The following is a 508,324-nucleotide window of genomic DNA, read 5'->3' on the forward strand; positions in this document are numbered from 1 at the left end:
CACCAACTCGCGAGTTTATAGCGACGCGTGCATACCAAACTTATCACATTTACTTATCTTTAAAAAATATCCCGCGATTTCACGTATCGCTACGTATCGGTGTGCCGTCGGAAAGTGTTTCGCACATCCGGAGCTACATATCGCGTCAAAAGACAAGTTTAAGGCTTAGCACGCACTGCGGTTTTTAAAAAGCGGTTCCGCTACCGCAAAAAATGTAACGTACGGCATTTTTTATAAGCGCACGCACGCAAGTTGCTACATTTTGACCGCAACCGCAAGAAAAAAACCGCAGTGCGTGCTAAGCCTTACTCCCGCGGCCCCGTCGGACGTTCGAGGCGAAACCGACCTTATATAGAGTCGTTAGAGCACACTTTCCCGCTGGCTGAGGTCGGGCGGCGCGGCGGCGGTGGGCGAGGCGGCGGTGCGCGTGATGGCGGGCGCGGCGCGCGCCATGCCCATGGTGATGGGCGTGTCGTCGGGGTCGGCGCGCGCCATGGCCATGGTGATGCGCGTGATGGCGGGGTCAGCGCGCGCCATGGCCATGGTGATGGGCGTGTCGTCGGGGTCGGCGCGCGCCATGGCCATGGTGATGGGCGTGTCGTCGGGGTCCTCGTCCGCCTCCTCCAGGTCCTCGTCGATGGGCGTCAGCACGTCACCCGGCTGCTGCACCTCGTCGGGTTTCCTGAGGAACGTGTGCAGAAGTGAATCCGACCTTATATAGAGTCGTTAGAGCACACTTTCCCGCTGGCTGAGGTCGGGCGGCGCGGCGGTGGGCGAGGCGGCGGTGCGCGTGATGGCGGGCGCGGCGCGCGCCATGCCCATGGTGATGGGCGTGTCGTCGGGGTCCTCGTCCGCCTCCTCCAGGTCCTCGTCGATGGGCGTCAGCGCGTCACCCGGCTGCTGCACCTCGTCGGGTTTCCTGAGGAACGTGTGCAGAGTGAGACGTCTCGATTTGCAACCCCAGGACCTCTAATTAGAGATGCCACGAATATTCGGCGACTATTCGGTATTCGGCCTGTTCGGCCACTTTGCCGAATGTTGCCTATTATTCGGCCGAATACCGAATATCTGTTGCACCTACTTAAAAAGAAAAATTGCACAATAAAAATAATTTGGTTATTTTTATTGTGCATGTGCAAGCAACTATGTAGGTACCTATATTTAGATTTTTTTTTATTAAAAATGGGCTTACTCATGGCCACAGACTAGCCGAGGCGAAGACGTGGCCTACGATGGAGCGAGTCTGCCCAGAAGGTGCCTGTTCACCCTTGATTTGAAGGTTGCCGAGTAAGGATGGAAACCGGCCGTGCGTCTAAAAGTCCGATGGTAGAATGGGGACGGTGGAATAAGCTCGTGTAGCTCTTGAGCACACTCCCCGAAGTGCAATCTGTAGAACACCGATAGACTGGCAACTTTCCGCCGATGGGCCAAAGACTGAAGCTTACCCGTTAGCTTCTTGTCACCAATCATCCTCCTGGCTCTGCGCTCCACTGAGTCTAAAGCGGCGAGTTGGTATTTAGCTGAGCCGTCCCACAGGTGGCTGCAATACTCCATACACGATCGGACTTGAGCTTTATAAAGTGTTAGAAGCTGTCCAGGTGTGAAGTATCGCTTCACCTTATTTAAGACGCCCAGCTTTCTGGCCGCAGTCTGTGCTTTAGATTCAATGAAGGTGCCGAAGTTGAGGACTGAACTCAACTCCACGCCGAGGAGTTCCAGGCTGTCAGTAATAGGTACAGATGCACCTCGGAAAGAAGGAGTCAGTTCGAATGGACTCCGTTTTGCGGAAAACAGACACGCCTGCGTTTTGGAGGAATTGAACGCGACCAGATTGTCGTCCCCCCACTGGGAAACGAGACTAAGGGTCAGGTTCATTCGCTCAACCATGGCCTCTCTCTGTGACCGTATCTCGTCCCTGCTGTCCCCTGAACTAGCAAAATATCTCTCAACAACCGTACTGTCGTCTGCATAACCTACAATGCTGGGTTGCAGCATATCGTTAATGTGGAGCAGGAAAAGGGTTGCGGAGAGAACAGACCCCTGAGGAACACCGGCGTCAATGGCTATGAGGTCCGAAGAGCAGCCATCAATGACTACTCTGATCGACCGTTCACTCAAGAAGTCAGATAGCCAGCTACAAAAGTCAGCAGGGATGCCATATGCAGGAAGCTTGCTAAGGAGACTTACGTGCCAAACCCTGTCAAAGGCCTTCGAGATGTCCAGTGAAACAGCAAGCGCTTCACCGTTCCTCTCGATGGCCTCGCCGCAGCAGTGTGTGACATACGCTAAAAGATCCCTAGTAGACCGACCCCGGCGAAAGCCATATTGACGGTCACTGAGCAGATCTTTTTCTTCGAGGTATGTCAGCAACTTGCCATTAAGTACCCTTTCCATGACTTTACAGAGCATGGAGGTAATGGCGATTGGTCGGTAATTGCAAGGATCAGCACGACTACCCTTCTTGGGTACTGGCTGCACGTTTGCAAGCTTCCAGGATTTCGGCACTGTTTTAGTTTGGAGAGAGAGGCGGTACAGGCGTGTCAGTACAGGGGACAACTCAGGCGCACACTGCTTTAGTACACGTGCAGGTATACCGTCTGGTCCATTAGCCTTATTCACGTCAAGATTCTGCAAAGTTCGGCGTACCTCTTTTTGATGTATAGCAATTCCTTGCATAGAGGAACTGCATTGAGGTAGCGTAGGTGGAAGTTTTAAGCCTGCGTCTAGACGTGAATTGCTCGCAAACAGAGAAACAAACAAGTTTGCTTTCTCCGTCGCGGAGTGGGCCAACGTACCATCAGGTTTCTGCAGAGGTGGCAGTGTGGGTCGGCAGAAGTTGGATTCGACCGCTTTCGACAGGGACCAGAGCCGCTTACTACCAGGAGGGTAGGAGGCGAGTTTGGCCCCTATACGACTGACGTGGTCGAATCGAGCCTTTCGAAGCACCCGTTTGCAGGACTTGGCAGCTGAGTTAAAGGCTTTCTTCTTCGCGCGAACCTCCCGTGCTCCAGCTTTAGCCCCGCGGGCCAGTGCCCAAGCCTGGTACGCAGACTGCTTAAGGGCCTCGGCCCGAGCACATTCTGAATCGTACCATGCTTGGGCCCTGTGACCGAGTGATAGGTCGGAGAACGGAATAAAATATTCCATTCCCCGCCGAATCACATCCGCAAGAATGTGGAAAAGTTGTTAAATACGAAGACCATTTTTTGAGCATTTGTTGGTTAAAACACATTTTATTTTTATCATGAGTCTGATTTGTTTGACTCTATTCATTAATTCTGTTAAACAAAAATATATCTTAGCTATAACGTCATCTAACGTTGAGCTTTGTTGGCGATCAGTTTTCATAATAATCGTGACTCAAAATGTTCGCTTGTCATGCCGAATATTCGGACGCCGAATATTCGGTATTCGGCCAAAACCACTATTCGGGGCATCTCTACCTCTAATATCTACTACAATTAAAGGAATTTCGTAAACCGGTAATATCTACTTAAATCCTTCATATCCTGGCGATATTCACACTCCTGCGACCCTCACCGAGGCAGATTATTATTGTATATTGTTACTGCAAATATTTGCAATTTTCAAAATTACCCTGCTGTCTAATTACACTATGCACTTTATATTTTTATGGCCGTTAGCAGGTTAAACCGTTAACCCAGTGTCAAATTGCACTGGTAACCATGGTAACACCAGGTTTAACCGGTTAACTCCGGTTTAGTGAAATGGTGCAAGTGGGCCTAAGAGGTACTTACACAAAATAGATACAGTACAAAAGTCAATCACATGTATGTACTTCACTTTTCATACCTACGCTCGGCGGTCGCTCTAGGGTTGTCAACTATGATTTATGCACAAAAAACTATCGTAGTAACGTGATAGTGGCACTCGTAGTAGCCGGGGCGGGGTGCATTAAAACGAACCATCGAAATACAAGCAGATACTTACTTCTCTGAAACCACTGGTAGCTTAAAAAACGACAATTCATCGTTTTATGTTGAATTCAAACGACCGTCCACTGAACAGTTATAATAACTTTTTTTTGTTTCTCCATTATTGCACAAAAAAGTTCACAGACGCGTGTCTCAAGCGGATGGCACTCGCGCTCGCACTGGTCCCAACCGGTCCGAGATATCGTGTCCGTGAGCAGTGTCTATGTGTGCGTTGCTCGAGCGCACTTTGCATGTAGATTGATTTCTGTACTGTATCTATTTTGTGGTACTTACCTTCTAAACAAAGGAGCAGCGAAGGAGGTGAGCGTGGCGGCTAGGAAGAACGCCGCCGCCATGTAAAACGACGCATCGTAGTTCTTGGTAGCGTCATACACGGCGCCGGCCAGCGGCGAACCCACGATAGCGGCCGCCCCGCGGAACAGAATGAGCAGCCCGAACGCGTTCGTCAGCTTGTCCAGCCCTAGCAGGTCCACCAGGATGATGGACGTCAGGGAGATGTAGCCCGCTGTATAATAGGGATGATGACACATGTTGAATTTTATCACACACGTCCACAGCCCCGCCGATAATGATATTTACCAGGACGTATATAATGGTCGTATTTGTCTACGTAAAGAAAGAGTGCGTCTCTTTCAATTGTCAATTTCAGCTTGTCCAGCCCCAGCAGGTCCACCAGAATGATGGACGTCAGGGAGATGTAGCCCGCTGGATAATAGGGATGATGATCAGTGATCGGAATTGGTAGTGCCATTTCACGGGACTTCGGTGCGTAAGCTTAGTATGGATATACCTTTTCACCCCGGGTTTTCATATTACCTACCTCAATAGGGATGATGACACATGTTGAATATTATAACAAAATCTAGTAAAATAGATAGCAAACGAGCAATTTATCACAATAATGTGGATATTAAAATAAAATATTGAAAAATTACAAAATTACAGGACCTGAAAGTTTCAAAATTTAAGTTTTTTTTTTAACTTCCAAAAACGATGAAAGTAAGGGTACCATTCGATTCCTTACATTTCATCCAAAAAAATATTGTATAGCAACTATATACATAAACGCAATATTTCACCGACAAAAACGCAATTTTCTTGTTTTGTCCATACTACAAAAGATGGGCTACGATAATAGGCCCGCTGGATAATAGGGATGATGACACATGTTGAATTTTATGACAAAAACTAGTAAAATAGATAGCAAACGAGCAATTTATCACAACAATGTGGATATTAAAATAAAATATTGAGAAATTACAAAATTACAGGACCTGAAAGTTTCAAAATTTAAGTTTTTTTTTTAACTTCCAAAAACGTTAAAAGTAAGGGTACCATTCGATTCCTTACATTTCATCCAAAAAAATATTGTATAGCAACTGTATACATAAACGCAATATTTCACCGACAAAAACGCAATTTTCTTGTTTTGTCCATACGGGCGATGCGGTCCAGATGGGCGATGACGTCACGGCCTCTGGCCGTTTTGTATAGGGCGTTTCGCGAGTGAAGTGCGACTGTCGGACTTTGACTACAATTTCTGACTTTTGTGTTACTTTAATGCAATGGGTCCCATATAGACATTTGATCCTAAAAACAAACCCGATCGATTGATACCATAAAAAAATTTTTGTCATGTAGCCTATTAAACATGTCAACGGTCGGTATGTTATGGCGGCATTCATTCGAATCTTTAACACATTAACTGCCAGCGTCTCTAGGGGAGTTCACTGCTCGTAGGCGCTCTCGCTACATACGGTTATGTATCTAGTCGACAAACGAGTACTTTCTTTATATATTTTTTTCATACAATGAATAAGTGTTGCGAAAATTTGAGATGTATCTCTCAAATACCTCTACACAGCTCCACGCATGAATAAAGCCGGAGAAGAAGAATTTTTATATAGTATTATATTATAATACTACTTACAAATAGCGATCCCAAAGAATATGGCCACCGCAACATAAGAACCGTAAGATGCGCAGAATGGCGTCGCGGCAACAGATATCTGAAAATAACAAAACAAATTTGAGGTGTTTGATGATTAAGAGCCAACAGGAGCTAAGATTAAAATATTTTAGGTAAATATACCCGTCTCGCTAACGGAAGCGGCTCCTAAAACTAGTGCGATAAGGACAAGGCGAAAAATCCTGCGTAAAAATATCAAAAATCGAGGTTTCGTACTCGACTGTTTCCTCCTCCAAAACTTAACCAATCGTAACCAAATTTGGAAATCTAAATGATTATGACATTATCTGTGTCGGACCGTTTTGATTTTTTGACTAATTGATGTCAGTTTTGAATAGCACGCCTCTCATTGCGGCATAGTCAATTAGGCCATTTTGGCCATTTTTGAAGGGCTCTAGCGCCTTAAAAAACAAAAATATCAAAAAAAGCAAAACGGTCCGACACAGATATTGACAATATTAATCTGTGTTGAAAAAATCATTGCTCTAGCTTCAAAACCCACGGAGGAAACAGTCGAGTACGTTTGTATGGAGAAATGACCACTCCTGTTGGCTCTTAAACTTTTGTTTATATGGATATTTGTGTTTGTCGTGCCGATGTCAACCTAGTGTCCTTTACATAAACTCGTCTTTACGGTGGCAATGACAAGGCAGCGACCTAGGTCCTAGTCGCAAGATAACCGCCCGATTGTGTGATGCAGATGTGAACCTAATGACATTAACATAAAGTCGTATTTACCGTGGCAATAACAAGGCAGACATTGTTGAGCAATAGTGAATCCATCCAGGGAAAGTCGGCGACCCAGCCGCAAGCGATACGGCCGATTGTGTTCGTGATGCCGATGATGGATAGGAGGAAGGAAGCTTGCGATGATTCTACACCCTGAAATATACAAATAGCAAATACGCAATATTAGTCAAAAGTCTGAAGAAACATATTTATCTGAATTGACAAAAGAGATAAGAAGTTTACATATCTGCATAATAAAATAATGTATGGTATTTGATTTTAATTATGGCTGGCGAGGTTAGAAATTTAAACAATTTTACTGAGTAATGTTAATACAGTTAGACATTGCTTTGTTTATCATAGATATGTTTATCCTTTCATGTAATACGGCATTCTAGTTTGGAGCAAAACAGAGTTAATACAATTACTTAACACAATGTTCAACGTGTTAGGACCGAAGGCGGCCATGTCCAAGTTGTTGGATACACATATGAGTATGAAAGCGATCTTCACATTGGATGTAGATCCGCACGCAGCTCCAGTGTGCGAGTAGGACCTCGCTATATACTTCCATAGCGCTGTCCCAATCAGAAACTGAAGCGGCATGGCGATTCGCATCGGTGATAAACGCAGAAGGCGGGGATGTGTAGTGGGGCATTCCACGAGAATGTCGCTTACGTAACGACATTATTCTAATACTTCTGAAAATGCTGAGTAAGCTATATTGGGTCTGTTACTATTTCACGACTTGGCTAAGAAATTGGCAGTATATTCTAGAACTTTAGGGATTTGATTAAGGTAGCTGCCATACAAGGCGAAAGCGTTACGTAAGCGACATTCTCGTGGAATGCCCCAGTAAGCTCATGTCTATGGACCAGGGGCTGGAACGGGTTGGTATTAAATAAATAAATAATAAATAAGTATTATAGGACATTTTTTTACACAAATTGACTAAGCCCCACAGTAAGCTCAAGAAGGCTTGTGTTGTGGGTACTCAGACAACGGTATATATAATATACAAATACTTAAATACATAGAAAACAACCATGACTCAGGAAGAAATATCTGTGCTCATCACACAAATAAATGCCCTTACTGGGATTCGAACCCAGGACCGCGGCTTCACAGGCAGGGTCACTACCCACTAGGCCAGACCGGTCGTCACAATTACGGTATTACGTACATTAAGCATGGCGGCGTCCACGATGTACACGAAGGGTACGTAGAGGCCGGCCATGCCGAAGATGTTGGACACGCCGATCAGCATGAACGCGGGGTCGCGCAGCAGGCTCATGTCCAGCATGGACCCGAGGGCGGACTTGAACGATTGGGGCAGCGATAAGCACGGGCATAGGTCGTATTCTGAAATATACAATTTAAGATAAATACAATAATACAATTAAAAAAGACACAAACAAAGACACTAAAACTACCTTAAAATAAAAAATAAAAAAAACACACTATTAATAAACTAACCTACTTATCGCCCCCATTCCGACCCCCACCCAGCCCAAAAGTGCCAAAGATACTAGCGGCATTACCGCGCTGGATGGCAAGCGATATCTGTTGGACTAAGTAGGAGCCTGAACGTGGATTTAAGATAAATATTTTTGCACTTTGTTTTTCAAACACATTAGTGTTCGAATAATATCCATCATTAGGTATTATATTTATAGTATGCATTTTATAAATACGTATGTGGTAGTTTGTTTATATTGTATTTATTTATGTAGTTTATAAGTATAGTTTGATTTTTTTCTCTCTCTGCACTAATTATAGGTATCTCTGTTTGGCCCTATGGTTGACTGGGAGAGAATGCCATTCGGCATTAAGTCCACCATTTGTACACTGTTGTATATATTTTGTGCAACAGTTTAAATAAATAAATAAATAAACCTGTCCCTGTTTAGCTTTATGATTGAATGATAGAAAATGTCATTAGGTGTTAAGTAATCTCTGGTATCGTGCGGTCTGCAAACCGAAAGATGTTGAAATTTGACGAAATTTATTTATGAAACAAGAGCGTCGCCAAGGGGAGGGCAGCGGATTAATATTTGTAACTGTATGGCTTTCCCCCTCCCCTTAGCCATCGGCCATATTTTTTTTTTATCTATTACTCAAATAAGTGACAGCATTACAGTAAAAACCAAGGCACTGTGAAACTACAAAACAAGAATACAAGAAAACAAATAACACTACAAATAAAAACCAATGACAAATTAAACATTAGATTTGGGCGACTACATAACAGCGTGACTCCGTTGCGTCGTCTGACTTGGTGTAGGATAATAGTAGTTTGTGTTACAAGGGATCAAAATGATATATTTCCGTCAAGGGCGTACATTGAATCCTGAGCGTAATGAGGGATTCAAGTGTTAACGCCCAAGATGAAATAATTTTGATACCTACCGTGTGACACATACTGCTTTTCACATCAACTATGAGGAAAATAAATAAATCTTAGTGTTGACACAATCTGATGCTTAAACAGGTTATTTAAGCTAAAAAAATAACGTACAAAAAATGTAAAAATAGTGTGCTAGAACAGAAAAGTGTTACTTTGATCCCTCCTAGCAGGGAGGAAAAGTGCCACTTTGATCCCTCCTATAGTTCGTTTTTTTAGCATTAGAAAGAACTTGAAAGAAGGTAAGCGATTTTGACATGTCTTTTAATTGAAAAACACTTTTTAAAAACCAATAACTATTACTTATGAAAGCAGAAGACTATAAAAGATCGTATTAGATTCATAATTGTTACATATTTACCGTTACTTAATTTTAAAATGTGTTTTTCAATTAAAAGACACATCAAGATTGTTTACCTTATTTCTAATGCTAAAAAAACGAACTATAGCAGGGAAGAAAAAGCTTAGTTAAAAAAAAATAGTTTAAATTTACTTTAGTATTAAGTTTTAGTTAAGTACATTGCTATGTACCCTAACAGGGTTCATGTGAACACTAGCTGTAAAATGCTCTTTGTAAGACCTTATGTAACACATGATTATAAATGCAATAAATGAAAAAAAAAAAAAAAAAAGGCAGGTTGAGCACCGAGCCGGAGTAGAAGATGTCCTTGCGGGACATGGGCCGCACCATGCGGGACTCGCGCGGCCCCGCCACAGACAGCTTCGAGTTGTACATGACGCTCTCTGTGTAGGATAAAATGTTTTTTCAACTCACGTTCTTGAGCTTCCGCGTCCCCAGCCTGCCTGCTCTGGGGCAGGCTTAGCACGGAGTTCCTGTAGGCCTGCAGGCTCTTCTGGCTCTGGTACTGCGGCAGGTTGAGCACCGAGCCGGAGTAGAAGATGTCCTTGCGGGACATGGGCCGCACCATGCGGGACGGCTCGCGCGGCCCCGCCACAGACAGCTTCGAGTTGTACATGACGCTCTCTGTGTCGCCCTGGAAGAACGCCATGGTTTATGTTCGTTTTTTTTTCATTCTTTTAGGTAAACAAACAGCCACTACAAGTAATATTTACTATACTAATTACCATATTATCTACCATATGTGTGGCCCACGGCGCTTACCACTAATTAGTATGAATAATGTTCATTCAGAGCCAAACTAACCACAGAATGGTTAGTTATATTTATATATTTGGTAGGTACTGGAAATACATTGTAAGGAAGTCATTCCGATAAGAATTTAGAAGTGTTTAAAAGTTGAATGGGGTCTAATACTTTTGTAGAACTTTTCAACAATTCATAAAATAACAACTCAAAAGTTTGGAAACCCTTCCTACTTAAAAAAAAACTAAGCTGACGCCCGTGTATGTAAGAAATAATACGGTATAAAAGTAATTAGTCTGCACTTACATCGATTCTGTATTGACTATTCATGGAAGTTTTGGATGTGGCTTTAATAGCAGCTAAGGACGGTTTGAATCTGAAACAAAAAAGCAAAATTAGTTATCAACTTACTTCAAATCACTAACACTCACATAAGCAACAACTGTACATAAAACATGCGACTTTCGACCTGCAAAAACATATATAAGCGAGCTCCATAACATAATGTGTTGAAAAAAGTCGATCGGGCATTGCAGGGTACAGGGTTGCCATCCACTACATCCTTGTCCACCACCTATATAAAAATCGTCTACACTTCCTTGAGCTGGCATTCAAAGAACGGAACGGAGCCGTTCTTGGCAACCCCGGTGCCTGCGCTCTGAACGCGAACAATACCTTGAAATACCTCGCCGCAATATGATCAAGCATCAATACATAGTATAAAACAAAGTCGCTTCCCGCTGTCTCTCTGTTCCTATGTATGCTTAGATCATTAAAACTACGCAACGGATTTAGATGCGGTTCTGTTAATAGATACATTAAAAACGGGATATCATTGCCGCGCCTATATTAACACCCGACTTGTGTAATCTCAGATAAGTCAATCGCAAAAGAGAAAATTCTGTACGGCCGTTTACAAAACACAAGAGATTGTTGGTTTACTCCAACTAAGGCGTAATTAGAGTGACAGAGAATGATGCATGCAATTAGCAAACTTCGGTGTTCGCGGCATATTGATATGTTTGTAAAATTCTATCTAGTCTAGTAGTAGTATGCCCTGTGCGCTATGATAGCTCGCCGTGATACTTACACTAGCAGCTAGCACATTCCTTTGAGTCCAAAGAGTGAGATTGAACAGTTATTACCTTATTACGAAAACATATCTTTCGGCTTGCCTTACTAAAAAACCCTAGGCACGCCACTGCCCTTGACAGGTCACCATAACATCCCTTGTCCACCACCTATATTAAGGTTGTCTACACTACCTATCGCCTGACCTATCGCCGGTGCTCTGCTTGCGTTGGCGGTCGAAGAACGGCACGGAGCCGTTCTTGGGCAACCCGGGTGCTTGCGAGCTAAAGGCCGGCGATGAGACGTTGCGGGACATCTGGTTGCCGCCGTTGGTGACGCCATTTTCCCCCTAGAAATATAAGAAAGTGTGTCACAATCTAAAAAACAAAATTTCTTACTCTACGAAATTTTCGACGGCTGTGTTCTTCATTCTTATTATGGAATTAAATAGCGTTTCGGATGTTTTGAACTTTATAAGATTGTGAGTAGCTTAAAATTTGTTTTATCGGGAACAGAATAGATAAAACTGCGTACCCTCTCCTATTTAGATTTAAGCAAAATTATTGTTTTCTCAGTGAGTGATTTATGTAAATCTTTTGAGATATAAATATCTTAAACCATAAACCATAACTTAATATTTAAAACTTTCGCGTTTTGAACACATATTAACTCACATTTATAGACGGGTCTAACGCGAAAGTTATTCAATTAACTCGTTAGACCCGTCTATAAATGTGAGTTAATATGCGTATAACTTATCTGGTTTCATCATTGTCAAAAGTGGTGTAATTTTTTTTGTCTTGTGTTTTCGATCACGGCTATCATAGATACAAACAAAAAAGCCGAACGAGAAAAAACCTATAAATTATTTAGCAGTTCATATATCAGTTTTTGTTACAGTTTTTGTAGCTCCAAGAATTCAAACGAATAATAGGGTTTTTTATCTGCGTGCATAAAATACAAAACTATGTATGAAAATGTATTATTTTGTACACAATATCTGAGGTCATGATGAAGTATGAATTGTGTAGCTTTTAACTAACTAGACTCAGGTCAAATGATTTAAAGAAAGTTATGTGTTATTTATAAAATGACATACCAATGTTAGTTAACAGAAGTTTGTTTTAATTTGTCTTTACAAGACTGTATATGCGTAAGAGAGAAAGAGAACACTAACATAAGCATGACATCCTTTATGAAAAATACCAAACAAAATTGAGCCATGAAATTTAAGAGTCGAGCCAAGCTCTGCGCTGCCTTTGCAGTGCAGTTAGTACTGGAACTGTCACCATAAACGTGAAATCACTATAAAACATATGACGTTTATAATGGCACTACCACACATTGTTACGTCAAAGTCAGTGGAGTTGGCTTATAGGGACTCTAGATAGGTAATGAAAGTTTTGAAGCATGCTGCCAATTTTGTTTGACGAATGCCGTTCACACTATTATAGGTACCTCACGTGCCCTCGGCCTTCGGACACTTCCATGGCGAAAGCCAAATACGACAGATTTGGATACCTAATAAATAACATAATAACTAAAAGGTTTTTATCATCAAAATTATTTCATTTTCTAACTATGGGAAGTTAAGGACAAACGAATTTTTGTAGGTAGTTGTTGTTTTTACCAAGTATTTACAAAAAGGTACACTTTTTTATTGCTCTTGAGTATATTTATCTGTGTTCCTATGATAGGTAATAAAATTGTGTACTTATACCAGCGGTTACAGAAACTTATCGAATCCGCAGCATTTTTTGTACAAAAGTTCTTCAGTGATGACTTGCCAAAGAACTATGGCAATATAAAAATAACTTACACAATACCTCATACCAGTCTTTGAATCATCGCAGAACTTTTCACTATAGGTTCGAATTAAAATAAAAAACTATCAGGATTCTGAAAATCGTAAAATTACCTTCTTCTTGTCTCCATTATCATCCGTAACCCTCGCCTCCGTGATGGTGGGCAGCGTGGGCACAGTGGGCACGCCGGGCATGTTGGGCACCGTGGGCACGCGCGCCAGCGCCTCCAGGTTGAGCGACGAGTGCACGCCGGGGTCCACGTTCAGCGGGGCCTGCAAATATTGCCCTGACTTGTCCGTGGCCTGCTGACATACAACCTCTTAACATATGCACGGTGGTGGAATACGCATGTTAGCTCAGTAGCCATGGCACCTGTTGCCCGATGGGATGGGAACCAATGATAGTAAATGCTAAATAGAACAGATGATCCCTTTCGAACTTAAAAATGGATATCTGCACTATTTATCTTGGTCAACGTGCATGTATGAGGTGTACACATAATGGGAGGACGGTTGAATGGAGCCCAATCCTATATGAAATCCAGTATGGAATATTTACAAGACCGGTCATGCTTATAATATCGGTAATGATTTGAATACATACGTTTATACAACAATATCCCGATGTAATGGTGAAATGGTAAAATAGCTGACAGACAATATTATAGATGACCCATAACAATTATTGTTGACACCAGTATGAAGTGTGTGAACATGTGTGGGTAATACGATAATGAGTCACAAATTCTTATCACAGTTTTAATGTAGAATTACAATTGTTTTTTTAGCAATGTTTCTGATAATCGCCTAATACTCGTACGCTAAACCTAAATACAATATGTATTTCCGATGTATAATAAAATAATTTGTCGAGTTGATAAATTCATAGACGAAAATCCTTATGTATATTTTATTGATATCTTGGGTTTCATAGATATTCGTGGTTTATGTACCTACCTAGTTGAAATAAAGTGGTTTATTATGATGTAGTTATCACAAGGGTTGACCAAGCAATGTTGTTGCCAGAATTCCTGACCATGTGTTTTTTATCCTAAAGCTGTCAATGCAGCAATCTATCATTGAAAAATATGTATACTTGTATATAACAGTAGTCGTTTACCACAACGACCGCGTTTTTTTCCTACGACCCTATGATATACGTATATCCCCTTAGTAACAGTGGTGTTAACATAAATGATCATGACTCCAGTAAATTATGCAAATGTATGTATTAGCTGTGACGGCCTGACGCCACTTGACCCTTACCATGCTGCCCAAAGCGACCGGTTAGTGAGTTGGTGGTCGACATTACCTTCAGCCTCTTCTCCATAGTACCGTCGGGCAGTTGGACCACGAAGTATGAGCCACCGATCGAGCCGCGCTCCATTTGGAGTCGCTTTTCTTCTGCCATGCGTTGTAGGAGGGGCTTCTCTCCAGATGACTGAAATGTGAGAAACGGATTTTAAATTACCGTGAAAAGGTAATTTACATCATGTCAAATATCAGATCAAGGACTGACAATACTAATATCCTTCCTAAAACAGTCGAACACTGCAGCAACAGCCGAATTTGTTGGCCGTTAGTAAGTACTATACATACTAACGTTGACGGTATATCCGAACTCCACCCGGTATTGGAGGTAATAAGAACAACTTGCCTTAAGATAAACACTACCCAATAAACCATACATTACCATACCAAAGTCTGGGCCTGCACGAATGGGTTCCAGGGCTCTCCAAACACACGCTTATTGAGGATTGATCCAGCCATTATTTAGTAGCAGATCAGCGTTCTTGTCACAACTCACCTTAGGATAGACGAGCGGCCTCATAAGCGCTCCAAACACCGCGCAGTTCAGAATGAGTCCAGCCAGCAGCAGATTAGCGTTCTGCCACGAGCCGAACTCGTTGAGCAAGATGGCGGCGAGCGGCGCGAAGCTGAACGTGCCCACGCCAGAGCCGCACACGGCGATGCCGGTGGCAAGGGAACGCCGCGCCTCGAAGTAGTAGCCCACGGCCACTACTGACGGGAGGTAGATCATACCGAAGCCTATGCCTGAAAGAGGAATTAATGGAAAGCTTTGTATAATGCAGACAAATACGAGGAAATATTATTTTTCTGTGTATATTATATAAAGGATTTGTTTAAAAACACTAAGCTCTTTGGAATAGACGGGCGTCTCAGAGAGAAAAAGTTGGTGTGTATTGTAGTGTATAAATTATGTATCCGAGCTTTACCTACATTACTCGCGGGATAAACGCTTAGATAAAAGAGAAAGGATTGAACTAAAGCTTCAAACCTATAACTGCGTTCAGAAGTGAGGTTGGGTTAGACTTTAGCCCTTCTGAACTCTGTTACTAGAAACATAACAGGAACCAGAAATAAAAAAGTGGTTGCCGACAATCATCGCGAGCAATTTGGCTCAACGCCCAATAAGAGGACTTTGGCCAATTTACCAGCATTCAGCATTACTCGAAGAGCAGCTCATTAGCCCGCTTTGATGTGTTAACAAGTAATCAGCCAACGTGATTTAGATACCAAGAGTCTCGAAATGTACTTCAATAATCTCATAATATCATTCAGTTTTGACAAAGATATCATATTAATGACGCCATTCAATATACATCAAAGGGGTAATAGCATCCTGTTTTGACATGACATGAGTGTAATCAAAACAGCCTCAAAGTTTGCAGGTATGGTAAAGCGGTACCTATATAAATAAGCACCGCTAATTACCTCACCCAGTCACTTCTCCATAATAGTTTCGTTATTGGTGTTATTTCAAGTACCTAAGTACTTTATAGGTATGTACAGTCGACTAATTTGACTTTGCCACATTGACAATAACACGAGATTCATGGGTTTTTGTTTCATTCCTCATCATTTAGGACAAGTTATAGCAATATGCAATTGTAATCATGTTAGGTACTACATATATCTAGGTGAGTGACAGTTTGCATGTGGGAATGGTTGAATGTATAGGTGGATATTTGTTACTCTTTCACGCAAAACACAGCACCGTATCGGGATGAAATTTAAAACGGATACCTACTTAATTATGTGTATACCTATACACACCCACTGACCTACCTATACTGACCTTGACCTTAAAAAACAGGAGTGGAAGGTGAATATTATTCTACGTGAAGGGAGACAGACCTGATCTAGCCTAATTAGTTATCATCATAGGTATTAAGATATCGGCGGCCGGCAAAGTAGTTACTGAAAACAAGGTTACATTTTAAGAATATTTCAATATCGCAAATTACCTCACCCAGTCACTACTCCAAATACTTTCTATATGAAGTTATAATTACATTGAATTTACCTTATGTTTGTATAGAAATATGGAATAGTGGAATATGAGCGAGTGAGTCAGGCTGCCGGCCCACAAATCGTTATTGAAACCAGACAAAGGAGCAGATGAACTGTTGCGAACCGGGGTCGACGGTCCGTGCGTCATACTAAACGAACTATATATCACACATATTAATCACTAATTAGTACATACATAATTGTATCATAGGTGTTAATATTTGCTATTGACAAACAATTAAAATAATTTATAGCTTTCGATAAAAAGTACACAAGACGCGCACGAGCTAAAGGCCTTTGTTCTTTGTTTCCTGAGCCGATCGAGTTATGAACTTGAGTGGAAGAAAAAGAAAAGGTTTGTGAGAAGGTTAAAAAACAAATAAATCTGATAAAAGGCAGTCAAACAAATGGTTGCATGTTAGCAGATTTTGTATCAACCGTAGGTATTTCAATAAATTACTACGAAATGTTTACTATATTTTTATCACTCGATTAGGTAGTCTATTTCCGTTGACATTAGTGGTCACGAACTCGTGGCACGGCGTGACTAATTGCATTTTTCGGCTAAATTTAACAGCATTAATGCACAAACACTGCGCCTACAATACAGTAGCCCTTTTTAAGATAAATCCGGAATATCATTAACGTGTCACTACACTTTGAACCCCTTTGTTCTCAATGGAAAAGAAAATACAAAGTTCAGACGAGGGAGATTCAGGGAGGGACTGAAACCATATAAATGATTAATCGTTCAAAATGCAGAGTTTTAAAGTCCTCTGATAAATGTTTTGCAGTTGAATGAATGTTTACATGTCGATAACATGATAACGAAGTGATCTGCAATGCAAACCGTCCAACGCATTTAATACTTGAAAATGTGTCAATAAATGAGTTCCATAGCTACAAAGAGATGAAACAAAAATAATTCAGCGTTTTGTACTATCTTTCGCGGTTTAGATAGATCAGCCAATTACATAGAAACAAAAGTGAAAAAAATGTTAAAGTCTAGCCTAATCTTAACAAAAGTAGTCGTGAATTGTTTTGGGCATAAGTTCCTCCGATAATTCTTGTCAAAATAGTGGACATATTAAAGTGTTTAACCGACAAATGTCAAGCTATATAGGCAAATCTTTGTGTATGACTGACAGACTGAAAGACTGACAAGTTGATAATAAAGCTAACTGCTTGCTAATGTCAAATTAATTTAATACTTGAATATGCGATCAATCATCAATGCGATTTACAAAGCGATAAAACAAAAATAGTCCAATGCTTCGAGCTCATAACCGTGGCGAAACGTTTACGCATGGAACCGACATTGAAATTCGATGATCTCACGTTCGGCTGCCAACTGGGATTCGACGACTGACGCTAAACAGTGCTAATGAATCTAGTTTTCGAGTTTACAAGGGATTCTGTTTGACGTTCGCGCTGCCTTGATGTGGCTCTAACGAATCCGATTCGTGAGAGTTGCAAGAATGTTGTATCAATATTGAATCTCTACAGGAAGATGTTCAGGTTCAGGCTGCGAAGGCATGAATTTGCGACAAAGACGAAATGTTCGTGACACGCATGCTTGAACCACAATGGCGTCTTAATTGCACGACGCGAAGAATTAGGTCAATTTGTCGCACATGGCATGTCATCGGGAACGTTGTGCACGAACTGCAGTACTCGTATAACTAAATTAATACATTTTAACAAGTAGAAACGTCTGCGAACGGTGCTATTAAACTTATAATCAATTTAAAAGTCGAAAAATTACTGCCCTGGGTGAGTTCAAGTCTCATCCAGGGCAGTAGTTTTTCTAAGCTTAAACTATTAACTGTCAAGTTTTTGCATTTTCAGTAACTAAGCGCCAAGATGTCTTATCATTTTAAGGAGAAATTGTAGTCAGTTGCAGAAATAGAAGTTTGTACTTACAGCGTTTTCCCGTGCATGTGCTGCGTTACGTGGTTTGAGCATAATTACACTACAGCAACTAATCATCAGTGTATTTAAGAATGTTCGAGAGATATAGAGGTATTTTTGTCGTTTGATCCATTCAGTCTATCAGCCCTTCATTCAAGTTAAAATATGCATCGCATGTTTGTAAGTGTTGGTGTTGTTGACATACCTACTTGGCAACGTATTAGCTGATCATTTTCCCGTACATACCTAATGTGATTTGAGGATAATACAAGAGTACCATGACCTTGTTTTACTGTACATCAAGAGACAATCATTCACAGTATAGTCAGTATAGGATACCAATTAAAACTTACATGTCCAACGCTCAGCGCTTAAAGTATGAACTATTTTATACCTTTTTTTCACGGAGCTCATCAAAGTCCGTCATTCAAAGTAAAATATGCATCAAAAGTTTGCACGTGTTGCTGGCAATCTTGCCGTATCGTTTCCCGTAGATGTGCGATTTGAGGATAATTATATAAGTAGGTACACGAGTGCACCATGACCCAGTGGCGCCGCGTCGTCTGTGATTGCTGGCTAGGTGCCAACATCCCGGCTGCGCGACCTTGAAATAGGCTTAACGCGGTAAAATTTGCACTAGCATAGCTGCTGGCCTGCCACGCTGCTACAGCAAAAAGTTAGAAATTATGTAGGTGTTACCTAATTTCGCGAGGAAGCCAAAGAACAGACAATAAAGGGCTGAATGACGTAATTTTGTCTCTCTCTCTTCCCGCAACCCGCGTAACCGAAATAGATGAAATTTAAATCGACAAAGGGTACCTATCGAAATAAAAAAGGACATACTCGTAGATTGTTTGATCAACAGATATCTGCGAAAGTTTTTAGGTAAGTCGTCAATAGGAGGTGCTGCGAAAAAAGTCAGGCATAATACAGTGTATGTAAATTGTATTATGACCGACTGTTTAGAATGATTATCAGTTTGTAACCATTATCATGCGTCAGGCTTTAAATTACTCCGGGAAAACCAGCGGCATTAATACTACACGGCAATCTTTGTGCAGTGCCGCATTCACGGGAAGGAACGCCCTCAAGCCACGTTTACCGACGATTTTAAATTTTAAAACGTCTATTCTATTCGCTAACAGAGTGCAGGCGATTCTAATGCTCAGAATAACCAATATAAATGCGCTCTTCTTCAAAGGTAGAACTAGTACCACCAGTCCAGCAGATTTCGGTTACACTGTTTCAATTTGCCAGCTCTCGGTAAGCTGTAGGAGTAGCCGTTCAGGACACAACGCTAACATTCGAACGCCGGGGTCGCTGGCAACTGTTCAATTTCACACACGCTTTTGTTGCCGTTTCAGCGAAAATTCGAGAACAAAGAGGTAGGGAAACTAATTCCATTTCAAATCGCACGTCACCTTCGCCAACGTGAATGATATACGGACAATATAAATCCTGCGATCACTAAACCGTCAGGAAAATATGTTTCTACCTATTTAAAACAATAGGTACCTAGAATAACGAGTGCCTACATGTTAATGTGAAAATGGATGCCATTACCTTTATGTGAATTTATCACGCTAAGGCCGCTATTAAGCAGGAAGATTGTGCATCTAAGGGCCACTTGCACCATTCACTAACCCGGGGTTAACCGGTTAAACCTGGAGTTACCAGTACAATTTGACACTGGGTTAACGGTTTAATGCGTTAACCCCGGGTTAGTGGGATGGTGCAAGTGGGCCTAAGAATCGTTTGTAAACGTGTGTAAGAGTTTAGGAGATTTTTATGTCAATTTGTGACATTTTCAAGTTTGTTGCTAAAGGGTCAAAAGAGCTCGGATCGCAGTGTTAGAGACGAGGAGGAGGTACTGAAAGAAGACCATACCGTCAGAGACACCATGTCGGGGCTTCCTTAGTTACGATTTCCGATTGAACCCTTTATTTCCAGTGAGTCAACTTGCACTTCAAACAAAAAGTTTAGCTCAAATTTTAAGCTCTACTGACACATCTCATTAAAACGTCTAAAAGGATCCAAATCCTTTAATAAATTTTTCATGGCGGTACCTTGGTTCATCGTGACGCACCAAAGGCTAGTCCAGTGGATTACGCTGCGGATGTTAAATTATTTTAAGTACTGAAGCTATAAATAGCTGCAGTTAATTGCTGCTGCGGGTAGCAATTGCAATGAAGTTATACAAATGAACGCCGCCTGTGATGGGAATGGCGACAGTTGGTTGTACAGTCAGCACCAAAAATAGCGTATGAAACAACGCACTAAAAGTATCTGCCACCCTCAAATACTTTTCCAAATAGAGATATAGCTCGACAGTTTCCGTTCAAAGGTATCTGCAACAGTTAGATTGTTCTACATATTTCTTTTTGTTGAGCTATCAGAGAATGGAAGATACTTTTAAGTCTTTTAACGCATAGTCTGATCCGTTACTTTTGATGCTGACTGTGCGAGTACAATATAGACTTATCCTGACTTTGGACTCGTCTCGGAGGGTTCTAGCGTCGTTGAGTGGCAGATGACTGAAAGAAAAGAAACTTGGTTTTGGTATTCTCTTATACCACGATTCAGACGATATGCAATAAAGCCTCAATAATCTCGAAAGGACAACAACTTTGTTTTATTTAGGTAGGTATTCTATTTACAGAGAAGTAATAGCGCCAGTTCCTATTAGATAAGTATTTATTAATAAGTTTGCCATCTACACTGTTCCAATTACTTAGGTTCTAAATACGACTCGTACGAATATGGATATAATAGGAGAGATACTAAGAAATAATACTAATATCTGAATTAAATTTTAAAAGGTTCTTATTTATTTAGGTCCTTTTTGTACAAGCGGATTCGGTCTATAGTCCGTGGGATACGGATAAAAACTTCACAAACATTTGAATTTATTCGCAGGTGCACAGGTTTCCTGCGATGTTTTCCTTAACTAAAAATCATCACGTAAATTAGTTACATATCAAATTATATTTCATACCTATATGCATCCCGAGAAACTCATTGGTATTGGTAACAAGCCGGGGTTTGGATTTCCAGTTTAAAAACTAGATACCTCAGTTACCATCGCCTAATGCGAGGCATAGCATGTGCATTCTCACAAAAATAGGATGCCGAAGACGGGAAGAAGTGGAAGAGGAAAAAGTCGGAAAGCGAAGCCTGTGGGCTCCAAAGCAGTAGCTGAGGACACAACCGAGATGAGGGAGAGAGACCAACGCCTAATTCAAAATCTGCCACTAAATAAACAAAGTGCAATTACATAATTAAGTTGTATAGAGGAGAAGCAGATTACAATTGTAATTAAGTACCTAATACCCTCGTCGTCGACTGGTGGGAATAGCAACAGTTATAGTGCTGTTAATCGATTTGTTGGAATTTCCCTTGGGGTTGATTTTCACCGATAAATAATTTGCTAAGCGGTGCCAGAGTTCCTGTGTAATGAAGCAAATTAATAGCGATTCGGAAGCGCCGGGGAAATAGTTTACCTAATTCAAAAGAAAGATATTTGGAAAATCTGAGATTATATAACCGAACCAAAATTTTTTCAAAGATTTGACAACTTTGATTTTAACAGAAAAATAAAAATAAAAGTATCACTACCGCTATAATATTTATAGTGTAATGTTATTTAATTACATTAATCTTAATTAATATTAAGAATCTTAGCTTACCATTCTTCACACTGATCTGATGATGCAGTTGGAAGGTCATAGGAATTCTGTAAAAAAATATCGCAACCCCATTGCGATTGGACCGGTATTGCGTAAAAGTAGAAAGTGGTTGATGAAAAAGTTTCCACGTTTACGTTTTTAAGGCGCTCTTATAGTTAAGTTTTAGGTTTTCAAGGGGGTGAAGCGGACGAAGGCAGGCGGGCGCCCCGCGCGCAGCGCCGCACCATTCCAGCGCACCGCGTCTACGTCCGTATTCTGATGGCATCGGTATTCTGAGTTGTCAGTTCCGGGATCTTTTCCGGCAATTTATATTGAATAAGATTTATTAAAAAAATCGTATTTTGATGAGTAATTAATGAAATTAAAAATGGTAGGTGTGACGGTAAGTGTAGATAATTTTATATACAATATGAGAGTATGCCGCGGCAAACTGAAAACCTAATAGCCAAATTATTTTGAGACAAAACTAGTACTTACTAATATACCTTAAGCATACCTAATGGATCTTAAAAATGTATAGAATTAGACCAAAAAAAGTCTGCAACGATTTTGATAGCATAGTTGCGCAGTCTTATCGCTCTTAACGCGCAATGTTACACACTATACTCTATCCACGTTAACGAGCTAGTACCAGAAAACTCAGACTGCACGTGATTGGTCAGCGATAAGGGCGATGCATGTGCAACGGGTGAGTTTACATGATAGTCAACTCTGTCTATTGTACGGTGCGGACGTGTCTAATTGCTCTCCTTTGTATTGTTTCCCGTAATCCATAGCCTCCGCTATCAACTGTTCCATGGTATTTTTTCTAAGATTCATTAAGACAATGAAACTCCAAATTGCAAAACAGCCGCCGTTATCAACCTTTGCGTGGTATTTTCTCTACCTGGTCACAAATGCTCACTAATTGTTATGATAACAATAACTTTGAATCATTTATAGTATTTAGTTTTTTTTTTTGCAGGCAAAGGAATTGATCATAAACATGCAGTTGGTTAATAAAATTTAATTTAATAGAGTATAAAATAAATATTATAAGCATAAGAAATGTATAAAAATAAATAATCAAAGCGACGGCATGTAAGCCGTGCCGGACAGCGAGGTGCCATTGTTTACGCCCACTGCCCTTTTTTGTCCCTTTCATCTGCATACAAAAGTGCAAAAGAGAGAACGCTATACTAGTTCGTTAACGTGGATAGAGTATAGGTTGTACGAAATTGCGCGATTGCCGTTGTGTGATTTTAGTTTAATTGCTAAGAAGGGGGTATATTTTTTGTTACAATTCGTATTATAATCTTTTGCCATATAGTATATTTTTTGTTACAATTCGTATTATAATCGTTTTTTTATGTAACCTTATTAAGGTTACATAAAAAAACGATTAATTACAGATAAGATTCACATTTTAAATTTTATGAGCAGTTAATTGCAAAGTGCGCAGTCTTACACCACCCTACCCTAGCTCCAATAAAGATAAAGATAAAGATAAAAGATAGTTTATTCAAGTAGGCATAATTACAATGCGCTTATGAACGTCAAATAAAGCTAGGTAGACCGGCTCCAACCCTACACCTCTGCCCCGAGAAGATTTAAATCCCCCCTCAATTGGAGGAGGGTATCCCAATATGGGACCGGCAACAAACTCGGCGGGACACATCTTAAAAATAATTACATCTTATAATTAACATGCATTACGAGAAAATAAGGAAAAAAGATACAATTTAAATTAATATAGAATTCATGCAATTATACACATAAGGTGTAATAGAAATTTGATTTAGAAAATATACATATGTACATGGAATCATACAAATTCGTAGCTCTTTCAGAAAATAAGTAGATTAAATTTGCTATCTGCACAAAAAAGAATTATGACTGTAATTTTAATTACTATTTTTTATCAATTTTTGATTTGACGAGCAAAAGTCGAGTAAATTCACAGTAAATTGCATTTAAGTTTATAATGGCAAAAAACACACTTCTACTTCGGACTATATCACAAAATCAATCAACATTTGGCATGATGCGTTACATCCCTGTAGTTGCAGGCGTCCATAGGCTAGGGTGAATGCTTGTTTGCCACCAGTATGGTATAAAAAAACAACGGTTTCAAAAAATGGCTATAAAGCATTTTTGGAACAAAGTTCCATATCGCACGGTACGGACTTGGCGGATGGGGGCTAGGCAAAAAAATTGTAGGTAAGCCTTTTAAAATATGTTTACCTACACAATTTTCAATCGCGGCTGAATTCCGAATTGGCTTGATGGGTGTGTGCCTTTGCTGCCCATCTTGTTATAAAATGACAATATGACGGACGAATGTCTGAAATGTCACCGTATATAAGAAAACTTTTGCTTTTCTTCGTTAGCATGTTGAAAAACATTGTGTGTATAAGATATTTGCATATTTATATTGTGATTACCCATTTTATGAGACGTCCGCTAAACTAGCACAGGCCCGACGCTGACAGTGGTCACGGGCGTACTGGCGTGAGGAGTGGGCGCAAGGTATTGCCGCGTAGGGTGTTTTTTAGTAGGCAAAATGTTGAATTCATAAAATTATGAATGAAAAAGTTAACGTATCGATAAATGGTCATGGAAAAATGTAGATTTACTTAAAAGCTATCGAATGAAGTAAGTTTCACATTCATTTTCTTCGTAGTACTTCTAAAATAAGGATATAAAAACAATGTTAAGCATGTTTTCAATTGAAAAGTCTATCGAGAAAATTATAAGCCTTCATGTTTCTGACAAGCAAACAAGTAGTTCAAAGACTGAAGTTATAGATACTAGAAAATAATGCATGAAATCCTTGTAAAAGTCTGTAAATATCGTCTCAAAATAGCGCATTTTACTATACACCGCGCCTTAATCGAGCGTAATTTGCCCGACTTGATCTTTCATGCCAAATACCTATAGCCTGGACTGAAAACAAAATTATTCGATATACCAAAATGTATATATCTAATTCCTAATAGCCGACTCATATTTCATGATGCCGGCAGTGTTGTACGAGTCAAATAGGACATCTACAGGATAGATCTGTTAGAAGTATCTAAGCGAAGGACGTCATGCCGCACTACGCTATGGCATGCCATTAATTATGCCAAGGCCATACGCGGGCATACATTTACATACAAGCTCTCGTTACGAACGGGCGGAACGGGCGAGTTGTGGCACCATAACACAGATTACAATAGTCTATACTAAAATGCGTAATTTCCCTTGCGAGAAATATACCCAATATTACTTTTCATGATACACGAACGCAAATAAACGGGCAGCAAGCAAAGTGCTTTCAACTCTACACAAAAGCCGAAAGTTCAAAGCCCTTTTGGTCACCGCGCAGAGAAAACAATATTAGATTGTGTTAATATAGCTGGTCAACCAAATCTTGTCAGTAAAAAAAGGCGCGAAATTCAAATTTTCTATGGGACGATATCCCTTCGCGCCTACATTTTTCAAATTTGCCGCCTTTTTCTACTGTCAAGATCTGGTTGACCAAGTATATGCACTGTTGCGAATGTGTTTTTTCAAGAGTGATATCTTCTATACCTATTACATATGTATTTCGTATTCTTTGTTCGCAATAAAAATTTACAAAGCACTCCGAGGATGTGCAAACCTTGAAAAAGGATGCTCTAATCCGTTATTTCAATACAAACGAGACCGCACCAAACAAAGGCGTTCCACCAAAATGAATACATCAACACATTTAACTGTAAAGCTTGCCGTTTGATCGTGACGTTATTAAACCGTAACCACAATCACAGACATACTCTTATAGGAGGTATATCAGCAAACGAATCTACTTTTTATGCCAAAGGTCATGCTTAAAACAAAACATTTGTGATCTAATCTCTCAACCTAAGGTTTTGGAATTAGTAAGAAAAGTATTAATGCGCTTCTGAAGCCATGGTAAAATACTAGCCGCTATTTTTTATAAGCGCTTGTTACTTATAAGTGACGTAATACAATTTGCATCGATTCTCCATACAAGTTGTTCGAGAGATCGGTGCAATTTAAACATATTTGGTCCACTACACGGACTAATTTACACATGACCAGACGCCATATTTGTCTATGAAAATATTGACAGATAAATAACATCTCACAGCAGCCCTCCGTTGTCTGAATACAGAATAATACAGATGCGAATTAAATCACTATTATGTAAATCGAAACTAGATTCATTCAATAAACAATGTTTATTAATGATTTACCTACTCTAGTGACGACACTCATCTACGTCACTAAAAAAATTGTTCACTTGATTTTCCAAACAGATCTCGGCACCTGCGAGTTTCATTTCGATAGCCTTCATAATTCTGCCGTAAATAAAATTCCTCTTTTTCCAGCGCGAAATTCATCAGAAGCTTTATATTAAATCGATAAACGTGGAGGAAAATATATCTAGTTGTTTACGAAATCTAAGCGGTAATACGGCAGAGTTGAGTCGGCACCTCGCTTGTATACAAACAGTTGTGAAGGGCGAGAAGTAATATTAGTCATGTGGATGGTCATTATTACCGAGCGCTGGCTAATCACACAATCGGATAGCGATTGCGATCTCGAGATTTGTAAACAAATAGTAGACTTTACACCACTGTAATAAGGTTTACAAAAGGTCAGTTAATTCTTCTTAGAGTTGGACTGGTGCACGGTTGATTGGATTGACGAGTATGACATAAGTTCGACTGGATGCCGGCCAGTTGTTTCCCGAATTGCTAATTGAATGTTTAGGAACTGGGTAATTAAGAGCTCTTAAGTGAGTCACTATGAAAACACCAGCGGAGCCGGAGGTAAATTTACAATATTTTGGTAACAAACCTCATAGATATATTGCTTCAGAAACCGATTATTAATCATAATTTTCACATTGAGGTAAAAGATAGTCTGCAACAATGGTTTTGACTGCCCCAAGCTAACAATAAGGTATTGCAATATTCGGCAGGCAAATATACGAAAACTTTAAATTCATAGTTCATAGCTTCATGTCCGCCGACTATGGCATGGCACGGTCAATTTACTCCCAAACTTTAGAGGCGTAAATATATTAATGAAAATTGATGCGTTTTAGGAACGACAACACCATTAATCGACTTAAACACTGAAAGATCTCTCTTTCAGACCCGGAATGGTATTTTGCAATTTAGTATTTAAATAGTAGTCATACGATACGATTGAAACCTACGGGATAAGTAGTACAACTACACGCCCAATTGTTATTAAACGAGAAATACAATCTCTTCTGTATAATTTGTTAGAGACACAGGTGATGGTGAAAGTTTGGTGTCTGCTGACCGCCTGCTAAGTTATGCTAACTTCACGCCGAACAAGGTTTCGTAGCAGGGAAAACTCACCTCCAAGCAGGCCGTAGGTGATCATCATGACGGTGACGTTCTTGCTAAAGGTGGAGAGCACGAAAGCCGAGGCGGCCACCAGCGAGCCCGCCACGCACACCGCGCGGCACCCGTATTTGTTGCATAACGCTGATACTATGGGACCTGGAAACAAATGAAAAAATTAGGGACTGACGGACTGTGGAATAGCAGCTATCAGGTAGGTGCGATTAAGGAATTTGATTTCAGTACAATCTCCACCTTGTTCAGTGAAAATAATGAGATCTCATCTAACGGGTTTTGGTTTGATTGTCATCAGCATACTAAATTGGCACAGAAATTAAATTCCTTGACTGTACCTAGGCATATTATACATATATATATATATATATATATTTCAAGTTGATCCACTCAAGTCATATATAATTGGTTAAAGCAACCTACCACTTGAAATGAACTCCATTGTCTTTTATTTCTTATTAGCTAAGTATATGTTGAAATAAAGAATCAAAATATATAGGCGTTAGTTTTAGTTTAATACGCGGAGCTAGAACGACGTACATACCTAAATAGAACATTAATCTTCAAGAATAAAGTGGTAGTGGCTAACATAATAAATCCAAAGTGATTTAAGGTCAATTCATAAATACATATATACTTAATATGAACCGGACACGGTTGTTTACAATTTCCACTCCAATATTTTTTTGATACAAAATGAGTCAAGTCTAGTTCCATTTGTTTTTGTTGTTGGATTTCTCGGTATTAGAATAAAGGTTCTACAATACGAAGGCGCGTTATCAATGGTAAATCACGCCATGGCCGTGAAACGACAAACTTTATTATTCAATCAACACAACTAGGCTGCCGAGACGTAAGTACGCGTCATAAGTAATAAAATCTAGATTTTATCAACATGTACCTAAGTAGTTTATTATATGCAAACTATAATATAAGATAATAAGTTAAAGAAGCACAGACGAGACTCTAGTCCGCAGTTTTACCTTGTTCTCGTTTATTGTAAATGCTAATATACATTTGGAATATTCCCTCACTTTACATATTTATGACCTATATTAGTTTAATGATTAAACAAGCAATATTAAGTTATTCGATGTTATAATTAAATAAGGACTTATTGTATTAACACATGTATGAGTTGTATTTTGTATTGCTAGTTGCTTTTGTGCTTATTGCCTTTTAGTTTCACAAGCGTTTATACATGTAAGACTTGTCAAAATGAAAATATTAGACACGTAAATAAAATTGAGATAATTTATTTCCAGTCAGTTAAGTCAACAATGATGGAATATAAATGAAAGCGACACAATTCTCGATTGCCCTAATTAACGCACACGTCATCGAAATGCGAAACGGGTCAATATGGCCGTTTACATACTCCTAATACGGTTGGTGTCAATTTAAATGGTAATATTATGCTATTATGCAATGTGCCATGCGAAGGCTAACTTCATTCTTATAGGGATCTGATATATTTGATAGTTTAGCAAATTTGTCCTCAGTGCAATGTCAAGTTGCCGATACTAAGAAAACTTTATTAGGCGGATTATGATGCTTTGTTTACCGTACAATATCTTATAAGGAGTTGAAATATAATTATATAAATATGCCTCTAGGTGTCAAGTAGGTATATAAGATTGCAAAGTATGCATAATGCATATAAGTATTTACATATTAATCGCGTTATACTACTAAGGGCATTTATGCGGCATTAGGTATTAACTACAATAATGCGACGTCTTAATTTATCGCAAATTTATCTTGAAAAAAATATCGCAAGTTCCAAAGAATGACGGGCTAAAATATAAAATTATAGGGAAGCCTTTCGTTTTCTTAATTAAAAGTAGAGACTGAGTGTGAGTATAGCCAGGCTATTAATTGCCAACCCTGCATCACATTTGCATTTAGTGTATGTAACTGAAATGATTACACGGTGGAGTATAAATACAGTTCTCAGCAACTAAAAAATACTTTCTTAAAGCCCCATACTTACTTAAGCCCCCCCTTACTTACTTAAGGCTATAAAGCCCCATTTAGACAGTTCAATAACTTACATGCAATTTTCGTTACAATAGCGGTATTTAGTCGATCGACTGAATTCATTGTATTCTGTAGTTAGAAATGTATTTATTGAATACTGCATGCAAGTTCTTGAGCCGTCTAAATGGAAGACCCATATAGACGGTTCATACGTGGGGGGCTTAAGCTTAATACGTGTTTCTTAAGAAATATAGATTAATTTACTCAGATGTCAATAAACTGAAAGTTATCTGGCGCAAACATTATTCGATAAGCAAATTCCAATTTGTAGATAGTTTAAAACAACGTTATCTCCCAGAACTCATTGTGTACCAAGAGCGGGCGAGTCTCAATCTTCGGTAAAACAGTATAACGTGGCCTCGAGATGCGAAACAACTATACCACTGCCACCAGTTTGTCACTGACATAAACGTCATCGAGAACGTAATTTACTTTCTATGCATCTCGCTCGTACTCGCATATTAGTGCAAGCGAAATGTATAAAAAGTAAATTACGTTTTCGAAAGCGTTCATGTCAGTTTTGACACTGTCAATGACTCATGGTACGGGCTCTAAACGTATTCAAATTGGCTTTTAAACTGATTAAAAAAGATCAAATATCCCGCCCTCGCCGAGCAATAGGAATGACAGCTTTATTTTTGTATTGGTTCAAAAAGGTGGGAAAGCAAAATCACCCAAATAGACTAATAGTAGGTAAGTAGGCAATACTTAAAGATAAAGCGTAGACATGTGCATGTTCAGGTTACTATGTCAGGCTACAATCAGATAACGATATTGCTGCTGTACTAAACACTTCATCATTTCATAGATAACTCGGCTTATTGAAGTTATTCGGCTTATTATGAAAACGGGAATATGTGATTGCGCAATTGTAATTAAGCCAGACTCAAACAATATGATAATATGTTGCTAAGCAGGTAATTACATACTTAACGAGAGAGTACCTACATTTATCTAAGGCGATTAGATTAAGATTAGAGCTTAATGTAACATTTTCAGAAGTAATAATTAGATAGGAATCTTCTGGCCTTCATGCTTCAGAAATACCTGCCAAAGCGTATATTGCCGTATTTACATCAAGGGTGATTGGTTTTATTGGTGAAGTTTCCAAAGAAAGATACCGGTTTTAATTGTTCTTGAGTGTAAATTATAATTTTAGATAACACGCCCACTTCTGTTTTCGAGTACCTACGTGAGTTTATTTTATACTAATCTTCATTTTTATCAAGTTATTCATCTTGATAGGTATACTTAGTGTTGTAAAAAAGAAAACCACATTAACCACATGTAGGTGATGTAGGTACATCGTACATTGGAGAAAAAAAATATTTTTTATTTATTTGTTTTACTTACTACTAAACATTTTAATGAAGAAGTCGACATTATGATTATGAATGATCGTTATGGTATTCTCATACAAAGCAACAATGTAATGACATTCTAACACATCGGATTTGCTCATCTAAAGCACATTTGCATCAATGCGTGCAGCAGTGGACATGTGAATATTGCACCAAACGTGACCCAATTGACAGGAAATAGCCTATTCCATGAGGGGATTAAAATGCAAGGCTGGTGAAAGCTTCGGGGAAAATTGTGCTCCAAATTCAGCTAGGTAAAGCTTGGTTTAAAGGTAATGAATTTTCGATTTTTCTTGCAATGGAAAACACTTGGAATAAGAGGTCTTAGTGAAACGGAAAATAAATTTCCTTACAGGAATTGTAGATTTCTATTCTTCGGGGAAGAATATTAGATTTTTTCACTTTTACAACCTGTTGTGTTGCCTGATTTAACTAATCTTAAAAATATTTGTAGGTAGTCAGTCTGGTATAACGTCTCACTGTCAACCGAAATAACAGTATCTTTTACTTTTACGATAATATTTTTACTAATTAATTATCTAATAACTAATCTTTCATATTATATGTACATTTAAAGAAAACCATCTCCCATACATTGTAGAAAATTATAATTCTATAATCTTCCTTGTAGTCGACGTCAACAACTTAAAGATTTATTAGTTACCTGATTATTATTATATTTATGAACATTGTCACATGGTTAAGCAAACACAATGAATCATTAAAGTAATTGAAGATTTAAAAATATTTTATTCGAAACAATCTGTCATATAATTGCATTCGTCAAAACTAAACACATTCGTTGAATGTCATACAGCTTAAGACATCTCATTAGACGAAAATAAACTATTATTTCAACGGTGTTAACGGAAACAAAGCGTAAACAATTGCAAATGCCAAAACACTTATCTGGCGCCTTTCTTCGGAGCAAGAGATGGGTACTTTAAATGTAGCCGTAACACCCTAATTGCTTAAGGATAAAAGAAGCTAAGAAAACAATCAATTACCGGCAGCCAAGTACACGCCGGAGAGCAAACTTCCGACCCACGCCACGGTTCCCTTCCCCTCTCCAAAGTACGTGACGAGCTCTGGGAGGAATATTCCAAATGTGTATGCGATGCCGTCGACTATGAGGTTGCACATGAAGGAGGCGAAGACCACGACCCAGCCGTAGCCCCCGTCGGGGGGCGGAGGTAAGGCCCCGTAGTCGTAGGCCTCATCATCGTCTTCGGCCCCCTCTGCCGTCAGTCGCGCCGCCTCCTCGCATGATGTTTCGCTTTCAGTCTGTAACAACCGAACAATAGCGTAAATTTGCAACTCAATCATAGCTAATAGGTTAATTTCCTAAAGCCGGTCACTACGATCAATCCGACAGTTTTTACTATTATGTAACGAGCATTTCTGTTAATTCAAGGAGTACCAAGATTTTCTCAGTTTCAATATTTTCCGTGAAAATCTAAAATTATGAAAGCACACCTAATTTGTCTACTTTATATAGAACGGCTAGTTAACATTTTATGTGTCGTATTCACATCTTAAATATTCAAATATCTTAATTACGGCTTTATTTGACATTGTAAGATTAGTAGATTACAGATTACAAGTGAAATGAGATATAAGTGCTTAAATCTAATTTTAGAAAACACGTCTTCTATATGCAAACGGAGATTAAATGGGAATCAAGGTAACCAAACGGTGATATATCATTACGTAGTTCCGTCACATACATAGCAAACAAACGATTTAGATAATGAACACGACATTAATCCCCTAGAAAAATGCACGAACACCATCAGTCAATTTCTCTTTCGACGCGACCTTGCTTCGGAAATATCCCTAAACACTAAATGATCTCATCGGGTCAATAACAATGAAGTGGGCTTGATTTTAATACACCCATCAAAATCAACGATTCATAAATTAAAGAGCATTGCGTCACGGAAATCGTAATTATTTATACTTGTTTTTATTGTTCCATCGTTATGTTTGGCGAATGTTGTCGTAAAATGTTAATTCAGAACGATATGCCATATTTAGAGTTCTTGCTGTACGAGTCCAAATCTGCAACAGTGAATATAATAAGTAATAACGATCTTTTTTGATGACGACGACCAATTACTTATCATGGCCGATTTGCTTAAATTTGTAACTTTTTAATAGAAAAGTTGATAAAGTTGTTGAAATGATAATATTATCTATAGATAAATAATAACCGGGGTAATAACCCCGGTTTTATCTCTTAAATGAATTAATTAGCGTTTAAAACGTTCAAACAATTTAATAAATCAGTTGTAACTATGTCAGTTAAGTATTATATCCTTTGAATTTTAGTAAAAGCATTTACTAATATAATTTTCGCTTAATAGCATGAGAACCAATTCCTTGTACCTCAACATATTCCTATATGAAAGTACCCATGTCATACTCATTTCATTATTTTTCCTTGCTAGCCTCTTTTCAATTCCTCTCAATTGGCTCTGCGACATAGGGCTGACCTATTTTTTGTACGAAACCTGTGATTATCCAATTTTATATTGGCACCGTGCACGATGGCAGCGCCGCCTAGCGTTCGCAACGTGGTCGGCGCTGTCAAATAGCGAGCGCAACAAAATAAAGATTATTTCTTAATAGTTATTTTCGATACAAGTGCGAAAAAGAGGAAATTCGAAACGAGTGGCGATAAATTAAAACACGACCGAAGGGAGTGTTTTAAATCGACACGAGTTGCGAATTACCTATTCGCACGTGTATCGAACAACGTTTTACAGTACATATGGCACTTTAAAGTTTCGACATACGCACGAAAAGTGCTATTTTACGCACTAGTGCGGAAAAGTAGCCCCATATGTACTGTAAAAATATTTACTATAATGTACATAACAATGTGCGGAATCTATTCGTATTTAATGTTAAATACACCTGGTTTTTGCTTTAGTGAAAACAGTAAGAATTATCTGTGTATTTTATATTATTCGGTCAATTTCCTTCGTTGTTGTTTCAATGAAAAAACGCATGTTTCACTATGTTTTGATGACTCACTTAGTGATCCTCTTCCTGGGGATACGTACGATGCTTGCAATTATAAAAACTTTGACCTTTTTCACAGGTTTTAATCAACACATTTTATGTTAAAAATTTATGTTCTCCCGCTTAATAGGCACAATGTCTGTTGTGACACTTGTGTGACTTGTGACAGATGACAGATAACCCTACATGCCAAAAGTGTGCTTTTGATGGGCTTTCAATAACTAATATTACAATCACTTAATGTTGGTACACTGTATTAGCCATACTATTTTATTATCATACAAGAAAAACTCTTGTGTTGACATAGACTAGATAAAATGTTTAGCCATTACGTTGTTAAGAGCCAACAGGAGTGGTCATTTCTCCATACAAACGTACTCGACTGTTTCCTCCGTGGGTTTTGAAGCTAGAGCAATGATTTTTTCAACACAGATTAATATTGTCAATATCTGTGTCTGACCGTTTTGCTTTTTTTGATATTTTTGTTTTTTAGGCGCTAGAGCCCTTCAAAAATGGCCAAAATGGCCTAATTGACTATGCCGCAATGAGAGGCGTGCTATTCAAAACTGACATCAATTAGTCAAAAAAGCAAAACGGTCCGACACAGATAATGTCATAATCATTTAGATTTCCAAATTTGGTTACGATTGGTTAAATTTTGGAGGAGGAAACAGTCGAGTACGAAACCTCGATTTTTGATATTTTTACGCAGGATTTTTCGCCTTGTCCTTATCGCACTAGTTTTAGGAGCCGCTTCCGTTAGCGAGACGGGTATATTTACCTAAAATATTTAAATCTTAGCTCCTGTTGGCTCTTAAGCCTGGAATAGTACTCATCATCATCATCATCCTCCTAGCGTTTGTCCCGTACTGTAACGGGGTCCGCTTTCCTACTTTTCTCCTTCCACTTCGCTCTATCCTGGACATCGGTTTCTGCCAACCCACAGGCGTTTAAATCTTTGGCGATGACATTACGCCACCGCTGCCTTGGTTTGCCCCTCCTGTTGGAATAGTACTATATGGTATAAAAGGCTAATATCTAGTTCGGCGTTGAAAATATATAAAATATACTATGTATTACTGTTTCCCCCAGTATTATTGCAGTTTACCACACAATAGCTATCGTGACCCATTTTTATCGTAAGTATGATTATAAAGCTAAAATAACTGAGAAGTATGGGAATTGACAGAAACACGGTTACCAATCTTGTCATTATTGGCCACATCAAGCGCTGCGATCGTTTCGGCTTCCCCAACCACCCGCTTTGCACGGAGCGAATAGCAAGCGTTTTCTATAAACTGCGTATTTACGAGTAGACCGCGAGCCACGAACAGGTTTCCATGACCAATCGCCTCCCAGGCGATAACTCCTATAATGGTTAACGGCTACGTATGATGAATCCTCGTGGACGTCAGCTGCCGCTCCGTTGGTGGGTTGAGGAATGGCAGCAACCGAAACACGTAAAAAAAAAAAATATTTTCAGTCATCGCCTCCCGTTTGATACTTTGCCAGATGATAGTTTAGGTGCTATTGTTAATAAAAAAAATCGTCAGCCGGTTGTATCGCGGTGGAAACACCGTCAGCTGGTCACATGAACATGTAAAAAAAAAATTTTTTTTCAGTCATCGCCTCCCGCTTGATACTTTGTCAGATGATAGTTTAGGTGCTATTGTTAATAAAAAACATCGTCAGCCGGTTGTATCGCGGTGGAATCACCGTCAGCTGGTCACATGAACATGTAAAAAAAATTTTTTTTTTCAGTCATCGCCTCCCGCTTGATACTTTGTCAGATGATAGTTTAGGTGCTATTGTTAATAAAAAAAATCGTCAGCCGGTTGTATCGCGGTGGAATCACCGTCAGCTGGTCACATGAACATGTAAAAAAAATTTTTTTTTTCAGTCATCGCCTCCCGCTTGATACTTTGTCAGATGATAGTTTAGGTGCTATTGTTAATAAAAATAATCGTCAGCCGGTTGTATCGCGGTGGAATCACCGTCAGCTGGTCACATGAACATGTAAAAAAAATGTTCATGTGACCAGCTGACGGTGATTCCACCGCGATACAACCGGCTGACGATCTCTTTTATTAACAATATCACCTAATCTATCATCCGACAAAGTATCAAGCGGGAGGCGATGACTGAAAAAATATATTTTTTTACATGTTCATGTGACCAGCTGACGGTGATTCCACCGCGATACAACCGGCTGACGATTCTTTTTATTAATAATAGCACCTAAACTATCATCTGACAAAGTATCAAGCGGGAGGCGATGACTGAAAAAATATTTTTTTTTTACATGTTCATGTGACCAGCTGACGGTGATTCCACCGCGATACAACCGGCTGACGATTTGTTTTATTAACAATAGCACCTAAACTATCATCTGACAAAGTATCAAGCGGGAGGCGATGACTGAAAAAAAAAATTTTTTTTACATGTTCATGTGACCAGCTGACGGTGATTCCACCGCGATACAACCGGCTGACGATTCTTTTTATTAATAATAGCACCTAAACTATCATCTGGCAAAGTATCAAACGGGAGGCGATGACTGAAACCAATTATTTTAAATTTTAGATTGTATTTATTTATTTGTTTTATAAATTCATGTGACCAGCTGACGGTGATTCCACCGCGATACAACCGGCTGACGATTTTTTTTATTAACAATATCACCTAAACTATCATCTGACAAAGTATCAAGCGGGAGGCGATGACTGAAAAAATATTTTTTTTTTACATGTTCATGTGACCAGCTGACGGTGATTCCACCGCGATACAACCGGCTGACGATTTGTTTTATTAACAATAGCACCTAAACTATCATCTGACAAAATATCAAGCGGGAGGCGATGACTGAAAAAAAAATTTTTTTTTACATGTTCATGTGACCAGCTGACGGTGATTCCACCGCGATACAACCGGCTGACGATTTGTTTTATTAACAATAGCACCTAAACTATCATCTGACAAAGTATCAAGCGGGAGGCGATGACTGAAAAAAAATTTTTTTTTTACATGTTCATGTGTACAGCTGACGGTGATTCCACCGCGATACAACCGGCTGACGATTGTTTTTATTAACAATAGCACCTAAACTTTCATCTGACTAAGTATCAAACGGGAGGCGATGACTGAAAAAAAATTTTTTTTTTACGTGTTTCGGTGGCTGCCATTCCTCAACCCACCAACGTAGCGGCAGCTGACGTCCACGAGGGTTCATCATATATGGCCGTTAACCAGTATACGAGTTTTCACCCGGGAGGCGATGACTGACGAAATTTGCGCCTGGCTCGTGGACCAGAGGTACCCAATCCCTCGCGTTTGTTTGCGGAAAATAACACTTACTATATAATCTATATATATACAGTGATCGAGTTATGTTATGACCTATTATGTATTAACCTAATTTACACAGGAATAATCTAACACGCGCATTAAGTACGTGGTAGGTACAGATATAACTATACAACTACATCAGAATAATCAGAAATAATACATCAGCGGAATATGTTTACTTATGAATGGAATTAGCAACAATTAAATTTAATTACGATCCTCACGACATTTAGAAATAAAATAAAAACTCAACTAAGTACTGTAGTACCTATTTACTTAAAAATATACTTAAGATAGTTTAGTATTCAAGTAGGCATATTACAATGCGCTTATGAACGTCAAATAAAGTTACACCGGCTATAGATTTTATTATTCCACTAATTTAGTAGTGGATAAAGAATAATAATTTAGCGATTAAATAAATGAATTTTGTTTAAAAAGAACTGCAGTGGTGTTATAGTTAAATAAATAATAAACATTCATCACCCGCAACTCCCGCAAGGATGTGCCTTTAATGAGATGGACACGCTATGGTATAAATAAATCTACTTAATCAATTTCATGTATTAAACATAAGTAAGAGGTTTTAATCCTCTATTTGTTTACAAAGAAACGCCGGTATCACAGTTAAATTCCCTGTTTCCCTTCCATTTCCAATTTTTCATCATGCTGTATATTCATGTTATTCTAAATATTTAGCACTGTAACAGCAAAAAAGTTGCTAAACCCATTAGTATCTTGTGATATTATGGAGCGCCATACCCATTGCAGAAGCTCATGGCGTGTTCCTGCGACAAAGTGCTAGTGTATTAGCAAAGACATATGTAAATCTTAAGATGAATAAAGGAAGAACCGTGCCTCGGAAATCAAGAAAGTCATTCTCGGATAGACACACACCTTTGGCCTTTGCTCGGCTAGATGGCGTTGACGACACCGTTTCATATTTAACAATTTTAACACATAGGTATCAGTGAAAGACATGTTCTTTACACGAACGGTCGAAATGATATAAAAATAATAAAATCATTTATCCATACTATACATTTTTTTAATAGTTTTATACATTTTCATTTTGAGTTTTAATCGTGTGTCGATAGATGGCAGTAAATTTACTGTAACTACAAAATTGACTATGACAGGACCCCTCTATACTATCTATTCTCTTTGGTATTAGGTACAGCGAGTTCCGAGGCCGCCGTACCTGGACTCACGGTCACTGTCAATGTCGCAGCCTTCACGTATTAGCGTTTTTGTGGTTGGTGTTTAATAACAATGGTTCCGTTTGGCCGTGACATATGTACTGTATTCTAAAAATAATCCAGAACTACGAAATGATAATATAAACCTACTCGTATAACATCAGGTTGCTTATAAACTGCATTATAACAATTATATTACAAAAATATAGGTTACATTACAAAAGCGACTAAAGCAAGTCCTTGTTTTGTGTAGGTTTCAAAACTTTTAAAATTAGCTTAAACTAGTATAAAAGGAGGATACTTGATTCGACACAAGTATGACGTTATTTCTTCCTTTACTGACGTAACTTGTCTCGCTCGCGCCAACAGATACATGTACGAAATAAGAGCAAAATGCACAATAACTAAATGACATCATTCTGATGTCAGTGTACGTTCGAATTGGCCTGACAGTCGCCCATTTCACAGCACATTTCACTTAGCAGGGAATAAAATATTCTCAATCCGGAAACAAAGGAGCGTCGAAACGATTGCCCCACACTTCAATAGAGGCTTTCAATTATGCAAGGATCATATAGAACTCCGGATGTAGTACCAGGCCACTGTTATCGTTGTTAATCGATAACCTACATGTTCTCGTTCCAGAAGTTTCCAGTTGTTCTTTGTCGGGAACAGATAAACGTTTGCATATTAATACAATAGCAGTCGATATTTCCAACTATTTATCGTCTATGCTAAGACAAACGTCAATTAACTTTGTAAATCGACCGTTCAAGATATCTATCGTCTATGCACCGCTTCCTGTTCGATAGCTCGTAATAATTACAATATTTATCTTCCTTAGTGTGCTTAGTATAAATGTGTTAAATGTGTTGAAAATCATATTGGAATATGTAAAAATTAATTCAACTCGTGTTTTCTATCCTGCGTAATGTATGGATGTCAATCCGGAATAAATTCTTCAATAAAATGTAAATAATGCAATAAACGTTAGCTTAGTAACTAATATTTAATGCATTAAAAATCGTTTGAACTGTCTTAGATTTGCAGTTGTCTAAGTAAATCAAACAGTATATACCTGTATATATTGTATTTATATAGAGGGATTTTTACACGTGTATCTATATAAACAGTAGGTACAGTCGACGTCAAAGAGATCTTTACGACTAACGTTACAAAAAATTATTTACACGACTTTATTGTCATAGCATTTAGGTCGTGTAAACATTTTTTTGTTACTTTGGCTGTAAATTTCTCTTTGACGTCGACTGTACATTATAATGATGCTTAGTAGAAATTAAGGCAAAGTACATTATTTATAAATCGAGCCTTTTATAGTAAACTGACGTTAATGTGATGTGTAATGACTATGCACAGTAAAGGTACTCATGGTAAATAAGTAATCATATACCCTTCCCGCATTCTATATAAGGCGGAAATTTTAAAATGCGTAGCAGAAACTGACCTCCAAAGTGTTTGTGGTTTACATAACCGCCGAGACTGCGGCACTGCAAGTACTTTAAGTAAATAACTCTGAATCGTCGGGAATCGCAAGATTCCGCATTGCATGTACATAGTACAGCAATATTGTATTTTTCGCACGTTAGTTATTTATTGACATCATGACATACCTAAGGTCACTTCTGGTTAAGTTATCCTTCTAGTTTCCTCGACATACAGGACACAATGTACTTACAACGAAGCGCGAAAAAATATCTCACAAGACATATTTATTTGCAGAGCTCTAAGAACATGACATACCTACAAGTGTTTTTTTTTTATTTATTCCTAGTCCAAGAATCTAAATTAATTATTCCTAGTCCAAGATATAAACAATAAAGACGCCACGAGTATTTTTTGACTCAGTTAAACAACGTTGCATACAATACTTTTTCTACGACCAAGCACTTACTTTGAAATAAAATTGTAAAAACAAATATTTTTCATTCAAGAAGTAGCAAAGAATGGAGGGTACGGGCGGGAAAAGAATGAATGAAATAAAAAAAACATGTCTATGGTTCACTCATCTGTCAAAGATGACAATTAAAATTAAGTTGACAACAATGTATTTCATACAATATTTTTTAAGTGGTGATTACACGAAGTATCGTAAAAGTGCCAAAAAGATACTGCGTGTATGCACAAATACTTTTTTGAGGAATAGACTAAAGGCTTGTCTAGACAACTATAAGATAGGGGTTTAAAGGTGTGTGCACGACCCTTTAAACGCCAAAAAAAAAGTACGGGAGTAGAAAAACACACTAATCACTTTTGATAATGATTATTGTTATTGGAGAATAGATGCATAGTCAAGCCGTGGTGCCGTGTGTCACGGTGCTAAAGCGACGTACACTCAAATTAATGATGGTGAATACACAGCGTTTCACTAAATCTATTGAAGTTTTTCACTCAATTGATTCGTAAGTTCTTAACCAGGTTAAGAATCATTGTTTATTAGGCGAGTTAACCTAAATTTAAGTTAAATAGAAACAGAAGCACGAAATCGATACGAAAAGTAGGTACTAATGGAAAACAAAGCAACGAAGTCTAATGAACTTTTAACACCAATTCTTGATACGGTATTAGCATTGGAATAACAAATAATGTTCAACATTTATAACATTCCATTAGGTAGTTATCGAACTTTACTAAGGTAAAACTAGGTAGTTAATGCCTGTCAAAAACAGGATAAATCGCCGGTAAAGCACCAAAGGGAATAATCACAATGACCAAATTTCTAGAATAGTATCGGATTCAGCTTCATGCCCTAATTTATTAAGACTATGAATCTGTAAATTACATCATTACATTATAACCTTTTTTTTGAAAAAAAAATCACCATTATAAAAACCTCGTTGTGAAGTTTTTATCGAGAAAATATTGAAACCGATTGCCTGTTTAGTGGTATTACTAGGCAGGAGGCATAGTTGTACTAGTACTATTGACCTTTTGATATAGATGCGTCACGTGTGCGACACGCACGGAAAACGTCAAACCTTTCAGAATAATCCAACTAGAAAAACTAGGTCACATGTGCAGTAGAAGACGTTTCTTTGAATCCAAATGTGTTCGCATTTCAGCTGAGAACACGCTTACTCTAGGGGCTTGTGCAAGCCTGTACCCGTACCACGAGTCATTGACAGTGTCAACACTGACATATACGCTAACGTTTACCTTAATTTTCTTTCTATACATCTCGAATATGTCAATACGAGCGAGATGCTTAGGGTAAGGGTACAGTTGTCTGTGTTTTGGACACTGCATATATGTGCTGAAAACGATCATTACTGAAACATTTTTGTGAGGATTCTACATGTGACGCGTATCGACGACGTCAAAGCCTTTCCCTTTCAGGCTGTTAGTTTAATAAGTCTGGGCAGTTGTGACGTTGCGTTACTTGCGTTGTATTGGCGACATACCTGGCGCGTGTAGACGCGTAGCAACTACGTCAAAACCTTTTTCAGGTTGTGTCTGGGCTGTGAGCAACCGAGCACTGTCCACGGGCTTTAGACTGACGGAGGACATTTTTATTGCAATTTCATGTGACAGTTTGAATGATTCACGGTTAGTTTCACTAGACTTATATCGACCGGGATATGAACAGTGATTACCTTTTGTATTGTTTTCGAGCTCCCGATATTTCGACGCAGTTATATGTATCTTGTTCACGGGTAACTGAAGATAGTGGGTGAGTGTCACGGATCATATCCCGGTTGATATAAGTCTAATTTCATGCGAGTTCTATATGTGACACGTTTCGAGTGTGTCAAAACCTTTCCCTTTCAGACGGTGCAGTATGGATAACGTGCTCCATTGTGGCGCTCCGCACGTGATGTCGATTGCCTCTAATTGATTAGCGCCGCGCTGTCGCAAACTGCGCGAGATATTAGATTTCAGGCCTGAATGGCCGTAGCGACGTTTATATAGGTTTTAGTTTGGCTATGCGGTTATTAATAGTTAAGTGTATATAGTATAGGTACTGAAGTCCATAAAAATTACTCGTGAATATGTTTACGGCTCCTATAAAATTACGACTAGTCAGACACTCTTGAGAGCTTGTGATTGTTAGGTCATTTATTACTGTAAAATTAGCGTTCACTTTTTCCTAACACTTCGAAACGGAACATTTCGTTGTAGATTTGATTAAGGTAATATAGAATTATAGACTTACAATGTCGAATGTTTATTAAATACCACGAAATGAAGCCCTCGAAACAAGAGACATTTCGGAATAAAAAAGTACCAGACAAAAACAAAAGGGCATTATTTGACAGAATGAAGTAGCAGTAATAATAGAAAGAAACCCATTATCGGTAGCAAAGCGAAAGCGAAAATCTGTATATCGAAATAGTATTATAATAGCTGTGACGAATATCAGATGTGATTGGATCGTTAAATAATTTCATGTGTTTCGAAATTCACTTTTTTCTTTTCCCATACTTTTATTTGTCGTTTAAAGTATCGTGCACACATCTTTAAAACTCTACCTTATAGTTGTCAAGACAAGTCTTTAGTCTATTTCCCAAAAAAGCATTTGTGCATACACGCAGTATCTTTATGGCACTTTTTCGATACTTCGTGTAATGACCACTTAAAAAATATTGTATGAAATACAGTGTTGCCAACTTTATTTTAAACGTCATCTCTGACAAATAAGTGAACTATAGACATGATTTTATTCATTTCATTCATTCTTTTAGGTAGATCCCGTTAGGTAGAAGTCCACTACATGACATGAAAAATATTTGTTATATTTACAATTTTATTTCAAACTAAGTGCTTGGTCGTAGAAAAAGTATTGTATGCAACGTTGTTTAACCGAGTCAAAAAATACTCGTGGCGGCTTTATGATCAATTTTCGGCTTCGCCTCAAATTGTTACTCACGCCACTCGCCTTATTTGACCTCTCTTAAACAACGGTTACATAAAATACTATAGTGCGGCTAGTGGATCGCAAGCTAATCAGAAACCTATTAATGTAATAAATTACAAATAATTTGGAAAAGTATTTTAACTAAAATACATAAATGTTATATTACATACATATTACCCATAGTACCCATACATATATGATTTTGGTACACCATATCGAATCCCAGTTATTTATTGCCCTATCTAACTCTAGAGATTTAATAACTGAAACAAACTCTCAGCTTTCTGCAAGGTTACTGAGTGTAAATTATGTCACCGAAGCGATAGGTATAAGTTTAGTTGAAACTAAAATACTTAAAATGTAAATAATACGTATATATTTTAAATTATTAGCTCACCATTCTTTTTAATCACAAATATATTAGAACTAGAACACTGCACAACACAAGCACTCGCTGGAAAGACAATTAGCAGTGATAAAGATATGTACGAACTTATTCGATATACTTATATTGCTTATCGTAATCGAACATCAACACAGATCGCATAATCTTATCAAAGAACCAATTATTCGATTTGCCATTGAAATAAAATGTGCCATTTACTTTTATTACTTGTCTATTAATATTCTTGTAATTAGCGGAATGCAGGTTCACATTGAGCCTTTTCATACACGCCAAAAACTTAAAAACCACGAGCACGTTCGCCAGTTATAAAATAGAAATAATTGAACATAGAACCTCCTCCTTCTGTTGATCTACAAGGGCGTTTTTTTTGTTGTCCCCTACACTTTTTTTTTTCAAATTTGGGATTTTTTATGTTATTTCTACTCAGAATCACGAGCTCTTTCTATCCTAATAGGAGTAAAAAAGTGTCCCAAAATTTCCATACATTTTTCGATCTTTCCATTCCGCGACCGCCATACAAAGTCTATGAAAAATGGTGACGTAATGGAAATAAAAACCTTAGGTCACTTTTTTTCTCCGATTAGGACACAAAGAGCTCGTGATTCTGAGTAGAAATCACATAAAAAATCCTAAATTTGAAAAAAAGGTGTAGGGGACAACAAAAAAAAACGCCCACAATCATTTAACTGAAACAAAGCATATTATCTTCAAATTGTTCTCCTTTGGCTTTATCATAAACTCATTATTAAGAAATTGCAATATTGACAAATAATTTTTGGGCCATTCTGTATACGAACACGTCATACCTTTTGCCACCGGAAAATGGGCACGTAACGTAACTTGAGCAAGTCTGCATCAAAGGATAAAACGTATTAATGTATGTATGTATGCATTTTATAAGCAGGGGGTTATATAACTCTGCAACTGATTATGTAAGTAAATAAAAATATAAGCTTGCGTTTCAGCTTTTCTTCCAGCTTTATACGCATTACGTCAATGTGTCACGTTCAGGGACTGCCATTCCAACCGCTTACTCGTACCGACTGCATAAAGCATAGGCGAACCAAAATATAGGGTCAAAACGATCCGAGCGAATTCGCTGGTCACTACTGTCCAATTAGGTTCTTATTCTTATGGAAGTGACACTGGTTAGCCAAGCTGGGCGGATCAACTTTTTTGTGTTATTATTGAATGGCACCGTTTTTAGGAGAAATGTTGTATCACGTTCTATTAACATGCGTAGTAGATGGCCGATTATGGAAATTGCTTAAAACTACCACAAAAATTGATGTTTGGTAAATTAGGGTTTTGAGAATTGTCCTTTCCCTGGACAACTAACCGTAACCATGGCAACGAGTGACGCTAATAAGTTGATTCATATAGACAGACACGCGCTGCTAATTTCTGCAATTTACTATACATTTATATTGCAGCAGATAACACCTGTGCCCTATCAGCTAAGCCTGGCACTCGTGTAATGCACAGGGATTAATGTATAATAACGAAGTGGAATCGCATAGGTATATAATTAATTATAGTCCTCTTTGATGTATTTAGAAGAATGTAAACAAAAAAACTACCAGACCTGCTAAAGGCTACGAACTGGCTACATTCGGTTAAATTCCTGAAATAACGAATTGAGTTCTCAATTTCAAACAAGATGGGTCGTGCCTTCAATAAGAGTGTAGGTAAATATAGCATACCTACCATTTTTAATCGAGGTTGTGCCGGTTGGGACCGACGTCTAATAAAATGTCTAATACATTTATGTAACCCACTATTTGACGTCACCCACCCAACGAGATGAAGGTAAGAACAAGAAATAATAGTCCTAATCTAGCAGTTGATAAGCCAACTCAAATGAAAAGACACGTAATAAATATAAAAGATAATATTCATCAAAAGTAACAAGGAGATTAAACAAATCAGTTTTGTCATAAAGGATGAACTTTATGTGTTTGTCGATAGAAACAACTTATTCATTCGAGTGAGTCAATGCCAATACCATTAAAGTAACATTATGTATGATCTATTAAACCTTCTCGCCACGTGCCAGTGTCATGTTCAAAACGTGACCTATCTAAACGGATGCATAACATGCATGTTTATAAATATGATAAAAATAAATAAAACTGTAAGCAACAGGTGTGATGAGTTATTTACCTTTTAGCTATATGGGTAAAGCACTTTAAGAGTCTCTGTTTGTTTAGATAATAATGAGTGCAAACACTGATGCCCTGATCCACTGTATACCTATTTCATAAAAGTTTCTTTCAAGTCAGTCACACAGAACGTCCAACGTCCATTGTGAAAGTGCAGTGTAGTTTTTACTAACTTCACTACCAAAAAATATGTAGACAGAAAAAAGAAATATGTAGAAATGTGGAATAATTTAATATTGCTTCCGCAAACTTGCCCGATGCCTTCCGATACGTGGGCAAGTTCATACATCAAAGTTTTGACATTGAATCAGAAAGATCAATAAGTTGTGGTCGGGTTCTATTTGTAGCCGTGCCCAAACTTTTCATGTTCTTTCCACTCAGAATTACGAGCTCTTGCGGTCAAAATCAACACGTTTCACAATCAATATTTTCGAAGAGCTGATTATCTCAATGGCTCTTACCTGCCGCAAACAAAATTACTGGTTTACCCCCGCCCACCCACCAAATTTTAACTTTATCAGATGTTTACTAAAGAACAGCGATAGTGGATCTTTTGATATAATACGGATTTAATTATAACTTGACCAAGACCAGTCAAAGGGTACCTATTCTATGCTTATTTCTGAAACTTGTACGATAAGATGTTAAATTCTCTCAAATTGTGCAAGCCAGTGGAAATTTAGTTATAATAAAATAAATAAATAAATAAATAAATAAATAAATAAATAATAAATAAAGTTTTATTTTCAGGCATCACGTACATTTCAGGTACACGTACATCACAGTTATATGAACGGCTCGATAGGAGTCCAACAGTAAGTGTCTCCAACCCTTAACCTTTTGGACGCCAATGACCGATATATACGCACCGCAGGTCCAACGCCAAAGACGTATAAATCGGTCATAGACCACAGAGCAACACAGACCTAGGTGCATATGCATAAAGTTCAATTTCAGTTTTGACACTTCGATGACGTGGCGTCTGAGAGACAGCTTTTGTGTTTGACATAGCGTCGAAAAGGTTAACCACACTCTTTGTATTTCTAGAAAACAACCATGAAATTTGCTCAATAGCCACACTTGTTCCATACATACAACATACAGAAGTAAAGGAACATTAGGTATTCAAAAAATACTTGATCGCGGAACTGAACACTTGAACAGTCATTCAATGGAACTTCAGAACTTCCATGGCCTTGATTTTAATAACCTTCCCATTTGGTCGATGGCATAGGTAGCACGCAACTATCGATTACAGTTTAATAATTCAAGCCCAACGGCTGCGAAGTCCACCTTTAGTGGTCTTTGTTGAGTGACAATAGGTTACAGTTTTCTGTACCGATTATACCTCGTACACTTCAACATGTTGTCCTCGACGGAGGTTCCGCAGTAGCCTTGTGAAAGTTTAGAGGCATGGCCATTGCCAATGACACTTGTTATTAATGTGATCATGAACATTTTGAGCCATTAGTTTTAATATGGTATCGAACAATTACTGGCACCCTTCATAGTTTGTTTTGTATGACCTACAACGAATTTAGATCCCAATGCGTTTTAGGGTTCCGTAGCCAAATGGCAAAAAACGGAACCCTTATAGATTCGTCATGTCTGTCTGTCTGTCTGTCTGTCCGTCTGTCCGTCTGTCCGTCTGTCTGTCCGTCCGTATGTCACAGCCACTTTTCTCCGAAACTATAAGAACTATACTGTTGAAACTTGGTAAGTAGATGTATTCTGTGAACCGCATTAAGATTTTCACACAAAAATAGAAAAAAAAAAACAATAAATTTTTGGGGTTCCCCATACTTCGAACTGAAATGCAAAAATTTTTTTTTCATCAAACCCATACGTGTGGGGTAGGGATAGGTCTTCAAAAATGATATTGAGGTTTCTAATATCATTTTTTTCAAAACTGAATAGTTTGCGCGAGAGACACTTCCAAAGTGGTAAAATGTGTGTCCCCCCCCCCCCTGTAACTTCTAAAATAAGAGAATGATAAAACTAAAAAAAATATATGATGTACATTACCATGTAAACTTCCACCGAAAATTGGTTTGAACGAGATCTAGTAAGTAGTTTTTTTTTATACGTCTTAAATCGCCTAAATACGGAACCCTTCATGGGCGAGTCCGACTCGCACTTGGCCGCTTTTTATGTTTCGGTATATCAGTTCTTGAATTAAAATCGGTAATATAGTTATACATATAACAGCTTGGACTTGGGAGGCTGCTGGGGATTACTGCTTCTCTAGATTAAACCGCAAAGCCAAACCATGTATGTACTTCAATTTAGAAAAGAGTATCACTAAATGTGTAATAGCTTAAGTATATCAAAAGAGCGGCGAAAATGACTATCAAATAACAATGGCCAACAATTTTATTAATCATGTTTTACGCGCATGCATCTAGTTGACAGCCTAATGGAATGTCCAGGACTATAAATGCTTGCCGAGCGATGGCGAACGTTTGACTGAAGCGCTCCAGTATATATCTACCTACCTACTCTCGATTACGCAGTTGTGAGTCACAATCGCAACTAGCGATGAAAATTACATGAAAGATACATGTATCTTATCTTATCTATAAATAAAGGCCCCTGTATTTTTCAATAAAATACAGTATCTTTGTATGTCTTGCCTTATCACGGGGTCATGGGGTTATTATTTAATCAAGTCATTATTAAATAAACATGTAAAATACACAGTATAAAACAAGTATTATACGTGTATGATTGTATTTGTCAGACAAACGTCAGTTTTGTTTTTTTCGAACGTTACATGTATTTTATAGGAAAGATATAAAGTTTCGAAAGAAACAACATGAATCTTTCGCTATTTTTATCTCTAGTTGTGACAGATCAAAGTTATACCGGTCTCATTTGATAGCTCGGTATGTGTTGGTAATGTAGGGCCAGTTGATTGTGCTGTACGCTTCCCGCTCAATGATAGTGAGTCGCGACGCGTTTAGATCTGCGCGAATCAATTTGATGAACTGCGAGCTCGTGAACAATGGGGTGAGGTCAACTAGACGCGATAATTGAAGCGTTAGGGCTCATTTAGACGGGGTGAGAACTCGTATACGAGTTTGATTACATTGCGCTGCGTCGTTTGATCGGTCGGCCGATGTAACCTCAATGGTCCGCAATGTAACTCAAAAACATATGCGAGTTCGCGCGCCGTCTAAAATCTAAATCAGCCCTTAGTGTGGCCAAGGGGGTTGAAAAATTTATGAGACAGAATATAAGAAGACGTATACCTATAGCAAAAAAATTTGCCGTGTTTGAATAAAAACATGGTTACACTAAACATTTTTGGCGTCCAAACGCGAAATCGACCAGGTAGTGGAGTGCCCCTGCCCGGTCTCTGGCTTTCTGTAACCACTTAAGGAACCAGCCGAACTGGGATTGGTGAATACTAAGAATAACCCAAAACGATGAGTCGTTGGTACTACTTTTGTAGTACCTAGGTAGATATGGCGTTATCCTTAAAATGAGCATGAATTTAGGCTTATGTGTATATTAGGCATTCATGTAGGGGTAGGATTTAATAAACCTAATGTAATGAATGTATGATCAAAGAGCACTTTCTTTAGATCTTACTTTACATGGAACAAAAGAAATTGCAAGTTATTTGGGTAATAGAATCGGGTCACACACTCACCTACTGTATTGAATCGACATTGACATGGTATGTTTATGACCAATTTAAAAATATTGATAGGTAGCAGAGGCTCCAAAGGGTTTCTGAAATACTTTAATTTAGCGACTAGCTGAGAAATTATAGTTTTTCCATATATAATCATGGCATTGAGCATTCAGTTTACGATTTCCGCCTCCCGATGTTATAGCGTAGCAGTTTTATCGTAAAAGGATAATCGATAAGGATCCTCGGTTCCCTATTTTTTAAAAAACCGGCCAAGTGCGAGTCGGACTCGCGCACGAAGGGTTCCGCACCATCAACAAAAAATAGAGCAAAACAAGCAAAAAAACAACGGTCACCAAGTACTGACCCCGCCCGACGTTGCTTAACTTCGGTGAAAAATCACGTTTGTTGTATGGGAGCCCCACTTAAATCTTTATTTTATTCTGTTTTTAGTATTTGTTGTTATAGCAGCAATAGAAATACATCATCTGTGAAAATTTCAACTGTCTAGCTATCACGGTTCGTGAGATACAGCCTGGTGACAGACGGACGGACGGACGGACGGACGGACGGACAGCGGAGTCTTAGTAATAGGGTCCCGTTTTTACCCTTTGGGTACGGAACCCTAAAAATGGCGTAGACACCAGGCAGCAGTGGCGAAGCATCCGTAGGACTTGACTCCCATCGGCTTGCCTGATTGTCAGCGACTTAAGTTATTTTACAGTACATATGGGGCTACTTTTCCGCACTAGTGCGTAAAATAGCACTTTTCGTGCGTATGTCGAAACTTTAAAGTGCCATATGTACTGTAAAACGTTGTTCGATACTCGTGCGAATAGGTAATTCGCAACTCGTGTCGATTTAAAACACTCCCTTCGGTCGTGTTTTAATTTATCGCCACTCATTTCGAATTTCCTATTTTTCGCACTTGTATCGAAAATAACTATTATGATGGCGTAATATGTAGTGAAACAAAACCCAAAGTAGCGGCTACCAAAAAGCAAAAGCGACAGCCGTTTTATTTTTTGCAAAAGCGACTGCAGTTTCATTCAACTCAGAGGGCAAATTCAAGTTACACATTAGTTGTATGCAAAAGTTTTTCGTAGGTATCTTGATTCACATGAGAATAAGTAAAAACAATTAAACTAATGATGTTTTAAGTATGGGTATGACAGTAGAGCATGCTAATGTAATGAGTTCCGGCACTAGCAATTAACAAATTGGGTGTATCCTATCCTATGAGACCATGATAGCCATTCAAGAGCATGATAATTCAACATTCGGGTGATAACCAGAATCAACCGCTGCGGCAGCATCCTACTTGTCATTCAAATTGGAATTGCAATGATAAGATAAAGATAAAAGATAGATTATTCAAGTAGGCCTAATTACAATGCGCTTATGAACGTCAAATAAAGCTAGGTAGACCGGCTCCAACCCTACACCTCTGCCCCGAGAACATTTAAGTCCCCCCTCAATTGGAGGAGGGTATCCCAATATGGGACCAGCAACAAACTCGGCGGGACACAACTTTAAAAAAAAAATTACATCAGGCAGCTAATTACATATGTTTAATTTAGTCATATAATAACATATAGAAGTTATAAAAATGTATATGTAACAAAATCTTCTAAACAAATTTCCTTTTTTATTTCCCCAATTACGTGAAAGGGAATATGCTTGGACTGCCTCCTGTAGACTTACCGAGGAATCATATAACAGCAGACTTGTTATGAAAATATCTTTATTTTGACAAATCAAAATTGCTAATGAGGTGATTGATTGGTTCAAACAAAATCGAAATAGGTACATGAACCCATTAGTCTCCTCACTTTGTAAATGAATAAAAGTAGTTGTTAATGAAAGATTTAAGTTTCTAATTGTTGAGATAAGAACCTAGTGTAGGTAGACCAATGCTGAACCAGATACACAGGACACGCAATCCTCATGCAAATGATTTCTAGTTACTTAATTCTGGTATCTTACTAATTACTCTGCTTATTTTTTCATTTAATTCTATTCTCTCTAAATGTTTTATGGCATTTCCATTATCTATGTGCCATTGTGAATATTGAATATCAGATGTTGGAGTAGTTATTAAAAACTAAATCAATACCAGAAATGTATCCTTCATTACTTTATGCTTGTTGGAAATGGTTTACGAAATTCAGTTGCCGAAGTGACTAAAGCATCACTAAAATAATAAACATTGTAGTCACTACAACTATAATTGGGACAATGTGATAATTTAGTGGGGTAATAATAGCCGTCTTTGTATACATTATATTTAAAACTTGATGATTTTTTTCTGAACTAGACAGACAAGATAAAATTAATAAAGCTGCTCAAGAGAAGCTGGAAGTTATTCTGGTAACCTGGAGTAAGGTGCAATAGAGGATGAGAGATGATAGTAGTAAGATAAGACAGTTATGTAGATACAGACACAAAAACATCAATTATATAGACTTATCACACGGCCGGATCTAGGGTAGAGCGAGTGGAGCGGCCGCTCTAGACGCCGGATGGCAAGGGGGGCGCCAAAATGGCAAATGAGAAAAAAAGTTTTAAAAGACGCAAATGTGGCGAGGGGGGAGGGGTTGAAAATACGCTTGAAAACTTCAACGAAGGGCGCCAAAACCCGATTCGCTCTACCCTGATCAAGGGCTCGGGCCGGCACTGGATTATCACACATTGACCGCATGCTCCATTCCTCCCTGTACTGATTTTATTTTTGGCAGTTCCGTGGGAATCTGCCGAATCCTACACCAGTTGCAAAAAGATTTTTAGTTTTTAAGATTATTATTATTCTATGTTAGTCTGTAAAGTATGGGCCTTATGTATCTATGGACTTAGTTGCATGACAATAAATTATATTTGATTTGATATAAATGTACCAGTTCCTGTCCATACGCAACTAATATAACTGAAGCCCTATCAATTATGCAAATCTGGTATGCTACTTACATCTACCTATACATTGAAATATTATAAATGTATGATAATCACTGTGCTACCATACAGAGCCAAGGATTATGGTGATGGATCTTAGATTCATAATGCAGCGTTTGTTGCTTTCAATGTTGAATACTAACTGCTACATTAATTAATGCATTTGTAGAGTTTTATTAAAAAACAACAGTAATAGCTAGCTTTATTAATATAAAAAAAACAATAGGCATTGTTATTCTCCTATTGTATTAGCATAATTAGTTGGTATTATTGTGTCATTTGGCTCACTTTAGGTACCTACAAATAATTTTACTGTGATAATGTGTAATAAATTTATTTTAGTACCCTTGTCACATCATGGCAAATATACACTGACCAGAAGTCTGCTGAATGTGACCTGTGTTCATATTGTTCATAAATTAAGTTAAAGGCTGTTGACCGGACATTGCAGAGCAGCCCATAGATTATTTAATGAGGAATGATAAAACTAGCAAATTTTAGTACATAAATGTATAGTATTATGTGAGATAGATTTAAAAGCTACCATATACAAATTAAAGGTTACATACAAGGCATATGAATTATGAATTAGTCATAAGATACCAAAAACAATGTAAAGCTACCAAATGAATATCAAACCACATAATTCTGTTTATATGAGATATCTTTGTAATCACATATGAGCATTAGTGTTTTGTTTGTATGAACCATCATCATAACAATGCAAATGTATTCATCAGTATGAGTGTGAGGGCCTGTTCTTATTGTAGGTATCACTCAAATATACTGCTAGCTGTTCTAATCGTGACGGTCTTGTATTGTTATTTGAATTCTACCAAGGCTATAGGGCTATATACATAAGACCAAAACAAACATAGCTAACAAAGAAATAACCTCAAATTATCTATTTTTAGCCACAACAGCAATGAAGGGCTCATGCAAATTTTGTTATTGACAAAATAAGTTTGCTCACCCTTGAGTACGTTCTCAGCCGATTGATTCTTGGATTGGATGGTATATTCTGTAGGGACACCTTAGACATTGTCGAATTATTTCACAGTCTGCTCACGAACGGAACAAAAAATAGAATCTTACACACCACACTGTTGGCACTGAACGCTATTTAACTATATCAAAACTCGACCAAGTTCAAGTGGATTTGAAACGAAACAATTTTAATTTTGACAACCCCGAAGTAATTATCACGACCCCATAATTCACACACTAATGGTAAAATTGGATTTAACAGAAATTATCTATATTTAATATATCTATGTTATTATTATTGCTTTAAAGATAAAAATTGATAACTAAAACACTACAATAACGAGTGGAAATTATGACAGTTGAGCTCTGTCTGTCTGTAGCGTTTTGTTCGCACTGTTCGCAGTAAAAATGACAGCGTATAGAAATCGGCTACTTCATGCGCCGTTCGACACACGACTGTCAGACGCTCGCGCTTATTGCCACGCACGTTCAGTTCCGCGCCAAAATATTGTTTATATTTTATGTTTGTAATGTTTGTTTGAATATATTAATATAGATGGTCAAGCAGATCTTGTCAGTAGAAAAAGGCGGCAAATTTGAAAAATATAGGCGCGAAGGGATATCGGCCCATAGAAAATTTGAATTTCGCGCCTTTTTTACTGACAAGATTTGACCAGCTTTAAGTAATCAAGTTTTTAAACGTGCAGAATATATAGCTGGTCAACCAAATCTTGACAGTAAAAAAAGGCGCGAAATTCAAATTTTCTATGGGACGATATCCCTTCGCGCCTACATTTTTCAAATTTGCCGCCTTTTTAACCGACTTCCAAATCTCAAAGAAGGAGGTTATCAATTCGGTTGTATGTTTTTTTTTATTTTTTTTTTTATTTCTACTGTCAAGATCTGGTTGACCAAGTATAATTATTTTATATAAAGAGTTTAGCTGGTAGGTATCTGAACGTGAGTAAACCAAGCATAACTCCCAAAAAAAAAAATTAATTTCAATATGGTAAACCTAGTAGACCTTGTAATAACTTTGAATATTTAGTATCCCCAACTTGATGACATATATTATGGCACTTTAAAGTCATTAAACTTACGACATACGCGCAGAAAGTGCTATTTCCCGTAGTAGTTCGGGAAAGTAGCGGGAATGTATTGGGCCCAATACTCAGCATTCAGACTCGAGACTCTAGCGTTCTTATTCGGATATTTTATACGTCTTTATTTCCTTCAGAGCACAGTCAGCAGCAGTTTTTAAGCGGGCGAGGTGTTCAAAATTATCTTAACGCGACTTTATTGTAAAGGGTATAAGAGCGCGTCAAGGTGATTGTGAACAACTCGCCCGCTTAGCAACTTCTGCTGCTGACTACCAGGTAATAAATTTCAATTTATTGCGCTCGAAATAATACCCGATTTGACCAGACTGAAATAAAAAGAAAACTGTTTGAAATCTAACATATTGATACCAAGGTTCGGTTGTAGCAACCACAGCCGACGCAACTCGACAGGGAAATTTTAACGTTAGCTATTTCTTTTAGGTGTAGAAATTTTGAGAATTCTGTATTAAGACAACAGCTGCACTATGTTTATCAGTCCATCACTTATTATGGCTGATTTAGATACATCAGCCCTAAGCCCGTCCGTGATCCGGCCCTAAGTCTGTTATAAAATTACAGCGCCAGGATCTAAACGCCTAAAGTTTTCTTACTGTTAATTCACCATTTACGTACAGACACAATCACAAGCGTAGGCGTTCCAAACATTTCATCACAGTCTGCGCCAAATGCGGAAAAAGCAGCTGGCCAAAACGATTTTGGCGCCGCATTTAAAATTAAATTAGAACTCACCAGCGAACTCTCTGTAGGGTTGATACTGATGCGGGGCTGATCGTCCTCATCCTCGACGGCTTCGGCGCCGGCAGTCTGGCCCATCGTGTGAGTTAGGGCCGGCTGCGCGGCCGCCCGCGCGTCGCTCGCGCGTCCACTGCCGCACCGCGGGCTGAATGCACAGCCCTAAAGCCGGAGGGTGTCGATAATGGGGGTTGGACACGATCGTCTCGATATCGGTGAGTTGATTCTTATTAATACGGGCACTTTTCTAGTACTACAATTGCCTAGTCTCGCCACGCCGCCTCAACAACTTTAATAATTGGACGGTAGTTACTCAATGACTAAGTTTTTCATCCCAATGCCAAAAACATATGTGGAGTGCTCAATCGGCGTTCAAATGTCAAACATTTCGTTTAAGTCATGAAACCTCAACTTTGTAGAACTAAAAGTAATTTTATAGGAAGCTGGCGATATTATATTTTTTGAAATTAAAGATCAATAGAAGTTCAATCCCACTCGATTCCTATAATTCCATTCATTTCTTACCTAATTAAAAATTTTGAATATCTGTAGATATAATCGAGACATTCGAGACCAAACTCGATAATTGATTAAAAAACCATGTAGAGCCTATGATGGCTCCTCTACACGATGGGCCAGTGCCGGCCACTCCAAGGGACGCAGCCATACGGCAGAATGAGATAGCAATATCACTTGCTCCCTCTAACGCATAAATGCGGCCGGCGCTGGCCCATCGTGTAGAGGAGCCATGAGATGTTGTGCATGTCTTCCCTTATCGATCGCCTGAAATAGTTACTTATTGCTTTCTGACTAAGGGTCGATCACATCGTTAAAACCCACCTTAAATTGAAAGGTAAAAAACCATTGATACCAATATCGACAACGATGGGCGCCGCCCTACCGCTCCGGGCGGTCGATACAGCGGGCGCACGCTCTCAGCTGGGACCTCTGACAGTTCCAACTCGAAAACAAATCCGATCTGTGCGAGTTTCGTTGAGGGTACCTAAACGATGTAGAAAAATATGAATAGGATGTATTAGCACGCTTATCTGTACGGCTTTTGTAGATTTTATTCACCGTCAATCATTTTAATGTGTTAGGTACTGTTGTCTCCTGGCTGATGACCGTTAACAAAAAAAGTTGGTCTTCCCATGAAAATTTGGTCACTACTTTAAATTAGCAGCTTAATTATTAATCTACATATAATATTAGATACTGTTATTTTTACTATAGGTATATTTACTATGTTGGGCTAGCGATAAAAGGTTTATAAGTACATCCGGACGTCGCAGGTTCAAACCCCGGCTCGAAAGCATTCAAGTAGAGAAAGCAGAGCTACGCGTGCTACGCCGTAGCAACATTTTGCAATGTAACAAAACTCATAGCAAAAGTGCTTTCGTGATGCATTAATAGTACAAAGTACATTACATACCTAGGGAGGTGAATTCGTGAATGCTCCAGACCGCAGGTGTTTGTGGCCCGAACCGAGGTGAGGGCCATAAATACGCGATCTGGGGCTTTACGAATTACCGCCCGTGGTTTGTCTCAAGTTTTACGTCTTGCCTTGGCCAGGAAGTGAGATTTTCTCCTCGCGTAGCGGGGAGAAAATCCCACTTACGGGCCTAGGGTGACGTAATAGTACATTGTGCAACATGGGGCGTAAGTAAAATATTGCAAACGAGAGTAAGTTAAATCGCGACGGCTTGCCCGAGCGATTTATAGACTCGTGTTTGCAATATTATTACGCCCCGAGTTACACACAATGTTTTTCATCACACTTGCGATACAAAAATGAAGTATAAAGACAAAAAACTGTTAATTATGGTACTAGAAACTTCATTACTCCCTAGGGAAAACGCTTTTTCTATTACTCCCGCTAAGCCTGCGTGCAATTCCACATTTACTGAGCGAGTGTGATGAAAAGTATATAAGCGTCATGTCATGAGCCTCAAACATGTTGTTTTTTTTCTGAGGGGTGTAAAGCTGTGGCAAATATAGTTTAGATTTAAAGAAATTTTAAAAATAAATATATAATGGCCACAATCATTGATATAGTATAAAGAACTGGATATCCAATCAGCCGCCAAAAATGGCCCCACAAAAGTGATGTCAAAACAGATCATGCATTACTTTTTCGTTTAGTCTTGTTTGAAACGCTCAAATGTGAAGTTGTCAACAATTACGAAATGTGCCGTTAAAATATGTAAAAATAACAATGATAAAACAAGGAAAAAGGATGGAATGTATTTCTTTCGGTTAGTTCTTTGGATAGCATTACATAATTTATGTAATCTGGTGGTAATTTTATGGTTTTGAATAAATTAATTTGTTAGTACCAAAGAAGGGATGTCAAGGAACAAAAATCTAATGAGTCGATGTGAGGTCAATTTTTTTTATATTTTTATATGGAATTCATAAGAAATAATATTATGTTTAAATTCAAGATTTCCATGAAAACCTAGGCGACGTGCAAAGTGGGCTGCTATTTAATTATAGCAAGAGATAGGGGTGATGCAGTTTTAAACAAGGCAAAATGGCACTTGTGTGTTCGGCCCATTTCCCTGTTTCCGACATATACACCACCAATAAGGGCTTATATCGACTAACTGTAAATGCTAAACCTGTCGGAACACAGTGACAACCACCGGATTTTTTTTATAAAGTATAGGTGGACTTCATAAAAAAAATCCAATCAATATCTAAATGTCCCCGTGCACCCGTGCTATGAGTAAATGTAGATCTTAAATCCACAGTTATTTAATAAGTAGAATTTATTTCAAGGAAATTAGTATTTAAAGACGTATACTTACGAATTAAAAATTTAATTTGTTTGAATTTGAACCACGAATTAATTTTATTTGAGCTCCCGATTAAATTAAATTTGTTTTATTTATTACTTCAATTGGTTTTCCTGTACAGTAATACATATTAAAGTGTACCAAAGTGACTCCATTCGTTCATTATTCTCGTTTGACGTTGTTTGACGTAAATACGTTACGTTTAGTGCCATCGGACTAAATTTTTTAACAGTGTTGGTACTTATGTTTGCAAATTTGACACTTAATGCTTACGACATTAAGCTCTTTTCTGTACGAAACATTTATCTTGACTCAAAATTTACGTAAGCGTTTTTATCATCAATGCAAATGGTGCGAAACGTCATTGGGATCCACATTTCTTGACGTTTTTGTTCTGCTTTGTGTGTCTATTTCTTTTATATTAAGTCAGTGGCCACAATGGACAAAGCAAACTTCCTAGTCCGCATCGTAAAAGTTGATCATCCTATCATATTTTAGAGGTGCGAATTTCCCAATTTAATACTAAGCTTGTGTCACCAATCACCACAGTAGGTATTTACTTATTATTATTTTCGATAAGTTGTTTTTTTCTATTGGATTTAATTAATTATGTAATTCTATTGGTTTTTTCCCCTGAAACATTGTGCATTGTTAGAACTTTGCATACTTGTATGTTAAAGCTGGGCATACGATGTTGCCCTCTCACTTTGATATCCTGAACTTCAGCATCTAAAGCCCTTGTGACGCGGCGAGTAATGTCAACGCCTTTTGCTAGAGGGCGCTATGACCGCTGAGTGTACATTAAGTGGTTATAAAATTCTAGAATTGTAGTCTGTACCTATAAGCTAATTTTGCACCGGCTTTGTACGACAAATTGTAAAGGTGCCATTGTTGTCATATTATCATAGAAATTTGAGAATTGTGGATGTACCATTTTATTACAGCAATAACTGTGTAGAGTTAGCTTCATCCGGCTCTACCAATCTTAAAATACATCTCCCAACGCTAATGTTTACTCTAACATCTAATTGTGTCGGTTAGCAGTGGGACTACTACTATTGTTAATGATTAATTAGTCAATTAGCTAAGTTTACCCATCTATGTTTTAAGGGAGTTCCCTCTGCCAACAAACTGTCCTGCAGTTTGGCAGAAGAAAAAAATATGTATGTTAGGGTTTATTTCATCTGAATAAACGATTTTTTTTCCTACTGGTTAGGGTTCGCAATCCGAATTCAACGAGAGTATCAAATAATCCGGATCTCAACCCAGATCCAACGCATCTTCCAAAATTTGGAGCCGGATTACAAACGCTACTGAAGATGCGTGCATTTTGAAAATTACTTTTTCTTTTTTCAATATGCGATGACAAACAACCGTACGGTCTACCTGAATAAACTTAGGTTTGTGTATTTCAGGCTCTATTTACTTTTAAGTAGATAACAGCTCTATATTATGTACTTTGTTATTGTCATTGTCATATGAGTCATTTTACCTATGTATGACACTTTTCAGACATAGAAATAATAATAAGAAATACTTCTTTCTCATCTACTTTAAGGCCCATAGTCATTATCATTAACAATGCATGATTAATCAACAACATTAACAGTTATTGCCTTTCATGTTCATTTCGACAAGTATCGATCTTCGTAGCTAAGTATATTGAGTTTACTTATCGCCTGAATTGACTGTCATAATCTGTGAGCCTGTGTGAGTAGCGGGTAGTTCTATTTTGTTACCTCCGGCGAGCTTAGGCAGGCAAAAATGATCGCGAGCAAAGATGGTGATACAGCTAAAGTAAAAACTAAAAAGACAAAGTTAAAAACTGAAGATATCGTACATAGCTTCGGACCAGCTCTCTTTTTGGAGCGCATATGCGCAATCTATCGATTCAGAATTTTCGAAGGAACCTTAATGCCTACAAGTAATTTTATGAAAGTTTTCGGATTAGTTGTAGCACTTGCAATTGCTGCTGTTTTCCTGTACTACTTCGATATCCCTGAAAAACTCTCAAGAGCAGAACCGTTAAGGGATACTATGGAAGATTTCCCATCGATCGTCATCCTCATTCAATACGTCACGTCTGCCGTGATGACGTCTTGTTTGCTGAGTCGGGGGAATATTCGGATCATGAACTTGCTCGCAAATATCGACTCGACTCTTTGTCTTAACACAAGTGAAGATTTTTATAGAAAATCAAGAAGCCATTCAGTTATAGCGCTATGTATTATGGTGATCATCCACATCATCTCCAGTGCATCAGATTACTTTTTACGAATGAATGAAGATAGTTACTTTATTATGGTTATACTTAATTATATACTGAATTATGTTCAAGATCTCGAGATATTAGTTTTCTACTTAATGATAAGCATGTTGAACCACAGACTGAAAGTCATAAATAATGACCTAACAAAGATTCTTCATCATAAAGATAACCAAGGCAAGATCTCAGTTTATACGATCAGTCCGAAAAACTCAAAGAACGAAAAACCACTCGAAATCCACGGAAAAATGGCAGTCAATAATCTACGGGATTTGTCCTTGGCTTACGACACCATAGGCGAGGCTTGCCACTTGGTTAACAGCGTTTATAACTATCAAATATTCATGACATTGATATCAGCGTTCGTCTACATTGTGATAGCTCTATGGACTGCGTTGTTTTACTATCGCACCCAAGTGTTCACGGGCAATTTGATTTCTATAATATTGTGGTGCTGCAGCGAGATGTTGACGGTGGCGGCGATGGCTTTTGTATGTGAGATGTTGTTATCGACGCGCAGCAAGACGAAGGTGCTGGTGAACGAGTTGGTTATGGAGTACGCGCTGCCGGCGCGGACACGCGCGCAGGCCAAGGCATTCATGCGGCTTATCGACGCGTGGCCGCTGCGCGTGTATGTCTACGATATGTTCACCGTCGACATTACCCTTATGCTCAAGTTCATAAGCGTATCTACAACTTATTTGATTGTCATCATACAAATCTCTCATTTCGTATAAAATATCTACTTAGGTACGTACTTATTATCTACACCACAATATTAAAATTGCAATAAGTAACTAAATAGTGGTGACATATAGCTAGGTACCTATGCAGGATCATAATGATAGTTGATTATAAAAAAAACACATTGTGTTATTATCGCACGTTGTTTCTTAATCCAGATACTAAAACGTGCTTTTCGACTGCTATTAATTTTGCTAACCTATTTAAGTAGGTACCTTGTTTTTTACTAGAACGATTCGACTGGGTCTGGGTAAATTGAACAGGTTGGTATGCTGGTACATATATTGGGTATTCGAACTGTCATTTTAGTACAAAAAGGGCCATATACATTTTATAGATACATAGTATGCTTACCTCGCCCGCGTCTTTCCTGGAGACATCGCAAAGTTACTACTTTTATTGCATTATCCACAGAAGTGACCTTTTACTAAAATTGGTTTGACCCAAAAACAGAGCTTAGGTTGTACCTAAAGGGTGAAGATGGTTGCACGTTAGCAAATATTGTCTCTTTGTTTTCGGTTTTTGTGATGGGTGTGTTGAATAAATTTTTAGTCTCATTAAAAGATTATTTGTTTTACTATGAACCTTTAACTTTTACCACAAAATATCATATTTAATAAATGGTATTTATGTCGTGTTCGTGTCTACTTAGAAGGAGGAGGTTCTGTATTCGGTTGTGGCTATTATTATTTGTTATTTGAATATGGCACTTATCATCACCTGACAAACATTTTGACGATGTCTGTACATTTCTTCTTAATTGACTTACTCGTAGTAGGGTTTACAGAAGGAAACAAAAGATACCTACCTACTTATTTGTCATTGCTATGGTGATTATATAGAAACAAGAGGCTATAAGACAAAATTATAATAATAAATATACTATATACTTTTTTCTACTCCAGCACTTAAATGTGTCAATTAAATGACTGACAGTGATATCTAAAGCAATGTCATTTGAATGCTTTGTCTATAGGCTCATAAGATGACTGCTAGCAGTCATCTTATGAGTATAATACAACTGCTTTATTTTTTTTAAAGATACAAGTTCCGATCATCTTGATTGAAAGAGGTATGTTTTCATTTACAATAATAACTCTTTTTTTTTTTAATAATAACTCAATTTTTTTAAAATAATAACTCTTTTTTTTTAATAATAACTCTTTTTTTTAATAATAACTCTTTTTTTTTTAAATAATAACTTTTTTTTTTAATAATACCTTTTTTTTTTTTTTTTTTGCTGCTGCAGCTGTCATAGAAAAAGTAATGTATGCAACAGCTCATAATTGGTTCTTAAAATTCTCGGGTCTTTTTTTACAAAACTCGACTACGTCTCGTTTTGTAACTTCGACCCTTGAATTTTAAGAACCCTTATTATATCACTGTTGCATAAACTACTATAGGGATACCTACTTTAGGTCATAAATCAAGTACGTACTATGTATTAAAAAAAAACTATTTTAATTTTAGTTTAGTTGATACTTTAATTAAGTTTATATAAATATCACTATCATATAGTCATTATAATCTACTCTTAAATAATATAAGCGCTCTTAAGTATAAAAACTATTCCTTATCTGTCGCTCCCGCTCTGCACCAAATAGAAAAAATGTGTATTATTGTGTGTTATGTCTAGGGTTGCCAGATGGTCGGGATTCTCCCGATCCCGATGTGTTCCCGATTCCCGACAAAGTGAAAATTGTCCCGAAAATGAAAATGAAAATGAAAATGAAAATTTTATTGATAACATTGATTACATGTCTTTCCTTTTTTTTTTACATACTGCTATTTGTCTATATGAAATTAAATATTAAAATTATCAACATTAAATTATATTATCAATATACACCAAATTATTATTAAACTATGAGAATAATCTATATAATATACAAACGTTACGCTCAAGCCAGATGTTATTTCTTAAATCGCTAGTGGAATGTCAAAAAACTCACTGTAATCATAGAACATCTTCTCAAGAAGCCACAAAGAAGCCGAAAAATAGCTTCACGTTATAAAACGATAATTTGAAATTCCGAATTGTCGTCGAGCGAGCCAGCGACCCGTTTCGAGCCCAACAGTGCGCGCGTCGTGGCGCGCGTGGCGAGATTGGGCAGAGCAGCTGACGTAGTGCCAATAATGTAAAATATCGTTGTTTTTAATACAATTAATTTAATTTGAATAGTTTTTTTCCCGACTTAAGGCCCAAAATCCCGAAAAAATGATATTTTTTCCCGATAATAGCACCTTTCAATCTAGTTATGTCTCGTAGATTCGTTGTCACAGGTCAACTGGCCCCGATAACAAGTCTTTCATCGGCACCACCCTGAACAGTTGGTTGACATTAGTCATGATGGAGCTCACGCCGAAGTCAACGATCGGCTTTCCGAACTCTTCGGCAACTAATCTCCAATTACTGTTCATAAACTCTAACACTAATTTACCTGTAAGGAAAACGTAATTTGAATTAGTACCTATAAATCATATTAGTTTATTTATTTACTATATTAGGTACATAACATAAGGCCAAGCGGTAAGAGCGTGTGACTTGCAATCCGGAGGTCGCGGGTTCCACCCCCGGCTCGTACCAATGATATTTACCAGTCGCTTTTTGGTGAAGGAAAACATCGTGAGGAAACCGGACTAATCCCAACAAGGCCTAGTTTACCCTCTAGGTTGGAAGGTCAGATGGTAGTCGTTTTCGTAAAAACTAAACAACACGCCAATTCCTGGGATTAGATGCCAAGCGGACCTTAGGCTCCCATGAGCCGTGTCAAAATGCCGGGACAACGCGAGCAAGATGATAATATTACATAACATCACATCAGGCTTTTCTGACCTAGTCTAATATCACAAAATAAATAATAGTACTAAGTACAGAAGACTCACTCTCTAACAAAACGCGTCTGTTACGATCAGCACAGATATGGCCGCTAGGTGGCGACAGCGCCACGCGCGGCTTATGGCTTTCCCCAAAATTGGGGCCGAACGGATGTACTTTTAGCTACCTGTAGCAAAGCGACGAAATCGCGGAGTGAGACACGCCTGCTAATATTTAGCTGCCGCGAAGTATATTTATTTATCCGGCTCAAAGGAACACTAATGTGCTATTTGCTAACTCTAACATTTCCTTGATAGTAATTTGGAATACAAAAGAAGATTTCTTGAGATAAACTTGATTTATTTTAACTTGATAACACTGTGCACACTTATAACTTAGTGAACGGGAATAATTAGTGAATAAATAGGTATATAAACTAAATGCTGATGGGGCTAATGTACAACATGAACCATGTGCAATTTACTTGTAAAAGCTGCATTATGAAATTTATGAATTAGAGAACGAATATGTCGGAAGTTATTTATTCTATTGTTTTTCGAAGTACCTAAATTAAAGTCAAGGATAGTTGTGCATTGTACACGTCATCTGTCGTCAATTAGGTGAGTCACAAAACAGAAGAAATCCATTAGGTAGGTACAATAAATAAAATATCGTAAGGAAGTAAACTTACTTATCTCAGGGTTGCCCTTGAAAAGATTCGTCATTTGGTAAGACACTCTACCCTGAAATTTGTGGTTCACCTTCAGGCTCTTAACGTCTAAATATTTTTCAGAATGCTGCATTTTTGATCCTAGTTTTACTAGTGCCCCCAATCTTATATTTCCTGCAAGAAAAAAAATGTTTTGGTTAAAATATTCGACTCGAGTTCTTAGATTTTTAGTGGGACGTACTCGTACCTATGTATTTTCTTCCTGCCTTATATCATAATATAACTATTCACATTTTTATTAACTATGCACAAATACACCATGGTAATCTCTTACAATCAGTATAAAACAATTAATAATGATTAAGTAACAATGATATTTAAACAGTTTGTAATTTTTAAATAGAATAAATTACAAATATGTATTGTATAGGTCTTGAATAAAATTATAAATTACGTCTTTTTATGAATGGCTTAAGAGCCAACAGGAGCTAAGATTTAAATATTTTAGGTAAATATACCCGTCTCGCTAACGGAAGCGGCTCCTAAAACTAGTGCGATAAGGACAAGGCGAAAAATCCTGCGTAAAAATCTCAAAAATCGAGGTTTCGTACTCGACTGTTTCCTCCTCCAAAACTTAACCAATCGTAACCAAATTTGGAAATCTAAATGATTATGACATTATCTGTGTCGGACCGTTTTGCTTTTTTGACTAATTGGTGTCAGTTTTGAATAGCACGCCTCTCATTGCGGCATAGACAATTAGGCCATTTTGGCAATTTTTGAAGGCCTCTAGCGCCTTAAAAAACAAAAATATCAAAAAAAGCAAAACGGTCCGACACAGATATTGACAATATTAATCTTTGTTGAAAAAATCATTGCTCTAGCTTCAAAACCCACGGAGGAAACAGTCGAGTACGTTTGTATGGAAAAATGACCACTCCTGTTGGCTCTTAAGTGTAAGGCCTGAGCGGACGTTCGAGTTGGGCGTGCAGCGGGGCGGGGCGTGCAGCGTGCATGTCAAACAAATGCAAACGTACGAGTATAGGAGCGGCCTTAGTGCACGCTGCTCAAATTACTTGTGAGCCCGACGCCGCGCCACGCTGCACGCGCCGCCGAACCTATTATATAATCTGTGGCCGAACGCTCCGCTTCGAGAGTCCACTCAGGCCTTACATTTATTCTTACAAACAGAAGTGACGTAAATATTCGTTATTGATAAAATAAAACCACTTACTGCATTTAATAAGCGAGTCACCGTGGCCGTCTATGGGGAACATGAGGAGTCTGCCCGTGGACATATACTTCCCCCGTATGGTCAAGTTACAGTGTAACTGAATGTCCAAGCTGTCTTTTATCATTCTGAAAAAAAAATAAGTATTAGGTAAAGGTTAAATTATACAGTAAAAGTAAGATGACAAAATCAATAAAATTATACTCTATCATCATCACTACATAGTATAAAACAAAGTCGCTTCCCTGTCTGTCTGTCTGTCTGTATGCTTAGATCTTTAAAACTACGCAACGGATTTTGGTGCGGTTTTTTTTAATAGATAGTGATTCAAGAGGAAGGTTTATGTATAATTTGTTAACCCATGCGAAGCCGGGGCGGGTCGCTAGTAAAATTATAAAAACAACGTATAAATTGTTTATGATTAAATTTATTCCAACGGTAACTAAGTACTGATTCTACGCACTGTTTTTCATTAGTATAAGAAAATTATCGACAATTAGTTCATAGCAATAAATTCCCACCCAGCAGCGGTATCATGGTCGTATTTTTATCACCTGTGATGCCATGCGTCACTTTCGCACTTACATATTTGTTAGAATGTGACAGGCATGGTGACAAATGATAAAGAGCCGACCATCTTAGCCTAGCAGTTGGAGACGTTACATGATTTTAGTATTTCTGCAGATGAACATACGTTTTTCACGGCATATTCCGTGTATAACTTTATGTCAGTTACACCTGAGGACCTAAATAATTTATTAGTTATTTATTACATAGGTACCTTGCTTTATCAATAATACACTTTCTGAATCCGGTAGCTACGCCTTCATTGAAGCTGATGGTCAAGCCACCCGGCAGAGTCAGGTTCAAATTGTTGACTTGGAAAGGATCCATACTGTCTATTCCCAAATCAGGAGCGCCTCTCAAAAACCCTGGCAAAGTAGCCTGGAGGGACTCTCTCAAACAATCGGTTGAGGTATGTTCGCATATTTTGATAAATTCGGCTAAAAATAAAGGTAAAATTTGTAGCTTGATTCGAATTTCATTTGTTTTTTCTTAGGAAAATAGGATTTTAGTATATATAATATAGGTTTATACTCCTAATTATTAGCAATGCAATTAAAATGCGACAATCCGCGCTCTTTCTTCCGGATAACGACATATTTGTATACTTTAAGTTAATAAATATAAAATTATGTAATCCGCCGCCAAAAAAATCAAAGTTACGCTCTCATTTTAATACGACAAGATAGTTAAATAAGTAGTAGGTACATTGAGTAAATATTAGATAAGTAAGTACTTACGAGATTTTGCATTTACGTATGAGCTAAACGCAAAAATTACACCCATTATCACACTTGGCACCAACTTAATGCTTAAGAACTGCATTTTGAATATTGACTATATAATTTAAACCAATATATTATTCTAATTAAATCCCTGTTGTTCGACTTGCTGCACTACAATAACTAATGCATTTCTTTCCGTTTTGCATTCTTATATCAGTACGAGGACTTGCATAAGTAATTAGCGCTGATCCATGTCATTAAAAATAAGTATAATGACTTTAATCACTCCTAAGAAACTTTGTTGAATTAGATAAATTAATTGACTACTTAAAGCTTGCTAACAATAAAGAAAGTCGATTAGGCATTAATTCATTTATTAATTTAATATAATTTAATTATCTAATCTAGGGGTTAATTAATGCGCTTATCAATATCGAAATCAAGTTCTTCATTATTATTGGTAGTCGGCGCGGCGGTACCGAATACACTCTGTAAAATATCAAGGGGTATCAGAGTAGGACTAGGTCTGTTGACATCGATGTTGGTGAACCGTGTAGGGTTCACAGTAGGTGCTGCTGTGGGTCTCATTGTGGTTGGTCTAGTGACGGGGGTGGCCCGTGTGGTTTGCCCAGAAACTGTAGCTCTGGTGGTTGGATTGGTAATGGGCCTGGCAGTGCTGGTAGGTTGTGGGATCTGGGGGACGGCGCGCGGACACGGCGCCTGGCGGGCTACTCCCACATCTGTTGAAAGTAATTTAGTTGTTAATAAGCCCTTTAACGTTTAATATAATTATTTTATAACATGAGGAAAATTGAAAATTTTTGCTCTATAATGAAATGTAATAATAGTAGTTTATGTGACTGCTACATAACGAAAGGCACTAAAATATTATACAATAGAAACGAACGAAGTGAGTTTCTTAAAAGGACCATAGGAGTGTTTTAATGCCTAATTATGTACCTACACACTATTTTATCTACACACATATTTATTCACTACCGTTACAGGACAGGCGCGTATGCCGATGAACAGGTCTAGCAGCGTCCGGTCTGTCGTGGATGGTTTTATGTGTAACTATGTATACTTACTGATTCCACAGTTCCTAGCACACTGCAAGGCCCCAGGGTTGTTGTAGGTGACGTTGTTGGTGCCGCAGACGGGGTTGTACTCCGATGTGGTCGGACAGGCGCGTATGCAGATGACCAGGTCTAGCAGCGATCGGTCTGTCGTAGTGGGCCGAACGGTAGTCGTACTGGTTGTAACTGGTCGGGTTGGTTGCGGAGCCCTGGAAATTATGAAAATGATTATTTTATTGTATTTATTTATTACAATCAATTTTTAATAAAATATATTACATAATAATAATAATTCCATTAAAACTACGCCGGCAACTTTATGTATGTATATTGTGCAGATTTCAAGGCAATAAATATCATACATAAAGCATAATATACATACATTAAGTTGCCAGCGTAGTTTTAATGGAATTATTATGTATTATGTAATATATTTTATTAAAATTTGGTTCTATACCTACGTAGAAAAAAAAATATCTTAACCTAGATACCACATAGTATACACAATACATATAGGTATGTAGGTGGTACCTAAATGCCACTCATGTGACGTCAGATTCGCGTAATTTTATTATATATTAGTTATATTACTTACTTGAAAGAACAATAACATGTTATGTGTAATTAGCAATGTAAGGTATTTTTACAGGTTAAATGTAAATATTTCCAAGTCAATGATGGATACAGGAAAACCCCCATTGCTAAGAATGTGTGGAAATAAAGTATTTACTCTTTGGTTATATGTGCTACAAAGTGGTTTTTAAGGATTATTTATGAAGTACAAATCCGTCTAGATAAGAAATACTAATGAAGCGAGACGCCAGTTTATTAATTTCAAATGAATATAAAGAATTATATAACTATCAGATTTCGTATATTTATCCATAACTACAGCAAGTAGCTTAATATCAATACAAAAAGTAGAGGCAAAAAAATTTAAAACGATTCGACTATTATTACATAGCACAACAAATGCGAGTAATGATGACATGACGTACCTAGTTGTAGGAACTTGGTTGTTAAAATCTGGAAACACCACGCGGTCAGCGTCGTTCGAAGAATGTTGAGGTGGGTGACCAGAAGATCCGGATCCACTATGATGCCCATAACCCCAATGTTGGCCGGGGTGAGCATGAGTTCCGCCTGGGTGTCCTTGTGACCCTACATATTGGCCGGATTGTCCCGGAGATCCAGATTGACTATTGTGTCCGTGAGGACTCCAGTGTCCCCAGTGGCCTTTATAACCGTAGTTGTTATATTTGTGATCATAATCATGATTATGACCATATCCAAACGCATGACCAACTCGATCATTGTGATATCCTTGATTGTTCAAAGTATGTGCATTTTGATGATCATATCCTTCATTATAATCTTCATAGCTTTCCTCCGGTTTGCCATAATATTTAAATTTGGAACCTGGTACTTCATCGTCAGAGTCTGCTTCCCACGCCCCAATATCGTCATCAAATCCAACCCAACTTCGGCTGAACGACGATCCGCTCAAACAGACCAATACCACTGTAACAGTAAGCCATGATTTATTTAACCTATTTAAAGTGGTAAATTTCCTCAAATCATCCAATAAAACATTGCAGTGAACGAAAGATATCGGTATCAAATTAATGTTTTCACAGATCAAAATATTTATGAGGTTAAGTGTATAATAGCAATATAAATGCGGTAACACATTAAACGTAGTACCTACAACATAAAATATTTCCAATAAACTTTTTCATATCTGGCAATGTTTGGCAATATTGAAAAGGTGCATTTTGTTTCGGAACCGAAACTCGACTAAAAAAATTCTTGACTGCAAAGTCAAGGTTTTTTTATAAAATGATACTGCGTTCGCTATTTATGTCATTGTTACGTGGGCTTTTACAGTTTCAAATATGAACTTGAAGCCTTGGTGCATTCGACACTCACTTCCGAGTGCACGTTTGGTTCGACTTCGACGCTCTAATTAGGGTTTAACTTTAAGGGCCAAAACACACTCTTAAGGATGACTCAGGTTAGACCGGGCCGTGTCCGGGCCAGAGCTTCCGGAGCTTCGTTTTCTATGTAAAGCATCACGTGCTCACCTGTCATTGTCATAGAAAAGTAAGCGCCGGAAGCTCCGGCCCGGACACGGCCCGGTCTAACGTGAGTCATCCCTTAGCGTAAAGTGTTCAGTAGGTATAATTATAATTATAGGTATAATTATTCCAATTAGAATGCAATATTTTATCGGCTAAATGGCTAAATAGCTATCACAAGGCCTACATTTTCCGATGGGTATTTGGTGAACTTAGATTCACAAATTAGGTATCTTAAAAAGATGTCACCAGTTCTCGGGTTATAATTTTTTTTACTTATGGTTGTAAGTTCAATGTGGCGAAGACGCGTCTATAAGGGAAGACCGTCTACAAGCTTTTAAATCTTGCATTTGTATAAGGTACATGCTCAGGCACTTACAGAAGGTCGGTAAAGCAGAAGGAGTGAGGCTCTACCTTTTTGACTGTCTGAGTGACGTACGTATACAAATACAAACACGAGAGCGCTTGCCCTTTGACCGTCTTTTCAGCAACAGCAACAGCAGCAACCTTAGTCGAAAATCAAAATATTTAAATACTTACACTCAGCACTCTACTAAAATGGAATGAGTTACCTAACTTATTCCATTATCTACTCATAGCCGTGCTCACAACGACGAATATATTTACTATTGTCAAGGCTAAACTCAAGAACCAAATTAAACCTATGACGGCTATGACACCTAAGAAAGATGACTAAATCACTATATTTTACCGGCGTCGAGATAAAATACCAATTAAATTTGTAACAATAGGTAGGTCAAGTCTATAAAAACAAATACAACTTACCTAGTAAAGCGATCCATTGAACCATTTTCTGGGTTAATAGTTTGATAACTAAATTAAAATTTGATTGATCCTTTTTAGGGCACTCTGTCTGTTGGTAACGGTCCGCGGTGCAGCGAGATCTCAGACGTATAATAAGCGAATCTTAAGTCCTGTGAGTTTATAACATCCCCACCATATGTGTTGGTCCTCGCTACGAACTACGCTACTAATTCATTCGTAAACCTATATGCTTCATATATTTATCGATCGGTTCTGTGAATTATCGAACATTTACCCTGAACGAAGGTTGGACGGAACCTACAATATGACGATCGTAGGGTTTTGCTGGTTTTATTACTAGTACAACTATAGTAGTATTAGTAGCCCTATGGCATTAAGTCCGCTATTTGTACTTTCTTGTATTGTGCAATAAAGGGTAGGCTCAGGGCCGCACACGTGGTACCAAGACGACGTGGCAGAGGCAGACTGGGTGTCTAAATTCCTCGAACCAGGAGGTCTCCAAAACTAATTTCTTAAATAGACTTCTAATTTCTCTATACTTTTTAAACTTCTTAAACTTCCCGGCTTCGCACTGAAAACTGTTAGGATTTCTGGCGGAGCGCTCCCATCCCGCGAGCAGGAGTCACTTCAGTGGCCTATAAAAGTTTGTCCCCGACTGACTTGAATAAATAAATAAATAAATAAATAAACAGGTGGTCTGGAGTTCAGGGTCGGTAATTATAACATTGTGCGTTAATATAACTTTACTGATATATTGCGACCATATGGCTACTTTTGTGAAAGGTAACAAACTATATCATTAACGATCAGCCAACATAAATCCGCAATTGAATGTGTTTACAAAATTTACTTATAAGTGAATCTAAAAGAGACATATATAGTTAGGTACCTACCCGAGTTTCACTCAAAGGTAGAGACACAAATTGGTTATATGGAAATTAGCCAATTTCCATCCATATCCATTTATATCCATATAACCAGTTTGTGTCTCTACAAATCTGTACTCAATAAATTTTATTTGTTACAATATAAACAACAAAATACAAAAACAAATACATTTCAACACATTGATCGATCTAAAATTCACCTTATAAAATAAATTACAATTAAATAAAAACTAAATTACAACTAACACAAATAGTCCCCCAGATCCGATCCCTGCGGAAGGGTGCCCATAATGCTCTACAAATTGGTTATATGAAAATTAGCCTAATTGAATGATTACACTTTCAATAGTAATGTCATTCTTACTGAAAGTGTTTCGCCACATTCGCGTAGGTTTTACTCTTGTTTCATGTAGTTAACATATAGAGGAGTTGAATTTGTAAAAATATGTATGAGGGGTTTAATGCAATTCAGGTTCTTACTAGACTAATTAGATTAGAATAAGAATAAGAATAAGAAACCATTTATTGCAACACAAAAAGCATACAGGTTACAAAACATAAGGATTGAAAAAATAAGAATAATTGTGCGGCAAAAGGAACGGGCTCAGCATACGCTGCGTCAGTCATTTCATTACAAATTGCCTGCGCAGCGCTGATTTTCAGTCCGTCCCCTTCACTGAACCACATTGACATTTATGCGGGTTAAAAAAAAAAAAATCTAAACAAAAAACCACTACAAAGATCTCTAGTTAAAGTAGGTAATAACGTAGGTAGGTAGGTAGGTAGAACGTAGTATCACGTTTACAGTACAAATTCCTAAACTTTTGCCTTTGCCAAAGTTAAGTAAGTATTAATAAATGTTGTATAAAGTGAATAATAACACCAATAACTTAAGGTCGATAACTTTTCCTCGAATACGGTCGGTTCAAGTTTGCGCTAAAAAGCAAGTTCCTACATGCGTAATTGTAACGAATTTCATAATCAGGAACTGATTACAACCATACATGGTACAACGGTGGGTGATGGTATTACTTATTCTACAGATACAGGTTCACTTGAAGTAATTTATTTATACCAACATCTAATGTAGTTGCGTTCTTTAAATGATTGTCATAAAGTTACGTTATATCTATGTCACTATAAGATAATAGTACAATGCCACATATAGTAGGGCTGAACTAAAATGATTTTCCGGGCTTAGATCCTTTTGAAACCAGAACGGATGGTATCCATCCCGTAGCCAACCGAATTGCACAAAAAGTGCAAAGGTGCAACCTGGATTTAGCTCTACTATAAGGTAGACGTGCATATATTTTTGAGTTGTGAGTCGCGTAATTACGGTTGCTCAGTTTCTGCTGCATTCGGTTTCATTTCTTTCTTTTTGTTTCCCACGGCGACGCAAAATGAGTTAGTTGTCTGCCGACATAGGTAGGTACATTAGAATTTCTGTAGCTCGAATTTCTGTAGCTCGAATTTCTGTAGCTCGAATTTCTGTAGCTCGAATTTCTGCAGCTCGAATTACGCAACTCACGCGCTCACATATGCTCATCTGGCTTCACTTCACCCTAACACAGCATTTGAACTAGCATAATTTGCAAGCTTTATTTGCACCGGAAAATACCTAGTAAAAAAATATTAAATAATTAAAACAATCCAATTAATTCGACTAAAAATAATTACACTTTTGTGTAAATTTATGAGGAAAGTGGACTAACTCTCTGATGGTGGCCACGTCACGATCTGACCCTATTACCGTTAACTGATTTTGATATAAAAGTAATAATCCCTCTTTGAAGTTTTTCGTAATTCAGTAAGTTGTTTTTGTTCCAACTGTTCCAAGCATTAGAACGAGTCACTGATGCATAAAACACTTAAATCATAAGTCTTCGTGGGGAAATAAATCCGGTATACGAATTGTGAGTAATACCGGATTCCGGAACCAACCGTGCATTGTCGCGAAGAAATTACTTCAAGGTTATGAAGGAATAAATAGGTACCTAGTTTCTTAAATCTTGGAAAACAGAGTAGACTGCATTCTAATTACCTACATTAACATCCTGTGTGAATTCGTGTATTACGCTTCGGAATAATAGGTACCTAATTGAAACACGATAATACGAGTAGAGTAGGTAAATTTTAATCCCCGGACGTAGAAGATGCAGCAGACCTAAACCGAACGGATTGTGGGTGTGTGTGATACCTATTGCTCCGTTGTGGCGGGTTAAATACATATACTTTTTCTGCAATTAACAAATGAAGTTAAACTGTATTTGCGAGGCTGTTCGATCACTTTTACATAAGTAATTATGCCTGCATTAAAAAAAATCTTAAACAGTTTCCATGAGTTTAACAGACGTTCAAAGCCGCGCACCGTCAAAACAGCTCTTATCCTGAATCACTTTGCCACATGCATTGCGAATAATATCGGCGACAGAATAAAAACTCGGGAAAAATACATTACTTATGTAACATATTTGGCTCATTTGATTCATTATTTTGTTAAGCTATAGGTAGATCGCCTTACCACGAGTTTGACATTGACATATTCGCTAGCGTGTGCGTAACTTACTATCATTGCATCTCGCTCGTACTTGCATATTAGTGCAAGCGAGATGTATAGAAAGAAATAAGTAGATATGTCAGTGTCAAACTCGTGGTAAGACTACTTGTAACTGGTTTTATTATACATTTATAAAAGTAGAGTCCTTTTGAGTCATGCTCAAATCACGCTCCAATTTTTTTGTAATATGACTTACCTACCTGGGTCTGTTGCCCGTGTTTCTACGAGTAACAAAAGATTAATAAAAGTTGATTAGTTATAGTTAATAGTTTTAGGTATTTACCTACATTTACCAGGAAACGAATTCTTGTTCACCTGCCCACGCTATTTAATTAAAAATAACCCAAAATTGTTGTTCAACCAGTTGTGCATGAATCTTCGTTTTGTTCCAATTTCAGACTCAGGTTTAGCAGGGAAGCCCCGCTTTGCTGACTGCCACCTTTTTAGGGTTCCATAGCCAAATCGGAAAGAATTTAACCTTAATTCTATTAGATATACCTCTTGGTCTATTACCAAAATACAAACAATAACAATAATTTGCAGCCATAATTGTGTGTTTTTAGTCTTAAGATATATTTTATATATTTTATAATAATATGTATGCTAGTTTTATCTATGGGCCCATAGTTGCCTGAAAATAAAGTTTTTCATTTAATTTCAATAAACACAATCAGATAAATATCAATATTAATTGCAAGTGGGCGAACCTACTTGATCAGTTCTATGTAGAGCCTTTAAACAAGGTTGATTCAATATTTTTTTTAACAAGCAGATATGTCTGCGAGCGATACTCCCCATTTTATATTAAAGGAAAAAATAGATTTGCGAGGTCCTGGTAGGCTTCCGTAGCTCAATTGGTTAAGAGCAACGCACGGATTGCGGAGGTTTCGGGTTCAAGTCCTGCTGGAAGCGTAACTTTTTCCTTTAATATAAAATAAGATTGATTCAAATTTTGCAGTGACGTGTGACCCTAAAAAGGAAATCATATATTATATATATGAGATTCGTCATGCCCATATGACTAGCCGATCGTTCATTAGATGTATCAGAGGCATTTAATCAAAATCCAAAAAAGTGATTGGTGGTAATAAAGATTTAAGAAAACCTGCCATTTTTGGGTTGAATAAAACAGCAATTTCGAAAATTTAATAGATTTTACAGCCTATGTACATGAGCTGTAGAGTAACTTTACTATGCATGTCATATACTAAAATATATGTCACGTAAGAAATAGTACATTATTGTCGAGGTTCGGAAGTAGCTACTTGCTGGTTGAGGATTCGTTTTAAACGGACGACCTTGGGAATCCGTTTAATTGAATCCGAAGAGTAGCCTTCCAGCCGAGATATATATAGTGCTTTTCTCAGAAATGGTGCAAGAAATAGAAATATTTTACAGAAGCAACATTCTAATTTTCACAGAAAAAAGTAAAACCATTAAAAAGATTTGCTTTGCCGCCTTTAAAAAAAAATAGAAGTGTATTTTTCTGCTGAAAATACGCCAACCTATTTGAGACACCTAAATAGTCGCGGTACCAACATTATAATAATAAGTAGGTACTGATCATCTGCCTTCATTTGATAAAGCCATTTCAACTTTTAAAAAGTTTGGAACTCGATAAATAATGGAATTTGTATGCAACATTGCAGTCCCGAAATCGAGACTGCAATGTTTTTAACTTTTTAATTTTTTGACTGACCCACGACTGACCATAAACTACGCACTTCGCGACCTATTTTTTAACCCGCAACGTCGACTTTGCCGTCCATTTTTGAGAAAAAGTCATTAAGGCCTCCCCTCCAGTGTTCAGCTGTCCACGGCTGGAATCGAATCAGCGCCTTAAATGCATTCGCGGCAGAAAATCGAAATACCGCAATATTTAAAATCATCAGATTTGTTTCCTAGTCACTTTGCCATTCATGACTGTCCTACGTCAAAATAATCCGATCCAGTATGCTTTAGCATCTTTAGCAAATGTTTGAGGTAACTTAAAGTTCGAATCAGGCCATTTCTTTGTTGATGCTAGACTAAGGAAGAGTAACGCAAGCCTAGTCGGTACCCTGTGTGAGTGTGACCCTGGCTATGAAGCCGATGGTCCTGGGTTCAAATCACAGTAAAGGCAGTTATAATGCTTGATATTAAGCTGTACAGATTTTTTCCCTGAGTCATGAGTGTTTTCTGTGTATTTAAATATTTATATATATTTTATATCAGGCTGGGGAGGACGCTTGTGTGGGACGCCACCTGCGTTGACACGCTCGCACCGTCCCACCTACAGGCGACCTCCGTCAAGGCGGGAGCTGCGGCTACAACCGCTGAACAGAACAAGCGGCGCAAATATGCTGTCCTCGGCGAGGGCTACATATTTGCGCCGTTTGGCGTAGAGACTCTGGGACCGTGGGGGCCTAGCGCAAAAAGCTTTTTTAAGGAAATGTCCCAGCGTCTCATTGACACCTCAGGTGACCGGAGGGCTGGCAGCTACCTCGGACAGAGGATAAGCCTGGCCATCCAAAAAGGTAACGCTGCCAGCCTTCTGGGCACCATATCGCATGATGAAGGTGACCTGGGGAGCATTTTTTACTTATAAGTTTTGTTTAAGATTTGTTTTATTTTAGTTTTAATTTTAACGTTTAGTTTCTTGTACGATTGTATTTTTTTTGTGCAATAAATACCCTATTACTAAGTTTAAAAAAAAAAAAAAATAAAGATATTTGTATAAATATACCTATTTGTAAAATAATTTCTAATAGTAATAAATTATCTAACACTTTTATATCATTATCCGAAATTAGTACCCACAGCACAACACAGCCTTCTTGAGCTTACTGTACGGTTTTAAAGTCAATTTGCATGAAATACACACCCGCAACTGCCAGTTTACTCTTCACACTTATGGATAAGAATATATTGATTATGTTTGATTAGCATCGTGTTGTTTTAGTTTTCTATGATAAAATCGGACCTAAATACTTCTCTTTCGCACAGCACTAAGAAGCTTTTTATAAGGATTATAATTTAAAATTTAAATATACTACATAATATTTCAGTAACAGTAAAAATGCAGTAATTTAGAAAACTATGATTTAATCAATTCAGTCTATAATTCAAAGTAGATACTCGAGTTGCATCTAGCCTGCTGGTGCAGCGGTAGTTGTCGTCGGGCACGGCGATGACCTCAGCAAGGAAACAGCTGAAAAACGAACACATTATGCTTTAAAATGGCAAGAAAATTGAACAGAGGCCACATGAGAGACCGTAGTCCGCTTAAACATCCTTTTGACATTTACATCCGGCAAGTTATGGCTTGACTAATTCGTGAAGGTTATAACCATTTGGCTCATATAACTTACCAACTCAGAGGATAACTACACCATATGAGGATTATTAGCTGCCTTTGACCCTCTATTTATAATACAAAGACTGCAGCAGTATTTTTTGGACATAGGTACTTTTTATGAAACACTTTTTAACAAACACACACTTTTTGAGTGTATGAGGAACTTTATGAAAATAACGGAAGCGAAAGAGGTATGTCAGGATCGTAGCAAGTGGAAATCCGTGGTCTCTGCGTACCCCTCCAGGAAATAGGCATGATTATATTAAGTTACTTTTTGCTACATAATTTAATCTGAAAAATACTCATAATAATCTCACAGACCAGCCTGCGGATACATTCACATGCGTTATTTTACGGCGTTTTCCTTAAGAAGGAGCCATTAAAGCATCGCTTAAACAACAGTCATTATATTTAAGTGTTGTTTTACTAGCATTACATTAAATAAAATACTATAAATAGTTACACGAGGTAACTCGAGTAGGTAAAGAAGGAAGTTTAACAATAAAATTGTAAGTAGAATGAGTGTACAGCCAGCATGTGTCAGCCAAGTAATTCGTAACACACCTTTTGTTAGCATATATTTGGCCACTTCTATGAGATGCTGACTGAGCTGTACGTTTAAAACATATGTAACGGCCGGCTCATCTTCTAATTTAATTGATACATTCTGTATTCTGAACTACTACAATTACGACGATTACTTAAATGCAATAATAATAACTTCTTAGGGTATAACTTGAAAGAAAAATGTTGCCGGTTTAAATCCTAAAATAGGAACTGTCAAAAATGTACCATCGTTCAGAGTGCCATATCTATAGTTTTCACCGGCTTTCCTCATTGTAACCTGGGGGCCGATTGTTGAATTTCGACGCTCGATTTCATGTATTTCGTTAAATAATATCTCCACTGCTAGGCATCTAAATTCTACTAATAGAATTGATATCGAGTGGTCAATACCACTAGATTCCCAATTTCTATGGCTCGTATTTCAAAAATTATCATTTCGCCGTTTTCCACCGAATTTCAAGTGGCGAAACCGAGCGATCGAAATTCAAAAATCGGCCCCCTGTACTCTTAATTTATAAATTATAATAGAAACCACACGGAAGTGGATATTGTGGGTACTCACTGACGCCACACGACTGGGCGCACGCCAGCCGGCCCGGGTTGGCGTATTGCACCATGTTGGTGCCGCACACCGGGTTGTACTCCGCCGTCACGGGGCACGTGCTGATGCACTGGTCCTGGGTTGCGGTGTTGCTATTTCTGAAATTTAAAAATGTGTACTTGATTAACAAATTTGTGATGCAATTTTCAGGCACTAATGTTCAAATATTTTCATTTGCAGCATTTTGTCATTCATACGTCCATTAGGTTCAATAAGCCTAAATAGTAGAATCAATAATTTAGACTTTGACTTCGACAATCTGCTAATGCCATGGCACTTTAACCTAACTCCATGAAAATGGCTGAGTTCGATATGTAACTAGAGATTTGTGAACAGTCGAGTTCGCAAACATCTTTACAAGCCAACGGTCCAAAAATAAATTTACACGCCTTAAATAAGGTCGCGTAAGAGGTATATTTTTGATACGTTGGCTTGTAAAGATGTTTGTGAACTCGACCCTACATTGTAACATTAGGGATCATCAGTTTTTATGTTAATTTTAAGGTTTAGCTTAAAAGTTAGTATGTCTCACGACAGTTTAAATTCGGTCATCAGTTTTGTAGACAATACTTAGCCAGTATCTACAGAAAACGTTACGAGTAGGCTACAATATATGTCTTGTTATTAATCAGTTGTCAGATTAGTATTTTTCATTAGATATTTCAAATTATAACACACACAAATCAGTTATTATCATAAATACATATTTAAGAAAATGAACGTACGCATTATTAGGAGACACAGTCGACTGCTGGTTTTGGCTTTGGTTAGGGAACTGTCCCTGTCCCGGAAACTGCCCTTGTCCCGGAAATTGGCCCTGTCCCGGGAACTGTCCTTGTCCTGGGAACTGACCCTGTCCCGGAAATTGGCCCTGTTAAAGGAATATAGATTTCATTCATACTAGCATACATATAGGTATCGACAGCAGAGTTTACTCGTAGGTAACGAACAAAACAAATGTCACGTCATACTCGTAACAGCGAGATTTAAAAATAAGTATTTTTTCGCAACGATAGTAAGTTCGACAGTCACTACCTTCTCCATATTAGGTATATTCCCAAATTATATCTTGCACTAAATTGTGTTAATTTGACCATAGAAATATATTCTGAGAATGACCCAAATAATCCTGGTTACGATAAATTGAATTATGTACTTCAATTTAGTTCTTGCCATTACCTGTCCAGGAAATTGGTTTTGGTTTTGTCCCGGGAATTGGTTTTGTCCCGGGAATCGGTTCTGTCCCGGGAACTGGTTTTGCCCAGGGAATCGGTTCTGGTTCCACTGTGGTCTGCCCTGCGACTGCCAACCGTAGCGGTCTTCCAAGTCGTTTGTGTCTTCGGACTGGGTGGACTGCCGTTTAGGCCTGATCTGCATCGCCATGGCGCTGGTGATAGCTGTAACATTAGTTAAATAGGATTATTTAATGTAATGGTTGTCTTATGATTGTGTGTCTGTTTACCATTTTACGACTAAAAGTTTGGCATGTATTTAGTTAGGACACAGGCTATTTAACTTTTCGACTTCCACCCCCTAGGGTTGGTAGACGAAAGACCACAAACCCAATCTCACGAGAATGATGCCGTAGGAACGGCTAGTATATTAATAACAAGTTCTGGTCTAGAGTCTAAAGAGTTAACTGAGTTAATACATTAAAGTTGTTACTTGTCACACAGTTGTTTGCTTGCAAAAAGAACCTAGAGATTTCTCAGATAAACGTGTTTTCAATAAACGTTTAGTTCAACCTTTCTTAATAGCAGTGTGCAGTGGAAATTCCGACTAGCAACTCGATGAATCACATTGTCACCTCGGTTTGCCTATATCCACAGTTCACAGATAATCACATAAATTTATCCATTAACTAGTTTTGTATCCGATTTTGAGGGTTCCGTACCCAAAGGTAAAAACGGGACCCTATTGCTAAGACTCCATTATCCGTCTGTCTGTCTCATGAACCGTGATAGCTATAGACAGTTGAAATTGTTACAGATGATGTATAAATTTCTGTTGCCGCTATAACAACAAATACTAAAAACAGAATAAAATAAATATTTAAGTGGGGCTCCCAAGCTCCCATGCATACAACAAACGTGATTTTTTTGCCGTTTTTAGGGTTCCGTAGCCAAATGGCAAAGAACGGAACCCTTATGGATTCGTCATGTCTGTCTGTCTGTCTGTCCGTCCGTAGCACAGAATACCTCGAAAGCAAAACAAAGCAATTCATTAATTTTAGTACCTAAATAGACGTTTTATTTTTGATTGTATCTGGTCGCCATGAAATATTTTTAAAGGTCATTTAAATCGTATGAGCTTCGGTCACGGCGTAGATAGATAATGCTTATTTACTTATCATGTTTATTTTATTTATGTCTGCACAGCGAAGATGACATCGAACCAAATTAACATTCAACATATTTTATTTGTTTTTCCTTATAGCTTTATATTATCATTTATTATCGATGTCATTATAGCTACAAAGTGTTCTTTTATTTGTGGTAAATGTTTTGTGGCTAAGTTATACTGTACCTAATTATGTTCGTTAACAATCTAAGTGAAGCAACGCTAATGTGTTTAAAATTGAACATAAGTACAAAAACTCACAAAGCTCCTAAGAACAGAGGTACCTACCTAACAAAAACTTAAATATTTTAATTACTTTTTAAGATGCATACGCATTAGGTACGTAATCGACACATAAAATTAAAAGAAATGACTTCACACTCTAAGACAACTTACATAAGGTTTTAATTAAGTTTATTTATTATGAGTTATGAGTGTAAACTGTTACCGGGGTGGTTTGCAAAATGCTTGCATATAAACCCATATTTTCTTAGATGTTGTTTAGTATTTATTTTAGTTTAATGTTACATTTATCTTTAACCAAACTTTCAACCCTAATAAAAATAAATAAGACAATACTAGATGTAATTAACTTAACTATCTCTATTGCATCGTCCTCAAACTAGTACTTAGTAGAATTTATAAGAAAATAATTATAAGCTATGTCAATGATATGTAAATAGTACTACGTTAAGAATTTGGGAAACACTGCAATTCCGAAATAGAAACTACTTTTGAAGGTTAATATCGGACGTTCAGTTAACACATAAGTATCTACCTACTTATAAGAATATAATAAATAGTAAGTAAATAAAGAAGTTACTCACCGATTACAAATAAGATGCACAGCGACTTCATGATTGTTATAGTAAATATGACTTGTTTGTATGTTCGTCCGCTCAGCGCGAGTGTCGTCCGCTTCTGGCGGGTCCGGGCTGCGGGTATGACTATAAAAGGAGCCGCGGGCGCAAGTCACTCGACTTAATCCCGTATTCGCTTACCGAGCATCGAGAAGTTGAAGACCTGGCCAAACCAGGATAAGTACACTCTCCGATAACGCACAGTTATTACGACTCTTGAGATCAAGTCACAATGGTTAGTCCAAGAACTCATCAACTTCCCCGCACCCGCGCATCAATGAGAATGCTTGGCCTGCGCCTTCTAATAACTCGTTTTGTAGGGTTGTGCGTCATTTCTCAGATCTACATTTTGGAGGGATTTCACCAATATCAGAATTTGCGTTTTAGGGAAACTGTGGGTGGCAAATTTGATTTTGCAAATGAAGAATGTAGCCAATTGGCGTCCCCATTTTCCTCTTTGGGTTTTAACCCCATACACAATTTTGGTACCTATCTCCTAACCCTTATTGGAAGGCTATGGTTAACATACATCAAATTATGTAAAAACATTTTCTAAAATCATAATACCTATCCAAAAAGGAAAATAGGGGATACGTTTATATGGATGAGCGTTTGTAAGCGGATGTCCACTGTCCTCTTAAAATTTAACTTCACTGGCATTTAAAAGCAATTTTTGAGTTTTTGAATTTTGAACTCCCTTTCAAAACTCTAATTAAATGCTTAGTTATAGGTATATAAGTACGCGGGGACTCACGCGGCTAAAACTGCTATGCACAGCAGTAAAGGGTTAAGTATTTTAGAGTCACTGAGACAATTTCATTAATGTTATTCCTCTCAAACTACCCCTACTTACTCGAAAATGTATGTACAGATCTTTGTTGAGACAACCCTGGACCTTAGAAGTTAGAGTTGCCCGCCAATACACTTGACCTGTGAATACCGGCCGGGTACTTAACGTTTTCCTTAATAAAGGGCTGATACCCACGCATCTTACAACATGAGGCTGATACTCATGCCCTTGGAACTTACGAGTATGTGTATCAGCTACTTAACTGTCTAATCTTGCTAATCAACCTTATAGCTCTGCAAGAGTCATTGGGACCAAGTTTCTACTGCAATCGAAATTTTCCTTAAATTTATTTATGTACGCTTATCGAATTTTGAATGTTAATTAACGCCCAAGTGGGCTCTAAAGATATTCCTGTGTACAACTCTATAGGTATGAAATAGTTGGACAATAGTTGTTATTGTTTATGCATTTTTCTGGTAGTTTTATCGGTATAGCTCTATAGCTATATATAATTTGTTCTTTTATTATCTCTGACTGTATGTAGTTGGATATATGTATATGTACATTTATTTTGACCCTTTAACGGTCCAGATAAAAAAAAACTCAAGCCTCATCGCCTCTTTAATTTCCTTCAAAGGGTTGAGTAGCAAAAATTAAGTTGAATTTTTTTCTAATAAATATACATTTATAACTCTTCTTTATACAGGTTTAAGAAGTACTTAGTTAATCATCAATTCTGCCTATCCATCCCAATAGCCATATTAGCCATTAAGTAGAATACTTACTCATTTACTAATTTGTTTGATTTTGAAAATTTACTAAATTATTTCTTTAAATAATTCGCGCAATAAATTTCTAATTCAAACTGTTTTTACATCAGATTTTACGGCTGTTATGAGTACTGGGGCAGAATGATCACTAAGAAACAACGAAAACATACGTAAGTATCTAAACGTAACAAGATATCGTATTATCGAAAAATATTCATAAACTTACATTATTTCAGAGTAATCTTAATCTATTTTTAACAAGCAGTTTCGTCTGCGAGCGATATTCCAAATTTTATATTAAAAGAAAAAATGAAAAAGTTACGCATCCGGCAGGACTTGAACCCGCATCCTCCGCAATCCGTGCGTTGCTCTTAACCAATTGAGCTACGGAAGCCTACCAGTACATCGCAAAATCTACAATAACATACGATTACTAATGATTACGAATGTTTACTTTGAGTGAATTATAGGACTTATGTACCTAATTAATTTTATATTATTTGGACCATTTGTATCATGGTACTGCGCCTGAAAGATTCTAGTCCCTTTTAGGGTTCCTTAGTCAACTAAGAACCCTTATAGTTTCGCCACGTCCGTCTGTATGTTTGTCCGTCCGCGGCTTTGCTCCAGAATGCATTCGTTGTTAGAGCATTCAAGAATTGACTCCCAGTATAATAATAGGTAATCATAGGGTAACAGGTCGCCAAGCAACTGTTGCACTGATAAGACGAAAATATCCTACTGCTACTTGAGTACTGGACCTTAAAATCTAAATAATATTGATCGTTGACCTCTGCAAGTTGATTTCGTATACTTACCTACGGCTACTTAGAGTACTATATCCTATTGAGAAGTAGTTTGGGTAAACATTGATAAATGGCTCAAAGCAGTACGCACTTGATCCAATATTTGGACAAATAAAAGTAGGAAAATAATATGGTAGACTTGGTAGAGCCTATGCTGCGAACAATAAAAAGGAGTTCACATTTCATCTTGTTCTGTCTCTACAAGTTACAAAAAGACATGTGAGTATTGGGAGTAAAAGTAGGTAAGTATATACAACTAATGTCCGACCGAAACTGGATTTATTTATTGCCGAAACCGATGGAAGAAACGAACCAATTCCCACCAATCAATCGACGCACATCCAAACATCACAGTCACACTCAATGGAAACCGAAGGTTCGGTTTTATACTCTAGTTCCGGAACTGAACATTCGTCAAACATGATTTATATGCTGAAATCTGCCGAAACCGAAACTTCTTAATGTAAAGTAGAGTCCCATGCAAGATACCTACTTAAACCATACTGGCAATGTCAGTCATGTCACATGGTACAAAAACCTGTCGAGGATTCCACCACAGTGCGTGGATTTTTACTTATTTTACAAATACTTTTTTTTATAACAACGGTTTTAAGTCTAACTTTTTTCCGCAGTTCCATTCATAATCTGCCCATTTAACATCATCCCAAATCTCGAAAAGTCCTCGTTTTATCTTCCACAAAAGAATACTCGCTCTCGTTTGAAAGTCGGTGTCGTTATCGCGCCCCGTCCTCCGGCTGGCAGAGGTTATCGCTTCCCCCACCAGCTCCCGCTCGATACCGATGCACCAGTAAAGCGAAAAATACACAACCAATAACACCGACCGACCACAAAACAAAACAAATATATATTAAATAAAGTCGGATCTCGATCGGGATCGCACGCGGAGTCATCGCGGGTGTGGCTTGTGGCGGCAGTTACGTTTTCGGACACAATCAGGTGGAGATGTTAAGCGGGAAGCTTCTGTTTTGCGCGATATTACTTGCTGGTAAGTTATGAAGCCTTATATTATATTACATTTAAAAGTAGAAAGCAAAACTAGCTAGACAGTTAATAATTAAGTATCAGTAGTAAAACTGTTTGGTTAGTTGAGTTGAAACATTGTTTGCGTGTATTACGATTATGTTAAACGTTACTTAAACACAATAGGTAATCTTACCCCTCTTGTTTTAAGTATATGGCAAACATAACAGTTTACAATTCAATTAAAATAGGTGCGTAAGTAAAGTGCGTGTACCATCAAGTTTAAGTATGCACTCGGTGATTTACCGCATTAAGGGCATACCTAATAAAATACATATATGTAAATAATTTAAGCTCCAGTTAATGGAGTTTGCCAATAATAATTGTGTACTCATAATATGGAACGAGCTACAATTCCGTCGTCCGCATAAACGAACCAATTTCCACCAATCAATCGACTCGCCGATCAAACTCAATGGAAAGATCCTAGTGAACATCCTCGGCTCTTTGTTTAGGCATGATATCATCTCGTAAACAAAGATGGCCTGTGCTTTCGCAAATCTAGATAAACGGAGGGTAGGCGCAGGGCAGCTGCGTAGACCGAGTGGCGACTTGATCCCGGGTTATCACGGGACCCGCCCACCGCCGTATTATTAGATGTGAGTAACCGATCTACTGACAGACTTTAAGACGACTAGAGCGATGCAACTTTGTACGACTTGCAGCAATGAGATCAGATCAATTATACATCAAATTCTGTTTATTCATTTGATATTGCCTGAAAGCAATCTGTTTCCGACTTTGCCAATTTTCCAAATGATTTCCTGAAACATTTTCTGAGACCGTAACTTTTCAATTCAAGGCTACCTAATACTACAACTGCATATTTTTCAAAAATATTTCAGACTAAACACTAAATAAGAAGAAAATTTCATCCAATAAATTAGTGGCACCGTACGAACCACCGGTAACATTCGAGGTACTGGTTAGCCTATATATAACTAGTAGGTAATGGTTTTTTTGTTTTACAAGGAAGATATCTGATAGGATGAATAAGTTTAAGAAAATTGGAGGCATATCAGTTCACACACACAACAAATTAACATGCACATTTTTTAAAATCTGAAATTAATTATTTATTCTCGTAAATAATAACATTAAAACATTTAACAAAGAGAAAAACAGCTTAAAATGTCATTATCATATGATCTTCCTCAGCAGTTCCACTTTACCAAATCGAATGATTTCCGAGAGCAAATGCACGATTTATTTACTATAAGAAATACCTAACGACGAAATTACTAACTACTCTTCAGGATTGACTAGAGGGCCAACTGTGTGGTAGAAGTACTCTCAAACAAAGAAGTAGGTATCTATTTTTTCAAATCAGCCCAGACACGATTGACAAATCGAGGAGGATATGTTGTAGTCAGATCGTATAGCCGTATTACATTACGGCTAGCCGTTTTACAAAACAGGGGCGTTTTGAAATGCGGCGGTCCGACGTTTAGCCGGATTGTCATTGCGATACGTTCTTCAATAAGGCGGCCTACGTTTAGCCGCATCGTATCTACTATTTAGATTGTAGAGTGACCAGTTCTTTCGGTCGTCTACGTCAGCGGTTCTCAATCTTTTTTTTTGACGGAACCCTTTTGGAAAGCGAAATACTTGATGGAACCCTACAATAAAAAAATAGTTTTTAGATGTGTATTTTTTATTAATAAGCATAATAATTATGCTTATTTTATTATTCTAAATTCTTGCGGAACCCCTGCAGGAGTGTCGCGGAACCCTAGGGTTCCGCGGAACACACTTTGAGAATGGCTGGTCTACGTAACCGGAGTTTGACAATGTTTGCAATTTAATTTATTTTTACCATGGTCCCACCGCAGTGACATGTGTTTCTTTTTCAAAACATTTCCTTCACAACTTAAATAGACGGAGCCCCGCAAGCGGGGCTCCTATTTCTGGGCGGTTTGCCCTTCGGGCATCTGAAGCAGGGATGTTGCGAACATCCGCATCCGCATCCGCAACCGCGGAACTTCCGCATTATTTTCAACATCCGCATCCGCATCCGCATCCGCATAAAATCGATGCGGAGCTTATGCGGATGCGGATGTCGAACAAGTCGGTACAGGAACGTCTTAGCGACGGCGTAAGTGCTAGGTAATTTCGTAATTACCTATAACGAAATCGTCTAGATCCAGAAAAGTTACTGTTTATTAAATTTAACGCACCTATATTCTTGTTCAACGACTAAACGTTTCGTTTTTTTTTTTAAATAAAAAAACCGGTCAAGTGCGAGTCGTACTCGCCCATGAAGGGTTCCGTATTTAGGCGATTTATGACGTATTAAAAAAAAACTACTTACTAGATCTCGTTCAAACCAATTTTCGGTGGAAGTTTACATGGTAATGTACATTATATATATTTTTTAGTTTTATCATTCTCTTATTTTAGAAGCTACAGGGGGGGGGGACACACACACACATTTTACCACTTTGGAAGTGTCTCTCGCGCAAACTATTCAGTTTAGAAAAAAATGATATTAGAAACCTCAATATCATTTTTGAAGACCTATCCATAGATATCCCACACGTATGGGTTTGATGAAAAAAATTTTTTTGAGTTTCAGTTGGTATGTATGGGGACCCCCAAAATTTATTGATTTTTTTCTATTTTTGTGTGAAAATCTTAATGCGGTTCGCAGAATACATCTACTTACCAAGTTTCAACAGTATAGTTCTTATAGTTTCGGAGAAAAGTGGCTGTGACATACGGACGGACAGACAGACAGACAGACAGACAGACAGACAGACATGACGAATCTATAAGGGTTCCGTTTTTTGCCATTTGGCTACGGAACCCTAATAATACTAAAAATGTATTTTTAGTATTTTTAGGGTTATTACAATATTTGACGTTTTCTAAGTACCTAATCTTGACATCCGCATCCGCATCCGCATCCGCGGATGTGAGCCTTTAAAAATCCGCATCCGCATCCGCATCCGCGGATGTCAAAAAATCGGCATCCGCAACATCCCTGATCTGAAGCTACCTAACGAACCTAACCTACTTACCTACCTACGCTTTTTTCCCCAAAGTGTAATGTTTTCACGGACGTCTCACTAAATCAATAGGTAGGTAGGTTAGGTTCGTTAGGTAGCTTCAGATGCCCGAAGGGCAAACCGCTCGGAAATAGGAGCCCCGCGAAGCGGGGTTCCGTTTAGTTAAGTTGCGAAGGAAATGTTTTTTGAAAAGAAACTGTCCGACGAACTCCAGATTTGATGGACACCCCATCATTTTTCATAGTTTGTCGTTGTTATGTCAGGCAGCGCCACGAGTGTTAAAAATGGCTAATGACTCGCTGTATTACATTACGGCTAGCCGCGTTGAAGAACGTATAGCGCCGAATACATTCCGGCGGATTTTCATTCAGCCGCATTCAATCCGGCTAATCGTCGAACCGCCGCATTTCAAAACGCCCCTGTTTTGTAAAACGGCTAGCCGTAATGTAATACGGCGGATTATACGATCCGACTGCGACATATACATAAAAAAAACAAAGACCCGACGACTTCAGAACCTCCACACGTACAAACACGAATTCCAGACCCTTTTAACCTGCTATTGGGATAAATTTTATATTCATGACTTATTGACACGCTCATATTTTCTACTCTCTGTTAGAGTTAATGAAAGTAAAATTACTGTACCGCCGCGCCGTTAAAGGTTGAAAAGCCATTGAAAAGGATATGTTTTCGTCGAAATGACATGGACATTTCCAAAATTGACCATCATTTAGCACTAAATTTTAGCAAAATAATAAATTAAAATAGTTACCTACCTAGAAGCGTCAAATACCAGTAATGATTAGGTAAATAGATTAAATCGCAATACAGCCTACACGCGGCGTGGGAACGGAGATACCACGATATCCTGGGCTGACTCATCGGAAGTAGCGAGCCCAGATTTATGGAAACCAGGCCGGGTGCCGTCGTCATAGATATGACAATGACGACGCATCAATAACTGCGCAGTTCTTTAAAAGCAACGTACGTATTAAGTGAAACAGATCTGCACTTATCAATAAGTGCCTGAATTATAATTATTATAATTATTATAAACCTTAATTATTATAAACCTTGGTGTGAGCATGAGTACAATAAATAATCATCTTCGCTGGGGTCATTTGATTATTTTAAGAAATTCATTAATAATTTATATATTGTTTACCTTGCCGGGACAAAGAATTTTTTTTCATCATTCCTTTCCGAAACTATATTGTTTCTGTCAAAGAGACAAACTTAATTGATCTCAATGAACTTGTTAGGGTGGGTGTATATGTATAACAACACACTAAGTATTATTAGTATATACTTACAATTACAGGACTTATGTAATTCCATGTCGAAAGAAAGTACCTATTATCTTACTCTTGCTTGAATCTACTTGACATCTCTGATTTTCCGGCTAGCATCATTACCATTTTCACAAATTGCCTACAATTGCGTTCGTAAGTTAGGACGCGTGTACACGGTGCCGCCTCCGCGCCGCCGCCGCGCCGCCGGCAGGCGGCACCGTGTACACGCGTAAATATGAAGTTCTCGGGGATTACTAACCTGCCAAGATACAAACTAATTTTTGACGTAAGGTAAACAAAGACAATGATGAGGTTGTAACGTTTAATGAACCCTTCTTTTCTCGTAGGTTTATTGTGAAAAATTATGAGTAAGTAGGTATGAGCGAAAATTAAGATACCTACTCATATTTGTGCGTCAGTGCACGCTACAAAAACCAAAGCCATTCAACCTTTTACTAGACAACCACAAAAAATTCGGAACCCTGAGATAAAAATATCGGATAGTTTTTTAAACGACAGGTAGTTAATAAACGATCTTACATACCTACCATAAATAGGTATTTACAATAAGAAACCTGCTGCTTAACAACATTACCGCGTGACTATAACAACAAAGAAGGAAGAATAATAAGGAAAAGGATAACGTTTATGGTCCTTTGAAGTGAATGTGTTTGGTGCTTGTTGATTTCGCGCGAAGGACGTTTATTTATCTTACCCAAATTTTTATGTAAGTTGACCTAACAGCAGAGACAGAGTGTGAAAGTGTCACCAGAAACGTCAAACCACAATAAAAGTATGTCGTTTATCCACCTCCAGACTTCCACACTTGTTATTAAGTCTAAGAGACGAACTCTATAATATCTACCTGCATACGTGACATGACATTGTGCAAGTACCACACCGCAGCACTCACATCAGACAGTCTGCAAACAACGCACAGACACAGCATACTACTTCTTAACTCTTTGACCACCAAATACGTCAACGAACGCGCACGGTACGATGTAATAACCACCTTCATACATTTACAATGGCACGTTGTAAGTAATAGGCGTGGAAAAGGGTTGATTGTGTCGACCACAGAACAAGTTAGAATGACGATGCGAGCAGGGTACGTGTCGCCGCCGGTTTTGAGCAAACGCTCGCATGCTACTCGCCCGCGCTGACCGAAAAACGAAGTAAACATGCCTTTTGCGCCACAATAACCTCAGATTAAGAAGCCAGACATCAAATCTGTCTAAAGGAGGCGTATCCATTCACCACCCACACAAGTTTTTACTACCGTTGCGCGAGTGTTAGTAAATTTGGAGAGGAACGAGCGGCGACACCGGTTCCGATACTAACTGCGCGCGATAGCCATTCTAACCTCTTTAATATGTTCTGTGGTGTGTCGACATGCCTGTAAATAAAGACTCATTAGATAATAGCGTCTCTACACTATTTTCTCTTGCACTTACTATGAACTCAATGCAACAAGTTATCAGCATTTACGCATTTAACTTACTGTTTAAATAAACCAAATTATGATTTATTTTCAATGTTGACACAATAGTAGATAAGAGCATGAGATCACAGGAAAAGTTAGAAACACAAACAAAAGAGATTATATTAAGGGTCATGTAAGAGTCGCCATAATCTGGAGCTTCGTCAAAACAATAACGGAATAAAACGAGAAACAATTAAGCTACGTTTATGGCCTCATTAATTAAATGGAGATAGTGTATCACTGACAGGCGGCGCGCAGCTTCCACCCATTTGACTCGGTATTCTTTTTTAATTTTCACGAGTAAAAATCATAGCTACCATAGCTACAAGAAAAGGATGATGTACCTAAAATAAAATAACGCAACCAAGTGAATATAACATTTAACTTAATCTGATATGTATACACGACGTTTTATGTTGTCATCATTTCGACGGTTCCATAAATAATAGAGCAGGATCATAATTTCCAGTTTCAACACATAACCTACCAAACACATAGCCACATAAAAATAAGTTCGCCATAGACCCGATCGATATAATTATAGTTAGGGAGGCGAATAGGGGAATTTTCGGCTATACTCGAGCGTGGCAGTTTAAGATATGAGAGATACCTTAGACCTAATAGAACAACCTTGTAAAGTATTTAGCTCTATATGTAGTGACGCGCGCCTAGGATAGACGATCAGATTAGTAAAAAAAAATGGATAGTCTGAAATACTCGAGCGCGTCAGATTAAGATATTGGGGGTTGATTTTAGTGTTTAAAGACTAAATTTAACTAATCTGACGATAAGTCCTTGACGCCGCCGAGTTATAGGGTCGCGAACTTGTAAAAAAAAAACGTTAATCCGGCATTCTCAAGCGCGATTTTTTTTTATTTTATTTTGAAGAATATAATCTAAAACTTACTAAAAATACAAAATCTGCCGGTTTCCGCATGACCGGAAGTGTGCAGGAGCCATTTCGTCTTCCTAAGAACGCGTTGCGGCATATAAGTCGCGAACGATACATTTTACAAAAAAAAAAGTTTAAATAAACAAAAAAGGTAATTTTATTTTACACAAAAAAGGTCTCTTTACATTTTTGTCCAAATAAAAAGCGCGGCCACGGAATTTTTTGAACCAAAAAACCTTTTTCGGTCAGATTAAGAGAACCCACCAACATTTTTGTCAGATTAAAAAAATATGCTTTCAGGATACCGAGATAAACCTCCCCTATGAAAATCTGACGCGCTCGAGTATTTCAAAAAAACTTTTTTTTTTTGCATTTTCAAAAATTCATCGTAACTTATCGTCACGCCGAAATCGTCAGTTTTTTTAAAAGAAGCTTCCTTGGGGCCTACTTAACACCCCTTCCGAAAATCTGACGCGCTCGAGTAAATTTTTTTTTTTGCATTTTTGACTACTTTATATGCCTACCCCCACCACGCAAACCGGCAGATTAGTATACCGTTGTTATCAGAGGCACTCGGGGCATACGTAGTATGAATATCTGACGCGCTCGAGAATGCCCAAGTAACTGTTTTTTTTAACATTTTTGAAACACCGTACACGCCAAACCCACCGCTAAAATGGTTTTTGCCATACGAGCTTTTCTTTTCGAAATTATTTTATCTTTCGATTTTGATAGGTCTCGACGGCGCCGTTGAATTACGCCATTTAGCTACCTCGCCTCCCTAACTATTAGGTTTTATTTTAATATATAGAATCTTAATTACTGGTATTGATTTTATATTTACGGTTAAAATCAACTTTTCTGATCAACACAACACCGCAAGACTTTGCATATGAAAATGCTTGCTCGGTAATTATATTCATGCATACATTTTAAACCCAGATTTTCTTTGTTGTGTCATGTTGTGTAAATGAACAACATTACATATCTATAAGTGCATCTTATAAAACAAAGTCCCCCGCCGCGTCTGTGTGTATGTATATGTACTGTATATTCGCGATAAACTCAAAAGCTACTTAACGGATTTTCATGCGGTTTTCACCTATCAATAGAGTGATTCTTGAGGAAGGTTTATTTAGGTGTATGATATGTTAGTAATCCGTGCGAAGCTGTGGCGGGTCGCTATAGTTAACGATAAACCTGGGAGACCAAGTCTAGGTATATTCCTTTTGTGTAAGGTAGATCATTTTTTACACAACGAAAATAGAACGAAGCTTAACCTTTTTAATTGATGGGAAAGTTTAAAATCAGAATTTTCAGCTGCACCTGTAAACTGTGGGCTAAGCTAACTCAAAAGCAATATTACTGCTCGGTTCGACTACTACACGTAAATTGACTATTTTCCGAATGGGTCTAGTGATTATTTTATGTGTTGTCAGCGTGGCACGAGGCTCACACCGCCAGCCTCCCGTTCGTGCGGCTGCCGCGGCTGGACGACAGCGACGACAACGAGCTACTCGACGACGTGGCGGACGCGCGGCTGCCGGTGGAGATGCGCGCGCGCGTGCGCGAGGGCGTGCCGCCGCCGCTGTGCGCGGGCCGCTGCGCCTCGCCCCCGCGCGGCCCGGTTTGCGCCTTCGACGCGGCCGGGACGGCGCGCACCTTCGCCACCCTTTGCGAGCTTGAGGCAGTATCGTGCCGTGAGAGCACCTGTAAGTGGCCTAAGAATCATAATCCCTCCATGGTAATTTTAGGGTCCCTGCCTAACCCTCATTGATCTCTAAAACCTCAAAATCCTGGATCCACCACTGTCTCCAAATCATGAAAAAAAAATGGATACCTACGTAACATATCCTGCCGCAGTGGATTACGATTAAATATTTACTAAAAATAATAACAGACTTCAAAGAGGATAAAATAAAATATTATTCATTTTATATGATTTTTTTCCTCTTTTTGAAGTCGGTTTTTCTTTTTTTAAGGTTAATTTGTTTCTTATACGCACTCCTTATATCGACCCTACAAATCCTACAATACCTAAATTGTCTTTGCGCAAGAAGTTATATAAATAATCCACTGTTTACAAAAGAAATATTGAAGTTGGTAATCTATCTATCTTGTATATTAAGGTTATAAACATTGTTTTAACCAGTTAGATTTAAGTTTATATAAACCACATTCGCATACTTATACATAATTCACTAATAGATAACTGAATTGTTTTATTTTTTTTACAGATTATGCTATCACGAGCCTGGGCGAGTGCTGACTGAAGAGACGGCCTTAAAAGTAGTATAAGATTACTTTACCCAAATTTTTCTTGCAAGAATATTAAATAAATACCTTTAGTTACTTATATCCGCTGCCTACAAAGAAATCGTAAAAATGATATTACATTAGATCGTGTAGCGGGCATTAAAAGTTTGTTTTATATTTTTAATGACTAATAAATAAGGGAGAGAATTCGTTTATAAATTGAGTACACGATATCTTTTAATTAATGATAAAATGTATAAAACTTAATGCACATCACATGAAAAATATCAAAGAATGCAATATTTTCTAAGAATTACTTAGTGCGTTGCTAGGTAGTAGAAAAGTTCCTAAATTCCAAATTGTCATTAGAAGATTTTAGAATAATCTTTAAAATGTTTGAAGATATAAATTGGTATATCTTAAGATTTTCTAGTTTCCGTAGTATTAAGCAGTACCTACAACATATGATTATTTATTGTACAAAGTACGAGTTAACCAGTAGGTTAGTTGAGCGACTGAAATGTTCCAGTCCTAGACGAATTGCTGTATTTATAAATGTATCAAGTAAATATTTTAAATATGAATAAAGCATATATTTTATAACAACTTCTTTTACATTACTTTAAAAGATAAACGGGTCGTACACATTTTATTGTATGGTTAAGTTGTTCGTGTCTTTCCTGAAGACACCGCAAAGCTAAGAGAATCTAAATTCTAAAGCTAATTTTTACACTTTACTTTTACAAGCATGATAGGTACATTTTTGAGTAAGTACTCGTTATTTGTCTAACAAGAAATCCATATTTATATATCCGGGTGGTTAACTTTAATTGTATTGTCCACAGAAAATACCTTTTTGCAAAATGTGTTGCACCCAAACGTTCTTACTTAAATGTTATAAACTTATAAAATATCCGTGAAAGATGACCACATAAAATGTATATTGTCGTATAACTACTCCTACCTATCAATAGCAAATAGTGAATTATGACATTCTTAATATTTTATTCAGAAGTGGTTATCTCCCACGAGAAATCACTATCTTTGACATAAACTGTAGAGCAAAAGCTTTCTCCTTACACTCTACTAATATTTTTAGGTACTTTATACTATCCATAGACATAGACATATTTTTCATTTAAAAAAGGTCGTATTTTTAAATTCAAAGTCGTTGTCATTAACCAAATATATTTATCTTTATTACTTTCAAAGCTAGCTTAATACAAAAAAAATGCATAAAAGTATAATAAACCAAGCTTATTTTAGATCGCAGTCTGATTAAAATCTTCAAAAGAGGCATAAATCATTGTGATGCAACAATCATCAGTGCTGACAATATAACTTATAATAGATGAGTGTAAAAGCTGGCGGTATTCGCTCGTTCGTTTAGGACAGACGGATGCCTTGCGAGCCCGGGCATTCACCTTTGCTGATCTTGTGCAGCGCTGGAAGAGAGAGGACCATTAGTAATTGTTGTCTCAATACACAAAGGCATTAATGATATGGATAAGGATGGATATACGCTATTACGCATGTCGATTGGTAACGATCAGACTAGTAAGTATGTAAAAATGTTTAATGTTTTTTTTATTTTATTTATGTATTCACATGTGGTTTGGGCAATTAAGTTAGTGTCCTCTAGAGTAAAAGTGTCCACAATGCTTTCTGCGGTTAATTATTATCGGTTTACAGCCATGAATACATACTTAACGTTCAGGAACATAGGACACATTTTTTCCATTTAATCAAAGGATCCATTTAAAACTTGCATCTACAATACAGGGTGTCCCAAGAAGTAGTGATATACTGAAGCTGGGAGGTAGAGGACCTAGAGGGCTATCTGAATCACCCCCATGTATGTTCCGCGATTTTCCGTATTTTCGGAGTTATGATTTTTTTTAATTTTTCACCTATCGCCGAGTACGATGAGATTTTTATTTATGGTGACGTGAATTATTGCGGTAGATGCTTGATTTTTTTTGTGTGCTAAGCTGATAGATAGGCCAATTCAGTATGGTAACATTTACTATCGTTAGATCTTAGAATGGAATTAAAAAAAAATTTAATGCCAAGAAAGATAAAATTACCCAGTATGTTTTATTTTTCTAAGCGCCCTTGAAGTTGTGAACATACTGGGTAATTTTATCTTTCTTGGCATTAATTTATTTTTTAATTCAATTCAAAGATCTAACGATAGTAAATGTTACCATACTGAATTGGCCTATCTATCAGCGTAGCCCACAAAAAAAATCAAGCATCTACCGCAATAATTCACGTCACCATAAATAAAAATCTCATTGTACTCGGCGATAGGTGAAAAATTAAAAAAAATCATAACTTCGAAAATACGAAAAATCGCGGAACATACATGGGGGTGATTCAGATAGCCCTCTAGGTCCTCTACCTCCCAGCTTCAGTATATCACTACTTCTTGGGACACCCTGTATAGATTCAAAATGTAAGTTCTGCAAAATGCGAAGTTTAAAGCCGCGTCACGCACGGTTCGCCTAATAGCTCAATTCAGTTAACTTCCACGGAAAGTCCATGTTTACAAAAAACAAACGTGAGTCACGATCCGGTTGGCTTGCCGGGCCGGTGTCCGCACAATAGCAAGGTCTGATGCTGACAAAGCTTGCGTCATGTCATGTCACACTCTGCCGCGCGTGTCGAAGTTTCAATCATGGTGGCATGGCTTTCACTGGCGATGGCGTGAAATATTAAGCATTTTCCTTTCGGATTCGGTATAATTTATGCTTCGTAAATTTATATCTTTAACTAAATTGCAATATACTTATACAGAGACCTAGATCAACAAGTCGCAACTCAATTGACATGACGCTGAAGCACGGTGTGCGCAAAATTTCAAATGGGTAAGGCAATGTGAATGTAGGTATTGCGTTGACAAATTCACTAGGTAGGTATGTACCTTCCATAAGGAGAAATTATAGTCTAAAGCACTAACCTACATGGTTTGTAAAGGCTTCACCGACCTTTGATGGTTATTAAAACGTAGACATCCTTATGTAAAATTAGGCTCCTAAGGCAGCTTGGATCACGCGTAATGTACGCACTATTTTGCGTAGGACTCGGGCTTGTCGCCCTGCTTCCCGACCGACACATACTGACTCGAGGGCCACGGTAGTACTTTGTTACGTACAGGAGAACTTACTGCCATTGTGCTCGCAGTTGTAGTTGTTCATGACGCACTCGTTGGCGAAGAACTCGAGATTGTCGCCCCGCTTCCCGGCACAGACTGGCCCAAGGCCCGCTACCTATGCTATAGTAGCTACAGCAAGTACTTACCGTCTTTGTGCTCGTACTTGTTCATGACGCACTCGTTGGTGAAGGTTTCGAGATTATCGCCCCGCTTGCCGAGACAGACTGGCTCATGGGCTACTGTTACAGCAATACTTACTGTCTTTGTGCTCGCAGTTGTTGTTCATGACGCACTCGTTGGTGAAGGTTTCGGGATTATCGCCCCGCTTGCCGAGACAGACTGCCTCGTGGGCTACTGTTACAGCAATACTTACTGTCTTTGTGCTCGCAGTTGTTGTTCATGACGCACTCGTTGGTGAAGGTTTCGGGATTATCGCCCCGCTTGCCGAGACAGACTGGCTCATGGGCTACTGTTACAGCAATACTTACTGTCTTTGTGCTCGCAGTTGTTGTTCATGACGCACTCGTTGGTGAAGGTTTCGGGATTATCGCCCCGCTTGCCGAGACAAACTGGCTCATGGGCTACTGTAGTAGTTACAGCAATACTTACTGTCTTTTTGCTCGCAGTTATAGTTGTTCATGACGCACTCGTTGGTGAAGGTTTCGGGATTATCGCCCCGCTTGCCGAGACAGACTGCCTCGTGGGCTACTGTAGTAGTTACAGCAATACTTACTGTCTTTGTGCTCGCAGTTGTTGTTCATGACGCACTCGGTGAAGGTTTCGGGATTATCGCCCCGCTTGCCGAGACAGACTGGCTCATCGGCTACTGTAGTAGTTACAGCAATACTTACCGTCTTTGTGCTCGCAGTTGTTGTTCATGACGCACTCGGTGAAGGTTTCGGGATTATCGCCCCGCTTGCCGAGACAGACTGGCTCATGGGCTACTACTGTAGTAGTTCCAGCAATACTTACTGTCTTTGTGCTCGCAGTTGTTGTTCATGACGCACTCGTTGGTGAAGGTTTCGGGATTATCGCTCCGCTTGCCGAGACAGACTGGCTCATAGGCTACTGTTACAGCAATACTTACTGTCTTTTTGCTCGCAGTTATAGTTGTTCATGACGCACTCGTTGGCGAAGGACTTGGGCTTGTCGCCCTGCTTGCCCGCGCAGACGGGGTCGAGTGCCACGGAGGTGCAATCGTGAGTACACGCCTTCTTCCGGGCCGCCTCCGCCTTCAGCTGCTTCAGGTCCGGCTTGTCTGGCCGGCACGAAACCACCACCAATAGGACTGCTGGAATTATACATAATGTGACATGAGTATTGTATTGTAAATGCTTAAACAGATTTATTTGAATAGCAAATACTAAATTAAGTTAATTTTGTAACAATGAAATGATGACAGATAACACTTTGAACATGGGTGGATCATGGCATGACTAGTAATTTTCGTTAACTTCCGCGAAATACAATACCAATGTTATGCACGACGAAACTGACACCCAGGCGCGTACATAACATACCTAACCGATTACAATATACAATCGACCAATATTGGAAATTGCACATCACGATTTTTTGACAATGTGAGCATCTTTTTCCTTGCACTAAGTGTATTCCACACGTTCATGTAGGTAAAGTCGACGTAAAAGATATGTTTACAATTTTGCACCTTTACTCATTTGTAATAGGTACTACGAAAATCTAAACATAATTATCTTTGATGTCGACTGTACCGTACTTATGAATAAGAAGTAATTTTTCCTTATAACCAAATTGCGAACTGATACAAAGTGGCCATGATAATGAGGTAATTTTCCAATAAAGGCGACACTGCATCGTAGTTTCTGCCTGTTTATCAGTACCTACTTATGGTCATTTCTCAAAAAGTTGGCACCGCCAGGTTAAAATTTATGTTTTTCAAAAATTATGCATTTTCGCATTTTTTTTTTATTGAGATCGTTAAAAGGCAACTTAAACTATTAGAAAATGTGGAAGGGAAGCAATTCCTTCAATTAGTTTAGAAGATATAGGCGTTTGAAAATTCAGGTGAATGACATCAAGGACAGGTGAAAGATATTTTGTCCCCAGGTTATCGATAGTAGAAGCAGGTTATCGAGAAATAAGTACAAATTCCACTGAAAATATTGACAGGTTATCGAGAGGCTCCAGTAACCTGTGTCCGTTGCCGTTAACCTGGTTTCTTGTCATCATTCACCTGAACTGAGTGTCATTCACCTGTCCATCATATCATTTTCAATGCCTTCTAAAAATAATCGAAAAATGTGTCATTTTCTATAAAAAGGGACCTTATTGTCCACTACGATGATTACAATAGTATGTTAAAATTTTGGATTCTGACCCACCTCACCTTCGATACGATTCCCAATTTAACAATAAGTTTCTGTGAATAAGTAACATTCAAACTTGCTGTCACCCTGGCAGTACCTAGTGGAACTCATGTTTGGTGCAACATAGGCACATGCTGTTTTGGTCATCCAACACGTCTTGATGAGCACTTGGAAGAGCAGTACCCAAGATAGAGCTGATGCTGAACCCTCGCAGTACCTAGTGGAGCTCAGGTTTGGTGCAACATAGACACACGCTGTTTTGGTCATTCGACACGTCTTGATGAGCACTTGGGAGAGCAGTACCCAAGATAGAGCTAATGCTGAACCCTCACAGTACCTACTGGAACTTAGGTTTGATGCAACATAGACACACGCTGTTTTGGTCATTCGACACGTCTTGATGAGGACTTGGGAGGGCAGTACCCAAGATAAAGCTGATGCTGAACCCTCGCAGTACCTAGTGGAACTCAGGTTTGGTGCAACATAGACACACGCTGTTTTGGTCATCCAACACGTCTTGATGAGCACTTGGAAAAGCGGTACTCAAGATAGAGCTGATGCTGAACCCTCGCAGTACCTAGTGGAACTCAGGTTTGGTGCCACATAGACACACGCTGTTTTGGTCATTCGACACGTCTTGATGAGCATTTGGGAGAGCAGTATCCAAGATAGAGCTGATGCTGAACCCTCGCAGTACCTACTGGAACTCAGGTATGATGCAACATAGACACACGCTGTTTTGGTCATTCGACACGTCTTGATGTGCACTTGGGAGAGCAGTACCCAAGATAGAGCTGATGCTGAACCCTCGCAGTACCTAGTGGGACTCAGGTTTGGTGCAACATAGACACACGCTGTTTTGGTCATCCAACACGTCTTGATGAGCACTTGGAAAAGCGGTACCCAAGATAGAGCTAATGCTGAACCCTCGCAGTACCTAGTGGAACTCAGGTTTGGTGCAACATAGACACACGCTGTTTTGGTCATTCGAGACGTCTTGATGAGCACTTGGGAGAGCAGTATCCAAGATAGAGCTGATGCTGAACCCTCGCAGTACCTACTGGAACTCAGGTTTGATGCAACATAGACACACGCTGTTTTGGTCATCCGACACGTCTTGATGAGCACTTGGGAGAGCAGAACCCAAGATAGAGCAGATGCTGAACCCTAGTAGTACAAGTGGAATAGACTTGGTGCATCATAGGCATACGCTGTTTTGGTCATCCAACACGTCCTTGGAGAGCAGTAGGTACCCTAGATAGAGAAATCATATTCTTGGGGATCGTGTAGTTTCTGATTTAATACAAAATTGAAGAAACTTGATCTTAAAATTCTTCCCGCCGTGTACCGATATGTGTATGTGGGTCCGGGTCCCAGCCCCAGTCCCAGTCCAAGTCGAAATCGAAATCGCCAAACGTGTACTATGCGTCGTTGAAGAGTTCTGTTCTGATCATCATCAGCAGTTCCACTTCAAATGCGACAGTTTTTAATGAAAATGCTTGATTTTCTGATGAAAATCCAAAAGTCTCTATACGCATGTCTTTAAGATTTGAGGAGTTCCCTCGATTCCTCATGGATCCCATCATCAGAACTCGAGCTTGACAAAAGTGTGGCTTAAAAACTTAACTTGCTTAACAAACATAATGAAGAGGACAAATCGCCAAACGTGAACTATGCGTCGTTGAAGAGTTACGTTCTGATCTTCATCAGCAGTTCAACTTCATCAAATGTCACTTTTTTGAATGTATATGCTTGATTTGTAAATAAAAACACAAAAATCACTATATGTATGCCTTTCAGATTTGAGGAGTTCCCTCGATTCTTCATGGATCCCATTATCAGAACTGACCTCTCTCTCTCATCTCATCACACAATAAAATAATTGAGCATGTTTTCACCTTTGTACAAAATATTTTAATATGTCTAAAACTAAAAACCCTCATAAGGTACCTTTTCCCATGGGACGTCACAAATCTACTTAATCACTGTTTGAGTATATGTAACGTGGATTTAAAATAGTTATCGTTCACCTGTCATATGGCAAGTGAATGACGCTTCATTCACCTGCTATTGCATCATTCACCTGACTTTTATGGACAGGTTAACGAGACGTAAGACAAAAGTACACAAATTTGAATAATATGCAGCTTTAACAGACAGGATAGTTTTTATTCCTAAATTACCACATAAAAGCGATATAACCGCTATACAATTATATAGTTACGAGTATTAGTTGTGATATCAGTGACATTAACCTGCCGCAAAATCTCATCCACCTGGCAGTTTTAGCCAGGTGAACGATATGCAGGTGATGGGGAAAATGGCAGTTATATCGCAAATACACAAAATGTATTAGCTTGATGAACTCCATACTTAGGCATATAAAACTAAACTATTGATTACGTTACATATCTTAATAGTAATGCGATAGGTCACCCAATTAGCAAGATATCCACGCCAGGATAAAGAGTACTTACCCATTACAAACTCCAATTTCCGATACTTTCTCGTTTGTGTTTTATTTGCGGAGCACAATAACCACGTCTTCGTCCTACCAGGAGATAGCTGATGACTGACGCCTTCGGCTCGTGCGGAGTAAGACGGGACAGGTGCGGTGGGGGTTATACAATCATCGTGAACGTGACGCGACAGGTGAATGTCAAAAATTGCCTTGGACAAACTTTGAAGCCGAATAACTTAAAATATAAGCATAATATTGTTATGCGATAATAATACTTTAAAAGTTAAGGATATATGTTAATAAAATCCGGCAATGACGTTAAATTACGTCAATAATTTATGTGGTTTTCATAGCTCAGAACATCAGTACCTCGCGTTGGGACACGACAGGTTAGCGGATAAACGTAGTTACAATATTTTGTTTGTAATCAATATTTATTAAATCTTTTTCAAAGTATTAGGCCTCTGTGTAAAAAGTCTCTCTAAATATGTGTTAAAATTTTATATATAAAAATTATACATAATGAAAAAAAAGTTCTAACATAAACCTATTGACAGGTGGCGGTGCCAACTTTTTGAGAAACGACCTTATCTCAGTAAAGGCAATGTTTACGACGACTGTGTCTTTGTTTTCCTGCGTAACAGGAAACAATCAAGTAATAAAACCAGCACGAGACTTAGTCGGGAACGCAGCAAGGTTAGTATATAATGAGCTAATGTGGTAATCGCACAGGAAGGCGGTGGCCAACCGCCTGGCTCCAACCTGCGCTGGTGTAGGAGGCCATAATAAGACTGTAAAGGGATGCCCTCATACTGAACAGAGATATCTTTGAAACAATTTTAGTTGAAATGGTAAAAGTTCCCGTTCTTATTGCATATCTTATTATTTTTTAACCTTTTTTACTATGTAGGTACAAGATTTAAGTTCTACCTACATGTACGCATTGTACGTGTGTTTACAAATACATTTATGCAGGAATGCCTGCAAAAGTCGCCGTGTTATAAAATGAAATAATATGTATGTTGTAGCTATGTTCTTGTTCCGTTGAGTGAACACCAATAAGGATAAAATGTGATTTCAAGTGTTGCGATTTTAATGAGCCGACTGGAAGAACTATCAACAATGCCCAAGAATACACATGTAAACTATAAACTACCCACAATTAGTCTGCACTGCATCAACTTCAAATACTAAATGCAGAAATAAAGCTATTTATCAGATTAAAAATGATAATATAATCATGTCAAACAAAAAATAACGTACTGCAAAATATGTGAGCAATCGCAAGTTAACTTTTGTTCCCTACCATTATAAAGAAAATAGGTTTTGCTTTAAACATTCAACGACCCCATTTAACGGTAACATTAACGGAATCGACTGGTTGTTATTATAGCAATATCTATTCAAAGTTTATCTCCCTCAAAACCGGTTGATACTGAAAATGAGCTTACCAAAAATAGCAAAAGTCACTGCCTTCATGACTGCACTGTTTGACCACTGTGACCGAACTGTGGGCCGGCGAGGGGCTCTGCCTTTTATAACATCACGGCGGGGAGAGGTATCAATCTATCTTGCTGTGTATGACCTAAGACGAATCAGCGTATGTCAAAGCTATGCTAATTTGCATGATGATTCCATCCTGCATTACAAGAAAACCATACCTACTATGCTCAGAACCAATAGCTGATGAAAATTCTGATGTTGCATGAACTTTCGAAATATAGACACTCGTTTACATTATAGGATACCTGGTAGAGGTGGTATTAGCATAGTATTTAGTAAATGGATTAATCATTAGAAAATAGAAACATTACTTATGTTTCTTAATTATTGGATAAAATAGATAACTTTGCACATAAATCTAAATGACGGTGACCTTTATGGAATTTTAAAAGGTCCTGCGATTGTATGTATACCTATACATATACATATTTATATTACCTACATCTGTACGGTTACCATCAGTTTGTCACTGACATAAACGCCGTCGAGAACGTAATTTACTTTCTACACATCTCGCTCGCACTCGCATATTCGTGCAAACGGGATGTATAGAAAGTAAATTACGTTCTCGACGGCGTTTATGTCAGTGACAAACTGATGGTAACCGTACAGGACATTAAGGTTACTTACTATTAGTTTGAGCAATCTTAACTGATATAGGTAGGTAAAAAACTTGTGTTTAACCATCAAATATTCATCAGTTATTTTATATATACTTGATATTAAAGGCAGGTACTTAATCATCAGTTATTTTATATGTACTTGATATTGAAGGTAGGTACTTCATAAACATGATAATTGGTAATTGTTTATCACATTTTCCCAGAAATAGGTACTTACCTACCTAGTTAAGTGTTTATATTGTGCTCTTAATGCTAGATCGTACTGCTTATTTTAACTCGGTAGCAGAATTCTTCATTGTTTTATTATTTACTGGCCTCTATAAACTAATCTGATCACTACAAAGTAAGGCGAACCGGAGCTATTGTGCTATGGGGCTGTAAAAGCTAGAGTCTGTGCGGAAAGAGAAGTCGTGAAATATATGGGGTCCAATACATTCTACGACTCTTCTCTTTCCGCACAGATTCTAACTTGTATGTTTTATCTCAAAGTTTAGGTAGATACAAAGGTTCTAATAGGGAGTATTACTGCAATGTTTTGCCGCCAGAGTGCAGCACTAGTGACTTAAGTATACCATAGAGTACTTATAGTCTTATACATACTGTGTACCTTAAACTGTTTTTCGACAAGTTTTCACAGATAATCAAATATGACATTGATACATCAAGGCAGTTTGTTTACAAAGGGCCTACCGGGAAACGCGAAATCGAAACTCGGCTGTCTGCCTCTTTATCGCTCGAATACGCAAGAGTGATAGAGAGGTTAGATAACAAAATTTCGACTCTCGTTTGGGGTAGACCCTTAGATTGTTACTTGTTGTGGGAGTGGCGCCCCCTACGCAGACTGTCGCGTAATATTCCCTATTAATTTTTGCGCTATAGCGCCACCTATTGTCGAGTAGCGATAACATTACACTTTGCGTTTATAGTTCAGTACTGTCATCACTAGATGGCGCTGGTAGCTACCATATATACGACAGGAGACTCATTATTGTATGCTGATTTAATAGGTACTAGCGACGCGTCCCGACTTCGCACGGGTTACAAAAAACCTTAACTAACCTAACCTAAACCTTCCTCAAGAATCACTCGATTGATAGTGAAAATCGCATGAAAATCCGTTGAGTAGTTTTTGAGTTATGGCGAACATACTTACACACAAACAGACAGACGCGGCGGGGGACTTTGTTTTATAAATGATAAGGTGTAGTGATAAAATAGTGCGATTTGCGATATTTAAGAAAGATATTACTCATAGCTTTCTTTTGGGTGCTAGTACAACCAGCGTAAGGCCTGAGCTACACTTGTAAATGTTACTTAAGTAAGTAGGGACAAAGCTATTTGTTAGAATGAGATAACGATATTCATCTCTCATTCTGTAGTAGGTATAGTTGTGTCCCTACTTACGTAAGTAAAACTTACAAGTGTATCTTGGGCCTTACGCTAGTACTAGCACCCAAAAGAAAGCGATGAGTATTGGGACAAAGACAGTATAATATTTAGCCGTGACCATGACCAGTGAAACCTGTGTCGAAACGTCGGTATATAAAGGTAATTGAATAAATTTCGCGTTAGACCCGTCTATAAATGTGAGTTAACAAAGACAGTATGATTCTCTGTCTACCTGTGTTTGAAAATGAGACAGTCCTGGGCCAAACTATGTATTACCTAATTTCTTGCACATTACTGCAGATGCAGGTTCATGGCCACAGGGCGGACACGCCATACATCAAAAATCATTTTTGAGTTTATATGTGTGCACGGCACGTCTGTACACGCGTCATTGTGTATGTGTGGGTAAGTCGCTTTACTGAGAGCACGCCAGAAGTCCGCTAGATTCATGTCGCGGGGCGAGGTAATGCGAGTCGGGGCGGGGCGGTCCGTGGCCGTTCTGTTTTTTTTTTTTTTACTATTACTTATTCTGTGCCATGGCTCTCTTCCCTGGCATTAGAAGTTACTCTTTTTAAAATAATTCCGCGGTCAGGTGGGGTAAGAGAATACAGGCCAATTATAGTTTTATAGTTATATTAGGGGTGAAATCACATCTCTCAGCATCGAGCCGCATTTTATATATGAGAAATCGCTCGTTAGTATGAAGATGCGTACGCATGCGGAAAGCTGAAAGCATGCGTACGCATCTTCATACTAACGAGCGATTCCTCATATATAAAATGCGGCTCGATGCTGACAGATGTGATTTCACCCTAGATCTCATCCCAATATGATACAGATTTAATAATTATTAACACTAGAATTGGCCTGATAGCTTATTTAGCTCGGGTCAAGAGAAAATGTATGAGGAAAGTTCTTCTCTATGGAACTTGCTAACCATGTAGGTATGTAAACAAAAGTCGCTACTGTCACTAGTAAAACTGTTTATTTTCCCTACAAGTGTTTATCTTGCGCCATAGATTATCTTATCCCACTTTAACCGTAATCCAAATTAGTTTTAATATGAATTTGAAAGAACTAAAAGTACAAGGGTAAATTAAAAGTAAAAGAACAACTAATATAAACATCTTTCTTTATTCCAACTTATAACCATACATAATATACACAGTACAAAAAAACTTGCTTTCGCCTAATACAGCAATAAGGACAAAAGAAATTGTCACATCTTGTTTAACTATTATTTGTAACATACTAACCAAATTGAGAAACTCTAATATAGGAGAAACTTATCTACACGCAGTGTTTAATGTACAATGCTTCGAGCGAATACGTTTACTTCAATACAATAACTTAAAAGTATACATTTCTTAATATGTACTCGATGGAATTCGAATTAAAAATTTACACAATACATACATATCACTAGAACTACAAATAAGCCGTAAATAACCTGAAGAGTTTATTTTGTATTTCGATTAAGGAACATAAAAGATATCCACATCTCGACAATATCACCGTATTCAGACTAATTTACATTGCACATTCTCCGATCGCGACAGTCGGACTAAATCACATTTCGAGTACATTTACACACACAACTGGTACACATTCCACGCGACGCTTAACAATGGCATCTTACATACGAAACGCGGGTCACTCGCTCCCAATCTTACGTTTAAATGCGGAACTTAGCTAACGTTACGTTCGAGGTTGAGATCAAATGCGAGAGGCGAGCGGGGCGGCCTACTCGGTCGCCGCCAGCGCCTCCTCCAGGCAACACAGCGAGTCCTTCACCGCGTGGTACACGATGTTCTTGATCTGCAGCTTGTCCTCCTTGTTGGAGTGCTGCCGCGACAGCCGCCGGAACTGCTGCGCCAGCTCGAAGCAGCGCGACACGTTCTCCGGCGAGACGAAGTCCTCCGCCACCTTGACGCAGTCGAGCAGGTTGCGCACCTGGTGCGGCGCGCCCGCCGGCACGAACACCGCGTCGCCCGGGCACTGCAGCACGGCGTAGCCCTCGACGCCGTACTCGCGGTAGAGCCGCTCGCGCAGCGCCGCGTCCAGGTACCAGGTCTGGTCGTGCACGGGGTCGTGCTGCGCGCGCGGCCGCGCGCCGCGCTCGAGCTCGGCGCGCACCAGCAGGTCGCGGATCTTGTCCGCGTCGCGCGCCGCGTAGATGTGCCACAGCGCGGCGGGCGGCTTGAGGCGCGCGCGGCGCCGCGACAGCACGTCCGCGCCCGCGTCCTCGGCGGCGCGCGCCGCCTCGCGCGCCCGCTCCGGCGCGTCGGCCGGCGCGCTCGCGTGCACCATCACGTTCACGGCGTCGCTCACGTCGAGGTGCAGGTTGGTGGTGCCGCCGGCGCCGCCGTACGCGGTGTACATCTTGGGCCCGAGGTCGGGCCGCACGAAGCACTCGGGCAGGCGCGCGGCGAGGTTGAGCTTGCCGGCGCGGGACGTGTACTCGCCGAGCGGCAGGACCCGCATCAGGTCCTCGAAGCGCGTGGGCAGCAGCTCGGCGAAATCCTCGCCGGGCGGCCAGTCCTTCAGCTTGAGCACCATGGGCGCGCCGCGCTCGTCGCGCAGCCTCTTGCTGGCCAGCTCGAACCCGTCCCAGAACTTGCGCGCCGGCTGGTTCGGCACGACGAGCCCGGACGCGCAGTTGACGAGGTCGACCCGCGTGTCGCCGAAGTCGCGCGAGAAGCTCTCGGGACTCCAGAGGTCTTTGTCCAGCAGATTGGACAGGTCCGACACTAGCACGGGCTGACCGCGTTTCCACTGGTCCTGAAACAGAATACGAATAAAATTAGAATGTTGAACAAATTGTGAACGGCATACCGGTCACGGTGCTCGCGATAAGATGAATTATATTAGAAACGCGTCAAAACAAATCGTTCGAGACGCAAATAAGGTTAAGCTTTGGATTCCTCCGAAAACGGTGCCGTCATATAGCGGCCGCAAAAGACGGCCGTCTTTACGGTGGCGACATGTGGAAAGTACCACGGCGTCATAACACACCGTCATCCACCAAGGACAAAGCGGCAAATTTGAAAAATGTAGGCGCGATGGGATAACGTCCCATAGAAAATTTGAATTTCGCGCCTTTTCCTACTGACAAGATTTGCTTGACCATCTATAATTTACTTAGAGGATGAAATATCATCAGAAGAGGAAAATAATCGTAGTACGGAATCATTTATTCAAATCTCGTGTCATTTATTCAAAATGGCGTCACCGCTATCTAATAAAACGTTCACGAAACTATCGACACCGTCATGACGGCCGTCATCTTACGTTACGTTGACAGTCAACGTAACGTAACGCCGTCTAGGAAACCGCGCCATCTTGTTTACATAGACAACGTTCTAGTGACGTCATTCAACGCCATATAGCGGCCGTCATATTACGGCACCGTTTTCGGAGGAATCCAAAGCTTTAGCGTCGTTTTCACTAACCATCCAATTATTTTTAACAGGAGTTCATCTACACTACATAAAATGTGAATATGGATGACGTTAGAATAATACCTGGAAAGGTTTGTAGTTGCCGGGGTGCGCGGGGTCGGTGAGGTGCAGTAGACGGCCGTCGCACAGCCAGGCGTGCGGCACGTCGGGGTACAGCACCTTGGACTCGGTCAGCGTCATGATCCGCACGGGCAGCTCGTCGCGGTCGCGCCCGCTGCGCTCGTACCGCTTGACCGTCGACAGAGCGAAGGGTTTAGTCTCCTCGTCTTCGCCTTTCTTCTCGTCGACGACGCTGGATATAACGTCCGATGTGGACAGGGTGTCCTTCGTCCTCTTCTGTTTTTTCTTGGGGGGTTCGGCCGCGTCGGGCGCGGGTCGTATTAGAAGTTCCCGCAGGGTGGAAAAGCTGCCGCCCTCCTCGCTCGAGTCGCTGGAGCTCGAGTCGGACTTATCCTCGGTCTTGAGCGGGATGTCGGAGAGCCAGCTCACGACGGGGCCCGTTTTGCCGTTCTCGGACTTTATTGGGGAAGTGCCGTTGGTCGGGCCGTTTTCCTCTTTCACGTCCTCCTTTTTCACATTCTGTAATATAGATAAGTAAACATTAAATATTTACTGTCAATTCACTTTTAGCATTGATTCACGTGAGGAAAGAGCTTATATATCCTTTTACATTCATGTCATTTAACGAGAAATAAAGTGGTAAAGCATGAACTAAGTAGTAATCATCATACCACCACATTTTATTTGTAGATTGGAAAATAAACCTTTGGGCAGTAAGATTCAAAATATAGTATTGTACGAACGTTATCCTACGATCTATTGATATTTGGAAAGTCGGTAAGAAACCCCAAATTATAACGTAGCAACGTAATAGCAAGTAATATTACTTTCTCTTAAAAGCAAAAAAATTCAACGCACATCTCCAAACATGAGATTCAATAGTCTTCCGATTAACGATAGTTTAATTTTCGTTTGTCCTTCAGCTTAGAAGACAACACGCAAGTCGGCTGTCTTTGTGTCTATGTATTGCCAAACTGGTAAGCAAATTTTTTTTTTTTTTATAGGACATTACACAAATTGACTAAGCCCCACGGTAAGCTCAAGAAAGCTTGTGTTATGGGTACTCAGACAACGATATATATAATATACAAATACTTAAATACATAGAAAACAACCATGACTCAGGAACAAATATCTGTGCTCATCGCACAAATAAATGCCCTTACTGGGATTCGAACCCAGGACCGCGGCTTCACAGGCAGGGTCACTACCCACTAGGCCAGACCGGTCGTCTTTTGATGAAACGTGATCTCGATAAAGTTTGGTATATCCTCACCTTCTGCATGACCTTGATGAGCAGCTGGCGGGCTTGCGCGCGCAGGTTGGGCGGCGGCGCGACGACGGCGCCGCACTGGCACGGCGGCAGCGCCCAGGCCGCGCGCGCCGCGTGCGCGCGCGCCGCCGCCGCGCCCAGCGCGCCGCCCGCCGCGATCTGCGTCAGCAGCAGCCGCCGCACCGGGTGCGCGCCGCCTGACGTGCACAGTAACCACCTGCAACCGTACATACACGTCGGTCAGCTCCATTCAACAATTCAATCGATAACACTACACAATAGGGTGTGTATATGTGTACACTTGTGTATGGAGAAAAAAAAAGTATTAGTGATCCTTCGGGCACAGTTACAAAAAGTTGCGTAATAACGCTAATAAACAGTGTTTCAAATAATTCTGTAATCAAAATTCATTTTCTGCCTCCGGATCCATTTCAAAGTTTTCATATAAATATCGTTATATTTTGTATGGTCTGCGGAGTATATTTATGTATCGTCTCTTTATTCAAACTTTAGCTAAAAAGTTATACCATTATTAGCTCGAAATAGCATGGTAAAGGTTCAGAGCCATAAATAAATAAAAAAGTACTCAAAAAGAAAAATTTTTTTTTCACAATGTCCATACATTTAACAGAAATTTTAACTAAAAGCCGGAGGCAGTAAAATTAAAGCTAAAAATAAAATAAAAATACATGCTATAATTAATTACCAAATGGCACCTTTTTTTAACTGTGCCCCCTAATAAATTAAAAAAAAGTAAAAATGACCCACCCTACACAATGTTCAACTGTTTTTATGTAGCGGTGTCTTTAATAAGGATTATTTATTTCGGTTCTTAATGTAGAATGTAGATTTTCTAGCATCCTAGCCAGCAGTGCATAAAAACCACTTCAAATAAGTCTTCGTGTTTGTTCACTTTGTTTAGACTGACAAAAAACGTTTTGAATGAGAAAACAAAAAAACATCCTGAACAAATAACTAACTAAAAAGGAGCAGGTAAATTCTATAAACCGCACAAACTATTGTTATTTTTGGGAAGATTTTAATAAAACAGGCCTTTAAAAATGACATAATTTGAAAACTTCAGAAAAATATCAGAATGCACTTATATATGATCCATTACATTTATGAAACATTTACATGCAAAATGAAACTGACAATAAGATAAATTTGTTGAACTTACCCGAATGAATCTCTTTCGACGTTTGAGTTAGCATTCGAAGAGTTATTTGTCTCACTGGTGGTGTTAGCTGTTTCGCCAGACGTCCGGGACTGTCAACAAAAATGTAACGTTAGAATATGTCAGTTATGCGTTCTTTTATATTTTAGTGCATAAAGGTTAGATTAGACTTAGGGTAATAACATCGCATAACATACACACAACTGAGCGTCTACTCTTTGAATTTACGTAGTTTGGAATGGAACTTGAACTCTAAATTTTCTAAAAAACAAATCTATACTTGTAACTGGTAGCTTATCCCAATTGCATTTTCAAATAACTCGGTTCAAAACACGTTTATGAAACATGTTTAGAAATAATTTAATTAATTTACCTTATAGCAGTCGAGGCAGACTACGAAGCCGCACTTGCCGCAAGTCCAGTGGAAGTTGAAGAGCGTCGTCTCGCACACGTCGCATATCTCTCGCACGCCCTGCACCACACGCTTCCACGCTATCGTCTTGTCTGTAACAACACAATACGCTACTTTGTAAACTCAGTACACTAAAAAAGTTCATACTGTAGACTGAAAGACTAGTCCCTATCACCCTATAATAGGGATGATGACACATGTTGAATTTTATAACAAAATCTAGTAAAATAGATAGCAAACGAGCAATTTATCACAATAATGTGGATATTAAAATCAAATATTGAAAAATTACAAAAATACAGGACCTGAAAGTTTCAAAATTTAGGTTTTTTTTTAAACTTCCAAAAACGATAAAAGTAAGGGTACCATACGATTCCTTACATTTCATCCAAAAAAATATTGCATAGCAACTATATACATAAACGCAATATTTCACCGACAAAAACGCAATTTTCTTGTTTTGTCCATACTACAAGATGGGCTCCCAGAGACCTTGACGTCACGTTCCCTTACCATTTTGTTTAGGGCGTTTCACGAGTGAAGTGCGACTGTCGGCCTTTGACTACAATTTCTGACTTTTGTGTTACTTTAATGCAATGGGTCCCATATAGACATTTGATCCTAAAAACAAACCCGATCGATTGATACCATAAATGAAAAGTCATGTAGCCTATTCTTATTTGGGTTGCTTCTTGAGTTTTCTTATCGCAATACATTTTTTCGCAAAGCATTAACGCATTTCGATATTTACATTGAATTTATTAGCTTTACCCGCAGCAAACAATGACACCTAATGGTTTGCTTTGTCACAAAACGTTTAAGGGTGATGCATAAAAACAGGTAAACTTAAATATTACCTTGTTTACATATGTGTTATATGTGTGTGGTTTGCATGTAACAATCAATACACTTCCTTAATCATCCATTAATATTTGACTTGCTTAGTAAAGTAACATTTTTAGTAAATATTTTTCGGTTTTTAATAGTTTAGTAATTACCTACCTGCCTTAAAAACTAGTTACCTACGTGCTTCTATATTTATCGCGACCTACACTTAGTTAGCCATTGTTTATAGTAAGGGCGTTGGCGTAGGACAAAGGGCAATTAAACTTTTTATGAGCAACTTAACTATCTTCAACGCTCTCAACACGACTAATAAAAAACCTGGCTAAGTGCGAGTCGGACTCGCGCTCCAAGAGTTCCGTACATTAAGTCCGAGTTACGCTTGACTGCACATTTCTAATAGGTTTTCCTGTCATCTATAGGTAAATAACTATTTAGTGTATTTATTTCCAAATTTTAGACCCAGTACTTTCGGAGATAAAGGGGGGGAATGGTCGGACAAACAGACAGACGCACGAGTGATCCTATAAGGGTTCCGTTTTTTCCTTTTGAGGTACGGAACCCTTAAACACAGACTCGGGATTAAGTTAAAATTTATTTAACAATAGACAAAGGATAAGCCGTTCGGGGCCCGTTTCAAATCTACGGACTATAAAGTGCTACTCATAGCAGGTAAGTAAGCGGCGCTGTTTAATTTAAACCTTGGTTTTTAAAGCTCCCTCAAAACAAAAGGACTAAAGAATAATGATCGGGAATTACGTTGTTTAAAACGCTGCCGGAAATCCGTTATTGTTTTTGTGGTAATTTTGTGAAGGCGTTATTTTTTAATTTATATTTGTAGTAAAAAAAATTCAGATCCTGATTTGAATGTCTCGTAACAAACTCACTTTACAAAACACACTCCCTTTACTTTTTGTGTAACTATCCCGCCATGCCTACATTTTATTGCACATTGTCTCTCTCAACTCTCAACAGTGCCTAAGAAAATGTATGATAAATTTATAATGTTTATCAATTGAGTAGGTAACGTTAATTCCAGAACGCCGTTATCACGGGCCTATTAACCTTTAGTTCCCTGTAATCTTATCAAGTGAACAGGCAGCCAAATACGGACTCTTAATAAATAAATTAATTGGTTCTTTCCCGTACTTGAAGCGGACCTGCTACTTGACCCATATCTTGCTAACGCTCGACTTGTATAGCGTACTATTTTTAGACAACAATAGAATCCATTAACTAAACAAGGATATAGTAGGGTCATGTGGGTAGGTATGACAGTATCAGAATTAGTTTTATCAACGTTTCTTATTCAAATTGGTGTTTCTAAATTAGAGCGAAAATAACATTGATTCTAACAATTGATTTATAATCTATATCAGGCCTCTCGTTTGGAGACCCCTGATCTATATCAATTAAAATAAGATTAATTATGTGTCATACATAAGCTACTCTTATGTATGAAGCGACAAAATAATTTAGTACAAGTTAGTTGTGTGCCAATGCCAATTATTTACTATCTCGAAATAAGTTTCTAAGTACTGAAAGATAACGGCACAAAGTATTGTGTGTATTTATATAAGTTTGATCTCATGATTATCGTGAAACAATCAAGTTAACAGGAAACACGGAAAGTTTCGGAAACATTTCTTACCGTCATTCTGGTGGTGTAACTCCGCCTCTTTTTCCTGTTGTAGCAGTTCACAGAACTGGTCACCAATTTCCCGCAGGAGGAAGCAACTCATCTCTATGTCTAATTCTGCCGCTCCCGCTGAAGATGATAGCCAAAGTTTCTTGTCGTCCTATGACAAAAAAGAACATGATTAGATACGGTACGCAAGCTAATAAACGTCAAAGTTATTTCATTGTTTTAATTCGATATTTACCTCTTCAGCATCTTTGTACGGATCTGAGAATCCAGCAATGGCTAGTTGCCTGTTCTTGGCATACTTCAGTCTTCGAAAATGGTAAAATCGACAGAATATGTTGGGCATATCCTTGTCGCGCTGCGCGGGAGACCAGCGGCACTCGCGGCACTTGGCGAGGCGCGGCGCCACCTCGCAGCACGAGCCGTTCTGGAGGAAGGTCTCGGGCACGGGCTTGCCTCGCGCGGTGGACGGCGTCCGCCGCGGGGGCTCGTCTTTCCGCCGCCCGCCTCGGCCTCCGCCGCCGCCTCGCGTTCTTCTGCCTCGGGCTCGGCCGCCGCCTCCTCTTTTGCTGGAAGTGCTGCCGCTCCCGCTCCCACTCGCTGCCGAGTCCGAATCTTTATCGTCGCTCTCCTTGTCACTTTCGCTGCCGCTCTCCGAAGCCTTCTTCTTTTTAGGTTCGTCGCCGGCTTTTCGCGGCACCGTGCCTTTTTTTCTCTTCGCTTTCGGCGGTTTTCTCTTCGGTGGTGACGTGGACTCGCGCTCCGAACTCGAGCTGTCGCGCTCGGCCTCCTCGACTCGACCGTTCATCTCTTTAGGTTTCCTAGGTTTAGGGTTCTTCCGCGACCCAGTCTGCCTCTGTATCGACTTAGCGGCGACGGGAACGATGATATTTGAGTTGGAATTGTCCTCTTGTTCAGACACTCTGTTGATGGCCATAGGCAGCGTGATGCAGGTACCGCCTCCCCCGGAGCAGTCGCCCTCGCCGATCGGCGCGGTCTCGTGTCTCTGGAGCCAGGCCTTCTTGCCTAGATGCCGCACCGGCGCGGAGCCGTCCCTGGGGTTGGGTGAAGCGGTTTTGGCGGGCGTGTCGACGTCTGCTACCGGCGTGACCGGCGGCGTCGCCGGTGGAGCGGGCGGCGTCGGCGCCGGCGGGGGGGCCGCCGGCGGGGACGTGGCCTGCGGGGGGACGGGGGTCGCGGGCGCGGGGCTCGCCGAGGGGGTGACTGAGGGTGCTGGCGAGGCGCCGGCGGCCTTTTCGGGCGTTTCGACGCTCCCGTCAGCTGAAGGTACGCGGACGTCGCACGGGGGGCCCGGCGCTTGAGGCGCAGGTTCGGAGCCGTGCGGCGTCCGCCCGGCACTAGCCGCGGCGCTCGCTATTAGGGGCTCCGGCGCCGGCAGCTCTTCTAGCCGCCGCCGTTTCGCTTCAGAATCCGCGGATTCGAAGGGACATCGTCTTCTTGGCGATAACCGGTCGGAATCATCCGTTCGCGAGACGCCGAGATCGAGGGGTTGCGTTTGGCACGGGGACGAGGACGACGCGTCACTGTGCGGGCGCGGCGGCCGGGCGTGCGCGGCCGGCGGCGGCCGCGTCCGCAGCGCCGGCGAGTACGCCGACGGAGGGGGGTAGGGAATAGGTGGAGGATCCGCTTTACTTAATTGGAGCGCCGGTTCCACGGCGACTGCGAAGTGAGCCGGACTAGGCGCGTTGCTGCTCGGTTTCCCGTATATGTGCGGCGGCGCGGGGCTGGACACTTTGGGCTTGGCAGGTGCTTGTTGGTAGTAAGCAGCGGGCGAGCGCTGCGGCGGCGGCTGATAGAGCGGCCGGCGGTTGTTCTTGTCCTGCGCAGGTAACGCCGCGTGCGGGGAGGTCTGTAGCGCGGGATGCGGGTGCGAGGGCGCATGCGGCGACAGGCCCGTCCGATAAGGCCGCGACGGAAGGTAGTGCGGGGACGGCTCGCTCCGAGGCTTGCTCGGGTACGGGTGCTTTTGCTCGAGGTGGATTTGTTTGGCGTCGTGTTTCACTATCACAGAATTTTTTTCCGGCACTAGCGGCGGCGGCGCCGGTAGATGCTGGTCTTTGAGTTTATCGTAGGCGCGGTAGGAGGGATAGTTGTAGGGGGTGAAGTTGGGTTCGCCCTTGGGCAGGGCGGGGTGCGGGGGTTTCTCCGGTTTGGAGGGGAGGGCGAGGCGCGCGTGGGGATGGTAGTCCGTGGGCGCGGGCTGGCGCGGCGCGGGCGGGTGGCCGGGCGGCGAGTAGTAGGCGCGCTCGGGCGGCGGCGCGCGCAGCCGCTCGTGCTCGGCGCCCGCGCCGCGCGCCGGCCCCAGGCTGTTCAGCAGCGACCACGACATGTTCCGCTCCCGCTGTTGACAACAACAAACCTTTACGACACTATGTCAAGTTACGCACTCAGGTTGCGTCATCTCGAATTACGTTCGCATGAAATCGTAGAAAACGAGGTTTGAACATAGATGCCGGTATGACGGCGATAAATAAGTACTTAATGATAATAACCTTTTGATTGGCTAGCCTCAGAGATTCCTCGAAGTGCCTCGACACGAGTTTCGAGGCGGCATTCTCTTGATCTCTCCTTTCCTTTTCTTCTCTCTCTTGCTTTTCTCTTTCCCTTTCTCTCTCGCGTTCTATCCGTTCTCTCTCCTTTTCTTTCTGCTGCTTTTCCAACAGCTCTCGTTCCTGATCCCTTCGTTCTCTGTAACCAAAGAAAGGACATTTAGTCACGACACTTTATACGGTAAAGAAAACTTAAACAACTATAAAACACACCGAGTAAGGTTCTGCGATATTCTATGTACATAAATGGCATGTCAAACACGGCACTAATGTTGCGATGAAGTCATAGTTTACACAATGTGGTTGTTAAACTTGCACGAGGCACTGATTGTTATGAGTAAATATTCTAAAATATTCCTATTCCTTTGATATGTATTCGCTAGGTGCACGACTGGTGCTGCCCTAATTTTGTCGGACTTTCTACGTTAAAACTTATGGAGTAAAATTAGTTCAAGCGGCTGCCGCTAGTACTAATGTCGGACATTCCATAAGATTACCTGTGTTTGTGACTATCAGCGCCACTTCCCCCTCCACCTACTTCGCACCTTGCCAATAATACGAAATGCTAAACAGCATTCCTGACCTTCTAATGACTTCCAACGTTTATTTTCTACCAATTTGAGTTTATTTCAACGAAAATATTCCAAACCGGTTTACCCTCCAAGTGACCTCATAAGTAAAAATACGGAACATGCTTTATTGGTTATTATATAAATGAATGATGTACAGATTGGTGATGATTGTTTCCAATGAGCTTATTGCGATGACAATGACTCGAGCCACTTGGCGCGAGCGTCTGGTCCGCGTAACTAGGTCAAGGTCAAATCGGTTTAAATGACGAAGCTGTTCTTGAGACCACCACTAATACTATCTTATAAACGAGACAGATGACGTTTCAGTTTTCTGCAAGGAAAGAAATAACCGCCTCAGGCTACATAATCTCAATAAAAAAAATTAACAGACTTTTAAAGATAATTTTTTTTTATGAAGAAACAGTAATCGCGTTAGTTGTTTTAATCGTCTTGCTTGTTGAATAAATAATAGCTTTCTTCGTTATCAGCACACATAATTATTATGCATCCGCGTTATCAGTGTCTGTATGTGCCATATTTTTGTTCATATTTGTCTGTTTGTATATCTACTTACTACACAAATTAGATTGCAGTCATTAAATCGTGCGAACCTTGCGCCGTTACCACAACGATTATGACCAGTAATTATTGCATGATATTTACTCTGTGCAAATAGCATTTCCGTTATTCATTTACCAATTAACGCTGTACGCAGCCACAATCACGTAAGCTTATCTAACGATACACTTACTTTTCACTTTTGTTAATGGATATCGTAATGGCAGAATTGTTATTTTTATTAAAAGCACGTAAATACATTCATGCAAACGTCATGTAATTTAAATACTTTCTCATTCTTTGATAAGTATGGTTAATGACTACGTTTTTGCAATAATCCTCGACTCGGCATAGTTGATTTAAACTATCCATGACATTTAGTGACTTTTTGACAATCATCTGTCACAAAACTCAGACCATAGACGATTCGAATCTTTGGACAGCATGTAACCTTTTTGAAACACCTACCGGGCGTCATAAATAGCTTAAAACGTTAATACACGACTTGTTTACTCACTGGTAAGCGACTTTCAAACTCTCCGACCGAGTCTCCGTGTCGTGAGAAATGAGCATGGTAATAAATCCTTTAATAAATCAGATAAACTCGCGTGAATGACGTCAATGGGTCACTTCGCGCGTAGGATATGGAGTGTAGAGGTAGGTATGTAGGTATTCCATAGCGTAGGAGTTTATTTTGAGACTATTGGCGGCTAACTAACCTTGAAAAGGTACTTAAGCTATTCCAAATATTCTAAAACTTCATGACCACAAGAAAATACATACAATATCCGGATTCACCGTAATACAGTGCACTAAAGGTTTATATGTAAAAGCGGCGCGCCCCGTTCACGCCCCGCCCGGAAAACGCAAGGAACTGTTTACACATTGATTAGTATCAATTTCAGTTTTATTGAAAAAAAAAATGTCAAAACAGGCCATAATTCACGGTCCGATGATGGTCCGATGACCGAAACGCGGAACCCCGGACCGTCAAGGTATCCATTGAGGACTACACAGGCCAGCCGGTAACAGGTGTTTCAACATTTGCCGGATGTTATGTATTTATTATCTCAATCCGGTAAACAGATCACGGACTGCAAATTAGACCACGAAATCGGATCATGCAAAAAAAAACATCATTTGGCTTATCATTAGCTCTTTCTTAGTTTTTCAATAATTACCATGCCGGCTGTTATACAGTCCTACAACTATTACTAGCGGCATTGTAGACCGGTTCAGCCAAGCTTATAGCGTCAATTGAAAACACGTTTACAAGACGCTTAAAGCGACGCGTAGACTTATTTTTCCGACAATTGCTAAAAGCCGGCAACTGGGTCAAATTATTGGGTGGGCATTAAGGCCAGTGAATTAGGCCCGTAATAATAAAACACCACAATGAGACGTTTAACTGGTTTGGTAATATGGCTTAGATTTTAGATAGTAGTAGTAGTAGTTGTAGTAAACACTTTATTGCACAAAACAAGTACATAACACAGTAGTGTTGAGTCGCTCACTCGTGAGGCACCTCATTTGTACCACTCATTTTGTTAATTTGTCGAAGTACTTCGTACCGCAAAAATGTCTTACTTCACTCCTAGCTATTCATTTTACTTGATTCTAAAATTATCTTTCTCCTAAAAGTTCTATTCTTAACCTCCAGAATTGCACTCCAATTAAATGTTACTATTTATTTATTTATAAAGGAAGTGATGAATACATAAATATGTATATACATTAAATATTTTTGTCGCCGTTGGAATTAATGGAATAGTCGACGCTGAAAATATATTAGTACCTCACCTCATTTGAAGTAAGACATTGTAACACCTCATTTTAGAAAATGAGGTACTCATACAAACTCATTTTAAATTGATGTCCTACCCATCACTATAACACAGAGATAATCCAGTAAATGTGTACAAAGGCGAACTTATCCCGTTAAGGGATCTCTTCCAGCTAACCTTTAAGTAACTGAGAGATACATTATGAAATGGTAGTCAAACTAAGATAAATTGTACATGACGGCGAGACTCTCGATAAAGGTTCCGTCACACAGGCGCGTTTCCGGGCGGGGCGTGAGCGTTTTATATGTAAAAGCGGCGCGGTTTAAGAGTTCAACAATAATAAAACGTGTATTGTCTAGTTTGGGAAACTTCTCATATAAATGTAATCGTCACATATTAAACGTATGTACATATTTTCATAAAGTACCCAGTATAAACCTACTTTAACTAAACAGGTTAGTTGACATCGTGATTATTATGATCATGTTCAGCCGGATAATTTTTTAATTACGGTTTTATGAGCAAATACTATACGTTTGTTTGGAAAGTTATTTTATTCATATCTAGCAAAAATCTACTCTAAAAATTTTAGAACGCAAAACATTTTTTTTTGGTTTCGACACTTTCGACGTGTAGCAATAAAGCACACATTTATATAGTACGAGGGCTGTTTGATAAGTACCCGTTTATGAAAAAAATAATGAGTTGTTTTTGTTTATATGCATTTATTTTTCTTCATAGTCTCCTTTTAACTCTATACACTTGTTCCACCTATATTCAAGCTTCAATAAACCATCCAAAAAGTATGATTTCGGAAAGTCATTAAAATAGGCCTCTGTGGCGGCAATGACTTCGTCATTTGATCCAAATCGCTTACCACCGAGCCATTTTTTCAGGTTGGGAAACAAAAATAAATCGCATGGGGTCAAATCTGGAGAATACGGGGGGTGAGGCAATAGGGCGTAGCGTAATTGTGTTAATTTAGCCATCACAACTCTAGACGAATGAGCTGGTGCGTTGTCGTGATGAAACAGTACTTTTTTATTTTTTAAATGGGGTCGTTTGTCCTTCAACATAGCGTCAAATTCATCCAATAAATTGGCATAGTACTGCCCTGTTATCGTTTTCCCCTTTTCTAAGAACTCAATATGTATAATACCCTGCGAATCCCAAAAAACGATCGCCATGACCTTTCCAGCCGATGGAACGATTTTTGCTATCTTTCGCGCAGGTTCACCCGGTAAAATCCACTGCTTCGACTGCCCTTTCATTTCCGGGGTGTAGTGGTGACCCACGTTTCGTCCACGGTCACGAAACGACGCAGAAACTCCTTAGGGTTACGTTTGAACACGGCCAAACACTGCTCCGAAGTAGTCAGTAACGGAAGTTTTTGCTCCTCGGTGAGTAAACGCGGCACCCACCTCGCCGATACTGTCTTCATACCCAATTTTTCTTCTAATATGTTTTGTACCCGCTCGATTGGAACATTTACAGCATCAACGATTTCTCGAAGTTCAATTCGGCGGTCGGCTAAAACGATATTTTCAATTTTCTTAACCATATCGTCTGTAGTCACCTCAATTGGGCGGCCTGGGCGATCCTCATCAAAGACGGTTGTTCTCCCCCGCTTAAACTCGTTAAACCAGTATCTGACGGTTGTCATAGAAGGAGCACATTCATGGTAAACCGCTTGCATTCTTACGTTTATTTCATCACATGTTTTTCCTTCCAAAAACAAGAATCTAATTACAGACCGATACTGCTCTTTCTCCATTTTCACAATTTTAAGTTCACGCTTTCACTGAATCGCTGTCAAATGAGAAAAAAACAAAAGAATGCTGTTTTTTTTAAAATTTTCCCACCTCTGAAAAATGGCTTAAAACGATTGTATACATATTTTCGGCCCGTGATATTAATACATTTGGAAAACGGGTACTTATCAAACAGCCCTCGTATCAGTACAGTTGAAAGCTCAATGCATATTATAGGACACGAACAACCGACCCGAGTGTTCATTAGGGCCCATTTAGACGGTGCGAGAACTCGCATGAGAGTTTCATTACATTGCGGGTTTTGATCGGTCGGGTGAATTGGACGTAACCAACAGTCCGCAATGTAACTAAAATAGCATGCGAGGTCGCGCGCCGTCTAAATCAGCCCTTCGGCGATGGTCGTCTTGCGTGTTATTTACGAGTATATACCAGAGAAAGTAAATATTATATGACATTACATAATCACTATAAAAACAATATTGTGGCAGTTTAGCAAACAAACATTACCGACTATTAAAATGACGAGACAAAAACGCTTTGTTACAAAGAAAGAACAGACAGATCCCGGCAGATATCTTAAGGCTTCGTCACACAGGCGCGTTTTCCGGGCGGGGCGTGAGCAGGGCGCGCCGCTTTTAGATATAAAACGCTCACGCCCCGCTCGGAAAACGCGCCAGTGTGACGAAACCTTAAGCCCAAGGTCGATATATGTAAGATTGTCGCATAATATTTATTTACATGCATTTTAATGCAGATTAACGTATATTTCTTACAATGGCACCTTTGGAACTTACTAATGGAATGTTATTATTCTAGATATAGAGTATATAGACTATGAATGGACAATATCAGATTAGTATTACAAGGACATTCAAGGTTATCCTTAAATAAATTTTAATACGAAATCATTCGTCATTCTTCATTAGTAAGATTGTAATGGAAATATGTACTGCTTTATTTCATCTGTTATTCGTGACTTTAACATAACAACATGCAAAATAATGTCCTAATGAAGTAGGGTAGTTAAAAAAGTTAAAAAAAACAAAGACAGGAATAATAACAATAACCTAACCAAAATTAACATTTAAAAAACCCCCCGACTATAAGATTATTAGAGCTGATGATCTTCAAACGGCTGAACAGATTTTCATGAAACATGCTGGCTAAGAACACTCGGGATAAAATTATCTATGACACAAAAAAAACTAAACGAAAATCGATTCATCCGTTTGGGAGCTACGATACCACAGACAGACACGTTAAACTTATAACACCCCTCTCTTTTCGCCGCGTCGGGGGTTAAAAATGAAATACATATTAAAATAACCAATAACAGGTATTGAAATTTGTAGGAAAACTAAAGAAGCGAATGTGGAAATGAAATAACATACAGGTAAAAATAACATGAAAAGAGGAAAATAGTTCCAAATTTAAAATGGCGCTGACAGTTCGATGTCTACACACGACAGTTGTTGAATTTGTTGTGTGTGGCATGTCTCGGTCAAGTGGGATAACTGGGGACAGTAGGGATAAAATTAGACAAAGGAAACATTCACTAATTTTATGAATGTCGCTGACAGCAGTGTACTTTTTACAATCTTTGAATAAGGATTTAGGTACCAGTCTTAGAGTAAAATTTTCAACTAGTTTTATACTAGTAGATCTATAGTAGTAGAACATTTTGTATATTATACTAACATTAGCCTTCAGATAGATACTGTCACTAACACATTGAATTGATCCAAGTTGGTCGCAAATAAATTAATTTATTATTTATACTAATCGTTCATAGAAAAAAAAAGAATTGTCTAAAGTTATCCCTCTGTCCACAGTTAACCCACTTGATGGTACCATAACTGTGGGACAGATTGCAACGTTGCAGGTATATCCGTACAAATTTTATAATGATTGTTTGCTGAACCAATAGCATATTTCAAGTAAACATTATGAAAATAAAATGAATAATGCAAGTTAATTAATAAATACAGAACATTATACTTAAAAATATGTCGGCTTCTTGTTACGGGCATTCAACGAACTTGGAAATGACTCAATCACGTTAATAAATAATAATAAATTAATATAGTATTTTATGCAACCGTTGTTTAAGAGAGGTCAAAAAAAGCGAGTGGCGCGAGTAAATAAAATAAAGACGCCACGAGTATTTTTTGACTCAGTTAAACAACGTTGCATACAATACTTTTTCTACGACCAAGCACTTACGAGTACTTTGAAATAAAATTGTAAATATTATTTAACAAATATTTATCATCCAAGAAGTAGCAAAGAATGGAGGTACGGGCGGGAAAAGAATGAATGAAATAAAAAAACCTGTCTATGGTTCACTCATCTGTCAGAGATGACAATTAAAATTAGGTTGGCAACAATGTATTTCATTCAATATTTTATAAGTGGTGATTACACGATGTATCGTAAAAGTGCCAAAAAGATACTGCGTGTAAGCACAAATACTTTTTTGGGGAATAGACTAAAGACTTGTCATGACAACTATAAGATAGGGGTTTAAAGTAGGGCTCGCGGTCGTGTCCGTGTTTCGTGTAAACGTGTTCGGTACCCGTTTCCGAACTACACGTACACGGTTTTCTGACCCGTTCTACACGTGTAGTCGGGTTCACGTGTAATTAAGATCCGTATATCCGTGTACCCGTGTACACGATGAACGGATCTTAAATACACGCGGGCCTAACCCGTCCTTGGTGTGTAGCGGAGATTTAAAAAATGTATAGAGCTAGCTTTAAATAAAACAAATATTAAGGTTCAGGAGCTCCGATTGGAATCGAATCCGATCAGTTTTATCGGATTTTCAATGTGATTGATGTGTTGTACTCATTATTGACTATGTATTGCCTTTGTCATCATTTAAGATATACAACATAACTTATTCAAGTAATAATTAGGTAGGTACTCAAAAAACATGTCCAGTTGAGTTCTTTATCGTCGTAGAAGGCGTAGAATATTATTCATTGTTTGCTGTCTTTGTCATTAGCAAAATGCTCTTTAGTGCCGCGTGGCAACAAAACAATAGGATAAATCTACCTGTATGATTAGTTGTTGTATTTTTTTGCAGACGTTTTAAGGCTTCGGCACATAGGCGCGTTTTCCGGGCGGGGCGTGAGCGCGGCGTGAGCATTTTGTATGTAAAAGCGGCGCGCCCCGCTCATGCCGCGCCCGGAAGACGCGCCTGTGTGACGAGGCCTTTAAGCTTGTTACAAGGAGATAAGACCAAAAGCACCAATTCATATTGTAAAAACAACACGTTCTATTGAATGAAACACCTGCACTTAGTTTATTGCATACCATATGGTCATTTAAAATACATAATCCCTTTTGGTTATGAACTAACTGTAGACTATGTGCGGAAAAAGAAGAGTCGTGGAATGTATGGAGCCCAATACATTCCACGACTCTTCTCTTTCCGAACAGACTCTACCAAAGCATGCATTATTGAACATTTTATTCACGCCATTCAACATTTAGATAAAACAACACAGTTTATTCATCAACACGACTGTCAAAAAATTGGAGCGGCGGCGAATTGATCGATCATGCTTATCAATGTAATATAGCCGGTTTAGACTCTCGGCTCGCGGCAAGACGAGCCACGAGCCCACCGCTTATGGCTCCTCTACACGATGGGCCAACACCGGCCACTCCAAGGGACGCAGCCATGCGGTAGAATGAGATAGCAATATCACTTGCTCCCTCTAACACATACATGCGTCCCTTGGAGTGGCCGGCGTTGGCCCATCGTGTAGAGGAGCCATTACACTCGCGTCTCGTGGCGCGGCTCGCGGCTCGGCTCGTGGCTCGCGCGAGAATGTAAACCGCTTTTAAGAGGGCTTTTTGGGTTACTGATGTTTCGGCATTTTCTTTTGCAGTGAGGAAATAGATCGTTGCATTTGGAGAATGACGGCCTCTTTTCTTTTCAGTGTTCTATGATCAGATTGCAATTCCTTGTAATCTCTTGTTATATTACATAGACGACTAAGAAGCCTCTTAATTTTGATATTATTACATTTACCCTTTTTTCTATGGGCTTGAGGATTTGTTTCATCGTTAATATGTGGTATGTCTAATGATGCCTTCTTTAGTCTAGTAATTTCTTTAGCTAGTTCAGAGTTTTCTTCCTCTAATTCCTCAATTCTACATGCTAGGTTTCTTTTTTCTTGTTCGGTTTTTTGGATTGTAGATTTTAATGGTGTTAGCACTTCTACATTATCTGTATCCATGTATTCAATGCGGGAATTGAGGTCATTGTTATAAGGGTAACCAAATTTATTTGAGTACTAAGGCTTTCACATAATTAATTTTTTTTCTCTCAGTAGTGTTTTAAGGGATTTAATTTGCTCTTGGAGTTCTAGAACGTCGCTATCATGTTTATGCGTGAAGTTTTGTTTGATTTCTGCAATTTCATTTCTTAGATTTATAATGATCTTGTCTTTATCACTAATCGCTTTAAGGCACTTATGGTGGTCGTGCTGCACCTCCTCATCGCTTTGTGCAGTGTTGGCCTTATTTTCTACAAGCAGCTTTCTTGTTCGCGTTGACTTAGCAACAGTCACTGAATTTTTATATAGGAGAACTCCATCGGCAGCGTCTCCGACCCTGGATGATTGGCTGTCGTCGGAGTCACCGGCTTCCTTAATTGGCGGTGTTAGTGTTTTTATGTTGCTTGCAACTTGAACATTTCCATTTCTTCATCATCATGTTCATCAGTAGAATTTTTTTAAACTCTGTTTCTGTTAGGCCAGCACAGTCGTAGTGCATTTTTTCTTGGCAAACTGTACATTTGATTATCTTTTCTAGGCTAAGATCTAACTGGCATTTATTGCATCTCATTGTTATTTCAATATATTGTAATATTTTTTAAGTAATTATAACACACACTTTTTTATTAGTCTGTATTCTTACAATGTGTAGATCCTTAACTAAATCCTTAACTAGCTCTGTAAACGCGGGCAGAATTTCTGAACGAACACTTAGTGTCAAACGTCAGAATATGACGTACGTCGCAGTTGTCACTTGTCGTTCAGAGTCCAGACCAGCTATCATGGTCGTATTTTTATCATCTGTGATGCTATGCGTCACTTTCGCACTTACATATTTGTTAGAACGTGACAGCCATGGTGACAAATGATAAAGAGCCGGCCATCATAGCCCTACAGCTGATTTATTTTGTTACCGTGCTTTTATTTAATATTTTATTTCAATTATTAGCAGTTAATTTAAAGTTTTCTCTGTGTGCGTGCGCCGCCAATAAATATAGTTATGTCCGTCATTAAAATAAAACACTATTAAGGCTTCGTCACACAGGCGCGTTTTCCGGGCGGGGCGTGAGCGTTTTATATGTAAAAGCGGCGCGCCCCGCTCACGCCGCGCCCGAAAGACGCGCCTGTGCTGTTTATAAAATATCGTACGTACCACGAATCGAGCCATCCATTAATTACATAAAGAAAGAGTAAATAAAAGAACAATGTCGGAATAATCCCGCAGCCATAAAACAGGCAGTATGTGGAAAGGAAACCCGCCCGGGGACATGTGCTGAGCGGAACGCTGCATGTAAAAAGTAGGAACTTTTAATTGAAGCGATTCCATTCAGACAAATATGAGCTGGACATTTAAAATGAACGCATATCCACAAATCCGTTCAGTGTTCACTGGGCATGCAGTCAAAAGGGAATTTAATTAATACATTCCCAGAACTTTAATTCGGAAAATATCTTTCATTTACGTCATTTAGTGTTAATTAGACCAACAAAAAAGAGTTCAGTGCTTATTAGTTTATTACTAATAGATCTTAATGATATAGGTAGACCACTCATGTTAAGGTCAATAAATATACGATTCTTCCACTAATAATCATAGTAAAGGCTTCGTGGCTTCGTCACATAGGCGCGTTTTCCGGGCGGCGCGTGAGCGGGGCATGAGCGTTTTATATGTAAAAGCGGCGCGCCCTGCTCACGCGCCGCCCAGAAAACGCGCCTGTGTGAAGTTTGTGTGATTTCTATAGAGAGTGTTGGACGCATCGGCCTGGACCGTTCTAGCATGAGTCAAGGTGACGTGCGGATCGCAACTGCAGCTGCATTACCATTACAATACGTCACCTTCATCCGTTACAATAGTATTGTATAGGCACGATTATATTGAATCATTCCAATATAGCGTCAGTGTGTCTGGTTTGTTGTTGGATTTACCCGCGCTTGGTACTGTTTCATTATTCATTACGAATGGATTTACATATACATTGGTGTTATTACCTATATACATATTTTGTAGGTACCTTATAGGAATGAGCGGCTTTCCTAGTATTTTACGCGTCATAGGCTGCAATTAACGTTTAGTCAACTAACGTAAGACAGTTTGAATAATTCGAGAATTACAAATGCAAATCCTTTTTATTGCACATTGCACAACCACAAAATAAAGAATTGTATATTTTATTTGCGATACATTATACATGCGTGTTTTTCAAGCTGTGGATTGCCAAACTAATCCTATTCGAAAAACAAATCTTCCAAATAGCGGAAGGAAGGCTGTGCCTATAGACAGCATGCACCTTGTAATATACAGATCTTGATGAGAGACGGCACACCGATTGCATGACGTGTGCGTGCGCGGCTCAAACATTTAAAGGCTTCGTCACACAGGCGCGTTTTCCGGGCGGGACGTGAGCGGGGCGCGCCGCTTTTACATATAAAACGCTCACGCCGCGCCTGGAAAACGCGCCTGTGTGACGAAGCCTTTAAGGTTCCGTCTCACAGGCGTGTTTTCCGGGCGGAGCGTGAGCGTTCTATATGTAAAAGCGGCGCGCCCCGCTCACGCCCCGCCCGGATATCGCGCCTGTGTGACGGAACCTTTAGCACACGCGCACTTGCACGTCTACGCAGCCGGTGTGCTCTGGCCTTAAATGTCGGGCTTTTCAGTTAATTGTGCGAATAATAAAATCGTAAGTTACCTATACAGTTACAGTTAGGTATGCAGATGCACCGAAATACCTAATTTATTCATCAACATTGCAAAAAGGCTTCGTTGAAAATACAAAGTCGAGGTTAAGAGATATTTGACCTTGACTGGGGCTATTTTTGATTGTGTAGGTACCTACACAAAGTAAATTTTATTCTGAATACCTACCTATATTTAGCTTTAAAAACATGTCCGTGGTGTCAAGGTTAAACAAGACATAACAATGGAATTTTTAGTTAATTTTATAAAATTAAGAACACTGCGATTTCATTATCTTAATATTTGAAAAATAAATAACTCAAGGATCGCTACAACAACCTAGAATTTGTAAATTACATAAAATAAATTCCAATGTTATACATTTGACCGATAGGTATGACACTAATACATTGTTATTTGCTATCAAATCAAACAAAGTTTATCTGCTTATTTATAATTAATTACTTAGTTCGATTAGCATGCGCCGATAATGGCCATTCCTGTCTCAGACGATAAAGGTTCCGTCACACAGCCGCGTTTTCCAGGCGGGACGTGAGCGTTTTGTATGTAAAAGCGGCGAGCCCCGCTCACGCCCCGCCCGGAAAACGCGCCTGTCTGACGAAGCCTTAAAGGAAGCAAATATACCTAGGTGAACCGTATCTCGTACATAATACAAAAACTATGCCTATATTACGTTATGTTACATTATAACACAAAAGATTTGCCATCTCACATACAATTCCATAACTACAACCGGCGCCTGGGGTCGTGTGGTGTGGTGGTTACGCACTGTGTCTTACGCAGGATACCATACTCTATTTATGTGAGTATGCCAGGGTGCTATACAATAATAGGTCACATCACATATGCGTAGTATACAACTGTGCAGTGTACTCACGTCTACGCTACGCATATGTGATATGGCTTATTTTGATAGCGACGTACCCATTAAAATAACTTTCAGCTTACAGGAGATTTCATATCCTTATTATTCATTTACTAATTTTAATAAATGCGAAGATCTAAATGTAAACTATTTATCGTTATAGCATAGAGGCTATGTTGATGCTGATATGCTGAAAGTTCTTGACAAAGAATGAAGAAACCTGACTGAGCTTATTTTTAACTCGATTTATCCGCAATTATCGTCTGTCCTAGACCTAGACTATTGCAATCTTTCACAAGGTTACACAGTCGAACAGCATCAGTCGAGATGAACAATGGAGAAAGTGATCCGAGTGACGATATCCGGAAACTGGGCCGCAGAACGGCAACGGTAACATGAAGTAAGCTGTAAGTGGCGTATGCAACACGAGCCGTGGAGGAGCGAGGAAACAAAAGCATTGCGATGTAATCAAGCAAATGTAATATGTTTATGCTGTTTACAGGTCATCCGTACAGTGCCTAATTTCTGTTTGTGGATTACCTATTTATAAGCGACAAATCCGCACCCGCTGTAAGTTATAGCAAAATAGTACAGACATTGATTAAGATGCAGTAAATCTAAGACATGTTCGTGCCGAATTTGACAGGCACCTAAACGAGATGGCGCTGTACAGCTCCATACATTATTCGGTAACTTTGATTTTCTAGCTAACAAATTAGTTTATATACAAAACCAGAATATAATGTACGTATGACCCACTTACAATTTGATGTCCGTTACATGCCTTTTGCTAAAAGAAAACAAGACCGTAAATTATAAGCTGATTTAGTGGCGGCCCACGCAAGAGTAGCTAACATAACAAATGGAAGGTAAAAAACAAAAAAAATATTGTTGTTCTGTTTACTAAATTGGAAGTTACACAAATGCCGTGGAATTATTTTTAAATTGAAGGTCATTCAATGTCACCAACCCGTCCGAGGTAGGTTTAAAATAATTACAACATGAAAGTATTCGTCAGCCTCACCGACGCCAGCCTTGACCTGCCCTAATCCCTACAGACGTTACTTTCAAGAGAATAATGCTAACGTTTCCGTCTGTCAGTTTCTATGAAAATGTCAGACGGAGCAACTTGAGGCTATTTCTTACAACGTATGATTTCATACCTAATATACGTCAAAGCTGGCCTTTTATGAAAATAGCCTACTTATTATTATACGTATTCGCGTAACTTAGATTTAGAACGCATCACAAATTGAGCATACCCAGGTCATAAAACTTTGTTGGTGCTAAGTGTAGGCAAAAAATAGGCTACATCTGTTGAAAATAGTCATACTTATTATTTATTATTAATGACCGACAAAGCACTTAACTCACTAGAATTAAATTTTGCACGGATAGCGTTTTCATAATCTCTTCTTTATTATGTTCAATTGCTCACGGTTTCCGAATTTACTTCGTATGGGCGTTAATGACGTTCAAGCTTAAAATTCATACGTTTGCAATTTCACGGTATGCCGTAAATGGTTAACTTAATAGACAACATCGTAAAGATGAAATTAACTGTTACGAACCGGTTAAATGATGGCTTGCCGCAATTTAACAGGTCTGACTGCAATAGGCACATGATCGTTAATCATCGCCGTGTAACATTCCTATGCAACAGCAGATCATCCAATTACTCGCGTTAGTTTACCGGCTAATTGCCGTGTCTGGTTTAATGCTGGACAAGGACGATGCTATTATTATTTGATTTATTAGGGACATTCCTTTTTGTGTTGATTTATAGTAGATCGTTCGATGGTTGGATCCAGCTAGTGTTAAAGGATCCCAGTGCTAGATTAACCGCTGGATTATTGAAAACTGTTTTGATTAATCTAGTGCACATACAGAGTATAGAGACAGTTTTGGACCCAAGTTCTTATCTTGAGAGAGAATATTTGTGAAAATAGCTCTTGTTCAATTAAATGAGTACTAATGGGCGTCCAAAATGTAACCTGGCCTTTATAAACACGGTCACAACATACACGTAGCTTCGTACTGTCATTACTACGATGCCCTTATGTCACTCTCCAACGAGATGCGTAGATTTTAGATAATAGAATACTTGTATTCTACCAAAAGCGACAGAAAACAAAATCAACTCACCGTAACAGTCTTTCGTGTCTCTCTCTATCGTAGGTGGCCGCTGCGAGGTAGTCCTCCGCGATGGCATGGTGCAGAGGAGGATGCAGCGGCGGCTGGTACCGCTGCTTCCACAGGATCTCGCTCGCGTACATGGACGGCGGCGGGGGCGGCAGATGCAGCAGCGGGGGCGGGGGGTGCCCGCCGTACCCGTGCGCCATAGCGCGCCAATCCCGGTCCTCCACAGAGCTGGCGGAGCCGCCTGAGCGGACCCCGCTCACGCCGGAGTCGGACCTGTCGTCGCCATCACGCGCACTGACTATCACACAGTCGTCCTCCTCGGAGGCCACGGCGCTAGCCACACCATCCGCGGCTCCACTCACTGCACTCACTTCACTCGCGCACACGGCAGCCTCCTGAGCTACGGGCTCGGGTTTCGCGCACTTTTCTTTCTCTTCACTCACGTGAACCACATCACCACTCGCACTTACACTCTCGGTGGCACCTGCAACAAAACAAACATATGATTAGATTATGTCAGACTCATCAATAAACAAAGACAATATGACATGGTGCGAGTTTCTTGTCCAGCCTATTATATCTTTCAGCGAGTAAAATTGTCGTTCATCCAACCGAATGAGGGATACTACATAACAAGACCAATTATTTTCTTATCAGATTTACAAATACAAATGCCCGCATATGCCCTTGGAGTATCGTCAAGTTTGTAGGTCGCATATCGCTCGTGGTTGTCGTGAGTCGCGATGTTGATATCCCGTATCATCTGTTAATGTCATCCGCTGACGCCGGCGACACGTTTGGGCTGCCGCCAGCGTGGCCCATTCACATTACGCCCACCCGAGAGAAATATGTATCGTATCTCGTGCGAACACTCAATAAATCACTCGAAACTATTCATGGGGCGATCGCGATCAAACGCAACATTGATACATTCTTAAAAATATTATTTATTTAAAGCAAGTATGTAACTAAGTAGGTTATGAAATTTAAACAAGAGAAATGTGTAATATATGTATGTTTTTATAACAAGACAGACGTTGGCAAACTTTCAACCAGGCCTTCCCGCAGCAGAAATAATCTTTTTTTTAATGCATTTTGCGCCATGTCTTTTTTCGATAAGTAATAAAACTTTTCCTATCTCTGTATATCACACTATGAATGGAGAATAAAAAAGATCACACACAATTTTCACTTCAAAATACATATATTTGCAGCATTTTCGATTATTTCGTTTTGTCCTCAACTACCAAGACTAAAAGATAACTATGCCAGTAAAAAATAGTGTGTATCTCGACTTCCCAATCATCCCACTTCATTGCTATCTGCATCAATCAATGTTTAACCTCGATTCTAACAACAAGGGCCGGACAGAGCCGTTACCTTGATAGAGTTGCTTATTATCAATTGCATCACACACTTTCACGGCGGTGAAAAGCGTGCACCGGCCTTGGCTGTAACGTGCCGGGAATTAGTTATTGCTCGGCCGGAATCACGTTTCGTTACGCCAAGTTTATTACGGACCGGAACGAGAGAAGATAGGCCAAGTGGGCGGGACATGACACGCCATTAGATTTGAATAGAGTGGTCAATTTTAAAAAGAAGTGACGTTACAAGGCCACCGCTAGCTCGGATCAGAATCCTTCTGCTATGAGAATTCTTAAACAATCGGAGTTTGTTAGTATAATATTTCCTTGGTTGGATGTGTGGACACGTGAGCTGCTGGCGGCGGGCCAGCCGTTGCCGATGGTCAGCGCCGTCAACGGGCGTTTGGCGAACAACCCGGTATGCGAGCTATGCCGTAAAAACGCGAACGACGGGTTGACACGTTCCGGACCGTGTGTTCCAATTGCTAACCTAACTGAGGGCTCAAGATCCGCACCTAATATGAGAGTAATACTATTGGTTCATTGGAGCATTTAGTAAATGCTTAGGAAACGACGTAATACTCGTAATGAGCCAAAAATTATACAACATTTACCTACCAACACCACAGAATAACTAATAGTACTACCGTACAGAAAATTCACTCCTTTACGAAAGGCAGTTTTAGGTATAAAATTATACCTATATCGCCGCCTGCAAGCAAAATTGAAACTTATAACCGCGCACGAACCGTGAATGTTCTTTGCGCGCCGCAGTTTTATGACCATCGGCACGGGGTTATCACTTGACAAGTTTTCGTAGGTACCTATACCTACTGATTTATTATTTTAAGATAAATATGTAGGAATTCGAAACGTTCATTCTGTAAACATATTTTTTTTATTCGGAGATAGTATGTCTGATTCTCACGGAAGTAGGTATGCCACAGCCGTATTCCTTTGAAAATATGTCGGTCAGTTCCTAATAAACAACCAATATTCAATAAATGTAGGATGTTTATTTTAGCTATTACTAAGACATCCGTAAACAGAACAATATGTTTTATACGGATTAGATCGAGATTTAGGTTTCGAAGCCATTATGTCCACCGTCTTTTCAATATTGCGCGAGCGCCACGTGACACGACTATCGTGCGAGCCGAGCGGCAGCCCACTGCCTTACGCCCGTTCGTTGGGTGCGCCGGCCAAATGTACCTAAACTGCGGAGTGACACCCCCCTGCCAACACATTATAGCAAATACTAACCAGAAGGATAAGGTCTTCACGAGATTTTGAAGCGCTTAAGTTAATAGGTACTTAAACACGCACCTGCTTCATGAGAATCATGAGTGTCCTTAATGAAATCAAATTATTTAAAGCACATAGTAATTGAATACACCTAACATAACACCGAATTCGACACAATACAAAAGAGCGCAGGCGCGCCGAACGCGCAACAATGGAATTTTAATGAGGGGCTGTTAACGAGGATCCACATTTACATAATCGCGTAAATAATTATTCATACTAAACACGAACATAAGAAACTGGTCTGTCGCGGTGTTGATCTCGGTATCTTGGCATCGCGAGCGAATGGCGCGATTATGCGATGCGATACGGTTACGACGACTTTTTATGCATCCGCTGCAATTACTCACAACTCACAATGAGAAACCGGTCGCATGAAATCTACCCCACTACTCGATGCGTGTCATCCTGTTATAAACGCTGTTTAATAATAATAAACAGCACTCTATAGGTTAGGTTTTTTATAATGTGTGTATTTTATAAGGTTTTGTATATTATTGTAATGTTTTGTAAGTGTTTTGTTATTATACTTTTATACTCACGTTGTAAAATCCTAACCTAAGACCCAAATGAAATAAAAATAAACATGACATTATATTTAAGTGTTTCCCGCATGCCTAGATTGCCTAGCCACTTAGCAACATATCTGTCAGTACTTAAATGGTTTCAGTCAAGTGCTTACTCACACCTCGACAGTAAATAAAACGATCAGAATGTCAGATAAGCACGCCTACGTAGTAACTACATAACTGCAATAAGTATGTACCATATTACCGCATTGGAAAAATAATAGCCAACGGTAATCTTATCGCTAAATATGTATTCTCATACCCACGATAGCTGACGTAACAGTAAGTAAAAATATATGAAAAACAATAATAAATAACCAGCATTCTTGCTTTCACTAGAACGGGCAATATAAGTAAGTAGAACAATCATCAGAGATAGCTAATAAGGTTGATAACACAGACTTAAGTACATCGTAAAAAGGGTTTACACGAGGTGAAAACAGTATCATTGTAAAATGTTAGTATTGATGAGCCGTAAACAAAAGTGGTGAGACAATGCGACATTGATCAGCGGACACAATGGGGCAACAAATAACTCTACGTGGAAGTGCGGCGGCTGATTGACAAGACAAACGCCAAGGCGGAACCGGTGAGAGCATTTCATTACACGGCAAAAAGTCGCCGACTCCGAGAGCGCCCCGCCGGCCTGCTTGGCATAAATCCTGGCCTCTGTTCCCTCGTCGCTCACCGAGAGGACTAGTGTAATTGTCAGCTTAGTTCCGTAAGAATTATGTGTAATCGGAGACCATGTTACTGGTTCGCCCGAGTTGCCTCGCCTGTGGACCCTGCGGTCGTCGGGAATTGCAAGCCTGCAACGCGCCGACTGAATTATTCATAAAGGGCTGCCATACACATAGCTGTATTACATTCACCGAAACACGCAACAGAATAAGTTAATGGAACGTTATTAAAAAACAAAGACATTAATAACTGCCATTTTATAACCACAAACATGCAGTCAATTACTTAGTGCAATACCGTTTGCAGCGTTTGCAGCCATTAGCTAACTGGGTCTTCCGAGAATAGTTAACCGCGACGTAACCGCCGGCTCGAACAAGAACGCACTCAGTTCCTCCATTACGAAGATGACGGGGTCAGGAGGTCGAAATCATCAAAGCTATTTTGTAGTCGCACAACGATCTACAGACAGAGGAAGTGGGCTCGAGCGCGTGACTAGAAACGATCAATTCAGAATGATTCAGATCATTTGAATATTTCACGAGCTAAACTAATAAAGACGGTATTCAAGTGTCATGCGGTTTGCGTGCGGTGCTCAAGCTACTTTATTTATGAAGACGTTTATACTCTGTGGTTGTAAAAGGACAAAGAGAGCAATCTCATCTAGCTGGAAATGTCGGCTGACACGACACCCAGCCCGTTTGTCTGTTGGAACAGTTTATTCCAGCCACTAGAGCGTGTAGCGTCGACTACTCGCCTGCCGTATAATGAAACACTTCCACCCGGCCAATAACCGTTAAAAGGTCATTTAAGCGACAAAGCTTTCTCTGGCAAAGCAATTAACCGGGTAGTACGTGAGTTTACGTAACGTAGACCTTGTAGATCTTTGCTGATGTTAGAGTAGGTATGCCAAAAAACCGCAGTTTTTATGGCCACTTTCTAACTAATGAATCGAGACGTTCGCTTTTGAAATGTCAACCCAGTTTTTCGCTCGTTAGGCGGAGTAGTGACCGGGCAATTACGTGAACCAGTCGCGACCTTATACGGCGCATCGGCTGTCGTGACTGCAAATGCCACCTTGAAGATATGGTGTAGCTTTGTAGGCACGACGCGGGAAGCGGGCGCGTGCAGTAAGTTGCGCAATGTGCTATTGAAAGCGCAAGAGGCCGGAGGCGGAGGCAATCTCCCTCGGATCTCACGACGCGTCCCGATGGATCGTGACTGGAATCCCGATCCCCCTCGACAAGACGACCCACCCCGCGTTCTCGCCCTCCAATTCAAATCGCACCCACCTCCCTACGTGCATTTGACATCCGAACTGTGTCGAATTACCTAGTCTTCGAAACAAAGTTATTAGTGGTAATATATTAGTAGGTAGGGCCTATACATAATATGAAAAACCCATTATGTACTAAGTTTTGTAACCAATAACGTCTACCTCCAACTGATTAACTAGTATCCGGTTTTCCTGTTGTAACACTGAATGTTAATGTGGTTAATCAATAAACAGCCTGTACTCAAGGCTTGCGTGCCATTGTTAATAATCTAATAAGGAAAATTACAAGGAAATTGGTTTCCTTTTTAACCACATTTTTATTAATATTTGTCCTTTATCAACGTCGCTTTGATGGAGGAAAAATCATTTAAAATACAACAAAGGTTTGAGAGAGAGAGAGAGAGATAGATCTTTATTTGCATACCATTGTATAGATGTTACATACATGGACCCTGGAAAGGGTGTAGCAAAAATTAGGTAGTTCACAAATTTTGTAAAAGGTTAAATCTAATTTGAGAACATACATATTAGGTAGACAGTATATAACGCACCTTAACAATATAAATAACTAGTACCTAACAAAATTAAAGCTACCGCTGATAAAGGACCAGTTATTTCATGAATCGCTAGGTGGCACTTTGTAAAATCATAAATCCGTGACTACGGAAAACGTAATTAGCTAGTTTTGTTTACTTTTGGTTGGGACCTAGAGACCCGAAGAGTAGCTAGACTATCACAAATACCTAAATAGACACGAATTACGAAGATACATATCAGATGTGTCCTAGACTAATAAAGAACATAATCGGAGCAGGAGCACATCGCGGGTCAGAGACCAATAGACACCGATAAATCCGAAGTGATAACGGACCTTGTTGACAAAGAAAACTTCCAAATCGTTTCTACTGATTAGTTGATTACGCACGGTACTAATTATAGGTAGTAAAATTAAAACGTATTTATGTACTCACGTTTGTCAAGTTTTGTGGTAAAACTTCCGTTAAAAGGTTATAGATTAATCTTCAGTCGACCTCTTCGCAAATCAAATATTCACTTCCGATATCGACACTTGTACAAAATTCGAGTCACAAACACTCCAAGCAAATCACACGGAGATCCTGTAATCCTTCTGTGGCGTCCTTGAAAGCGGTCAGTCGTTGCGTCCACCTACACACTCACAGCACTCCAGTCGGCTATGTTGTATTACTATGAATCACGATAATGAACGTGAGCGTCGTGTTAGCTGAGACGTGCGAGAACCTCGGCGTAGCACAAAGAACTGAAACGCGGGCGGGGAAGTGGCGGTTGGAGGGAAGGGGTGCGCGGGGAATAGTGCGCCAGGCCAGTCTCGCGCCGACAGCAACGTAGCAACAAGTGAAGGGCGCCGCGGGTGTGAGGGAAGTGGCGAGAGGAGCCCCCCGCGCGAGGAGCGCACCTGACGGAGGATGCAATGCAGTCAGCGCTGAAGCCGCGATAGCAGGAAGGGCACGCACATGTCGATGTAATCGCCAAGTGCGTTTAACATAATCACTTGCTTGTTCTGTGCCGTGTAGTGATAAACCAGTACCTAAAAAATGCAAACGGAATGCATCGTTAAACACCTGGCTATTGTGGGTTCAGTAAGATTACAGGTATGAGTATTCAACTGGATGACTTTTTCATTGCGTTAAGGTTACGTTACGTTAAACTACCTTAAGTATTAACCTACACGTAGGTCATGACCTCATGATTCACATCACAGCACACGATTTTTTCAGGAATTGCATACACTTTATGAAAATTCGGTCATCTACGATTCTACGTATAATCAAAACGAAAGCGATTATGAATCCTGCTTGGTATAAACATGTAGCTAAGTACCTATGCACTTAAATAATTATTATTATTCAGAATTGCAACTATTAGGTACCTATTTAAATGTAAATCACATTATTATTAATCAGCATTTCCAAATGCTCTAAATCAGCACTTTTAAATATGGAACTTATTTGTTGTTATACTGTTGACTCAACATAACGTTTAAAATTAGCATAAGTAGACATAAATCATCGGCATCTAGACCAGCGGCATGCAAAACTTTTAGGTTATATTGACAGCAAAAAATAACAAGAAAGTAAACAAAATGCGATCGTTGACCAACATACCTACTGGCATTTTACATCGAGCCGACGATTTGGCGAGCTGCCAACAGGCTATTGTGTGCTGTGACAACTATTCGTTCTGCATTTCAGATTATAAATAACACAATATTGATGGTATTTCCGTTATGTATGATCACATAAAGAACATCTTATACGAATACACACTTGAATATTAAATACATAACGTTTATTATAAGATTTATAAGGTTACAGTAATTTACTTGGAGGAAACGCGCAAGTGAAATTTACACTCACTTGTTATTGACGAACATTTAATTACTTACTGTATATACCCACGAGTATTTTTATGTTTATCACTACCAGCAGTTATGGCATGCGGGTGGACATGATACTGACGGCATAGGTACCAGTTAACACCTTTTTTCAGAGCGCAATGAGGTCGCAACTCGTAGCGCGTTTATCAGCGAGCGGGCTCAGCGGCCTTCGTGCTAATAAAATTAGCGACTACACGTAAAATAATTTGCACGTAAGCAATTTGATGAATACCACGTATAGTTTGCATAAACAAGGTGAAAAAACCCAAGCTGTTGCGATTCAGAGTTTTTATAAAAGCAAGATTTGTAGGGTTGATAGATGAACTCTGAATTTATACATGATTTGTAGAAAACCGTTTGCCTGGCCCTGTTTGAACTAGCAGTTTTAACGTTTGGCTATAAAAACAACCAACCCAAATCTAATCTGACTGCTTCTGTAACATGTTCCACGTACTTACATCGCACTAGCATGATTAAACTTCAAACGATACCTATAAGATACGAGTGAATATTAAAACAAAAATACTCTCTTATCATTATCACACAATGCGCCTCGTCAGATTGTTTAGATAAGGGAGATAGAGGGGAATTTAATAGATAAGCAACACAAACATAGCGGTCGATAACCAAGCCTGCCGTGATAACAGCGTTTAGGTAAGTACAACTATTTGTACAGAGCTGCGCAAATATTTGATAGTAAGTACGGGTTTCTACAACCTCTCCTAAGTTAGATCAGTATTTAGTATCAATATACCTAAATGCAAGCGAAATTCGTAAACTTACCTCAAATTGTTGTCAACAACGGCTAAGAGAATTGCCAAAAAGCGGTCAGTGCATAAAATCGTGCGTAATCTAAAAACACACATGGTTGTTATTTTATTCCTCTTAAGAAAAAGTATCCTACTACTACTAATACGTATTCTACGTGAAGGTAGTGTATGTACCTACAATCCTACATGAATAAAGACAATCTTAACTTAGTGCGTTATCAACGAAAAGACAACTAAATAGCGCGATAACTTTGTTTTGCTCTCCAGCTCGATATTAAACGGAGCAGCATCTATCTACACTGTCCACTAGCTATTATTAAACAATTAAATAGTTATTATACAAATACGATCATAAAACACGTTAATTGGAAAGAAAACCTTCCAGCGATTACGATATTTACAATTAACAGTGTGCCTATGCGGTACGTGGAGATAAGGTTACCGTGAGCGTGCGTTATCTGGCGTCAACGACGCATTGTCTCGATGATTACCGACTTAGATTACGGCTCAGTCGGAGATATTTACCCTGCAAAGAACGCTCTCGCGGTTTCCGGGCGTGACTCAGTCGCGTGGGAGAATTTACGGCTCGACGTAACAATCAAATACCTTACTCGATTCAAAACTACGTTCATAAACGCATATGTAGACCGCGAACAATGACTTACTTATCATCGCTATCGATAGCTTACACAGCTGTGAAGCCACCGATAATGCTGCTATTAAATTAATTCGATGCCCTGATGCTGATGCAATAATTGACTATGAATCACACGCACGTTTACAAACGGAAACGCATTCACAGAATAAATTATAACAAGCTTGAAGGTGAAAACGTTCATCGGATTATTACGAATGGATATGTTATTTTAAGACGCAAATCACGATTTCGTCACCGTGACAGGGAGTGTTCGCGATCGAATGTCAAAAACCGCAAGTCGCAATAAATTGTCTCGTGGAGAGTAAACATCGACGTTCGGCCGCATTCATGCATAATTGATGAGGGTTCGAAACGATCGCATGAATTCCTCTCGCGGTCACGACTCGTAGCTCCGCCGAAACGTACTCCTGTGGCAGCCATTTTGTTGAGCTCAAGTTGCCCCCGGCTGCCTGCACCGTGCGCGGCACATCGTGAATATTAATTTGGCCTTATGATACGTAATATACCCGACTACACCGAGCTCAGATAATAACCGTAATTAAAGACGAACAAGCATTTTTTCTTATTTGTTTCCGCTGGACTTGGTCCGCACGTAATGATTTAAACATGATAACTATGGATGTCAAGTATTGTAGTCAGTATCAGCACGCAAGATACAATTAATACAAAATGATCGTTATTAGTTTCTATTGTTGCCGTCCGAGTAAATAGGGCACGAAGCGGTGTAACAATAAATTTAATAGCACAATACACGCGGAGCAGTCTCACGCACGCCTATTGTGCCGTGTAATTGTAATCAAAAGCCTTTTCTCTCGAGCATCTCAACGTCAATAAAGACATTTCACAACAGCGAGAGAACAACCTTTTGTTTTATCTCTTACATTATCCGTCGCTTTGATAGTCCAGCGATCGAAACAAAGGCATGTGATCTAAGGTATCTCGGCGAAAACTTAAATTGGATTCGTGTCATGTGTATTCAATTTGCGGAGCTTCCATTACAGATGTTGCTTCCTCGGCTCGTCGGTGCGTTCATTTCGCTGATACTTTGCGGTAGAGGCCTAGGTAACCTACGGCGAGGCACTCGCTTGACGGATGAAAGTACCGCCCAAGCCCCGACGTGTAATAACGTGAAATGAAATACCGAGCTCGTCTGCTCTTCAACCGCAGCCCGCGCTGCGCTAACACACGCCCGACGTGCACATAACATAACATCAAGTGAATGCGTAACCATGAACTACGTATTACGCCGACAACTCTGTCTGCGCTCTGCAGCGCCGTCTATCTATTATACAGATGGATTCTTGGCGGTTTATGTACACAACCATAAATAAATCGTTTCTGATAATGATAACGGAATTAATTTAATCGCCTTGATCACCGGGAGCAAACGCCTGATGTTTGTAAAACTTCGCGTGAAAGTTGTTGTGTGTTCAACATGTTGAACAGCTGCGAATGATGCAGCCGTGCTTCCTGCCATCGAACGAGCTATTGTTACAGTAATACATGGTTTTTATGCCAATTTAATAATAATGGCATGGCACTTGCGTTCATGCATGCGTCTTTATGTTTGTCGCCAGAACGGTGTGACAGACATACATTAGCGCGTGGGAATTGACAGCTTTTGTATGTACATTGACTGTTTTCTCCCGATTTGAATTAATGAACAATAAACCGCTACTTTATTGTTCTTTTGTTTCCGTTTTATGACGACGCCTTTTATATTTAATAAATCGTAATATAAACTACCAAAAAGCGCTGGTAGCCTAACAGGTTCAAACCTCGGCTCGTACCAATGAGTTTTTCGGAACTTATGTACGAAATATCATTTGATATTTACCAGTCGCTTTTCGGTGAAGGAAAACATCGTGAGGAAACCGGACTAATCCCAATAAGGCCTAGTTTACCCTCTGAGTTGGAACTGTTGGAAGGTCAGATGGCAGTCGCTTTTGTAAAAACTAGTGCCTAAGCCAATTCTTGGGATTAGTTGTCAAGCGAACTCTAGGCTCCCATGAGCCGTGGCAAAATGCCGGGACAACGCGAGGAAGATGATGTAATATAAACTACCAAATATGTCAACATTATGTAGCAATACTTAAAAAAAATGGATGTCTCGTAAGACTTACAAATTAAAATACCTACCCAAGCCCGAACCAAACAATTTCCGTTTAGTCCAGTCATTCCAGTCAAACTTGTATTTCTGGTTTGCTTTTACTAGCAACAATTTGCGAGTTGTCGACTGCAGATTCATGGCAATTGGAAATACCTACACTGAGAGCGCGCGTGTATCTGCTGAGCAGAGTTGTTTCTGAGTTTGGTTATTATGATGTCCTAACGATTTGTTCGGAGCGCTGGGAACGCCGGCTGGCGTGAGACCGAGTCGTGATCGGTCGCCACGACGCCCTCATGCGGCTTAATTTACTAATCAAATAGCACAATGCTTCCATTGTTGCTATATTCTTTTCAGTCCCACAAAGACTTCCTGAAGAACGCGGGTCAAATGAGTTCGCAAGAGAAATCCGCAATCCTTACAACGCTTCAAATAGTACCAAGGCACAATTACATCAAGACTTCCTATCATATGTTCAATCTAACCATCCTTTTATATCCTTTCATCACGACCCAATAATATATCAATATCAAACAAAACGTAATGGCTGGGTGTCGACGAGACATGGCCGTATATCACTGTAGCGGACTGCCCAAATCCTCCACCGTAATATATAGGAGAGGGGGCGCTCGCCCGCCACCCCGGCTTATTCAAAATAGGCATTAAGCCCTCCACCATTAAAGGCTAACTGCTGCAGGTTATCAAGGGTTTTCCTTTGAGAAACTGCAGCCAAGTGAACTATGCGGTGATTTGGATACGAGCCAAACAATGTTTCGACACGTTATCGACTCTCTAGGAAATGGAACAAGTAGCCGCAAGCCGTTTTAAAATACGCTCCAGTTCGCCTAGGTCCGTGCCAGCAATGCACAAAAATAATAAACCTAGATAACTATCCAGATAGTAATTATAATTACACTTGGCAAAGACGGACGGACATATTTTCTATCTTGTTACTTGATTATACGGTTCTTTGTGATTCGTTTTCTTGAGATCAATCGGCGATGTGATGTAACCTCCAGACGACCTGACAACACTGGATTCTAATAAAAGATCAGATAAAACCGACTTATGGAACTTGGAATTGCCGTAGTCATTAGTCAAAGAAGTGCAGATTAGGTACCGTTTCCAACTAACTGAAGTTTTGCATAAAATCAAGGAAGTTTTAAACAAAGAGCGTTTAATTTGCGAATTTTGCGTCGTTGAAAGATTATTGAACTGAGTAGGGCGCCGAGGGGAAAATGTCACAATTTTAGGCGCCGACACGAGGGGAGGTCGGGAGTAATGTCGCCCACTAACCGCTCGCAGCCTGTTTACGTTGTCACCCATGAATCAAGGTGAATTCACGGGCAGAACTTTGATTAGTTATTCTTATTTACGGTATCAAGAGGCCATTTATCGGAAAAGTGAGTCCCATGGGTAACATTTGTTTATAACTTTCAGGTAATTTTACCGGGGGATACACTCGGTCGAGCCCGCTATCAAAATTACGAGTATATGAAGTTTTTAATCGCAACACCTAGTAAATATGTACCTACTCTTATTGGCATAATTTATCATCATCATCATATAAGTATAAATAAAATGAACGTTTATTCGTTGTTTACGTGTTTTTGCAGCCATTATGTTGGAGAGGCTTCCGGTCCCGGGCCGTTGCCATGGCGACGAGCGACGATTATAGCCCACTGAGCCAAACATCCCTCACTTTATTATTCCCACACAGAAAGCACCCCTAGAGCAGCTGATTTCATTCATAGAGAGAATAATTTGTTTTTCTTTGATGATTGAGCATAGCATAAAATGCAGCGTCGCCAAACTTTATGAAATTAAAATATAATCATCTAGTTTAAAAATCTGAAGCATTGTCCACTTAATGGATACGACGTACATATGTACTTCTTAGAATACTGACATTATTATCCTTTGTAAACACGTAAACAAGATTAAATTAAAGCTGACATGTTAGTTGTAAATGATACGAAGTAAAAGCAAAACAAATAGTCTGACTAGGCACTACGTAGTCTGTTTTGATTAAGTTGTCGTGTCTCTTGCTTTATATATGTAATATTGAAATAAATATAAGAGAATCCACGTGTACCAAGTAAGCAAGTAACGCTACTCTATGTGGAGGCACGTCAGTCGTCAACCCTTTTCCCTCTGCCCGAGGGACCACAAAGAACCCTCGACGGCCTTCCACCCTCCTGGCTTTTATTCACGTAGAAAAGAAAACATTGATGTTAGATATAAGGCAGTCATTTCTGAGGGCGAGCCAAATTATTATTCTTATAAAAGAGCGGTTCGTCGGCCCCTTTTGTTTTTGTAACCTGTTCCGCAATTAGACAACGGCTCGGTTACTAAAGACAATCGTAAATATAACTAGCACACTCGTCGCTAATGAAGGAGTTCGTTTATCATTTGATTAATTAAACTATAATAAATAAACGTATAAAATTCGGCGCGACCGAGCGCGAAAACGGATCGGTCTCACGTTTTCGTGTCAACATCGTGTTTGGACGTTCCATTCCACTATCTTTATCTACTCACGACGCGTATCCACCTACTTCCATGTTTGATTTCTATTTTATCAACCCACGCCATCATGATAAAGATTGTCAACGATGATGCCAGTTTCGTGATAAGAAAATAATTGGCATTAGCAAACCGTTAACAATGTTGACTTCAGTTATGAATGTCATGATTATATATTTTTTCCGCATCGCGCATAGCAGCAAATAAAAAAGGGGCATAATATATTATGATCAATACAGCACATGACTCATTAGCCGTTCACATAACGACATAGATCTCTGGCATAACGAGCGTTGAATATTAAATATTAATTCCATTACCCAGAACCGGTTACATCGTAAATTACTCGGTTTAAATTCGATCGCGATGCATGCAATTTAAATGTCCGTCCGGTTAAATTGCAAGGCCAGCGTTATCGAGTGGAAATCGACACGTTTATTCAACGCGATGTGGGCCACCGGTAAGATAGCATTCCTTCGCATTTACGGTAGCGCGATTTACTGCCGCGATAGTTTCGTTTTCACGTTCGAATGGGCCCGTTGTATTTATTTGTCCATTGTGATTGTCTATTTGGTCGTGACCATTTGTGAGAGATCCCTCATGGTATAAGTGGGTTTAGCGAGTAGGTGGTTTGTTTTGGTAGTGGGGAGAGGGGAGAGGTAGCAGTTCGATGGAGTGGAGTTATTATTCGCGTCGAGTAGCAAACAGCGCGTGACTGTGACGGCGCAGCACAACCAAAGTGAAAATATATTAAGAATATATAATCGTACATACAGCCTTTTACCATTTGAAAAAGTACTAGCTACAGTCGTCCATACTAGAATCCACGAGACACTCGGTTGCGCAACGGTGGCTCTAAACACCTTGTTATTCAATAGACACCTCGACGTTCTTTTACTTTCTCAACTGCCATTACTTGTGTCGTGTCACAATCTCGTTCTATTAAGTATTCACGTTTACATTAGCCTTTTAAATACGAATTAATATAGCTATTATCTACGTTCTCACATCAATACAAGGCAAGTTCACTCAATTGTATAATATAACCGGTGTAATTAGTAATTAAAACAACTACCTTATTATTGCACGTTACTCACATCCTTAGCGTAATCGACTTAAACAGGCAGTTTAAATACATTACAATTATATCTTTAAATTAATAAGGAAATTGCCTTGACACAGATTTTCAGACACGATAAAGGTCGATAAATATTATTATGCTCCCGCAGCGTTAATAATTCTTTTCCTCTTCGAAAGTTTAATAGTTCATATTTCAAAGATTTAACAGGCGTCTTAACGAACAATCGGGATCGGGACGCATTCGAAGAAATGATGACTCCCGTAGTTTTTTCTCGGACCTGCCCAGGAATGTCACATGTTGGAGTAAAAAGTCAATAGTGGATTGTCTGGCTTTTTGTGCTAAGGTGCTTTTGTGTTTATCGAGATACAGGGGCGACTAATAATATATGTATTTGCATTCTCGTTGTTTGTTTAAATCTTTTACTTTTTGTTATTTCCTAAAAAAATCGTATGTAAAATACCAGGAGATAAAACTTGTAGACTCCTTGTTTGACCGACAAGAAAATAGTGGCCGTATATAGGTTTTTTATTGTTCTAGTATAAGACATTGATATTATATGTTCGGTATAGTAGTTGCATTGGCTATAGTCTATCATAAATGTGTATTACATTGACAGGTTTACCGGCTCCGACCCGAAGCCCTCTCGGGCTCTCTGCAACACACATTGTCAGCATATGGCAGTTGTTGTAGATCAGTTTGAGTTACGACGTTATATAATATAATAACATAAGGCAGTGAAGCGAGAATAACAAAGCTACAATAATACTTTGTTGCTAAGGAGATCTACACAATGCTTTCCAGACCCTACTTTTATGGCCTCTTATCTCGAGATCAAGAGATATCCGTCTACCCAAGTTAGTTTCTGTTTCAAACTTAGCTGCAGAACTAGCAATACTGGGATCCACTTAAAATAGTCCGATTAACGGTAGAATCTAATTATGTGCTTGAGAATGCTTAGGTAAAGTTTAGTTGTTGATCAGGAAAATTGGATTATTGGGAGTTCCCAACCTTCAACTTTTTTCTTTATTAACGAGTGCGACTCTCAATCAGATACACACATATATAAGTACCCGATTAACGAGTACCTTCACAATTTAAAGTCAAGACTCTAAAAAATGTTATAGGTAGGTATGCACTTATGCAGACAAGTTTTCATTACGTGTAACAAGATTTAAAATTAATGCCTACAGTGAAACAAAAGAGCTAACAGAAAACTATAGCAGTGACTAATGGAGCATTGTGCTGATATGTCATCACTTTCCCGAGCTGACAGCTTACCATGTAGTGATAGCAATACCGTTAGTCAGCTCAGAGCATTGTTCGTGAGCGGCTCAATTATAATTAGTTTTTTACCTACTGAAGTGAAGACCAAGGATTATTTTAATTTACGATGCACTGCAAAAGGTCAAAAAATAACAATGTAGGAAGGTAATAATTAATAATAAAAACCGAACATTTTGTTATTAATTTGTGTGATATTTAAGCAAAAAATAATGGTAAAAAAGGCACCACTAAAGCAAACAATGATGTTTCTGCCTATAAATTACCCACTTAATATCTTTTTGGGATCAATCACGTCAGTGTAATATATTTTGGAACGTTGAAAGAAACATGTATTTTGCATAATTAATGATAAAACATTCCATGTTTACCAAAGTCATAATATTTGATGATTCATATTCAAAGCGATCATAACAGGAGATACTAGATTTAGTAAGCAATGAATTTTATTTATTTGTTAGATTAAATCTAGTACTTAAGTATTTGTAACTTATTTGCGTTGGCGTCGTCATAGTATTGATTGAGGTATAAGTATTATGAGTAATTTGAAATCAATTTTAAGGTTTAATTTACGTATTAAATAACTAACTTTCCAGTATTGAAAAAGTTGAAAATAATTATGAGTCCATTGCTTAATGGACTATATAATCAAATAATCATACAAATTACTCAGAATCGATGAAAGCGTCTTGTTGACGTCAATGCTCGAGTAAAACCGCAGCGAGCAACAAAGTAATAAATTATAATTTCAAGTAGGTATTATGGACATGCTTTACATATTTAACTCCGGTATTCTTGTAAACACGAGGAAAATGAATTCTTACGGAAGCTTGCCAACTTATTGCATGATAAGTATTAATAAAGGTACAGTAGTTAAACCATACAATAAGTATATTATTATACCTACTCGTAAGTAAGACCAACAAAATCGAGGCAAAGCAAGCAGCTCGCCTATTTTGGTAGCGTGAGAAAGTGTGCGTGCTTGCCGACGCGACGGTCAGATCGTTCGGAGCCGATGTCCGATCGATGACTATTACGACTATAGTTTAAGTAATTTATGATAAAAGTTACTCGCTTAACCGGTTACTGCTTCAAACGGCTTCGATTAATCGTAATTTTGAACGAGTCGCCCACGATTCAATGGCTGATATACCGTTCTGTTAATCTGTAACCGAATAAAGCAAGCAGGTATCTACTTGGTATCTTGATTATTTTTGTTCATTCTATTAACGTATACCTACTAGTTTGTTTACGATAGATATATTTCTGGAAAACGTTCATCGTGTTTATATGTAGTTAACTATTGCCAGATATGCACGTCTGGATTTCCCCTTGAGTAAAAAATAATAAGGCGCCGCCGACATCATTAATTTTATTCATTCAATGGTATACCTGACATTAATAACATGTAGACGGTTCACACAGCGTCCCAGCCTCCCAGGTTCCATTAAGAAAAACAAAACATCTCTAATGTTTGAGTAAGTAAATGAATCAAAAGCCAGAAGTCATTGCCTCGGTGTCTGTAGGCGTTCATAACTCATGTGTAATTTAAACGGCGAGTTTCTTGACTCGTCTATAAGCTACATCCGATAGGCACAGCGGTATGTATAGAGTCGAGTACAAAACGCTATTTGTAATGGTATCGATGTTCTGCTATGGCTTTGAATTCACGTCGACAAGCCCACGCCCGCAACCCAAGCGGCTATTATACGTAACTATTGTTGTGCGGCAACGTACCGGATCGTATCTCGGATCACCGAATGCACAGCCAGACGCGTCTAAAGGCCGTTGGCCCGCTTCTCGAGCGTGGGTCGTCTATGCGCTTGCACATTGCCCATACGGTTACGTATACATCGTTTCCGACATTGTTTTGAGTATATTAATTATCCAATTACGCAAGCGCTGCGTCACGTCATGAAAGCCATTTGTATCCGCCCGCTATCGCTCACTTGCCAAAAGCTATTAATTACGGCCGGAGAATAGAATATCTCGTCGGCTAATCCTCCGGAGACGGTTACGGTTACCGACAACGTTGATTAACGTCGCCGGCATTCCATTTACTCTTTCTTTATATTATGGGTACGAATACGTTTCTCGATTACGTAAGCGCGAGTAACCTTCTTTCGTTTTGGGCTAAATAAATAAATTAACGGCGTGATACGGCACAGATGCGCCGTAACGAACCTTGGATGTGGTATCCGGCCAACTTTTCGCTGACCGCGTGTTTTTGATGGTTGAGCAATAAAGGAAAGTGATGGTCGAGGTTGTCGGTAACGATCGGCACGGGGGCCAATTAGCGGACGTTCTCACTCGAGTCCGTCGTCGGGCGCTAATCGCAAACAATGGTAGAGATGAATCGGTCGTGAGACTCGTGTGGCGCGGCGAGCGGCGACACTCGCGTACCCGGCGAAGAATGCCGATGGAAACAACTGTTGGTTTCCTCGAACCCGGAGCGTGACGAGAACCGGTTACACGACACCGAACAGAAACAATGCATTTTGCCTTTCGTTAATTTTAAACGTATTTATGTTTATAAAACCTTGCAAGTCTAAGAACCGCGCCGGTATGCCGGCGGACGAAGACAAACAAAGCCGATGTGTTTACACAAATGTTATTGGAGTACAATACGGATTTCAATAACAGAAATACATTAAATAATCTAGCGCACTCATGCGTGGTGAAACTCAAATACAGAGCTGAACTTTATGATAAATGATAATAGATAAATTTACCTAATAATTCGATTCACGAAACTATGAATGTAAGAACGTAAACGGTAAATGATAGTTTCACGAGTTCATGAGTAAATATAGAACAATACGCCCGACCTACCGAAATTAAAACATGAAGCCCGTCACAGACGGAGCGATAATATATCGTACCTATAAGATATTATAAGATATCTTATAGCAAGGCATCTTAAGATACCTTAAGATGTTATAGCTCGGTATATTACGATATATGTTGGGATATTTCGTCTCTCTCACAATGTAGGTGCTAGATGAGAGCGATATATATCTTGGTATGGTTGTCGTGTTTGGTGCTTAGCTATACTCTAAGATATCTTCCGGTATCTGTCGTTATCGGTATATTATCACTCCGTCTGTGAAGGGCTTAACCTTCGGCAAAATCCGGTGATTTTATGCAAATAAAGGTACCTACCAAACAAAGCAATACTTAAAGCAAATACCTACTCGTTCTACGTATCTTGACGGTTTATGAGTTATGAGCAAACACAGCAAACTTGTTTTTTTGTATATATACCTATTTACATTACAATTTAATAATGTACCTAATTGTAAGAAGAAGAAGTAAACAAACTTTTGCTGGAATGAAGATAAAATTTCAAAGGCAGGGACCTAATGAATAATACCTAGTTTTACATTACTGTATGTTTTAAATATACATTATTATACATACATACATACTTAGCACAAATACTTGCGAAATAAACGTACCTACTTACCGTTACCGACATTAACTTGATATTTCAGTAATAAAACTTGAAGGGCATTTGAAGGTGAACGAGTTAATAAGCTAACAGACAAACATTGGTGACACATTGTACTTCCACTTTTATCAATACAATGATGTATGTTTTATAATGTACGTATTTTCCTTTCCGCATTAACCGCATAGTAATAGAACATAATAATGTTACTGTTAGAGTACCTACATGAAAAATGTGAGTAGGTAAAGTATATACATGTTTGCGTTTAACATTGTAGTGTATGGGCGTTCATAACAAGATTGCCAACTTTTATAAGTAAATAAGTAGGTACCTATTTCAAAAAAGCAGATATGAGTCGTTTACGCAAGTGTTACTTACTTACGCTAAATACATACATACCTATACCTACATTCCCATAAGCTGGGAACGATGGCGACGACGCAGAAAAACAAAGCTAAGTATTTAAATATTTGCCAACTGAACAATGTTAAACGATCAAATTTTGTCGACGATGACGAACATGCGACGCACGGCGTGTGAGGACTTGAATGTTATGCAATAAATCGTTGTTTTTAATTGCCGACTATTACCGGGTCGTATCAACAAGGTTAAATACTGACAATGCATTAATGTACATTACTCGCACAATGCTATGCCGATAAAAACTGCGTCTTGTTCGTAAATAGCGAGTGGGACGCTGGCCTGTGCTGTGTGCACCTTGAGAACTGGTTTGCCGTTTATTATTACCTATGCCCGTAAGGTAAAATATGCTCGGCCCTCGATTTGCTTGTTCGATAGTAGGTCGTTAAGACACACATACGATAAGTATGCACATAATTTAATTGATTAAATGTTCCTTTAACGGCCTCGTATAAATTATAAATACATGTATGTATGTTTATTTCAAATCTGACTCGTTTCTTGTTTCGAATTGTGTATGCTTAATAACGGAATACGTGCCAGTTAGCGACAGGTTCCGTCATGGATATAAATAGGTATCTAAATATAACAATTCCTCAATACGTGTTCGTTAAAACTTGAAATAAAACACCATAAGCAAATAGACAACATAAACGGGTACATTTGTTAATGGCACAATTCCCGTGCGGCGGCGCGTTATAAATTAAACGGACATAAAAGACGGATGAGCGAGAATAAAATGAGATGTCGTATAGTGAAAAGTTTACGAGGGCCCGCGAGCCGCAGTCTACGCACACAGTTGGCGTATGTTCAATTCCTGTTGGAAGTATTTTCGGAGCCACGCACGCTCCCGCTGTGCCGCCATGTTTACTAATACTAGCACTCGATTCAATTCCACATTTTATAAACACAGTGCCAAAAGAGATTGGCCTGACGATTCGTGCTATATATCTAGAATAACAGCAGCTGTTTACTCTTCGTCGTTGCTACCCGAAGCCGCTCAATAAATTTATTTTGTTTCGGTTTACACAACTGTTAATGAAATTGTAAGACCGTTTCTGTTTACTAAGTACGAGTAGGTATGATATACATTAGATATGAGCGCCGCGCCGGCGCGCCGCCGCCGCCGACAAAATTTTCGCGCCGCCGCCGCCGACGCTGCGCTATCGGCGTGGCATCGGCGTGATCTTGGTAGTTACTACTACTTTCGGAATCAGATAATATATTTTTAATCGAGTTTAGATCATTAACGGCGCCACTTCGAATAGTTTATAGGCATTCTAAAGGTATTTAGGCCCATATAATTCAAAAATATCGAAACTTATCTGTCTAGTAACCGCGCTACTAGTCTTGGGGAAACGAAATTATTTAATATCAATTTTAACATCAATATGCTTGTATTGTAATAAACGTACTGATTTCCTTCCATTTTTATTGTGGAACGTTCCACATTACAATTTATAGATTGTATATATGTATACACTAGACTAGACATACGCCTCGCATTGGGAGGCGTCGAAATCAAGTATTCGGTGTTACATGGAGCTCGGCGTTGGGCCTCACTTTTTGACATAAATCGGTTTTGTTGAATCGATATTGGTTAATGACGGAGCTCGATTTTCTTTGGACTATCGACAAGACGTTTCCCTGATACAGTCAATCCGCAATTTTTAACTTAGCACAAAAGATAAGGGCCTCGCTAAGGTCTTCCGGCCAGAGCCTCGCCAAGATTAAGACCGCCTCTGATGCCGCGCGAGCCGCTTATCCACAGTTTATACGACATCAATTTTTTTCGTACCATTATTCAATAAATTATCCTTGAAAATAAAAAATGCATTTATTTCATAACTTTCTTACAGCAAAAACATGTTTTTTCGGTAAAATTTTGGTATGGATTCTTTTTTCATTAATCGAAGGTGTTTCAAGGCCACGCCGCCGATTCGCCGCCGCCCGACCAATTATGACCGGCGCGCCGCCGCCGACTAAGTGCCTATCGGCGCTCATATCTAATATACATACCAGTGGCGATGGCAAGGATTCGATTATTTTAGCGTAATATTAACAAATATATGTAGGCACCTAACTGGTTTGTGGTAAATACATAAACAATGGTTTATTTTCAATAAATTACATTATAATACATATGTGAATAAAACATCGAACCGACTGATAAAATATTGTAATATTTTTTTTCAAATGCGAAGGTTAGTTTGGACACGGACCGTGTTCCTCCTTGTTTAAATTTTAAGTTGTGATGTAACGCCGCAGATTAGCATCTGGCATAAACAAGGATATATGTATTCTAAAAGTTAAGCTAGTATAAATACTATAAATAATTGATGAATCCGTGCGGCCGGATGGACGGCGCGGAAGAAGAAACCGACCGAGACGGCAGCCGGGATCTGCGCGTCGACTGGTTTAGGTTCATCCATACTCGTGGGAGCGAGAACCAAATAAAACGTTCGCTCGCCAGATAACTGAGAGGCATTTACGTGGAATGAAGAAAGGAATAAATTATACAGTATCGAATGAGATGAAAGGGCAAAAACATGATCTTCCGTCTACCTGCGCCGGCCCTTTGAGTCGAACGAGGCCCTCGTTCCGAGCAGGTTCTCGGAATGTCCTTTAGATTGTTAATAAAAATGCCTCGCGGAGGAATCCGGCGAACGACTTCTTGGGATAGCTAATAAAGATCTCTTTGATGAAATTGATTCCAGCGAAATTGCCAATTAAAGATAAATGTCATATTTACGCTACGAACTTTTCCTCAACTGAAGAAGACATCAAGACGAAATAGTGAAAAATTGTTTATTCAATTCAAGATAATAGTACATGAATGATATCTAACTAAGCTATACATAGGTATTGTATAACCTATCGTTCATGAAAAAATTGGTAGTAAAATACCTAAATAAATGGGCAAAGAAAAAAGAAAGTAAAGAAAATGAGGTACTGTAAATGTTAAACGAATAAAAAAGTAAAGGAAACCGGCACCATAATAATACAAGTTTTACTAGTGGCTGCGTGGCTTCGGCAAACACGTTCCACGATGTAGGCACGTCGCGGCCACAAGGAGCAAGAGAACAACCACACGGCCCGACACAACATCACAATGGAGTCTAAAAACAACTCATAAAGTTCCAATTGGTTTGCAAAGCTTTGCACATTGCTCAGCTAAATATAGCCGAGAAACAAAAAGTCTCGTATCTCGTAAATATTTCGACATTTTTGCCGCGAGCGAGTTGTTATTTTGCGTTTATTGAGTCGGCTCTTGATTGTTCTTCTCGTCGGCTTTAGAGCATTGAACTTGGCAATTTTAGCAGCACGCCATTATTATTATCTGTTTATGTAAGTGCGTCCGTATTTGATAGCCTAGTCCAATAATATTGTGAACCGCAGACGAAAAGTCATGCGTACAAAGTAATAATAATGAACAGCTGTTTGATATATTTAACCTTGGAACCTGTCTTGAGCCCCGGCCACACCCTACCTCCCCTAAGACTCCACATGACGGAACACGTGTTCGCTCACGCAGAGCCATATTTATAGCTTCGGTATTTGATTACACATTAAATCACAGCTAATAAACCCACATCAAATTCTCAAATGTACGACACCAATTATGAAAAACCTGTAAGTGGACTGAAAGAATCATAGATAGTGCGATAAACGCCATTAAGAAAGTATCGGTTGGAAATGGACTGTCACCTTAATCAAAATGTTGTCAATTCTCTACTCTACTTGATTCATTACGTCTATTTTGGTCCATTCCATGAGACCGACTTAACCTAAAAGTGCTTATCTACTTATAAAAATGGCTGCAGAAAAGGCTAACGTAACAGGTAACTAACAAGTTGCGCTGTGAATCGTTGTAAAGGGGTCAGTGACTGGAGCGGGGTGAAAGGGTGGCTCGCGAGGGCGGAGGGTGTATAATAATATTAATAATACATTTGAAAAACCGCTCCAAACATCTGCCGCACATGTGATGTGCGTACCCCGCACTGGCATAATGCAAGTCGGCCGAGCAACCGCACCGATACGGCTGAGCTTTTTGTGCAGTAGTTTTTTGTTGTCTTCACGCTTTGTGAGCGAGCTTTCAAACGGACAATGCCTCTTTATTAGAAAGGAAATCAATACAGTTGTGACGTTCACAGAGATTTTAGGCGTACGGGAATGGAGACTGATTTATGATCGTGGCTTAATGGACCTGCTTGTAGAATATAAATCGGATTAGTTACAGCAGAGTCGACTTGCAGTTATAGGTACAGTCGTTGAGAGAAACAGCAACCATCATTCACGGCCACGGACGTCAAACGGACAAAAAGTATGGCTGACTAGACGTGTAATTAAGAAGTTGGCTCAGGGAGTTGGAAGAGGATTGCAAATCGATGCAGTCCGCAGAAGATCACCGCGGCTTGGACGCTCGCCAGACACTTTCGTTGGCTCGAGTACCGTCGGAACACTGAAAAATGGCACTTACACGCTCAGCTTTGAGTTAGTAAACGCTTATGCTAACAACGTTGTGACGTTGCGAATAGAAAATTAATTTTGAAAGACGTTATTACGGTTTCAAACACCTGAGGTATTAATATTACATTAACTATAGTGTGCTCGTTTTAAACCAGTATTAGAAATTCTAGTAGAAATATTTCTAGAAACGAAATGACGTGTACGAATTTATTACTTTCAAAGTGCACTTTACGGGTGGCACTATTAATAGACTACAACGTAAGCCTACTCTCACAATAGAGAGGGACTCTCTCACAGGAGAGTACTTAAGGTGAACTATAAATTAATAGCATAAGTAAGCTTGGAGGCGAGTCCTCCAGCAATATCATATCATCAAAGTAATCGAGATAAAGGTGCAGTAAATAGATGCCGGTAGAGCCGAGCAGAGATCGTGAGTCGTGGCCTTTGACTCGTGAGTCCCCCGGGGCGAGACGAGCTCGTTCCGAATGTTACGAGGCATGACTCTGCTTTAGCATTCCCATACGTTCAATGTTGTCAGTAATGTCAGCATAATACGCGATAGCACTTACGGACAATACGTTTTCTCACGCTTTTTTGCTTCGTGTGGGAATTCGAAAAGATTTTATTGTTACATATTATAAGCGTCGAGTCGACAATAACCTACCTTCTAATAACTGCTTAAACTGATTCTCTTAATCAGTTTAAGGACGATAGTAAAAACAACGCTTAAATTCGGTTTCGGTACGCCTTAACATCAAAATAATGATGAGCAACAAAAAATAAACAGACAAAGCGAAGTACCAATCAACCTAGAAACTATTTCGAAACGTGTTATAATCTTATTACCATCATCGTGATCGCGCAGATAGTTAAATACAAAATAGATGTCGTAATAGACGAGTGGAGACGAGACGAATGGTGAGCGGCGCGGGCGGCGCGGAAAGTCCCGTTAGGAGAAAGTAGCCGCCTACACTCCGGGGCAAAGGATCGTGACGGCGCGAGCTCTGCGCTGATCACCGCCATCTTGGAAGCACTACTCGATTTTATCGACGACTAATATGACCACTTTACAACTGACACGATAATCAGATGCCTCGGTTTTGCATCACGCACGACCAAACTTTCAAGTTCAATAACTTTTTGCAGATGCGATTTGTCAGTGCGCAACAGGGCAAGACGTGACATTGTTTTGTGGGTCGCAAAAACGATCCAATGACAACGCGATTTCGGTTCGCTATAATAATATAGAGGCGTACAACTCTCTCTTTTTTGCTGAAAGGAATTTAGCTAAATCTTGAAAAATCACTCAATCGTGACTTTGCAAAAATGTTACAGCGTAAGAAATCAGTCGTTGAGCACTATTATATCTAGGGTTTTTACAGTCGAGCTAAATAATATTAGATGAACTTTTTTTAACTCTACCAACCCAAACCGAAAAGTTCAGGAAATATTAGCTCTACAACATAAGTAGTCATAAGGCTTAATGCCCGGTTCGCATCAGCTATTCCAGTGATCCAATCAATGGACTTGAATGCTACTGGAATAGATGTGAACGGGGCATTATATACAGTCGGTTGCTAAAATATCTCTGTCACACCACATCGTGAATGAGTTGCTAACGCTATACCCGTTTTTACACGACTGCCCCAAAAAAGGAGTGTATTGTTTTCAGCGTTAATGTTTGTATGTGGCTGGGTATGTAAGTTTCTTTGTTCCACCCTAGCAGCTAATTTTAGATTAGAAATTTTACTTATAATCTCAAAAGTGCCTGGTAATTTTTTTCCTCCAAAATTAAATCTGAGTACCTGTGCAGTGAATTATAGTGTCGGTTACATATATTTAATTGTGCCGCAATATAACATATCATAGGAACCCTAGCATTTCGGAACAAAAAGTGAACAACCATTACTTTTGAGGTTAGAAAAATTCTAATCTTTAAAAAACGGAGTAGTGTTAGTATTTTTGTGTTTTTCTCTGACTGTACCAAGGGGGGGGGGGGTCATTTCCTTCGAAAATGGTTGCTGTTCAATTCAGAAAATCCAGTGGTATATCATTCGACCGATATGAAATAGCGATGTCTTATTAAGATGGACGGAGTCCTTTCATGCAGTCCATCTCGGCAACGATTGCGGAAGTGGTAAATAAAATCATGGCCATAATTAATGTTTCATAACTCCACAGGCCAACTACACTGGGCTTGCCGACTTGCCCAACCGGTCGCGGCAGGTGGTGCATTGCGACCCTGATGAATGCACTTCGTGTGAATCGCTTGTTAGCCGATTTCGTCTAGTTATTTCGTCGACCTAGAAAATATCGAATGATTGATGAACAGTTGAGCGTGATCAATCGTAGTTTGGCCGTTTGGAAATTAATTGGACTGGTGTGTAAATAGTTATTTACGATACAAGTGAGAAAAATATGAAATTCGCAACGATTGGCGTGTTCTGTATTTATTGATATCGAATCATAATGGTTAAAAACATTTAAAGTATGAAGTACTAAGAACATATTAACAGTACCTAGGCCAGGAGACAGCTGGTAGTAATTAGTCTCTTTGCAGAGACTGATAAAGCCAGTACTTATATGAACTTTTCTTAAACAATTAAACCACCACGCTCAACCGCATTTTACAAACATTAATTACGTTGAAATTTCAAGGTGCGTTGGAACCATAAGGCGATGCAATTTCATACAAAAACCCGCGTGTATAATTATCGAATGCGGAGGTGGTCGAGCATAAGCTTCTGGAGTGTCCTTCCATTTGCTTACCAAGGGCAAGTCGATGGCTTATGCGAACCAGTATAAGTGGATTTTCCGATAGCACATAGTCGTTACGGATCTGGAGGTCATGTTAATCTGATCTTCTCGAGAACACGTTCAAGCAATAGGAACACATGGCCTGATAGAAAGTCGCGCAAGATTACACGGTGCGGACGGAACCGGTCGCGAAACCCGGGCATTAGCCACTATAAACACTGGCTCCGATATGTGCAACATGTGCAACAATACGCGATCAATTTTGTACTTTTAAAACTTTCACAATATGTCAATGAACTGGATGTTATTCTGAGGATTCTCAAGAGAAAAAAAAGTAACTAGATCCTTAATCGAATGCCCTTTACACGAGCGAACTAGCAGTTCGGTTCACTAGCATGCCAGTAACTGGCAAATGGCCATTAGATCCGGCAGCGAGGACGATGAACCTCGACATGCGGGCTCATTAATGCACCCGCTGCAGTGCCCAGTGCAGCCATCGGCTGCGCGGGGGCAGGCCAATTATAACGGTCTACATCTACACTACATTACGTGCGCCAGGATCGGACTTTAATAATGATAACTCGTGCCATTGTGGTAATTTGGCTACTTTTGTGAAAAGTGGCGATGTCACAGAGGCCAACAAAAAATGTGCTGTTAAAACGAGTCCTAGAAACACAAAGTGGATGTTATAACATAAACTCTCAAAATTAAAAGTCTACCCGTCTTGCCCTCGTCGCTTTGTTGAACTTCTTCGCATTTTGTGTGCCTCATATACATTTACATAAAAACATTTTATTAAACCTGCATCTTATTAAAATGTCAACTGCTACAGGTAACAATGAAAAAATATTCAGATGAAGCAAATTGTTTTGCACAACAATACACGTCTCTGGACCCCAAGTCGTTGACGCCAAAAATATAATCTCACATACATTAGATCAGAGCATTGACATATAACCGCTTTATCTTAAAATATGAACATTAAAATTACTTTTTGAATCAGCAGCCAACCGGTTTAGTTACATGTTAATAACATGTTATGTAAGAATGTCATGTATGAAACTGATCCAAAATTTATCGGAGAATTAGACATGGTACTTTCACCGGCGACTTTCTTGCTCGCACATGAGCCGAGACACGAAATACTGGTCCGACTTGTTCTTTTGACCTCTTGTCATGACGAGATGGTATTGTTCACGAACGCCTTTGTGTTACCTGTCATTCTGTTTACGCTTTTCTGAGCTCTTAGAAAAAAAAAACGTTGATATAAATACATATGTACATACTTCTGACGAAGTTGCGATATTTTCTTTCGTAACTATTGACAGTTTGAAAGGGATTCTTTGTAACTATACGGAAAGGAACTCGGTAATAACCCTATTTAACTCTCGTTTAATGCCTTCAGCTTATACAGCGTCATTAACAATCTCAATAACATCTAATTACTATAATTTGCGTGGTCTAGTTTGCAAGACTATAATTATGATTATCAGGTAACCATATCTATCGCACGCAAAACATCGACTAGCTAAGCTATACTGTACAGGTTATACTTGAATACACTCACACGTGAGCTTCAAACGCTTGTCTATATGTGTAGGAGTTTCGAACATGGCGTCTAACCGTCAATAATCGGTCCAAGGCACGATCGAGTTAAACACACCAACAAAAAACGCGAGACCGGTTTCTTCTCGGTCGCCATCTAATGGCTTCGGGGCGTTCCGTCTCATGAATATTCATTTAATTACACTTACATTTATATGAGATTCGGGCATGACACACAACCGGAGAATAATCATTAGGTACCAAACGTGTTCCTTTTCTGTTTTATTTATAACGTTGATCAATAAAATGTAAATGGTTTGAATTCTTGTTACAAAAGGAGCTCGAATGCTACCTAATACATACTTATCAATGTTTGTCAAGCTATTAAAGCACCTACGTAACTAAATTTGAATAACAATATACAGAATTGCTATTTTTAAATTCAACGCAAAACAACACATCAGAATATTCTAATAAAGTAAATATGACAAGCAGTAAGGTCTCCGCCAATGAAAGGTTAAAGCTTGTTACAGTGATTTTGAGACGTTAAATTGTAAAGTTGAAAATTTTAACTTTAACGCATTTAAATCCTAGTTTAACCTTGTGATTAAAGTATTAGTTACTCGACTTCTTAATTGAGTAACGTGACCTGAAAAGGTGCGGTAGGGTACGTGGGGTAAAGAAAACAAAACGGGCGGCAAGGGGGGCACTAGCACCTCGTGTGTGGCGCGCCGGTGGCGGCGCCGGGTACTACGGGGAACAGTGTTGTTTCAACCGCCTTCCAAGTAAATACTTCCAAACACCGTTCCAGAAACCAAACATCCAGTCGAAACTCAATATGCGCACAAACACAACTTCAGGCAGATACGAATAAAATAAATAACAATTAGCCCCGCACCGTTGCAGAGCAAGTTTACATTAATGTTTTAGCATAACTCACACAGACGCACGCATACAGAATTATGTAGAACTATCTATCGAAATTGACGTGACCCCGTTACTCGGATGCCGAATTGAATTTTAGATTCGTTGAATGATAATAACAAATGTATTTGTCGTTCGCTCTGACCTCTGGATTTTTTTAACTTACCCGAGTGAAGTATAAGTGGTCCATGCATATGCAGATTAGGGTTGAACAAACAAAGATACGGTTTCATATGTAAAAATATGGATGGCGATCTCGGCTTTCAACACAAACAATTTTTAACGCTAAGCCATACCTAAAGCCCTGCACAAACGAGTCGGTTAAGGAAAACGATTATGACATTAACGATGAGCCAAGCGACCTTATCTCAAAAGTAATTTCCTGGTTCTCCGAGTTCATAACTGTAGAATCGAACATCATTATTAAAATTCCAAATATTTAACGGCTCACATTTATTTTCATTAACTGTAAGACCCAAATTAATGTTATCAGATTCGGCTCTAAATTAAAACTTTCCCGTCAGGACCGTGAATTATTGATTACTTTAATAATTATGCACCCCTCAAGTGTGTTATCAGCTTTATACAAGTCCATGAAGTCCATTACAAAACACTAGGCAAAACATTACAGTGACGACAACGTTGCGCTGGTTATTTGGTTTTAAAATCATCCTTGGAACGTAAGTAGGTACCAGCATGTCCTTTAAACACCATCTGCACATCCAGTTTGTTTGTCTTTAGTGCCTTTAATTTTTAGGACGAAGAATATAATTTACGTAATGTTACAACCTTGTATTGAAGTAGGTACTTCTTAATGGGTGAATGTAAATGTAAAAAATACCTTTCTTATTAATTTCGACGGTCTCACGTTCAGGCGAGGAACCTGTAACAAAAAATAAAAAGCTTTTAGCGCAGGCGTCGGTAAAACTTGAAAAACCTGTAGTGAAACTCTGTCGAAAAAGGAAGCCTCATCAATTTAAAGGTTATATATAATTAACTGAATATTTTAGTTGCCAATAATAGGCTTCGACCGGTGGAACCAGTCACGACGACGACGCAAAGGTGCAAGACAAACAGGCTCTACTCTACTTAGGCTGACATGATTTATAAAATTATGTTGTTACTTAGCCACGACCACGAGTTGCCACGATAAATGGTGGGTAAATATATTCTATGAGCAATTTCAAATGTAAACACCTGCACGACATTTTGATTAATGACTAAAATTGTTATTTATTCGGAAGTTACAGCATTAGGCAAAATTACTTATGTTACATGTTTACATTTGCATGCTGGGTTTGGTTCAATAATTTGTTACTGAACTAAAACCACTGAACTATGTAAATATTAGTCTATATCTGTCTTTTATGTGATCTATCTGTATTGCTTTCAGTAACAATTATGTCACTAGCTTTACAGTACATATGGTGCTACTTTATCTCACTTGTATCGTAATAAACTATAAAAAAAGGCCTTCAAGGTTTGTACATGTTGACAAGATCTTCGTGACACCATCATGTTCAACTAAAGTGTCATGCTATATGGAACTTGCTAACTATGTAAACAAACCGCCATATTGAAAGTGTCAAAAAATATGAATTTACTGGTGACTTTTGTTTACATAGTTAGCAAGTTCCATAGAATGACACTTTAAGCATTTGTATTTTTCAGCGTTTTAAATTCAATGACACGTTTGAGTTTCTACAGGCAGCGAATGGGCGGATGTGGCTGCGCCTGGACAGGACAGGTAAATGGTGAGGACAGTCAGTAGTCAGAGCCCGCATGGACCGCCTTCCAGTGCAGCTGGCGGGTCACTCACCCCCTCACTGGAAGCTTAGTAAACGTTGCACTTCTTTATGTACGAAGTCGTCAGACTATTAATGGAGTAGCGACGACTTAGGACACAAGTTTTTATACTTAACTTTAAAAAGGTAAAACCCTGTTATAATTTCAAATTGAATAACCATCGATTAATAACCGTTGATGTTATCGTTTGTGAGCCTTGAAAATTTATGGCGATGACTACGTTCATTAATTGGATACTTGGCTTGTTAAAACAATTTATCTACTGAAAACTGGTTGCATGAATGTACAAGAGTAGGTACCTATATACGCCTTATACGTAGTACGTACCTATGTTTTTTCTTAGAATGTAATCGTTTTTATTGGTTTCTGTAATGCTATTTGGAAAATATAAAAATAGCAAATTACTGTTTCTGGTGGTGGTTATAGAAGAAACTAAGGATAACATTAATAATTTTCTAATATTTCATGCCAGCGTTTTGTAATCTCCCGAAGATTGCAGCAAATGAGTCGGAAAGGGTCATATTTTGCCTGTCTACCCGGCTCAAGCATCTTGTTTTTGTGTTAAATCCCATTCATCCTTTATTAGCTAAAATCCTTATAATTTAAAGGTACAATAATAATTTCTAATTATTGGTCTGTAGCCGATTATTCAAACATTCAAGCTATGTGAAATTGTAGAGTTGGAAATACGTAATTAATTAATTGAAAACCCTGCTTACAAATGTGTCTATATCTGAACAGCTGTGTATATTGCGCGCATGACTGTGGCATTTATGCCAACCTGTTTATAAGTTATGCAATTCAAGTGGAAACATATAAGTATGTAGTAAGTGGTATGCGGCCGGCAAGCGGGCATTTAGCGTAATTGACTGTCAATTGTAGTGAAATAGTATTTATAGGCCAGTTTGTTAACAGATCTGCCTACAAGCATGATGTTTTATAATATAGAAGTTGGTGTTTATCATGATACAATTTATAGATGTCATTATAAAGGAACATTAAGTAATCTATATATATAAACGTGAAAGACCTGACTGACTGACTTAAATCAACGCACAGCCCAAACCGCTGGGACTAGAAAGTCCAAATTTGGCAAGTAGGTTCCTTATAAGGTCTAGGGGTCCACTAAGAAAGGATTTTTCAAAATTCATCCCCTAAAGGGGTGAAATGGGGGTTCAAAGTTTGTATCGGGAAAATATACTAATCCACGGGTACGAAGTCGCGGGCAACAGCTAGTTACACATATTTTAACAGTACTAATGAACACAAAGATATTTCAATATCTATTTTAGGCAAATAAATACAGTGCAATGTACAAGAACTGATATTACAAATTGCAAAAAGGAAAATAATAAAATGAACACCTAGTTTAGACTATAAGACCGAGTAAAAAGTAATAAACTAAAGCTGTCTGTCTAAACCAGTTAGTCAGAGGAGAGTTGCACCTGGCCCGATAGTCATCCAGTTAATCCAGAGCGGACAGGTGGCAGGAGACGGATTAATTTAATTCATCATAACTACCAGGTGTCATTCGTTATCATTGGCGAGACAAATTGTGAATGATTGCGTGATTAGAACAAAGGGAGTGGGCTGATGGTTGAACCGATACCAACAGGGCCAATAAACGAAACTGAACTGTAATTAACGACTGGTTTTTGGGATTCATAAAATATATTGCTATCAAAAAGTATCAAAGCGAAATGAAATTGAATATTTTGTGTGTGCGGCGATGTAAAAAGAAATTTATTAGTAGACAAAACCTTTTAAATATTCTGTAAGGTAACTCTCCTGAAGCTAAATTTGTACCTATATTTCAGTTGGTATATGCATTCCCCTTTTATAAAATAAATAAAATTGCTAGCAACTTTAAAATAATAAATATTACTGGTACAAATCCGAGCACGTAATTTCGTTATCTATCAATATCATGAAAATGCCAAAATGGCTGGTTATTATTTGACGTTGGTGATAGACATGAATGATGTAGTGTAATTATATAATTAATTTGCAATGACTTTTTTGGTGTAGAGTGAGACAACAATACAGATCAATGAGATTCTACTTAAAAGTGTTCCTCAAAGTAACATAACTCTAAACATTAAAGTAGAACATTGGTATTAACTCTAACCTCCATATAATAAATTCCATACTGGAAGGACGCTAGGGACCAGCGTTAATGATGATCAAACACGGCCGTGCAATAATACTATGTAACAATACTGTACAAGTAAGTACATAAAGTTATGTATCGCTCACAATGTGCGACAGTCATGAACCGCTGCAATATCCAACTCGACAATATACAGTTTTTATTTAAAACCAAACGCGTTAAACTGGAGCACATTTTAAAGACCAAAAGTGGGTTTTTTTTCTCGTTTAAAATCATTTAGCTAAAGCGGTCTAATGGCCGATAACCAGTATGCCCGCGTCCGTTGAGAGAGCAAAAAACAGCCGTTTCTCCTTTTAAGGGACCGCGTGAGCCTTTCTTGATCGGCATGCGGCCGGACCAGTCCGGACGGGTCCAACGTGAGAAATGGGAGCTGGGGCCGGACCACTTTAACCATCAACATACGGAATTACCATTCGTCTCATTCTTTCGATCCTTCTACGAATGGATCAGGAGAGAGACAGGACGATGTTTCAGTCGGGAGTAGAACCCGGGACCAATGTCTGATATATAGGTACTTACATGCCGTGTAACAACCTCAAGCTTCGTCCAACTGAATTCGGAACGACATGATAAGAAAGCGAACAATTTCACATCAATAAATGTCGCCATTCCATTTATGACTTCGACCAAAATTGTGTTATTATGAATGTATTTCACCACTGATAAAACGTTAAAAGGGAGTGGTTATTGCATTTATCGTCTAACGAGATACTAATCTTGTAATTGAATATGATATCGCCGATAACATCGATTCCTATAACAATTCATCACTGATCCAGGCAAATGGAGTGTACTTATGTAGGTATATCGAACATGATAATTGATAAGCGACCGCAAAGACAAGGGGTGTCAAAAGCGAAACATTGTCCGCATAGAGTAATTTATCTCCATCGATCACACAGCCAACGTTATCAGAGTCTTTCTCGGCTTTCTAATTGTGAGATAAATCGTGCAGGAACGGGTTTGGTTCGAGCGAGAGCATTAGCTGGGACCGGTCCACGGTATCTCGCTCGATGCTTGACCGGACGAGCCTATTGAAATTACGTGTACCTACAATTAAACACGATACTCGCTTCGAATTGGTCTGCAGTCGTTACTCGGATTACGAGCGTTAATTTAATCTGGTGTGTTGCTGTAGCGTCCGAGTATTGTTCTTGAATTAGCGCTTTAAATAGAACAGCTCTTGTTACACGATCCAAGTTGATCCTTAGTGACTCAGCTGTAGGCAACTTATTATATAAATATCATCATTACTATACAGGATTAAGGATAGTAGGTATAAAATAAACGATGTTGAATTATAGTTGCTCAAGAAAACTCAGCGATTTCTTAAAGAATCATTGCTTGTTGAATCTCATCATCAGCACCCGCGCAAACTCTCTCAGCACTCTTGTGTTATGATAAATTAAGGCCGGTAATGTGAGCGCCCGCACTTGGCAAACGTGTTGTAAACCAAATAAATAATAACCAGAAGCAGTCTGCGCTTGATACCGGCGGCTAAAAATAGTTTTGTTTTCATAAACCCGATATGAGAGTTTACGCTAGTCCCGGGAATGAGGTCAGACCAGTCGGTTGCGATGCGCGCGGTGTCGAAATGTGCGGCCACCGACTACCGAGTTTACAGACACTAATCAACAATGCAGCACCGCCGCGTTAATTATACAAACACTTCAAAGCAACATTAAATTTAGATGCGTCGCATGCATGTTTTACGACTGGATTAGAGTTTTTTCGAGTTGCGTTAACATTTAATGGGTCTGCTATTATTGGAACTCTATTTCGAGGCTGATGTTCGGTGCCAACTGCATTTTTAGCGGCGAATGTCTTTTCGGATATTTCGCGGAAACGATTAAGAGATTTACGAAGTTATTTGGAACGCATAAACATTGCTCTTTTCTGTAATTATTTTAGTCTCACAACAAAACTTTAAAATTCAGGTCGGATTCTACTAAATATATGTACTAGTTAGTTTTTGTACATATATTTCCCCGTATTCATAATTAGTCAACAAATGTATTTCCTTATGATGTGGTTACTTCATTATATAGGTAATATATTAATAAAACGTAGGTAATTAATTTTAGCCTATTTTACATTCTGGCCGTAGGCGGAAAGAGAAAGATTACACTTGGCACGTCTTCAAAAATGCACTCCGGTATTTGGAGAGTTCCGTCCATGTTGTACATTTAATTATTTATAGAAGTAACATCGAACGTCTCATGTAAATAAATCATTGATTTTTGAAACGACAACTTAACGTACATACATACATACATAGGTAATATATGAAGGAACTGTAGAACGTAGAACATACAGTCGACGTATGAGAAAATAACGGACAGGATAAATGACGGATATACATTTCCTTCCTCTTTTATCAATTAAATAGGACCCTTAAAATATGAATTGTAAACAAAATGACCTCTAACCGCAATTTCCTGTTATCATCAACGCCTCGGTAATTAATTAAGCGTATTGCAGTTAGATATAAATCATGTTTAATTGTTTATTAATCAGAAATCACGACTAACCTTCAATGCCAAACTCAAACGTTCTCGTGCTTGCTTGAAAAGAGTCCGAAGTACAGTTATTTTAACAATTATTAGAGTCTTTGTAGCCAACAATTTAATTTGACCTAAAACCGGTATTACATCTTCCGCGTTGCCCAAACCTTGGGTTTCACGGTTAACGACTAGAAGGAAATGCGACCTAATTAGCTTTATAAACACTTTTTGCGACTACATACTTACTTGAAAAAACAAGTTGATACTTAAATCGATTGTGTGTAAAAACATGCAAAACGATAACGCGGGCAGAATAAAAACTACGTAAACGAGGTCATTTTGCTTTGTGAATAGTGATGAATCCATTTAGATCATGAAGCCGTCTACTCGGGTCAAACAGTTTTTATTGTTGGTTATAGCTGTAAATACCTAGGTTACAAATGTAATATCCGTTATAACATTAAAATAAGAGCAGGCACTATTGCAACATAGTCATAAATGCCTGCAAAAAATAGATAATTTCTTAGTAAATACATAACAAAGTTTCCTCATAATGGACAAATGGGCGTTTTTTTTTGTTGTCCCCTACACTTTTTTTTCAAATTTGGGATTTTTTATGTTATTTCTAATCAGAATCACAAGCTCTGTCTATCCTAATAGGAGAAAAAAAGTGTCCCAAAATTTCCATACATTTTTCGATCTTTCCATTCCGCGACCGCTATACAAAGTCTATGAAAAATGGTGACGTAATGGAAATAAAAACCTTAGGAAACTTTTTTCTCCTATTAGGATAGAAAGAGCTCGTGATTCTGAGTAGATATAACAGAAAAAATCCCAAATTTGAAAAAAAAGTGTAGGGGACAACAAAAAAAAAACGCCCAAATACGGTAGCGGGTAGACGGTAGAATCGGGTACCTATGCAAAAATGTCGTTGCGACCTACTTTCAGATTAAACATTCAGTACTATTTTATAAAAAACCTTCCAATGAACGTATACCAATTCGAAGGATAAGTAATAAATTAACAACTGCTTGCTAATAAATGGTAGAGTTAAATATGGAAACTACGAAAAGTCTGAAAGCGGAAATGGGGCATTAAATATTGATTAACCGGCGCGGACGGTCGCGTTTCTTGGAAGTAAATCATCATTAGTTTATTTGTGGCCGCCCCACTGACTCACCGCTAGACAAACCTGGGTTCGCTCCACTTGCTAACGCTTCACTTGCTATTTATTAACCCCAGTTAAAGCGTCTACTATTAAACGCGACTTTCCATTCCGTTTATCGTTTAACATTCTGCGGTTGTACTTTACGTCATAGCACAATTTCAAGCCAAAGCAGGTTTAGAACCATAGGTACTTATCCAAATACGAGTATGTTGTTATTCAAAATACCTAATGTTTAAACGATATTAGTCTAGAAGTCGTTAAATCGTTATCTGTCATTTCAATTAAGTTTTTATTAGCGTCACGACGGAAAACAAATATTAAAACAGCACAAACGACAGCATTCAAGTTTCAATGCCACAGACAAATTGACTAAGATTGACAAAAAACGGAATATCTTTTACCACCAAAGGTTCTTTATTGTCAGTTATTGCTTACTTACATATGTGCTCAAAAAACTGATCACGTGTACCATACATATGCTCGATACTGCCAGACAGGCACATACATAATGTATTTCTGTTTATGTCTAAGATATTTTTGTCAGGCATTCGTTTCGGTTCGAGATATATGTAGTTAGGTAGGTATTTACGCAATAACATTGTCTTTTGATGTTTTTTCATAAATATGTATTAAGTTGTTATTTATGAAGTCGTTTAACACTAATAACCTATAAGGTATGGTAGATAAATTATAGGTATAGGTAACATATACATGTATTGTAAATAAATGATCAAATATAAAATGGAATCGGATCAAGGACTCAGCGTAGAGGGCATCTCATTCACATTTATTAAATTACGCCGTTGGCGACTGGATAAATCTTCGCTATTGACGTCATTGAGGTGCATAAGATATACAATATAATGACTTCAATGCTGTAGACAGCAAAGGAAAATGTAATACCTACCCTAAGTATTTACCTACGTTTTATTGTTATGTTAATTTTTATGTCGGTAAAGCAATCCAAAGCTTTCATTAAATCATATACAGTAGTTCCTGGCCAAAAACTTAAGCTGAAGGTGGTCGCAATCGCAACAAAGGTCAATAGAATTGAATTCAATGTTCTCCAAGTTCCCATGGCCGTCGGAAACAATAACAGAGCAGCACTTAAAACCGAGAACAATCGTTCGAGTGGAAACAAGGCAACGATATAAATCAAGCTAAGCATTGCGTGCAGCGGCCGGCCATAGATCCTCACGTTCATGCGCGCCGAGCTGCGCTGCCTTCCCGCCGCTTATAATTACCGAGTACTTTCGCCAACCAACGGCCCGACGCCATCTTGCTATTTATATTTGCAAAATGGCCGACAGCGCGCTCCACGTGTTCCTCTTTCTTTTGTTGTTTAAAGAACCAAAGTTAGTGAATTGCGGTCTAACATTATTTTGAGGTTGGATGTGATTTTAATGAGTTTATTGTTTCGTGACACTGTAGTTATACCTATCTAGGTACTACTGCTGATTTATTTACTATAGAACCAGTAATATGTAATAAACTACATACCTATATTCAGATTTAGAGTTGAGCAAGGTCCAACAAGAAATTTACATTGAATAGGGTGCTGACTGTCACGAGTTGACAGGGCAGTCGGAAAGGGCACCTTGACCAGTAGAGGAATGATTTACCAAACAAGGCTTGACTTAGTATAAAATTATAGATATTCACGATTCAAGTCTAGCAACAATATTAAATATGTAGCTAGGTAGGTACCTACTTAAATTATAGAAACGAAAATCTTCTTTTGCCTGGCTCCTCCCCATTTACTATAAAATATAGAAACGAAAATAATAAACAAAAACCAAATTATGCTAAACCAGTTAATACCTACAATGCCTCAAGGGCCGATTTTAGATTTAAGTTATGTAGTTACTAACTTAGTTTAGTAGTACTCCTGTATACATATATATTTTATGTAAATAAATGATATTTATTTTAAACCAGTTCATAAATAAATAATGTTATGTTGTATACAACAATTAAATTAGTATAATAATTGCGACTTCACGTAACCGGATACGCATTTGCACATAATCTTCGCGATATTCAATGCTAATTTAAAAGGAAACTTATGTTATATAACGTGTGGTTGCACAATAAAAGCGGTTTGCCTCAAAGCGTATAAATAACAATCCTCAAAGGCAAACAAGATTAATCCTAGTCTTAAACATGATATAACAGATACATAATTTGCGTCACTATCAGTGCAAACTTTTGATGCTAAATAAAATCGTAACAATGAGTGCGTACTGCGCACCGCGAGAACAAAAGACGTTGCTGAACTTGAAAAATCAACATTACAAGGTATATACCACAAGTTGATAACGAAATTGCACAACTAAATACATCATACTTATAACAAATTGATAATGCTTATCTACGGCAACTAGGTCAAACTAAATAAACAGATATTAACAATCGTTCCATTGGAACGTAGATAACGAAACGTTGTTTTGATATAATCCTGCGTCGCTAATGGAAATAACATGAACGAATATATTGTCTCTGTGGTTTCCTGTTGAGCGATTTGCGATTCGATACAGGTGACCAAATCTGTACATAATTTCCATGCAGATCTTGCAATGCAAAGGTGCCTACCCGTTTAGTATTCAGCGGGGTCTGCGGCCATTGGTGAGTGATCGGCGCAGACCACTGCCTCCTGAATATGTATGAGCGAGCACTTGAACACCAGACACGCAACACTTTAGCCGTGACACACATCCTCACAACAGATTCAACTAATTCTTCTCAATTAACTTCTCGCGTGATGCTCGCGCCATCGCCATTACGGACGAAATGCTTAGTACTTTTATATTAGTTCTGTTTTAGCATCGATCATGATTGGTGTTTAAATAGCTAGCTTAATAAATCGTCGGCTGCGTGATTATGATTATGTTAATGCTATTCGCAAGTTAAAAGGATCAAGGGTTTCATAACGTATCTGTATCTATCTATCTATATAGTGAGATGCTATATAATATTTAGTCTTGGTAGAGCTGTACGTAAATTCGGTAGGGTTCAGTGAATAATTTTATGGATATGAGCTGAATGCAATGTAATCATCTTTCCTGGATGAATTATTACAAACGCTATTAGTTTTTGATCGGTCGTGTAACCTCCACGTCGTGTAACACAATAGGCTATGCTGCGGTAAAGACGTGTTTGTTCCTAACCTAACCATTATATCGCGTCGTTATGTCAATTGTAGACCTTTTTTGTAATTTCCGCTCACTATTGTCCTCTAACATTGATTGCCGTGGCGGAGGCAATGGCCTCATTTCAAGAAGCAGTTTAACGTCTCATAAAATCCGACATGTTATCGTAACTAATGCCTATACATATATGATTAGGTGTGGAATTCGCCGCGTGAACGGACAGTGGCTAATTTTACACCTAGCTAAATAATATAAAAAGTAAATGATGATGTTTCGAGAATGATGCGCATGACATCATACGGCGAGGCGAGAAACAATGCGCGGAGCAACGTTAACGACTCGCGGAACAATAGCCCAGACAATAAAAATGTAAATTAAATGGCATAGATAACGATATTAGTAAGAATAACGCAATTTGCCGTAAATCCATCAATTATTCACCCGTCAATTTCGCGTATATAATGCCTTTTAAACTATCGAATTCAATCTCATCCTTAATAAAACATCATGATTAATTAATACACGTATTCATTGGTGTTAAACAGTTTATTGGTTTCTCGTGGGCATCAAATTATTTAAGATAGTTAACGATTCATTAAAACATGTGTTATCCGGTCATTGATTAGGATTGGTCGGTCATGAGCTCTACATCTGCCGGGGGCGCACTCACACGTGGCGCGTAATGGCCGCCTGCTCCGCGTATGTTAACACTAACAGCTACGCACTTACAAAAATAAATATGTACATTACATACAAACCCGACATTATACTAAGAATTTCGTAATGGTATCCGAGACTAGAATCCGAAGCGGCCGAGCACGTTTTCGTCATCAAATTGTCGCAATCGACACAAAAACCGATAATGTAATCGCATGGCGAATCACCGAGCACTATAGAAGCGCCCAATCATTTTATAGACCATAAAAATGTTCTCTTTTACACGTAAGATTGATGGGTTTGGTGGAAATGAGAATGAAGGCACGCGGAGCTGTGTGCGTACGGTAGACGTGGGAAAGCGAATGGCGGCATTGGCAGCCATCTTGAAAACGGAGTGGGCTGATGTGCTCGCTGCACGCCACGCGTCCGCCTGGCAACATGCGGCGCTAACCGGAGCGGAACAATTCGTGTACACCACGTGCTTTTTTGTTGCAGCATTCCACTCCACTCCCTCAACCGGTATTGATTGGATCGCCAACCCTTTGGCCTTGGACGACGAAATGTTTCAATTTGCAAGAAATAATTAGACGCGTACCTATCCAATTTTAAATAACTGAATATACATATGTAGTTAGAAACTAATATACCTACATCAACATTACAACAAAAATTGTTTGATAAAATAAGAGATAGAAAGCTAAATGAACGTATCAGAGCATAAAATAACGAAGATCTTAACAAGTTTACGAGCTCTGCAAAATGACATGAAACATTCGGAGCAATAAAAACGCCATTTATGTACCTATCCTATCGCCCACATAAGGACATTTCGAGTAATGTCTGTGATGTAAGTTATCACCTTATAAATAGTGCGACGCGACCTCCTACATGAGATCTAGAATGCCAAGTTTCTATTGTAGACTTCCTCCATAAATTATGAGATGACTGTCGTTCCCTGCTACATTAATAAAATGGGTAATAGAGGCAAAGAAAATGTCGGAAAGACACGACACGTCCTATATTACATTTTACTGCAGTAAATTGCATTCTGTCAGTTAAGGATATAAAATACTGGAATAGGTATGCGGGGTGAGATTCAACAGAAGTGATGCAAGTAAAAATGATCAAGGGATTCAAGGGTTTCATAACGTATCTGTATCTATCTATATAGTGAGATACTATATAATATTTAGTCTTGGTAGAGCTGTAAATTCGGTAGGGTTCAGTGAATAATTTAATAGATATGGTAATTATCATACAGAGCTCTATTACTTAGGTATGTAGGTACTTAATATTGGAAGATACCACTTGTAATTGGATAGAACAAAACAAGCTAGTTTCAATATTGACAGCGTCAGTCATTAAGAATTACCTACCTTTAAAATAGTGATCAAATTACCACAGTTTCGAGTCAATGATTCAGCAATAGGCGACTGGTTATGGTTAGTTGATTTGTGTATGGTTGTATTTACGACTGCAGCCGTTTCCTCGGCGACCCATCGCGTGAGTCACATTAGTGTTACAGCTGTTTCGTTGTTATTAGTGTTATTACGTGGCGCGACGTTGTCAGCTCGGCACACTTTTTCTACGCCACCTTACTTTTTGTATTCTTTTGTTACGAGTCTACCTGCTCTCATCTGTTCACGATAACAATCGTTCACATTGTTACCGATATAGATCCTTCCTTATGTTCAACTACATTATTCTTCTAAATTTTCCTTATTATTATTTGTGTGAACGTTAGAGATTATATCTTTGACCTTGATGTCGGGTTTGAGCCGTTTGATTGTTCTAAGAAAAGTTGTTTTTCCGCCGTCTACCTATTATTTACGTTTAGTTTTTGTTATTTGATTTCATTTAAGAGAGCGCTGGTGGCCTAGCGGTAAGTGCGTGCGACTTTCAATCCGACCCGAAGGTCGCGGGTTCAAACCCAAGCTCATACCAATGAGTTTTTCGGAACTTATGTACTTATATTGATATTTACCATGGGCTTTTCGCTGAAGGAAAACATCGTGAGGAAACCGGACTAATCCCGATAAGGCCTAGTTTACCCTATGGGTTGGAAGACTTGGAAGGTCAGATGGCAGTCGCTTTTGTAAAAACTAATAATAGTACCTACGCCAATTCTTGGAAATAATTGTTAAGCGGACCCCAGGCTCCCATGAGCCGTGGCAAAAATGTCGGGATAACGCGAGGAAGAAGATTTGACTGAAGTAATTTAACGGACTCTATAAATAATTGAGTAGATAAACATACTTTTGTCATTATCACTCATGACAACATCGGTAGGAATGTAGTGATTATTGCGAATGATAAACAATTGAGGTACACTGTGTATTATAGGTAGGTACGATAAAAAAGTTCCTTTTTAAATCGTAATCAACACGAAATGTTGCCATCTCGAAGTAAAAAGGAGAGTTCCGTTACGGGCCCTTCAGGCAACGTAAACAGCTCCTTGGTCATACATTATGCAAAGAGTTTTTATCTCGACCGCGTCCGCTCCCGGCCGTGTTTAGCCTTGCATGCAAATGTGGTTAATGAGTTCAGGATAGCACAAAAGGGCGACCGTTAAACGTAAATCTCGACTGTTCTAAATTCAAACGGGCCCTCGGATATACATCCAACTTACCAAGCCCATTTGTGTAAGTGTAGATAAAATCAAGGCAATTAAATTACATAACATTAAAAAGCGAAAAAAAGATAATTAGCTCCCAAACGCACCTGCTACTGTCATGTAACTCGTTTTAAACTACAAAAAATACTTGAAAAGAAAAATGTTAGCAAAAAAATTAACGGCAACCGAATCTAGAAGAGTGCAGAGTTAGCAAAGCACGGCCGTTAGAGAGGGACGGTTGTGCACGCCATCTTGCCTGCATCGAGTATTTAGTCACGCGCAGTAAAGCAGGGTTTCTATTTTTTGCGCGCTCGTCTGACCTCGTTGGTTTATCGTTATCACACGGCTCTAATAATGGATTTCACTCGACGAGGAATGCGCGCCGGTTTGACAAGCGGGTGTAATAACAAGATAACCTTCGCCCGCAGTTCATTAAATTTATTTGCATACGTACGAGCACAGTGAGCCCTGACGTCACCTCTTCACCATCCTGGATTTTACATTAAGGATTAATCAGTATAATAGACGACGTTATTGTGACTGCTTACGCGTCTGATAAACTACGACCCACTTAACCCCTTTAATGCTTAGGTTCAGAGTCAATTAGCAAGCCAATAGTTTTAACAGCTGTGCGCAAATGGGACACAATTGGACCCTTTCGAAGCTGCCAACTTTAATAAAGGCATTTTAAGTCCATTACGCCGGACTGTTTCATTTATATTATAGACTAGCGGAGCGACTGTGAATTTTTGATTAAAAATAACGGCATTATAAGATGGCCAGGAGCCGCCAGGCCCCTATTTCACCAAGCTGACAGGTACGACAATTGTCAAAAAAATGACAGACCTTTGTTTCACCACGCCGACATTTGTCAGTGACATATGTCGAGTGACAATTGTCAAGTGACAGGTGACAGATGACAATTTCGTAAATTGTTTTGTATAGAACTTCATATAAACATGACAGGTAGTTTAGTACAATTGTCCATCTTAAATTTAATGACAATTATTTTGTGAAACAAGGGTAATGTTTACTAGTCGACATATTTGTCAATTCTTCACAAGAGATCGTTAATTGCTTTCGATGTGCCGTGTTGTCATCACTAACATGATATTGATTGAGATCCTATCTGTGTCCCGACCCCATTTAATGCAGAGTATACCTACATTATTTGTTGACAAGACGTCAAAGCATTATTTTTTTGTTTGTTTTAAGTAATTTTTTTCTGCGAATGCAAAGTCAGTGACGTCAAAGTAGGAATCTATTTGTACTTTATATATTCCCTTGTATAAGAATATCACCACTATTGCTTTCGCGGAGATTCTTTTCTAACTAACCAAAACCCTAACTTTACTGTTAGTGCCCAACTTCGCCCAAGTAAATTATTAAAAAAACAATACCTACCTAAACATACCTAATTTCGCTACCGGTCCCCAACTTCGCATTATAATTTTTTTTTATTATGAAAACTATACTGAGACTTATTCCAAATCCCAAATGTTGAATTACTAAACGCCTTCATAGGCAACAATTACAATTTATAATTGTAATTAATTTAATAATTTGTTAATGCTAGTTAAGAAGGATTTAAAAGCGATTTAAAGCGATTTTTATTTGTACCCTAAAGGCGAATTTAGGGTACACAGTTTTGCCAACGTTTATTTTCAATGAACTGCAGCAATGATAACAGGGTTTGCTAACAACGAAAACACTACAATTGTCACCCAAGCCTGACACAGCTCCGATCTCATGTCGAGAATTACCGACAAATTGACAAATATGTCGACTTATAAAAACTACTCTTGTTTCACCAAATCATTGTCATTAAATGAAAGATGGACAATTGTAACTAAATGCCTGTCATGTTTATAAGCACTTCTATACAAAAACAGTTTACGAAGTTGTCACTTGTCACCTGTCACTTGACAATTGTCACTCGACATATGTCACTGACAAATGTCGGCGTGGTGAAATAGGGTCCGGTCAGAATTGTATTCGTTCCATGGAATTCAACCGTTTCCGAGGCGATAGAAGGTCGTCTAAAGCACGATTATGCTAAGATCACGATTAATCAATCGTGACTGTGGGTATTCTTTGCTGATTATGTTAAACATGTTTGCGTTTAATAGGGTAGGCTCCTAATTTATTTATTTCCTAATGAACGGTTTATTCTGTTCAGCAATTAACGTTAGTAAATGATTATGCAATATGAATCATTATACTTGATACTGATATTAAATATAATGGGTGATTTAATAATAGGTAATAATATATGTATATGTAATGTATGAATTTGTCATAACGTTATTTAAGTATTTTAGTAAGAATACAAGTCACAAAAAAAATTGTAAGAAGTTAGTGACCAAGCCATAATAAGTACCTAACGTAAAAGTTACATTATGGCTTGATGCTAACTGGAAAACTTTGGGGAGAAACTTTATTACGGGTATACACACAAAATTTGCACCAGTTGCAGCAGGAATGGTCGTTTGAAACAAAACTAAGAGCAATGAATAAGAAGATACTATAAATTAACTCGAGTAATGTAATACAAAGTTTATTCGCAGCCAGACAGCAATTATGTTGGAAACTTTAAGCGGTATTCACCAACACCAAAGGACTCCTCCCCCTCCCGTCGAAACCGGTTCAAACTCACAGCAGGGGGTGAAATTGACAAAGTTCTACCACGGCGCGATCCTATCCGATTATTTCGGGATTTTTTAGGGGTTAACTTTCTTTGAATTTTTTCTCACCTAAACAGAGAAAAAGTTGGCAGTTGACAAAATTAATCTCCCGTTAAGGCTGTTGTTATAAATTACAAATTTTGAGCCCTACCTACATTGTAACCAGGTGAATTGAACACTTAATTAGATTATGTAAATGTACACATTATTTCCACATAATGGGATTTTCCACAATCATTGATGCGATGCCAGATAACTACAAATATTGACGTGTAAGTATTATTCGATGATTGATATTGTTTACGTTTGAGCGGGTCGAATGGAAATGTAGTAAAAACGGCGAAGTGTAAATCTCAGCAGTGGATGAAACAAGGAAGAATGAGTATCTAAAGCAAATAAAGACGTTGTTTGAAAGCAGAAAGGTTCAGGAAGTCGAGCACGATGGCGAAGTTTGCCGGGGCAGGCTACTTGCGCAAAGTTGCTCTTAACTTCAACCGGATGAAACTTTGCCCGTTCACAACTATAATAATGGATAGAAGGAGATACGAGTATGTCACTATAAGCTAACTTTAGTAATACGATTCAGAATCGTACTATATTTTAATTAAGCTTTTACAAAGGCACAAGGAACGTTTATAAGTGTTGAAAACAGTAAAAACATCTCGTGATTTCAATTCACGACGACGATATTATTACAGATTACGATATTATAACAGTAGGTATTAGTCCTGATGCAAGAATATTAACTTTGATAATGTGCTTCTGTAAATACAATAAGGGTTATAACTGTTATAAGGAACATCACTACTACAAATACATGCTGAAATTCTGCGACATTTGATTTTTACTACTAAATACATAAGTCATAGAGTAGGAAAAATGTCACACTACCCTTGAAGCAATTTACGTAAAACAAATATGTATAGTAATTTTATTTTAGCTAATTATGACGTTTATTTACCGAATACTAAAACTAGCCACTTTAATTACAATCTACTTGAACCATTGTAACTAATATTTAAGTTAGTAAGGATTGAACATTGCGGCAACTTAGTTTGTTAGTTCCCGACTAATGGGAATTGAGTTTGGCAAAGTCCTAAACTCGACAGAAGACAGAAGGCCAATACAAAAGTCAATACCGTTTTCACTGTACGTACTAAATAACAAGTAATTAACATATGTATTTATAAATATGTAATATGTTATATCACTAATTATTTTTCTTAAACTACATGGACCGTCATTTATAACGTAATGCAAGAATTTATTAAAAATAATTGACCAGTATAAAATGTATATGTACTGGTATTTGTATACTAAAAATACAAATAGGTGGGTATATTTCGTACTTATGAAAATGAAAATGTGAGAAGGGACAATGATTATTTATTTTCCAAACAAAATCAATTAGCAAATGTTAAAAGCTTACCCCTTAAGGTTGCACATTTAAACTAACATAAATGACTGCCTATATAATACAGCCATGAACACCCCCTGAGTTCATTTATCTGTCAAACGCTAGTCAGAATTTAGGACAGGCTTACCTAACAGGGAACATCGTTCACAGGCAGACTGTGCAGCCACGAAGGTAAAACAATAACGGTAAATTAAGCTGGAAACTCATTAAAAGCTTGAATAGGGAATGTGGGAGGAGAACTCGTTTATTGGGGTAGAGAGTGTTTAACACGATCGAAGTTTAATTGCCCCGACGGAAGTTCCAACGTTAATATATCATGAATTCTGAGCGTATGCAAGAGATCTTGCCCTATGACATGAATATGAATTAGTTACAACATTTCAAATTGGTATATAACTTAAGCTACGTATGGAATTAACATCCTGGCAAATAGACGTGCAATCAAACCGAATAGATCAAACAGATTGGAGAAATCTGCAACGCATTTACGTATATTTAGGTTCGAGTATCTGTTGTGTTTCGGACAAACTTCTGACGAGGTTTCAGATTTCCTCTTCGATTGGATTGAATAAAATGGAGGAGGTACAATATAATGAAAGAGATACCACATCTAATGAAAATGTAACCCAGGCTTCCCCACGCTGGATTTGAACCAGCGTCTTCAGCTGAGGTCAAATATTGATATCTCCGAGTTTTACAAGACGGTTTAAAATATTGGCTACAACACCAAAATTCGCTAAACACAAGTTGTTTGAAATATGTCACACTCATCGCATGGCTAACATCATTTAATCTTTGGGTAGACATGTCATGTAATGAAATAAATAAAAGTGAAAGTTAATGCATGATAATGGAAATCAATTGTGTTCTGATGATGAATGCGCAGCGTATCGTGATCGCGTTTCAATAATGGGTTATGTATGTTATCATAAAAAGGATAAGGATAACTAATCATCATTTAAGAGGTAGCTGTATGATAAAAATAATGATTAGCTTTATACCTAATAAATAATAATTACACTGATAAAATATTCTTTGTGCGATAACGTTCAACGTTTTAGAGAAGGAAATAAAAAAATACAAATAGATTATGAAAGAACAATAAGAACATACATTACTTATACCTACAATACACAATACAATATAATATACAATGTTTTGTTTGTCTGCCCATCTAAAAGCCCCTGTATCGCTATCTTTGTGATTACTGATTACTAGAACTGTAGTGGTAACAGGTCAGTTTGGTCAAATTCTTGGAAGGGAAGCCAATTAATCAATGTTCAGTTCATTCCAGCAAGTTTCAAGTTGAAACACAATTATCAAGCTCTATTATGTTGGCACTTATCCAAGTCTGCCGGACGTCAGCATAAATTAACCAATTTTGTGTAAAATTATTTCTTACTTATTAAAATATACCTACTTGCATGCCCATTAGACCATTATGATTAAATTAAAAGGTTTTTATAAATATTATCGTTTAAAATATTGAGATCTTTCACCTTCGCCCGGTTTCATCAGTTAAGACCGCAAAAGGCGATTCACGGTCAAATTTATTACATACTTCCTATTTTGAGTTGTTTGACCTTTACTCATATATTTTCTTTAAAAATAAATGATAATATTATTGGTACCTTATTCGTGGCAAGCGCATATTAGGCTGACGTCACATTGATCGCACGGAATACCCCAGCAATCAACTAATATAAACTCGTCGGTAAAGGGTGCCCTTGAGCTCGTATATCTCCATAATCTCTTTTGGAGCAAAGCCAACTGAATTCAACTGATTCAGGAAGTTGCATTACTTTCGTAGTGAACATGAAGTTTAGCAGTTTAAGGTAATAACGGCCACCTAATTATCTTTTCTGTTATGGTAGTTTAATAATACATTTAAGCATAAATATAATAATAGCCTCCTAAGCCCCCGCGTACAAATTTTTGTACAAATGTATTCCAAAAAATATTTTTAACTTTCATTGAGTAACTAAGGGTTCCAAATTCAAAAACAAAACAAATGCTTCTGGGTCTCAGGAGGTTAAGAATTGTTATGTTTAAAGAGACTAAGAGATAAGAACAATAAGTAATGATTTCAGAACTCTGGTTCCTTAAGGTCATTGAAGACATTGAGTAGCTTAAGAATTTCGGAGATTATCTGTACTTATTGTTATAATCCGAATGTCAGCGTGTACAATAAGAGTAGAGATACTCTTTGACAGGCGCTATTATGAACATTCATTGTTTTCAATAAAAAAACAATGACAAATGGCATCCATTATGCCGGTACGTTTGGCGTGCCGCCACGGTCGTCGGCCTCGCCTTGACCAAGATCCGTGATCGGAGATGTCCGTCTGCTTGTATGTGCATATTAATTATCGACTTACATATCCATACCTGTTTACATACATTTATTGTAATGACATATTGCAACCTTCGAAAGTTGGAAATCTAGATCGAATATTTCATAAATTTGTATAATGTATATGATTATATAAATATTCACGCTGTTCTCCTAAACATTTTGAAACAAACATTGTATTTTACAACTAATAAAATGTCTGTGAGAATCTTAGTAACCAACGACAATATACTAGTTATCTCTTATCAGTACAGTTTGTATTTGCATTACTGCGTGATTATAGTACGAGTAGGTACAAATGGCAGGAAGGAGTACAATTTATCTTTCAATGACCTAATTCACAACGTATCAGTTTGCATGTTATCGCTTCAAGTGATACATTTATGAACGAGGATTTTACTCTTCTCAGGTCTCTCACTCTTACATCAGGTCGGTATTAAATATCATAACTCGAGTGCTTTTTAGTCTGTAAAGATTCCACGAGTAATGAAGATAAAAATAATGTAATACAGTAATACGATTGAGAGATGAGAAGTCACTTTAATAATATTTTCTAAAATTCATGAAAGGAATTTAAAATAATCTGGCAGGAGGCAGGAGACGTCTAAGACATTTCGGACCGGCAGACATTTTGGCATCTCGCCCGTGAGCCACTTCACTGGCTGCCGTATCGTTGCATGCCATACGCCATACAACATCCAGAGATCTAGAAACATTATCAACGTAACGCAATATAGCATATCTCGGTCTTTTTACCCGGATAATAAACTTGAGTAACTTGACGAGCTCCTGCGATCAAATTTTAAGCCACACGTATAAGATAAATACGCATTAAGTATATCTATGGATGTGAGTCATGTCATGACTAAGATAAATGGAAGAAAACAATGTATGTATGTAATAGTATGTATGTAGCCAATGTGTGTTCCAATTAAACATCATATTATGTAAAACTCTGCAAATACTCTTAAGACAGCCTACAAGTTTACCTTCATAACGTAGGTAGGTATAACTAATCAGTATAACTCTTATTGTTTTAGTTAATACGAATCATATTATAATATTGTGCCATCATCATCATGTGTTTATCACGTATCACCCACTGCTTGTTCTGGTTCTGAGCAGGTTACCCATCGAGCTTAAAAATAAATACATATTTTATAGGTAATGTTAAAGTAATTCGATTTTTGAAATTTGATTAATTATTAACACGACATAATATATACTAGTAGCTGACATTATTTGAATGTACATGGGTCATGTGTCATGTGTATCTAAAACCTAATATATCAAAACTTATTTATTACCTCACGATAAACAATTAATAGAGACTCGATATACTCAGCCATTGTTAAATACTTACATGAAAGCGAATGCAGCTGTAGTACATAACATATTGTACATAGTACATGCTAATTCGCTCCACTAATTAATATCATTAATCTCAGAGCAGAATCCATCTGACGTTTCGGGAATTTAACTTATTCCAGAATTTCCTCAGCTGTCATAAACAACCATAACACCACGGGTAAGAACAGTATAATTTTTTTCTTAATTCCAAATGTTTACAATTGGGTAAATATGTGTACTAATTACATTTGTGGTGGATAATGAACATTATGAACCGAACTGTGTCGGATAATTACGAGTAGACTAGGCCTATTAGTATAGGTACGCTTAATCATTCATGGTTGCATGCGGTATATTATCATCAAATCACAATAGGTATTTTTGCTTATTTATTACACGAGGAAGTGTATACTTTCGTGTAATGACTGTGCTGCTATTTATTTACTGCTTTAGCACCTATCCTATAATTCAAGGCTCAAATGGAAGACCGTATAGTGTTTGCTTCGTGTAAATGTAAATTACTTACCAAACTACGTTTCTGTGCACGTAATATGTAATTGTCAATTAGTGAAGAGAAATACATTGCTAGAAACGTTTGATGTGCTCGAAAATACCACCAAAGATTACCTTTGTTTGCTATACAATAACATTCAGTCTCTATCTCCTCATACCTGTGAACAATAAACACGAAAATATGAATCATGTAACTTATCAACAAAACAAACTAAAATTTACTTTCAAGGTTGAATGAATGTGATATTTTATTTTTGCGGAACATTTTTCTTTACCTATTTACCTTATAAAAATCAAGCGGCGGTTTTTCTACTTTGTACATATCTGACAACTAGCAATTAATTTATTTCAATGCAATGAATGCTGTCCAAAACATTAAATATTACAAAGAATAAATATTTATATAATATTGTTGAAATTCATATTACATATAAGTATTCAAGAAAACGTAGGTACGCAAGTTTTAGACAGTTAACTTACCTACAAAACATAATTAGATGTTATTTAGATCTCTTACCACGTTACATGGTTTCTACAATAGTTTCGAAGTATGTATTAATCTTTGTAAGAAGAGGTGTATCAAAAGGCTATCAAAGGTCGGAGGATATCGACTAGTGTAGGTCACAGTAAACATCGTGTGCGCTGAATGGCGTAACAATATCAAATTTATTGACTCGATTTATGTATACTACACAAACGATAATAGGCGGTAGGTAATACGACTCTCGCTATTTGTGTAACCTTATTTATGAACGTTCGTCGTTGTAGGTAAGATTGTTTTATCAAGTTTATTATAGGTACATAGTCTACACACTGATAGCTATAAATAACAAATGTTTTATGTAAAATATTAAAGCAATTTTTGTACTGTGATGTGACACTCTTGTTGCTCGTGTCGTGAAAAATCATGATGATATATGTACATGTAAATAGTACAATTCACGTCATCGACTTTGTCAAGCAAACACCACTTTTATATATCTATCTACGTCTGTTTGATGTTTACCTCTTACATAAACCGAACATTTGTTCATATACGTGCCGTCTCCATGTGAATATAAAACCATCCACACATATACGACGGAAACGTCTGCGGAATGTTTCGCAACGTACTTAATGCCGTGTGCTATCTGGTTTTGGAGTGTCTGATTAGTCCAATAATTATCAGGTACCTATGATAAGAGTAATATCGAGTGCCTTTGCCTGATATGCGCTCTTCAATTCTAAAGACTGTGCTAGATTTACAGTTATTTAATTATGGCATCATACTTCAATCAGTCGAATTCACTTTACTGCTAAAATTGTTGCAGCAAGTAGCCGCTGTTTTAATTGTTTTAGGACACATTGTAGTAATAATATCTCAAGTTGAGATTCTCAACAAATTGATCAGTCAGTGTCTCGTTCTTGTATTGGTTATGCAACAGCAATCATTCCGCTAGACCATGTCCGTTCCATTAAGGGGTCATCGTAATAACTGGTACCTAAATAAATCCATCCTTATTAGCAGCAAGGAGACGCGTACCGCGCTGTCAGCGGGCCCCAACGACCACAATTGAATATGATAGATGGCCCATTGTTGCCACGATTCCGCCCAGATTGATGGCATAATAACATAGAAAGCATGCGAGTCGTTCGCTTTCTAAGGCGCCAGACAGTAATAAAGTTCCAACTAGCAAGTTCACGGCAAATCTCGAGTCTCTCGGAATATTCTGTATGTTGTGAATTATTTATTGGATGGGAATGGTTAGTAGCATGTAAACTTTTGCGATTGGTACTACTTTATTAACAAACAAAACAACAGTTAAGCAAATTGTACATAGTAATGTGATTCGCACTTTGCCTGGCATGTTTATACTAACGCCTTGACAGGGTTACGAAAGGCACACAAATCCGGCTCAAAGCCGCTCGGGCAAGTTGAACGATTAGTATAGTTCAACGAATAATAAGGAACTGAAGTTTAACAGGCAATTAATTAGCGTACTGCCCGGCTGGGTGGAGTGACCTGGGAGTGGTCTCATTAAACGTTGACAGACGATTTACGACCCGGCCGTTTATATTCAAATTAGCGAAAGTTTTATGCACTATTATAGACTGTTGTGTCAGTTGACCTGAGGTGGAATTTATGACTAGCCTCTTGTTGAAATTCTACATATGCAGCACATAATTTCAAATGTACATTGTTTGTATTAACATTTAAAACGAATCGTAAAGAAAAATGTTATTATAGTACAAATTGTGCAATGTTTTTGTTATCATTGTCAAATAAGAGTGCCGCATACCGAATACAATATATCACTGAGTCATGACGACGTAAGCGGTATACAGTTTAATTGCTGGGTATGTAATATGTTATTATTAACTACTTTATCGAGGTTATTCGATTGTCATTTAATACCGACGTCACTACCATTTGGAATCCAGCTTATGTGTGTTGTCATGATGTGTTACCATTATGATACGGTCAATAAGTTTATCTAGTACTTGTGTTTAATTTATTATCTCGTTAAATGTTTCATGTGTTTGTATACCTACTGGGTATTTTGTAATGTTTTAATTTCTCGGTGTATTGGCTTGTCTGTAATGCCGTGTAAATATATTGTTAAATAAAATAAAATAAATAAATAAGCTGCTAAATAAGAACTTATTGACGACACGCAAAATTAATATTGTCATGATAGTCTTATGTTGTCATGTCATTTATAATTGCCAAGTGAGCTGTAGGCATGTTTGTGCAAACTGATGACATCGCTCATTAAAACTTGCTTGGTAATAGCGCTCACAACATAATAAATGATTTCTATCTTTAGACTTTAACAAAATAGCTCATATGGTACCTATGCCAAACGACCGGCGTAGGTGTATATAAAATTGACGTAATCGATCCAAATTGGTTCTAAAAACAGGTCTAGGTTTTTCAGTTGATGGAAATCACCGTAATAACCTGTGCTTCACTTTAAGGAAAACAAAGAAGCGCGCAATTTACATGTTTATAGAGAATAGTTTTATCTCCGCTTATAAATAAATAAGTCGTTTTTCCAGTCGAGCTAGCTAGTGTCAGGTATCAGATATGATAAAACAAAGGTCACCGTCGAGTTAAAACAACTCTGTTTTAAGTGGAACATCGCTCTTGATTTGAATAATCGGATTCATAAAAACAGAAGGAAATATCAATCTGTATTTCAACAGAGTAATATAAATAGATGCTGAGAGCTTACATATCAGAATTTCTAGGTCTTTGCTAGAGGACATCTGATGAACGTAAAACTTATTTTCCGAGAGCAGAGCGAATTCAGTGAGTATAACAACAAGTATTAAACTTTATAGACGCTACGCTACACCTGTGTAAAGGACTAATAAAGTTATTTCAGTGTACAAAGAATAATCTAACTGCACCCAAGTATGTGAAAGTTTTTACCCAACACATTTAGCAGGGGAAGTTCCGTCTCGGCCGATATAAGAGTCGGCGGAGAAAAGGGCATTAAAACTTGGGCATTCCTTCACGAAGTTTGCGCACTTCTGGGGCTGCGAGCAATATCTAACTAAACTGAGATTTATCTTCGCTTACAACTTCTTTGACAACCGCCTGTTATATATCACGTGATTGAGAAACTTTCCTTTGAACGGCTCTGATTGTGAGGAAAATATTTTCCTCTGATTGGTTCAACAACTTTATTATAGGACGAAAAGTTCGGTATCAATGCTTCTTTCAATTTCAGAAGACTGATGAAGAAACCCCTTTATAAAAAATATTGCTGGCACTTTAAGAGTATCGTTGCATTCAGTCTAAGAAAAATTCGGTCCAGGTACCAAAGCGAATTATAACAACTTATATCAAAAAATAGCAAGGCTGAAATAAGCTTTTGTCCTTTGTAAATTCTAAGGGACATCAACTTGTCACGTAGACTGCAATACTTCCGGCCCATTAGCGATGACACCGCTGACCGCGACACTCGACACGTCCTGGCCATTCCTATTGCTTACTGATCGCAGGTGAACCAATCAACTCTGATATTGAGATCACAGGAAACTGAGTGTAATCAGAGATCATATTTGTATTGGGTATAGACTAACCCTCGCTTGAGGATAGGAATACATGACCAACCAGGACGTTGGGTGAACCACACTCATCTGCTTCCACACCCCATGTGAACAAATATTCTTTTAAATGTTTTTTTTCTTCGACAGTTTTTGTTGTGTTTACAAAATGGAATATTTAACAGCATCTTCTAAAATGTTAACATCTACAACATGTTGTGAACTGTGAAGGTACTTTTTTGTCGACTATCGGGTTCAATGGTTAATCTAGTGTCGTTTCAACTTTAAGTGATGGCAAAAACATAATAGCAAAGGACAATACGGAAAAGATCGTCATAAGAAGAATGTTTATTTTAACAATATCTACATGGATAAGATGATCTCATAATATACATCCTATTGTTTATCGTAGCAAAACAAGGTGTATAACCCCAGAATAACAAAGAACTATTAATAGCATTTGCTAACAACCGTGAATGAGTTCGCGTCGTTTCTCTAATGACTGCGTTCTCGGAAACGCAAATATGTTGTCGTGTGCAAAGCGATCAGCAACAACGACGCCTGTCAGAATGCGACCTTTGCTGTAGCTTTCACGCAATATGCAAAATGTAGAGAGACACTAAAGTAGTAATGTCCTGTTTGTGTAATATAATATGATTAGATTAATTATGATTATGTTAGTTAGATTATGCATATATTATAAACATTAAACATGCCTTTAGACAGTAAATCCTCGTGTGTATTACCACAAAAACAAGCAGATAGGTATCTTAATCAAGAGCCATCTTATTCTAACACAAGATGTGAATGAGTAATGACTAAATAGCAAATAGCCTGTAATACCGCGGACTGTAATCTTCAGGATAGTACTTAGGTAAGTATTGAATGACAAAAATATTAGTATGTAATTAACTAAAATTTTAGTTATGTTTCAAATAAACAACGTGTAAATAAATATAAATACATAAACAAGTAAATTATTCGTTCAACACTCAAATTGGTTAGAACGTAAGTATTAATAAGGAACTAATACATACCTACAAACAAACACAATCTACTGAATTAGCTAAAAGATCAATCCCTTTCCTCCAGAAAACAAAAGCAATGAGAAGAAAGCATAACAGTTACAATTTTATTAATAATACTACCATTATTGCCCATTGCTTCATTTCATACCCTATGGCAGCGAGACCCCGAATAAACACAAAACATCAATCTCATAAACAGAACCGACCCTCTGATCCTGCCTGGAGAACGAATTGTTTACATTTTTTCTGAGCTCTAGAAAAAATACAGGTACCTACACATAGGGGCCGTGTTTAAGGCGAAGAATGCCCATTCCCAAAGAACAGGCAATTTTTTCTATGACAACAAAAAGCTGCTTTTGCCCGAAATGCTTTGTGGCCCGTAATTATAATAATAAGAATAACTTGGTCGGTTTCTTGCTGCGAGGGGAGTTTTTCTAAGCGGGGAACGACCGCGGCAGGTGGTGTATACAACATGCTAGAGCATTAAGTCTGGTACCTAAATATATTGTAGTAAAAAAAGTGCAACAAAAACTGGTCGGGGCGAGGCTCGCCCGGCCTCTGCTGCTCAATGTCAAATAAAGGTCGCACGAATATCCTCGGCGCATACGCAGCGATCGGAGTGAACAATGTTGAGGATGAAACGTGTCATTAATAAAAATAATAAATCATATCATTCACGTTAAGTATTTATTGTTTCGGTTAAGATATTTCGCAGATGGTCTAACAATATGGACCAATTTAATAGTATGCACTTAAGGCATTTTTGGTTGTCTCGCTCTCACCGAAATCTTCAATCTTCATGTATCCTCTCCTCTCCTCTGCCCACTATAATTTTTCAGCATTTCAGGAATACAAGATGATTAACTTTCTGCATATAGGTAAATTAGTCACTCTTTTTTATAGCCTCGACATATCTCATGGATGCGTCTTCATGACAAAGTTATTAGAGAATTTCACACAGCTATACCTACCTGGACGGCGTATCCACAAATCCAATTTCAAGCCACACATGCCGGCGAACACGTTCTACACGCCGGAGTTTAAAGGCCTCGTCTTTGTATTCATCCGGTTGAGTCCATTAATATAATGAAGCCACAGAGCTAGCTCGTCACGTTCCTAGGCACAACCCACGTCCGCATGTGCCACAAAAGGAATGCTCAATATTATTCTTACAACGAAAAAAGCTAACACTATACTTTTTACGCGGCATCCAGGTAGCGCAACAAAAAGTGGCCAAGCGGAGCGACCGGGAACCGGTTGCGGCAGAAAAAAACCGCTTTGTAAGAGCATACATCATCATGCAGAGTCACAACCGCGACCGGTTCACTATCGCCCTGTCTCGCGGCCGCCTAATGAGCCTTCAATCAAGGTCGGACCGTCCGTCCGCCGTCCGTTGCCGGCTCAATTATTTAAACCAGTTTTTACACGAATCTTTATTAAACTTTTTGATGTTGTAACATTAAATTATAATACTAAATGATGATGGGTCGATGGTTTTTAAATGTGTTATTTTTGAATCGTGTTTTTCACAAGTATGGTAATGATCACGTGAGGTATTTGCATAACTGCCTTATTAATAATTCATTCAGTCAACGAATAAACAAAGTTGACGGAGCGGTTGAATTGAAATGCCCCTGAGACCTCTGCCTGCGCTTGCGTAAGTTTATTGCAGTGCGCATAGCAACTGGCCGCTGCAACTGGCAGGTAAACTAAACCAGTTAACTCTTGCAAATCGCATGACAAATCAGGAAGTCTGTAGGTATAGGGCGATTGTGCACTACAATGAATTTTACTGTCCGGCAGTCCGAGTTTTCATGGTCCGATATGGCATGAAAAAAACGGATGATTGGCTTGTGCACTTGTCCGTCTTTTTACTCGCAGGTGCGGCGCAGTGGCATGAAAAAAACGGATGATTGGCTTGTGCACTTGTCCGTCTTTTTACTAAAAGAGAGGTAGCCCGCCCCCGCCCGGCCAAGTCATGAATAATACTAATTCCAGACGCAGTGCACAAGCATAAACACGTTTTTCATAGCTGTCATCTCGGACCGGAAAAAAACTGTCCGGAATGGGGAAAAGTAAAATGTCGGACGGTAAATCTAGTGCACAAGCTACTATATACATTTAATGACGTGCCATATCGGACCGTAAAAACTCGGACTGCCGGACAGTAAAATTCATTGTAGTGCACAATCGCCCATAAGAGGTCCGTTAGCGAAACAATGAAAAGTTGAAGAAGAAGTCGAAAATTATTATCGCGTTTTAAATCGGGTATGCTAGAAGGTAATAATGAAAGCAGCAGTTACCATTGTGTGAAGTTGAAAAACAAACAGTTTCTCATTAGGCGAGTAGCGCGAACCATCCATTGTTCTTCTGAGAGGACATAACGGACTGTGTTGGATTTATGTAGCCAGGCCGCGCCCGCGACCGACGGAATCAGTCTGCTGCCACAGCCATGCCCGCGCAAGTGTTCCATTTCCAATTACCACAATCTTTTGTGTGTTATTTTCCGGAAGTTTTAATCAATTTTCAAACACAAAGGAACCAATTTGCGGGCCGTTTACAAAATAAACATTTAAATTGAAAACAAATGTTACGTTACGTACAAAAATTATGCAGAATATTAATAACATGACGACATCGTCAATCGTGTAATGTAATCTATCAGCGAACAGGCAGGGCGTTAACGACTGGAGTGGAACAGAAGGGTCAATGGCCGTTGGACCTCGGACCAATTCGCGACATGAGATTGAATAATAAATTGATTGCGAGCTCGGCCCAAGGCCGGTTGCCATTGCTGCCTCGCCTCGCATGCACGGGCGCCATTTTGTAGACAAACGTACGTTTCATCACCAAATGTTTCATCGGTTCTGTGGTGACCCACTTTACCCTTTTTCTTCCTAATCGTAATAATCGTATTTCAAATACTTGTATTAATCACCCGAATGACGTTGAGTTAAGTATGAGATTCTTTGTACTTAATAAAAATGTGATTAGTTTATTTGCAACAGTTGCTAGGTATAACGACAGAAGTCTTAAATATTCAGAACATGAATTATTTATTATGTACAATAGTAGAGACCAATATGTAGGTAGATATATTATGGTAATTTTATTTGAATTCTCGACTTGTGAAGTGAACAATAGTATAACTACTATTTAATGCCTATCAAATCACATTACGTACCTAATGTTTCGTAATATTGCCATGTTATATCTTCCGTTCGTGTGAAATGATACTGGCAATGTTGGAATAAAAATTAATGTTGCGTTTCTGCTTGCGGTCAAGGATTTTCAAGATATAATAATAGATCTATTGTAGGAACCTGATGGAGTTTAATAATTTGCTACTAATATTTACCGGTATCTGATGCCGGATGTACACACTCGGGGAGAACCTCTCGCCGAGAATCTCGGCCGAGAAGCTCTCGATGATATCACACCATGTAATGATAATCATTTAAAAAATGTTTATCTTTATTTTTTACATCATTTTAAAACAACTAGGTAAGTACTTTTGTTCTTTGACAGATTGTTTACAATTTACCGAATCGCTATCTCTGACATATTCCAATCCATCATTTGTAATTCAATGGCAGAGTAAAGTATACTTTCTGTATAATCAAAGAGAATTGAGTAGGTATTGAGGCTTATGGTCATAGTAAATTTTGTAGTTACAGTATTTTACTGCCATCTTTCGACACAGGATTAAAACTTTTAGAACGCCATATGACTTTGACCCATGTTCTTTAACTGATATGTGTTAAAATTGTTAAATATCAAACGGTGTCGCCATCTACACTAGTAAAGGCCAAAGGTATGGTGCCATCTTTTCGATCATAAATTTTTCTTCATTTTCCAAGGCACGTTTTTTTCTTGAACTTTATTTATCGTATACACTTCATAGATCTTTGGTAGGTATACTTAATTAAAGTCCTGTTAAAGGTTATCATCTCAGTCCTGACCCCATAATCCTGTCTGTCGATAAAGCATCGCGTGATGCCTGATTATAATCGGTTATTGTTTATCGTCTTGCAAGATTATTTCCATTCAGAATCGTGTTTATATTTAAGCAATGATTGCTTGGCGATATTTTTTGTCCTGTTTTGTAACCGATTATTGCCGGTATCGATCTGATTAAAATAGAATTGGAGGGCATTTAAATATACGGACGAATAATATTTTTAAGTTCACATGAAGAATGAACGAAACGAAATAAACAAACAACAAAATGAAACTCCACTCTGAAATGCAATAGACACAACTTTGCCAACTACGCTGGTTTTCTGCGGAGCCATTATGGTGGGGTGGGCAGTTCAAGTTCAGCATACTAATTAAAAGGATTAACCTACTTGAATTATTTAAAGAATGATAAATAGATTCACAATGACTTCACGTTTGTGAATTACGACCCACATGTGATGGTGACATCAGATATATTATATCGGAGCGGAAGGTGCTCAAAAATAACTAAACAAGCGCTCTAACGCCCTGACAATAGGGGTGTGTTCAGATGCTTCTGAGCATCTTGGCCGCCGCGATATATCTGATGGTGGTCCTATAAATGATAAATGCACTTAATGATTTGATTCTGAAATGTATGTAAGTAACAATTTGCAAAACTAATTTTCCCGGAGAGACTCCAGCAACGGCTAAATATAATACCCTTTTGGTGGGAAAAGCTCTTGAGTAGCTGACGGATCTTCTCCAGGGGGTAATTGCACAAAATATCCCTATGGGTCGAAGTTTATCCGTAAGGGCCCCCGAAAATAATAAGATAAGATAAGATAATATAATACCACCATCATCTCCTCTTTCAGGGTCAGATCTTGATATCAGCCAAAAAAGGTTTAACCTACCATAAGATGAAATTATTTCATGTGGGGAAACAAACATTTATTCTAAAACAAACAAGTTCTTGTAAAATTGGCATAAAGATTTCTAGGAATTTTCCCACAAATAAACATTATGGTAGGTACTCCGATGAGAGATTCAAGCAGAACTCTAAAGTCTGTAGACCACCAGTAATACAAATTAAGGACAGCCGTCAGCTCAATTTGGTCTGTCGTCCGTTAAGGCGGTGCACAAAAGGCAGTAAGTGTCAATCTTGCGCATCATGATTATCATGAGTATCATGACGTAACTGCTGCGCCGCCATCTCAGTAACTTTAGCCCCGCAGCCGCGCAAAGGATTATAGCGAATTATTAGTATGACCGATGAGGGAAAACAAAATTGGAGCCCTGCTCGTCATCGACTCCATAAATAGGTGCAGTCGGCAATACTATTAGCTTAGCACATTTCTATACAAACTTCTATACAGGGGGTACCTTTTATCTGCAGCTGACTAATATTTTTTTCTAGTAAAGTAAGAGTCAAATATTAAAAGCAGTAGGAATATCTACATGCATATCTTGGATATTTCTCTTGGAATTCTTCGTAGGAGGGAACAATTATACATAATGCTTGAGATATGCATCCTAATGATTACATTTTTATCTATGGAAATAGTAGTGCAATATTAGGTGTTATTAGTTCACCTAATAGAGCACTGCGGCGCCATACATCATGCGCAAATAACTAGATGTAAAATGACTTTAATTTAACTGTACGACATAAACAAGTTTCCTGATCTCCACATAGATTGAACAGGCCCCTTGAAAGGGTTGTGATAAATTCTTCCAGAAAGCGATTAGGATTCGACAGAGAAATTTCCTTTAAGGGGACCATGAATCTGTCCACATACGGCGATTACAGACCCGTGCGATCGCCCGATAGGGACGCCAGCCCGTATTTATAGTCACAAACCGGTCTGGGGAATGGGAATGCATAAAGGGCAAATAAAAGTCATAACGGAGTAGTAATATGGCTGGCTGACCATTGGCATTGGGGCGATAATTGTGTGAATCATTCGCGGGAGAAAATGTGCGCTGGTCACGAAGGCGGCGTGATTTGAGGATGGTGACTTACTAACTCGAAATGTCAACCGTAGGTAATCGATGGCAGAAGCATGGATTTGATTTCTAGCATCACTCGTAGGTGCTCTAAAAATAAATGTCCAAGTAGGTATTAAAAATAAATGTCTAAACTAGCGACGGATTAAAACTTTACAGATCTACTAATAGAGCTAAATACATAGTCTTATTAATCCGTACTTTTTCTGTAATAAACATAAAATAGTGCATAGTGAGTCTCTTCTGCTCAACCGTCTCAAGCAAAATACGTACTTACCGTACTATAAGAAAGATAAATAGACTCAATAAATTAAATCTCTTAAATAACCAAATTTAAAACCCACTTTCGGTCGTTATTAAGTCTTTTAATTAAGGAGTATTCATTAAATTCGTAATTCTTGAACAATAAACGTGTAAATCAAGCTGTCAGGGCCGGTTAATTGCACGAACATAAAAGCTGAAAGCCTATAAAGGCTAGATAGCCTCAGGCGCAGCAGGTTATCGAGAAATCGAGCTATCGGAGAGACAGGGATGCAAGATGCGTCATAACGGTACGTCGGGGTGAAAGTACTTTTACAGCGTATTTGGTGTTGAGACAAGTCAATGTTCAAAGCTGAAACTAAATAAAAACAAAACCTAATTAGTAAGGTAATACGGGTATGCTAAAGGTAGGTACCTAGTTAAGAAACATTTTACGCCGACAAATTATTATAATTATCTTAAATCTCATTAGCGAAAACGATCGCATCAATTTAATGACGCGTAACTCTTTCACACGCTAAACGAGACCAGTCGAAAATATGTAAATCGTTGTTTATGCAGCGAACCGAGGACGGAAACGGTACTGTCGGCCATTTGCAATTCCACAACGATATTGTATAAAATGGAGACGGTTCGCAGCGCTATGAATAAGTAAATAGAATAGATTCGTGGCGTATTCCGCGGGCGTCCGCGGCCGCGTTCCCAGCCGGCCATTGTTCTTTACGTAACGACGTGACGCGGCGCGGATGCGATTTATTATATTATCAACACAGACCACTCTATAATAGATATGAGCGCCGATAGGCATATAGCCGGCGGCGGCGCGCCGGTCAAAATTGGTCGGCGGCGGCGGCGAATCGGCGGCGTGGCCTTGAAACACCTTCGATTAATGAAAAAAGAATTTTAACCAAAATTTTTCCGAAAAAACATGTTTTTGCTCTAAGGAAACTATGAAATAAAACCATTTTTTATTTTCAAGGATAATTTATTGAATAATGGTACGAGAAAAATTGATATCGTATAAACTGTGGATAAGCGGTATCGCGCGGCATCAGAGGCGGTCTTAATCATGGCGAGGCTTTGGCAGGAAGATCTTAGCGAGGCCCTTATTTTTTGTGCTAAGGTATAAATTGCGGATTGACTGTATCAGGGAAACGTCTTGTCGACAGTCCAAAAAAAAACGAGCTCCGTCATTAACCAATATCGACCCAACAAAACCGATTTATGTCAAAAAGTGAGGCCCAACGCCGAGCTCCATGTAACACCGAAGACTTGATTTCGACGCCTCCCAATGCGAGGCCAGAGAATGAGCTGCAGGTAAGCATACAGCTAAGAATCGAACGCCAAGTGTAAGCTTGGCTGACGGCTGAACGCCTGGAGCGCCGATTGCGGCGCGCTTCTGTGCGAGGCCGAGCTGCAAGAGAGCAGAGCGAGGGTGCAAGCCGATAAAGACTGGAGCCATGGTGTTAAAGATCTGGAGCTTTCCTGCGGGCGCATTCGTGCGACGCCAAAGGCCGAGCTGAAATGGAGCTAAGATCGGATAAGGACCAATGCTCAAGCGTTTTAAAACAGGCCGAAAGTTGAGCTCCAAACAGGGCCAAAAACTTGCAGGTTCAGATAGCGGCTTAATTCCATGAGAGCGGTGCAAGGCCAAAGATTGAGCTGCGAGAGAGCAAAGCATGAAATTTCAACAGTGGCCAAGTTTAATTGAGACCCGATTCCGACGCCCTTCCATGCGAAGCCAACGGCCGGACATTTGGACGTGGAAACGCTTAATATCTCAAAATTTACCTCATTTTATACCTTTTAAAAACGTTTAACCATGCTTGCAATGGTTAAATTCGCGGTAAATGACGGATGGTTAGCTGGCAAAATTAGTTGTGCATTGGATCGGTAATCCAAAGATGTGGGTTCGAGTCTCACGTTAGCTAGAGTTGATCACAGTAAATTTTTTCATTGTGATTGACATGTCTAGTGTATATATACAATCTATAAATTGTAATGTGGAACGTTCCACAATAAAAATGGAAGGAAATCAGTATGTTTATTCTAGGCGGATTAGACTCTCGCGCGAGCCACGAGACGAGCCGCGAGCCGCGCCACGAGACGCGAGTGTAAGTGGTGGGCTCGCGGCTCGTCTCGTGGCTCGCAAGCTCGTCGAGCTAATATAATTTAAACACTAACGGCACGGCATAAGGTTTATAACCGAATGACAAGCCGAACGCGAGTGTAAGCGGTGGACTCGCGTCTCGTGGCGCGGCTCGCGGCTCGTCTCGTGGCTCGCGCGAGAGTCTAAATTGGGGGTTACAAGCATATTGATGTTAAAATTGATATTAAATAATTTCGTTTCCCCAAGACTAGTAGCGCGGTTACTAGACAGATAAGTTTGCATTTGCCTTCGATATTTTTGAATTATATGGGCCTAAAATACCCTTTGAATGCCTATAAACTATTCGAAGTGGCGCCGTTAATGATCTAAACTGGATTAAAAATATATTATCTGATTCTGAAAGCAGTAGTAACTACCAAGGTCACGCCGATGCCACGCCGATAGCGCAGCGTCGGCGGCGGCGGCGCGAAAATTTTGTCGGCGGCGGCGGCGCGCCGGCGCGGCGCTCATATCTACTCTATAATAAAGACTTACAGTAAAATTATCATTGTTTTAGTAGTTATTTACTAACTTAGAGAGCTATTTAAGCTCTCAGACGGCTCATAGATGGCATTTGACACTAACATGCTGTTATTATTCTGTGGTCACCATTTTAGAACGCCGCGATTCATTGTCGGTGCTATCATACTCCTTGGTGAGCTTGGCACGATGTAGGGCACATATATTTTGAAAACGACTTTCCAGCTCATTATCTCTCATTTCGAGGTGAACCCCTTAATTTCAATCAAGTGCAATCTGCGTGGGTGCTTTTATTGAATTCTGTCAGCATGTCGCATCTGTGTCATCAAGCCTTATGCATGTGCTTATCGTAGCTTAACATGCTAGTCTTTAATATCTATTAGTCTCTGACTTCATGAAGGTGCGGGGCTCACGTTTCGCGGCGTCGATTTCCCCCGACTATTGTTCGTAATCTTACGGCTAATGCGCAGAGCACTGACAGCGCACGCCGTAAACAAACGGATAGCGTGCTAATCAGAATATAATTACGCTATTTCGACGTTTATTGTTCCAGTTGGAAACTTGAATGGATTGCCCGTTAATACTAGATTCTATAACTACTTCATTAGTTAACACAGTAACTAGTGCTGCAAGACTAGTCAAATGTATGTAGTTACTGTTACTGCTGTCATTGAAGAACTTTTCTCATGAAATAAGTTTATTATAAGATTTATAAGTATAGCGTAAAGTTAGGTTCATCGACTTTAATCTTTTAAGACTCAAGATGCTGTTTAAGACTTAAAATAAATTCTAATCACATACTTTTCTTTGTTAGATACTCTGAAGCTAAAACCCTTGCGTCTCATTACCAATACATATCCTTGATTTTATGGTGGTAAGCAGTTCCTCCCATAATTTATGTAGATAACTGTTGGTCGGTGGCTGACATTAGGACAGTTTGCTTAAATATATGTTATTAATAATAGCACTATATTCACTTGATTGATATTAATAACAAAGCGTTAACAATTCAATACAAACGAAGAATCATTAGGAATGTAATTTCTTCAATAAGGAGGAAGTAATAACCAATAACGGTGAGGGCATAGAGGGATAGGCCGCCGACCCGACGGTCTAATGACGTCCCTAACATGGCAGGCGAGGTGCGTCACATTTATATCCTTAAATATCTGGGTGACCGAGCTTCGCTCGGAAAACATATAAAAACTATAAATTTTCCCATATAGCAAATTTCATCGAAATCGTTAGAGCCGTTTCCGAGATCCCCGAAATATATATATATAAATAAATAAATATATAAATAAACAAGAATTGCTCGTTTAAAGGTATTAGATAAGTGTAAGTACCGAAAGAAATACACAAGGTTGTTTTGCCACGTGTAATTTCACAACTGTTATACAAGAATCTGAATATTGTAAGGTCAACTGGAAGCGGTTGAAAGTATACTTACTTGGCAGACTTTATATTAAAAGGAAGTTGTATAGGTATGTACAACACGGTTGTGTGTTTTAAAGGACTAATCTTTAAAAAAAACAGGTATCAATCAACTCCAAAGTAGATGTTTGTGTAAGTACATATATGGGCGTTATAAAGTTTAATAGATTTGCGAAATGCCTATTAATTTTACAAGTAGAGAAGAACGACGTATATTATACATTAAAAAGGCCATAAAATTTACGACAGCCCCTATAAATCTTCCATAACGGTCGATTCGCCGTGAAAGGGCATTGGACCTATAGACGACTCCCGCATTTTTACACTGTCGCGCTCCCTTTCAAGCTAGGAGCATTCAAACGAATTGGTTCCATTGGTGAAATAAAACGAGAACGGATCGTGCACGAAAAACAGATATTAAGCCTGTAGGCAAAGAGAACAGGAATAACTATACTATTGGTAGACCTGTCTCATAAAGGAGCAAATACATTTTTACGCGATTAATTTTACGTTGGTAGTTCATAATATGTATTTACTTTTGTAGAGCTTTTGATAATGGAATTTGGAATCCAATTAATATGGGATAGGTACACAGCAAAATCACCTGTGTCAAAATTTAGAAAGGTATTCAAGAACTTTACAGTTAGTCTCTTTTCATAGCAATGACAGCAAATCCAATAGAGGCAAATGATAGAGGACTTTAATTAATATTCTCATCATCATCCTGGCGTCAATCCCAGCTGTGCCCCCGCGCGGGGCGCGAGGACCCGGGGTCCGCCTTCCGACTCCTTCGTGTCCACTTTGCCCGATCTTCGGCGTCCCTGGTGGTGAGTCCGTTGGCACGCATGTCCTCCTTAACGACATCAAGCCATCGCTTGAAATAGGCAGAGTACCGGGAGGGGAGCAGACACTAAACTCGGGTTGATGTATTATAGTTTGTATCCTGTCACTATACAAGTCACCACCAATCCCCTAGTAATTCTAATGATCAACTATATATATTATTAAACTACGTGTCTTGAAGAGGAAATCCCTTATCGGATGGAGAGGTGTTTTATCTGTATATTAATTCGCTTAGCATCCACTACGTGGTTTACGTGCACTACGTGAGCTACGTGTAGATACACGCATCTGCCTATCACACCTCCCCTGAAAAGGTAAGGGGTTCCCTCCCTCTGAAAATGACTCTATACAATTTTTTTTTATTTTCGTGTAGGTACATTCGTCCTTAATTAACACTAAATCTCCTATCTTAAGATTAACAATGCTTGATTTACAATTTCCTTTTAGAATTAAATTATTTTTAACACACCATTGCATTTCACAAGTATAATACTTCACATTTCAAAGTTATAATATACTTATATCGTGTTTTATCCAAGCCCAACTAATCTAAAAATTCCTCCTCAAAAGATGCTGTAGCTGTGATAAGTAGTCATAAATTATAACCATAATTATGTTATTATTAACCATAATCACTACTGCTAAACTTCTGCTCCTGACAATCTTTACATCGTTTTACATAATCCAGTTTTCCCAACAATACTCGTACCTCTTCTGGATACCGTTAATCATTCTAGTTCTACCAGCATATCCACTAGTTAGTAACAGTCATAATCCTTTAAATCATTTCCCGATCGGTAAGTCCGTTTATAAGTAAAAACTAAATAGTTCCTACATAACCTAGGTAATTCATCATGTCTCGCGCGAAAGACATTAATTAGTTAACATTGTAACATACTTTTTACTTGAGCTCATTTCAATATATAACAACTCTACTATATTTAAACTTTTCCACAAAGAGCCATAAGTAATCCTAATGTCTACTTTGGGACCTTCCCATACCATAATCAAGTCTCGTAACGATACGTCTAAGCGTGCCTTCGTTCATGGAGAATCTTGATTCATATAAATTGTAGAGTTCACACAACAACATTATCAGTATCATTTTTTTTTTAAACTTCTGCACAGTATACCCAAGTCTCGTAACGATACGTCTTAAGCGTGCCTTCGTTAATAGAGAATCTTGGTTCATGCAAATTGCAGAGTTCACATAATCAATATCATCAGTATCATTTTTACCGGTTCGCTTCGGATCTCCCATCAATCTCGTCAGTGTCCTAAATTATTTACTTCAGCAAATTATTAATCCCGTATATTCCTGTTTCCTTTTCATGATATCTACTACTCTAGGCTGGTCAAGCTCCAAAGACGTAGTATCAGAGTGTCGTGTCCAGTTTATTTGTTTAAGTATAATCCGTTAGAATCCTCAACCAGTAATCCTAAATCCTTTAACATACTTATTTATTTATAATCCGTAAAAACTAAACTTGATAACTTCCTTTCTAAACAAGTTATATCTATCTACTATCTATGTACGTGATAACTAGTGTTATAAGATCAAATAATTACCTAATCTTCGTTAGACACGAAAAAAAAAACAAATTTATTACATTTGTCATCTAAATCACGTGCTGAATAACATTGACATTACACTATCCGTCTGACCTACAGAAACTACATGATTTCTGTCTCAAAACACCCGTCCTCGACCTTGCTGACTCGCACTAATACCGCGATTATAGTTTGAGTGTGCAGAAATAAATTCGATACAATCATTTTTTGAATGCAAATAAAGAAGCGTCTTTAATTAAAAATCGGTAATTATCCGACCATACTATTACCCTGAATCTCCAAAAGTAAATCTTTCTACCGTTTTAAACGCGACTTTTAAAATCCACAGCTGCAACTTCTTTTTTACAATTATTTTTAACTAATAAATACACAAAAACATTATCTCCTGCCAATAACTTATTTCTACTTTTAAACACGCAATGCTTCTAATAATTCCTTAAAGTTAACTAAGTAGAAAAATAATTCACACACATTAAAAATAAAAATAATCACTCAAAATACCCTTAATAATTTTCACCTCGCTCGACGCGACGCGACGCTCCACTCCCAGCACCCGGCAGCAATGCGTACCCAGACGCGTAGACGACGCCATCTCGGACCTCCAACAAATCCAAACCCGCCGAAGCCAATGAAGCGATGTTGATACTGGCTGCGGTCACTATTACGACCTCATTCTTCGGTTTCTGCACCTTCTGTCCTCCCATTTTGGTACTGCTGATTACCAATTAATAAGAAAAATCACTGGGTAAGCTCGACGCCGCCGACTCGTCCTCAAAGTCCTCTTCACTGTCGTCGTCCATGATGATTTTATACTCGCAGTATCCTCACGCAGAATTCATGTCCACGGCCGCCATGAAATAGGCAGAGTACCGGGAGGGGAGCAGACACTAAACTCGGGTTGATGTATTATAGTTTGTATCCTGTCACTATACAAGTCACCACCAATCCCCTAGTAATTCTAATGATCAACTATATATATTATTAAACTACGTGTCTTGAAGAGGAAATCCCTTATCGGATGGAGAGGTGTTTTATCTGTATATTAATTCGCTTAGCATCCACTACGTGGTTTACGTGCACTACGTGAGCTACGTGTAGATACACGCATCTGCCTATCACAGCTTCCTGGGCCGGCCTTTTCTTCCCGTACCGGGAGGAGGCGGCATGGCCAGGCATTTGTTACCCACGTAACTTGCCGGTCTGCGCGAGACGTGGCCATACCAACGAAGGCGGCACTCTTGCAGTTTGTCAGCGATGTCACGGACGCCAAGACTACCCCGGATGTGGGCGTTTCGGACGCGATCCTTGCGTGAAACTCTGCACATCCACTTCAGCATCTTCATTTCCGTGACACGCAGTTCCTGCTTGTGCCGCTCTAGTAAAGGCCAAGTCTCGCTGCCGTACAGAAGGGCAGGTCTAATGATGGTCTTATAGACCTGTCCCTTCAATTAAATCGGCATTTTGGGGTCACAAATAACCCCAGTCATCTCCCGCCATTTGACCCAGGCAGCGGATATTCGGGCTTTGACGTCGCTGTCGATGTCCCCGGTAGTGCTAAGTACAGATCCTAGGTACTTAACTTGATCCGTGCGCTTGACCATGTCCCCGCCTATGCGGACGGGTAGAGGATCTGTACTATTGCGGGCCATGTACTCTGTCTTCGCCACATTTAGTTTAAGACCGCCGTTCTCTAGCGCCCCCTCCATCTGTTCACCCGCTGGACAAGTCGGCCCTTATCAGAGTCTGTCAGCGCGATATCATCAGCATACATGAATAGCCACGGTGGCTGCTCATGGTAGTCTTTAATTAATATTCTACCTACCGAATTGACGACGTTTAGGTACCTAATGCAAATCGTAATTAAAGACATAATCCATTTTACGATGCATACTGAATTACGATTACAGAACATACCATAACGAAACAACATCAATCAAACTATACAAACGATACAAAACAATGGCAATAACATTTTCTAATTAAGTTACTTGTGATTCACGTGTCAGTGACCTTCACGTGATGGCGGATGCCAGCACTCCATCACCGTTCCGTTTCACAGCCTTTTGTACTACGTAAACAAAGATGGCTGACTCATTCTTGCCACGTTATTTAATTTATCGAGTTGGAAAAGGTTTGACGAGGAATAAAAAGTAAATAATAATTAAAGTAATGTTAGTTTATCAAGCTTTCTTCTTATCAAGAAGGCGACTAATATTCCTGCAACTATGATTACATGTTTGGGTTGAAATTGCATTATAATTCGATTTTGTTATCGCACGCACATATTTTTGCATCAATCAATACGAAAGAAGGCAAGTTACACCATCATATTGACATTAGATTATCGTGTCTAACTCTAATAGTAGTTTATGCAACAGTGATATAATAAGGGTTCTTAAAATTCAAGGGTCGAAGTTACAAAACGAGACGTAGTCGAGTTTTGTAAAAAAAGACCCGAGAATTTTAAGAACCAATTATGAGCTGTTGCATACATTACTTTTTCTATGACAGCTGCAGCAAAAAAAAAGAGTTATTATTAAAAAAAAGAGTTATAATTTAAAAAAAAATTGAGTTATTATTTAAAAAAAAAAGAGTTATTATTGTAAATGAAAACATACCTCTTTCAATCAAGATGATCGGAACTTGTATCTTTAAAAAAAATAAAGCAGTTGTATTATACTCATAAGATGACTGCTAGCAGTCATCTTATGAGCCTATAGACAAATCATTCAAATGACATTGCTTTAGATATCACTGTCAGTCATTTAATTGACACATTTAAGTGCTGGAGTAGAAAAACAATCTATTACGATTGGAGATTATTAAATTTGTCAGTTGCGTTTGAGGATCGATCAAAGCGCTTTCCGGAGACACGGTAATGCATTTCACGTATAAAGGGACCACCCCGGAACGTGCCCGACGTGTCGCCACCCCTCCACCCCTCACCCCCGTCGCGTGCCACCACCAACATGCAAATTTAATACTGTTATTTTTATTCCAACTTTACAAGGGCAGTGGGGGAGGTAAAGTATGATAAATAGGCATAATGTGTCTTAATGGGCACCCCATTTCCTTAACACGTAGCGCATTCATAATAATGGCTTCTTAATGTTTTATGAAACGTCAAACTTCAGCATAAATACTACAACAATTACCTACGTATATACTGAGTTAGAATCGTGAGGAAACTAATAAAGTACACAAGGGCGTATAGTAGATAATTTTTAGCACGAGTTGCCGAAGTTAATGATCTTCTTGCCGTATATCCTTAATTAAGCTAAAGTAATACGGCTAATGTACCGCCGTACCTAACGAAGCATGAAATCTCTTATTGATTATGCCAGGAAGCACGGTTAACGCACCTGATCGCTCTAGCGGTAGGGGTAGACGCATTCCGCTTGCACGTATTGCATCGGTGCGTTTAACGAACATGCAAAGTTATGCAAACTGCGCCGCGGCGGCATGCACGCAAAATTTGTGACGCGAGCACTGCCAGCATGCAGATTACTTCGTTACTGCACATCAAGATAGCGAACACATAAATCTTGCATACATAACGGAGATATTTGGGAGCGTATTTACGAGCGCAAACTGAAATAAAGTACCTACATTTGACAGCCTAAAGTACTCTCGTAAAGTTGATTGTATCTACATATTATAAAGATTATTATAAAGCCGACGGTTAAAATCGTGCAAGCTCTTGTGAGAAGACCTTATTAGTTATTACTTACTTGTTGGAGTTGTTGGTTAAGGTTGTTAAGTAAAGAATTCTGTATTATTATAAATTCCGTGGAGTTAATATAGGATACATACATATTTATAAGGTGTGATGCATTTACATTTCCTTATTGCATTGGTATAAAACATGTTAATCAACCAAAGCGTTGTTGGCTTAAACATAGTTAACACTACATTTTATTAGTTTTACTGTAAATAATGACATTCTATTAATTGCCTGTTTGCGTTTTACATATTTATTTTGTATTTAAATACAAGTAGGTACTCGTAGTATATCGTTACGTAGTTCAATGGTTGAAGATGACCAAGCCTTACTATGTTAGGTACGCTCCATTTCATCGTCATACTCGTAACATATTCCCATAAAATGATTCACCGTTCCATTATTTAAACTTAAACCCATAAAAAGCTTATCGGAATCCAAAGCCGCCACACACCAGGTTGTTTGTTTCACGTCCACAAACCGGACACGAGAGAAAACAAAACATTATTCAAACACTACAAAGCAACGTTTTAAGTTTCGTGTAGGTATTCCAATTAACAAAATTCATCAACCGACAATCCGTTCAGTCTAGCTCACAAATAGCCCAATCCCTTGTCGCCGCGATGCGACAAGCCGAAAGCAATTAAAATCGAAATTAAATTGCACAGCAACTCGGCAAGTATTGAATATCCGAATAGCGATACAAAGGAGCTGCGACACGTGTCCCCACACTGCGTCATTTGTTTACCGGCTGGAAGCAGAATAAATGTGTACACATGTGCGAAATATGACCCATTTAAACGTGACCTATTTATTTAGGTAGAAAAAAAACTACTTATTTGAATTTTGTCCATGACTCGGTACTTAATCGGCTTACGTTTTTCTACAAATCCGTCATTTGGATTTGAAGCGTGGCAATTAGACAATATTTGTGACTCGCGTTCGTGTACGGCTTGTACGAGTATACACAGTTTCAAGTACTTGTAAGGGTTTATTGAAAGGCTTGGGTTATTATTATTATTTATCCTAAACTATGATTGGATACATTTTCAGTTAATCCTTTGCTAAATATGTATGTACATAGTTACATTTTATATTATGTTGACTATTAACAAAGTCACTAGTCACTATACTGAACAACAAAACCTCTCAGGAAGCCCGTTAAACTAGTTTGGTCACGTGGCCAAATTTATTGTTGGAGGTCAAAATAACTATTATAAGTAGGTAAGTACTACCTAAATAAGGATATCTACAATTCTACATATAGCCTTAAATAGAACTCGCAGAACATTTCCAATTACGTAAAACGGTATTGTTTACCAAGTGGTCGCTCGCGTGAAGTTGCTGCCAATGAGAGCCAACCTTGGGAACTTGGCTAGTTTCACATTCAAAAGTTGGTCCCGTCTCACGCCAGGGTAGGTCGCGAAATGTTCACAAAAGTGAGGAAACTTTCCACGATGCACAACAATGTGAACAAAGTTGGAACGATCCAAGCAATATTTGTTGCGATTCCACGCTTTGTTCGCAACTTTGCAGCCAATACTAAGTTTGTTAGCTTCTGAATTTATTAACAATCGCTTCACGGCTCGCTTGACAATATTCATATTAAGTATCCAGAAATAGACCTACTCAATAAAAATAAAAACATTCTAACTGAGAATAGCAGTTTCAACGCTGTAGTATTCCGGAGCATGTAACCGCATAGAGTCGTTTCAGAAAATTATGCAAACAGTTCGCTGCTTACTGTACGAGGACGGGAAATGCCGGCTCTTTATTATGTAAATACAGTGGCCCCGCGGCGACAGACTTTATTAATATTTGAATTATTCAGCAACTAATCAACGGCAACAAAATTCAGCAAGTGTAACTACAAATATACAATAGAGACATTTACGGGATCCCGAAGTGGGAATTACAGCAGGCAATACACTAACAGTAACAGCATAATACGAATAACGATGACAGGGCAAGCGCAAACAACAAATAAGATCAGAAACTTTGTTACTTACCTACGCAATTTACGACTTTTCGTGGCCTATCAGTATGAATGCAACTCAACCGGCTAACAACGTTAAAGAGATTTTCCCAAAAATAAACGTTCTCAACTTTGTAAATATGGATCGTGTAAGTAAAATAAATGTAAATATCTTTTTGGCCCTCAGCCCGCAACGTTCTCGGCTACCACACACAGCTACGAAAACCTTCTGGCAGCTTGTATCGCCAACATTATGCCAGCCAAAGGACAACTTTCTAGTTATCTACGTGGTTTGACACAAAGAGAACGCTATTTCCTATGTTATTGCGCACGTTTCTGGTTTTTGAATCGACTATTGAAATAAAACTTGTACTTACACAGCGAGTTTTCTGAATGTCTGTCCGTCTTTTTTCCAGTGGAACGGCCCATAATGTAAGTCGTCAACGAGTAAACCATATTGAAGCAGAAAAGTCATTCGTCGATAACGTCCACAAAAGGTACAATTAACTAACCAGGTACTTTGACCTAAAACTGTAATGGGCTTACGGATATTGACTTGCTCCATAAACTTGCAGCAGTGTTTTACGCAAACTAATTTGCATTGCATATTAGCATAAAACTTCGCATGATATAGGTAGATAAACGCCAATTATATTATACGCTGCCCTTATGAGGCAACACATCCGTCTCTGTAATGTAAGAAACCTATATCACACTACTTACGGCCGCAAAGATAAACCAGTTCTTGTAAAATAAGGGTCATGTGTTTAAGTAACCCGTTCACTAGCGCCGAGATGGCACCGCGCCAATTCCTGGCGTGCCACTGTACATAGCCGCGTATAACAAATAGTGCTACAATATATCATACTGGAAAAGTACGACGCCATTATAAAATATTTCGCTAGAGAACCTAGAATGCTTTCAGAGTTTTTTACTAGCTTTAATTCCCTTGCATCTCGCTCGAGGAACTTGTAAGGATGCCTGTAATTCTGCCAAGACCTCGCGAACTACGTTAATTGTCTCACTGGAAGTCGGCGTTTTGTGCATGCTGCGGGAAATTAGTTTGTAAGGCGACTGAGCAGCTTAGTAAACATTCAAGTCATCCTGTAAATATTTCCGAACGGCAACGCTTTCGCTTACAATAAGCTCAATAAAATTATGATCAAAGAATCAACTCACTTTCATTTAATTATTAGTCTTCTTTGTTTTAGACATCAAACTCATCAAAGTTTATTTTCTAATTTATTTTCACGTATAAAATAGTACTAAAATACAACAAAAGAAGCGTAACAAGTAATTTCACCAAAAACCTTATGAATGCTGTATTCAATCTAGCAACGCAGACAGGTAGGATGAAACCAGCCGGCTGAATGCGCTGAATCCCATCCTATTAAGAGCCGAGTCGGATCGAGCCCGGGGGGACTCTAACTACCCGTTGCCGTAAAACGTACGAGCTTCACGTATCTACAAAGGAACCTAACGGAACTATTTATTAGAACTACTCGCACAGTTTCGAACGAGAAAATTAGCAAAATGGTTCGCCAGAATTATCATCAAAGTGTGCCAAATACAGTGATTGCGGCGCATTGGGCTGTTATGACTGTACTGCCTTGTGTTTTGAATACGAGTAGGGTACAAACATAATCATTGAATGACGCGGTTTTACTAAAAATAAAGGTTAAGCCTATTCTACACATAACAGTTACAATCTTGCAATTACCCTTCTTTAAAATACATTTGTGTTAATTGCAGGATTGCAGAAAATCGGCGAACCAGGTACCTGGCGTTCGGAGTAAAAACTGGGTTATGTTCACAGGTTATGTTTATGAGATATACCATCCACGCGGCTTTCATCCATGCTAATCACGCCAATTATTTCACGGTATCTAAATGAACTTAATAGATAGAACCTGGATAGAACATACAATAAAAGTTTTCAGGGATATTTCCTGTATTTGTAATAAATTATTTCACACCATGTACGAAATAAAGCACCAGGAGATTATTATAATAATCGCGCACGGAGGGTTCCGCACTATCAACAAAAAACAAGCAAAAAACGGTCACCCATCCAAGTACTGACCCCGACCGACGTTGCTTAACTTCGGTCAAAAATCACGTTAGTTGTATGGGAGCCCCACTTAAATCTTTATTTTATTCTGTTTTTAGTATTTGTTGTTATAGAAATACATCATCTGTGACCATTTCAACTGTCTAGTCTGTCTATCACGGTTCGTGAGATACAGCCTGGTGACAGACGGACGGACGGACAGCGGAGTCTTAGTAATAGGATCCCGTTTTTACCTTTTGGGTACGGAACCCTAAAAACGTAGAGCGCAGTTACTTTTTGACACAATTTCTATTTAATAATTCGGATAGAACGAAAAAAGTAGGTGACTTGACCGTGACATCATGTGTTGTTTTCATATAAATTCCATAGTGGCTAATCGTTTTGACAGTTCGGTAAAATAAACTGATTTGACTGAGCAGGCATAAATATAATTAACACTAATGTTGAAAAAAATCTCTGCAGAAATATTCTCAGTAGACTGGTAGTGAAGGATTTAGAATCAGTGGCTTCTTAGTGGGTTCTCGAAACCGTGAATCGTGGACAAAGTCAAAGTGGTAAGTACCAAGGTCTTGTATTTATCGCAAGGATTTACAGCACCTGGTCGTTCGCTGCCACCGGAGAATAGGAATTTACCTGATGGTTGTGGTGGTGGCTCCGCCGACGCGATCTGCCCGTTGCTGCGCACTGCTGATGCTTTCTTCCTGCCACCCGTTGTAGCCGGGCTCTTCGCACTTTCGCGCTCTACCCTCTGAAACAGAAAACCTCATGTCAATACATATCTATGTCATGTCAATAGACTCAATACATATAGGTATCTACCTAATAAAATGAAGTCGATTGAGTTTGAAGTTGCCCATTGAAGTCAGTTTTACTTTTAAATTGTAACGACTTTTAATAGGTAAGTACATATTTTAGAGTGTATGAGTAATTTAATTACTCATTCGACGTCAATTAAGGTTAACAACAAGCTCAATGAAGGCAATGAATTGTGTATTACTTGTGCCCTCTTTAAGTGTAATCACTTTGGTGTAAAAAATCACAAAATACGAGTAGATACTCGTAGTCGTGCGAAGCCTACGCTATATATTGAATTAGCTAATAAGTAGATCCCGAAATGGGAGCATAACAAAGTTTTAAATATGTACACTAAACACTATCCAAACCATCCTACAATGTCTGAAATATTTCTACAAAACCTTGAAATCCCACAAACAGAACTACTTTAAGAAAGGTCGAAAAGGAACATAAAGCCTTACAACATCGTTTGTAGTAATGACATCACAGCACTTTTAAAATGGATTCATTGAGCCGTGAAGAAGCAATCCACTTATTTCGGCCGACGGCGATCCCGTGGAATTGTTGAGTCATGGAGTCATGCCGGCTCATGCTGAGTCACGGCCGAGTCGACGAAAACCGCCCCGCCGCCGAGTCAGCCAGCGCCGCACCTCGCCGCGGCGAGATGCGAGACCGCGGAACAGGCCGCTCGCTATGCACTAATGCTGATTGATATTCGATAACGACACACTGAGGCCGTTAATTTAATATACTCCGATAGATTTATTATCATTACCCACCTAAAGTCTCTCTAAAACAATATATCAAACTCTGTCTCCGAGACGCATTAAGAAATGTAAATTGGGCAAGAGTACCTAATTTAGGAACTCAATAAATTGTAGAATCAGAAGGCGACGGTGCGACTAATAAAAACGAATGGATGGGCAGATAAGAAAGACGTTTCAAAAGAACGTTTTAATAAGGAAAGTGTTGAAATATAAAATTTAGATTCTCAAACAAAAGGCGTCATATTTGAAGCAGACACTTAAAAGAATATTCAATGAGATACAACTTTTAAACAAAGGAATATAATATAACACGCTCGAAGTTGAATATAAAATTTAACGTTCACGCTTCCACTAGCTGACGAGCTTCTCGACGCCTTCAAGCGTGGTCAAAATAATGAATTAGGCTAATGAATCTAGCCGGTGCAGATCAGCTGGTCGTGTGTTGTCATAACAACATTTTACTCGGAAAAGGCGTGACACTAACTCAGTTGTGGGTTGCGGGTATCGGCAGGAGGCAGCCGACACGCGACACGCGGGAACTCGTGAAAAATGGGGCAGTCGGGGGAAGGGGGACCCCCATTGAATGGGGAAAGTGGGGAGATAGGAAGCCGCCGGCGGGCGCCGGTTGCGACTGAATTGTTTATGTGCACAACGAACACCGTGCTTTGACAGCCTGCTGCGTCATCGGGATATTGACAAACAACGCTTATGTCCGACGAGTTTGTTCAGGTTACTGTTAGCAGTGTTAGCTCTAAAATTTGCACGATTTGTAATTGCTCATCATGTGCCTAAGCAAAATTTATATTAAAGCTAAAAACAATATATGTACTTAAAAGGCCAATTAAAACTGTTATAAGAGAAAGGTCGGGTTGGGGTAATTATTATTATGCCAAAAATGTGCTATTGACTTTTATGTTGTTTGTTATTTAAGCATGAGAGCTGTTCGGAAACTCCAAATTACGTCAATTAAGTTGCGAAACGAAACTGAAACAAACAACTGGAACTTCAGTATGAATAGAAAGTTTGAAACGTTAATTAAAACTTTGTTCGTATCGCACGGAATGGCGAAAGCTATGACTCATTACATTTATTAATAGTCATTTTGTAGGTATTGTATTTTAGTTGATTAATTAGTGACTGATAAATCTATGTCAATCACAGAAGCAGAACAATAGATGGATTATATTAATGGGACGTTTAGCTCTTAGGTTTAGATTGTTTCATTGATATTGTATTATTACATTTCGCACTATGAAAGTTATGCTTGGGGCAGTTTATAGCCCATATGGCTAGTAAAGGCGGTATTGAATTCTCACTTCTTAAATGGATCTTTGTTTCGCAATTTTCAAATAAATTACATTATTATGTATTGAGCTTGATCGGTAAAGTTAATTATAGGTACCTACATACAATAGCTTACCTTTTTATTTGTTAATCTAACGCAACTTAAAAGACAAAGGTACATCATGTTTAACAGGTTTATCTGCCTAGTTGTAAGAGTACATGACGTTGACGTTACATAAGAACAATTAATACCTGTCTAAATATTGTGCTAGTGCTGCTTAGCGTTTCCTATTCTTTTGTTGTCACTACCACAATTACAAATGTACCGAGTGCGAAACACAATTGATCGTAGTGTTTGGCACAAAAGCGACTGATCCATTTTCTGCCACGCTCCCCTTTTGTCGCTAGCAGGGTTGAGGTCATTTAACCCATCCACTTTATATTTCCACTCATACGTGTGCCGTATCGATTACAATTATAAATAGACTTTTAATGAATCATGCTATTCTGTTTCGGTTTGTATATGATTTAGACAGTATCTGATGCCAAATGAAAAAAAACAACAGCTGAGTTGATTAGCAAAACCAATCCTGAGTGAAGTTCTGAAATCGCTTCTCATGTTGGGTTTGTTTGAAGTTGAAACTAATATCTAATATTAGTAAAGCTCTATTTCTACTAAATGTATACGAGGTTGCTGAATGTTATTATACAAATTGACCCGACACGATCGATAGTAAGTTTGTAACCCGTAACCAATTAATGGGCTCCGTACAAGCCAATTTACTATTGAATTGCTTGTTCTGATCACTGGATCCGAATAGGGTTGGGATGAGTCGTAATTTATGGTGCATTAGGTTAGGAAAGGTAATCCACGTTGATCGCTCTAAATCGCTTCTGTAGTTTCGTATTTACTAATTTTTTTTTTTATCATCAATATTACCATCACCATCAGCGTACTTCTCTCTGCTGGGCACATGCCTTTGATTATGTACGCACATAATTGCAATTAAGAGCAATTTGGCTATAGACGACAGAATCACATTCTCACAATCAGTATTTGTTTCTTTTTGTAAGTTTTCCGCAGCTTATTTTGGTATTATGGTATTTTTCTCCAATATGCTCGGAAATGTTCACCTTATTGTAGCAAAAATAGTACCGGAAGTACTTCTTTATTGTCAAACTCTAATTTAAAAAAATAAAACTATCGCTGTCCTGTTCTAGCGGACGGGAAGTAAAAAAACACTACAGTAATAACTTACTACTGTAGTGTTTTTTACTTTTTAAAAATAAAAAACGCAAACAGCCAATTATTATAGCCGCGGGCCGCGTCTACACGACCCGATCAGCTATCATTTCAAGCTATAGGATAGAGTGAGATAGTAATATAAACGACCTTACATGTCTCGTTCTTACAAGACCGATGTGCTCGTGTATGATCGTGCGAATACTGCTTAATAAAATCAAAGATTATTTATATATTTTTTTAAGGATCTCATCCGTGTTCATAAAGCTTATATTGCACAATTATAGTTTGACATAGACAGAGAGAATCATACTATCTTTGTCTTACACCAGTACTAGAACCCAAAAGAAAAGGATGAGTATAGTTATTTTTGTTCTTATTTACTGACAATTTGGTTTGACCAACTATATTTTCAATGAACGAATATTGAATGGTACTGAATTGAATGGCAGAATAAGTTTGTGCCTTTAACTTTTAAAAATAACGAGGGAAATTGTTTTTGACGTTTTTGATGTGAAGTTTCGATTTGAGTGATGCTCGATGCTTAAATAATTATTATTTTACTTTATTTCCTCGCATGTTTTGGAGAAAAGCACTATATATGCCTCGGCAGGAATAGCAATTCGTGGATTCGTCTTCTTTGCCGGACTCCGCTACGCGTCGTCCGACAAAATCGAAACTCATCCACGAATTGCCCTTTCCCGGCCTCTGCAATAATGTACTATTTCTCAAAAATGGACGGCAAAGTCGACGTTGCCGGTTAAAAAATAGGTCGCGAAGTGCGTAGTTTATGGTCATTCAAAAAATTAAAAAGTTAAAAACATTGCAGTCTCGATTTCGAGACTGCAATGTCGCATACAAATTCCATTATTTAACGAGTTCCAAACTTTTTAAAACTTTAAATGGCCATATCAAATGAAGGCATAGGTCCCTTAAACAGCCAAACAGATGATCAGCACTTATTATTATTATAAAGCCTATAACAGACTATCGCACCGCACTGCAACCTTGGAGCGTCGCACCCATAAGTGAGAGCGAGAAACAGATATCTCTTTCTCCCTCTCACTTATGGGTGAAACAGATATCTCTTTCTCGCTCTCACTTATGGGTGCGACGCTCCAAGGTCGCGGTGCGGTGCGATAGTCTGTTACAGGCTTAATGTTGGTACCGCGACTATTTAGGTGTCTCAAATAGGTTGGCGTATTTTGAGCAGAAAAATACACTTCTTTTTTTTTTAAAGGCGGCAAGCAAATTTTTTTAATGGTTGTATTTTTTTCTGTGAAAATTAGAACGTTGCTTCTGTAAGTTCTGTAAAATATTTCTATTTCTTGCACCATTTTTGAGAAAAGCACTATATATGACTCGGCTGGAAGGCTACTTGCTGGCTTCGGATTCAATTAAACGGACTCCCAAGGTCGTCCGTTTAAAACGAATCCTCAGCCTGCAAGTAGCTACTTCCGAACCTCGACAATAATGTACTATTCCTTGACTGATAAGCTAGTAGTAATAATATATTCCAAACATAATTTGCGCGAAGCTCATTGGTGCTGCAGCATGCCTGCAGCAGGCTAGATGCCTGTACCTACAGGCCGTCACTCAAGCCCTGCGGCCACATAACGCCGGCTCTACACAAAACAACACACAATGGCCACACGTATGCACAGGGTGTACTATACATGCCGGTTGCACTTTACGTTGACGTGTCCTTTGTACCGTAGCGTTGGATATACACAATAAACAACCTCTATTGTAGCCAGAATTGTAATAGACGGCAAAGATATTTCTATGTTACTATTAAAGCCCCATTATGCACTAATCTGCCAGAATATATATTGAACTCGAAAATGTTAAAAACTGATGTAGATATTGGCTTAAGGCCAAAGTAACGGTATATAGGTAGCTATTTGAAAATAAAATCTCACTTTTATTTATAGATAACCAATCATTAGTTAGTTACAGTTCTGTTCAATAAAAGCACTTAATTTAAAAGTTAATCACTATGAACAGAAACGGTTTTAATGTTCTTGAGAAGGAAAAGTCGAGGAACAGAAACACCTTCATAGGTACTACGAGTATTAACCGGTTATTAATTTAGGTTAACCACGGTTTCATTTCATTTCACTCATTTCAAAGATTAAAGTAATAAAAATAAACATAAAAATAGAGAAATGTGAAATAACCTTAGAAAATACTACCTACAAATATAGTATGCAGTTCCTATAGTATACAGGTACCTAAGGTACCTGGAAAACCTACCGTTTTATTACTGGTAAAAAAAGAACACAAAAACATAATTAAAAAAATATCCTCTTTAAAAATATCGTGAGCGTTACGTGGCGAGGTCTTTCAAACGGCTATATCAGAGTAATTTTCCTGGAAGTGGAAAGCCGAGGTATATACGAAGGTGTAGATGTGTACTTATAGCTCGAACCCGGGAAGCCTTTGAGCTGCGCGCCTGGCAACGGTGCTTTACTTTTACCAGGATGTATATTCCTAATATAAAATCACGAGAAAAACGGCTTTTATTAAAGCTAAGAATAATTAGACGTGTCTTACCTAACAGTTAGGCTTACCGTCGAATTTCAAGTCGGGAGATTACAGAAAATTACAAATTTATTACAGTAGAGTCAAACCAAGAAAAGTTTGCAGCGGATTTGATAGCCCACGCAGTGCACGTGTCATTTTAAACGTCAAACTTCTATGAAATTATATCGTATAAATAACACTTGCACTGCGTGGGCTATCAAACTCGCTGCAGACTTTTCTTGGTCTAACTCTAGTAAACTTTGAACGTCACTACAGTCTGACAGCTGACAGTCAGGATATTTTCGTTGCTGGCAACATTTAAACAAAGCGCCGGCGATAACTGAGGCTTATGACGCAAACACCTTGGTCTTTACGGACATTTCACTCAAAACATACTCTTATTTTAATTCCCTGTTGCGTGTAGACAGCTGTGAAAAAACGACTTTAAAAACAACCATTATTCAATAGTAGTTTATGCAACAGTGATATAATAAGGGTTCTTAAAATTCAAGGGTCGAAGTTACAAAACGAGACGTAGTCGAGTTTTGTAAAAAAAGACCCGAGAATTTTAAGAACCAATTATGAGCTGTTGCATACATTACTTTTTCTATGACAGCTGCAGCAAAAAAAAAGAGTTATTATTAAAAAAAAAGAGTTATTATTTAAAAAAAATTGAGTTATTATTTAAAAAAAAAAGAGTTATTATTGTAAATGAAAACATACCTCTTTCAATCAAGATGATCGGAACTTGTATCTTTAAAAAAAATAAAGCAGTTGTATTATACTCATAAGATGACTGCTAGCAGTCATCTTATGAGCCTATAGACAAATCATTCAAATGACATTGCTTTAGATATCACTGTCAGTCATTTAATTGACACATTTAAGTGCTGGAGTAGAAAAAGTATTTATTAATACAGTTTTGTATATCAGGTGAATGAACAAGGTCTACCTAAATGGTGATTTATTTGTACTCGTATCAGGGTTGCTGGCCGCCGCGCCCTCCAGGATTTACTTTGCCAATAAGTATCAACGACCCATAATAAAAAGGTCCCTCTTTATTCTATCTCAGGAAGGCAATAAGGGCGTTTCAGTTAATTGGACTGTTAGTAACACAGGAGGTTAACGGTCTGTTGGTTGAAGGCACTAGAGTTTGTTAGAAAGACATCACTTTGATACCTTTCTAATACACTTAGATTTTCTAGAGATCTTATTTAGCTTCCTACCTATGTCTGTTATTTAACTTAAAGCTGACACAACTATAAGATACTTATGTTATACATACTTATGCAAATCCATACTATCCATAGAAAACCGTACAAATTAAAATTATTCAAATCAAAAACACGCTTGAGCAAAACTCTTGTGTCGAGTTACTATGTTTTATTCATCACTTACGTTGACGTTGCTTCGTTTACATTTACCGTTATTATGAGCCCTACAAAAAGTTGAATCATGCATTATCTGCAACCGTTACGCAACCAGGCTGACCTTTGTTGTAGATTAAATAATAATCACCCTTTGTTCGTGCCCACGCGCAAAGCATCGGACACCGAATGATACAATTGTTATCATTGGTCCGTTACGTAAGCAGTCTTTCGCATTCAATAAGATAGCTTACACAGCTGCCATTGAAAGATAAAAAGGAGGTAAGCCTGTCTTTAGTTTGTCCATGACACGTATGTTTGTATTACTGGTATTAGATTGGATCGAACACTAGTAGTTAGTTTAATGTCTATACAGACAAGACAAAGACCGGAAGTATTTGGGTCATATAAAAAAACTAAATACTAAATAAGCTAATACATAGTTGTTTTGTAATGTAACAGTAGATAAAACGAAATCTATGAAATTGAAACGGTGGATACCACTGTTTCCTTATCTGCTAAAAAATTACAATTGCGTTTACCAATATTTAAAGAAAAAGGTGTAGAAAAGTCCGTTAATCCGTTAACCCCATTTTCCTTCAACACGTGTAGCCACGCGTGTTACAGCTACTCCGATATAAAACGTCGTTATCTCACATAATTGGATTGTGACAGCATCGACCTACATACCATCATGATCCAATATCGAGTTACACCTATCCATCCCTACATGCAACGATAATTTCGCAAGCCTAAATAAAAGGAGGCAGAAATTGCGGAGTTTACGCTTTGGTCGTATATGTTCCTGTACATTTATCTCTAATAAACCGGAGGAGTGCCTGAGGCCAACAGTGCAACGAGAACCGGTATATAAAGCCCTCGTGCCTCCAGGATCCCATTCCGTAAAAGCAAAATGGCCTATCCATAAAGATTTTACTATTGGTTAAGACGTTTTTGCTTCCCGGGTTAGCTCGGGTCGTAGGTACTTGGAACCGGTATTACTAGACTCCTAGACTTTAGTGCTTTAACTAGATTTAGTGAAACTATTATGGCCACACGACGAATAAAATGCTCCACGAATCGACCGGCCATCTTTTGCGCAATACACTACTTAAATATTAATTGCAGTTTGATAACATTAAATAAATTAGATAAATAGATAGGTAGGTACCATTAAACATGAATGGGGCAGTTACATAAAGTTTGAGCATTAGCTATAAAATAAAAGTTGTAAAGTTCGGAAAAGATAGATAATTAAGACGCGGAAAGCGGTTTTACAAGCGCCCACATAATCATGTTGACCTGACATTTACAATTCAGATGATACTTATATCAGCTGTTGCCGTGATTACCATTTCAATAGCCCTACCCGGCATTAATTCAAGCCTTGACCCCACGGCTATTATGACAAATATTTTGATCATTACCTATATAGGTTTGTATTAGCACCGATAACATTAAATATTCTAATTGGTCATTCAAGTCAATTGCACCATTGTTTCATTAAGAATACGTATATATAATACGTATCTAACTAGACATACCTGTTTCTAAGGTAGATATAAATACGACGTCCGTGCCCAATATAATTTAGCAGAGAGATAAAAATACAGATGGCAAAGGGAGTGTAGAAGCCACAGCGATAGCGATAGACTATAAACAATTTACTTCACAGTCCCAGCCATAAAGTGTATGTAGTAAAACGCGGAGCTGGCGGCGCGCCAAGCTTTCTTTTATTAACGTCCTATGCAGTAGCTATAACTAAAAGGAATTGGTAATTAATCTGCGCGAACGGAACGACAAAACTGGGTCGTGCAATACGATAAAGAGATTAATTGCGTATGCTTTCAAGAAGAACAAGTGTACTTTGTCAATGACCGGGATTGTTTTAACAAGGGTCCTACAAATAGTAGCAATTTAGCTTTTCCGTTCACTAAAAAGTTATATTTCTTAAAGTTATTAGTTTCCAACTATATAAATCCATAATACTGGCACACGCAAGCAGAGTGGATGCTCGGTTCATTATTGCTGAACTTCTAAAGCCTCTTACGTTACTGGTATAAGGATGATCAAGCTAAGTAAAGTTTGCCTAGAGCCTTAGCCGCTTGCATTTCATAACAGCAATTTCAGACTGTAAATAATGTTTGCTAAAATAACGTCGGCGGTTAATAAGGTTATATTAGCTTTGGTAGAGCTTATGAAATTTTGTTTACAAATCTTAGGAGTTTAGGTTGAGGTAGATACATTAAACCTTTTAGTGTTTTAAGAGATTTTATAGGTTAAATATATAATTGTTTTTCTACTCCAGCACTTAAATGTGTCAATTAAATGACTGACAGTGATATCTAAAGCAATGTCATTTGAATGCTTTGTCTATAGGCTCATAAGATGACTGCTAGCAGTCATCTTATGAGTATAATACAACTGCTTTATTTTTTTTAAAGATACAAGTTCCGATCATCTTGATTGAAAGAGGTATGTTTTCATTTACAATAATAACTCTTTTTTTTTTTTAATAATAACTTTTTTTTTTAAAATAATAACTCAATTTTTTTTAAATAATAACTCTTTTTTTTTAATAATAACTTTTTTTTTAATAATAACTTTTTTTTTAATAATAACTTTTTTTTTTTTTTTTTTTTTTTTTTTTTTTTTTTTTTTTTTTTTTTGCTGCAGCTGTCATAGAAAAAGTAATGTATGCAACAGCTCATAATTGGTTCTTAAAATTCTCGGGTCTTTTTTTACAAAACTCGACTACGTCTCGTTTTGTAACTTCGACCCTTGAATTTTAAGAACCCTTATTATATCACTGTTGCATAAACTACTAGTTGACGTTCGAGCTATCAACATGTCAATAAATGATAACCATCGCACAATTGCCTATCGTGAGAAGAGAGCACTTAAACCCTCGGTACTAAAATAGATATTATCACATTCTGATTGATTATATCAAATCTTATCTAACATTCATGTTAAGATATTCTATATACTTCAGTCAACATAGCTTTGGTCATATGTTTCAACTATCGTAAGGCCAAAGTATATTCATCCGCTTCGTCATAGCTAATAATCGTTCCATTGCAAACAGGATAGAGATGGCATTACAGCAAAATTACCTCGAACGGAACGTATTAAATATAAACAAGACATTTGCATAATAGCGCATCGCGGTCGCGAATACACTGCATTACCGTAAATCAGAACGCAATCAGGATAGACGGAGAAACGTGAACTCGTGTTGATATTGCGAATAGACGTAAGAGGAATAAGAGGATTGATCGTTATCGCCACTGTTTTGTTTTTCTCAGAGGTGCATTTTGTTAATTTAATTAAGTATTAATTAATCAATGGAAGTTCAGTCGATGACTCGTTGAATATTGTAGGTACATTGTAAACGAATTTTACTTTTAAGACCACGTGCCACATCTTTATTTTATTATTTGTTCTGACCTTTACAGCTTTTCTACGAAACCAGAAGACAAAATAAAGCCCTCGAGGGTAAATCTAAAGCGCCATATAAAGGTTGTTCTTAACAACGCTTACCGCGTACTTCGTTACAGGGGGGCGAAGAGTCGTTTCCATTTGGTTACAATTTTTCAGGCCAAGATATACTAGAAATTCGCTCAGAGTAGAATATTTGGATATATAGTAAGGTATAGTGAGATGTTGTCAGGTGCGATTTATTCACGTCTCGTCGCGTGGGTGTAGTACGTGGGCAGACGGTGCGTGTACAACCGCCTCACGTTTGTCTGCCCTTTTACTGATTTTCTTCAGTTCCATGGTTCCGTTAATCCGCAAAACATTTGTCTATGAGTTCACCACTAATAAAAAGTAACGCAATATATTAAAAATTAACAGTAGGTTTGGTTTTTAATCATTTATATAGTAAAGCTAGGTAAGCATTGTAGAGATAAGAGACGTACGCCGGTACTTTAATCGATAGTTTTCCTTAAGCCATTGTAGAACAAAGTTTTGATTTGAAACTCTATCAAATTACATATCTGACTGAGTAGAGCTTTAATGTCATAACCTTGTGAGTCTGATTAAAATTTTAACTTTAGACGGAGTGACGGAGGTTGTTATTGTAACTTTATAATTGAGCGAAATATGAGTTTGTGAAAGTTGCATTATTAATGCGGGCACCTGCAACTGTTCAAGCATAATTGCCTGCATTTAGAATGCGTAGTGGCCTTCGAAACAAAGAGGTACATTGTTGGCAGCACAGTTCTCGTTTTCCGTAAGCAAACGTAGACTTTTAAATTGTAACAATGGCTAGGCAAATAGGTAATTGTGTTTTATGTTATGGATGTGAAATAGTTGCAATTGTAGATGTTAACGGTTTTACTAATATCCCTAACCCGGGCCTGCGTAGAGGATATATGGCACATGAAGAAGAACAGTGAAACAATGTCATTGAAAGATATAGGCTGGCAGCTGTGAGACAAGTGTAAGTAATAATCAATATTCAATACCTACATTAAATTACGTACAAATATTGATAAATCCAAAGCAAATAAGGACACTTAGTTAGAAAATTCAATGAAGCAATTAATTTATCATACTTAAACAGACACGTTTGAGAATAATCAAATTTTGTTTGTTCATTGAATAACTCGCAATCCCCTTTATAACGAGGGCCCTTAAAAGGGAGAGGGTTTAACTTCGTATATAATATTACGGACCTCTTTCCAGTTATTATTATTAAAAGCTTAGCAAAACGAGGACACATGGCTTGCCGTTATATTAACTTGAATTTGAATCTCTTTAGGTATGTTCTTAAAAACAACACGTGTACAAGACTAAATAGAGCAAACATTTGTGTGAAGTAATTTTGTGAACTCAAGTCGATAATAAAACGTTTTAGAATTAACGGTGCGCTAAAGTGCATCTGGGATAAACAGGGACAGTTATATACTATTCCGTTTGGTGCGACAGAGAGAGTAGCTAACGGGGTGTGGCTATCTCAAGCTACTTTATATGCTATTCACGTACATAGTTGCACGCAAGCGATATATATATATACATATCTATAGGCGTGTGTTTATGCTAGCATTAGGAAGTCTTGCTCGTGCTATTATATGCTAATTACTTTTACGATACTAGTTCAGCATTAAAGATTACCGCTTTAAATTATCTCATAGGCAAAGAAAACGCAGCTTGTGCTCTAGTAAATAAGGTAGTAATACTAATAGCAGGGTAGCAGTAATAGGTAAATAAATAAAACAAGATTAGTTTCTACAAAGATTTAGAACCATTAAAGGGTTGATATAAAGAAAGTGACGACAGTTACCATAAATAAGGAAAGATCATGCGCTAGGTAGCATAAGGGGTAAACTAATACACAAACAAGTACCGGTTCGACCGGCGTTTTGTCCTCGTACAATGGTCACAACACCAGACTGTGAATCACTTCGCGTCACACGTTTTCGGGACCGCTACGGTGAGGTAGAGTAGGAAGCGAACGAGCGGACGCCGGGGCGAGCAGCGCAAACTGTCGGGCCAGGGAGGAGCGCCCCTCGGGCGCGAGCCCCCGCGGCGGAGCCCGGCCCGCCCCGCCAGACAGCTCGCATAATTACAGGAATTTCACACACCTTCCGCGCAGGCAAGGTCACTTTTTAAAGCGCCAATGCATTCTTGGCGTGCTCAATGGCACATGAATGCGTTAGATCACTTGCCACGGGCACGGCACTGTTTTACAAAGTTACAACCGGATGTAACTGGTTGAGACGAACTTTATCAAGGACCAGAGGTTTTTCAAGTGTTTTTTTTGTCTATTGTTGCGTGTTCAATTAGCGTAGGGATTTTATAACTTGTAGGCTTAATAAAATGTGACCCCTGGGTTTCAATTCTATATAAATAGGTACAAGTATGAAATCAACAGGCACAATAGGGAAAATTACGGAGAAAATGTATGTATATTTATCAAAGGTTTCGCCAATATTTCTGTAAACAATTTGAGACGTTCCAAGAATAATAAATTAATCACGTACAAAAACAGAATAAGAAGCAAAGTTCCCTAGGCTATTGAAATTGCTTAAACCAAAATTATTGAAATAAGAGATGTACGCTTAATATCGTAGGATATTCAGAACATTTTAAATTAGGTATTTTCTATGAACATTTTTAATTTGTATTTTTTACAAGTAGACACTACGAAGTATTTAAACTATAAATGAAATAAATGTCATATAAAAAGGAAAAAATTACCAAGGCTTCCAGTACCCAGTATTTCGTTTATCGTAGAATATCAGTAGGTATATTTCCATTATACTTAAGATGTTTCATTCCCGAGCCGTCAAAACACTGCATAAAAAGTAAACCCTCATCAAAACAATCCAACGCACCGAATCAAAACCCGGAAGTATCTATAAAAACTTGTTCGAATCATCGCAAAAGTCCAACTGTCATCCGGGTCAAAACGAATATTAACCTTCAAACGAAACAAGAACAAAGTAGTGAGGTGGGTGCTGGTAATAAAGGGGGGTGAGGCGGATACCCGGGCGCGGCGTGCCAGACGGATCCCGCACTTGTCGCGATCGATACCGTATCCGCTGTGAGGGAACTCGCATTAACTACCCGATAGAGGTGGAAAGTCGACCGATGTTGTTGCAAACTTTACCGATCAAACTTCCCGCTTGCCGCTCGCCCTCCATAAATGAATCAACAACTGTAGCGAAAACACGCCCTATGCCGCTAACGAACCTTGGAATTCTATTACGCCCTACACTACCTTTGCTCTTAGAAATTACTTTTGTAATGTACAGTTAATCTTACCCTCTTACTCATTAACATTCAAAGGCTGCTGTCGTGAAAAAATACAGCATCTATTTTTTCGGTACGGAGATAAAAGTAGCTAACGATTAAGGAAAGAAAGGAAATGGATCTTTTTCCAATTATTTCCATCGATGGCTTATGTAACTTCCGATAATATGAGCGTTTCAAATGTATCCACATTAACTGGAATTTCCACGATATTATATCCGCATTGAAGCGTTCTCATTGTACAAAGGAGTAGTGGTTTCACCTACTTGATAGCAATAATCATTTGTTATATAACAATGGAAGGTACTCGACACACTTGTCAGGATTGTCAATTAGACACTACAGAATGTTGGAGTATATAATTTGTACATGAAAGCAGCCGTACAATGCGATGCTCAAGACAAACACACGACGATGATAATGATGTAACACGCTGTCGGCATAAATCATCATTACGATGTCGCCGATTGAATTGATTCCGTTCTGATGTTGAGCAGAAAATGTTTCCCACGCAATTTGTATTGTGGACAATGTTATGAAGAAATGAATGGATCCTTGAAGTTGTTCCATCTACATAGTTGTTTGTCATAAACAAAGTTAGACAATCTATATATTGATGATGAATGTTGATAAGATGTGTGAGATACATTTGGAACTAGGTACCTTTCGAATACAGCCGCAAGTTTGAACTTCATATTTTGCTGGGAATTTGCAGCAAAAGCGTTAGAGTTTCTCGTGGACGCTTTATTTGCGCGCTCAATTGATTCAGGCGTTGCGGCACATAAAACGAGAGGTTCGACCAGTTTCCCGGGAAATGGGAAAAGTAAAGTCCTCATCGGCTCAGACCAGGCGAAACTCTCATCAGTTTATATTGCGAGATTATAAGCAATAGTAAAACGACTACACCTACTATGTCAGCAGTGTTATTTTATTTCAGTATATCAGCAGTATCAAAAAATAATTCTATGCCAACATTATTTGGTATACCGAGTGTGGCCTGATACGAGCAAAAAATTTAACTGTAGGCTGTACTCCTCATACTGACCAACACTTGTTCAGCTACATACTTTTAAAAATAACTTGTGTTTTAATTTTTAATACACTTTAAAGTTTATTTTAAGACGCAATGTATTGCGAATTTTGTTAAGCGTGACAAGCAACGTCAATTACACTGATGACAGCGTACATAAGAAGACTAAAATTACAGAGTTAGAGGCTTTTTTATTTTTTATTTTTATTATTTTATTATTTAGGTTAGTTCCAAGCAAGCATACTTTCGAAAATTCGCAATTTGTTTTTTAAATTAATAATAATCTGTTTAACATTTCATTGGCATAAATGTATCTGTTGGTGGACTTTACCTATTGAAAATATCAGGTGAAAAATCAACTAAAGAATACTAGGGAAAAATACTGAAGATTAGTTTAAAGGCAGAAATAATTGGTGTCATTGACGAAAAAGATATTTTATTGACGCGAAAAAAATTGAATTGGGCAGGACGTACAAAATAGGTTAACCTATTATTATTATTTTTACCACACCAGCTCGGAAAGGCTATCTTTACTCCTCAAAAATGAATAAGATAGTTGCATTTTAACAAAAGTGGTACCTAATGATATACATGCAAATTTTGAGTTGTTTTCTTATTTTGGCTGGTGGAATTCTGGTAACAAAATCGGGTACGGAGATTTAACCTTTGTAAAACACAACTATTTTTTCACGTCAAAAATATTTTTTTCTGCTTTAACCTTCTTAGAATATGATTTGATGGCGTTAAATGGATCATCAGTATTTTGGTTCGGTACATCCACATTCCATCATGAATAATATATTCTACTTTTACATATTCTGTGAAAAACCGAACCTCTCAGCTCATTGCTATTCTAAGCTATTATTTCCGCTTCAGGGTTTTTACGAAACTAAAACTAAAACGGGCATAAACAAAACCGTATGTTGGCTTAACTTTTCGAATATTGAAGTTTCCATGGAGCATTTTCGTAAAATAGACGAACGGCAGACTACATACGTATAATACTTATGTAGGGTGAGTTATGCATGTCTATTAGTGGAGGAGACGTAACTCTCGTGTTACAGTCTTACAGTGCACACCCGGTATACGGCGACAAAATCAGTCCTCGCTATCCTTAGGGAGACTGACTGACTGAGCGCCCGAATGCTGATATAATTAAGCTTCCAATTTACCGTTAAAATAACAAGCAATACAATTTGTTTGAAATATGTGCCTACTCGTGATTAAAAGCTAATAACAACAAACTAAAATAGCAAAACTAAATGGCCATCACATTGTCCGTATTATTAGAAATGTTAGCTTTCACGGATATTAAAATGACAAATTATGCACCGCAGGATGGTACAATAAATCGCAAATATAACGTTCATCATTTTCCAAAACTAATGTCACGTAGTCGTATTTCGGCATAATTCCAACCGTTATTTAGTAAGCCGTTCAGCACTGAAATACCAAAGTATTACGTGCTTAAAATATGCTAGTTCTAGTCCCCTATAAAGTACTGTTTCTATTGGCCGTCTCGCAGGTCTTAACCTAAATATTTCAACTAGTACATATTAACTAGAATAATAATAAACATAATTTGTACACAATTAATCGTCGACTAAGGCCTGGTCTACGATTCTGAATTCTGAGTCACCTCGAGGCGACAGGCGAATCTCAGCATGTACTCGTAGTCTGAGGAATAAAGCCGTCAACATATTCCCGTTTCTATATATCGTGAGATCATCAAATATAGGATTACCAGCTTAATTCTGTTGCAGTTGTTTATAAACAGTATGAACGACAGTCGAGTGGTGCGGTGGGCGAGCTGGCGCGCGGCCAGCGCGACGGCTTCCGTGAAATGTTATTGCCAGTATGAGATCGCTTCCTTACGTCTGCGATCCTGGTAGCTACGGGATGAATAATTTATCGCTTGCACATAAATCTATGCGGGAGTGCATGGATGACGAACATCCATTTGTTTCATATTAATAAGTTCATATAATCCAACGTTTCTCTCTCTCAAAGTTTAAAATAAGAGAAGTGACAAACAAATCAACGCCTAAACCAAATGTTCTATTCGGTCAGGCAACGTCAGCTGAGTGCATGTCACGGTAATTAAAGCACCCGTGAATGCTGAAGTTCTTTCGTTCGAATCAAAAAGTTAATATGTACTTATGTATAAAATTATACCCCTTATACCACCCCTTACATCAGAAGTTCTCATTCAAGCGGGAGTAAAATTTTGTGATAATGTAGACTTTATTTTTATAGAATAGAATAAAGTAAATAAAATGTTTTGTTTAATGTAAGTTAGATGTGTATTATTTAGTTGAAAAATAATAATTTTCAATACTACCTATAAACTCCGTGTACCACAACACAGCCTATAATTAGGTATATATGGAAAATAACAGCCTGAATAAATGGTAAAGAGATATGTAATTAGTACATAAAGCTGTACAAGCAGATAATTAATCCGTCACGCGACATCAAAGAGATAGACGTCTGCGGCAATCTTGTCTCAAATCTAGGAACATGACATTTAGAGACCTTGTTCCACATAGGCATGGACTAACCTATTAGGACTCGCAATCGCCATTTTGAGTAGCGTACCCCGGAAGAAAACATTTTTTTTGTATTAGACTTAGATGGCGTCGGTCATTCAGCGGGCTGTAGGTTGTGTAGCCCATTCCGCAAGAGGGCGCTGCCACTAGAAGAGTTGTAGACGTTGTAGTTGTTAGGTGTAGTTCTTAGTTTTTCTTAAACGAATGGATAGATGGCGCAATAATTTTAATATTAGGTAGCTGGTCAACCAAATCTTGTCAGTAAAAAAAGGCGCGAAATTCAAATTTTCTATGGGACTACATTTTTCAAATTTGCCGCCTTTTTCTACTGTCAAGATCTGGTTGACCGAGTATACTACCGCATCATTTGCGTTTCTATGTGTGAACAGCGCATCTGTACACGTGTAATTGTGTGAGTTAGTTGTTATTATTATAATTAGGGCTGACTTTCGTTTTTTGTCACAGATAGCAATCAAATGTATATGTTTTAGATAAAAATGGTCTTCACAGCAAGATGTGTTGTCGTTAATTGTGTAAACACTAGCAGAAATAGTGACTGCAAATTTTATAGATTTCCAAAAGTAGTGTGGAAACAAGAACAGCGCAATAAATGGATAATTGCCGTAAGGAGAAAAAAAGTAAGTCACCTAACCTAACCTCTAAAATCATACCTTCCTTAAATACGCAAAAATTTGATTTATGTTGTAAACGTATCAAGTTTTAACGGTGAATTATTTTGTTATAGTCCCGATGGCACTCAAAACCGGACGACAGAATTTGCAGTGCTTACTTTATTGTTGGTAGAAAGGCTGATGAAAGTGATGAACAAGCCAGTCCCAGCTATGTTCCAAGAATCGAGACAAATCAAGACGGATTGACGAAAATGCGGCAATATCGAGGTTCCAACGTTATATGGAACGAAGAAACGCGAAAAAAATAGAAGCTGTTAGTGCTATTAATACAACTAATACAAGTGACTTTGAATTGCTGGAAAATAGTGTTAGTGTGACTTCAAAATATTGATAGTGAATGTCAAGTGGACCTGTATACAGGTGTACAAAATCCAGGAAAGACGTTTACGTGCAACAGGTACATATTTTATGGTAAAAAAACGTGATGCCGAAGTTCAAACAGAAATATGTAGATATCAGTACCAGTGTACGAAGATTATTAAGCATTTTAAAATAACAAAACTCGAAGTCTGTAATACTGCTAAAAGTATTTCTCTGGATCTAGCCACCATAACTGACAGTAAATATTTTGCTGGATTTTAATTTATTAAAACCAACGAACAGGGGCCGATTGCATAACAAACTACAACTAATAATACAACCGGAACTCCTTATTTAATAAGTTAAATTAGAAAAGGAGTTCCGCTTGTAATATTAGTTGTAGCAAGTTGTAATTTGTTATGCAATCGGCCGCAGCTTGTAGATCTTGCAGGTGTTACTCTTAACAACTTCAACTTTTTATTAAAAACTACACAAATAAATTATATGGTGAGCGAAAAAGATAGACTTCTACTTTTCTTGATGAAAATAAAACTTGGTGTCACATTTTCAGCACTCAGTGTTTTGTTCGGTATTCATAGAACAACAGTGTCAAGAATATTCTGCCCGTATGTTGAAGAAGTAGCAGCTGTTACATCAAATTTGATTTTTTGGCTAGAATGCTTCCGTCCGGAGTATAGTAACACTAGAGTACAGAGTTGCCTATAGTACCTACAGAGCAAGTATAGAAGTACCATCAAGTTTTGCTAATCGTGTGTATTGCTACTCACACTATAAAAAGGGTTTTACCTCAAAAATGCTTATTGGTATTACTCCAGGGAGGCTTCATATCGTTCAAGTCAAAAGAATGTGGTGGAAGAAAAAGTGTCTCCCAAATAACGAGTCAGGATTAGTAGACTACTTAAAAAATTGGGATATTGTCTTGGCTGATAAGGGATTTCCGGCAATAAAGAATGTAATTGATGAAAGTGGAAAAGAAATTGTTTTTTTAGACTGGAGGAAACCGGCCTGTTTTGAGAAAAGTCGTCGACATCTCTTCTAAATACCTAAAACTGGTATGGATGTGTTCCTCGTGATCTCTAGAATACGAATTGACCGGTTTTGGTTTATGGAGGGGGGGACGGGTCGAAAAAAGGGGGGGGGCAAAGATGTCGGCCGACCATCATTGATATTTGTGCTATTATCTATGAAAAGGGAGCTTATTGCCGATGGCGCTTACGACACTGACATCGATAAGCAAAAAACGTAGTAGTTTAAAATTGGGGATTCTGGCACATGTTTAGTTGTTTTGATTCCCAATTTAGCAATTAAGTTTCTTTGAATACTGGAACATTCAATGTTGCTGTCTATCCAATGCGGAGGTCAATTTATGTTATGTGACGCTGATGGACTGATCAGTCATGTTGTGTTAGAAAACTTAAATCGGATTTAAAGGTCCCTTTGTAGTTTTTTATAAATAACTCTTAGACATAGACATAGAAAAGTTTTATTCAACATCACATGAAGTTGCACGCTTAAACGGTGACCTGTAGCAAAAATGATCTGATACATAAGTAATCTTCATAAAATTTTCTACATTAAATATTCTATACGCTTTTTCGCTAGGATCAATATTTAAAAAAATATTTAAGGGAAAAAGTTAATTATAATCAATTGTTAATATTTTTTGTAAACGGTGGCCTGTAGCAAAAAATGTTCTGATACATAAGTAATCTACATAAAATTTTCTACATTAAATATTCTGTACACTTTTTCGCTGGGATCAATATTTAAAAAAATATAAAAGGGAGAAACTTAATTATAATCAAACAATTAATCAATCAATTTTTTGTTAATAACTCGTAAACGGTGGCCTGTAGCAAAAAATGGTTTGAAACATAAGTAATCTACATCCAATTTTCTACATTAAATATTCTATAAAAAAATTCGGTAGGTTCAATATTTAAAAAAATATTTATGGGAGAAAGTCAATTATAATCAATTGTTAATAATTTTGTAAATAACTCGTAAACGGTGGCCTGTAGCAAAACATGTTCTGATACATAAGTAATCTACATAAAATTTTCTACATTAAATATTCTGTACACTTTTTCGCTGGGATCAATATTTAAAAAAATATTTATGGGAGAAAGTTAATTATAATCAATTGTTAATATTTTTTGTAAATAACTCGTAAACGATGGCCTGTAGCAAAAAATGTTCTGATACATAAGTAATCTACATAAAATTTTCTACATTAAATATTCTGTACATTTTTTCGCTGGGATCAATATTTAAAAAAATATTTAAGGGAGAAAGTTAATTATAATCAATTGTTAATATTTTTTGTAAATAACTCGTAAACGGTGGCCTGTAGCAAAAACTGTTCTGATACATAAGTAATCTACATAAAATTTTCTACATTAAATATTCTGTACACTTTTTCGGTGGGATCAGTATTTAAAAAAATATTTAAGTGAGAAAGTTAATTATAATCAATTGTTAATATTTTTTGTTAATAACTCGTAAACGGTGGCCTGTAGCAAAAAATGTTCCGAAACATAAGTAATCTACATCCAATTTTCTACATTAAATATTCTATAAAAAAATTCGGTAGGTTCAATGTTTAAAAAAAATATTTAAGGGAGAAAGTTAATGGGGAAGTTAGTGCACTGAGTTGTCCCTTTTGTCCCAGGCGATGCCGCTTGACACAATTGTTCCTTTGATCATACTTAATTGATGTGAAGCCTTAACCTGGATATTAACTTTTGGCTTACCCCCAAAAAGGGAGAGGAGAAAAGTGGTTCCGGCTGTACACTGCGCTCTGTTTGATATAAAGCCGCAATCCGATGATTGATTGACATAATTGTTCTCCCAGGAGGTTCGTGGGGTATTTGTCTTTGGTACGGTCGTATAGAGAGCGGCTGGGTGACCTCCAGAAAATTCCGACTTTTGGTCTACCGCTTCCGGTCAGAAAAATGTTTGACGGCCCGGCCAAACGGTCGGACCTAGGTGGGGGGGGTGCTCGACCAAATGTCATAGAGGTACCCTGGCAGTTTTTGACGCCGCCATTTTTTTGTCAAAATGGCAGACTTTTATTTTTTATTTTTTCAAGTTTGTCCTAGCGCGCTGAAATTTTGGTCACGGAAACTTGGGGTCCCCTAGATTATTTGTAAAATGTTTTAATTGCGGAAAAACTGGGCACTTTTATTTTGTATGGTAACTTTTAAACGGTGCGTGATAGGTGGGGGGTGCTCGACCAAATGTCATAGAGGGCCTCGAGGGAAATAAAACTGCATTGAAAAAAATTCAAAATGGCCGACTTTTTTTTAATTTTTTCAAGTTGGTCCGAGCGCTCCGAGATTTGGCATGGCAGGAGATAGAGGCCTCTAGATTCCTATAAAATTTTTTTTTTTTTATAAAACCCAAGATTGCGGAAAAAATGGTAATTTTTATTTTGTATGGCAGCTTTTAAACGGTGCGAGATGGGTGGGGGGTGCTCGACCAAATGTCATAGAGGGCCTCGAGAAAAATGGAACTGCATTTAAAATTTTTCAAAATGGCCTTTTTTTTTTAAGTTAGTCCGAGCGCGCTGAGATTTGGATGCGACAAGCCTGGGGGCCCAAGAATACTATGTGAAAAATTTATTTGGAAAATTCCAACATGGCGGCGGACACGGGCAAAAGTCAAATTTCCAAGTAGGTTAAGCGAGCCCGTAGGGCGAGCTTCAGGCTGGGAGGCCGAAGGCCGACCCCGCGGAGGGCCGTTAGGCCTGGAGCTTCACCCCGAGTGTCCAAGCGTGGCCTACCCCCAGTAATTTTAGGCGAGGCCGAAGGCCAAGCTGCGGGAATGACGAACCAAGCAAAATCCTATACAAAAACTGTGTTAAGCGAGCCCGAAGGGCGAGCTTCAGGCTGGGAGGCCGAAGGCCGACCCCGGCGGAGGGCCAAAGGCCCGGAGCCTTCACACCGACTCCCAAGCGTACAACCCCCAGTAATTTAAAGCGAGGCCGAAAACCGAGCTGCGTGAATGCAGCGCTTCCAAGCGTTCTACCAAGTCAACTGTCTTGATAAGCGAGCGTTGGCGAAGCGTCGAGGTTCGCGAAGGCCGAAGGCCGAGCTCCGCGTAGGGCCGAAGACCCGAAGCGTTACACGAGAGGGGGAAGTTGGAGCTTAAACACGACCCAATAGTAAAAGTGGCTTAGACAAGCGAAACGGCGGGCCGAAGGCCGTAGGCCTCCTGCCATGCCAAATCTCGGTGCGCTCGGAGCAACTTGAAATTTAAAAAAAAAAAGTCGGCCAGTTTGATTTTTTTTCAATGCAGTTTTATTTCCCTCGAGGCCCTCTATGTCATTTGGTCGAGCACCCCCCACCTATCATCCATCGTTTAAAAGTTACCATACAAAATAAAAGTGCCCAGTTTTTCCGCAAATAAACATTTTACAAAAAAAAATTTTTCATAGGAATCTAGGGGACCCCGACTTTTCGTGACCAAAATTTCGGCGCGCTAGGACAAACTTGAAAAAATAAAAAAATAAAGTCGGCCATTTTGAAAAAAAAATGGCGGCGTCAAAATCTGCCAGGGTAAAATATGACATTTGGTCGAGCACCTCCCACCTAAATCCGACCGTTTGGCCGGGCCGTCAAACATTTTTCTGACCGGAAGCGGTAGACCAAAAGTCGGAATTTTATGGAGGTGACCCAGCCGCCCTCTATACGACCGTACCAAAGACAAATACCCCACGAACCTGCTTCTGGGAGAACAATTATGTCAATCAATCATCGGATTGCGGTTTTATATCAAACAGAGCGCAGTGTACAGCCGGAACCACTTTTCTCCTCTCCCTTTTTGGGGGGAAGCCAAAAGTTAATATCCAGGTTAAGACTTCAGATCAATTAAGTATGATCCAAGGAACAATTGTGTCAAGCGGCATCGCCTGGGACAAAAGGGACAACTCAGTGCACTAACTTCCCCATTAACTTTCTCCCTTAAATATTTTTTTAAATATTGAACCTACCGAATTTTTTATAGAATATTTAATGTAGAAAATTGGATGTAGATTACTTATGTTTCAAAACATTTTTTACTACAGGCCACCGTTTACGAGTTATTAACAAAAAATATTAACAATTGATTATAATTAACTTTCTCCCTTTTATATTTTTTTAAATATTGATCCCAGCGAAAAAGTGTACAGAATATTTAATGTAGAAAATTTTATGTAGATTACTTATGTATCAGAACATTTTTCGCTACAGGCCACCGTTTACGAGTTATTTACAAAAAATATTAACAATTGATTATAATTAACTTTCTCCCTTAAATATTTTTTTAAATATTGATCCTAGCGAAAAAGCGTATAGAATATTTAATGTAGAAAATTTTATGAAGATTACTTATGTATCAGAACATTTTTGCTACAGGCCACCGTTTAAGAGTTAATTATAAAAAACTACAAAGGGACCTTTAAATCCAATTTAAGTTTTCTAACACAACATGACTTCATCAGTTCATCAGCGTCACATAACATAAATTTACCTCCGCATTGGATAGACAGCAACATTGAATGTTCCAGTATTCAAAGAAACTTAATTGCTAAATTGGGAATCAAAACAACTAAACATGTGCCAGAATCCCCAATTTTAAACTACTACGTTTTTTGCTTATCGATGTCAGTGTCGTAAGCGCCATCGGCAATAAAGTCCCTTTTCATAGATAATAGCACATTTGTTCACATCTTGAGTCCTATGCGACCGATCGGTTCGTGTGAGGTGTCGTTTGAAAGAGTATTAAATGTGCTATTATTGTTTCATAATAACTGTAGTCAATTACAAAATATTTTAAAATATTTGAGTTTTTACCGTGCATGGATGGCATAAGTAATGAAATGGTTAACTATGCGTCTAACTCAATAAATTACAACTATACCGCAATTATTTTATTACAAAATATACGAGACATTTCATTAGCTTACCAAAAACATAATAGACCCCGAGCCAGGCGCAAATTTCGTCAGTCATCGCCTCCCGGGTGAAAACTCGTATACTGGTTAACGGCCATATATGATGAGCCCTCGTGGACGTCAGCTGCCGCTACGTTATGACTTGGTTATATAATATCATACACCATTAAAACTTATAGACCGCGAGCCACGAACAGGTTTCCATGACCAATTAACGGCTACGTATGATGAATCCTCGTGGACGTCAGCTGCCGCTCCGTTGGTGGGTTGAGGAATGGCAGCCACCGAAACATGTAAAAAAAATTGCGGTAAAGTTATAATTTATTGAGTTAGACGCATGTTTTGTCAGTACTTATGCCATCCATGCACGGTAAAAAATCATATATTTTACAATATTTTGTAAACGACTACAGTTATGACTACGGTTATTATGAAACAATAATACCACGTTTAATACTCTTTCAAACGACATCTCACACGAACCGATCGGTCCCATAGGAGAGCGTTCAAGTTTTATGTAACGCAATGTTTGGACATTTTTGACCCCCCCTCCCCCCCATGTAACGCGCCGTAACGTTTTTCTGTAACCCCCCTAAAGGCCACAATTATGTTGCGTAAAGTACCGTAAAGTGGCGAAAAGTTCTGAAGGGTTAAAAAACAATGTTACGTAACGCGTAGTTTAAACCCCCCCTCCCGCCTTTGTAACGCATCGTAACGTTTTACAAGAACCCCCCCACCCCCAAATTCGTTACGTAATACTTGAACGCTCCCTAGGACTCAAGATGTGAACATATCAATGCTGGTCGGCCGCCCACTATCCCCCCTTTTTTTCGACACGTCCCCCCCTCCATAAACTAAAACCGGTCAATTCGTATTCTACAGACCACGAGGAACACATCCATACCAGTTTTAGGTATTTAGAAGAGATGTCGACGAAAATCGTGAAGGAGACGACTTTTGTTTAATTTACCTATAGACTATTATTATGCCACCTTTTCTCCAGAATAAAGGTGAATTTACAAGGGAAGTGACCGATGCAACTTATAAAATAGCTCGAGTCAGAATTCATGTCGAAAGAATAATGCAGCACTTAATAATTTATCAGATACTACATAAAATTCCTGTAAATGTATTTTATCATAAACTGAAATAAATGTCATATACTCAGAAAAAAACAGAGACCACCGACCGAGATCGAGAGGTAACAGGCACCTGCCGCGATAGCAGAGGACGCTGGTTCGATTCCAGCCTGGGGCACTAGAGGCTAGGGTCACTTTTTCTGAGTATATGACATTTATTTCAGTTTATAATTTATAATATAGTAGTGTGACTACTCAAAATAATAACAAATTAAAATATTTTCTAAAAATAATTTAATTTGTTCTAGTATGTTATTTTATCATATTGATGATATATTACATGTTTAACCCTTTAACCGCCAGAGTCTGATATATAAGACATTACATATCCAGCTCATCTCGCCACAGTCTGATGAATAAGATAAAGATCTGATTTGGTTTTTACAGCACATTTATAACTCCCGTAACTATGCCAACCTTACTCTGCGTGGTACAATTACTGTCGGTGGTGACACGAGCACGCTCGATCAAAAATTGCTGACGGTTAAAAGGTTAATTGTTGGGTACTAGTAAACCTGCAACCACCTATATTTTCAAACAAATAAAACAACAGTTATTTTTACAATATTTACATTATTTAAAAAGCTATTAAAACATTGCATTTTTATTTAAATTTGTTTTTATTTCACACATAAAACCTGTAAATATTATGTGACTTTTCATGCCTGAAGGACCCTTATGCACATGGAGCATAAGGAACCACAGGCATTGACCACCACATATTTATAACATGGGCCCGTGGACCTATGAAAATGTGTCAGTCAGGTTAGGGTTTAATATGTCCAAGCACTGGACTGAACATTTTTATAAGTCTAATGTACAGTCAAGTCAAGTACAATGGATTAAGGTTAAGAAATGCATACATATTTATGAACTCTACTGTACATACCATTAGTCATATTCCTTTATTTCAGTCACATGCATAAACTTACAGCTAAGGATGCCAAAACGCTTATGTGGTAGGGACAATACATACATCAGAATCAAACATAGTCTAAAGCTAAAGATTATTAAAACAAAACAAAAACAATCAAATAAGGTCAGGTTAATATTTAGGTATGCTAGGATTCTAAGATATAAAAATGTTGAGTTCCTTACTTACAGGCCTTCCAGCTAGGTATGCGTATTGCAAATTTTCACAAAGCGTGATACTGCAATATTCAGCTTTACTATACATATAAAAAAAACAGTAATAAACATTTTGAGTTAACAACATTTAAACATATTATTTTACTTAATACTACTACTACATACTACTATTTGAAAAGTTAATTACCTAACATTGTATTGATTATATTTTTTCTGTAAAACTACGCTTTGGCTGGTTTTTCTCACTCAAAGTTTGGTTTGTTCTTGTAGAATACAAGAGCCGTAGATAATGAGCGAAGTAAAATTATTCACTTATTAAAATTGCTGCTTTAATAAAGTCTTTGTCTCTGTCTACTCTTACTATACAACTACCTTTTGGTGAATATATAAAGAGATCATACATAGTCATACCAGTGACATACATTTGTACTTGGATTTGGGTATAAGTTAATATGGTTTGCTTCTTTTTAATTCTGGTTGATCATTCACAAACTGCGAATATTGCACATTATGACATTACATTTTTGTTTATCAAAATCTGCAATAGGTGGTTTTTACAACATACAGGACATTTAACTTCTACTAACACTGACACATTCATCGCATATAACAACACCATCTACACTAGTGCACAACCAAGGCTGATCTTTGCTAACAATCACTCCGACACAAGAAATTCTTAGTCTCCTCGCCGAGTACCACTCTTCAGACATTGATTGTTCTATTGTGTCACTACAGAATTTAAAAATGTCTTTATCTGCCAACGCAACATTTGCTTCATAAAAGTTTTTCTAATGTTTTTTCTATGACTAAAAAAAATTTTTCTATGACTTTTTAGTCTAGCTTCACTTTTGTACACATCAAACTCTTTTCTAAAAATACTAAAGTTTTCAAGACATGTAACACATTCTTCTTTTTGAATATTAATATCAGTCTGTTCTACTAAATTTTCCGACAACCTTGCTAACGGAAATTTCAATATCTTCTGTACAATTTATTTCAGCAACTTCCAGTACACGTTTCAAGGCACAATCTTCCTTTAAATCTGTGACATCGAACTGAAAAGGTTCACACTTGTGTTTCTTTGACGTAGGATACATTTCGTGGAAGTATCTCCCTTTGGAATACTTTTCGTTCGTAAATTGTCGAACACTTGGCTTGCCCCATTTTTGTTCCTGGCTGGTTTAGGTGGAACTCTCTTCATGATTGATGTAGTAAATTAGTGCTGCAATGCTGCTTGAATTTGCCACTTTTGTTATAAACAATCGCATGTTACTCTAGTAACATGACGATTGATATTACGAATTAAGGCTGTCTTATACGCTGTCGCCGTCACAGAGGCTTGACGAACCACTCGGGCTTTGATTATGTAGCTCCTGTCGCCTTGCCAGATGTCTTGCACCTCCAGTACGTGCCGGTAACGACCAAATTTCATGGGTTATGGCACGAAAAACCCTGTTCCCGTCAGAAGCACGTTCATTTTAACTGAAAACCACAATGCTAATGTAATTGTCAATACAGCCGTCGTCCAAATATGTCGAATAATTATACTGTAATATCATTAGATTTCATTGAAATTATTACGATGTTTACTTACTTCACGTTTGAAAGTTTTCTGACAGAATATCTCAAAGTTGCGCTCGCTAGGACAGAGAGTCATACTATCTTTGTCTTACACTAGTACTATCACCCAAAAGAAAAGGATGAGTATAGTTTTTTTTGTTCCTATTTACTGATCTATACCTATATTCGATTTTTCAAAGATATCTTTGATACGTCAAATACGTAAAGGCGTATCCAGATTAGTCAATTTTTCACCAATCTGGAAGGGAAGGGAATCGAATCAGGAGGTGCGGACGCAAACGGCAATTTGGCTCACTGATTCGATTGCCCGATCAAATCAGGAGGTGCGGACACAAAAATGCCAATTTTCGAAGCTAGTATCTATGGAATGCTAGGATCTGTACGTACTTTTTACAATCTGATCAAATTCTCGTGTCGAATCAGGCCGTGCGGACGCAAATACCAATTTGATTCCCCGATCACATCAGCAGGTGCGGACACAAAAATGACAAATTTCATAGTAGAATGCAAATTGGTGATTTAATTTCTGTACGTGTGGACGCTAGGCAAGATAAGATTGGCCAAATATTTTCCTGAACAAATCGACTGATTTGATCAGTCCCGTCTGGATACCCACTAATTGGCCAATCTCATTTAGCATCCACACGTAGGTACACAAATTAAATCACCAATTTGCATTCCATAGATAATTACTATGAAAATTGGCATTTTTGTGTCCGCACCTGCTTATTTGATCGGGGAATCAAATTGGTATTTGCGTCCGCTCGGCCTGATTCGATCGGAGAATTTTATCAGACTGGCGAAAAATTGACTAGTCTGGATACGCCTTTATGCATTACTTACCTTTTTAGGGTTCCGTACCCAAAGGGTAAAAACGGGACCCTATTACTAAGACTCCGCTGTCCGTCCGTCCGTCTGTCACCAGGCTGTATCTCACGAACCGTGATAGCTAGACAGTTGAAATTTTCACAGATGATGTATTTCTGTTGCCGCTATAACAACAAATACTAAAACAGAATAAAATAAAGATTTAAGTGGGGCTCCCATACAACAAACGTGATTTTTGACCGAAGTTAAGCAACGTCGGGCGGGGTCAGTACTTGGATGGGTGACCGTTTTTTGCTTGTTTTGCTCTATTTTTAGGGTTCCGTAGCCAAATGGCAAAAAACGGAACCCTTATAGATTCGTCATGTCTGTCTGTCTGTCCGTCTGTCTGTCCGTCCGTATGTCACAGCCACTTTTCTCCGAAACTATAAGAACTATACTGTTGAAACTTGGTAAGTAGATGTATTCTGTGAACCGCATTAAGATTTTCACACAAAAATAGAAAAAAAAACAATTAATTTTTGGGGTTCCCCATACTTCGAACTGAAACTCAAAAATTTTTTTTTCATCAAACCCATACGTATGGGGTATCTATGGATAGGTCTTCAAAAATGATATTGAGGTTCCTAATATAATTTTTTTCTAAACTGAATAGTTTGCGCGAGAGACACTTCCAAAGTGGTAAAATGTGTGTCCCCCCCCCCTAACTTCTAAAATAAGAGAATGATAAAACTAAAAAAAATATATGATGTACATTACCATGTAAACTTCCACCGAAAATTGGTTTGAACGAGATCTAGCAAGTAGTTTTTTTTTTAATACGTCATAAATCGCCTAAATACGGAACCCTTCATGGGCGAGTCCGACTCGCACTTGGCCGCGTTGATGGTGCGGAACCCTCCGTGCGCGAGTCCAACTCGCACTTGTTACATATGTTGAGTATAATATTTGAGGTTGTCATGGTACCCAGTGTAAATAAATATGTCAATAAAAAAATAGAACTTTATCAAATATATTACAAATAGGTAAAAATACTTTTCTCCAATATGCTCGGAAATGTTCACCTTATTGTAGCAAAAATAGTACGGGAAGATCTTCGTTATTGTCAAACTCTAATTTAAAAAAATCAAACTATCGCTGTCCTTTTCTAGCGGACGGGAAGTAAAAAAACACTACAGTAATAACTTATTACTGTAGTGTTTTTTACTTTTTAAAAATAAAAAACGTAAACAGCCAATTATTATAGCCGCGAGCCGCGTCTACACGACCCGATCAGCTATCATTTCAAGCTATAGGATAGAGTGAGATAGTAAGCCTTTCATGTCTCGTTCTTACAAGACCGTTGTGCTCGTGTCTGATCGTGCGAATACTGCTTAATAAAATCAAAGATTATTTTTATATATTTTTTAAGGATCTAAATCCGTGTTAATATTAAAGCTTTTATAGTTTGTCAAAGGACTATCTCATTTCAAACATAGACAGAGAGAATCATACTATCTTTGTCTTACTCTAGTACTAGCACCCAAAAGAATAGGATGGGTATAGTTTTCCTGGTTCTTACTAACTGACAAATTGGTTTGACCAACTATATTGAATGAACGAATATTGAATGGTACTGAATGGCCGAATAAGTTTGTGCCTTTAACTTTTAAAAATTAATTAGAGGGGAATTGTTTTTGACATTCTTGATGTGAAGGTTCGATTTGAGTGATGCTTGATGCTTAAATAATTATTATTTGAGCTTATTTCCTCGCATGTTTGGAGAAAAGCACTATATATGCCTCGGCAGGAATAGCATCTTTCTCGGCAGGAATAGCAGCTTCGCGTCGTCCGACAAAATCGAAACTCATCCACGAATTGCTCTTTCCCGGCCTCTGCAATAATGTACTATAAATGTAATGTATCGTGTTACCGCGCGTCGGTAACATTAATATTATGTGACAGAAAAATGTATTACGAGTTATTAAAATTAGTAAGACATCGCTAATGCTATTATATTTATATTTTATATGAATGAATATATTTATATTTTTTTAATATCAAACATCCAAAAAAAATGCGTCAAATGAAACGAATTCAGTACGGGGTATGGTCGAAGCGCCATCTCACGAAATATATTATCAACATTGAGGCAAGACGAGAGCATGACGATAGTTGTCATTCCAACCCGTCACATGGCATTGATACAGAATCACACTTATTGCAACATTTGACACTACTAGAGACATCTGCTATACTTTTGGGAACTAAATATAAAGTCACGCTACTCAAAATGGCGATTGCGGGTCCTATAGGTTAGTCCATGACATAGGTAAGTATTAATACCCTTATACATGAAATGAAAGACTAGTAAACGATATTTACTCCGGTTATTTTCGTTAATTAAATTCCAATGTTATGAATTTGCTATCAAGCTTATTAATATTTGAATAAGTTATACGCATTATTTACAAATCTGGAGCTTTGATTCTAATGGCGCGGATATATTTATTTGTATGCCCGGTATACCTACAGGCGTTAAGTAATGAAACATTTATGAATGACCTAAAGAAACGTAAATGGAGGTCGACTGAGACTTGCGTAGACAAAATTCGAGCTCATTATAAAATGTTATTATGATTAGTTGCAAAAGTCTTTCTACAAATCAAATCACTTTAAAAACTTGAGTAAAAGATCTTGAAAACTAGTGCAAAGTCAATAAAAAGGGGTTAAAAATAGCACCTTGAAGATTAGATGAGAACACCTGGAAACCAAATTGACAAAATAGAGTAATATGATATCTAAGTAGAGGGGATAAGGTCTAGTCTACCGTATGGGTTGAGAGAGCAACTTGAGATAAGATAGGATTACAGTTTAGCATTCTGTTCACGAGAGAAGAGTCGGCGGCGCGGAGGGGAGTGGAGATGATTTGTTGAGTGAACTTTGCCAATCGATAACTGAGGAGCATTTTATAACGCTTCTCGAGAATGACATTTATAGATCAGGATGTGGCGAGAACGGGTACAGCTACAGATTATAATTATCCTGTCTTCGTCCTTCGAGATTTAATCCTTTACCATGTAGTAGCCCATGCTACGCGCAAACTCAACCGCACAAGTTTTAGCGTAGAAAGAGAGAAAAAACATTCCTTTCTCTCTCTCCACTATCCCAACCGGTGACGCTGTCAACCCAACTGTCAACATCATTCTTGTCCGTGCGCGCGCGGCGTTCGCACAAGTGCAATAAAAATCTAGGAAATCATGTCGAAGCGACCGCATAGCGAGTCTCAAGAAGAAAGATGGATGAGAAAATTAAAGATGTATGAAGAAAAGCTTGAAGCAAAACGTAAGCGGCGCACTGAAAAATCAGAAAATATAGCTCCAAATCAGCAGGATTTGCAAAACGAAGGTGATTTGTGTTTCCATAGTAAAGTATTTTCGTTGCATTCATCGGAAATACGCCATTTATAGGTGATATTTTTGTTATTTGAAAACCCGTTGCATTCATCGGGAGAGTATTTCGTAAAAAACATGTATTTCCGATGCATTCATCGGAAATACGCTATTTACGTCCGTTGTATTCTTCGGATGACATTTCTTAAATTGTTTTTTCCAAAAACCGTTGCATTCAACGGCATGTGTTCTATGAAACTTAAGTATTTCCATTGCATTCATTGGAAATATGTTATTTATATTTGTGATATTCTTCGAATACCGATGCAAGTACCTACTTATCTAATTTCTTTTCACCGGGATTTCAGAACATACCGAGAACAATGAGATATTATATGATGAACAGATACCAAACGAAAATGTAATAGATCTCGCCAACACCGAAGAACAGCAAACACGCGAGGCTGAATACGACGATTATTCGTACGCATTTGATGATGCTAGTGAGATTACTGATACCACAGCATTCACCAGCCCGTGTTATGCGGCAAGTGGCGATGACAAGGAGATGAAGGAGAACGTTGCAGAAGGGGACTTTGACCCTAGTCTATTACAAGAACTGGGAATTGTAGAAACTGATCCTGTTGAATTTGGTGATGATTTGCAAGCCGACGTAGCGGCAAGATTCCAGAAAATTTTGTTGGAAGGGCTTAAAAAAGAAAAGAAAGAAGAACTTTTGAAAAAATACCCGTTTCCCAAAAACGTTCCTCTAGCAAAAAGCCCGTCCCTAAACCCGGAAATTGGAGCCATGTTGGCCGAGGCATGCAAGCTCAGAGATAAAAGGCTACTTGCAAAGCAGGACCAGCTTGGTAAAGCGCTTTCAGCGCTAGGCAAGGCTCTAACTGGCCTATTGAAACGAACTCCGGATATCCCAGATATTATCCGTACACTCAATGATGCGGGCATTATGCTAGCTGATTCCCATTATGCTGAAACTGATACCCGCCGCTCAGTAATTATGCCACTAATAGACAAGTCCTTTGCTGAGAGTTTCAAAGACAGAAAAAGAGACACCTTTCTTTTTGGAGAAAAATTGGGTGAGTTGGTGAAGGACTCTCGCGGCATAAAAAAGACAGGACAATTAATTCAGCCACCATCTACAACTTCTAATTTAAATGGAAGAGGTCCATCGACAGCCCGAGGATTGCGATATCAGCGAGGGGGACACACATATCAACACCGATTCGGTGGACCAAGAGCAGCAATGTCGGCCCCAGCATACCAGTACCAAGGTCGCAGACGAGCAGCTCTGCCGCCACCACCACCTCTGCCAAGTCGCCGTCAGCCTCCACCTCCACCTTCAACACGCCGACCACCTCCTCCTGCGCACCGCTCCTCAACCAGTCGACGGACTTAACTGCGCAATGTCAGGTACATGGCGGGCGCTTAAAATATTTTCTTAATGATTGGAAATCAATTACGGATGATGATTTTATACTATCCGCTGTGTCAGGCTATAAGATCCCTTTCATTGTGAAACCTGTTCAAGACCCTTTTGATTATCCACGACGTTCTTTTACGTCGAACGAATTAACTGACATGAATAAGGAAATACAGCACTTAATGCAAATAAATGCTGTAAGGCGTTGTAATCCTGCAACGGGTCAATTTATATCTGATATTTTTCTAATCCCTAAGAGTGATGGTAGCAAAAGATTTATTTTGAACCTAAAGAAATTAAATAAGTATATCTTCAAAATGGAAGATGTGAGAACAGCTACTAAACTAATGTATCCGGGTTGTTACATGATTAATATAGATCTTAAAGAAGCATATTTTTTAGTACCTATGCATGAAAGTCATACAAAGTTTTTACGGTTTTATTTTGAAGACAATTTATTTGAATTTGTTTCTCTCCCCTTTGGAATCTGTTCTGCACCATACATATTTACAAAGATTTTACAACCCGTTGCTACATATTTAAGATCTCAAGGTCTACTCTCAGTTAGGTATTTAGATGATATATTGTGTTTAGGAAACTCTGCAGCAGATTGCCTAGAAAACGCAAAAACTACTATTAATTGCTTGACTAGGTTAGGTTTCGTTATCAACTACGAAAAATCTAATCTAGTACCCCAAACCACTTGCAAATTCTTGGGCTTCGTGTTAGATTCTAAGACAATGTCTATACAATTGCCAGACATAAAGAGGCAAACAATTTTGCAACGTATAATTATGTTACTTACATCAAGTAGAATGCGTATCCGTGATTTCGCTCGTATTTTGGGTTCCATTACCGCGGCGTGTCCAGCAATTGTATATGGCTGGCTTCACACAAAGTCTCTAGAAAGAGCTAAATATTTAGCTTTACTGAATAATAATGAAAATTATGATTCATTCATGGAAGTTGCAGACAATTTACATGATGATCTTCTGTGGTGGAAGAAGAATATTTTAGTTGCCATTAATCCAATAAGAGATCAAAACTATGAGCTTGAAATCTTCACTGACGCTTCAACAACAGGCTGGGGTGCAGCATGTGGTACTAGCAAAACGGGCGGTCATTGGACTGCTACAGAATGTACCAGTCATATAAATTATCTGGAACTGTTGGCAGCCTACTTCGGACTTATGTCCTTCGCTAATAATAAAAAAGAATGTGATATCCTTTTGCGTGTGGATAACACAACAGCAATTTCTTACATAAATAGAATGGGTGGCGTCCAGTATCCACATTTAAACAAAATTACTAGGGAAATTTGGAATTGGTGTGAGGAAAGGAACATTTTTATTTTTGCTTCCTATATTCGGTCATCGCTTAATGTCGAGGCCGACAGCGAATCTAGAAAATTAAATATTGACACAGAATGGGAGTTAGGTTCGCAAGAATTCACAAGAATAGTGTTTTGTTTTGGGAAACCGGGCATAGATTTATTCGCCTCTCGCATAAATGCAAAGTGCGCCCTATACATATCCTGGAAAAAAGATCCTTTTGCATATAACATTGATGCTTTTACAATTGATTGGTCCCAATTTTATTTTTATGCATTCCCGCCCTTTGCCTTGATTTTAAAAACCTTAAAAAAGATCGTTTCAGACAAGGCAACAGGTATTGTGGTTGTCCCACAATGGCCATCTCAGCCGTGGTACCCGTTCTACATGTCTCTATGTATCAAAGAAGCTATAATATTTCAACCTAGTAAATATCTACTTTCTTCTCCTTTCAGATCAACACACCCGCTACACCGTCATCTTTCCCTGGTAGCGTGTGTGTTATCCGGGAAGGGTTTCGTAGACAATGTGTACCTGAAACGGCATTAGAGGTCATGCTTTCATCAATTTCAGAGAAGACTAGAAGTCAGTATACGACGAGCCTTAAGTTGTGGTGGGATTTTTGCTCTCAGAATAATGTAGATTTTTACGATTTCAAAATATCATCTCTATTAGAATTTCTTACGAATTGTTTTCAAAGGGGATCGTCGTATGGCATGCTAAACAATCATCGGTCAGCTATTTCTTTAATATCTTCAAATAGGATAAGTGATGATTTAAGTCTCAAACGTTTTTTCAAAGGGATCTTTCGGTTAAAACCATCATTCCCACGGTATGCTTGTACATGGGATGTTAACGTGGTTCTGAATTACTTAGAAAACATGGATAACGATACAGTTAATTTAGAGCAGTTGTCTAAAAAATTAGTAATGTTGCTAGCTCTCGCAACGGGGCAGAGAATGCAAACGTTATCATTTATAAAAATGTCTAATATAAAAGTCTTTGAAGACCGAATTATTATCACTATTACTAACTTAATTAAAACCTCATCTATTGGCAGAGCTCAGCCAATTTTAAATTTACCTTTTTTCCGCTCTCGACTTGGTATTTGCCCAGCTTCGACTTTACAAAAGTACGCCTTAGTAACATCAGCTTTACGATCAAATACCGAGGAGCATTTTATTCTAACCTATAAGAAACCGCATAGACCAGCTTCATCGCAAAGTCTAGGACGTTGGATAAAACAGACCCTCACAGAGAGTGGCATCGACACTTCTATTTTCACCGCTCACAGCACGAGGCACGCATCAACTTCGGCTGCCTCGCGCGCTGGTCTAAGCGTCGATGTCATTCGAAAGTCAGCTGGTTGGACTGAGCGATCAACTGTGTTTGCGAATTTTTACAATAGGCCCATAATTAATACAGAAACAAGCCTACTTGATCCTTTATTGTTACAGTAGAGACATACCTACTGTGGTATAAGTTGATTTGTCGGAATATCATAAGATTCATAAGTTGATAATGATTATTGTGGAATAATATAATATATTACGTTAATTTGTTATAAGTTGGTCTTTACGAACAAATAAATAAATGATAATTGCGATTTTTTATTTATTTATTTACTTTAACAACATTGATCGTTCTCTGAACATCTACATGGTAAAGGATTAAATCTCGAAGGACGAAGACAGGATAATTACCTGATCAAACGAACTTACCTGAAGTGAAGTTCGATCATAATTATCCTGTCTTCGCCGAAGAGATTTAACTACCCACCCTTCCCAGGAAGGTCGCAATCCGTACATTCCGTACACTTCTTCCCTGATTATCAATGTTGTTATGTTATCTTTTGTTACTCCTTAGTGCTCTAAAAAGAATGATGTTGACAGTTGGGTTGACAGCGTCACCGGTTGGGATAGTGGAGAGAGAGAAAGGAATGTTTTTTCTCTCTTTCTACGCTAAAACTTGTGCGGTTGAGTTTGCGCGTAGCATGGGCTACTACATGGTAAAGGATTAAATCTCTTCGGCGAAGACAGGATAATTATGATCGAACTTCACTTCAGGTAAGTTCGTTTGATCAGGTAAACATTTTATACATTAGAGCTTCGTAAGGACCATGGATACTTTTTGTTTTTGTATGCCCCGGTATTGTAAAAGGTATGCATTTATAAAAAAATTAAAATACCTACAGTGACAAATTCCGATGCTTTCGTGCGTTCTGCGGCGAGTACAGGTTTTCTAATTTCGCACAACCCCATCATTCATGATCACATGTGTAGGCACTTAACTTTATTATAAGATGGAGATGCATTATCAATACTCGCATAATAAAATGAACGTTTATAATAATATTAACCCATATATTTTTCCTGTTACCAACAATTTTACAGCGTCATTCGTATATAATATAGGTATAATTACACCAAGGTGGATCATTTTACACAATCACTGGTAATTTGCGGAAAATGGTAATAATGTAAAACGTAAATTAAATGCGGGAAACTAAGAGGAAAACAATACAAGTGGTACTTATACAGTAGGTATTTATTTATAAAATCACAGTTGAATCATATCATAACATTAAAACTAGTGGTTTGTGCAATGTGCAAGTACAAACTAATTGAGGTATACAATTGCGTCCTCATATTTGGATTTGCTGAATCATCAATTTAAATTAAATTATAATTGACTACAATGTTGTGCAGTTTGGTTTAGATTAACTAGAAGATTTATAACGTTTAAGGCATGTTTACTATTCCATCTTTCTTATCTTCATCATCTTCGTCATATCTAGAAACTTCTATCTGAACCAACGGGTTAATATGGGGAGGACTGGGCGTCCAATTCGACTTGGGCGATACGCTGGCCATGGAGAAAGAATGAGGCTGTGATATAGAGCTCATCTCGGCTTCGAAGATCAACTGATTGATTTTGTGGATCAGTATCGCACTGGCAGTCGGATTGAAGAGATTTAGCTTGGCTTCTAGGTACTTTGCAAATTTTGCCGTCGCATCTTTTCGTACACTTTCATTTGGCGTATGCGGTTCTCGGCAGTCTCGTTTCGCTGGGCACTCTGAATTCTCGTGGTGGGATGACAAGGATCGTTTTGTTCTGGGTGTGGTAGGTTTGGGGAACTCGGCGATGGTAGTATCTTGTGGAACGTCGGAAACGACTGTGTCTGGTGTCAGGTAAACGTGATCATACTGAGATGCTATTGTTCCATTTTCGTCATCCTCCTAGAGCGCAATAAGAAAAAAGTATATTTAATAAATATTGCGTCCTTCCTGGGTCAGTTTGTTCATTTAATATATTTATTTCATAAGTGCAAATCAAAATATCCTATACATTACCAAATCTGTAAATATTTAAGGTTGATCCTTGTTGGCCATGTTAAAGCATTGGTTGTAGGACTAAAACTTACATTATCATTTTCAAAGTTATTTGATATTTCTTGTTGAGTTGTTCCGGAATCTAATTTGACGGGATTCAGTGCTGGGTCCAGTAAGAAGCTGAAGGCTTTAAAGGCAAACCAATCGGATTTGTACTGCAGGGGACTTGTTGGATCTGGAAATTACAACAATTATAAATGGTTACCTACATAGTAAAAGTTTCATTTATCTAGGTAATGTAAAGAACGTTAAACAAATCTCACCATTTTTATTTATCCTCTTTCCTCTAGATTTCTCTCGCCTAAAAGACCCAAGCAAACTAGCCATCTTCCGCTTCGCATTTTCAAAGTCAACGCCAACCGCGTCAGCTACAATCTGCCACGCTTTTGTTTTGATGTGCTTGTTGAAGTATCCTTTATGATTCGTGTCCCATAGTACTCTTTGGCTTCGGTATGCGTTGATCAAAGTGAACACTTCGTCTTTGCTCAAGTCCATGTCTGGGGATGCGTATATAGTAGGTATGCCGTGCGGCGCAAACGGACCGCAACGTACGAACGCTTTGTACTGGTTACGAACGGCGAATGGCAGCGGCGCGCGCCGCGGCGCACGGTCGACACGCACACATACGTGGCATTCATTGTGTGAGCGGCTGCGTGCGGCACGAATTCACCGCGCGCGTCACGAATTATGTTCCGAATGGCAACGTCGCGTGTTTGCCCAGCGTAGTTCTATTCTATCGCATACCCATTTACAATATATTTACATACTTACGTGCGTAGGTACATAATAAGTATATACATATGTACTTTCATATATGGGTATCACGCAATACATTATTATGACTATACTTATTAATCTTATTATTTACGTATTCTACACGGACAGAACATCGATCAACAGTTAATTTGTATGGATAAGAAATAAAGTTTAGGTACCAATATTAACTGTATTACTTAACAACATACTAAGTAACTGAAGTTAACAAGGCTTTCGTTCACGTCTAATAATAAATAAAATCGAAAAACAGTCTATCGACAACATCCGAACGGCACGAACAAAAAATCGAGATTTCAAAGTCATTTGCCAAAAACTTTCTGTACTTACCTACTAATATAATACGTGTAACAATACATAGTAGATAAACTAAAGATAAATAAAAAAGAAAACCTTTAATACGTGTAACATATTGCAGTACATAGTCAGAGTGTCAAGTGAACACAAAACAAATAACCTAAAGTGATACAGTTAACTAATAACGCTCTTATCGCCCACATGCCTATCTACTAAATGCGGCTATCTTTCATAGTCAGGGTCTGTTAAATGCCTACGCCCAAACACATATTAATTAATCCTTTTAAACATAAAAAACTCATGTGATGTAATTGTATGTAAAGTAATTGTACCTAGAAAATACTTGAGTCGGTACATTAAAACAATAACTAATAAATAACTTAACGTCTTTCTGATGCAGAGTAAGTTCAAATTCCGTTACCATTTGCATACATATCCAAGTTTGGCAAGTAGATACATAAAAATACCTATGCAATGACACAAGTGTCATGTTCAATACGCGTAAAAACCGATAGGCGTACCTATTGTTTGAATTTCATTACAAATAGCTACGTCACGAGTCAATTACGGACCGCCACGTAGGAGCAAACTTAGCTGCCTCACATCTAGTGTAAATATCGTTTCTAGCCTGTAAAGGGGCATAAAGGAATGGGAAAGCACGCGTGGGTTTCGAGGCCGACCTCGTGTTTGATACCTACGTACTTACTATACTTAAGGTTCCGTCACACAGGCGCGTTTTCCTGGCGGGGGCGTGAGCGTTTTATAAGTAAAAGCGGCGCGCCCCGCCCGGAAAACGTACCTGTGTGACGGAACCTTCAGGCACTAATTGCAAACAGAAGGTTAGCTCTAATTTTATCTATTTTCCATCCATAAATTATAAATGTATTTTCCAGTAATTAGTGGGTTCGTTTCCGTCTTTTTATAAATATCCATAAGTACGTTGATTAGCTAATAGCTCTTGCGCCGCTTTGTGTATAGTATATAGAACTGGACGTCTGTTCTTTTTCCCAATTTATTGCATGATACGGACAGGCGTAGCGTGTGGGGTCTATAAATATGTGGGAATTCTCCACATTTTATCCTGCTGAAGTAATGTATCTGGTGAAATAAAACATTGGCGTGGTTATTTCTACTCTACGTTAAACAACGGTCGTCGTGGAACGATACACGGTCCAAAAACAAGGATTGAGTATAATATAATCTAGGGCAAACCTGACGGGACCTTATACTCATTCTCGTTTATCCAGTTCTACCATATCCAGGCTTGACTGTATATGTATGTACTTTTTTATCTCTGAAAAGCCCTGAATCACCTGAATGGTATCAGAAATTGTTTACAAAGAACTCAGAATACGTATATGTAATATTAAACGCTCCAACTCCAATTATTAAGGTACAAACAGACTAATTTAGCAGAAAATACTAAGAATTAGCGAAGCATATTTTCAAGGATATCTTCATACGTCAGTAACAGTATCCTTCGGGGAGGGCGCCGGGACCTTGGAGCGACCGATCCTTGGGACCTTGAAGCTAAATTAAGTGTATTAAAAACCGGCCAAGTGCGAGTCGGACTCGCGCACGGAGGGTTCCGCACCATCAACAAAAAAATCGTGTTTGTTGTATGGGAGCCCCCCTCAAATATTTATAGTATTTTATTTTTAGTATTTGTTTTTATAGCGGCAACAGAGATACATCATTTGTGAAAATTTCAACTGTTTAGCTATCGCGGTTCATGAGATACAGCCTGGTGACAGACGGACGGACGGACGGACAGCGAAGTCTTAGTAATAGGGTCCCGTTTTTTACCCTTTGGGTACGGAACCCTAAAAACGCTGTTCCACTTGTTTCTAGTAGGTAGCTTTTTATTGTAGATACCTATATCTACCACATTTAACTGTTATTTTATCCTGTCTTTTCATTGGTTGATATAAGGTACCTATACCTACTAAAGAACTACTAAAGAATGAAAGACGCTAGACAATGAAAGTACCCAAGGACGGACAGACAATTTATGTGTTTTGCAGTCTCGACGACTTCCTAAGATGATCAGCATCATTTTCATTTGTATGAATGCGGATGCAGCTAAAACTATGAGACTGGCAACATACCGCTGTAATATTATTATTGCAGTCTCCAGTAACGGACATGAATTTTATTAATATTGTTTCCAAACTTTATTGATACAATAATGAACACTAAAATAGCAACAGACAGAAAAATATTTTGTTCTACAAAGTTTGAGCTACAAACTTTGGGTCACATCGTAAGTTGTAATCCACACTGACCACACACCTCACATCATTATCATCTTCATGTTTTATTTTTATTTATTTTTTAATTTATTTACATAAAACATACATTCACATCTTCATGATTAGACAATTTAGACCACAATAAACTAAAAAGATTATATACTGAATCCTTTCTACGAATATAAACACGGCAAATAAAGGTTAAAATGCATTCCCAACGAGTAAAAAGAGCGAAGCACGTAAACAAGACCAGCTAGCCGTTTTTCATTCATAACGTGTTTCATTAAGAATTTGCTGAAGGCCCATTATATCCGATTGCCGAACCCACGTGCCTCGACGATCACGTTCTTAACTTACTTACTTACTTACTACTTCTCTGTCTATTACATAATTGATTTTAAATGGTTCACCCCTGTCGTGTAGTTGGGGTGCCTCATGTCACTTGTCACCTTCATTCAGAGTTGGCTGTTTTAGATATAGATTTATTAGATTGTCCCATTAAAAATGAAATAATAAACAGATTACCAAAGAACGAAAAAGAACGAAATAATATCGGTATTTTTTGTATGAAGAAAAAACCGGTTCCGAGCCTTGGCAAATAGCACCAAGCCCTATAAATCTCTTAACGAAGTTTTCGGAGTAAATAAGATTAAGTTTAACAGGTTAAAAGTTTCAGTTAAAAGTTTGAAAGCTTACGTTGTGGGTGGTCGTGTTGAGGACATACATAGTTACGTCTGTTCCAAACTCAAACACCCCACGATTAACATTAGTTTCCAACAATGCCGGCAGGATTAAACTAAGTTCATAGTGCTAGTCCAATATTCAAATGAGCTCAGTGGCGCAGAAACTCTACGTTCACCCGCCCAGGGCCAACTCGGCCACACTGCTGGAAACTTTTCACCGACTTTAACTTAGCAAATTATCAATTTGTCATTATGTTTAGTCCTACGCTCGGATCTAATAAGACATTCAGGGCAAATTATAAGAGAATATAGATTTTACGATAGTCATAATATTGTATTTTCGTTAGGTAAGGTACTAAGTGAAACATTCGTTGCATGACAAAATTCTTGAATTCATGATTGGTATTTTTTCATTGTTCGATCTTTCTATGTATAATGGTACCTGCCTAATATATTACTTGTAAGTATTCGAAACTTACTTCGGTTGATGTCTTTATAGGACGTTGCAAAACGACCGTTGAACGCAAAACGTCGCTTATTGTTACGACGCTAGCCGACGCATCGACAATCGGTGCACTCAATCAGTCTGATCTGATAGCAGAAATATAGAGGATATTTCTGCTATAGCTCACTGAAATCGTGCAAATAGAACCCGCATGGTTATTAGACGTTTAGAACTGAAATAGCTAGCAGATCGTCTTAGATAAAGGTTGGACAAAGCTAGCAATAAATTAGCCACACAATCTAAATTAGACTGCGCGATCTATGTTCAGAAGAGTGTAAGTTGGTGTGAATTTTGAGGGGATTAAGATCTTTTAGGTTGAGCCAGGCTGGAACCCTCAGGATAAAGCTGGCGCATGCGTCAGGCGCCGTCGACCTGTCGCGACTTGTTATACAGAAATAACCGAAGGACAGACGTGAGTAGAGTGCTCATTAGTTGACTGCTCGCTAATCAAGTTTATTGGGATAGCGCGAGAATTAAGGATTAGTTTCATAGTTCCTTAATAAAGACATTGTATGACTTCTCATACAATAGAGGTTACTGAATTTAAAATATGTAAGTACATTATTGTTTCTTACGTTTTAGGAGCAGCAACAACTGTCTAGACTAGAAGAAGCTGGTATAGATATGCTAAAATACAGATAATGACGTAATCACGTTGTTTACACTCATATCTATCTATCAACACCACCACACCACACAAAGACACATACTTGTACCTACGTAATATCAAAGATCTATATAGATTTATTATGTAAGATGTGTCAAGTCCAAGACAATTTCGTGCTTCGAATTTGACAGCTAAACGAGATGGCGCTGTACGGTTCCGTAAATTATAAGGTAACTTAGGTAACTTTGATTGTCAAAAGTTGACGTTCCATCTGTTTCGACTGTTTCGTTTTTATTAGATTACCTCTCTATAACAATCAATAACACTTGGGTAATACATATTATACACAGCAATAACAAAGCTCTCCAGAATTACCCAACAGTCGACAAGTTATCGACGCTTAAGATCACTTTCAGCGTAATTGCCAAAGTCTAGTGCGACGTCGGCAACTCATCAAAATCTAGTTTGTGCTTAATTTAGACTTACTTGCAGATTGGAGCGCGAGCGGCGAGGCATGACGCCCACCACCTCGCCCCTCATTATGGATTCGATAACTGTAACAGAAGATAAATGTCAGGATGAGCAATGGCATAGAAAAAAGAGAAAAGATTAATTAAGCTCGAGAAGGTCAAATAATTCAATGTAAATATCTAAGTTATTTGATTTTTTGCTCGTTTTGTTGGCGCCTGGCCGCCTGACTAAATATGTACAATAACTAGAAGTGTATACGTTACTATTATGTACCATATTCTGTTAATAAAAAACCGGCCAAGTGCGAGTCGGACTCGCGCACGGAGGGTTCCGCACCATCAACAAAAAATAGAGCAAAACAAGCAAAAAACGGTCACCCATCCAAGTACTGACCCCGCCCGACGTTGCTTAACTTCGGTCAAAAATCACGTTTGTTAAATTGTATGGGAGCCGCACTTAAATCTTTATTTTATTCTGTTTTCAGTATTTGTTGTTATAGCGGCAACAGAAATACATCATCTGTGAAAATTTCAACTGTCTAGCTATCACGGTTCGTGAGATACAGCCTGGTGACAGACGGACGGACGGACGGACGGACGGACGGACGGACAGCGGAGTCTTATTAATAGGGTCCCGTTTTTACCCTTTGGGTACGGAACCCTAAAAATGTAATGGTTTTTTGTTGAATTAATGCTACATAACTATTAATAACTCCAACACAAATTAAGTATTGCTTTCAAGCTGTAATATATGATAATACCTACTTAGATGAGATATAAATTCTTGCTCAATGTCTCATTAATTATTATATGTACCTATTGTACCTACATCGTTATTACAAGTAGTGTAATGACACGCGAGACTCAGTATTCCCAAAGCTCGTCATATCTCTATTTGCTTTACGTTTATATCTTATCATACATTTCAATTAAGTATGTTATTTGTAGCATGTGTTTAATCTCCGTCATAGTACAATATGCACACACTTCGCAAAGATTGCAAGTTACGTCAATATTTATATGGCTTCTTGCATCCAATTAGGCGCTGAATAGGGTTACCGCACTTACCGCGTCATGTTACCTCTATTAAAATACATTTATTTACATTTATTCACATCTATTCCCTAGAGGGATGGATAGAAGCCAGTACCGTAAAATGGGGTGAGTAGGGTCAAAACTGAAATTCAAACTTAGATAACCTTTTATTTTTACATATGAAAATTGAATGGTGTATATAATAAGTGTTCCGGACGTTTGTATTTTAGTTTTTATTTTATTTTGGGTAGTTCCATTTCATAACTTTGACGATAAAGAGAAAAACCCACCTCACCCAGTAGTGTCTCGTATTTGGGGTGAGAGGGGTTTTCATACAAAGGTGATTTTGGAAGATTGTTGGATCGATTTTTTTTATTATGCGTATTACTATAGCTCCATGTTAAATTAGAATACATTTTTTTTGTAGCAGTAGCCTTAAAATCCCTTCTCACCCCCCTCTGAAACCTTCTCTCCCCATTCATAACCCACCTCTCCCCGCGAAACCTACTCACCCCGTTTTACGGTACCGATCTAAACCTCCTGCCTGCTTGTTGGTTGCACCTTACTACAATGTCCACTTAAAATTTTCGCTGTATAACTTTCCAAAACATTGTCCATGCATGCAAAGTCGGACCTATTGACCGGACTTTTCTAGAATTAAGGTATAAGTAGGCCAAAAACGTGTAACTATTAAATCGATTTAAAAGTCTTCTATTATCAATTTCTGTCTATCGGCTAAATCATTATTGACACGTCCTTAATTCTATTGTTAGTAATACGCGTAGTATTGGAGGAAAACTACCGTTGCTATGCAAACAACCAGTCATTTTGGATACGTAATATAAGATGTAGAACATCTATTTTCATTAGATTCCATCAGGTACTAAATCATCATATTTATAGCATTATACAACTAATTATGTAATACAGTATAATAATAACCAAGCATATAATGCAGTTCCAGTGGTCTTTGTACATTTAATTATCAAATTAGATGAGCAGATAGCACGTCCGTTAAGCTATTGTTCTCGAATGGCCGGCGGTCATTATGAGCGTAGTGGAAGTTCAAATTGCGATAGCTGGCACTGATATGGCATATTAAATGCAGTATGAATTATAGATTTTACAGATACATAGAATACAAATGCTAAAGTCGTAGTGTTGCAACACTTGCAAGATAAAAAAAAACGTAACTTTACCATGTGCTGGTATTTAATGTATAACTTTGATAAAGGGTCTTGGCACTCTTGGCCTTTAACTTTAATTGCTCAAGTATCCCGTTGTCTAACAAGACAGAAAATAAAACAGATAGATTAAGATAGCACGCAATCTTAATCTATCTGTGTTCATAGTTGCGTGTACAGTCAGCAACAGAAAAAAACTAAGCTGGCCAGATCTTAGAAATGTTCTGAACACGTTCTCTTAACAATAAACTCGTGTTAAGGTAGCTAAAGCTGTCTGACAGTTGCCTATGAGATAAGCAGCGAAAGCGTGCATCATTGTGCCGCAGTCTCAATGCGCGGTGCAGCGTGAAGCGATGTTACGCAACGGAATGCTCGCTATCAATAACTATAACCTCACTTATTTCGGGCTGTTGCCATGCGATGGTATCTTAGGTCAGGCACAACTGATTTTGGTTAGCCGATCGCGTTCGAATCACGAGCTAAGTGTATCCGTTTAAGCTTGGCAAAATATATATGCGTAGAGTTCGATAATTATTATAGATTTTTTGTCGATTCGGTTTTCGTGAATTTTTCAAAATGGCGGTATTTTGAGATTGAATTCGCGAGTTTCGCGACATAACACGATAAACTTGTTTGTGCAAGTCCTTTTCTCTTGGTTAAAGCAGCCGCGCGTAAAATTAAACCAAGTTAATGTTCCTTCCTCTTTGAAGTACTCACATAAACTTACATAGGTAGGTAGTAGAGTAAAATTAGCAGTTTTTAGTGGCCACTACCTACTCGGGCTCTGTTTACAGCAATCAATAACGCCGTAGCCCCGCTAAATCCGAGTTTTATCGCCCTGCAGCCATATTTGCTTTCCTAGTGGGATTGCAAAATAGATTTCTATTTATATAGCGAGTTTATTCACATCTGCATTTTAAAAATGTGGCTGCGCAAAATGTGTATGTTAATTATTAAGTCAAACAGAAATATGTTCAGCCCACTTTTAGAAACATTTGTAAGACTTCATTGCAATTTATACAGATTTTTATAAATCAAACCTTAAGGTGACGGTAGAGGTGGGTAAATTTTCAGATTCTGTCAATTTACCCCATTTCACACACAAGCGCACTTCACGCACACTACCTCACTTTACTGGGACAGGTCATTGACCCATCAAGTTTTTTTTAAGATAGCGTTTTGAGTTTAGTGGCCTCCTTTTAGGAAAAGCGTTCCATTGAAAGAAGAAAGAGAAGCAATACATTTAATCTTGCTTTCCTTGTCTGTTCATGTCACACGTGACGTATTTAAATTCTAATAATTCATTTGGTTGTTGACAATTTTCTACATTATGGCTTTGTCGAGATACGCGTTTTCTAAAGTTAAACCGAATAAAACCAGATGTCATTAAGTCAGATGTAAAATTTTATTTACTACTCTATACGACTTTTCATAAGGCGCAAAATCAATTCAATGAGAATTTAAATAAATAAAGTTCCGGCAGGGTGCAAAATTTCAATAAGGCGGACAAAATAAAATTTGAAAATATATGGAAACAGTGTTGGCTAATGTATCCCTAATATCTTTACCGATTTACTTTTATGTGGTATGCCTTTTGTTTCGCTATTAAATTAATAAAATGAAAATAAATACCTTATTTTAATTACAATGTTACATTTTTAAATAATTTTTTGTGCTATACATACTTCAAAAAAATCGCTGGAGGCCTAGGAACCACTGGTAGCTTAGCGGTAAGAGCGTGCGAATTGCAATTCGGAGATCGCGAATGAGTTTTTCGGAACTTATGTACGAAATATCATTTGATATTTATCAGTCGCTTTTCGGTGAAGGAAAACATCGTGAGAAAACCGGACTAATCCTAATAAGAGCCTAGTTTACCCTCTGTGGGTTGGAAGATCAGATGGCAGTCGCTTTCATAAAAACTAGTGCCTGGTGATGATGTGACACATACTTCCAAAAAATTCTGCAAATATTTTACGTGACAACTGCTTATAAGTAAATATTATGTCGGTACACTTATAAAGTATAAAGTAGAAAATATCTTATAGGTACATAATATAAAAACCGATCATGTACCTACGAGTAGGGTTCACTATGGGTTCCACAGTTACACATTTTTATTGCATATGTTTTGTTTAAGACCAACTCACCTATAGGACATAGGTCTTCCATTAATCTTTTGGCGTTGAACTATTTTTTGTATACGTAATACAATTCTGAGATAGGTTATGGTACATTTTTGGTTACCTACTTCTAATTATGTATTATATCTGATATGTCACATGATACCAAAATCGCCGCAAAGTTAAAAAAAGTTCATTTATTTACGTTAGTAGTCCATCTTCGGATCACCGACTTAATTACTACTTCCTTACTTGACATATGTGTACCAAATTTCAATTGAACTAGTCCAGTAGTTACGGTGAAAATTGGCTTTAACAAAATGGCAGACACACGAGTGATCTTATAAGGGATATTTTTTTCCTTGAGTGAACGGTATGCACTTATCCCAATGCACTTCACGTTTCACGCGGCGCGGCGTAATCTGGCCCCTATTTCACCACGATGACAGGTACGTCATTTATAAAACATCACTATTATTGACGCTATAGGCATCCATGGACTACAGTTACCGCTTACCATCGGGCGGGTCGTATTCGTGTTTGCCACCGTCATTGTATTATTTAAAAAACTTTAATTTATCGGATAAAACAGACATTTCTCTTGCGAAAAAATCTTGTGACAATTGTCACAAGATTTTTCAAAGTGTTTTCAGTAAGTCTTGACAGGAAATGAGTTCTGTGTCGCAATTTCGTGACAATTGTCGTGTTTCTAGTGACAATTGCCACAAAATAAGATTTTTTTAGTGGCAATATAATGGAGTTTATTTATTTATTAAAATGTTGGTGGCAAACAAGCACATCGCCCGTCCGACGGTAAGCGGTTACCGTAGCCTTTGGAGGCCTGTGACGTCAGCAACAGTGATGTCGACAATTGTCGCATCTGTCACCGTGGTCGTGGTGAAATATGGGCCAGTAAGTACCTAATAATCACAATGGTCTTAAGTGTCACAGACCCTACTGGCGCTTAAGTCCTTTATGTCAATTTCTGCCTATTTTAATATGATAGTTATTTAAGTTTTATTTTAAGTTAACCTTAGCTATAAGTTTAAAAAAATTGTTAAGATGTACTAACAAAATATGGACCATGTTTGTCTGAAATAAACGTTTTTTTTTTTAATTATTCAAAAAAAAGAAACCGAATAATTATATCGAACTACCGAGTACCGAACCTCCTTACAAATGTTAATCAGAATCAGTTGAGAAATGTGATTTGCAAAGGAGAAGAATTCGGATATACGAAAGCATTTTTGCCCAAGTTGAATCGGAGACCTTCGCTAACGCTCGGTCAATGATGGTTTAGGTACAGCCAGCTGCAGAGGAAAGGTATATACCACCCCTGCATACAATCATCTTTGCAAGGGTGGTACCTTTTCTCTGCAGCTGACTGTAGGTACACCTATAAAAATGGTTGTCCCTTCCCTGCTGTAATTTTATACCGGTACCGTACTTTATATTTCAACCGGTATAGTTTTAACTTCAAAACGAACCGGTATTGATAAATAATAACGGTACCATACCGCTTATACAGTAAAGAAAGCATGTCTTTGCTTTGCACAATTATTGTGTGGACAAAATTCTTATAATCACCGAAACATACCTACGATTCCTACACACATAATGTCATTGAAATAAAACATTGTTTTTTTATAGTTTTATATAATACTCGATATATACACATAACAATAACCAGAGGCCGCTGCGGTATTGGCCTGTAAGCTTCATCTCGGTCTCCAAATCCGCAAAAACTAGTTAGTACTAAATGCTGGTCTTGCCGTTGTTCTAGATTCTTGAATATTATCAGAACAGCACGTAATCGCATACATATAGACGGAACGAACGGCAACAAAGTAGGTGTAGACACTGTAAGACTTTCAGGTATTAAACGAATTACGCTTAGTATTAATAGGTAAGTAATATTTAAATGAATATATAATTCTCTAACGTAAATACAAGATTACAATTGACATCAAAAGTCATTGACGTACAGAAGTCATATACATTTTTTTTAATGACGCAAAATCGATACCAGCGTAATGAAAATCAATCCCAATCACTAAAACGAGTCTTTAAACTTTTTTTCATTTTAAGCGGGTTTTGAAGGAACAAGTTACTTAAATTCGATTTTAATCGTATTGTTTCAGGATAGTTTACTGCTGTTTTCGATCGTTACGACCTGTAAATAACAACAAATCAAATTTTAATTATATTTATTTACCCTATTTTTGGAAATACAATTTATCTACTGGTATACATTTTCGTATGCGTATATGATGAAATGTCCAGAAATGTCTATAATAATGTCAAAAACGAGCTACGACGACGTACACGTCTGCTTCGATCCAAGGCCAGCGGCCATCTGACTCGAAGAAGAATTTTGAGTGATGTCGTCAATGTATGGAAATTGTACGAAAGTTTACATTTGGGATTGAATGTCTGTGTTGTATTTGTGAGTAAAAATATAAGTAGGTAATAATTTGCTAGTTTAGTTATCTAGCTTTCAAAATCACACAACAACTCAATTACTGTCAAAGGCAAAACTGTAATGCGTGTTGCTCAAACGGAACTCCATATTTAGATTTTTGGATACTTTTAGTGTCGATTTGTAGAGAATTACAGCAAATAAAAAATATTATGGCGTGAAGAGCCGGTACACGGCTTCTTCGTGAACAAATTTACGTATAATTTAATGCAGTTATTAAACATTTCTTGAACAAATTGATTGCACAAAGTGAGCTCTAAATCGAAAACGTCATATACCGTCCCCTTAAGATATCAACATCCTGTTCTTATGTTCTATGACTAATATAAGTCAATTACTACCTGATTATATAATATATTAACTTTAATGATTATTGTTAGTTAGCTCATTGAAAAAAAGTTATAAACTATAATCAATATCTTACCTCCATCACCGAGGAGTCTCATCTGCACCAGGGCTGGATCTTCGCTGTGCTCCTCCAGCACAGTATCATCAGTTACTGTCAATTCCTGAAACAGAAATCATAACGTTTATCTCACCAAAACAACACATGACTTCAAGGAGGAAAGTCCAAAGATCAGCAGGTGTATCAAATATAGGTACTGTTAAAACGGGTCACTCACGTATTTTAAGTCAACGATTGCTCGATATGTTACGCTCGATAACGAGAAGCTTCAACGAACTAACGTGTGCTCCAATGTTATGGAGCAAAACATGTCGAGCAATCTTTGACTTAAAATACGTGAGTGACCCGTTTTAATACATTTCATATACCCGTGTCTCACGGAAGATCGGCAGGTTATTTACACTAACTAGTCTAAATTGGTTTGTGTAACTACCAACATACGAAATTCCCCAAATTCTCATTTCAACTTTCCCACGCTGGACGCCGTTTACTACGAGCTATAAATAACGCACAAGCGCATCTGTTTTATATTGCTATCGTTCGAAACAACAATGTTAATTTATGTCAGCTGCAAGTGCTGCAACTTCAGTATCTGCCAACCATGTATAACGAAATAGGTGCTAGGTAATCTGTTAAGATTTAGTACACATTAATTCCTGCTCTCAATTTCAAACAAACGGAGGGAGAGAACCTAATAGTTTTCTGTACAAGATGGTATAATGATGTCGTTAAAAATATCGCCGAGCCAAAAGTTGAAGTTGAAGCTGAAACTTGCGAGAAACAAAGAGGAAACTTCGAGAAAGTTACTTAAGAAACCAGGGAAGGGGGGCCGAAAGGGGGGTTACTCAAAACTTTACGTCGCGGGCGCCAGTAATACCAACCCCGCCAAGTTTCCACTCGCTAATTCGCAGTATAAATTTGTTTAACGTCTCAACTTTTTAACTGTAATTACTTAGGAAAGTTCAAGATAGATTGAAGTACTTCGCTAGTCTGACAGCGACGCTAAGGAGTTTGACGGGTAATGGAAACAACATAACACTGATTTAAACTTTCACGATTTTTACACATTATTAAATTATACAACGGGACTTAATCGCGTATCTAAGTTTTAAGATTTACCTCCGACGTTTCGAGGACGGCGTTGTCCCCGTGGTCTCGGAGAAGACTCAAGAGATCTCCGAGACCACGGGGACAACGCCGTCCTCGAAACGTCGGAGGTAAATCTTAAAACTTAGATACGCGATTAAGTCCCGTTGTATAATTTAATAATGTGGAAACAACATAGTTTTGGAACTTCACCCTTGTTTTAGATTAGAGCATCTGCCGATATGAGCATAATCGGATTGCTCTATACTCTATAAGTCTATATAAATTATTGTCTGATACTGATACTGAATTGTCTTGAATTCCTCCATATACAAAGATACAAAGATATAAAAACTTTATTCCTGTTTGCAAGCATAACATAAAAGTTTCAAATTCTTCACACATAAACAAGAATTTTCCCTTCTGGCAGGCAAAAGGGGTGATGAAAGAAAAACAAATTGTTTCAATAAACATGAAACAAGAAACTTTGTTGTGCAAAGTTAGCGAAAGGGTGAAAAGGGTGGGGGTTGCCCCCTGGTGGGACTGCGATTATTGATACATTGTCGTACTTAATATTAATTTAATGTGGGGGTTGAAGCTTGGCATGGAATTATTTTATGAATAAATTAGATGGGCACCTTGAGTAATTTCTACTCTCTGTATAGTTATTAAATCAAGATATTTAGGCAGTAATCAAAGCTGAAACATTTTTAAAGATGGTATATGATTAAAAGAACCTGTCAATCAATGATAACAGCGAGTAAATTATTTACGTCATATACAAAAATAGTAACAAATTGTCAACAAAACAACCGTTCAATTAAAATTCGATCAAAATGTATTCAACACAAAAACTTGTTCTTGATCGTTTCCATATCGCATTGTTAATGCGCTAGGCCATTACCCCTTTTAGGATGCAATTAATAAAATCGAAGGCAGGTGGAAAGTTCAAGCCTTTTTGGGAGTTTATGGATTTATGCTGCATTCAAGCGGGTTTCCTTTTGCGTTTCCATGGAGGCAGATAGTTAAACAAGCCCATATAAATCCAGCATCGTTACCGTATCGGCGGGATGCCTTCGCGTTCAATAAACCGAACTGGTTTCACCTAGAACTTCCCGCTACGGAATTATCTTGTAGAATGTTTTTACAGTTATTTGTAAACGCCCCGGACTTTTTCGTTCGTTCGCTATGTTCCATATTATTCAGGACACAATTAAGTACTTACCTACTTTAGTATTTTATAAGAATATGGCCCCCTAAATAGTAATATCTCTATAGACTAAATGGAATAGAATTAAGAAATAGTCGATGGTAAAAACTTTAGGAACATGTTGAATATAACAATCCTGAACATGCAAATACATAATTTAACGCATGTAATGTGAATACTAACTCCAGTATGTTCGTTGACCCCGACGATGACAGCGGTGTACCACTGCGTGGTGCCGGCCGCGCGGTACACCTGCGCTCTGCAGCCGCCGAGCACGGAGGGCGTGGTGGTGAGGATGCGCTGCCCATCCTGCGCGCTCCGCCATTCCGCTGCCTCGGCCGCGAGTGCTGTCAGCACCTCGGGGTCTGTGCCTGCGTCCGCACCAGCCAACTTAGCGTCCCATTCCTGTCAATAAAATAAAGCCAAGTGAAAAGGTGACCGTCTCACGTTGTCAATACATCCCTTGGAGCTCAGTTTAACTAACTTAAATTTACAATTTGGTGCCGTGACCAGGATACTAACGAACGTAACAGAGTAAACCGACGATGCAATAATTATATTTGAATATTACCTTCAACTTTAAACTTATAGTTGTGGAAAATGTATTAGTCCGCTTTTAATTTACACTTTACACCTAACTAATCGACCCAGAGTCATAATTGGAAACTGTACACGAGAACACGACTTTACGACCTCATATCATGTAAACATGCCCTACATTATTCCTAATACGTAAATACACATACGCACACAAACAAATGAAACCATTAGCACTCTTCACGTTTATCGCATTAAGTGCAATTCACAACACAGTGACAATATATTTCGTACAGTAAACCAGTGCAATAGGGTATACATTTGTTTAATAGTCTGTTCGTATGCAACCGGGTGCATTATTCATCTCTTAACTATGGGCATGGTCTGATGTAACGTTACTAGTTAACATGTCCTATTAGGTGTGTGTTTGTTCGATCTAGCTACGTACTCGTAGGCAGCATAATCTGTACCCGCAACATTGTGTAGTGATAAAATTCAATACTTACACAGAACAAAAGAGGGCAATATTAACACTTTCAACCGTTTTCAATAGGGGGGTTTACCGTAAGTCAGTGCGTTTTTATTAAGTAGTAAAAATGTAATCTCATATAAGCCTAAGCCTTACTTAAAATTCTAACACAAGCCGACACCTCTGTTGTAATAAGTTTTATTAACAAGAAACTTCCTCTTGGATGACAAGTTGGAAGTAAAAGCTTTTAAAAACTAATTTTCAAGAAAGCTTTGCAAATAGAAATAAAAAAACTAGTCCATGTTTAAGGCCTGTAGGCTACAAAGTAGTCGATTTGTTTAGATAACAATTAATATGAAACACCCGCATTAGTAATGCACCGTATTTATGTCAATGTTACACTCACACGTATACAAGACGCACACACCTGTGCGTTCCGCACGCGGCGACAGACGTATCCGGTGCGATGAACTCGCCCCACCCTCCCCTTGTACAGTGTATGTCGTTCTACTGGACACAAACATAAATGCAAACTAGACAATGCAATAATAGCCTTTTAGTAAATGAAATAAATACTAATACAGCGCACGAAGATAAGTTGGTTTTCCAGTGTTACGTTTACCGTGCGTTTAGGCATAAAAAAGAAATTAATTCTATTCGTGTTCTATATTTTTTAGAGTAATGTAATGGTTACTAATAGAATATAAAAACAACACTAAATGGCACGCAGCCAGTTGATACATATTTTTACTAAACGTACTGAGTAATATACCAATACCAATACTCGAATTTAAACTTTTGTGAGACATAGTAACATTGAATAATTTTACGGTTTAGACTCACTTGTTTTAAGTCACTCGCGCGACATGTTTCGGAGAGTCTAGGTCTCCTTTCTCAAGCACTAACAGTGCGAGCAACGTTCACGACAACCGTGTATCGCGTACATATCGCGCGAGTGACTTAAAACAAGTGAGTCTAAACCTAAACCATAAAATTATTCAATACCAATACTGATAAAAATGTAAGCCACTATACCCGGGCTCTTATCAAACTGAATTTAAACATTAATGGGCAATAAACTTTCTGTCCAAGAACAGTTAAAAACGTGCAAAAATGTATGTAAATATAGACCCCTGAATAACCAGGGTCACATGCAGAATGAGTAAGAACGTGTTTGAGCAAATGTCTTTAAAGTAGAACATCTACTATGACTATGAGGCTTTTGTAGTTACGTCGGACGGATTAAACAACATTTGTCACGGTCTGGTGCCCGATTATGTCAACAAAACAGACTGGTGCAAATACGGCATGACGCCTGAATACAAAACGATATTTTACAATACAAAAACTTATTTTAATCTTTAAAATCAAGGTTCTTTTTCTTAGTCTAAATTATAAATACAAACAAGTTTCTTTACGAGCGGAGCAGACACGTTTTTATACAGGTTAGACTGGCTTTACTGCTGACTTGAAATGCTGTACTTTAGCATTTCTACTTACTGATTGATTGAGTAAAGGCCACGGATTAGGTCTTAGTACTAATTAAGTTTTAATTTATAAATCACAATTTCAAGACTGGATTGAATTACGCTAGTGAGTTGTTGTTTTCCTTGGACAAGGATTTATTTTGATATCAGCATCAGCAATGCTGGCATTCAGCAAAATTTTTGTAATAGATCACACTGAAGCATGAGAATAATCCTCGACCACTTGCCCCGAAGAACCTCTAATTAATCACAGCAACCGCTCTTTATTCAGCTCAGGTTTAATATTAAAGTATACCTTACATTACACCTACCATCTGTCAGGTTTGTCGTGTGGGTGGTCTTATGTAGGTACTCATAAAAGGGTACATTTTACTTCAGAGCTATCTCATTTACTGATCCTATTTGTGTATCCAATTAAATAGTATTTAAGTGTGTGTGCTAGAGAGAGATTAAAAGATAGTAATATAATATGACGGTTTACGTGTATGAAGCACCACTGGAGAATGGACATTCCAAACTGATTAATCTGATAAGACTCAAGTGCGAATAATGAGTAGTCTCTTTCAGTTATAAGGCATTTATTGGAATATAATTTATTAGATTAATTCTAGGTACCACTTACTCATCTGATCAAACATTAGTTTCGAGCAAAAAGAGGGCATTACCTGGTTTTTTGAAGTTATCGCATGCTATACCAACCTTGGATAATTTCGACAGTCAGAAATAAAGGTTCAAGAAATTATTGAGCAAAACATCAGATTTAGGTTCTATTGTAAGTTTAATCAAGGCATCGTTTTTAAAATTTAATTGTATGTAGTAGGTAAAGATTTTACAAGTTAAGCACCGACCTATGTCAACTCTCCCCTTGTTTGTAATCTTTTACAAAACATCCTTGTACAATTTCCTTGGCTCTGCAATAAAAGGTTCTTTATATTGCAGATAACAAAAGTGGAAAGGAAAACAATGCATTACTCAATCCATCAGGCGAAAGGAAAGAAGAAGAGAAGAGCGGGCAAGATTATAAATAGGGTCTTTGTGGTTTCCTATCTATTGTGACCGCGGCCGGAGACGACGCTTAATCTTGGAAGAGTTAAACAGTTACGAGATCTGAAAGTCTGCTTGATATAAGGTTTATGTTTGTAAAGTATTTAATTCAGTCCCAATATATCAACATAGGTCAATTTCACGCTGTAATAGAAGTATACAATTTTAAGCTGTTGGAAATTTATGCGACTAGTTAGAGAAAAATGAGGATAGTGACGAAATCACTGGCATGTCACTTTTTGCTATTAATAAGTAAGACTTATGATTGACAAGACCTAAAAAAAGGGTGAATGGCGCCCCAGATTCGTAAATATCCCCACCACCCGTTTTTACGTCTTAATCTCCATAAAGGATGTCAACGGATTTGACTGTTAATAAAAGAGGCAAGATCAGTAACACCTTACGCACACATGCACAATTGCACACCCGCCCCTCGCCACCCTGTACCGGACAGTGGGGTAAAGCCAACTGAAACAAACTTTACTCGTTTAAAATTTGCGGGCGCTCGGTAGCGAGCATATAGAAGAAAGTCCACAACTTCCGTAACTCGTGGGGTGTTTAATGGAAAGTGATTTAAAGTTAACATTCATTACATTATTGATGTAGATGTACCTACATATCGTATGGTTTACCTTTGTGATTCAAATGACGCACATGTGAGTGTTGATGTTATTTGTGTACCTAATTAGTATGCCCTAGCGTTCAAATATAACTATAAATCCAGTCTGTATAATAAAATTATTTACGGACTAATTTATTCCAAGTTTAGATATTCTCCATTTGATGAAAGAGACACATTAGCTAATTGTAGCTATATTTTTTTCTAGTATTTTTTATATGCAAACTATCATATCATATGAAAGAAAGCACGTATTGTATATCATCCATAATATCACTTATTACATTACCAAAAGAGGTAATTTATTGGTAATACGTTACAAAATATTTTATCATTATGTAATTGAACGAAAACACCTAAAAGGCCTCATTTATTTAGATTCAATATTTAGTCATTAACATTAGGTAGGTAAGTACTATCTGGATTCTCAAAAAATAGTATCTAATTTACACGTGTATAGAAAATATCCCAGCTTATTCTGCAAGTTATACTTTGGGCATGTTTCTCGGAAATGGTAATTAACAATTTATACCAATTTTACGTCAGAGACCAAACAAAAATACGCCTCATTTATCTTCAAAAGCAAATTAAATCTATTATTACAGCTTTTCCTTTACGCGTAATTGAATACTCCCTCAAGGGTAAATAAATGATATTTCTTGAAATAAATATAGGAAAATATGAATATAGAGGAGCCAAGAAAAAGTAATAATAAACATCAAACTGTTATTATATTAGTTACATACATACCTATAATGCAATATTCACAGTTTATTATACTTTAGATACTGCTATACCTACCTAACTATTACATCAAACTTCTAAACTTATGTACTTAGATGCATGAAGAATTTTAAACTTAAAACGTTTACCTAATTCTACGTACACATTTCTTACATTTACCCAAAAATAAAAAGATTTCTTTCGAAAGAATAACGAATTTCAAAAGTTTCTAACTCCTGAACCAAGTTAGCACTCGTACTGGTAAAGTCTGATATCGACAGCCGCCATCTTTCAAATAAAACTCAGTGGACATCGCAAACCAGCAGTTGATTAAGATTAGTCGGCATCAATCATCGCGCGGCAACCATCGCCGCGGCCAGGAGGCGGCCGGGCTCGCCGAAAATAGCATGACGTGAACACACCAGCCACCTGGCTCAGATATTATAAAGGGGCAGCTGGGTGGCGAGGGCGGAAAATCAATAGAGCGGGCGGCGAGCATCAAAACATACCGCTCCCTCCCCGGCGGGGGCAACCCGCCCGGCCTCCCGTCTCCCGGGAAAATCCCCCCTTGTTTGGCAGACACCGTCCTTGATCTCCCCCCCGCCTGGGCGCGCAAGTTTGGATAAACACTCGTAACGTCTACTTGAAATTGGGTCGCTTATGCGTTTTGCTTTTTGTCTCCACTTTTACAACTCACTCTAATACGCTTCCGTTCTGTCACTAGTTTTACACGATACAGAAAATCTGAACTAACTTTATCCATTTCTCTATAAAGGGCCGGCTGTAATTATTCCTATTATACAAGAACACACATACCTATATTTCTTAAATCTGACCTTTCCGACGGCAATTATTGCAGTAACATTAATCAAACACGACAGCCATTTCCCCCGGCGCTCACAATTGTAAGCTTTATAATCGCGGAATGTTTCTGTGTGTTCAAATACACAAAGTGTTCCAACAGAATAATAAATGAATCTGTTAGAAATAGCGTATTCGAGGAATTCCAATTCCACGTGCGAAGTTCTCAGAACTGCGACATGACAGTTCAACACGAGTACCGTGCCTCAATGGCAATGGCAGTCAGTTGGCAACTGTTTTTCAGCCCATAATTAAGTAGGTAATTCACGTTCGGACATTGGATTAAGTAATAAAACACTTAGGCTTAGACATGAGTCAGTAAATAATAGATGTAAACATAACTTGATTCACGTGACTCACGTTTGAGCTTAGCCTGCCGTATAGTGGATCATAAAATAAATATGTACATATAAACGTAGATAAGTTTATAAAATATGTTATTGAAGTGTCAGAGGCACGTTCGATGATCAATAGTCGGTTACAATACATATAATGGAACAACACAACACAATCTAGTGCACACATGTGAATATTAAAAATTTATACATAATTCTCAGATTAACATTTGGCTTCCTTCCAAATTTAATATCACGGTGCTTAGTAATGAATTATTAATAGCCTGCCATCTTAACAACTTTGGTTTAATCACCCCAAGTGTTACGTTCAACTATGCCGCAAGGCAAACTCTACTAGATACATTACAAGAATGTTAAACTTGGTAAAACTTAAGCACGCTACGTTATACGATGGAAGAAAATAGAATAGATATACAATACATATATGAATTGATTTAAAAAATCACGTGTTACCTATTTATTCATATTAACTACAAATTCTGCAAATGATATTTTCATTTATATGTACTTACAGTGCGAAAACAGCTGCGAAATTGCATGGAGAAATTATGAAAGAATTCATTGATAAAGTCGCCATGCAGTTTTGGCAGCAGTGGCTGATGGTACAGTTCAAGAAGCAAAATCTAACAGAGATGGTAGTGAAAAAAAATTCAAGGATCCTCCAAGGAAATCAAGGAAATCCAAGAGTTATCAATTATAATAAAAAATTAGTAAACTATTCACAGAATTCACTAGCTATTATTTATTGTGTTAGGTGCCCGTTGTCCTATAAGCGACGAAATCCGGCCAGAGTTTATTTTGTGCCTTTAAACATGTCCAGTGTTTTTGTTCGGCTATCTTTTGGATATGTCTAAAGCCGCCTTAAGATACGGGCTTACCTGAACTGGCTGCAGATTAGCGTAGTCGAGGAACCTGAGCTGCCGATCGTGCAGGAACTCGACGGGCTGCGCGTGCGGCTGCAACGTGAGGTCCGCCGCCAGCGGGGTAAACGTCTGCAACACAACATAAACATATTATAAACTAGCGACCCGCCCCGGCTTCGCACGGGTTAACAAATTGTACATATACCTTCCTCTTGAATCACTCTATCTATTTAAAAAAAACCGCATCAAAATCCGTTGCGTAGTTTTAAAGATATAAGCATACATAGGGACAGACAGACAGCGGGAAGCGACTTTGTTTTATACTATGTAGTAATAGTGATATTATTGTGCCTAATAATATTCACTGTACTTTTTGCTGAAACAGATTTCAATATATTTAAAATATTCGTCTTAAAAGAAGACAATTTGGTGCCTTAAGTTTTATTTCTTACCTATCTTGAACAATTACTAACTTTAATCGAAATAAGTTGAGGTAAGACTCTAAACTGTCACATTTCTTAGGTATTTGATTAACATATCTTTTCCATTTCTAATTGAATTCATCACAATCTAGTGAACACAAATCTTTTCATTCATAGGCCAGTAATTGGTAGGTATTCTGTTTCAAAGGCTAACGAAAAAGGTATTAATTTGACTGAGTGAAATTCATTCTAGAAGGTTATTAAGGGCATAAGGACGTAGATAGGTTAATTGCCCATATAAAACTATTAATAAGTTGGTACGTTTGTAATAGATAACGGTTTTTACTTACTATATTGAAAACACGAAACATTCAAACCTTTACAAAGTTAAATACTACTACGAAGCGGTTAAAACACAACAATTTATTTATTTGTTTGTCACAATCACCTGGAGTACCTACTTATTTTACTTAAACGCTCGATCACATTACGTGTATCAAACTATTTACCTCCCGACTGTTCGGACACGACTTAACGCCCATTATTTCGATAATGACTGACAAAAGCAGGTATCAACGCCATTTAACTGTGCAAGTTTTTAAAAATACCCGCTCTTGATCTTTATTGATCACAACCGTCAGATTTATATAACAATATATTATGAAACACGGGTGAAACAAGATTTCCTATTGTTTACAACAGTAGGTAGGTACCAGCAAGTACTATTGACTGGATTGAAATTATTATCATGTATAGTGCTCCGTACAAAACTTTGTTTACGGCGGAGCACTTATGGAATCACTTCGGTCTTGCAAATCCATTTAATACCTTTTTGTCGGAGACGGTTTGATGTAGATAGATGCCTAAAATTTGGAACAGTTATAGCAACTATAACTAGGTACATATTACCACTAACACCGTTAATAAAAGTTCCGAATAGTTGCTGACCCCACATGCAGCATTAAATCCCGTTTATTTAGTAGAGCATATCAAACAGTATAGATATATACGGTTTATTAATACATATATATTCTAATCAATAGGAATATGCCGATTAACAATTGAAATCCAATGTGCAACTTTATGAACAATCTAAGACGCAACGCAATGCACGCATGCCGCACGACAACATAGGTAACTACGCATGCTTATATCACCAGGTCAGGGCCACTACACCTGCCTATGTATGTAGCCTAGCCTGTCACCATCTATCTTATTAAAAAACGTGAGCAAGTCACATGGCACTAACATATGTATTGGGAGCTAACGAATGGAATATGTATCTGGGCTCAAACGGATTCTATTTCCATAGTGATTTCAGGGTCTGCGGGATGACATCTGTAATGAATGTGTGTAGGTTTAGTTACTATTATATATATAGTCTGTGTGGAGTTTTGAATTTAGCTAAATAGGGTTATCTTGGGTTATTCAGGAAACAAGCCTTACCTACTTAAACTAGTAAAATTGTTGGCCACATAACTATACTAATCAATCATAAAACTATAAGCAGCCAATTAATTAATGTATCTCATTATTACCCTATTATGATTCTGTTGTTACATAATGGAATGTGTGTTACACGAACAATTGTTATACAAGACCCATTTCCTAAGCAAAGCTTTTTGCGTTCCTCGAGATCGGAAATTAAGCGCATTCAAAGAGATTTCAGAGTTGAAGCAGACATTTAGTGACGCGAGGAACGAGAGCATTGTGCAAATAAGAGACGGGCAGGTAATACTTGCTCGAAATGAAGTACTCCAGACGTGTTCTACAACCCCTACGTTTTAAATCTCGCCATTCAAAATAAATATACAATACTAAACTAATATACCTTAATTAATATTATAGCATAGTCCCAGAATAAGCTCAGTAAGGTTTGTGGTATGGGTACTAGACGGCGATATACTATATTAGTTATACAGGGTGCTTCCTGTAACAGGAGCAATAAATTAAACTGTAGGCTGTACTCCTCAAACTGACCAACATTTGTTCAGCAACTTTTGAAAATAACTCATGTTTTGATTTTTATTACACTTTTAAGTTTATTCTAAGACGCAATGTATTGCAAATTTTGTTATGTTTAAAGCGTGACAAGGAACGTCAAACACACTGATGTCAGCGTACATTGAAGGCAATATTTATTTTGTATGAAAAAGAGGAAGTCTAAAGGGTCCATAATTTTTAAAAGTTGCTAAACAAATGTTGGTCAGTTTGAGGAGTACAGCCTTTAGTTTAATTTATTGCTCCTGTTACAGGAAACATCCTGTATATAAATCAATACATAGAAATCATTCATAACTCAGGAATAAATATTTGTGATAGACTTTGTGTCTATCACAAATATTTATTCCTGAGTTATGAATGATTTCTATGTATAAATGCCCTTCCCTGAATTCGAATCCGGGACCGCTTCGTAGGTCGTCACTACCGACTAGGCTAGAAGGCAGTCAAAACAGTGATTTGACGTCAAACGGAGCTGGAATAGATTGAATGGAGCACTGGAGCACATTTACTGCTGGAACCACCTGGAACTGTCCTGCAAGCCGTACATGCCATGCACGGCTAAACCAACCTGTTTTGGCCTGTCACGAAAACTCTGGTGTCATAAACAGACTGAGGAAAGGGACAGTTCACGGATGCTGCAAATGACGCTGGCGAGACTCGTCTCTACGATTGCGGCGAAGAGGCTTAAGCCATAGAACATACCTACTTAGGTATTATGGCTGCCCTCTGCACTCTTTCCCAGGCCCTCAGGAAGATCTGACGCAATTTCTTGGGTCGGGGCCCTGAATGTAGATTATTGTAGATTATAAATCTATAATTTAGCTATTTAACTATGTAAATATTTTTCAAAATATTTAAGTAATAAATAGGTACCTTCGCCAGAATAAGACAGGTAAAAAATACTTAAAACGCGGAAAAAGGGCCTGACGTAAATTAATACATTTGTATTCCTGAGAGCCACAGAAGTAAGTAACCCAATTATCAGAGGGCCTGAATCAGAATCAAACGCACCGGCTAATTTCAGAACAACTGGAAAATGTGTCACAATTTTCACAAAGTTACAAGATTGTAGTAGTCTATTAAACCAGCGCTATTTTTTTTAACAAGCTTTTATTAGGTCGACCTGTATTCTGTATGTAACTATGTAATGGAATTTAAGGTAACTAATTTAACCATCTTCCAAGGATCGTAGCGTCATGAAAATTGGCAGCTGTATGTAGTTCTGATGACAATACAATAATATGGTACCGTCGAACTGATCTGATGATGGAGACAGGAGGTGGCCATAGGAACTCTGTGATGAAACGACGCAACCTAATTGTGTTAGGGGTTTTTAGAATTGTCTCGATGAGTATTAGTTGTCTGTCGTAAGAAAAGTGTTCAGCGATAAAAGCTTGTACCAAAGATAAAATTTTTGCTAAAAACTTATTGAGCTTGATCATTGTCGATAGGCCTTTTGATTAATGTCATCGGTTTAGACTTGTAAAATTGTGCCTTGTTGACTTAGGTTTGGTTACTGACCGTGATGTGTAATATACGTGTATAACACTTTTCATTTTGATACTCCTAGCGCCATCTAGTGCAGTACTATGAAACTAACAAAAAAGCGTGTTACAGAGAAGCGTGTAGTTGTTGTGCACTATTATTCAACATTAGAACAATTACACTTTTGTATATGATTAATTAATTCATTGTGATTGACTTACCAAAGCGGGCCATTTGATTGTTTCATCCTTAACATTTTTAGGAGCCCACACTAAAGTTCTCTCCACTAAAAAAACACGAAACGTCCTTCGCGAATAAACGGCAACCCATTCACGTCGCTGCCAGTCTACTCCGTCATATTCCACTAACACCTGAAACAAAGAAAAAAAAACATATATTAGTTTATTTATTTCCTTTAATTAAAAATCCTAAAAGATGACAAGTCCATTATCAAGCTTTTAATGGGGCCTGTAGCGCCACCTAGTGTTGAGTAGCAGAACTACATGCATTTGTACTGGGCTCGAATTGTAAGACTCCTCGCGCGCTAGATTTTGCTGCCGTTGAGCCGCTAGATGGCGGCACCAAACTTTATGCCAATGTCGCAAAACCCCGCCCAATGCCCGATTGCAAGTACACGAGTAGTCGTGCGAGCGAAATAGGAGACATCTAAAAGAGATACCAATAATAACAAACAACATCTAGTTAGATTATGAAAATAAGCAATAAATCTAGTTAAAATTGTCAATTTTCTTGCTGTTATTTTGTGTCAAGCAAATAAATATTTGGTAGTTCTAACTACCTATGTAGTTACTTGCTCATAATAAATACCGTCATATAATGTTAGGTTAGATATTTGTATGTAATAAGTATACCTATATAGATTAATCGATGGAGCATAAATTCTCACGCTCATGCCTACTTACGCAATTGTTGAGGTTTTAACACATACCTATTACCTACTTATTATCTCGGTAACTACTTATAGAATATCGGTGCTACCTTGTTTCTCTTTACTCTATTTTAAGACAATTTTTAAGTGCCACTTGGTAACATTTAGCTACTATTCTTATAAATATGTAAATACAAACAGCTCGTAGCGTAGGTCGTAAGTTTCATTGTCGTACAAATCGCAAAGTTAAAAATACATACAAGGTACGTTATATATGATGATTAAAATAAAGTAAGTACTCGTATCGTAAAGTTCTACCTGTGTGTATAGATATTACATTAGTTGGTCACGCATTAAACATTTTCACCCTTATCTTGTGCCTCCCTGGAAGTTTTATGCCAAAAACGAGGGATTGACCAAATGAAACATCGACATGATACCTACTTAAATAGTATTGTCACGTAGATACCTTAATTTTATAGGTTAATTTATAATTAGTTGTACTATTAGCATATATTGCCTACAATGTTACGCCATACGCTTAAATAAAATAGGTTTATTTATTATCTATGTCCAGTTACATTTCGTCAAGCACTCGTTTTTGCCAAGAGAAAATTTAAATCTACTAGATTTAAATTTTCTCTTGCCAGTGCCATCACTACATAATTTATGCCTAGGCAGCTATAACTCGTATTTATGCATCGCTAGAATTGCCAGATTTAGCCAAGGGATATAAAAACACACAGAACTTGCAAAAACTCAGTATTGTCGCGATCTCATAAATCCTATATTGTTTTAATATTTAGAAAAGTAAATAATTACCTAAAACAGACCACCAAGACGAGTGACTGGTAAAAACTAAGTTATTACTTTTTTATATTGACATTATGTTCCACGAAACTATTTGGATGATATAAATTAGGAACAAGCATAGTAAATTACACACACATACAAATGGAATGAATGGACATTGCATTCATAACGTATTCATATTTCATACAAACGGTATACGATTATTCATTGCCATTTATATCTATTACAATTCTTATTATTAATTTCAAAATTCATATTTTACTAGCGACCCGCCCCGGCTTCGCACGGGTTAACATATTATACATAAACCTTCCTCTTTAATCACTATCTATTAAAACACCCCCATCAAAATCCGTTGCGTAGGTATTAGTGTTAAAGATCTACGCATACATATATAGGGACCGACAGACAGCGGGAAGCGACTTTGTTTTATACTATGTAGTGACACCACTACCTACTTAGTAGAGTTATTAGGTACAGGTACCACGTATTTAGAAATATTGTCGAGAAATTAACAGGCTAGACTATTACATATATAGGGACCGACAGACAGCGGGAAGCGACTTTGTTTTATACTATGTAGTGATTGGTACACCACTACCTACTTAGTAGAGTTATTAGGTACAGGTACCACGTATTTAGAAATACTGTCGAGAAATTAACAGGCTAGACTATTATATAGGGACCGACAGACAGCGGGAAGCGACTTTGTTTTATACTATGTAGTGATTGGTACACCACTACCTACTTAGTAGAGTTATTAGGTACAGGTACCACGTAATTAGAAATATTATATAGGGACTGGCAGACAGCAGGAAGTGACTTTGTTTTATACTATGTAGTGATTGGTACACCACTACCTACTTAGTAGAGTTATTAGGTACAGGTACCGCGTATTTAGAAATATTGTCGAGAAATTAACAGGCTAGACGCAAAGCAAATAAATAAAATTACAGCGAGAACGAGAGAGCAGGGACTGCAGGGAGGAAGCGCGAAGGTTTTGTATTATCCTCCTTCACATGTCAGCATTGCACCTCCCTGTTTACTTTTCATGTGATGTAATAAAAAGTCCTTTGGGTCCGGGTGAAGTCGTTATAAAGTTAGAAGTTCAAATAACACACTGTGTAATGAAGTTACATGTTTCCACTTTGGACCTAAATCACAGCCTAAACCAATTCAAACATATCTCGTACTGTACCTACTCATAATACTTCGAACACAGATAACTAGGTCAAGATTAGGTTGATAGATTCACAGAATAGATTGCTGGCATGTTAACAATTAATAACCCAAGAAAGGCTTGGTCCATAAAATAGCCCATTTTATGGTATAAGCCACATAGTCTCTGCTATCCGTAGCCATGAATGCCATGATTCGTCAGTTTCAAAAATAGAATGACAACTGCAGTCGTCGGTTAGTAAACAAATGCAGAGCGCGTGCGAGTCCCACGCTAGTTACTGGTCCACAAAACTATCCGTGACACCGATCAAGCGTAAACAAACTCTGTGCCAACGGGATAAGGGCGTTCCCGGGTCACGAATAAGTTGGTAGACGACTTTTGCTACTCTAATCCAAAAGGCGTATAGAAGACTCATGCTCCAATGGCTTTTACGCTCTTTCCGTAAGGGAAGAGGTCAGCTGGGATCCGTATGCAACTAGGCGATGCACCTGCAAGGGAATAATTCAGCATCCATCGCGGAATCTAAATAGTTGATGCGTTCTCAACATGCGTTCACGGGTTCCTTTAGCTTAAGGTCTTTGGGTTATGTAACAACGTAACAAACGAATCTGCAAATCAAATTCATAAATTGTATATCCTATTGTAACTTTATACTCTGAAGCAGGTTGTTCAAGAAAATCCCTGAATTTCCTTGCTAAGATGGCATTACTTCCTTTGGTGAATACAAAAAGGGCAGAAACAAGATATATGTACCTATAAGTCTCAATTAAAGTTAAAATTTTCTTGTTGAACCACCTACCTTGGTAGGAAATAGGTACAATGTTTCATTACATCTTACATCACATATCTACCAATGTATGTGCCATTGTACTTATGTGCTATTGTTGCCTTAAAGGTAAGTGGTAGTAAACCGGTAGGAATCGATATATGGATACTTGGTACCTGTGATACCGGTCAAGTCTATACTTATAGTGGCAGGTAATTGCTATAGAATGTTCGATTTCGATTTAGCGGCCTTACGTAACATATCAACACTATAGCTATACGTCTAGTCGTCAATAGCCTTGCCAAGTTGCCACCCATGTACCTACTCAGTATACGCGTACTAGAACGGAAAGGTACAATACAATATCTGCCTAATGTACACAACGTTAAGTATGCAAATAGAGTTCTAATAGCGATAACGTAATGCACCCTCATTACTACATTACCTACATACTCATATTTAAGAAGACAATGGAGAGATCTATTGTAGAGATTGTAGCCGTTAATTTTACACAATAGCTTGAATGATTGGTCTGCTTCTGCTAGAATTTATTTGTCAATTTATTCAAATAACCTCGATTCCACATAAATTAGAAATAGAAGAATAAAAATTAACAGCACCTACAGCATTTACTTACCGCCTTTTCGCTAGAGATTTTGCCTCTCGGTAAGTGTACGCGCTTTTCGGAAAACGGTTCAAAACGTGCCGTTATTAGTTTTCGTGAAATCATCAATCTTAAAAACAATATTAACGTTTCAGTTTTAAGCTGTCAATCTAGTCCCCCCTGCTGCCAGGAAGGTCGAGTCGAACTCGAAACGTCTAGGTTCACAGTAGACAGATTAAATGTGGTACCTATACGTACCTAACCTAGTCCTTAATACCATTGATTTGTCTATGCAGTCAATTAAGAATGTCAGAGTCAGGGTTAAGGTCTCTTTACACTAGATTTATTATCGATAGTTCGTGTTATAGAATCTGTGCGGAAAGAGAAGAGTCGTGGAATGTATGGGGCCCAATACAATCCACGACTCTTCTCTTTCCGCACAGATTCTATCAGTGTTTAATTTGGAAATGCCGCCAGCATCCTTGGGACAATGCTTCAAGGGCCTATTTTAGATTTATGTAAGCTAGTAACTAATTTAGTTTAGTAGTAACACTGTATATATCTTTTATTATGTAAATAAATGCTAAATGTTTAATTAAATTGTATCTTAAAATGCTTTATTTATATTATTTTATATCAATGATACGTACGACCTAATAATAACTCCAGTTAGTACTGTACCATCGAATAACGAAAGATACATATTTATAGATGCGAGCCTGAAAACATATGCGATCCTGAGCTCCGTTAGTGTGTGCTACGTCAAATGACAGCCCGATTAACTACTTTACCCTCTTGTTTGTACCAATTTTATACAGACAATACCACTACAGAATCTACTTTTCTATCTATACAGTACCACAGAATAAATAATAGTACCGTAAAATGGGGTGAGTAGGGTCAAAACTGAAATTCAAACCTCGATAACATTTTATTTTTACATATGAAAACTGAATGGTGTTACATAATAAGTGTTCCGGACGTTTGTACTTTAGTTTTTATTTTATTTTGGGTAGTTCCATTTCATAACTTTGACGATAAAGAAGAAAACCCACCTCACCCCGTAGTGCCTCGTATTTGGGGTGAGAGGGGTTTTCATACAAAGGTGATTTTGGAAGATTGTTGGATCGATTTTTTTTATTATGCGTATTACTATAGCTCCATTTTAAATTGGAATACATTATTTTTGTAGCAGTAGCCTTAAAATCGCTTCTCACCCCCCTCTCAAACCTTCTCTCCCCATTCATAACCCACCTCCCCCCGCGAAACCTACTCACCCCGTTTTACGGTACTAGGTACAGAATAGGGCTTCCAAATACCGGACTTCTCACAATACCAAAACTGTCTTCAACAGTACCGGGATCCCGGGATCCCGGTATTGGATATGAATCGCTTAAAATATATAGTTTTATTAAAAAGGGGAATTAGAAAGGCTCACTGGAATACCAGATATGTCCTAAAAGCTATTACAACAATAATCAATCAATGCCGCCATCTGCAATAATTTTATTTCACACTCCAGGTTGGCAATAATTTTATCCAATTTGTTGACTTCACCTCACCAGTCACATTTGTAGTCCAACTTAACCAACCAGACAACATTTTTTCAAATTTCCGTCAAAATTGGTTTGCCATTATTACAGTTATCCTTGCTCTTTTGTTTTATTTTTTGATAAAATTATAAGAACTAATTATGTTAATGTTTAATGTCACTATCATCATATTCATCATTCATCACTCACATAACCTCAGGATTCATCCACCACCAACCACCAAATATTTATCTGACGCATTAGGCAACGATCTTCTTAATGAAATAAAATGCGGGCTAGAGACCAGTTAGAGTTAGACCAAGTAAAGTCTGCAACGATTTTGATAGCATACGCAGTATGCAGTGCAAGTGTTATTTGTACGTCATAATTTCATAGAAGTTTGACGTTTAATATAACACTTGCACTGCGCGTGCTATCAAAATCGTTCCAGACTTTTCTTGGTCTAACTCTAGATGCGTCTGACGTTTAGTAAGCTTTTTGATACAGCCGAATATAATGGATTTAAAGGGTTTATACTGCGCATTTCCCTCATTTTTTAATATACCGGGATCCCGGTATTGCCTTTAAAAATACCGGATCCCGGGATCCCGAAATACCGGGATCCCGGTATTGGAAGCCCTAGCACGGAAGACTCACTCTCTAACAAAACGCGTCTGTTACGATCAGCACAGATATGGCCGCTAGGTGGCTACAGCGCTACGCGCGGCTTATGGCTAGCCACCAAAATTGGTGTGGAACGGATGTACTTTTAGCTACCTGTAACAAAGCGACGAAATCGCGGAGTGAGTCACGCCTGACAGTACTTACTACTAGTATACCGATGTGGGTACTTACTGAACTAACATGATTAGGACAAATTGGGCAATCGAATTTTAGGGATATAAAACAAAGATTAACAAATCGCTGGCGTTGATCCTTCGCAACGGTGACGCAGATGTATGCATCGAGTACATATATATATCCTAAGTTAGATGATGATGATATTATGATGAATACTGTATTGTGATTATTGTGAAGTTAAAAGAGCGCTTTTATCAGAGACCGCTATCGCCCATTGCTATGTGGTTGCGATATCGTATGTTTGCAAAAGAGCTGCATAAACTTCATATCTCGTTTCCCTGCGGATTGTGGGTTACTTACACATATTACACATGTTTACAAGTGTTTTTATCTGACTAACAGTATGAGAAAATTTGTAAGTAGGTATGTGTAGTATTTGTATCAATAACGCCAATAACGGGGTACTTACCATTCAAAAAAAATATTACTTATATATTATTTTTTTATTCTTGGTCAGTTATAAACTGCATCGTTTCACATTTTCAGCAATCAATCATAATATTACATCAGAAACTGCTCGCCGTACTGTAAAACTTATGTACGCTACGAGTACATATATGAATAAAAATTTCTAATGGCATTAACGAAATCAGACGTATCGTATCGTACTGTTCTCGCGCTGTGCTGTGCGCGGTGTTTTGCAACCGATCGCGCGACAGGTCTGCGCCCATTCGTTGACCCATTGAACCTCCCGCCGAGCATCGCCCGCCTGTGCCTGAACCGGATTCGGGAACCCGGCCGGCCGCCCAACTCGCGTTGCCTACTGGACAATGTAGGTACTAAAGAATGAACACGTCTGAAGCATCGATCTTTATAATAACTTTTTCACTTTTTAAGACAAAACGTAAGACCAACTTGTGTGTACTGAGGAGTTAATCCTTCTAGAGTCCTATGAACACAGCTCAACTCAACTCACAATTCCGAATAGGACACCATAAAATAAATCATAATCAACAAAAACTTACTCCTTTCCGATTCAGACTCCTTCCCATTAATTTTATCGTGTGATTTGAAATTAGGCAGGTCAAACGTCAAACATTACGAGTAATATACATAGTGTTCTCTAAGCTTGTAAAAAAAACACATCGAAAAAATTGTATAAAATTTCAACCTTAAATTTGAACACAAATACTGTAACCGGCTGATTTTTATATGATAAGTCTGTTTAGAGAACCTATAATACGTCTTTTATGACGATGCAGATTGCAGACGATCCGAAGCCAAATAGGTACTTATGGTGGAATCGGTAACCGTAACCCGCATCAGGCTGTTCAACGCGTACTTTTAACATTTCTGTCTACTTTCATTGAACAAATAAACATCAAAAAATAAAAACTACGAACATAACTTACATAACAGTGAATTACAGGCTGGCAGCTAAACATTTTTTACCGGCGCAAGTGCGCATACCATAAGTATAAGTATTTACTTTCACTTGAATTCTCGAGCAACATAAAAAATAATGGCATAATGATAGCTCCTCCGCAAAACCAACAATAACCGGAATTTTAAGACCATCGTTTAAATTTAACTGGTTTTAAAATTTACCAACTAAGTAGTTATGATTTACTTTTAAAAAGTCGGCTGGTAGGCAATCTCATGGTAGTCATGTTTGTAATTTGCTTTTAACCCCTGATTGTGATGTGATAATTCGTTCACGTATCGTTGAATAATTGATCCGGTTTACACTCTCGATTCTCGAGCGTTTTTTAGCGTAACACATCGTTTTATAAAGTTGTTCAAAATATACATTGTTTTAGGTGCACATTCTATTTTAAATATTATTCTCATTTAAGTTAAAATTATTTGAAGCCAATTTAGGTTTGTCAAACATTGTGTTGACTCTTCCCATATAGAGTCCCCCTTTGGCCTGCAGCTGTAGGGTGCGGGTGCGGAAAATGGCATCGTTAATGATTAACATGCCCGTTACATACCGTAACGTGGCCGGTGCGTATTCACGCGGGACATTTGTATATGGAACACGTGTTTAAGCGAGGGAATACTGTTATTCGCGCTAGAATACAGAATATTTTTGCCATCAAGTGTATCGGAGCGAAGAAGGTGCTCACAAATATCAGAGCATTCATGACTCTATTAGAATTCTAAATCTTTAATAAAAATTTTACCTGCCTACTTGATTATGTATTATATTTAGCCAATAGGATGTATTGATATGTAGAGGGGTTACGAGTATGATTTCTTAAATAATACTTCGCTAAATCAAATCAGTAGTAGGTAAGTAGTAGGCGTGCATGTGTCATACAGACGCGAATGAGTACATAAGCAAAACCTCGTATGAACAAGACCATAACAAACGTGGGAAACTTTTCAAAACAATATTTACTAGCTTAAGAACGATAACCGACCTTGAGCAATTAAGATACCTGCTTACCAACCTAATTAAAAAGGTACAAAAACATGCTTTAAGGATGAAGTGGGTGGTCTTGCGGTTGACTTTTTATTATCAGTCGTGTGGCAGGTACTTACTTGTTATTGAATCAGGAAAAATCAATAACATTGCGTACTTTTTCTATATTATAACTTATTCTGCATTAAATAGAAAACAAGCAACTAACGATAGCTAAAGTGGTCCTGACGAGACTTTGGAAACTTTGAAACCCTGATTTAAGTGAAAAACAGTCGCAGTAACCTGATGGCGGCTAACAGAAAATTTTGATTACCACCAATAGGCATTTACAGCATTTATCAACCTTCAATGTGGCAAAAGATTGAAATTTGATTGAAACACAAAAACATGTTTTGAAAGTTGAAACTCGTTGGCAATAACATAACGTATATGACGTACTTACGTCGTTACGTCTGATTGACAATCGCGATTTCGCGGGGACGTCTGAGAAATGTGAATACGCATACGAGTATGAATGACCGGATATTTTGCTCATTATTGAATCGCATTGTACTGGAATAGAACGGATCATGAAATTTAAGAAAATTCCGGTCAAGTGCAGCCGGAATTCCGCATGGAACGAACAGAATACATATACTCAGCAGCAGAAGTAGCTAAGCAGGTGAGGTGTTCAAAACGACCTTTTCAAGTTTCACGCTCTTGTTCCCTAAACAATAAAGATGTATTCAATTCATTTTGAACTCCTCGCCCGCTCTGCAACTTCAGCTGCTGAGTATACCTATCTACTTATGCTGTATAAGGTAAAATGTTTCATAAAGTATAATTGATAAAAAGGTAATTTAAAAAAACTTACTAGTGTTTGATATAGGCCTTTGGGCGTTGCGCGCGTGATGGTCTCATATCCAAAATTAAAGTATATAATTACCTATGTTGGTAGATAGGTATTTAACAACAACCTAAATACGTAAACAAAATCCGAAGCATTCTGGCAACAGTCATAAACCGTATTCGTTATAGCACGAAAGCAAATAGAATGACCTTGCTGGCACTGACCGACCTTCAGCGATCCATATTCAATGAGACCGAGCCACCAAGACTTTGTAAAGCAATAACACGATTGCGATAACATGATTTATCAAAACAAACACGCTCTTTTACCATTTCAAATCTTTTTTTTTGTACATAACATAAGTTGACTCTTTCTTTTTACTGAGGCGCCCCCGGATCCGCTCGCATGGGCTTTGGTTTCTGTCACTATCAATATAAAACAAGGTAGGTACCTATTTCAAAACGAACGTGATTAGTAAATTTTCCCATGGAAAGGAACAAACAGTTAGTCTTATTCAAATTTATTATATATATTGTATCGATTAACTACGTAGTTAGTTACACCACCCTCGATAAGTAGATACACAGGGCTCGGGATTTATAGGCGCATAATTATGCATTTAAACAATGTACTCTACTACTACTAACACCAAAAATTATGGTCAACGTTGGAGGTTTCCTCAAGGCACTCAAAACTCCTCCAAGTATTTCGAATGGTAAAATGTCACAATGTTGGAAAATGCATCAGGGGCCCGTTTCTCAAAAGCTTGTCACTTGTAATACAAGCAGATGACACTTTTTGACAGCTTTTGTTCGAAAGGGACTTCCACTTGTATTACGAGTTACAAGCTTTTGAGAAACGGACCCCAGGTCCCTAAATGGGCCTGTATTGCCTGTAGGTACAGTCAGCAGCAGAAGTTGCTAAGCGGGCGAGGTGTTCAAAATTACCTTGACGCGCTCTTATTCTCTTAACAACTAGTAGTTCGCCTCAAACTGAGAACTCGCGGTTCGCCAAAAAGTTAGATCATATTCATCTAGTCAGCAAAGAATCGAAAACCGCTTGCGATTTATTGCAAGGTCAATGGAGCCCTTAACTGATAGATTTAAGTCACCATAGATTTTAAAATAGACAGTAATTAAGTATCTGTGGTAGGTAAGCCGTAATCTTTTTTGTCAAATGTCAAATGCCTACCCAATTACCCATATGATGATATTTATTTTATTTTGTTTTTATTATAAATCTAGCCAATTATTTGAATATTGTAAATTAAAAAATCTATTCTAAATCTATTTTATATGTGTAAACCGAGCACTTTCATTTGATACCAAGATCGACCATACTTTCTTGCAAATAAGTTGACCAGAATAGCAAGACCCCCCACAAATAGCGTTTTGGCCTTCTAGGCCCTTCTAGCTCCATAACCCCTTGATCGAGCCTGCTCATAATTTAATGACTAAAATATAATGCCTTCATATACACGTTTGCCAAATTTTATTTAAATTAGACTAAATTTGTTTAAGTTATTGTGTATCAAACTATCCTCTGATAGTTCAGCTTAAAAACATCGAAATGCCGGAACGTGCCACTAGCCACTCTAGCCAGCCGTGTGTTCCAAGTTGAATGTAAGAACTTCACTTCGCTTCGCTCGCTCGTTCGATAAAGTCGTGTCAAGATCATTTTGAACACCTCACCCGCTTAGCAACTATTGCTGCTGACTGTATAACGAGTACAGTACGTACAGTACGCTACTTATCGTTACATATGATATTGAGAATATTGAGATTATACGAGATCGTTGTTATATCTACTCGTCTGTACTACGAGTACGAGACAACCATTTGAAGTGAACTCAGACGGATTAACTCGAGACGAGAGGACGCGGCGACTAAAAAGTAGACAGTACCAACGTTTTCCTCATTCGCCGATAGATAATAGATCGATGAAACGAAGGTTTCTTTTTATTGGGGAGGTGAATTAGTGATCTGAAGACGAGTACAGCGCATGACCATAGGGTCGCTGTAAAGATTGTTTGGTTAATCTTGGATCTAATGAAAACTCTAAAAAATTGCTAGGTAGAGCCTGAACTCATAGAATAGATACGGCATCCAAGTACCTACCTACTAATCATCCGCGAGATGCACTAGTAACTAGTTTAGAATACCATGGAACCATCAAGTAACTACTTATATATTTATGACTCAATTAAGCCGAAGATAATGTAGGCCGGAGGCATTTTACTACATGGGTCCTAATTGCAGGTGTCGGTACATATACGACATAGCATATTGAGCTGTCTGGCCTTCAGACTTCGACGATGACGACGATGGCCCAGGTAAGAATGACAATTATGCTCTTGGATATTAAATTAGTTTTTAATAAGATGTCTATTAAGTTTGTCACTATTTTATTGTATCGAATTCTGGTAGTTTATTTATAATCGAATGACAGCTGCCGATACCACCATGTTTTAACGATTTAACTCTTGAAATGTGGATTTATTAAAATCTAGTCCGTTAAAGGGTTAAACTGCTCTATAAAATCAACTGCCAAGATCGAACAGTTGGTTACTATTCGCCCCATACCTGCATAGCAAGATGTAAACTTACCAGAATATGTGTACGCAACAAAATTTTAAGATTTTGATTCTTGAGGATCAAAGGAGGAGGAGGAGGAGGAGGAGGAGGAATAAATATGAAGCGACAATATTAAAGTTGACTTTTACGATGTTCAAGGGGCGAAGCATTGTTAAAGTCCATTGGTTCGCAAAGATTGAAGAAGTATTCTTTGTGAAAAATAACAAAGAAAATGATATAATGTTTTGGTAGACCACATTACAAAGTCGAGATGCAAGGATTTCACGGGAGGCATTTCAATATTCACTATGGTTTCCTTATACCATGTACCTACATACTTTATTAGGTATGTATTATACATTCTAACTTCACGGCTCCCGGTAACAAAATAGACCGTCGGAAGACTATTATGCAAACCAGCTGTCCTGTACACTAGGAAGTTCTAGTAACAACGTTCACCCAACTTTTCTTCACATTTAAATTCCATTACTAGCTCCGGTTTCTGCGCAAGCCGAGGCGACGCTAGAAGCGCGCAGCTCTGAGCTAATAAAGCGGCCCTGGACTAAATATTCTTACAGCTTACTGTACTCTCACTACAATACCACCAGTATAAGTGCCGTCCCGATATCCGCAATAAATATGCATCTTGGGAGATCACCATTTATACTTGTTTGCTAGAAGCGGATGGTAAGTAGGAGGTCGGAATAACTGCGCTGATAAAGCCTCAGTCCTGAGGGATAAGGGGACGGAGTGGGCGGGGCACGTACTCTGGAGTTGGGCGTTATTAAAATGTACGGAATTTAGTTGTTTCAATAAAAAGCATGAGTTTAGTGTTGCCTGTTTTAAAGTGGAAAACCTTTAAATGTCCGCATGCTGAACCTTGAAAGCGGAGACGCACAGATAAACTGTTCCATATAACACTTTAAACTCTCGCGTTTTGTACACATATTTAATTACACAACACAGCGGATATATCTTCGGACCAGTGTGCGGATACTGTGAGTGTTGTGTGTCGTGCCGTGGACAATAAACATTAAACTTTGACGGGTAGCTGCAATTTCTTTGTCTACCCCGAACATTTTTAGGGTTCCGTACCCAAAGGGTAAAAACGGGACCCTATTACTAAGACTCCGCTGTCCGTCCGTCCGTCTGTCACCAGGCTGTATCTCACGAACCGTCATAGCTAGACAGTTGAAATTTTCACAGATGATGTATTTTTGTGGCCGCTATAACAACAAATACTAAAAACAGAATAAAATAAAGATTTAAGTGGGGTTCCCATACAACAAACGTGATTTTTGACCGAAGTTAAGCAACGTTGGGCGGGGTCAGTATCTTGGATGGGTGACCGTTTTTTTGCTTGTTTTGCTCTATTTTTTTGTTGATGGTGCGGAACCCTCCGTGCGCGAGTCCGACTCGCACTTGGCCGGTTTTATTAACTAATTTCGGGTAATTTTAATAACAAAACTTCCGTGAGACAAAGACATAGTAAATATATTAAAAACGGGTCACTCACGTATTTTAAGTCGAAAAACGCTCGATATGTTTCACTTCGTACCGAGAAGTGTCATCAGGAGCTTGCGTTTACGGTGACGGACCGGCGCAGATTGCGGGCCGCAGCTCTCCGCGCCCGATCACTCGGCGCAGGCGCCATTCATACATTACCGAGTGACGTAGTGAGTGTTGTGTGCAACCCATCGTTTGACAATAATGCCATAAATGAGGGTAGTTTCTCGCCCCCCCTGCCGCCACCGGCGCCTGCGCCGAGTCATCGGGCGCGGAGAGCTGCGGCCCGCAATCTGCGCCGGTCCGTCACCGTAAACGCAAGCTCCTGATGGCACTTCTCGGTACGAAGTGAAACATGTCGAGCGTTTTTCGACTTAAAATACGTGAGTGACCCGTTTTTAATATATTTACTATAATTTCGGGTAGTTTAGTGGTGTTGTGATATCTCCGTTGACATTTGTTGAGACGCCAGTCTTTCCGTGACCACAGCTGGTGCAACTCAGCTGAAACGTCGGAATTAAAGGTAAAAACAATGAAATTATATCGCGTTAGACCCGTTTGTGTAATTAAACTGTTCCCCTGTATGAATCCCTCATATCCCTGTATGAAGAAGTGACATATTGTTAACGAGTGAAACGTATTGGCAACAAAATGTGTAAGAGTTATTCGCACGCACTGAGAATGAGATTGCGTTTGTTTCGTACATACGAGTAATAATATTAGAATTCATGAATTGTCGCTGAATGCAAGTCCACGTATTTGAAAATTGAAGTTAAACTGATTAACAAAATCGTAGAGTTTTATTTTAAGACCCAAGTGGTGCAGAGTCAAGAGTGCACATTTTGATCGAAAACCTTTACCTACCTACTGAGTACTTTATTGGAAATACCAAATACCTATGGGAAGAAATTCGTGATTGTAAATGATGGAGCGAAAACGCTGAACATTGTTTTTGTTGGTAATTATATGGATTGTTGAGTTCAGTTTCGCAAGTTTGATAGATTGTGTCTGGCTGTCAAAAAGATCTCGGGCCGATGCTTTGATCTTTACGTAGGTTATAAAGAGAACAAAAAAACTCAGTGAAGGACAAACATATATGTTTGTGTCTTGTGGTTTAACAAGACGTCGCCGAAAACCTACGCATCCGTAGTAAGTATAAGGTGAGTAATGAGTATGGAATGCATGCGGAATTGCGGATTTACGGATAGCTGCAATACTAAGTATTGAACGAGTTGCATTGCGTTGCATTGTGCATTGCACGGAAAAGCGAATAAACATATTACAATCAGAGCCATAAAAGCGTGTCATTGTCTTAGTACTCATAGTGTATTTTAGCGCTCTTCGTCGTCGTGTTAGATTTTATTGAAGGTCACAAATAGCAGACAGTTCTTCATAATTATTTGAAAAGCGTATCCACAATTAAATACTGTTTATGATTTATAAAATATAAATACAATTTTTTTTTTGGCTTTATGATTTATAAAATATAAATACAATTTTTTTTTCAAGCGATGTCTCCAGTGATAAGATATGTCCATGGAATTTTATTTGCCACCAACAGGTTTCTATTTTTACACAATTCTGGAGCTACAAAACTAAAAAATTATTTTAGCCAAGTAAAATAAACGACCTGCCTAATAATGCCTAAAGTGTCATTTAATAGAACTTGCTAACTATGTAAACAAAAGTTACTAGTAATTTGACATTCAGTGTCAAATTTAGTATGGCGGTTTGTTTACATAGTTAGCAGGTTCTATTGAATGACACTTTATAGATAAGTTTGCGTCGCGGCATTGATGTCCACAATGTCCACATATGCACTTATTCAATTGAAGCTGATTGATCAGAACTGTTCGATTCCTAGCGCATAAGAAGTGTCAATCCCGTCGACTACCAAACACTAGCGAGTAGACGACTAAGGAGAACCAGCATAAGAACGTTCTTAGTTTATATGGAGATACAGAATCTCGATATTCTGGTTCGCCCTAGAACTCGATTCGCTGTACCATGCCAGCAATTGCAATGAATGACCAGGAACAGAACTGTTCAACAGATGTAGTGTAGAGTAGAATGAAGACTCGTGCGCAGCCCGGTCAACGCACGCGCGAACGTTTCTTGCCATCTGCATTCACATACCTACTATAGTCGTGAAACGTACAACAGGGCAAAAGTAAACAGCAATGGAATAGATTGTGCATTTAACTCCAACGCCGCACTTATTTTTACCCCTGTTACACACGTGTTATTTTCTGTATGCGGCCATTTTTCAACGAAATGACAAAGCATGCGTTAATTGCCAACACACACGATTGTCATAAAAGGCTACGAACGTTACAGATCGATACCCATTTGGCAGACCTTTGAGCATTAAATTCGGCCCTATGCCGCCCCAGGCACGTCTCGCCCTCTGCACGTTTTGACCTAGTTCTGAAAGCCTTCGTTTGCAACCGTAGGTTTAAAATGGGGTTGCATGGTAATGGTTTCTTGCTAAACCGAGGGATTCTGTGTGTCTTTTATCTCTTTCGTGCCACGGGGAATGCGCTGACCTAAATCTTCTAATTACCACTCGAGAAGATTTTGCCTTAGGTAATGAACATTTTCAACAAGTACGGATATCGCGTCAGTACAATATCGCCACGAAATTTAAAAATAAATACATAATTCACACACCTACTAAAACAGTATCTAAATTATTTAGATCTTGTGATTGAAGTAGAACAATAATCGTAAAGACATAACATATGCTAAATCTACAGTGTATTAAAGAACACGGGACAGGTTTGGCTGCAGTCGCGAAGTCGAAAGTAAAAATAGCTGTTACGTTACTTCAGTCTTCAACCTTGCAGATAAGTGTTATATTATACCTATAGGTGTGTATCTGTGTATCTCGGAATATTTATTACTAACAAGCGAAACTGTCTGGTCCGTTGCAAATGTTCGAAGTTTACCAGTCAAATGCAGTTGGTCAAACTTGTTGGTGGACAGGTCGGCGGGTTAGGATTTTAGGTTTTATAATTATCTATACTCTACGTGGGCTATGCTATTGGCAGTTTTGACTGCGGAGATAACGTCATCGCCTGATGTATTGGAACAGGAACACGTTCCATAGGCGGTTGGGCTATGGGTTTTAGTTTTGTCTTACAAGTTTGTAAACAAGTAAAAGTACAGTTCACAGAAACTCCGCTTTCATCGACCATTATCCAAAAATAACTTTTTTTATTTGACAAACATTCTCAACAATATTACACATATCTGCTTTATTTTACTGACTAATTAATTGTTTATCTAATTTTAGTTTAGGAACTAGTAAACTTTTACTTATTTAAGGTACCTTTCTAAAATTAAACGTAATATCAAAAATGTAAATTTTCACATAATTTATTTCGCGCGTCTATATCCGATCCGATCCACTGACTGAACTAAACTTGTGCCACCGCGCGATAGGCATTTGCGTCTTATTTAAATCATAGGAAAGTGACAGACGCAGACAAGGTCCTCTCACGCGAGGGGTCGTTGCCCGCGTTTACGCGACTATACGCGGTAAGTATACACAATGTACACATTTATACATACCTACTTGCGACGTATAACCGTTGCAAGGACGGCAGTTCGTGCTAATGAAATGTATACTAATAGTATATTTAGATGCGTTTTAAGATACATTTTTTATATTGTAGTACCGGTATATTTATGTTTGCTAACTTGTTTTTAAGTGTCACAAAATTGGAATTTTATAACGGTTAGTCCCTATTAAATGAATTACGTTCTTTGGACATGTCCTAAAGATAAATTAGGGAAATAAAATAAGTAATAATGATTGACACTAATGCCAAACTTGTTTTAACTTTGACACGGTTTCGTAACAAAGCAAGCTGTTATGCAACTCAAGGTACAGCGTTAGGCAATCATCTGTGACGTTATCTATGAAGAGGGACCTTATTGTCGATGGCGCTTACGCCATTACGATGCTCCGATATAAATACCGCCGCGCGACGCTGTACGGCGTAAGCGCCATCGACAATAAGGTCCCTTTTCATAGATAATGCCCCATCTATTTCATTTCAAGTACATTTTAATTTTTCTCTTATACTATTGGAGACCCAAACTTAGCTTTTAAAGTTGTACCAGTTAATACCTACATTACCTACAAAGGGCTAGCTATGACTCTACAAATTTCTGCCTGTATAGTACTTACGAGTATATATATCCAAAGATAACAGGATGGATGAATGAATGAAAATAAAACATTGTGAACAATAAACGATTGATTACACTTAATCTTGTTAAAAAATCACAACCCATTACGTAAGTATGCCTGATAACAGTGATAACACGACACGACAATGTAATGTTTTCTCAATTTAGCAGAAAAAGATAAGCATGTAGATGTAATCATCAAATATTCAATTCAAAAGTGTAGCCTAACCCAAGTACCTATATATACCAATAAGCCGAAATAAAATTAATAAACATAAATTTAAGCATTATTGCACGATGTAAAATTGTACAAATTTAAGGCATTCACTGCCAGTCAACCATTGGGAGAATAGTAAAATTGCTGAATAACAAGACTTTGGGGATGACTTTAATTTCATTTCGGTTATTAATTGCATTCCATGAATCATACAGCTGTTATACTTTTTGTTACTTAGGTGTCTTGATTTTTTTAACTACACATACGAGTATATCTCTGATTAGGCAATGGTTTAGATCATTCACCCCCTTTTTATAAAATATAGCAATCCTTTGTTTTTTGTCTTTTCTAACAAGTACAAATGTCAAAATGACAAATAAGAATGAACGATTATAAACAGCTCGGCTTACTAGATTTGACAAACGTTTATGAATAACGCCAGGAACATCGGTTCGGTTTGTCATAGCTCAGTCATACTCGTATATAAGGTACATCAGTCTGCATCTGCATCAAGAGTAGTGGAAGAAACTACGTGTCAAAAGTATCTACCAATCTGTCGTACATGATAGCTTTATAAAAGGTGATATGTAAAACGATATATTTGATCGCGAATTCTATCTTAGATATATTTTTCAGGTTTTGTTGGGTTGGCAGATACTTTGTTTGATCTCGAGATATATTGACTCCTTGTTGTCGTGTTCAATGTCTTTCAGTTATGATTTGAATAGAATAAAATAATTATGGTACTTACTAAGATTATAGTTTAATTTTCTTCATTGGCGACGAGGATGGGGGATGGAAATGACACAAGTTAAAATGTATCTCCTGTATTGAACCGCCCCATGCCGCGTAGTAGGTACAAGGAACAAGAATCCTATATAATACAGGTACGTACCTAGTTGATTTTGTTTTGTAATCTAATACCTTTAAATGAGCAATTCTTGTTTATTTATTTATTTATTTATATATATGTCGGAGCGAGACACCAGAAGGACGTATTGCAGTGTTACAGTTCATAGCTTTAAACGCCTGTACGAGTATAAAGTCGATTAGTAATATTTGGCTACGTATTATTTGCTTGTAACGAAATAATAAAGTTGCGTAGTGAATAACGCCACCATCTATTGGCGTATTGTTAAACTAAGATGACAGGTAGAAGTAGGGTTTGCAATCCGGATCCGAAATGTATGGGAATATCCGCGGATCCGGATCCAGATCCGGATAATTTCATACATTTCGGATCCGGATTGCAAACCCTAGGTAGAAGGCTTTGGAACGTCAAGAGGTGTATCTTGAGTGAACGTAGGCACGAGTGGGCATTTTTGTCGTTATGTTGGTAGACTGATCAGGCAGGTTTACCAACTTGAATTGGAGGCGGGAGCGGTTGGCACCGCCGCTGGAACTGGCTTCCTTCTTCTTGATCGGACCGCGCTAGAGATCGGACGTTAGCCAAGCTCGTGCCTAATTCGCTACGTTCCTGAAGGCTTATACCTGAAGGATTATTCTGAAAGCTTATAGATTCTCACGTTCTGTAACCGTTTAGCTAAGTGTTTTATTCCAAGTGTTATTTTGATTTCTTATGTGCCATTAGAAGCTTACTTTTGTAAAATAAAGAAACTATGTGTTGTTTTGAAAAGATGTGTCCCGCCGAGTTTGTTGCCGGGTTAAATCTTCTCGGGTCAGAGGTGTAGGGTTGGAGCCGGTGTAGTTTGACTTAAATAAAGATTTGAACGATTTCATATGATCTTTTTATTTTAATTGAATCCGATTCCATCGTAAGATCGTTTAGTTATTTTGATTATTTAGTACTGAAATATAGTAGGCACTAGTCCGAATGTTTATTTCATGCGTTGGTAGCATACCTACTATTTTGGCTGTGAAGTAATACATCGAGGTACCATGCCCACCACCCGCTATCAATAGCCCCACACAATTAGCCTCTCTCCCTCTTCGACATATATATATATGTCGGAGCGAGACACCAGAAAGACGTATTGCAGCATTACAGTTCATAGACGCCTGTATAAAATCGATTACCAATGTTTGCCGTATTGTTGAACTAAAATGACAGGTAGAAGGCTTTGGAACGTCAAGATGTGTACCTATCTTGAGTGAACGTAGGCACGGGCAGGCATTTTTGCCGTTATGTTGGTAGACTGGTCAGGCAGGTTTACCAACTTGAATTGGAGGCGGGAGCGGTTGGCTCCGCCGCTGGAACTGGCTTCCTTCTTCTTGATCGGACCGCGCTAGAGATCGGACGTTAGCCAAGCTCGTGCCTAATTCGCTACGTTCCTGAAGGCTTACACCTGAAGGATTATTCTGAAAGCTTATAGATTATCACGTTGTTTAACCGTTTAGCTAAGTGTTTTATTCCAAGTGTTATTTTGATTTCTTATGTGCCATTAGAAGCTTACTTTTGTAAAATAAAGAAACTATGTGTTGTTTTGAAAAGATGTGTCCCGCCGAGTTTGTTGCCGGGTTAAATCTTCTCGGGTCAGAGGTGTAGGGTTGGAGCCGGTGTAGTTTGACTTAAATAAAGATTTGAACGATTTCATGTGATCTTTTTATTTTTATTGAATACGATTCCATCGTAAGATTGTTTATTTAGTACTGAAATAATAGTAGGCACTAGTATGGTTAATGAGTCCGAATGTTTATTTCATGCGTTGGTAGCATACCTACTATTTTGGCTGTGAAGTAATACATCTAGGTACTACCCCCACGCGCCCACCGCCATCGGGACCATCCGTCCCCGACATCAGCAAGTGGGATTGATGCGGAGTTTCATGTATTGCTTACACAGCCACCTGGGAGCGTGGTGTATTTCTGGTGACCTACATTCCATAATCTGGACACTTTGTAATGGTAAGCTCACGTGTCTAACCTTGATTGAATGGTGAGTGTAATTCATTGTTATTTGGTGAGAATTATTGTGAAATTGTGAATTATGATTGAGGCAGTCGAGCATAGCGGTCGTTACGTGACGTCATCTCTGGTATCGCCGCGTTTCTTTACAATTAATTTTTGTAATCCATTTAGATCGAGGCGATCTCGAGTTATTTTGATTTGAAATCCATACTGTTAATTAAAACCAAGTATTAGCTATCGCGACGTGATATTATTTCATCGCTCACTTGTGAATCTACCCTCAATAATTGATTTGAAAATACAATTAATTTTTAAAATCCGTTGAAATCTAAGTGATCTTAAGTTATTTTGATGTGAAATCCATATTGTTAATTAAAATCAAATATTGGCTGTCGCGACGTGATATTATTTCATCGCTCACTTGTGCATCTACCCTCAAAAAAATTTTTTTTTTCATAAAAATACAATGCACCGTTAGAAATTGATCCTGCTGATTTGCCAATGCAAGCATTATGTAATCTTTACCCTGTAATGTTTAGTAATTAATAAAATTGCGACAAATTATTGCTCGTAATGCCGTGATAGATCACAAATCGTGTATACTATGGAAACATGAGCTACGCATATGAAAATTAATGTTACAGTGTCCTGCAGCCGGAGCCGAGCGAGCTTGCGGACGCCATTGCGCCCGTGATACAGAGGCGGCTGTGCAGTATCTTCTGTGCTGGAGATTTGGAAATAAAAGGACAGGTTTCGTTCTAATTGTTTATTAGTGAATTTTATTTTTGAGTGTAATGGCGAAGCATAACAGTCGAACGTAACTAATAAGCTGTCACTTTTCGTATTGGCCCATTTACCGTGTTACTTATTTTTGGAACACGTGTTTGTTTGTTCAGGGAATTAAATAAAACGCACTCATTGAAGTTTAAATTTTATTCTGAGATTTTTGAAGTCCCGTATACATTGGAAACATGTTTTTTGTGTCTGCTACCTTGCATTTCATAAACCTTTTGAGTTTAGCCTGCATTCATGATAAACCTGATACCGTGCAAATGATGATTTCAGTAACAGCCAGCTATGTTGAACCACATCGTGTCTCTCGCAATCTGCCACAGCAACGGCAACGGCAAGCGGAAAGGATCAGCCTCCGTGCTTGGGTTGGACCTCACCACCACCACCTTTGACTTGGTCGCGTGCATCATACTTTATTAAGCTGGTGAGCAGTTCCCATTTCGTTGGGATTATTTTGAGATGTTTTACTTCTGCATAGAAGTCTTGAGCGAGTTTCTGTTGTTAAAGCTAAAGAAGAAAGCTAACTTTAGTAATTTTGATCAGTAATGTTCAGTTTCAGTTGATTAGTTGACGCTGATAGTACCAATGGTTCTGAGTAACATGATTTAAAGACCTGTTTTATTTTCTTTTTTTTGGAATTCACTGTTAACATTGTTTTGCTTTCGACGGACTGAAAGCTTGTACTTTCGTAGGACTGAAATTATGCCCGATGGACTGGGCACTACTGTTTTGCTTTCAATAGACTGAAGGCACGCCCGATGGACTGGGCAATACTGTCATGCTTTCGATGGACTGAAGGCATGCCCGATGGACTGGGCAATACTGTCATGCTTTCGATGGACTGAAGGCATGCCCGATGGACTGGGCAATACTGTTTTGCTTTCGATGGACTGAAAGTATGCCTGATGGACTGGGTATTGTTTAGTGACCGCATCAGAAGTGCCGGAGCATGTAAGAGGTGCACGTGGTCTGCTTTTTATGTGCAGAATGCTCTTTGCGAGGAGTAGCACTTACGCGGCTGAGATGGTTACTTCTGACGAGGGTCTGGTATCTGCCGAAGGACTGGCAATGCACCGAAGGACTGGTGTTGTTTTGTTAAAAATGAATTCCCGTTTATGTACTGGGTTCATATGAGTAAAATTGGAACTATCAATTCAGAATGTTATTTATTTTAAGGTCGTACAAAAATTTAGATCACATATGACCAATTTTTTTTTATGCCAGATAATTTCCCCGTAAATTGATATTGACGACAATAGTAGTGATACTGTCGAGCAATGAATTAGAGCTGTTGTGATTTGTGTTTTTGATGTTTGGGATTGTTCTGTTTTCACATAAATTTGAGAGTATCCGCCAGATGGAGGCGATGATTATTGGAGTGTATCCGTTAGATAGCGGCGATGATTACTGATGATTATTTTATTTAGTCGTTGCTCGATGGACTATTTTTGACTAGAGAATTGAGGATTGTTAAAGTAATTTTGAACAATTATTTTTTCTGGTTTGATTGATAACAAAGTTTGATTTTAATAGTAATTTGAGTGAGACCCAAATTGTTGGTCAGGAATGACCGAGCGATGAGATACTGTGCTGTATGTTTTGTTTCAGTATCAAATGCATACACCCACACACGAGGACGTGTGTAGCGCAGGACGGCCGTGTCGGAGCGAGACACCAGAAAGACGTATTGCAGCATTACAGTTCATAGACGCCTGTATAAAATCGATTACCAATGTTTGGCGTATTGTTGAACTAAAATGACAGGTAGAAGGCTTTGGAACGTCAAGATGTGTACCTATCTTGAGTGAACGTAGGCACGGGCAGGCATTTTTGCCGTTATGTTGGTAGACTGGTCAGGCAGGTTTACCAACTTGAATTGGAGGCGGGAGCGGTTGGCTCCGCCGCTGGAACTGGCTTCCTTCTTCTTGATCGGACCGCGCTAGAGATCGGACGTTAGCCAAGCTCGTGCCTAATTCGCTACGTTCCTGAAGGCTTACACCTGAAGGATTATTCTGAAAGCTTATAGATTATCACGTTGTTTAACCGTTTAGCTAAGTGTTTTATTCCAAGTGTTATTTTGATTTCTTATGTGCCATTAGAAGCTTACTTTTGTAAAATAAAGAAACTATGTGTTGTTTTGAAAAGATGTGTCCCGCCGAGTTTGTTGCCGGGTTAAATCTTCTCGGGTCAGAGGTGTAGGGTTGGAGCCGGTGTAGTTTGACTTAAATAAAGATTTGAACGATTTCATGTGATCTTTTTATTTTTATTGAATACGATTCCATCGTAAGATTGTTTATTTAGTACTGAAATAATAGTAGGCACTAGTATGGTTAATGAGTCCGAATGTTTATTTCATGCGTTGGTAGCATACCTACTATTTTGGCTGTGAAGTAATACATCTAGGTACTACCCCCACGCGCCCACCGCCATCGGGACCATCCGTCCCCGACATATATATATTAGATATGAGCGCCGATAGGCATATAGCCGGCGGCGGCGCGCCGGTCAAAATTGGTCGGCGGCGGCGGCGAATCGGCGGCGTGGCCTTGAAACACCTTCGATTAATAAAAAAAGAATTCAAACCAAAATTTTACCGAAAAAACATGTTTTTTCAGTAAGAAAGTTATGAAATAAATTCATTTTTTATTATCAAGGATAATTTATTGAATAATGGTACGAAAAAATTTTATATCGTATAAACTGTGGATAAGCGGTATCGCGCGGCATCAGAGGCGGTCTTAATCATGGCGAGGCTTTGGCCGGAAGATCTTAGTGAGGCCCTTATCTTTTGTGCTAAGTTAAAAATTGCAGATTGACTGTATCAGGGAAACGTCTTGTCGACAGCCCAAAAAAAACGAGCTCCGTCATTAACCAATATCGACCCAACAAAACAGATGTATGTCAAAAAGTGAGGCCCAACGCCGAGCTCCATGTAACACCGAAGACTTGATTTCGACGCCTCCCAATGCGAGGCCAGAGGATGAGCTGCAGGTAAGCATACAGCTAAGAATAAGCTTACGCCAAGTGTAAGCTTGGCTGACGGCTGAACGCCTGGAGCACCGATTGCGGCGATTGCTTCTGTGCGAGGCCGAGCTGCAAGAGAGCAGAGCGAGGGTGCAGGCCGATAAAGACTGAAGCCATATTGTTAAAGATCTGGAGCTTTCCTGAGAGCGCATTCGTGCGAACCAAAGGCCGAGCTGAAATGGAGCTAACATCGGATAAGGACCAATGCTCAAGCGTTTTAAAACAGGCCGAAAGTTGAGCTCCAAACAGGGCCAAAAACTTGCAGGTTCAGATAGCGGCTTAGTTCCATGCGAGCGATTTTTTCATTGTGATTGACATGTCTAGTGTATATATACAATCTATAAATTGTAATGTGGAACGTTCCACAATAAAAATGGAAGGAAATCAGTATGTTTATTACAATGTTAAAATTGATATTAAATAATTTCGTTTGTCCAAGACTAGTAGCGCGGTTACTAGACAGATAAGTTTGCATTTGCCTTCGATATTTTTGAATTATATGGGCCTAAAATACCTTTTGAATGCCTATAAACTATTCGAAGTGGCGCCGTTAATGATCTAAACTCGATTAAAAATATATTATCTGATTCTGAAAGTAGTAGTAACTACCAAGGTCACGCCGATGCCACGCCGATAGCGCAGCGTCGGCGGCGGCGGCGGCGAAAATTTTGTCGGCGGCGGCGGCGCGCCGGCGCGGCGCTCATATCTAATATATATGTCGGAGCGAGACACCAGAAGGACGTATTGCAGCATTACAGTTCATAGTTAGACGCCTGTATAAAATCCATTAGCAATGTTTGGCTACGTAATACTTGCTTGTAACTAAATAATAAAGTTGCGCAGAGAGTATAACGCCATCTATTGGTGTATTGTTGAACGAAAATGACAGGTAGAAGGCTTTGGAACGTCAAGAGGGGTATCTTGAGTGAACGTAGGCACGAGCAGGCATTTTTGTCGTTATGTTGGTAGACTGGTCAGGCAGGTTTACCAACTTGAATTGGAGGCGGGAGCGGTTGGCTCCGCCGCTGGAACTGGCTTCTTTCTTCTTGATCGGACCGCGCTAGAGATCGGACGTTAGCCAAGCTCGTGCCTAATTCGCTACGTTCCTGAAGGCTTACACCTGAAGGATTATTCTGAAAGCTTATAGATTCTCACGTTGTTTAACCGTTTAGCTAAGTGTTTTATTCCAAGTGTTATTTTGATTTCTTATGTGCCATTAGAAGCTTACTTTTGTAAAATAAAGAAACTATGTGTTGTTTTGAAAAGATGTGTCCCGCCGAGTTTGTTGCCGGGTTAAATCTTCTCGGGTCAGAGGTGTAGGGTTGGAACCGGTTTAGTTTGACTGAAATAAAGATTTGAACGATTTCATGTGATCTTTTTATTTGCAATTTAACCAGTCAACATTCTAATAGCAATTAGTTCTTTTCATCATTTAGTACTGAAATATAGTAGGCACTAGTATGGTTAATGAGTCCGAATATTTATTTCATGCGTTGGTAGCATACCTACTATTTTGGCTGTGAAGTAATACATCTAGGTACTACCCCCACGCGCCCACCGCCATCGGGACCATCTGTCCCCGACATCAGCAAGTGGGATCGATGCGTAGTTTCATGTATTGCTTACACAGCCACCTGGGAGCGTGGTGTATTTCTGGTGACCTACATTCCATAATCTGGACACTTTGTAATGGTAAGCTTACGTGTCTAACCTTGATTGAATGGTGAGTGTAATTCATTGTTATTTGGTGAGAATTATTGTGAAATTGTGAATTATGATTGAGGCAGTCGAGCATAGCGGTCGTTACGTGACGTCATCTCTGGTATCGCCGCGTTTCTTTACAATTAATTTTTGTAATCCATTTAGATCGAGGCGATCTCGAGTTATTTTGATTTGAAATCCATACTGTTAATTAAAACCAAGTATTAGCTATCACGACGTGATATTATTTTATCGCTCACTTGTGAATCTACCCTCAATAATTGATTTGAAAATACAATTAATTTTTAAAATCCGTTGAAATCTAAGTGATCTTAAGTTATTTTGATGTGAAATCCATATTGTTAATTAAAATCAAATATTGGCTGTCGCGACGTGATATTATTTCATCGCTCACTTGTGCATCTACCCTCAAAAAATATTTTTTTTTTCATGAAAATACAATGCACCGTTAGAAATTGATCCTGCTGATTTGCCAATGCATAGGATTATGTAATCTTTACCCTGTAACGTTTAGTAATTATAAAATTGCGACAAATTATTGCTCGTAATGCCGTGATAGATCACAAATCGTGCATACTATGGAAACATGAGCTACGCATATGAAAATTAATGTTACAGTGTCCTGCAGCCAGAGCCGAGCGAACTTGCAGACACCATTACGCCCGTGACACAGAAGCAGCTGTGCAGTATCTTCTGTGCTGGAGATTTGGAAATAAAAGGACAGGTTTCGTTCTAATTGTTTATTAGTGAATTTTATTTTGAGTGTAATGGCGAAGCATAACAGTCGAACGTAACTAATATGCTGTCACTTTTCGTATTGGCCCATTTTACCGTGTTACTTATTTTTGGAACACGTGTTTGTTCATAGAATGAATTAAAGCGCACTCATTGAAGTTTAAATTTTATTCTGAGATTTTTGAAGCCCCGTATACATTGAAAACATGTTTTTTTTGTGTCTGCCACCTTGCATTTCATAAACCTTTTGAGTTTAGCCTGCATACATGATGAACCTGATACCGTGCAAATGATGATTTCAGTAACAGCCAGCTATGTTGAACCACATCGTGTCTCTCGCAATCTGCCACAGCAACGGCAACGGCAAGCGGAAAGGATCAGCCTCCGTGCATGGGTTGGACCTCACCACCACCACCTTTGACTTGGTCGCGTGCATCATACTTTATTAAGCTGGTGAGCAGTTCCCATTTCGTTGGGATTATTTTGAGATGTTTTACTTCTGCATAGAAGTCTTGAGCGAGTTTCTGTTGTTAAAGCTAAAGAAGAAAGCTATCTTTAGTGATTTTGATCAGTAATGTTCAGTTTCAGTTAATTAGTTGACGCTGATAGTACCAATGGTTCTGATGAATAACATGATTTAAAGACCTGTTTTTATTTTCTTTTTTTGGAATTCACTGTTAACATTGTTTTGCTTTCGACGGACTGAAAGCTTGTACTTTCGAAGGACTGAGAGTACGCCCGATGTACTGGGCAATACTGTTTTGCTTTCGATGGACTGAAAGTATGCCCGATGGACTGGGTATGGGTATTGTTTAGTGACCGCATCAGAAGTGCCGGAGCATGTAAGAGGTGCACGTGGTCTGCTTTTTATGTGCAGAATGCTCTTTGCGAGGAGTAGCACTTACGCGGCTGAGATGGTTACTTCTGACGAGGGTCTGGTATCTGCCGAAGGACTGGCAATGCACCGAAGGACTGGTGTTGTTTTGTTAAAAATGAATTCCTGTTTATGTACTGTGTTCATATGAGTAAAATTGGAACTATCAATTCAGAATGTTATTTATTTTAAGATGTCTTACAAACATTTAGATCACATATGACCAAATTTTTTTTTTTAATGCCAGATAATTTCCCCGTAAATTGATATTGACGACAATAGTAGTGATACTGTCGAGCAATGAATTAGAGCTGTTGTGATTTGTGTTTTTGATGTTTGGGATTGTTCTGTTTTTACATAAATTTGAGAGTATCCGCCAGATGGAGGCGATGATTATTGGAGTGTATCCGTTAGATAGCGGCGATGATTACTGATGATTATTTTTATTTAGTCGTTGCTCGATGGACTATTTTTGACTAGAGAATTGAGGATTGTTAAAGTAATTTTGAACAATTATTTTTTCTGGTTTGATTGATAACAAAGTTTGATTTTAATAGTAATTTGGGTGAGAACCAAATTGTTGGTCAGGAATGACCGAGCGATGAGATACTGTGCTGTATGTTTTGTTTCAGTATCAAATGCATACACCCACACACGAGGACGTGTGTAACGCAGGACGGCCGTGTCGGAGCGAGACACCAGAAGGACGTATTGCAGCATTACAGTTCATAGTTAGACGCCTGTATAAAATCCATTAGCAATGTTTGGCTACGTAATACTTGCTTGTAACTAAATAATAAAGTTGCGCAGAGAGTATAACGCCATCTATTGGTGTATTGTTGAACGAAAATGACAGGTAGAAGGCTTTGGAACGTCAAGAGGGGTATCTTGAGTGAACGTAGGCACGAGCAGGCATTTTTGTCGTTATGTTGGTAGACTGGTCAGGCAGGTTTACCAACTTGAATTGGAGGCGGGAGCGGTTGGCTCCGCCGCTGGAACTGGCTTCTTTCTTCTTGATCGGACCGCGCTAGAGATCGGACGTTAGCCAAGCTCGTGCCTAATTCGCTACGTTCCTGAAGGCTTACACCTGAAGGATTATTCTGAAAGCTTATAGATTCTCACGTTGTTTAACCGTTTAGCTAAGTGTTTTATTCCAAGTGTTATTTTGATTTCTTATGTGCCATTAGAAGCTTACTTTTGTAAAATAAAGAAACTATGTGTTGTTTTGAAAAGATGTGTCCCGCCGAGTTTGTTGCCGGGTTAAATCTTCTCGGGTCAGAGGTGTAGGGTTGGAACCGGTTTAGTTTGACTGAAATAAAGATTTGAACGATTTCATGTGATCTTTTTATTTGCAATTTAACCAGTCAACATTCTAATAGCAATTAGTTCTTTTCATCATTTAGTACTGAAATATAGTAGGCACTAGTATGGTTAATGAGTCCGAATATTTATTTCATGCGTTGGTAGCATACCTACTATTTTGGCTGTGAAGTAATACATCTAGGTACTACCCCCACGCCAAAATATTAGGTATGCTACAAACGCATGAAATAAACATTCGGACTTGTTAACCATACTAGTGCCTACCATATTTTAGGACTAAGCGATAAAAATAACTAATTGCTATTTAGTTTTAAAAGGTGTGATTTGAAAATAAAAAGATCGCATAAATCCGTTCAAATCTTTATTCAAGTCAAACTACACCGGCTCCAACCCTACACCTCTGACTCGAGAAGATTTAACCCGGCAACAAACTCGGCGGGACACATCTTTTCAAAACAACACATAGTTTCTTTATTTTACAAAAGTAAGCTTATAATGGCACATAAGAAATCAAAATAACACTTGGAATAAAACACTTAGCTAAACGGTTAAAGAACGTGAGAATCTATAAGCTTTCAAAATAATCCTTCAGGTGTAAGCCTTCAGGAACGTAGCGAATTAGGCACGAGCTTGGCTAACGTCCGATCTCTAGCGCGGTCCGATCAAGAAGAAGGAAGCCAGTTCCAGCGGCGGAGCCAACCGCTCCCGCCTCCAATTCAAGTTGGTAAACCTGCCTGAGCAGTCTACCAACATAACGACAAAAATGCCTGCTCGTGCCTACGTTCACTCAAGATACTCCTCTTGACGTTCCAAAGCCTTCTACCTGTCATTTTAGTTCATCAATACGCCAATAGATGGTGGCGTTATTCACTACGCAACTTATCGATTTTATACAGGCGTCTAACTATGAACTGTAATGCTGCAATACGTCTTTCTGGTGTCTCGCTCCGACACGGCCGTCCTGCGCTACACACGTCCTCGTGTGTGGATGTATGCATTTGATACTGAAACAAAACATACAGCACAGTATCTCATCGCTCGGTCATTCCTGACCAACAATTTGGGTCTCACTCAAATTACTATTAAAATCAAACTTTGTTATCAATCAAACCAGAAAAAAAATAATTGTTCAAAATTACTTTAACAATCCTCAATTCTCTAGTCAAAAATAGTCCATCGAGCAACGACTGAATAAAAATAATCATCAGTAATCATCGCCGCTATCTAACGGATATACTCCAATAATCATCGCCTCCATCTAGCGGATACTCTCAAATTTATGTGGAAACAGAACAATCCCAAACATCAAATCACAAATCACAACAGCTCTAATTCATTGCTCGACAGTATCACTACTATTGTCGTCAATATCAATTTACGGGGAAATTATCTGGCAAAAAAAAAAAAATTGGTCATATGTGATCTAAATTTCTGTAAGACATCTTAAAATAAATAACATTCTGAATTGATAGTTCCAATTTTACTCATATGAACACAATACATAAACGGGAATTCATTTTTAACAAAACAACACCAGTCCTTCGGTGCATTGCCAGTCCTTCGGCAGATACCAGACCCTCGTCAGAAGTAACCATCTCAGCTGCGTAAGTGCTACTCCTCGCAAAGAGCATTCTGCACATAAAAAGCAGACCACGTGCACCTCTTACATGCTCCGGCACTTCTGATGCGGTCACTAAAAAAATACCCAGTCCATCGGGCATACTTTCAGTCCATCGAAAGCAAACCAGTATTGCCCAGTCCATCGGGCGTAATTTCAGTCCTACAAAAGTACAAGCTTTCAGTCCGTCGAAAGCAAAACAATGTTAACAGTGAATTCCAAAAAAAAAAAGAAATTAAAAACAGGTCTTTAAATCATGTTACTCAGAACCATTGGCACTATCAGCGTCAACTGATCAACTGAATCTGAACATTACTGATCAAAATCACTAAAGATAGCTTTCTTCTTTAGCTTTAACAACAGAAACTCGCTCAAAGACTTCCATGCAGAAGTAAAACATCTCAAAATAATCCCAACGAAATGGGAACTGCTCACCAGCTTAATAAAGTATGATGCACGCGACCAAGTCAAAGGTGGTGGTGGTGAGGTCCAACCCAAGCACGGAGGCTGATCCTTTCCGCTTGCCGTTGCCGTTGCTGCGGCAGATTGCGAGAGACACGATGTGGTTCAACATAGCTGGCTGTTACTGAAATCGTCATTTGCACGGTATCAGGTTTATCATGTATGCAGGCTAAACTCAAAAGGTTTATGAAATGCAAGGTAGCAGACACAAAAAAAACATGTTTCCAATGTATACGGGACTTCAAAAATCTCAGAATAAAATTTAAACTTCAATGAGTGCGTTTTATTTTATTCTATGAACAAACAAACACGTGTTCCAAAAATAAGTAACACGGTAAAATGGGCCAATACGAAAAGTGACAGCTTATTAGTTACGTTCGACTGTTATGCTTCGCCATTACACTCAAAATAAAATTCACTAATAAACAATTAGAACGAAACCTGTCCTTTTATTTCCAAATCTCCAGCACAGAAGATACTGCACAGCTGTCTCTGTGTCACGGGCGTAATGGTATGATGTCTGCAAGTTCGCTCGGCTCTGGCTGCAGGACACTGTAACATTAATTTTCATATGCGTAGCTCATGTTTCCGTTTCCGTGCACGATTTGTGATCTATCACGGCATTACGAGCAATAATTTGTCGCAATTTTATTAATTACTAAACGTTACAGGGTAAAGATTACATAATCCTATGCATTGGCAAATCAGCAGGATCAATTTCTAACGGTGCATTGTATTTTCATAAAAAAAATTTTTTTTGAGATGCACAAGTGAGCGATGAAATAATATCACGTCGCGACAGCCAATATTTGATTTTAATTAACAATATGGATTTCATACCAAAATAACTTAAGATCACTTAGATTTAAATGGATTTTAAAAATTAATTGTATGTTCAAATCAATTATTGAGGGTGGATTCACAAGTGAGCGATTGAAATAATATCACGTCGCGACAGCCAATATTTGATTTTAATTAACAATATGGATTTCACATCAAAATAAATTAAGATCACTTAGATTTAAATGGATTTTAAAAATTAATTGTATTTTCATGAAAAATCAATTATTGAGGGTAGATTCACAAGTGAGCGATGAAATAATATCACGTCGTGATAGCTATTACTTGGTTTTAATTAACAGTATGGATTTCAAATCAAAATAACTCAAGATCGCTTCGATTTAAATGGATTACAAAAATTAATTATAAAGAAACGTGGCGATACCAGAGATGACATCACGTCACGACCACTCTGTTCGACAGCCCCAATCATAATTCACAATGATTCACACCAAATAACATAATGAACTGCACTCACCTTTAAATGAAGGTTAAACACGTGAGCCTACCTTACCACGTGTCCAGATTAAGGAATGTAGGTCACCAGAAATACACCACGCTCCCAGGTGGCTGTGTAAGCAATACATGAAACTCCGCATCTATCCCACTTGCTGATGTCGGCGACGGATGGTCCCGATGGCGGTGGGCGCGTGGGGGTAGTACCTAGATGTATTACTTCACAGCCAAAATATTAGGTATGCTACAAACGCATGAAATAAACATTCGGACTTGTTAACCATACTAGTGCCTACCATATTTTAGGACTAAGCGATAAAAATAACTAATTGCTATTTAGTTTTAAAAGGTGTGATTTGAAAATAAAAAGATCGCATAAATCCGTTCAAATCTTTATTCAAGTCAAACTACACCGGCTCCAACCCTACACCTCTGACTCGAGAAGATTTAACCCGGCAACAAACTCGGCGGGACACATCTTTTCAAAACAACACATAGTTTCTTTATTTTACAAAAGTAAGCTTATAATGGCACATAAGAAATCAAAATAACACTTGGAATAAAACACTTAAAATAATCCTTCAGGTGTAAGCCTTCAGGAACGTAGCGAATTAGGCACGAGCTTGGCTAACGTCCGATCTCTAGCGCGGTCCGATCAAGAAGAAGGAAGCCAGTTCCAGCGGCGGAGCCAACCGCTCCCGCCTCCAATTCAAGTTGGTAAACCTGCCTGAGCAGTCTACCAACATAACGACAAAAATGCCTGCTCGTGCCTACGTTCACTCAAGATACTCCTCTTGACGTTCCAAAGCCTTCTACCTGTCATTTTAGTTCATCAATACGCCAATAGATGGTGGCGTTATTCACTACGCAACTTATCGATTTTATACAGGCGTCTAACTATGAACTGTAATGCTGCAATACGTCTTTCTGGTGTCTCGCTCCGACATATATATTTCGGGGATCTCGGAAACGGCTCTAACGATTTCGATGAAATTTGGTATGTAGGGGTTTTCGGGGGCGAAAAATCGATCTAGCTAGGTCTTATCTCTGGGAAAACGCGCATTTCCGAGTTATTATATGTTTTTCGAGCGAAACTCGGTCACCCAGATATTTAAGCCCTTGCTACACGGTCGCCGACAAGCCCCTCAGACCGCGTGGCCTTGGTCTGGACGGACCGTGTAGACAGTTGTTACCAACAAAATTTGACCAAAACTGACCAAGGACAGACCAAGGTCAGACGGTTAGAAGGCTTGTCGGCGACCGTGTAGCAAGGGCTTTAGTTATTGATATGTTAAGTTATTGTTGTTTAAACGTGGAGGATTGAGGTATATTGACTCCTTGTTGTCGTGTTATGTCAATGTCATTTAGTTATGATTTGAATAGAATAAAAGATGTTACTAAGATTATTGTTTAATTTTCTTCAGATTTGTTGTTCTATCTATGCTTTACTGATGCTGAGTCTAAGGCAGGAATATAATATGTATTTAAAAACAAGCCCAGAGGCCATTAGCTACGCATAAATAAACAAGTTAATATTCGGGAACAATCTTACATATACCGACACATAGTACCTAATATATTTATTTGGGTATTTATTCCTGAGTAATAGATAATATCTACAACTCACGAACAAAACTAATTCATGATTTTGATTAACAAACAAATAAATGCCCATACCGGGATTCGAACTCGAACCCGGGGCCGGGATTTCCTGCTTCGTTCGTGGGCAGTACCGTACCGACACTACCGACTAAGCTAGGCGGCCGTTATAGTCAATTATTTTATTTACTGTAAATGCCAGGTTTGTTTAGTCAATTTACTGTAATTGGCAGATTTTAACAACGGACACGATCGAGATAAATATTCCGAGAAAACCTTACAGTGCCGTCGCCTTGAATAAGCCGGAGAAGGTCAAGGGAGAATGAATGACTTGAATGAGGAAAACACTGGCTTAGCTAATGGAAAATATCAGACATGAAAGAAAAAATACGTGTTAACTTATAAAGAAGTCCGTGGGTTAAGCGTGCCCATTGGATGGATGATGGATGAATACTTTCATTGGTTTTGAAATGCGAAGCTGCATTTAATACAGTATAAAACGTAGCACAGCTTTTCATATTTTTTTGTATAGGTAATCATTATTTTCTTACGCTCGACATATTAATGCAAGAGACAGTGAGATGATATTATAAACCAAATATTCACCAGCTTTAGGATATAAGATCTAAAGTAACGTTAGGTTAGACCGATCTTATACCTAGGTACCTATTTATAGATTTTAAGTTGAATTTAAGATTAAGATTTTAAGTTAAGATGTGTACTTATAAGTACTTTTATGATATACTTTATTACGTAAATTGGAATTAGCTGTTTATAATTGTCGTATATTTTTCTAGAAACAACCAATTTTATTCACGTTTTACGCTAGTTAGAAAATGTATTTCGCAAGTCACACTGCTTCCAAGAACATTGTTATGTTCTCGATATCTATGTAATTGATTGGACCAGTAACCTATTTCTGCTCTAAATGCATACGATGAATGACGCAAAATACCTTTCGCTCTACGACAAATACTTGTTTTTTAATCGTTGCAAATGCCATAAAAAAACCGGCCAAATGCGAGTCGGACTCGCGCACGGAGGGTTCCGCACCATCATCAAAAAATAGAGCAAAACAAGCAAAAAAACGGTCACCCATCCAAGTACTGACCCCGCCCGACGTTGCTTAACTTCGGTCAAAAATCACGTTTGTTGTATGGGAGCCCCACTTAAATCTTTATTTTATTCTGTTTTTAGTATTTGTTGTTATAGCGGCAACAGAAATACATCATCTGTGAAAATTTCAACTGTCTAGCTATCACGGTTCGTGAGATACAGCCTGGTGACAGACGGACGGACGGACGGACGGACGGACAGCGGAGTCTTAAGCCCTTGCTACACGGTCGCCGACAAGCCCCCAGACCGTGTGGCCTTGGTCCGTCCCGGACCGTGTAGACAGTTGTTTCCAACAAAATTAGACCAAAACTGACCAAGGGCAGACCAAGGTCAGACGGTTAGAAGGCTTGTTGGCGACCGTGTAGCAAGGGCTTTAGTAATAGGGTCCCGTTTTTACCCTTTGGGTACGGAACCCTAAAAATGGATTACTGGTGTTTTATATTGCGTTCGTTCTTCGTTGATAATTAAAAGCTATTAGGTACGTCACATTAGATCTGTTGTTGTGGCGCGGTCGCAAGATCGTATTATTTATAGTCAATGGCGTGATAACATTGCAGCTGTTATCACAGGCAAACAATACTGTTGAAGTGCTTTACTTACACAAAACATATGTATGCATTGAATTAAGATCTGACATAGGTAAACTCTCAACAGTTCTGAAGATGTTATTGATATCTTAGTTGTCATTCCCAGTCAAAATATTCGGTGTTGTTTTTCAATAAAGCTCTACAGGCTTTTATATGCAAATTGAAGTCGTCTTTATGAATATGTTAACTTCACATAGAAATCATAAAACGAAATAGGTAAATATTAGTATCAATTGAGGTTTCATAATAAAATGAGATTAATTTCAAAAAGTTTAAGACGGTTTAAATGCATTGCAGACTTTACAAACAGTACGAACGCAGACTGCAGACGCTGCAATAAGCTTCTTGGAAATAGGAGAATCTGACAAGTGAAGGACGCGAAGAAGGAACAAAGGAAAACTGCAGGCAATTATACAGAGCCAATTTAATATGTAGTATTAAAGGCAGTACTTTCCTGGACACATTAAATGGCCTTCAGTTACTGTAAAATGTATCAATGACTAAATACGAATATACAACTACGAACAATAGGGCATCTGAAGTACACAAATGCCATTAAAGACTCTTCTAGTAGGTCCCTATCTCTTTGGAATTGAATATACATCATATGTTATTTCAAAAGATAAACATGGAGTCGCCGTCATACTCATAATCGTCAGATATAACGATAAGAAAAATGTGCTTACAATAAGGCGTTATAAATGTTATAATACATGTTCAGATATTTGGAACACAAGTACAAGTACAACGCATTGGCGTTGCCGTTCAGCGCGGCAACGCCGCCAGCCTTCTGGGCACCCTACCGATCGGCACAGACTTGGGGCCAATTTTTTATTTGTAGGTTTTTACTTTTTAGGTAGTTTTAGTTTAGTATATATTTAGTTATTAGTTTATTTTATTTTTGTTAGTTGATCTTAAATTACAATTTCTTTTCGCACATGTAAAAAAAAAAAAAAAAAAAAAGTAGGAACTGTTACTTATTATGAATGACCATACAATGTGCATTAACATGTTTGTAATAAATGTTACGTGATTACGAAGGTCACCAAGTGTCAAGATTATTACACAAAGCTAAAAATGTAAACGCGTTGATTTGAAAATCACAGCGATAGCAAATAAACTTCTCTTATCTCGGTGATGTCGATGTCAAAATAATTTATATTCAGACACATGAACGAGTTCAGGTAAACAAACACATTGATTAAAAGTACGAAGTGACAATGTCAAACTTATTATTATTTAAAGTATATTATTTATAGGTACTTATGTAAATCCAAAAAACAACAATAAACTATTGTAACATTTAACTTATTGTATTCTGACTAAATAATATTATTCTTTTAGTTCTAAATACTTAGCCTTAGTGGATCGGTGGATCCATTTATCCCATATTCACCCTCACGATGATAATATTGATAATAGATTTTATAGAGTTAATGACACGTGTTAATGACGCCGTGTTTTTACTGTAAGTATGTGAATTAAGTTGTCAATCGCTCTCGCAAACGTCCAAGATACAGGCCTAGCCTAGATTCAAATCTGATGGATATGCACACATTTGTAGTTAAATAAATAGATTGTTAATGAATCGTAACTAAACACAAAATGTACACTAGACATTAAACTGTAGAAACTAGTCTTTTCCTCATCTTAAAATAAATTAAAGCTAAATGGATAAATATAAAATTTATTCATTTAAACTTGTGCTAGCTTGAGTTTATAACAATGTTAAAATAACAATTAATTGTTAGACAACATATTTATATTTATATAGGATTTCTTATAATGTAATAAGAAAAATAAAGGAATCCAAGACAAACATTTCGTGTTTGAAATAACATAATTTGTTATTCCATACATTCGGCACGGTGGATGACGTCACTTCTGTTTTGGCAATTGGTCTCAATTAGACTTTGATCATGACAAAAAAACTGGATTGATTGGCATAATATAAATAAAGTTATCTGCCAATTACCAATATTATCTTCAACCTAGTGTTTTGAATGTAATGTTATCTTATCTTGATAGTATTTTGGCACTTCATACCTATATATAATGACTTATTAATTACTTAAATTTATGATTTGTCCTGGTTTTCGAGTTGTTGTGATTGTTAATTATAAGGTTTTTAATGTCAAGGTTAAGAAAACTATCTCGAAAAGAGTGAATTTTTTTAAAGTTAAACTTGAAATGACTAAGTACCTACTTACTACTTAGTGATCATTGAAGATTAGGTAACATCACAGTTTAAATTTTCCTTAGGAACTTTATATACCTAGAAGTGATTATTGTTGTTCTTAGAGTCCACAATTTTACGTGTAACTTCTAATTCCTGTACATTCAGTGTTAGTGAGCAGTCGGCGTAATTGAGCAAATTTAATTAGTACCGAGTTTAATTATCGCGGGTTGCAGTCGCCATCGCTTAATTGCGGTCGTCAACTCCACGTGCGACCAGGACACCGGGACTATTGCTATCCGTAATGTAATCTTGTTTTTATGATTATGCTGCTTGGCAAAATGAGCTGTTTTATTTAGGTTCGGTGTAAAATATACGCCAGTTTTTGGTTCTGCTGATAGTTTCAAATAGCTCCAAGAGGAACCTCAGACATACCTTGACTGAAGAACAGACTAGGTGAAGTATTAGCATCGCTAGACTAGATGCAAATGAGAGTGGTTGCAGAGTGCAGATCGTGATAGGGCAAGGTCAGCAGCAGTACCGGGCCCGTAATATTCGATATTCTATTGTAAGTTACATCTGACATAAAATTGTTGTAAGATAAAAGTATTTCAGGAAGTATATGAATAATATTATAATAAAGTAAATTGTTTTTATGCTGTATGTATTTTTATCCCACAGTAAACTAGAATGAAACTAATGATGATATTGAATTATTGATGATTAAATTAATGAACATCATATATGTCTATATGATCTGTACGTTATGTTAATGCAAGGAAGTTATTATTTGTTGTTGTTTACTGGATCTAGTTCAAATTCAAATCACTATTCACTGAACTAAGAAATACAAGCCTAAACCTAAGCCTTTACTGGATTATCAGATTAAGGTGAACTTGTGCTCAAACTAGTTTTAAATCCCTTGTTTATATTCTTGACAAGAATCATTGCTAATCGTCATTAATACTCTCACTTTCGAGATGGTGATACCTACCAATACCAAGCTAAGAATAACTGACAAGAGTATTAAATCGAAAGAACCGGAGCAGGAAGCTCAAGTTATACGAATATTGTGATATAAAGTTTGTTTACGATTGTAAAGAAGCAATAGAAAAACAAACTTGTAAAATGTTTATCGTTACCGACGTTGGCATTGGCAATGACATCAAAAATGATATTACATATTATACAGGGTGTAATCTAAAACTATTTTTTTTTATATTACAAAGTTGACCCCATAGTAAAAGTTGTTCAAAATCATGAAAAGATTCAGGTTTGATTATCTTGTATCACGTTTAGATTACACCCTGTATTATGTAGTAGAAGAAACAGGAAGAGATTTCATAACATAAAATCGGAAGTACAGACAGGTTTCTATTTTTTTCCTAAACCTAGCGGTTTTCTCCGTTATAATTATGTATAATCTAATTTAAAAGCTATACCTAAGTTCCTCCTACGCTCTGGGTCTATTTGACGTTACATTTACCTATACTAATACGAAAACAACTGCTTTCTAATTAAGTTTATAAGTTCTCAAGCCTTCCGAAAAAAGTTTAAAATCTTTCTAGAAGCAAATCAAAATCCGAGTACACAAGTGCTGACATCGTTGCGAAATCCGCAACGAAGCCTTTGAAATGAGCGCCAGAACCGCTCACCACGCAAGGCCGCCGGTCATGGCTGGCTATGGTACAATAAACATCATCTACTTACTCAATACCAATGACTAATACTCTGGAATTGTGAGAAACGCAATTGTTACAATTGCGGATGTACAAAAAGTCGTCAACGAAAACCCTAATAGGCGAGGTGATTTGCATCCCTATTGTATGCCCAATAGGCTGAAATTACCATTTGTATGTGACGCAACGCAATGAACCAATGTTTTACGCCTTTTAGATTATAACAGGTGAATTGCAGATATGTAGATATTTCGAGTCAACAGTAAGAACATTTTAATATAATGACTATAATGAGGTATTTAATAAAAGTGAAAGCGAAATGCAATTAGCGTATGTATTAATTATGCTACGAGTGATCATGAATTGATAGCGGAATAATTTATGATAGCAATGCGACAATAAATGTAATCAAATGGAAAATAACAGAACTCTTATAACAGAAGAGCAGCGTATTATAACACGCAAGTCAAATTAACGGTACGCCATTGTCAACATAATTGAAAACCGACATCGAAATACTTTCGTCAGTGTTGCAACAGGTTCATTCTGCAGTATAAATAACAGTTAATTCCTCCCACGGTCCGTTAGCGCCCGTCGCGTGCGCAGCCCGCTTCCTGCTCAACGCTGGGTTTCTTCTACTACGATTGTGACATGAATCGTACACTTTCGAGTTAATTTGTAAACAAAGGTGCAGGAATTTTGTTTTGTCCGAATGATAAAAGAGTTCGTGGGAAAGCAATATGTAAACAAACACTGCGAATGTATAATAAAACAGATATGTTATGCTTACAATGTTCATTGGCTTTATGAATATCTGTCATTTGCATTTGTAAGGTACAAACCATTGACCTACCCAATATATCTCTTTAAAGAAGTTAGATATTTGTTCAATAGGGTAAGCTAAACATTTCGCTATGAGCAAAGGGCCCGTTATGTTAGAATGACCAGTTTTCACATTAACCTCTTTACGACACTCTGGGGGGTGGTACAGCAAATTATGCGTAAAAGTTCTAGCCCCATTATTACAGAAATTATCGTTTTCCGTCAGATTGTTACCGCCTCGCATTTTTTCGTATAGTTTTTACCGTGTAGCCGTGTACACGCATCACTGCCGCAAGACTGGGTCGGAAGGAACGCTGATGCGTGACCGCGCCGTGTCCTTAGGTACCTATCTCTGCCTAGTCACCTACTGACACGGCTTACAAGTTTTGATTAAGTATAAGGATTACAAAAGAAAATTAAACAAATTATCACAACAGCTTATGGTGTTGAGAGAGCGGGCCAGTTCTAGTAGTTATTTACAGTTTGGTTAGCATTAAGTTTACTAGTCTGTCGGAAACTGAGGGATGTGGAATACAAGATGCCTCTGGTGGTGGTTGTGAATGTGGTGTGGACCAAAAAGACAAAAAAATAGATATAAGAAATAAATGGCTAAACTAGGAAAAGAGTCTACAACTGGAGTAGCTATAGGTAATTCTAAGTGGAAACTGTTTTCAAATTCTTGAAAATATTTTTTTTTCGACTGACTATATTAGAGAGAGCAAGAGCGTGTAAATACAATTCAATTAATATACCTTTTGTACGAGTACCTGTACCTTTTCTTTTGTATAAGTAATACGTATAATGACTAGAAGTAATATAGTTTGTTTATTTATTGCTAACTAATAATGTGTTTATTAAAGAAGCAAAAAATGAACTAAAATAAGGTAATTAGGATAGTATTGAAGGTAAGAATGTCGTGTCATGCTGTGCAGTTGAGTCACGAACACTTAAATTCAGTTCAAGAACTCAGCATTCCGATCATTCGGGCACAGAGTTGGTAAACAGAGATACAAAAATACACTTTTATTTAGGTTGGTCATTTCCTGTGTTGAATTTAATCCATATGATCAGGTAGACGAGTATTTAGGACATCAAGTAGGTCGGTATCAGATTCGTTTTCACTGTAATCATACAACCAGTCGATTGAATTACGTAATTGCTGCGTAGAATATCGTAAGTCCATTAATCAATTTTATCGTCAAGGCAGGTAACCGTTCAATGATATTTTAGGAAATTGAATAAGTGTAGGTACACGCATTGAATCGCGGGAATGTAGGTCGCCTGTAGTCGGGAGTAGCTATTTCCAATCGTTATACATATTTACATGTACACGTCCCTTACTCTACGTCGGACAATAAAATCTTAGTGCTTTTAACTCAGTCCCTGAAGGATAACAGGAGCATTGAATTAGAAATGGCACTAGCAACGCAACGAGCATGTCATAAAAAGTGGGGAAGCTTCCGTTTCTCGTTGGAAGCAATTAAGAGATTTTGCATTAGTGTAGTTGCAGTAGGATATTCTCGCTCTATTAATAATAATTGATCCCTGGTTGTATAAAATAATTAAAAAGAAGATTGAACGGAACCTAGCAAAAACGTGAATGGCGAATATAACAATTATTTATAAGTTAAACCTAAGCAATCAGAAGTCTAGACATATTAGGGGCATTAGGAAGTCGACAACATTCCATAAGATATTTAAATGTCTAACCATCTATGCTGGACAATAACCATTCCGTTTTACTGCTAAGTAACAATAACAAAGAAACAACGAATGACAAGACACGGCTGTGGTTCGACGTCTTTGTCTGGCGAGGCAAGTATGGCAGCATTCCACTTCGCAAGTGTTGTATGAACTATCATAAATATCATAATACGTACGTGTTTTGTCTTTGCACTCTCTTTTGACATCCGGCCAAAAGTAATTGAAATTCTTTATTTCACCATTGTGTTCAACTGGAACCTAAAACTCATTCTTATGGGTATTGTTAACTTTTACAACCAATTTTACTGTTACTGCAGTTGGGCTCAAGAACTGTTCGTAGTATAGTGATACAGTATCCCTGCAGTGCTCTAAATGTAGGAAGTTGTTAATATGTACAATAACGTTTTATTTCTCGATGGTACTCACAATAACCAGAAAATCGATTGGGTCACGAGTGTAATGATGACCCACTTTATCGAGTGACCCTTGCAGGAATTGTAGGTGTAATCAGTGCTAGCTAATAGCTGCTCTTCAATCGTTAAACTTAACAATAAGTAATGTAAAACAAAAAGATACATTGTTATGCAGGAAATTATGATTAAAGATTATGGACGAAGAGGTAATCGTATTGTATACTGTTATTATCGTAAATGTATAAACCGCCCTAGCTCTTTGAGATTTCTCTTATCCTGGTTTTTATTGAACCCACCCGTTTAAAAAATACAAATGTCTTTATTTTATACTAGTTAAAGACCATAGGATCACCTTCACCTCGAAACTATGGCACTCAAGCATACATTTAAACTATGTAAATAAAAGCTTCACATTTATAACTTTAAATAAATGACTGTCAAGTGTCAACACAAAGACAACATATGCACACGTGCAAGTCGACCTATTTACGAAGACAAAACGACATTGCAGTTAAGTAGTAAGGCAATGATATACGAGGGGTGTTCAAAATATTCTCGGTATGAGAATGAAAACAAACAAGTACGAAAAGTTTGATATTTTTATTTTTCAATATACTCCCCCCCTATGTTCATACACTTAAAAGATCGATCAATTATTTTTTTTAATCCTGCATAAAAATATTTTTTATCTTTGGTGTAAAAATGCTCCTCCACTGCCGCCTTCAATGCTTCATCATCGGAAAATTTATTTCCACGCAGATCCTTTTTAAGATTGGGGAACAAAAATAAGCCGCTGGGGGCTAAGTCCGGACTATACGGTGGGTGAGTAACAGTTTCAAACCCACATTCAACAATAGCTGCCTTGGCAATATGAGCAGTATGGACGGGGGCGTTGTCATGCAGAAGCATAACACCTTTGGTTAACTTTCCTGGCCTCTTTTCTTTGATTGCATCCTTTAATTGACGTAGAATGTTAGCGTAGTACTGTCCTGTGATATTTACACCTTTTTCTTTATAATCGATCAGTAATACTCCTTCACAATCCCAAAATATCGTGGCCATGACCTTGCCAGCTGAAGGGATGACCTTGAACTTCTTGGGATGAGCTGAACCCTTAATGTGCCACTGCATGGACTCTTGTTTACTCTCTGGGTCATAATGATGAACCCAGGTTTCATCTCCAGTAACTATTCTTTGCAGCACCTCATCAGGATTTTCACCGCACAGGTCAATAAAATCGGAACAACAAGCTACACGCATGTCTTTTTGAAGCCGAGTCAGCATTCGCGGAACCCATCTTGCACTTACTTTTGACATATTAAGATGGTCATGGATAATATCATGTACGGTACCAATAGAGAGATTGGTTACTTGTGCTATAGATTTTACCTTCACTCGACCATCTTCCAATATAAGTTTTTCCACTTTATCAATATTTTCTTGTGAAGTAGCTACTACAGGCCGGCCAGGTCTAGGGTCGTCTTCAACACTCTCCCTTCCACGTTTAAACTCGCTTGACCACTTTTGAATGGTAGATAAAGAAGGAGCAGACTCACGGTAAACACAATCCATTTCCTCTTTTATGGTTTTTTGATTTTTACCCTGTTTTGTCAAGAATTTTATCACGCATCGATGTTCTAATTTAGTCAACATTGTCAATTCCCACATGATGTTCATGTTTGTTCAGCAATTGCAGAAAAACAAAAGAACATCTCGCTTCGAATTATACTTTTTTTTAATGTCAATGAATAAACCTTAGCGGCCAGTAACGAAAGAAATGGTGTAGGTGGGGGTAGGTACGTAGTTCAGGTGTGCGACGCTGGGCTCACAATGCCTACCCCCTCAAGTCTATCATACACGTCCCCGTCGTCTATGGCTCTGCCGCCGCAGGCCATGGACGAACCCATCCCACTTGTGGGGTGGGTCGTACACCCTGGTAATGCTGGTGGTCGGTCGGGCGTCGCACATTCCATCTGCCCCGGACCACCAGTAGCTGAGTATGAAGGCGACGTCGTAACCCATGAGGACCTAAAAACCCGAGTGGGGTACGACACACTCTGGAGAGTCCTGTACGGCGTAGCTAGCAATATGATCCCGATCAATTTGCTAGCTATGCTATGCGGACCTCCGTCATAACCCATGAGGACCTAAAAACCCGAATGGGATATGACACATTCTGGAGAGTTCGCACGGCATAGCTAGCAAAATGACTTAGGTCAATTTGCTATCTATACTAAGCGGACCTCCGTCATAACCCGTGAGGACCTAAAAACCCGAGCGGGGTATGACACACTCTGGAGTGTCTGTATGACATGGCTAGCAATAGGATTTCGGTCATATTGCTAGCTATGCTATACGGACCTCCCGGTTCCGCCTAAGGTGTAGGTGACTTAGGCGGACTACACTCACCTGCCTGCGTAAGTCCTGCGCAGTAGAGCGCCGTAAGCGGGGATGCAGGAGTCCTGGGGGCCGAGGCCTGCAGGGGGTCGGGGTTAGTTATCCCCTGTAGGCCAATATGTCCTTTTTGGTCCGAATTTCCGGCGAAACGGTGGCCCTGCAACTAGCCACTGCAGGGTATTGGACACGCGTCCCGTACGGTCGAGGTGGTACGGTCCGCAGGCGAGGTGTGGGGAGGGGCGTCCTCTGGGAGGATGCCAGGGGCTCGGCCATGCTGACGGGGCAAGGGCGCGTGGAACCACTGGGGGAGATAGGATCGTCTCTCTCAGCCACGTGTCTGCAGCTCCCGATGTCGCGCATGAGTCTCACCTCAACACACCTATACCTCTTGGGTAGTCCTGGTGTCCAAAGTGACATCCCCAAAGGTGCGGGCTCCATGGAGGGTGGGAAGCTCGAGAGGTGAAAATTACACAAACAACAACATGGATGATATAAGATCCCAAACCCCGCGGGTACTGGAAGGTACCCCAACACCGGAGGGTAACGGGGCAGTTTCGGCTGTTCCGGTAACCTCCACCCACACACAACAACACACAACACAACACGGAGCAGGAGCTGTCCCGACAGTTCCCCCCTCCTCAACACGTGCCTACAGGGAGGCTCAGGCAACCCTGCCAGGCACCACTACAAACAGACACACACACAATACACACCGGCCCCGGGGCGGAGCTGGCTCGACAGTACCGCCTCGCAAGGGGCAGGCCGCAACAGGAGGAAGAGCCGCCGGGAAACCGAAGGCACGCATACCTGTTGCGCTGACACCCAGACCAGGGGGCCCGGTGCCGCAGCGCCAGGCCCTACTGCCAACACCGGGGACATCCACAGGTGCTGTTCCGCCAGGGGGTAAGCCCCCTGCCACGGAGCAGACCCTAGTGATGGAACCGGTGCTGGACCCCGTTTCTGCTCAGCTGGAGGCGGGATGGACCGTACAAGTGTCCAGGAAGGCGCGGAGATGGAAGCCCGATAAACGGGTGACAACTCCTGTACCCCCGCCTCCCCCTGTTACAGCTGCGGCTAAGCCGCACAAGCTTAACAGGAAGCAGAGACGGAGGCGAAGAGAGAGGCAAGCCGCTCTCAACAACACCGTCCAGGCGCCACCTCAAGGCGCCCCTGGGAAGGGCCAGGCGCAGGCAGCAGCTGGGTCACCAGCAGCGAACCGTGCCCCTCCCCAGGAAAAGAGGGTGAAGGCCAAGACCAAGGGGGAGAGTAAGCAGGGAGCCCAGTCTTCTGCCAAGAGGGCTCGTCTTGACGAGACCATATCTCCCAGAGGCGAGCCTAAGAGGCAGAGGACTGGACTGCCTGGAGAAACCCCCCCTGCCGACTACGCAGAGGCTGCAAAGGCTGACCTGCTGGTGGCGGTGACCACTGCCACCTCGGGTCACCTGACCTCACAGCAGTCGGATGAGGTCCAGAGGCAACTGCTAGCCCTGCTCTCGCAGGAAGCTAGACAACCCACTGCAAGCCTTCCCGTAGGCCCACTCTTCAGGGGCAAGCCTGTATGGGCTAACGGCTCCCTGAGACTGTGGTGCGAGAACCAGGCTACACTGGTGTGGCTCAAGCGCAGCGTGGCTACCATCACCCTCGACAAGGGGGAGAAGGTGGTAGTCAAGCGCCAGAGCGAGGTGCCCAGAAGGGTACGCTGCGGGATCCTGTTCCCGGGTGTCTGGGAGGACTTTGGCGAGGTAGGCCGAGCTCTCCGGTACCAGAACCCGTGGGCGGAAATAGACCGCTGGCTGCTCAACCGGCGAGAGGTGCAGGGAACGGAAACGTTCGCTGTCGTCAGTGTGCCGGAGACAGTCGTGCAGCCCTTGGTAGACCGCGGACGCCGGCTCGGCTTTATGCTGGGCTCGGTGTACGTGAAGTTTGAGGGGGCACGGGGGAAATTCAGGGAGCAACCGCCCCCCAGCAGCGCTGTCGACACCGACAGTGCAGCTGATACACCTGCCGAGCCCATGGACACTCACCCGGCGACACAGGCACCTGTGGAAGTAGTCCAGGAGCCTGAGTCGCAAGCCCCAGTGCAGTCTCATTCCGTCTCCGAGAAGGACGAAGAAGAACTTCTTCGTGACTCCTCGGAGAGTGAAGGGGAATGCGCGCAGGGGCTAGGTAAGCTGGCCATCGGCAAGGAGGGGGAGGAGCCGATGTCGGCGGAGGAGGGTGATCCTTGTGGAGGAGCTCCCTTCGCCAATTGGTAAGTTCCTCCAAGCCAACCTCCACCACAGCGAAACGGCGACGGCTCAGATCCGGAAGTGGTTGGAGGTCAACACTACAGCCGTAATCCTGATCCAGGAACCGTGGGTCAGAAGAGGCTCTGTCTGCGGTCTCCGTAACTTAGGAGGTAAGCTAACAGTCTACTCGGGTCCGGATAATCCCCGGGCCTGCATATACACAACTAAAGATTTACATGTGCAACCTCTAACGAGCTTCTGTTCTAGAGATGTGTGCGCCATAAGGCTGCACGGCGCGCAAGACACCAGCCTGCAGAAGATGGTCGTAGCCTCTGTGTATATGCCGGAGGCGGACGACCCACCACCGCATGACATGACAAGGCTGGTCAACTACTGCGAAGAGGAGGGGCTCGAACTCATCGTGGCAACCGACTCGAATGCTCATCACCCCCTATGGGGCATGGAAACAGGTAACGAGAGAGGTAAGAAGCTTGTCGAGTACCTATTTACTACAAACCTTAACCTCCTTAACACAGGTTCGGAACCGACATTCATAAACAGACGTAGCAGGACAATCATTGACCTGACCCTATCATCTGAAGAAGCATCGAAGCACATCACAGGCTGGCATGTATCGGAGGAGGTGTCGTGCTCAGACCACAGGTGGATTCGATTCGACATTCAGGTAAAAACACTCACAGCTGAGCCTAGAAGGGACCCACGCAGGACCAACCGCGATCTCTATACCCTGCGACTAAACACAATACTAGAACAGCAGGAGTGTCCCCTGGAGATACTAGGCACAGCTGAAATAGAAGAACAGGTAAGCGCCCTCACAAACACCATCTTGGAGTGCTACCATCAGGCATGTCCCTTAACCACCCCATCAACAAGCAGTGGAAGGAAGAGCAACTGGTGGGGACCTGAGCTGGAGAGACTCAGGGGTAAGATGAGGAGACAACTAAACAGAGCAATGAACACTGGCACTGATGAGGACTGGGATAACTACAAGTCCACAAAGGCCAAGTACAAGAAACGACTCAGGTACAGGAGCACAAACTCCTGGCGCAAATTCTGTACAGACATTGAAACCACCATGCAGGCTAACAGGGTAAGGAAGGTCCTCTCCAACAACTCAACCATAACCTTGGGATCCCTGCGTAAGCCTGACAGCTCTCTCACCAACTCACCGGAGGAGGCGGAACGGGTCCTGGTGCAAACACACTTCCCGGACTGCGTGATATCGCACCCAGTAAGTTGGGAGGCAGAGGAGACCACTCCGTCGGAGGACGAGTGGCTACAGACACACGAGGTAATCAGCCCACAGCGCACGCAATGGGCCATAAACAGCTTTGACTCCTTCAAATCTCCAGGAATGGATGGGATCTTCCCTGCGCTTCTAAAATGGGGCGGTAGGCATCTCACTCTGAAGCTGACCACCGTTCTGCGCGCCTGTCTGGCTCACAGGTACGTGCCAAAGCGGTGGAGAGAGGTCAAAGTCATCTTCATACCGAAACCAGGTAAAAGCGACTACTCGGATCCCAAATCCTTCAGGCCCATCAGCCTGACCTCCTTCATGCTTAAAACCTTGGAGAGGTTGTGCGACAGGTATCTGAGGGAGAGGGTGCTGAGTAACGTGCCCCTACATCCCAACCAACATGCCTACAGCCCTGGCAAGTCTACAGAATCGGCACTACATGCAGTGGTAAGCAAAATTGAGGTGGCGATTAAAAGCAGGTCCATGTGCTTAGGAACCTTTATAGATATAGAAGGGGCCTTCGACAGGACTAGGTTCAGCAGCATTGCAGCAGCACTGGTAAGACATGGAGCGAATACAGTTATGACCCAGTGGATAAACAACATGTTGAGCCAGAGGGTCATAAAACTTGGGACAGGCGAGACACAGCAGGCATCAGTGGCAAAGGGATGCCCCCAAGGGGGCGTTCTATCGCCACTTCTATGGAACCTAGTAGTGAACGACCTAATCACGGCACTAAACAACAATCACTACTACACAATCGGCTATGCTGACGATATAGTGATACTAACGAGCGGCAACCACACAGGTACGGTATGCGACGTTACCCGCTCTGCACTAGCCATCGTGGAGCGCTGGTGCATCAACAACGAACTCACAGTCAATCCCCACAAGACGGAGCTGGTAATGTTCACCAACAAACGCAATTTGGGAAACTACCGCCTTCCCAAACTGTTCAATACAGAACTCCAACTATCTGCAGAGGTAAAGTATTTAGGGGTAATACTTGACAACAAGCTAAATTGGAGTAATCACTTAAATGGCAAAATTGACAAAGCTACAGTCGCGTTCTGGCAATGTCGTAGAATGGTGGGTAGAACCTGGGGATTAACTCCCAGGCTAACTCTATGGCTTTACCAGGCAGTTATAAGACCAATAATAAGCTACGGAGCGATAGTATGGTGGCCACGCACCAAACTATCCACAGTTGAGGCTAAACTACAACGACTCCAGAGGCTGGCCTGTATGGCGACAACGGGCTGCATGAGGACAACACCAACCGCGGCCCTGGAAGCCTTACTGGGCCTGCCGCCGCTGCACCTCTTTATACAACAGGAAGCGCTAGCTGCGGCGGTACGTCTTAAAAAATCTAATCTCTGGAGACCGCCTAGGGTGCCACACACCGAAATCCTCTACGAGGCCATAGGTAGGGAACCGCTCATAGAAGCGGTGACTGACAGGATACCCAAGCAGTTCGTCTTCGACAAGAAATACAAAATACAATTACATGAAGAACCCCATGAAGGACTCAACCCAAGGGAGCTGAGAATCTTCACGGACGGATCAAAGACAAGGTCAGGCACTGGCGCTGGGGTTTTCTCAGAGGACCTAAACATACACATTTCAACACCACTTGGTGCCCATAACACAGTCTTCCAGGCGGAATGTATGGGCATCATAATGGCAGCACACGCAATCGTCTCAAGGGAAGTATTGGACTACCCCATCCGCATACTCTCTGATAGTCGATCAGTACTGCAAGCTCTACAAAGTTATACTCTCACTTCAGGGCTAATTTACGAATGCCACAAAGCTCTGTCAGAGGTATGTACCACCAATGGCGTAACTCTGCAGTGGATCAAAGGACACAGCAACTCACGAGGTAACGATGCAGCCGACATCCTGGCGAGAGGTGGCTCGGAACTGAAGGTGGCAGGACCTGAGCCAATTATACCTCTGCCATTTGCCTGGCTCCGGAACATGCTGCGTCATAACACCAAGGTAAAACACCAACAATACTGGTCTAACCTAGGCACCTGCAGGCAGGCGAAGGAAGCCCTCCCGACACTCAACCCCAATCTGTCACGGAGGCTGCGACAGCTGAAGAGACCACAGCTCCGGCTTATAGCTGGGGCCATAACCGGCCACGCCTCATTTAACAAACACCTACTAACCCTACGTGTTACAGATAGCCCCCTCTGCAGGGCGTGCATGGAGGCAGAGGAGACAGCCGCCCACGTCATTCTCGAATGCCCAGGGGTGGCAGAATACCGGGCACAACACCTCGGCTCACCGGGGTCGCTCCCAGAAGTCGTCGGCAACGTCAAGGGTCTGCTAGGCTTCCTGGTAGAGCTGGGTTGGCAGGAATAGGCCGCCAACCCATCACGCAAAATAGGCGCAATAATATGACGTCGAGTTGCGGAAACCAAGCCCGCGAATACCTATAACCTATAACCTATAACGAAAGAAATTTTAGAAGAGGTTGTAACTGTTGTAAGATATCAATACCGAGAATATTTTGAACGCCCCTCGTAATAGCAGAACAAGTCTGATGGCACAGGGGCCGCGAAGGTTGCAGGGCGGCCGAGGCCACCGACGAACCTTTGATGTTATAAATACTGCTAATAAATTGTAAATAAAGCCTACTAAATTAAATTGTGTGCCTACATTTTGGAAATTTGTTTCAAGCTATAGGCCCCGTGCATGAACTATAGGCGGCAGCACAGGAGCTGTCAGATTTTTGGCGCCAGGCGTAAATGTGTCGTTTATGCTTCCGATGTAGGCCACAAGATGGCAGAACCTAATATGCACAAGGAAACATACCTATGAGACCGGTAGATGGTAGCACTTGCTTTGGCAATGTACATGTGCACATATGTTACCGATTCAGGCCACAAGGTGGCAGACCCTCCAACGCGCACGGTCCCTATATGTTTTGAGCAGACATGTCTGAAAGCTATATAGCATTCTTGTATATGCAAAGGGAAACAAGCAAAAGTTTTGATTTATTATTTATTATCATACACCTCAGTGTATATTGGAATAGTGATGCGTAATATCAAATTCTGTTTTCCATAATCGAAACAGCGATTACCTAATATAAAGTGCAAGTACCTAGTAGCCTTGTAGGTAGGTTTTTACGTGAAAGTGGTTATGGACTTTAAAATCAATTCAAAGTTATGCAGATTGATAGATGGAAAGTGCCCGAGGAGAAAATTGCCATTTTAATTAAGACTGAGTAAAAGGTCGAGACGTTATTACATGAACAGTTATGCAAACCAGAGTGCAACAGAGACCAGCGGAGATTTGCACGATCGAAACAGTCGGAAACGTTAACAACAAAAAAGGCCACAAAATATTACATAAAAACTACTGTAAAGTTTTATTCGGCCAATAGATTCTTTCGTCCGATTGTTATGGTAATACGTAGAGGTATACGGAGGAAGGATGTAAGAAGGGTAGCGGGATAAAACCAGATGCAAGTGACCCAGCGAAATTCAAAGTATGTCACGGATGTATAGCCCTACGCAAAATTAGTATATTGTAACAAAGAAAAAATAGAAAATATAGTACCTAGATAAGATATTTTACGTTTATTATTTTTAGTGAAATTTGTAGCGCTTAATAAATTGACGTCCAAGTATCCAAAAGATATTCGATAATCATTGTGTCTCACGTTTTTAAGTTTTCAGCAAATATTCTTTCATTCTATTCTCTATCTATCTATTTATCAGCCAAATGCGTCCAATGTTGAACACTGGGCACACTGGCACAGCATTCACTCAATGATCGCCGTAAAGTGCGATCCTGCGGTGCATCTATTCAAGACATGTGTCTGAGCGGTCTGTTGCAAAGAATGCATTGTACAAAACCTCATGACTCTTTGAATTTCATAGAATAATTTTCTGCAATTCTTACTGAACGAACAACAACATGACCACTGACAGAGTAGGTGTGTTTGGTACAAATTAGTGGTTTAACTCGTTTGCCGGCTGGCTAGAACAGGTCGCAGGGCAGATGGGAGGTGGAAAGCCTACGCAAAACGTTTTCACTTCACTAACTACTTGACCGTTATGTTATATTATGTATTTGTTGGATTTCCTTTCGAAAGCCAAGGTAATTAAGGAAATTGATGTCATTTGCAATTATGATACAATTTAATGTCAATTATAGTCCTATTTTAAGGGTATAATTTGTCGGAGATATAAGAATTGTATACATACTTTTTTTTTAAATCTCACACTCTAAAATGTTCCGCAATCAAATCAGGGAAGACATCGCCTTACCTACAAATCCTACAATAAAGTATTTATTTTAAAATTCTAATTAAATTAAGGTACTTAAATCAGCAATCTACATATTTAACAATAACATTGTATTATTAACGAAATATCTCGCCTATTTTGCTGCTGACACAGCAGTACTTTTATTTGCAACGCAACATAATGATCATATAGCAGGGCCAGTAGACACTATCAAAGTGCTTTTATTCGAGATCACTTTTCTCTCGAGATCTGCCAAGAGTTTTTTAATCGCTTTCCCATAGATAAGATGTACCTGGCCAATGACTGTCAGACAGAAGGTTTTTTTTGGAGAGAGAGCGCTTTCCCCGCGTGGTGGCGTAGCGCGAGCGCGACCCCGAGCGGTTGATAAGTGGCTGTTTGCTCCTCTTGTGCCCTGCTCTTAGCCCTTCGATAAAAAAACAACTATTTAATGCCAATATATATTAAAAAAAAACCGTAATTGCAATGTTGCTTTGCAACTACTTATTGTTTAATCTCTGAGAGAAAATCTAGCGAGTACTAATCGATTTTACACTAAATTCCTGCCATGATTGGAAATATTGGAATTGACCGGTAAAAACATTTCCGTTGAAAACATTGTTAGACAAAGTTATGTTGAATTTTCTCCTCTAATAATTTGATAACATATATACACGCGCAGCACAGATACAGGGATCCTATAAAGTTTACAAACACAGATTCAAGAGAGGATAATGAAGATCACGGAAAACTTTCTATTTTCAATCGGAAAACTGGGCCACAAGAGGAGCAGCCCAGCGGCCTAAGGGCTCCCCCTGCGCCCCGCCGACCTACTTTTCCCCCCTCTCGATCTTTGTGCACGCTCGGCTTGCACAACTCTTGCGTGATATCAGCTGGATTCGATGATAACTCGATAGCGGCTTTGGTCGACTCGATTCGTTCGCGTTTGTAGAAAGTTTGTGGTTATGCTTTTGTTTCAAACAATTGACGGGAGTTATTAAGGGTACTCGATTATTCGGAATTTTGCTGTTTGACGAGTTAAAAACAGTTAATTAGTGTCCGAAATAATGCGTAAACCCAGAAGTATCTCTAACATGTAATTAATAAGTATTCACATTCCGGCGCAATTTTATTTAACCATGCACTTGACTCTTACATAACATAAAATTTCATGAAATATTTTCCACTGCATACTGCATAGTTTTCGTTCATGTTCAATCAGAATAATTTATTTAAACATAGAAAAACTACGTAATGAAGGTACTGTGTAGGTATTTACTGATAACTTGATAAGTTTCATGTCGTGAATGTCGTGATACTCGTGATTTAAAGTATTTAAACAAACAAACAACAAAACAAAACTTTTTGTGGGCGTCCACGTTGTGTAAGATGACTGCTTATGTTGTGTACTGTATGGCCTTGTCAAGGGCAAGTCTATTCCGGTGATATGACGTTCATCAGAGGTACCTATAGGTACTGTTTATTTAAATTATTTTGATGGGAGTTAAACACTGTATTATACTGACTAATGTTGACAGAATACTGTCAACCTTGATTTAAGGTTTTCAGTTTTGATTAATCTAAGGTGTTACTTTTAAGAGAAAGATATTAAAGCCAAATAAGATCCAGTCTTGTCAAGTTTTCTAAGCACCCATCTTTCATTACCACCCTTAAGGCTTCGTCACACAGGCGCGTTTTCGGGGCGCGGCGTGAGCGGGGCGCGCCGCTTTTAGGCTGCGGTCGTACTGCAGACGCCGCACGCAGCCGACAACGTCACGTCGCACGCAGCGTCTGAATGGTGTTGACGGGGGGACGCCGCACGCAGCGAGCGAAAACGACCACTCCCGAGCATTCTCGAACACACCATTCAGACGCTGCGTGCGACGTGACGTTGTCGGCTGCGTGCGGCGTCTGCAGTACGACCGCAGCCTAACATACAAAACGCTCACGCCGCGCCGCGCTCACGCCCCGCCCGGAAAACGCGCCTGTGTGCCGAAGCCTTTAAATTGTCCTCCATGCAGAAGGGCTAGATTGGACAGAATATACAGGAGATTTTATTTGTCTTATGTTCTCTAAACTATCAAGACATTAGGTATATTTAATCATCTCGGGTCAAAAAGTAGGCTCGTCAATTTCATTTCAATCTGAGGGCCTACCGCGGCTACCGCGAACATCGAAATTTCGTTATCTAATCTAACCTATTGAGGGGCCTTCTGTGGACTATTTACTATATTACAATATAAGTACTTACCCCGTTTAGTCCAATAAATCTGAGTATAGATACACCACAGTCTAGTTATAACCTCCAATGCAATAGTGCCAAGATTTCTCAGGTAAGTACTTCTCCAAGGCCGCTCCACTTGCCGGAGCAAAAAGATAATATTATCTCTAAAAAGACCGATGACAAAGTTACGATTGAAATTGGCAAGGAACCAACAAGACCAGACCAGAGTGATAAACTAGGAAGAGGCCAGTTACCGGTAAATGGTGGAAATAGATTAACACAGAGATAATTTTCTTATCCACAATGCCAGTGATTGAAATACAAGAAATAACATCACTATCATAACAATTAACGTTTTTTAAATCATGCTAGCGCAAGTACACATGGCAACTATTACTACTTAGTAGCTTATTACTTACCCGCTTACTTAGGAGTTATCCTATGGAATTGATCTAAATCTGTACAAGATAGACATAAAAAGCATGCTTGCCACTACATATTTGCAGCTATTAAATATGGAAATGAGCAGCTCAAGGATGACAATCTTTGTTTTATCATGACTCACCAGTAGGTAATGTTTCATGTTACTAAGTCAACACAACAATCAATCGAGCAGGTAATACCTATGTTATTACGTGATCTCCTCAAGTCCTTTAGCTCAATTAAGCTTCAATGGTTTATTGATTAATCAATTGCTTTTGGCTTTGTCAAGCTGAGTTGATCTGCCATTCCAATTACGCAACTATGAAAAGAAAGGATCAAAGTTATAGGTTAATACTAACATCTAATAATGCTACAATAACTCAATTCAAATGTTGGCAATTTTTATCTTGGTGTAAATCTTAGATAGATTAACGAAGATCAAAGATAAACTATACTTCGTTTTTAGGGTTCCGTACCCAAAGGGTAAAAACGGGACCCTATTACTAAGACTCCGCTGTCCGTCCGTCCGTCCGTCCGCCCGTCCGTCCGTCCGTCCGTCCGTCCGTCTGTCACCAGGCTGTATCTCGCGAACCGTGAAAGCTAGACAGTTGAAATTTTCACAGATGATGTATTTCTGTTGCCGCTATAACAACAAATACTAAAAACAGAATAAAATAAAGATTTAAGTGGGGCTCCCATACAACAAACGTGATTTTTGACCGAAGTTAAGTAAAGCAACGTAGGGCGGGGTCAGTACTTGGATGGGTGACCGTTTTTTTGCTTGTTTTGCTCTATTTTTTGTTGATGGTGTGGAACCCTCCGTGCGCGAGTCCGACTCGCACTTGGCCGGTTTTTTTTAGCATTACAAATAAGGTAAACAATCTTGATGTGTCTTTTAATTGAAAAACACATTTTAAAAATAAGTTACGGCAAATATGTAACAATTATGAATCTAATACGATCATTTATATTCTTCTGCTTTCATAAGTAATAGTTTTTGATTTTTGAAAAGCGTTTTTCAATTAAAAGACATGTCAAGATCGCTTACCTTCTTGCAAGTTCTTTCTAATGCTAAAAAAAAACCGGCCAAGTGCGAGTCGGACTCGCGCACGGAGGGTTCCGAACCATCAACAAAAAATAGAGCAAAACAAGCAAAAAACCGGTCACCCATCCAAGTACTGACCCCGCCCGAAGTTGCTTAACTTCGGTCAAAAATCACGTTTGTTGTATGGGAGCCCCACTTATATCTTTATTTTATTCTGTTTTTAGTATTTGTTGTTATAGCGGCAACAGAAATACATCATCTGTGAAAATTTCAACTGTCTAGCTATCACGGTTCGTGAGATACAGCCTGGTGACAGACGGACGGACGGACGGACGGACAGCGGAGTCTTAGTAATAGGGTCCCGTTTTTACCCTTTGGGTACGGAACCCTAAAAACGAACTATATATGTATCAAATTTTTGCCTAAACTAATACCTAAAGCATTCCAACATACTAAATGTTGGTGGCAAGTGAAGTCACGGGATAAGTGGGACAACCCAAACCGCCAATTATGGCAATCATGGTTTTGGTTATGAAATACGAAATACTGCGTTTAAGTACGATCATCAGCATAAGTATTACCATAAAATTTGTTTTTCATTGAAATGTAAGAAGGGTATTGGTATTTTAGTCTTTGTGATCTAAACTTTTGGGGTCCTGTATCCTTTAACCATTTTATTAGATCTTTACATTTCCAATATAGGTATGCTTATTCGCTAATATAATGTAAATGACTATCCAAATAACTAGATTACAATGTTAAATACAACATCAGTCATTGATTTTGCTACAGTTCGGGCAATGCCCAGGTCATTATCGTGTAATGCCTGCAGCCTAGACTGGCGGTCTTGACTTTCCTGCAGGCAATTTGTCGGTGACTGGACCTGAATAAAATATCAATAAAAACAACGTACGAGTATGTTTTGCCGGTGCCGATTGCAAAGTGGTCGTGTTACCTACGCGTATTTCAGCTGGAATGGAACTAGTGTGACAGAATACATCAAAAATTAAATAAACCTAATAGGAATCACTAAACTATTACAAAGTTATTCGCCTTGCAGGTACCTGCAGCCAAAACGGTTCGATGAATTTGACGTGAAAGGTGTTGTGTCCGGTGAATGTGTCGTGCGTGTGCTAACTCTGCTACTGAGTCTTGGAGAGAGAGCAACAGCAAGAAATAAGTAGTTGATTCACCCTATTAGATTATGTCTCAGTGTGGGGAGTGACATAGGTATAGGTTGTTTATGTAATTAATTTAACTTTTATCATTTATTTTAACTTAACTTGTTTTCCTTTGTCCACTAATAGTGACAAGAAATTGCTCTACAAACGTATTCTAGCCGTGGCCATTTTAATTCCGAGCTAGCAATTTCACCGCGTTCTCCGCATTCATGATTTTCATGAACTTGAAAAAAATATGAATTTTGCGTTTCTAACTCTAACTTGAGCTTAGCGAAGTGTCTTGGGTACACAAAGTATATTTGAAACCCGTTCGCATCACAGTTTTTCCATTATTAGATTGAACGAAAGTAAATCTCCAGTCCGGCACGTTTGATGAACGTTGAGGGAACCGAAATTGATGTGACCGATATATACGAGGATACTTGCTTCTGTAACATCTACCTACCTACATATATCAACGTTTGATTTCGATGGATGTTCTAGGTTATTTCTATATACTTTTTTATACAAATATTACAGTTATCTAGCGGCGACATCGCGACGAACGCTGATTGCAGATATCGCTAAAAAATGCCAGTCGAAAGTTCACTCCTAGGGCTTAGGGCCATGAGAATCGTGAGATCAACCAATAGATAGGCAATCAAAACTCTTACAGAAATCCTCGTATAGAATCTTCTATTATTCCCTCATAGTTACCAGGCACATATATTGCACGTTAGTAGTGCTTATAAGTTTATCTGGCGTTTCTCACTCACGGCGGGAGAGCGCGGTACAAAGATATGGCTTCTATTTATAACCGAGGAATGAGAGGAGCGGTGCAGGCGCGCATCGCATCGGGTTTGTCGTTGACGTCGTTGTGCTCGTGTTCAATGTTTTGTACTCGCGTTTAGGCATTCCTTTACTTCATACATTACATTGTATTCCACCTTATTGTACACGGTAAACAATAAGTTATTTCTATTCCATTCTATTTATTCATATACTCATAGGTGAACTTAATCTTCTTTAAATTCTTGTTATACTAATGATGTTTCCAAGACTTTTGACGTTGATGATTCGCCAAAGTGGCGAAAATCACAAGCTTTTCATGTTGAAAAATGCGGAACTCAATTAAAATGGTACATTGGAATTAAATATAGCAAAAGTACTACGTCATATTTGTGACCAGAAGATGATTTTAAATCTTCGGAAAATTTCCCATTTTAACTTTAGGTACATTATAATGATCGTCTAATTTAGACAAGTGTTTCTGAGATGATAGCTACGTGTGGTAAGTATAAATTAAATTCGGGTTATTCTTATATCTTCACAGCTGTTTCACAGAGCCAAAACGTAATTAAAACCGAAAACCTAGCGTTTAATCAGCTTGTCTGAAGAATTGCCTAATCACAGTGACGTCAGTGACCTTTAGGATTTCACCAGTCTAGACCAGGGACCGCGGATGCAGATTTTTTGACATCTGTGGATGCGGATATTTTAAGGCACACATGCGCGGATGCGGATGTCAAGATTAGGTACTTAGAAAACGTCAAATATTACATGTTTAGTATTTTTTATTTAAAAAAAACGAAACATTTAGTATTTGAGCAAGAATATAGGTGCGTTATATTTAATAAACAGTAACTTGGCCGACTTTTCTGGATCTAGACGATTTCGTTATAGGTAATGACGAAATTACCTAGCACTTACGCCGCCGCTAAGACGTTCCTGTACCCACTTGTTCGACATCCGCATCCGCCTAAGCTCCGCATCGATTTTATGCGGATGCGGATGTTGAAAATAATGCGGAAGTTCTGCGGTTGCGGATGCGGATGTTCGCAACATCCCTGGTCTAGACCCGATTCAGATTTTTTAAAGTTTTAAAGCGCATTGACATCATTCATACATAATTTCCAATTTTAGTCGTCTTTACATGAGTATTGATCGGGCATTCCAATATTTGGAATACAACATTGGAATTGATACTTGTAATATCTGATGGGGTGCCATTGTCTCGTAGGCTAGTTCAAACCGAAACTGGCATCATTCCCAGGGACCAACATTGTCACGAAACGTTGGTTCCACTTCCACCAACCGGTAAGCAGCAAAATTTTCCCACTGTAATCATCTGTTAGATAACGAAGTCTAATGTCTTATCTCTGTCATTGCTATTTATAGTATTAATAGGTACCCACCTATGTAAATACATAGTGTAATGTGGAATTATTTAAAATCTTGCATCATAAATTTTAATGAATGATATGAAATTAGTAGTAGCAAAGCAATAATGTTGCCCGAATTTGTTACATCTACATAATTATTTGAATAAAGGTGCTAACCGGTAATTTTTTAACCGGTAAACAATGGCGAAGTAGAGTAGATGGACATAGACTACACCCAAAGATTTACAATCTAGGTACTTATAGTTTGTCAAAGGACTGTCTCATTTCAAACATAGACAGAAAGAATCATACTAGCTTTGTCTTTCTCTAGTACTAGCACCCAAAAGAAAAGGATAAGTATAGTTTTTTGTGTTCTTATTTACTGCCAATTTGGTTTGACCAGCTATCTGATACCTTTAAACGAGCAATTCTTGCATATATATATATATATAATTATTTCGGGGATCTCGGAAACGGCTCTAACGATTTCGATGAAATTTGGTATATGGGGGTTTTCGGGGGCGAAAAATCGATCTAGCAAGGTCTTATCTCTGGGAAAACGCTAATTATTGAGATTTTATATGTTTTCCGAGCAAAGCTCGGTCTCCCAGATATTTTTATACCTAAACGAGCAATTCTTGCATATTTATTTATTTATTTATATATATATATATATATATATATATATATATATATATATTTATTTTTTTTCGGGGATCTCGGAAACGGCTCTAACGATTTCGATGAAATTTGGTATATGGGAGTTTTCGGGGGCGAAAATCGATCTAGGTAGGTCTTATCTCTGGGAAAACGCTAATTTTTGAGATTTTATATGTTTTCCGAGCAAAGCGGTCTCCCTGATATTATTCATGAAATATCGTAACTTAACAGATTTGATAGTTAAAATTTAAACTGATAGCATGAACTGAATAATGTATGAAAAATCAAGTTACCGAACAGTATACGTGACGTGAAATGAAGATATAAATAAATAAACATATACCTACCTATATAAATCCTTCTTTTGGCACAGGTGCTAAGGAGACGATTGGCAACACATGCCAATTCGTCAGGCGATTGTGATTTTATTTTAGTTGTTTAGTCGGTTCACCAATAGTAGCTGATACTAAATATTCATTGAAATGTTTATCAGCTAGGAACCTATATCTTTCCCACGCTTTTCTTGAAACGTTATCTTTAGTGAAAGGTGGCTCAAATGAGAAAGTCATCGAGACAAAACTCTGGAAAAATAAAACGGTAACTGTAATGGAAGCTGGTGTTTTGCGCTCTAAAAACAATATTACTTGATGCTTTACAAGTTGAAAACAGGCTGCAATCCAAAATCAGCCTGGCTGGAGTCCCTCCATGGAATAAGAGGTGGAAAGGATAGGAATGAATTGGGAAGAAATTACCTAAATAGGCCTACCATAGACCGATAGTACATTACTGCAGACGCCGGGAAAGAAGGGCTTGCCGGGTGAGTAGGTATAGCCGGCCGACCGTAGGGAGGCCGGATAGTGATACGAAGCCGGCAAGACCTTTTCACGGCTAGGCATGTATAGTGCTTTTCTCAAACATGCAATGAAATAAAAAAAATACGCCACTCAAAAAAACAAATTTATAATCTTTATAATAAAAATCCAACTTCACAACAAAAGTTTTTTAATTTTCCTTCCAATCCCGCCATAATTGTTTTTTTTTTACGGAAGTCGTCCGTATTTCGCGTGTGTAGTGTTCGAATAGACCTTATTAGGGCCATTATACACAATCTGATATTAAGAATCTCAATTTCTATAAATAAAATAAATGCAGAGGATTTTAAATATTGTCTATGGTCTCTGGTGACTTACGTATAGACAAAATTTTAAATTTATTCATCAACACATTGAATCATACAGATTCGTATTCTTAATATCAGTACGTTCGTGTATAACAGGCGTTAACACGGATATTTTGGTCCGATAACCATTCATTCACTAAAAATAAAAAAAATAAAAATATAATTCGGCTGTTTAGCCTGTTCATGGACACAGACCCCATGTTTACATTATAATTTAAAAAAACATTACTTCCCGGCCTAGGCCTTCAATTTCGTATGAAATTCCTTTACAGTTCTCTGGAGTTGCTCCGCCCTAAACGTGATACTTCGAAGCCTGATGTAACGCCCGGAGCGACGACATTTCATTGCATGTTTGAGAAAAATCAATTGAAGAAATTTATTTGAGCCCTCAGAGGGAATAATTATTAGACTAGATTGCAAGTTGCAACACATTTCTGCTAAAGAAGAATAGCTAGTCTTATTTTCTGTTCCTTTTATAGTTTAATACAGGCTAATTCGAGTTTGAGTTATTCGATCTGCCGGCGTATTATGGATGGTTTTATTCCACGTGGTAAAATAACTGTCACTTTTTAACACCTCGAGATACAAAGTGACAGACACCATTTTATCACGCTGTCTTGTAGACAAAAACGACCACCATATAATCATATCCGTATCGTTTCCGATATGATACTGCTGATCTGTCAGTGTCAAAAGTCGCATTTCTTCAGCCGAAAACGTTACTCGTGAAGTCGTGACACTGAGAGATCAGTATCATATAGGAAACAGATCGAGTAACTAAACCTCGAATTGGCCTGGTAGTATTCGTACCTATGCATCTATGTCTATCTAGACTCGATAATCATTAAACTGATGTTCCAAGTTGTAGGTTGCGTATTAATGCCCTCTTTGTTTAGTATCGCCTTTAATGAAATATGTAAAGTAAACCTTTTTGCATTGTTAGTTGTTGTAGTACCTAGGTTAATAAAAAAATGAGTTTCATGTAATTATTGAACTTATCAAGGTTGAGATAAAGCATGTGTGCTTAATAAGTATTTTGAATAATATCTCGACAAAAATGGTAAACAACTTTTATTGTCTGAGTTATGTTAATTAGCTTTTTAACATACCTGCCTAATAAAGAAATAAGCAATGAGACCAAATACAATAAATTATCCCTATTTATATGTAGTACGAAAATAAAATGCAAAGTAAAGTGAAGCATCTCTTACAGTATTTCTTTGTCTTCAAAATTCAAATTAGTCACAGACCACAGCATGATGTGGCTGGTGAGGTGGTAGACGTTTTCCTAGTGTGAATGTGTGATCTTTTATCGATTCTTTACTTCGTACACTTAGAGTGGCCAAAAATGTAATTTTCAAAAGAAATCATCTTTCAATCTGTCAAATTGGGTACCCGTTACTATCGCGAAACTTTCCTTTCATCAAGTTTAATTTAAGAATTCGATTGTCGAACGTTGATTCGGTTCAGAAACCGTGCGTCGTCGGTGTCGGGCCGGTGCATCGAACGCGGTGAGAGCGGGGTCGACGAACCTCCAGCCATGTGCATTCGGTGAACTAAATTGTCATAGATAAACGGGTTACTTTTTTAAAACGAGGGAAAATCCGAATTGGACACACGTTCTTTAGTTTTATTTTAGGCGGTAAATTTGAAAAATGTAGGCGCAAAGGGATATCGTCCCATAGAAAATTTGAATTTCGCGCCTTTTTTTACTGACAAGATTTGGTTGACCAGCTATAGTTTGCCTGTTGTGGGTGTTATAGGCACCTCTTTATTAGATGTGCTATAGGTAATATTCCTTAGCACTGGATTTCCAACTTCTGTGAGGCTTAAGTTTCGTCTGTGGCTGCATTGCACTAAGCAAGAGGGCCTAAACTCAGTATCCTTTTCCCAGATTGGTATAGGAAACAAAAGAAAGATATTTTTTTAATTTAATACCTTGATTGTGTAATCTGTCATTTCGTTGAAGTTCAGCTCTCGATTTTCAAGCTGGTAAACAGTCAGTTTACTTAGTGTACCAAGAATATAAATGAAGGTACCAAGGTATTTTGTTATTCATAAGAATAATTCAATATCTATATGAACTTATAGGTATATACTTTCACGACGTATCAATCTATATAGGTAGGTATCTTTATTATGCCGGGGTTTGTAAATAGGTCCCAGGCCGCCAGGCTCCGACCGAGCCCTTCCAACTGTCCCGAGCTTATTTCTCACTCCCACCCTTCCGCCCTTGACCCTTCCCCCCATCGGAGGACAAAATGTGCCAATATGCCATGCCTAGGCATATATCTACATGTATTCGGAAAAAAAAAATTCGCCGTAGGTACAAACTGCGTAGGTTGCTCGTAAAATTACAAAGTCGTGTATTTTTTATGTTAAATTACAATACTAGTTTATATGAACCGGTTTGAACGAGATAAATCATTCTTGACAAACATTCGTTTCTACTAAATACCTGAATATAATAATAATATACTATGCTGTTCTGTACAAATCACGACATCACGAGGTACCTGTATCTTCAAGTTTTATTTGAAGACAACTCCATTTATGATACAGTCCAATGCCAACTTATCAATCAAAGATACAAATAGCAACGTAGGTACGACCACATATATTATTCAATAGGTACTTAGAGGTGAAATAAGTACCTTCCACGAGTTCCACGTAAGAATAAGGAACTGGCATCTTTGTGTTATGGAATAAGACAAGGTGCGTTCAGCTGGTATGCGATGCGACTGGCAATTAAATTATACATGATCCACCTAGAATAATATCTAGTCATGACTTAACATAACAATAAAAAATATTCTTCAATTTAATTATATTAATTTAAAGGCATAGGGCTCTACCTGCAGCTCCTTATTCTTGTTATCTTTGAGCGATGCTGCCCTGATAACACCAGCTTTCCATCCCCAGTCGGAAACTTTATTCACATTAATTTTTGTCACACCACTCACAGACAGAAATCGTTTGCCAACTAAATCTTCACGGTATTTATAGGCCATAACGAACCACACAATCACATTATTCACTTTAAAACTACACAAACGTCAAAAAAACACAGCGTTCGAACGCTCTACACGACACACTCTTCGTTGAGCGAAGGGAAACTACGTGGAAAACAAAAAAAAAGCGCCTGCCCGGAACGTACATTACTAGCCGACTTATTTTTAATACTATTTCATCCAAGTTATTGTGCCAGGCTATGGCAACTTCTTGATTTTGTCGTATCAGGCTAAATTGAAGTATAATGCTACCAAATAGAACAGTACTTGTTATAAATACGCTTCACGTAGAAGTTACTATGCTTTTAAACATATCCCGCTAAGATTCAATTTTACCCAACACGTAGTTTCTCTTTACGTTGTAATTCTGAGAAGTATTCACAGATGGCGCAAAAATAAAAAGTTATAGTTACGCACCTGATATTGAGATGGCGCTAGCGTACATTTGTGAGACTTCATCTGGTAAAATTGTATTTGAACCGCAAAAAAATAATATTTAATAAAAATAAACAATAAGGCACAATTTTACAACTACATACTATAAATCATGTAAAAAAAACAAAGTTTTGGATGTCTTGTAGTCTACTTAAACTTGCTACTTAATATATTGATTGATCACGTGACGAAAACATATTTCAAACTTCAACTCAATTCAATATGGCGACTCGGACGTACTGCTGAGCGGTTGTGTTTGTCATGTTAAATTCTATGATTTTTTGAGAGTGTTTTTCATATGTGGCCGTTAATATGATATCGTCTATAATATCCCGATTAGTAATGTAAGTAGTCCATTTTTTATATTTAAATTTACCTGCATCTTGTACAATGTTGATTCCTTGTGACGTATTGCAAGTTTATTTTTAAGATTACACATCTGTCTACCCTTTGTTTGATTATTCAGTCGGTATCGATCTGTATAAATGATTATTGACTGTAGAAATTCTCTATCTCTTCTTTATAATAAATAAAATAATTAACAATCATCTCTATACTGTAATTAATAAACTGACGCAAAAATAAATGATTTGACGTGATGATTGACGTTTGGTTTGATTTGAAATTTGACATTCGATACAATAAAATGCGATGTATTTTAAATAGTAAGAGACAAAGGTACATTACGTTTTTACGCACAAACGAGAAATGTAGTAACTACATTAATACTAGTGTCCGACCGAAACATGTTTTTTTGCCGAAACCGAAACCGAAACCGAATGTTCGGCTTTGGCTCTAGTTTAGGCCGAAACCGAAACCGAAACTTTTGTAGACTTGTTAAAATCGTTGAAAAAATGTCATAAAACCGCTTTTACACACATATTATGGGGCTGTCAACACCCAATGTCCTTGAAATTGATGTTACTTAAGCAGTTTTTTATGAAAATTACTAGAGTTAGACCAAGATAATTCTGCAACGATTTTGATAAGTTGATAACACACGCAGTGCAAGTGTTATTTTAAACGTCAAAACTTCTATGAAATTATGACGTATAAAGAATATTTGCACTAGTTGCACTGCGTATGCTATCAAAATCATTGCAGAATTTTGTTGGTCTAACTCTATTCATTCACCAGTCAAGCTAACATGTAGACACAGGGTCAACCAAAAACGCGAGCGCAGCGAGCGCGAAATTTTTTGTTAACAATATCGCAAGGCCGGGTACCGATCTTCACCTGGGCCGAAAAGTCCGAAGTGCCCCATTGAGGCGAACTTTCATGCGAAGTCAAAGCCGTGCTTAAGGTTTAAGGATAAGTAGTTGAGCACAGACTCCAACCCAATGTCCATTGTATTCAAAAGCGAGACCGCAGGCCGAGCATGGCGCAGCGAGGCCAAAGGCTAAGCTGAAGTAGAGGACACGTGGAACACAAACCAATGGTAAATTGAGGTAAAAAGTGAGGCTAGTTTTCTTATTATTATCTTGCCCAGGGCTCAGTAACATACGACAGTGCTATCTCATTCACTTATAGGTATTGACAGCCTCTTAAGACTGCGTCAACCGTCCAGTGGCGCCCTCATTAGTGGAATTGTGTTTTATAATAAACCAATTAATGACTGTACCTAATATACATGAATCAGTATATGTAGGTATTAATATTGTTGTCCTACTTATTCCCCAACTTTTGGTCTTTGTCCGAAGTACCATTTTGTAAGTTTCGGCCCGGCCGAAAGGTTCGGCCGTTTTTTGGCCGAAACCGAAACTACAGCCGAAACATGATTTTTTGGCCGAAACTGGCCGAAACCGAAACCGAAACCGAACCTTCGGTCGGACACTAATTAATACCTAATATCTGGGTGACCGAGCTTTGCTCGGAAAACATAAAAAACTCGAAAATGCGCGTTTTCCCAGAGATAAGACCTAGCTAGATCGATTTTTCGCCCCCAAAAAACCCCATATAGCAAATTTCATCGAAATCGTTAGAGCCGTTTCCGCCGAAATATATATATATATATATATATATATATATATATATATATATATAAACAAGAATAGCTCGTTTAAAGGTATTAGATTACATTTTGAAAAGTAAATATGCTTTTCTCACAATATACAATTAAATCTGCCAGTTGTCGTTTGTCGTACTTGTCCTATTAAAAATATTTGGATAAAGTTCAAGGAATTAACAAGTTCAGCGGCAAAATCTGATAATGACAAAAGTTTGTACACATAGTTTCATCTTGGGCCTAGATTATAGGCACCAGGAAACTTATTGTTCCTGTTTATTTGGTCCACCAACCAAATTCGTAACCTGGTATTTGAATTCACAAAATCTCCCTATCAGTTGGAACAAATTCATTACAGTGCCATGCGTAGCACCATGAGTGCAGTGTAATGCCTATACACCGTGTTTTTTTTGATTTCCGTTACTTTCAAGGGTGCATTTCTGAGCTTAAATCAAGTAACTTTCTCAAAGACACCAATATTCTAATTAACTCCATTTCAGAGATAATCAATAATTTATTTTTTCCTATAAGGCCACTACAAGCGTGTACACTTGCCTTAGAGCCGGTTTACATATTGATTAGTGTTTAGAATGAGTTCCTACATTTGCTACTAAACTTAAGTACAATCTCGGTCGATCGATGTTCAAAATGACATTGATATGTCACAGATTGCAATCTTTTCGTTGAGTTAAATGTAATGCCCGTGTTACAACAACGCTATATGCTACATTTAATTACTTTTTGAACTTTTTTTTGTGAAAATGCACAAAAAATTTTTTTTTTTTAAATTAACTATGCCATTTAGTTCTCTTAAACGTACTTAACCATACCCCGAAGTTAACGGAATTCAATTATTTATTACTTAACCGGTTAACAATTTATTAGTGATATGCACGGGTTTTTTTTTTATTGAAACAGCCTTTACCAAAAATGTTAATGGTTTAGGGCAGTTGTTTACCTTGTTATGTAACTTCAACTGGAAAGTTTTTTAATGAGAAGGCTAAAGTACATGTAAAGTGTCTATAATAATATATAATATAGAGTCTGTGCGGAAAGAGAAGAATTGTGGATTGTATTGAGCCCCATATATTCTACGTCTCTTCTCTTTCCGCACAGACTCTAACAATATGTTCATGTACGCTCCTGGTACTGGTTTTATATACAAAATCAGTACAGAACCAGGAATTCCTAGGTCATGCCATACAATTCAGTTATGGGAGCATTCCTTGGTTGTAGCTAACATCTTTCATACAATTTGTATAACATTGTGTTAAAGTAGGTTAGTAGGCATAGACATTTTCTCAAAACTACCTATCTAAGTTACGGTGTTGCTTATTTCGTCGAAGTTAACATTTTCTACATCTCGCCCGCTTAATGTAGTCTCTTCCAATACAAAACAAAATGTGGATTGAAAAAAAAAATATTTTAGGGGTCGCAACCGAATTTCAAAAATTTGGACCCTTCATACAAGATATTTAAAAAAAAAAGAACTTTTTTTCTTTGTGTGACAACGACTCAGGGTATATTAAGCTTGAGGCTAATTTAAATCAATATGAAATGCACTATGGTTATAAATAATTTAAAAAGCATTTCAAAGTTGTTTTTTTCGATAAGATTTAATAAGGGGGTAAGTTATTAGTAAATTGAAAGTTTCCTATAAACCAATTTTAAGAAATGATTCATATGGTAACAAAAAGATCAGATTTTATCACACTTTTTTTTCTGGTTATTTACACAGGTGATGAAATTATGTACACTAGCTGACATTATTGAATTTGATATACATATTATATTCTGTAGAAAATTCTGAGGCGTTTATATTGTTAGTGTTTAAATAATAACATAAATAATTAAAAAAAAAAAAAAAAACGAGAACACACAACAAAATTAAAATTTAAATATTCTAATATGTATAAAATCTACAGTATGTCAAAGGAAAACATTTTCTTGGCTTACTGTATTGTATGGTATTTGTTCAGAATCCAAATTAAAATAAAAACCGACTTCATAATGACACGGGTTTATATATACATATTATAGTGATATTATTTAAGTTCCCTTTTTAGGGTTCCGTACCCAAAGGGTAAAAACGGGACCCTATTACTAAGACTCCGCTGTCCATCCGTCCGTCCGTCCGTCCGTCCGTCCGTCCGTCTGTCACCAGGCTGTATCTCACGAACCGTGATAGCTAGACAGTTGAAATTTTCACAGATGATGTATTTCTGTTGCCGCTATAACAACAAATACTATAAACAGAATAAAATAAAGATTTAAGTGGGGCTCCCATACAACAAACGTGATTTTTGACCGAAGTTAAGCAACGTCGGGCGGGGTCAGTACTTGGATGGGTGACCGTTTTTTTGCTTGTTTTGCTCTATTTTTTGTTGATGGTGCGGAACCCTCCGTGCGCGATTCCGACTCGCACTTGGCCGGTTTTTTTTAATTACGTTGCACATTGTATGCAAGCACATGGATACAGATGGCCTACGCGAACCACGTTCGACGTGATGCCTCTCTGTCACACTTACGTACGAATTTACAAGTGCGACAGAGAGGCAACACGTAGAACGTAGTTCGCAGTAGGCCCTCAGATCTATCAAGATAAATAATTTAACTTCATAACGTAATACAATGCCATGGCGTATTATCACTAAATTGCTACTACATTATGCATTCACAAACGCAGTTCAGCTGTGTTGGCAAATCTCCAATCATTCTCATTTTCGAGACTTGCCACTAGCACCAAAAATTGGCAACATTTCATTTCTTAGTCCCATTTTTAACCTTCAGACGTTTACCAGCTCTCTACACGACCACTCGTTCATTCATTGTTGTCTAAAATTTCAAATTGACTAACGGAAAAGTTGAGCAAACTATATATTGAAGAAAACGAAGAATTTTACACGAATATTGACGCTAATATTGGAAATAGAATTAGAGCATCGTCAACTAGCTCCAGTGAAAACGAGCAGCAAGCTTCGGAATTCGTCACCGGGATACCCCGTTGCACTGCCGGGTGCTATTTTCGGTAAACCCGGCCGTTCGCCCCCTGGTTGTGTGAAGATTCGAAGAAGCTTTAGTCTCAAGCGCACATCGCAAGCGCCCGCGCCGCGACCGATATTCTATGCAACTTAGTGAAGTGCGTTGACACCTAACCGTACTGTGATTCACTATCAGTAGGTGTTATTAGTGTCTGTTCCGAGTGCGCTCAATACGTTCATACGTCGAATACCTTGACTCCGACATAATTATGACCTTATAGAGGCCGCTTGTCTTGCCTTTTAGGGTTAACCTCGACGGGGTCCAGTTTTGCGGTGAAGTAGACTGACCTATTTAAAAAATGTCTTCTCGAACGAAACTGGAGATAAGAATTACTATTTATTACGAGGATCATGTTGTTGTTATTTATATTTAATTGTACTTATGTAAAGGTGTTATTTACTGTTTAATATTGGTAATAAAATGTAAGTCGTTTGAATGATCTTTATTTTCATCAAACTCTTGTAAGTGACTCATTCAAAAAGTCATTACTCGCGAACAAATATTATTCGAAATCCTTAATAGCTTTGTAAATTAGGACAATTTTAAATCGAATTCAGAATTAAATAAAACTGGTAACTAAGCAGTTTTTGTTGTTGTTTCATAACGCTTCGGTGGCTCACTATGTAATTTAAATGGTTCAGGAGTCTTAATTTATGTACCTGGTTTAATGTAGGTTACGCTCCCGAAAATAACTATCGCATAGTCAACTATCGTGCGTATATACGACGTCCGGTCATGATGACCGTGTTTCATTTACAATACCGTGAGTCCGTGACAATATTACCCGAAATTGTGGCATGCTTGATTTTATAAAACACAAATGTAGAGTCAGGAAATCAATTATCTGCAAAAATGCCGGTTGTAAAAGAATACCGACTTCAATTGTTTCTTAACCATTCGTTTAAGTGTGATTCGTAAAGTACGTTTTTGAAATGTTGTGGGGTTTTGCCTTGAGCTTCGCAACACAATAATCACCGAGAAGGTCTCAAGGTTGCGACCATTTTCGGATAAGTGAAATCACATTTAAAACAACCTCGAGCGGCTCCGTACCTGGTGTTAGGTTTTGCTTGGAAGATACAATCTTGCTGTTTGTGCTCAGTTGTAGATTTAAAAGCTGATTACATGTTTCATATTTGTGTACATTGTATGTAGGTACTTATACCATTTTACAATTCTATATTTGTAATTAGAGCAAAGGGCCTCCCCTCCCGCAACGCGCTATATCTTAAATCTAATGTGGCACACTTTAAAGATGTGAAGTGCATACGAAGCGGGGATACCTATACGAAGTAGTTATCTTATGTTGCATTATGCCATGATGCTGAATAACACAAGTTTTTAGAAATTTCATTAATAATACAGAAATGTCCCTATGACAAACGGCTTGATGTTTCTACCTTTTTAAATGCAATTATGCAGCAAACGTAGCGAACATCTGCCTATTATGTCGTACTAGAGTCGTCGTTCTATAGTTCGTTTTTTTTTTAGCATTAGAAAGAAGGTAAGCGATCTTGACATGTCTTTTAATAGAAAAACGCTTTTTAAAAATCAGTAACATATACTTATGAAAGCAGAAGAATATAAATGATCGTTTTAGATTCATAATTGTTACATATTTGCCGTGACTTATTTTTAAAACATGTTTTTCAATTAAAAGACACATCAAGATTGTTTACCTTTTTTCTAATGCTAAAAAAAACGAAGTATAGATAGGTACGTATATGATTTAGTCTTAATCTGTAAATTTAAAAAGCGGCCAAGTGCGAGTCGGACTCGCCCATGAAGGGTTCCGTATTTAGGCGATTTATGACGTATTAAAAAAAACTACTTACTAGATCTCGTTCAAACCAATTTTCGGTGGAAGTTTACATGGTAATGTACATCATATATTTTTTTTAGTTTTATAATTCTGTTATTTTAGAAGTTACAGGGGGGGGGGGGGGGACACACATTTTACCACTTTGGAAGTGTCTCTCGCGCAAACTATTCAGTTTAGAAAAAAATGATATTAGAAACCTCAATATCATTTTTGAAGACCTATCCATAGATACCCCACACGTATGGGTTTGATGAAAAAAAAAATTTTTGAGTTTCAGTTCTAAGTATAGGGAACCCCAAAAATTTATTGTTTTTTTTTCTATTTTTGTGTGAAAATCTTAATGCGGTTCACAGAATACATCTACTTACCAAGTTTCAACAGTATAGTTCTTATAGTTTCGGAGAAAAGTGACTGTGACATACGGACGGACAGATGGACAGACAGACAGACATACAGACATGACGAATCTATAAGGGTTCCGTTTTTTGCCATTTGGCTACGGAACCCTAAAAAATGGTCTACATCAAAATTACAACATTTCCGCTGACAGAGATGTGTTTTCCTTTGCGTTCACTAAACACACTCTTTAATAATAAAAGGCAAAAGATGAATTTCTTTGTCCGTATGCCATTTTATCAGGAGTAATTATACGTAATTCCACAAAGCGCGATTATTAGTTAATTCACGCTCTACTGGACGTTACATCGACCCTGGTGCGATGCGCACGCGCCGTATTTGGTGCGTCAATAGCTGTACTCTATTGCAGTAGGAAGTTGCTGCTTAATATGGATTTGGAAATTTAGTAAACGGTGTGGTTTTCTGGGACTATATTTTCGTATCTGATAAAAATATAGAAAATAGAATCTCGTATCTGAAAAAAAAATAGAAATTATAGAAAAAAGACTTCTACACGTCCGATTTGGACCGTATCATTTAGGGAAGAACCAATACAACCTTTGACGTATAAATAAATTGCACACAACACACAGTATGCTCAAAAGTCTAGGTAAAGCCGATTTAGCCGAAAGTTGCGGGTAAATAGTGACAGTTATCATAAAACATGTGTTTCCTCAGTTCTTCCTGATCAGGATAGAAAACAGAAAAAATGGAAATAGAAAAGAAATAGCAAGAAAACTGTTTTTTTTTGTAACATTAGTTACCTACGTTTGTTATTGTTATCCAACTGTTGTGTGCTACCATTAACACGCAAATTACATATACGCTTCACAAAACGAGGAAAAAATATCACTAATAGCCTTCAGACAATAATCGAATCTACATTAGTTTCTATTGTCTTCAAAGTTCAAGCTACGATGAGTCACTTTGAACAAAGCCCTTGTCAAGACATAAATTATTCCATGCACTTTGAGGTAGTGCGCATCAACAAGTAATATTATTTAGTCCTAAACGCTATAATTCACCTGATATATATATACATATTTATTGAAAAATATGATTCAGAAGGCACGGAACCACGTTTATAAATAATATTTACACGCTTGCTAACTTCTATTTAATCTTTCTAAATCTGACTAGACGAGTTTATAATATCAATCATTACCAAAAGTGGTGCCACAAACGCGAATTACATGCTATTTTGTCATTTATTGACTTCAAGAGGATAGCACACTGCATGGGTAGTATGGCGGTCATTTCACGAAAACAAAGTAAAATGACGCCCTCAAACACTGCATATTAGCTTTCTACTTTATCACTTGCCTAATATATCTATCATTAACAGCCAAATAAGTCGTTTCTTTTCTCATTCTTACTACTTTCTTCTCATTATTTGGTTTTATGAACCCAGTGTCTGCAATTTATTTTGTAATCAAAGTGTGTTATTTTAAAATCACCGTGAAAAAGGAAATGGTTAAAGTATCTTCGTTAGTTAACGTTTCTTTATTATTGCCAGTACCCAATCTGGCTTTCCAATCTTAATATGATAACCCTACAATGTAAACAAGTCGACGCACAAAGGCTAAACCGGATCGCGTGAGATGCGCTTTAAGATGCACTGCCCACCGGAGGTTCTTGACCTATATGCTATGCGGCCTATATCGTGGAGGAGTTATATTTTCGTAAATCTAGATATTAGTAAGCGATTCCCGAGAGAGAGTCAACGCAACGTAAATACAATATTTATGTATGACTTATACTCTTTATAGGTACCAAAATATGATTTTGATTTCTGGATTGCTATTAAACACCTAATGTACTGAAAGAGCCATGTATTTTTTTGCTTCCCTAGTCTTTCTCTTTAAGAAAGGAGGCGAATGTAGCGCCCAGCGCCCAGGAAGGAAGGACGTTCAGGAAGTGCCATTTTTAGCATTAAGCAATAACTCGTGTCGGCTCCCAAAATAGTTATTAGGTTAGGAGAAGTAATAAAATATCGCAACGTGTAATTAAAACCATTGAAGATGGATTCTAAAAGTATTTCTGGCATGTCTATTGGTACACCGGCTGTAAATGAAATCAATACATTAAACTGATTAAACAGTTCATACTCGGGCGCGTTTTACGCCTCATTTGGTGAGCAGTTTGCATCATTGGCATCGCCTTATTTATCGCCTCTAATCCGTTAATTTTGAAACCTGTATTTTTTATTTTATGTATTACAATCTGACCACGATTGACCATAGTTCTCACCTGATAGAAAGGAAAGAACCAAATAAGAAACTCTTTCGAATAGCGTAATGAATAACTTTAAAGAGACTAACAGTTCAAAATAAGATTGATAAGAGCAGTTAGAAATAACATTTTTCTAATCAGACATATTTTCGTAAAAATAATAAAAGAGAATGAATATGATATATGACAATAAAACAAACTTTAATTTCGTCTAGAGTGCTAATTAGGATGTATTACTACAAGAAGTTATCTCACGCACACGCCCGCAAACGTAATTTTGGATGTCATATGTACATATGTATTTGAAAGTATACGGAATACAGACGGTTTGTATTGCAAATAAAAACATATGTAACACACTCCGGAACAAATTAGGACGAATATTTTTTATAACTCTTATAAGATCGAACAAAGGAGAATTGGAACGAAGGGCGCTGCTTCCGCTTTAAGTTTGTTCTAATTTTTCTGTTCCAAAGCGTTTTGCGTTTCTTTCTTGCAATATTTTGATTTTTCAGTAGATAATTAAGTTCATTTGAATTCTGTTGAAATTCTCTCATCGTCGAGGAACTCGAGAACTAATAAAGAGAATATGATATCATTCGCGTGGGATTCACATATTTACGAGCTCACTTTCTCATATATACTCGTTTCCATTATACCTAAATTCGTTTGTCACTTCATATTCTTGTCTTGCAAGCCTGATACCTATCTACTTACTACAATTTTGTCTGAGTATTCGAATAGCATTTCGTTACAAAGCAAACTAGACTAGACTGCATTCTCTCCTTTGCATCAAACAGTCTGCAAACTTATACAAACAAATCTCGTGTTTGCAACAGGACAATACATGATTGTTACACCTATACATATACAAATCACCCAATGTGCGCGCATCTGCCATGCAATTGTCTTGTTTATTTTTAACTAGACCAGTCTTATAAGATGCTTGTAGTGTACCCTGGTTGCGAAGTGTCAGTAAGGGGCCAGATGAAGTGGGGAGACCATCTTCAATTGGCTTAACTGTAAATGCCGGCGACCAAATCGACCAATCATGTGCAAAATAGCATTGCTTGTTTCCGGTTCTTTAAACGCATCTATTAGATTAATTGTCTCTCATAAAGAAATAAGTAACTTGTGTATATAAAATTTTCATGCGCGTGCAGGTTTTGAAATGTTGCCAAAATACTGTTGATGTATAAATATTGGGTATTATACATCTGGTCTAGACTATTGTGAGACTGAATTTTAGTAGTTATGTCCAGCATTATTAGCTTCTCGTTAAATTGTCACGGGCTGGTGCACTTTTTCAGTTGTGAAACTTGTGAACGTGTGGAATTGGTCGTCTGAATACAGTAATGACTCAAATTTATGAGTTTTATGATGTTGATCTGAAATAAAACTATTTTTAACACGTTTTAGTGCCCGAAAAACATCATAAACATAGTTAACCTTATTAAGTTGGCACCTTTTTTTTTCCTTAGTGATAGAGGGACGGACAGGAAGGGAAATGTGGCTAGCTTTTACTAAATCCGCTGCAATAACACCTTTATGTATTTCAAGCTTGAGTGTGCCATCCCTTTGCAAGCCGAGTCATCCATATATATATGACAACATGAATATGAACATATTTATTATTTATTAATTTGGTTAAAGTTTCCATTTGGTTCTTAATGAAGATTTTATGATCATCATTATAATTAATAGTATTGATGGAATCCAAATAGGAAACAAGGCAGACAAATAAAGAACTGATATATCTGACCATTATAATTGCGCATTCAAACATAACGTATTTGACGTCTAGCCACTAAGTGGAAGCTTTTCCAAGTAGCTATTGCGTGCTCTCGGCCATGTAGAACAACTAGCATTCCAAATTGCAAATGCTGTTGATTCAGTTATTCCGCATCACGCCAATCATGGTACAAGAGATCTTCAACACTCAGTATCAATAAAACAACATGCTAGCGCGCATCAGTTTATAAAACCATACGGGAACGCACTCGGACAGACGTAATCAATTAGTGCAGTTGTCGTGTATAGTTCCAATGTCGCCGTTCGACCGTCTCCATGGAGGCAAGCGCGCCCGGTAACCGTGACGACCATCGCTTGCCGACGCTCAGCCTCGGACTGTCCAGCGTTAGACTCATTGTCAACAAGTTCGAGCAAGGCACCGCTCGTCTCGCTGCTGACAAATTCGAAACCGGCCGTGAACTTGTCGCCTACGACCCAAACGTCGTCGAAAGCGACGATGACTCCTCTCTCGGCCCGAGAGATCGAGTCCTGCGTCGATTCTTCGTGAACTTAGGCTTTGCTCTGAGCAAATGCGTACCTAGTGTGACGTTTGGAAACTTTACTATCCTTTCCCTAATCATCGGATTCCTCGCCCCAAGAATGATATCTTATCTGGTGCTGTATCCGTTTTGCAGATTGGTATTCGGGACCCTCTACCCGGCTTACGCTTCATATAAAGCTGTACGGACGAAGAATTTGAAAGAATACGTAAGTAAACCCTTTTTATTAAATAACTTTGACCTAGTTTGTGGAGTAGTGATTGATACTACATAGGGCAAATAAATGCGCATTGAAAACAGTGTGGCGTACCTACGTTGAAACTTATAGCCTTTGTCACGGGTGTGCGCTCAAGCTGTTAGCAACGCTTCGATTCCCGGCGTGTCCTTTACCTCCCTCATGCGGAAATTAGCGCACCGTGTATATACCCTTTTTATTTACAGAAACAAAGCAACTAGCAGTAAAAGGTTCATTCATTAGCTACGTACTTTGATGTTTGTTTGGTAATGTGAAGACTAAAGCGTATTGTTATCCGTTATGCTAATGCTAACTGGCGTAGCATCAATTATATATGTTAACAACATTCTAAACACAGTGACTTCTTTGACTTTAAGATTTGAATGCAAAATAAATCGTTCTCGACACGGCCTATGTCAGGTAATATTGTAGATTAGTGCTAAATATTACAGAACAATGAGCGTTTATATTTTCAAGGATACAGTAATGACTAAGCATTTTGTGGTTAAGGCATTCATCAAAACTTTCAAACGACCAACGAGCTTGAAGAATAGTGTCCATAAAAGACGTTTTTACCAACATCCTTACCGAGCCAATTTGGCGTGGGTGGTATCCGCTCCGTAAATGGTCTCAAACCAAACGTAACATCAACTTGATATTTGGTCAATTATATAAATCATTAGAAAATGATGCCCATACAAAATATAATGAAGACAAATAAATTGTGAATACTTAATCGGCGCAAGTGCAAAAGCAGGTGACTACAGTAAAATTGAAGACATGTGTCACGTTCTAGTTCCTTTAACGTGTCTCGCCCTCCCGAAGGCACATTTAGTACCGGTTTGACAAACAATGTTTTTACACATGTAATTCTGTCAAGCTCTGATTCCGCGGGCATCTTTAGGAACAAGCGAAATTTCCTTATCTCTGTGCGCCCATATTGATAACCCGAAACTTCTTTGTCCTATTAGCTGTATCCCGTTTTGTTATCGGATTTGCTTAACACACTCCAGCATACTACGTAAGAACAAGTTTTTGCGCAAGCGATTGCGATCTGACAGCTTTAGGCACACGACACCTCAGTTGTCAGACTAATTTGTAAGGGAACTCGGACTATCGTATGAGCGAGTTGCACGTCTATAGGCTTCTACCTACCAGATACTTCATGTAGCATGAAAATAACAATCTAAATGTTTTCCAGGTAAAATGGATGATGTACTGGATAGTTTTCGCACTGTTCACGTGCACGGAGACGTTCACGGACGTGTTCCTGTCGTGGTTCCCGTTCTACTACGAGGTGAAGATAGTACTCGTGCTGTGGCTCCTCTCGCCTGCTACCAAAGGTTCCTCCATTCTGTACAGGAAGTTTGTACACCCGGCGCTGTGCAGGCGCGAACAGGTACGTTTTATCAACTACATAAGTTAAATCTTACTGATGTAGGCGAGTCAGTACAATAAAACGTTATTTCAAACTGGCTAGAGTTTTTTTAATGCTGATGAAAATAGAGGAAATTAGATACAAGTGTTACGTTATTATGATCATCAATTGAGACTGAAATCTCGCATTTTCTGGCTGAAAGTTAAAGTCCAAATTTCTGTAATAAGACCTATCTCCATAAGAGTCAGATGTACGAGACGACGTATCAAAGCTTTTGAATGCGAAGACGGAGCAGGAATCCTCTACTGAAAATTATAACAGTGAAGATGAAGATAGAATATATCTATATTTTTTTATGTAACTCCTACTGTCTCCTCCATATATTGTTTATGTCGAAATAAACCATGTTCTCTCATTGAGACTGTATTTCTAAATCTTACCGTTTAAAGTGTCGTAAAAATCCTCAAGCCTATTGTGTACCTAGCCAAAAAAACGTTGTACTTACATTATACCTACATATTACGTATAATTCGTTTGTAGATAATTCAGAAGGTTAATTAAAAGTCATTGATTTGCATTGCCTAGTGTTAGTATTAACGTGTTAAATCCTTGGCCGCTTTAAGTAACAATAAACGCTCTGAGCATTATAATACGATGATATGATTCATTGTATGCTCCAGTACCGTTATACCTATACCTACCGTAAACCGGAAACAATAATTAGAGAGATATTAGGTTATATACACGACCGTGTTATTTGATGCTAAATCGTGTGCATATTCTATTTTTACTACAAACTGACTTTGTGATCTTGTGTTTGTTTATGTTTTGTATTAAGGAAAAAAATATATAGTGGCCCGGCTAGCGAAAGAAAAGTCTTCTACAATTTGTGTTCAGGGCATTACACTGAATGCATCGATACCATATTCACCCATATCCGAGACAACATGAACGAAAACTAACCTAAAGCCTGAAAAAATGGCCTACTAATATACGAATGACCCAATTCTGATACAAAACAAAACAAACCGTCTCTTAGTACCTTTAAGGATACCTAATTGTTTTAATTCATTGGTTGCATTTATAAATACGGAAAGCTATGCGTATTTTTTTTTAAAGTGAATACAATAAAATTCACCAATTACTAGCTGACAGGAAACCTCCTAACCATACACATCAAAATTATAAACCGCTTATACCTAATCCACAGGATCTCATCATATCTGGATCTTATTATATTTATTAGTGTTTATTTCTTAATAAAGTTTTATTTTTCCAGGAGATAGATGAGTACATAGCAAAGGCCAAAGACCAGGGCTATCACACAGTGCTCAACCTGGGCACCAAGGGCGTGAACTACGCCACCACAGTTATTATGCAGACAGCCATTAAGGTGAGTTGACAACCATAGGCATAGGCGATCATTACTTAATTAGCTTGTAATATTTTAATGGCATGCTTCGACTCATGACTGCTTAAATGAGAACTGTTTTGATCAATGTTAGGAGACATGCATTATTTTTAAGAAATAAACGTTGCTACGCACTATATTACCTGTTATTAAAAAACTCTCAATTCGCGTAACAAATTGTTATTATCTGGCGAAATGATGAATTTTATATTTTTGCAATAACCAGAATCATGGGAGCCAGGTTTCGATTTGACTCCCTTTAATGATGTTGGCTATAAATACCTTATTGCACAATATAGGTACTTGCCGTCCAAGACATATTACTATACACTACTAGTATTTTTTGACTTAAATAATACATAATTATAACATGATGTTTCAAACTGTAAAGCAATTATTTTACCATTCATAAGGCACTAAGTGGGCTAAAGATTACCATTTAGTTTAACACCGTAATTCTTAACAAATAAAAAGAGTCGGTGTGAGTCAGAAATGTAAGTGCACTCAAACAAATGACACCAGATAACAAAACAGTTCTCATTTAGGCCGACCTCTAAACAAGGGTTACGGTGGACTTTAACCTTTTAACTGCGTTCGCCATTTTACTAGCAGTTTTTACTAGTAGTTTGTTGTCATGTAGATGTCAATAAACTTGGACAACGAAACGGCATGTTTGATCACAACACGTACATTGGTTTGTATTAGAAGCACTCTAAAAATATCGCTTTTGCTAAGTATGGTGCTAATCTATGCTTTCATGAACAGGTTGATAATGGCTTCTGAGTTTTTCTATCAAATATGTATACATATTGTTTACTAAACAATTTGCAGTTAGTTTTGACATACACGGGTTAAGTAAAGAAGATATGCGGCTTAACATAACTGCTTTCGTTTATTCAAATAATACACATACCTTCCTCGTTTTTTTTACAATTAGTATTCGTTAAAATACCTGCCAATCGTAGTTAATTGTCCACCGTGTCTTAGGAATTTCGTACATCGACCAGCCACTCGCAATTACATGTTATCAGTGTTTTTACCGACGCACACTGTTAACGCCAGTGACCAGGCACGATGTCAAAATGATTATGTGCGAGCGAGAAGATCTTGTGAATATAAATATATTTGGCAGCCGTGTTTAGTATGAAAGACTCGCAAGCCAACGCACTTAGCACCAGTGCAAGCGAGCGCTAATAAAAGCTACCACTTGTTATCAAGCATGCCCAGTTTCACACTCACGTCGATGTCGTTTTACCACTTGACGCTTAATTTAATTTCACTTTTTGTTTTAATTTTATTAACACGCTTTTTTTTAATCTCCCCCTCCCACCGTTCTATTCCGATATCCCTTCCATTGCTGCTTCACGCAGAACTTGAATTTGCCGAGTCCCGAGCAAGAGCGCAGAGCCGTGCCGGGTCGCGACGCTCCCGACGGCTATCAAGATACGTACGATGACCTCGACTACCGACCAGCCGGCGACCGAAATCTACCCGGCATCGTCGAGATAGTCGAACTCGACAACGACGATTATCCCGGCGATGACGCTGATGCCAATGACCCCGATTTTGAGCCGCAATCCTCGGCGCGCAGCCGAGGCGTCGTGGTCAGAAAACGCAAAACCGCAAAGGAAACTAGACCCAGAAGCAAGTCCAGGGGCCGAAGGACCAGAAGTCAGACCGCCGTCGAAAAGGAAAACAAAGAAATACTTGTCGACTAATGTTCGCGGCTCAACTCAACTGTGATGTAGAACGATTTTAGGCTATGTTTAGGGTTATGTTAACTTTCCAGTGGATTGTAAATTTTGACGTAACATATCAAGTTTGCTCGTTTAGGAAGTTAATTTCTAATGCCCATTTCTAATACCAAAGTTTCAAATGCCGTTATTAACGTATCACATTAGATCTCTCGTACTCGATTTAGTTGTGAAATATTAAATTTCAATATTTTTTCCATATCGCACTGTCAAGTGTCCATTAATACTACAATAATACTTCAGCACCTTAATTTTGTATGCTTTGTTGCCATTCTTATTTAAACTTGTGAATAGTTTTTTTACCATATAATTAACAACTGTACGTATATCATTAGATTCAAATTACGCGATTTGATTTCGCATTTAAATCAGGTAACAGGGGTGATGGCGTCATACGTGTCTACTCGTTGGGCAACCGGACTAACTTGGCTGGCCTTTTCTCTTTCAAGTACTATGAACAGTATGAACGCTCCGCCACTGTTAGGTACCCAGGCTATAATCGCGAGCATCGACAATCGAACTTTCATCTATTTTTCTGTCTTTTGTTCCAATATGCAAGAGTCACAAAAAATAGAGGAAATTTGGATTTTTAATGTTCGTGTTAGCTCTCGCATGCTCAATTTACTCAATCATTTCCAATTGTTTGAATCCAAAACCTCGCATCATGTCAGTGTTAGGACGCTTTTTACTTTTATACTACGTGACGTTATTTTATAAATAGGTTTATGTTAGTTTAATGCGTAATGTAAACGCACATGTATGTTACATCATTTAGACTTGATTTGAGTGACTGAATTGGTTAAATTAAACTTAATTAAATATTTTTCGGAAATTTTCATTTGTTGTAATAGTTTAGTACTGTGGTTGCATGCGCTTTGCCAAAACCTTGTACAATACTGATCACAAAAATGTAAGTATGATTTTTATCAGTTTATTTTTCTACTACTAAAGTCCATATGATAACTAGTTACTTACCTACTTATGTAGATGTTTTTTTAAGTAAAATTATTTTGACTTAGTAATAATATTTTATAATTATCATTTAGTGTTTATTAAACCGTATTAGCAGTATTTTTCTGTTGCATATTGGCTTTAGTTTAGTGTACGTCTAAAGCTATTTCTAAAAATTGGTGGTTGAAAATTTCTTTCTAAATAATTAATTTGACACTTATCTTCACATATTAATTTTATACTTCCAATAAATTAAATATCAAGTGATTTCTACCATTCTAGCACGAGATTTAATAAAGCCAAGTTTCTGAAAAGTTATAAAACAAAGTGTACTATATTTAACATAATAATCTCCACAGGGCGGAGGAGGTTTAGTGCAACAAATTCGCAAGAGCTACAGTCTGTCCGACTTGAGCGAGTGCGAGGTCCGCGACGAGCGAGGGGCCGACGAGGCCGACGATGTCTTGGCCGAGCCGAGAATGATCCGCCGCGTCGCTAAGAGGTATAGATAATAGTATTAATTAAGTCCATATGTAGCAAGCTTAATAAGGAGATGATGTTCAACGCGACAAATTCGCAAAGGCTACAGTCTCTCCGACTTGAGCGAGTGCGAGGTCCGCGACGAGCGAGGGGCCGACGATGTCTTGGCCGAGCCGAGAATGATCCGCCGCGTTGCTAAAAGGTACAGATAATAGTATTCATTAAGTCCATATGTAGCAAGCTTCACAAGGTGGATGTTCAACGCGACAAATTCGCAAGAGCTACAGTCTGTCCGACCTGAGCGAGTGCGAGGTCCGCGACGAGCGAGGGGCCGACGAGGCCGACGATGTCTTGGCCGAGCCGAGAATGATCCGCCGCGTCACTAAGAGGTACAGATAAAGTATTCATTAAATAAGTCCATATGTAGCAAGCTTCACAAGGTGGATGTTCAACGCGACAAATTCGCAAGAGCTACAGTCTGTCCGACTTAAGCGAGTGCGAGGTCCGCGACGAGCGAGAGGCCGACGATGTCTTGGCCGAGCCGAGAATGATCCGCCGCGTCGCTAAGAGGTACAGATAAAGTAATCATTAAATAAGTCCATATGTAGCAAGTTTCACAAGGTGGATGTTCAACGCGACAAATTCGCAAAGGCTACAGTCTCTCCGACTTGAGCGAGTGCGAGGTCCGCGACGAGCGAGGGGCCGACAATGTCTTGGCCGAGCCGAGAATGATCCGCCGCGTCACTAAGAGGTACAGATAAAGTATTCATTAAATAAGTCCATATGTAGCAAGCTTCACAAGGTGGATGTTCAGCGCGACAAATTCGCAAGAGCTACAGTCTGTCCGACCTGAGCGAGTGCGAGGTCCGCGACGAGCGAGGGGCCGACGATGTCTTGGCCGAGCCGAGAATGATCCGCCGCGTCGCTAAGAGGTACAGATAATAGTATTAATTAAGTCCATATGTAGCAAGCTTAATAAGGAGATGACGTTCAACGCGACAAATTCGCAAAGGCTACAGTCTCTCCGACTTGAGCGAGTGCGAGGTCCGCGACGAGCGAGGGGCCGACGATGTCTTGGCCGAGCCGAGAATGATCCGCCGCGTCGCTAAGAGGTACAGATAAAGTATTCATTAAATAAGTCCATATGTAGCAAGTTTCACAAGGTGGATGTTCAACGCGACAAATTCGCAAGAGCTACAGTCTGTCCGACTTGAGCGAGTGCGAGGTCCGCGACGAGTGAGGGGCCGACGAGGCCGACGATGTCTTGGCCGAGCCGAGAATGATCCGCCGCGTCGCTAAGAGGTACAGATAATAGTATTAATTAAGTCCATATGTAGCAAGCTTAATAAGGAGATGATGTTCAACGCGACAAATTCGCAAAGGCTACAGTCTGTCCGACCTGAGCGAGTGCGAGGTCCGCGACGAGCGAGGGGCCGACGAGGCCGACGATGTCTTGGCCGAGCCGAGAATGATCCGCCGCGTCGCTAAGAGGTACAGATGATAGTACCATATGCAGTAGTCCATAGCAAACCTTACAAGGCGGAGGTTTTACTGTCGCGTTAATAACTATAGTGTGTCAAAGGCCTGTCTCATTTCAAACATAGACAGAGAGAACCCTCTTTCTCTTTCACTAGTACTAGCACCCTAAAGAAAAGGATGAGTATAGTTTTTTCTGTTCCTATTTATTGACAAATTGGTTTAACCATGCAGCTATATATAACCAAAATCACAATATGAGAGCTGTTAAATCATTTAGATTTGGTGGATATTCAAAACGGAACGATATTAGTTGCGTATGCATACATCTCTCAGTGAGCCGAAGTCTTACTCCATTTGCTCCTAGCATGGTTCGACGCAACCTTTAACTCGATATTATTACAGCAGCGGCTACAACACGCGCCGCAGCGCGTCCGAGTCCAACAGCCGAACACCCATGTATTTCCCCGAGGTGGACGTCGATGTCAGGGGCCCGCGGACCGCACGGGCCGACGAGCCTGATTTTAGGTAACTGCTCTTTTGGAAATTTCGTTAGTACATAATTATATACCTAAAGTAGCCTTTTCCAAACGTACTGTACCTAACTTTTGCTTTTGTTTGCTTGATCGGCAAGAACAAAGCGCTAATTCACGCCAGTTTCTCATAAGTTGTGAGTCATAACCGCATCGAGGATAAAGCCTTACATGAGCTGACCTTATTTTTGGACAATACTGATAGTCCGCTATTGTTGTTGGTTGTGCATTGCTTGTGCACGTAATTTACCGAGTACGCGAACGAAGCGTCTCCGTTTTTAACTTGGGCAGAAATGCTTTCGTTATTTTCGGCTATTCTCCTCTACAGGTCACATTTATCGACCGATTCTCGTGAAATTTTGTGAGCAGGTTGAATAATTTTATGGATTTTTTTTTTGTCGATAAAGTTTTTAGAAATTATTTATTAGTTGTGGCGGTTCCCGAAATCTACAGGGCACAGAGCCATTAGGTAATTATAAGATTGTTACACTTAGGGTCGGTTGCACCGTTTGTCATCATGAAAGACTTCGCTAGATTGTATTGTATGGAAAGTTTCATAGTAAACCTGGGCGCGCCGGCTGACGTTGATCAATCTGTCAAGTGCGGATGGTGCAACTGGTCGTTATTATTCGTCATTCGAATAAATTTGTCCCTCTACCCACATTTGATCAGTCCACAAATGGTCGGTACCTCTAACTACTTAATTTCTGTCAGCCACATCAAATCCACCGAAGACATAAGCTCCGGCTACTCCAGCGCGGACAACTCTGCGTCGCTGACGCGCGCCGGCTCGGTGGGCGCGGCGCGCGCGCGCGCGCGGCCCACGCGCACGGCCGTCACCGCCATCAAGCGCCCGCAGGCTGCCGAGGTCTGGTAACCCTTTTAATCATGTTACGGCAGTCTCATAATGAAGAGCAAGATAATGCTATGCATATATATAGAGCCGTCTCGCTCTCAGATCGCCTAAAGTCGCAGGCGCGGTTATGATATTCAATATTTTCAAATTTGTATAACTGCTTAGTGATGGGTCTTAGGCTTAGCACGCACTGCGGTTTTTAAAAAGCGGTTCCGCTACCGCAAAAAATGTAACGTACGGCATTCTTAAATCGCAAGTGCGTGCGCTTATAAAGAATGCCGTACGTTACATTTTTTGCGGTAGCGGAACCGCTTTTTAAAAACCGCAGTGCGTGCTAAGCCTTAAAGATGTCAAATGGTAACGGCAACGGGTAGGATTTTATTGAAATTTCTTTACAATGAACCTTTTTTACAGCCATTTAGTGTACTTGTCATTTGATTTACGGAATTACTTGGAAGGTTTAATACATTTTAGTATCGTCTGCATCAAGTTACTTCGAATCGTTGAAATCCAGCTGATCGGAAACCCAGTCATGGAGACTGGACCCGCCATTCGTCCGCGCCCGCGATTTTTTTCATTCGGCCCCAGAAAAACTAAGTAAACGATTTTTAAAATAATATGATCACTTTGATGATTGAACAAGCCCGGTTAGTTACTTCTGCTGCGGACTGTAAAATTGTAAATGAACACGGACCAACGTCTATCGCTCTTGTTTGGGGCAGGCAAAATAACTGCAATTCTACGTAGTACTAAGCAGGGGTTTAGATTTTGTATGAGATATCAGAACTGTCAACGAAATTATTTAAAAATTGGAAACTTGTATGAAATTATTTACACAAAATAACTTTTGGATAGACTAGGTATGTAAATGTAAAGCTAATGCTTAAATGTAACTGGAGTACTTATATCTTCGCGAGCTATAAGTCATATTGCTAACATATGTGTTACTTTGACAATAATGGTTTTAGTCCCTCTCGCGCATGAGAGGAGGCCTGTGCCTGTGATTTGGTAATGGGTAAATAATGAGTTGTATTTGCAATAAAGAAAATTACAAATGATTGAATATAATATAAATTCATAAATAAATTTGCACTGCAAAGACAACTCAATGTAACGGAACGGCGCAGGGTAGAATTGGTGCTGGTTATAATAACTTATATTTATATAAAATTATGTATATGGTGATTGGCTAACATTATAATAACGCAAATATTACCTATTTATCATACATTATCTAGAATTAAAAAATTATAAACAAGTTTACAAGGATCGGGTAAACATAACTGACATTAACTCTCGATGCAATTTCCCCATTGCATAAGGTAAAAGCTATTCGTAAATGACGTCTATGGCTCTTGCCCAGTTGTCACATTTTTATATAGAATTTGTAGGGAATTCGACAATATCTGAACAGTCTTTATTACCAGGACGTTAAAGTACATGTTGCGATATAACTGAGGGCGACTGTAAAGAGAAACAGTGCTATTTGGCGGACAGTTAGAAATATCGACTTTATGTAGAACATTTTATGTCAACAATTGATATGTAGTGTGTTATGGATGCATGACAATGGGGATTTTTTATGTATTCTAAGTTATCTTGCTGTCTGTGTGTTAGACGTACATACAATATGTTATATAACGTACAATTAGAAATTGGATTTGGATCAAATTAAATACCTACGAATTTAAAGACATCGTACTTTGATTGACTTATTAATCTTACTTATACTTAATGTAGATTTACTTTAGGTAGGTAGGTAATTTAAGAGGCCGGTATCGATTTTAGTCGCAAAAATGTAAAATTGATAGATTTAGTCGATGAAATTGTACACCTTTTGTTACGTAATAGAAATAACAAGTACTGGTATCTATTAGCACGTCTTACTTATCTTGCACTTTTACAGATCATTTTTTTGAAAACAGACTCACTAAATTTTTAATGATTTTTTTTCTGATGGACGTTTTGTGGAATGCACTGATTTTGTCGATCTTATTTGTAAATTTCGTAAAGTTTGGACTGCTAAAAATGGTAATTTTGTATAGACTAAATTTTTGTTATATGATATTGAACAAGAGTAAATGAAAGTTAGACGAAATCAATTTACACCAGAAATTACTTCAAAACAAGTGACAATTTTTCGTGAAAAACGACTTAATTTCAACGTAATTTTGATACTGAAACAATCTACAACATTTCCTGAAACTGTTCTTATACATCATTTTGTATAATTGACCACTAGGTATAATTTTTTGATGAATTTTTAAAAACTGCCCCTTCTCGTCATATTTTGCCGGTGACGCACGCTCGGGACCTCATTATTAGAAGGCAAGATGAGAAGACGTGCTAATAGAAACCAATACTTGTTATTTAGATATTACGTAACAAGAGGTGTACAGTTTCAACGGCTAAATCTATCAATTTTACATTTTGGCTCTAAAATCGTTAACGGGCTCTACGATTTGGCGTTATTTAAGTAGTATAGTATAAGTTTCTAGTTTTTTGTGTGCATGTTTTCTGTTCTATTCTTACCTAAATTTAATTTATTTCTTAAATAATTCTCCCAATTTTTATATAAGTCTGTTTATGCATTTACTAGATTATTTCTTCGTTTCTTATTGATTGATTGATCATTTATTTGTCAATAGTGCATTATACTTGATATAGACTTAAGTTTTTATTTAAATTAAAGGACAACGAAGTATTCATCGAGGAGATTCCAGACGACGATAGTTTTGAATATGCGAATATGCCCCCCTTAGTCAATCTCCCCTCTCACCTTTTCCTCTCCCACACCGATCCTCCCTTTATATATCAATACGTAGGAGATGAAGTCAGAATAATACAAGTCTTAGGAAATTATCCTCTAGGTACAAATTTTAAACAATCCAATGTAGATAAGAGGGACCAAAATGAAAATATTATTAACGAAAATTCTGAAACGAAATTTTCGCCAGACAGAGAACCTCAGGAAGTATTTGAAAACGCAGAGGAGGATATAGATAACACAGAAGTAGTAAAAACATCTAAAAGCGAGGAGTTAACTGCGACTACCAATGATGAGAATAACAATGAAACTAACGAATCATCAAAGACAGAAAACGTTCCGACTACAATGAATGATCAAAACGTAGTGGGTTGTAAAAAGACAGATCTTGAAGCAAAGCCTGAAAATACGCTAGACGAAAATAATCATAATACAAATGCTCTTGAAAATGAAATTAATATACCCAAAGATGAAACTAGTGCATTTATACATGAAACTAATGTACCTAAAGGTAAAAATAAAGCATCTGAGGATGATATGAATGGACTCAAAGTTGAAACGAATACATCTAAAGATGAAACTAATATACCTCAAGGGGAAAAGAATGCATCTCAAGATGAAATTAAAGAGCCTAAAGATCAAATGTGTACATCTAAAGATGAAAAAGCCGATTCTGCTAGTCTAGATACATCCGCTTATGAGAATGATTCCGCAGAAAGCGACGACGAAGCTTCTTTTGGGACGCCAGAGGACTCTCCCAGGAGTAAACGTAAATCTAAGTCACCTAAAGGTAAATATGGGAAATGTAGGGCACCCCCACCACCACCAACACCTAAAGCAGATACTACACAGGGAACATCTGAAACTTTAAAGAGTGGTAGTGGAATGGGTAGCTCAATAGGTACAACTTCCCTAGAAAGCCTGAATGACATCCTGAGCAATTTACCAAATAAACCTCTTAAAGAAACTACTTCACACCAAACTTTGCAGGTTGTAAATCCAATAGCGGAAAAGAAGAGACGTCACAAATCTAAATCACCCAACAAAATCCCTAAAGGGAATAGTTCAGGGCTTGGAAAATTGTTACAACTGCCTAGCAAATTAGCATTCTGGCACAAGAGTGACGATAAATCTAAAACCGACACTACATCAATGTCGTCGAGGTCCCGGTCGCATAGCAGAAGGTCATCTGGAAATGACCAACAAACTGAATTTCAAAGATATATTGACATAAATACGCCATTCGATACCCCGAAGGAGGATGCGCAATCTATCGCTGATGACCAAGTTAGTTTTGTTGACGCTGCCGATTTTGAAAGCGAAGTCATATCACATGACATTATGGAAAAGAGTGATGCTCTACAAAAGTTGATCGATGCAAAAATTGAGAGCCACCCAGAATATAAGTTCGTTTCGTTGCACGATGATATTCCTACTGCCTCGAAAAGTACAGATGTCTGAAGCCTTCCTCTATCCTATTTTCTCGTTGCAGCAGCGCGACCGGAACGTATGTTTCATTATCGTATTGTTTTTATTTGTTGCATGGCGTGAGCCCTACCAAATACCATAATGACTGGCTGGTACTGTTATAAATTAATAACATACTTAAACTTTATTGTGTTATTTTTATTTAAGTATTTATTTAGCGTGAAGTGTCGTATTTGATGTGTATTTATTTGATACTAACACTTGTGTGAATTATTAACAGTATCTGCTCTCACAGGTTTCGAATGAACTAAGCTTACTCTGCGCAAAAACAATTACGATACCTATTATTTTAATTAGTTGCTTAGTTACATAGTTCGAATTCGAATAAAAAAATATAACATATTTTGTATTTGTTCATAATTATATTACCATGCTTCTATATATAGTAAAGAACGAATTGTGTAACTGGTAAATTGGTTAAAAAATACCAACTACCAATTAGTTTTTTTTTTCTGGGTATTTAATATCAGTTCCACGTAACAATTCATGTTATTGTAAGACAAATTTTAATTAGCTGGAGTAAATGGGCAGATGTCAGTTTCAATAAATAGGTAGGAACTTTGAAAAAATGAAAAATCAAAGTTTTCACGAGAATCTGGAGAATTTTATGAAATAAATAAGTACCTACCTATATACTCAGTGTAGCTATCGTCTGTTTAAGCAAAGCCATAAAATATCATATTGTCACTAAAATCGGCGCCCTAGCATAAAAAAGCGGCCAAGTGCGAGTCGGACTCGCCCATGAAGGGTTCCGTATTTAGGCGATTTATGACGTATAAAAAAAAAATACTTACTAGATCTCGTTCAAACCAATTTTCGGTGGAAGTTTACATGGTAATGTACATCATATTTTTTTTTAGTTTTATCATTCTCTTATTTTAGAAGTTACAGGGGGGGGGGGACACACATTTTACCACTTTGGAAGTGTCTCTCGCGCAAACTATTCAGTTTAGAAAAAAATGATATTAGAAACCTCAATATCATTTTTGAAGACCTATCCATAGATAACCCACACGTATGGCTTTGATGAAAAAAAAATTTTTGAGTTTCAGTTCGAAGTATGGGGAACCCCAAAAATTTATTGTTTTTTTTTCTATTTTTGTGTGAAAATCTTAATGCGGTTCAAAAATACATCTACTTACCAAGTTTCAACAGTATAGTTCTTATAGTTTCGGAGAAAAGTGGCTGTGACATACGGACGGACAGACAGACAGACATGACGAATCTATAAGGGTTCCGTTTTTTGCCATTTGGCTACGGAACCCTAAAAAACTAGGTACAGTCAGCATCCAATTGTGCAAAAAAGTGACCTAATGAAACCCTTTGTAACTGACTGTATCTATTTAAAATTAGAATTTTGGCGGAATGTCCTTTTACTCCAGCTATACTAGTAAAAACTAAGGGTTCCTAGTTGACTGCCCTAACCCTAAAAAACCGACTTTAGTATCAACATACAACACTTACCTCCATCTCCATAAAAATGTTACTCGTCTCTGTATGTAGGGCTTCCGCTTTGTTATTTTTCAATTTATTTCTCTATTTCCAGGCAATGCTGACGGCTTCTTCTACCATACCTCGCACAAAAAAGTCCAATAAAAGGAAAACGCAATAGACACGACACCGACTAAACTTCGTACTTTGTTGACTGACTAGTCTGGTTATTATGAGCTCTCTTTACATACAGGAAACCGTCTGTATTAAATTTCATGTTTTAGCATATTTTATTGCTTAGCAAGTTTTATTCGTAGAAACAATGCTTGCATACTAGAAAGTATGCCAGCTCTGTGATTTGTTCTTCCAAACTTAGATAATTATATATTATGATTTCTTCATGCTTACATCTTTTAGTACGATATGTAATAAATAGAGCCGTATGTCATCCTTTTCGACTCAAAATTGTTAGTTTGATGTATTTAATTTTTGAAATTTACGAATAGGCACTTACTAATCGTTAATTGAAAAGTCCGTGAGCTATTAGAAGTCCATTCGACGGGGTTTTCCGTGTTCCAGTACGGTTACCATCAGTTTGTCACTGACATAAACGCCGTCGAGAACGTAATTTACTTTCTATACATCCCGTTTGCACTATTATGCGAGTGCGAGCGAGATGTATAGAAAGTAAATTACGTTCTCGACGGCGTTTATGTCAGTGACAAACTGATGGTAACCGTACAGTTCAAGAGAGACGTCAAAAAAATTCAACCCGTATCATGGACTTTTAACATCTTATGGACTGTATATTTTCTGTGTAGGATTGAATTTTTTTTTGCGGACGCACTCTAAGTAATAAGTTTGAAACGGCACCAAAAATTCTAGTGAAAGTATGCTCAACACGATGCAAGCATCAAATAATGCATGAAATGCACTGTTTACAAATTTTATTTATGAGAACTTAATTCTCAATAATGTTGGTTACTAGTATTTCTAATTACTTCGTCAGATGAATTATTTCTAAACTAAATTAACGCCATAATCAAGGATTACAGCGGAGCCTGGCGATTATAATTTTAGCCAAAATTTGCCAAATGTGAAACATTAAACGACTAAATTACTAAAGGAATAAAATGCTTGTTGTAGTTATATCTATTAGTATTTAATGCATATTGCAAAGAAATAACTAGTCTGCCGTTAATGTGTAATAATACAGATACCTAAAAACCGATAGGTAGATGTGCTAAGTCGAAAGAAAATGGTGGTGTCGGAATTGAGGGATCGCTAGGTGGCGCTGAGATTAAAAACTAAAAGCTCTTTGCAGATGTCGCCACTGAGGTATATGTTACTTGTCGGCGCCGTCTATTGAAACTTCTACCTACTTAAAGCAACAATTGTTTATTCTTATTTGACTTCGCACGTCTGTATTAATAATCTAATAATCTCATAAAGGTCCTCACGAGACTTAGCAATCTTACTCGAGTGATGCAGGGTGTGTTTATAAGGATTGTACTAGACAAAGAGAATTTGAAATAGAGGCGGATTGTCAAAGTAAATTATGTAGCCATAGTAAATTTACTGCCATCTTTCGACAGAAAATTAAAACTGTTAGAATGCCATTTGACTTTGATCCTTATTCTTACACTGATATGTGTTAATTTGTTGACTATTTGTTTCTGAATACAAAAAAAAAAGGATCAAAGTCAAATGGCGTTCTAAATCTGTCGAAAGACTGCAGTAAAATGTACTTTGGCTACATAATTTACCATGATAGTATCTAACTCTCTATACACTCTATTCTCTTTGGTATCAGTACCGACTGTAAAGTTTGATGGACTGTGGTTGTACTCGTTATGTGATATAATAGCCATTGATGATGATGATGATGATGAATTATGATTCTGGGAGCCTCGGCGTTACGAGGTCGTATAACATGCAATAAATGATGGTATACGAACGCCCGTTCCATGGAAGCTTGCACTAGAAGCCTCTTTTTAACTCCTTTTGTTAGAAAGAGATTTCTACTTGGATTACGCTTTCTTGGAACAGGAACTGGGGGCCCAGATATCTGGAATGTTACGAGTTATGTTATGTATTACAAATTAGTCATGGCAACTCATTCTAAATAATAAAATTATCAGAAGATGAAAGTGGTTGCAAACGCTAAACTTGTAGTACTAGACTTGTACTTTTCATTGTGGGCTCTTGAAATACTGACTCTTTTCGTCTAGTTACTTCAAGATTTATTAAATGTAACTCAGAAACTCATATCCTTATTGAACACTGTAAATATTTAGCAATGGACTATGCATAATACACTGATTTAGGGGTAATTTTATAGAATTTAGCTGTTGAATGAAAAGGAAACCTATTGTTGTGCATAATACTACCCTGAATAATGTTTGTGTATGTAGGTACTCAAAATTCAGTATTTCTTTAAATGGTCAAGTTCCTAGAAATTAAGTATGTGTTAAATTTAATTTTTCTTCTTCCTGGATACATGTATGTGTATGTACATAATGGAGGGTATAAAGCTGTTTGTTATTGGCACCCTTACTGCCATAGGTTAAATGTTATTTAAACAAAATATTAGTGTTAATATTTCAAAACTAGGTACTAGTGGTTGGTATCTTGGGTGCCAATGAAAGCTAGACTTACCATACTTTCTGACACTTATGTCTTTGCTGTGCTATCATTTGCTAAACTGCATTTGTACTCATTTTCAAGTTACCTTGTAATTTTGTTACCTGTTACTATTACATATGTTTTATTAGTTGACCGAGTCACAATTTTACATGAATCCTGTTTGAGTTTATTGAAATAAATTACTACTGTGAGTTTTATAATTTTTATTTTAACCTCACATGTTACATGCCTATTAAAAGATCACAGTCAAACAAGTATTCATGGTATCACCAGAATTGTAGTTTCACCAGGCACCACAGACAGATTTGGTACCAGTAGGCAGAGACCGTGCGGAAAGAGAAGAGTCGTGAAATGTATGGGATCCAATACATTGTACAACTCTTCTCTTTCCGCACAGACTATACCATACATACAGTACAGTATAGGCATTTGCAGATGTAGCACAATAAATTGTATGGCGTGTCGTGTCAACGCCATCTAGTGAAACTACTGCATTGATGCTATAAATTATTGTCAGGTGTGGCTCACTCCGCGATTTCGTCGCTTTGCTACAGGTAGCTAAAAGTACATCCGTTCCACACCAATTTTGGTGACTAGCCATAAGCCGCGCGTGGCGCTGTCGCCACCTAGCGGCCATATCTGTGCTGATCGTAACAGACGCATTTTGTTAGAGAGTGAGTCTTCTGTACCTAGTAGTATTATTTATTCTGTGTTATTGTTTAAATTTCCATCTTATCTGAGCTGTTACTACTATCATACATTAACAGCACTTCTGTGTCTCAGAGTATCAAAAATATATTTCCCATGATCCAAATCATAAGCATTGTTGATCAACTGATTTTCCAATAAATTCAATGATGCATCATCCCAACACTTGATCCAATATAGTAAGGAGAAAATCTTATAGTAACTTGTAGGGTTTACACTGTCAGATACAGAAATTTTTGGTAGGTTTTCAATAATATTGAGCAGTTTTGGTTTAACTACAGAATTGAAGATTGTGTTATTTGCAACAGCAAACTTGTTCAGGATATCAACAACTTGCACAGTTACTGAATCCTCAAGTAAGATATCAGGCAAGTTCTTGAGCCATATGTCATAAGCATCACTTGCATGAAAATGAGCCAATTTATCACTCAGTGCTATTTTACAGAGAAGAGAAAAGATCTTCTGTCTAAATTGACTTGGCAGATTTTTGTTAAAGTATGCCCATATTACTTTTCTCAATAGGGCATCCATGACAGAAAGTGTTCTTGTCCAATTATTGACATCATTGGAGAATACATTATCTAAAATCTTAATCAGGAGATCACTGACGTCAACTTCAGCATGCTCATTAAATATCTTTTCCATGTAGTTGAGAACTGAACTTATTTCCTTGCTCTGATTTTTGATGTGCACATTTGGATTGAGAGCAATAAACATTTGGCAAATGAGTAAGTTTTCAATAATTAACTTAGGATCTGTAATCAAATCTTCAAAGTTTGTGTTGGTTTGGCTCCCTCTTTGTTGTCGTGACCTTATGTTTGTGGCAAATGGGAAAGGTTGCACAAAGTGTTGACTGAAAGGCTTGCGGTAATTCTGCCTAAACAGGTTTTCAATGTTAGAGTGAGGATTCTTCTTGTTAAGGTATTGGACCAGGTCCCACAATAATGTTACTACTTCCAGGATGCGCTTTAATAACCCTGCTGAGTCCTCACTCACTAGTGTTTCAATATTTTTGTCCGAGTTAGCATTGGCACATACTTCAACCCAAGCCTCAAAAAGCAGAGGCATTAAAGTTTCAATGTATTTTATGAATTTCTCAGCCTCATCAATTGATGCATCTTGTGTATTCTTAGCTGAAAATGATGACACGTGGCATACTGCTGTGTAACTATGATTGTATAAGGGGTAGTGGTTCATCTTAGAACTGTCAAAGAATTTTGTGTTGGCTGCGAGTTCCTTGTCAACTACATTGATTTTGTTGTGTTCCACATACTTTCTTAGAAAGTCTTGCAGCCTGTGTAATACTTTAACTCTCCATTTTACACTAGTAATTTGGCTGCTCAAATTGACAGTCAGTGTTCTTCCTGGCTTCGAATCTACCCTTAATTTGGAAATCATATCTAAAAAATTTGGAATGATCCTGTGGAAATCCTTTGCTACATTTTCAGAACAGCAAATGAGGAGTATATCAAGAAACAGTAGGGAGTCCTCTTGAATCCTGTTGTCTATGTGTGTCATGGCACTTCTGAGGTAAGTAGACAGGATATCAAAGAAAGGTTCTGTTTTTTCTACAGTTACATTAGAAAGCATCAAATGTAGGACCTTCAAAGCCTCTCTGCGAACCTGAAAAAATTGTTAGCATTATTAATTGCAATAAGTGGTTTGGTTCTCTTCTAATCTCAGTTTTGTTGAAGGAATTGAAATGTTAGTTTATAATGTGTCCTAAAATGCCAGAGGAATTTTAATTTATAGAATGGAATTTTAACTTGCAGTTTTAGGTAAAATTATGATAAAATACTTACAACAGCTTCAATATTAAGTACCAATGGAGCCACTCCATTAATAAGCTGGCCCAGGTTGTCTTCCAACACATTCACATGGCCGCTTATCAGTTCCTTTATACCTTCTAGGGCATCTTTACAGGAGTGTGTGTTAAAATGATTTAATCTCGACAAGAGCTCTTTCGCGTTTAGCTTCCGAGCAGACAAGGCTTCGTTGTCACCATGCTGTTTCAGTTGCTCTTTTATTACGATCTGTTTGACTTTAAAATTCGTCTTCGTTACGTTCGTACCCCTTGGTAAGTCTTTCTTCTTAGCTTGTTTATTCTTTAACTTGGTTTTCGATTTCTCCGATTTAAGAAACTTCTGATATCTTGTTGCGCCTGTTTGTGGCATTTTAAATACTTTTTTGTATTAAATAGTAAAATGAGAAAAGAAATATTTGGCGCTCACAATGAAAAATAACCTCAATAAATGAAAGCCATAAGCAAAGCCGCAAAGCCAGAGCCACCTGTCCAATTGTCCATAGATATAATATTTGTCACCTGTCAGTCAGCGTCACTGACTTTGACAGGAGTCCGGTGATTGCACGGCCAAATAATGCACGACCCAATGATAAAGGCTCATCTAGATAGGGCAATTTTTCGCACAGTACAAAAAATTTAATTAGCTAACCGATCTCACTTGATTCATTGTATGAATGTGACCCTTGAAATCTGGAGGTACGAGGGGTGTTCAAAATATTCTCGGTATGAGAATGAAAACAAACAAGTACGAAAAGTTTGATATTTTTATTTTTCAATATACTCCCCCCCTATGTTCATACACTTAAAAGATCGATCAATTATTTTTTTTAATCCCTCGTAAAAATATTTTTTATCTTTCGTGTAAAAATGCTCCTCCACTGCCGCCTTCAATGCTTCATCGTCAGAAAATTTATTTCCACGCAGATCCTTTTTAAGATTGGGGAGCAAAAAGAAGTCGCTGGGGGCTAAGTCCGGACTATACGGTGGGTGAGTAACAGTTTTAAACCCACATTCAACAATAGCTGCCTTGGCAATATGAGCAGTATGGACGGGGGCGTTGTCATGCAGAAGCAGAATACCTTTGGTTAACTTTCCTCGCCTCTTTTCTTTAATTACATCCTTTAATTGACGTAGAATGTTAGCGTAGTACTGTCCTGTGATATTTACACTTTTTTCTTTATAATCGATTAGTAATACTCCTTCACAATCCCAAAATATCGTGGCCATGACCTTGCCAGCTGAAGGGATGACCTTGAACTTCTTGGGATGAGCTGAACCCTTAATGTACCACTGCATGGACTCTTGTTTACTCTCTGGGTCATAATGATGAACCCAGGTTTCATCTCCAGTAACTATTCTTTGCAGCACCTCATCAGGATTTTCACCGCACAGGTCAATAAAATCGGAACAACAAGCTACACGCATGTCTTTTTGAAGCCGAGTCAGCATTCGCGGAACCCATCTTGCACTTACTTTTGACATGATCATGTACGGTACCAATAGAGAGATTGGTTACTTGTGCTATAGATTTTACCTTCACTCGACCATCTTCCAATATAAGTTTTTCCACTTTATCAATATTTTCTTGTGAAGTAGCTACTACAGGCCGGCCAGGTCTAGGGTAATCTTCAATACTCTCCCTTCCGCGTTTAAACTCGCTTGACCACTTTTGAATGGTAGATAAAGAAGGAGCAGACTCACGGTAAACACAATCCATTTCCTCTTTTATGGTTTTTTGATTTTTACCCTGTTTTGTCAAGAATTTTATCACGCATCGATGTTCTAATTTAGTTAACATTGTCAATTCGCACATGATGTTCATGTTTGTTCAGCAATTGCAGAAAAACAAAAGACTATCTCGGTTCGAATTATACTTTTTTTTAATGTCAATGAATAAACCTTAGCGGCCAGTAACGAAAGAAATTTTAGAAGAGGTCGTAAGATATCAATACCGAGAATATTTTGAACGCCCCTCGTAAGTATGTCAATTTTCAACGCTAGTCCGTGGGCAATACGAACGTTTCTATAATATAATGAGTCACTTAAAGACGTAATATTACGGCGTTTAACGATAAATAACGCAGTGAAAGAAAACGTCTATTGCTTGAAAATTTAACTGTCTATTTTTTGAAGTACAATTGATTAAATGTGATATGTGATGTATATTTTAGTAATGCCAAGGACCATGGTCCTTGGTGATGCTCATAGTTTGAAAACACGATATGTGCACAGAAAGGAAGATATTATGTTTATAAACTTCTCGTTGAAATTCCTAAGGTCCATATGCCTTCGTAATATGGCCTATTCTCTTTCTAATTCTCACACGCACAATCGAGCACTTGCGAAACGATTGACAGACTTACCACAACCGTAGACTCCGTAGAGTCCAACCAAGTTTAGCCGGACAATAAAACAAGTGTCAGAACTGAGGCAGTATGGCTTAGTGCTTTAGCCTGTCCAGATGAGATGGACTAAAGAAAATAAAGTGTCTAATAATCATCTAATAATCTATGCTGAGGGTCTATCGCGAACCACGTTCTACGTCTTACCTCCCTGTCACACTTACGTATGACTGTACAAGTGCGACGGAGAGGCAACACGTCTAACGTGGTTAGCGGTAGGCCCTCTGATCTGTCAAACAAAATCAATCAGCTCAAATCAAACGTCAAATACACGTGGTTTTACGTTAGTTGTTTAGCTTAATTTTTGTTGCATTATCATTTACATTTGTGAAGTAAAACACAATCAACATGAAGATCAAAAAGCAGCATCGTAAAAAGAAGTACCAACACAAACTAAATCGCAAAAGAATGCATCTTAAACTACGCAGTACTGGTCAAGTAAATTGGTATGATTTTCGTGTTTACGTGACTATCAGGATTATTATATTTTAGGATAGTTAACTAAAATTAAATCGTTTTTGATATTTGCAGTAAAACCCTTAAGGAATCATGGGATATGAAAAAGTCGACACTTCGTAATCTTAAAGAGATGGGACTTGCGAATGATCCTAATAAAGCGATTAAAATTCCGAATTACAAGCAGGAACAGTTAAAACGGGCTAAAAAAATTGTCAACCAGGAGGAATCGTCGGAATCGGAAGAAGATATTGAAGTGAAGATAATTCCTAAAATAGAGGTTTTGGCAAGATTAGAAAAAGAAGCCCGAGCACCACGGCAAAGAAGATTCATGTGAGTGTACATCAACACATTGATTTATTCGCTTTTATTTTCTTTGAAAGTAAAAAGATTTCTTTGAAATAATGCAATATAGATCTAAATCAATTGGTATTTGAATTACAAAGTGTAGTGCCAAAGAAAAGATTTGTTGCCTGCCATAAAACCATACTAAATTTATGGTGGGGAATAAAAAAAATAGAGAGACTGACAAGTACAAACAGTAATAGCGCTTTCTCTGCTACTCCTACTGAAATATACATAAGACTATCCCGTTTTGTCAGTTCCCCGAGTACTAGAATCATGATTTTTAGTGACTTATGCTAGGCCTATATAATTTTCTTGCACACAATATTGTGCTTCATAAACACAATGTAATTTTTTCTTACAGGTTACCCAAAGGCCAAGTGGAATACCTCACATATTTATTAGACAAATATGGCCATGATTATAAAGCAATGGCCAGGGACAAGAAAAACTTTTATCAGGAAACCTGGAAGCAAATTCGGGCCAAAATTAAAACATTTATGGGGATCCCAAAACAATATGGAGAATACTTGAAAGCTAGAGGGTTGTTGGACAAAGAGATTGATGAGAAGGAATTGCAGGAACAGGCAAAAGCGTTGGTTATGGATGATTAGTAAAGATAATAATGTAATAATAATATAATGTGAGCCTATATACATCCCACTGCTGGGCAGAGGCCTCCTCTCATGCGCGAGAGGGCTTGGGCTGTAGTCCCCACGCTAGCCCAATGAGGATTAGTAAAGATACAACCTAAAAAAGATTGACAGTGTCTTTACTTTGGTCCTTGGTCTTTTAGTCCTTGCATTGTAACATGTTCACCAATCCTGCAAGTGTCAAATCATTTAATTTAATGTTAACATTTTGAATGCCAAGAACACCTAAAGTCGTTGCTACTAGTCGTGCCCATCGTGGCCAACTATAGGTATGACATATGCTGTCAAAGTAATCTTCACACTTTCAAGTATGGTTTACATTACCTTGGCATGTCAGTGACGTTTTTGTTTATAATGTAAAGCATTCAAAGGGTTAAAAATGTTGACTCTTACATTATAATTACCTAAGTGGTAATAAATAAAACCAGAAACCTTATCATTATTCATTTAATTAAATGAAAACTTTAATCTTATTGTAAGTTGTTAAGACTAGGTTTAAAAGTAATTTACGTAAATAAAATTATTACATGAAACATAAACCTTCTTATTTTTTAACATTAAGAACTTAGTACTATTGAGTTTGGCATTCATTGGGTATATCTTTCACTGCCTTTACCTTTTTTAGTTCTTCAAACCAGTCCTTATCTAAATCCAAAAGTTGTTGAGGCTTCTTATACTGAAATGAGAAAGTTGGGATTTATTTACATGTCAACACAAGATAACACAAGGAGAGACAAACTTATCTAACCACCTGGTTACATAATGCAAGTAATGCAGAAGAGTTTTTTGCCGTGGCCTTGATATAAAATAAATAAATATTATACGACATTCTTACACAGATTGACTAAGTCCCACAGTAAGCTCAAGAAGGCTTGTGTTGTGGGTACTCAGACAACAATATCTATATAATATATAAATACATAGAAAACACCCAAGACTCGGGAATAAATATCTGTGCTCATCACACAAGTAAATGCCCTTACCGGGATTCGAACCCAGGACCTCACTAGGCCAGACCAGTCGTCAAATAAATCGTCATTGTATGAATGAAAATACAATATAACTTCGCTGAAATGAATCAAGATTGTTATTATACAAAATTGACTTACCACAATGATAAGTGTGTTAAATTGATGACTAAATTGTATGTTAGCTTGTTCTAAAGGTATATTCAACCTCATCAATTCAGGTACTTGTAGCTTCTTGAAATACTTCTTATTGGTTGTACGAACTATGATACATTTCTCCTCATTGTTGGCACTAACGGAGTAAGTCTCGATGGGGTATGGCAGGTTTCTAATCCTCCATTCTAGATTGATTCTAGTGTTGCGTCTTGTAACAATTGGCTGAAAAAAAGATTGAGTAGCAGTTTGGTGACCACATTTATTTTATTTTTTATAAACTTTCTCATAAGAGCACAGAATAAATAATAGTACTAAGTACAGAAGACTCACTCTCTAACAAAACGCGTCTGTTACGATCAGCACAGATATGGCCGCTAGGTGGCGACAGCGCCACGCGCAGCTTATGGCTTTCCCCAAAGTTGGGGCGGAATTGATGTACTTTTAGCTACCTGTAGCAAAGCGACGAAATCGCAGAGTGAGCCACGCCTGATAAGAGTCATAAGGAGTATATTTATCATCTAGCAGCCTACAAAGTACAAACTTAATCACAACTTCCAAAGGCAAACAGAATTTTGATTTTTCAAGATAAGGATTGATAATACTGTGGATGGAAGGTTCTTTCATCAGTGACTGAGCGGCCAGAGGATATTCTTATTACATCAACATGTAATAATCAACAAGCTGTCTATCTCATTACCTCTTATAATATGAGGGCATATGTATATAGGTAATACAACTATTATAACTTTGTCCACCCTCTTTGCATATTACCTATATACATATGCCCTCATATTATAAGAGGTAATGAGATAGACAGCTTGTTGATTATTACATGTATAACATGTATGATAAATCAAATGTTAGGGTAATAATGTATAAGAAGACTAAATTTCCAAATACAGACAAGAATATCAGATACCAGATAAAATTAAAGTATTTTACAATACAAATAACACACCTGATCATTACTTTCAACAATTTCAGCAGTTTCTATACGAGGCGTAGCATCAGGAATTGGGTCTCCTATTTCCACATCCCACTTGCCCTCACCGCCAAGTTTGCCTTTTGCCTTCCAAGCTCTTCTGAGCAAAACCTGCGTGTCCACGTTATATTCCTCTACCATTTCCTTGTCATCTTCGAACTTATAGTGGATCTTTTTTATCTTATCCTGTTTTAAGCAGCTTTTCTCAGCCCCAAGAAGAGACTTATACCAAATAGTGTTTTTATGCATTTTGGACTTATCAGTGCTATTGAAAATACCTCTTATTCTCTTTTCAAAACTGTTGCAACCAGAATCTTCGGATACTTCGATCAAACAAGTTTTTCTTTTCATTGTTTTGTTCCTATAGCAACCATTAAAAACTCATTGCTGATTTAAAAATTCAAAAGGTACCATTAGACATACATATAACTTTATTAAGAATACAATAAAATTATAGAAATCAAATTTTACTTTATAATTTCTCAAGCGTACGAGCTTAGTGTATTAATGCGATTAATATAATTTTAAATGTAAACAATTTGTAAGGTTAGTTAGATTTCTTCAATCACATAGATGGTAGTTCAATCATGTTTTTAAATGTCACACCACTTTAGTCTTTGGCCATCATGTAGCTGTTTTAAATGTGACTTAAACAATATTTACCAAGGTCGCGGTGCGGTGCGGTAGTGTGTTATGGCTTTAACAAGACCGTGCACTGAAGATTTTTGACAAATTATATTGGAAATTTGGAACCGTATTTTTACTACTATTAAGGTTGATATTGCTTTGCTATAAACAAACGGGCCGAGCGAGAGGATAGCAATAGCGTTAAGTATTGTTTTGCTGCAAGTTAACTTCTCTTCTCTTCTTGCTTTTCTCTATCCTTATTTCTGTAAATTTCCTTTCCCTTTCGTCCTTGGTGGTGCCGTGGCCTCATATACAGGGTGGCCCATTTAGATCGGTCAGTATGGGAAAGTCTGAAACTATAAGACATACGAAGATCTGTTCTTAGGAACCATGTCATCGATTTTAATAACAAGAAAAACTGCATCCATACATTTAAAAAAAAACCTGTACTCAAAATAATAAAAAGGCGGTGGTCATTTCGAACACTTAGTAAAATAAATTAAAGAATATGAAAACAATTCATTTTATTCATTTTAGACATCATGTTTCATAGTAAAATTTACTGCTAATTTACCTACACAATCGATATCTAAATAGAGATAGTTTTAGTTTTATTTTTCAAAACGTCCGGGTTCGATTCCCGAGCTGAGTACAGGTTTTTTTTTAATGTATGAATGCAGTTTTTCTTGTTATTAAAATCGATGACATGGTTCCTAAGAACAGATCTTCGTATGTCTTATAGTTTCAGACTTTCCCATACTGACCGATCTAAATGGGCCACCCTGTATATATATTATACTACTCTTTGCCTGTGGCCCTTTTGGCCACGTCACCAATCTCTTCACAAAAGAAGCAGTCGTTGGTCACTATGTCGACCAAACAGCAAATTGTGTAATTAATAAAAAAGAGAGAGGATAGTCTAACGGAGTGTGTCTTTTTCTAACAACGTGCCAGTTATATATTATACTACTCTTTGCCCGTAACACACTGCCGTCCTCTTTGTCACGGCGCCCCATTTATACGCTGTCAGACGACAGTGTTATACAATGTGTTGCAGTTTCATCCCATCATGATCTCATCATAGTCTAAGGGTCTACCGCGAACCACGTTCGACATGTTGCCTCCCTGTCACACTTACGCACGAATTTACAAGTGCGATAGAGAGGCAACACTTCGAACGTGGTTCGCGGTAGGCCCTCTGGGCCATGTCTGGGCTATAACCGCGAAAATGGAAGTTAGCAAATTGCAGGCATTTTTCTGTGTCACTCTAATTACGCCTTCATTGGAGTAACAGAGAAAGATACCCGTAATTTGGAATTTGGGTTTTCGCAGTAACCCCTTGTCTGAGGGTTTACCGCGAACCAGGTTCGACGTGTTGCCTCTCTGTCTCACTTGTACATTCGTACGTAAGTGTGACAGGGAGGCAACATATCGAACGTGGTTCGCGGTAGGCCCTCTGTAGTGTCAACGTCACTGTCGGTGTCGTCACTGAATGTCTATGGTCTTGTCTGAATTTATTTAGATTTTAGGTTAGTCTTCTTATATTTATTTACATTTATTCAGATCTTTTCTATCAGTTCAAAATTCCACTTATACGATGTTTGCAATCATTATCCAAACCATTTTTCCATAACGTTACAGTGACACGCAGTGGTATTAGCACGACATCGGTGAAGATGAGTAAAAGTATTCCAGATCGGTGGGTAAACATGCATATTGTTGTTTTTTGAGTCAAATCGTTCGATTGCTTTAATTCATGTTCTTTTCAGGTGGATACCGTACAAGGCATGTGGCAAAGTAATAGAAGGAACAAGGATTGTTTGCTTCAAAGTTCCTCTCAGGAAGGTGAGTACCTCTTATTGTGTGTGTATTGTGTATGTGTAGTTTCCTTGAATAATTGACATCCGTCCAACTTATATAATTGGCCGTCACAATATTGAATGCAGTTGCCAACTTCTATTGGAGAACAATTCCCTTGATCTTTCCAAAGATGTAAAACTGTACTGAAAACTGTATGTAAAACAGGGACCAAAGAGCTGTTGTTATAAACACACTGTAATTTTGGTACTTATTTGATAAATTTTAAATACTTAGTACAAAAATCTTTTCATATAATTTACACACACATCAATTGTTAAAATTACATACAGTGTAAACTCCTTATAATGTCACTCGATATAACATTTCACTCCCTATAACATCGACATTTTTGCCTGTAGTTGGTTTAATTTAATATTAATTTCTCTCTATTTAATGAAAACTCTATAACGTCAAAAAGTGTCCGGTACCTTGAGTGTTGCTATATAGAGTTTACACTGTAATTAAAAATCTGGTCACCGCAAGTCACAATCTTCAGGAATTAGAGTATTTCTTGAATAATGTCCGTTACAAACGAATCCTGTCAAACTACTTTTGTATATGGATGTGCAAGGACGTGTGTAATCTACTCTGTGTCATATGCTGAGTCTGCACCACCGTGTGTTATGTTTCCCCATAGTATGTGCTTATTTAGGCCCACAGTGCCCAGTAAGCACCCTTACCAAAGTCTGCAAGTGGTTCCTAGACAGCACCAAGGTGTTTGTGGACACCTTTTTGCTGAAAGCCATAATGAGCGCCTTGGCATGGTTGAATCTTATTATTTCTCTACGTCAGGGGTCGTCAAGGTTTTGAAGAGAAGAGCCAACCACTGTTGAAATCATTTGTATTACAAATCTCAAAGAGCCACAAAAGTTGTTATGACTGCTCAAATTCTAATCTGGGCTATAACCGCGAAATCGAAGTTCCTCAATTGCGGGCATTTTTCCCTGTCACTCTAATCTAATGAGAGTAAAAGAGAAAGATCCCCGCAATTTGCGAAATTCGGTTTTCGCGGTAGGCGTAGGTGGTCTAATTCGTGTTTATTCTTTGGGTTCCTTGAAGAGCCGCAATTGTAGGTCCAAAGAGCCTGCGGCTAGCGAGCCGCGGTTAGCCGACCCCTGCTCTAAGTACTGGTGCTTAAAATTTAAAACAGAATGTCAGAGTTTTTGAGTTTTTGTATGTTTTCCGAGCAAACCTCGGTCGCCCAGATATTTTAGTATAAAATGAAATAATTGTATGTTGCTGACTTGAGCCACTAACCTTCGTTATGATGGTAACGCCATCTGTGATACGACTTTTACACCATCATGTAGAGCAATGTAACTGGTTCTGCTTTAGTTTAAAATGAACGTAATAGATGGCGCCAAGGGTTACAAAATCTCTCATGACCACACTCACCATACCTATAGATACACCACACACCATACACCATAGATAGATTGTTCAATGATTTACACTGGGGTTTTTAGTACTATAGATTTACGTAGTTCTTACGAATCCATACAACAGGTAGGCCATTCCTTGGGGTTTTAATTTCAAGCATTTTCACGTTGACCGATTTGATATCGGCTGACCCTTGGAAAAAGGGAGCTGCTAGTGCAGTGGTTCCTAACCTTTTCAGTCCGGTCACCCCTATGACTAACTAGGGAACCTGATTTTACCCCTCCTCCCAATGGTAATAAAAAATAAAACGTGTACGTTTGTTGTATTGTTATATTAGGTTAGCTTATTACCCCCGTAAAATACCAGTTTTACCCCCACGGGGGTAATTACCCCCAGGTTAGGAACCACTGTGCTAGTGCCTAATGGCAGGATTTCTCGAACTATTTATGCTGCGTTACTCTAATCAATTTCCCAAATCACTGCGAAACACGTGCTGAAAAAAATAACACCTTGTATTTAAGAAAGTATGGTGATAGGTATATATCGCTTGTTGCGAACACCTTTACGATCAGGCGAACTCCTGGGAAGTTCACGTCTACAAATATACGGTCAGAGTGCTAAAAATATGTATACTTACTCGACCTTATTGCCCATATGTTAATGTAGTGTACCTATGCATATTTTTGATACTTTGTCCGTATCGATATTTTTAGACGTGACTGTACCGCACTTTGAGCGCCCATTTTTTTGGGTTTAAGTTTTCTTTTGAACAATTAACATTAAGCAGCACTATACCTACACAAATATATAAAACCACAATTTTTACGTTCTACTTCTTTGTGGTCGTATCCTACATCCTATATCTGATCTGATAGGATAATGTAGTCCTAGTCGACTTCTACTTCAGTGCCTATTGCAAAACCATTGGAACAAGGAGCCGTAGCTTTCGGAGCCGCATTGTCAAATGCTTCTATAAATAGGGCTAATAAATGATTTTACGTCATTTTAGCCACTTTTATTACGCGTGGTTGCAATCTGTGTGACGTCCCTTTTTACCATGTTGATGAATTAGATTATGTGCATGGATGCAGTTTAACCAATATGCAGTCACGCTCTATTCTCTAATATATGTCAGGTATTATGGAAGTTGTAAATGTACTACACCACCCACAAGCCAAACCTGACTCAACACACCACACTATCCGCAATAGCAGGTGCTGCCAAAGGGTAAGCCGACAATGAATGCATTATTGGTCCAGCACTTGTTTGCATAACTGTCACCGCCTGCCCATTCACTCAACCACTCTACCTGACTAAAACGACATAATAACTCCTAATTTCTATTACACTTGGGACCTTTTTTAATCAGCATGGCACACCACAGTTATATGGCAAACAGAGCCCCGTGGATCTGTGTTAATTTGTTCTGCATAGCACTTGCATCGCCGAGATATCAGAAGTGTGTTTGGTTTGCTACTCGGAATCATGAAGATGTGATAATCGAGTTCAAGAGATGACTTGAGCTTTGATTTTATTTACGCTGCGCCCTGTAGCGTAAAATTTTAGGTCTGTCCAATTCTAATATCTTTTTGAATTTTTCCATATCGGTAATAAAATATTATTTTGAATTTGAAAAAGAACATCTTAGCAATTGCCATATATGAAAGTAGGTATTATTTTATGTTTTGCCTATTTGACTATCGCCATACCAATAATTAAGTAAATAAATAAACAGATCTTTAGAAAATTCAGACAGGTAAATTTCCTTTTAGGATCTTTTATCAAAAAGATACCTATGCTTGATTGATTTCTGGGGTCCAAGCCTGTACCTAAAATTAGGGGGCTTGAAATAAATATTATAGGACATTCGGTTCAACAAATCGGCATAGTCCTACTTTCAGCTCAATAGACGGGTCCACATAGAACGACTTCTTGGCGAGCAAATTGCCGCACGGCACGCCGCAACTCTCTGTGTAGACTTCGAGCGTCAGTTCGAACTACGAGCCACATCTACATAGACTGAGCTGCTACGCACGACAATTTGCTCACAAGGCGGCACGTACTGATGCGTGGGCCCGTCTCGTATCATAAGACAGGTGTTCATAAACGATAATATTATGTAAAATTTAAATACATATAAAACATCCATGATTCGGGAAGGCTTATACGTGTTTATCACCACTACATAGTATAAAGCAAAGTCGCTTCCCGCTGTCTGTGTGTCCCTATGTATGCTTAGATCTTTAAAACTACGCAACGGATTTTGATGCGGTCTTGTTTAAATAGATAGAGTGATTCAAGAGGAAGGTTTATGTATAATATGTTAACCCGTGCGAAGCCGGAGCGGGTCGCTTGTCACAAAAATAAAATAACCTTACGAGGATTCTAATCCAGGATTATTAGCTTCGTAGATGAGGTCACTACTACTCGTATTATGATTCAAAGCACCTAAATGCTTGTAAAAATGTGTTGTTTCTTTTCTTTGTTGTTTCTGTAAACAAGTTCTACGTCCATGTAAAAGAAAATGCATGAGGTATCAACACGAAAAACGTAATAAAGTATGACCAAAGTCGATAACATACATTGTCTACTCTACACGTTACAATAACACTCACGTAAACATTCTTATAGAACTATTTGGACAGTGAGCGCACACATTTATCAACCCAAGTCAAGATCTTAAGCATAAAACTAAATCCTTTATTTAACTCCCTGTTCTAACAGGCAGGGTGTGGCAGTAATAAAACGAATTATCCGTATTCAGGTAACCTTAATCCGTTATACATCCATCTCTATTCGATCACCCGCGTGTCACAATATTTGTCCCCACCAAAAGGAACCGGGCAGTGGAAACGACTAATCCCATATTTGATAAAACAGCGGGTGCCTTACAGTGTCGACTACCCTATGAATAGTTGATTCTTTTTTCAACATCTTTTGAATTTTTTCTCTAGTTTTTAATCGGTTTCCGTGACGATGGCGCTTTGATTCCCGGTTCTTTATTCATTGGGGTCTAGTCATAAATTAAGTTTTGTTCAACTTTGAATTATAAAGGGGTATTAACTTAATGGCAATCGGTAGGTGTAATTTGATATGACCTGTATGGCTATATGTCTGTTACTTTATATTAAGTTTCTCACCGGTTATGATTTTGGAATTTGAATTTTATTTTCTGAATGCATTGCTCAGTGAATCCGGACTCCTTTTATAGTTTCGGCATCTGTTAGGAACTTATTAGATTCATTGAAGTTTAGTTCCACTTTTTTCTTACTTTTGTTGTAATTATGATTAATTGCGACAGGGGGCGTTTGCCTTTCATCCAGGTAGCAGATGGCAATTCAATATTTTGTCCTTTCACTGTCCAACTAATTGCACCGTTTCTGTAGTGCCGTGCAAGATTGAGCATCTTGGAATAACAATAAGTACCTACCAGATGTGGAGTGTGATTATGTCGCCTGGTAGGTTGCGTGTTTGTTTAACTAAAGTGTGATGATCAATATTTTTTTACGATATGTTTTGACTTTCGATGCGCGAAAGCGATCGCGCAGATGGGGCCGTTCTATAAATCAGTGAAACACGACTTACAGCCAGCAATGTTTAGTGTTGCCAGAACTGATTCTGCGCATGTTTGCCACTGGAACTGGATCCGCTATCTTTGTCCTATATATTATACTACTGTTTGCGCTATCTGCTATTCTCATTGTGAGAATCTCAAATATTTTTTTTTATAATTTTAGATTAAACAGTTTAGGAGTAATTCAAGAAAATACGCAAAAAATGACCATTCTCCCACTTTGTCTCCGAAACTATTGGGTCTACAATTAAAAAAAAATACACAAAATAGTTCTTTACCTATAGATGACAGGAAAACCTATTAGAAATGTGCAGTCAAGCGTGAGTCGGACTGTCGTACTTAATGTACGGAACCCTTGGAACGCGAGTCCGACTCACACTTGGCCGGTTTTTTTTTTCATATTCTGGCAACATTAATAGCCGTACTTGCCGTACCTTGTGTAGGTACCGCGGCTCACCGTCTAGCCCGCACACAATTGGTGCAACGACTTCACAAATGCTTATGTGTTTATTATGCGCGCACACGAAGATGTCTTATGAAGTTATAAACGACAGGCATTTCTTATTGTGTCATTTCTTATTTTATTTTCATCTGTATCACTGTTAAGCTAGTGACAAATGGATCTGCCATTTCTTAGCTTGTATTACTCTATGAGACGACGTTCTCACAACCGGAACCGTCTTATGTAATTATTTGATGTTGATATTTGTGGTTCTCTAGAACAGGTGTGAATCGGCAATAGAAAACATAATTTAATGCGATTGTTGGTTATCTCACGCCGTTAATCGGTGTAATGTGGTATCGGTATGTGGTCGACATCCCAAAATGCAATCGGTATTGGTATCGACTCTTCTCCGGTTCTCGGCGCGCGCGCATCGTGTGGTCCTCGATGCCTTTAATCGTGTGAAAGAATAAATTTAATATTCTTTACTTCGAGTCTGAGCGCACTGGTTCGAGGTGTCCGATGAATTCCATGAACTGTGCCCGAAAAGCAACTTTATTGTTTACACTATTATGACATGAAGCCATAACAAAGACATGATTATTACGAGGTATCGGTTACATATATATACGATTATTTTCTGTGATTTTGTTTTTAATCTACAACATTACCATTGATGTAAAATATGTATGCGGGTTACTGTGTCCGGAGCATTCCAATCTGTTTTGATGTAAAATTTTGTTTATTTTTCGGACGTAAGTACGTAACGTTACTGGTTCCGGGGCGGTCATATTATTATGGCGCCCGGTTGACCCACTCGGCCCTCAATCGGTTAAAACATTTTACGTACATATTTTGAAGTAGAGCACGCTTTAATATCACACGGAAATCTGAATCGGGAGTGGTATTGCATTTCTCCGGCCATCAGGCCAAATAAAAAAGTCATAAAACGATGACACGCTTGGGAACACGGGATGGGCAACGCCGGGCGATATGGCCCGTTTTATAGTACCGACAACGGCAAAAGACCCACCATCGCACTTATCGCTTATCAAAGTGTAATGATATAGTATTACATGGTCGTAAAAATCCCGCCTAAAACTAGTCCAACATGGGCTGCATTAAGGACGGGTCGAATTAGTTCTCGCAGCGTGTTGAATATTCATTAGGGTGTAAGGGATCCCGTAATTAATAAAGAAACCGATCAAGCGTCAGTAACGCCGAAGATGTTAGACGATCGCCGCGCCCGCGCCTGCTAACGGGTTCTTTAGATACATCACAAAGTTCCGCATCACTCCCCCAAACCGCCTTTGTTCAATTACCTAGAACCGTCAAAGAGGTTGGCGCTGGCGTACCTCAGCTCTGGATTCAATTATGGTTTTAATTTATGTGCATGAGGACCCGGTGTGTGTGTAGATTGACGTAAATCACGATTATCTCAAGGCGCGCTGGACAAAAGGACTTTCTAATTCAGTTTTATACCTTTTGTATATTAGCGTTAGGAGGTCGCATTGCATCGGTACGTTACGATCGCCCAATTGTTTGGCATTGTGCGCGACATTACACCTCAATTATACGCCGAGAGTTGAAAAAACCCAGACTTCGTCTTTGTATTTGGGCAGGGGGAGAGCAATATTTTATACTCTGTCTGGCTTCCGCGTGGCGTCAAACGGTGAGTCTGAGGTTGGTTCGATAAGCCATCTGTATAAATTCGGTAGTCTGCGGTTCACTCTTAAATATTTTGACGTTTACGTTACGTTTAAATTTTGGTCATAAATACGGGTGTTTAACTACATTAATGCGTAATGTTAACAGGCGATTCTTGTCTCAGTAAATGTCTTTATCGATGCGGATGGTAATTGGTAATTAGTACCGATGTGCTAAAATCGGGTTCGCGGCGTAGGTAGTCGATTAGCGTCGTATCGATTGCGGCGCCGATCGGGCAGTGTTAATGGCCTCCCATTTAGCGCACTGTTTGATCTTATAATAGACATTTGGGACTGTGTTTTTGAACTATGCATTTTTGGTGCGATAATGGGAAAGCTAAACAGCGTTCCGTTCGTAGGAGTGACGTCCTCACGCGATTGCGTCAAGCCCAAAGTATTGTTGATGAAATGTGGTCATCATTTCATTTGTGTGTTATCGTATTTTTTTCTGTAATGGAGTCACCACAGTGATGTCAGTGACGATATCTGGCCACGATTATCGTGATCGTTACGCCCTGTCTGCTACATTACTGTGATAAATTATGAACTCATTTGTGTAATCATATTTTAATTTCGGATGATTGTTATTGGTGGGGGTTGACGTTAAGCGGTTTAAGGTTAATGAATATATGATGATTAGGCTTGACAAATAATTGATTTGGATAAGTGGTAGACGCCTGCAGGAGGCCACCTACGGCCGGCGCCCCCGACCGCGCCGCTGCCTCGCTCGCTCGCGCTAATTAGAGGGCCTACCGCGAACCACGTTCGACGTGTTGCCTCTCTGCCGCACTTGTAAATTCGTACATAAGTGTGTCAGGGAGGCAACACGTCGACCGTGGTTCGCGGTAGGCCCTCAGTGTCGGTTAATTGCTGTTTTGCGCGGTGATATATCGCTATTAACTGTCTTTAATTGACCATTATATACGGCAATAGCTTTTATGAAGCTTAGCCGATATAATGTGTGTAATTGCTACTTTTGCAATTACGAAATAAGTCCTGAACGATGCAGAACTTTTTAAACATCATCAGGCCATAAATTAAAATAATCGTAATTGTTGAAACGCGCTGTCGTCTACCAATTATGGTTAATTAAAATTTATTGAATGTAACAAGTGGATTCAGAACCATGCACGACACGTCCCTCGTTATTGACAAAGATTAATTAATTGATTTATTTCCACTTATAAAGTACATTCTTTAAGTAATAATGTAGGCAACTAGGCGTGGTTCAATATAGTAAGCACTTTTATAATTGTGGCGTAAAGCCAGTGGACTGTAGTTTTTTAAGTTAGTTCATTCGACACTATACTGCTTTATCTGATGGTAGAAGGGCTTACCGGTATTTGTGGTCTGCAGGTGGCAGAGGCCTCTGCGGGTGGATGGATTGCTCGCTGGTGGCTTCCTCGTTATTTTAAGGCACTGCACACTGTTTTCTGGTATATTTCGCGAATTCAGATATTCTTTCTGTTGCGATGTTTTGATGACACTGACACCGTTAGTTATTACTTTTTAGACCATTGCGAATGTGTCGCCGGCCAGTAGCCTCGCTACCTCAAATAAATCAGTATAGCAGTAGGTTGAATACTAAACAATAATATTACTCATAAAACAAAATTGGTTAGGCAAGCACTCGTACATAGTAGACTGCTTGGTCCTTAATGTTAGACCAACAAATCAATAATTTATAATCGCATTTCTTTCCCGATTAAAACAAATTGCGCAATGATTTACGACAAGGAGCCTAAAAAAGTGCAAATAAGCAGATAAAAATATCCACGCATTAGTGTTTTTGTATAATAACTAATCCCCTACATAGCATAGGCAGCAAGGTTAAGATATCGTCTTTCATGACAATACAATCGACCGTGGGTGGTGCAGGCTCAATCAGCGGCGGCTGTTAGTCGCACGCGCCGCTCCGCGAATTATTATTGGCAGCATTTGTCGCTGCTGTCGCGCCTGCGCGTGTCGGACCACCCTGTACTATTTCATGCTATTTTATGTTACCCTTTCCTGATATTATCAGCTGTACTTTGGTGTATGGGATATTTTATTGAAAGGAATAGGGTTAGTTTTTAATAAGATATAGAGAGGTCGTTTTGGCTCTATGGTTTCCGTAATAAGGGACTGTTCATAAATTACGTCATTTCAAATTCGCGGGGGGGGGGGGGGGGTCTGGACATCGGATGATGGTAGCATGACGTAGTAGGAGGAAACGGGGTTTAGGGGGGGGTCAAAAATCGTTAAAAATAGATGACGTAATTTATGAACAGCCCCTAACACATTATGTGACTATGATGTAAAAAGTAATAAAAAATAGGTACGATAGATATGCGGTAGAAAACGGCGTATGTAAAGGAACAGTGGTAGTTACAGATGTAAGAATTATGCTAACGTTAAATAAAATCGTAAACGTTCTAGGGATAAAATGAATGGACATGTCTTAAAATTGAATGATAATAAGTGTAGTAAACGGAGTGAAAAAGGTGCGCCAGGACGTAGAATCCTAGCAAGTAGAAATCTGTGAATTTTATTATATGTTGGATCGTAAATAGGGTCGTAGTTGCGTTGGGTTTATTTTCACATGAAGATACCACCTATAAAATATTATTGAATAATTTTATTTGCTTATAAATACCTATTCGATATTACAGACCTGCTAGCATGAGTTGCATTGCATTCTCGCGCGCGACTCCATACATCTTGCGCGACTTCAAATACCTATGGACTCAAGCGCTAGAACGCAACTTATGCTAGACGGTCTGTAGGTTGAAGACGTAGGTATTAGAATGTAATTAATTTTCAACGATTTTAATATTTGCCTTATTCCTACCTGTAGCTAATTAGGTTCAATAGCAATATATTAGCAATTTCTGATCTTCAGGCTCTATATAAAACACATTTTGAGAAGTGTAGGTATAGGTATCTATTTATAATATAGATTGATCGAGAAAACTTATTACGAATGCAATCTAAGACGATTTTTTAGTTTTGCAAACCTGCAATATAATAGTTATCGATAACTGAATTCAAAATAAGTTAAAAAATATACCTACTTACAATTGCATGTCCGTGGTGTATTGGCCCATTCATAAAGTTAAAGTCCATCGACTAATTTGATCCGTGTTAACTAAATCACAGAACTAAACATCGAGATAGCCCGATCCTGTACGAGATTGAGCCCGTATCAATTACGCAGATCGACTGATACGCCGACAATAAATCCTATGAGGAGATAACATCTCCTATTCTCCACCCGTTCACTTCGCCGCCTCTGATTTACAGTTTTGGAGGAATAAGTAGGAATCAATTATTTAACAATGCATTTGATTGGGTTACGGGTCTGGAGATAAAACTGATAATTAATTTATTACTTTTCATTTATTGAGTTCATTGACTGGGATAGAGAATGCGTTTCGGGGGTGTAGTCAGGGTCAGGGATCATGAATTCTAATACAAACAATGTACCTACTAAAAACAATACTACTTCTGAGAAATTATAAAATTTATTTAGGTATTTATTATTTATTTTAAACTTTATTGCACAAAACATGAAAAAAGTACAAAAGGCAGACCTAATGCCTTGAGGCATTCTCTTTACTAGTCAACCTCTGGGCAACACAGAAATTACAAGAAATTAGAGAAATTTAAAATACGTACCTACTACTAGTAAACTAACTGCAAATAAGAGAATGTTAATAGGTATACATTTTTATAAAATAATAATAATAATAAAAGTAATTTTTTTGTACATATTGTACATAGGTATTAGCACTAACTATTAGCTAATTCAAGAGGTACTATATCTCTTGAATTAGTTTCTGTTTACAAACTGCATATCTATCGGTACTTTAAAGGGAATTGTGGAAAGAAGATTCATCCGGAGTTCACTTCAAGTAGATTGCTACAAAGTTGCCCAAACCACAAAATCCTTTCAAAGGCACCATTAATGAGTTCTCAGTCATCTCAAGGAAAGTAAGTCGCATCCCGAACCGTAACCTTAAACAGGTGAGTGAGGCAGTGAGCCCGCATTTGTTTATAAAGGCAGACCACACAGTAAGCAGGCAATCATTGACCATCGCTCCCGCTCCCACTCTAATCACGCCATCATTACCTCTAATGACGTGTTAACGTTGCTTTATGGGAATGCCAAACATGACGTTCACATTTCGTTCATTTACATTTGTTTGTCCACTATCTTGGGATTGTTTGAGTTGGCCTCTAGAACAGAGGGCGGCAGACACCGGCTCGCTTGAGCCTTTTTAAGTGCAACGGTTTAGGGTTACCATCGGTCGCTTCTGGCTGTGGTCATTGAATTACACCCTGTGTATTGTTTTTTGTCAAAAAAACTTTTCTCATTCTGACCGAAGATTTTTGCTAACGAATAATGTCGGTATTGATCGAACTTTTTGTGAAACTGTCTTCGAATCTGAAATAATACACGCTTGCAAATATTTTAATCATTCAGGTTTAGGTAGATACCAATAAGAAGTGGATGAAGTTTGACTTGTTTAGCACAATTAAAGTGAAAAATATAGTTAGTCGAATAAAATTATAAAAGGTTCATGACTCGGAAATAAAAACAATCTGGGGATATTAAATAAATACACTTAATTATAGGCTCAACGCGTGTCTAGTAAGGACCAAGGATCCATAATTCACATTAGGAAACGTTAAAAAACGAAGCCAAAGCATGGGGACCGTTACTCCACGAAACACTCGACTATCACTTTATGAAGCCGTATATCTGAGGGGATACTTATCCGTCTTAGTACTTCAAATAAGGTTCGGATTTATTTTATGGGTGTATTGAAAAGTTAGCGCTACCTAAATAAACTTTTTTATACCCTATCGACGTACAAATCTAACTCATTAGCATTAAATTTAGTTAAGGTATAACTCAATTACTTTAGTTAATAATAGCTTTTTACAAAATTCTGATTAGGTACGTGTTTTCCTCTTTTCCTCATCAATTACCAAATCTAGTTGCTGCAGTTAGTATACGAGAGTCTGACTGGTTAGGAACACCCACGGTTGTCCACCTTCCTGTTGGTGTTAATATGGCCCTGTTGATTTTGTACCTCCACCAAACACGCTTTTCCATCGATGCAAGCAATACTACTCCCTATTCGGTCACAATGGTTTGTGAAAATGCCTCCAGGAAACGAACGACCGACCGCAAGCCGAGCCTAATTCACACTTTGTATTTAGCTTAACTTCGTGAAACACAACAGAGATGTAATGATGACTGTGGTAATGCATTTTTTCGTGTACTTAAAGAGCGTCGCCGCCCTGCAGACGATAATCAAATTATCATTGCAGACTTCCGCATAAAACTGGCTATCGAGGTTTTAACCATTTCTCAATTCATAAATTCTCATCGTTTCCACAAATGAAATTATTGGAACTAGCCGATTATAAATCGATTATATATTCACAAATTCATATTGAGCTGTCGGCGGCGTTTTAAACAGTACAGTCACGTTCGACCAATAAAAAGGTTATAGCGACAAAGAAAAAAACAAAAAACCTATAAAGGCCGTTGCTGATAATAGTGGTCGGTCACGAAGATGCGCTGACCGAGGCGCCAGTATTTTTGCTACCCGCTGTGATTCTCTACACCCGCCAATTTAACATGGAATTCCGATCTCCCCTTGGCTTGTACCGGCCGAGAATCTAAGGGAGGTACATGTTGTTCGACAGAGGTCTGGTTGGCTGGCTGCAGTCCCGAGGATGTTAGAGTTCGCCGATTGAATTCACACCCGCGGTTTCCTTGTCCCCTCCTCATTATAAATCAAACGCAGGTATGATTCCGTCTGGAGCAGTGTTTGGGCGCTGTGAACCGTTGCGGGGGTGATTTGTTTGTCGGCTGTTCTGCCACTGATTTCTGAGGAAATTGAAGTGAATGTCATTGGCCGATTTTATTTATGTATTAGGCTTCAGGCAGAATTAAATAAGTTTCAGTGGTGCACTCTCTAAGAATTATGCATTTACTATAGATGCTAATATGAATGTTTAAATTGATTTCGATAGGGTCCTTGACACAACTGGTTTAAAGCATAGTAAAACCTTTTAAAAGAATTTGGTGTCGTAATACCTGTAACGAATTTAGCCTTTATAAACACATCGTTAATAACTGGGTTACTTCAAATATTACGAACTTCACTATAAATTATCGGCTTAACAAATACCCTTAAAACATCTAAGACCCCTTATGACATTTAGTCGGATACACAAATTGTGTAGTTATTCAAATAAACTATTCAAAGTGTTAATCTAGTATTTTATGGCCGGCTCAATATTTATTTAACCTCGATTCTTTTCTATGGTAGATGTGTCACGTTCCGAGGAAGCGCCTCGACTCGACAATGAACTGGCCTGTCAGCCCTCTTCCCACCGCACAGGACAGACCCTCCTCACGTGTGATCTGACGGCCGCGTGCATTTGTTTGTCCGCAGCTGCGGTGCCGACAACATATTTATTGTGCTCATTAACCTTCAAGAACGCTATTTAATTGTCGGCCGTTTTTTATTCACTTCACCTCTGACCCGTCCGCGACTTATTGCTCCCCGGCCTCTCTTTGAAAGCGAGAACTGGCTCGTTATTTATTACCGCGCGAGGGATGTCGCCTTCTATCTTTGAGGCGCTTGTGAGTCCGTCTATGATTTATGTGGTTATAAGGACGTGATTACTGTCTCGCCGACGAATCGTGTGCCGCCGTTAATGGTATTGTTGCCTTTTCATCTAACGCATGACCACATTGTGCATCAAACGTATCGCTTCACGCCTCTTTAGAGGCATGCGTAAACGAGCCCCAACTGAGCATTTCTTTATTAGGTACCCGACGACTTGTGTTATAAGATGCGATCATTACAGTACTGAACAGAACCTGTTCATTCATAAGTCGTAACGCTGCTGGAAGATAATCAAGTCCTGGTATTATGTACGTGGAATATTGGCCTGTAATATGAAATAAATTTGTACCGAAGATATTGTCAAATGGTCATCTATTTCTCACGCAGCATGAGCCGGCACTTGCCGGGTCTAATATCGGGGGCTAATGATCAAAACACACGGCTTAGGGAATTCTGTATACAAATGTATGTGCTTATTAAATAATAAGCCTGTTGCGCAATTTGGAACGTTCAGAGTTAGGCTCATGACAGCTCTCATGGATACATTATAGCATTAGAAAATGTAAATATCTATTTTATGTAGGTACGATGTGCTGTTTTATTATAATCAGTAAATGGATTACATGGATTAGAGATACTTATGGGATTTAAATACCTATAAGTTTTCAATTCGAGCTTAACATACCGTTACGTTCTTAAAATGTTATGCAGTTAAAATTTGGGTACGAGAGCTAATCTAAAAGTCTAAAAGCCTCCACATAAGTGCAACGGTGCGTTTGTGATAGATAGTCCGCCGTCTGATTTACATTGTATTACAAGGTATTCCTATCACAGTGAAAATGTCGCTACTATTGTCTGGCCGCAGTATCTGGCTAAGTAATTCACTGGAGCTTTGACGTCTTCATAGGCGCTATCGCGAGCATTAAATTGTGGTATCATGTCGGTACCGTCGTCGGTAAGGAACCGTTTATTGATTGGTATCGTAGTTTGTCCGCTGTTCACTTTGAATAAAATTCGAATTATAATTAATCACTAGCGCGCGTGGGAGAGCGTGGCGCACCGGCCGACCATCTATCATATTTTGTGATAACGCCACTAGGACGCATCTCGTAAACGTATTGGCCCAATTGAACTCGAGCCTCAGCTATGCGACAATAGTTACAGACAACCTAAACATTATGCAACTCTAATCGCATGACGTTAAGGGGATCAAAATAGTTTCGATTATGAAACGGTTCGTCAGACAGCTTCGCGTGTGAATCAATTTAGACTTTAGACATTAAAAGCTGCGGCTTGTAAAATTGCAGTCTCGATGACAACAATAAAATCGGATCATAAAGTCTCGATCACACCCTTTGAAAGTTCCTATGCAATCTCACCACTCAATTCTATTTCGAATAGCAGCGTAAATAGCTAGGCGGTGGATGTAAACGATAGACGCCCTGCGGCTGCGTGGCGCGCAGCCTCCTGGAGGCGCATTCAGATTTAAAATTCAAATACGATACCACTGGCATCCAAATCCCGGTGCTCATACTCTTTATCAATAGGTACATGAGTGTGAGCGGGACTCGTTGAGATCAGTATGATATTGGTATCGTATTGATAAATTCTGAACATGCCCCCTGTCAATTGAATTTGTCTGCGAGCGCGCCGTGCCCTAATAGCGCACTAAACTATGCTTCCTACTATTATTGATATTTCCATAAACGCACGTATCTATTGTGCGGCGACGGCGATCAAAGCTTGTCTAGTTTTACTGCGTTTTCGACGTACTATTTGATATTTTATACCGGCGCCTGGAAGCTATCATTGGAGTTTGTTTTCATTGATATTGTGTACTTGAAATGATAGTTGTAGTTTAATTGTTCGGCTTCTGGTTTCTATTTCAATCCACGGTCGCATAAGACGATAATATTATAGTACATTATTTTCTCCGGTTAAGAAGTTGCAGCATAATATTTTTCGGGTTAATTGTTTCATTTCTTAAACTTTACAATTTAACAATTGATCAAATACAAACATTACAATTACAATTTTACAATTTTGTGGCTTTTTTATTTGGTATAACGTCGTGAAGATTTTCTAATATATAAAGGGGTTGACAAATCTGAAGCATTCTTTAAACAGCTGCTTGTTTTTGTGAATCGCAAACCTGAATAGCACACACAATCGCGCGTCTGAGTCGCATACATTAGTTAATTAGGAATTAGCTTTGTTGGCTGTTCGTTTCCCACGTTCTCGCCTCTTAATCACGGCTGCGCGCGCGCCTAACGCCGTAATGTGTTTATTAAACGTTGCCTTTAATGGCGCACCATTTAACATACAATGTGCACCGTTTCGCCAGACAGTATTGTATGGATATCTTTCATTAAATTTATATTTTTTAGAGTGATGAATTCGTTATGTCGTTGAGTTGCTTATGTTATGTATATAAAATTAATTTCCCCATACCCTGACATAAGCTTAGAGATAGAGATAAAAAATCTAGGACTGCTAGGTACTTCATTTATTTCCTCTTATCTTATGGAATACAAGGCATACTAATTTGGGGTAACTTAATCAGTGAGTTTCATTGTTAAAAGAATAAGAAACGGACAAACGTTCCAACGAATACTAAAATATCATTGATATCAATTGACTATTATTTTTGACTTAAGGTTTACAATTTGTCATTAAATGTCAGATTGTGGGTTGGAATGTTTATTCCTATCTACTTCCTAAATATGTAGAACATATCGGTTAAAGACTTACCTAAATCGAATTTTCTCAGGCCATAAGTTATGAAACTCATGATACCTTCTTCTTCAGTCGGTCCCTCAATACTGAGTATCGTGACATCATGTCACTGTCATCATGTGTCATCATGTTCTGTTGAAGACCAGGTTCCTCCATAGGGTTCTGTTCCCCGCCAAGCGCATGGCCTCGTGCAGTTTTAATTGCATAGGTGCCGTAATTTGAGAACACCACCTAGTAGGGGGAGGGGCCTGAGGTCTCGAGCCTTCAACTTTGCCCGTCATTATTACTCTTTCCAGGCTATCAGGAGAGCGACGTGAGAGGTGTCCGAAGTATGCAAGCATTTGGTCCTGGCATATCGTTGACAACCGGCGTTTTATGCGTAGCTCCTCATTATACCTACTGACAGACATACATAGGAATATGAGTAATATTGCGATAGTTTACCTCGCTCAGTCAATAACTCATGAAATAAAGCAATTTATCGGATTGTATCGCGTGGCATATAAATATTTTCAGACGGCACTTCCACATGTTGATATCGTAGCCTACAGTTTGCAGCTTTCTTTCTCCGTTGCATCACCGGCCACCAACATGAATAACTTCGTATTAATTACTGCTCTGCACGGGTTATATTACATAGCGTAGGCGAACAGTCGTGTCAGGCAACTCTGATCTCCGAAAACTCACTGTTTTTACGGATTTCGATGCCACAATTACACTGGATTCTCTGAGAGGAAGACACGCTTGTACTTTTTCAGTGTTGGATATAAGAGACCTAAATTCGAGGACCGACTTTATTCGTGAACCGTCCCGAAGTCGGAGGAAAATTCACGTGCATATTTTTTGTGTCAGAATCAGATTCTGGGGAATAAAGCGCTATACTCAGATTTTTAGTTAAAGAAAATATTATTAATGACAAACACGCTCTCACACTGGCCGTGTTTAATTTATGGGGATTATATCCATTGTACATACTTAAATAACCGGAAATAAATAAATAGTAACCTTCGCCCTATGTAGTTAAATTATAAGTGGAAAATATTAATATTTCACTCCATTTGCCCGGTCATTATGCCAACACGGATGCCATAAGCAGTGGCCACAAGTTATGGATCGGAGGTGTTTGATAAATCCCCACATGTCACCATTATTGAATGTGATCTACGCTCCTCATTAACTCCCTCTAAATAAGACATCAACGATGATTAACTGCCAACATGCGGTAATTATTTTATTACATTCCGATGTTAATAAACTATCCGTCGATTAATAATTCCAACGGTAAAGCCTAATACACGACCAATTAAACACAACTATTACCTTCCTGTTCGATTTGACAAAGAAAAATCTTGGACTTTGTAATACAGTTCAATTCATTTCCTGATTGAAATTTAAAATTCAATATTTAAAACGCTTTTTAAATAATGTTGGTGACACGCAAATTGATTGGTCCCTTCCCTTTAGTTGTTTCGTTGCATCGTTAGTCGCTGCCGCCGGGCGATGCAAATTAAGATGTTTCGGAATTTTCTTTTTATTTACGATCTTATTTAGAGGCACTATGATATATATTGCATGATATCGTTAACCGCAAGGAGATTTATTATTTCATCTATGCAGCAGCTTTTAGGGAAGTATTATTATCTACTTTATCATTGGCTGTCTCTGATACTCGTATTTGACTTCGAGTAGTTTTTAGGGTTCCGTACCCAAAGGGTAAAAACGGGACCCTATTACTAAGACCCGTCCGTCCGTCCGTCCGTCCGTCCGTCTGTCAACCAAGCTACAGAAGGCTACAGAAGGCCAGAGAGCCTATATAGTTAAGCTATAAGTACCTCATTGCCGATTTGATCTAGGGGTATTTCTTTTTTCTGTCCCCCACAAATCTTTTTTTACGGCGTGTAATTTTGATGCGGATTCTTAGTGCTAATCTGATTTTACGACCCAAACAAGGTTATATTGTTTTGCAGATTGCTCAAATCAGTTTGTTCGTACAATATTTTATTGTGTTTATAATTTATAGACTACATATTTTTTTTATAGCCGCCACATCGTAAAACATACTCTAGCGTATTTAGAATTATTTTTTGTCTAAATAACATTCCGAAATAAGGAACTTTTAATGCATATTCATTATGATTGTGTCGGCTAATTTTTAACCTTCGCGTTGATTGAACATCATCGTCACGCAATTAATTAATTAAAGAATACTTAATTATGCCACCATATTATACTCGTAATTTACAGCCTTTTCATTTTATTGCTCTATTCAAGCGTATATTTAGTAAATTAGGAAACGATCATAGTCGTTTCGACGGCCACCACATTTGTCATAGATACCAGCGTAAGTTATGTCGCGAGGAAGTTGTTATTACTTAATAATTTAAATAAGGTTAATGAAGTATTGCTCTCGGCTCTCCGATACATGTTAGAATTTAATGTTTAATATGCGTGTTGTATTCGTTCTGAATAGTTTTACTGATGTATGAAATAGTTTCGGATCAATAAGGTCGACGTTATTTATTAGGTCTTTTACAGTTAACACCTTGGTGCGTGAACGCAATCTTTACGACTTGCCCGGGTACTGACCGCTCTGGATACGAGGGGTCAAACAGTCTTATTAATCGTTCCCGCAAAAGCCTCCGCTTCGCCACTTATCTTTTAATTCAATTTACACGCGTACCAAGCATGTTGTTTAGTTATTTATCGTCAATAATTCACCGTTTATCTCATATTGATCTTAATTTCTTTATTATCAGTTATATGCCTCCAGACATGTGTTCAGAATGTCCGATAATTTATTCATAGTTCAGTTTTTCTCATAGCTTCTACTAATTGTTTGTACTTAGGCATCCTTTTGTGCTTGTATCGTATTAATTACGCTCCCTCGTTCCGTTTAGGTTGAATTTCCTGAGACAATTTGCTAGCGAAACGAGTTTAATGAAGTGTCTGGACTCTGGATCCCGTCGGTGTGCTGGCACCTGTACAGGGGACAGGGCGTGTATTCCGCTTGGTACCGCGAGCTCGGTCATGCGGAGCTCTCGGAGAAACCAGTGTAACGTGATCGTGAACTATGCGTAAACGGAGAGCGCACTAAGCCTTCAACTAGTCCGAGCTTAGCTTAGCAGGGAATTGAAATAACACCCCTGAACAGTAATAGAGAGGTGTGCCGGACCGCCCCACCGCTGATGTGCCGTCGACGGCCGCTCGCGTCGACCGCTCTGTCCCAACCCGCGCGTCAACTACTCACCTTGTAGGCTTTACGTCTCACAACTCGTTAGACGAAACTGCAACTAAGTACACGGATAGCTACAGGTTCGTTAATTTAATGCGCGAGATGCAACCGAAGATGTACCTAGCTGTTAGTGAAACGAATGTGTTCGTAAATTTTATAGATGTCTGTAAAATTTACAACGAGATACTTGCTACTTGTTTATTTTATTACGTAGCATTAACGCTCCGTGAATGGTTTTCACGGTATTTCGCGGCTGTACTTGAGAGTTGTAGAGTTAATTACTCTATTCATTTTTTATGCAGGTCCTCAGCGCTTAAGTGGAGTGTTTATTCGGCAACGGATTGACCTTTTCTATTTGCAATAAAAATTTGAATACATACATAGATAATCATATTATGAAGTCTCGTTTCTCTATATGGCGATTAGTTTATAGTATGGCTTTGCGTATATGGTGCGTCTGAGGCGAATTATGGTGCTGCTATTGTCCTTTATGGCTTTAGATTTTTCGATTGCGAATTCTTGGTATTGTGTATTCAGTTAATAATTTTGATGGTTGAATCTGATGGCCCGGTTATGTGGTATTTAAGTATTGTTAATGCGTCGCAGTTGTCGTGCATGCAGTGGTAAATGACAATGTATGAGCCTGAGCGGGCGCCGGGCGGGCGCTATGACAAAATAAAATATTGTTAATCCTGCGTTTCCAAGAACGCGAGGTTGACCATGTCGCTTGATTCAGTATCGTAGGCCTCTGATTCAGACACGGCACGATTTTTTCCTTACAATCCTCAAGATTTTACATAATCTTTGCTATAGAAAATTTGTTTTCAATATGATTGTTAGTGGTATGTAGCATCACAAAGACCATGCTAGTCGATTTTAGAGCACTTCTTTCGGTTTTATTATTTTAATTTCCGTTACAAAACGAAGTTTGCATCGAGTTCTACTCAACATGCAAAAAGGCCTGAACAGATTAAGACGTATTTGACACACAGACTATCGAGATAGATAACGATTATAGATTTTTATCCGATCGATAATCATTCCATAAATATAATTCCCGCGAAATAGGAGGTAGATTTTTCGTCCTACATGAGAGCTATCACTGCTATCAGCAGCTAGCTTCATTAGTTACCGAAAGTAAATTTCCTTTGTGAAGTTGAAAGTTGTCTGCATAAGCACATCTGTCGGCTTCCTAGTGTGTGGAGAGCGGCGCCGGAGCACCTCTTCTCACGAATTTCGCGGCGCCTACGCGTGGGCGGCCTATCGTACGCCGCCATCGCACGTCTCACTGCGCATCTACCACCTTCATTATCCCCAATGCATTCCTTATTCCAAAACCCTTAAGGTACATTTTAAAGAAATTTTACGGCATGTGGAGGGTGGTCGTCCCTTTGTTGCATAGTGCGTCTAATTAGTCAGACTGTTTAGTGCTAGACCCGCCGCGGGCCAATATTAACTACGACCTAGTGTGAAATTGTGAGTTGTTGAGATGCGTGCTTTGTACGAATTATTCAAATGCGAATTACCATTTGAGTTTTTTTGTTCATAAATACTTCCCCCCAAGAGTCTTTTTAATCTTGTTTTACCATGTTTTATCCTTTGCTGGGTTATTATATGGCGCAATTCAGCTATTCGTTTTGGGTTCGGCCTGGCTAAAAACTCACTTTTTACCTAACAGGAGAATAGATGTCTCTTAAAAGTTCCAGACTCCATGATATCGTCTCAAGCTAAAGCGATATATTTAAGTTGAAGAGTCTGGCTTGCAGAAAGGCCGTCATATTTCACGAGTCGTGGTCAGATCTATCTGTTTGAGCAATTCATATGGACAGTCGCGTATTCTCAAGTGACATTAAACCTCTTTGCATAGTATTTTTTGTCCATTATGTCATTGTGTGTAGTTTATCAGAGCTGGTTTCCATGTTTCTTATGTCGGGGTATATCTTCTATGTTGAATGACTTCTATCTTATGACATATTTTCTTTGTACCATGTGCAGTTTGATAATAACCCCACTCAAGAGCAATGACAACAGAATAGGTAACTCGGTAAGGACATTTTCACGAAAGTTTTAATGCACTTTAATGTAGGAACTAATAAACTGTGTTTGAAGTAGTTTCCTTATATAAATAAAGTAGATAATAAAAAAAATCGTATTGTTTTCTTTATTTTCAGGGAAATTTATTTCGTAATTTTGACACGAACAAAAACGAATAAAAATTCCACTGGCTTGTTTACAGTGCACAAATTAACATGTTTAAAAACCGTGTCACCATATAAGGGTCAGTTGTGTTCGAAACGATTGAAATTCTGATTCAGAATCGGTGACCTGAAATACACTGGCGCCGCGGCGCCATCGTTCTCGATCTCTCATTGGTCGTATAAATTTCTTTATAATCCATACTTGTATTGTTATTTAAGTTTATTGGTAGGCTATGATTGTGATTGATTTTGATTACTGACCTGACCTGTGATCGCTATCTATTGTGCGTTTTAGTGAAGGGTTGTTTTGTCGTTTGTCGCGTTCCGGTGATTTATCTCTGGGGAATTTATCGCTCAATCAACGTCGCGGCTCGGCTGGCCTGCTGATTGGATTTCTTCATAATTACATCTTTTGACACGTACGCGCCAGGTTTCGTACTTCACGAGACGGCAGGGCACGAGATCGTGGGAGCACCGTGTAATCAGCTTTCTTGGTCGTTGTGTTTTGACTCCTTCGCCACGCAGATATAAGGTGATTCAGAAACCCTCAAAGTAGGTAACGCTTTAATTAAACAGCTTAAAATCACTACATAAGAAACAATGGGTACAAATACAAATAAGGTAAATTCTTAATTGTATTTTTTTGTGGCAACTGTTTGATGTTTGAATAACTTGGTTGCCTAGTTCTAAAATTATTCTAGGTACGACAGTTTCAGTCTTAAACAAATGTTATGCTAGTATCTTTTAGTTTTAAGTCATCTTCAACTTTTATCACGTGTATTTTAAGCGGCTCTTCCAGACTTAAGGCGCGCCACAAAGGATGCCAGTGTTGAAGGGTGGTGTTTTCGCGTTTCGTTCAACACGTCCAGTTGTCAAGTGCAACAATTTGGGCGATTATTAACCATAAAAGATCCTTATAAATTTCACGAAAGGACACGGACGGACAATGATTGAACTCGCAAATTATGGTGTTCCGTGTGACTTACTGGTAAATTATACTCTTCAGCATCGTACTCTTAATCTTGTTGTATTATACAAGTATGGATTAAAAGTGAATATAGTATAGTGTTGTAGGGGTTACGCGGCCAGCATTCGTGTTTTTGTAATTTAGTTATTCTGTTAAAAACAGTCTAGATTTCGTTATTAACACGTACTTGACAAACGATAATAAGTGTCCATAAAGCAAGTTATCTTGAGGTATTGTAACGGCTTTGAGCCAATTTTTAAGGTGGTTGTGTTCACAAAATCCATATAAATGATCGGGATTCACCGTTGTGACTTTATGCGTCTGGCTTACAAGATAAGCTCATATAAGTGTCACTTGAAATTTAATTTAACACGTGAGAAAGAGGAAAATAAACTTAAATATTTAAAGAAACCGAAGATTTCGCGCCTTTAAAATATTTGAGGTCCCTAAGTACCTAGGTTTTGAGTACTTTTGAGTTTTGAATATGTGATTGAAATTTCTTTATGGTGTTAGCTACTATGAAAAAAAAAGGTTGCCGTCATTGGTATTTTGCTTAATAAGGTATGCAATCTTAAATGACCTTGACAACGGACGACGACGGTATATTAAGCCCAAATCTCGCAATGTGCGATAAGCTAATTTACGAATATTAACCTCTTAACGAGCTTGCGCTACAAGCCTAGTTAATAAATGTTAGTAGTTTGTTTTATTTATGAGAAAAATAGTTTGTTGAAACCTGCACTCTCTGGTATCAGTGATCGCGCCACCCAACTCGTTGGGACACAATTTCGGCGCACCGGCCACAATTAGGCGCGATAAATGCTTCTGACATTCGATACAGTGGCTTTTCATTCGATTAATCGTCCCAATTGAAAACGGGATTCGATTTTAACGAGGCTTTTTTACCATGTTTATATAACATTCATGTTATGAAACCATAGTTGTCTAATTCTGGCTTTTTACGCTACTACTTAAAAAACACTAAATTTTTTTACGATAATTTAAAATAACTATATTGGCACCCGTATGAGTGAGTAAAACATTCCTCTACAAATTAGTAAAACATTAGCTTGGATTGTTGACAATGCCCGCATACATGAAAAACTGGCCACATATCAATTATAGTGACAATGAACGACTTTTAGTGGCTAGGCAATTGTAGGCCCTTAAATTTTATGTCTTACTTTGGATTGATTTTGACATTTACGATTTATTGAATACCTTCTCATTTATTATTGTTGATTTAGCCTTGTTTTGCTATGTCCATTCCATTTCCAATCCATATTAGCAATCATGAAGAAGTTTTGGTAACCATAGTATCATAGTATTGATGGTCTCTTCGGAAGACCAGCGCTGCGCTGGAAGCCGCCAGCAACATGCTGAGATGAGGCCATTTCGTGGCACTTTATTCTTTTTTTGTGTTTTCTTTTATATTATGTATTGTTTGTGCTTACGAATAAATTCTGTTCTATTCTATAAAATTAAATTTAAGTAAGAAAAGTACGACCTGTCACAAAGTTACGTGTTAAAATGTAAGGTTGCGTTAAAAAGACGAACATGACTTATTCTTGCGATTATGCATTCAAATGAGAAGAACAAGATCAACTAGAATAAAAACAAACAAGTTCTCATACTTCTAAAAACAGCTCCTCCCCTTTACAGTATACTGCAGCAGTTGCATTCCTATCAAAAGAGACAGATTCAGTAACGACCTCAAAAACAACGCCTCTAACTCCGCCATTACAAGGCGACAAAACTAATATCAATAGAACACAATACGAACAATAGTTGCCCTCTGTCAATTATGCCATCATTACCATTCGAATAAATGGCGTAACGGATCAGATGATTGTCGAAAAACAACATGACGACACGAGCGACGCCGGCCCGACTGCATATCGGCTATGAAACAATGGAAAGTCAATCGTACATCACAACAAATAAAATAGACTTTAAAATCATCAAACAGATGATGATCATGCATTTTTGAGAAGTCAGAACAGTTACTCTATAAATCATTTATAGACCGCGGCGCCTTAAAATTTTGTCACTTAACAATGTACAATGAATCTGAATAATAATTAAAATGGTGCAGGCATGTTAATGGATGTTTTAAATCTTTGAATATTTACAAAGGTGACTCAAACAAGTTGTTTGATTATTTAGAGCTGTTTTATTTAGATCTATATAATGAGCCTCAAATGTCGGTTTGTTGTGTTTCTCCTAGTTTTACTATTGGAGAGCATGTGGTGAAAGTCACCAAAGTTATTCGGTGTTTGGATCTCGATAAGCTTCGACAAGCTCTTTCTTGTAACCTCGTAAATTCTGTTTGATCGCGACTAGATTTGTCTTCTCGACACAGCTCAATTTGAAATCTAATACTCGAACATAATGTTGACTCACCGTTACATTTCAATTTTGCAATGTAACTCCCGGTTGTTATTATGTAATCATAAAAATTGGGCTATGACTAGCACAATAAAATTTATTATCGGTGCTTAATTATCCCTATTATAAATACTAAAGTATTTTTTTTGTCTGTCTGTGTATCTTTATCTGTTAACTCTACACACTTAACCGCATTATCGATTAGATTTAGATTATATTTGGTATGGAAATAGTTTTAGGAAAGGAATATTTCATCTTTATACGGAACACTGCAATAAATGTTTGGATCTAAAATGAAATTTTGGAAAAACAAATATATTTCTTAACGTGCTAGACATATTTTTCTTCTGAATAGTGAATATCTGTTTTCTCTGTTAGGTTAAAAATAGCTTAGCGTACACAACATGAGGTTGAAAGCATTGGCGATTATTTGATCCCCGCATTTGTCAAATATGATCGAGGTGCGCGAGGTGTTGTTCGTTTTGTCGACACGCGATGGGGCGATAAGCCAGAGCTTGCCACTTGTTATTTGATGGGAGGTCTGCGGACTTTTTTATTTTATGTTTTCGCCCTGCGGTTTACATTCCCACATTACTTGCGTTTTCACTGTATACGTGTTTTTTTGTTTCTGGCTAGCTTTTAATTTTTGCAATATTAGAAAGAATGCGAATATATTCGAAATTATACATGTGTTTTATAATAACTCAATACAGGGACATCTCTACATGTGGTATCCTTCTTCATTCCATGTTTGCAAATATGTATTATAAGTGGCATGTCGTAAAAATGACAAAGTTACATTTATCGCTGGCACGACACAGTCCCGTAAGTAATGTGTTGTCGCATCGTATGGGTTTGTCAGCGGGCAATCGGCGATTTATTCAACTGCCGCGTTGATTATTTTATTAAACACATTTTTCCAATCTCATTAAGGTTTATGGGTGGGGATATCCTAATTATCGTTGTCAAAGGCCGAACGTACCATGCATGAAAATATTTTTAATGTGTGTTATGCTTATGACTTATTGTGTTTGGGTTAAAAAAATAATTAATTATAAATTGCTTTTTCACTGAGTTTACAATATGAAAATTTCATTTTCTGCTTCAATTAGAACTAAAGCATTCAATACGTGAGATCAATAAAGTGCGTCCAAATGATACCAGCGCACCATTATTTATTTCACCTACTGTATCGGTCGACACGAAACATGAATGTGCAGCGACAGCAAAAACATTTAGCTTGAACAGTAGTCCGCAAAAACATTATGATTTTTTCGTCAGGCACAAGAAATATTTCTCTGCGTAGTATAGTATCATGTATTAGTACTTACTCGTGTGAGTATTAGGCAACGCAAAGAGATATTTCTACTATACAGTCGTTCGCTTTACTGTAGTACATATTTTTCTATACTTACGTATAAGTTTTATGAACTTACAGATTATTTCTTTGTTGTGGTAACTTGCGATGGATTAGAAATAGTTGGCGATGCTGCAGAGGGAACTGAAATGACCTTAGAGAACTTTCGTTTACATGGATAATTTATTACTGTTACGATTTCCCTGAATATAACCGACAATAAATAAAAACATTCATTGAACAGGGAGAGGAAAAGGGCATTAAATATCTTTTTTAAATTGGTGTTCTGTTTTTGCCCTCAGTACGATTATGTAGGTGTACCGGTGCGTGCAAATTCAACTCTTGCGATTGAGAATTACGATTGTCATTTATATCGTAATGGATTCTATTTAAGATCAAGGATCATCTCTTCGATTTTATTGCTTTACTAGTGCTATATATTTAATTCTCAATACGTTTTGAGGGCTTGGTATTACAAAGCGTCAATTTGTGATATTGTTACCTGTCAACGATTTTTTATTCTCATAAACAATATACGAGTCGTTGATTGTGTGCTACTTTTTTCTGCAAAAATGATTTATGGCATGCTCCATAGAGGTAAATTATTTATAAGATTCGTTTGTTATTGTATGTCGTCTTATATTAATGTGAGTGAGCTAGAGTAGGTAATTCAGTTGTGCTTAAATCGCGTAATAAAATACGTACTACAATGTGTCACCAAGATATTTTCGTTTGGGAAAGGAAGCGCAAACATGATCATATTGATCACGTTATACGTGCGAGCTGCAGTCGTGAAAATCCGCGATTGCAATAAATTCCTTTGTTCGCTTTGCCTTTTATTTGTTCCGGCTCTTCGTTAATTGGAAACGGCACTAAGATGCCGGAGGTGGCGAGTGTTCACGTCATCCTTTTGGACTTTGTCGTTCACAATATAACATCCCGACTAAATTAAATAAGTATTTTCTTGATAAATAATTCCTCTCCCTCTCCCTTCATCAATTGTCAAAACAAACCAATTAATCGAGTAATTGCGGTCATAATTCCATTTTTACCTATAAGCGATACCTACATGGCTTACAAGTCACCTCTTTCGCGGTTGGCATAAGTAATACATTTTTGACTTAATCATTTCTCAGATAATTTACAGTACCACGTTACAATTGTACGCTCGACAGTTTGTTCAGCAATTAAGTTGCCTTCTCGGAATCGGCAGAAGAAGATGTTGGTGTTTCGCAACTTTCTCGTGTCATCGTTTAATTTTGTTTTAATCGCTCACATAAAATGTTAAGCCTTGATCAAGTAGCAATGATCAATATTTATTCGCAGTTCCCAGTATCAACAATTTATTGAAATTACCCACTGTTAATTTATAAAGGCCACCGGCGAAACCAAATTGAAAATTAACCCTATTTAGACACACCTCCTGGCGTTCCCATTTTACCCTTAATCTTTTTACATCATGTCAACACCCGTCGATAAATTATGGCCACTCTAAACAACCTATTATTATGGGGCCTGACATTTTATTTAAGATTATTTTAGGCAAAATTGAAAATTTTACACAAAATTCCTGGCCCGCGGTGCAACAGAAATGGGTTTTCGAAATTTATGATCGTCGATTTTGGGGACCACTTATTCCAAATTCTCTTTTTTATGAATTAGTTTGTTGAATTATGTAAAATGCTGCGAAGATTATTAGAATTATTTTCACCGGGATAGGTATTACGAGTCCCTGCGTATATTTTCGAAACAAATGGCTTGGTTTGAAATGCCTTATCTAACTCTAACAGGGATGTCCAAACTCGAAGTTTGGTCTCATAGAGCCGTCAGCGCCTGAAGTTCGTTGACACCAGTCAGGTAGGGCTGGGCAGTGATTGATCTGCGCCCTTATCAGCGTCCGTCGCCTACATGCGGCTCTCTCAAAGACGCATTGTCCGGAGTACCGAGTACGGAGCCTTGCGCTAATGACTCGCCGGGGACTCTTACCTCGCTTGTGTGTTTACTATGTTAATTTCTCTTCCTTGTTTCAGGGTGTCCAGGAACACAATAAGGCTATAAAAGAAATGTAAGTATACCTCTATGAGTTATGGTGAAAGACCATACAAAGGTAAAATGAGCCCACAAGCAAGAGTCGAAACGTAGCGCAAGCGATGACCGCTATTACTTATTCGAAGTTTGGGCAATTACTTTGACTTAACTATAAAATATCTCAGTTTTGCCATGACTAACTGGGTGCTCACAATAAATTGTACATAAAACCCCCTATTACGTCATATCAGCAAGCTTTGCTACTTTTGGGCCCAAACTTCTTGCTCAGTCTTGCCATAAAATTCGGCCGGAAAAAACCATTGCCGTTTTATTTAATTCTTTTAGCAGGCACATGTTTTATAAGACATTGCAATTATTAAAATTGGACCTATCAGCACGTCAGGGAAGCAGGTCGTGACACCTGACCCTTGAGTCCTGTTAAGTGGGAAGTAAATTGAATACTGATGTAAATTTGGTGTGATTTACACTTCAACTCACGGAGGTGTTATTCCGGTCTCATCATTGAAAGAATCTGATTTCTTTTAAATTATTTTATGTAGTTCTGTATTCTCTGTCTAAGGCCGGAAGGATATTTTTAAAAGCATCCAAACAGTGCGGTCCATTAGGTGAGTCTAGTGCAGAGCAAAATGTATTCAATACAAGGCTCGAATCGAATACGAAAAACCCAAAAAAACATACTTATTTAGCTACTTTTTGTGGCGTTATAATTTTCAAAATAATGTAACATTTTGAATATTGTTTCAGATGGGACATCAGAACGCTCCTGAATAAATTGCCAAATTTGGGAGCTGTAGTGGACCTAACCAACACGGCGCGCTATTATAATCCCGGGGTAAGAATGATTACCTTTATATTTATGTACCCATACCGAAATTGCATTGAAGTTTATTCCTGTTTACTTGTATAGTATAATAATTATTTGACTTGCCGTACAGGTACCTGGGCGACTAACTAACTTACAGAAACTCTTTATTCTTAATGCGGGAATTCAGTCCTAAGTCTATTAGGTATGATACAATCTGACTATAAAAGTACCTACTTTGTGGTGTCCTAAAGTCACAGAGACTAGACTATCGTACAAATATCAAACATTTCTTGGTACCATTTTGCGTCATTATTTTTGCAGCAATTTATCAAGGATGCATTGCAAAATAGTACCATATAGACATGACGTCTTCATAAACACCACCTTCAGTGCGTTACTCATAATGAAAAGTAACAGCCATATACCAAATGAGACGACATGCTTACACCAGAATTACGACTCGTAGTTACAGGTTAGCCTGTAGTACAGACTACATAACACTGGTCCAGATATGCTAGTCTAGAATAATACGCTGTCTGAATTGATCGCAGCGCAGCTTTCTTAATCACATATTGATGACTTTCCTTGCGCTATCTGTAAAGTCATTAATGCTTTTGATATTTGAAAATTATGCACATTTTTGTTTACTAACTTCAAATAGGATATAAAATAGAAATAAACAATGCTATCTATGAAGTATATTTTACCTCAATGAAGCCAGCAACCATATCTTGCTGGAGAGTGGCTATCGGGTCTGATAAAACGCACTTCTATAACGCGGCAATCAGCCGATTTACTCATGCTTAACGCATGACTTAGACCTAAATTGTATTTGTTAAAAACAAATGTCTTACGTGTATTTATTTGTTGGTGGCATATCTGCTATTATGCACCGATTTAATCTGCGTCTGCAGGGCGCCCCGTGCGTGCCAGCATACCGGGAAGCCGTTAAATAATGCTCAGTTTTACGATTCAAAGTCACAGTTTCCACGACGAACTACGCTTTGTTCGTACTTAGGTATGGCTGATTGCTTTGCATACATCCTTCAGTATAATCCTATCGTAAAGTGGCGTTTTAATGGCGCGGCAGTGCGAGTGGTAACTGACCAGACCTGGAGCATTAATTATCAGCTCCTTTGTCTTTGTGTGATCAACTACCTCTGCTGGTGATGGCTGAATGCTGTTCTAAGTTACGTTCTAAGCAAATGCTTATACATGGCAGAGTGTAAATCTTTTTAGACGTTGTACATAACTGTAAAATATGACAATAGGTAAACTTTTCAGTTTATGGCATTACTTAGCCGTACAAATAAAACAACAAAAAACAGAATTATTCCTTTTTACCTACTAAAACGAAAAGTATGTTTACTAGCGTAACAATCAACTAATAAATAATTGTTACACACTTCGGTCTAGGTAATCAGTTAAAAACTGAAAATCTCCGTTAGTCTTTACAATTGAACTAAGTTTTATACAAAGACATTATGAAAAAAGTGTGCTCTTTTAATCGCACATTACACACTTTCCGATATGATCGTCGAAGACAGGTCGGTGTCAAGACTGTCGAGTGTCGAGCACTTGCCCCGCCGCCGTGTCATCGCCTGTCACATCGGATTACTTGTACGGTTCCTCATAGACATGTGAGCTCTTCAGTAGAAAGTTCGCTATAAAAACAGAATAAAATTATTAAATTACCGTAAACAATTATTATTTATGTTGTAATTAGTTCGCTTGTAGTGTTAAGATTGCCAAGCAATTATTATTTGCCTACGTCTAACTAAGACGATATGTTGTTGATTTTTTCTGGTGATACCGATCCACAGAAAATGCTTATAAAACAAGTGAGGTTGCTTTTGCGAATAACCAATTTCTATTTCTATTTCTATTTCTTATCCTTCGGAAATTTTGAAAAACCTCAGTTATAGAGTCTGTGCGGAAACTCGGAAAGAGAAGAGTCGTGAAATGTATGGGATGGAATACATTCTACGACATTCTATTCTTTCCGCACAGACTCTATAACTGTTTTTTTAATTATTTATTTATCGTATGGCATATCTATTCAAGTATTCAAGTAGTTTATTTGCTATACATGTCACTGCGTTATAAATTTAAAATTTAAAGCTAGAGTTCTTAAAATAATCCACAGCTTTCCCAGTCAAGGTCTTGAGCTCTTCAATGTTGCCACCGAATTTGGTGTTGGGGCATTCTAGCACCATGTAACGGATTGTTTGTTCCGGTTTTCCACATCCGCATGCCGCCGACTCACACCATCCCCATTTGTTCCTGTGGTATGCGGAGTTGCCGACGTCAGTTCTGAAGCGGTTCAGCAGGCACCAGACACGTCGTTGGGTAGTGAAACCTGGAGGTCTTGTACGGGGGCTTAGTTCGAAGAAGTCGGTTGGCGCCTTATTGGATTTAATTTTTAATAAGCAGAAACGTCTGCGAACGATGCTATTAAGCTTAGAATAAATTTAAAAATGGAAAAATTACTGTCTTGGGTGAGACTTGAACTCACGGCCTCTGGATCGGCACGGCACGGGCTCTCGGTGGCCTCCAGAGGCCGTGAGTTCAAATCTCACCCAAGACAGTAATTTTTCCACTTTTAAATTTGTTTTTTTTAATGTTATTATGTCTACCTGCTCTATAAAAACAGATAATCCGAGTTAAAGTTAAATGTATCAATCAAGCAAAAATTCTAAATTGACATGAGCACCGGCGTGTATGGATTCATTTAATTCGAATGATTCAATTCCGTTGCGTCACATATAATCTGACGAGTTGTCATCGGCTGACAGCGATTACTCGCGTTTACCATTCGATTATTACGTCGCCGGACACATTTATGCTTCACTTGTTACGTGTAATCTCTATGCGTTACAATTTTAATTGACTCAGTTACAATTATTAAAACTCGATCGTTTCAAACTTGTTTTTGTAGCTGTCATATGCAGCTGTTTCGTTATTTTAATTTTAATGTATGACTCTACGTAGTTCTTTGACTAAGAGTGTCATAACGATCGTTTAACTCTTTTACACTGTAGCTGAATCAAGCACGGTTTTTCACTCATTACTTGTAAAATTTGCGTTTTAGGGCCCCCCCACATCTAGCGTCTTTCGAGCGTCGGCGTCTGGTCAGCGCTATGGAAAATGACGTTGCGTCGACGTTCGGCCATAGAGTTGTAGACGCCGACGCTCGAAAGACGCTAGATGTGGGGGGGGCCCTTAGAGTTTTCGTATATTTTCGCTCAAACGTCTGTTATTACTCATTAGTTTGGTACAAGCTATAAGAGATATTTATTCATTAGTTAGGTACTTGTTATGGATTTTATTTAAGCCACATGTTTTACTGAACTTCGAGCTCAAAATTCCTGAAGATTTTAACTCTGCGTTGTGGGCAGGGTCACTTTAGGGCCCCCCCCACATCTAGCGTCTCCCGAACGTCGACGCCTCACCAACGCCCGCGCGGCGTCGACGCCGCGCTCCCGCAGCGCCGACGCGTAGCTGCGGCGCCTCTCGAACGTCGACGTCGCAGTGACGTCTGCGCGGCGTCGGCGCCGCGTTAGCGCCGCGCCTCCTCGACGTCAGTGGCGGCTGTCGAGCGTAGGAGCGTCTGACTGGACGTTGGTCGCCGCTGGCGTCGCGGAGGCGCTGTGCGGGCGCGGCGTCGGCGCCGCGCGGACGTCACTGCGACGTCGACGTCCGAGAGGCGCCGCAGCGTCGCGTCGCCGCTGCGGGAGCGCGGCGTCGACGCCGCGCGGGCGTTGGTTAGGCGTCGACGTTCGGGAGACGCTAGATGTGGGGGGCCCTTACCGGATTTCGGCTACATCATTGTCGTTATTATAAACGCAATTTTGTCCAAAGTTTCAAACTGCAAATGTTACTTTGTATACGAAGAAATTAATTGGGCTATCTTCACAATATGAAATGTATGAGATGTAGGATTTATCTCTATTACATCCGATTCATTACTTAGTCGGTTGTAAACGAGCATTGTGATTATTACACGCGGCATTGTCTCTATTCGCACCGCCATGATAAATGAGCATCAGTGAGCAGGCGCATCACTCGGGGTAATTCCCAGTACTCCTCGCGGTAATTTCATTGTACAATCTAGCACTAGTCAAACTGTGTAAGTTAAAGAGTACGTACGTACACCATTCGAACTGTGTAAGTTAAGAGTACGTACCTATTACGTACTGTTATATACACTCATAATTATTTTGCTTACCAGGTAAAACTAAAATGTAGGTGAAGCATTGACAGCAATATTACTGTATAAAAATTCGAATAATAGTAAAAACATGGTCATTCGTAATTTACTCTTTAACATAGATCTAATAACATTCTAATTCTAAATCTTTTAGTGTGTAAGTTTGTGCAGTGTATTTTGGTTGAATAAACTGTTTGGGTTGAATTCAAGAGTTTTCTTCAAAACTCCAACGGAGGCTGCCCTATAACAAATTGGTGGCAGCGGTGGGATGACATAAGAGACTGACAGAGGTCTCGTCATTCCGAACTCAAAGGACAGCTTCCAGATCAACGGTTAGTCTCAGTACTGTCGCTGAGCCCGCATCGCAACCCCGGATCGACGATCAGCCTCGGCAACCTAGCCGAGCCCGCATTCGGAACACAAACAACATATCAACCCCACTCGCACTGCTCCAGGTCGACGATCAGTCTAGTGACTCTGTTGGATTCACTAGCCCGCACCTATCCCATCTTGGACACCTGCACGTTTCGAGACAACGTGACACCTCTACTACCTACGTAGTTCGCCGTGTGCAACCTCAATACGACGCATCGTGTGGCCGGTCATCAACCCGTTCGTTGCCGAGTGTCTGCGCATCGTCAGCATTATGTGAGTTTAATTCAATTATTCGTGAAAGTAACTACATAATTCCTTCAAATTCAAACTAAAAGTGCATTCAAGTGATTATTTCAACAATTTCTATGGACAATTAGTTACTATTTTTACTCTTAGTATGATAATTAATTCTATTTTTAACATTTACTGATGTTCTGAACGGCATAATTAATGAGTAATCTTAAAATAGAGGACATAACCGAGGAATCTAACGAATATCAATCGGATGCTGAGCATACCGATCCGAATTCTACCGCGCTTGAATTAAAAGTAAATCAAACTTCTCCGAAGCTCCAAAAACCCAAAATGAGTGACAAAATTACTCTATCCTTCTTAACTAAATTCATTAAACCCTACAACGGAGATCGCGAGTCCCTACCGGCATTCTTGACAAATTGCGAAAATGCTATAAGCTTAGCCAGTTCAGAACAGCAGAATGTTCTATGTAAATTTATTTTGTCACAACTCGAAGGTAAGGCCCAAATGGCCTGCTGCCTGAAGACCTTCAATACATGGGCTGAAATTAAACAATTTCTCAAAACAACATTCGGTGAAAAGAAACATTCTACACATCTTCTTCTAGAGCTTCAGAATTGTAAACAAAATATTTCAGAATCAGTAACGGAATATTCACTACGCATAGAATCGTGCTTGACTCGAATTCTCGCCGATATACAATACTCTTGCACGGTTGCCAAGGAACTTCCAGGACGCGTAGCTGCCATGGAAGATCTTGCGCTTAACACATTCCTGCTCGGATTAAATCCCAACTTTTCATCTATAGTTAGGTGTCACAACCCCTCAAATCTTAACGATGGAATTTCATTTGCAGTTGAGGAAGAAAAAATATTTAATCTCAAGCGAACTAATACTAAGGCGGTCAAAATATGTGATGTTTGCCACAAATCAGGGCACTCATCATCTGAATGTTTTCGCGCTAGAAAGGAGCGAAATTCCTTCCATGTCCGACCTCAACTCCCTCCAAATCCAACCGGTCAGCCCTCTACTAGTTCACAGACTCAATCTCATTTTCAATTTCCAAACGAACCAAAAATTTGCGCCTATTGCAAAAATATAGGTCATCACATTAGTGAATGTCGTAAAAGACAATACAATAATAACCTTCGCCTAAGCAACTCAGCTGATTCACCGCAAATAGCTGACTCACGGCCTCAGATTTCCAGTGTAAGTTCACGTAACACTCAAGTAAACACATATCCATGCGAAACATGTTATGATCATTTAAACTAAATACGATTCCGGTTTCGTGTCTACCGGAATCGCGTACTTCTCATGACACGTTCACTGTCTCCCACGCCGGTTCCCAGCATCAAAAACGTTTGCCACCCATTACCTATACATCGCCCAATCGAAGCCACACTGAATCTCATACTAAATCTCGCACTGTATCTTGTACCAAATCTCTCACTGAATCTTATACTAAATCTCCCACTGTATCTTGTACCAAATCTCTCACTGCATCTTATACTAACTCTCCCACTGTATCTTGTACCAAATCTCTCACTGAATCTTATACTAACTCTCCCACTGTATCTCGTACCAAATCTCTCACTGAATCTTATACTAACTCTCCCACTGTATCTTGTACCAAATCTCTCACTGAATCTTATACCAACTCTCCCACTGTATCTTGTACGAAACCTCTCACTGAATCTTTTACTAATTCTCCCACTATATCTTGCCCTAAATCCGTCACTGAATCTTATAATAACTTCCCCACTGCATCTTGTGCCAAATCTCCCGTTATTTCTCGAACTAATTCTTCCACTGAATCTAGCCATAAGGTGGTCAAAACGGACTGCTCTCATTCCTATCATGAGTTGAATGCACCCCATGATCCAGTTAATCACGAACAACCTACCAATTCTTTCGCTGATCCTTGTGCAGAAACGATTACCAGGGCATACTCTGATGTTGTCTCTAATTCCAAATCCTGTAAAGAAGAACATACAGCGGAATCTTTTCCTCCTCAACCCTTGCCATTGTCTGAAAATAAATTGGAAGCCAATAGTATTAGCCGTCCTATACCCTGCTATGAAATTAAGTCATTAAAAGGAAAAATATCCTTACCACATACTTATTTAAATACTCCCTACTCTAATAAAACTCTCTGCTTTCTGTTGGACACAGGATCTAGTGTAAGTATTGTTAAATACTCCAGTTTAGAACAGAAACCCCCACTCTCGTCTGAAATTATTAAATTGAAAGGTATTAACGACTCTGACTCCTACTGTGAGACTCTAGGTTCCCTACAATTAGGACTCTGTCTTACAAATCAAACAATTCATTACGAATTTCACGCTATTAAAGACGAGATAAATCTCAAATACGACGGTATCATAGGTAACGATTTCTTTAAATTTTATGACGCAAATATAGATTACAAAACAGACTCTATTTCATTGAATGGTCAGCAATTACAAATTTATTTCAGTCAGCCTTCTTACATAATTCCTGCTAGATCGGAGAGTGTAATTGAATGCGGTATTTCCAACTCTGTCTTAGAATTAAATGGAAAAAATGAAGGATTAGTATTAGACCATATGTTTTGTGAGGGTGTGTATTTAGCCAACTGCCTAGTCGCCATAAAACAGAATAACCGCGTTAATGTATCTATTTTAAATACCACTGATTCCCCGGTCGAGATAAAGGACCTCAAGGTAAAGATTACTCCAATCGACTACTCCGTTTTTGTAGAAAACTCGGCTGAATCTGTCATGAACCCAAATCATGCACCGTCAACATCAACTAACCGCGTCCAACGTGTATTAGATCTCATTCGTCACACTCATCTAAATTCAGAAGAAAAGAAATCTTTGCTTGATTGCTGCAGTAGATACGCTGATATTTTTTACCTCGAAGGAGACCCTTTGACTCATACTAACGCCCTACAGCATTCAATAAATACAGGCAACGCCCCGCCAATTAATGCTAAGTCTTACAGATTCCCCGAATGTCACCGTCAAGAAGTTGATGAACAAATCAAAAAAATGCTTGACCAAAATATAATTCAACCTTCCATATCCCCTTGGAGTGCACCAGTCTGGATTGTACCAAAAAAAGGCTGATGCATCAGGCCAAAAAAAGTGGCGATTGGTTATCGATTACAGGCGCCTTAATGACGTCACTATAACTGAAATCTATCCAATACCCCTCATAACCGATATCTTGGATCAACTAGGCAACTCTAAATATTTCTCAACTTTGGACCTGGTGTCTGGATTTCATCAAATTAAGATGGACCCCTCTGACTCAGCTAAAACTGGTTTTACTGTTCTTAATCCTAATGGAATTTCAGGCCACTTCGAGTTTTTAAGAATGCCGTTCGGCCTGAAAAATGCACCTTCCACCTTCCAGCGTCTCATGAATCTAGCCCTTTCAGGTCTACAAGGCCTACATTGTTATATATACTTGGATGACTGCATAATATACTCCCATGATCTTGAAAGTCACGTCAAAAAATTGCAACTTGTATTTGATAGATTCCGTGAATTTAATTTAAAGCTCCAACCCGACAAATGTGAATTTCTACGTCGCGAAGTGACTTATTTAGGTCACGTAATCACTGACAAAGGCGTGCATCCTAATCCCGACAAAGTAAAAGCCGTCACTGAGTTCCCAGTCCCTCGCAATTCTAAAGAGATCAAATCATTTCTCGGCCTAGCAGGTTACTACCGCAGATTCATAGATGGCTTTTCCAAAATAACAAAACCCCTCACCTCTCTCTTAAAAAAGGACGCCGTATTTAATTGGTCCTCTGAACAAGATTTAGCTTTCAACAACCTGAAAGAAAAACTTACCACGGCACCTCTACTTCAGTACCCCGATTTCTCCAAATCTTTCGTTGTGACTTCAGATGCTAGTAACAGTGCCCTTGGAGCTGTACTCTCTCAAGGTCCCATAGGACGAGATCTTCCAATCGCCTACGCGTCTCGTACTATGAACAAAGCCGAATGTAACTACTCCACCACAGAAAAAGAGCTTTTAGGCATTATCTTCGCTGTAAAATGTTTCCGTCCTTATTTGTATGGTAATAAATTTCAAATTGTCACCGACCATCGCCCACTAACTTGGCTTTTCAACGTAAAAGACCCTGGCAGTAGACTTATTCGATGGAGATTAAAATTGGAGGAATACGACTATGAAGTCGTTTATAAACCAGGGAAACTAAATTCTAATGCCGACGCTCTTTCTAGAATCCCAATTCATGCCTTAACTCGCAGCCAGAGCCGAAATCAAAGTCAAATTCCTAATACTACAGTCCAATGTCCCTATGAACAGTTCATCAAAGCCCAGTCTAACAAATCAACGGAAAGGTATAATACAAACATAAAAGAATATTCCGAAACCTTAGTCAAAACTAAATTGAACTCAATCGCATGCCCTGCTTCTCTTGATTTTGACTCTTCTATGCCTTATATCGAAGAAATTTTATCTGAAATCCCGAATCAAGAAGACCTCCAAAATACTGAACGTCAACCTGACACCGTCCTACCATTTCCCAGTAGTAATAAGATGTATTACTTCCTATTGACTAAAGTCCATCACTATGATGAGACAAATTACAAAACTATTTTTAACTTACTACAATCCCTACGAGATATCATATTACAAAACAACCCGACACTCACAGACTTGGCGGTGTCGGACTTTACGGAGCCATTTACAAACATTTCTTATGCTAAAATCTATAATATGATTGCATATGTGTTTCACAATACTAACATAACTATACACATTTACAAAAACAAAATAATCTATCCTACACCTGCAGAAATTCCTCAAATCCTTAAAGAAAACCATAACTCCACAGTCGCTGGACACCCCGGAATCAATAGAATGTTTAATCGGATTAAGGCTTCTTACTATTGGAAAACAATGCGCAAAGATATCGAAGACTATGTTAAGTCATGCAAGCTATGCCAAATTAATAAACCCTTAAGAAAATGTAATGTAGCCCCAATGGTAATAACATCCTCGAGCACCAAACCATTTGAACGACTAGCTCTAGATATAGTTGGCACACTTCCAGAAGCTGGTGTTCAAAAATTTAGGTATATCCTGACTCTCCAAGATGATCTTACCAAATTTTCATGCGCGTACCCACAGGTCACCGCCACGAGCGAGGAAGTTGCTCGTAATCTAGTTCATTTCATGGCTCTATTTGGAATCCCAAAAATGATCCTAACTGACCTTGGCACGTGTTTTACCTCAGAATTATTTAAACAAATAACCAATATTTTTAAAATAAAGCCCTTATTTTCCACCCCTTATCACCCAATGACAAATGGTGCCCTTGAACGCAGCCATTCGACCTTGAAGGAATATTTAAAATCATTTGTGAATGAAAACCATTCCGATTGGCACAGCTATCTATTTACGGCTATCCTCTGTTATAATACTACCCCACACAGTACCACTCAATACACTCCATATGAACTTCTGTATGGCCACAAACCTCATATTCCTAATTCCCTATACGATACCAGTGACAGTCTCACTTACGACGAATATGTCCGAGCGCTACAGTACCGTATGCGATGTAGTCGAGAAAAGGCCCTCGAATACATTCTTAAAAGCAAGGAAACCTCTAAGCGATACTACGACTCACCCTCTCGTGAAACTTCTTACAAAGTTGGCGACCTTGTTTATCTAAAACAACACCACAGGCTTCGAAAAGCCTTATCCCCTATTTGGAAAGGGCCGTACAAAATAGCTAAAGTTCATAATAAAAATAACGTCACTCTCTGTATTAACCGCCGCCATACTAAATATCACGTAAATGAGATAAAGCCTGCCCATCCTTGAATACAACCTAATTCTCAACCCCTCCTGCATAGATCATTTCAACTCAACCATTTCCATATTAAATTCTAATAGAATAAAATAAACTCACATCTAGAACACATGACTCAGGCCCTATCTCAAGTTACAAAAGTAAATTAACAACTAACCTACATGTCGCGTGTCAAACACCTTGTAAATGTAATTGAGAGCTCATTACTCACGATCTCCAATTACTTAGATTCTATTTTAAATGCTATTTTATTTTCTAAATAAAACCATCCTTCACCGTTATACCTATCACGAACTAACTGCGTTATACCTACTTTATTAGATAACCTAAACATTTGCACCACAGTGAATAGTGAATATTCCATCTGTCCTCTTTTAACTACCTATTTATTTCAGCATCAGTAACCCATGTTGTAAAACTCTTCTTTTCACCGAAATTCTCAAATCTGTACCAAAAGTATGTAACAAATTGATTTCTTGTGATGTCGATATTTGGCATGTACTTACTGTTATTTAGTAAGTACTTTTGTTCAATAAATGTTTTTGTTCAATAAAAACCCTGTCACTTAGCTGTAAAATGTAATGACAACATCAAAGACTATTTTGTGTCGGTACAGGAATTCTCAATCTTACTTCATAGAATATAAAAATTACTTCTCTAGGGTAACACTAACTTCACTTGCTTTTATTATAATTTATTTAGTTGTCAAATGTACCAAGCGCTTCTGCTGAACATAACTAGCTTTAGTATAGAATAGAATAAGATTAACTATGTATAAGTATAATAAGTCATTGTAATGTATATTCACTAAACATTTACTATTAAGCCCTTTTAATGTAATTTTCTCACTCAGCTTCATCTATTCAAGATAAAGCCTCGTCTTATCGGGGGGCCTGTTATATACACTCATAATTATTTTGCTTACCAGGTAAAACTAAAATGTAGGTGAAGCATTGACAGCAATATTACTGTATAAAAATTCGAATAATAGTAAAAACATGGTCATTCGTAATTTACTCTTTAACATAGATCTAATAACATTCTAATTCTAAATCTTTTAGTGTGTAAGTTTGTGCAGTGTATTTTGGTTGAATAAACTGTTTGGGTTGAATTCAAGAGTTTTCTTCAAAACTCCAACGGAGGCTGCCCTATAACAGTACGTACCATTCAAAGTGTGTATGTTAAGAATACGTACACAATTTAACGTCAGGTGATAATGGTTTTGTTAGAGCGGTAATAAATTATTATTTTTAGTTTGTAATTATTACATTCCCCTCAAATTATTACATTAGCCTAATAAAACAAGAGGGAATTTGATAATTTAATCACAGACAGGTAAGGTCAGATGGCATTTGCTTTTGTAAGTATAATTTGCTATGCCAATTTCACTCTTAAATAGAATAAGGTATATTAAATGTACCCTGGGCTCCTTTGAAAAAGCCAAGCCACCAGGAAAGCGCCCTTATTAGATAAGAAGGATGATGGTATTGACATAAAGTGGAAGTGAGACCGGGGGTGGTAACTACAGGGAATAACCCAGCTCTCGACTTTCTAGCGTCTAGCGCCTCGTACTCCGCGGTATTTCTCAAGTACCTGCATAATTCTTTAACAACTTGCATGCTAACCTACATAATATATTAGAGTTATACATTGTTTGTTATTCATCTTATAGGTACCTAAATTACACGCGCCCCACCGCGCCGTAAATGTATGTCATTGGAATTCTATTTGTATGGAACGGTAGGCGCTCACTATTTTCTGACGCAATAATGTCATTTAATTGTACAGAAAACCTTTGGTCGTAGCTGCGTATATTTTGTAGATCGATAACAAATAAACAACAGCAGTTAAACAAACAGTTTAAAATAAACAAAAATAAAACCAAAATAAAATAACTTAATATAATATATTTTTTAAAAAAAGGGAACCGCCTTCAAAAATCCAACCCACTGAAAAGTACAAAATAATTTTTATATGGCACCCCTTTACATGTCCAGTCCCTATCCCAAGGCGTAAAACAATTTTTTGCCAAAAAGTAATCAATACGTAATAATAAGAAAATTAATAATCATCCGGGTAATTACTTAGTTTTTGAAGTCGGTGCCAAACCAAAATTTTTGAGAACCGATATTTTAGACAACGAAGAACGCTGTACTTACTTGCATTATAAAGACATACTTAGTTTACTCATTAATTTAGTTCTTCTAGGTACTACGTACTCGTATTGTTTTTCTGATTGGTAATAAAGACTGTTTTTGTTGGTTTGGCACCGCCTTCAAAAACTAAGTAATTACCCGGATGATTATTAATTTTCTTATTATTACGTATTAATTACTTTTTGGCAAAAAATTGTTTTACGCCTTGGGATAGGGACTGGACACGTAAAGGGGTGCCATATAAAAATTATTTTGTACTTTTCAGTGGGTTGGTTTTTTGAAGGCGGTTCCCTTTTTTAAAAAAAGATATTATATTAAGTTATTTTATTTTGGTTTTATTTTTGTTTATTTTTAATTTTTTAATTATTTTTTATTAATTTTATTTTATTTTTTACTTTTCAGTGATAGGTAGATACTTTATTTATTTTAGGTTTTGGGCTAAAATACTAGTATGTTAGGCTCTCCATTTAGTCTACTAATGTTGGTAATGGCCTAACTCGATGATAATCGCGACACAACATAATATGACGTTTTGGTGCTAAACGATTTGTATGTATATTGCTCCCACTTCCACTCCCATTCCCAGTCCCAGTCCGAGTCCGACTCCCACTCCCACTATTTTATCTAAATCGGTTTTAGCAACATAAATTTGTTGGTAGGTATACCGATAGCATGGCCACCTACCGGGTCCAATTGGTTTTTCAAACCATCCATGAACTGTACACTAAAACCTTCTCCAGAATGTAACAAACACTTTTCTGAAAACCGCATCAAAATCGGTTCAGCCAAACGCGAGATAATCACGAAGAAACATACACACATACATACGTACATACATACGGGTCAAACTGAGAACGTCCTTTTTTTAAAGGCAGTTAGAAAAAAGTTCATCGACCCACCTAGTGGAACTCCGCAACATAGGCACACGACGACAAGTCGGTTAACCAAAACAAAGTGTGCCTATGTTGCACCAAACCTAAGTTCCACTAGGTACAGCAAGGGTTCAGCATCAGCTCTATCTTGGGTACTGCTCTCCCAAGTGCTCATCAAGATGTGACAGATTACCAAAATAGCGTGGGCCTATGTTGCACCAAACCTGAGTTCCACTAGGTACAGCAAGGGTTCAGCATCAGCTCTATCTTGGGTACTGCTCACCCAAGTGCTCATCAAGATGTGACGGATGACCAAAATAGCGTGGGCCTATGTTGCACCAAACCTGAGTTCCACTAGGTACAGCCAGGGTTCAGCATCAGCTCTATCTTGGGCACTGCTCTCCCAAGTGCTGATCATGATGTGATGGATGACTAAAATAGCGTGGGCCTATGTTGCACCAAACCTGAGTTCCACTAGGTACAGCCAGGGTTCAGCATCAGCTCTATCTTGGGTACTGATCTCCCAAGTGCTCATCAAGATGTGACGGATGACCAAAATAGCGTGGGCCTATGTTGCACCAAACTTGAGTTCCACTAGCTACAGCCAGGGTTCAGCATCAGCTCTATCTTGGGCACTGCTCTCCTAAGTGCTCATCAAGATGAGACGGATGACCAAAACAGCGTGGGCCTATGTTGCACCAAACCTGAGTTCCACTAGGTACATCCAGGGTTCAGCATCAGCTCTATCTTGGGTACTGCTCTCCCAAGTGCTCATCAAGGCGTGTCGGATGACCAAAACAGCGTGAGCCTATGTTGCACCAAACCTGAGTTCCACTAGCTACAGCCAGGGTTCAGCATCAGCTCAGATCTATGTATACTAAAACCTTCTCCAGAATGTAAGAAACACTTTTCTGAAAACCGCATCAAAATCGGTTCAGCCAAACGCGAGATAATCGCGAACAAATATACATACATACATACATACATACATACATACATACATACGGGTCAAACTGAGAACCTCTTTTTTTTTTGAAGGCGGTTAAAAATAAAATATGTCTCACGAAAGTTTAATATCGACGATAACAAATACTTCATATTCCTTCGTTTATTTACTAGCACGAGCCGGTTTTTTAAATCGTAATCACTCTGCTCACGTGCCTTTTCATTTGTTTTAGGAGCTGCGAGAAGCCGGCATTCTGCACAAGAAAATTTTAATGCCTGGCAGAGTAATACCGCCCGAGAACAAAGTGACACAGTAAGTACCCGCGTTTGACGTACTTATCCAACACCAACTTTTCTGGTATCCTGGCTAATCAAATATAGACCCTTTTCCCTCGCAGTACAACAACATAGAATATCAGAGATAGCTTGGTGGTTTACAAGTTCACATTCGATTAATTGCCCTTTCATGCGAGTATCTTCGTTTGAGGTTTAAACCCGACCGAGTAGAAAGGCTCTCAGATGTTTCAGGTTTTGAATGAGCTGTTTATAACAAACGAATAATAATTAAATAGGGACATTTCAGAAGTAGAACATTTTATTTTTATTATTACATTTACAGATATTTCGTGAGGTTTAAAATGAATAGATTTTGAAGGAAATTCTTAAATTTTATACAGTTGTACAAATTGTTCATTTATAATACTGACTGCAATTAAATCGTTTCCATATAGTATTTCTTATGTATAACTATTTATGTTCGATTGTCGTGATCCCGACGTCGTGCCCGCGGCAATAGTCACTGAGGATGCGCTTACGCCCCGATACGGTGCGCGTAAATCAGTTCTCGCGAGCCATCGATCAAAGCACCAGTACGGTTACCATCAGTTTGTCACTGACATAAACGCCGTCGAGAACGTAATTTACTTTCTATACATCCCGTTTGCGCTAATATGCGAGTGCGAGCGAGATGTATAGAAAGTAAATTACGTTCTCGACGGCGTTTATGTCAGTGACAAACTGATGGTAACCGTACTGGCTCATGTTATCGTTTTGTGTTCTTCGCGGATTTTAATTTGAACCGTCGAATTGGCGCCATTCGTAGACCGAATATGGTTAATGTTATAAATCTTGGCGTGGGCTGGCGCCCCGCCTGAGGCCGCACCGCGTCTATAGAACCACTAAAGTGGTACTACGGTGGTACTCGGATTCAATTGGAGCCGGTCACATCTAGCGCCGCTGTTCGACGTCGTCTGCCGCCCACGCGAGCCCTCGGAATTTGAAAGGCATTTGTCGCTGCCCGCGCCGTCACGTACAACGGCTGCCCTGTAAACAAATATTTTATTAAGTTATTAATTTCCCGATACTCTATTAAATATTGAATAATCGAGTGTGATAATGGTCTTTGGCTCATTTAGTTTTGAAACGTTAATTAAATGAGCATTAATATCCACCGATGTTTACGGTGATAGATCTACATAGAAATATTGTAGTATTAATTGATGATAAACACAAATATGTTTTCTTTAATGAAGTTTAATGGGACTTAATTGATAGCGACAAAATTACAAAGGACAACCAGCATAGCCATAGCAGATTTCATTTCCTATAAAGCAGAGTTAAACTAAGTTAACGAAAAGATTATCACCGTCATTTGTCTAGTCTTTTGTCCGTTCAAGGGTCCTTTGGCCGGGCGACTTCGCCATAAATAACCATTGGCATTTCTAAGATAGTTCGTCTGTTATCGGGCGAGAGGACCTCGGATCTGTTTGTTAACGATAGACAAATGCGCCACCCGTACGGTAAAGCTACTCGCCTCTCGGGATACCTCTAATGACACCACTATGTTTAGAGGACTAATTTGATGACACGGGAATTGCTTAAATGTATTTGTAAGCGATGTAAAAGTATTCGATGGTGAAGAATGATAAAGAAACGACTTGCATTCCGCTTACTCGTAATTTACTGAATTACCAAAGTAGTATACCTAATGGACGAATGGACCCGGACATACATAGCCTCTCGTTTCATTTTTCCCGTTTTCATAGGATATGCGTCCGCTTATATATGGAAGTGTACCTACGATTTCCCTATCTTTGGCGTAATTTATGGTCACAGTTGTAGACCTCATGGAAGTTATTCAAAATAGACGCAACTTCGTTGTTAATATACAATGTGTATAAAATATAATAAACAAATAATCCATTAACATATAATCATCGTTCAAACACATGCTAATAATATACCAGTAAGTTACGCATGGAAGCAACAATATCACAGGCTAGGCCTTCACCCTGACCTCTCGGGATCGCCGGCGATCATCAGCTGGTAATGATGCTCGCGTGCCTTCGCCGGTCCATTTATCACCGCCATATTTTTACTTGTTTCCATGTCGTCTGTCCACAATCATGTCGTCATTACAAGCCCGTGTACCCATCACCCCGTCAATAAATTGTTACCGACGCCGGTGGTACGGTTTGTCCGATTAATACGTTTTTATGGTTCGACTCCCAATAATTTATTCCTAACACGAATTTATTTACGCTTGCTGGTAAGTACGTGTTACATCGTTCGTCCTTTGATCTAGGATTAAGCTTATTGTACTCGTCTGGTGATGCGAGTGCCAGGATTTATAATATCAATTGAAGTCCTTTTTATAATATTATGGTCAGTAGAATGGATAAGCAGTTAATCTTTTTGTAGAAAGTTAAAACTACTAGTCATGTAGCTGTGGAGTATGAAATATAGTGTATTGCATTTTTGTAGCGTGATCTAATATTTATACATCGGATACCGTACATATGTACATATTATCTAGTCATGCTAAATCCGCTTTTAAACTTTTTTCCGCTAATATTTTTTGTTGAAGTTTCGATTAGCGCATGATTGAGAGTTATCACGAGACAATTTGACATAGTGTTAAGTCATTTCTTATTTTTAGGTGGTTCTCTCAGTGTATTGACGAGACTTGCTACTAAAAAACCTTGTTGTGACTTTGTGAAGACGGACTAATTGTTTGCTAAAACAGTCGTGTGACGTCAAGCCGTGGCTTGGAATTTCCAAATTTAAGCACAATATAAATCGGTGTTTACGCGATCATTAAATTTAACGGAAGGTGTTAGAATTGTACGTGTTAAGTGGCTATTATGCCGTTAGTAGGTAGCGACTTTAAAAATGTTCTCGAAGCATTGTGAAAATCTTCCTAAAACTATCGCTGTAAACTCAATTGCGTGAATGACTATTGTTTAACTTGTATGGGTAATATAATATATGTTATAATATCGATTAAAAATTCTATAAAAAGTTTTGAATTTTTCAATCCGAACTTTCCAAATACATATCACAAATGATCAAAATATTTGTCGAACTCTCGGCACAAATACGGGTTCCATAGATCTACAGGATTTCTAAGCCAGGATTTACGAGCACAAGTCCTTTAAAATACTTTATCGCGCTAAGGTGTTGAAACTAAACTCTCGTTGTGATTGTTTGTCGAGTAAAAGTCCAGTGTAAATCAATGTAAGATAGGAGACTTCCGAGCGTGATAACAAACACATAAATACGGCGACCGCCAGCCATTGTCCAAATTTACTGCCACTAAGCCTTACACCAATATTGTCGGTTATTTTTCTACGCGTCTGTACACAGAATATTAGAATAATAGAAACTGTTTATGCGATGTATATTTCAAGATTCTGTGAAAAGATTTTTCGTGTTTAACCCATACTCCCAAATACTCTACATTGTTATTTATCCTTTCCTTCAGGAAAGTTATGTTTCTTTATGACTATGATAATTTATTTTATCACATCCCTGAAAATATTAGTAAAAATCTATTCGTCGTATATTTAAGCAAGAACTGTACAACTCCATTATGTATCTCCAAAGTGTATATACGTCGTAATCGCTTGTAATACGGTCGAGAAGGAAATAATTATCGATATTCTACTATAATGTGCCTAATAATACTGCTAAAGTGGCTATACCAGTGGTTACACCGTTTTATTCGAAGTAATCATCGGGCCGACCTATTCTTTTATTATGTTAGAGGTATGTAATGTATGTAATCAGTTGTTTAGACCACACAGGCGCATGATTGAGCGTATTGAGACATTCGACAAGTACGTATTAATACTCGTGGACTTATCAGGGATACTGGAGCTTTCGAAATTTCTACCTGCGCCGTACATAACTTAATTAAGCAGTTACGAAACGCTTTTAATACACTTACGATCTAAAACATGTTTACTCTTCTTTAGCTTAAGTCAATGGAATAAGGTTAAAATGTGTATACATGTTTTTGACCGAGACTGTAAATAATTTGATTAGACCGCGCTCTTGTTTTAGAAGTGATTATTTTCTTGCGTCGACCGATAACTTGTTTTTGGTTCAGTTACAAACTGTGCTTAATAATATTCAATTATGTTGATACTGCTTATAATTATTGCGTCTTTTGATTGACACGCTTGTTGGTCTTATGTAAGTCAGCACCTATCCAAAGAAAATGTTTTCAGCATAATCTTATGACAAATGTAGCATCATCGATTACCGATCATTGAAAAACCGTCTACAGTGGCCTGTGTGTGAAAATGTCTCAATTACAATTCGAGAGCGGATGTCGCACGGGCAGCAGAATATCGAGCGTGTGAAAATACCTCCGCGCGAGTTGGTCGATATAATTATCGAGTACCCGCGATTCTGATGGATACTAAGTAATAGTCAATATTTTCAAGCGTTATATCCTATTTATATTAATAACGATAAACCTACCTACTACTACTACTTCTACCTACTATTGTCTCACTTAATTTTTCAATTTATTTTTTGACAACAGTTCCTTCTTATTCATTTTTATACGCGTTGTGTATACGATAACCAATTTCAACAATAATATTAAATCCGTCAGGACCGATATTATCGCAATGAGGCATTGAGCCGCCCAGACTTCTTATTTGTTGACCATGCTTTTTACTTACTGTAATGGAACATATTTAATGTACCGTAAAAGAGAATTATTTTATGCGATCGCAATAGTAATATTTAGTTGTCAATTTGGTATGACATTATCCATGTCTAGACTCGTGAATTGGATTAATTGCTTAGCAAATCACATTTAGCTGGCACTTAAAACATTTACTAAATTACTCATACTATTTAAATACTTTAAGCGGAATATTCGAAATACAACACCGCTGTGTCATTGGTGTTTTTAATTAATCCAGGAAACAAATTGAAAAATATGGTGCTCCTTAATTGTTTCATAAATATAATGCGAGATGACTAATATTGTTTTGAATGATAAAATTACTCATTCCTTTCTTAATAAAATTTCGAGTATTTAGTATTCGCTGCTAGATCAAATGTAGTATGCGGTATCGTTGTTAAATATTCATATGCTGTTTTGTTATGCGATGTCGACTGGCGCCTCTATTACATGTGCCTGATTAATTTGCACATCCCACATGTTTATTAGCTGATGAATACTCATTGTTGTGGCTTATAATTCCTACCGAATATATTTCAGATCCGAATTAATTGGTCTTAAGGGGCCCACTGATTAACAGTCCGCCGGTCGGTATTGGCCTGTCAGTTAGAACAAAAATTTGACAGTTCCGAACAACTGACAGGCCGATACCGTCCGGCGGACTGTTAATAATCAGTGGGCCACTTTATGTCTGAACTTGACGTATAGGACGTTATATTTGTGGGATCTGAAGGCATATTTTAATTCAACTTGATGTAATTTGGATGACAATGACAGTTTAGATAGTTCGGGTTATGAAATTCTACTCTTGATAGGTGTAAAATATATTTAGTTCGTTAATTAACGTTATAGCGATATATTATTATTCGGCCGACCGGTCTGGCCTAGTGGGTAGCTGGGTAGTGACCCTGCCTGTGAAGCCGCGGTCCTGGGTTCGAATCCCAGTAAGGGCATTTATTTGTGTGATGAGCACAGATATTTGTTCCTGAGTCATGGTTGTTTTCTATGTATTTAAGTATTTGTATATTATATATATCGTTGTCTGAGTATCCACAACACAAGCTTTCTTGAGCTTAACGTGGGGCTTAGTCAATTTGTGTAATAATGTCCTATAATATTTATTTATTTATTATTTTATTAAGAGTGGTTAATTAAATGTTAGCTAGGTTCGTTTGTTTACTTTAAATTAAGTAGTGTCTAGTAAATTTATGTAAATTAGAGTGGTCTCTTGACGTCAAAGTAACACAGTTTTATGATATCTCATATATCGTGATTGTCTTTTTAAATATTGTTACATGGAATAGGTGATCAAAAGTATCCAGGAACACGAAGACGATGTCATCAATGAAGCCAGTGGTCGTTAAGTGCTTTAGCATTCAAATCGCCTCAAAACCTTACATAAAGGACTATTCCATTTCAAATTACAATAAAACTTTATTAGATAATACAATTGTAGCAACCACAGCCTCCTCTATTTGTCAGGCGCCGCAAACAATGTAAAGGTTAGTCATGTACTATTTTAAAGTATAGTTATAATATAATAGGCTTAACCACAAAGGACACGTTCTGGGAACCCTGCATAATCGAGACGTAACAGTTGTGTTCAAAACATTAATGCCTGTGATTCAGAATGTAATTGAGACAGTTTTTAGTAGGTACATAGTTGGTGCAGCTAACAGTTTATGAACAGTAAGTCGTTGTGAACTCTCTGTTGAATCGCTATCACTGTAAAGCGACCCATGCTAGCCACTAAGTTGTAATTTCTTTTAGTTGGTGTCAAACTAAACCTAACTTAATATAAATTTATACAAGACTCATTGCTGAGAAAGATTTGTACCTAAAGATTAGGAATAAAGAATCAGATTAGTACTAACTCATTTAGTTTGTATCCATACTTCCCGAGAGCAAATCCGATACCAACATTTGCTTAGGTTTATATGTGTCATTTAATTCCTCTTAAGGTTACGTAACTTTTGTCAAGTCGGGTTTTACTTTTCAATATTTAGCAAGAGAATACACCATGTTCAATTCAATTCATTAGGTACTTGGTATTTATTGTGAAAGCTAATGTTTCTAAAATAGTTTGCGGCTAGTTATTATTTAAATTTGCCGTTTGACGCTTAAAAATTAGAAAAAAGTAATATGTCGCGTTTGGCTGGTTAGTAACATTCCTGTTCCACGTGTTCCAAGAGTATGTAGTTTTGCAGTCGTTGGTGATCCTCCATACTATACCACTTGTGCCGCTTTCGAGAACGTTCTCCGTTTTGTATGATATTATAAACGTTCTCGATAAAGGCACAAGTATACTCCAGACAACGATGATTACTGCACCGCCTCGGCACACTGTAGTTGCGGTTTGATACCGGCGCCGCAGTACGTTTGATGTGCTCCGCATGATTCACCCGCTCATGGCTTATGGCCTCATGGCAGATCTGGTTAGCATACGTTTCGGTATGTGCAGTCCGTTTCCGGCCTAACCCCCAGACGCTATAACAAACACTATTGCTAAATTAATTTATTTTTAATGCTAATAATATGTTAAATAATGTTTTTCTACTCCAGCACTTAAATGTGTCAATTAAATGACTGACAGTGATATCTAAAGCAATGTCATTTGAATGATTTGTCTATAAGCTCATAAGATGACTGCTAGCAGTCATCTTATGAGTATAATACAACTGCTTTATTTTTTTTAAAGATACAAGTTCCGATCATCTTGATTGAAAGAGGTGTGTTTTCATTTACAATAATAACTCTTTTTTTTTTTAAATAATAACTCAATTTTTTTTAAATAATAACTCTTTATTTTTAATAATAACTTTTTTTTTTTTGCTGCAGCTGTCATAGAAAAAGTAATGTATGCAACAGCTCATAATTGGTTCTTAAAATTCTCGGGTCTTTTTTTACAAAACTCGACTACGTCTCGTTTTGTAACTTCGACCCTTGAATTTTAAGAACCCTTATTATATCACTGTTGCATAAACTACTATTAATAGCGACTTTACACCCACACATTCAAATTTTACCATTCTTTTTATTTTTAGATGAAGAAAGTTTCTCTAAATGTTGATTTGGTTTTCCGGTTACCGGTCCGATTCGGTATTATATGAAATTAATTTAGCATCAAGCAAAAACATCTGCGGACGATGCTATTATAAGTTTAGAATGAATTAAAAATTAATTTGTATGGGGTGGCGCATTGTGCGCATCGTGTCGTGAGTTTAAGTCTTACGCAAAATCTACGTATAGTAGTAGGGACCCAACAAATATACACACATCAAACACAAGCGTTCATATTTTGTGTTTCTAAATAATAATAAAGAACCCTATTACTATGGAATATTTAAAAAGCATGAATAAATTTGATTACGGTACAGTAGATTTATCAGCTGATAATGAACCTCAATGTAAGTACTTCGTATGTTGTCCCATCTTTATTTTAGTATAAATGTCATAAGTACATTCTAAACTTGGGAAACTTCTCAGACAATTCCCTCGGTAATATTAGGATTATTTTTTACTTTATTCACTTTCTATACATTTCCGACTTTTTCTTTCGCCCACATACTTTTATAGTTAGCTGCTAAAGCTGTTTCCATACCGGCGGCTTATGGTCCCTACTTGAATCGAGAAAGTGACAGAAGATGATGCTGATGTGGCTTCCAAGTCCCTACCTTCGTTATAAGTAAGGATTTAATGACTATATCATTTTTGCAGGCAGGTCGTAAGAACTACAGGCAGTTCATAAAGAGTTAGTACGGGGTTTGGACTAAACTGTCAATATTTTAGCACACATTCGGCGGCGGCTGTGACTATGACAATTTCATGTAACTAACTAGGTATCTACCTATACAAATGATCAATTAACGGGTTTGCCACACAACAAGTCGCTAAGTATATAACTAAGTGTGAAAAACTTAACCGACTAAAATTGATTACGAATAAATTGGCACCTTAATAATAAATCCGCATACTGTGTCGCCTGGACTTCAGACTCTAACATCAATATACCGTAGGTATATAGTAAGCAATGAACTGTTTACTAAACAGTTAATTTTAAGTACAGTTGTATGTAAATTGTCAAATGTGTGTTAGGGAAGGATGGACGTACGAGTATGTGTATGCACTGGTAACCATCTATTCACATATTTATTAGCCGAATATAAGCTTTGTTTTTTAAATGATGATACTTGATGGCTATGAATGGCTCTATTACTACTTGATGATAAGAGGTACTTTTATCTAAGGAACCTATCCATATCTATAGATGCATTTACTATTCGTTATATATACGACTTTATAATTAATAAGACTGCTCATTTCTCGAATCCTACAAGCCTATTTTACAAATAATGGAAACACTTTTCTATACGACTCTTAGGTTGTATAGCGTTCTTATGAGCCAATAGTATACACCGTGTTTTTATTGAATTCCGTCCGAACTTCGGGGTATGGTTAAGTACGTTTAAGAGAACTAAATGGCATAGTTAATTTTAAAAAAAAAAAATTTTTTTTTGCTTTTTTTACAAAAAAAAATATGTTTAAAAACTAATTAAATGTAGCATATAGCGTTGTTGTAACACGGGCATTACATTCAACTCAACCAAACAATTGAAATTTGTGACATATCAATGTCATTTCGAACATCGATCGACCGAGATTGTACTTAAGTTTAGTAGCAAATGTGTGAACTCATTCTAAACACTAATCAATATGTAAACCGGTCCTAAGGCAAGTGTACACGCTTGTAGAGGCGTTATAGCAAAAAAATGAATTATTGATTATCTCCGAAATGGAGTTAATTAGAATATCGGTGTCTTTGAGAAAGTTACTTGATTTAAGCTCAGGAATGCACCCTTGAAATTAACGGAAATAAAAAAAAAAACACGGTGTATATAGCAATAAAAACATTAAAATACAATTACAAACATTAACAACGAGATTGAAACATTAGATTCCTTATCATGCACGTGCCCTAAAGCTTGGCTCGGGACTCGGTTCTTCCAATCCGGCCATTGACGCGGTTTCAATGCCTAAAGTTCCCCGACGTAAACCCATGAACCCATCGCCGATCGGGCCCATTCCCGAACTCTCAATATCTACTTTACTTACTGGAATGACCATCTTCCTTCGTATGATGGTGAAGTTGGGCTTTCATTGACAACTCGTCACGATATTGACGAACTAGTTACGCCAGTTAAGGAGTACATTGTTATTTATGACTGAGATTCGCTTGCTATTTTTGTCTGTGCATCCTTTATTATAAAAAAATATATCTGTAAAGCTAATTTTTTAAGCGATATTGTCATTTATTAGCAACAATAAGTTATGGTATGGTTATACAATTGAAGTAGGTACATGTAGGGTTGCCAGATCGAAAGGCGCTATTATCGGGAAAAAATATCATTTTTTCGGGATTTTGGGCCTTAAGCCGGGAACCATTCAAATTAAATTAATTGTATTAAAAACAACGATATTTTACATTATTGGCACTACGTCAGCTGCTCTGCCCAATCTCGCCACGCGCGCCCGGCGCGCGCGCTGACGGGCTCGACGCGGGTCGCTGGTTCGCTCGACGACAGTTCAGAACTTGAAATTATTGTTTTATAACGTGATGCTGTTTTTCGGGACAGTTTTCACTTTGTCGGGAATCGGGAACACATGCTAAAAATCGGGAGAATCCCGCCGAATCCCGACCATCTGGCAACCCTAGGTACATGGTACACTAAATGTAGGAAATCATAGTATGATGTTAAGTTACAATCATCGTTACAATTTTGTAACGTCGTACAGTTCACTTTATGATTTCGGCGATTTCGGTGCACAATATTTTGTGCTAATCGTGTTTGCCGTGTTGACGTCGAAATTTGTTTTCAACTGATATGCACCGAAATCATAAACTTAGTTTTGACCTGTGGATAGGTTTCCGGCGAAAAAGTAATTATAATTTATTGCATATATTAAAAGGTTGTTTTACATTTTGCATCGGTTTGGCCTTGTTCATAAGCGCAGTTCTCGTGTGTCGGTTTTATTCCAACGCTGTTTGCATAGTCTTTATGATCATTAAAATCGGTATTGAAAAGCTCTTGAACATAAAATAAACCAACTCGACGGTAATGAAATACGCCATGTTATGTGTCAACAAGTGCATACCAATTTATTTCATATTTATGAACATTATAACTGATTATTTCGTATGTAAACAACTAAACATAAATTATTAATTTTATTCTGAATAGTCGAGTTTACAACATCTATTCGCTTAATTTTGTAAATATCTATATTCTCGTTATGGCATTTACGATATTAAACGGAAATTTAAAGTGTTTATCCTCAGTGGGTTCAGAGTAAACAACTTGCTTGCTCTATTTTCTTTTAAAATGTTTTCTAGATTCGCAATTTCCGTCCAGTACCTACTACTTTATGTCGCTTGATCTTTATTTCTTTTTTTTTATAGACCGATGCGATGTAATTAATCACCTTGTTAAGCCTAATAGAGAAATTAGATCAAAGTTCATAAAGCACTACTAAGAGGCTATAACAGTCCTGCAATCTTGTAACTCACATGGCGACTCGCTGAAGGCGCCACTGCTTTTGTAATAACTTTACATCATCGAGCGTCACGACTCAAGGAGGCGCATTCAGATTTTAAACATATGGAAATGATTGAATATAAATATTTGTGCGCCTCTGTCGCAGCAATATACGATTGCAAGCTAGATGCATCTATGTTAATATCAAATCAATATGATATTTTAAAATCTGAATACGCCATACGGCTTAATAGTCGATCTAGCCCGTGGCTACGAAGAGTTTTATAACTTGATTAAGAGTAGCGTAAGGATACTGTTGTGAATAAGTTAAGATGTGGTCGTAAACATTTTCGCTATGCCGACAATCGGTTATCGCTCTTTAAAGTCTAGCCTGTAGTCATGAAGAGTCGCAACATAATGAACATGGAATACATAGGCTTTTTGAGACATTTTACAGTAAACTCGAATTGTACTCGTAAGACTTACTTTGGTACTGGCGATGCAGGATTTTGTGATTGGTCAAATTAAGTAGTCTTTATTTTTATTCATGATGCTTTTAATCCAACACACTAATATCATCAATTTTCGAGAATCTCGAGTACCAGATATAGTTGAATGCGTTTATTCATTGGAGAAATGACGGTAATGCATCAAAGCTAATTGCTTTTCGACGGCACTCCGCCACCGTCCGCCGCGCAGTTCGCACGTCATAAACACGACCTCTAGCCGGTCTGGCACGACCTAAGCCCTGGGTACTTAAACTTCATCACCTATGCATTAAGCCATAACTACATAATAAACAGTTTGCTTTTGATTTACATATGTAGAACTTCGTTTTATTTTAACTTTGTTGATTCTTTAATAACTACATTCGACTCTTCTTAAATCCTTTTTTATTGTTTGAAACGGTATTTGGTCCCTAATTAGTATTTTGTCCACGTTTGACCCCTGATCTTGTAAAAACCTCTGTGTGTTAGGGCGGCCTGGATCTCATGGGAACCTCCTGTGTCCTTATCTTGCGTTGTATCAGAATGTCGCCTATTATCTCTGTTCCGGGCATTTTCGGCGCTTGTACCCTACCTAGTACCGACGTAGCGACATGTACGCTCCTACCATGATGGATGCGTTTGAGCCGCATATGTGAGGTCCGGTGCGTTAGGTGCCGAGAAACTTGCTCTTGGATACGCAGCTCCGTGTAAGAAAAGCGTCCAAATATGCAAATGATATCGGTAAATCTATAAAAACATTCGTCGTGCCGCTTTGAATTGAATCGAAGTCAATACCAAATGTATTAAAAAAAAAAGATATATTTTATCTTTGTTATCAATTTGCAGGAATGTTAACGAACAATCTGTATGCGTAGTTTATGTTGGCATGTCGTGAAACTCGTGTAATGGTCCTGTAAATCTGTCATTTTATGGACCCCAAGCTTTAAAGCGTACTCAATTGTTTATTAACCTCGGCGTTTATCGATTAATTTGGGGATTTAGTTATTTCCTGTAGGTGGGTCGTATGTTACGTCACATAGTGTAAGGGTTATAATAATTGCAGCGAAGCCTCCTGGTAGTTACATAAATTTTCCAGTGTAGCGTAGTGTGGTCGGCGCAGTCCAAGTCGGTGCCACTTGAAAAATACTCGGATTATAACTTGGGAGCGATCTCCCGACTAGATAACGCCGCTAGATATAAATTATCCTACAAACGGTGGATGCGGCTGATATTAAATAAGAAAGCATGTAATTCACGCAGCTCCAATCTGCCTGCTGTGTAATAAAATACACAATTTTGACAGATTTTAAATAATGACATCCGTGCACCAGGAAACACTTGGAAAGTTTGATTCAAAGTCGCTGAGACAAATATAACCTAGCAAGGGCAAGCATGCATTGATTGCGTGTCGGCAATTATAATTTAATTGAGTATAACAATCTTAAAAACTATGATGTTCTTAATTCTCATTTCGTGACGAAACACGATTACGCACTTTTACAAAAATATTATTAGAAAGTGGTATTATGCTTAAATAAACCTAATAAAACATCGAAATTGATCTGTCATAAGCAATTAAATTTATAAATCTTATTAGCCAGTTATCATTATATTTGTAGCGTACGTTGCTAGGTAGATTCAGAGGTGCAACTACATTAACCTTAAAAAATATTTTACAGTTGGAAAGAGGTTCGTAAGGAGTCGGTTCGGCATCTGTTTCAAACGCTGATTATCGATTAAGTATTGAGTCTTTTATGATCAGCGTTAACGTTATTTTGGAAAGTGGCCGCTGTCACGCCAGGCTCGCGAGGGGCGCGCGCGCCACGTAATTTAAAACGACCAATTATCATTAAACTGTGTGGAAGGTACAGTCTCCAATAGAAATAATTTACTTCGACTTATAATTAGTTATTTTTTGTTTGATTTTCTTCATGCATGCATCGTCAATCATCATATTGTTTCTTTCTATACGTATCGGTAATAAAGCGTTACGTTTTGCAAAGACGTCACCATTAAATCTTTTCTTAGAAATACACGTTTTTAAAAGTTCACTCCGAATTAGAAATTAGTTTCCTATTTCCGAAACGCTCGGAAAGTCCGGTCGGCGTATACGTCACAGTTTCACACGCAAGTAGAGGCCTTCATGAGATTTCCTTTGAATTTTTGTTGAATCGTGACTTTATGTATAATTAAACTATTTGTTCGCTGGCGCCACACGTCGGCGACTAGTTTCGATCAGCAAATTTGCATTACAAAGTTCTTCTTCTTTTAGAATTTTGTTTAATTTGATTTAGATGATTCAGCTGTCTCGGTTGTTATAATTTTGACACAAACATAGACCATGTAAGGCACGCATGTGCGAGGAGGTTCTGGTCTTGGTTTTAACTAGGATCAGTATCAATCTATTTAGTAAAGTAACTTTAATGGACATAAAATACAGAAATTAAATATTTAGTGTGATATTATTTATGATTATTTGTTCATAATATTTATAATATTGCTGTATTTTAAAGGCAATCAAATTAAATATTAAACAAGGAGGTGGCGATCTCATATACAATGAATAATTTATGATGTGGCCTTAAAGAGCTCATTTGCACCGTTTTAGATGGTAATGTCGATGATGGACTGAATTGTAAATTCTGTTTGGATGCAACCTGCCTTCTTCGCTGTCGCTGGAGGGGGCTTTTGATCGGAAAATGATAGCTTAATGAAGTACCTATTGCAGGCGTTACAATTTTACATGACAAGTCATAGCTGCAATCACCCATAAACAAGTCACGCCTTTTAAATGTTTTTTACATGTTTTTGTATAAAGAGGAAATCCTGTCACAAAACACTACAACAATTCGAATCATTAGACCACCCTAGTAAGTTATTTAAGGAAACATCTCAAAAATTTCCGAGCAGGGGTTTGAGGCCGGTCTACGACCCTCGCGGCAAATATGAATTATTTGTTTCGATGAAAACAAACATATTTCACAAAATTGGCAGGAATGCAGCCGATCGGCAGAAACGCCTTGTAATTCCGAGACGCCCACTGATCTGATCATGCGGTTTGAGGTGTAAAAAAATCGATAAACGCGTGGCGACACGCTGCGATCAATATAATGATAATATTTCATCTCGAACATGATGGTTGCCATAGATTTTATGTTTTTTTAGAAAATTCAATTAAAAGTTTAATGGGGAAATAACTGTTAAGGTGACAGTCCATTTCCAACCGCAGCTGCACTACTGTTCAATTTACTATGGAAATTGACAGTAACAGCGACGCGTTCAGTACCAGTAGTGCAGCTGCGGTCAGAAATGGAATGTTACCCTTAGGATGCTTTATATTTAGCTACCAAATTTTGTGACATACGTCATAGATTTCCCATACGGCTTTTACATATTCATCTTACATGATTTTATGTAAACAGACTTTAAATGTTGTAAGCCTCTCTTAACATATCTTATGGCAATATACCGTCATTGATTTTGCTTTATTTGTTTTCAGATTTATGGATACCATTGACGAGTTCCTGGGAAAAGACTGCGGTGAGTCAAAATTTGTGTTTACTGAATGTGTTAACGCTCTTGATTACCTACATTTGACCGCCTGTAACACATAATGCGGACTTATTGCTTTGCGGTTTTTCTCTTCTAGTGGCCATTCAAGTCAATAGGGCCAAACTTGGTTTGTCGAGCGCAGGTATGAACTTTTTACAGTATGACACACTACGCATTCAGTATACCTAAAGATCATTGGCCATTTTTAATAGATGCAGGTTTAGTAATACTATTTTAATTTAACATATTAATAATTAACGTAGAGTTCTAATTTGTATGTATACCTATCGATGTATAAAAGTAAGTAGTTTCTTGGACATATCTTCATTACACAAAAAAATGGTAACGCGATGTCGAAATAGAAGAAACGTCAAATTCTTACAGAAGCATGTTCTTTCTTTCGGTGGTATGGTAATTTTAATTCATCTTTATACGTTATGTGAATCGGAATTTTCCTTCATATGCGTATAAATGCTTGACGGTCCGTTCCCTAGTGCTAAAAGTATTCTCGTAGAGTAAGATGTTAAAGTGATAGATTGTTATTGAAATGCACCCTACCCGTTACCTCTCTCTGTGCACGTGCTAGAAATGTTAGAACCACGACGGAACTGGCGTCCCGTTCCGCGTGGGAGTCGCTCGCGATGAGGTGTTAATGTACGCCCATTGCCTAATTGTATTGCTTTACGAGACCACCATAAAGGGCATCGTTCAGCGAAGTCTTTATAGACACTAATCGTTATTCCATTGTGCTTCTTCTCGAATATCTATGGCAGAGTGTCGCGCCGGCGTGAATGCGGCCATATAATTTTGTTGGATTGGACATTAAAGTGTTGTGCAATACGATTGTCATGCGTTTAAACTTACAGTGAGTTACGAGATTCCGTAGACCTTGTTGCTTTTATTATTTATATTTTTGTAATTTAACCTCCACAAGGTTAATTTCGAAGAATCATGCTCGAAACTTATTAAATTTAAGTTTTGAAGGGTAAAAGCATAACCATGTTGACCTTTAGTATTTTCGGCAAAATTATTTCACTAGTTCTTCAGACTTTACTATTACATTCTTGTATGACGCGTTCACATATCTGACGCATGGAATAACCAACTCCCCACAGTGGTTCAATTTACCGCAATCGGTCTGTCACATCAAAACATTTCAACGCATTGTACAGCAATAGAATCTTATCACTGGCGCTGGACAAAACACACGATTTCAATTAAACTCAGCTTCGTTTTAATGAGGAATTTATAACGCATCCAGCCATTCAAGACTTATTAAATTTTAGAGTTGCATCTCATTCGCCGCGTCAGCGATGGGCTGGAAATAACAGGGGGCTCTAGTTAGACTGGTTAGAGTACCAGTTCGGGCACTGCCAGCCGCCGCGCTGGGCCCTCGCATCCGGGGTTATCGGCAGCCACGCTTTTAATTACTGTGACACAAATCGTACTTATCGCTGAACTTCTCACGGTGCCCGGCTCAATATTCGGAACGTTCATTAAGTTCTAATTACGAATGGGCGCCCTTGTTTGTCTTGATCACCAAACGTAACTTTTATTAGATTACGTGGGCAGTTTCAATTAATTGTGAGCATACGATAATCTGTCGGCATTTTCGTTAGTAATGGCCGGTTATCGGCGTCGCTAAGTAGATTGAGTGAGACGTATAATATGCGACTGGTTTGCTACGGTTGACTCTGGATGCTTTAGGGAAATAGGTCGCCTCGAGTGGTTTAAACTGATCTACATCAGACTGATGGCTTTGAGTAGGGAATGCAATCCCGCAGGAGGTATTCAATCCCGGTATTCCGCGGGATTGTCATTTTCAGTCCCGCTGGATCCCGGTATTTGCGGGATCCCGTAAGTTAGTATACAATTTTACGAATTGGTACTAAATTATAAGGTAAAAAAAAGTAAACTAAAATTAGAAATAGTTCATTTTGTATTAAGGGTATACGTGGTATAATTACGGTACTATAAGGATCTAGGTAATACATGACTGAATAAAAATTGTTTTATAAAGAAAACCGTTTAATTTAACATCTACAACAATAACAATTGCTTATTCCTTTGCACTTAAAAAATCACAATCAAAAATATATGGCTCACGCGACCCTCGACTACGAGTAATTCTGGAGATGTCCGTCTGCCTCAAGCGCCACGAAGTCAATGCCGGGCGATAGCTGTGCGCGCCGCGTGCTCACCGATCCTATAGCTAGGTAGATAGGTACTGGCAGGTCGTGACGTCAGGAGTGACAGCTAAAGGTGGTGGTAAACTGGTTGCGCTTATACGGCCTCTCCTGACAGCGTGTCGCCCTCGACACGTGCTCGCGTAGCGTCGCTCTGGCCAGGGGTATCCACCATAGGCAGTTCAGGGTGAGAGTCCACTTGCGACACAGATGGACCAGCTGCTGCAATAGAAGAGGATGTTTCACCATCTTCTAAGTTTTTACCTGCAAACAACACTAAGTTAGAAACACGCTTAACAATCTTATGCTTCTTCACACAGACTATCAAAACTTGCGCTCATTCATCATTCAATTAATTCACTCATCAATCAAAGCAGAGCCCGCACACATTCTTCATTCTCAAGGTAAACAGAGACGTCTCTCTTTAAAAAAATCGAACCCAGAAGTCGATATTCGTCGCCAGTAGAAACTGCCATAGTCTCTGGTCCCTGGCGAACGAAAGCTCACAGCCTTCATCTGAAACATACTTGACGCAGACCATAATCGTACGTCAAGTTGCTTGACACGCAGACCGTATTCATACGTGCAAGCCCAGTCTACACGCAGACCGTTATCATACGTGTAAACTACATAGCACACAGACCGTAATCATGTGTAGATCGTTCAACACGCAGACCGTATTCATACGTGTGAACACTAAACAGCACCACACGCAGACCGTTATCGTACGTGTGTGCAGTCCGACAATCGGACACCTCGCCACGGCACCATGTGTTGAGCCGCAGCCTGCGTTGTCTTGCCGCAGCCTGCGTTGTCTTGCCGTAGCCACCGCTAAGCAATCGAAGCGCGTAGCGTCCACTCGGTAGTACTTCTGGTAAGGGCCGCGCATACCGGAATCGAGCTTTCCTGTCGACTGAGAAAACTTTACAACGAACACTAAGTCATGAAGTTTATATTGACGAGGCGGATGTCGTCACTGGTTGAGTCGTTCGTCTTGCTGGGCCTGATTCCTTTTCAGCAAGTGTTGGGCCCGGCTCCTTGTAATCTCGCGCAGAGCCTCTCGGTTTGGAGAAGAACCTTCAATAGCCACATCTCGCATTAAAATGCGAATGGTAGGCGTTCTGTTAGCTAAGGCTTCAACTTTCCTTGGGCTCGGTCTAACCTGACCCTGAGATATATAACCTTACCCAAGTATTCAACCTCAGTTACAAGAAACGAACATTTACGTAGGTATGATCGAAGTCGCAGTCTTAAGAGTCTAGAACCTTTTCTAATAACTGGATTCCCTCGCTTACGGTATTACTCAAAAGTAGTAAGTCGTCAACTTAAACTAGGACGATCCCTTCATTAATAGGATGATGCAAAGTATCGTTAATTATACGTTTGGTAAACGATAGGCGAATTGGCCAAATCATACGGCATCTTAACATATTCAAAATGATCTCCCGGAATTACAAAATCAGTAAGACATACATTCACTTTAAAATTTATTGGTAAGCGCCTCGCCCGTACGAACGGTACTTAGTTGTTACAGTACCTACCAGGTATCAATAACTGAAAATTTGTTAATGACAGTCATAAGGCTGGCCAAGTCCTCGCCCAGAAGAGGCGTGTTTACTTTAGGCTGATTAGCTAACTCAACGTTGTTAACGCTAATTAGAGGAGCCTCCGTGTGCGTAAGATACTGCTCGTGTTTATCGCTCGTGTCGAACGTAAGTTACTCCCTCCCGATTCAGTACGTCGTCGGTGCCTATTATAATGGGTATGTTCATATATCGCGGCAGCACAACTAAAAAATCAACCTCAAGAGATATGTTACTAAACTCAACCGTTAGCGTTTACATAAGACGTGCTGAGAAGCAGAAGTTTTTCAGTAAACCCGCCTTTCAATACTACGGCTGGCAAGAAATGTATTTAAGAAGGTCTGAAGAAATCAAGGACGCATCAATGGCACCGCTATCAATGAGTACGTCAACAGGTAATCCGTTTATTACTGCAGTAGTTATATTTTTGTTGTCAGAGGTACCTGACCGCTGAGAACAAATATTTAAAGATTTAAAAGAAAAAAAAAAAAAAGATTTAAGATCCGATTGCGTTAAATTGTTCCGACCGTGACTTCGCAAAACATTTGTCCTCGGTGTGTCCTTGTTTTTTGCAGAATGTACAAAAATTGCTAGGGCTTGAACCGGAGCCTGAACCTGTCCCGGACTGTGCGTCAGTTTTACCACTAGGAGGTTTTTGTCGTTTACAGTCTCGACTAAGATGTCCTACTTGATTACAATTAAAACATTTTTTACCCAAACTAGCGTTATTTTTTGTTTGAGGACGATTTTTATTGTAATCTACGTTGTCACGCTTTGGTTTTGTATAAATCGACAAAAAGGAAACAATGTTTTCAGGAACAAGGTTCGCGTTAGCTGCCGCAGCGCGCACTTGGGGATCGTCTAAGCCGCGAATGACAATTAAGGTCCTCAGCTCATCACTCAAACCTTCTACAATTTTTAAACGCAGTAGCGTACGCCGCGCATATTCCGCGAAGCTAGAGTATTTATCTGACGTAGCATTCATCGAATCAAAAAGAATGTTAGCGTAATCTAACTTATTAGGACATAATGATTTAAATTCCCGTTTAAAATTTGACCACGTCCTATCATTAGTGACCCATTCGCTTAGCCAAACTTTAGCGTCACCCTTTAAGCACGAAGCTACGCGCGATAAACATTCGTGATCGTTCCAGTTGTTGGCAGTTCTGGCGCGGTCCACTTCTTCGCACCATGCTTCAATGTTATGTAACGCAGGATCAAAATTTGACACATAATAATGTTGTGACCTGATTGGCTGCAGAGATTGAATAGCCTGCATCAAAGCATGTGCAAGAGTAGACGCCTCGGAACCGGGGGCGCGAGATTCCAAAGAGCGCTGTCTAGGCGGTATGCTGGGAAAATCTGATAACGGTGGCGTTCTAGGTGTAGGTACACGTTCCGTTTCCGTACGCGCTTGCATCTCCCTATCGCGCGAGATATTACGCAAAACCTGTCGCGACACGCCACGTAAGCTACTTCGCGAACGGTCGCGCCGTGGGATACGCGAGACATCATGCGAATGGCTACGCCTAGCCCTGCTATTCGACCTAAGTTGGGTTCTACTACGCGACCGACGCCTGTTCCTACTGTAACGCGAGCGTCGCCTAACCCTACTTCGTGAAGGGCGTTCATCGGTGCTCCGCGAATTACTCCGATCCAGAACGCGCGAGCCATTCCGCGGATCACGCTGTTCATCACTCGAGCTACGTCGTGAGTCATCACTGCTATACGCACCGGATCTACTACGCGAAACCCGCCTATTTCGAAAATGACGCCGTTTGCGGACGCGCGACCTACCTCGAGTGCCTGGTCGCTCTCGGCTACGAGATCGTGATCCACTTCCCGTCATATTAAAATTCACTCACAAAATGAATTCACACAAAAGAATAAAACACAGTAAGCAACAATAAAGGAAAAAGCAATCGCTGGTGTTTAAAACACAATACACTTGAGTATGTAACGGTTTTCTTAATTTAAATTTTAGCACAGAAATACACTCATGTGGGCAAACTAGTTCTTTATCCCAATACTGATATAAGGATCTAGGTAATACATGACTGAATAAAAATTGTTTTATAAAGAAAACCGTTTAATTTAACATCTACAACAATAACAATTGCTTATTCCTTTGCACTTAAAAAATCACAATCAAAAATATATGGCTCACGCGACCCTCGACTACGAGTAATTCTGGAGATGTCCGTCTGCCTCAAGCGCCACGAAGTCAATGCCGGGCGATAGCTGTGCGCGCCGCGTGCTCACCGATCCTATAGCTAGGTAGATAGGTACTGGCAGGTCGTGACGTCAGGAGTGACAGCTAAAGGTGGTGGTAAACTGGTTGCGCTTATAGTACTTAATCAAGAATTTACGAACGTGTGTGAAAACTTAATTAATACGAGTTCGTAATTTCTGTGCCGGCCGTGGCACACACAATGACTAATGTTTTTCATCACACATGAGGAAAAAAGAGGGGAAAAAATACAACTTCTGCCTAATTTCGGACGTACCTACATGACGGCCCAGGGTTCAAATTTAGGATTTACGGACCGCGTCGCCTACGTGAAATAACACCTTTTACAAGCAAGTGTGATGAAATAAATATGAAGACAAATTCGGGAGAAATGCTCTTCCGTGTCATTACCCCCTTCCTCCATAGATGCATTAAGGCTCCATGAAGAATTTTCGCCAGTAGGCGTAGGCACGCGCTCGAGCACGTTTTACTTGTAGTAACACGTAAGAACCACGTCCCTACTCAATTCCGCAAATCCCGCGGGATCCTGCTTAATTTACGTGCGGGATTAATCCCGCAAATTGCATGCGGGATCCCGGTATTTCGGGATCCTGGTATCCCGGTATTGCATTCCCTAGCTTTGAGTGTAATTAAATAATTTGCATTTTATTGTTTAATGGGTAATAAGCTAGTTTCCCCTTGACTTTATTTCATGTATAGTCATGCTAACTTCGAAGTTGATGACCATGTCTTCATAATATTAGCCCTTCGTCATTCGTCACGCCGTTCACTCCATTGCTTTTCACGAGTTTCAGTATCTTTCCGGTGAACGACCTCTGCCTAATAGAGACCAATCTACGAGTACATTGAACTATTAACGAAAACATCACATTTCTGTTATATCTGCAAAACATTAAATTATCGGGTTCTTATGAGTTAGTTCCATGTAAAACATTTGTAACACACCGCCGCGTGGCAAAGCGACGATATTCATATTTCACGCTTTATCTGCGAGGGAATCGCGCGACTCCTGATTTACACGATATCGCATGGCCGGGGACGCCGCTGCAAACGCTACCGTTTACATCATCAGGGTGGTCTATATGTACGAGTATTCGCTGTGTCGCTTATTCAATCATGAAATTTTATTACTACAATTTACTAAAGCGGAATATTGCTTGTTAAAATTTTAATAGCATTTGTTTTGAAGATTGCTTGGTTTACTTTTGTAGTGAAATGCAATTTTTAAGTTATGACTAATATGTTCTGCGAGGCATCTGGCGTGTGTCACAACACTGACGTCTCGCGGTGATAGATGAACCACTCTCCCGTTACGGACAGATGACTTGCCACTTATTGATGTCTCACCGATAGCCGATACAGCTTCTTAAGCAGTATCTATTAGATCCCTCCATTAGATTCGTGATCGCAGTTATGTAATGCTTCCTCGCCTGTTTTAACGGCCGGAAACATAATACAAAAAGATATCATTATTTCTGAATAATAACAATTTATGTGGAAGTCTTTTATTTCACTAGTTTTAGAACAACGACAAAGTTTTATAGTCGCAATGAAAACAGATACGTGGAAATGAAATGACGTTCCTTTCTATAAAATTATTGTGATGACGTCACGCAAAATTGAGTCGGTCGAACCAGAGTTGGGCAGTTTGTTGACATGGAAACTAGATAATATATCGCGGTGCTCGAACAGTTGTGCTGCACCGAGCAGTTTGTAGACAAAGTTGTACTTTTGTACTAGAGCCAGTCCCGAAGACAAATGTTTCGGAGATTTGTTTGCCTGTCTATTTCTGAAGTGATAGGGGAGTTTAAGCGTTGTTTGTAATATATGTTATTACTATTGCACAAATTATTAGGTTTGTTTTAAGTTTCACAAAATATCTCATATAATGTGGATATATTTTCTCATGTGTTTTCGTCCTTGACTTACAAGTTACATTGCCATGGAATGGATGTCTGGTAACATAATTTGTAAATTTGATTTCATTTTCGTCTAGTGATTTTATCCATCCTTGTTATTTATGGTATTCTTGGGTACCTACTTCAGCAGTCTTCTAAGGGTGATAACCTTTTCATTCGATACATTTGTGTCGTATGTTGTCATACATATGTTGATTATACGCCGACTTAAAGACCGCTTTTAAGATTTCCTCCAAATAATAATCATAACTCTCATATCGATTACTCAAACCTAATCGCTTGCGGTTGCGGTGTCAAGCAAGTACAGTCATCACTGATAATATGTGTGCAGATAGCTTGTCTGCTAACGAGTACTTGTGATACAACACCTAGAGGCGTTCCAGCGTCTTCGCACTTTGAGCGCCATAACGGCTTGGTTATTATTATTGGTGACTGTCCATTGCATAGACTTTTGTTATTCAACGACTAGTTTATCCTCAAAGCTGTCATTCTGCTGGATCCTAACGCGTGACGACACAGTTGCTTTGTTAGCAATCTAAGAGTTACTCATAAACCATGAGAGTGCGTTTCAACATAAACAATATTTGCATTATATTAACTAAGTTTTCTGAAAATGTGTTAACAACACCCCCAACTAGTACTGTTTCTAATTACTTATTTAAGGCTGTTAAGCTAATAGTATACAACATTCTTCAGAAGTAAATTATACAACAATGTCCGGTATTTTAATGATATTTAATTGAAACTTAAGTAATGCTCATTCAGTAATCTCAAGAATGTCCAAGGCTTCAACGACACCAGCGGCCAAGAGAACGATTAACGACAATATATTTTGTTAAATATGTAATCAGTCATGTGATCATCTCGCCGCGCCCACGCCGGCGCCGGCGGCTTGCAATACAATCTTCGAGTACTTGATTTACATGATCAGTCTACTAGCAAATTGTAGGGCGATTTCTTCGATTCTACAAATGTCTCGGAATCATATCCTGTTTTTATTAAAATTCATTTTTTTTACCCTAAACAGCTTTCATAACCAGGAGAAATGCACTGCCATTCACAAACCGGACAAACGAATGATCAATGATCATACCACTAAAAGATCATAGGTACCTACTACCTACTCTAATAGTGGTTCCATAATTTATGAAAATGTGATGCACATCACATAACGGAAGATGCTATTTTAAATAATATAATAACGAATAACGCATGTGATACATATATTTTCCTTTCAATCTTTTAGTTGGACACTTTCGCGCAAAATCTGAAAGTTACAATAGGTACAAGCGAATTTGAACAATACAGTGTAACATTGTCGTTGAGCCATCGCGGTCGCACGAATGCGTGCGGTAAAATCCTAATAAGCCGATTACGATGTAATAGGGTCGCGCGTAGGCGAACACTCGTATCGATGTCGGCCACAATGCATCGATTGTCGACAATCGATCTGCGACGCGACGCATCGCGTCGAGTGGAGTCTTGTTGCCGCGGCAATGCAACCGCGTAGAACTGCAACTGAACTCAGTAAAATATACTAAACAAAAAAAAACTTATATTAAAAACGGGGATCGTAACACGATGTGACGTTAAAGCGTGCGTCTTTCTTACTAACATAACAGTGGTACCTAAATCGTTAAAAGGGTTAAGAGTAGCAGGATTTTGGACACTATCCTTGTCACAATGATACCTTTGATATTGCAACTTGAACTCTCGTATCTAGTCACTGTACACGCAGTCAGCAGTGGGTGTATAACGTTGACTACACGACGGCTTAATTTAACTTTGACAATAGTATTATCCTTTAGTTCTGAATGCTATGACCTAGTTGTTCTTCGGAATCTTGAATGTAGCTGATGTATCTAGCTTTCAACAACAACATCGCAAATTGGTTCCTTGAACTTTACACCACGAACCGCGAATTTCGCTTTTGTTATTTTATACATAGGACCATTGACGTAACTGAAACCTTTTAAGCCAAATCCGACTATCAAACTGCTTTTGTATACAAAAACGTTTTAGTATTCATTTGCGCTTCTTTGACACATATTGTGAAACGTTATTATCATAGTTTATAGGCGCCTGTCTGTGCGTTGCCAAGTCTATAGCTGGTCCTTCTATTACGCAATGAGATGCATCACAAATATCGTTATTATAATTACGTAACGCCCTCTTTTGATACCTTTTGTCTGTTTGTCTGCCCGTGCGCACTGTTACCGGTGTTGTGTTTATTCACTATCGAATTTATTACATTTTAAATGTTACAACGCTTTCTATGCTAAGTGCCTTACAAGTAGTTGCATTGTGGCTTATTGTATATCTTCGGTTACTTCGCTACGATTTACATGTGAATCAGTAACTAATATTAAATGGATTTGATTACCTGTGCGGGCCGATAACTAATATCGATGTCCCCAAGTTTTATTTATGTAGGTACATATTTAAAACATAATTATGGATGCCGATTTTATAGTTCATACATTATTATGCTATAACGATGTAAAATATGTCAGTCTGTTAATTGCTCGCTTTATATCTTCGGCCATATCACACAAGGGTCAGTGGTATTAGGGATTATCTACACCGAATCTTACCAAAATAGCGACAAAATAAGTAGGAAATATGGATAAATAGTAACGCGTATGACATCTCACCGAACACATGCTGCAACTAGTTCCGATGAGGTCCTCCTTAACGTAATTTATGGCAATGTATAAAGCATTGCACAATTGCACATCTCTTATGGCGGTCGTATCAGTAATCACCGCGTTGTTTGTTTCTTTAATTGAAAACGGACCCGCTCGTTAATTAAGTTGCTGGCGAAAGCCTTGATGGATTGTTGTAAATGGAAATCCTTTTTTCTTTTAGCGTGCATTTGCATGTGTAATGCATCAAACGTACCTCTTGGCCGCGGCGTGGGAATTCTGCGTCGACATTGAAGGTTTTGTTCGCTTTTTGTCTCGTGCTAAGACGGGTGACGTGCGTGTTGTGAGATATGCGCGCGCGTTGCCTAGCGCAGGGATTTACGGCTCGTCTCTCTTATTGCCATTAATTCCTCTTGTCACAGATGTAATTTGTCTCACGACTTGTTTCTTTAGATGCTTTCAAGGGCCGCGATGCAGCCGTAAGCTTAGGTACTATACAGTTACAGCTTGAAAGCCGAAGCATAAATGTGATTGTGATGATAGTTCTTTCACTGAGAAAAAAAATCGTTTAAAACAATTGAAATTGCATTAACGTTTAATGCTTTAAACAGTTCCATATGAGCCTATCGAACCAAGCAGTTTACAAAGTTTACTGTGTGTACGTTACGTACTAACGTACGTACATTTATTGATATTGTAAAAGCAGTTAATCTTAATGAAATTCTTTTAATGTGTGCTCGATAGATCATATTATTTTCAGTGTTTCATGACACTGATCATCAATATAACACGAGTCATGTCAAGAACTACAATTTAAATGCGATCGCACTAAAATTTCATAATTAAGCTGACGCAGAATGTCCGTTTTAGTACCTACAATTCTATGTATTACATACTTTGAAAAGTTCTGTCTTAGATGTTGACGGTACTGGTTTGTTAAGGTGCTATAAATTAGTTAACAAACCCGTGGCATGAGCTGATAGTGGCCACGTGAAGCGTAAACGCCTCATGGCACGCGATGTGGCGCCAACCTTGTAATCTTTACTTTTTACATGATTATTTAGCCATGCGATTTTAGCCGATAAGACATCGACATAAGGTCCGTGCTCGATAAATACTACTATCCACGAATTACACAAAATCTTAATCCAAAGTGAGACGAATTCCTAATTGTGCGTGAAATCAATGCATACATGTTAATTTGTACAGTTTAACTATGTATTTGTTTTTTTTTGTTTAAAACCGGATTTACTTGTGTTAAATATACTGAAAACATGTTTATTCTAAATTTAACAATCTTAAATATTGGAAATTATAATACCTAAGGTTAAGTAAAGATCCTCATAGGCAGTAGTGAAATGGCCGGATAAATAGTGATAGGTACGTGGTAGGTATGTCTAACAATTCAAGTAAAGTATCTCACTAGTTTTGAAATTTGGAACATAGCATAAGGATTTTCAGACACATTTTTTACTAATAAACATATTAACATGAGAAAGGCCTAATGGCCGTCTAATATAAAATAGATTTTGTAGAAACAAGTAATGTACGTATATTAAAAATTAAACCATCTTAGCTTAGCTTTACGGTTTGCTGTTACAAGATTGTAGTCAGTCAGTACAGATTTTATGGTGGTCATGCTGGATGCATTGACTATGCTATGATGTCTTTACGCGGGGCCGTGGCAGGCGCGCAAGAAATGAAACAATTCCAAAGCGCTAACCATCCAGCAATTACCCGCAAGTTTCGCCAAAGTTACCTTCCCGCAGTCTTCCTGAGGAAGTGTCAAACCGCGAGCGCGCTTCCTCCCACCCCACGGGGGTGCGTAGGGGCGCGAGCGCGAGTCAACGACCCCCGCCGATATTTGCGGTGCGATTTTGAAGACGCAAACATGAGGTTTTCGTTTATTTTTCCGCTGAAAGCCAGGGATCGATCGCGGTTCGCTTTGTCTCGGTGTTTTAAAACGTTTGCGATATGTGATTATATTTCTTACCCGATTTATGCATGGAAAGTTTTTAAGAATGATTCAACGCTGTCTTGGCGTTTCTGAGGAAATAAGATATGTGTCTGTAAATGGACGTTTTCATTTTCTGGTCTGGAATATGGATGTACCTATACAATTCCAAGCAGGAGAAGAAAATTTTGACGAGTTCCGTCAGCACTATAATAGGATTTTATTAAACCGTTCCGGCCTAGTTTAAGTTTTTAAGATGCACTGCAAAGTATAGGATTAACACATGACTTTTGTCCACAGACGTCCTGATCGGCGTACACTGCACGCATGGGCTCAATAGGACAGGCTACATGGTGTGTCGGTATATGCGCGATCGTCTCGGGATACAGGCCGACGATGCCATCAGCAGTAAGTCTGTTCTTAATAACCTTTCTTTTGAAAGTCCTGGACACATTATACCCTAGCTGTCTCACGTGGCCTTAATAAAATTCAAACATTACGATGCTGTACATATAAGCATTCATGCAACAGAATTGGACCCGCCGAAGCTCTGTGCTACGCCTTATGAGTGCGTAAACATGGGCCTTACATGCAGTTTGGGCCCAAGTGTAGTAAACAGTATAGAGATGCTGCGTCACTCGTACTATTTTATTCTTAAAGCTACATACTCTGTTTTGCTTCAATATATGCTGAACATTTTTTTATCTATCATGTAACTGACCAATTTAAGCAGTACTTTAATGCACACTTATTGTTACAGGGTTTGAAAAGGCTAGAGGTTACAAGATCGAACGTGAAAACTACGTAGCAGATCTTTTGGGAAAGAAGGCTCCTCCTCCTGACGTCGGCAAGCAACATACTATGATAAAACCGACCAACGACCATGACCAAGAGTATGACTCCTCCAACCCCACACATAACAAACGATGGGGATTTAATAATCGGTCTGGTTATAACAATCACTCTGGGCGTGATAATTGGCGGAAACGTGACAATGACAATGATTCTGGATATGGCAATCGATGGGGTAATGACAACCAGTCGAGGTATGGCAATAGATCAGGACATGATAATGAATCGGGATATAGTAATCGGTCGGAATCTGGTAATCGGTACGATAAACGATCCGTACAATACAGGTCGCCTCTAGATCAATGTGACGATACGGAGCATCAAGACGAAGAACAGTATAATGGGTACAGAAAACGATTTAAATATAACCCTTTCAATCGTAATCGAAATGGAAATAACAGTAATGATAATACCTCAGGTAGGAGTAATAGCAAATGGGATATGTCGGGGGCGTCTCATAGGCCTCGTTAGAGATATAAGCAGTAGAAAAGTTTGACGGCTAGAAGACATCTTGTATATTTTGACGCACAGTTTTGTGACCAGTTATAAACATAAAACAATGTCAAACAAAATGGCAATTAATTTGTACAAATTTAAAATTGCCAATTAAAAAATAAGTCAGTTCGTAAGGTATACGGTCCAAACCAAGTGCATAATACATTTACATCTTTATATAATACACATTTTAACAATCGGCTGCTGGACGGATTTTTTTTTACATACCTACCTACAAAATTAATCGATGATTTTTGACATAAGTTATCAAAACAAAATCAGTAAGTAGGTGCTCACAATATGGTAAGGAGCCGGGTGCGCTGTTTTCAATGAATTTAAGCAAATTGACTGGTTGTTATCTTATATTGTACATCTCTGTTCGATGATGGTATAAATTCTATTGTTATGGTTTTATTTTATATCACCTTACCAGACTTATTGCTCAGTACTTACCCGTACCATGGTACTCATGGTACTCATGAGTCACTGACAGTGTCAACACTGACATATACGCTAACATCTACGTAATTTACTTTCTATACATCTCGCTCGCACTACCTAATATGTCAGTACAAGCGAGATGCATAGAAAGTACGTTCACGCTAGCGTTTATGTCAGTGCCAAACTGGTGATAGCCGCATAGTTTGTTAACTTGAACGTAAGACCGTTGGCCCATGTAAAAAAGTTTTTTTGAAAAATAAATGCAACTACACTTTTTTGCTTTATTTTTTACCATGCCCATTATAAAAATAAAATCCTGAAACTTGAATAACTCCTACTATTCAAGTTGAGCCCATTTATACAAACGGGTGAACTCTATAGGTACACGACACGATTGGAGGAAACAACGCGGCATCAGTACCTATATCTCTACAGTTATGCGTTCAAATGCATGCGCCATAGTCTATAATTGATGGTCTACAAAAGACATATCCCTTTTTGTTAAGTTATTGTTTAACAACTTAACAAAAAGTGATATTCTTTGAAGAATGGTAGGTACTTTTGATGCGGACTGTACCTGCCTAAGCTAGGCAATCCATGTTTTTAGTTTTTCTATACATCTAAAACATATTATATTACGTACTCATATAACATTGTATTGAATCAAGTACCAGCCCTAGTGTCGGATAGGAAATAATTTAATAACGGATCAACCATAACCAAACGATTAGTAGTGGAAACTCTCTACCTAAAAACAAGACTTAAATTCAAAAGCAAGTACTTACCTAATTTAAAAGAATTATTTTCATAAGTCATTCGACGGCGCTCTCTTTTTCATTATCAGCATCGTCTAGTGCATGAGAACAAGTCTTATTAGGGTGAAATTGGTGGCCACGTAACAGCGCCGCGCGTGCTCGATGGTATCGGTGGCCAGATTGGTGCCGCCGCGATGAATGACAGATGCCTGTTGAGGCTTGTTTTTTACTGTCAAAACTTTAAAATATTTGTATTATTGTGAAGTTACCCCTACAATCTTGTTTAGCACGCCAGATCGAAGTTTTTTATGACTTGCCGACTGCAAAGTCGCGTTGATCGTTTTCCCTTCCAAGGTTTAGAGACAAATCCTGTAAGTAAATTTGCCTCTGTCTCTCTTACCCGTAGTGACATTTACTACAGAAAAATGCCATATTGAGTTTTTATAAAACCTTTAATAAATAGTTATATTCCTACTAAACAGGTGTTTGGTTATCTGTCGTCGAATGAAGAGAACAGGTGTAACTCGCTGTTGCATTAGGCAACGTTATTGATGCTCGAATGATGATTCAGAGTTTTAAGAATTCCCAATACTAAGGTAAAGTGCATTATAATTCGGAGGTTTCTTCGAAGTTGTAGGTAGGTAAGATTATGATGTTCTCGATAAACCATGATTCATTGTTTGTTCCTGAGTAATATCGTTGTAACAATGATATAAACATTTAATGATGCAGTGCGTGTATGATAAAAATGCTCTTAACTAATGTTCTGTGCAATAAAGGCTGCCCTCCACCTGCGGAGATGCCCTTCTGATTGCGTTTTCGAAACATCTCGTGCAAGCATCCGGCTACTAAAATAGGTACAGTTTGTGCGATATGCAGATGACATAAAATGAAATATACAACTGAATGCTTTGTTTTGTTTTGGGTGGAGAATAAAAATCTGCTTCATGATTTAACCTTTTGGACGTCAATGGCCGATATATCCGCACCGTAGGTTCAACGCCAAAGAACGATTAATCGGTCACAGACCACAGAGCAACATAGACCTACGTGCATATACATAAAGTTCAACTTCAGTTTTGACACTTCAATGATGTGGCGTCTGAGTGACAGCTTTTGTGTTTGACACGGCGTGGAAAAGGTTAAACATTTATTGCTATTAAAAAATGTTGGTGCCTAAGATTACAATTTTTTTAAGGATACCTGTACCCAATTTAGAATTGGAGGCACCAATATGAATGTCTTTAAACGTAAACGGTAAATCTCTTCAATATACAAAATCAAAAGTAACAACTCTCATGACAATGCTAATGAAAATATCAATGTCAAGGAATACTGTACGTTTAAATCATTTATTTACCTACTCATTCAACGTTTTTTCTACCGATTTTACTACAGCGCGTGTGATATAATCAACGACCCTACGACGTATGAGTGGCTAATTATTACTGAACTGGCAAGAAAAGCAAGCACGTGTGTCCAGGACAACGTCGCCGCCGGCAGTTTCGCGGTCAGTAAGTATTCTTTACATATACCCTTACTCGTATCTTGGCCATAGGGCGGGTGCCGTTAAGCTAAAAATATATCTGCGTTAAGTTTCAAAACTTCTCTGTTTATATGGAAACCTTAACTAAGACATCCAATTAGTTCTATAATTCAGAGAGAAATGTTTAAGTGTTCTTATACTAAAACGTACCTACGTGCTACATGTTTCCTTCGTCGGAAATGAAGCTCTTTAGATTGTTGATATAATTTAATTCACTCGTTTAATTCACTGTTTTAAATGCAAACCATTTTCTTTATGTCGTTTATTTTTAATTTTTAATGGTATTTTAGACAAGACGACAATTCGTTGCAATAAGTATAGGTACATATGCAGGTACATAATTCTTGATAAAAAGTTGACTGACTGAGTTGGTTGACTGGTAGAGAATGCCTCATGGCATTAAGTTCGCCTTTTGTTCATTAAGTTATTCTTTTGTGCAATAAAGTTTAAATAAATAAATAAAGTTAAGCGTTCTGAATACATATTTTTTTAAATAAAATTAAAATGTGTTTGGTGTTTAAAGCAAGTGGAAATCCGTGGTCTCTGCCTAACCCTCCGGGAAATTAAGCGTGATTATATGTATATGTATGTATGTTTGTTTAGTTTGTACTGTTTACCAACATTTAACTAAATATTTATCCTTTATATGACATCCGCTTAGTGTGAAGTGTTTGTCACTTCCCTTCGATGTCATTATAAACGGATTCTACTGTAATAGATATTTAAGTCGTTCTGCAGCAACTAGTTGTAGTCAGGTGCACCATACCGCTCGAGGTTGTCCCTGATTTATTTTCTGTCGATACGTGGCAACTTTCTCAACTCGTAGTTTGTATTATTGCTCTATTGTTTGCCTTCCAGCTGTACAGCCAAGAGCATTAGGTACAGTTGAAGCACAAAAACTTTATCGAAATACACACGTCATAATGTTGATATCGATTATATCACTGACTGTACTCGTAGACTTGATAATTTGCTTAACTTAGTTGTAACTACACCGCTGCAGCTTTTAGCTTTAATATCGCAAGACGTTGAACTGGTTATCTTTGTTCAATGTTTTAACAAATTTTGTGCAACTCAATTTAGGTTGAGGAATGGTCGTACAGATAAACACGGGTCGTATCATTTGATCCAGTGTTTTGTCAAATTTAATGTGTCTTTATTGTTAGCTGTCCGAGTTTTCCCAGTCGATCTGTTAAAGCAAATACCGGCACGTTATCTTATGACCCAAAAAGGACGTAAATTAGTTGCACTTTGTCAGCTTCTAATAAAACTTAACATCTTAACTGGTGTTATCTCATATTTTTGTTTGGAATCTTAACTACCTGGCTTCCGTCAGGACGTATTTCTTGAGGTCCTGCGGCTTGAATGACGTGGACGACTATTTAATTTATGTCCATTACTCGAGGCGTTTCGTTTTAATGCGCTCGTTTAACTAGGTGACAGCTTGGTGACAGTCGGGCGCCATCTTGATTATTATCAGCGCATCGACGCGTTCAAAGAAATCGGTAGGTTGCTTCGCTTTTTATGACGGGCTTAAGTAGAAATCAAATAGTACGATTATTTTATCTGAAGAAAGATTTCACTCATTAAACGTATTTTTATGGCATCGATATTAACGTTTCTAAAAATAGTTACGACTATACTTTCGTATAGGTATTCAGAAAACAACGGTTGTTCAAAAGTGTGAAGTGAAGACTATAGGTATTCTTTTCACAGCATTCTGTACTCGTAAATAATATATAAGTATACAGGGTGTCCCAAGAAGTAGTGATATACTGAAGCTGGGAGGTAGAGGACCTAGAGGGCTATCTGAATCACCCCCATGTATGTTCCGCGATTTTTCGTATTTTCGGAGTTATGATTTTTTTTAATTTTTCACCTATCGCCGAGTACGATGAGATTTTTATTTATGGTGACGTTAATTATTGCGGTAGATGCTTGATTTTTTTTGTGTGCTACGCTGATAGATAGGCCAATTCAGTATGGTAACATTTACTATCGTTAGATCTTTGAATGGAATTAAAAAAAAATTAATGCCAAGAAAGATAAAATTACCCAGTATGTTCACAACTTCAAGGGCGCTTAGAAAAATAAAACATACTGGGTAATTTTATCTTTCTTGGCATTAAATTTTTTTTTAATTCCATTCAGAGATCTAACGATAGTAAATGTTACCATACTGAATTGGCCTATCTATCAGCTTAGCACACAAAAAAAATCAAGCATCTACCGCAATAATTCACGTCACCATAAATAAAAATCTCATCGTACTCGGCGATAGGTGAAAAATTAAAAAAAATCATAACTCCGAAAATACGAAAAATCGCGGAACATACATGGGGGTGATTCAGATAGCCCTCTAGGTCCTCTACCTCCCAGCTTCAGTATATCACTACTTCTTGGGACACCATGTATAGTTTTCTGTATTCCATATCAAAATTTTAATAAAATCTGCTGTTGCCGAATACTGGCGCCTCCTGATAGGTACCTAATACTTACGCTAAGGCATCTGCTCGTAAAACAAATGTCGGCGGGGCGTCAGTAATCTTTAAAACTACCGCTTAGAAACAGTTGGAGAAAGCACTTATGTGTCATTTGATTTTATTAGACCTTATACGCATCTAACAGCTTCTAATTTCCATTAAACCATCCCCCACCGTTCCTGATTAATTTACAACATTTCTTGCACTCTTCTAATTTCCGATACTTAAGGTAGACATAGGAACAATGTACGGCTCTCGCGATCCTATTATCTGATCGATAATTCAATCGTGCCGATACGGCCCGCGGGTGACGCTACTACGGTAAGCCATCTCAGTTATTTATGCCGACAATAATAGTGCTAAACTTATTTTGCAAATTGAGTTGCCGAGTGTTTTTGTGTAACAGATAAATTTCTTTTGAATTGTAAATATGTAGAGGCTTCTTAGACAAGATTGGCTTAGTTCTCTTAGCGCCACTTGCACCATCCCTATAACCCGGAGTTAAGCGGTTAAACCGTTAACCCAGGCTTACCTGGGTCCTGGAGCCTGGGCTACCTGGAGTACTCCAGGTTCAACAGGTTAACCCCGGGCTGGTGAATGGTGCAAGTGATCCTTAGCAGGCAACGCTTAGTAGAGTACGGCCATCACTTGTCTTACTATGCCTCTACTTGTTTCTAGTACCTAGTTGAAATTATCTATATACAGGATTCTGAAATATACAATACAATACAATACTCTTTATTGCACACCTCACATACACGTAGTTAAAAAAATATATTCCGGATAAAATATTTTATTAGGTAGTTTTCCATTGGAGAGATCGGTAGAAGCAATAGGTAATCCAGAATTTGGTGTAAGTACTGCATAATATTAGAATATTAATGTTTCATTTTAATAATTTTCGTAGCCAAAATTCTGTTATTGTATTAAAATTATTATGAAAACCAATTGATACCATGTACTCTAAAATAATGAATTAATATAATGGGATGTTCCGTCGCCACATAAATAATATATGCTATGCTCATAGATATAATACAGCCCCCGGATATAGGACAAAGCCCCCAATTTGTGGCACTGGGTCACCGGTTAATTATCGGCTCGATTAAATCGATTATTAAACAACAATTGATATATTAATCTTAATTGTAGGCTCAGCTCAGATACGTAATGTACTTCTTCATTCCTCATATTCGATATAGTACATTACATACCTAGGGAGGTGAATTCGTGAATGCTCCAGAATGCAGGTGTTTGTGGCCCGAACCGAATATGCGATCCGGGACTTGACGAATTAGCGCCCGTGGTTTGTCTAAAGTTTTACGTCTTGCCTTGGCCAGGAAGTGAGATTTTCTCCTCGTGTAGCGGTGTGTGCCGGCCTAGCCAAGGTGACAATCTGACAATCGCTTGCGCTACGACAACGAAACGCTTTGTCTCTCTATCACTCTTCCATATTAGTGCAACAGTGACCGTTGCGTTCTATTTGCTACGGAGCGCAAGCGAGTGGCTTTTAGTCATTCTCCATCTTTTTCGTCTGCAAACAAATTAAATTCGGTACATGCATTTTGTTGATTTTTTATACTTTTCATGTAAGTTACTTATCCCAACAAAAACATAAATGTGAAATGAAAGCCAAGTTCAATAGGTATTAAGAATATGTGTCGTTGTTGACTCGCCGACAAAAGAATTGAGATCTATATGGGTGCCAAGTTCTGTGCTGTGTAGAAAATCCTGAAATTATAAAGGATTTGTCTTGGCTATGCATATAAATTAAAATAATGAATATCATCTCATATAAGTATCTGAACAAGCATCAGTAAAATTATTTGGATATCTCAGTATTTCATAGGTCATCGAAACTAATTACTGTCAGAAAAGTAGGTTAGGTTAGAACTGTGATTCCCCAGAAAAAGAAACTACTACCAGAAAAGTAGGTTAGGTTAGGTTAGAACTGTGACTCCCCAGAAAAAGAAACTGCTACCAGAAAAGTAGGTTAGGTTAGCTTAGAACTGTGACCCCTCAGAGAAAGAAACTGCTACCAGAAAAGTAGGTTAGGTTAGGTTATAACTGTTACCCCACAGAAAAAGAAACTGCTACCATAAAAATAGGTTAGGTTAGGTTAGAACTATGACCCCCCACAGAATAAACTGCTACCAGAAAAGTAGGTTAGGTTAGGTTAGAACTGTGAACCCTTAGAAAAAGAAACTGCTACCTTAAAAGTAGGTTAGGTTAGCTTAGAACTGTTACCCCCCAGAAAAATAAAAGGTTAGGTTTATTGCGTGGTATTTGTTTTGTATATTATATTATTTCAACGTTATATCTTTTTACACTTATCATAAACGATATTATATGTAAAGTTCATTATACATTATAAAATTATAGAATTCATTGTTATACGTATCACACGTTATACTTATTACACGTTATGCCATTCAAAATTATACTAATTGAATTTATATATTCTGAGCAATATGTATATTATAGGTTTGTATACGTTCTATTACTTACCCATCTGGGTGACCTTCGCTCGGAAACATATAAAAACTCGAAAATGCGCGTTTTCCCAGAGATAAGACCTAGCTAGATCGATTTTTCGCCCCCGAAAACCCCCATATAGCAAATTTCATCGAAATCGTTAGAGCCGTTTCCGAGAGCCCCGAAATATATATATATAAATAAATAAACAAGAATTGCTCGTTTAAAGGTATTAGATAAAAAAATTATACCGTTTGTATTATTTTCGAGCTCACGATATCACGGTCCATATCTCGGCCGATATGAGTCTAGTTAGTGAATGATCCAAAACTGTTAGACTATTTTGTATTCCATATTTGTCAATACAATATTTAATTACACAGGTGGTTTGGTATTACGTATAAATTACGTATTTTTTGTGTGGGTTACATCGATTCCTAAATATTAAGAACCTGTTCAAGTGGCATGATGGTCTAGCGGTATGATTCTCGCTTTGGGTGTGAGAGGTCCCGGGTTCAAATCCCGGTCGTGCCCTGTTTTAATACTCGGACCTTTTTTAATTAGCTCATATCCTTCATTATGTTAAGTACTGCATTTCCAATGGTAGTGTTGAAATGCAATATTTGAATATATTATTTCAACACTATATATTTGACTTAAAATAAAAGGGAACGTGTCATCGGGAATTTACCAAAATTGCAAAATTTCCACTTGAAAAAATTTCGAAAATTTCTCCGTCGTTTCTAGTGAAATTTCCGTGAAATTTTCAAATTTTTTGGTAATCTGTAAATGTTCATAGTACCGGAGTAATATGTAGAAGGCAGTCTTTAGTATGTAAACCTAAATATAATACATTTTTAACCATTTGACAACATTTAAATATTTACATATTATATCTAACCTTACTACATATATTCTACCTGTACAGTACCTACCGTCCGTAATTAACTACCTATTAGTAATCAATTGTAGTGGCCAAGCTCAGCCAAGCCCTAGTTGATCTTGGCTAACACTATCGAATCAAACTATCAATATGAATTTCATCGATACCGTCGATGGTCATCCGATTGTTACATATTCCCAAGGGTGTTATCAAGCATCGATAGTGGCCAGTGGGGCAGGAAGCGATTTATTAAAATTTGATCGCTTTATCATACCAACGGGATAAAAAAGGCTTTGTTAGCGTGTGCCGCGGTATGGTGCATGCGCCACAGTAGCCAGTGTGGAGACAGTAGTAGAGATACGTTATTGATAGCTCATACGCAAAAAGGTTTCCTTTTTGATTTCTATTAGGTATTTGATACTCGTATTCTGCGATTAACACTGTTCTTAGAAATTCGTGTATAGATTTGACATTTGTCCAATCCATATTAGGTATCTACTCGTAACTTGTCAATTTAAAAGTTATAAGGCGAGATTTAGAGTAGCAAGCCCTTGCATGCAATTTTCATTACATTGCGGTATCTGTTCAAACTTTTGAATGCAATTTTTGTAGTCGGCAATGTACCGTAAATTGCATGCAAGTTCTTGCTAGTCTCGCTTAAGAATTACTGTTGTAAAATTTTAAGGTAAGAAAGTTTATAAAAAGTTTACAAGGTAAACTAAGTAAATGTATTTATTTAGTAGGAACCTTCTTGGAACATTTTTGATCGAACTATTATCATGCATACTTAATTATTTTCTTACTGTTGCTCTGCGTTTTCTGTGTACGAGTCAATTTGAATTTTACTTTTTACGACACTTTTTGGAATGTAGTGAGAGTGTAAGTTATGGCAGGTGACACACACACTGCTGTCTTGCGGTGTTCAGGTGGCGTTATTGAATGCTTCTGGCTGTTCTATTACCCAGCATTATTATGTTTCTTATTGTATAATTCCGGGTATTGCGTAATACCTACTCATATTTCAAAGTACATTATTACAAACCGAGGAAGGAATATTTAACCCATAATTTATTTGTTTTACAAGGGGTCAACGTTGTTGTTTAACTCGTCGTGCCCCCCGATACCTGTAGAAGGGAAATGTTCCAAAATTAAAGTTCCAAGTTCAAAAAGTGGAATCTTGAGCATTGCGAGTTGCGAGGGTTTCAATTTCAAGACTAACTTTGCTACCGAGTGTAACACAAAAATTTTCACCACACCAACGCGAGGAAAGTACTAACTAAAAACATTACAAATCAAATCTAAATGAACGCTATTAAATATTTATCATTCAAATCATCACTTAAAACTCTGGGTAAAATGCAACTTTCTCATCAGTTTTTGAAGAATAAAGAGAGCTTTTACGAGCTAGTTAAGAAAAATTTGTTTTCAATTTCGTAGGTAACGTCTACAAAAACAGGGCACGACCGGGATTTGTCACCCAAAGCGAGAATCATACCGCTAGACCATCATAAGGTTCATGCCGTGGGACACGGCACAAATTCAAACCCATCCAACATTTCTTCGGTCTCAATGACGGTGCAGCCATACCTAGCCCGTCTACCTCCACCCTGCACTAGCGCCATGTTTTTGTTGTTGCTTATTCTGTTTTTTTATAATTTTACATTTTTGATAATTAGACGCGATTCATTTATTTGAGATTCCTTATAAAATAAATGCTACTTTTTTTCGCTAGGATCAATATTAAAGGGAGAATATTAATTCGAAAAAATATATATACCACTAGACCATCATGCCTCATGGGCTGGCATATTATTAAATTTGATTGTACACCTGTAAGACTGTATCGTGTATATAACATATGTTTTCTCCGATATGCTCGGAAATGATCACGTTATTGTACCAACAATAGTACGGGAAGTTTTTTATTGTGGTCAAACTTAAAATCAATATCGTATGAAAATCCGTTGCTTACTGAATTGTTTGTAACTTTTAAGGTGGAAAATTGATTGACATTTTTGATGGGAAGATTCTATTCTAGAGAATTATTTAATAAGGTAAAAACCTTATTTCATCGCATATTTGGAGAAAAGCATTATAATATATGCTTCGGCAGGAATAGCAACTCATGGATTTGTCTTGTCGTATTAAATCGAATCTCATCCTTGATTTGCCATTTCCCGACCTCTGCAATAATGTGCTGTTAAATAACATGTCGTCGTCGATCCATGTAAAGCCTAACAATTTCATGTCATAATCTTATACTTTATTATACTTATAATAAATGAACGCAGCGTATCATTTGCGTATCGTCACGTATCGAATTTAATGTAAGTAAGTCGTTTTGTTCTTCAATTTGTTTTTATTGAAATGAAAAACAAAAAGTTGTTTGGTGGCTGGCACAACTTTTAATAACCGAAAAGCTTTCTGTGAACCCGATCCGGTTATTTAAATTGTATAAATCACACTTAAAGTCCTTACAAAAGTCTTAAGTGAAAACATCAATTTTCGAGCCTTAACAAAAGTAGAAATTCATTAATCGAGCCTAATATCTCCCAACATTACACGGTTGTAGTAAATATGGGATAAATAAAACGACCAGGTCCACAATCTGGACAAAGTAAGAATAATGAGGCATTAATGAGAGAGAAAACCTCCAAGCTCGATATATTACTACCTAATTACGTATACATTTTACTTATCAGGCTGACACCGGCGACAAGCGGACGGAAAATGTTTTATTTGCCTTGTCGAAATAAGTATATACGATATTTACAAGTCTATTTAATGAGATTAAGGAGATTATGTTTACGTGTCTACTGTAAACATGTACAGGGATTATGTTTGGGTCCAACCGACGAGAATGAAACATTTTACACGTACCCAGGATGTTCAATTACTGCCCCTTTGGATCTCTTCGTAAGTACATTACCTATTCTCCTATTCAATATGTATGGATGTATATATGTATGTATGATGAGACGTCTTCCTGTGATCGGTTGACATAAAGGGTCTGGCGGTACAGAATGACAATTGGTTCCTTTTCCTGTTAATTTTATTTTACTCTGTCTTTAGATCATGATCTGATGGGTGATGGGTTCCTGACGAAATTGAGGGAACTCTCCAGCTAGTCATACAGTGATTTGCATATTTTTATAGCAATTAGTGCATTATCTCTCGGAGAGTGGCAGTGGGTGAAGTGGAACTGCTGATGTTTTGTGAAGTCTTTTTTTTTTGTTAAAATATATTATTCTGAAATCGGTACGTAGTTATTTAACTCATTCATATGACTCAGATATACACTCACTGGTTGATTCCCCTACCTAATTACCTACGTAAACAAGGGAGTAAAAACAGGGCACGACCGGGATTTGAACCCGGGACCTCTCACACCCAAAGCGAGAATCATATCATACCGCTAGACCATCATGCCTCTTGTAATAATGCTGAAATACACTCTTCAGATCTGTTACATGCCTGAAGAACATCTGTTAAAATAAGGTAAATGAAATGAGTTAAATTTTAATCACAATAACATTGGTAAATAAAATTTATTGATCTCAAAAAATAAAATAAAACAAGTAATGCCCAAGTCTGTTAACAGTCAACGTGATAATACGGGCTGATAGGTACGATTGGTAATACTCCATTACCTATTTATAATTATTATATAAGCAAATACAGTTTAGCGTTAACAAAAGTTAAAACAACGATTCTATAGGTATAGCACCTAATGTAGCCTAAGGGGCTCTAAGGAGTGGCCACAGATAAAAGTAATATTAAGCGTATCAGATATGCCATTCTCAAACTTTTTTGCTCAGTATTTTTCTAGGTATTTTAGCAGAAGGCTGCGTCTGAGTGTGCATTTTGAACACCGCATCCGTTAACAGCTTCTTGGTTGCAGTGCTCATGCACTTATACTCTCATCTAAAACATATTTGAAAGCTTTTTTTACACTTCGTCCATTAAGTTACTACTGCTGCTGCCTGTACTTACTACAGCATAGACCAGGAGTGACGTATCTGCGATATAATCTGTGTATCGGCGCCGGTGGTCGCGTAAAGCGAGCATTGCGCAACCACCATTGTTCGCAGACGTAAAGCTGATGGAGGGCCTCTTAATACGTGCGTAAGTGTTCAGACAATTAACAGATTGTTACTTGTTATGACCTTTTGTTAAGCTAATGGGCTTTTTAGGGCGGCACTTCATTTGCCCGAGTGAAGATGCGCTGAATATTAGCGTTGGATATCTATCCTCAAATGAACAGGGTGGTCTGTAAAAAAAGTATTATCTTTATGCAAGACCTTATTAGTTATTTACACTTACGTTTTATATACAATTCATCTTGTTATGATTTGCTTTGTGTATCGTTTAAATTTACTTTAAAATGAATGAACAAATATGGCTCTGTTTCGTTACGTCGAAGAGAAATAGTATATCTAACCACGTCATGTCAAGTCGTGGATAACTATTTTTTGCCTCACATTTTCATTGCTTTAACAAAATATTATACATCTATCTATTAATTACATTAAGAGTGTTATTTTATCATTTGTCTCCTTTCACGTTTTATACACTTATTAATAACACAAGTCAAGCAATTACGTACACACTCGACATTTGCCACCTAATTAAGTCACAGCTTCGTGAAATGACAATACGATAGAAATCCCATCGTAGATCGAACTCCCACGATACATTTCTGAAACCCACCGTTTACCAGCTACCGTTTTCCACAGCCATGGTCCGTATTTTAAAGTAACTTAAGGTTTTAAATCGTGTGTTCGCTTGTTCATCGGTTGTGGTGCTAAAGTGGCGGTGTGTATAACGAGTTGCGGTGTTTTCAAATCAAAGTTGATCGGTTACGTGGCGCGCCACAGGTTTATGGCCTGTGCGAATTGGATGGCGGAACGACACAAATAGATCACCCCCAATGTAAAAGGATTACATTTGCGCTGGCTTTTTGATGCGACCTTAGTACCTCACCTTAGCCTTACCTTGCCTTACCTTAGTTTAGGTACTGATGGTAATGCTGTCGGGTTGTCGCCGAGTGTCGCTCGGCTGTAGGTACCGAAGCTCGTTGTTGCTTCATTTAGGACAGCGCAGTGGAGTGGTTAGGAACCCTCAATTTGAAATAATTACAAGTTAACAATACAAGCAAGCGTAAATAGATTTTATGTACCAACCACGGTGCCAGAACGGTTACAAACAAGCACCCTACGCCTACGGCTGACCGGATAGTAAGCGGACACTGTAGTATATTATGTAACATGAGGATTCAATTTTAGCGGTATACAACAATAAACCTCAAGGTTTTATGTGAACAGGTGATTCTAAAGCGATTTACATTACTAAAGACTGCCTTTCGATGTTTTTCCAAGAGGCATGATGGTCTAGCGGTATGATTCTCGCTTTGGGTGTGAGAGGTCCCGGGTTCAAATCCCGGTCGTGCCCTTTTTTGAATGAGTACGTTGCGTAATTAGCTACTTAGTCGATATGAACGTGATATGATTTTCGACATGCAATTACATACGTACGACTGTATGTATTAAGTACCTACTTTATGTTGGGCAAATATTTTACTATACGTGTTGTTCATTCTAGTTAATTAGTTAATACCATTAATGAGGCAAATTTTCGTTTTATTTCACAGGAATGTCTATTGAAAGTTAATGTATGTACCTAGAGGATGTCTTCCTGTTCTAAAATCAAACAGACTTGTAAGATAACTAAATATTTTCCATAAGTATACCTTAAAAGATTCTGTATTATTTTCAAAACATCCTTTACTTAGTACTGTGTAAGTAAGTATGTATAGTAAAAATTCATTGGGTTGGTGCCATATCATTTCAGCTGAAACATTGGAAGCTTTCAATATGGAATAGAATATTGTACGGCAGTTTGTTTCAAATTGACCATTTGTATTGTTTAACACATTAAACAAGATGCCAAATTACCCTCTCATGTTACGTCACTTAATTGTTATGTCTTTAGCACGTATCGTCTTAGTCTGTAAGTTTTCAAATTAAATTGAATTCTAAAGGAAATAAGGTCTACTTTGGAACTTTTAATTTGTTATAGAAACGAGGTTTTGAAGAATTCAGTCTATTTGGATGTAAGCCATACTGACACGGTACTTGCGTATGCCAATTGCACCTACTCCAGTGCAATAATCCTTCAAATCATAATGAGCTCTAACACGATGTTATAAGACATAGTTTTATATTTAAGGTTGTGTTGTGTGTGAAGCGTTTTTCAAATGTTTTCCATTGAGCCTATGCGGTCTGTGAACTTTGTCGAAGTCTATTTATATAGGGCTGGTGGCATAAGAGGTTCTTTAAACGCTAATTAGTAAAAAAATCGTTCATTGCGTACCTATTACATACATATTTTTAAACATTGTAAAATATCAGAAAAAAAAGTAGAACCATGAGGTGTGCAATAAAGAGTATTAGTATTGTATTGTATTGTAGAACCTAATACTTGATAAAATTACGAGGGGCGTTCAATATATAATGAGAATGAGATGCAAACTCTTTAAATATTAGGAAAGTAAATACTGGCCGGTAAAACTAATCTACCTAGCTGATTGCCATGAAAAAAAAAACTAACTGTTTTTTGTTTAAAAAAAAAATACGGCGTTTTCTTTGCGATGCTGTTGAGTACGTTAGCGAAAATGGAGAAAATTGAACTGCGCGCCGTTATTAAATACTTGTGTTTGAAAATTTTTTCTACGGACCAATTCAATTTAGATTTACGGGACACTTTAAGGTCTAATGCTCCTCCGTATTCGACAGTTGCACGTTGGTGCGCCGAATTTAGACGTGGAAGAACATCGACCATGGATGACCCCCGCTCCGGACGCCCTACTACAGCAGTAACTGAAGAAATTGTGAAAAAAGTCGAAAACTTAGTTTTGGCGGATCGTGGTGTCACGGTTCGTTTTATTGCTGAAAATGTAAAGATTTCAACGGGGAGCGTGCATAATATTTTACATGAACGCTTGGGTATGAAAAAGGTATCAGCGCGTTGGGTACCCAGAATGCTTACTGACACGCAAAAACAAACTAGAGTCGAGATTTGTCAAGAAGCTTTGGACCTGATACAGCAAGACCGGGAACTTTTTTTGGCGCGATTTATAACAATGGACGAAACATGGCTCCATCATTACGACCCTGAAACGAAACTGCAGTCTATGACATGGAAAAGGCCATCATCTCCAACTCCGAAGAAATTCAAGGTGGGCCCATCTGCCGATAAGGTCATGGGCTCTGTTTTTTGGGATGGTAAAGGGGTCGTAGTGATTGAGTATCTCGAGCATGGAGCCACTATTACGGGCTCTTTATATGCCAAACAAATAGCAACATTGCGCAATGAGATCCGTGAAAAACGGCGAGGTAAACTCTCGAAAATTGTGTTGTTCCATCAGGACAATGTACCGGCACACAAGTCCGCCGTTGCAATGGCTGCAATACGTGATGCTGGGTTCGATATCCTTAAGCATCCTCGGTATTCACCAGACCTCGCCCCTAGTGATTTCTACCTATTTCCGAGATTGAAGGAATACCTAAGAGGCAAGAAATTTGAAGACGACGACGCGGTAGTCGCTGCAGTACAAGATTTTTTAAGTACTCAAGATGAAACCTTTTTTAGAAATGGAATATTAAGTTTAGAAAAAAGATATACTAAGTGTATTATGCTAAAAGGTGACTATGTCAAAAAATAAAATAACATTTAATAAAAGTTGTAAATAACATACTCATTCTCACTTTTTATTGAACGCCCCTCGTATCTAAAAGAAGAAATCTCTGTCACCTCAAAGGGTATATTTGATATTTTTATTTTCAATAGACTTAATTTTAAACACCTCTATCACACCACCTGTCAATGAGCTTCATGATCCTGAAAACCTTAATTAATACAGCGTGTGAACGACCCGAACTATTATAGCATATTTAACCCTTTCAGTGCCATCAAATCTCCAGCTTAACCCGAGATTAGTCCGTGCCGCCGGCCTTTCGTCAGCGAGCTGCAATGTTGGCAGGGTTCCTTATTGCACCGCCGGAACCCCAAATTGCTCACCGAGACGCCTTATAATAACTCATACGATGTTTGCACATTGCGAGAAAATGTCATATGTGTTGCTGGTGAGTGTTGAATAGGGAATCGGTGAAATGGCTGTCAGTATTATAAAATAGCTTCTTTTGAAAATGAACATTCTTTATTTGCAATTCTTTATTTTCCGGGTAAAAAGTAAATTTGAAAATCTACCATTACATTTTTTACACCAATCTGGACCAGTAAAACCTCTATCTAGTAAAAGTAATATGTAGTACCTTAATAAGAGTTTTGAGCAAATTTTTCAACTTCCTTGAGATAATGCAATCCAACAGGATTAATTTAAATTAGGCTAGGGAATTAAGAAAACAGGGCATGACCGGCAATTGAACCCAGTACCTGTCACAGTGGCACACCACTCACACACAAAGCAAGAATCATACCACAAGTTAATTGCTTGGATCACTTCTAAAAACTTTAGTATAAATAATAAAATTCGACGACTCGCTGTAAATATTACTAATGATAATGACAAGGCGTGAAGCGATGGAACAAAATACCGGTCATGCTTTAAAGTAAATAAACATTTCAAAAAAGGCCAAAATTTCCATAATGCCGTGACAAGGTATATATTTCCTTTGTGTTTCCGTGTAATTGTCGTCGTCTGTATTCGCGGACTTTATTGCCCATATCAAGTCGTGGATGCCATTTCGTCGGATAATGCGGTTGTCTGCTATGACTCACTATTAGCAAACTAAAATTTAATGAAATGAATAAGGACTCATGACATGCCTAGATAATTAGCTACTAACGATGCCTAACTAAGTAACTAGGTATCCGTACCTGCCTGAATGCCTAGGAAGGCTAGTTTTAGGATCAGTTTAAACGAATACACTTCAAAACATTAACCTTTATCCTTTGTTAGTCTGATAAAATAAAAAGCATTTTGGTACAAAAACCACCCGGCTTAAATTGTATAACGCCTTTCGTATATTCATTTCAAAAAACAGGGCACGACCGGGATTTGAACCCGGGACCTCTCACACCCAAAGCGAGAATCATACCGCTAGACCATCATGCCACTTGCGAGAAGACTTTAAATAACTCAAAATGAGAGTTGGATTTCAGGCGATCCACCTGTTTAAATAAGAAAATTAAATATTTTGCGGACACACCGCCTTAAGTATTAACTTCTTAAAAACTTACGGAATAGAAAGATTAGAAAGTGCATAGCCAGAAATTCCAATTAGGTATATGAAACCTGCAAGGCAGTAATAAAATATTTTTTGAATTTGCTTTCAATTTATTTGGAGTCTATTCAGAATTAGCTAAAAAAAAGTAAAATTCTAAATTATATTTTGACACGAGAAATCAATCAATAGATCAGGAATGGTCGCAGTAATACAGAGGCTTAGGAGCCTGACATAGACCCTTACAAAGAAAAAAAAGAGGAAGAGGGACGTATCGGCCAAAACTTGCCTCTTACGGCTGCTGTCGTTCTCGCAGACAAAGCCTATCGGTTCAAATTCAAAGGCTCTCCCGCTCCGCAAAGGAGCCATAGATTGACGGCCTTCGATTCTCACCATCAATATCATGTAGTTATCATGTCGGTGGAGCAATTTCCAAGCATCTTTATCCTGTACCTTCTCTGTGACTGCTCGACTTAGGTTTCTTAGGTAGTAAATGAGCCTAATTAATACAAGGAATAGGTCTAAAAAAGGGCACGACCGGGATTTGAACCCGGGACCTCTCACACCCAAAGCGAGAATCATACCGCTAGACCATCATGCCTCATGTCAGTTGCTTCCAACAAAGTCTACATTTTCGATTTGTTAATTTCAAAACATTTGTGTAAATATAGAAATTAAAATAAAGGTACCGTAAAATGGGGTGAGTAGGCGCAAAACTGACATTCAAACCTCGATAACATTTTATTTTTACATATGCAAACTGAATGGTGTACATAATAAGTGTTCCGGACGTTTGTATTTTAGTTTTGATTTTATTCTGGGTAGTTCAATTTCATAACTTTGACGATAAACAGGAAAACCCACCTCACCCCGTAGTCCCTCGTATTTGGGGTGAGTTGGGTTTTCATACACAGGTGATTTTGGAAGATTGTTGGATCGATTTTTTTTTATTATGAGTATTACTATAGCTCCATTTTAAATTGGAATAAGTACATTATTTTTGTAGCAGTAGCCTTAAAAACCCATCTCACCCCCCTTTCATCCCTTCTATCCCCATTCATAACCCAACTCTCTCCGCGAACCCTACTCACCCCATTTTACGGTATGTAAGCTTGTATACCTACACTGCGCTGCGCCTGCAAAATTCGTACGTGAAATTATTTGAAAACTCAACCAATTGGTACTATTATTCTCGGTGTATCTTAATTTCTTACAGAAAGATATATCATTATCACCACCAGCCTATATTCCTCTTATTGCTGGGCACAGGTCTCCTGTCATTGTATAAGAGGACGGGCAAAACCCCCACGCTATTCCAATGGGAATTTGGATCTTTAGACAAACCTTTAAATTTCCATGCAGATGTCTGTACTGCAGGTTTCCCATGTTTTTAAAGGAAATTCCAACCTTTCGTTATTACTAACGAGCGAAAACTAACTATAACATTCATCATCTCCTAGCCGCTTTCGGCCACAGCGACTGCTTTCTATTTGCTGGTGCGCTCTGAGGTGACTGACGTAGCCAATCTTTGCAGTAAATGTGCAGTCACACTCGCTGCAGGTCAGCACCCTTCCCACGTATTTATATGTGATGGCCACAGGTGGTCTGGCCTTTAGCTCGTCATGCTTAGCGTCGAGTTCTGTGCGTCGCTTGGCTTCAAATGCAAGCACTGCGTCTGCAGAATATAATATGCCTCCACTGGATGCTTGCCTTCTTCAGTGGAGGCTATGTGTGTAGTCGCAGGTTGTGTTGTGTATAACATTTAAGTAAAGTAGGTAATAGGTAAAGTGTTATTACGGGGTATTACCAAGATGGGGTATAAATGAATCGGCAGGTACTGCGGTATGTATGTAAATTACTGTCCCAGGATTTCTTGCGGATTCATTTGGTTGGTGTGTGGCCTTCCGGGAACTTGTTGATTATGGCTCAATGGTCATTACTGATTAAAATGACGCTTTTCGATGTAAGTAATCTTGTTTGATTTACTTGCTGAACCTTAATGGATACGTCTTAACGAAATTGGTACTTTGTGAAACGGGAGGGATATCTATCAGCGCCATTACGATACTTTCCACGCGTGTTAAAAGAGAAAGAAATGCCGCAAGGCTATATTCAGAGTTACACATGGTGTATTTCGCCATTCAGATAGCACAGAATAACTAATAGTACTACCGTACAGATAGCTCTGAAAATTATTTCCAAGCTGTTCCATGAATATTGATGATCTCTTTGTTTAACGTCTAGAAGAATCTGCTATATTATATCTGTAGCAAGGTTGCCGAAGTAATGTGTACTAATTTATCGCCTATTCAGTGGTGCGGCATCTTACCGCTCACTGAGCGTGCGCGCGCATACAGCACACGATTAGCAACATGTCCCTCGATGTTGCTAGCTTGCTACGGAACGCAAGCCACATTGTTTCCGATATTTCAACAATTTAAACCTCGCCGCCCACCGCACGTAGCTGAAGCTGTTGAAACTGTCCTAGAAAAGAAACGGTAATGAAGAATTTAAATGTAGGCATGCGCGACTGGAATAGTGCCGCTAGAATAGCTCGGGAAGGTACTTACAAATAATTTCTAACATGTTTACTGCTAACCATAAAATTATATAAATGGCGGGCATACAGCTATGTACACTTCATTTCTGGACATTTATTTTTGTTCCTATACGTTAATAGGTATCGTGGAGGTGCAGGAGGTGGAAACCTGCGTACAAATAAATGTTTAGCGTATGAGATGTCAGCAACTTCAGTACCTGCGACAATAATAATATTATTCTCAAAAAATCCATGGATTTATGTAAAAAAATATTGTAGAACCGTACCGTACCAATCACCAGTAGCTGTGTAGTTTCATTAGAAAATAAATGAAAGCGTGGTATCATAATGTATACCACAATATGTACTTAGAAGGTACATAATGTAAACACTTTAGTAAACGAAATAAAAACCTCGTCCATTACACGCTAAGTATAATTATGTTTTTGTATCAAACGTACTTCTATGGCCTATGACAACTCAACAGTGATGGAAGTGCGTACTTATCCTGAATAACGTTGAAACATTTATAGAACGTTTGTCTGGGTTTCGTATGGTAGTGTATATGGCCCAGGGGCGCATTTATTTTTATGAACACAAACATATTGTCATTTGTTTCAGTTGTGTTGTGTTAATACAATGGCTTCAGATACTCTTGATTGACCTTTTTATACTTATGGCTTTTCCAAGGTTATTAGTTATTACGCAAGGTTATTTCGACCTTTTACGAAACCGCATTTTTAACAAATTCTAATTTGCTGACCATATTTATAAACATAGGTAGGTATTTTGGTTCAATTTGTTTCGATATGAATTTCAAACCGAATTCTAAATAGTGTAAATAAGAATAATATTGTATTTCCTTTTATAGCCAGAAAATCTTGATCTAACTCACGTGATGTCATCGTAAAACATAAGTTTTATGCGTTTTCACTTTCTGGGTATGAATGTTATTTGATATGTAGTTTCTAACCGAAATCTTCAATGGAGCAACTTTTGACGTAATGTTGCGAATCAAACACTCGTGTCAGAGGTAGGCTTTACTGTTTAGAGGTTTCTTCTAGCTGTATTTGCTTGGGAGACAAGACCTGGGTCTTATTCAACAGTTTTAACAGTTCAAACATATTTAACAGTTACTCTGCATTTGTAGCATATTTCTTTGCAAAACTCATGAGTAGGTATCAATTTTGACGGCTTCTGGCTCCGGTAATCTTTATGTGCATATAAGTATATATATATATATATATACATATATATATATATATATATATAACTGTATACAAGCCTTATTAAGTTTACTGTGTGACTAGGTTGTCCTGTGTAAACTTGGCCTATATTTATATCTTATACCTTTAAACGAGCATTTCTTGTTTATTTATTTATATATATATTTCGGGGATCTCGGAAACGGCTCTAATGATTTCGATGAAATTTGCTATATGGAGGTTTTCGGGGGCGAAAAATCTCTAACTAGGTCTTATCCCTGGGAAAATGCGCATTTTTGAGTTTTTATGTTTTCCGAGTTTTGCTCGGTCTCCCAGATATTTTTTATTTATTTATCAATTCTATAAACTTCACAATTAAGTTCTGCTTGAAGCACATAACAAGCACAGTGCAGTTTGAATATCAAAATTTGTCATATTCATATCGCCCTACCATGCAAAGCCATGGTATCTTATCTCTAGATAGACTACGAAAATTTTCCAACTGGAACGAAAGTCATATACCTAGGTATTCTATAAGTATTACAATTACTTTCCGCAGAAATCCGCCGTCATTGGATAACAAGTATCTACCAAAATATTGTGTTTAGTTTTGGGTATACGGATATATTAGGATTCTGGCGTAACGTTTAAAGCCAGATTTAAAGCCAGTGTTGAATGAAAATGCTAATGGGTTCCAAAGTGAGGTAAAAAACTCTACCTGCACCTGCAGGCTGCCTTCTCAGAACGAGGAATTGTTAGATCAAACAAGCGGCGTTTGTTTTTGGGTACGCGGCTACTACTTCAACTTACTGAAGGCATAAGGGCATATTACTTAAATTACTTTTTACCCGACTACGGCAGAGCAAAAGGAGGGTTATGATTTTAACCCGTAGGTAAGTTGTGTATAGTTTTGGTATGTTTATTATACTTTGTATCGAGCGTTTTCATGTTCATCTTGACTTTTGTTATTGGTATTTTAAGTTGTAGAGGGCCTATTTGATTCTATACTACCTACCTGTCACTCTGACTCACGTTATCAATTTTATGTACATTCTAGACTGCCGCTTACAAAATAAACACGTTATTTCGTAGCAAACAGAAACGTAACTACATACTTCAATTGATTCACAACCATTTTTAATCCTTTTCAAATAAAGGAAGTCACTCAAAAAACTCAAAATGCCGTTGCAAAAGTTACCTTTGAAATTCGCGCCCGGCCAATTGAATGTTTTTTCGCCTTCCGGCGAAACAAATAGGAATGAATAGGAATTCATGGCCATTTTTGTCGCCCTGTAACGTCACTAATCCCGCACAAGAGGACCTGTTTGTTAAAGTGCCCGAAATAATGTGGCTTTTGAGTTCCTTCGATTTTGGTCCTTATTGTAATCAAGTTACATATGTTTTCTATTCATGTTTTAATTGGCAGCCTATGAATTTGTAAACTATGAAAGCACCAAAAGGCCAAAGGGATTACCGATGTGCGAATTGATTCCGTAACGGTAAAGAGGCGAAAGGAGAAGTGCTATTTAAAAAGAAATGACGTAGGTAATACATTCTGTTCTACTTCATTGATTTACAGGTCAAAAGTTTGTTCGTCGTCCAATGTGCGAGGCAACAACACTACCTTGTTTGTGCAGTTTGATAGCAATTTACCTAGTGGTGAGATATAGTATGTAAGAAATGCAGTGACTCTGGGCCCGATTCGGATTTTGAAATAGATATCTATAAGATATCTTTTAGACATCACCAAGATACGATAACGATATTTTTAGGATCTAACCTGTCAAATTTAACATTTGCGCGATTCTGGAGATACTCTTGAACGATTTCCACAAGATATTACTTAGAGATCTAATTCACATCTAATAGATATTATCTAACACGATCTATCGTAAAAGTGACATTGGTTGCCCGAATTGCGCTGCAAAAGAAAACTAGTTGAAGTTTAGATTTAGAATGGATCTAGTACGTGTCGTCTCTTGTGAATATCTTGAAGTTCGAATACGGCAGTCTATGATAAATCATATTAGTTATCACCACTCCACACACCTACACATCATATCTTAATATTAATTAAATAAATCTAAAGCAAGGTCATGGTATTACTACTAATCTATAGAGCTACTTTATTTAATTAAGTACTTACAAAACACCACAGTAAACACCTTTTGGGTACTTAATCGTAACGTTTTGATAAATACATAACATGAAGTAGGGTTGACACAGAACATCCTACTCGTATTCTGCTTGTGTTCAGTGCTAAATCCAAATTGTGATATCAGCGAGCCGTCCGTGCGTGACTAATGAACCACTTTATCGTTTAGTCGCGATTTGAATAAGCGGCTCGTTTGATACAACCACCCTCACCCGCGGCCGGCAAATTGAGGACCACACGCAATATCAAGGCTTAGTACTGTTTAGAACCTAATTTGAATTAGCTATAAAATAAATCCATACAATGGAGTTAGAGGCCTAATTAGGCCTCTACGTGGGTCATACGGATGAGTTAAAGATACGAGAACTTACATCTGGTTGATTTTATGATGATGGTACCTGTGATCTGGTGACATATGTATGGGTCATTCCAGGTTATTTTAAAATTTAACCTTGTCAAAATTGCACTCATGGAATAAGCAAGGTAATTCAGTCTCCATTTGGTAGAATAGGATTTATTTTATTCACTCTATTGTTTGTGTATTTTCCACTACCAGTTCGTAACAATAAAATTTTAAGAAAGATCTCTTTCTATTGACGATTGCTACAAAGTTTCATAACTATCTTCAACCAACGTCATCGCATAATCTACAGCCGATTTACATACGGAGGTATTCAGAAAAGTAAAATATAATACCAATTTGATGTCAATACTAGCACGTAGCAGTAGCGTCCGCGTACTAGCGTACTGTTACAAGTGTACAGTCCCAATCAGCGGTCGAGGTGCTCACAAATATCTAAACACGCCTCTATTGTCAAAAGAAGCTAGAGTGCGTGTTCAGATATTTTTGAGTACGTCGGTCCTCGCTCCGTTAAATCTGATGGCGACTGTACGAGCACTGCACACTGGTACGTACTAACGTACGCCAATATCAAATTGATTTGATGTTATATCCTATGTGTCCGAATAGATCCCATGATTAACATAGCTCAGTTCCAAAAATAAGCTAGGGTGGCGTCGGTCATGGGTGGCACGGGATGCCCCGTGGGATGGGACGCGTCCCGTCAATGGAAAGTGTGCTAGCGACGCCCGGCGCGGCGTCGCCGGCGTGGCGGCAGCACAGGTTGATCTAGAAACACTACGCTTACGTAACATTTATTTTCAGCGAGTGGGCAGAAACGGGTGCAGTTGTGTAAGTTTCGCTGTGCGTGGGCAAAACAACGGAAGATAAATGTCCGAATGTCACCGTTTAATTCGTTGGAACTGTTTTATTTTCGTCCTTATATACTTTCCTAATCCAGTTACTGCAAGCAGTCTGACCGAATACGGTGGAAAAATTATGTGTTAGTGTACAGCTAGAAGACCTATAGGTAGTAGGAAATGTAACATATGTAGTTAAGCTCGTTAATCACCATGGACTCCAATCAAATCAATCACAACTTCGTGATATTTAGAACAATATTAGGTTGGGGCGCTTATTTCCGAATTGGTTGATTCGGAAAAAATTGTACGAAGTTAAGGACCTACAATTAGTCAGTTATGCGTAATGTATAATATAATAATATAATATAATATAATACGAAAATTAAAAATGTAAATTGTATTGTATTTATTATACTTAATTCGCGCCCATATAAGTTTATAGCATACGTTGACCCACTTATTTCTCTATGCTTAAACAGAAAATGCATATTTATCGTGACACTATGGAATGAATTCACTTAAGATTAATTACAGGTCCCTAACTATATATACCATTTTCTGCAATTAACCATAATATGTTTCTGAACACGTAGTTAAAGATGCTCCTGAAAAATGTGACAATTTCCGAGTAGCCAATACAATTATATTTATTCGTAGCACTTAAAAGTATAATTTAGCCCTTGTAATATAAGTACTTACGTTATTTATGAACCTAGTATAAAAGTACAGACAAAAAACGGTCGCTTGACTCGCTTGTGTAAGGTATTCTTGAGCTTTGTGGAGAAAAATGTTTAGTGACTACTTAATCTATGAGAAATAAGAAACATTTAAGACAGCCTGTAAAGAAAAACCATAATGCGCCCTCCTACGCGACGTGGGCGTCCCTATTTTCCTTAGATTCATAACATTAAATCCACCAAATTATGCATATAGCGAATCAAGCCAATATAGCCTTTACTAACGGCAGGGTAAAAGATAAGTGCTGTCCCAGTTAAGTTGGTAAGAGTGTTATTCAGTCGGTCGTTCAGCGCGTGGACGCGGCCTTGGGCAGTTTTTCAGCCATTGACCAATCGGCAAATTCGGGGATGCCCAGTGTAAAGGCAGTTGTACATATGCGTTAAGGTAGGAAACCGTACCTAGTTGTGCACGTGTACCACAATTGTTAGATGAGTACAATATATCCAGTGATATGGTACCACAATTGTTAGAGTGGGCAAGCGTTAAATTTTCGTAAGATTATCGCATGCTTGCAAAGGAAATAGAAGCATGTGCGTAAAAAGCCGATATCCTTAAAGTGCTGATAACAAGAATAAAAAAAATTCAACGATTCGCGTGGGCGCCCAATGTGCACAATAATGTAATTTCAAGGGAAACCTCACACTTATGAATAAAATAACCGCAAGCATTAGCATGTGCGGAATAGATGCACAAACGGCGCCAACGGTTGTCGGCAGCCATGCTTTTGAACAGATTTCTTCTCATTGATATTTTATAGTACAATAAAAATTTTACTGTTGTGAATTATTCAGCGCGGATTAGTGAATTTTACGAGTACGCATATTGATTGCACTATTAATATTATTATTTCTATAAATGGTTACTCTATCCGGCCAGAAAAGCGCACAACAGTATCATTCGCAGCCATATTACTGTATTCTAGAAAAAAAAACTGAGTAGGTATAATGCGGTGCTATTAAGATTTTTTTTGAGTGTTGCGTTACCTATTTGTTGAAAATTAAACCTATTACCTTAACCTCTTCGGAAGCATTTCAAATAAATTCGTAGCAGATCATTTCCTAAACTTCTCCCTAATTTCGAAGTGTTCCTACACCCTAATGTACTGTTCGCCCACAGTATTTCCGCGTACACGTGAAAGCTTTTTGTACAATTGACTCGAAAGATACGTCGGCACCTTTGCACCCTATTTGATTGTAATAAGGCGAAAAATGTATGTTGGGCCTGCTTAGTTTTTACAGCAAATGTATGTTGGCATCTTCGCCATGTCCTGACGTCACCGCTCACCCTTAACCTTAGCTCCCAGACAAGCCCACGTGTTGGCCGTCCGCCAGCGTCTTCATTCATGGTTTTTGCTGTAGTAAGTTTATTGGGTTCCCCGTCGATTTTGTTTACGCGTAAGCGTAAAAGTCAAATATAGTATGTCCTTCGTCAAGGTGAAACGTGGAGCCGTGGCTATGAGTATGTACATTGTACAGTAAGAGAGTAGCTTTACCAGTCTACCTAATAAACCTAGGGAAGCGAAACAGTTCATAACGATACTTAGATACGTCTTTCCTATTATAAAAACCGGCCAAGTGCGAGTCGGACTCGCGCACGGAGGGTTCCGCACCATCAACAAAAAATAGAGCAAAACAAGCAAAAAAAACAAGCAAAAAAAACAAGCAAAAAAACGGTCACCTATCCAAGTACTGACCCCGCCCGACGTTGCTTAACTTCGGTCAAAAATCACGTTTGTTGTATGGGAGCCCCACTTAAATCTTTATTTTATTCTGTTTTTAGTATTTGTTGTTGTAGCGGCAACAGAAATACATCATCTGTGAAAATTTCAACTGTCTAGCTATCACGGTTCGTGAGATACAGCCTGGTGACAGACGGACGGACGGACGGACGGACGGACGGACGGACAGCGGAGTCTTAGTAATAGGGTCCCGTTTTTACCCTTTGGGTACGGAACCCTAAAAACGGTATTGACGAGTAATACATATAATTTACTTACAAATCCAATTTTGTTTTTTTTTTCGATGCAGTAGTTGCTTATTAAGTGCTCTGAGAGTGTTAGTTAAGTTCTTGCGGGAGTGGGTATTTTCATAATTAATACTGACTGTGTTGTGAGTGACACTTGCTTGACTATCGTTTGTAGCTATTGAGAAGAACTAGAAACTGTGCGCAGTGTAGAGATCAAAATACAGTCGAATATGTATTTAAAAAGTTTTCGTAACTATGTTGTTTTCGCTTATAAGAATAAAATACTTCGTAGTATTTTTACGAATGACACTATATAAATAGAGCAGAAAATGCTGCATTATCTCATGGCAAGCATTCAAAGATTTAATATCGGTCTGACCTTTACCATTTTGGAGGGAAATTATTTTTTCGCCCACGCCCGTGCCCGTAGACTTGGCGCGGCGCCACGCGCGAGGCCCGCTTTCATAATTAAGTTTTGTGTCAAGCAGTTAAGCAAGTAAACATGTTTATTAAGAAAATATACTATTGTGTTATACTAGAAGCTAATCATACAGGGAGTTTAAAAAGATCATAATGCATTCTGCTCTGATGTATGGATTAAACCTAATACTCTACTCGCGTCCTGGATCCTGGCCCGACCAGCGACCACGACACGATAATAAGATTTCATAATATCAGCGCCGCTGATTGTTTTCCATTAGAAGATTAAGTATGTCAAATAACATGTTATTCGCAAATAATGACATCCTCTTTACATTTTAATAAGTAGGTATGCGCCTAAAAACGATGTACCCAACGAACTATAATGACTATAGATTCTATAGAAGTCTGACGAGAGCTCAAAAATTACCCCACAGGATAGAGCCGGGAGCGAATCCAATACCGCGCAAGAGATTTGACATATAATTTTATTTCAGCCTATCATAACTTTTATTGACCAATCACATTTTTTTTAATAGCGGGAATTTGTGTATTGGGTAATACTCAAAGCTGCAGGCGTGGTATATAATAAATATGGAGAAGGGATAACTTTGAGACAAGGATTGTGTCAGATAAGTGTCAGTCATATGGACCATTTTTCGAAGTCAAAAATATATTGAGAGCTATATTTATCTAAAACTTGCAAGACTTCTTTTTAATTTTTTCGACATCATCATTCATTTTCCTCGCGTTGTCTCGGCATTTTGCCACGGCTCATGGGAGCCTGGGGTCCGCTTGGCAACTAATCCCAGTAATTGGCGTGGGAACTAGTTTTTACGAAAGCGACTGCTATCTGACCTTCCAACCCAGAACTAGGCCCGTATTGGGATTAGTCCGGTTTCCTCACGATGTTTTGCTTCACCGAAAGGCGACTGGTAAATATCAAATGATAATTCGTACATAAGTTCCGAAAAACTCATTTCTTCGACATCTTACTCAATAAAACAGCATCATTAGCAAAAGAAAATGTCAGCACTAAAAATAGAGCAGCAGTAATGAACGAGCTGAAAAAGCAAAGTCACCGGGAACAATGCCGAAACAGCAACAATGCCATATTTCATTTATCAGCGGTCCAGCTTCATTTGCCTAAATGAATTACGCAACTGCGGCATGGAAAAGATTGCATGTGAAATATTACTGACTTATTGGGGCCATGGAAAAATGGTCTAGTTTCTCTAATAAAGCATTAATTGACAAACGTTGCCATTATTGGTTATGCGGTTTTAGCTGACTCACACGAAGGTATTTTGCCATGAACGATAATCGTAAATAGCTTTGTTTGTAACGTTTATTACGGAACCATAAATACTTTCACAGTAACTTCTTATAATGAGGCTGGAGCCAGAATAAGTTATTACCTATGTTATTTCGGCTTCGCCTCAAATTGTTACTCACGCCACTCGCCTTTTTTGACCTCTCTTAAACAACGGTTGCATAAAATACTATAGGTTGTATTTCCTATTTTTCTTCCGAACTGTAATTTTGAGGATTTATCTTGAAAGTTTTCTTTTCAACACATACAATGTATAAGCTAAGGTTTCTCTTGGGATATGTACTTTGCTCAGTCGTTTTTAAGTCACATTTGCTTTATCAGGGAAGCGATAAACCCCGAGTTAAACATTATTTTTTCATTTCGAATGGCGTTTAGCTCCTATTTAAAATAAAATTTGTCGTATTTCGATAGGACACCGTTATATTCGTTTCGATCGGTTACAGGCGCACCTAGTGAAAAGCTCTTAAGGTAAATTTCACTAAATAAAGAAGTGATAAGAGAAAGGATTGTTATTAATGGAATCGGGAGTTAAATATCAGAACATTAGTTTAAAAAAATATCAGAATTGTTTTTGTAAAACATACCGCCAACCTGGTTGAAAGGGGATGGTGGGGTTATTAGGAATAAAAATCGGGAATAACGTTTAGTTATAGTTAGTTAATAACTTGTTAAAATACTACCCACACGAATTGTATCATGTAAAATCTAAAAATATTTTAAATCGCATTATGTTCCTATTCAAGTACTCACCCCGCCATCACAATTCATTTGAAAGTAAAACTCTCTAGGCTCGAAACGTATCACTTTCAATCCGCTTCAGAGAAAAACAGTGAGACTTGAAAACTGTGGCGATGGCGTGACAAAACATCTCAAAACAAGCACAAAATATGATGCAGTCCAATGAGGTTAACAGATTAACGACTTATCGGTTCTAAATCTTATCGAAACTTATTAAGTATTCATTGTTATTCGAATCATTATCTCCACATTATTATTAGATTAATGATTATTTTATTAAGAAAGTAAAATCGTGTATATCGATGTTTCTTTTACGCAGTATAAGAAATTTATGACGGGAATTTAGATAGTATGACCATAATCGGTGTGTTCCGGATAATTATTTATTTATTATACAAATATTTATTTTCGTTATCGACTATTGTGTCTACGAAATCGGTGTTCGTGATTTGTCACCGTTATGTTCGATATGTGAATTATGTGCATACCTAACTGTTTTTATAATTAAGTATGCATTCAATTTTGCGAGATAATAATGTTATGTTTACCTACCTACATTGAATCGTTTTCATTTGATAGTCTAATAATATTATATTATATAATTATATGATGGACTACCATGCAAAATTGCAATATGTAGAAATATCGTTTAAGATATATTACTGTTTCGTATTTATTTATTTTAATATTTATTGCACAATACATAAAGGTACAACTGGAGGACTTAATGCCTTAAGGCATTCTCTACCAGTCAACCAATTGGTTAAACCAGAAAAATTAAGTAGGTGCAGTGTGTTTTTCGTAACTTACATATAACCCTTAATAAGAGACCTAACGTGTAAAGCCAATAGTAAAAACAAAAACTTTACTTCTTATTTAAGGTCTAACCTTTTGAAGTGCAGTACCTTCGAAATGTTTGTATTACTTATGATAAACTAATATTAGTTATGCTTTAAGTTTTAATTTCCGTTTGAAAGGATAACGGTTTTATTTTAGGTAGGTACTAAGGTCACTATAATCAAGTAGGTATTAAACCATGCTAGAGCCTTAGTGAACTGTCTTAAATTCGTAACTTTAAAGACGCCGACACATCATGAGTTCAGATCCAAATACTAGTTAAACCAGAATTAATAAATTAACCAAGTATTTTTACCGTCATTAATACGCCTGTTACGATATTAATTCGTAAGACTGAGACATAGCGTTGTTTTCTAGCGGAGTTTACGTTTTTAAGCGCAAATGGTACTATTTTATCATCTTTGATTTATTTATTGAGGGACCCCGCGTTAAATTTTTATGTTACGAATCAATCAGTTTTAATTCAGAATTTGGGAGCGGTGACATGTTTGATTGGTGATGGTTCATACTATGGTTACTGCCTCCTTAGTAAATTATTTATTGATATTATTTGATTCAATTGTATCTAATTTATTCCTCCTTTACGTGTTTATGCTTGTAGGAATTGTAGGTGAAAAAAATAAGTTTTTGGCAAAAATTTCATTTTTGGTACAAGCTTTTATCGCTGACTGTACTTATCTTACGACAGACAACTAATACTCATCGAGACAATTCTAAAAACCCCTAACACAATTAGGTTGCGTTGTTTCATCATAGAGTTCCTATGGCCACCTCCTGTCTTCATCATCAGATCAGCTCGATGGTACCATAATATTGCATTGTCACCCGACTTATATGTGTATGTAAAATTTCAGCTCAATCGGAAACCGGGAAGTGGATCAAATTTAACTTGCAAGATTTCATTACATAGTTACATACAGAGGTCGACCTAATAAAAGCGTGTTAAAAAGATAAACTACCTATTTGAGCAGTAAATATTTGTCATTCATTAACTGCCTACTCACGGATTTGGCGATCTTGATACTTACCCATCGGATACCAATTATAATACCTACTTTAAGAGTTATTTTGACACACTATATATACTTCGCAGGAATATGCTTTTTTTTCATTTAACTGAATGGTTATTTTGTAATCATTATAGTAATTGTGTTCATTGTATGTACGTGTACTAATTAACAGTATTTAAACGCCGACAAAAGAAAGTTGTTCAGATTTATTTCATAGTAAATAAAGAGACGTGATTTGATGTCATGATGAGTTAAGTTGTATTAATAGCGATCCAATTATGATTGCTAATTACTTTCATTAAACTACTTAAATAAAACTTGTTAATAAACATCCAGCTCGTATCTTGTGACCTGTGTGTAGTGTATCAATTGAATAAAAAAAACAACCTGTTGCACTCAGGGAGTGCCGGCAGAAGTGAAAACTCAATGACTAGTGGGCCCGATTCGGATTTTGTAATAGATATCTATTAGACATCGCCAAGATACGATAACGATATGTTTAAGATCTAACCTGTCAAATTTGACATTTCCGCGATTCTGGAGATACTTTTGAACGATTTCCACAAGATATTACTTAGAGATCTAATTCACATCTAATAGTTATCTAACACGATCTATCGTAAAAGTGACATTGGTTGCCCGAATTGCGCTGCAAAAGAGAACGAGTTGAAATCTAAACTATAACGTATCTAGAATGGATCTAGTACGTGTCGTCTCTAGTGAATATCTTCAAGTTCGAATACGGCAGTCTGTATAATTGAGGTTAACGCCATCTAGCGATAGCGTTAATTACTTGAAACCCCTAAGCACTGTTAGTAGGTACTCGAGTTATATTAATACCAGTTAGAGCGAAACTCACTAGATGGCATTTAAATAAATAAAGAAAAACTCAATGACATTACATGTAACAGTTTTTCATGTACATAATGTCACTGAGTTTTTCTTTATTGATTTAAATGCCATCTAAATGATCTAAATCTTACGGTCACGTGATCGTCTTACGCTGTCTCGAGTGTAACATTTTTTCCCCACCTCAAAAAGTGCACAGCGCCGCTAAAGAAGTTTTCACTTCAAAAATATCAGCAATATTACAAGCAACCATTAACACATTGAATACTGGCTCTGAAATCACAAAGCAATTGATTACTCCATACATTAAGAACAATAGCTGACAAATATGTTATTTACGGATTTTACGTGCTTTAATTCATGTATAGTGTATCTAAATCAAACATGCTCTTGCTACCTACCTTGTTAACATTCAAATTGTTTTGCGATAAACAATAAGAGTATATGAATGTAACCGAAACGTGTCATTTTTATGACAGCGTCTAATATAAATGGTTGCTTTATTGGCTGTCATATTTGATTTGCACTAAGTGTAAGATCAGTGGTAGTGGTATGTAGTTAAAGTAAACAAAGAACATAACAATTAAAGTAACAGTACATTATGTTTAGAAAAGATACTTTGAAGGTGTGTTTATGGCTGGTGCCGTGATGTCTGGTGCTTGTGTAGACTTGGTGGCAACTTCTATTTGTTTAATGACCTCTCTTAATATGTTGTTGTAATAAGTCGTAATATTAAAATATATGTTGAAATTCGTAATTTAAAGTAACTTTATTTCTGTAATTTCAATACTTTATATGTAACGTTGTACATACAAATGTATTATTAACTATTTTTCGTACGATAAAGGAATCATTTATTCATCATCAATTAAATAATTTATTCAACTTTTAATAGGGTAACGTCCACACACTGAAATTGTGTTCTAGGGTTATAACAACTCAAGTGAGTGTCACATATTTAAGTTGTTGTGTATTGTGTCGTTCGTATCTATCAAAAATCTAAAATTCTAAGCTTATCCATCTCTTTTTTCTAGGGTTAGTAATCTATAATAACAAAGAAGCTTAAGAAACCTACAATTTAATTCAACTACATACATGTTTTACGTCCTGTCGAATAACCGTAGTACCGCGTTGCGAATAATGTCTTATCGGAAACATGGCGAGTTCGCATTTACAACGCCAATCAAATCATTTGGCGACCTTGTTCCGTTTGGGCCTAATTACGGACCAGTATCGTGATTCAATCCAACTTCAGGGTTCCGTAACCTATGCTACGCGTAATTACATGAAAGTACCTTGTACCTACACATAGCGTAGCACTTATAGCGTTAAATTTACATCTTTTACTCATAATGAAATAAAAAACTGACACCACAATTCCCAATCATATAGCCACGTCTATAATATAACCACGTCTTTTCTCTTAAGTAAACCGAATAATTGATTGATTGATTATAATTGTCAAAATATTGCTGTACTTAATGACTAACATTTTTAAACGAGTTGTGTTGAGATATAGCGCGGTCGCTGATCTAGTTCGCTCATTACTTTTTGCGGGCAGTTTTTGCTATAGATATTAACAAACATAACATAACATAACATTTGTTTGTATTTCACGACGATCTTTAATTATATTGAAACAAATCGTTTATCAGTTTTTTTGTGTGTCTGCGCTTTGATTTCCTCAATTCCCAGACCTTGGTTGTCCAGATGTGCTATGGTGACATGAAGTTACTATAGCCTAATTGGAATGGAATAATTTTAAATTTAAATCAGCGAGGAAATGTGTACAGACCGAGGTTACCTTTTTAACATTTATGATTCAAGGATTCTAATCGTGACGGATTACTTAGGCTTTGAAAATTGAATTGCGTTATTGTTCTTTATGATTATATGTGCTAAGCCGAACAAGTTTTGTCGATAAGTTACTAAAGACAAGGGGTAGTACAAATGCAATAAATATTTGTTACCACTTTCATGTAGAAAACAATACGTCGTCTAACTTTATCATTCAGAAGACATGTTTGTAGTGGTATTAAGCCTAAGCAATGTCTATGTTATCTATGTGGAATTCACTTGAAAATGCTTGTAAAAATGTCAAGAAATGTTTGTTGATTTTTCAGATTTAGGTAGCCAAGTAGATAAATTGTTTGTCGTGTGTAAAGTGGAAACTAGTAAATTCGGTAGGTACATCGTCTAAGGGTTGTTGAACTATACTTATATAATAGGACTAATAGTGTGTATTCAGACTAATAGAGTGAGTATTCATCTTTTTATTTATTAACCTTTCACTCGTTTTTGAAGTGAAAACTTCTTTAGCGGCGCTGTGTACCTTTTGAAGTGGGGAAAAAATGTTAAACTCGCGACAGTCAGTTACGGTCACGTGACCTGATCGAAAAACTGTTCAATGTCATTGAGTTTTTCTTTATTGATTTAAACGCCATCTAGTGAGTTTCCCTCTAACTGGTACTAATATAACTCGAGTACAGTGATGTGCTTAGGGGTTTCAAGTAATGCGACGAAATAATGCTAGATGGCGTTAACCTCAATTATACATAGTGCTGCAAACATTTTGCACTAGTTATTGAGTTTTCACTTCTGCCGGCACTCCCGGAGTGGTTTTTTGTTTTTTTTTTGTTTTTTTGTTTTTAGGGTTCGTCTGCGTTATCTATCATGTAAAAAGAGAGGAAATGTTCCACTGTTCCATTATTTATACATACATATTTGAAACAATGAATATGCTCGTGCGTCGTTTCGTAGCTCCTCGTCGAGCTCGGCTAATAACGCGAGCGGCACGCTGTCTGCAGAGCAGTTTTTTGCCGCCACAATACGCCGTATTTCTTGCAGAGCAACAAAGCTGATCTAATGGACCACGTCTTAGTCACTGAAACTTATCATTGCCATAATTACGCTAATTTATTAAACACGTGACACTTTTTATTTCACATTGTTTGATAATTTGAGTAATTATAATGCAGACAGGTGTTAAAATGCTGTCACGTTTGTCAAGGTCGGTATAGTGATTATTTTGTCTATGTTACTATCATTTTTTGTTGTACATATTTGTCTCCTGTAACGATAATATAGTCTCTGACACCGGGTCTTTGTACAATTAGCAGATGAAATGATAAATAAATTAAAGTAAATATACAAGAAAGGATGACTCAAGCTAGCCCGGGCCGTGCCCGGCTCGAGGTGTTCGAGATGTTATTTTCTATGATGGCTGATCAGTGAACACGCGGTGCTTTCTAAAGAAAACGAAGCCCGGTCTAGCGTGAGTCATCCTTTGTAGATCTTTGTCTAAAAATTAGTATAAAAAATACAATAGTTATACTATGTTGTATCAGCTTATTCATAATAATACTGCTGTTATGATCCTATAGACAAGCGACGCAACGGTTAGCCCCACGCGCTGCGCTGGCATATGGTAGTCATTTAATTGGCAAATAGAAGTGCTGGAGTAGAAAAATATCTTACCTATTTATTGTTTTGGATCTAATCGTTTTTATACTCCATTCTAATAATCATTACTTTTATATGCTATATCTGTATATATTTATGTTACCTTAAAACCCTGTTTTAGTGAAACGTGAGTGAAACTAGTCAAAAATAGTTTTAACTAAAATTATTTAATGAATAAATAGTTAAAACTAAGTTTTACTGAGGCACTTGCGAAAACTAGCATAATCGGTTTAACATAATTAATCGTGTTTCAGTGAAAAAAAGTAAGTATTAAATCCGTAATAGGTACATAATACATAGACAATCCCAAACTAAGTAATCGTGGAATTCGTGGAGTACCTATATTTTTTGGCATCTGTCGTTTTATGAGTGTACAATTAAGTAAATCTTTACAGAGTAACAACTTTATCTAGGAATTACCGGACCGCAAATCGAAAATAATAAAATGTCCAAAAGTTAAATCCAACGAAACGTTAAATTTGCTCGTTTTCCGCCGGAGCCGCTTGACCGCAAGCCGCGGATTTATTGTCCGTTTGACACGCATTGTGCATATTCGAGACTAATACGATGCAGCGCCATTGTCCTCGACTCGTGGCAACATCGACGCCATTAAGGGCTTCGGCAGATGGCGATAACCGAATTATTTGCTATTATGATCTTAAATTGTATTATAGAGCTGTCGCGTTAAGAAAAAATGGCCTTTATTTTGGTATTTAGTTCGGCTATAATGGTTAACAACTGTCAGATTATTCTGATGATCTATTCTCACCCTTAACGACGCTGCAACAAGCCGAGTTTCATTCTTGCTGTCTTGATTGAAAGCTCAATTTCGGTTGTGGCCGTTGGAATTGATTTATATAATTCGGGGACAATTGTCCATTCCGCGACGAATTGAGTTGTCGATTATAGACGGAAATCGAGCAATTTGCTTAGAAATTTATTCGTTTCCTATTTATTTAGGGTGTTATGGATGGTCATTTGGCAAAAGGGAGTGATGGATATGGACCACCGTGTAGATAAATCGATTTAGGTATGAGGTTTAAATTGTTATTTATTGTATTAGACGTAGCATAGAGCAATATCATGCTGTGTGTAATATCACCACACTATGATCTCAGTTATTGTATGAATAATCGTACTACGTAGTATTTTTATATTATATAAGACAAAGTGAAGTAAATATATATTTTCAAGACTATTGTCTTAAGTATATGTGTAATGTGTAATGAAAATTCGCTTACATAATATTAAACGGTTAAAGCAAATAACTATCTACATATGAGTACAGTTCTTACCTTGGATGGGTCCTTTATTATGTTTGTTCGCAATTCGCATATAGAAATTTGAAATATGTCGTAACAGGAAATTAATGTAAGATATAATAGGTAAGAAATTAAACTGTCTTTCAAGATAAATATTACGTAGTTAGTGGAATATAACGGCTATGAATTGTCTGGATAAGCATTTCAATCTCAAGATAAGTAATTTAGTAGTAGTAGTAGTAAACTCTTTATAATTAACACAGCGATATGAAATGCCATAGATGTATATGGGAGAGTTCTAACATTAGTGGGGTAGGTATATACTCATTTTAATGAAGCTTTAAAATTATAACAAGCTTTAAAAAGGTACTGTTGATTGTCTGCTTAATCTAGAGCTAGAAAATATTTAAACTGGTTAGGAATATTACAGGTATGAGTTTACGCTAGTTCTAGTTTTTTACGTTATGACTGTTATGAGGTAGAGTAGCGTTTAGTATTTAGACTAATATTTACGTGGTAATTTAAGCTTGTGACGAGAAAATAACTAAACAATCCTGACTGGGATAAGTGTCTTCATCGGCCGCGCAAGCAACATTACAAGGACAATACGCCAATAACTAATAGATAAGTAAATAATTTGCGTAGTTAAATCAGATATAATCTCAATTGTTTATTAATCTCGGTATGTATTTTAATCAGCAATATAATAATAAAGGGGGATTACCGCGGAATATTTAGGTCAGTAGAGTATAAACACTTGTGAATACTCTACTCTGTTTAATTCCATAAAGGAATGTCAAGTGTGCAGGCAATTCCTAGTATCTACATTTAATTGCAGTTATACCTAGATATAGGGTTAAGATAGTTCAATTATTATACACAATTACACATTTTAATATATCGTATATAAAAAAAATCTATGAATCGTAACTTACCAATATCTGGTATGGTATCCGAGCTATCAGAGGTATCCGAGTACCTACACAATCATGACATAAAAAACATGACATAAAATGCTCTCTATCTAAACATGATTTTAGACTTTCTAGAATGAAAACGGTATTGTGCATGTTCATATATTTTAAGCGCCCTGTATTGATCATATTTCATATAAATTGGTTATTGCCATCTGTACATCTTGCCAGCACTATGGTAAAAAAGCTACGCAGTGATATTCTAGTAGAGTAGTAGACGGAAGATGAATTTTGGGATTCAAACTAGTGTAGGTATACTTTCTCGTAACATAACACAAATCAGTATCATGCAGCCAAGCCTTCGTCCAGTCCAACTGACCATAATAAACCTCTTAACAACCCTCTCAAACGGTAAACCTAAATAGATCTTGGTGCGAGCGAATAGACTTATATGAATCTTTGAATTCCGATGTGACCTCCTGGGCCAGCATATTTTAACCAAGCCAGGGGCTTTATTAAAAGATCATAATCATATAAAATCAATAGACGATTTCGAATTAACCCCCCTCCCCCCTACAATTGTTAGAGGGATTGTAATAAGCGCCATGTTGGCGGTAGCTCGCCTGTCCACTTGACTTTCGTCCTCGACTTCGTGACTTGCACATCGTAAGTGCATGCGCGCAATTTGTTTCAAAATACAATTACTAGCTGAGGGCTGGTTTGGTTAGAAAACTGTGGACTTTAACAAAAACAATTTTTTTTTAAATGAAAGTGTAATTTTAAAGGTTTTTTCTCAAAAATGGACGGCAAAGTCGACGTTGCCGGCTAAAAAATAGGTCGCGAAGCGCGTAGCTTATGGTCATTCAAAAAATTAAAAAGTTAAAAACATTGCAGTCTCGATTTCGGGACTGCAATGTTGCATACAAATTCCATTATTTAACGAGTTCCAAACTTTTTAAAACTTTAAATGGCCATATCAAATGAAGGCATAAGTCCCTTAAACAGCCATACAGATGATCAGCACTTATTATTATAAAGCCTGTAACAGACTATCGCACCGCACCGCGACCTTGGAGCGTCGCACTCATAAGTGAGAGCGAGAAACGGATATCTCTTTCTCGCTCTCACTTATGGGTGCGACGCTCCAAGGTCGCGGTGCGGTGCGATAGTCTGTTAAAGGCTTAATGTTGGTACGGCGACTATTTAGGTGTCTCAAATAGGTTGGCGTATTTTCAGCAGAAAAATACACTTCTTTTTTTTTTAAAGGCGGCAAGCAAATCTTTTTAATGGTTTTACTTTTTTCTGTGAAAATTAGAACGTTGCTTCTGTAAAATATTTTTATTTCTTGCACCATTTTTGAGAAAAGCACTATATATGACTCTGCTGGAAGGCTACTTGCTGGCTTCGGATTCAATTAAACGGACTCCCAAGGTCGTCCGTTTAAAACGAATCCTCAGCCAGCAAGTAGCTACTTCCGATCCTCGACAATAATGTACTATTTTTACTTACTAAGTTGTCAATTCAGAAAGGCGGGGAGAACCTGCAAAAGTCGATGAAGATCTTTGTGGTCAATGCGAATTCATAAATTCGAGACCGGTCTCTTATCAGGACCTCTAAAGGACTAATCACCAACTAAAGGACATGTTATCTTTGCCTTAACGTGGCATTTGGTCAACAATGTTTAATTAGAAATTAAACTAACCGTTGTATCAAAAGTGTTAAATTGTAATGACTTCTGAAAATGTGAATTATTTACTTTTTCAACATAGACTTTATATTAAAATCAGAGAACAAGTCAATATATTTTGTAGCCTTCCACCTAACACGGACGACTCGACATTCTTCCAGATAAGAGGAGGTATCATTGACGTATAATATCTAAGGACGGGCTAATGGGGCACTAAACATCGTACTAGTTCAGCGGTGCTACCCACGAATTCCAGCCAATCGTGCAGTCTAACGCGACTAGTTGCGACCAATAGCGCGCGTAATGCGAACTCGTCAACCAATCGCGCGCGTGATACGAACTCATCAACCAATCGCGTTGTAGCGATTTTACACCGCTGTACTGGCCCCTGTCATGCCTCATTATTATTGCCCGTAAAGCCAGTCCCTAGATATCTATGTCAATGGGAGGTACCTACTGAAACAACTTCAGTGGGACGCTCATTTCCGATAACAATTTGTAAGGAAATGTAAGGACTTGGTAAACACGATTTACCGACGCCAATGTTAAATCAGATAAGAAAATGGTGCACTAACTTTGTTGTTGCAATCCAACAAAATGTATATTGCTGCTTATATATTTCCTTTCTTCATTTAAAAATGATATATCTTTAGGGTATCTACACTCATTTAATAGAATGTATTTGCCGTTAAGGCTATTGTGAATCCGTGAATCGAAATTCTGTAACATTTAAGTTGTGACTGTTTTTACTCAAATATTTTGTCAATTGGTTTCAGTTATTTTGGGCAGTGTTTGTCTGGAACCTAAGTAATATTGGGCCCGTTAAGAGTATAACCAGTAGATAGCTTTTGAATTTCTCACCAGTTTTAGTTAAGTCGGTCTAACTTACATACTTTCATCTTGACTAGCCAAGTACCCTGTGAAGTATGTAATATGCTACTATAATATCATAATTTGTTGCAAAATAAGGAAGTTCAATCACAGATAAGGTATCGGCGGATACAAAGATGCGTCGATTCCTATCACTTTACCTGTGCCGCATGTTGTAATCGGAAACGCTTGAGACACACTACGATTATTTTCTATGTTAATTATTTATCAGCGTATTATCAAAGTGATATGGAATAAGTACTTCCTTTCTACACTGAGTGATAAATCGAGTACCTAATACGGCTCCATGTCAGAACTTAATTAATCGAAATACTCGTATAATAAGGGCCATCAAAGTAGTTGTTATTTATGGTATGTACACAGATATGATTGTTAACTAGACGGGTAGTCAAAATTAGTTGTGAATACGTACGTATGTTTGGTAAACGTTCTAGTGCTTCACATGCTAATGCTCAATTAAATGTCACCAGTATTACCAATGACTTTTAAACCATTAAAAGACTGACAGACCTAAAAGTTTAAAGATGACGAACACCTAGCTTTAAAAAAAAACAATAAAAAAAATTACATTATTAAAATCTATTACGATTGAATAATTCAACAGTAAACCAGTGTCGTTGTATTTAACAATTTTAACCATTTGACAGCTGATTGTTTTAAATTGTAATACATTAATTTACAAATCATATCGATTTATTATCATGTAAACTCATTATATACTTAGTTACTCAACCAATAAAGTTTAAAGAATACTCATACATATTACACATAAAGCGCAAATAACGTACCTACAGAAATGTGTTTCAAAGTGAAACTTTTAATATAAATCTAGCTGTAACGGAAGTTTTTAACGAAGCAATCCTTTCGTGGTCGTATATTTTGCTGATATATATGTCCTTCGTCTTCGGTCGGAAATAAAAAAATTAAAGACCGTGTGCTACATTAGTAGGTTTACTTATATTCTAAACGTAAAATTTTCACTAGTATACTCTAGTTTACAACCACGTCGGGTAAAATTCTGGGACCAAAAATGTTCCTCATACCACATTGTATATTGTTATAGCATAACATTACGTTGTGCCAAGGTGCATTACGTGAATAAGTTTGAATATAGCTGCCGTAAACTTGGGATAATACTTAGATGATTCCGTACATACTACAATCAATTCAATACAGTATTGATCCCGTACATATTACCATCAATTTATATAGGTTTTGGTAAATCACGTGTACAACATAGGTTTATTAGCGAACGGGGAATATTTTAAAGTCGGCTTTTTAAATGTGTGCTTTTTACTGTAATAGGCATATACGAGAATACATCTTACTAGTTAATTTTTAATAGAATATGTTTTTTTTGTGTTCCATTCGTCATTATTCTCCAAAGTAAAAATGTCACTAATTATGATCCAGTATCGTATCCTTAACTTTCGGCAAGAAGTGACATTTATGTTTTGTCCTGTGTTTGATCCATTTGGTTTAATATCGAATGAAGTCGTACGCTACCCTAAAAACCTGTCTTATGATATATTACTTGTATAGCCTCTGCAACTATGATGTGACTGTCGTAGTCAAACAATCGAGAGTCAACACTCCACGGAGCGATGACTCGCGGTGCGCGAGCGCCGGCATTCCGGCGTACTTTGCGCGGAGAGGTCTGCTTCAATCACATCTCAAACGTGCAGACAATGCACGTAAAAAACTGTATTTTTATGTACAAATTGTCTTCATAAGAATGCTTTTTACGAATCCATTCATTATCATAAACACTATTGAGTGTGTTTGTGTTTGCTTACAAACACGCTCAATAGTGTTTGTTAGTTACCGATACTTCAATGCTGAAACTATGACGCTGACGATACTACAAATTTTGATAAATTAATATGTGCAATGATCACTGTCGGCTTTTCATATTCCAGCAGCTCTTTTGTCGTCATTACCTATGAGGTTTTTCTACGTTATGTCTCTCCATTGGTCTTTCTCTTCTCTCTTTCTTGTATGTATGGAATGGATGTATTTCTCTACATAGGAATGATATTTTTTTCATAACATACTAGGACCGGACGGTGCTCGCAACATACATGGTTATGATTATTTTTAACCACAATATTTGTTTTGGTTAGTAATGTCGTTAGACAAAACTGCTGATTCGACACTGATATATATTTGTTAGTTGTTTGCTCAGTTAACATTGCTTGTCTATCTAGAAAATAAATAAAAAGGACACTCCAAATTACAATTATCTTTATCGGTAGTCGATTTAACTTGGTTTTGATACAATTTTCCTTATACACCCGTAACATTAAATTTAATAATCATAAAATCTACATCTAATTACATTTAATAGATAAACATCATACACCAATACACATTCCTCGCATACCGCTGCTTGTATATTCATATTTCACGCTATAAACATTGTATAAACAAATATATGAATAGTTTTAAGCAAATTACGTATTTACGGAGGAGTTATGGTCCTCGGGTATTATAATTCCGTGTAATCAGTAGATTACCGGCGGCGCCCACCGGCCTCCCATCTACCACGATTAGCATATCTACATTATCTACCATATGTGCTTTCGAAAAATGTTTAAATAGTTGATACCTTGAGAACACGGTACATTATTGAATGATTTTCCAATTGCACTTATGGTGCATATAATTTGAGGGCTACGTGAATGTATAAAACGTACCTTGATTTTATGTGCTTAATGGTAGGTACATCAAAGTTAAGTTTGTACTGAAAGTAAGTTATACCTCACCATTTTTTGCCACAGATTAGGTATTATTTGCTAACCATTCAATTCACGGAAATATTAGGGTCAAACCAGTTTTGTTTGCAAATTTTAGCAATAAAAACCAATTTCTTCAGTCGATATGTTTTGTTCAGATTTAGAGATAAAAGTAATACGGGGTTTAAATACAACCAATACAATACAATTCAAAACAATTTGAATATTAATTTATGAAGTACCTTACTACTAACACTTATATTTGTTTAAGTATGTATATTTCAAAACAATAGAGTAGAGGCCTTCGTAAGTTTTATTATAGATCCATGTCTCACGCAGCTTTAAAGTTAATAAATTAACGTCAATGTGATTTTACTTATATTGTTTTATTGGTATGAAGTTTGGTAAGTTTTCGGTATTATCACAATGAAGGCGTTCGGTGCCTGATGAAATTTTATGTTGCTAGATAGATCTTACAACCAGACGATAAAGTGAGTTATGCGTTAACGAATTATCGGGAACCGATGAATAAAACAATGGAAACATGGTGTAACATTTGGTAAATAATCTTATAAAGTGAGTCATTGCTATGAATTATTATTTGTAATATTTCATGTTATTGATATCATTGTACTTTTTAAGGTGATCTATTTGGTCTCATACAAACCGTTAATTTTATGGAATTGTTACTATAAAAAATACGTAACCTAATTTTATGCTTTCTTTTTTGTGAGGTTTTGAATTTTGTATTACGAAATCTAAATTCTAACAATTAAAGCTTTATGTATAAAAGTTTTGTGGGATAAAGTACTGATAACGGCTTCAGAAACAGCCTTTTACTGCATGACCTTCAAAATTATTTGTTTAAATTTGAACTTCAAGCTGTCAATAGAGTAGAATTTATAACGGCCATATATGAACGTCATGCGGTAAAGGGTTAATAATTCTTCTACCTACCTATTCAGTTTCGGTCATTAACAGTATCGGTTTTCCATTCATTAAAAAAATACTTACAGGCTGAACAATTTTAAGCTTTAGGAGTATAATTTTTATTAGTTATATATTTTATAAGTTGTGGTGAAAGAAATTTATTTTCTCAAAAGAAATTTAACATTTCACTTAAATAGAGAAAATGCAAGATAAAACATAAAATCATAATAAATAATAGTTTAGGTATCTTATTTATGAAAGTAAGTATCTATAATACCACATATATTCGACACTAATAAAAATATATTTAACTTGTATACCAAACCGTTGCCCAATACCTACAGACCTTCTTAAACTTTATTGAGTTTTTACTGATCTTTAATAGGTATCGCTATAAATGTTTAATTTATTACACACTCACTAATACGCCATTTCATTGCCTTTATAGCCTTTGTCACAAAATGTATATCCATAAATCCGTCTATTAGTAATTCGAATTAGTTGTATATAAATACGGTGCCATACTACCTACGTCAGTGGTATAAAATTTCATATTCAATTGAAGAACAATACAGTTTTTAAGTGCGACATTTTGTTCGTACGGGTGTCGTGCCAGGCGTAGGTACAAAATTTGGCTGTAGATCAAAACATCATCATATATGTTGCAGGGCGACTTCAAAAGGGTGGCATCACACTTGAGAAAATGTGATATAGTAATGACAGAAACAGCCACACGTAAACTGTGAGTTTGCCTCTTCTGAGGCAAAAATGCCGATCGGCCGGATCACATATTGGATTATATAGCCATCGCAGTCGATGTAGGCTGTAGACTACCTCCTCAAGACGCTGCATCTATCACATGGCAAATGATGATGATGAAACTCTTCTCGTAAAACGTTTGAAAATAAACAACATAATTTAATTATCTTTACAAATTTAATTCGATTTTTATTAACATAAGTTAATGACAAAGAAAAGTATGTCTTTTATTGTCCTGAATGGGTTGACGGATTTTTTAATATCAAAAATTGTATATTTATTACGGGTATACTATCATACAGAACTTAAATTTACTTGTATCAATACGAAATATCGTAATCTGCCGTTATGTCTATTTCTGGTGCCTAGTATCTAATGATGGGCCATAAAGTGTGATCATAATGTTCGGCATCTAAGTCTAGGATGAGAAACTAGTTATTCGCAGGACGGCTTTTACCTTGTTATGCTAACGCGATTTCGTCTTCATTTAAACGTTATGCTCTGAGTGTAGACTACACAGCGCGAGTTACGTACCGATAAGTACCTGCAGGATGTTAAATTTAAATAGGTTAGTGAAGATAAATCAGAAACTATGTAACTTGCACTCCTTGGTTTTTATATTGTTTAAGAAAAACCTTAGCGGAGCATATGTAGCATTTTTTTGAAGTGAAAACTTCTTTAGCGGCGCTGTGCACTTGTTGTGATGGGGAAAAAATGTTAAACTAGCGAGAGCGTAATAAGACGTAAGATGTCATTGACTTTTTGTGATGGGAAAAAAATGTCAAACTCGCGAGAGCGTAAGACGTAAGATGTCATTGAGTTTTCACTTCTGTCGGCACTCCCGGAGTGCCACCCGTTGTTTTTTTTATTAACATAGGTAATGACCTAATTTGATGTCTTGTCTGGCCTAGTGGGTAGTGACACTAGTGACAGTGACAGTGATGGTCCCGGGTTCAAATCCTCGTAAGGGCATATATTTATGTGATGGGCATAGATATTTGTTCCTAAGTCATGGGTATTTTCTATGTACATATTTACTATATTAGGTATTTATTTATTATATAGGTATATATATCGCTGTCCAAGTACCTACAACAGAAGCTTTATTGATACTGTGGGACTTAGACAATTTGTGTAATAATGTGCTATAATATTTATTATTCTCTTTATTTATTTTTGGTCTTAAGTTAGGTTATTTTATAATATGGATATAAAAATAAAATACAAAAACGCTTACAAAAACAATACAAAATACTTATAAACATATTATAAAAAAACCTAACCTAGGGTGCCGCCAGCAGCGGGGCAAGGCCCAAGCTGCCGGTGGTCAGGGCTGCAGAGAGAGGAACCGGCGGACTATCCGCGCCGTGTCCAAGATCACCGCCTTCTGCATCTGACCCTTGATCCAACCACCTAGCGAGAGTCTCTCAAGATGTTGGTCGAGACTCTTCGCTATTAGACCGTTCACTGAAACGACTATCGGGACAATGATCGTCGAATCAACATCCCACATGGCGGTTATCTCGTGAGCCAAGTCTAGGTACTTGCTGGACTTGTCCTTCTCGGCTTTCACGAGATTCTCATCATGGGGGATGGTGATGTCAACGAGCACGGCCCGGCGTTGCGATCGATCTATTATCACAATGTCAGGCTTATTGGCTACAATAGTCCTGTCAGTGATGACAGATCGATCCCAATAGAGCGTGGCACGACCATTCTCGAGAACTGGCGCAGGTGAATACTTGTAGTACGGTACTTCGCGGTTCACAAGGCCGTATAGAAGAGCAAGCTGCTGGTGTATAATCCTGGCTACGAGATTATGTCTGTGCAAGTACTCGCCGTTAGCAAGATGAGAACAACCGGAAATGATATGCCTGAGTTATTATTTATTTATTATTATTATTACCGCGACATCCTACTCCAGGATGCAACTCTGTTCACTGCCCTTGCCCTTCCGCGAGTTAATCTCTGCATGCTAATTAAATATTAACAAAAGCTAGAGAACCCACTATACAAACAGGACCGGTTTGGTGGCACATGTGCTTGGGTTTGACTACTCTATTAAATCCTAGGATCCTATCCAATTATTTGCATATATTTTTAGGGGTCTGTATCATAATGTGGGAGTTGTTGTGTACTGTGTATCCTTGTGGCGTGTTGGAAAATATACATTAGCTAGTAATACGTTTATAACGAAGCCTAAGATTCTAATCTACATCTCTTTCTGCCTATATATGTAGTTAAGTATATTAGAATCCGCGCCAAAATTTTCAAATGACAAGTTTGTCATAAGTCGGATCAATATAGTGTTGCGAGCACGATGCTTGTTTTATATGTTTAAAATAGTCTTAATTTAATTTTATATTGTCGTTATGTTGTACCTTCCTTCTGTGTAACTTTTATTGTACTATTTGTTCACTGTACGTTATTTGATGTCTTTTTCTTCTTGTCTGTTACCCTCCGTGATTCTTCTCACTTGATGGTCTCATCGGAAGACCAGCGCTGGAAGCCACCAGCAACATGCTGAGATGAGGCCATTTCGTGGCACTTTAATCTTATTTTGTGTTTTCTTTCATATTATGTATTGTCTGTGCTTACGAATAAATTATATTCTATTCTATTCTATTCTATAAGTCAAATATCATATCAAATCTGATTATTTTATGAGCACCCAGCGAGAGTAATCACATATATTTGTTTTATTAAACTTAAATTTATTATAACGGTGCGTTTCAGTCGCATTCGATGCTTAACGGAACCTTTTTTAAGAATCAAAAACTAGCATTTGATCATATGTCAAGACATTGTTAGGTGACAAAATTGAATAACTAATAAATCTAATTTGAATAATTTAGTCAGAATGTCATGCAAAAAATTGGCAGCACTTTTTGCTTGAATTACTGATTGCAATCATGATAAAGCGTCTTTTCGCGCTTGCTATTATGCGTATTATTTATATTATATTTATGGATGTATTATGCAAACTGCAAAAAGCTTTTAAGAGTTCTACAAATAATGTCATAAGTATTCGTAAGATAAATAAAAAAAAATATTGCTACAGTTTCAAGCTGTAGCCTAGCTTTTTTAATAATATTTTTTACATTAAACATTAAAGGGCTTCTTCTCAGAAAAAATCTAACTTTTTACAAAAGCCTTTCTAAATACAGTTGCACGCAAGAAGTTTAAACATATCTATGTGACTTTCCTGAACTAATTTGCCTTAGGTATTACTCTTATGCAGGTTATACTTCAAAATTTCCCTAAAATAGGCAAGCCGGTGAGGATGCGTTTCGCCATTGCTAATTTGATGCCGCATTTTTGTCATTATTATATCTACCTATTTACCTGGTAGGGTCTGAAACCCCTAATCCTTGATGAGGGTAATCGGCCGTGGTACACTGGAAACGCGATAACGACACGGAAGTCGGACGTCAGGTTCAGTGACTAGATAGCGTCTCCCGGATCTTAGTTACCTACTGGTTCGCAGTGTGCGTTAATTAGGGAACCATAGAGGGGTGTCAGAAAATACTTTACCTATGTATATGAACGTACTCTATTGAAAGTCTAGACATTAATGTGAAGATGCTTAAGATGTAACGATTATTTAGGTGTATTCAGAAAATGTTAAATGTGTACCCAAACTGACATGTAAATTGACGAATAAAATAAGTAGACACGTATGATTATTATTACTGTCTTACTAATTCGCGGTGTGCTGAACCTCTGTAATTTTAATAATATTTAATACAAATATTTTCCACAACTTGTAAAACAATTTTATATAAAATTTATTTTGATTAGCAGTGCTGATAATAAACAATCAATAATAATACTAAAGATATTTCACCAATAATAGCACCAAACATTATCCCAACCAAAAAAATAAACGCTACCAATAAAACTGTTTTCATACAAATTGATAACTTCAAAAGCACACAACGGTGCGACATCAATCAAAATATGTTTGAAAGGGGATCGTATGTGGTGACAATGGCGAATCGATACACTATGATACGACTGCTGAAAAGAAAAATGACGTATCTGATTATTGTCTCTATTAATTTCTGTGACGTTTTTATTCTATGGTTGCCAGGAGGAAATAAAACCAGTATCGCTTCCTGCACCCTCCGACCGCAGCTTTTTAGACATTTGTAGGGTGGTTTTGCTGACGTTTCGCGGGGGCTTGCGTCAAAAGAGCGTCGGCAATTTACTTCAGGATTATTAAACAGAGGTTAGAAATAATCTGACTAGATACTTTTTGTCCACAATTTTTTCGCTTTATACGAGTGTATTGAAAGACCTTTACCTTTAAATATCAATCGTTATCCAAATTGTGGCTCCAATAGGAAAGGTTTATTAGGAAAATCAATCTTTTTATAAGGGAGTAAAAATAAGGTTGAAAATGTATAATGACCTTCACGCGGATAAATCACATTATATAAAAACTTTACGAATTTGAATGCGTAGAGTACCTGTACCTATCATTAATCAAAGTCATAAAAATCTATGAAGTAGAACCAAATATGTTAATTTTTAACTGTAGTTTGCGTTCTATTAAAATACAATAATTTACACCCATCCTAAAAAAAATATTTTCTACAATCCTTTATTCAAAATTCCGCACAATAATCGGGCGCGCTTAGAAATCGATTTGTTTTGCATTGGCGGATGATGGATGTAGCTCGGGCCCCCATTATCACTGGATTTAGGGAGTGAAGGGTGAATGAATATATTAATACGGTTGGGTTTTTAAAAAGCCCTTACGTCAGTTTAAAAATATGTCACTTACACCGTTCTCGTTTCGAAAGTAGTATACAGTCGCGCTCGCGCAGCTGTTGGTGCGCTTGCGACGGTGGCTGGTGATCTTTTTTCTTCTCTCTCTTACCCGTGGATTAGACAGAGGCCGATGCTTTAATCTATTGGTAGATACTTATTTGCATGAAAAATTTGCCTATATTTGCTGAAACTATTACAATTGCTTTATTAAATTTGTAAATGTCATTCTCTTTTGTTAAGAGGAAAACCAATTTTGTTTAATAAAGATGTTAATGTATTAGGGAAGCTGTGTGACTCATTCACTCATTTTAATTATAAGAGCGGTTCATATAAATTAATCCATAATTCCGGGATTTAGCTAAACTGTGACGCATATTCTAAAGTACAAACTAATTAACTTCTATGATACGATACTAAATGTGGTGGCATGCTAATTTCAGTGGATGAATCAACTGTACACTTACTACTATGGTGTCTATGGTGTTAGCAAACAGTAGGCCATCAGTAGCGTTTTAATTTTAGACGTTTGCTCTGACCACAAGATGATAAAATATAATGGTGCAGAAATACTCGCATTTTTGTATTCCAAATAAGTTGAACAAAGTTGCCGATGTAAATATTATTTAACTTTACATTATAGTCCGAGCTATCACTGCTTCGTTAATGGTGAATTAATCGAAAAGTAAAAAAAGTAAATATGATAAAATGGCAGTTCAAAAATTGCAGGGTTTTTCGCAACGAGGTGGAACTATGGAACGCTTCAGGGTTAGTCTTTTGGTCTATTCGATAAAAGGTTTTATTCAGTTGTTGTCCGGAATAATTTAAATTATTTAAAAAGTTCGATATCAGCTGCAACTTGCAATTTAGGTACAGGTTTTTAGTTCTTTTTGGTTAAGATTTAGGCGTTTGGTTTGGTATTATGTGTGAGTATATTACCTAAGAAAGTATAAATGTTAAATTACGACTATTTATTAGACGTTATTATTTTAATACCTTGTTTAAGTTGATTTAAAGCCTACATTCAAAACTCCTGTAGCTATCATCGGTTTATATACATTCTCAGTTTGGCACGACCTTAAAGTTCCTAAATAAAATTAATCGTCAAAAAAAAAAGACTACTTAAATCATTTAACGTATCATAATATCGATCCGTACCTGCCAGGTGCGCATTCTGATTACAAAAACAAGATATTAATTTGATATTAATCAGTGCACGTTCTCGTATCAATATTTAAGTGCTTAGATTGATATCGAATTAATATCATGTTTTTAAAATTTGAATGTGTCTTCTGCTAAATTACAAGGTAGTCGATTGGGAGTCAAACACAAGTTGTAAATGATAAGACGATCGTCGCTTATCTGCGATCTCGTGGTTAAATGGCAGCCGCATCGGATTTCAGTTTATTGCAGCTGACGTGTGTACTGGACACAGATATACAATAGGCTTGCAAGATGCTGATGCTGGTTCGAACTCTGCCCTGGGCACTAGATGCATTGGTCTTTCTTTCGTAACATACGTGATGTCTATTTCAGGTTATAGGCTAGTATTAAAAAGGCTTATAAATATAATCTAAACAACACATTTTTGATACAAATATATAACTATATATCTAAAATTTAGCTTGCTCAGAAAAAATGCCTAGAAATATGCCAAAAATTGTCCAAATCCTTTTAGGGCCATCACAAACGATATAATTGCAAAAAATACAGTAAATAATTGTAGGTACCGTACTTTGCTGTACGCTTAGTTTTTAGATGCAGATCCTAGTCATGCACATTCACATTCACATTCGCCAGTAACATCTTAATGGCATTAGCTATTAAGATGTTACTGGCAATTGCTTGTAAATGTTAATGCCGGCTGTTTTATGACGGTGACGTTTTCAGTTCAAGATGGCCTACTGTAGCCCTGTGTCCGCACAGTGGTTGTACCTATACAGCGGCTCGCCGAGTAAGATGTCCGCGGATCGCGATAACACACTGTTTACAACTAGTAGCCATTAATATGACTTCAAGTCCATCTGGTAGCCGGATTGATTGTAAAAAGGTTAGTAATCTGTGAGAATTATTTCCATTTGGTTATTTTAAATTTGACGGACTAATTATGCATACATACATATGATAATTTTTATGTTAAAGGAAAGTTTTAATAGACCGGGCACGTTAAGTCTGCGTGAAATATTTTGGTAACACCATCAAACAACGTTCAGAGCCCGTACCATGAGTCACTGACAGTGTCAAAACTGACATTTACGCTATCGAGAACGTAATTTACTTTCTATACATCTCGTTTTCACTAATATACGAGTACGAGCGAGATGTATAGAAAGTAAATTACGTTGTCGACGGCGTTTATGTCAGTGCCAAACTGATGGTAGCCGTATAGCAATATGACAAATTTTAATACTTATAATTTTAAATTTTAAACTTACTTATTATATCTAAGGCATCCTTTTATCCATTATTGCAGAAAGTAGGCAATGATATGGAGAGTATGAATAAATACAATGTATATGTAGTACAAATGGCACTCGCAACAACGGGCAGTTCCAGCGAAGTTGGTACAGTTCCCGGCGTTATCCTGCTCCTGGTGCTTCCTGTCGCGGCGGGCTCCACTTGTCACCGCGCGCTTTGCACAGCTTCTACTTTTATTGTGTACTAGCTACCCGCCCCGGCTTCGCATGGGTTAACAAATTATATACAAACTTTCCTCAACAATCACTCTATCGATAGGTGAAAACCGCATAAAAATCCGTTCAGTAGTTTTTGAGTTTATCGCGAGCATACAAACACACAAACAGACAGATGCGGCCGGGGACTTTGTTTTATAAGGTGTAGTGTTTGTTGTCGATATGAGCTTCCTTAAAGATAAAAGATGAAACTTGACAATTATAAGCCCGTAAAGGCATGTTTTTATCATTATTGTGGATAGCCTCAGTTCGGTTTAGTTTGTTCTTACCATTAACTCTAGATACGATAGTATTGAAAACCGTATTTTAGAAAAAGTTGCTGTATTATTTAACGGTAATAATATTGATAGACAATAATTTTATTTCTTATTATAATATTGAGATATCAGTAATTCATAGGTACTTACCAAATAAAATCACTTTGACTTATAGCATTCTGAAGAGTAGGTAATCGAACTGCAGTTGGAAGAAATATTTTGTGTTTTTAACATACATACAATATTTATGACAAGGATTACAATTATGAAAATAAAAGTAATATACTTACAAACAATACAATATTTAGTATATCTGAATAACATCTTTTGTCATTTAGATAAAAGGAAAAAGCCAGTACCAAGAGGAGTCGACTCGCGCGCAGCGTTCGATGAAACACTCCTTGTTCAGCCTAACCGTAACTGGGTTAGCGACAACTAGCGATAATACTGTACGTACACAGTAAATATACGTTCGTTCATATACCTACATATTTACTTATCATCCCCTTTTATTTACTACATCCTACTTCAATAAAAATACTGGTTAGACCGACTATACTGATATAGGTAATTTAAGTACAGCGCAAAAAATCTCTGGGAAGCCGGAACTAATTGTATTTCCCTTTTTTTCATGAGCTGTAGGAAAAGCGTTTAACCCACTGAAATCGAAGCAAGCCGCCCCGCCACTGTCAGCATCACATAGATAGTTACGACCAAAGCGACCCGTAACAAAGGTGTTTTACAATATATTTCGCGTCACTATTTGATGCTTTACAGTCAACGGATGTCAACTTGCGGAAAATCGTCCAGGATATCAATAACTAAGAATTTATTGTGGAAAAAGTTCCCTTGTATACTTATATATTATTTGAACCATTCTTAGAAAG

General features: G+C 38.3%; 15 protein-coding genes and 5 non-coding genes across 31 annotated transcripts; 8 read left to right on the forward strand and 12 right to left on the reverse strand.

Moving 5' to 3' along the window:
- Positions 1 to 726: 726 nt before the first annotated feature.
- Positions 727 to 55,320, reverse strand: LOC134651323 (monocarboxylate transporter 3). Of its 7 annotated transcripts, none has more exons than XM_063506388.1 (15): positions 55,150 to 55,320; positions 31,722 to 31,998; positions 27,314 to 27,457; positions 14,846 to 15,093; positions 14,351 to 14,479; positions 13,153 to 13,311; positions 12,693 to 12,755; positions 11,429 to 11,583; positions 10,470 to 10,539; positions 9,834 to 10,053; positions 7,838 to 8,016; positions 6,664 to 6,807; positions 5,887 to 5,965; positions 4,230 to 4,461; positions 727 to 919 (listed from the first exon to the last, which is right to left on the reverse strand). In XM_063506388.1, the coding sequence occupies exons 1-15, from the start codon at positions 55,231 to 55,233 to the stop codon at positions 727 to 729; spliced, it is 2,376 nt and encodes a 791-aa protein (XP_063362458.1). In that variant the 5' UTR covers positions 55,234 to 55,320. The 7 variants fall into 7 exon arrangements, with proteins under 7 accessions (XP_063362458.1, XP_063362455.1, XP_063362456.1 ...); XM_063506385.1 differs by having other exon boundaries at positions 13,153 to 13,341; XM_063506386.1 differs by having other exon boundaries at positions 11,441 to 11,583; positions 13,153 to 13,341; positions 55,150 to 55,319.
- Positions 55,321 to 59,482: 4,162 nt separating this feature from the next.
- LOC134651379 (uncharacterized) lies at positions 59,483 to 60,954 on the forward strand. Its single transcript, XM_063506469.1, has one exon. It carries the CDS (start codon positions 59,715 to 59,717, stop codon positions 60,951 to 60,953), a length of 1,239 nt encoding a protein of 412 aa, XP_063362539.1. The 5' UTR covers positions 59,483 to 59,714; the 3' UTR covers position 60,954.
- Positions 60,955 to 63,222: 2,268 nt separating this feature from the next.
- Positions 63,223 to 67,148, reverse strand: LOC134651418 (uncharacterized). Its single transcript, XM_063506522.1, has 5 exons — positions 66,984 to 67,148; positions 66,461 to 66,683; positions 65,683 to 65,807; positions 64,470 to 64,622; positions 63,223 to 63,401 (listed from the first exon to the last, which is right to left on the reverse strand). The coding sequence occupies exons 1-5, from the start codon at positions 67,066 to 67,068 to the stop codon at positions 63,238 to 63,240; spliced, it is 750 nt and encodes a 249-aa protein (XP_063362592.1). The 5' UTR covers positions 67,069 to 67,148; the 3' UTR covers positions 63,223 to 63,237.
- A 166-nt stretch (positions 67,149 to 67,314) lies between these two features.
- On the reverse strand, positions 67,315 to 69,358 carry LOC134651622 (mucin-2-like). The gene is made up of 4 exons (XM_063506722.1): positions 69,210 to 69,358; positions 69,043 to 69,138; positions 68,057 to 68,253; positions 67,315 to 67,708 (listed from the first exon to the last, which is right to left on the reverse strand). Exons 1-4 carry the CDS (start codon positions 69,356 to 69,358, stop codon positions 67,380 to 67,382), a joined length of 771 nt encoding a protein of 256 aa, XP_063362792.1. The 3' UTR covers positions 67,315 to 67,379.
- An 8,064-nt stretch (positions 69,359 to 77,422) lies between these two features.
- Positions 77,423 to 82,146, reverse strand: LOC134651441 (uncharacterized). Its single transcript, XM_063506547.1, has 5 exons — positions 82,028 to 82,146; positions 80,048 to 80,257; positions 79,586 to 79,733; positions 78,822 to 78,958; positions 77,423 to 77,545 (listed from the first exon to the last, which is right to left on the reverse strand). The coding sequence occupies exons 1-5, from the start codon at positions 82,056 to 82,058 to the stop codon at positions 77,484 to 77,486; spliced, it is 588 nt and encodes a 195-aa protein (XP_063362617.1). The 5' UTR covers positions 82,059 to 82,146; the 3' UTR covers positions 77,423 to 77,483.
- A 3,003-nt stretch (positions 82,147 to 85,149) lies between these two features.
- LOC134651551 (uncharacterized) lies at positions 85,150 to 95,010 on the forward strand. The gene is made up of 3 exons (XM_063506655.1): positions 85,150 to 85,432; positions 93,588 to 93,860; positions 94,386 to 95,010. Exons 1-3 carry the CDS (start codon positions 85,390 to 85,392, stop codon positions 94,415 to 94,417), a joined length of 348 nt encoding a protein of 115 aa, XP_063362725.1. The 5' UTR covers positions 85,150 to 85,389; the 3' UTR covers positions 94,418 to 95,010.
- A 571-nt stretch (positions 95,011 to 95,581) lies between these two features.
- On the reverse strand, positions 95,582 to 103,885 carry LOC134651552 (vasotab-TY3-like). 2 transcript variants are annotated; one of them, XM_063506656.1, is made up of 3 exons: positions 103,822 to 103,885; positions 98,649 to 98,852; positions 95,582 to 95,849 (listed from the first exon to the last, which is right to left on the reverse strand). In XM_063506656.1, exons 1-3 carry the CDS (start codon positions 103,847 to 103,849, stop codon positions 95,791 to 95,793), a joined length of 291 nt encoding a protein of 96 aa, XP_063362726.1. In that variant the 5' UTR covers positions 103,850 to 103,885; the 3' UTR covers positions 95,582 to 95,790. The 2 variants fall into 2 exon arrangements, 1 of the variants encoding a protein (XP_063362726.1); XR_010097125.1 differs by lacking the exons at positions 98,649 to 98,852; positions 103,822 to 103,885 and adding an exon at positions 97,574 to 97,673.
- Positions 103,886 to 107,000: 3,115 nt separating this feature from the next.
- LOC134651302 (lysine-specific demethylase 3A-A-like) lies at positions 107,001 to 340,200 on the reverse strand. 3 transcript variants are annotated; one of them, XM_063506342.1, is made up of 18 exons: positions 339,931 to 340,200; positions 275,153 to 275,302; positions 271,036 to 271,149; positions 264,245 to 264,466; positions 261,784 to 261,868; positions 254,555 to 254,622; positions 210,138 to 210,252; positions 162,443 to 162,484; positions 132,007 to 132,487; positions 117,270 to 117,465; positions 117,094 to 117,118; positions 114,995 to 116,985; positions 114,763 to 114,910; positions 112,230 to 112,360; positions 111,860 to 111,948; positions 110,683 to 110,896; positions 109,410 to 109,925; positions 107,001 to 108,666 (listed from the first exon to the last, which is right to left on the reverse strand). In XM_063506342.1, exons 1-18 carry the CDS (start codon positions 340,084 to 340,086, stop codon positions 107,629 to 107,631), a joined length of 5,781 nt encoding a protein of 1,926 aa, XP_063362412.1. In that variant the 5' UTR covers positions 340,087 to 340,200; the 3' UTR covers positions 107,001 to 107,628. The 3 variants fall into 3 exon arrangements, with proteins under 3 accessions (XP_063362412.1, XP_063362411.1, XP_063362413.1); XM_063506341.1 differs by having other exon boundaries at positions 114,995 to 117,118; XM_063506343.1 differs by lacking the exons at positions 275,153 to 275,302; positions 339,931 to 340,200 and adding an exon at positions 271,952 to 271,999 and having other exon boundaries at positions 114,995 to 117,118.
- Positions 242,712 to 246,186, forward strand: LOC134651623 (protein piccolo-like). The gene is made up of 3 exons (XM_063506723.1): positions 242,712 to 242,802; positions 243,155 to 244,217; positions 246,014 to 246,186. The coding sequence occupies exons 1-2, from the start codon at positions 242,712 to 242,714 to the stop codon at positions 244,201 to 244,203; spliced, it is 1,140 nt and encodes a 379-aa protein (XP_063362793.1). The 3' UTR covers positions 244,204 to 244,217; positions 246,014 to 246,186.
- On the reverse strand, positions 248,279 to 249,651 carry LOC134651553 (uncharacterized). Its single transcript, XM_063506657.1, has 3 exons — positions 249,214 to 249,651; positions 248,983 to 249,125; positions 248,279 to 248,797 (listed from the first exon to the last, which is right to left on the reverse strand). Exons 1-3 carry the CDS (start codon positions 249,443 to 249,445, stop codon positions 248,300 to 248,302), a joined length of 873 nt encoding a protein of 290 aa, XP_063362727.1. The 5' UTR covers positions 249,446 to 249,651; the 3' UTR covers positions 248,279 to 248,299.
- Positions 340,201 to 340,712: 512 nt separating the features above from the next.
- On the forward strand, positions 340,713 to 367,630 carry LOC134651811 (uncharacterized). The gene is made up of 9 exons (XM_063506923.1): positions 340,713 to 340,865; positions 352,442 to 352,514; positions 353,743 to 353,940; positions 355,199 to 355,312; positions 358,395 to 358,537; positions 360,397 to 360,519; positions 361,239 to 361,392; positions 364,073 to 365,654; positions 367,182 to 367,630. The coding sequence occupies exons 1-8, from the start codon at positions 340,834 to 340,836 to the stop codon at positions 365,606 to 365,608; spliced, it is 2,373 nt and encodes a 790-aa protein (XP_063362993.1). The 5' UTR covers positions 340,713 to 340,833; the 3' UTR covers positions 365,609 to 365,654; positions 367,182 to 367,630.
- Positions 367,631 to 370,446: 2,816 nt separating this feature from the next.
- LOC134651812 (testis-expressed protein 10 homolog) lies at positions 370,447 to 372,668 on the reverse strand. The gene is made up of 2 exons (XM_063506924.1): positions 372,223 to 372,668; positions 370,447 to 372,043 (listed from the first exon to the last, which is right to left on the reverse strand). Exons 1-2 carry the CDS (start codon positions 372,592 to 372,594, stop codon positions 370,466 to 370,468), a joined length of 1,950 nt encoding a protein of 649 aa, XP_063362994.1. The 5' UTR covers positions 372,595 to 372,668; the 3' UTR covers positions 370,447 to 370,465.
- A 2,202-nt stretch (positions 372,669 to 374,870) lies between these two features.
- On the forward strand, positions 374,871 to 376,204 carry LOC134651554 (nucleolar protein 16). 2 transcript variants are annotated; one of them, XM_063506659.1, is made up of 4 exons: positions 374,871 to 375,072; positions 375,158 to 375,415; positions 375,792 to 376,026; positions 376,151 to 376,204. In XM_063506659.1, the coding sequence occupies exons 1-4, from the start codon at positions 374,975 to 374,977 to the stop codon at positions 376,163 to 376,165; spliced, it is 606 nt and encodes a 201-aa protein (XP_063362729.1). In that variant the 5' UTR covers positions 374,871 to 374,974; the 3' UTR covers positions 376,166 to 376,204. The 2 variants fall into 2 exon arrangements, with proteins under 2 accessions (XP_063362729.1, XP_063362728.1); XM_063506658.1 differs by lacking the exon at positions 376,151 to 376,204 and having other exon boundaries at positions 374,872 to 375,072; positions 375,792 to 376,053.
- A 309-nt stretch (positions 376,205 to 376,513) lies between these two features.
- On the reverse strand, positions 376,514 to 378,618 carry LOC134651555 (protein DPCD). The gene is made up of 3 exons (XM_063506660.1): positions 378,163 to 378,618; positions 377,190 to 377,426; positions 376,514 to 376,756 (listed from the first exon to the last, which is right to left on the reverse strand). The coding sequence occupies exons 1-3, from the start codon at positions 378,535 to 378,537 to the stop codon at positions 376,652 to 376,654; spliced, it is 717 nt and encodes a 238-aa protein (XP_063362730.1). The 5' UTR covers positions 378,538 to 378,618; the 3' UTR covers positions 376,514 to 376,651.
- A 1,706-nt stretch (positions 378,619 to 380,324) lies between these two features.
- LOC134651394 (RNA/RNP complex-1-interacting phosphatase) lies at positions 380,325 to 454,211 on the forward strand. 2 transcript variants are annotated; one of them, XM_063506492.1, is made up of 9 exons: positions 380,325 to 380,512; positions 380,583 to 380,658; positions 409,316 to 409,350; positions 410,079 to 410,166; positions 425,028 to 425,107; positions 440,296 to 440,336; positions 440,446 to 440,490; positions 453,187 to 453,294; positions 453,647 to 454,211. In XM_063506492.1, exons 1-9 carry the CDS (start codon positions 380,490 to 380,492, stop codon positions 454,207 to 454,209), a joined length of 1,059 nt encoding a protein of 352 aa, XP_063362562.1. In that variant the 5' UTR covers positions 380,325 to 380,489; the 3' UTR covers positions 454,210 to 454,211. The 2 variants fall into 2 exon arrangements, with proteins under 2 accessions (XP_063362562.1, XP_063362563.1); XM_063506493.1 differs by lacking the exon at positions 440,446 to 440,490 and having other exon boundaries at positions 380,326 to 380,512.
- Positions 454,212 to 462,395: 8,184 nt separating this feature from the next.
- Trnap-ugg (transfer RNA proline (anticodon UGG)) lies at positions 462,396 to 462,467 on the forward strand. Its single transcript has one exon. It is a non-coding gene; the product is annotated as a tRNA-Pro (tRNA).
- Positions 462,468 to 466,169: 3,702 nt separating this feature from the next.
- Positions 466,170 to 466,246, reverse strand: Trnap-ugg (transfer RNA proline (anticodon UGG)). Its single transcript has one exon. It is a non-coding gene; the product is annotated as a tRNA-Pro (tRNA).
- A 1,949-nt stretch (positions 466,247 to 468,195) lies between these two features.
- On the forward strand, positions 468,196 to 468,267 carry Trnap-ugg (transfer RNA proline (anticodon UGG)). Its single transcript has one exon. It is a non-coding gene; the product is annotated as a tRNA-Pro (tRNA).
- A 3,613-nt stretch (positions 468,268 to 471,880) lies between these two features.
- Positions 471,881 to 471,952, reverse strand: Trnap-ugg (transfer RNA proline (anticodon UGG)). The gene has a single exon. It is a non-coding gene; the product is annotated as a tRNA-Pro (tRNA).
- Positions 471,953 to 472,590: 638 nt separating this feature from the next.
- On the reverse strand, positions 472,591 to 472,662 carry Trnap-ugg (transfer RNA proline (anticodon UGG)). Its single transcript has one exon. It is a non-coding gene; the product is annotated as a tRNA-Pro (tRNA).
- Between the last annotated feature and the right edge of the window lie 35,662 nt (positions 472,663 to 508,324).

Source organism: Cydia amplana, chromosome 10, assembly GCF_948474715.1.
Source record: "Cydia amplana chromosome 10, ilCydAmpl1.1, whole genome shotgun sequence".
In the NCBI taxonomy this organism is placed as follows: domain Eukaryota; kingdom Metazoa; phylum Arthropoda; class Insecta; order Lepidoptera; family Tortricidae; genus Cydia; species Cydia amplana.

What these genes read in the sequence shown, in the direction of transcription:
- LOC134651553 (XM_063506657.1), bottom strand. Translation starts at nt 249,445, where the DNA reads ATGGACTTGAGCAAAGACGAAGTGTTCACTTTGATCAACGCATACCGA. An exon ending in AAAGAGGATAAATAAAAATG is followed by an intron (nt 249,126 to 249,213) that starts GTGAGATTTGTT and finishes TGTAATTTCCAG; the next exon opens with ATCCAACAAGTCCCCTGCAG. An exon ending in ATAACTTTGAAAATGATAAT is followed by an intron (nt 248,798 to 248,982) that starts GTAAGTTTTAGT and finishes ATTGCGCTCTAG; the next exon opens with GAGGATGACGAAAATGGAAC.
- LOC134651554 (XM_063506659.1), top strand. Translation starts at nt 374,975, where the DNA reads ATGAAGATCAAAAAGCAGCATCGTAAAAAGAAGTACCAACACAAACTA. An exon ending in AGTACTGGTCAAGTAAATTG is followed by an intron (nt 375,073 to 375,157) that starts GTATGATTTTCG and finishes TGATATTTGCAG; the next exon opens with TAAAACCCTTAAGGAATCAT. An exon ending in CCACGGCAAAGAAGATTCAT is followed by an intron (nt 375,416 to 375,791) that starts GTGAGTGTACAT and finishes TTTTTCTTACAG; the next exon opens with GTTACCCAAAGGCCAAGTGG.
- LOC134651302 (XM_063506341.1), bottom strand. Translation starts at nt 340,086, where the DNA reads ATGGCCTATAAATACCGTGAAGATTTAGTTGGCAAACGATTTCTGTCT. An exon ending in GAGACTCCTCGGTGATGGAG is followed by an intron (nt 254,623 to 261,783) that starts GTAAGATATTGA and finishes CTTCTGTTACAG; the next exon opens with TTATCGAATCCATAATGAGG. An exon ending in GTCGAAAGAGATTCATTCGG is followed by an intron (nt 110,897 to 111,859) that starts GTAAGTTCAACA and finishes GTACGGTTGCAG; the next exon opens with GTGGTTACTGTGCACGTCAG.
- LOC134651441 (XM_063506547.1), bottom strand. Translation starts at nt 82,058, where the DNA reads ATGAAGTCGCTGTGCATCTTATTTGTAATCG. An exon ending in ACAAAACCAAAACCAATTTC is followed by an intron (nt 79,734 to 80,047) that starts CTGGACAGGTAA and finishes TATTCCTTTAAC; the next exon opens with AGGGCCAATTTCCGGGACAG. An exon ending in ACTGTGTCTCCTAATAATGC is followed by an intron (nt 78,959 to 79,585) that starts GTACGTTCATTT and finishes TTTAAATTTCAG; the next exon opens with AAATAGCAACACCGCAACCC.
- LOC134651379 (XM_063506469.1), top strand. Translation starts at nt 59,715, where the DNA reads ATGATCGCGAGCAAAGATGGTGATACAGCTAAAGTAAAAACTAAAAAG.
- LOC134651323 (XM_063506385.1), bottom strand. Translation starts at nt 55,233, where the DNA reads ATGGGCCAGACTGCCGGCGCCGAAGCCGTCGAGGATGAGGACGATCAG. An exon ending in CGGCGTGTACTTGGCTGCCG is followed by an intron (nt 27,458 to 31,721) that starts GTAATTGATTGT and finishes ATTTGTTTCCAG; the next exon opens with GTCCCATAGTATCAGCGTTA. An exon ending in GAAGGCCGAGGGCACGTGAG is followed by an intron (nt 11,584 to 12,692) that starts GTACCTATAATA and finishes TTATATTTCTAG; the next exon opens with GGGGAAAATGGCGTCACCAA.
- LOC134651418 (XM_063506522.1), bottom strand. Translation starts at nt 67,068, where the DNA reads ATGCAGTTCTTAAGCATTAAGTTGGTGCCAAGTGTGATAATGGGTGTA. An exon ending in ATACGTAAATGCAAAATCTC is followed by an intron (nt 66,684 to 66,983) that starts GTAAGTACTTAC and finishes CTTTATTTTTAG; the next exon opens with CCGAATTTATCAAAATATGC. An exon ending in TGTATTATTGATAAAGCAAG is followed by an intron (nt 65,808 to 66,460) that starts GTACCTATGTAA and finishes TTTTTTTTTCAG; the next exon opens with AATGATAAAAGACAGCTTGG.
- LOC134651394 (XM_063506492.1), top strand. Translation starts at nt 380,490, where the DNA reads ATGAGTAAAAGTATTCCAGATCG. An exon ending in AGTAAAAGTATTCCAGATCG is followed by an intron (nt 380,513 to 380,582) that starts GTGGGTAAACAT and finishes TGTTCTTTTCAG; the next exon opens with GTGGATACCGTACAAGGCAT. An exon ending in GTTCCTGGGAAAAGACTGCG is followed by an intron (nt 440,337 to 440,445) that starts GTGAGTCAAAAT and finishes TTTCTCTTCTAG; the next exon opens with TGGCCATTCAAGTCAATAGG.
- LOC134651555 (XM_063506660.1), bottom strand. Translation starts at nt 378,537, where the DNA reads ATGAAAAGAAAAACTTGTTTGATCGAAGTATCCGAAGATTCTGGTTGC. An exon ending in TTGTTGAAAGTAATGATCAG is followed by an intron (nt 377,427 to 378,162) that starts GTGTGTTATTTG and finishes TCTTTTTTTCAG; the next exon opens with CCAATTGTTACAAGACGCAA. An exon ending in TTAACACACTTATCATTGTG is followed by an intron (nt 376,757 to 377,189) that starts GTAAGTCAATTT and finishes TTCTCATTTCAG; the next exon opens with TATAAGAAGCCTCAACAACT.
- LOC134651552 (XM_063506656.1), bottom strand. Translation starts at nt 103,849, where the DNA reads ATGAAGGCAGTGACTTTTGCTATTTTTG. An exon ending in AGTGACTTTTGCTATTTTTG is followed by an intron (nt 98,853 to 103,821) that starts GTAAGCTCATTT and finishes GTATAATTCCAG; the next exon opens with CAGTCCTATTGGTGGTGGTT. An exon ending in TAACTGCGAGCAAAAAGACA is followed by an intron (nt 95,850 to 98,648) that starts GTAAGTATTGCT and finishes TCTCTCTTCCAG; the next exon opens with CGCTGCACAAGATCAGCAAA.
- LOC134651811 (XM_063506923.1), top strand. Translation starts at nt 340,834, where the DNA reads ATGATATCGTCTATAATATCCCGATTAGTAAT. An exon ending in TTATGCAGACAGCCATTAAG is followed by an intron (nt 355,313 to 358,394) that starts GTGAGTTGACAA and finishes TAATCTCCACAG; the next exon opens with GGCGGAGGAGGTTTAGTGCA. An exon ending in AGCGCCCGCAGGCTGCCGAG is followed by an intron (nt 361,393 to 364,072) that starts GTCTGGTAACCC and finishes TTTAAATTAAAG; the next exon opens with GACAACGAAGTATTCATCGA.
- LOC134651812 (XM_063506924.1), bottom strand. Translation starts at nt 372,594, where the DNA reads ATGCCACAAACAGGCGCAACAAGATATCAGAAGTTTCTTAAATCGGAG. An exon ending in TACTTAATATTGAAGCTGTT is followed by an intron (nt 372,044 to 372,222) that starts GTAAGTATTTTA and finishes CAATTTTTTCAG; the next exon opens with GTTCGCAGAGAGGCTTTGAA.
- LOC134651623 (XM_063506723.1), top strand. Translation starts at nt 242,712, where the DNA reads ATGTATGAAGAAAAGCTTGAAGCAAAACGTAAGCGGCGCACTGAAAAA. An exon ending in GCAGGATTTGCAAAACGAAG is followed by an intron (nt 242,803 to 243,154) that starts GTGATTTGTGTT and finishes CCGGGATTTCAG; the next exon opens with AACATACCGAGAACAATGAG.
- LOC134651551 (XM_063506655.1), top strand. Translation starts at nt 85,390, where the DNA reads ATGTTAAGCGGGAAGCTTCTGTTTTGCGCGATATTACTTGCTG. An exon ending in TTGCGCGATATTACTTGCTG is followed by an intron (nt 85,433 to 93,587) that starts GTAAGTTATGAA and finishes ATGTGTTGTCAG; the next exon opens with CGTGGCACGAGGCTCACACC. An exon ending in ATCGTGCCGTGAGAGCACCT is followed by an intron (nt 93,861 to 94,385) that starts GTAAGTGGCCTA and finishes TTTTTTTTACAG; the next exon opens with ATTATGCTATCACGAGCCTG.
- LOC134651622 (XM_063506722.1), bottom strand. Translation starts at nt 69,358, where the DNA reads ATGATCGAGTTGGTCATGCGTTTGGATATGGTCATAATCATGATTATG. An exon ending in AACCAAGTTCCTACAACTAG is followed by an intron (nt 68,254 to 69,042) that starts GTACGTCATGTC and finishes CATAATTTCCAG; the next exon opens with GGCTCCGCAACCAACCCGAC. An exon ending in TGCTAGGAACTGTGGAATCA is followed by an intron (nt 67,709 to 68,056) that starts GTAAGTATACAT and finishes TACTTTCAACAG; the next exon opens with ATGTGGGAGTAGCCCGCCAG.